At 44.4% G+C, this 556175-nt stretch overlaps 2 protein-coding genes and 1 long non-coding RNA gene across 5 annotated transcripts in view; 1 reads left to right on the forward strand and 2 right to left on the reverse strand.

The window, feature by feature from the left end:
• Positions 1-8005: 8005 nt before the first annotated feature.
• On the forward strand, positions 8006-117359 carry LOC122936384. 3 transcript variants are annotated; one of them, XR_006388923.1, is made up of 4 exons: positions 8006-8177; positions 8457-8611; positions 97373-97444; positions 116922-117359. It is a non-coding gene; the product is annotated as an uncharacterized LOC122936384 (long non-coding RNA). The 3 variants fall into 3 exon arrangements; XR_006388922.1 differs by lacking the exon at positions 116922-117359 and adding an exon at positions 106371-107063; XR_006388924.1 differs by lacking the exon at positions 116922-117359 and adding an exon at positions 105708-106323.
• Positions 97451-311687, reverse strand: LOC122936382 (probable cation-transporting ATPase 13A5). The gene is made up of 24 exons (XM_044292566.1): positions 311624-311687; positions 255116-255289; positions 251910-252041; positions 249473-249543; positions 249306-249386; positions 237581-237650; positions 200984-201118; positions 200766-200838; positions 198880-199011; positions 179914-180084; positions 176459-176616; positions 163362-163550; positions 156410-156471; positions 155912-156062; positions 137060-137146; positions 135293-135449; positions 116314-116431; positions 115457-115581; positions 113703-113869; positions 112112-112213; positions 107142-107221; positions 106185-106227; positions 99019-99128; positions 97451-97686 (listed from the first exon to the last, which is right to left on the reverse strand). Exons 1-24 carry the CDS (start codon positions 311669-311671, stop codon positions 97536-97538), a joined length of 2787 nt encoding a protein of 928 aa, XP_044148501.1. The 5' UTR covers positions 311672-311687; the 3' UTR covers positions 97451-97535.
• A 22962-nt stretch (positions 311688-334649) lies between these two features.
• The window catches only part of LOC122936381 (probable cation-transporting ATPase 13A5), a 652597-nt gene continuing 431071 nt past the window's right edge, over positions 334650-556175 (reverse strand). The window contains exons 19-30 of the mRNA XM_044292565.1: positions 545199-545362; positions 505535-505672; positions 504543-504622; positions 504141-504183; positions 502014-502123; positions 461069-461165; positions 455877-455949; positions 437373-437547; positions 396240-396409; positions 372028-372116; positions 370779-370859; positions 334650-335068 (exon numbers count right to left, since the gene is read on the reverse strand). Coding sequence (XP_044148500.1) covers positions 334892-335068; positions 370779-370859; positions 372028-372116; positions 396240-396409; positions 437373-437547; positions 455877-455949; positions 461069-461165; positions 502014-502123; positions 504141-504183; positions 504543-504622; positions 505535-505672; positions 545199-545362 — 1397 coding nt within the window. The 3' untranslated portion in view covers positions 334650-334891. The remainder of the gene's footprint in view (positions 335069-370778; positions 370860-372027; positions 372117-396239; positions 396410-437372; positions 437548-455876; positions 455950-461068; positions 461166-502013; positions 502124-504140; positions 504184-504542; positions 504623-505534; positions 505673-545198; positions 545363-556175) is intronic.

Raw genomic sequence — 556175 nt, forward strand, 5'->3', positions numbered from 1 at the left:
CGCCAGAATTTACAGCGATATATGGTGGGGCCCAATGCCGTTCTAAGGATGGTAAGGCCTGAGCAGGTACAGGCATTAGTCAATTGGGTGGCCGACAGTGGATCCAGCACGTTCACATTATCTCCCACCCAGTCTTCTGCAGAAAGCGCACAGATGGCGCCTGAAAACCAACCCCATCAGTCTGTCACATCACCCCCATGCATACCAGGGAAACTGTCTCAGCCTCAAGTTATGCAGCAGTCTCTTATGCTGTTTGAAGACTCCGCTGGCAGGGTTTCCCAAGGGCATCCACCTAGCCCTTCCCCAGCGGTGAAAGACATAGAATGCACTGACGCACAACCACTTATGTTTCCTGATGATGAGGACATGGGAATACCACCTCAGCATGTCTCTGATGATGACGAAACACAGGTGCCAACTGCTGCGTCTTTCTGCAGTGTGCAGACTGAACAGGAGGTCAGGGATCAAGACTGGGTGGAAGACGATGCAGGGGACGATGAGGTCCTAGACCCCACATGGAATGAAGGTCGTGCCACTGACTTTCACAGTTCGGAGGAAGAGGCAGTGGTGAGACCGAGCCAACAGCGTAGCAAAAGAGGGAGCAGTGGGCAAAAGCAGAACACCCGCCGCCAAGAGACTCCGCCTGCTACTGACCGCCGCCATCTGGGACCGAGCACCCCAAAGGCAGCTTCAAGGAGTTCCCTGGCATGGCACTTCTTCAAACAATGTGCTGACGACAAGACCCGAGTGGTTTGCACGCTGTGCCATCAGAGCCTGAAGCGAGGCATTAACGTTCTGAACCTGAGCACAACCTGCATGACCAGGCACCTGCATGCAAAGCATGAACTGCAGTGGAGTAAACACCTTAAAACCAAGGAAGTCACTCAGGCTCCCCCTGCTACCTCTTCTGCTGCTGCCGCCTCGGCCTATTCTGCTGCTGCCGCCTCGGCCTCTTCCTCCGCCTCTGGAGGAACGTTGGCACCTGCCGCCCAGCAAACAGGGGATGTACCACCAACACCACCACCACCACCTCCGTCACCAAGCGTCTCAACCATGTCACACGCCAGCGTTCAGCTCTCCATCTCACAAACATTTGATAGAAAGCGTAAATTCCCACCTAGCCACCCTCGATCCCTGGCCCTGAATGCCAGCATTTCTAAACTACTGGCCTATGAAATGCTGTCATTTAGGCTGGTGGACACAGACAGCTTCAAACAGCTCATGTCGCTTGCTGTCCCACAGTATGTTGTTCCCAGCCGGCACTACTTCTCCAAGAGAGCCGTGCCTTCCCTGCACAACCAAGTATCCGATAAAATCAAGTGTGCACTGCGCAACGCCATCTGTAGCAAGGTCCACCTAACCACAGATACGTGGACCAGTAAGCACGGCCAGGGACGCTATATCTCCCTAACTGCACACTGGGTAAATGTAGTGGCAGCTGGGCCCCAGGCGGAGAGCTGTTTGGCGCACGTCCTGCCGCCGCCAAGGATCGCAGGGCAACATTCTTTGCCTCCTGTTGCCACCTCCTCCTTCTCGGCTTCCTCCTCCTCTTCTTCCACCTGCTCATCCAGTCAGCCACACACCTTCACCACCAACTTCAGCACAGCCCGGGGTAAACGTCAGCAGGCCATTCTGAAACTCATATGTTTGGGGGACAGGCCCCACACCGCACAGGAGTTGTGGCGGGGTATTGAACAACAGACCGACGAGTGGTTGCTGCCGGTGAGCCTCAAGCCCGGCCTGGTGGTGTGTGATAATGGGCGAAATCTCGTTGCAGCTCTGGGACTAGCCAATTTGACGCACATCCCTTGCTTGGCGCATGTGCTGAATTTGGTGGTGCAGAAGTTCATTCACAACTACCCCGACATGTCAGAGCTGCTGCATAAAGTGCGGGCCGTCTGTTCGCGCTTCCGGCGTTCACATCCTGCCGCTGCTCGCCTGTCTGCGCTACAGCGTAACTTCGGCCTTCCCGCTCACCGCCTCATATGCGACGTGCCCACCAGGTGGAACTCCACCTTGCACATGCTGGACAGACTGTGCGAGCAGCAGCAGGCCATAGTGGAGTTTCAGCTGCAGCACGCACGGGTCAGTCGCACTACAGAACAGCACCACTTCACCACCAATGACTGGGCCTCCATGCGAGACCTGTGTGCCCTGTTGCGCTGTTTCGAGTACTCCACCAACATGGCCAGTGGCGATGACACCGTTATCAGCGTTACAATACCACTTCTATGTCTCCTTGAGAAAACACTTAGGGCGATGATGGAACAGGAGGTGGCCCAGGAGGAGGAGGAGGAGGATGAGGAAGAGGGGTCATTTTTAGCACTTTCAGGCCAGTCTCTTCGAAGTGACTCAGAGGGAGGTTTTTTGCAACAGCAGAGGCCAGGTACAAATGTGGCCAGCCAGGGCCCACTACTGGAGGACGAGGAGGACGAGGATGAGGAGGAGGTGGAGGAGGATGAGGATGAAGCATGGTCACAGCGGGGTGGCACCCAACGCAGCTCGGGTCCATCACTGGTGCGTGGCTGGGGGGAAAGGCAGGACGATGACGATACGCCTCCCACAGAGGACAGCTTGTCCTTACCCCTGGGCAGCCTGGCACACATGAGCGACTACATGCTGCAGTGCCTGCGCAACGACAGCAGAGTTGCCCACATTTTAACCTGTGCGGACTACTGGGTTGCCACCCTGCTGGATCCACGCTACAAAGACAATGTGCCCACCTTACTTCCTGCACTGGAGCGTGATAGGAAGATGCGCGAGTACAAGCGCACGTTGGTAGACGCGCTACTGAGAGCATTCCCAAATGTCACAGGGGAACAAGTGGAAGCCCAAGGCCAAGGCAGAGGAGGAGCAAGAGGTCGCCAAGGCAGCTGTGTCACGGCCAGCTCCTCTGAGGGCAGGGTTAGCATGGCAGAGATGTGGAAAACTTTTGTCAACACGCCACAGCTAACTGCACCACCACCTGATACGCAACGTGTTAGCAGGAGGCAACATTTCACTAACATGGTGGAACAGTACGTGTGCACACCCCTCCACGTACTGACTGATGGTTCGGCCCCATTCAACTTCTGGGTCTCTAAATTGTCCACGTGGCCAGAGCTAGCCTTTTATGCCTTGGAGGTGCTGGCCTGCCCGGCAGCCAGCGTTTTGTCTGAACGTGTATTCAGCACGGCAGGGGGCGTCATTACAGACAAACGCAGCCGCCTGTCTACAGCCAATGTGGACAAGCTGACGTTCATAAAAATGAACCAGGCATGGATCCCACAGGACCTGTCCGTCCCTTGTCCAGATTAGACATTAACTACCTCCCCATAACCATATATTATTGGACTCCAGGGCACTTCCTCATTCAATCCTATTTTTATTTTCATTTTACCATTATATTGCGATGCTACCCAAAGTTGAATGAACCTCTCCTCTGCCTGTGTGCTAGGCCTAAATATATGCCAATGGACTGTTGCAGTGGTGGCTGACATGAAGCCTGATTCTCTGCTATGACATGCAGACTAATTCTCTGCTGACATGAAGCCAGATTGTCTGTTACGGGACCTCTCTCCTCTGCCTGGGTGCTGGGCCTAAATTTATGACAATGGACTGTTGCAGTGGTGGCTGACGTGAAGCCTGATTCTCTGCTATGACATGCAGACTGATTCTCTGCTGACATGAAGCCAGATCCTCTGTTACGGGACCTCTCTCCTCTGCCTGGGTGCTGGGCCTAAATTTATGACAATGGACTGTTGCAGTGGTGGCTGACGTGAAGCCTGATTCTCTGCTATGACATGCAGACTGATTCTCTGCTGACATGAAGCCAGATCCTCTGTTACGGGACCTCTCTCCTCTGCCTGGGTGCTGGGCCTAAATTTATGACAATGGACTGTTGCAGTGGTGGCTGACGTGAAGCCTGATTCTCTGCTATGACATGCAGACTGATTCTCTGCTGACATGAAGCCAGATCCTCTTTTACGGGACCTCTCTCCTCTGCCTGGGTGCTGGGCCTAAATTTATGACAATGGACTGTTGCAGTGGTGGCTGACGTGAAGCCTCATTCTCTGCTATGACATGCAGACTGATTCTCTGCTGACATGAAGCCAGATCCTCTGTTACGGGACCTCTCTCCTCTGCCTGGGTGCTGGGCCTCAATATATGCCAATGGACTGTTGCAGTGGTGGGTGACGTGAAGCCTCATTCTCTGCTATGACATGCAGACTAATTCTCTGCTGACATGAAGCCAGATTGTCTGTTACGGGACCTCTCTCCTCTGCCTGTGTGTGTGCTGGGCCTAAATATATGCCAATGGACTGTTGCAGTGGTGGCTGACGTGAAGCCTCATTCTCTGCTATGACATGCAGACTGATTCTCTGCTGACATGAAGCCAGATCCTCTGTTACGGGACCTCTCTCCTCTGCCTGGGTGCTGGGCCTAAATTTATGACAATGGACTGTTGCAGTGGTGGCTGACGTGAAGCCTGATTCTCTGCTATGACATGCAGACTGATTCTCTGCTGTCATGAAGCCAGATTGTCTGTTACGGGACCTTTCTCCTCTACCTGGGTTCTGGGCCTAAATTTATGAAAATTGACTCTTACAGTGGTGGGTGACGTGAAGCCTGATTCTCTGCTATGATATGAAGACTGATTCTCTGCTGACATGAAGCCAGATTGTCTGTTACGGGACCTTTCTCCTCTGCCTGGGTTCTGGGCCTAAATTTATGAAAATTGACTCTTACAGTGGTGGGTGACGTGAAGCCTGATTCTCTGCTATGATATGAAGACTGATTCTCTGCTGACATGAAGCCAGATTGTCTGTTACGGGACCTTTCTCCTCTGCCTGGGTTCTGGGCCTAAATTTATGAAAATTGACTCTTACAGTGGTGGGTGACGTGAAGCCTGATTCTCTGCTATGATATGAAGACTGATTCTCTGCTGACATGAAGCCAGATTGTCTGTTACGGGACCTTTCTCCTCTGCCTGGGTTCTGGGCCTAAATTTATGAAAATTGACTCTTACAGTGGTGGGTGACGTGAAGCCTGATTCTCTGCTATGATATGAAGACTGATTCTCTGCTGACATGAAGCCAGATTCTCTGTTACGGGACCTCTCTCCTCTGCCTGGGTGCTGGGCCTAAATTTATGACAATGGACTGTTGCAGTGGTGGCTGACGTGAAGCCTGATTCTCTGCTATGACATGCAGACTGATTCTCTGCTGACATGAAGCCAGATTCTCTGTTACGGGACCTCTCTCCTCTGCCTGTGTGTGTGCTGGGCCTAAATATATGCCAATGGACTGTTGCAGTGGTGGCTGACGTGAAGCCTCATTCTCTGCTATGACATGCAGACTAATTCTCTGCTGACATGAAGACAGATTCTCTGTTACGGGACCTCTCTCCTCTGCCTGGGTGCCGGGGCCTAAATATCTGAGAATGGACTGTTCCAGTGGTGGGTGACGGGAAGCCAGATTCTCTGCTATGGAACCTCTCTCCAATTGATTTTGGTTAATTTTTATTTATTTAATTTTTATTTTAATTCATTTCCCTATCCACATTTGTTTGCAGGGGATTTACCTACATGTTGCTGCCTTTTGCAGCCCTCTAGCTCTTTCCTGGGCTGTTTTACAGCCTTTTTAGTGCCGAAAAGTTCGGGTCCCCATTGACTTCAATGGGGTTCGGGTTCGGGACGAAGTTCGGATCGGGTTCGGATCCCGAACCCGAACATTTCCGGGATGTTCGGCCGAACTTCTCGAACCCGAACATCCAGGTGTTCGCTCAACTCTACCAGTAACCAAAAAGCCGTATTTCTGGCCTAAATGTGACACTCACTTATGCATGTCTTATCCCAGATGTGCAGTATATTAGAGGGTTGTTTCACCCCAATAACAAAAAAGCTGTATTTCTTGCCTAAATATGACAGTCACTTATGCACGCGTAATCCCAGATGTGCAATATATTAGAGGATTTTTTCACCCCAGTAACCAAAAAGCCGTATTTCTAGCCTAAATGTGACAGTCACTTATGCTTGTCTAATCCCAAATGTGCAGTATATTAAGGTGTTTTTTCACCCCAGTAACCAAAAAGCCGTATTTCTTTCCTAAATGTGACACTCACTTATGCACGTCTTATCCCAGATGTGCTGTATATTAGAGGGTTTTTTCACCCCAGTAACCAAAAAGCCGTATTTCTGGCCTAAATGTGACAGTCACTTATGCTTGTCTAATCCTAGATGTGCTTGTGTAGTATATTAGAGGGTTTTTTCACCCCAGTAACCAAAAAGCCGTATTTCTGGCCTAATTGTGACAGTCACTTATGCACGTGTAATCCCAGATGTGCTGTATATTTAACAGATGTATTTTTTTAACCCCAGTAAGCAAAAAGCTGTATTTCTGGACTTGCAGACATGCAGATAGCCTGTGCTGGTGCACTATCGTTGCAAAAAATTGTGCACTGCACCCACAAAACACATTTGCTATAGATTGCTGAGTACAAAAAACAGTTCTTGATAAGATTTCTCCCTGATCTCTCCCTCACAGCAGCTGCAGCCTCTCCCTACACTAATCCGAGCAGAGTGACGGGCGGCACTATGTGACTCCAGCTTAAATAGAGGCTGGGTCACCTGCTGCAGTTGGCCAATCACAGCCATGCCAATAGTAGGAATGGCTGTGATGGCCTTTTGGGGAAAGTAGTATGACGCTTGTTGATTGGCTGCTTTGCAGCCTTTCAAAAACTGCCATAAAAATTGCCGATCACCGAACCCGAACCTTTACGTAAATGTTCGGGTTCGGGTCCGGGTGCCGAAAACCCTAAAGTTTGGTATGAACCTAGTCTTACTTATGGAATTGGTAGTACTGTACATCCAACATACTGTAATTCACATGCCGCACAAGTAATTAAGTACACCGCAAATTTGTTATTAAAATTTAAATAGGATATAATTATATATTCTTTCTTATTAGCGGTGAATTCAAAAGTTCTGCTTGCTTTGGTGTGGTCACAGCAAATGCATTTACTGTGTCCACAGCGATAGCTGCCTTTATTAACAATCCATGTGGGCTTTTGTTCCCTGAAATAAACTGGGACTTAGAATGCTGCCCAAGGTAGCTTCTTTTCGTGCCACACATTTAATACCTTCTGCTACCACATCAGACCATCACAACTCAGTAAAGGTAAGTATTTATTAACAATTTTACATATTTCTTTAAATTCTTTACTGTAGTGTGTGACAAACATGGTACTTTTAGTTTCAGAATGTTGTGATCGGTAATATTTTTTGTATTGTTTGCACTCTTTGTATTTCCTAGTACCAGCCGCTTGGGAGATGTGTTGGCGAGCATAGGACCTATGTGACAGCCTGTGAATAATACTAGTGGCCTCACATAGAAAAGATGCATTATCCGTGCAGTTGCGCCTTGCACGGATCATTTCACCTTTAGGAATATTCCTAATAACATACGGCGGATGGCACGAGGAAGCAAGCAGAGACAAGTGAATTACAATATGTTGAATTACTACGAATTCCATTAAGACCAGAATCCGCAAGCATCTTTATGATGTGCCACACTATAAAAAAATGCAATGTGTCTGCTGCCAGCTTACACTTTGTGGTTGTACATGGTGGTGACACATAAGAACCTTGGGTGCAGGGTATTGAGAGGGTCACAGTTCCTACAAGGGGTGGTGACCATAAGAGAAAATTACTTAATAGAGAAGATTTATGGATAATACTTGTTATCCGTTGGGTCGTAATAAGAGGCATGATCTCATTCTGTAATATTAAGATAGGGTTCTCCTTTCTCTATGTTTTAACTATATGTTATAGATTAGCTTTTGCTTTTTTATATCTATGTATACACAGTTTTTTCTGCTTTTAGATTCAGCTATCGCTGTAATAACTTTTTTAAGTGTTGAACATGTGTTTCTGATTGCAAAGCACAGAAAACACTGAATCAGGTGTTTGTCGAGCCAATAAAGTGCATTCAGCTGAGGCTCTCCTTGTCATAAGTAAGGACCTGAATGCATAAGGTCTGAAACGCGTAGACGAGACTGTCCTGTACTGGAAGTTTTATCACTTTAATAAAAGTTTTCCGCATTGCTGCAAGATTGAGCTGGATTCCGTATTCTATTTTTCAAGTCTGCAAGTCAGCCACATCCCGGAGCTGTTCCGTGCTCATGGCAAAGAGGAGCAGGTGAGAGCTACCTATTTTATTTATATGTGACCAGATATTTCCATGTATCTATAAACAAATATAAATATCAATAATAAAAATACAAAATAAGAATCCATGCTGCCTGCTCCCCACGTGCGCTGACGTCCCATTGGTATACTGGTTCCCAGCGTTGCTGTTACATACATCTGGATGCCTGGGCTCTATCCCTCCTTGTGCTGATGTCCTGTATAAACTGGGGATTGTCGTGGTGTGTGTCTAGAGGTAGGCAGTAACTGTGTATTGCTCTCCTTTTCTCAGATATGCTGTAGCTGCTGACTGGCTGTTGTAGATAAATGGACTGATGATGTCACCACGCTCACCCATCATGATCACGTGGTGATGTCATAACACTTGCCAAACCTCCTTTGGCAGGTTTTCTTCAATCAAGATGGAAGCGGACAGTCTCTCTGCAAGTGAATGAGTATATATTTTTTTTAAACCCCTGAACATCCCTGTAATTGCACCTGCTCGATACAATGGAAAGCGATTTTTGACAAAGTAATTTGTAACAAATCTAATTTCTTGTTGAAGTTCGGCAAAGCGGCCAAATAGAATTTTTTAAAACTTCGCTCATCTCCAGTTTTAATATGCACAATACCTCACTATCTCATTACAATACATGGCCTGGATAAGGTTCTTGACCTTCTTATCTCTTTTTCTCAGGGGTTCGTTCTCAAAAGTTGTCATGTTCAAAGTGTGTAAAAGGTCCTTTAGACAAAATCCTTAACAATGTCCCATAGCAGCACAATGTAATATACAACATCACTATCCAAATTATGAAACTATGTCATCCATCTGCACACACAGCTCCAGCATGATGAGTTTGATGACCCATCCAGTGACAACAGCATCTATATTGCTCCTTTTAAAGCCTTACAATCTACCTCAAGCAGGTGCAATTGAGGAAGCCAAGGGTCATATGTTTGAGCTCTATATATTTTGTTCCCCAAATACTGTTGCTTGTAGATAAACCTTATACAAGTATTTTCTACTTGTGCTGCATGCTTTGGATTTTTGCATTTTGCTGACATAGTACTGGTTTAACTTGTGATTTTGATGTACATATTTGTTATTTGCACAGGTATGATGAAGGTCTGATGATAGAAAGCATATACCCAAAAGTGATGCCTAGGTCCAAATAAGTGTAAACAGCAAAGTTATTATCAAGTTAAACTTTGTGCCAATGTTCCAAATTACTGCTGAGAAAAAAAGCAAGTGTCTTTGTTATTCTAGAAAGAGGTAGTGGCTTAATAGTCACATAGACCCTCGGAGGCACCAGGGCATGGTTAGAGGGTGTTGTAAGACTGCAAATTGTGCCAAGAAAGCACATGCTGTAGTAGAGCGTATTCTCCCTTAGACCTATCAAAGCACTGAAGGTGGCATATTCAAGTGCGACCTGACCTCTAAGCCTACACAAGAGACTGTATAATTTCTGCAACCTTTCTACTGTCCATCTAATCAATTGCACATTACCTACCAATTGAGAGAGAATCCACTAAGCTATTGTACCTTAGCTATTGTAGGAACTGCCTGTAACCATCAGCAAATAACCACATAGAGTGTTCTGCCTCAACAAAGCAATACAAATAGTTCTGTTTGCACCAAAAAGTGTCTGCAACATTCCAGGTATAGTAACCATGTCAAGCACATTATTGGTAGAGGTCCCTGTTAGAGATTTGGTATTGTTGTCTAGGATGTCAAGTTTTGTATTTCATTTGCATTTTTTCCTATGTATTGCTATTTTACTGAAGGTATGACATGTGGAGGACAATATGCCTGTAAGTACCAGAATAGCATTTTCCCCTCAGTTGATCGCAGTTTAACCCCTCGTAAATAGTGAGTGCAACACCTTAAAGGGAATCTGTCCAATTGCTTGCATAAAGACATAGTTGTGGTCGACTTGATCAAAACACAGTTTATCTTTTGTTGATCCGAGTCTCTGTTCCCAAGTTATGATACTTTTTGCAGATTAGTCCTCCGGTGCAACAACGGCATTACTGTCATACTTGTTACACCCAAGCTTCACTCTTTTCTGTGGCTAGCCCATCCCTTGCTGCTTTCATTTACAGGGCCAGGCCAGGGGAAAAGCAGAGAGGTAGGGGCTGACCACTGGGATGATTGGAGCTCGGGTGAAACAAGAGCAATGGACCAAAGCCCTAAATTCCAAATTAGCAAAAGATTTCATAACTCTTTAACAGAGACTCGACTCAAAAAAAGAAAGGCAGAGTTTTAAACAGGTAAACCACAGCTACAGTATTTGTCTATCAAACTGTTTGATAGGAAGATCGAAGATGGTGGAAGATTCCCTTTAAGTGTTTCGAAAGAGACAGGGGGTGCCATATAGTAAAAAGAAATGGTGACTGTCACAACCAGACAGCTGAGAAGCTCTGACAGAAGCCTTTCAGAACCTCCTCCTTGAGTTTTCTTTGTTGTGGTGTTCAGTTCCTCATCTCGTTAGCCTCTCTCAGCTGTCATGTAGTTGGACTAATTGCTTCCCTTTAAATTCCTCCCCATAATGCATTACTGGGCGGCTTATACTTCTTCCTGGAGTGTGTGTGCATGCTGATCCTATTTCCCAGTCTGCTACTAAGTTAAGTAACATAGTAACATAGTAACATAGTGCATAAGGCCGAAAAAAGACATTTGTCCATCCAGTTCGGCCTGTCATCCTGCAAGTGCTGTACATTTATCTGTTATTTTCTGTTTGCTGGATCCCAGGTGACCCTGACTCCCTCCGTGTCTGGTGTAGGGAGCCAGTGGTCGTGTCCCCTCACTATTGTAGGGTGTTCAGGTGTTATATAGTCGAGGTACGTGGATATGCAACCATCCAGCTTTGGGATTTTTGCATAGGCTGAGCAGCCAGGGAAAGTGCCAGGTCTTGTGCAGGGGTCTCCCTTTTGGTTCCTTAGCTTTGGATCCAGTGAGTCATATATGCATGTTGCATTGTCTTGTTTCCTGTACACCGTCCGTGACATTATAAGCCGCCAAAACCGTCTCAAGCCTGGATCCGGTTTCACTTTTGGCTGAACGCTTCCAGGGTCTTTCATTGGAGGTAGCTGATCTCCGTAAGACTTTTTCTCAGCTTCAAGTGACCGGTTTAGCTTGCGTTCATGGAGTTTGTTCTGAGCCTAAGATCTCGCTCCTGGATACGTTCTCCGGGGGTAGTGAGAATTTTGTGCGTTTTAGAGAGGCTTGCAAACTCCATTTTCGCCTTCTTCCCCATTCCTCTGGTGATGAGGAACGGAGGGTGGGGATCATTATATCGCTGCTCAAGGGTAACGCTCAGTCTTGGGCCTTTTCGCTGCCGGAGGGGGCACGGCCTCTCCGTTCAGTGGATGAATTCTTTTTAGCCCTGGGTCAGATATATGATGATCCGGATCGTATTGCTCTGGCTGAGTCTAGACTACGTCTATTATACCAGGGTAAACAATCCGCAGAGATATACTGCTCAGAATTTCGGAGATGGGCAGCTGATACTGGTTGGAATGATGCTGCACTCCGAAGTCAATTTTGCCATGGTCTTTCAGAGGGATTGAAAGATGCATTTGCCTTTCATGAGAGGCCTATTTCCTTGGACTCTGCTATGTTTTAGGCCGTTCGTATTGACAGGCGTCTTAGAGAGAGAGGAGAGATATCTCCTTCCTGTCATACTCAGTCCCAGGACAGTGCAGCGGTCTCATTCTGTGCGCAGGGGTCTCAGTCGCTGTCAGCCCCTTCTGAGCAGGAGCCCATGCAGCTGGGGTTGATTGCTTCTGACAATAGAAGATTCAGCTCGCATGGGAGGGTTTGTTTTTGTTGTGGAGGTATAAATCATTTGGCAAATGTTTGTCCCTCTAGGAGATTCAGGCAGTTTTATGGGAGTAATAAAGAAACAAACAGGAAAAAATCTTTTAAAAATGTTCCGTCTGTTACTATTGGCAGGGTTGAGGCGTAAATTGAAGGTTTTCCGTTTGCTTGTAGTTCCCGTTTTGTCCTGCCTGCTAGGGTGGCGCTAGAAAGCAAGAGCATTTTTTGTGAGATTTTTGTGGATAGTGGAACAGCTGTCAATCTCATTGATAATCAATTTGCAATAACTCATGGTTTCCAGGTGCGCACTTTGGGAAAGGATATTCCTGTTTTTGCTATTGATTCCGCTCCACTTTCTCAAAAATCATTAAAGGGCATAGTTCACAATATCCATTTAATTGTGAGTGATGCTCATGTTGAGGATGTGTGATGTTTCGTCCTTAGCGGTTTGCCTACTCCTCTAGTGTTGGGACTACCCTGGCTCACTAAACATAACCCCACCATTGATTGGCAAGCGAGGCAAATAAATGGTTGGAGTGACTTTTGCAGAGAGAATTGCCTCACGACATCTGTTTCTGAGGTTGCTACTAAGACTGTACCATCTTTTCTCTCAGAATTTTCGGATGTCTTCTCTGAGAGTGGAGTTCAGGATTTGCCCCCGCACAGGGAGTACGATTGCCCTATTAATCTCATTCCAGGCGCCAAGCTGCCTAAATCTCGTTTATACAATCTTTCCCAACCTGAGAGGATCGCTATGCGTGCTTATATCTCTGAGAGTCTGAGAAAAGGACACATACGACCCTCAAAGTCACCTGTTGCCGCTGGTTTTTTCTTTGTTAAAAAAAAAGATGGTTCTTTAAGACCTTGTCTGGATTTCAGGGAGCTGAACAGTATCTCTATTCGTGACCCTTATCCGCTTCCTCTGATCCCGGACCTGTTTAACCAGGTTGTTGGGGCTAAAGTCTTTTCCAAATTGGATCTAAGAGGGGCATACAACCTGGTCAGGGTCAGAGAAGGAGACAAATGGAAGACGGCCTTCAATACCCCTGAGGGCCATTTTGAGAATTTGGTTATGTCTTTTGGTTTGATGAATGCCCCAGCCGTTTTTCAGCATTTCGTGAACAGCATTTTTTATCATTTGATGGGAAAATTTGTATTAGTGTATTTGGATGACATTTTGATTTTTTCTCCTGATTTCAAGACTCATAAGGAACATTTACGTCAGGTCTTGCTCATCCTGCAGGAGAATAAATTATATGCGAAACTGGAAAAATGTGTGTTTGCGGTTCCAGAAATTCAATTTCTGGGGTTTCTTCTCCCCGCTTCTGGTTTTCGCATGGACCCCAAGAAGGTCCGCGCTGTGCTTGAGTGGGAGATTCCTGAGAATCAGAAGGCGCTGATGCGTTTTTTGGGCTTTGCCAATTATTACAGGAAGTTTATTTTGAATTATTCCTCTATTGTTAAACCACTCACTGATATTACCAGAAAGGGGGTAGATTTTTCTTCTTGGTCAGTAGAGGCGCGTAAGGCTTTTTCTAATATCAAGGAGAGTTTTGCTTCCGCTCCCATCTTGGTGCAACCAGATATCTCTTTACCTTTCATAGTTGAGGTTGATGCTTCTGAGGTGGGTGTGGGGGCGGTCTTGTCTCAGAGTTCCTCTCCTGCCAAATGGCGACCGTGTGCCTTTTTCTCGAAAAAACTCTCCTCCGCAGAGAGAAATTACGATGTGGGATATAGGGAATTGTTGGCCATCAAGTTGGCTTTTGAGGAATGGCGCCATTGGCTAAAGGGAGCCAGACACCCCATTACCGTATTTACTGACCATAAAAATCTGGCCTACTTGGAGTCAGCCAAGCGTCTGAACCCAAGACAGGCCAGATGGTCTTTGTTCTTTTCTAGGTTTAATTTTGTTGTCACGTTCCGCCCTGGAGTTAAGAATGTGAAGGCAGATGCCCTGTCAACGTTGTTTTCCGGGAGGCGGGAATTTTGAAGACCCGGGTCCCATTTTGGCTGAAGGTGTGGTGGTAAAAACACAGAAATATAGTGGCAAATCTGGGGGAGCTGCTCAACCCCTAACATTGTAGCGTGTTTTTCATTGGGGGAGCAGCCCCACCGCATGTGGACCGCAGCAAACGACTATCCCCAGCAAATCAAAAAAATATTGCATACGGTGGAGGATGTCGGCGCGGTCCACATGCACCACAAAGGCATCCTACACAAAACTGAGCATTGTGCGGATGAAAATATAATCATATAAATCACAGAAGAAATGCACCAAACGGATATGCCACTGACTATACTGGCTAGTCATAAATGCAGATATTAAAAGCTGAGACTTTTGCCAATATATTCCTGTCAGGAAGATATCGGAGCCCATCATGCACCATGTCACGGTCCTCAGCATGGCAAGGGGTCCTACCACTAAGCTACCTATGGTGTGAACAAGGTCTGAAGGTGATGTAATCCAGCTCACAGCCAAGCTTCCACACAACCGCCTAGCAGGACAACTAGTGCAATGTGAACTAGTCTTGTTTTATATGTAGTGTATGTGCCTTTACCTGGCATTCAAACACTCTCCTTTGCACCTGGTAACCTCCATCACATGGTCTGATATGGGTGTGGCTTACAGTCTGGCTTTGTTCACATTGCACTAGTTGTCCTGCTAGGCGGTTGTGTGGAAGCTTGGCTGTGAGCTGGATTACATCACCTTCAGACCTTGTTCACACCATAGGTAGCTTAGTGGTAGGACCCCTTGCCATGCTGAGGACCGTGACGTGGTGCATGATGGGCTCCGATATCTTCCTGACAGGAATATATTGGCAAAAGTCTCAGCTTTTAATATCTGCATTTATGACTAGCCAGTATAGTCAGTGGCATATCCGTTTGGTGCATTTCTTCTGTGATTTATATGAAGGTGTGGTGGTATCTGCTCTTTTTTCTGGAGGCAGAGGTGCAGGCAGCCCAGTCAGAGGCTCCTGATCTTTGTCCTCCTGGGAGGTTGTTTGTGCCTCTCGCTTTAAGACACAAGATTTTTAAGGAACACCGCAATACGGTCCTTGCTGGGCACCCGGGGGCAAAAGCCACACTGGATCTCATCGCTCGGAGATTCTGGTGGCCTGCGCTTCGTAAGTCGGTTGAGGGTTTTGTGGCAGCCTGCGAGACTTGCGCTCGTGCCAAAGTCCCTCATTCACGACCATCAGGTACTCTCCTTCCCTTACCCATTCCTTCCCGTCCTTGGACACATCTGTCCATGGACTTCATAACAGACCTGCCTCGTTCCTCGGGGAAGACTGTGATTCTGGTGGTGGTGGACCGTTTTAGCAAAATGGTGCATTTCATCCCTTTTCCTGGTTTGCCCAATGCTAAGACGCTGGCGCAGGCATTTGTTGATCACATTGTCAAATTGCACGGTATTCCTTCAGACATAGTCTCTGATAGCGGCACGCAGTTTGTTTCCAGATTCTGGAAGGCTTTCTGTTCTCGCTTGGGGGTTCGGTTGTCATTCTCTTCTGCTTTCCACCCGCAGTCAAATGGCCAGACAGAGCGCGTCAATCAGAATCTGGAGACATATCTGCGCTGTTTTGTGGCGGAGAATCAAGAGGATTGGTGTTCTTTTTTGTCCCTTGCTGAGTTTGCTTTAAATAACCGTCGTCAGGAGTCCTCTGATAAGTCACCATTTTTTGGTGCATATGGGTTTCATCCGCAGTTTGGGACTTTCTCGGGAGAGGGGTCTTCTGGTTTACCTGATGAGGACAGATTCTCCTCGTCTTTGTCATCTATTTGGCAGAAGATTCAGGATAATCTAAAGAGCATGAGTGAGAGATATAAGCGTGTGGCAGATAAGAGACGTGCGCTTGGTCCGGACCTGAATGTTGGTGATCTGGTGTGGTTGTCTACCAAGAATATCAAATTGAAGGTTCCCTCCTGGAAGTTGGGTCCTAGGTTTATTGGGCCTTACAAAATCCTGTCTGTCATCAATCCTGTTGCCTACCGTCTTGATCTTCCTCAGACTTGGAAGATCCATAATGTTTTTCATAAGTCCTTATTGAAACCTTATGTTCAACCCATTGTACCCTCGTCTTTGCCTCCTCCTCCGATTATGGTTGATGGGAATCTTGAATTTCAGGTCTCTAGGATTGTGGATTCTCGTCTTGTCCGCGGTTCTCTTCAGTACCTTGTTCATTGGGAGGGTTATGGTCCTGAGGAGAGGATGTGGGTCCCAGTGACGGACATTAAGGCCTCTCGTCTCATCAGGGCTTTCCATAGGTCCCATCCTAAGAAGGTGGGCTCTGAGTGTCCGGAGTCCACTCGTAGAGGGAGGGGTACTGTTACAACCAGACAGCTGAGAAGCTCTGACAGAAGCCTTTCAGAAACTCCTCCTTGGGTTTTCTTTGTTGTGGTGTTCAGTTCCTCATCTCGTTAGCCTCTCTCAGCTGTCATGTAGTTGGACTGATTGCTTCCCTTTAAATTCCTCCCCATAATGCATTACTGGGCGGCTTATACTTCTTCCTGGAGTGTGTGTGCATGCTGATCCTATTTCCCAGTCTGCTACTAAGTTAAGTGCTGTACATTTATCTGTTATTTTCTGTTTGCTGGATCCCAGGTGACCCTGACTCCCTCCGTGTCTGGTGTAGGGAGCCGGTGGTCGTGTCCCCTCACTATTGTAGGGTGTTCAGGTGTTATATAGTCGAGGTACGTGGATATGCAACCATCCACCTTTGGGATTTTTGCATAGGCTGAGCAGCCAGGGAAAGTGCCAGGTCTTGTGCAGGGGTCTCCCTTTTGGTTCCTTAGCTTTGGATCCAGTGAGTCATATATGCATGTTGCATTGTCTTGTTTCCTGTACACCGTCCGTGACAGTGACATCACCATCTCCTACAATGGAAACGTTATTGATCTATTCCATGCTACACAGATAAAATTTGTGACGTTTCAGCTATATACTAGTCTTTTTCAAACAATACACATGCATATACAATAATTATAATATATATATATATATATATATATATATATATACCTAAAAGGTGGTTCTCCCATAAATATTGTATCAATTACAAAGTGTACTACTGTATCGAATTAACATATATTTCTTCAATGTACTCACTCACAAAATAGCTCCACAAAGTGACAGGTTCCTGCTCCAATACGCATCTCCACAAACTGAAGTTTTCTGGATGGTTGGGCTGCAGGTCACTTCCCCCATGTGGTCATGGCATCCACCTAAATCCATTGTACATGCCCAGTTTCCATAACAACAGAATGCCTCCTCATCTAATACAGCTCATGTCCACAGTGCAAGAGACTACAACAGGGGCATCATCAAGCCAACCTTACCACAACACATAATCCATTCTTCCAATCCAGCACTGCCCACACAATATATTCCTATGCTAGCACTCCTCAACCAGCTTCTCCAGTGGATCGGTAAATGCACGCAATACTATGACATACCACAGGGGGGGGGCCCTCAAATTCTGAGCAGTTGCCTGACCTCTGATATTACATGCCACTCAAAAGAAGCCTATTCACCTCTAATACATATGCTGTTCATTGGACACTCAAAACATACTACAGTACAGTTACAGTTACTAATATGGAGGAACAGCTGAAAGGTGACTCTGATGACAGCTAAAGATTTCTTCACCTAAAAAGTGAAATTTACTCAATATGAGAGACATTGTATGGACTTTGAGAGAGTGAGAACTAACAAATGGCATTGTGACCTTGCAGACTGGCAAGATCTATAACTGGCGAAAAATAATTAATCAGGGGATGACAAGAAAATGAAGAGGGAAGAGACTAGATCAACTTCATTTTGGCTTTACCATATGTAAATCAACAGAATTTTTAGGATCACACCAACAAGATAAAGACTGAAATATTGAAGGGGAGGAAGGAAAAACCACAGGACCCAAACGAGAAGGTCATTGACATCAGGGGCATCCTGGAATGGAAAAATTGTGACCATCGACAAGACAGAATCCACAAATAGAGATGTCCTCGCTGTTCGCACGGTGGTCGTTTCGCGGTGAACTTTGCTCGTTCGCGGTTTGCAGAACGGGCGAACATATGGCGATGTCCGCTAGCGCCATATTCTTTTACATTGTGAAGAACTTTGACCCATGACACATCCATCAGGTGGTACAGGACAGCCAATTGAGATGTTTCAGCACATGGATACACCCCCTACCTTATAAATAAACCCGATCTGGCAGCCATTTTACATTCAGTCTTTTGCCAGTGTAGGGAGAGGTTACTGTGTGGAACAGGGACAGACTGTTAGAGAAACCAAACGCTAGCTAATAGGGCCACAAAAGTCCTTTTAAGTACTGGCATAGGTGTGCTATCGATAGGTGTGACTTACTGAGGGGTGTGTATTTGCACATGTATTTGTATTGTGCAGCAGTTGTGTGTGTTTCTACTGTGATACTGCAGCTATACATAGGGGCAAACGCTATTGAAACAAATAATTTCAACTGGTGTGATATACCAGTTGCCCCTGAAAAAAACTGATTGAGGCAGGGGTGTGATATACCAATAATATACTTTCTATATAGTTCATTTGGGTAGTGCAGCAGTTGTGTGCGGTTCTGCTGCGTTACTGCAGCAACACAGAGTGACAAACGCTATTGGAATAAATAATTTCAACTGGTGTGATATACCAGTTGTCCCCCAAAAACTGATTAAGGCAGGGGTGTGATATATCAATAATATACTATCTATATAGTGCATTTGGGTAGTGCAGCATATGTTTGCGGTTCTGCTGCGTTACCGCAGCTACACAGAGTGACAAACGCTATTGGAACAAATAATTTCAACTGGTGTGATATACCAGTTGCCCCCCAAAAAAACTGATTGATGCAGGTGTGTGATATACCAGTAATATACTTTCTATATAGTGCATGTAATGGTGCAGAATCCCAAGCAACCAGACATATTTTTTAAACGACAGTGGATTTATTGAGTCAACGATAATTCAGTCAAAAGCCAATGATCATACACAGGTAATCAAGCCGAATAAGAACCTCTGCAGGGAGAGACCAGGAAAGCAGTCCATGACCAGGCCAAAGTTCATACACGTTATATCAGTCTGAGAAGCCTGGTACCGAAGGATGAGACATCAGAGAATATCCAGGGTCTGATCCGAGGTCATACGCAAGATAGATTGTTCAGCCAAGATAAAGTATCCAGAGGGAGGTCACTAGAAAATAGTCAAGGAAAGCAGAGTTAATACACAGGTAAATCAAAATGAGACAGCTCACCACCTCTGGCCAGCAAAACCTCCCACACTGGAAGGGGTGGCTCCCAACTCCAAAGTCAAACAAATCCCATCAGGCGTATTAGTTTCTGAGTGCTTTATTATATGTCATAACAACAGTGGGCACTGACCAACCAGGAAGATTACCTTTTAAGTACCTGCTAGCCAATCACAGAGTGCCAGGTGTCGATTCCTCATAGGTCACATGATGATCCTAATTCCTAACACTTGTGCGGCCTATCCCCTAATCTATTTTGAATTTGTGCACAGGTGCTTTTCCTGCCAGTAGCTGGCATAGCACATAAGATGCACGTACGCTCGGCCGTGTATCCCTTTGCAAACTACCTCTCGAGCATGCGCGTAGACGCTTGATTGGCCTAGCATGGATACGGGACCATGCCGGCACAGATGCCGGAACGGAACCCGCAGATGCCACTCTGTCTGCGGTCTTCCCCTCTGGCGCCCATGTGGACGCACTACTGAATCAATCCGCAAAGGAATCGGAGCCGCAGGCTCCACAGACGTATGTTTGACCTGTCCCACTACTCCAATGGGACCCCCCGAGGTTGAGGCAGGGGACCCAGAGGCCCGCTGGAATGGAATGCCAGTAGACCCACTAAGCACCCCCCGACCTCTCCCCACAGGCTGAACCCCACGAGGACCCCTGGAGGCCCCAGTGGACCACGGAACAGGAGGAGGCAGCTCAGAAGACTTCAAATGGGCTTTCCCCGGGTTTTCAAGGTGAAAAGTTGCCACTAATTCATCCGCATGAGCATGGCGGGCTGGTACCCAACATCTCTCCTCTGGACCATATCCCTTCCAGTCCAGTAAATACTGGAGGGACCTCTGGAAAAAATGGGAGTCCAAAATCTTATTAACCTCGAATTCGGGCTCCCCTTGAACCTCCACCGGAGATGGAGTTTGAATGAAAGGAGCTGACTCTGCCGCTGATTTGAGCAGTCAAACATGAAAGGTGTTCATCCCTCGAATCAACGGAGAAAGAGCAACCTTTTAAGTCACCTGCTTATTCTTCTGTACCACCGGGTATGGACCAATGAATCTAGGCCCCAGTTTGGCAGACGGTTGGTGCGACGGGATGTTCTGGGTGGAGACCCACACTGGATCTCCTACCTCAAACTCTTGCTCCGTAGTGCGAAGATGATCATCAAATCCATTCTGTTGCACCACCGCACTGTGAATATTCCGCTGCACCAACAACCAAATGGGTTTCCAATCCTGGAACCATTGGTCCACTACCGGTGAGTCAGTGAAGGCCCCAGCCAGAGAGGAGAGTCTTGGATCCCTGTCCAATGGTTCGTTTTTTCCATCTGCCAATCCGTCTCCGTGTGAAAACCAGATGAAAATGACAGCCCAATTCCCAAACGGGAGCAGAAAGAACTTCAGAACCGGGAGATAAATTGGACTTCCCTGTCAGAAACAATATCCTCCTGTAATTGGAAGACATGTTTCACGAATAGATCTGCCAGCTCTCTAGCTGATGGCAATCCAGGAAGTGGAATAAAATTAGCCATTTTGGGGGGGGGGGGGGGGGGCGGAGCTAGCGCCAGACTGTGATGGCCGCATAGTCAGGAGCTCTCTGTAATAGATCCCCTACAGCACCAGCATACGCCAGCAATTTCTCCATTTGAACTGCCACGCACCTCAAAGGCCCAAAAGTTTAAGCGGAGGAATACGCAATTAACCCCATAGGGACTGGCTCTATTCGTGTAATCACCTAGCTGAACCATCTTTGCTTAATATTTGCCTCTTTCTCCTTTTTTACCTCTGACTTACCCATTCCTATCCTTCCCTCCTCCCTCCCTCTCTATCAGTCAGTTATTTGCTGCTGCTTTCCCTCCTTATATGATCATCCCCCTCCCCCATTGTACCTGTATTTTTCCTTTTCCCCTTATGACTTCAACGCCATCTGTCTGAAAACCTCTTGTCAGAGGCTACTACCTAGTGCTGGGGGGGTCGCAACACGGTTGATTAACCCAGTGTTTCCCAACCAGCGTGCCTCCAGCTGTTGCAAAACTACAACTCCCAGCATGCCCGGACAGCCTTTGGCTGTGCAGGCATGCTAGGAGTTGTAGTTTTGCAACACCTGGAGGCACGCTGGTTGGGAAACACTGGATTAACCATTTCCCCCCTTGAGATCTCCACCTTATATGCTTATATGCTAATATACCACATTTTGATGGGAATTGTTTCCCCGTACATTCCTGGTTTTGTTATGGGTTTGTTTTCTGTTGTATCTTTTTCTTTGTTATTTCTTATTCTGAGAGAAATGTGGTGTTATGACTATGAATATTTGATTGTGACATACAGGGACCTGTCTCTCGAGGCTGCACTTCACTTTTCCACGCTCATATATAGCTGGGGCCTGCAGTATTATGTAGGAATACTCTTTCATCTTTTACATAAGCTTCCATGACTGATTTCAAGCTAGCATCCTTCAATGTGAAGGGTATTAGATCACCTTCCAAAAGATCTCAAATCCTCAATCTCTTATGGAGAAAGAGCTGTTCAGTAATTCTTTTGCAAGAGACCCACTATAAGCAGGGTAAATTCCCAGATCTTTCCCATTCCAGGTTTCCGGAGTGGTACCATTTTGGGGCGGCCGAGAGGGGAGTCAGTATTGGCTTTCGAAAAAACGTCCCTTTTCAATATTCTACATATATTTCGGACCCAGACAGAAGGTATATCATCCAAAAGGGTCTCATTGGGCATAAGCTATTCACACTTGCAAATGTATATTCCCCTAACTATGACCAGGTCCCGTGGCTCTTATCAGTCTTATCCCTAGTAGAATCGGTCCGTGAGGGTATATTAATTTTAGCAGGCGATTTTAATCTGGCCTTATACCCCTCAGTGGATACATCCTCCAAAAAATCCTCTACATCAATTAAACTTTTGAAAAAAGTTAATGCTAAACTATATGTACTAGGCCTGATTGATATCTGGAGATGTATGAATCCTGCTACTATTGATTATACTTTCTATTCAGCGCCAGGTCAATCATATAGTAGGATCGACTATATCTTTGTACCCAAGGACTTTCTGCATCAAAGCATGGACCCTGAAATTGGAAATATCACTATCTCGGACCATTCTCCGATTTTCTGCACCTTCCGCCCTTTACTTGAATCTGGTAAATCCCCTTCTTGGAGACTTAATGAGTCCATATTGAGCGAAGATGTCCACGTAAAACACTTTTCCTCCCTTCTAGAACAATATTTCATTTCTAATGATACCCCTGATATTTCCCCACAGGTATTATGGGATGCTCATAAAGCATTTATCAGAGGACATTTCATCAGCAAATGCTCCTATCTAAAAAAACAAGCCAATAGACATCTTACGTCCCTTTTAGACCGTATCCATGACTTGGAGACGATACATAAAAAATCCCTAGACCCTCAACACTTGTCTGACCTCTTATCCCTTAGATCCCAACTCAAAAACTTACTTAACAAAAAATCTGCCAAATATTATCTCTCATCCCAGCATAAATGCTCTATGCACATGGCAACAAGGCATCAAAATTTATAATGAACCGGATATGTTACCTCAATAAAATACCCTCAAGGCCATAAGCTCTTCTAACCTGAGTCCATTGCTGAACAATTTCGCTTGTTTTACAAAGATCTTTATAACTTACCTTCTCCTTCTGACACTTTGTCCAAGAAAGATATAAACCTACTTACTGAATCATTTTTAGATTCACTAAACCTACTAGCCCTATCCCTTTCCCAAAGCAAAGACCTAGCAAAACCATTTTCCATCACTGAACTTACCTTAGCTCTCAGAAGTTCTCCAAAAGGCAAATGTCCCGGACCTGATGGACTCTCAACTGCCTACTACTCCACCTTCCAGTCCATTTTACTCCCTTACCTGCTACGTGTATGTAATTTAGCCCTTCAAAACTGTCCACTTTCCACTAGCATGACAAATGCTATGATCACATTTATACCTAAAGAGGGAAAAGATCCCAATCTTTGTGCTCATTATCGCCCCATTCCCCTCCTAAACATTGACCTGAAACTTTTGGCAAAGATGCTAGCAATGAGAATCCAATCCCTTCTCCCAATCCTGATACATCATGACCAAGTAGGCTTCGTCAAAGGCCGGGAAGGTAAGGACAATACAACTAAAATATAGACGCACTTTACTATTCCTCCCATAAAAAACTGCCATTGGTCCTCCTGGGTACCGACGCAAAAAAAGCTTTTGACCACATAGACTGGTCCTACATTAAACTTACATTGCTCAAATTCAACTTCCCGGCTCCATATATACATGCCATCTTAGCAATGTATAAAAATGTTTCCACCTCGGTCCTAGTGAACAACCTTAATTCTGCTATTTTCCAGATTAATAATGGTACACACCAGGGCTGCCCTCTTTCCCCCCTCATATTTGTCCTAGTCATGGAAACCCTTATGCAAGCCCTAAGACAGGAGAGCTCTATTCAAGGTTTGAAAATCGGGTCCCAAGTAGAGTTGAGCGAACACCTGGATGTTCGGGTTCGAGAAGTTCGGCCGAACTTCCCGGAAATGTTCGGGTTCGGGATCCGAAGTCAATGGGGACCCGAACTTTTCGGCACTAAAAAGGCTGTAAAACAGCCCAGGAAAGGGCTAGAGGGCTGCAAAAGGCAGCAAAATGTAGTTAAATCCCCTGCAACCAAATGTGGATAGGGAAATTAATAAAAATAAAAATAAAATAAATAAAAATTAACCAATATCAATTGGAGAGAGGTCCCATAGCAGAGAATCTGGCATCATGTCAGCAGAGAATCAGTATTCAGGTCATAGCAGAGAATCAGGCTTCACGTCACCCAACACTGGAACAGTCCATTGTCATATATTTAGCCCCCGGCACCCAGACAGAGGAGAGAGGTTCCATAACAGAGATTCAGGCTTCATGTCAGCAGAGAATCAGTCTTCATGTCATAGCAGAGAATCAGGCTTCACGTCACCCACCACTGGAACAGTCCATTGTCATATATTTAGGCCCCGGCACCCAGGCAGAGAAGAGAGGTCCCATAACCGAGATGCAGGCTTCATGTCAGCAGAGAATCAGTCTTCATGTCATAGCAGAGAATCAGGCTTCATGTCACCCAACACTGGAACAGTCCATTGTCAGATATTTAGGCCCCGGCACCCAGGCAGAGGAGAGAGGTCCCATAACAGAGATTCAGGCTTCATGTCAGCAGAGAATCAGTCTTCATATCATAGCAGAGAATCAGGCTTCATGTCACCCAACACTGGAACAGTCCATTGTCAGATATTTAGGCCCCGGCACCCAGGCAGAGGAGAGAGGTCCCATAACAGAGATTCAGGCTTCATGTCAGCAGAGAATCAGTCTTCATATCATAGCAGAGAATCAGGCTTCACGTCACCCAACACTGGAACAGTCCATTGTCATATATTTAGGCCCCGGCACCCAGACAGAGGAGAGAGGTTCCATAACAGAGATTCAGGCTTCATGTCAGCAGAGAATCAGTCTTCATATCATAGCAGAGAATCAGGCTTCACGTCACCCACCACAGGAACAGTCCATTGTCATATATTTAGGCCCTGGCACCCAGACAGAGGAGAGAGGTCCCATAACAGAGATTCAGGCTTCATGTCAGCAGAGAATCAGTCTTCATGTCATAGCAGAGAATCTGGCTTCACGTCACCCAACATTGGAACAGTCCATTGTCAGATATTTAGGCCCCGGCACCCAGACAGAGGAGAGAGGTCCCATAACAGAGATTCAGGCTTCATGTCAGCAGAGAATCAGTCTTCATATCATAGCAGAGAATCAGGCTTCACGTCACCCAACACTGGAACAGTCCATTGTCATATATTTAGGCCCCGGCACCCAGACAGAGGAGAGAGGTTCCATAACAGAGATTCAGGCTTCATGTCAGCAGAGAATCAGTCTTCATATCATAGCAGAGAATCAGGCTTCACGTCACCCAACACTGGAACAGTCCATTGTCATATATTTAGGCCCCGGCACCCAGACAGAGGAGAGAGGTTCCATAACAGAGATTCAGGCTTCATGTCAGCAGAGAATCAGTCTTCATATCATAGCAGAGAATCAGGCTTCATGTCACCCAACACTGGAACAGTCCATTGTCAGATATTTAGGCCCCGGCACCCAGGCAGAGGAGAGAAGTCCCATAACAGAGATTCAGGCTTCATGTCAGCAGAGAATCAGTCTTCATGTCATAGCAGAGAATCAGGCTTCATGTCACCCAACACTGGAACAGTCCATTGTCATATATTTAGGCCCCGGCACCCAGGCAGAGAAGAGAGGTCCCATAACAGAGATGCAGGCTTCATGTCAGCAGAGAATCAGTCTTCATGTCATAGCAGAGAATCAGGCTTCATGTCACCCAACACTGGAACAGTCCATTGTCAGATATTTAGGCCCCGGCACCCAGGCAGAGGAGAGAGGTCCCATAACAGAGATTCAGGCTTCATGTCAGCAGAGAATCAGTCTTCATATCATAGCAGAGAATCAGGCTTCACGTCACCCACCACTGGAACAGTCCATTGTCATATATTTAGGCCCCGGCACCCAGACAGAGGAGAGAGGTTCCATAACAGAGATTCAGGCTTCATGTCAGCAGAGAATCAGTCTTCATGTCATAGCAGAGAATCAGGCTTCACGACACCCACCACTGGAACAGTCCATTGTCATATATTTAGGCCCCGGCACCCAGGCAGAGAAGAGAGGTCCCATAACAGAGATGCAGGCTTCATGTCAGCAGAGAATCAGTCTTCATGTCATAGCAGAGAATCAGGCTTCATGTCAGCCAAAACTGGAACAGTCCATTGTCATATATTTAGGCCCCGGAACCCAGACAGAGGAGAGAGGTCCCATAGCAGAGATTCAGTCTTCATGTCAGCAGAGAATCAGTCTTCATGTCATAGCAGAGAATCATGCTTCATGTCACCCCACACTGGAACAGTCCATTGTCAGATATTTAGGCCCCGGCACCCAGGCAGAAGAGAGAGGTCCCATAACAGAGATTCAGGCTTCATGTCAGCAGAGAATCAGTCTTCATATCATAGCAGAGAATCAGGCTTCACGTCACCCACCACTGGAACAGTCCATTGTCATATATTTAGGCCCCAGCACCCAGACAGAGGAGAGAGGTCCAATAACAGAGATTCAGGCTTCATGTCAGCAGAGAATCAGTCTTCATGTCATAGCAGAGAATCTGGCTTCACGTCACCCAACACTGGAACAGTCCATTGTCAGATATTTAGGCCCCGGCACCCAGACAGAGGAGAGAGGTCCCATAACAGAGATTCAGGCTTAATGTCAGCAGAGAATCAGTCTTCATGTCATAGCAGAGAATCAGGCTTCATGTCACCCAACACTGGAACAGTCCATTGTCAGATATTTAGGCCCCGGCACCCAGGCAGAGGAGAGAAGTCCCATAACAGAGATTCAGGCTTCATGTCAGCAGAGAATCAGTCTTCATGTCATAGCAGAGAATCAGGCTTCATGTCACCCAACACTGGAAGAGTCCATTGCCAGATATTTAGGCCCCAGCACCCAGACAGAGGAGAGAGGTCCCATAACAGAGATTCAGGCTTCATGTCAGCAGAGAATCAGTCTTCATGTCATAGCAGAGAATCAGGCTTCATGTCAGCCAAAACTGGAACAGTCCATTGTCATATATCCAGGCCCTGGCACCCAGGCAGAGGAGAGAGGTCCCATAGCAGAGATTCAGGCTTCATGTCAGCAGAGAATCAGTCTTCATGTCATAGCAGAGAATCATGCTTCATGTCACCCCACACTGGAACAGTCCATTGTCAGATATTTAGGCCCCGGCACCCAGGCAGAGGAGAGAAGTCCCATAACAGAGATTCAGGCTTCATGTCAGCAGAGAATCAGTCTTCATGTCATAGCAGAGAATCAGGCTTCATGTCACCCAACACTGGAAGAGTCCATTGCCAGATATTTAGGCCCCAGCACCCAGACAGAGGAGAGAGGTCCCATAACAGAGATTCAGGCTTCATGTCAGCAGAGAATCAGTCTTCATGTCATAGCAGAAAATCAGGCTTCATGTCAGCCAAAACTGCAACAGTCCATTGTCATATATTTAGGCCCGGAACCCAGACAGAGGAGAGAGGTCCCATAGCAGAGATTCAGGCTTCATGTCAGCAGAGAATTAATCTTCATGTCATAGCAGAGAATCATGCTTCACGTCACCCAACACTGGAACAGGCCACTGTCAGATATTTTTAGGCCCCGGCACCCAGACAGAGGAGAGGTTCATTCAACTTTGGGTTGCCCCGCAATATAATGGTAAAATGAAAATAAAAATAGGCCCCGGCACCCAGGCAGAGGAGAGAAGTTCCATAACAGAGATTCAGGCTTCATGTCAGCAGAGAATCAGTCTTCATGTCATAGCAGAGAATCAGGCTTCATGTCACCCAACACTGGAAGAGTCCATTGCCAGATATTTAGGCCCCAGCACCCAGACAGAGGAGAGTGGTCCCATAACAGAGATTCAGGCTTCATGTCAGCAGAGAATCAGTCTTCATGTCATAGCAGAGAATCAGGCTTCATGTCACCCAACACTGGAACAGTCCATTGTCAGATATTTAGGCCCCGGCACCCAGGCAGAGGAGAGAAGTCCCATAACAGAGATTCAGGCTTCATGTCAGCAGAGAATCAGTCTTCATGTCATAGCAGAGAATCAGGCTTCATGTCACCCAACACTGGAAGAGTCCATTGCCAGATATTTAGGCCCCAGCACCCAGACAGAGGAGAGAGGTCCCATAACAGAGATTCAGGCTTCATGTCAGCAGAGAATCAGTCTTCATGTCATAGCAGAGAATCAGGCTTCATGTCAGCCAAAACTGGAACAGTCCATTGTCATATATCCAGGCCCTGGCACCCAGGCAGAGGAGAGAGGTCCCATAGCAGAGATTCAGGCTTCATGTCAGCAGAGAATCAGTCTTCATGTCATAGCAGAGAATCATGCTTCATGTCACCCCACACTGGAACAGTCCATTGTCAGATATTTAGGCCCCGGCACCCAGGCAGAGGAGAGAAGTCCCATAACAGAGATTCAGGCTTCATGTCAGCAGAGAATCAGTCTTCATGTCATAGCAGAGAATCAGGCTTCATGTCACCCAACACTGGAAGAGTCCATTGCCAGATATTTAGGCCCCAGCACCCAGACAGAGGAGAGAGGTCCCATAACAGAGATTCAGGCTTCATGTCAGCAGAGAATCAGTCTTCATGTTATAGCAGAAAATCAGGCTTCATGTCAGCCAAAACTGCAACAGTCCATTGTCATATATTTAGGCCCGGAACCCAGACAGAGGAGAGAGGTCCCATAGCAGAGATTCAGGCTTCATGTCAGCAGAGAATTAATCTTCATGTCATAGCAGAGAATCATGCTTCACGTCACCCAACACTGGAACAGGCCACTGTCAGATATTTTTAGGCCCCGGCACCCAGACAGAGGAGAGGTTCATTCAACTTTGGGTTGCCCCGCAATATAATGGTAAAATGAAAATAAAAATAGGCCCCGGCACCCAGGCAGAGGAGAGAAGTTCCATAACAGAGATTCAGGCTTCATGTCAGCAGAGAATCAGTCTTCATGTCATAGCAGAGAATCAGGCTTCATGTCACCCAACACTGGAAGAGTCCATTGCCAGATATTTAGGCCCCAGCACCCAGACAGAGGAGAGTGGTCCCATAACAGAGATTCAGGCTTCATGTCAGCAGAGAATCAGTCTTCATGTCATAGCAGAGAATCAGGCTTCATGTCAGCCAAAACTAGAACAGTCCATTGTCATATATTTAGGCCCCGGAACCCAGACAGAGGAGAGAGGTCCCATAGCAGAGATTCAGGCTTCATGTCAGCAGAGAATCAGTCTTCATGTCATAGCAGAGAATCAGGCTTCATGTCACCCAACACTGGAACAGTCCATTGTCAGATATTTAGGCCCCGGCACCCAGGCAGAGGAGAGAAGTCCCATAACAGAGATTCAGGCTTCATGTCAGCAGAGAATCAGTCTTCATGTCATAGCAGAGAATCAGGCTTCATGTCACCCAACACTGGAAGAGTCCATTGCCAGATATTTAGGCCCCAGCACCCAGACAGAGGAGAGAGGTCCCATAACAGAGATTCAGGCTTCATGTCAGCAGAGAATCAGTCTTCATGTCATAGCAGAGAATCAGGCTTCATGTCAGCCAAAACTGGAACAGTCCATTGTCATATATCCAGGCCCTGGCACCCAGGCAGAGGAGAGAGGTCCCATAGCAGAGATTCAGGCTTCATGTCAGCAGAGAATCAGTCTTCATGTCATAGCAGAGAATCATGCTTCATGTCACCCCACACTGGAACAGTCCATTGTCAGATATTTAGGCCCCGGCACCCAGGCAGAGGAGAGAAGTCCCATAACAGAGATTCAGGCTTCATGTCAGCAGAGAATCAGTCTTCATGTCATAGCAGAGAATCAGGCTTCATGTCACCCAACACTGGAAGAGTCCATTGCCAGATATTTAGGCCCCAGCACCCAGACAGAGGAGAGAGGTCCCATAACAGAGATTCAGGCTTCATGTCAGCAGAGAATCAGTCTTCATGTCATAGCAGAAAATCAGGCTTCATGTCAGCCAAAACTGCAACAGTCCATTGTCATATATTTAGGCCCGGAACCCAGACAGAGGAGAGAGGTCCCATAGCAGAGATTCAGGCTTCATGTCAGCAGAGAATTAATCTTCATGTCATAGCAGAGAATCATGCTTCACGTCACCCAACACTGGAACAGGCCACTGTCAGATATTTTTAGGCCCCGGCACCCAGACAGAGGAGAGGTTCATTCAACTTTGGGTTGCCCCGCAATATAATGGTAAAATGAAAATAAAAATAGGCCCCGGCACCCAGGCAGAGGAGAGAAGTTCCATAACAGAGATTCAGGCTTCATGTCAGCAGAGAATCAGTCTTCATGTCATAGCAGAGAATCAGGCTTCATGTCACCCAACACTGGAAGAGTCCATTGCCAGATATTTAGGCCCCAGCACCCAGACAGAGGAGAGTGGTCCCATAACAGAGATTCAGGCTTCATGTCAGCAGAGAATCAGTCTTCATGTCATAGCAGAGAATCAGGCTTCATGTCAGCCAAAACTAGAACAGTCCATTGTCATATATTTAGGCCCCGGAACCCAGACAGAGGAGAGAGGTCCCATAGCAGAGATTCAGGCTTCATGTCAGCAGAGAATCAGTCTTCATGTCATAGCAGAGAATCATGCTTCATGTCACCCCACACTGGAACAGTCCATTGTCAGATATTTAGGCCCCGGCACCCAGGCAGAGGAGAGAAGTCCCATAACAGAGATTCAGGCTTCATGTCAGCAGAGAATCAGTCTTCATGTCATAGCAGAGAATCAGGCTTCATGTCACCCAACACTGGAAGAGTCCATTGCCAGATATTTAGGCCCCAGCACCCAGACAGAGGAGAGAGGTCCCATAACAGAGATTCAGGCTTCATGTCAGCAGAGAATCAGTCTTCATGTCATAGCAGAAAATCAGGCTTCATGTCAGCCAAAACTGGAACAGTCCATTGTCATATATTTAGGCCCCGGCACCCAGGCAGAGGAGAGAGGTCCCATAGCAGAGATTCAGGCTTCATGTCAGCAGAGAATCAGTCTTCATGTCATAGCAGAGAATCATGCTTCATGTCACCCCACACTGGAACAGTCCATTGTCAGATATTTAGGCCCCGGCACCCAGGCAGAGGAGAGAAGTCCCATAACAGAGATTCAGGCTTCATGTCAGCAGAGAATCAGTCTTCATGTCATAGCAGAGAATCAGGCTTCATGTCACCCAACACTGGAAGAGTCCATTGCCAGATATTTAGGCCCCAGCACCCAGACAGAGGAGAGAGGTCCCATAACAGAGATTCAGGCTTCATGTCAGCAGAGAATCAGTCTTCATGTCATAGCAGAAAATCAGGCTTCATGTCAGCCAAAACTGCAAGAGTCCATTGTCATATATTTAGGCCCGGAACCCAGACAGAGGAGAGAGGTCCCATAGCAGAGATTCAGGCTTCATGTCAGCAGAGAATCAGTCTTCATGTCATAGCAGAGAATCAGGCTTCATGTCAGCCAAAACTGGAACAGTCCATTGTCAGATATTTAGGCCCCGGCACCCAGGCAGAGGAGAGAAGTCCCATAACAGAGATTCAGGCTTCATGTCAGCAGAGAATCAGTCTTCATGTCATAGCAGAGAATCAGGCTTCATGTCACCCAACACTGGAAGAGTCCATTGCCAGATATTTAGGCCCTAGCACCCAGACAGAGGAGAGAGGTCCCATAACAGAGATTCAGGCTTCATGTCAGCAGAGAATCAGTCTTCATGTCATAGCAGAAAATCAGGCTTCATGTCAGCCAAAACTGCAAGAGTCCATTGTCATATATTTAGGCCCGGAACCCAGACAGAGGAGAGAGGTCCCATAGCAGAGATTCAGGCTTCATGTCAGCAGAGAATCAGTCTTCATGTCATAGCAGAGAATCATGCTTCACAACACCCAACACTGGAACAGGCCACTGTCAGATATTTTTAGGCCCCGGCACCCAGACAGAGGAGAGGTTCATTCAACTTTGGGTTGCCCCGCAATATAATGGTAAAATGAAAATAAAAATAGGCCCCGGCACCCAGGCAGAGGAGAGAAGTTCCATAACAGAGATTCAGGCTTCATGTCAGCAGAGAATCAGTCTTCATGTCTTAGCAGAGAATCAGGCTTCATGTCACCCAACACTGAAGAGTCCATTGCTAGATATTTAGGCCCCAGCACCCAGACAGAGGAGAGAGGTCCCATAACAGAGATTCAGGCTTCATGTCAGCAGAGAATCAGTATTCATGTCATAGCAGAGAATCAGGCTTCATGTCAGCCAAAACTGGAACAGTCCATTGTCATATATTTAGGCCCCGGAACCCAGACAGAGGAGAGAGGTCCCATAGCAGAGATTCAGTCTTCATGTCAGCAGAGAATCAGTCTTCATGTCATAGCAGAGAATCATGCTTCATGTCACCCCACACTGGAACAGTCCATTGTCAGATATTTAGGCCCCGAAACCCAGGCAAAGGAGAGAAGTCCCATAACAGAGATTCAGGCTTCATGTCAGCAGAGAATCAGTCTTCATGTCATAGCAGAGAATCAGGCTTCATGTCACCCAACACTGGAAGAGTCCATTGCCAGATATTTAGGCCCCAGCACCCAGACAGAGGAGAGAGGTCCCATAACAGAGATTCAGGCTTCATGTCAGCAGAGAATCAGTCTTCATGTCATAGCAGAAAATCAGGCTTCATGTCAGCCAAAACTGCAAGAGTCCATTGTCATATATTTAGGCCCGGAACCCAGACAGAGGAGAGAGGTCCCATAGCAGAGATTCAGGCTTCATGTCAGCAGAGAATCAGTCTTCATGTCATAGCAGAGAATCATGCTTCACGTCACCCAACACTGAAACAGGCCACTGTCAGATATTTTTAGGCCCCGGCACCCAGACAGAGGAGAGGTTCATTCAACTTTGGGTTGCCCTGCAATATAATGGTAAAATGAAAATAAAAATAGGATTGAATGAGGAAGTGCCCTGGAGTACAATAATATATGGTTAAGGGGAGGTAGTTAATGTCTAATCTGCACAAGGGATGGACAGGTCCTGTGGGATCCATGCCTGGTTAATTTTTATGAACGTCAGCTTGTCCACATTGGCTGTAGACAGGTGGCTGCGTTTGTCTGTAATGACGCCCCCAGCCGTGCTGAATACACGTTCAGACAAAACGCTGGCCGTCGGGCAGGCCAGCACTTCCAAGGCATAAAAGGCTAGCTCTGGCCACGTGGACAATTTGGAGACCCAGAAGCTGAATGGGGCCGAACCATCAGTCAGTACGTGGAGGGGTGTGCACACATACTGTTCCACCATGTTAGTGAAATGTTGCCTCCTGCTAACATGTTCTGTATCAGGTGGTGGTGCAGTTAGCTGTGGCGTGTTGACAAAACTTTTCCACATCTCTGCCATGCTAACCCTGTCCTCAGAGGAGCTGGCCGTGACACAGCTGCGTTGGCGACCTCTTGCTCCTCCTCTCCCTTCGCCTTGGGCTTCCACTTGTTCCCCTGTGACATTTGGGAATGCTCTCAGTAGCGCATCTACCAATGTGCGCTTGTACTCGCGCATCTTCCTATCACGCTCCAGTGCAGGAAGTAAGGTGGGCACATTGTCTTTGTACCGTGGATCCAGCAGGGTGGCAACCCAGTAGTCCGCACACGTTAAAATGTGGGCAACTCTGCTGTCGTTGCGCAGGCACTGCAGCATGTAGTCGCTCATGTGTGCCAGGCTGCCCAGCGGTAAGGACAACAAGCTGTCCTCTGTGGGAGGCGTATCGTCATCGGCCTGCGTTTCCCACCAGCCACGCACCAGTGATGGGCCCGAGCTGCGTTGGGTGCCACCCTGCTGTGAACATGCTTCATCCTCATCCTCCTCCACCTCCTCCTCATCCTCGTCCTCCTCGTCCTCCAGTAGTGGGTCCTGGTTGGCCACATTTGTACCTGGCCTCTGCTGTTGCAAAAAATCTCCCTCTGAGTCACTTCTAAGAGACTGGCCTGAAAGTGCTAAAAATGACCCCTCTTCCTCCTCCTCCTCCTCCTCCTCCTCCTCCTGGGCCACCTCCTCTTCCATCATCGCCCTAAGTGTTTTCTCAAGGAGACATAGAAGTGGTATTGTAACGCTGATAACGGCATCATCGCCACAGGCCATGTTGGTGGAGTACTCGAAACAGCGCAACAGGGCACACAGGTCTTGCATGGAGGCCTAGTCATTGGTGGTGAAGTGGTGCTGTTCCGCAGTGCGACTGACCCGTGTGTGCTGCAGCTGAAACTCCACTATGGCCTGCTGCTGCTCGCACAGTCTGTCCAGCATGTGCAAGGTGGAGTTCCACCTGGTGGGCACGTCGCATATGAGGCGGTGAGCGGGAAGGCTGAAGTTACGCTGTAGCGCAGACAGGCGAGCAGCGGCAGGATGTGAACCCTGGAAGCGCGAACAGACGGCCCACACTTTATGCAGCAGCTCTGACATGTCGGGGTAGTTGTGAATGAACTTCTGCACCACCAAATTCAGCACATGCGCCAGGCAAGGGATGTGCATCAAACCGGCTAGTCCCAGAGCTGCAACGAGATTTTGCCCATTATCGCACACCACCAGGCCAGGCTTGAGGCTCACCGGCAGCAACCACTCGTCGGTCTGTTGTTCTATACCCCGCCACAACTCCTGGCGGTGTGGGGGCCTGTCCCCCAAACATATGAGTTTCAGAATGGCCTGCTGACGTTTTCCCCGGGCTGTGCTGAAGTTGGTGGTGAAGGTGTGTGGCTGACTGGATGAGCAGGTGGAAGAAGATGAGGAGGAAGCCGAGTAGGAGGAGGAGGCAACAGGAGGCAAATAATGTTGCCCTGCGATCCTTGGCGGCGGAAGGACGTGCGCCAAACAGCTCTCCGCCTGGGGCCCAGCCACCACTACATTTACCCAGTGTGCAGTTAGGGAGATATAGCGTCCCTGGCCGTGCTTACTGGTCCACGTATCTGTGGTTAGGTGGACCTTGCCACAGATGGCGTTGCGCAGTGCACACTTGATTTTATCGGATACTTGGTTGTGCAGGGAAGGCACGGCTCTCTTGGAGAAGTAGTGGCGGCTGGGAACAACATACTGTGGGACAGCAAGCGACATGAGCTGTTTGAAGCTGTCTGTGTCCACCAGCCTGAATGACAGCATTTCATAGGCCAGTAGTTTAGAAATGCTGGCATTCAGGGCCAGGGATCGAGGGTGGCTAGGTGGGAATTTACGCTTTCTCTCAAATGTTTGTGAGATGGAGAGCTGAACGCTGCCGTGTGACATGGTTGAGATGCTTGGTGGTGTTGGTGGTGCATCCCCTGTTTGCTGGGCGGCAGGTGCCAACGTTCCTCCAGAGGCGGAGGAAGAGGCCGAGGCGGCGGCAGCAGCAGAAGAGGCCGAGGCGGCAGCAGCAGAAGAGGCCGAGGCGGCAGCAGCAAAAGAGGTAGCAGGGGGAGCCTGAGTGACTTCCTTGTTTTTAAGGTGTTTACTCCACTGCAGTTCATGCTTTGGATGCAGGTGCCTGGTCATGCAGGTTGTGCTAAGGTTCAGAATGTTAATGCCTCGCTTCAGGCTCTGATGGCACAGCGTGCAAACCACTTGGGTCTTGTCGTCAGCTCATTGTTTGAAGAAGTGCCATGCCAGGGAACTCCTTGAAGCTGCCTTTGGGGTGCTCGGTCCCAGATGGAGGCGGTCAGTAGCAGGCGGAGTCTCTTGGCGGCAGGTGTTCTGCTTTTGCCTACTGCTCCCTCTTTTGCTACGCTGTCGGCTCGGTCTCACCACTGCCTCTTCCTCCGAACTGTGAAAGTCAGTGGCACGACCTTCATTCCATGTGGGGTCTAGGACCTCATCGTCCCCTGCATCGCCTTCCACCCAGTCTTCCTCCCTGACCTCCTGTTCAGTCTGCACACTGCAGAAAGACGCAACAGTTGGCACCTGTGTTTCGTCATCATCAGAGACGTGCTGAGGTGGTATTCCCATGTCCTTATCATCAGGAAACATAAGTGGTTGTGCGTCAGTGCATTCTTTGTCTTCCACCGCTGGGGAAGGGCTAGGTAGATGCCCTTGGGAAACCCTGCCAGCAGAGTCTTCAAACAGCATAAGAGACTGTTGCATAACTTGAGGCTCAGACAGTTTCCCTGATATGCATGGGGGTGATGTGTCAGACTGATGGGCTTGGTTTTCAGGCGCCATCTGTGCGCTTTCTGCAGAAGACTGGGTGGGAGATAATGTGAACGTGCTGGATCCACTGTCGGCCACCCAATTGACTAATGCCTGTACCTGCTCAGGCCTTACCATCCTTAGAACGGCATTGGGCCCCACCAAATATCGCTGTAAATTCTTGCGGCTACTGGGACCTGAGGTAGTTGGTTCACTATGATATGTGGCTGTGGCAGAACAGCCACGTCCTCTCCCAGCACCAGAGGGTCCACTAACACCACCACGACCATGTCCGCTTCCCTTACTAGATGTTTTCCTCATTTTTACTGTTCACCACAATAAGAAAAAAATTATTTGGCCCAATGTATTGAATTCAAATTCAGGCCTTTTTTTGCAGACACCTAACACTATCAGGCTATCAATTTAGGTACTGTATTACACTAATACAGGCACAGCAGTAACAACAGATTTAGCTGAATATAAATTGTAGGCCTAGTATTTAGGCCATGGATGACAGGTATACGTTTACGGACAGAATTAGACTTGGGAATGCACGGTATTGTGTGAAGTTATTGAGGATGACCCTATCCGCACCTTCAATCTAATATACCCTTTTATGGATAGATTTAAAGTAAGCCTGATACAGCAGAAACCATTAATTTAGGGAATTGCTAAGTTGGGAATTGTATTTCAACAAAGAACAAAAACTGTGCTTTAATGGACACCAAATAACTTGACCAGCCACAGCAATAATGACAGATTTAGCTGAATATAAATTGTAGGCCTAGTATTTAGGCCCTGGATGACAGGTATACGTTTACGGACAGAATTAGACTTGGGAATGCACGGTAGTGTGTGAAGTTATTGAGGATGACCCTATCCGCACCTTCAATCTAATATACCCTTTTATGGATAGATTTAAATTTGGCCTGATACAGCAGAAACCACTGATTTAGGGAATTGCTAAGTTGGGAATTGTATTTCAACCCAGAATAAAAACTGTGCTTTAACGGACAACAAATAACTTGACCAGCCATAGCAATAATGACAGATTTAGCTGAATATAAATTGTAGGCCTAGTATTTAGGTGCTGGATGACAGGTATATGTTTACGGACAAAATTAGACTTGGAAATGCACGGTAGCGTGTAAAGTTATTGAGGATGACACTATCCGCACCTTCAATCTAATATACCCTTTTATGGATAGATTTAAAGTAAGCGTGATACAGCAGAAACCACTAATTTAGGGAATTGATAAGTTGGGAATTGTATTTCAACCCAGAACAAAAACTGTGCTTTGACGGACACCAAATAACTTGACCAGCCACAGCAATAATGACAGATTCAGCTGAATATAAATTGTAGGCCTAGTATTTAGGCCCTGGATGACAGGTATACGTTTACGGACAGAATTAGACTTGGGAATGCACGGTAGCGTGTGAAGTTATTGAGGATGACCCTATCCGCACCTTCAATCTAATATACCCTTCTATGGATAGATTTAAATTTGGCCTGATACAGCAGAAACCACTGATTTAGGGAATTGCTAAGTTGGGAATTGTATTTCAACCCAGAACAAAAACTGTGCTTTGGCGGACACTAAATGAATTGACCAGCCACAGCAATAATGACAGATTTAGCTGAATATAAATTTTAGGCCTATTATTTAGGCGCTGGGTGACAGGTATACGTTTACAGACAGAATTAAACTTGGAAATGCACGGTAGCGTGTGAAGTTATTGAGGATGACACTATCCGCACCTTCAATCTAATATACCCTTTTATGGATCGATTCAAACTTGGCCTGATACAGCAGAAACCACTGATTTAGGGAATTGCTAAGTTGGGAATTGTATTTCAACCCAGAACAAAAACTGTGCTTTGGTGGACACTAAATGAATTGCCCAGCCACAGCAATAACCACAGATTTAGCTGACTATAAATTTAAGGCCTATTATTTAGGCGCTGGGTGACAGGTATACGTTTACAGACAGAATTAGACTGGGATATGCACAGTTGCGTGTGTGTGTGAAGTTATTGAGAATGATCCTATGTGCACCTTGAATCTAATATACCCTTTTAGGGATAAATTTAAAGTAGGCCTGATACAGCAGAAACCACTAATTTAGAGAATTGCTAAATTAGGAATTGTATTTCAACCCAGAACAAAAATATAAAATTTGCCAGACAGCAGACAGTATTACAATTGGCTAGCCACAGCTGAAACACCAGATTTAGGGTACTGCTATTTTGTCAATTGTATTTCACCCCTCAATGAAATAGCAAGCACAGCCAAGCCCCTGATGTAGGATATAGCAAAAAAATAACCACACTACTGATGGTTAAATGGACTTGGTGGCAACTTGTGCCGGCGCACCACAAGACACAGAATGGCCGCCGATCACCCCAGAAAAAAGTGACATAAAAACGCTCTGGGCAGCCGATAAAAAAGTAAGCAATTAAATAGCAGCAGTTCAATGATCCACAGCTGCAGATCGATCACTGAATTAAGTGTTTTTGCTAAGTTAATCACTGCCTAATCTCGCCCTAACAGCAGCTGCATCCTCTCCCTACACTGATCAGAGCAGAGTGACGTGCGGCTCTACGTGACTCCAGCTTAAATAGAGGCTGGGTCACATGCTGCACTGGCCAATCACAGCCATGCCAATAGTAGGCATGGCTGTGACGGCCTCTTTCAAAAAGCGCCAAGAAAGCGACGAACACCGAACCCAGACTTTTACGAAAATGTTCGGGTTCGGGTCCGTGTCACGGACACCCCAAAATTCGGTACAAACCCGAACTATATAGTTCGGGTTCGCACATCCCCATACAGGAGTATCCCACAGAATGAATACCTGTGGTGAATCCTGATGGATGGACACTAATTATATCAGCTGCCCAATACTAAGGAAATCCTGAAAACATGACCGGCAGGTGGGCCCTGAGGACTGGAGTTGAGGACCACTGTTCTACACCACTATAAAGGCTCTTTGCAGCCAGGAAATAGCTGTTTTTGACGCTACTCACCACAAATAAATTTGTATCAAACTAAATTTCTTCTGAAAAAATCTGAATTGAATTTTTGAGAAATTCACTCATCTCTACTTTTAATATTCTGTTTCTTGGACAAAACTATAGTAGTCTTGAACAGGGGTCCTCTCAATATTAGGATTAGACATCACTTATCTGATATAGAAAATGTAGATTCCTCTAATATTTCAATGTTGTCCTGTCATTTTATAAATACATGTGCTGTTAATGTCAGTGGTTTTTCATTTAAAGGGATTGACCCATCTCATACACTGGTAGCATATCGCTAGGAGGTGAGACCCACACCTGTCTCCAGAACAGAGCCCATAAAATTAAGGAGAGTGGACTGTGCATACGCAGCCACCCTGCATTTATTTCTAAGGGACTGATGAAAATACCCCATATAAGCCCCATAGAAATGAATGGAGAGGTGGCTACACTTGCGCAGTATACTTACTCTCCATTGCTATTGGACTTCCGAAATAGCAGTGCGTACCACTCAGCTATTTTCAACACTTTCATAGAAATGATAGGAGGTCAGCCGTGCATGTGCAATTCCCTCTCCTCCACTTTGTGGGCTCCGTTGGGACCTGCACCTATCAGACACTGGTGGCATATCCTAGTGATATGCCACCAATGTATGAGATAGGCATTTAAACCCCTCCCCTACTCACTCACGATGAACTCTATATCTTCAATGCACTCAATCGAGATGAGTGCATACATATCCCCTCAGAGATTGAGATACCTTACATACTGACCCTATTAGCTCCTTTTCTCTCACCATTGTATGCTCTATACATAACTGCACTGCACCAATGACATATGAATAAAAATGCATTACAGCACATAATTTATTTTCAAACTTTCTGCATTCACATGACAGTTACAAATGTTTGTTCAGGTTCTTTTGCAATATCTGGTGTACTGCAATAATGGGGGTTGCAGTAAGTGACAATGTTGGAATCTTCTACAGAGACATATTGAACAGCATAATCTATTGTGTTTTGTGGAGGCCACTCTGAGTCTTTCTGTAATTTCCTTTGCATCTTTCTGTACTGGCTCTTTGATTTGTACTTGAACAGTCTCTTCAGCCACAGCCAGAGTCCTCTGTTTTCAATGAACCACATCTGGAGAAAAAATAATAATAATAAATAGAAAAAAAGAGTCCCAGAAAGGGAAAGAAGGGGCTGACACTTTTGGTTATGCGGGTTCTAAAACAAATGGTAAGCGCTACAGCTAGTAACTTATAACATTTGCTTAAAGGAGTTCTCTGATTTTTTATTTTTATTTTTTATCTGCCCAGAGTACCAAACACTGCATATTTCTGCCCTAATTACCTGATTTTCATGTCAGCACTTTCCTTCCCCTTTTTTCAGCATCACTGTATACTGGCAGGATATTTACATGCAGAACTTCCTGTATTCTTAAGCATTTTGCTAGGTTTTCTAACCAACCCAATCATGCTTTGATTCATAATCACAATGTATCCTTCGCCTAACTAACATTTAGAGGTGTAGTGGTTGTGACTACTGCAGATGGAACAGTATGACAGGCAGAGCTATTTCTGTGAAACAATATAGAGCAAGGGATTCTGGCATTAGTTAGAAAACCAAGCAAACAAACAGGAAGTTCTGCATGTGAACTTCATGCCAGGATTCAGTTATGTTGATAGAATAGAAAGGAAAGTGACATAATATGTGTATTGCACTATATGCAGTGTTTGGGGGATTAAAAGGTTTGGGGGATTACAAACATGCATGCTTTGTTCATATATGATGGGGACCTGTGCTAGTTTACTGTGCTGTCACGGCTGAGGATGGGGAAAACCATCAGCCGTGCGTTGCCCGATGATGTTGTGGCTGCTCAGCCAGGAGAACAGGATAGGGAGCAGGTCACCTCCTCGAGCATCCCTAACCTGACCCTAACTCCTACCTGCATGGGCCGACCTTTAAGGTAGGAGGACCCATGCGCAGGAACCTCGGAGCCCTGACTTACCCTCCGCAGATCCCTGAGATAGGAGCTGGGTAAGACGACCTACTCCTCCAAGGTACGGAGGAGCAGGAGTCTCAATGGCCAAGCTGTTTGGAAAAGGGGAACTCATACAGCCTTACGGGTATGGCAGGCGAACTAGTAGTTTCACCAACCTGCCACAGCCTTGCTGACTAGATCCCTGTGCAAACAGGAATCCAGAACCGTAAGCTGCACCAAATCACATAGGAAGGTCCCAACAGAACATAACATACAACATCACACACAGCAAGACATAAACATAAGGACAATATCTTTATGACCACAGGGGTGGCTCTCACTGGCAGGTAAAATGCACAGGAGGCTGCTCCAGCCAAGCATGACTGAAGCAACCTACTGAGCCATGCCAAACACCAAGGCTATATAGGCCAAGAAGCCACACCCCACAGTCGGACACACCCAGTGACATCACACACACACTGGGAAGGGAGTTAACCCTTCCAGCACCTGAGAAGAGAAACACACATAAAGGGGAAGTGACCAAACTTAAGATCACACTGTGGCTGTTGCCGCAGGCAACGACATGGGTGGCAGCCGTCCTGGGAGACAGCCCGAAGGCCGGGACCCTGCCACCACATGTACAACATACCAAACGTTGCCACGGGCAGCCACAGTGAAAGGAAGATATCCGTGCGCACCAAACAACACAAAGTGCACACCAGACGTACAAACGTGCATACACACACGCACACAACTCCAAGGGAACCGCACACATAGCTGTTGTCCGCGGCAACAGCACTTGAGGCAAACAACATCATGCCTCAAGCTGAAACAACTACCCAAACCGCGGGCAACTGTATGCGGCTCCCAAGGAGTCACGGCCATAACCGTGGCCGTGACATGTGCATTTCAATCGGACCTATTGAATGGATCCCACAAATCCTGCCAAATAAATGGTAAGCAGCCAGACACTCTTAGAATTTGTTTAGTCATTACATTCTCTCATTACATTTGCATAAATTCAGATTGTGTCCCACATACAATAGAACTGTGGCTGTTTTAAAAGGGTTTTCCAAGATTAGAAAATAATGGCTGTTTTTAATAATTAAAAAAACACACACACACACAAAATATACTTTGCAGCTCTGCCCCATCTACTTCAATGAAGCTGAGCTGTTATACCAGAGACAACTCATGGACAGATGTGGCACTGTGTTTAGCAGAAAGCAGCCATTTTTTTATAATTGTGTGCGATTCTTGTCATTTAAAGGGGGTTTGCAGTTTGTTTAAACTGATGATCTATCCTCTGGATAGATCATCAGCATCTGATCGTCAGGGGCCCGACACCCGGGACTCCCGCCAATCAGCTGTTTGAGAAGGCAGCGGCGCTGTTGAGCCCCTGACGATCAGATGCTGATGATCTATCCAGAGGATAGATCATCAGTTTAAACAAACTGCAGAACCCCTTTAATTGCACTGGTCAAGGCTAACAAGTGCCTATAACATTTATTATTAAGCATTTCATTAGGCGGTGGTGAGTACACTGAAATATAAGTCTCTGTGGAGTCAATTAGATTCACTAGTCCATTAGTATCCCGGTAGATCACAACCTAGTACTTGTCCACCACTTATCCACTGTATATATTGTATCCCCATATAAAATAGGCAACTGATGGAAATTAAGTAGCATATATAGTGTGTTTTTCCTCTTTCTGTTTATATTTTTTAGATATGTATGCTATACTATCTAATGATGTAATATAGTAATAATGTAATATTTGTATTGATTGAATTTGCCATTGTAAATGACTGGTAACATACTGATAAAACAATTACCTCTGCAATATATGACACAACAAAGAGTGCAAGGACCATGATCAAGATGTTAACTCTCCAGTAATATGGGGTACAGACAAGCTGAAGGAATAAAAAGACATGAGTGAGTACTGCTTTAAAAAACAAACAAAAACAAAACATAAAAAACATAAAAGCAGTTACATTTTATTTTATTTTTAGTAGTTGGGTTAAAGAGAACCTGTCACCGGGATTTTGTGTATAGAGCTGAGGACATGGGTTGCTAGATGGCCGCTAGCACATCCGCAATGCCCAGTCCCCATAGCTCTCTGTGCTTTTATTGTGTAAAAAAAACTATTTGATACATATGCAAATTAACCTGAGATGAGTCCTGTCCCTGACTCCTCTCACATACAGGACTCATCTCAGGGACAGGACTCATCTCAGGTTAATTTGCATATGTATCAAATAGTTTTTTTACACAGCACACAGAGCTATGGGGACTCGGTATTGCGGATGTGCTAGCGGCCGTCTAGCAACCCATGTCCTCAGCTCTATACACAAAATCCCGGTGACAGGTTCCCTTTAAATAAATAAAAAATCACACCATCATAATAATTTGAAGAGATTCAACCATAGTGAAACAGAACATGATAAAAATGGAAATGGTATACAGTCTTTTTTTGTTTTAATCAGTAGGTGGATTGGCTGGATTTGGAATATGTAAACTGAAATATGTAGTATGTGTTCTGCATGGAATATTTAATGTTAGGGCTCTTTCACACCTGCGTTGTTCTTTTCCGGCATAGAGTTCCGTCGTCGGGGCTCTATGCCAGAAGAATCCTGATCAGGATTATCCTAATGCATTCTGAATGGAGTGAAATCCGTTCAGGATGCATCAGGATGTCTTCAGTTCCGGACCGGAACGTTTTTTGGCCGGAGAAAATACCGCAGCATGCTGCGCTTTTTGCTCCGGCCAAAAATCCTGAACACTTTCTGCAAGGCCGGATCTGGAATTAATGCCCATTGAAAGGCATTAATCCGGATACGGCCTTAAGCTAAACGTCATCCATGCGCATGGAGCGCTCGGACGTCATTCTGGAGCGCCCTGGGAGCCGCACGGGCGGTAAGTATGCCGCTCCCCCGCTCCCCGCTCCTACTATGGCAACCAGGACTTTAATAGCGTCCTGGCTGCCATAGTAACACTGAACGCATTTTGAAGATGGATCAGTCTTCAAATGCTTTCAGTTCACTTGCAGTGTTACGGATCTGGTGGGCACTTCCGGCAAATGGAGTACACGCCGGATCCAGACAACGCAAGTGTGAAAGAGCCCTAAGTAATTTATGAAGGGTCTCCTTTCTGAACAATGCTGCTTCAAAAAGTTACTGTACAGTCAAGAAATGTTTTGCATTCAGAGAAAAAGCTAAATGGGATAAAGATTTGAGAATAGGGCAAGAAGATAGTCTAGAATATTTACGAATATGAAGGATTTTTATTGGTAAATCCCCACTTTAGAATTTATCAGTTTAATATAATTTATTGGTTCTATACAACTCTCAATAAACAATAATTTAGTGACTCAATTTGATTTCCGCCCAAAAAATCTGATGTATATGCTTTGCACCATATATACTAAGTGGTTTGGATATTTTTTTTGCCTCATCCAACAATGGGGTATCTAATCAGAAAAGAGGTGTGGCTTAACAAAAAGGGGGCATAACTTAAGATGTGACAATGGGGGAGATTTATCAAAATTTGTGCAAGGGAAAACTGTCTAAGTTGCACATAGCAACCAATCAGATTGATCCTTTCATTTTCCAAACTCTGGTTGCTATGGGCAACTAAACAAATTTTCCTTTGCACCAGTTTTGAAAATCTCACCTAATGTGCTCAAAAAATGTGCCAACATTTTGGTGCAAATATCTGTCAGTATAAAGGTGCACCAAATGTATAATCCAGCACCAACCACTGATACATCTGGCACCATTTTAGACTGTCTAGTCTAAGTTTACATTAGCAAATCTGCTCCATTGTGACCAATTAATCTTATAGGCCATTCCTGCATGAAAGCTAGCTCAGCATCCTGAACACAACAGTGCACATGCCAGCATACATCACAAGCTACAGAGCAAATATCGCTCTCCGCCAAGGGCGTAGCTATAGGGGGTGCAGAGGTAGCAGTCACAAACGGGCCCAGGAGGGACCAAAGACCCTTGGGTCACATAAGAATGCACTGATATTATAGAATGTGCAAGCTTGTCGAGTTACACCTCTGGCTGGAGGGAAGGGGTTAGGTCAAAAATTTGGCATGGGTGAGGAGGTGCCGTTTCAATGTTTGCCTCAGGCAGCACAAAGGCAATGTGCTTACTTGCCCCTGGCCACAAAGCACTAAGGGAAGGGGGGCCCAAGCGGAACTCTTGCACCAGGGCCCATGCACCTTCAGCTACGCCCCTGCTATCGACCCTGTCACAGCATCCCAGACTCCAGAGAACACACTGCTATCAGCACATCCATCCAATCAAAGGGCTCAGCAGGTGTACAGGAGATCACTGGTTGGTCCCCATTTTGCCTGTTGGTGTAACAAAGGAACCAACCCATTCAGCTTTAACTAGGGCAGACATGTCCTCTTGGTGACATCATAGGTCTGTTAGTAAGAGCTATTCAACAGCCAGGACAAATACTTCTGCCAAGCCATGTCAGTCAGAGCAATGGCTACACAGACAGTTTGATTACTCACCTGCCAGCTATAACTAGAGTAGGTTAGGTCATTTATTTATACAAAATATTCATAAATCATTCTCTGATGCACCTCAACACACATACAGAATATACAATTTATCACACAGCTTGAACTGTTTGAGAACAATTACATGATACTGACTAGAACAATATTTAAAGCAACTGTATCATGAAATTCTTATTATGCCAGTGTTATCCAAAACATCCCAGGACTGTAAGGGTCACATAGCATCATAAATCAATATAATGCTATGTGACCCCCGGCAGGGCTGGGAGGTCAAGCCGGGAATTGCGTTGCGGACTCGCTGCAGAAGGAATGCTCGTCTGCACGGGGCCTAAGGGTCGATTCAGACGTCCGCACGATGGGTCCGGATCCCTTCCGCAATTGGAACGGGTGCGGACCCATTCATTTTGAATGGGGATGGAAAAGATGCGGACAACAGATAACTGCACCACTGAACAGCAAAAATATTTTATTTTGCCACTAATACACGACAAAAAGGGCTGTGATTTTCGCACTCTACCACACAACGGCTAATAAGCCCTTTTTTCCCACTAATACAAGCAAAAAAATGCTTTAGAACATATAACTGCACAACACAAGGGAAATAATGTAGAAATATTTCCTTGTAATAAACCCTGTTAATGGCTGTATCTTGCACCCCAATAACAAGAACGGTTTGCTGGAATTACAGAGCTGTATAATGGCAATTTGGATCCCCAGTCAGTGCAGCAAGGTGTAATAGGATTGTTCCTATTACCCAGGCTGTAACCTCCCCTACTGAACCCTGTTCTACATAAATGTTGTGGAATAATTCCTCCCTATCCTTTCCCTACACCTTGAAAAATCTTTCCCTGCACTTTTTTTTAGCACAATGAAGTTTTTTCTGCCACTGTCCCTAGCGCCTGCCAATGTCTCTCCCTGCACTAAGTACACTGGAAAATGTCAGAATCCAAGATGGCTGAGGCTATTTACAGGGCTCTGACATCACAGAGTGGTCTGTCTGCTGATTGGCTGCATGCATGGCATTATGGGTAATCCTGTCTTCCCAAAGTTCCTTGCTCCATTTCCTCACACATGCAGCAGCCATTTTAGGAAAAAATTGCTTAGTTACCACGAAGCGTGAGGAAATTCATATTCGATGCAAATCAAATTTTTCCAGAAATTCGGATCGAATTCCACTTCGTCAACTTCGATTCGCTCATCTCTAAATACTTTATTCACTAAAAAATTACTATTGAACAGTACAGGGACAGCTAAGTGATAGTGCAGGGATATAATAGGGAGGCATTATCCACAATATACAGGGAGAGAGCAGGGACCATTTGAACAGTGCAAAGCTTGACTAATAATCACTATTTTATTACGCCTTGCTGCACTAATTGGGGTTAAAAAGTGTTCTAATACTACTGATTTCAGGTTGTTTTCATTCTTTTATACATAAGTAATTACATTAATCCTTGATTCTGTTATCGGGGAAAAACTGCGGCCTGATACTACAGATTTTAAGATGTTCACATTTTTTTAATACATAATTCAATCCTCCTTAAAGGGCTTCAGTCACCCCACTAAACGCATTATTATTTTTTTTGGTCTACTTATAATCCCTATCCTTCCATATTGCCATACATTATGTTATTAACAATTTTTGTTCAGTAGATTTAGCCAAAAACTTACTTTTATGACATGCTAATTACCTTTCTACCAGCAAGTAGGGCGTCTACTTGCTGGTAGCAGCCGCAGAAAACCGCCCCCTCCTCTTGTTGATTGACAGGGCCAGCCGCGATCTCCTCCTCCGGCCAGCCCTGTCAGCATTTCAAAAATCGCGCGCCTGTGTTGATTTGGCGCAGGCGCTCTGAGATAAGGAGGCTCGCCTCCTCAGCACTCCCTCAGTGCGCCTGCGCCGATTACATCACCGAAAGAGAAGACGTCATTGGCACAGTGTCACGAGGGTGTCAAGACCCACGCCTGACTCCGTTGTACCCGGGGTCAGGAGGTCGCAGCGGTTGGCTGCGCGCTCTATGTCAGATAGGGACGTTTCCTTATTGTAGCTTTCTGGGTTTGCTTTACAAACCCTTTTGGCTCACTCAGGGATCCGTAGCTCCTTCTCTCAGCTGTTCCTTGTCCAGCACTCCCAATCCTCCTTATATTCCCCTCTCACACTTCTCTGGTTGCCAGATATAGAGCTTCCTCCCTGTGCGTGTTGCCGGTCATTACATTATATCTGGCCCTTATTTTTGTGTAGGTAAAAAAAATAAAAAAAATAATAATAATAATATTTTTTTTTTACCTACTTAGAATCCAGTATGGATCCAATTGCTGCTCTGTCCGAACAATTTCATGGCCTGTCTTTGGAGGTGGCAGGATTGAAGGCGTCGGTCCTCCAGCAACAGCAGCAATTACAACAGACCGCAAGCCCAGCGGTTGCTACTGGTAACCAGGTTGTTGCGGAACCCAAGGTCCCTCTCCCTGACAGATTTTCTGGGGGAAGGGACAAGTTTTTGACTTTTCGTGAGGCCTGTAAACTATACTTTAAACTGCGTCCTTACTCCTCTGGTAATGAAGAACAGCGGGTGGGTGTTGTTATTTCCCTGCTGCAGGGGGACCCGCAGTCCTGGGCGTTCTCTTTACCTACTGATTCCCAGGCTCTTCGGTCAGTGGATGAGTTTTTCGGGGCCTTGGGTCTCATATATGACGACCCTGACCGAGTCGCACTGGCTGAATCAAAATTACGGAGACTCCTACAAGGAGAGCGGCCGGTAGAGGAGTATTGCTCTGACTTCCGTAGGTGGGCTACGGATACCCAATGGAACGACCCGGCTCTCAGGAGTCAGTTCTGCTCTGGGTTATCCGAAAGGGTTAAGGATGCGCTTGCATTGTATGAGACCCCCTTTTCCCTTGATGCAGTTATGTCCCTTTCTATCCGTATAGATAGACGCCTTAGGGACAGGTTGAAAAAACCGGAGCCATTGGTAACCCCTCCCAAGCAGCAGTTAGTCTGTACGGACTTAGACGAGCCTATGCAGCTAGGAGGAACTACTCGTCAGGTCCGTCCTCCTGAGGTTCGCCGTAGGCGTGGGGTTTGTTTTTTTTGTGGGGAGAGGGGTCATTTCATTAATGTCTGTCCTTCTTTCCTCAGAAACAAAAAAACGTCGGAAAACTACTAACCCCAGGCTGTGTGGAGGATGTCAGCCGGGGGGTATACGTTTCCTCCATACGTACATCGCAATTTGTGTTGCCAGCGGTTATTGTTTTTGGTGATAAGACAGAGACTATTTCTTTCTTTCTAGACAGTGGAGCAGGGGTAAATTTGATAGATGCCCATTTTGCCCGCACTATGGGTTTGTCTCTCTGTACACTACAGAGACCTATTCCCATATTTGCTATAGATTCTGCTCCTCTGTCTCAGAGAAACCTCACTCACATCGTTCATAATTTACACCTTCGGGTAGGGGACCACCATAACGAGATGCTCTCATGTTTTGTTCTGGAGGGGCTTCCCGCTCCGGTAGTGCTGGGTCTTCCCTGGTTGGTAGCGCACAATCCAGTAGTGGATTGGCAGACCAGGGAGATATTGGAGTGGAGTGAGCCGTGCAGAGAAAATTGCTTAAATAGCAATTGCTTAGTCGCCTCCATAGCTACCCTACCTACATTTGTTTCGGACTTTGAGGACGTTTTTTCTGAAAAGGGTTGTCAGAAGTTACCACCTCATCGTCCTTATGATTGCCCGGTTAACCTTATTCCCGGCGCAAAATTACCCAAGACCAGGTTATATAATCTTTCAGGTCCAGAGAGACAAGCCATGAAGGATTATATCTCCGAGAGTTTGGCTAAGGGACACATCAGACCCTCTTCTTCACCCGTGGCTGCAGGGTTTTTCTTTGTTAAAAAGAAAGATGGGGGCCTGCGTCCTTGCCTAGATTTTCGTGAATTAAATCGGATAACAATCCGAGACCCATACCCTCTTCCTCTCATTCCTGACCTGTTTAACCAGATTGCGGGTGCTAGGTGGTTCTCCAAACTCGATCTTAGGGGGGCCTACAATCTGATTCGTATTAAAGAGGGGGATGAGTGGAAAACAGCTTTTAACACCCCTGAGGGGCATTATGAAAATCTAGTTATGCCTTTCGGCCTGACCAATGCTCCTGCCGTCTTTCAACATTTCGTTAATGACATTTTTAGTCATCTAATCGGCAGGTTTGTGGTAATATACCTAGATGATATCTTAATTTATTCGTCTGATCTGAGAACACATGAGGAGCATGTCAGACAAGTACTGCAGGTCCTACGGACGAATGAATTATATGCTAAAATTGAAAAATGTGTTTTTGCCGTTCAGGAGATACAATTCCTAGGTTATTATTTATCTGCGTCAGGTTTCCGTATGGATCCTAGGAAGGTCCAGGCAATTTTGGATTGGGATCTTCCTGAGAACCTCAAAGCGCTACAACGGTTCTTGGGCTTCGCAAATTTCTATAGGAAATTCATTAAAAATTATTCGGTGATCGTAAAACCCCTTACTGACATGACTAGGAAGGGGACTGATTTTTCTAAATGGTCTGACGCCGCTAAAGTTGCTTTTTCCTCTCTAAAAAAGAGGTTTACCTCAGCACCTGTACTAGTCCAACCTGATGTCTCTCAGCCTTTTATTGTTGAAGTCGATGCATCAGAGGTGGGAGTGGGGGCTGTACTGTCTCAGGGTCCGTCTCCTGGCAAATGGCGTCCTTGTGCTTTCTTTTCTAAAAAACTATCTGCAGCAGAACAGAACTACGATATTGGCAATAGGGAACTGTTAGCTATTAAACTTGCGTTTGAGGAGTGGCGTCACTTTTTAGAGGGGGCAGTCCACCCCGTCACTGTGTTTAAGGACCACAAAAATCTGCTGTACCTCGAATCAGCTAAGCGTCTCACCCCTAGACAGGCTAGGTGGTCGCTATTTTTTACCAGGTTTAACTTTGTGATTACCTATCGTCCTGGGGTAAAGAATACCAAGGCTGATGCACTATCTCGTTGTTTCCCTGGAGGGGGTAATGTGAGTGATCCGGTACCCATTCTACAAAGAGGAGTGGTTGTCTCTGCGGTACACTCTGCTTTGGAGGGGAAGGTGTTGAGGCCCAGGGGGACGCCCCGGTCTCTTGCCCCTCAGAGAAATTGTTTGTACCGTTGAACCTACGTCTCGAATTATTAAAGGAACATCATAATTCGGCACTTGCTGGGCACCCGGGTAGTAAAGCAACCTTAGAGCTATTGTCTCGTCGTTTTTGGTGGCCAAGGTTGCGTCAGGATGTATTGGATTTTGTGTCTTCTTGTTCTACCTGTGCGCGCGCAAAAGTTTCACATACACGTCCTGCAGGGTCTCTATTACCACTCGTCATTCCCAATAGACCATGGACACATCTGTCTATGGATTTTATCACTGACTTACCTTTGTCTGCGGGTAAAACAGTGATTTTGGTAGTAGTGGACAGGTTTAGCAAAATGGCACACTTTATTGCGTTACCCGCACTACTTAATGCTAAAACTCTTGCTCAGGTATTCGTCAGTGAGATCGTGAAGCTTCACGGGGTCCCCTCCGATGTTGTTTCGGATCGGGGAACCCAGTTTATTTCTAAATTTTGGAAAGCTTTTTGTTCCCGTTTGGGGGTTCACTTGTCCTTTTCCTCAGCTTTCCATCCTCAGTCGAATGGACAGACTGAGCGTACCAACCAAAACCTGGAGACATATCTAAGATGTTTTGTGTCTGAAAACCAAGAGTTGTGGTCGTCATATTTACCGTTAGCTGAGTTTGCCATAAATAATCGTCGTCAGGAATCCACTGGCAAGTCACCATTTCTTGGTGCATATGGTTTTCATCCCCAATTCTGTACTTTCAAAGGGGGGGGTCTTCTGGGGTTCCCGAAGAGGAACGGTTTTCGTCATCTCTTTCATCAGTATGGCAGAAGGTGCAAGCTAACTTGAAAAATATGGGAGGTAAATACAAATGCATGGCTGATAAGAGACGGTCGCCAGGTCCGGACCTAGGAGTGAATGACTATGTGTGGTTGTCTACTAGGAATATCAAGTTGAAGGTACCCTCTTGGAAACTGGGTCCTAGGTTTATTGGTCCTTACAAGATTGTAGCCATCATCAACCCCGTGGCTTTTCGCCTGGAGTAACCTCAGACTTTTAAAATCCATAATGTCTTTCATAAGTCGTTACTCAAAAAATATGTTCCACCTCTAGAACCGTCACCGCTGCCACCCCCTCCTGTTGTCGTGGATGGTAGTTTGGAATTTCAGATATCCAAAATTATGGATTCTCGTCGGGTCCGCCGCTCTCTCCAATATCTGGTGCACTGGAGAGGTTACGGTCCCGAGGAAAGAATGTGGGTTCCTGCGTCTGAGGTAAACGCCGACAGGCTAGTTCAGATTTTTCATGCCTCTCATCCTGAGAGACCTGGTCCTGAGTGTCCGGAGGCCCCTCGTAGAGAGGGGGGTACTGTCACGAGGGTGTCAAGACCCACGCCTGACTCCGTTGTACCCGGGGTCAGGAGGTCGCAGCGGTTGGCTGCGCGCTCTATGTCAGATAGGGACGTTTCCTTATTGTAGCTTTCTGGGTTTGCTTTACAAACCCTTTTGGCTCACTCAGGGATCCGTAGCTCCTTCTCTCAGCTGTTCCTTGTCCAGCACTCCCAATCCTCCTTATATTCCCCTCTCACACTTCTCTGGTTGCCAGATATAGAGCTTCCTGCCTGGACATCTATTCTGACCCACTGGAGCTGTGTTGCTGCGTTCTCTGAGTGTTGCCTTAGAACGCTACCCTCCGGATCCCTGTTGGACCTTTGTGGACAATTGTTGCTGTCCACCTGGGTGTTTGTGTTTGTCTGTGTTTGTCTGTCCTCTCCCTGGTGTTTCCCTCTTAGTGCAGTGGTGAGGACTAGCGATCCCACCGGCCCGTTCATTATCTAGGGCTCATTTCAGGGAGAGCCAGGGTTTAGGCACGTGATCGCCGCACGGGTGAGGAACCCGTCTAGGGACGACAGGGCAGGCAGGTGCCAGCTGCAAGGTGAGTTAGGGGTCACCACCTTTCCCTCTCCCTTGGGCAGGGCTTTCCCTGTTTTCCTCCCTGTGCGTGTTGCCGGTCATTACACACAGGCGCACTGAGGGAGTGCTGAGGAGGTGAGCCTCCTTATCTCAGAGCGCCTGCGCCAAATCAACACAGGCGCGCAATTTTTGAAAAGCGGACAGGGCTGGCCGGAGGAGGAGATCGCTGCTGGCCCTGTCAATCAACACAAGGAGGGGGCGGTTTTCTGCGGCTGCTACCAGCAAGAAGACGCTCTACTTGCTGGTAGAAAGGTAATTAGCATATCATAAAAGTACGTTTTTGGCTAAATCTACTGAGCGAAAATTATTAATGACATAATGTATGGCAATATGGCAGGATAGGGATTATAAGTAGACAAAACAAAATAATGCGTTTAGTGAGGTGACAGAAGCCCTTTAATTGTGTAATTGGGGAGAAATTTCTCTTTGATACTAAAAATTTTGGGGTGTTTACTAGTGTTGATCGAGCACCATAGTGCTCGGGCCAAACACATTGGGATGCTCGGGTGCTCTACTGAGCACCCGAGTATAATGGAAGTCAATGGGGGCATCCCATCCCCTGCTCTGAAGAGGGGAGCGTGCCTGGTTCATAAGAAAAGGTCAGAAATTGATGGAAATACCACTGAAATGGTTCGGGAACAGCATGGGAAGGATGTCTGGATGCATCTTGGACTCCCAGGTTGCTGCTGGGAACAAACGATGTTGTCCGATTAGTATGCCACTTTTACAGACTGACAATAAAACGCACCAAACCGAAGATAAAATCGATTTTGGAGGAAAAATTGTTAGGAAACATTCTTTGCTATACATAAAGGAAGGAATCATACACAGCCTTGAAAAATTATGATCAATGGCCTGCTGGTGACCCTCAAAAACATTTGGAGCAAGTGCCTGCTGATCTTACCATTTAAAAAATTATGGGCGAGGGCCTGCTGCTGCTTCGGTGACTCTAGATAACCTGGGGCCGATCACACGTCCCCGTGACGGTGATGATCAATTCAGATGTCTGCCCTATCAACTTTAGATGTTATTTTCAGCCCAAACCATTTAGACCATGGGTAATGTGGGAATCATGGTTCGAATCTGGAGAGGGAGCCTAAGAAACAGCTACGGCTACCACATCCAAGCAAGGCAGCATACGCTCAAATTACCTATTAGGTATAATTAGGAGAGGGCCTTCAGGTGAGCTTACCCTGTAAAAGATTGTAGGTGAAGCCCTGCTGGTGACCCTCAAAAACATTTGGAGCAAGGGCCTGCTGATCTGACCATCTAAAACATTATGTGCGAGGGACTGCTGTCGCTTTGGTGACTCTAGATAACCTGGAGCTGATCGCATGTCCCCGTGATGGCGAAGATCCATTCGGATGTCTGCCCTATCAACTCGAAACAGAGCATCACGTCCCACACGTCCCACATGAAGGCCCAGTCGTTGGTGGTGAAGTGGTGCTGTTCCTCAGAGCGACTCACCATGCATGTTGCAGCTGAAACTCCACTATCGCCTGCTGCTGCTGCTCGCACAGTCTCTCCAGCATGTGCAAGGTGGAGTTCCACCTTGTGGGTATGTCGCATATGAGGCGGTGAGCTGGAATACCGAAGTTGCAATGCACCACAGACAGGCGAGCAGCAGGGTGAGAATGCCGAAAGCACGCACAGATGGCCTATATTTTGTGCAGCAGATCTGACATATCGGGGTAATTTTTCAGGAACCTCTGCACCATCAAATTCAGCACATGTGCCAGGCAAGGGATGTGCATTATACCGGCTAGACCCAGAGCTGCTACGAGATTTCACCCGTTATCGCACACCACCAGGCCAGGCTTGAGGCTCAGCGGCACCAACCACTTATCAGTCTGTTGTTCCATGCCCATCCACAGCTCCTGCACGGTGTGGGTTTTTTCCCCCAAATAGATTAGTTTAAAAACAGCCTGCTGTCGATTCCCCGGCTGTGCTGAAGTTGGGGATGAAGGTGTTATGTTGAACGGATGAGGTAGAGGAGGAAGGCAACAAGAGGCAATGAGAAATGTCCTCCAATCCTCGGTGGTGATAGGACATGCGCCAAATGACTATCCGCCTCAGGCCCACTGGATTTACCCAGTTGGGCAGCTAGGAAGATATAACGTCCTTGCCTGTGCTTACTGGTCCACGTTTCAGCAGTTATGTGGACCTTGCCACAGATGGTGTTGCTCAGTACACACCTGATTTTGTCCGCCACTTTGTTGTGCGGGGCAGGGATAGCTCGTGGTGGCTGGTAACCACGCACTGTCGGAGAGCCACCGCCATAAGGTTTTTAAAAGTCTCTGTCTCCACCAGACGGAATGACAGCATTTCAAAGGACAGGAATTTTGAAATGCTGGAATTCAGGGCCAGGGATTGCAGGTGGGTAGGGGTGTACTTCCTCTTTCTCTCCAGTGTTTGGGGGATGGACAGCTAAATGCTTCTATGAGACAGTGTGGACATGCTGGGTGACGCTGGTGGAGGTGGTGGTGTTGCTGCCACATCCTCTGTTTGCAGGGTGGCAGGTGCCACTGTCACTCCAGAGGGGGAGGAAGAGGTCGATACCGCAGCAGAAGAGGGCACAAGAGGAGCCTGAGATCTTTTGAGGTGTATACTCTACTGCAGCTGATGCTTTTTATTTAGATGCCTGGTCATGCAGGTGATGCTTAGAATATTTATGCCGAACTAACAGACGGATTAAATATATTATGTTCCCTGTCACGGATGCAGTTCAGGTGTACCTTACACAAAAAAATGGGAATATGTCACCCACCGAGCTAACAGACGGATTAACTAGATTAATTTGCCTGTCACATATGCATTGCCTGTGTATCTCACACCAAAAATGGGTATATGTCACGGGCTGAACTAACGGCCAAATTAGGCCTCATGCACACGACCGTTTTTTTTTAAGGTCCGCAAAAACGGGGTCCGTAGGTCCATGATCTGTGACAGTTTTTTAGTCCGTGGGTCTTCCTTGTTTTTTGGAGGATCCACGGACATGTAAAATGAAAAAAAAATCTAAGTCAAGTTTGCCATTGAAATGATAGGAAAAAACGGACACGGACACGGATCACGGACACGGATGCCAATCTTGTGTGCATCCGTGTTTTTTCACGGACCCATTGACTTGAATGGGTCCGTGAACCGTTGGCCGTGAAAAAAATAGGACAGGTCAATGGGTCCGTGAAAAAAAGCGGAAAACGGCACAACGGCCACGGATGCACACAACGGTCGTTTGCATGAGGCCTTAATTATATTAATTTCCCTGTCACGTATAAAGTGCACATGTATCTCACACCAAAAATGGGTATATGTCACCCATCGAACTAACAGTCAGATTAACTATATTAATTTCCCTGTCACATAAGCAGTGCACTTATATCTCGCACCAAAAATAGGTATATGTCACCGGCCGAACTAACGGTCAGATTAACTATATTAATTTCCCTGTCACGTATAAAGTGCACATGTATCTCACACCAAAAATCACTATAGGTCACCCACAGAATTAACAGCCAGATGTATTATTATATTTCTGTGTCAGGCGTGCAAAGCTGGTGTATTGCACCCACAAAAAATCATTATACTGTAGGTCACCCACAAAACAAATAGCCAGATTCCTAACACTCTTCTTCAGTTCAGCTGCCTGCTTCCTGTCCCTGCATTACTCAGAGCTGAAGGGCAGTGCTACAGGTGATGCAGCTTGTATAGAGGCTGGGTCACATGATGCACATGCCAATCACAGCCATGCCATTACTAGGCATGGTTGTGACCGCTTCTAAGTGCCCATAGCTTAAAAGCTTGTATAGAGGCTGGGTCACATGATGCACATGCCAATCACAGCCATACCATTACTAGGCCTTTTCCAAAAGGATGAATGGTTGAGCTTCTAAAGCTACTAAGTGAAAATTTTGAAGAAAGGTTTGCAGATTTTCACCACATGAGGAATAATATACGTTTGTTCGAAAATCCATTTTCAGTAAAAACTTCCACTGCACCAAGTGACTTACAGCTGGAACTGTTTGACTTACAATACCAGATATCAGGACAAATTTCGAGAAAGAGCACTACCAGACTTTTATGTTGAACATGTCCAGAAACATTTCCAAATTTGCGAAAACAAGGACAAAGAATGATGACAACTTTTGCGAGTACTTATGTGTGTGAACAAACTTTTTCAGTGTTAAAGAGAGCAAAAACTGTCTCACACTCTCAGCTTACTGATGATCATTTTGCACTCTGTGCTGAGAATCAATGTGACAAACTTTGACCCGAACATTTTAAAACTGGTTCCTGGAAAACATCTGCAGACGTCACATTAATGAAATTACATCAAATGGTGAGTGCAGTAAATATTTTTGGTTTATGATTTCTTTCTAATACTGTGTTATCTAAATTACTAGAATAATGTATTTTTTAATGATTGCTTTTTTTTCTGGCAAAGCTACCTTGTTTTGGCCTGCAAAATTTATTCCATGTCTAGTGCTGCCCCCAGATGAAAAATGGTTGGGCACCACTGATGTAGCCGATCGCAAGTGGGAGCCGGGTGAGGAGGGGGCTTCATAATCATCATTAGGAAATGAGGGTCGCAGCTTGTGCGTGAAGCAGTGGCTGAGCCAGAAGGGCAGTAATGTGGCCGTGAGTCAGCAGGGTGGCAGCAGTGTGAGATCTGGAGGAAAACATGCCCAGGGAAGACCATCTGCTACTCAGGAGCCTACCTGTCTAGAAAGAACTAGTAGTGCAACGATTCAAGGAGGCTGTGGCAGCACAGCAATGTTGGCACCATGGCTCTGTGTCAACACATGCAGTGTCACCTTATAGTGGCCTGAGAGAACTGTGGTGCTAATGTAGTGGTACAGCCTGATGCAGCAAACGCTGCATCACCCAGTGGTCCGTGACCCTTGTCCTGCAGTCAAGGCTCCACAACCTCAGCAGAACGGAGCTGTTTCCTTCACCTTATCTTCTAGTCCTGATGCTCCTGCTTCTCCTACTCCTCGTCACTCGTTTTGTCAGCAATCGATCACTGAGGCAATTGCAAAAAGTCAAGAGTATGCATGCACTCATCCAACGGAGCAGAAGCTGAATGTACTCCTGGCCAAGTTGTTGGTACTACGGTCCCTCCCTTTCCAAGTGGTTAACTTTGCACCTTTCAGGGAACTGATAGCTTATGCTGAGTGTCATAAATGTCCCAAGCTGTCATTACCTCTCCAAAAAACCTGTACCAGCCCTGCACACGTATGTTGAACAGAAGGTGGGCCAGTTGTTGAGCCTGTCAGTGTCTGCTAAAGTTCATGGCAACTCCGATATGTGGAGATATATCTATGGTCAAGAACAATATATGTCTTTTACAACACAGTGGGTAAATGTGGTTCCTGCCACCCACACCAGCAACTTGGCCATGTGACTGCACTGCCACCTCCATGTTCTCAAGCCGTGAGTCCTGTGCCAGCATCCTTCTCATCCTCAACCTTGTCCTCAGCCTTCACTGCAGGCACAATTTGGAGTGCTTACTTCAAGAGGAAATCAAATCCTGGATCCTCACCAACTGAAAATCAGAACCATGGTCACTGACAATGGAAAGAACATTGTGTTGGTACTGTGTCAAGGAGGGCTGACCCATGTGCCATGCAAGGCGCACTTCTTTAATCTGGTTGTAAAGTAGTTCCTGAAGTCTTTCACCCAACTGCAAGACTGAAAATGTGCATGCACTTCAGCCACTTTCACTCTGCAAAACATGCCTTCCTTGAGCTGCAAAGCCAGAATAGCATTCCTCACTATCGCCTTTACCTGACATGCAGCCTTTCCACCGTTTGGAACTCCACCCTCCACATGTTGGACCGACTATAGGAGCAGAAGATTTTGTGATGATACAGGTGGACAGGAGCACTCCCTTGAGTAACGTTGATATTAGAAAATGTCAGCTCATGCGTGACCCATGCCGTTTGCTCAGGCACTTTGAGCAGACCATTTTATTTTTCATTCACCAGGACTACGAGTTGAACAACATCATTCCAACACCAGCTCCACCAGAAGCAACTTAAGTCTGGACTCTCTAATGAGCACTTTTCATTGAGTGGGTACAAAACACAGAAGACATGCAAATATTCCATTCACGTGTCATCTCGGTTTTGGATCCACTCCTGTTTTTTCTAGCAATACTTGATGGATTACTGACCAAATGCTGACCATGTGAAGGTGGATGCTTAAAAGACAGGATCTATTTTTTTGGGGTTGTTCTTGTGAAAGATCAGAAGGGAAAAATAAACATTGACGTCAACACAAACTTACTGTTGACACCCTTTCCACTGTGTCCTGAGGCCACTGTTTGTATCAGCTTGTAACAGAACAGGTTCTGTAGAAATCTATGTGGAGTCAGCTAACAATGTAAAAGGAGTGCGCTCTTTCACTCTATAGTAGAATCTTGGGCCACTGCACGATTCTTTATACCTGGCATGAACATTGACCTGTAAGGCAGAGTTCACACTTGAGTTATTTGGTCAGTTTTGGCAAATAAGTGAAGTGTGAACTGATTCTAAGAGTGACGCCTCTCAACTGCCTGTCATACTGATGCACAGTAACAGTTTCTCTCCCAAAGTGCCTGTTTCTGCAATGCACAGTGTTATACACCAATATATATGGCTCTCTGCGGCCAGGAAATAGCAGATTTTTAACTTACTTTGACACAAATAATTTGGGATTTAATTTTTTTAAAGCTTTACTCATCTCTAGCCATCATATATAGTGCAAAGACACACATCACAGACATCAGGTGTCATGGTGTGAGGCACCATTAGCTACTATGGTGTTCCCATCTGTTTTTAACCAGTAATTTTTTGACACAGTAGAAGTGGTGTTCCAACAAGATAACATCTGCCCACACACTTCCCACTATGCAGAAGCTCCCCTGGCCTGCTTGATCACTGTTATGAAGTACTAGGGTCACTGTCTGGACTACAGCCAGTGAATCCCAAAAGTACAATCAGTTTTCCAAAACCACTGTGGGTTCTGCTGGGAGACCAGATGGGCTTTACTGCTAGGAACCCAGGTTATGTCTGTGAAGTTGGTAACAGAAAACTGGCATGAGCACACAAGAGTGTCACGGCTGGGGGAGGGGGAAACCCCCAGCCGTGCGGTGCCAGGAGACGATAGGGTTACCCCTTGGCCGGGACCACAGAGTTAGGGAGCAGGTCACCTCCTATTGCGTCCCTAACGCTGACCCTGTCTCCTGTCTGTATGAGCCGACCTTGGTGGTAGCAGGGCTCATACGCCGGAACCTAAAAGTCCCTACAAGCCCTCAAGTCGGCCCTGAACTAGGGGACAGAGTAAGACGACCTGCTCCTCCTAGACACGGAGGAGCAGGAGTCTCAATGGCCAAGCAACACAGGGGGATACAAAAACAGCTATGGCAGTGGCAGGCAAAGGGAAACAACTCATCACTCACCTGCCACAGACAACACAACCAGGAACCCATGTGCAGGTGCTGTAAGTACAAGACAACAACGGACACAGCACACACCAGACATCACACAGGAACCCTGGACCATAGGCTGCAATAACACAATCCCATACACACCTAAATAACACCGTGAAACATAGAAATTACTGACAAAGGTTTATGACCAGATGGATGGTCCCCACCAGGCAGATGGAGGAGACAGGCAGCTGCTCCAGCCAGCATGGCTGAGAGCAACCTACTGAACCCAGCCAGGGACTGAGGTTTTATAGGCCAAGAGGCCACACCCAACAGTCAGAACACACCCAGTGACATCACACACACACTGGGAAGGAAATTAACCCTTCAAGCACCACAGAAGGGAAACTCACATAAAGGGGAAAGCACACAACCTCACTCACCTGTCTCCGACGGCAACGGCATGCGTGGCAACCGTGTCCTCCAGAACAGCCAACAGGCCGAGACACTTCCACAGCATGCAAACATCACCAGACGTTGCCGCAGACAACCGCAGGTGAAGGGAGGAGTCCAGGTGCATACTAAACATCACCTCGTGCACAACAAACAAACAAGGAAGTGCACAATATCACACGTTGCCAAGGGCAACCGCACACATGCCTATTGTCCGCGGCAACCGCACCTGAGGCAAACAACTAAGTGCCCCCAGCTGCGGTTGACAACACCAAGCCGCGGGCAACCGCATGCGGCTCCCAAGGAGTCACGACCATGACCAAGGGTCGTGACAAAGAGACAGGTTTTCCAGAATGACCAGGGAGGTAAAACAAAACGTCAACAAATAGGGTAAAAACCAGGAGAGACAGACACCGTCAATGCAGTCAGAGACAGTCCAATGGCAATTACCAGGAGAGTCAATATATGCAGCAACAGCAGCCATACGGTTAGTTCAGAATCAAGCCAGCAGTCAGTTCACCTGGAGAGTCAATATCAGGAGGAACAGCAGCCTAAGGGTTAATCTAGAAACAAGCTAGAAGACAGTTCACCAGGAGAGTCAATAGAATATTACATAGTATAAGAGCTCTGACAAAAATCCAAAACCCTGACAAACCCTCCCCAGCCAGTCTGGACCTCAGAAGTATAGAGGACTGTTCAGACAGGCTGTCCAAATTTGCATTGATTTTAAGTGGGGATAAGCAAGATAATCAAGGTTATTCAGGTTTAAAGGACTTGATGTTACATTTGGAAGATCTTTTGATAAAAGAAACAAGGATCTGGTGGGATTTTACAAGATTGAAAACCTACAATGAAAAATGCATGATCCCCAAAGGTCTCCACATCAAAAAAGTGCCAACAACTATTTATGAGGACGAATTTAAAAACATGTGGAATGATATCTTATTGGATTGCTCACTTAAATTGATATTACTTATTATAAAACAAAAGGAAACAATGTTGCAAGCTTTAGAGCTACATAAAAACACTCAGACCTTCAAAGAAATGGATGACAAGCTTAAAATTAATCTCTCTAAACTGGAAGATAATATTGCCAATATTAAAAAGAACAAATACAGAGTTATTTTGGACTATGAGAACGATACGGTATATGACTGGAGGAGAAATCAAGGAATATCAGAATCATGAGAACCCTACTAAGGAATAAATCTAAGAATAAAAGGAGACAAGAATAAAAAAATAGACATACAAAAGTATCCTTTTCAGATATAGAGTTTTCTGACCTGGACTCTGGGGATACTACAGACAATTCTCAGTCTCCACTTGTTACTTGTGCCCCAACGTACGTTTCAGGCAAGGTGTGTAGCTCCCTGAGGAAGCTAACGTGAAACGTACGTTGGGGTTCTCCAGTTCACCACTCAGGTATTTTTATGTCATGGTTTTATTATGGATGTTTTATTAATCTGATTCATGTACTTGTACCTTGGCACTTAGCACTTTATCTATCCTTGTACTGTTTTTGGATTTTCATCCGGTTGCACTATCCATGACTTTGCCTGTATTCTTGATATCTGGCGTCTTCATTTACCTATATACCTTGTTATATCTATATGATGTTATTAACCGTGATATCTAGATTGACGTTTACATATCTATATCTATTTGCTCATTATTCGTGGTGTCTGTTTTCTTCTTGTGTGTCCCTCATTCACCACAGTATTGTATTTTATCTGTATTTTATTACTTCCGGTCTTGTGTTGAGACTATAATAAAGTTTATATATATTCATTTCTGTGCTGGCCTTATTTCTTTCTTTGGTATTTCATTTGTTGGTTATTCTGTCAACACCGCCACCCCTATTAGGACAGTGCAGGCAAAAAGCGCATTCGCAGAGCCGGACGCAAACATCGGCAGTGGGGAGAGAAGGCGTTATCCCACAAGGAAACACAAGTGAAAATGTACTGAATATCTCTGCTCAAATTTTGAGCAGTGATCACTTGTCTATGCTATCCAAAGGTTTAGGCTATTCTCCAAACTGTTATTTTAATTTATTTTCTACTATTGTAGATGTTAATTGCTTTTCACGCTTGATTACTGTAAAAAGACATATTTTGTTGATGGATATGGTAGATTAACAACAGTGTAATGAATCAATAATGAATGAACAAAGTATTGATTTGAATATTGCTTCACATTCTCATTTGCATGATAGTGATGAAGTAGCTTAGGGCTCTTTCACACTTGCGTTGTTCTTTTCCGGCATAGAGTTCCGTCGTCGGGGCTCTATGCCGGAAGAATCCTGATCAGGATTATCCCCATGCATTCTGAATGGAGAGAAATCCGTTCAGGATGCATCAGGATGTCTTCAGTTCAGGACCGGAATGTTTTTTGGCCGGAGAAAATACCGCAGCATGCTGCGCCTTTTGCTCCGGCCAAAAATCCTAAACACTTGCCGCAAGGGCGGATCCGGAATTAATGCCCATTGATAGGCATTAATCCGGATCCGGCCTTAAGCTAAACGTCGTTTCGGCGCATTACCGACGTTTAGCATTTTCTGAATGGTTACCATGGCTGCCAGGACGCTAAAGTGGGGAGCGGGGGAGCAGTATACTTACCGTCCATGCGGCTCCCGGGCGCTTCAGAGTGACGTCAGGGCGCCCCACGCCCAATATGGGCTGGGTATAGCATTTCTACAGTATAGATCCGCAAAATACGGATGACATACGGATGTGTTCCGTGTTCCGTGTGCGCTCCATATTTTTTACGGCCCCACTGACTTGAATGGGGCCTCGGAACGTGATTTGCGGACAATAATAGGACATGTACTACTTTTTTTACGGAACGGATATGCGGACAAATGGAAACAGAATGTACTCGGAGTAACTTTTGTATTTTCTACAGCCCCATTGAAGTGAAAGGTTCCACATACGGTCCACAAAAAAAGAAAAACGGAAGGGAAGCGGAAAGAAAATACGTTTGTGTGCATGAGCCCTAACACTGACATGGAAAAGGATCTAGGAATTTTAGTAAACTGCAAACTAAGCTGTAGAAACCAGTGTCAGGCAGCTGCTGCCAAGGCCAATAAGATAATGGGTTGCATCAAAAGGGGCATAGCTGCCTGTTCTGCCCATTTTGTGCATAATAAATGTATGTAATATGCTGAAAAGATTATACTGAAATGTTATGTTTGACGTTGTTGCCATCTAGTGGTCAAAGTTAGTTTCTACATTCCCAGAACTTTATAGGAAGTGTATTTTTCTCAGAGTCAGATGCAGTAACCTTTAACCTGGAACTGTATTTCCTCCATGTCATGACTGCTCCTTGATCTAGCAGGCTGCATGCAGAGGAGCTCTTGATCTATTCCTGGACTTATGATGGAATTGTGAGTACTCTCACTGATGGAGTGAGGCTGCTGTATAATGTTTAATGTATTGACACATATGTTTTGTTTATGTTTATATTGTAGTTTTCCAAAGTTATTTAGACAAAATAATGCATACAGATCTGATGTCTCACGTTTCTTGACTTCTGAATTATTGTTAAGCTGTCTGACTAGTGTTATACAACAGTTCAATAACGCAAAGCAGAACAGTAAAAAGATAACCCACGTGGGGGGCTGGAGTATAATCTAACCCTGCATTTCAGGTTTTCACAACTTTATCCCTGACCTTTATGGTGTGTTCCTTGGTTTTCATGAGCTGTTTGATCACTAATGTTCACAAACAGACCTCTCAGACCTTCACAGAACAGCTGTAGTCATATTGAGAATAAATTACACACCGGTAAGAATGTACTGTCCTTGAGATATTCCCCAAAAAATTTATTAGCCAATATAAGCTCACAGGCCTTTCACTCATACTGACATGCACATGGTGACAGGACCCATGGTCAACAGAAGCTCATGGGGTCTTTCGTTTTCACATACACACAATTTTACACCAGATTTGTATAACAACTCAGCTATTTTTCTTCACTGTTAGAAAGTTGTAAGAAAAAGTATGTGAACCCTTTGGAATGATATGGATTTCTGCACAAATTGGTCATAAAATGTTATCTGATCTTCATCTAAGTCACAACAATAGACAATCACAGTCTGCTTAAACTAATAACACAAAGAATTTAATGTTACCATGTTTTTATTGAACACACCATGTAAACATTCACAGTACAGGTGGAAAAAGTATATGAACCCTTGGATTTAATAACTGGTTGAACCTCCTTTGGCAGAAATATCTTCAACCAAATGTTTCCTGTAGTTGCAGATCAGACATGCACAACGGTCAGGAGTAATTCTTGACCATTCCTCTTTACAGAACTGTTTCAGTTCAGCAATATTCTTGGGATGTCTGGTTTCTTGAGGTCATGCCACAGCATCTCAATCGGGTTGAGATCAGGACTCTGACTGGGCCACTCCAGAAGGCGTATTTTCTTCTGTTAAACCCATTCTGTAGTTGATTTACTTCTATGCTTTTGGTCGTTGTCCTGTTGCAACACCCATCTTCTTTTGAGCTTCAGCTGGTGGACCGATGGCCTTAAGTTCTTGTCACAACTATGTGTTTGGTCGTGACTCTTTGTGTCGCATGCAGTTGTCAGCGGTCTGCTTGTTGTCTACCGCAGATGAGGGCAGTTAGTATGTTGTCTCATGTGTGGTTGCCGCTGGCAACATGATGTTGTTGGCAGTGTAGCAGCCTGAGCTGGTTGCCAGGCGGCTTGCTGTCAAGGCATGCGGTTGCATCTAGCAATGTGTGTTTGTATGTGTTCACTTTCTATGTTTGGTGTGCATAGGATTTAGTTGTGTGTGCATTTCCCCTTTAAGTGACACATTCCTTGTCTGGTGTTGGAAGGGTTAACTCCTTTCCTAGTATGTGTTTGTGAGTGTGGCTGCTTGGGCTATTTAGCTCCTGCTGGATGCCTGTAGCTAAGGGGTACTCTAGCCATGCTTTATGCTGGAGTCATCCTCCTGGTCTCATATGCCATCTATCCAGTGAGGGCCACCCTTGTGGTCATAAAAATATATGTTATGATGTTAAGAAGATGTTTTTATGCTCTTTATATTTGTTGCAGCTATGGATGTGCTGGGTACCTGTGTTATTTGTGGTGTGTGCTGTGTCCTTAGTGTTAGTGTGGACATCAGTACTTGTGCACGGGTTCCAGTCAGCGTGTCTGTGGCAGGTAGGTGTGGTACTGGTTTAACTCACCTGCCATATCCATATGCTGTATATGTTTCCCCTCTCCTTGCTCTTTGGCCAGTGAGACTCCTGTTCGTCCGTGTCTAGGAGGAACAGGTCGTCTTACCCTGCTCCTAGTCCAGGGATTTCCTGAGGGCTAGTAGGGTCCCTAGGTTCCGGAGTATGAGCCCTCCTACCATCTGGGTTGGCTCATACGGTTAAGAGTCAGGGTCAGAATTAGGGACTCGCTAGGAGGTGACCTGCTCCCTGATCCTTTTGTCCTGGCAGCTACCCTTATCCTATTGACATCGCACTGTTGAGGGTTTCCCCCACTCTCAACCGTGACAGTTCTCCTGCAAAATGTCTTCATAAACTTGGGAATACATTTTTCCTTCGCTGATAGCAATCCATCCAGGCCCTGACGCAGCAAAGCAGCCCCAAACCATGATGCCCCCACCACCATACTTCACAGTTGGGATGAGGTTTTGATGTTGGTGTGCTGTGCCTCTTTTTCTCCACACATAGTGTTGTGTGTTTCTTCCAAACAACTTAACTTTGGTTTCCTCTGTCCACAGAATATTTTGCCAGTACTGCTGTGGAACATCCAGGTGCTCTTTTGCAAACTATAAACATGCAGCAATGTTTTTTTGTGGAAAGCAGTGGCTTCCTCTGTGGTATCCTCCCATGAAATCCATTCTTGTTTAGTGTTTTACGTATCGTAGATTCTCTAACAGGGATGTTAGCATAATTCTTTGTGTGTTATTAGTTTAAGCAGACTGTGATTGTCTATTGCTGTGACTTTAATGAAGATCAGATTACATTTTATGACCAATTTGTGCAGTAATCCATATCATTCAAAAGGGTTCACATACATTTTCTTGCAACTGTAGTTTGCTGTTAAGTGGGTGAGAAGCTGTGGAGGTCACTTTTAGAGTGGGGTGCTGTGTAGGTTACTGAAAATGGGGTGGGGCACTGTGGAGGTCACAGTTAAGGGGACAGGGTACTTTGGAGGTCAGTGTTCAGAGGCAAGGTTCTGTGGATTTCATGATTAAGGGGGTATGATGCTGTGGAGGTCACTGCTAAGGGGGGAGGTCACTGTTAAAAGACGGGGTGCTGTGGTAGTCACATTTAAAAGGGGTGGGGAGCTGTGGAGGTCACTATTATAGGGAACTGTTAATAAAATAAACAGTGTGTAACTGCCAGGGTATCTAGGGCTACTAGCGATTTCCCCATAAATAATGATGACATGGATATTGGGCACCCTTAGAACAAATCCAATAAACACACAAACAGAATAACAATTCATTCGGGCAGTGCTGGGTTACTTTTCTAATATATATACACATATCTGAGTTTTGTTGGTCTATATAAACATTTGTGTAAAATAATCTTGTTGAATGTCTTGCAAACACTAAATAAATAAAATGTTTGAAAGTGCCTTACCTCCATAGTAGTGTATAAAGTGTCAATATCAGCAAAAAGGATAAACAAATAAGCCACCACTTGCATTAGGATCAGAACTGACAGCAGATCTGAAAAAAACAAAAAAAAAAAACATAATCATATGTGTATGAACAATTGGGGAAACAATGTTTTACAAGCAATGACTGATAGATGCCAACATAACATAAATTAAAGATGAGCAAATTTCCTGAAATTGGTTTTATTTTCTATTGAGCCATCTGTCAGATTTGATTCTGTCCACGTAAATATGACCCAAATTGAAAATGCCTCAATTGCACTGAAAAGTTGTCTATGACACTCTGGGCACTCCTAGTACTGTATTGACACCTTTCAAGCTCTTTAATGTCAAGATTGCCTGTGTAACACCCCAGAGTGATGTTACCACTACTGCACCCTGCTACTATCTCTAATGGGCTAAAATAATGTAATCTTATGTATTGATATTTCAGGTCCACCACACTGTGCATTCATAATCTTGTTATGTAACTGTTTATTACATGTAATGTGCCTGGTTCACCAGCAGGTGGCAGCGTAAATGGCAGAGCTATCCTTAGAGAGAATGAAATTTACCATTCCATTCTCCTTCCTTTGGGCAGAAGTGGTCCAGTCCTGCTTGCTACTAGAAGGAGGTGGGGCAGTTCTGGTTTGTTCTGGTTGAGACTCCATGTTGGAGCTGCCAGGATTCTAACCTATTCCTTGGCTGAAGAGAAGTCTGACTAAAGCCAAAGCCTGGGGTCCTGCGGTATCTAAGTAGGAGCACCATGACACACATAAAGAGACATTTAGGCCGCACTACACCACTCGGCATTTCCTACACCTGGCACATACGATAGAGAGGGCCCTGGGGAAAAGGGGCCTTTGCACCTGTAGTAACAAACAACCTGTCTACATACACACTAAACTGTTAGATTAATTTTTAAAAGCAAAAAAAAAATCCAGTCCAAAAATTAACCCTTTTTGGGGGCAGATTCCTGCCAGTGTTTATACACACATGGTTTGGGAAAAAAATATGGCTTGTTTTTAACGAACAGTATAAAAATAATCCATTTTTGTGGATTAGTAACATGTTATTTTGTTTTAAAGAAAAGTTATATTGTTGTGAAGAATACATTTTTTTGCACAAAAAAATCAATAAAGTCAATAAATTATCCTTTTTTGGGAGCTATTTCAGGTTTCCAACTGTGTAGGATAAGGTTTCCAGCAGCAGAAGTACAATATAGAACATAATGGACAAGGAAAAATATGTGCTGCTTTGCAAGGCTAGCAGTAGCAGCAGCTGGGGTATCAGCAGCAGTGCAGTATGGAACATAATGAACAAGGCAGTAGATGTGCTGCTTTGTAGGGTTAGCAGCAGGGGCAGGGGATATCTGCAACAGTGCAGTATGGAACTGATGGGCAGGTAGACAGTGGCAGTAGCATCATTGGGCCAGTGATAATTAACCAGTCCCTACAGTGAGCAAAAGCAGATGTATTCATTAACATCAGCCAGAGGTCTGTGAAAATCCTCATGGATTCATTTAAAAAATATAAAATGACTAGTGGACCCCCAATCCCTCTGGACTGAGGTTGCACCCTTTGCTCCAATAGTCATTACACCCCTGTTTGAAGGAGTTAAACTGGGAGAGTCACTGACTGAAAAGGATCTAGGTGTACTTTTCATGCATTAAAAGAGACATGTATGACATACCAGAGATTCTTTTCAAGTGATGCTTTAATACAGGCATCCTCAAACTGCGGCCCTCCAGCTATTGGAAAACTACAACTCCCAGCATGCTGGAACAGCCTACAGGTATCAGCCTACAGCAGGGCATTGTGGGAGTTGTAGTTTTACAACAGCTGGAGGGCCGCAGTTTGAGGATGCCTGCTTTAATACATAATGTGCAGTTTTACATAATTTTGTGTTTAATTTCATCCAGAGTGTATGCCAGTGTAACAGGCCATGAAAGTAGTCCCAACGTTTCAGTCGGATAGCAACCTTTATCAATGGATCTAGGAAAAATATAAATAATTTCTATAGGGTATATTGGTTTACAAAAATGATCATAAAGATGTAGAGTAAATGTACAGATAAATAAAATTTTACTTGACTGATTATGAAACATATACATACATATGCATGCTGACTTAATTTACATATATTGCTCCGGGTCTAAATAGTAATGAGGAATGCAGAATTGCAGTTACAGTTGATGTAAAGTCAGTTTCAGGTAAGTAAATATAGTTACAGGTAGGTAAATATGAATATAGTTCTACAATTAGAACCAATCAACTACTGTTACCAATCCACGCTCACTTTAAGGAATGCAACCTCCAGGTTTCCTCCTTACGATTCCAAGTCTTGGAACAAGTACTAACCCCACGGAGGGGCAGAAACCGGATATTATTATTAACCCCTTAATGCTAAATGCCGTGCATGTACGGAGGGGGGGGATGTATTGCCAGAATGCATTCCGCCGTACAATGCACGGCGGGCTTATCGGGCGGGCACCGGAGTGGGGCGGCGCACGATCACTGCAGGGGTCCGGCAGTCCCTGGTAGCCAGGCCCCTGCTGCATCTGCCGGCATCGCTGTAAAATTAACCCCTTCTATGCCACGGTGAGCGCTGACCGCGACATAGAAGGGGTTTTTGTGTTGGGCGAGGGAGTGTGTAGAGTCCCCGCGCTGCTGTGGCGGGGACTCAATGTGTCAGAAGGCAGCCCGATGCCGTGCATCAGAACCTGACTTCTACGGGTGCCCAGGAGATCCAGCCTCTGGTCTCCTAGGCAACGTGTTAGTGTATTACTCTGTGTAATACACTAACAGGCAATGCTTTACAATACAGATGTATTGTAATGCATTGCAGAGGGGATCAGACCCCCCCCCCCCCAAAAAAAAGTGTTTTCAATAAAAAAAAAAGTTTCAAGTTAAAAAAACAACAACTTTTCCCTGATTTTATAAACACACATATAAGGTATTGCCGCGTCCGATAGACACTATAAAAGCCATTATTGTCTCACTACATCACTAAAAGTGCAATACCAAGCGATCAAAAAGGCATATGCCCCAAATAGTACCAATCTAATCGTCACCTCATCCTGCAAAAAATTAGCCCCTACATAGGAAAATCGCCTAAAAAATTTAAAAACTATGCCTCTCAGACTATGGATAAACTAAAACATGATTTTTTTTTTGTTTCAAAAATGCTTTTATTGTGTTAAATGTAAAAAAAAAAAAAAAAAAGTATACATTTTAGGTATCACCAAGTCCGTAACAACCTTCTCTATAAAAATACCACATGACCTAACCCTTAGGTGAACACTGTAAAAAAAAAAAAACACACACGTGTCAAATAGCAAGCGATCTGAAAGTCATACACCCCAAAATTGTACCAATCAAACCGTCATCTCTTCCCAAAAAAATAATACCCTACCAAAGAGAATCACCTAAAAAATAAAAAATATTATGGCTTTCAAACTATGGAGACACTAAAACATGTTTTTTTTTTGTTTCAAAAATGCTTTTATTGTGTTAAATGTAAAGAAAAGTATACATACTTGGTATCGCTGCATCCGTAACAACCTGCTCTATAAAAATACCACGTGACCTAACCCCTCAGGTAAACACCATAAAAATAAAAAAGTGTCAAAAAAGCAATTTTTTCGGCACCTTACATCACTAAAAGTGTAATAGCAAGCGATCAAAAAGTCATATGCACCCCAAATTTGTACCAATCAAACCATCATCTAATCCCACAAAAAGTCTATCCTACCTAAGAAAATCACCAAAAAAAAAAAAATGAAGACACTAAAACATGATTATTTTTTTGTTTCAAAAATATTAGTGTATAAAACTTAAATAAATAAAATAAAGTATATATATTACTTTAACTGGGTCCACTCATATGGTTAGGAGTCAGGGCCAGGATTAGGGTGGCTGTAGGAGGTGACCTGCTCCCATTTCCCTGTGCCCAGGCTTAGCTGCTGTCTTGTTGACCTCACTTTATACGGTGGGGAGTTTCCCCTACTCCCGACCGTCACAACCACCTGAACACATTGTCTCCCAAAGGTCTTAATAGAGAGTGTGATTTTTTTCTGTAACATTTAATGGACGTAACTAAGAATGTGATTTTTCTTGTAACATTAATTGTCTTTATAATTCTTCTACAGTATGGATATATCTGATAGATTTGATAATCCAGACTTTGTCCGGACATTATCTAGATCCCATCGGTGAGATCCCCCTTCCTTCTCCTTCTTTTTTCCCCACACCACCTATCACCCTCCCCCCTTTTTTCCTCCTCCAACCCACCTTACCATGATACAGTTATATCTTGTATATTGCTTTAATTATGTGACTGACCAACCGAATCTTTATTCCAATACATAATTTTCATTTTTTTCCCCATTGTTCTATCTTAATTTTTTAGCACTTCTTCTTACCCTCCTCTACCTGTCTTTATTCATAATAAATATCTACATACCCACACAATAACCATTAGGTGCCTCTCTTTTCTCATAAGTCATATATGTTGGTAAGGCTGAGGTTCAGCCTGCATTTATGGGAGGGGCTTGAGCCTTTTTAAACCCCCACTTACCTCATCACAGTGGGCGTTCCGGTTCTTGGTAATTCACTGGCTAGTGTTTGTGTGTTTCCTGGTACCTACGGTCGCCTCTTGCTGAGTTCGTGTCTCCTGGTGATAAGTAGGGGGGCTCTTTCGCAGGGCAAGAGCTGCGGCGGTCTGGCACCCTCCCTCCGCCTCATTCTACCGGTGCGTTCCAGCGTGGAATGCACGGGCTTCCGGGTCCCCCCCTCCGCTCGTCTCCCTGTGTTCCTGGCGGTATGGCGTCAGGGAGCGCACCTGGCAGCCGGCCCGGCTCACCCATGCCGGGAGAGAGGGGGGGTTCTCACAGGTCTGGCCGGCTCACCTCGTTCCCGGCACGGCGCACGAAGGTGTGAGTTCCAGGGTGGAACGCACGCACTTCCTGGTACCAGTCCTCGCCGCTCCACTAGCTTCAGGCGGCAGCATGGACCAACCGGCCCAACAGCGTCTCCCCGATCGTCGGGGGGGGGGGTGTTTGTCTTCCCGAGCGAAGCTGCACCTCGGGTCCGGCATAGAAGCCGGTGCACATAGGCGCCTCCAAATGACATCACCCGCCCCTGCCCGGTCTCCCTGGCTGCGATGTGAGCTTGCGTTCCATGCTGGGCACGGGCTCACGGGCAGCCAGGCCAGACAGGGAGAGGGGAGGGGGGGAGGGGGGGGAAGAAGAGAAGAAGTGTCAATAAATAAATAAAGTAATATAAGTATGTGCAGCAAACCCGCCACATAGTCTGTGTTGAAGAAAAAAAAAAAAAAGGGAATGAAAATAGAGGTACGTTCTGCAAAACCCGCCATATAGTCCGCATCGACAAACGCCCAAAAAAAAAAAAAAAAGGTATTTACAGAAAAAACCTGCCATATAATCGGTATCCTAAAAAAAAAAACGCAATAAGAACATTTAAAAAAAAAAAAATATGGTATTAATTTTAATTAAGCCCGCAATAAAAAAAAAAAAAAAAAGTCGGGTGTCCACGTAGGACCGGTCTGGCTCCATCCCACCTCGGGCATCTGGTTACGTCCAGGGTGTCTGGTCTTCCTGGTTCGCCCAGGCCATCGTGTTTTGTCATGTCGCCAAGTCTTTATCTGCCGGTCACAGTCGGGTGTCCGGTCACGGTTTGGTGGCGCCCCCTATTTCCCTGGTACGCCCAGGGCTCGGCTCACTCCTGGTACGCCCAGGTCTTCACGTTTTTCTTGTCTATCACACGGGTTCACGCACCTGTCCTTCGGCTTTCAGGTCTCCCAAAGCGGCCATCCTCGGCTTCTCCCCTGGTCATTCTTGCTTTTCGTTATTCCGAGGTTCATGGCTTACCACTGCCCTTCGCGGGCCGCTGCTACGCGCAGCCTCTATTCCAGGGCTATGCGCCTTCTCTCCTGTCAAACCGCCTGGTACGCTCAGGCGGCTCTCTTCGGTCAGGTGTCCGATCCGATGCGCTCGGATGGTCGCTTGGCCTTAGGGTGAGCCCCAGCCTGGCCAGTTCGCCTGGTTCCGCAGGTTGGTGGACACCCATGTCCTCTGCACTTTCAAATGTTTTTCGCCTGTTGCTTTATTTACAGGAGTTTGTTCCCAGTTCTCCGTTCCTTTCGGTCCTGTTCAGGAACGTTCGCACTGGCACCACCTCGGTCCCAGTCAAGTCATAACCACGCGTTAATTGTCTTCGTCTGTTCGGTTAGGCCAGGTTAGTCTGAGCCATCTCGTGAATTCCGTTACCGGTACGTGTCTCTCTGTCGTGCACCAATCCAAATTCCAGTACGTCGTCACCCTCTCTTTTTTTTTTTTTTCCCTTTATTTTGTCATGCCTTTTTTAGCTGCTCTGCCATGTCTCGAGCCTCGGATATGGAGGATGGCCTTTCCATCTCCGGCTCGATAATGTCAAGCCAAGCGGGTCCCTCATCCCTTCGGAGCTGGACCATCCCAAAACTGTTGGCCGAGTTAAACCGAAGAGGCAGTCCACACCCGGCCACCGCAAGAAAGGCAGAACTATACAAACTGCTCATGACCAGCCCTAGCACCGCGGCAGTGCAACCGGAGGCGTCGGCCATCCAGTTGTCCCTGGTGCAGCTGCAGGCGACCCTGAATTCCCTGGTGGACTCGGTGGCGGACGTTCGGGCAAGGGTTTCGGAGCTCGAATCCCGGCCACCCGTTGTACCCCCGGCTCCCGTTCCGCTGATGACTCCATCTACATCAGGCTGGCTGGTTACAGGTACGCCAAGACCCATTCCACAAGTGTCCCCCTCTCACTTCATTCCTGATAACCTTAAGAGAGACATCCTGGCAGGGAAAGATGTCAATCTGGCATTAATCCTCATTGCCGCTCAAGATGTTCCCGAGAACCGGGTCATCAACTGTGGCGATGTGTTGGTGGTCCTTTGGGCCAAGGATTCACGGCTCAACCGCAAGTTGACCATCCCGGAATTTGTTCTGGCCTTCAGCCTCTTCAGGGACATCGTCTGCACCGCACAGCCAGAGAGAAGAGAGGAGCTGGACAGCTATTTGTACCTGGTCACTGACCTAGGGCATAAGTATGGTGGGTCGGCCTTCTATGACTACCACCGTTCCTTTGCAGCCAAGGCAGCGGCAGCCCTGGCCCAGTTCCAGTATGTCACCAGCTGGTCCTTGATTGACACCGAACTTTTCTGCCGTCACTTCGCTGGCCTCAGGGCTCCCAACTGTGTGACGTGTCAGTCGATTTTCCACTCCTCTGAATGGTGCCCCAATACCGCGCACCCGTCTCAGGACAGGGCCACACCGGGGACCTCCGGATCGTTTCCATCCAACCCCTCCAAGCTCGGCAGACCTATTGTCTACCTGGGGAAGAGCCAGGTCTGCAATAACTTTAATTCAGGGGGGTGCTCATATGCCAGCTGCAGGTCACTCCACGTCTGCTCCCTGTGCTTCAGGGCCCACCCACGGTCCGCCTGTCCGAAGAAATCTTCCAAAGGTTCCTGACTAGTGGACATCAACGTGGACCTCTTGGTGGCACTCCTTCGCGATTACCACGATCAGGACTTCGTGGCGTTCCTGTTGGCAAGCTTCCGCCAGGGGTTCCACACAGGGCTCATCACTCTGCCACAGGTGCCCTGGGAGGGCAGGAATCTGCTGTCCGCCACCCTGGACCCTCCAGCAACTAGCGAGTTGCTCCAGTCGGAGGTATCCAAGGGGTTCCTCATAGGCCCGTTCCCACGCATCCCGTTTTCCTCATGGCGCATTAACCCCATCGGCTTGGTGGCAAAGAAGAATACCAATAAAAAAAGATTAATTTATGATCTGTCCGCCCCTCATGTGTCCGGTATTCCGAGCCTCAATTCTCTGATTCCCTCGGAAGAATTTTCCATGCGTTATTCCTCAGTGGACGACGCCATCCTGTTGCATGGTAGGGGCGCTTGGCTGGCAAAAGTTGACATTGCGGATGCATTTAAACTCCTTCCCATACTGCCGCAGTTATGGCAATTCTACGGCATTGAGTGGGCCGGCCAGTATTTGTTCGCCAGTCTGGCTGTTCCGATCGCGGAGTCAAAGACTGAGGGTCCTGCCACGAGGGTCTCATTCTTGGGCATCGTCCTGGATTCGGTTCTGTTGCAAGCCAGCCTACCAGAGGAGAAACTCACTCAGTGTCGGGAGGTAATTTCCCATGTGGCAGCCACGGGATGCCTCACTAGAGTCGAGTTGCAGTCTCTTCTGGGGCGGCTCAACTTTGCCTCCAGGATTATGCCCCAGGGGAGAACCTTCGTGTCAAGGCTGCTCCAGCTTCTTCCCTCGGCACCCAAACAGGACAGCATCATCCGATTGGACGGCCAGGCCATGGCGGACCTGGCTATGTGGGAGTTGTTCCTGTCCCGTTGGAACGGCGTCTCCTTTTTTGTATCACCTTGGTCTTCCTCCTGCCCGACCATTTTTTCAGACGCAGCTGCATCTTGCGGCTACGCTGCCATTTGGGGTTCCCAGTGGCTAGCGGATCGTTGGCCCAGTACCATCTTGGAGGAGGCTGAATCCATCCGCACCTCCTCTCTGTTGGAATTGTACCCCATTGTGGCAGCGGCTCAGGCATGGGACCACCTCTGGGCTAACTTGCCGGTGATGTTTGTGACAGATAACCAGGCCTTGGTCGACATCTTGGCCAAGGGCAGGGCCAAGTCCCCCAAGATCATGGCGCTGTTGCGCCAGCTGGTTTGGCTGGCCCTGTCACATAACTTCCACGTGCATTGTAGCCACATCCCGGGGGAGAGGAATATAGCAGCCGACGCGCTGTCTAGATTTAATTTCGAACTATTTTTCCAGGTCATGCCGGAGGCCGAGCCACGCAGATTTCCCACCCCGCCCTTCAGTTCCCTGACAATGGACTAGGCATGCTCGTCTCTTCAGCAAGGGACCTGGTGCAGCAGTCCCTTGCCCCAAACACGGCCAGGAACTACCTTTCAGGCCTGAAAACCTTCCAGGAGTTTTCACGTCTGCACCCGCAGGCTGGCCTGGCAGACATTCCTCACATCATGGCCTTCATCGCCCATTGCCACCACCAGTCACACCTCTTCTACAACACCATTAAGTTGTACCTAGCGGGCGTCCAACACCACACCATGCTCCGCAACCCAGGGGGCGGGTCCATTTTTTCTGCGCACGCAGTCAAGGCCACCTTGCGAGGGGTCCAGAAAGGTGGGTCCAATCCCCCGTCCCGCAGGCAGGGCATCACGGGGGAGATGTTCCGGAAATTATCTTCAGCCCTGGATGGTGCTCCTTTTGGGCCCTTTCCCAGCTTAGTCATCAAAGCTGCCATGTACTTAGCATTTTACGGCTTCCTTAGGCCAGGCGAGTTCACGTGCGGTACGGCGGGACGGTGCAGCCTGCACAGAGAGCAGCTGGTGAGGGTTATTGACCATTACGTGCTGAAGATAATTACCACCAAAACCAGTCAAACTGGCCCCCCGGTGGAAGTCCAGTTTTTTCCCACTAGCAATGAATGGTGCCCGATACAGGTGTTTGACCGGCTCATCCTCGCCCTCTGGGATGCGCCACCTCACAGCCCTCTGCTACCCCATCTGAAGGGAGCTCTCACCACGGCGCAATTCATCAGCCACATCCGCACGGTGGCTGCTGGCTTAGGATTGGACTCAGGAGCGATATCCGGTCATTCCTTCCGCATTGGTGCAGCCTCCGCGGCTTCCTGGCGGGGGGTCCCCGCCCATGTCATCCGAAAGATGGGGAGATGGCGCTCGTCTTGCTTCGCCAGATACATACCTAACCCGCAGGTGGAGATTTCGCAGGCATTTCGGTCTTTGGTGTTATAAGGTAATAAAGTCTTGCACCTTAACTATATTGTTGTCATTTTTGCCCCCTTTTAGGCTACTCTCATACCCGGCTCCAGGCACACCCCAGCCGGTTTAGGTTCCAGGCAGGCACGCTGCCCAAGTTTCGTATTTAGCCTTGACCACAAGTTGGTAAGGCTGAGGTTCAGCCTGCATTTTTGGGAGGGGCTTGAGCCTTTTTAAACCCCCACTTACCTCATCACAGTGGGCATTCCGGTTCTTGGTCCCACCCACCCATTCCCTTCATTTCAAGGGTCCTCCTTAGGGTAGCCCCCTTTTAGGCTACTCTCATACCCGGCTCCAGGCACACCCCAGCCGGTTTAGGTTCCAGGCAGGCAAGCTGCCCAAGTTTCGTATTTAGCCTTGACCACAAATATATATATATATATATATATATATATTTGAACCTCCCCCATCATTTATTAACTACTTTAAAATTACTACAATGCTTCCCACATAATTTGGACATAGCGCTTGCCCTCCCAGCTTCATAATACACTATGTGCATGGTGCACCTCGTGATGTCAATCATCCTGTGCATCACCTCCCGGGAGACGCTACACTTTACCCTCTTTGTAAAGGAGGCACGCCGAAGCGCGTTCACATCCAGAGCACAGCTCATCTATCGGAGGCCACAGGTAACGACTTCTCCCTATCCAAAACACTTTTCTCTGGCATTTTAACTACACGGGTCTATACTTACCCTCCCCCCCCCCTTTCTTTTAATAGCGACTAATTACTGGACAGACTTATGGATTAACATAATTACTCTCCATTATATTCATATTTACTTACCTGTAACTGACTTTACATCACCTGTGAAGAATATGTTTTATCCTGCATTCCTCATTATTATTTGGACGCAGAGCAATATATGTAAATTAAGTCAGCATGCATATGTATGTGTATTTTCCATAATCGGTCAAGTAATATTTTGTTTATCTGTACATTTTGTGGGGATTCACTCTGGTAGGCAGGTTAGCGGATGCAGTATAGAGGCAAGCACAAATAGTTCAGTGTTTATTCACACAGAAGGCAAAACAAAATAACAGTTTGCAGTCTTGGTGTTCGTTCACACCATGGAAAGTCCACAGAACACAAACATTCACCTTGTTAGCAGTTTTTCATGAGTGCTGCCCAGCAGGCTTTAGGGGCCTGTTTTCCAGCATGCGTCTCTCAGCCCTTTTGCATGGCACACATCTTCAGATCCCAAGCCACAGAGACTCCACAGCTTCACTGTGAGATGAAGGATAATCCACCACACCTGACAGTGCTGACTGCTTTTTATAAGCCTCCCAAGACCCGGCCTGGAATGTGGGGAGTAGCCACCCAACCAGCACTTTGGCTACTCCCAGTAAGAGCCGTCCCGGATCAGCTTTACAGCCATACTAACCAGCTGAAGTGTCAGACTGCAATCTGCAATACTGACACTTCAGGGGAAAAAAACGGCTTATACCTCACTGAGGCCAGGAACCTCGGTGACACGTACCGACCATCAACGATGGCTCCTTGTTCCTTCCTACAATTTACTCTACATATTTATGATCATTTTTCTAAACTAATATACCACATAGAAATTGTTTAATATTTTTCCTAGATCCCTTGATAAAGGTCGTTATCCCACCGAAACGTTGGGACTACTTTCATGGCCTGTTACATTGATATACATTTTGGGGGAAATTATACGCAAAATTATGAGCAACTGCACATTATGTATTAAAGCATCACTTGAAAAGAATCTTTGGTGTGCCATAGATTTCTCCATTGGAATTGAATGACGCTGAAGGGCGTGCAGGTCTCATCCTCTTCCAGTATTAAAAGAGGCATAGATCTGAACAATATGGAGGTAATATAGCAAAAACAGATGACCATCTCACTACTCATGCAAACAGCTCAGCTTGTGCAGAGGAAATACCTGGAACTCAGGTAACATATGTAGAAAAGTACGGCACAGAATGAAGTAGATAAAAGTCCAGTGATAAAAAATAAATAAATAAATAAATCATGGAACAATGCAAAATTGGCTTAAGTGTTTTGTGAGCATGACTAAGGCCTCATGCATGAGAAAGTTAGAAAAGAGAAATCACATGATCAGGAAGGAAAAATTAGAAGGAAAATGTGTAAATCTAATAAATTGTTTTTATTTTATTCTCAGTGAATGAGCTAGGTCAGCAGTAGGCAACCTTTGGCACTCCAGCTGTTGTGAAACTACAACTCCCAGCATGCATACTTCCTCTGCTCTTCTCAGGACTCTTATGGAAATGAATGGAGCATGCTGGGAATTGTAGTTTCACAACAGCTGGAGTGCCAAAGGTTGCTGACCCCTGAGCTACGGTAGATGTAAAAGAGAACCCAGTGGCAATCACTCTAGAACAGGGGTCAGCAACCTCCGGCACTCCAGCTGTTGTGAAATTACAACTCCCAGCATGCTCCATTCTCTTTTATGGGAGTTCCGTGAACAGCCAAGGAAGTGTGCATGCTGGGAGTTGTAGTTTCACCACAGCTGGAGTGCCAAAAATTACTGATCCCTGCTCTTAAATGTTGTCCTGATATAGAAGTGGGATGTAATTCAAATTAATGCTTCTAATATTTTTGAACTGATTGAATATAAGCAGTGTTATCACAGACTAGCTTACACCACCGTTCTATGATAAATTTGACCATGAATGTGTCAAGATGATTTTGTATACACTCAAGATCAAGGGATTCAGGCATTGTAAGGGATCAGTCTTTCACAGAGGGTCGCAGTCACAGACTTCTCCTCTGACAACGGGGTTAACATCCAAATGGTGCTTTATTTTGGCACTTCAGCACAAGCACAAACATAAACATTGCAAAAATAAACACCTGCCGGTCTTGGCTTTACCTAATATATAGGTCGTCTCTACCTCACCTATAGAGCACAGTTCATTCACGGAATTAGATCCAGCTTTCCTTAGTCAAATGGTCCAGCAGCCTCCAGGCTGTGACCACACCAGTACCTTTGAGGGATTATGGTCCAGAAGTCCTCCCGACTCAGACTGTGTGACCCTCTTTCCACAGGCATCTCTGTGTCATCCAAACTTCAGGCTTTCACACAGTCTCATGGCACCTTAGCCCTCCTGGCTGAGACCACAAAGAGCCTCTGCAGGCTTCCTTTTCCAAATTATCTCTCTCCGTCATGTCATACAAAGAGGGTTGTTTTATCCCTCCATGATTACAACAGCAGGCCTCACCTGTGATCTCCTCAGCTAAAGGCAATACATGTACTGGAAGGGTGTGGACTGGCAGATCTCACTATCAAACCTATCCACCAGTCCAAATAAAATCCAGCCCAGAACAAAATCTAGACAAAACTGTCTAAGCAAACTACACTTTACTGAAACCACTGCAGCTTCCTGGATTTCAGTTATCTCACCCAGCTGAGGTTTCTGGGTGGGGTATACACGCCTTTCAGCACTATACTGTGCACATTTCCACAAAATATTTTTCCCAAACAACTTTGTCCATTATGCCCACTACATGTTTTGTGTCTCACAAGATAACTTGGCACCTGCTTTACTAAAGTTTATAAGTATTGTAGAGAAAATGTATCCAAAGTGAACTTTTATCCGAATTTCAGGAAACTGTGATTAGCCACAAAGCCCAATTTCCTTGTGCTTTGTGGTAATGAATCTATTTTTCTTGAAACCGTGCAAACTCTCATCACAGCACGAGATTTTGTGCGGTGTCTTCAATCAAAGTGTCCATGACGGCCTCTCTCTGCAATCAAATAGATAAGGTGAGCATGTATTTTTTTTAACTGGATTAGCCCCTGAAAGTCATTTTTTTTATCTCAGATGCTGTGATCAGCGATGAAGCGGTATCTGAGGGGTTTAATGACGGGAGGCGAGTTAATCGCCATTCCTCATCATTGTGCCTGCTACATACAAAGAAATGTGCTTTGTGACCAACTAATTCACTATAAATCTAATTTCTTTGTGAAATTCAGCGAAGTAGCCAAATCTAATTTTCTAAAACTTCTCTCATCTATATTTAATAAAGACTCACCCACTCCCCTGACCATTCCACAAAGACCCAGGTCCAGCTATTACAGGTCTAATTGACAAAGAGGATATTCTTGTGGAATTTACAAATCATTATTGTGACCTGATCTAGAATATGCAGTTCAGTTATGGCAACAGAAAGGATGCCCTCAAAAGACAAGGGGGTACTGCCTAGACCTGGAATAGAAACAGTTCAGTCCCCAGGGGAACAATGCCTTAAAGGTCTGTGAAGGTTCTCATTTATCCAGGTCATGGTATATATCTGTAAAGAATAAATCAAGGCAAATGGACTTACTGTACTGATTTCTTGAAAACATTTCACTTGTTCGTCCAACGAGCTTTCTCAATTCTGAGTGACTGTACAAGAATTCTCTGGGAATTCCCAGAACATTATTGTACAGTCACTCGAGATTGAGAAAGCTCGTTGGAAGAACGAGTGAAACGTTTTCAAGAAATCTACAGTAAGTCCAGTTGTCTTGATTTATTCTTTACAGCTAATGCCTTATAGGAGTTGTGAACCTGTGCATGACTTAAAAAAAAGGTTAGAAGAAGAGAATAACAACACTTAAGTAAATGTGTAGCATTTGCCGTACCGAGACCTGAGGTATCTGCAATTGCTTGTAATATTTAGCATTAATGTCATGTTATGTATCTGCCTTATGCTTCAGGAATGATAAGTTATAGTTAGCATTAGGAATAGAACTTATCATTCCATTATTTTCCTCTTGGTGGGAGTGGGTTGGCCCATTTCTAAAGAGTTCCAGAGTTATCTTGGCAAGCATGTCGTGAGGTAGCACATCCATCTGCTCCGCTCCAAGGGCCTTGGGACTAGAGATACAGCTCATCTATGAAGAACACTACTCCAGGGAGACTGCAGGTCCCAGAAGTTCTGCAAGCTACAGCATTTACAGACCGCAAAATGATCAGCACTATAGCTATACAGACTCCACTGCAGGTAAGGGGATAACAAGTAAAGACATGCATCAAAGTTTAGGACAGGCATACAAAAAAACCCTCAATTTTACAAGTGGACTTCAAAAGCCACAGGTGCAAGCATATTGCGGTCAGCAAATGGAAATCAGGAGAAAGAGAGAAGGACTACTCTAGAGTGCTATTGTCTGCCATCTTGCCTGCCACTATACTTCATCGTCTGCACATATATACATTGCACCTTGCACAGACGGCAGCAGCTTGCACTGTAATTGTCCCTTTGCAATCAGTGAAAAAAAAGTTTGATGCTCTTCTACATCTCCCTGATTCTTCTACAACACCTTTTCACTGCACGAAACCCCAGGGAGCAACAGCCTGAGGGAGTACACCATGACTCAACATCTCATTAGGGCTACTACCACTTCTATACTCTGCACTGGCTCCTCAGGGGCTTACTGCACATTCTGGTGTTCCACTCCACTTCATTTACATTCCTTCCCATTTCCTGGTTGAACTTACACAACATATGTCTTTTTTCATGTTCCTATCATCAACTTGGAAAAGGTATGAGGGCTATTTTACATGTCACCTCACGCAGGAAAAAGGCTAGAAGGTATCTGAGTAGCTGCTGATTTCTGAAATTAAAAATACATATTTGGTTTAATTTCTACTTACAGTTAGTATATAAAGGCTGTCGGAATGGCTTTCCTTTGGCGAACACAATTTCTACAATAATCAGATGGAAACCAGTTATAGGAAACATGGTTGTTGTTAAAAAGTTCTCGGCATATCTATGATGTCTGACTGTAATATTTCCTGTGCTGTAGTTTAATGGAAGGCATGCACTGTGGGAGAAGGAAACAGCAATTATAATACTTGTCTAATTTTAACAATAATCCTTTGAAGGTTGTTTTGTGCATTACAGTTAGTATTAATATACTGTATATCTGCATAACTTCGGCGCATCCTGCATTTCTAAATGTAAGACGGACCTTATTGACCATGGTAAAAGATCATGTGACGTACCATGTGATGACCGGAGTGACGTCATCAAAGGTCCTTTACCTGTATTTAATGCTCACCACAGGTCCTATTCAACAAAGGAGACAGAAGGAGATGTCGGGCTTCGCGATCAAGTGGACTAAGGTGAGTTAAATTATTTTTTATTCTTTTTAACCCCTCCAGCGCTGTTTTACTATGCATTCTGTATTCAGAATGCTATTATTTTCCCTTATAACCATGTTATAAGGGAAAATAATAATGATCGGGTCTCCATCCCGATCGTCTCCTAGCAACCGTGCGTGAAAATCGCACCACATCCGCACTTGCTTGCGGATGCTATGCGATTTTCACGCACCCCATTCACTTCTATGGGGCCTGCGTTGCGTGAAAATCGCACAATATAGAGTATGCTGCGATTTTCACTCAATGCACAAGTGATACATGAAAATCACCGCTCATGTGCACAGCCCCATAGAAATTAATGGGTCAGGATTCAGTGCGGGTGCAATACGTTCACCGCACGCATCGCACCCGCACGGAAAACTCGCCCGTGTAAAAGGGGCCTTAGACTTTTTCAGAATGGCTATATTTCTGGGCATCTCCAGCCCAACACTAAAATGTAATATCTACGTAAGGCACAGAACATCTTGAACATTCTACAGATGATCTGACTGGCTCATATTCCTTTCCCAAATAATTATACTCTTAAAAATGGCATCTTTATTACAACATTCATTTATTTTACCATGTACTAATGATATTAATTTCCATTTACCCCTTCAATTTAGCAGTTCTTTATCTTGCATGGATGCAGTCTGCCCCCTGCTGCCAGGAGAGCAGGACAGCCACTACCATCTTTGATGGTGTTTGAAGGCTGCAACCTGAGTATCTTCTGTAGGTCTCTTTGCCTGTATTGTAGGGTGCACTTGCTCTCTGCTTCTTAAAGGACCAGCATGCGAACATCCAAATATTTCTCCAGCCAATGGCTGTCTGTCTCTGGGTATTTATGGCACCCTCCCGAGCAGGAGGTTCCCTGAGCTTTAGCTTTCCTAGTCTCTAGTAACTAGCAGAGCTGTATTATCTGTCTGACTACCTGGGTACCGTACTCCAGCCTGACTACTGATTCTGACTTCTAGCCACCTGCCTTGACCTTAGCCTTTTTTCTTGGATTACCCTGATGCTACCTGCCCTGACCTTGGACTTGTCTCATAGATGTTTGTAGACTGCCTGGCCTGACCTTTACCGTTCTTCAGTCTACACATATTGCCTGAACCCTTGGTGCTTTGCACCAGCGTCTCTGACCCCATCGGTCAGCTGCCAACCACACCGGGAAAATCTCAAAAGGCAGCAGAGTGGTGGCTCGCCGCAGCAATATCCAGATTCCTGTATCAGGGTTAAAGGGTGAATACCGGAGGACTTCTGGGATAAAACCCTAAGTACAGTGAATCCACACCCACTGCCCATAAAATATAATTATTATCAATTATTTGAAGCAAGACAATTTTTAGCAATTTTGGTGAAGGTGTGGAACTAGAAGAAAATTTTCATAGTTTTTTTGAGGGGCAAAAAAAAAAATTGCACCTGGACAAAGTTCTTATATACCATAGAGCATATTTACCAATTGTAAAGATGGCATAAGCTTAGACAGGCTTTCTAGACCTGCAGTAGATGTATCACAGTGGTCAGACAGGATTATAAAGCTGGTGCAGGAATATACATTTTTTTCTGACTCTGCACCCACTACTGACAGAATTTTATGCCAGAGTTATGGTACAATTTTGACAATAATGGTACACTTTAGGCCCAATTCCTTTGAGCGTGTGAGAAAAAAAAATTGAAACTAGAAACCCAGCTGCACCAAACTGTGGCAAATAGCACCAATTTGCACAATTTTTTAGACAGATTTTTTAGCATGCTGCAGGCATGTTAGTAAATCTGGCCCAATGTATGTTAGGTCAGGCAAGCAAGGCAATGTTCAATTTTCAATATTTTTTTTTTTGAACGAAAATCTCAATTAGATAAAGTCCACTTAACAGGTCAGCTTACATAACTCTAATACATGGAGTTTTTGGAGGAGAATTTTCATTAATATTTTGGTACTTTGATAGAGTCCAAAACAATATATATGTTCAGGTCAGGTACATGATTTGGATAGATGGAGTCTCTGGAAGAGAATTTTCATTTACCGTACTTTTTAGAAAAACATTTGTCCTTGGACAGAGTCTAATAAAACAATGGTCAGCACTCTGGAGACAAATGACCAAATGGGACAACATTACCACTCCCACCACCCAAGCTCACCTTAGGTCTACACAGTTTTTCAGCCTACATCAGCAGACCAATATGACAGGTTAGGTACACTAGTCTGTGCTAAATAATCATTTTGTTTTGAAAAAAAAAGCGCACTTGGATGTCAGTAATATTGGAAAAAAAAAAAAAAACACTTGGTTGTATACTTATAAATGGTTGCAAAATTGCAACAGTTTTTTTTTTTTTTTTTTTTTTTTTGAGGGGGGGGTGCAAGAAATACAGACCCTGCTATGAACATACTGTACACTGGTTTTGATTCAATAAAATGTTCTAAATTGCGCAATTACAGTATATACAAAAGGAAAATATATATCAAAATTACAACAGTTTTGGGGAAAATAAAAGGCATGAAATATATGTAGCTGATCATTCTGGGACATATGCCTATTGCACACTTATGAACTGTGGAAGCTTTGCAATAGGTTTTAGACAAAAAAAGGACTTGCTTAGGCAGAGAAAAAAGAATGCTGTCTCTTTAAATGAACTTCGTGTAGTGCAAAAAATGAAGTTATGAACAGCTCCAGTCTTTACTTTAACCCTTTCACTACCAGCACCGTATATATACGGCGCAGGAGTAATGGGTAAACATGGTGCCCACTCGCGCGTTTCAAACAGCAGAGACCACTGCTAATGACTGAGTCTGGTAATTGTTCTGAGCATGGTCATTAAAGCTTTTAGATGCCGTAATCAAGTGTGATCAAGGCATCTACACCTTGAAAAACCCACACGTGCACTTCCAAGTGCATCCCTGAAGAGACCCAGCGTATTAGAGCTGCAATTCTTATGTTGGCTTGCCACATGCTCAATGAGCAATTCACATATTACCATGCTCCTGTACAGCATGGTAGAAAGTGTAAACTACAATTTTTCCGCAGATATGCAAATTCATTACCCAGTATGTTGTGTTCACCATGTACCAGTGTGAAAAGTAAGCCTTCACACTGGCACATGGTGAAGGGTGTTTCCTGGTTTAAGGAACACCCTATCTGTAACTATAATCTTTGCCTCCACATATGAGAGGGCTCAGGAGTAAAAGAGCACTATGCACATTTTGAGGCTAAACGTGGTGATTTACATATTTTGTGCTAAAAACTGTAGAGGCAGTGGGGTTAAATAATAAATGGAACAACTGAGAAGTCAACCTATTTTGGAAACTCTGCCCCTCAAGGAATTAAGTAGTGGAATGAGCATTTATTTTGATGCCACACATATTTTGCAGAAATTAATGTGCATTGGACCGTGCAAAATGAAAATTTTTCCACAGATATGGCATTTCAGTGCTCAATATGTTGTGCCCAGCTCATTACATCTGAGACTTACACCACAATTCTTGAATTGATAGGTGGTACCTATCGGATACGGATTTCAGCTGCTGTATGCAAACATGGCAGGAGTCAGAAGGGAAGGAGAGTCATTTGGCTTTTGGAGCGCGTATCGGATGCTACACCAAATTTGCAGAGATCCTGAGGTACTTCTACAGTGGAAACCCTCAATAAGTGACCCTACACCCTTCAAGTTATTTATCAAGGTCTAGATTGAGCACTTTAGCCCCACAGGTATTTTGCAGAATTAATGAGCAGGGAATCATACTAAATGAAAATTGCAAGTTTTCCACAGATATGGCATTTCAATTTCCCAATATACTATTCACAGATTGTACTATTTGAGACACACCACGCCCCTCAAATTGTTAAGCGGGTTCTACTAGGTTCAGAAATGCCATAAACGTGGACATAAACAGTTGTTTGGGTACATTGCAGTTTTCAGAAGGGAAAGACCAACTTTTTGTTTTTGCATCTTAGATTTTGAAGGATTGGTTTACTGGCACCATGTTGCTTTTGATCAGCTTCTGGAGTAGCAGTACATCTATTTTCTGACAACTATACATTTATCATTTTTCTCTAGATGTTGTGTGGGGGCTTATTTTTTGTGGAATAGGTTGTTATTAACATTGGTTCTATTTTGAGGTTTATGCAACTTTTTGATCAACTTTTGGGAATCAGGATAAAAAAAAATGCAGTAATTCTGCCATTGCTTCTTGGGTACAGCATTCACAATGTGGGAAAAACAACATGCTAAATGTTTTGTGCTGGTCAGTATGATAAAAGAGATAATTCATATTTTAGTGCCATATATTTTTTTATTCTTCTGGTCATGATCTTATGTAATGACTTTTTTGCAGGATGAGGTGACATTTTCATTGATGTATTTTGTGGTACATGCAATGGCTGTCCTGGCATAGTAATCTATTTTTTACAGCATTCACTTGACAGTAGATCATGCAATTTTTATTTTATTTTTATATTTTTTTTACAATAATAAGTGGCTTGAGGGGAAAGGGTTTTTATACTTGAAGCTTCTTATTTTCTATTTTTATAAAAACACTTTTTTAAGCTATTTTTTCTTTATTTTAAACTTTTTGCCTCCTATAAGTTCATAAAAGTCCTTTGGGGGCTATTTAACTTTAGGCAGACAGTTGTACAACCTCACTGCAGAGCTGATCTTTGTCTGCTAAAACCCAGCATCTCGCATGGACTCCTGGCCCCCTTTAATCACAACTCCACTGGGACCGGATCCAGGAAGCAACCTTGCTCTTCCTAAACTCTCTGGACAGTGCTCGTAGAGTACTGCTTATAGAGTGATAGGGAAGACAGGGATAGTGAAAAACTGTCTCTGTTTTTTCTATCGGAAGACCTGCTAATGACAGCGTGCAGCTGTGATTTCTAAAGTAATGTTTTAAAACATAAGTGCAGAGTTATGTCCTGACCACTCTGACCTTTATAGTTTTTGAGCAGTCAGAAAGTGGTTAAAGAAAACATGATTTTGTGGTATGGTGTGTTGATATGTCTGTCCTTTCATGTGTCAATATGTGGACACCCAGTGGTTGTATTGTGCACTACAGCCTGTCAAGAGTTTTGCTAGCATGTTCTGATAATGTATTGAATTTTAGAAATTGTAACCCTCATCCAAAAATAATCTCCTAACCAATACCTCTAGTGGATGCCATTGTATTGGAATACAGAGGGAGTCATTGTCCATAGGCTTTCACTATGAAAAAAAAACAAAAACAAAAATAAAAACTAGTATTTTGATATGTTATTTTATTTTCCAGGATGCCTCAGCATGGAATAGGGCAGCCTGTGTTCTATTCCATGCAGCAAAAAAAGACCTGACATATATCTGCTTAACAAAAGCCAAAGAAATCCTCTGTTGGATGAATGGAGGCCTATGGATTCCCTTGTGCCAGACACTACTTGGGCTATTAGCAACTTCCTTACTTTGGCTGAAATGCATACTGAAGGTCACTCCTTCCCATTGATAAATAACTATTGTAAATGCACCTATATATTCAGCACACACATTCCCCCACTTCCCATGGTTAAAAAAAGATCTTAAAGGGCTATGTACATCGTTGAATGCCGTTTTATCACTGCATCATACTTATTTTGGGTAAAAAAAAAAAACATTGGACTTTATTAAGAAATGATCAACTGTTTGTTCTCTACAACAGGCTTTCACTAACTCTATAGACTGTTCTGTCGCCTCCTCATGTTGGAAAGCTGCTCATTCTCTAGTCCCCATCTCTTCTCTCATGACAACTTATAAACATTCATTTAAGCTGAATCAAATTAATACGAATTCAGCTTTTAGGTGTGTTTAAGTTCTCAGTAATAAAGAGATAAGGGCTGGAAAAAAAAAGCCTTCAGAGCAACTCTGATGGATTTCATTGAGAAAGGTCTGAGCAGTCTGTTGAATAAGGGTTCTCCCACACATCGCAGCTCCACTGCATTTTGGGTGCAGCAAAAAAACAACAACACATACAATTACAAACCTGCATTATGCTGTTTTCTTCTAGCAAAAGGGGAAAAAAGTCACTCAGTTAAACTGAATCTATATACAGTATATAAAGAAGTGCATGTAAGTTCGGCGATCACTCAAAAACACAACCATCGATTTCAAAGAAATTTGGTATACGCATCCCTTGCTACCTGGAAAGAAATGTTGTGGGGATCACAGCTCTCTAGGACGTACCGTTCCTGAGATAGTCCTAAAAAAAAGACCTGCATTAGCCAATACAAGCCTGCAAGTCCTTCTCTTTATATTCCAACTGCCATTCACACGGTCCCATGTCCCTTATCAGTCAATAGAAGCTTGAAGGCCCTTAGTCTCCACATTTTTTACTCCACAGTTTTACTCCAGGTTTCCATAACAACCCAGCCATTTTCCTTCACTGCTGTAGGTCAGCTTTAGGCTAGGGCTACACGACGACATGTGTTGCGCAACAATAAGTCGCATGACACATAGGGCACAACTACACTGCATGACATTGATGTCAGACCAATGTCGGCAACAATTTTTATAATGATCGGCTATGGTGTTGCACTGCAACATTTGACATGCTGTGACTGCGACGCAACAGTTGCAGAAAAATCCATCTAGCATGCGCATCGCGGGCCGGCAAAAGTTAAAAAAACAATTTCGTCATCAGCCTGCCAGCCAATGATCTGCGCTGGCAGGCTGATGATTTTCAAAAAAACAAATCAGAAGCCATCTAACACATTATATTTATAAATATAATGTGTTAAATGGCTTCTCTGCTCCTCTGCTGGTCCTTTTCGTCGGTTGGTTCCAGCAGAGGAGCACAGTTCACAGTGAGTACACCCAACACTACACTTAGCCTCCAGATCACCCTCCATCGCCCCAATTAACCCCTTGATCACCCCTTGATCGCCCCTGTCAATCACCTAGTGAAAGGGAAAAAAGTGATCAGTGTAAACTGTCACTTTTTTTTCCCACTGGTATTGACTGATAGTTTTAGGATAGTTTAGGCCCCTTGGTCAGGTAGTTAGCGATCGTTTAGCGCCCAGCCCACCGCACCGCAGTCACTGATTCGCTGATTAGCGTATCGCTAATCAGCATTTGTACTTTTATAGTATCTGTAAGTGATCAGAACTGATCACAGTCAGATATATAATAGTATTAGTGTCACCTTAGTTCGCCCTCCACCCAAAACGCAGTGTTTGCCCGATCAGGCCTGATCGGTCGCCCACACGTGCGTTCACCCACGCCCGCCCCGCCGCAGTGACAAAAATATATTCTTTTTTTTTTATCACTGCACAATCACTTTACAAGCGCTGCGGCGATAAAAAAAATCAGTTTTGATATTTTTTTATCAATCGCAGCGGCCTCCGGTACTTCGCTAGCCTCCCATTTGTAAGACAGGCTTGCTTTTTTTCTTGGGTAGTCTCAGGGAATACCCCCTAAATTTAGTTGACCAAATGGCAAACAAGGGGTATTCTTATGAAGAGGCCTACAGGCTTCTGACCCAGTCGGATGAGGAATGGGAACCCTCATCTGACGAATCCAGCGGGTCAGAATATGAACCTGTAGAAAGCAGTGGCAGTCTGACCCAAAGTTCGGACGAGGAGGTTGAGGTCCCTGATACCACCAGGCGTACCCGACCCCGTGTTGTTAGACCGTGGGGCTGGTGCTGTTGGATTACGTGGTGAGGCATACACCAGCAGCGCAGCCCATGCTGGACCCGGTGCCAGCACTGCCATACAACATGGTGAAGTGGCGAGCACCAGAAGGGCAGTTGAAGCTGGTACGGTGGCACGTGCATTAGATCCCCCATCGCAGCCACCGCACAGACAGGCCCGTAGAGCCCCTAGAGTCCCTGAGGTGCTGGCAAACCCTGATTGGCAGCCCCCAACTTCAGCCGCACCAGTCTGGAGTTCGGGTTGAGACAGCTCAGATAGTTTCAGCACTGGGGTTTTTTGAGCTGTTCTTGACTGCGGAGCTCTTGGACTTAGTTGTGGCAGAAACAAACTGATATGCCACTGAATTTATAGCCACCAACTCGGGAAGCTATTATGCCCAGTCTTTCCGGTGGAAACCCATCCAAGTTTCCAAATTTAAAATTTTTCTGGGCCTTTTCCTCAACATGGGCTTAACCAAATAGCATGAATTGCGGTCATATTAGTCCACAAACCCAATTAATCACATGCCCATGTTCTCTGTTGCCATGTCCAGGACACGATTTGAGACAACAGCGCCTTTCGTCCCAGAGGCCACCCAGCTTTTGACCGGCTCCAAAAAATTTGGCCCCTCATAGACCACTTTAACACCAAATTTGCAAATTTGTATACCCCTGAGCAAAACATCTGCATAGACGAGTCCCTTATACATTTTGCCGGGCGCATTGGTTTCAAACAATACATCACAAGCAAGCACACCCAGTATGGGGTCAAATTGTATAAGCTCTGTGAAAGGGCCACAGGCTATACCCACAAATTTCGGATCTATGAGGGTAAAGATCAGACCCTGGAGCCGGTCGGACTACCTGGGGAGCAGTGGGAAGACAGTCTGGGACTTGGTGTCACCCTTATTTGGCAAGGGGTACCATCTTTATGTGGACAATTTCTACACAAGTGTGCCCCTCTTCAGGCATTTGTTCCTAGAACAGATTGGCTGCTGTGGCACCGCGCGACCTGGTCGCCGGAGCTTCCCCGAATGGCTCGTTGCCACCCGTCTTGCAAGGGGGGAGAGGGCTGCCTTGTGTAACCAAGAACTGCTCGCGGTGAAATGGAGAGACAAGCGTGATGTTTACATGATCTCCTCCATTCACGCAGACACGACAATCCAAATTGAGCGAGCAACCAGTGTAATTGAAAAGCCCCTCTGTGTCCACGACTATAATTCGCTCATGGAGGGGTGGACTTCAATGACCAGATGTTGGCTCGTTATCTACTTTCCCGCAGGACCAGACGCTGGTATAAGAAGGTGTCTGTATATTTAATTCAATTGGCTGTATATAATAGTTTTGTTCTCTACAGTAAGGCTGGGAGAACAGGATCCTTCCTCAAATTTCAGAAAGAGATCATCGAGAACCTCCTGTATCCAGGAGGTTCCGTGGCCCCATCCACCAGTGTAGTGAGCCGTCTACACGAGCGACATTTCCCCAGTGTCGTTGCTGGTACCTAACAACAACCGCCACCCCGAAAAAAATGTTGTGTCTGTAGCAGGAGTGGAATAAGGTGTGACACCTGCTCTTTCTGTCCTGACTGCCCTGACCACCCTGCCCTATGCTTAGGGGAGTGTTTCCGGATGTACCACACACAGGTACGCTTAGCATAGGGATTGCGTTTCACAGGACAGGCACACAGGGCTATTAGGGCCCTTTCACTCACAGCTGCTGCAAACCTCTCCTTTCACCTGGGGCAAAGTGCATAATGTACGTTGCCACATCTTTGGGCAATTTGCGCTTTGCACATTGTCCTATGGGGAAGGAGAGGTTTGTCCTATAAAAGGTAAAAAAAAAAAATAATCAAAAAAACAAAATCACCGGTAAGCAAAAAAGTTAACATTCTGTTCAAAAATTAAATAAAGTTTATATGTTCCGTTCAAATGTTATCATAAAGTTAATAAATTAATTGCGTTACGGCCTGTTTTTTTTTGTTTTTTTTTTAACCTTCTAGGTGGACCAACCGATCAACCAGCTGCAGCACTGATGTACATTCTGACAGAAGCATTGCGCTGCTGTCAGATTACACAAAAGTCGGTGTATGCGGCGCTGCAAGACGAGATTTCTCCTCTGCAGTAAAAGATAAGTTTGCCGAGGCTTATGAGCTGATGGGGAGGTGGTGTTCATATGCTTTGGCAAACACTTTGTATATAAAAAAATAATAATAATCCCGGCAATGATTTATTCATCCACATCGATTGATGTGAATGGAGAAATCGGGTTTGCCAGGGCATACGAGCTAAGTGGGTTTGGATGTTGGTAGGAGCTCCTATGTCCTGGCACACGCCTTTCCCCTCCTTTTTTTTTTTGGGCAGAAATTTTTTCATCCACATTGATCAATGTGAATGAAGAAATCTGTGCCGTTCATTTTTTCTTTCAGCCCAGAGGCTGAACTAAAAAAAAGAATATCATTACCCATATGCTCAATATAAGGAGAATAGCAGAAACTCCTAATGCTGGCCATACATGTAATGAATGCAGAGACCCTCAAATGCCAGGGCAGTACAAACACCCCACAAATGACCACATTTTGGAAAGAAGACACCCCAAGGTATTCGCTGAGAGGCATATTGAGTCCATGAAAGATTGAAATTTTTAAGTTAGCGGAAAGGGAGACTTTGTGAGAAAAATAAAAATAAAAAAACTTCCGCTAACTTGTGCAAAAAAAATAAAAAATCTTCTATGAACTCGCCAGAAGTCTGGGATCCAAATGTCTAAAAATGCCCTCCTAAAAGGAATTTGGGCCCCTTTGCGCATCTAGGCTGCACAAAAGTGTCACACATGTGGTATCGCCGTACTCAGGAGAAGTCACATATTTCTCTCACCCAGCATGGGTATATGTAAAAAGACAACCCAAAACACATTGCCCAACTCCTGAGTACGGCGATACCACATGTGTGATACTGTTTTGCAGCCTAGGTGGACAAAGGGGCCCACATTTCAAAGAGCTCCTTTAGGATTTCACAGGGCATTTTTTACACATTTTGATTTCAAACTACTTCTCACGCATTAGGGCCCCTAAAATGCCAGGGCAGTATAACTACCCCACAAATGACCCCATTTTGGAAAGAAGACACCCCAAGGTATTTCATGATGGGCATAGTGAGTTCATGGAAGTTTTTATTTTTTGTCAAAAGTTAGTGGAATATGAGACTTTGTAAGGAAAAAAATATAAATAAATCATCATTTTCCACTAACTTGTGACAAAAAATAAAAAGTTCTATGAACTCACTATGCCCCTCAGCGAATACCTTAGGGTGTCTACTTTCCAAAATGGGGTCATTTGTGGGGGTTTTCTACTGTCTGGGCATTGTAGAACCTCAGGAAACATGACAGGTGCTCAGAAAGTCAGAGCTGCTTCAAAAAGCGGAAATTCACATTTTTGTACCATAGTTTGTAAACGCTATAACTTTTACCTAAACCATTTTTTTTTTACCCAAACATTTTTTGAAATATACCCGTGCGAAGCCAGGTCCTTCTGCTAGTGACATATAATTACAAAATAGAGTAATATTAATGTTATTTATGTTTTCTGTGTGTTTTCCCTTTGCTGAAAGAAAGCGCAACGTAAACGCTGATACTGTATATTCTTGCAAAAATGCATGTGTTTTTTAAGAGTTTTTTTGCCGCACCCAACATGGTGGTGCTGACACATTCAGGTTTTTTTATGCAGTTTTTGAAGCCAAGATCAGGAGTAGTATCTCTATTTTATACTTTCTCTCCTTTTTTCATCCACACCTGATTTTGGCTTCAAAAACTGCATGAAAAAACCTGAACGTGTGGCAACAGGAACTTATTTTCTTTCTATGTCTATTCAGTTTTTTTTGCGGACCGTATGCAAAATCAATGGGTCTGCAAAAAAAGTGGAAGTTACTCCATGTGCATTCCGTTTCCATGTGTCCGTATTTCCGTTCCGCTAAAAATGGAACATGTCCTATCATTGTCCCCATCACGGACAAGCATAGTACTGTTCTATTAAGGGCCAGCTCTTCCGTTCTGCTAAATACGGAATGCACACAGACGTCATCCGTATTTTTTGCGGATCCATTTTTTGAGGACCGCAAAATACATACGGTCGTCTGCATGAGCCCTGAGGCTTTTTTCCACTATCAGGTTTTCTGATGCAGTTTTTCAAGACAAAACCAGGTGTAGATCATAAATGGAGAGTAAAGGCTGTATTTGAAATAAGATTTCCCAGCAAAAGTTTGCCCAGAGCACCATACTTCATTTACCAGCTTGCCATCTTCCAATCTTCCTTAGTGGACCCTGGTGCCATCTTCCCAAGATAAGACACACATGGCTGTCCACATGATGCAATTTTTAATAAGTGATTCATTGGACTAGGCCACCTTCTTCTATTCTAGTGGGCAAAGTTAGTATGAGCAATTGACCAGTCTGCAGCTATGCAATCCTGTAAACAGTAAGCTGCGACACATTATTTATTCATACACCTTTCTGTCATAGTTAACATTATTTTTTTCAGTAATTTTGTACAGAACCTCTTCTGTGAGATAAGCACACTAGCCTTTGTGATGCTGGTTCACAGATTCTCCTTCCTTGGGCCAATTTGAGAAAATACTAGCTTTTGCATATTGCGAATACTCCACAAGATCTGCTGTTGTCTATTCACCACTATTTGGTCCCTGTTAAAGTCAATCGGATCTTTATGCTCTCCCACTTTTCCTGCTTCCAATACATCGACCTCAAGAGTTAACTGTTCATTTGTTGTCTAATATATTCCACCCTTTGATATGTGCCAAAATACTTTATTTTATTCACTTCTCCTTAATATTATGGTTGACCAGTGTACATTGATTAACCACCTATGGTGGCTCCAGTGAAAAAGTTTACCTGAAAACATCAGTTTCATTAAACCATGGCTGCTCCTGAAGCAGGAAGAAAGCTGTGGTTTGGACAATCACAGTAAAACTAATATGCATGAAAATGGAGAGTAATAAAGGAGGAGATAGTAGCTGTCCCGAGGGTCTGTAAGGAGCCAGCTTTGAGGCTGGATTGTTTAAACTCACTATTGAAGAAAAAAAAAAATTAGTAAACAAAGAAAAACTAACAAAAAATATGCTACTAGTGTGTATCCAGAATAAAAAAAAATATACTTACTAGTCAGAGTAACTGTTACGTTGATAGCCAAATCTTGCATAAGATACAGATAGTTTCCAAGTAGTGTTTGTTTCTGAAGAAACATGTACAGGAATCATTTATTTTTCTGAAAGGGCTAACATCAACTAGTTTGAATTATGTTATAGTTTTCCTTTGAAATTATTCATTATCCCACAACCCAAACAGGTTTTGGTGGTTTCCTAGTGATAGCACCACCACCAGTGGTGGGATCTCTTCACTCAAACCAATTTGATTCATAATGCTATCAGCCACCAGCACATCTGCTGTCATTTCATATCGGAACTTAGCATTTATTGTTTATTAGGGTTGAGCGAACCCGTGGAAGTTCGGGTTCGACCGAACTTCAGGTCAAACTTCTGGTTCGGGACCCGAACATGACCCGAACTTCACCCCGCACCCGGACCCCATTTAAGTCAATGGGGATCCAAACTTCACTTTATTATTATTAAAACAGCATTATTATTATTAAAACAGAATGCTAAATAAAATGTCTACTGACATTTTCTTCAGGACCTGCAAAAGGACCTGCGGTGACGTCATCGCACTCACCATGTGGTGAGCGCGCTGACGTCACTGCAGATCCTGCTGAATGAAGATAGAAGGACCTGCGGTGATGTCAAAGCGCTCACCGGCTGTGCGATCAAGTGGATGAGGTGAGTTTTTATTTATTTTTAACCCCTCAGTAGACATTTTATTTAGCATTCTGTTTTAGGACCCAAACTTCAGTGAAAAAGTCTGGGTTCGGGTCCGGGTACCCGAATTCGCAAAGTTCGGTACAAACTCGGTACTTTGCAGTTCGGGTTAGCTCAACTCTATTGATTATGCAATTATTTGTTTCTATTCTATTATTGTAAGACTCTGAGATGTTATGAGTAACTTAATTTATCAATCTAGATAAACAGTTTCAATAACCTGTTTTTTAAACTACCTCTAAAACGATTCATATGATATGATCTTGTAGATTTCTTGTGAGTGTAGAACCAACATGTTTTATGCTTTGACTAAAGTCATTTTCCTAAGGCCCCATGCACACGGCCGTGTTTCACGGCCGTGTGCGGGCCGTGGAACCGCGGCCTGGATCCCTCCTGAGAGCAGGAGCGCACGGCGTCACTGGTTGCTATGACGCCGTGCGCTCCCTGCTGCCGCCGCAATACAGTAATACACTGGTAGGATCTATACCAGTGTATTACTGTACTGTGCCGGCAGCAGGGAGCGCATGGCGTCATAGTAACCAGTGACGCCGTGCGCTCCTGCTCTCAGGAGGGATCCAGGCCGCGGTTCCACGGCCCGCACACGGCCGTGAAACACGGCCGTGTGCATGGGGCCTAACACACATAAACAATTTTTCATGTTGGATTTTTTTTTACCTTTCCTGAATACAAACAATATTTTAATCATCAGTCAGTACTATGCTCTATTTCAGCTTTTTGGAACCTCATGGAGCTACATAACATCTGTGCATGAGACAAGCTAATCTTGAGGATCCAGCATGGTGGTGAGATGCTCTTTATTTCCCTGTATATAACATTTTACCTAATAATGAAAAATGCTGCTGTTTTAGTTGTGAGACAAATATTAGCATAGCTTTACATGACACCGGTGGTGAATATAGGTAAAAAAAAGAAAAGCAGAAAACATACCCAAAAAAGGAATAATACGCAAATGATTGCAATGAATTGAAACATAGTCAAGAATTTGAAGATGGAGAATGATGTAACAAGAGTATTACGACCTTCCCTGCAGAAGAACACAAAATTTTTGTTATTTATAATGAGAAATTATTCTCATTAGTTTCTATATGTAATGTTTGGATAACAAAAAAATAGTTTGTAGTTAGCAAATGTCATTGGGAAAACACAATAAAAAAAATATATATATACTGTACCTACCCATCTAAAGTTAAAATAAAGTTAGAGTGTGCACAAGGATGTCAATATGCATTACTCTGAATGCAAATTAGCTTAAAAAATATCTATCCTATAAGTCAAAAATATATAATTTAGGACCTTTGGGTATAATCCTAAGTTACGTTTCAAGGCGTGTTTAAAAGTTTTAATATTGACATATAGGAGCCACCTTCCTGTCGACATTTTTTTTTTTCATTGTTTTCTTTTTCTTTTTAAAGAACTAATTGGCCAATATCAATGCGGCTAAAATACAATATCAGTGTCAAACAAAACCTATGGATGAAATTGGTGATCGTCTGAAATGATCATACATTTATCCATATCCCAGTAATATATGATGAATGTTTAGGCCAAAACAACCTTTATATAGCAAAAGAAATGTGCAATTTACTGTAAAAAAAATAAAATCCTATACACAATTGTGGATAACAGTTACAATATATTAAGTAAGTGCTTCCTATTTTTCTTCCAAATCTCTTTTTAAAAACCTGTCATGGATGGTGTTGCAGAAAGCTGGAACTTATAAATAAACATCTGACTGGCTTGATCCCAAACTAAGGAGCATATGGGTGAGCCCTATAAAACCCCTAGAGCTCTCCCTGACTGCTATGCCCATGCAAAGGTCTTAATGGTAGATGGATGCATGCCCTCGTACCTAATACTATGTGACACCTGAAAACCCTACAATAGTGAGGGGACACGACCACCTCAATACGGACTGAGTCAGGGTCACCTACAATCAAGCCAGCAAGAAAACACAAATAAAGGAAACAGACTTATATGAGGAATCAGGAGAAGCAGCATCTAGCAGTGAATACAATCCAGGAAGAAGTATAAACCGCAAAGTGAAGCAGTATGGGAGGGAATATAAAGGGAGACAATCAGTGCAAATAGGTGACAGCTAGGAGAAGGAAAGAAGATTAGAAAGTGAAACCAAAACAAAGAACATCACACAACAGGTAGAGAAGAACGTCTGCCAGATCTTCTCACAGAGCTGGCGGTGACAAAACCCTACTCTTGTCCATGATAATGTAGAAAATATTGGGGAAAGTTAATTTAGAAGTTGTTTGGAGAAAATAAAAATAATTGCTGTTTAAAATAAATAAATCTATTAGTATAATACCCCTATAAGATCTACCTTACAGATTAATACACAACTTACTTGATGAGCAATGGAACACATTCAATATTTGGAATTTTAGAAGTAAATGGAGATGCAACAGACGCTTCTAATTCAGACAATGAAATTCCAGCATGAGCCATTTTAAGTGCCTGTGAGTGATGCATATATGAATTATTAGTTTATACTGAAGAACAATCCCATTTATATATTTTTTTTATCATGTAATTTAACTCGAAAATCTCCTAATTGCCCAAGTTATTCCGCTGGTGCTTTCAGACCAAAATCACTTAACACATTTGGATTTAGATAGTATAGAAAATATAGGATAAACATGTTGTACAAACGTGTTACATAGCAGATCTCACACAGCTACTCCAGTTCTCCCAGCCAGGCTTTGTTGACCCGGCTGCAGCAGTGATATCACATTGACAACATGTAACCACTGTAGCCAATCATTAGCCTCAAGCAGTGCACCACTGCAGCTGGTTGAACAGAGCCCAGCCGGGAGAACCAGAGCAGCTGTGCGGAATATTTGCCCCTTCCCAACTTCTTTTTTTACATATCTGTCAAACTTTAATGTTTCAGATTATCAAACTACTTTTAATATTAGGCAAATTGTTGTTGTGTTTGGTAATTTGTGATGTGTTTTTTGAAGAAAAATGCTGTTCAACCCTACCTTGCTGCATGTGAAAAAATAAGCGTCTTTTGCTGGCAAATTTAAATCAACCAGTTAACCAAATGTACTAGGCACATCACGGTTTCCATTACACCTGTTGAATACAAACATCACATAGAACCTGCCTTGGAATATGAATCAGGCTAGAAGGTCTCAAAGAGAAGCACTTTATGCCTTGCTCTAAAGAGATCGAAATACTGACTGAAAGTCATTACTTTCCGTTTTTTTGCGTTCAGTATACAGACCGTAAACGGAACCATTAATTTCGATACTCTGTATGACTTCTGTTTCCGTATTTCCGTTTTTCCATTGCGTTAAAAGATAGAACATGTCCTATTATTGTCCACATAATGGACAAGGATAGTACTGTTCTATCAGGAGCCAGCTGTTCCGTTCCGCAAAAAACGGAATGCACATGGACGTCATCCATATTATTTGCGGACCAAATACTGAAAAAGCCATACGGCCGTGTGCAAGAGGCCTAAGGCTCTGGGACTCCAGTGAACCACATTGAAAGCCGTTATCCACAAAACTTGAAACAGTAATGACCTTTTTTGGCCTGTCATCCACAAAATCACCAAGTTCGCATCAGCGACTCATAGAAACTTAGAATGTGTCGGCAGATAAGAACCATTTGGCCCATCTAGTCTGAATAAACAGCCCTTGTCCCTATCTTATATGAAGGATGGCCTTATGCCTATCCCATGCATGCTTAAACTCCTTCACTGTATTTGCAGCTACCACTTCTGCAGGAAGGCTATTCCATGCATCCACTACTCTCTCAGTAAAGTAATACTTCCTGATATTACTTTTAAACCTTTGCCCCTCTAATTTAAAACTATGTCCTCTTGTAGCAGTTTTTCTTCTTTTAAATATTTTCTCCTCTTTTACCTTGTTGATTCCCTTTATGTATTTAAAAGTTTCTATCATATCCCCTCTGTCTCATCTTTCTTCCAAGCTATACATGTTAAGGTCCTTTAATCTTTCCTGGTAAGTTTTATCCTGCAATCCATGTACTAGTTTAGTAGCTCTTCTCTGAACTCTCTCCAAAGTATCAATATCCTTCTGGAGATTAGACATGGCCCGAACTATTCGCCGGCGAACAGTTCCCAGCGAATATTGCATGTTTGCGTTTGCCGTGGCGGGCGAACATATGCAATGTTCGGTCCGCCTCCTATACATCATCATTGAGCAAACTTTGACCCTGTACCTCACAGTCAGCAGACACATTCCAGCCAATCAGCAGCATACCCTCCCTCCCAGACCCTCCTACCTCAAAAAGCAAGGACAGCATCCATCTTAGATTCATTCTGAAGCTGCAGTGTCACAAAGTTGTAATCAGAATGCGATTAATACAGGTTATATTAATCGCATTGCAATTACAACTTAGAGCTGGGTTCCTAATGCTTATATTGATAGAATATAACGAAGATTGAGAATATAGTGCTATATTCGTTGTCAATTCTAGCAATACAACCATTAGGAACTCAGATCTAAGTTGTAATCGCAATGCGAATAATGCAGGTTATATTAATCACATTGCGAATTCAACATAGAGCTAAGTTCCCTATGGTTGTATTGCTAGAATTGACAAATATAACGAATATAGCACTATATTCTCAATCTTCGTTATATTCTAGCAATACAACCATTAGGAACCCAGCAGCTCTAAGTTATGTTGTGGTAAAAGATATTAGTTGTAATCAGCTCGCATCAAAGTTTGTGTAAGGAAAAAGGTAAGTCCATCTTCCCTCAGCCGCAGCCAGAGAACCACCCAAATGCTACCATCTTGATTGCAATCTCCTGAGCAACTCCCTCCTCCCCCTTGCCCAGTCCGTCCTTTATTGACTAAACAAAAGGTGTAAAAAGGGGCTGGCCCAAGACAAGGATACAGGAAGTGATGACATATCAAAGGACAGGGAGGGGCAGTCAATGTGGCTGTGCAGACAATGGACACACCCCATCCTTGTATAACATAGCAAACACATGTATACAATAATCTACTATTACCACTGAGAGACATGATGACAATCTATAAAACACACACACATCCTAAGATTAAATGTCCGAATAATAAAATTTCCACAACAGTTGAAATCACAATGTGATTTATAGAACTTGAATTAATCGCAAAGCGATTTCAACTTTGTCAAATCCGACAGTACATTCTAGCATGGAGCCGTTCCCATGGTGATGGGGACGCTCCATGAGCACAGAAGTCGGCAGAAGCTCTAAGTTGAAATCGCAATGCGATTAATTCAAGTTCTATAAATCGCATTGCGATTTCAACTTAGAGCTTCTGTCAACTTCCGTGCTCATGGAGCGTCCCCATCACTATGGGAACGGCTCTATGCTAGAATGTACTGTCGGATTTGAGAAAGTTGTAATCGCAATGCAATTAATGCAGGTTATATTAATCACATTGAGATTTCAACTTGCCACACTCTGCACCAACTACATAATTTTCCATGGGACCTTTGCCATGGATCCCCCTCTGGCATGCCACAGTCCAGGTGTTAGTCTCCTTGAAACAACTTTTCCATCACTATTGTGGCCAGAAAGAGTCCCTGTGGGTTCTAAAATTCGCCTTCCTATTGAAGTCTATTGCGGTTCGCAAGTTCGCGAACATTTGAGGAAATTTGCGTTCGCGACATCACTACTGGAGATATGGTCTGTAGTACTGCGCACAATACTCCAAATGAGGTCTCACTAGTGCTCTGTAGAGCGGCATGAGCACCTCCCTCTTTCTACTGGTAATGCCTCTCCCTATACACCCAAGCATTCTGCTAGCATTTTCTGCTGCTCTATGACATTGTCTGCCTACTATCTGCCTACTCATCCAAGAGGTCACTTGCCTCAGTTAAGGTCAACGTACATGATTCCACTATAAGAGAAATAATGGGGAAAAGCAGCATCCAAGGGAGAGTTTCAAAGCACAAACAACTGCTGACCAAAAAGAACAAATGGGCTCATCTCACACATAATGGTCTGGGTCTGCATTACTTCTACAAGACCTGGATGACTTGTCATAATTGATGGCAGCAAGCACCAAGGAAAATGTTCAGTTTGTGACCTAAAACTCAATCGCAATTAGGTTAAGAGACTTAAATGTGCATTAGACACCCTGATCAAGCAGACAATTGTCGGGAGGAAAGCATTTCTTTCTGACAATCGCCTGCTCACTAGGGTAGGAGACTGCTGCTATTACATGCAGCAATATCCTCCGCAACAAGGGGTTGGCTATACGATCACTCGTCTACATGCCTTACAGTCATTTGCCAGCGGCAGATAGTAATTAAACAGCATAATCTTACACTGGTAAATCCTGATATTTCAGCATGCTGAAAGATCTGGATGGCCTGATGAATGAGCATTTGCTTGTACATTGGGCAACCAATGGCAGTATAACACTGCAAGATGATCGCTAACGAGCATTCATATGAACACTCATTGCTGATCATGGGGCAGAAAATCTGCCCATGTAATACACCCTTTAGACCTAGAGAAACCATAAGGAGCTTATCTTTTAGACTTTAAAATAACCTGGAGTTAGCTGATACCCGGATCCATTGATTCTACGGCTGAGGCGTGCCAGTCCCCAGGGACGATCAGGTCCCAGTGTTTAGAAATGCTGAGTGGGAATGTTGTGGCCCTAATGGTTTTGTGTCACGGTGCTCCTACCTGGATATTGTCAGTCCCTGGGGTTAGGCTCTACAGAAACAATGGGAGTTGTAGTTTGTATAAAAAGTAGACTTGGTGAAGTCTAGACTTGGTGAAGTTCAACGTTTTTACTTGAATAAACTTGTAATAACCTTGTGTCATCCAAACAATGGTTAATCTTTATTTTGGCTTTAGCAGGCTAAGGGTAAAATGGCAAGTGAACTTGAATACCTTGCTTTATCCCTCTGCTGTTGTGCCACTCTCTGGTTTCAGTCTGGTTATTGAACTTCTTTCTAGCAGTTTTGGTACTGATGAGTTGGGTAACTTTGGCTGTTGACCCCCTTGTACTCAGTCTGTGAACTGCCTGGTGCTATGGTGCTCTACAAGCTGCCTCCAGGGGCTCCTGCTGCAGGAGGGGAAACGCTCCCCTCACTACATCATGTTGTCTTGTCTCCTTCCAACTCTCAACTCGCCACATCTTCTTGCAACACACACACACACACTTGGTAGGAAGCAGGACTAGCCTACTTCTGTCCAAAAGGAGGGAGAATGGAATGGTATGTTCCATTGTATCTAAAGCTACTCTGATATATACACTGCCACCTGCTGCACAACCAGGCAAAGTGCATGACATACAATATATAACAGTTACATAGCAATATTATTAAGGAACAGTATCAGAGGACCTGGAATTAAAAGCACAGATTACATTATTTGCTAGCGGTATAAGAATGGTAGTGCCCCCTCTGGGGTACTACACAACATTTACAGGTAGAGGACCTTCTGCCTCTCACTTACTATACCCAGGAACATTTGTTCTGTTTTATCTTTTGTTTAATTCCTTAGTTTTGGAGTCCAGTAACAACAAGATAGAAACATGGCATGTTGGGCAATACTAGGGTATAATAGTGTATAGGTCCAAGACTAGGGCAAGGTTCCGGACGATCTCCCCCTTATCAGAGCAGGGGAACTGTATATAAACTTCTTTAGGAATTTATAGTCTGTTTTCCTTAATGATATGGTCACATTAGGGACATTTACCAATGTATGTATACAGCAGACCCGACCTGGAGAAGTGACCATCTACAACCACAACCAAGCATCAGAAGGTCTGCAGCACTATGATATAGATGGGAGGGTAAAGTGGGACATTCTCTAGTCTATGTGAGAAATCAGCACAACCATTTTGGCTGTCAAGGTACCCTCTCTTTTAATCCTAAGATAACACATGTCCATCCTGCAACCATGACTCTTAAAACTGGACTTATGTGTGAGGTGTGTTTGTAGAGTAGCATTACTGGTCACTTAGGAATGATTTGATTGCTAATTATGTGCTGACTTATTTATCCCCCTTGTGTTAGGGTTATTTTATGCATCTTCTATTTGAGATCTTTTCACTGATAATTTGATTAAAAGTTAAGTTTTAATAAGCCCCAATTTTTGTTAGTTATTTCATTTAATGTAGGGTGAATTACAGCCTAGTACAACAATATTCTGATGTGGCAAAGTATTGGTTTTGATTTCAATAAATCTTTACCATCAGTAAATGGAATGATAATTTAAAAGCTGCATTTTGTATTTACTCTTGACATTTTCTTAAATTAGAATTAGTTGAATAAGGGGCAAATATTTGTTCACAGCGCTGTATTTGTCAATCTAACTGCAAAATAAGGGTCCATTTATATGTGCTGAAATAGGGCAATCATCAGGACTGAACCATTTATTCCCAGTCAAAAATTAGAAATGAGTGAATCAATTTGTTTTTAATCAGATCCTACCAGAATAAATAATAAATAAATCAGATTTAGTAGCAGGGGCTTTGCTAGGTTAAAATATTCAGAGACTGGGCTCTGAATGTTTTTTCCCAATCCCCAAATGTATTGCTTGTCGGAGATATACAACGGTATCGCTGTCCTTAGGGTGAAAGGGGGGCCCTCTGCTTCGCAAGCAATTTAGATACAGTAGTTGCTATTGAGGTCTCTTCGATTCCAGCATTTAAAGTAGGTACCTTGCTGTCATGAGGCAGCTAAGCACCTGCACAGACAAACAGTGCCAGGCTAAAGCAGCAAAAAACAAACAAAAACAAACACATATGGGGACTTATGCTGATATGCTGCCAACAAATGATGATTTCATGTGCCACATAAACAATCACGTCATCTGATAAAAGTCTGGTCATTTGTCAGGTGATTAACAGCACTTTTACATGGACCAGGTTTCAAATACAAGCGTTCGCAGGAACGTTCATTCCTGGTAATTCACGTGATCCTCCGTCCATGTAAAAAAGCCTTAAAGGGGTTGTCTGACAAAAAAAGTGTTTAGTTATGGCCCTGAAAGTGTACAAAATGAAATTAAAAAAGACACTCACATACTCACCACTGCTTTGTTCCAGTGCATAGACTTCTGTCCCTGATCCTTCTGGTCCCTCATGGACCAATGATGAGACGTACTGTCCGTGATAATGTACACTACTAAAGTTATTCAGCAGTCTCTGCAGTGATGTGTCTCTGGTCATGTGCAGCTTTGGAACACACCAGGAGCTTTGGCAGTGGAATGTAGTGATGGTAAATAGGTGAGTGATTTTTATTTCATTTTTTATTTACAGACTTTCAGGGCCATAATTAAAAATTGGTTTTGAGGCCAGACACTCACTTTAAGTCAAGTCAAGGCAATCTTTCTCAAAGTCACCCTAATTTAATTAGGTGCCTGAATCTGAAATATATAGAGCTCTGCATTCATTAACTTAGCACATTTCCATAATGTCCACTGTAAACTATAAAATAGCAACTTTATAAGTATAATAATATGTCCATTATGACTGACATGGTGATATATCAAAGTATGTTTTATCATGTTAACATGTCCTTACCCCACAGTCATTGGCACCATCTCCACACATACCGACAAAGTAGCTGAAACAAGAAGTTGAGGGTTATTAGATGTTTGCCTATAGTAAACACTACTGTGCAAAATTGTTAGGCAGATGTGGAAAAATTCTGCAAAGTAATAATGCTTTCAAAACTAGAAGTGTTAATAGTTTAAATTTATTCTGCAGTGGGACAACTATCAGAAACAGACAGACAATGGATCCTGGAAGTTATGATATTGCCCCACAGAGCCCTGATCTCAGCATCATCGAGTCTGTCAAAGATTACATGAAGGGACAGAAGAAGTTGAGCAAGTCTAAATCCACAGAAGATCTGTGGTTAGTTTTCCGGTAGATTTGGAACAATCTCTCTGCTGAGCTCCTTCAAAACTGTGTGCAAGTATACCTAGAAGAATTGATGCTGTCTGGATGGCACAGTGTGGTCACAACAAATATTTAGGGGGTTATCTATTAAGAAAAATACGTTTGTATTTGGCATATTTTCTTTGTGCTGCAATCTGCGACTTTTCCCCACTCACGCCAGGCCTAAAAAAGTTTGCGTGCCTGTTTTAGGCATAGAAAATGGTCTAAATCTACATCAGCGAGGGAGCTGGCATAGATTTAGAAGCGGACGTGGATCCGCCTATGTTATGTAGAGGCCGGCGCTAGAGCAGGGCCTTATTAAGACTGGCATCTAGAACGCCGGTCTTAATAAATGATCCCCTTAGATTTTTCTTGTTCATTTATTTAGCATTTTGTTAATCAATAAAAATATACCATTAACACTACTATTTTCAGAAGAATTCTAACTTTGCAACATTTTCCCCACATCTGCCTAAAACTTTTGCACAATACTGTATATTTATTTACTTGTACATTAAACAATGCATCTTTTGAATTAGAAGAACAAATGATATTCGGGCTTTTAGAAAAAAAAGAATAAATCAGTTTTTAACTCACTCTAATTTTTGGAGCTCTTCAATAAGACTTGATTTTTGCTTTGGAGTCATTCTTGCAAAAATAGTTCCATTTAATAGGATCTTTAAAACAAATAAACTATAGTAAATGAAAAGTATATAATATAAAAGTATGACAGAGTATAATGTTGTTTATAATGGTTACAAATGAATATGCTTTACCAATCCAGTAGTTTTTGGTTTAAAACAACCTGGATTATTTTGTATCATGCCTTTTATTTTGTTATTAGTGACATCCAACATAACATTTACTAAATGTCATTAATAAAAAATAAATAAAAAAAATAGAATTTTTAATATAATGTGGGTCAACACAGATTTATGAATTCTGGAATATAAATACATTAAGTTTATTGACCCTTTCAGAATGCAGCCTAGTTTGATACTGAAGGCTCAGTAATTTTTCAAAAGCTTTAACTGTTTCTGCACTAATACAGCTTAGCTGTATAAGGTTTAATAAAAAATAAAAAAATTGCAGAACAAGTTGCATTTTTAATGTCATTATTTTGGCGCACATCTTATGTACTGTAAATATTGCAAAAACATTTTGAGGTTTTGGCATGAAAAAAATCCCACAGCGATTCCACCATATTTTTGGGGAATTAGTTTTATGGTATTTACCATGCTCTATACATAACATAATAACTATTTTCTACAGGTCAGTACAATTATCTGAAAAGAGATAGTGCTGGTGTTTCCACAGAAAAATACAAGCCTGTAAGTAAATATTTAAAAGGTAGCTTTATTGATACGTACTTGATAAAACAAAGGCATATACCACCCCAGCAAAGCAGAGGCTGCGTGACTGACTACTACTGGGGGCAGAGGAATTCTTTTTTAAAGGCTGTTTGTTTGCTGGTAGTGATGAGAGAGCATGCTCGGGCGAATACTTGTTCGGCTCGAGCATTGGCCGAGTAACACATGTGCTCGAGCGCCATGCTAAGCAGCCAATAAACATGCAGGTAAGTACTGCCATCACTGTAATGCCAGTAGCCATGTTGGCTGCTGGCATTACAGTGATTGGCTGGCCAAAACGCATCATCGGATGCTATATAGCACCAGGTGATGCGGGTTTGACTCATTGGGAGTCAGGGAGAGCTGCGCTTAGGAAGGGACAAATAGAGTAGGGAGTTTGTGATCGCAATGTATTCAATTTTAAAACATTTCAAAGACCCAAAAGTTCTTTTAAGGACTATTGTGTGGTGGCAGCAATTTAACCCCTTCCCACATCCTCACGTACATGTACGTGAGCAAATGCGGCTCTCTGCTGCATCCTCACGTGCATGTACGTGATGGGATTGGGCGGGTGCAGGAGCTGCACCCGCCCGATCCGCAGCACGGCATGGCTGTTACTGATAGCCGGGCCCCTGCTGCATCCGTCGGCATCGCTGTGTGTGGTGATGCTGGCGGATTAACCCTTTCACAGCCGAATACTTGTTCGGGTCGAGCATCGCTATGTTCAACACATGGCGGTACTCGGCCGAGTACTACATGTGCTCGAGTGCCATGCTCGAGTCTCCTCCCCGCATGTTTCGTGGCTGCTAAGCAGCCAATAAACGTGCAGGTAAGTACTGTGGGCTGTTGACTGCATCCGCCGGCATCGCTGTGTGCAATGATGCCGGTGGATTAACCATTTCACGTGCGATGGTCAGCGCTGACCGCTGCACGTGCGGGGTATACAGAGGGAGGGGACTCCCTCTGACTCAACCCCCCCCAGAGCCGCGTTGGCAGGGGGTCGATGGTTGCCATGGACGATGCCTTACACTTGTTAAGGAACCAAAACAAATGGGACTGAATAATAATAATAAATCAAACTTTACAATTTTTAATACTTGGTTGCAAATCCTGTTGCAGTCAATTACAGCCTGAAGTCTGGAGAGCTTATACATCACCAGACACAGGGTTTCATCCCTGGTGATGCTCTGCCATGCCTCTACTGCAACTGTCTTCAGTTCCTGCTTGTTCTTGGAGCATTTTCCCTTCCGTTTTGTCTTCAGCAAGTGAAATGCATGCTCGATTGGATTCAGGTCAGGTGATTGACTTGGCCATTGCATAACATTCCACTTCTTTCCCTTAAAAAACATCTTTGGTTGCTTTTGCAGTATGCTTTGGGTCATTGTCCATCTGCACTGTGAAGCGCCGTCCAATGCATTTGGCTGAATATGAGCAGATAATATTGACCGAAACACTTCAGAATTCATCCTGCTGCTTTTGTCAGCAGTCACATCATCAATAAATACAAGAGAACCAGTTCCATTGGCAGACATACCTGCCCAGGCCATGACACTACCACCACCATGCTTTACTGATGAGGTGGTATGCTTAGGATCATGAGCATTTCCTTTTCTTCTCCATATTCTTCTCTTCCCATCACTCTGGTACAAGTTGATCTTGGTCTCATCTGTCCATAGGATGTTGTTCCAGAACTGTAAAGGCTTTTTTAGATGTAGTTTGGCAAACTCTTATATGGCCTTCCTGTTTTTGAGGCTCACCAATGGTTTACATCTTGTGGTGAACCCTCTGTATTCACTTTGGTGAAGTCTTCTCTTGATTGTTGACACACATACACCTACTTCTTCAGTCATCCACCACAGTTTTTTTCTATGGTCTTCTGGGTATTTTAGTGTTGCTGAGCTCACCAGTGCATTTCTTCTTTTTAAGAATATTCCAAACAGTTGTTTTGGCCACGCCTAATGTTTTTGCTATCTCTCTGATGGGTTTGTTTCGCTTTTTCAGCCTAATGATGGCTTGATTCACTGATAGTGACAGCTCTTTGTATCTCATCTTGAGAGTTGACAGCAACAAATTCCAAATGCAAATAGCACACTTGAAATAAACTCTGGACCTTTTATCTGCTCATTGTAATTGGGATAATAAGGGAATAACACACCGGGCCATGGAAGAGCTGAGAAGCCATTTGTCACATTACTTTTGGTCCCTTATCAGGTGGGAGGCACATATGCAAACTGTTGCAATTCCTACACCATTCACCTGATTAGAATGTAAATACCCTCAAATTAAAGCTGACAGTCTGCAGCTAAAGCACATCATATAGAGCCAAAAATGTTTTAGAATTGTGTCGATGTCCCAATATTTATGGACCTGACTGTATTGTGTGGTATGATTATCATATCATATCTATACAGTGAACTGTGTTACTGTATCTATGTAGTAATCTTGGTTTTGGTAACATATTTATGTAGTAATCTTGGTTCTAGTATCACAACTGTGTACTAATATTGGGTCTCGTATTGTATCTATGTAGCAGTCTTGATTTTGGTGTTGTATCTATGTAGTCTTCTTAGTAACGTTGCCTTATGTATGTTGTACTCTTGGTTCTTGTATCATGTCTAGCCTTTAATCCCTGCTGAGCCTGTACCATTATAGTGCCAAGCATAACTCACTGTTCTCAGTTACGTAAGAGTACAGAGTTACATTGGCATAAATATCATGCATACTTAAAAATATTTAGATCACTTTAGATCCCAGGTGTTGGACCCCCACTGATCAAACACTGATGACCTATCCAGTGGACGTGTGACAATCTGCAATCAAATGAAGATGGTGAGTACTGTATTTTTTGTTTTATAAGACACAGCCAATGATAAGACGCACCCCAGGTTTTAGAGGAGGAAAATAAGAAAAAAATATTTTTCATCAGACCTCATATCAGATCCTCAGATTAACCCCCCATAAATATCAGGACATCACATGATATGAGCCCTCCATGTCAGAACCCCATCAGCCCTCCATGTCAGAACCCCATCAGTCCTCCATGTCAGAACTCTTTCAGCCCTCAATATCAGTCTCCATCAGACCTTATATCAGCCCTTTATTTTAGACCCCCATCAGACCTCAGATCAGCCCTCAATGTGAGACCCCCCATCAGACCTCAGATAAGCCCATTTTTTCAGACCCCAATCTGACCTCAGATCAGCCCTCATTATCAGACTCCCCCATCAAACCTCGGATCAGCCCTTAATGTCAGACCCCCCCAGAGTTCCTTGCCAGAACCATTAGACCTCAGATCAGAATAAAATAAAAAAAAACTCTTCCTACCTCTCCTGCCTTCGGCTCCTCTCCATCTCCGGCAGCAGTCATGCTCCCATGTCTTCTACGGTCTGCGCTGCACTGTCACCTGACAGGGTCAGGACAGTGCAGCACCGGCCCCAGGAAGGAAGACCAGGGAGGGTGAGTACCAGAAGCACTCGCAGCACTTCACTCCCTGCTCCTGGCACCTAATGCATATGGTACTAATGAGTGCTTCCATAATGGAAGCATTCACTAGTATTCGCTTTATAAGACACACAGCCCTTTTCCCACCACTTTTTTTTCCCACCATAAAGTGAAAAATATGGTGTGTATTTTTTTAAAACCCCTGATTAACCCCTGTGACTTTCAGATGCCACAATCAGCGTTGAATGCTAATCTGTGAGATTCAATGACGGGGGTGGCGCCATCGCCATTCCCTGTCATCGCTCCCACTACATACAATGGAATTTGATTTGTGATAAAGTACTTTGTAACAAATCAAATTTCTTGTTGAAGTTCGGTGAAGCAGCTGAATTGAATTTTCGATAACTTCGCCCATCATTAATCATTAGTAGTAAAATCCTGGAAAACCCCTTTAATGCAGAATTCTAATAAACTGTTCTCAAGTTTTATTATTTTATGGGTATTTTTGGTATTTATAAAAGCAAAATTGTTACAAGAGAACACAGTTATAAAAAGTAATATATGTGGAGAAGGAAGCATAACTGGATGCCAGGTAGTAAAGATGTTAATTCAGATGCTCCCAACTAGAATCTAATGTTCATTAGAAGAGAATAGCTCATTGCTACTCTGTCAAAACAACTATATCTGCTATTGTTTTTGCTAATAGCGCGCCTTTCATCCACCATTAATATGGCACAAAATACAAATGTTGAGACAAAATGATAGTTCTACACTTACTTTTGGAAGCAAATTTGAAAAATGTTGAGTTAAAACTTGATAGGACTTTCCATTCATTGCAAAGTGAAAATGTTCCAATCTTTCCCCAACATTAATTTGTGACTTAAGAAAGAAAAATAAGAAAAGGTAGATTATGAATATGGAATGAAGTGATTTAAACATTTGGTTATTTTGTGTTGCTAAATATACACACAATAAACTAATATTCTCTTTATTTTATATCACTGTTTGTGCCATACTCCAGAGCAAGGGGGTATCTGCAATTTGGTTTAAAATGTTTTCACTGTTTGTTATACTAATGTAAAATATTGTACACTTAGTCAGTCATGGATGAAGTTAATCATCCTGGCCCAGCCCTCTCTGGAGCTTAGGGTATCGGCTGGCTGCTGCCGTACACCATGAGGGTCAGCAAAGTAACATAGCATAAAACATTTCAGACCCTGCTGCTGGAGAGGGGTAACCTGTTAATACAGCCTCTACAATTCAGATTAGTGGACACTACAGCCACAGTTGCCAGACTGCAACTGCTAGCCAGAGATCCCAGTCACAGAGAAAGTGCAAAATTCACAAATAATTAGCAAGATAAAGAATAATCAGAGGGTCATTGCTGACAACTACTTGCTTAGTTCATGTTTGAAGAATTTGCACTGTGTACAGATATATGCTGGTTGTACTGAAACTCCTATTTTGTACACAGTAAAGAGGGACTTTTGTTTGGTTAATCTAGTCTGGTTACTAACTCTCCTAACGCCACATGCTGAAATTTCACTGTTTTAAACCCTGCTTTGCACCCACATTTAACATCAAGGCCACCCCCAAACTACCATCCGAGACCCACAGCTACAGTAGTGCCCCGAGGGAACAGAGGGTGCCCATATTTCACTGCAGAGACCGCAGGGAGTGATGGCTTGAGAGAGTAAACTGTGGCACATCATTGACAGAGCTACTCCAACTCCCATCTTCTGCTTCGGCTCCTCAGGGGCTCATCAAACTTGTTCTGTCTGAACCTTATTCTAAGATAATACAGCTCAGGTTTTTATATTATTAAAGAGTTTAAATGAAATGTATGGCTTTTCTTGGTTTCAGTAACCAACCAGACCCATAGTGATCAGCTTGTTGTTTTATAGCTGCTTAACCAAAGGTGTTGCCCTAGATGAAAGCTTCTGCAGACATGTTTTGTGTAAATGCAGAAGAAAATTTTTCAATGATGGAGGGACAGATTGCACTACATGGTTTGGCTGGTTGGTCTATGTCAAGTACCTGGAGAATATCTGGTATTTATGCATCCCAATTGGTATTTGGCTAGTACTTCAACTGGCTCATATAGTGATTGCTGTAGGCAAGTGATGGAAATGTTTTGACTTTAAGTCTCAAAATACTATTTTTATCTGTTTCAGAAAGTGTAGTATGTGTTATTCTACTTTGTCTAATCCCTATAAGTATATTTTTGGCATATTACATTGCGGTACATACTGTGCTGTGTTCTATAATGAGTTCAATTCCATAGAATACAATAAAATACTAAAGGTAAACTGCCCTATTACAGGATTTTCTGGATTACAGGATTAATATCTGCAATATTATAGCATACTTTATCGTTGTGGTTTCCATTTGCTTGAATTTCAGTCAAACATTTCCAAGTAACTGAAGCGGGTAAATCTTTCTCAGGATCACAGGCCTCCAACATAATTATGTTACTGTTGGAAGGAATCATTCCCGATTTTTTACCCACTGTCACAGCTGTCTGAAGGTTATCACCTATTAAAACAATAAGACATTATGGACAGTCTAACAATGAAAATCATCATATAGCCTAAAGGATAACTGTCACATTTAGACCCTAATTTCAATTTTCATATATGTAGTTACTAATAACATGATATTCCAGAATCAGTTACTATTAGACTGACTTACCCCATATTTAATAAAATTCAGCCCTTAGCAACCAGTCTGCATAAAACTGCAATTTCACTATTCAGTTAAGATAGCCGCCACTGCCCTCACCCTGAAGCTAATCCCGCCTGCCCTCACTAGCCAGTAACAATAGCCCCCCAAAAGTGTCAGTAACCAGAGCCCTCCCCCCTGAAGGGTTAATCTCCTGCAGCACAAAGGGGTCCTCTTACCACAGTTTCATTTATGCACTGTGCTGGTTCAACTCTGCATTCTCCAGCTCTGCTGAGTGAGGGAGCATCTGCCAAGCGCAGGGACAGGGAAAAGTGCACGCAGCCCAGGCACTGTTATCAGCTGCTGGGGAGGACCTGGCTTTAATCATTTACCTACAGTCCCTGGCTGTCAGCAATGTGAGCCTGCACGCTGCGTGCTCCGTCTATCAACCGATAGACGGACCCTGCATAGCAACCCTATTTTAAGCACAGGTAAAAAATAGGCAGTACAGGGAACAAAAATGTGAAATTAAGGGGTAATTGAATACACAGTGAAAAGTTGAAATAGGGCCACCAAGGAGATATTAATCACCACAATCCAATACTCCAAAAAATATATGTACGACAGTTATCCTTTAACATATTCTTGTAGTAATTTGTATATAATAACTTGATTATTTTTTTGTAATGTGTAGGAGTAGTGATACAGACCATTTTTGTAATATACTTTAATTACTGAAATGGTAAATTTCTATTAGAAAAATAGCTCCTCATCTTCTATATACTGAACTGTGGAGATGTGCTCCACAATGATTGCTGCTCACAGGCTCTCTCCGATATATGTTAAAATGAATGGGGCTGAGCGCAACACCAAGCACAGCTGCTGTAAAATGTATGGTAGTGTGCTTGGTAAGCTGCCGGAAGGCCACGCAGCGCTCTCAGGAGTGCCAATGCCATCTCAAACAGCTGAACGGTGGGGTCCCGGGTGTCGGACCTCCACCAATTAGATACTGATGACCTATTCTGCTATTTAGATAATTTATGGGGGCATTATCCGGGGGTTAATTTAAACAATGGGTGTTATATAAGACCACTAAGTATATATTTGGTTGTAAAATTAATCTAGAGGTACAGTCTCACCCTACTGTCACTCTGTGCGCATCACAGTAATAAACTCCAAACTGAGCAAGCCTTGCTTGGACCTTTATCCTCGAGCCTTTAGACTCTGCAACTGGGTAATATTTCCTAGTGGATGAATGAGTCAGCAATCACACAAGCAAAGACAAATTATTCTATTATCCACAACACCGACACAACAGACCATGCTCAAAACCTCTTAGCTACCAATTTACCTAGGGATTCAGAGATCAAAACAAAGAATAATGGGGACAAAAATGAATTATGTTTTAAAAGCTAGTTAAAAAGCTCAAATAAATAAAATAAATGAAGCTAAAAAAAATACCTGTGACCATTACACTCCTAATATTAGCTTCCCGGAGTTCGTCTAGCACTGAAGTGGTTTCTGGTTTAAGTTGATTTTCCAGGAGCAATAAGCCAAGAAATGTGAGGTCACACTCCACGACTTCCCTTTAAATATAAAAAAAAATTCATTAATGAAGTTGTGAAAGAATGTTCATTATCTACCTGTATATAAATCATTATATTTGGGTAACACTTGTCTGCCATTTATTGTCTTGCTGTTTAGCTCTATTTCATTAAAGGGGTTGGCCAGTTTCTGGGGAGCTGTCCTCAGGATAAGTCATCAATATCAGAACGGCGGGGTCCAACTCCAGCAGTATGAGCACTGTGTTCTCTTTAATCAGGTGATCAAAGGGGGTGCCAGGACCCTCACCGATCTGATATTGATGACCTATATTGCAACACTCTATAAAAACTGCAACTTTGTACAGTATATAATCAGAAGCCCACCACAAGTTTACAATTGACCGCTATTGTTTTATGAGAGTATAAAATTTGACTCCTGTCTTTTTACAGGCTCAGGCTATTGCTTTCAGCTGCTTCCTCCTCCTCTATGTTTTCCTGTATAGAAGCATGAGCTCCCTTTCCACAATCTCACCAGTCAGTCAGTATTATGTATATTGAGATGATTAGAAAGGGATAAAATGAATTTGGTCTACAAAAAAAATAAATCACCAAGTTAAAAAAAAATCACACATACATCACACAAAAAATAAATAAATCACATTTTATATAATTTTCAATCAACCAAATTAATAACTTCTAATAATAATAAAAATAACTTAATATATACGATACAATACAATAAATAGGTGGCCCAAAGATATCAAAATATCATACCTCTCTATGTTAAAAGACTTTGGTAGACCTTCTTTTTGCAGTGATCGATATGCTAGTCCAATTACTCGAAAGCCTTGTGCAGTGTAGTCATCAAGTTTCATGGAGAAGCTCTTTGGGACTATTTAAACATGACAGTCATTACAATATTAGTAAAATACTGTAATCCACAAAAAAAATAACAGTTCCATGACTTTAGGAAGAAACTGAAATATGTTGCTATTCCTTAACAAAGGATAAACTTATATTTTCATCCATATTCAACATAACAGAAGAATTCAATATAACAGCAACATTATTGTGTCACTTGTGCCAAAAAACTGGTATACATGTCTTCTGCCAGAATTATTGTTCACTTTAGACACTTGTTGGGCCCCACTTTCTTTGTTTAGAGGACTCCTAAATTGAACAAAATTAATGTTGTGAACCACAATCTTAGTGCAAAATACTAATTTAAAGTAAGCTAACCAAGAGGTAGCATAAGTAAGAGAAAAACTTCAAAATGTCTATCAAGTTGTGCCAAATCTATCAGACATCGCACACCCCTGAGATAAATTTGGGGTAGTTTCTGCCTGTTTCTTCTACAACTATGCTTTATTTTTTTATTTTAGACAGTATTAATACATCTCCCCAAATGTGTTCTCAAAGAAATCGAACAGTATGTGGAACAGCTTAAGTAAATTAATGGACCATAATGCTGCTATCATGCAAAACATGTTTTCCATATCTATTTTACATGTATGATGGATGTCAGGCCTTGAAGTCTATGAACACCTATGTGGTAGGTTTTTTATAATTGCATTTTACTCATATGTGGCAAAACTGTTTTTAAATGGTCTTTACTACAATATTTAAGGACTTTTTGTCCCAGAGGGTTAAGTTTGGACCTACCTACATAGTATCCATCACAGGTTAAGGGGAAGGAAAAACACCAAATATACACCACAATGAATAGATAACAATCTAGGCCTCAAAAACTAAGAGGGATGGTGACCTCCTAGTAATCCCTAGGCCTTTCCCTAACTCCTTCCAGTATGAGCAGATCCTGATGGTGGTGTTAAAGATGTGTGAATTTTATTCTATATTTTGTATATTTAGGATTATAATGCGTTAACTTTTTCTACTTCCAAGTTCCCACCCACCCCCCTCTTTGTTTCAAGACTGGAGAGGAGAGAGAGGGGGGTAAAGAGCTGTGCTGTGGGAAGTGTCTGATTTCTCATCTTTCTACAGGTGTCCCATAGAGTGTCAGGCATTGCCTTATGCATGAACAGGTGCAATGCGTAGGCCAATCATATGGCTTGATGATATGTATATATTATTCACTGCCTATAGAGAAGCACCTCTTTGAAGTGTCACATATGACGTAGGCAGTATTCTTGTTAGAATAAACTCCATTACAAAATGGCGATGGTAACCAGATGTTTACATTAGTTCACATTCCAAAGTGGTACTCACTGCGCAGATGTTGAAGTGTTATCTCTGTTTCTCTTATCACTTTTTCCTTTTTGACCAATGAAACAATGTTTTACCCTCAGAGAGGACTGCCCTCTTCTGAAGATTCATATACGCTTAGTCCATGTAATAAAGTTAGAGATTGCTTTGACCAACTTCTGTGTCAGTGTTCAGTCTCTCAGCCACGCGTGGATATTAACCCCTGGGGGGGGTACATTGATCTGGAACACCAGAGTGTATCTAAAATGCCCTAATTTAGGGTGGTTTTAACAAATGGCACCCCAGATTGGATTCTGAGCGAACGTAGCATCAGACAGCTGACAAGACGGGCCCCTGAGCTTGACGAACGGCAGAGGAGAGAGGATTGCAACCTCAAAGAAAGGTGAGAAAACTTTTTATCTCATCTGCCTTTCTGCTAGTTACTTTGTCATGCTCAGATAGCTCAGTCTGCTGTGAGGTGGTACCGATGTAAGTATAGTAGTCGGCTGTAATGCTGAAAGCTTGGAGTCTATTGAACAAATAGTCTGAAATCATAGATCACTCTGGTGTGTATATGTTTTGTGTGTGTCTGTGATTTATGTGAGGAGTGAGTTGAGCACAGACGGTAAAACCACAGACAAAGGGAGGGGACAGTAACCTCCTGGTTGGGAAGGGGGCGCTGTAGCGCCGAGGTGTGGGACAAGGAACTCCGGCTGACCTGACCAGGAAGATGCGTAGAGCCGTATGATCTTTTGATCTAATGGAAGACTGCGGAGACTACCTGACCTGACCCTAGGAAGATGGTAGAACCTCTCATGACCTTTTGATCAAGGGGAAGACTGCGGTGATATTCTCTACCTGACCTGACCCCAGGAAGATGCGACGGAGCCCGCCTGACCCCTGGTTTTGGGGAAGACGTGCGGGGAGTCCCGGCTGACTAGTCAGACGTGATAGTCAGATTTGAGCCAACCAGAGGGGAGGGTGAATCCTTTGTCTGCGGAAGAAAGGGCTAAAGGTGCTGATCACTCCTCTGTTTTGTGTGTGTGTCAGTCTGAAATACTGTTGTTTTGATATCGGTCAGTCCCAGCATTATGAAGGAGAAAATACAGCCCCTAGCTAGTAGCGAGGGAAGAATTGAAAGTTAAAATGTGAAAAAGAATGTTAGAGAAAGTGTAGACTCGGACAGAGGTCGCCCCTGGCAACAGGGATGAAGATCTGTAAGAATCTGTGAAGTTAGAGCTTACAGACTGTGGGCATCAGAACTCCCGTGATTTTGAGGGGGGGAGTTCTAATGAGTGAAAAACAGAGCAGTGTCAGGATGTTAATTGATGGCATTAACATGAAAGAAAGAAAGTGCCCCAGTGTCTGCAATCAGAACGGCGCTTGTGTTAAATGTTCCGAAACGAACCGGTTAAGTTTTGTTACCCTAATAAAATGTGTGTGTTTAACTAGGGAATATCCTAGAGATTACAGCAGTAAAAGATGGTCAGTTAATGGATAGGTGTTGTATCCAGTGTGAGCTAAAGAGACTCACTTCCCCCAACTTAACAGAAACATTCCTGAGATAAGGGGAGCAGACGAAGGAAAAAGGTGGGAGGGAATGAGGGAATGATGCAGAATAAGTGATGTGTAATATATTATACAAGACAAAGAATTGTTCAATAATCTTCTTTCTTCTTTCCCAAGCTGTGTACTGTGGGAATCCAGCTTTTAACAAAATGACTATATGATTATAACATGTATATTCTCTTACAGCGACAGACCATCAGCAATTCTGGGTGTGGTGTGGCTATCTGTTTCCAGGAAAGCTGTGTTTGTCTGTGCTGCAAGTTTTGGGATGAAACAATGTGGGTTGGAAGACATAAATGATTCAGTGGAATGTGAATGGGTGTGGCTTTGAGTTGTAATTGAGGCAAATATGTGTGAAGACTGATGGAGGTTTTTAGCAGAGCTGTGAATGCAATTCAGTTCTTATGTATGAGCGCATGGTTATAAGCTGCTTGTGAAAATGAGTACATGAAAACATGAAAATATGAATGCGTATGGAGTACGGTATATTTATTTATTTATTTTTTAAATAATATGCGCATTGAGTATTTTATTTTATTTTTCTTGGAAGTTTTTGGGTTTTTATTGGTGCCAACAGCATTGATCAAGCTGTACATATTTATTTATTTATTTTATTTTTAAATTGAAGTCAATGAAAAGTTTCTTATGGGCCCTTTGTGTGTTCATGTCTGTATTGTCCGATCTGTTTGTTTTAATGTTTGAAGTTACGTTAAGTGTTGTGCTAAACATCAGAGCTCTGTTCTAATGGGCAGCTGGCACCTTACTGACGGACAAAAGGAGAACCATAGCGTCCGACTGAAGGGGGTGGACTTAGATGACAGAGCGTAGGGAGGAGGATAGGGGTGGACGTTACAGACAACGACAGCCCTTGTGCCCATCCCTTAGTTACAGACACTCCCATGGAAGATGAGAAGTCGTGTTTTGTTTTCCAGTCTATTAATTCTGCGATAGGAAAAGTTGGATACTTCTGTAAGCCAAAATGCAGAGTAACATCAAGCGGCATTGGGTGGTTCAGTGGTGCCAACCATAGGTAGTGTTCCTTTGGCATTGCTTCAGCCCTGATGTCAAACGCCTCATTGAAGTGAGGGAAAAAGTAAGTCTGCCACCCTATGGTGGGCCTGCAGAGTCTGTGGGACCCAGATCCCAGAAGAGAGAGTGTTTGGTGTGTGTGGTACTCCTCGTCCACACCACACGAGAGGATTGTATTCTATGTTGACCATGCCCGGATCACTGTCCTTCCCCACAGACACCCATGTTTTGTTTTTTTTGTCATAAGGAGAACACAGACAGGTGAGGGAGGGGGAGTTAGATCAAGATTAGGAAACAGGAAATCCAGTATCGGCTCTACTTTTAAACATTTTTAGCAGATTCAGTCTGGCCCGATGATATCCCTCACTCTGGGTGATAAAGAAGTAGTCCCATTTTTGATTGATACTGGAGCAGCTAAGACAGTTGTGCACAGCAAACATGGCCTCCCCTGATTTACTCTCCGAGGACACCAGCCTTTGGGTAGAAGTGGATGGGAAAGTAGTACGCTCACTTTTTTCAACAGAAGAAACCATCCATATTAGATTTGCCCCTAACCAAGATGCGCTTGCCCATTTGCTGGTCAGTGGTAATGCCCCTTGTTGCCTCCTAGGTGCAGATTTGTTTGCAAAAGTACATGCTGGTATCTCACATCAGGAGAACGGCACTGTGAAGCTTGCAGGTGCCCTCAACGACCAAGAACTTTGTTTGTTGGCCATTAGTGATAAAATTCCCTGGTCCATGTTTGTATCAGTACTCCCAGAAGCTGAGAAAAGCAAACCACTCACCATTGGATGGTACATGACCTACATGCCGTTAATGAAGCCACAGTTTCTAACACCCACATCGTGCCCAACACACACACACACAGCTTGTCGGCTCAGGTTCCCATTACCTCTACTCACTCCACTGTGATTGATTTGTCCTTTAGTCCCTACCGCCTCACAGATGAGGTGGTAGATGCTTTTTATGCCAAGAACTGGCAATTTTGTGTTCCCCCACACTGAGCCTATCAGATTATTACATTTAGATTGTATTGTTAATGAAGTGAGTGGCCATGACTCAGCTGTCCTCACCCAACTGCATGGCCAGCAATAACGCCCCATAGCATATTATTCAGTCAGACTTGATCCCGCGGCCAGAGGTGCCCCTTTCTGCATCAGAGCTGTAGTAGTTGTACTAGCTATGCTTGATGAAAGCTCTGAGATAGTTCTGAACCACAAAGTGATGCTGATATTACATCTATCCTCATGAACGTACAATCCAAATGATTGTTTTGTTGCCCATTATTGTTCCATTTTGTTGCCTGACAATGTTGCTCTCCAAAGGTGTAATACTTTGGACCCAGCCAGCCTGTTGCCTCTGGACCAAGGGGGGAGGGAAGAGTTAGGGCACCGCACTTTAAACTTTTCTTCCAGATTCAAAGGAAGAGGCTCCGGACTGTTTGCAGATGATGTCACAAGAGGTAGTGGGATTTGGTAAATCAGCCATTAGGTAATCTAGATCATATGCTCTTTGTGGATGGATCGAGGTATGGCCAGGATGGCAGGTACTACACAGGTTGGGCAGTGGTGATTAAACGTGAACTACCACACATGTCTGCTCAGAAGTAGAGCTAAAAGACTCTGAAGATGGCTTGCAGATATGCAGAAGGAAAAACAGCTACCATTTACACTGATTCCAGGTGTGCTTTGGGATAGCCCATGACTATGAGCCCATATGGAAAGCCAGAGACTCCTTGATCGCTTCAGGTAAACCCATCGAAAATGGGGAAGCAGTGAGGTCTCTGATGGAAGCCCTCTTGTCACTAACATGAGGGGTGATGATAGCAACGAAAGGCCACTGTAAACAGATGCAGAGCAGGCAAAGGGGAAAGCCACGGCAGATCAGGCGGAAAAGATGGCTGCCAAATTACCTAAGCAGACCCCTGTCTTAAGTGGCCACAGTTCAGGTCCCTGAAATAACTCCTCCTGTCTCCCGAAAGTTCTTAAGACTTTACAGAACAAGATGGGGAAGGAGGAAAGGGACTGGTGGATGAAAAAGGGGGGACTACAAATAAGAAGGGAAACTTTACCTTCCCAGGTCCCTCTACTCCACGATGGCACAGGCAACCCATGGAGTGATGCACCAGACAAAAACTGCTATGTGTGATTTAGCATGTAGCATATGGTACGCCCCAGGGTTCAGCACTGTAACAGTCAGACATACTCAAGGATAAATGGTTTGTGCCCAGAACAACGTAGGCAAGATGGTTAAGGTACCCAAGAAACACATCTTGCTTTTTGTATCTGTTTAAACGTTTGCAGACTACCTTCAAATATCCAAGGTGGGCATGTATGAGTATGTATTGATATGTGATGACTTGTTTTCAGGATGGCCAAAACCGTACCCAAAGAAGTAAAGAAGATTATGGCCGAAGTTGTGTGCAAGTATGGGGTACCTTAGATCATTGAAAGTGACACAGGTGTTCACTTCACAGGTGAAGTGATGCAGGAGATGACAAAGGTTTTGGGTGTAGGACAGGCCTTACATGTTTCGTACCATCCACAAAGCAGCAGTAGAGTAGGGAAAAGGAACTGAACGGGACACTAAGTTAAAGATTCAAAGCCTTAATAGAGTGCCTGCTGGTAGCCCTCTTTTAGTAAGGTATACGCCTAACCGTGAGACAGGCCTTTGTCCCTATAAGGTCCTTTTTGGGTCGGCCCCTAGAATAGGATTTTACTTCCCACAGCAGCTCCAGATGCAACATGGTTGTCTGACAGATTATGTGATCAGTTTTGTATAAGCATTTGACTAAAGTACATTTTCGAGTTTTTGCTTCAGTTTTTGACCTCCAGTTCTCCCATATAATGTCAACGCCAGTTAGGGAAAGATCATCTGACTTCCCCGTGCTCAAATCCAGTGTCACAGGAGGCTGTTCGATAGGTATGGCTTGTCGTGGAAGCTGGTGAAGAGGAGGCGGAGCATTGGGACAGATGTTTATGTTTAAGGAGAGAATGAAATTCAAGGGGGGACTGTTAAAGATGTGTGAATTTTATTCTATATTTTGTATATCTAGGATTATAATGAGTTAACTTTTTCTACTTCCAAGTGCCCACCCACCCCCCTCATTGTTTCAAGACTGGAGAGGAGAGAGAGGGGGGTAAAGAGCTGTGCTGTGGGAAGTGTCTGATTTCTCATCTTTCTACAGGTGTCCCATAGAGTTTCAGGCATTGCCTTATGCATGAACAGGTGGAATGCGTAGGCCAATCATATGGCTTGATGATATGTATATATTATTCACTGCCTATAGAGAAGCACCTCTTTGAAGTGTCACATATGACGTAGGCAGTATTCTTGTTAGAATAAACTCCATTACAAAATGGCGATGGTAAGCAGATGTTTACATTAGTTCACATTCCAAAGTGGTACTCACTGCGCAGATGTTGAAGTGTTATCTCTGTTTCTCTTATCACTTTTTCCTTTTTGACCAATGAAACAATGTTTTACCCTCAGAGAGGACTGCCCTCTTCTGAAGATTCATATACGCTTAGTCCATGTAATAAAGTTAGAGATTGCTTTGACCAACTTCTGTGTCAGTGTTCAGTCTCTCAGCCACGTGTGGATATTAACCCCTGGGGGGGGTACATTGATCTGGAACACCAGAGTATATCTAAAATGCCCTTATTTAGGGTGGTTTTAAAAGTGGAAATACTCATACATGTGATACCTAAAGCCTTGCTAAAACTGACAAGTCCTAGGATAGGTAGCAGGAGGTGAGGCAGCTGGTTCCTTCCAGAATGAAGGAACCTGCGTCTCCCTGAGGCATAGAAACAACACACATCAAATAATAAGAAACAGCAAAGGCAACTAGTTCTTAGCTTAGAGATGTATGGAGAAGCAGGAGATCCAAGACAAACCAGCACTAGCAACTCCAAACAGAAACTATCAACCGCATGGTCAGCAGTGTGAGGCGGATCTAAATAGTGCCTCATCACTGATAATGAGCACTTGAGGAGAGGTGAGATCCTGCCAAACAACAACATATATAGAGAAAAGCAAAGATACCTGTCAGATAGCCTCACGTACAGTAAGTCTATCCAATCTGCTCACCTCTCTCACTGGAGAGACCTTGACAGTTTTAGTTTTACACTCAGTTTTACAACAAATCGTGTTGCTGTTCTGATGGATGAATATGTAGCTCCTGAAAGCTGACAAAAACTGACTATGCCTAAAATGAGTGTTTATAAGCTGTCAGGAGTTTAGGGATAAGGATATCACATGAGCCATCAGAACAACAAGACGGTTCAGTTCAAAAGGGAAACTAAGATACTTTGCAGATAGGCTAAAATGTAACCCTATAGCACAAAAACTGTTGAACATTTTTAATAACGACCAACTGAAAAAATTATTGTAGCCTAAAATGAGTTAAATGCAATCATTAAATGCCCTCTGGTAATGCTCCTGCTCCCCTGCTCAGTGATCATAGTGAATGACAAGAGGCTGCACAGTGCTCCTATGGAGCCCTTGCCTGTAACAGGGCTGCCTAGGAAACTCGTAAAATCATCATAGACTCCAATGCTAATGCATTGGAGTCTATGACAATAGCAATTTAATGACTGCTTGTTATAGTTCCCATTGGGAACTAAAAAATAAGTTTAAAAAAAGCTTTTACAAATAAAAAAAAAAAAAAAAAAATATAAAAATTCAAATCACCTTCCTTAAAGTAAAAAAAAATTAACTCTGGGGTAGAATAGGTTAAAGGGCTTCTGTCAGCCCACTAAACCGTTTTTTTTGTGGTTAATAACAATCCCTACACTGCGAGCCCCCTATACATAAGCTAAATATTCATTTTGGTTCTGTAGATTTTGTTAAAAAGCTATTTTTATAATATGTAAATTACCTTGCTACCAGCAAGTAGGGCGGCTACTTGCTGGTAGCAGCCGCATCCTCCTCTCATAATGATGCCCCCTCCGTTGTGTGATTGACAGGGCCAGGGAACGGGATCGTTCTCTGCTGGCCCTGTTTGAATTCAAAATATCACGCCTGCGCCGTACCTGTCTTTAATCGGCGCAGGCGCACTGAGAGGCGGCCGCTCTCTCGGTCGCTCCATCCTCAATGCGCCTGCGCCGGGTGTAGATGTGACGTCATTGGCGCAGGCGCATTGAGGATGGAGTAGCCGAGAGAGCGGCCGCCTCTCAGTGCGCCTGCGCCGATTAAAGACAGGTACGGCGCAGGCGAGATATTTTGAATTCAAACAGGGCCAGCAGAGAACGATCCCGTTCCCTGGCCCTGTCAATCACACAGCGGAGGGGGCGTCATTATGAGAGGAGGATGCGGCTGCTACCAGCAAGTAGCCGCCCTACTTTCTGGTAGCAAGGTAATTTAAATATTATAAAAATAGCTTTTTAACAAAATCTACAGAACAAAAATGAATATTTAGCTTATGTATAGGGGGCTCGCAGTGTAGGGATTGTTATTAACCAAAAAAAAACAAAAAAACGGTTTAGTGGGCTGACAGAAGCCCTTTAACCCCTCAGTTTCTATAGTAATTTGTGACCACAGCATCTGAGCAGTTTTTGGAGGGAGGGGCTGCATCCGGAAAACTAAATTCACCGCCCCCACCGCCAGCACTATAAGAATTGAAAAATCAAGTCACCCCCTTTCTCATTTTAAAAATAAGCAAGAAAAAAACATACTTTTCTGGTATTACATTAAAAAATGTAAATATAAAATTATGATATAAAAATGTATTTATTCCATATCATGAACTCCAAAATGGCATTATTAAAAAACTACAGCTCATCACATAAAATTTTTATTTTTTCTTCTTTTTAACAGTATTCAAGCATAACAAACGACAATATCAATTTGGTATCACTGTACTCTGTACTGACCAGCAGAATAAAGCTAACGTCATTTTTACCTGCAAGTGAATGCTTTAAGTACAAAACCTGTAAAACAACTGCCATTTCCAATTCCACTAGTAACATAGAAAGGCCTCTTTTACACAACCGTTTTTTTCTCCGTTTACGGGATGTTTTTTGCGTTTCATATACGGTCCGTATACGGAACCATTCATTTCAATGGTTCCGCAAAAAAAAAACTGAATGCACTCCGTATGCATTCCGTTTCAGTGTTTCCATTTTTCCGTTCTGTTGAAAGCTAGAACATGTCCTATTATTGCCCGCAAATCACGTTCCGTGGCTCCTTTCAAGTGAATGGGACCCAGAAAATTGAAAACATACGGAAATGCATCAGTATGTTTTCCGTATCCGTTCTGTTTTTGCTAAACCATCTATTGAAAATGTTATGCCCCGCCCAATTATTTCTATTCAAGCAATAAAAAGATAGAGTCTCTGTTAAATACACCAATATCCTCGAGCGCTGCAAGTCTGAAGACAATGTGGGAAAAGTCTATTACTTGGCGAAAATATACGGAAAAAGACTGCGCTGCAAGAGGAAAATCTTCTCTGTGTGTAAAGTTCACTTTTTGAATCTTCAACTAGTAGAATCACAAGCCACCTCACAATCCAACATTAGTGTGCAAACCTGTGGATGATGAAAAAACGCACTATGGTGTAGCAGGTTCCAAACGACTAACGCTCCGTGTGAACAAATTTATACTCACAAGATCCCTTGTAAGTGAAGGCGTGTATAGATATCGATGGTATCAAGATAGAACTCTGTGGAAAAGAGGACTATAGCGTAGTATATCAAAACACTTAAACTGCCTGCAAACAGATTATACTTACAGGGCTTCACTTGTCAGGTGCGCATATAGGATTTTCTATAGGTCGCTCAGATCCTGGATTACAACCATACTCGATGTCCAAAAACTCTCAGGGGAAAAAGCCACAAGAGAAGTATGTGCGTACCAGAGGTCAGATTGAAAACAATTTAATATTGGTAAAAAATTACAGCTAAAACATATAAAAATCAGGAGTATTGCCCGACCCGGGTTTCGCGTTGATGCTTCGTCTGGGGCGTTGGTTGGTAATTGCAAACCACTGTGTTTTAAATAGACAGGGAACCTCCCCTGGATGACATCATAGGCTCTTCCAAATATACAAGTTAAAACAAATCATACACACAAAATAAAACTAAAACATTAAAAGGACTGGGACCGAACCGGACAGCTGACGGCGAATATATTAAAATAGACAATTGTTAATGTCACATTCGATATTCAAACCTTGCGGTTGAATGGTGCCCATACGAAACATCCACTCAACCTCTTTTTTATTCATTAAGGCAATAAAGTCCCCCCCTCGAATGGGGGTATGATCTAATTCTAATCCAGTAAAACGGAGACCTTTCGGATTTTTGTCATGGTGGATCTTAAAATGCAGCGAAACACTATGGGTCTCAAGACCTTTTTTGATATTACGAATGTGCTCCTGCACCCGAGTCTTAAGGCTCCGTGTAGTCCTGCCTACATATTGGAGGCCACAAGGGCACTCCAAAAGATAAATGACTCCAACATTGTTGCAAGAAAAATGTCCCTTAATTTTAAAAATGGTCTCTTTTGTCTTTTTGGATATGACGTGATCCACACATCTTTCTCGTTGTTTCAGGATACGGTTTTTGCAAGGTAAGCAAAAGCCGCACCATGTGAACCTACCCTTAAAAGTATTGGTGCGTTTTTTGTTGGTACCGAGACTAGCACTATGGACCAATTTATTGGAGAGATTATCTGCTCTTTTAAAAACTACAGGAGGTTTCAATGGTAAATCTTTACTAAGTATAGGGTCATTTTAAAGAATGTGCCAGTTTTTTTGCATCATATTTTTAATATAGCCTATTTTACTATTATACTGGGTCAGAAAAGTGTACCTAAAATCTTTCTTTGTTGTTGCCTTATTAACATTATCAATCTGGGGCTTATTCTCCATACGTTTCTGTTCTATTTCATCTTTGCAATGGTCTAAAAAACCTTTTTCATAGCCTTTTTCCAAAAATCTATGTTTGACCATCTGCCCCTGCTCTCTGTAGTCCTCTAGTTTGGTACAGTTTTTGCCAACCTTTTTATGACGATGTGGGAGAGGGAAAACATAGATCAGATCCTCAAAAAAGATCTGGGAAAGGGGCAGCTTTTTGTATGGCGAAGATATATAGACGACTGCCTCCTCATCTGGTTAGGTGAGAGGGAGGGTCTAGAAAGTTTTTTAGCGGATATTAATGTCAACAGTTTTAATCTCAAATTCACTCATTGTATTAGCGACACCTCTGTAGATTTCCTCGACTTGGTCATTTTTTTGGAGGATGATAGACTTAAAACTAAGACTTTTTTCAAAGCAGTAGATGTGAATACATACATAGAGCTCAATAGTTGTCATCATCCCTCTTGGCTTAAAAACATACCCAAAAGCCAATTTCAACGCATCTCAAAAAACTGTACCAAACTAGAGGACTACAGAGAGCAGGGGCAGATGGTCAAACATAGATTTTTGGAAAAAGGCTATGAAAAAGGTTTTTTAGACCATTGCAAAGATGAAATAGAACAGAAACGTATGGAGAATAAGCCCCAGATTGATAATGTTAATAAGGCAACAACAAAGAAAGATTTTAGGTACACTTTTCTGACCCAGTATAATAATAAAATAGGCTATATTAAAAATATGATGCAAAAAAAACTGGCACATTCTTCAAAATGACCCTATACTTAGTAAAGATTTACCATTGAAACCTCCTGTAGTTTTTAAAAGAGCAGATAATCTCTCCAATAAATTGGTCCGTAGTGCTAGTCTCGCTACCAACAAAAAACGCACCAATACTTTTAAGGGTAGGTTCACATGGTGCGGCTTTTGCTTACCTTGCAAAAACCGTATCCTGAAACAACGAGAAAGATGTGTGGATCACGTCATATCCAAAAAGACAAAAGAGACCATTTTTAAAATTAAGGGACATTTTTCTTGCAACAATGTTGGAGTCATTTATCTTTTGGAGTGCCCTTGTGGCCTCCAATATGTAGGCAGGACTACACGGAGCCTTAAGACTCGGGTGCAGGAGCACATTCGTAATATCAAAAAAGGTCTTGAGACCCATAGTGTTTCGCTGCATTTTAAGATCCACCATGACAAAAATCCGAAAGGTCTCCGTTTTACTGGATTAGAATTAGTGCATACCCCCATTCGAGGGGGGGACTTTATTGCCTTAATGAATAAAAAAGAGGTTGAGTGGATGTTTCGTATGGGCACCATTCAACCGCAAGGTTTGAATATCGAATGTGACATTAACAATTGTCTATTTTAATATATTCGCCGTCAGCTGTCCGGTTCGGTCCCAGTCCTTTTAATGTTTTAGTTTTATTTTGTGTGTATGATTTGTTTTAACTTGTATATTTGGAAGAGCCTATGATGTCATCCAGGGGAGGTTCCCTGTCTATTTAAAACACAGTGGTTTGCAATTACCAACCAACGCCCCAGACGAAGCATCAACGCGAAACCCGGGTCGGGCAATACTCCTGATTTTTATATGTTTTAGCTGTAATTTTTTACCAATATTAAATTGTTTTCAATCTGACCTCTGGTACGCACATACTTCTCTTGTGGCTTTTTCCCCTGAGAGTTTTTGGACATCGAGTATGGTTGTAATCCAGGATCTGAGCGACCTATAGAAAATCCTATATGCGCACCTGACAAGTGAAGCCCTGTAAGTATAATCTGTTTGCAGGCAGTTTAAGTGTTTTGATATACTACGCTATAGTCCTCTTTTCCACAGAGTTCTATCTTGATACCATCGATATCTATACACGCCTTCACTTACAAGGGATCTTGTGAGTATAAATTTGTTCACATGGAGCGTTAGTCGTTTGGAACCTGCTACACCATAGTGCGTTTTTTCATCATCCACAGGTTTGCACACTAATGTTGGATTGTGAGGTGGCTTGTGATTCTACTAGTTGAAGATTCAAAAAGTGAACTTTACACACTGCAGCGCAGTCTTTTTCCGTATATTTTCGCCAATTATTTCTATGTAATTACTGTATACTGTATATGCCGAATGGAAACGGAAACACAACGGAAACAAAAAAAAATAAAACAGAACAACGGATCTGTAAAAAACGGACTGCAAAACACTGAAAAAGCCACACGGTCGTGTGAAAGAGGCATAGTATATAAGGCCTAAAAAGGACATTTGTTCATTCAGTTCGGCATGTTATCCTGCAAGTTGATCCAAAGAAAGGCAAAAAAAAAAACTATTGGCGGTAGAAGCCAATTTTCCCCACTTAAGGCCTCATGCACACGACAGTTTTTTTTCACGGTCCGAAAAAACGGGGTCCGTGGGTCCGTGATCCGTGACCGTTTTTTCGTCCGTGGGTCTTCCTTGATTTTTGGAGGATCCACGGACATGAAAAAAAAGTCGTTTTGGCGTCCGCCTGGCCGTGCGGAGCCAAACGGATCCGTCCTGAATTACAATGCAAGTCAATGGGGACGGATCCGTTTGAAAATTGAGCCACAGTGTGTCATCTTCAAACGGATCCGTCCCCATTGACTTACATTATAAGTCTGGACGGATCCGCTCGCCTCCGCACGGCCAGGCGGACACCCGAACATAACTTGAAGCGTCCCCATCACCATGGGAACGCCTCTACATTAGAATATACTGTCGGATATGAGCTACTTCGTGAAACTCATTTCCGACAGTATATTCTAACACAGAGGCGTTCCCATGGTGATGGGGACGCTTCAGGTTAGAATACACTGCAAACTTGGTACAAGACTGCCCCCTGCTGCCTGGCACCACCCGATCTCTTACAGGGGGATATGATAGCACAATTAACCTCTTCAGGTGCGGCACCTAAAGGGGTTAATTGTACTATCATATTCTCCTGTAAGAGATCAGGGCTGCCAGGCAGCAGGGGGCAGACCCCCCCCTCCCCAGTTTGAATATCGTTGGTGGCACAGTGTGTGCCCATGGCCCCCCCCTTCCTCCCTCTATAGTTAAAAATTGTTGGTGGCACAGTGTGTGCCCATCGCCCCCCCCCCTTCCTCCCTCTATAGTTAAAAATCGTTGGTGGCACAGTGTGTGCCCATCGCCCCCCCCTTCCTCCCTCTATATTTAAAAATCGTTGGTGGCACAGTGTGTGCCCATCGCCCCCCCCTTCCTCCCTCTATAGTTAAAAATCGTTGGTGGCACAGTGTGTGCCCATCGCCCCTCTCCATCTCCCCCCCCCATCATTGGTGGCAGCGGAGTTCCGATCGGAGTCCCAGTTTAATCGCTGGGGCTCCGATCGGTAACCATGGCAACCAGGAAGCTACTGCTTCCCTGGTTGCCATGGTTACTTAGCAATAGTATAATTGTAGAAGATTCATACTTACCTGCCTGCTGCTGCGATGTCTGTGACCGGCCGGGAGCTCCACCTACTGGTAAGTGAAAGGTCTGTGCGGTGCATTGCTAAAGAACTGTCACTTACCAGTAGGAGGAGCTCCCGGCCGGTCACAGACATCGCAGCAGCAAGCAGGTAAGTATGAATCTTCTACTATTGTACTATTGCTAAGTAACCATGACAACCAGGGCTGCAGTAGCTTCCTGGTTGCCATGGTTACCGATCGGAGCCCCAGCGATTAAACTGGGACTCCGATCGGAACTCCGCTGCCACCAATGATGGGGGGGGGGGGAGATGGAGGGGGGCGATGGTCGGCGCACACTGTGCCACCAACGATTTTTAACTATAGAGGGAGGGAGGAAGGGGGGGGGCGATGGGCACACACTGTGCCACCAACGATTTTTAACTATAGAGGGAGGAAGGGGGGGGCGATGGGCACACACTGTGCCACCAACGATTTTTAACTATAGAGGGAGGAAGGGGGGGGCGATGGGCACACACTGTGCCACCAACGATTTTTAACTATAGAGGGAGGAAGGGGGGGGCGATGGGCACACACTGTGCCACCAACGATATTCAAACTGGGGAGGGGGGGGGTCTGCCCCCTGCTGCCTGGCAGCCCTGATCTCTTACAGGAGAATATGATAGTACAATTAACCCCTTTAGGTGCCGCACCTGAAGAGGTTAATTGTGCTATCATATCCCCCTGTAAGAGATCGGGTGGTGCCAAGCAGCAGGGGGCAGTCTTGTACCAAGTTTGCAGTGTATTCTAACTAGAAGCGTCCCCATCACCATGGGAACGCTTCTGTGTTAGAATATACTGTCGGAAATGAGTTTTCACGAAGTGAAAACTTAGATCAGAAAAAGCTTTTATGCAGACGGATCTTCGGATCCGTCTGTATGAAAGCAACCTACGGCCACGGATCACGGACACGGATGCCAATCTTGTGTGCATCCGTGTTCTTTCACGGACCCATTGACTTGAATGGGTCCGTGAACCGTTGTCCGTCAAAAAAATAGGACAGGTCATATTTTTTTGACGGACAGGATACACGGATCACGGCCTCGGCTGCAAAACGGTGCATTTTCCGATTTTTCCACGGACCCATTGAAAGTCAATGGGTCCGCGAAAAAAAACGGAAAACGGCACAACGGCCACGGATGCACACAACGGTCGTGTGCATGAGGCCTAAGGGGAATACAATTCCTTCCTAACTACATTAAGGCAATCAGATAACTCCATGGATTAATGACCCCTCTCTAGTAGGTATAGCCTGTAATATTATTACACTCCAGAATTACATCCAGGCCCCTCTTGAATTCCTTTATTGTACTCGCCATCACCACCTCCTCAGGCAGAGAGTTCCATAGTCTCACTCCATAGTTTTTTTCCGCTTCCTAGTACATTGTATTCAATATGATATGGTTTTATTAGAAAGTATAACATGTCCCACAGAATACAAGTCGTAATACAGCTATGTGGATGAAAAAAAAAAAAAAAAGCAATAGCTCTCAGAAAGCGGGGGTGGCGGCGGCGGGCGAAGGGGGGTGATGGGTTGGAAGAAAACATGACTATTGTTTATGGTAGAAAGGGGTTAAAATTAAAATGGCTCCAATCCAATTGGTTCATTGATAAACAATATAACAGTGAAATAAATAAAAAATTGCGTGCTGTACACTGAAACCATAATGCATTATGTATAATAATGGGAAACGAAGACAACTGAGGGGACCATGACCAACCTATTTGTTCCTATTGTAAAAACCTCCTCATTTTGCAGTTTCCCTATGTTTTTTTTTTATAACCAAAGTCCTTCTGTGGCAATGCGCCATACAGTGAAACTATCCAATATGTATGAAAACTCTTTGGTGAACATAGCAACCTATAACAGCTTTCACTTTATATTCTGCTCTTGAAAAAGGAAAGTTGTGCTGTGTTTAATTAATTTGGGAAACAAAGATCTCCTTTTTTTAGACTTTTTATACTGTTTTATTAACCTTTTAATATATTGAGGGATTGTATGGAGTGGGCTGCTGTGCTGAGCCAGCTCCATACGCAATGGGTGCCAGCTATATAATACAGAAGGCACCTGCCCAAAATGACCCGTGATTGGTGATGATGCAAAAACATATCATTTAACCCCTCAGATGCCATGTTCAATTGCAATTGCGGCATCTGTGAGGTTAGGCAGAGGGATACCATGACTGGCCTGGGGCCTACTGAAGCTTCGCAGGCCTGTGATAGCAATCTACTTGCTAAGGCTACTTTCACACTAGCGTTCGGGTGTCCGCTGGTGAGCTCCGTTTGAAGGGGCTCACGAGCGGACCCGAACGCAGCCGTCCAGCCCTGATGCAGTCTGAATGGAGCGGATCCGCTCAGACTGCATCAGTCTGGCGGCGTTCAGCCTCCGCTCCGCTCGCCTCCGCACGGACAGGCGGACAGCTGAACGCTGCTTGCAGCGTTCGGGTGTCCGCCTGGCCGTGCGGAGGCGTGCAGATCCGTGCGGATCCGTCCAGACTTACAATGTAAGTCAATGGGGACGGATCCGTTTGAAGATGCCACAATATGGCTCAATCTTCAGGCGGATCCGTTCCCCATTGACTTTACATTGAAAGTCTGGACGGATCCGTCCCAGGCTATTTTCACACTTAGCTTTTTTTAGCTAATATAATGCAGACGGATCCGTTCTGAACGGAGCCTCCGTCTGCATTATTACGATCGGATCCGTTCAGAACGGATCCGATCGAACGCTAGTGTGAAAGTAGCCTAAGCTGTGCATGAGGTAGAGAGGTGAATGGGACAAGGGATCAAAAGATACCAGGTTTTAGCCCCTAAGCGGGCTACAAGTTATTGTAAAAAAAATAAAAAATATTAAAAGTTTAAATTACCAGTTATACGTATAAAAATATAGAGAACATTTTAAAAATAAACATAACAGGTATTTCCACATCCAAAAATGTCAGAACTATTAAAATGTAAAAAAAAAAATTTCCTGTGTGGTGTACGCCTTAAGTGAAAAAACTAAAAATAAAAAACGTGGTTTTCCAGTTTTTGGTCATCTTATTACCCTAAAAAGTGGAATAACAATGATCAAAAAATGGTATGCATTCAAAAGTAATACCAGTCAAAACTACAGTTCGTCCTGCAAAAAATAAGCCCTTATAGCTCCGTAGAAGGAAATATAAAAAGTTATGACTGGCAAAAATTGGTGATAGAAAGAAAATTTGGATTTTTTTCAAAGATTTATATTTTTCTTTAAATGGTAAAACAACAAAGAACTATACAAATTTTGCCATAATCGTACTGAGTTGAAGGATGTCATGTCATTTTTAGCGCACAATGAATGCAGTTATATGAAAACCCCCAAAAACTTTTTTTTTTCACTTTAACCCCACAAAGAATTATTTTCCCCATTTTCCAATTCAAGACATGGTAAATAAAAATGAAAATTTAAAAGATACAACTTATCCCACAAAAAATAAGTCCTCATATGGCTATATGAACTGAAAGTTTAAAACGTTATGGCTATTGGAAGGTGGGAAGAACAAAATGAAAATGCAAAAACGAAGATGGCCCTTGTATTTGAAGGGTTAAAGATCAAAATTTTCATAATTCTAGATTTGTTTTATACATTTTATAGTTACCTGTTTCTGGTTTGCAAAAGTGAACGACCATTTCAGGTGCCCCCTTCATGAACACTGTCAGGTTACTCTCTCCAAGAACCTGAGTAATTACAGACATGCGCTGTAAACTGGAGGAAAATGGGAACTGGTGCAGAATAAGGATTCCTTCCACTGGTGCCTATTTGATACAGGCAGAAAAATGCAAGAAGCAGTGATTAATGTATAGGAATTCCAAGTGCCAGACTATCTCCGCCGGTCCTATAGAGTTGAATGGAGGGGCAGTACGCATGCATGACCACTGCTACATTCAAATAGGGGTACTTGGGTCCCTCAGAGGCTGGATCCCCATTCATTAGACACATTCCCTATCCTGTGGATAGGGGATAAGTGTTTGCCATTGGACACCTCTTTAATATAGCACATATTATGCATATAATTAATTTAATATATCAAAAATAAAAGTTTTTTGACAGTTTTTTTCTGGTGTAATAATGTTATATTAAATAATTTTATACTGTAGAGATACCTAAAGTTTAGCATTTTGCTAGGCCTGTAGCTACAGGGGAGCTGGTCAAGCATGTAGCTTGCTTGCTGGATGTAACAGTGGCTACTGTGCGCCACTGTTCCCCCTGCTTACCGGATCCGGATTGCCTGACCTGTACCTGTGCCGCCTGCACTGGCCTTTTGCCTGTCTAACATTGACTCTGCCTCATCCTTCGGTCCTGCACTGTTACTCCTGGTAACGTCTCAGCCTTCTAACAATGCCTGTACCTCCGGTACCTTCCTCAGCTACCTCCTGGTCTGCCTGGGCCAGCTGCCCCGTGTGTCTATCCTCCTCAAGAGGTAGTGACCTGGTGTTCCCCTCGGGAAAGTCTATCCCCACCATCAGGCGTGCAGTGAAGATCGAGGGGTTCACTTAGACAACGCCCTTAGAGGAGGTAGGACACATGGCACAGTGGGTTCACACCCGCTGCTTCGTGACACTGGATGTCAGGGGGAGCATCAGTGTGTCACACTATATTTAGATGGGGCAGGGCAGAAAAATGAATGTAGAAGGAAAAAATGGAGAAGGAAATCCTAGTTGTGTGTTTTTGTCTCAAAACATTGTCCAAGGTGACTCCGGTACCAAGTTCTAGTGCTATTGCTTGACATCTCCACTGCGACTAGCACTTAATAGGATCTGTGGTTGTCAGCAGGGTCGGACTGGCCCACCAGAGTACCAGAGGATTCCCTGGTAGGCCCAAACTCTGACAATATAGGACCCCTATTAAAACAGGGTCCTTAAGGTCCTATATAGACACAGTGTGGGCCCTCAAAATCAATTACTCTAATGGGCCCAAGGGACTTTAGTCAGACGCTGGTTGTCAGCAGCTGGGCAGCCACATGCATGGGCACAAGAGCCATATGTGGTTGGACAATTTAGATTCTGCAGCATGGGATTACAGCTTCCAGTGTCCTGTATATAGACAGCTGTAGGACACTGAAGATAACTTCCTGTTTAAAAACGCATTTACTGTAAGAACTGTGAATCTGTGGAATAGACTTCCTCAGGACGTGGTCACAGCAGGAACAGTGGACAGTTTTAAAAATGGTTTAGATGAATTCTTAAAAGCAAATTGCATTAATGCTTATGAAAACGTGAAGAAATCTGAGTCTGACTTTCGCATGCCAACCTATCCCTTGGTTGAACTTGGTGGACTTATGTCTTTTTTCGACAGTATTAACTATGTAACTATGCAACATAATAAAGTCATGAAAAGCAACTATGGGAAAATATTGTTGACGCACCTTTGCAGCAGAAGGTCCAGGTTTCACCATTGTATGGCTATTTGTTGGACCATTTTCTTTGATTTCCACAATAAAATCTTCAAGTTCCTGTTTCAAAGATAAAATTCAGATATATTATTAAAATAGTCCAAAATGGTTATATACATGTGGCTTTAGAGTTATCAGGTCATTTGGAAGTTGTAAGGTTCATTATGATGGGAAAGTATCTTTTGTCTGAGGTTTGACAAGCTTTGTTATGTAAACGGGGCTTATCAATCTTTTTGTCACATGTTTCTATGGCATATTAAAGTATTGTTACGATTAGAGATGAGCGAATCGAAGCTAACGAAGTGGAATTGTGCTAAGAAAAAAAGATTTACAAGTGCAGGGCAAGATTATTCAAGGTGTAGGGAAAGGATAGGGAGGAATCATTCTACTGCATTTATGTTGTTCAGTCGGGGAGGTTACAGCCTGGGTAATAATAACAAGCCGATTACACCTTGCTGCACTGACTGGGGATTTAAATTGCCAATATACAGATCTGTAATTCCATCAAACCATTCTTATTAGGGTGCAAGTGTTGTTTGCTACAGGCATTAGCAGGGTTTATGACAAGGAAATATTTCTACGTTTTATTTGCCCTTGTGCGGTGCAGTTATATGTTCTAAAACATTTTTTAGCTTGTGATAGCGGGAAAAACGGCTTATTAGCCATTGTGTGGTTAAGTGCGAAAATGACAGCCTTTTTGTCGTGTTTTAGGCCTCTTTTAAACACGCGAGAATTCCGTGTGGGTGCAATGCGTGAGGTGAATTCATTGCACCTGCACTGAATCCGGACCCATTCACTTCAACAGGGCTGTTTAGATGAGCAGTAATTTTCACGCATCAGTTGTGTGTTGCATGAAAATCACAGCATGTTCTATATTCTGCGTTTTTCACCCAACAGAGGCCCCATAGAAATGAATGGGTCTGCGTGAAAATCACAAGCATCCGCAAGCAAGTGTGGATACGATGTGATTTTCACGCATGGTTGCTAGGAGATGATGTAAGTAAATTGATAAAAGTCAATTTACTGTATTATTTTCCCTTATAACATGGTTATAAAGGAAAATAATAGCATTCTTAATACAGAATGCTTACTAAAATATGGCTTTAGGGGTAAAAAAAAAAGAAGATTTCTATCTTCATTCAGCAAGACCTACGCTGACGTCACTGCGCTCACCACGTGACGTCATCAAAGGTCCTTTGGTAGGTCCTGAAAGTAGAAGAAAGAAGAAGATGCCGGCTGCGCAAACAAGATGAGGTGAGTTCATTTTTATTTTATTTTTTATTCCTAAAGACACATTTTAGTAAGCATTCTGTATTAAGAATGCTATTATTTTCCCCTTTTAACTGTCTTATAAGGGAAAATAATAAAATATACAAAACACCTGATGCAAGCCCGAACTTCACTGAAGAAGTCCTGGTTCGGGTCTGGGTACCACACTCACACTAAGCAAAGGGGCTTAGTGGTGAAATACAAATATATTCGCCTTTCATCATTGCACTTATCTGTCTAAAAGCATTTTGTGTAAAAATAAAATAAAAATTAAGGCCTAATTGCCATTCAACGGTGCAGTGAGATATTTTACAGCCCAGTTTTCCATGTATTACTGGCAAAATACAAATATATTTGCCTTTCATTGTGGCACTTATCTGTTGAAAAGCCTTTTGTGGGGGGCGGAGCCTGGACTGAGAACATGGACGTGTGTTAGCTCGCTCTGCTACACAAGGCCCGTGCACAGCTCATACCTTAGCTGATATTGCTACCAGAATGATCACAACAGGCAAAGACAAAGCCAGAGATCCAAGAGACTTTACAAAGTCTGACTTAAGAGGCGCCGACATGGAGAAATACCTCAGTAAAGCGGCTGCCACGCCAGGAGACCGCGAGCGCAAGATGGCGCCTGAAAGACGGCGAGACCAGTCTGTGGAATCGGACGCAGGTAGCGTCTCTGACTCGACTGTCGCTAGTGGCAATGGGACCCAAGACCGCATCACTAAACGGTTTCTGAAGCAAGCATTGTCCCACGCCATCACCCCTGCGATGAAAGAACTTGCTGATATTAAAGGCGACCTGAAACAAATCGGACACAGGGTCGAAACCTTAGAAAACAACCAAGCTGAAATGATCGTGTTCAGCTCCCACCTGGAGAAGCGTACTGCTTCACAAGCGGAATCTATCAACACTGCATTCACCCTCTTGGAAGACCAGGAGAATCACAGTCAGAGGAGAAATCTAAGGATCCGTGGCGTCCCTGAATCCGTCCTCTCGGACCAAATCCAGGAGGCGGTAACAGCCATTTTTTCTACTCTCCTTGGGGATGAAAGAGCGACTACAATTGTCATTGAAAGGGCCCACAGGGTGCTGAGGCCTGTACCCAAGCCTAACGAGCCCCCAAGAGACATTGTATGTGGCCTGCTGAATTATATAGATACTGCGGCTTTATTGAAAGAGGCCAGAAGCTGCACCTACCTGCAATATGTCGGAGAGCGTAATCAACTGTATCAGGACATCTCATCTGCTACCCTCAACAAGAGAAGATTGCTGCGGCCCCTAACAGATCATCTGAAGGCCAACAACATCATGTTCAGGTGGCTATTTCCATTCGGCCTGGCGTTCTCCAGCAATGGTCGGAGGTGTACCATCAGGAACCATGCGGATCTACCCGCAGCATGGCTTATTCTTCAGATCCCGCCGATGGAGATACAATCCTGGCTCCAAATCAACGCCTCAGAGCACTCATTGCTGGACTTACCGGACTCGGGGTCCTGGTCGCTGCCGAAGAAAAGGAAGCCCATCGGCCGGGACAATGCTAACGTGTGAGAACTAACCAGTTATTCTTTGTGCTGTTTGGGATGCTGTTACAACTGTTAGTAACCGTGAGTTAGCGGTCACAAGAATTTGCACCCCGATTTTGTGAGGCATGTACCAGTTACTCTGATGGTGGAGGCGAGAGAGTGTGGTGGTTTACGCCTCACCATGAGGGATATCTTATATATGTACAACAGCACAGGGGTTTAATATAGTAATGCGATCAGGAGACTTACCACACTAATTCCCCTTATCGTCTCCGGTGTAGCGTATATTTTATACTGTGCACACCTAATGTCTATCTACAACTTGTTTGGTTCACTGCTTCTATTGTGCCTTGGAGGCACGGGCCTGATAGACCTCTGTAAGGCTCATATGTTGTTATACTATTTGCTTCGTCTGGACACCCCCGCTTCCAGATGATGCCCACTGTATGGGAACGGTGTGGATCTTAAAATTTGGTTAATTCTTTATTGCTTTATGTCATTATCTATCCACTCTGTGTTATTGCTTAGTTCACACTGTGGTTCAAAAATGTTGGCCGTATGTTTTTCTGAAACCCTAATTTCCTTCCCCCCTATCTTCCCTGGCCTTTCCAACCCACCTGTTTCCTTCCCTCACTGCAGTATAAGGGTTGTGCATTACTGCGTTTAATATTGTATATTTACAATAATGACTATGGTTACCTGTACTACATTTAACGTTAGAGGCATGAATACGCCTCAGAAACGCTCCCAAATCTGTAGATTGTTACGTCAGTCTAAAACTGGGTGGGACGTATACCGTGCATGTCGCACCTTCATTTTAAGATGTGGTTTCACAGCACTGATGAGAGCCTCACTGGGAGTTAGTATTGCTATTTCAAAAAATGTACCCTTCTCCCATATCATGACACAAGCAGACCCAGAAGGACAATTTATGTTTGTTAAAGGGAGGTTAGGGGCGGATACAGTCACCCTAGTAAACTTGTATGCCCCCAACAAAGGTCAGGGACTTTGGCTAAAAAAGACACTTTCCAAGTTAGACACCTTTGCCGAAGGTATTAGGATTGCAGGAGGTGACATTAACCTAGCCCTGTCCCCATTACAGGAAGTGCAGAATTATTAGGCAAATGAGTATTTTGACCACATCATCCTCTTTATGCATGTTGTCTTACTCCAAGCTGTATAGGCTCGAAAGCCTACTACCAATTAAGCATATTAGGTGATGTGCATCTCTGTAATGAGAAGGGGTGTGGTCTAATGACATCAACACCCTATATCAGGTGTGCATAATTATTAGGCAACTTCCTTTCCTTTGGCAAAATGGGTCAAAAGAAGGACTTGACAGGCTCAGAAAAGTCAAAAATAGTGAGATATCTTGCAGAGGGATGCAGCACTCTTAAAATTGCAAAGCTTCTGAAGCGTGATCATCGAACAATCAAGCGTTTCATTCAAAATAGTCAACAGGGTCGCAAGAAGCGTGTGGAAAAACCAAGGCGCAAAATAACTGCCCATGAACTGAGAAAAGTCAAGCGTGCAGCTGCCAAGATGCCACTTGCCACCAGTTTGGCCATATTTCAGAGCTGCAACATCACTGGAGTGCCCAAAAGCACAAGGTGTGCAATACTCAGAGACATGGCCAAGGTAAGAAAGGCTGAAAGACGACCACCACTGAACAAGACACACAAGCTGAAACGTCAAGACTGGGCCAAGAAATATCTCAAGACTGATTTTTCTAAGGTTTTATGGACTGATGAAATGAGAGTGAGTCTTGATGGGCCAGTGGCTGGATTGGTAAAGGGCAGAGAGCTCCAGTCCGACTCAGACGCCAACAAGGTGGAAGTGGAGTACTGGTTTGGGCTGGTATCATCAAAGATGAGCTTGTGGGGCCTTTTCGGGTTGAGGATGGAGTCAAGCTCAACTCCCAGTCCTACTGCCAGTTTCTGGAAGACACCTTCTTCAAGCAGTGGTACAGGAAAAAGTCTGCATCCTTCAAGAAAAACATGATTTTCATGCAGGACAATGCTCCATTACACGCGTCCAAGTACTCCACAGCGTGGCTGGCAAGAAAGGGTATAAAAGAAGAAAATCTAATCACATGGCCTCCTTGTTCACCTGATCTGAACCCCATTGAGAACCTGTGGTCCATCATCAAATGTGAGATTTACAAGGAGGGAAAACAGTACACCTCTCTGAACAGTGTCTGGGAGGCTGTGGTTGCTGCTGCACGCAATGTTGATGGTGAACAGATCAAAACACTGACAGAATCCATGGATGGCAGGCTTTTGAGTGTCCTTGCAAAGAAAGGTGGCTATATTGGTCACTGATTTGTTTTTGTTTTGTTTTTGAATGTCAGAAATGTATATTTGTGAATGTTGAGATGTTATATTGGTTTCACTGGTAAAAATAAATAATTGAAATGGGTATATATTTGTTTTTTGTTAAGTTGCCTAATAATTATGCACATTAATAGTCACCTGCACACACAGATATCCCCCTAAAATAGCTTAAACTAAAAACAAACTAAAAACTACTTCCAAAAATATTCAGCTTTGATATTAATGAGTTTTTTGGGTTCATTGAGAACATGGTTGTTGTTCAATAATAAAATTAATCCTCAAAAATACAACTTGCCTAATAATTCTGCACTCCCTGTATTAGACACTGAAAGGGTGGGTCTAGCAGATACGTGGAGGCTATTACACCCCACGACTAAAGATTATAAATTTTTCTCGGCCGTACATGGCACCTTCCAGAGACTGGACTATGTTTTTATATCTGAACAGCACATAGACCTAATACGTTCCGCCACCATTGGTCCAGTTACTATTTCAGACCATGCCCCAGTAACTGTCTCTATATGCTTTATGAATTTGCCTAGACGAACAAAAACTTGGCGTTTAAACGAAACCTTACTGGATAGGGAAGTAGACTGCAAGTCTTTACAACTAAAGCTCACTTTGTTCTTCCAGGAAAATCCTCCTGAGGACACCTCAATGATGACAGTTTGGGAAGCCCACAAGGCAGTGATTCAGGGTGAACTCATCTCTCTTGGGTGCAAGCTTAAAAAAGATAGACAAAACCTATGCAATCACTACTGTCCCAGATTACCAAACTAGAAACTCTTCTCAAAAGAGCCAAAGTTCTCACAGTTCAGCAGGACCTCTCGCTCTTGAGAAGTCAGTTAAAAGATTTACTCAATGTACAATCAGCAAAAGCCTACCAGTATGCTAAAGTTAAGATGTATGCTCATAGAGATAGAGGCACAAAATTTATGTCCCGCTTTATTAAGCAACGTAAGGATGCTTCACATATACAAGTGATCAAAACACCAGCTGGGGATTGGGTGACCAAAACGACAGAAATAGCAGCGGCCTTTAACCACTTCAACCCCGCTAGCTGAAACCCCCTTAATGACCAGGCCACTTTTTACACTTCTGCACTACACTACTTTCACCGTTTATTGCACGGTCATGCAACTTACCACCCAAATGAATTTTACCTCCTTTTCTTCTCACTAATAGAGATTTCATTTGGTGGTATTTCATTGCTGCTGACATTTTTACTTTTTTTGTTATTAATCAAAATTTAATGATTTTTTTGCAAAAAAATGACATTTTTCACTTTGAGCTGTAAAATGTTGCAAAAAAAACGACATCCATATATAAATTGTTCGCTCAATTTATTGTTCTACATGTCTTTGATAAAAAAAAATATGTTTGGGCAAAAAAAAATGGTTTGGGTAAAAGTTTTTTTTTTTTTTTTTTTTTTTTAATTCTTTATTTATAAGTTTCAAGAGTATTACAAAGCTTGCAACATGTTACATCACATATCACAAAAAGGCATAGCCGAAACCCGTCCAGCATACTAATACAGGTAACACATAGGTATCCTGACAATATAGTCTGAATATACATTGCATACGGTAACCATGATAGCGACCAAACAAAATAATAAAGGACATGGCGGACAAATAAAGACTACACTCCAAAAGTAGCTAGTCTTGAAGTACTCCTATCAAGACATGAAAACAGTAATCAGACTGACAAAAAGGAAAAGACACACCACATACGGGAAGGGGGGGGGGAGGGAAACACATCCATCGAAGGAAGACTGCATAGACCAAACAAGCTTAAAGGACAGCTCAGGTAAGTAACGACTTATACTCTGCTGAATCTTGGAAGGTGAACCAAGGGGTCCAGGACGTAACAAAGGTCTTATTGTTGCACCTCAAGGATGCCGTTAGTTCCTCCATTCTCCGGATCTCCTCCACTTTTTCCAGTGGAAGGTGGAACAGGGGATTTCCACTTCATCGGGACGCAAGACCTAGCCGCAATGACTATATGTCGCAAACAGGAGCGTCGGAGTAAGCTCATGGGCAAATCCGAATGGAGCAGTAAGAAAAAAACAGGCGAATTCGGAATATTGAAAGGGAAAATGGAAGATAAAGCCCTATGAATTGAGTCCCAGAAGGGCCTGATTTTGTCACATTGCCAGAAAATATGTAGAAGTGAACCCTGAGACGATTCACAACGCCAGCACAGAGGGGACGCTGTCGGAAACATCCTTTGGAGACGTGTCGGAACATAGTACCACCGTGACAGGATTTTGTAACTAGCCTCTTGATACTTACTGGCAATGGAAGACTTATGAGCTAATTGGAAGATTCTAAGCCATTGGTCAGAGGAGATATCCAGCTGCAGATCCTGAGTCCACTTGTTTACGTAAGAAGGGCAGAAATCATTGTCAGGCAGTACCAGTGTCTTGTATACCTCAGCGAGAGAGTGGCGATAGACACCTGAACCTATGCATATTTTTTCAAAGGGAGTGAGGGCTCTATCAAAATCCGGAGAAGAGGGAATAGAGGAAAGGAAAAGGGCCGAAAGAACATTGCTCGGACTGCTCTAGCAGTTCGGCGTGAGTAAGCCATCGTCCCGTTTTCCTAAAGAAAGGCGCCCGACACCTCCCACTCCGTCTCCACTGCACAAAAGGGCCTCCCGAAATACTTGCCGGAAAGTCCGGGTGTCCCAAAATTGGGAACAATGGGGATGCTGTAGGCGATATCGCAGGAATGCTTCGGTATTTACCAAATTGGAGTAGAGTAGGGCCTATTATAGGGTGTGAGGAAAGTTCAGTCGGGGTCTTCCTGTCCACCCACGGTAGTAAAGCCAACGGGGTACGGGAAGAGAGTTGCTCAATAGAGATCCATTGTTTAAAAGGGACGTGGCGGCACCAGTCTAACACACGCTGAAACATGGAGGCAGCATAATATTTCCTTAAGTCCGGTATCCCCAAACCCCCCCTTTCCTTCGGGACATGCAGCAAGGATCTAGACATCCTTGGACGCCTTCCCGCCCAAATAAATTTGAAGAGGTCACGGTGAGCAGAATTGAAAAAACTAGCTGGTAACTGGATAGGAAGGATTTGGAATAAGTATAACAGGCGTGGGAGGATATTCATTTTGAATATAGCGCACCTACCAAACCAGGTATACAGGCCTTTGGACCATCTCTTTAGGTCCACCCTAATCCGACTCAGTAGGGGAATATAATTCCTAGAGAACACTTCCTTCAGATCCTTGGGGATCATCGTGCCCAGGTACTTGATGGCATCTTTCGTCCACCTGAAAGGTAAGGAGCCCGCCAGATCCGCCTCAAGGGAATTTGGAATGGAAACAATAAGGGCCTCGGATTTTTGTAAGTTAATTTTCAAATTAGACAAGTTATGGAACTTCTGAAATTCCGTTATAAGGTTGGGGAGGGTGATCCTGGGGTTTGTAATCATAAACAACAAATCATCAGCGTAAGCTGCTATCTTAAACTCCTGATTCCCCACCACCAGACCCGAAATGTCAGGGTTTTTCCTTATCGATCTCAGAAGGGGCTCTAAAGTCAGGATGAAAATTAAGGGTGATAAAGGGCAACCTTGACGGGTGCCATTCCTAATTTCAAAGGGAGGCGAGAGCACTCCATTCACTTTCGTGGACGCTGAGGGGAAGGAGTAGAGAGAGCTTATCCATGATAACAGAGGACCTTCGATACCCACATGGCTAAGTACTGCAAATAACCAAGGCCAACCCACCCTGTCAAACGCCTTTTCGGCGTCAGTAGATAAAAGACACAGGGGGGAGCGTTGTAGCTTGGCACAATGAATCAAGTTCAGCACTTTCGTGGTATTGTCTCTCGCCTCCCTTGAAGGGACAAATCCAACTTGATCAGTATGTATGAGATCAGATAGGAAGGGGGATAAACGTGTGGCCAAAATTTTTGCAAACAACTTAATGTCCACGTTAAGCAGAGATATGGGACGGTAACTAGCACAGGCGGTCGGGTCCTTACCTTCCTTGTGGATCACAGTAATGTGAGCGTGTAACATATCCCTAGGGAGGGGAGTACTAGAGCTCACATAGTTCAGGGCGTTAGCAAGAGGTGTTTGAAGAAGGGAGAGATATCTCTTATAGTATGAGGCCGGAAGCCCGTCAGGACCCGGCGCCTTACTAGGTTGCATTGACTTTAGGGCTACACCTATCTCCTCAGTAGTAATTTGGCCATTCAGACCCTCAAGGGCCTCACTCGGTAGTTTAGGTAAACCCGAAGCTGACAGGTATGTACTCATGACTGAGTCCAATGACAAACCAGCTTGGGTAGACTGCGGTAAATTATAAAGGTCTCGATAGAAGTGGGCAAAAGCCTCCGTTATAGAATCGGGGTTACTCAGAGCGTGACCTCTAGGAGGAGTGATACGGGGAATGTAATTCCTAGCTCTCTGTTCCCTCAATGATCTGGCCAGTAGCCTGCCACATTTATTACCATACTCGAAGAAATGCCTTCTACCCTTGGATAAAAGAAAATTTGTACGGGTGTCTAACTTATCCTTGAGTTGGTTTGGGTAAAAGTTATAGCGATTACAAACTATGGTACAAAAATGTGAATTTCCGCTTTTTGAAGCAGCTCTGACTTTCTGAGCACCTGTCATGTTTCCTGAGGTTCTACAATGCCCAGACAGTAGAAAACTCCCACAAATGACCCCATTTCGGAAAGTAGACACCCTAAGGTATTCGCTGATGGGCATAGTGAGTTCATAGAACTTTTTATTTTTTGTCACAAGTTAGCGGAAAATTATGATTTTTTTTTTTGATTTTTTTTTTCTTACAAAGTATCACATTCCACTAACTTGTGAAAAAAAATAAAAACTTCCATGAACTCACTATGCCCATCACAAAATACCTTGGGGTGTCTTCTTCCCAAAATGGGGTCACTTGTGGCGTAGTTATACTACCCTGGCATTCTAGAGGCCCAGATGTGTGAGAAGAAGTTTGCAATCAAAATCTGTAAAAAATAACCGGTGAAAACCGAAAGGTGCTCTTTGGAATGTGTGCCCCTTTGCCCACCTAGGCTGCAAAAAAGTGTCACACATCTGGTATCGCCGTACTCAGGAGAAGTTGGGGAATGTGTTTTGGGGTGTGATTTTACATATACCCATGCTGGGTGAGAGAAATATCTTGGCAAAAGACAACTTTTCCCATTTTTTTATACAAAGTTGGCATTCACCCAGCATGGGTATATGTAAAATGACACCCCAAAACACATTCCCCAACTTCTCCTGAGTACGGCGATACCACATGTGTGACACTTTTTTGCAGCCTAGATGCGCAAAGGTGCCCAAATTCCTTTTAGGAGGACATTTTTAGACATTTGGAACCCAGACTTCTTCTCACGCTTTAAGGCCCCTAAAAAGCCAGGGCAGTATAAATACCCCACATGTGACCCCACTTTGGAAAGAAGGCACCCCAAGGTATTTAATGAGGGGCCTGGCGAGTTCATAGAATTTTTTTATTTTTTTTGGCATAAGTTAGCGGAAATTTTTTTTTTTTGTGTTTTTTCTCACAAAGTCTCACTTTCCGCTAACTTGGGACAAAAATTTAAATCTTTCATGGACTCAATATGCCCCTCAGCGAATACCTTGGGGTGTCTTCTTTCCAAAATGGGGTCATTTGTGGGGTGTTTGTACTGCCCTGGCATTTGAGGGTCTCCACAATCATTACATGTATGGGCAGCATTAGGAGTTTCTGCTATTCTCCTTATATTGAGCATACAGGTAATGAGATTTTTTTTTTCCGTTCAGCCTCTGGGCTGAAAGAAAAAAATGAACGGCACAGATTTCTTCATTCGCATCGATCAATGTGGATGAAAAAATCTCTGCCAAAAAAAATAAAAAGGAGGGGAAAGGCGTCTGCCAGGACATAGGAGCTCCGCCCAACATCCATACCCACTTAGATTTCTCCATTCACATTAATCGATGTGGATGAATAAATCATTGCCAGGATTTATTTTATTTTTTTTTATATACAAAATGTTTGCCTTTGCAAACGTATCTTTAACTGCAGAGTAGAAATCTCGTCTTGCAGCGCCGCATACACCGACTTGCGTGTAATCTGACAGCAGCGCAATGTTTCTGTCAGAATGCACATCAGTGCTGCAGCTGGTCGATCGGTTGGTCCACCTGGAAGGTAAAAAAAATAAAAAATAAAAATAAAAAACCAGGCCGCAACGCAATAATTTTATTAACGTTGGAACAGAACATATAAACTTTAACTTTTTGAACTAAACATTAACCTTTTTGCTTACTGGTGTTTTTTTTTGTTTTTTTTACCTTTATAGAACAAACCTCTCCTTCTCCATGGGTCAATGTGCAAAGCGCAAATCGCCTAAAGATGTGGCGAAGTGCGTTATGCACTTTGTCCCAGGTGAAAGGAGAGGTTTGCAGCAGATGTATGTGAATGGGCCCTAACAGCCCTGTGTGCCTGTCCTGTTGAGATGTGATCCCTATGCTAGGTGTACCTGTGTGTGGTACTTCCGGAAACACTCCCCTAAGCATAGGGCAGGGTGGTCAGGACAGTCAGGACAGAAATAGCGGGTGTCACGCCTTATTCCACTCCTGCTACAGACACAACATCTTTTTCGGGGTGACGGTTGGGTTACCGGCAACGACATTGGGGAAATGTCGCTCGTGTAGACGGCTAACTACACTGGTGGATGGGGCCACGGAACCTCCTGGGTACAGGAGGTTCTCGATGATCTCTTCCTGAAATTTGAGGAAGGATCCAGTTCTCCCAGCCTTACTGTAGAGAACAAAACTATTATACAGAGCCAATTGAATCAAATATACAGACACCTTCTTATACCAGCGTCTGGTTCTGCGGGAAACTAAATACGGAGACAACATCTGGTCATTGAAGTCCACCCCTCCCATGTGAAGGTTATAGTAGTGGACTGAGAGGGGCTTTTCAATGACACGGGCTGCTCGTTCAATTTGTATTGTCGTGTCTGCGTGAATGGAGGAGAGCATGTAAACGTCACGCTTGTCTCTCCATTTCACCACGAGCAGTTCTTCGTTACACAATGCAGCCCTCTGCCCCCTTGAAAGACGGGTGGTAACGAGCCGTTGGGGGAAGCCCGCGCGACTAGTTCGCACGGTGCCACAGGCGCCAATCTGTTCTAGAAACAAATGCCTAAAGAGGGCCACACTTGTGTAGAAATTGTCCACATAAAGATGGTACCCCTTGCCGAATAAGGGTGACACCAAGTCCCAGACTGTCTTCCCACTGCTCCCCAGGTAGTCAGGGCAACCGACCGGCTCCAGGGTCTGATCTTTTCCCTCATAGACACAAAATTTGTGGGTATAGCCTGTGGCCCTTTCACAGAGCTTATACAATTTGACCCCATACCGGGCGCGCTTGCTTGGGATGTATTGTTTGAAGCCAAGGCGCCCGGTAAAATGTATTAGGGACTCGTCTATGCAGATGTTTTGCTCTGGGGTATACAAATCTGCAAATTTCTGGTTGAAGTGGTCTATGAGGGGCCAAATTTTGTGGAGCCGGTCAAAAGCTGGGTGGCCTCTGGGACGGGAGGTGGTGTTGTCGCTAAAGTGCAGGAAATGCAGGATGGTCTCAAATAGTGTCCTGGACATAGCAGCAGAGAACATGGGCATGTGATGAATTGGTTTCGTGGACCAATATGACCACAATTCATGCTTTTTAGTTAGACCCATGTTGAGGAGAAGGCCCAGAAAAGTTTTAATTTCGGAAACTTGGACTGGTTTCCACCGGAAAGGCTGGGCATAAAAGCTTCCCGGGTTGGCGGTTATAAATTGTGTGGCATACCGATTTGTTTCGGCCACGACTAAGTCCAAGAGCTCCGCAGTCAAGAACAGCTCAAAATATCCCAGTGCCGAACCGATCTGAGCTGTCTCAACCCGAACTCCAGACTGGGCGGTGAAAGGGGGAACTACAGGTGCGGCTGAAGTTGGGGACTGCCAATCAGGGTTTGCCAGCACCTCAGGGATTCTAGGGGCTCTATGGGCCCGTCTTTGCGGTGGCTGTGACGGGGTCACTACTGCTCGTGCCACCGTACCAGCTTCAACTGCCCTTCTGGTGCTCGCCACTTCACCAGGTTGTACGGCAGTGCTGGTACTAGGTCCAGGAAGGGCTGCGCTGCTGGTGTATGCCTCACCACGTAATCCGACAGCACCAGCCCCACTCTGCTGCTCTTGAAGTGGATCCTGCGCAACCTGTGGTCTAGCGACACGGGGCCGGGTACGCCTGGTGCTATCAGGGACCTCAGCCTCCTCGTCCGAACTTTGGGTCAGAGAGCCACTGCTTTCTACAGGTTCGTATTCTGACCCGCTGGATTCATCAGATGAGGGTTCCCATTCCTCATCCGACTGGGTCAGAAGCCTGTAGGCCTTTTCAGAAGAATACCCCCTGTTTGACATTTGGGCAACTAAATTTAGGGATATTCCCTGAGACTACCTAAGAAAAAAAAGCAAGCCTGTCTTACAAATGGGAGGCTAGCGAAGTACCGGAGGCCGCTGCGGTTGATAAAAAAAATATCAAAACTGATTTTTTTATCGCCGCAGCGCGTGTAAAGTAAATGTGCAGTGATCAAAAAAAATTATACCAGTGAAAAATCAGTGAAAATTATACCAGTGAAAAAAAAAAGTGACAGTTTACACTGATCACTTTTTTCCTTTCACTAGTGATTGACAGGGGCGATCAAAGGGGTGATCAAACGGTTAATTGGGGTGCAAGGGGGTGATCTGGGGCTAGTGTGTAGTGTTTGGTGTACTCACTGTGAAGCCTGCTCCTCTGCTGGATCCAACCGACGAAAAGGACCAGCAGAGGAGCAGGGCAGCCATATAACAGATCATATTTACTAATATGATCTGCTATATGGCTTCTGATTGGATTTTTAAAAAATCAGCAGCCTGCCAGCCGCGATCATTGGCTGGCAGGTTGCTGACGAAATACTGCTTTAACTTTTGCCAGCCCGCGATGCGCATGCGCGGGCCGGCTGTGACCAAAATCTCGCGTCTCGCGAGATGACGCACGGATGCGTCCAGGAGGAGTAAATCAACCACCTTCCGGACGCATCCGTGCGTTAGGCGGTCCGGAGGTTAAAGACTTCTATGCCCAACTTTACAATCTGGGTGGCAGTATGGTGGAAGGGGGGAGCGAGAGGGTCAAAAATATGGATAATTTCCTAGACTCACTACACCTCCCATCTATAAATGCTGGAGAACGGGATATACTTCTTCAACCTATCTCAGAGAAGGAACTTAAGGAAATCATTGGATCTATGCCATCAGGTTAAAGTGCTGGACCTAATGGTTTTCCAATAGGTTACTATAAAAGATTCTTGCCTGTGCTCCTTCCTAATCTGTCTAAATGGTGTGGCGCACTACTAGCAGGGGGTTCTTTACATGCCCAATCTCTTGAAGCTATTATAACTATTTTGCCAAAGGAAGGTAAGGACTTGGAACAATGTGGAAGCTATAGACCGATATCCTTACTGAACGTCGATATAAAAGTTTGGGCAAAAGCTCTAGCTTCCAGATTGAGCCAACTCCTACCCCGGTTAATCAACCCTGAACAAGCTGGTTTTGTTCCAGGGCGGGAAGGTAATCATAATTCATGCAGAATCCTGTCAGCTATGGCATATGTAAAAAGTGGACTCAGCTGCTAGTATTCCTTAGTGTTGACGCTGAAAAAGCGTTTGACCGGGTTGATTGGGAATTCATGCAAAAAGCCTGTCGTTTTGGCATACCTGTAGCATTTATTAAGGCAATCATGTCATTATATTCCTCACCGGGTGCTAGAGTGAGGGTGAACTGCACTCTCTCCGCGGTATTTTCCATAACTAATGGAACCCGTCAGGGGTGCCCAGTGTTGCCCTCACTCCAAGCAATCCGGGAACACCCTAATATACAAGGGCTAAAGTTACCAGACCCTTTGCCGCAACAACATTCGGCCGCTTTTGCGGACGATTTACTGATCTTTATCACCAATCCCCTGGAAGCGTTTCCACATTTATTGGAAGTATTTGAAAAATTTGGCGCACTCCCTAATTTTAAGGTGAATTGCACTATGTCCGAAGCCATGAATGTTTCAGCACACTCCTCGGTGATTACTAAATTACAGGGACTTACTCCTTTTAAGTGGCAGTCATCCTCCCTTACTTACTTGGGAATTAAAATCCCAAGGGACCTTGTAAATACTTACAACATCAACTTCCCTCCTATGGTAGATAAATTCAGAGCCAGCTTGCGTCCCTAGCAGTCTCATATATCTCTTGGATGGGCCGAAAAAAATCTTCTCAAGATCTTTATTATGCCACAACTATTATATGTTTTACAAATGCTACCATTTTTTATCCCCAAAAGCTTTTTCCAGCAGATCAAAACTGCCTTTTCAAAATTCCTTTGGAATAAGAGGAGAGCAAGACTACCCTCTACTAGGTTGGCTATGAGGAGGGAGCACGGAGGCTTTGGGCTTCCGGACCCATACATGTACTACAAAGCAATACTTATGAAGTGGTGGCTCCAGCTTAATTCTAAGAGTAGGCAAGTCTTTGGAGTCGAAATGGAGCTTCTCTCTATGACTCCTCCCCAACTAGCAGGGCTTTGGGGACTGAAGAAGAATATCCCTTCCTTAACTAACCCATTACTTCAAGGTATAGTGGTGATGATGCGTTCAGTAGCAGAAGATAGGGACATCCTGGGCTCACCTTCGCCATTAATGCCGGCTTCCCTAATCCCTTTCCTGTTGAGGCCCCTGACTTTTAATGTTACTCAAGTTTGGAACAAATTTATGGATCAGACATGGGCTGCTTTCAATGCTAATATTATATGCAAAGATGGGGTCCCCAAACCTCCAGATATTAACACTGTACCATTCCAATTTTCTTGAAAAAGCAGAACTACTGGCAACTTGTAAGACCCTTTCCTCCAATAAACAGTCAATGTGAGAACTTACATGGTTTGAAAAAACTACTAGCTAAGACGGAATTGCCCAAAAAACTTATCTCTATCCTCTACAATTCACTTAAAACAGGGCAAAATAAAAGTATGCCCGCCTACATCGCTAATTGGTCGAAAGAGTTAGGTAAAACGTTCACAGAAAGAAATATAATAAGAGCACACTTATGTTCACATGGGTTTTCGCAGTGTGTTAGAATACAGGAGCATTCCTATAAGGTCCTAACACATTGGTACAAAATTGGTACAAAGCACAGAATGCACTGCTGCACAATACAAATGCACTATAATATACTTTCTATGTTAGAAAGTATAATATAAGTATATTACACCCCTCAGTGAGTCACACCTATCGATAGCACACCTATACCAGTCCTTAGCTAGCGTTTGGTGTCCATCACAGCCTGTCCCTGCTTTGCACAGCAACCTCTCCCTACACTGGCAAAAGATTGAAGGCAAAATGGTGGCCAGATCAGGTTTATTTATAAGGTAGGGGGTATGTCGATGTGCTGAAACGTCTCAATCGGCTGTCCTGTACCATCTAATGGATGTGTGGGTCAAAATTCTTCACAATGTAAAAGAATATGGCACCAGCAGACATCGCCACAAACAAGCAAAGTTCACCACCAAATAACCGCTGGGCGAACCACAAGGCCATCTCTTCTGGAGACATGGTGCCTAGATCTCACGGCCACATGAGCTCTGTAGGGGCTGAAATGGAGGAGGAGGACATTGGAGCGCAAGCAATGTGTAGCGAAATGGGTGGTTTTGCTACACAGATGACAGGAGAGGGGAGCAGGATCAGCCAGAGGGACTACAGGGTGATGAGGTAGAGGAGGTAGAGGAGGCAGTTGGCCGCCGCCTATCTGCGTCATTGTCCATCCTTTCACAGATCTGACCGGGGGTCCCTCTGTGCTCTCGTTCCACTGCCATGGCTGCTGGTGAGGGGTGGGGTGGCAGGAGCAGTACCAGATCCATCAGCAGCAGCCTGAGTCTAGAGCAGTGTTTCCCAACCAGTGTGCCTCCAGCTGTTGCAAAACTACAACTCCCAGCATGCCTGGACAGCCTTTAGCTGTGCGGGCATGCTGGGAGTTGTAGTTTTGCAACAGCTGGAGGCACACTGGTTGGGAAACGCTGGTCTAGAGTCACTGATGAGAAGCTTTCTTTACCTGCATAGTGAAGAAACTACTCACCAGCAGCTAGATCTGGAGCACACTCTTTCATTGGGCCACTCTGCGGCCTCATGATGCTTCCACCACCTCCACACTCTGTCATTGTGCCACTCTGTGGTCTCCTCATGCTGCTGCCACCTCCACACTCTGTCAATGAACCACTCTGCGGTCTCCTCATGCTGCCTCTACCTCCAGACTCTGTCCTTGGGCCACTTTGCGGTCCCCTCAGGCTGTCGCCAAATCCAGACTGTCATTCTGCCACTCTGGTCTCCTCATGCTGCTTCCACCTCCACACTCTGTCATTGTGCTGCTCTGTAGTCTCCTCATGCTGTTTCCACCTTCCCCACTTCATGACTGGGCCACTATTTTGCCTTTTAGCCTGGATGACATAATCATTTATTTTACCCTTCTTCTGATCTGTCAGAAGGAAGGCAAAATCTGACACTTAACAGATCATGTCTGTGTAGCAGCTGTAAGGCCTGTATTGTCCCATCAGAATTGTGATTTGGTAGCCAAAAGCAGGAGTGGGTACAAAACACAGAAGACATGCAACTATTCCGTTCACGTGTCATTTCTGTTATGGATCCACTCCTGTTTTTTTGGGGCATTAGCAATACTGATAGATTACTGACCAAATGCTGACCGATGAAAGGCGGATGCTCCACAGACAGGATCCATTTTTTTGGGGTTATTGTTCTGACAGATCAGAGGAAGGGCTAAATAATCAGTGACGTCAAAACAAACTTACTGATGACACCCTCTCCCCTCTGTCGGGGGGCTCTACTTGTATAAGCCTTTAATAGAACAGGGTCTGTATACCTATATGTGGAATCAGCTGATGATGGTGTAAAAGGAGTGCGCTTCTTCTTAGCGCTAACATTGATATGTCAGTCTGAGTTCAAACTTGAGTTATGTGGTCAGTTTTGACCCAGTGACTGCCCAAATAAGTGAAGTGTGCAGTGATTCTAAGTGCAACGCCTGTCATCTGTATGTCATACAGACTCACAGTATTATTTAACAACTAAAGCAGTGTTCAACACCACTATAAAGGCTAGCGAATAAAATTTTTGAAAAATTCATTTGTCTCTATTTATGATATCTGTTTACGTGTTCCATTGTATGTCGTGTGGGCTGGTTGTGGATACATGTGGGTGTGTATCTAGGGCCATGTGTCAGTGTGGTGTGTCAGTGCATATTCGCCTGTCTCGTCCGTACTGGCCATACTTTGGGTGTGAACGGGTCCATTGTGTTTGTATCTCCTTTCTGTTTCAGCAAGGCAGGGGTTAATTATCCTTTGTGCTCTGTGTGTAACTGCTCTGACTGTTTATGGGATCACACAAACTCTGCCTGTCCTAATCGCTCGGTGCTCCGGACTTGATTCCTATTGGTCAGCCATCATGTGAACAGAGACTACTGCAAGAGGTAGCGGCCATATTGGGGGGTGGGCATAGATAACATCCTTAGATGTAGTCCAAGACAAATTGATGCTATAGCATAATGTTCTAATCCATTCAGAAATACATATATAATGTTGTCTATAATATGCAACTTACCCAACCTGTTCCTTCAAACATCTTCAAGTCCAATGGATCTCCCTGTAACTTTCCATCCAAAGTGATGAGTGAGTGACAACTTGTCATTGCTTGTAGTATTGGGCACCAATACATATTATTAGAGGAAGCAAAAAACATAATATCCTGAAAACTAAAAATATGTTAGTGAGCGTGACATTATTTCACTACATTAATTATAATCTTATATCAAAACCTCAATTACCAATTTTCCACAATACAACTTAGTAGGTGGCTAAAATAATAACTTTTTGTCTGTGTCACAATAAAAAGATGAGCTAAGATCAGCAGACTCTAAGAGTAGAATGAGGTATAGATAGATAAGGGAGTCAACTAGGGCTCCATTAAGAATTTAAGGCCACAAACAGTAATGTTATGCCACTAAATATTTGATCATTGAAGGCTTTGGACACTAGTTGAGCCTGTTTCGCTCCTGGGAAGCATATTGCAGACTTTAGTTGCTTTACTGACTGAACTTACCAGCTTTTCTCACAAGGAAGAACAGCATACAAATCCAAGATGTCTTCTGTCAATGTACCAGTCTATGTAGAGATACAAACAGTCATAACACCGACACATTTTAGCAAGCCAAAATACCCAAAACTCAAGTGGTTCTACTGAACAAGCATCAGATCACAAAATGATTTCTATGGTGACTGTGGCCCAATTTAGTACACATAGGCCCCTTTCATACAATCGAGTATTCCGCACAGGTGCAATGCGTGATGCAAACACATTGCGCCCTCAAGGAATCCGGACCCAAACATTTCAATGGGTCTGTGTACATGAGTGTTGGTTTTCACTCATCACTTGTGTGTTGGGTGAAAATTGCAGCATGTTCTATATATTCTGCGAATATTCCGCAACGCTGGCCCCATAGAAGTGAATGGGGCTGCGTGAAAATCGCTTTGCACCCGCGCGATAAAATCTGAACAACTTAACGTGATTGCGAACAAAACAGAATGACTTTGCGAAATAACGCATTTTTCACTGAAAGCATTCGCAACGCATCCGGACCAAATCTGCACACACTCATCTGCAAGGGGCCATAGGGGGAGATTTATCAAAGACTGGCATTCCTGCACTTCCTGAGGATGCACCTAAGACCTCTTTCACACGCATTTGCGGATCCGCAATACATGGGCGCCGCTCCGTGTGCATTCCGCATCACGGATGTGGACCCTATGGCAGCACTACGGAGTTCTTCCGTGGGGTTTCGTCGCGTACTTCCATTCCGCAAAAAGATAGAACATGTCCTATCTTTTTGCGGAACAGGCGGATCGCGGACCAATTAGAGTGAATGGGTCCGCGATCCACTGCGGCTTCCCCACGTTTAGTGCTCATGCATTGCGGCCCGCAATTTGTGGGCAGCAGCACGGCCATGGGGTGCACACAAGAGGCCTCATGCATAATGAGGTGCATGACAAATTAAGTGCATCTTCTGTCAGTCCGTGCATCAGAATGAAATCAATGGCAGCTCAGGGCTGCTGTAGATTTCTGTCTTCATTTGATCCAGAAAATTGGAGCAAAGAAAATCAATATGTCTAGCCCGTTGATGGAAGATCTGGCATGGAAAAGTCTGTGCCTACAGAGAATATGCAAGAAAACACAGAAATAAATGAAAACCACAAAAGGTTTTCAGTAACGTGTTGTTCTCCATGCATGCCTTACTTTTCTGCATTTAAACTCATTTTATGTATTATGCCAGTGTTTCCCAACCAGCGTGCCTCCAGCTGTTGCAAAACTACAACTCCCAGCATGCCCGGACAGCCTTTGGCACTGTATTATGCCATGACTAAGGGCTCCTCTGCCCGAAACCGGTCTGTATGATGTTTTTAATCTGTTTATGTCCTGAGCTGAAATAAAGACATTTATGCCTATCCTGCGAGTACTGAGCAGACTACACTTCCCTTTAATTGTTCTGCTGCTGCTTGACCTTGGGTAATGCTCTTGTTCTGTTGTTCCTAGTTTTTAGTCCAACTAATATACAGGTCCTTCTCAAAAAATTAGCATATTGTGATAAAGTTCATTATTTTCTGTAATGTACTGATAAACATTAGACTTTCATATATTTTAGATTCATTACACACCAACTGAAGTAGTTCAAGCCTTTTATTGTTTTAATATTGATGATTTTAGCATACAGCTCACGAAAACCCAAAATTCCTATCTAAAAAAATTAGCATATCATGAAAAGATTCTCTAAACGAGCTATTAACCTAATCATCTGAATCAACTAATTAACTCTAAACACCTGCAAAAGATTCCTGAGGCTTTTAAAAACTCCCAGCCTGGTTCATTATTCAAAACCGCAATCATGGGTAAGACTGCCGACCTGACTGCTGTCCAGAAGGCCATCATTGACACCCTCAAGCAAGAGGGTAAGACACAGAAAGAAATTTCTGAACGAATAGGCTGTTCCCAGAGTGCTGTATCAAGGCACCTCAGTGGGAAGTCTGTGGGAAGGAAAAAGTGTGGCAGAAAACGCTGCACAACGAGAAGAGGTGACCGGACCCTGAGGAAGGTTGTGGAGAAGGACCGATTCCAGACCTTGGGGGACCTGCGGAAGCAGTGGACTGAGTCTGGAGTAGAAACATCCAGAGCCACCGTGTACAGGCGTGTGCAGGAAATGGGCTACAGGTGCCGCATTCCCCAGGTCAAGCCACTTTTGAACCAGAAACAGCGGCATAGCGCCTAACCTGGGCTACAGAGAAGCAGCACTGGACTGTTGCATGTCATTCGGAAATCAAGGTGCCAGAGTCTGGAGGAAGACTGGGGAGAGGGAAATGCCAAAATGCCTGAAGTCCAGTGTCAAGTACCCACAGTCAGTGATGGTCTGGGGTGCCATGTCAGCTGCTGGTGTTGGTCCACTGTGTTTTATCAAGGGCAGGGTCAATGCAGCTAGCTATCAGGAGATTTTGGAGCACTTCATTCTTCCATCTGCTGAAAAGCTTTATGGAGATGAAGATTTCATTTTTCAGCACGACCTGGCACCTGCTCACAGTGCCAAAACCACTGGTAATGGTTTACTGACCATGGTATTACTGTGCTCAATTGGCCCGCCAACTCTCCTGACCTGAACCCCATAGAGAATCTGTGGGATATTGGGAAGAGAAAGTTGAGAGACGCAAGACCCAACACTCTGGATGAGCTTAAGGCCGCTATCGAAGCATCCTGGGCCTCCATAGCACCTCAGCAGTGCCACAGGCTGATTGCCTCCATGCCACGCCGCATTGAAGCAGTCATTTCTGCAAAAGGATTCCCGACCAAGTATTGAGTGCATAACTGAACATAATTATTTGAAGGTTGACTTTTTTTGTATTAAAAACACTTTTCTTTTATTGGTCGGATGAAATATGCTAATTTTTTGAGATAGGAAATTTGGGTTTTCATGAGCTGTATGCCAAAATCATCAATATTAAAACAATAAAAGGCTTGAACTACTTCAGTTGGTGTGTAATGAATCTAAAATATATGAAAGTCTAATGTTTATCAGTACATTACAGAAAATAATGAACTTTACCACAATATGCTAATTTTTTTAGAAGGACCTGTACATGCAAAATGATTACTGTGACCGGGGTGCTTTATTTTATCTTTATCAACATAAAAAAAATTAAGAATCATCTGAATTATCCTTGTCCATGCTGCCAGTTTATCCAAGTCTGCAATATTTTACAATCAAACTGTTTTAGGGTACTTTCACACTAGCGTTTTTCTTTTCTGGCACTGAGTTCCGTCCTAGGGGCTCTATACCGGAAAAGAACTGATCAGGTATATCTCTATGCATTCTGAATGGAGAGCATTCTGTTCAGGATGCATCAGGATGTCTTCAGTTCAGTCTTTTTGCCTTTTCAGGACGGAGATAATACCGCAGCATGCTATGGTTTTATCTCCGGCGAAAAAAACTGAAGACTTGCCTGAATGCATTTATTCCCATAGGATTGTATTAGTGCCAGATCCGGCATTCAAAATACCTGAATGCCGTCCTTCTGGTCTGCGCATGCGCAGACCAAAGAAAAGTGGAAAGAATAATTGCCGGATCCGTTTTGCCAGATGACATCGGAAAGACGGATTCGGCATTTCAATGCATTTTTTTGACTGATCAGGCATTTTTAAGGCGAGGCGAGATTTATGCGCGGGTGCAATGCATGAGGTGAACGCATTGCACCCGCACTGAATCCGGTCCCATTCATTTCTTTGGGGCTGTTCATATGAGCGGTGATTTTCACGCATCACTTGTGCGTTGCGTAAAAATCGCAGCATGTTCTATTTAGTGCAGTTTTCACACAACGCAGGCCCCATAGAAGTGAATGGGGCTGAGTGAAAATCGCAAGCATCCGCAAGCAAGTGCGGATGCGGTGCAATTTTCACGCACGGTTGCTAAGAGACGATCGGGATGGGGATGGACCATGTGATGAGTGCAGTGACGTCATCAAAGGTCCTATTCCTCAAAGAAGAAGACAGAAGAGATGCCGGCTGCGCGAACAAGTGGACTAAGGTGAGTTAAATTATTATTTATTTATTTTTTAACCCCTCTAGCGCTTTTGTACTATGCAATCTGTATTCAGAATTCAGGGTACCACATTCAGTTTTTTATCACGTGCGTGCAAAACACATTGCACCCGCGCAATAAAAACTGAACAACGGAACGCAATCGCAGTCAAAACTGACTACAATTGGGTACCTACTCGCGCGGGTTTGCCGCAATACACCCGGGGCGCATCCTGAACAAATCTGTCACGCCCATGTGAACCCAGCCTAAGGCCTCATGCACACGACAGTATTTTTTCACGGTCCGCAAAAATGGGGGCCGTAGGTCCGTGATCCTTGACCGTTTTTCCTTCCGTGGGTCTTCCTTGATTTTTGGAGGATCCACGGACATAAAAAAAAGTCGTTTTGGAGTCCGCCTGACCGTGCAGAGCCAAACGGATCCGTCCTGAATTACAATGCAAGTCAATGGGGACGGATCCGTTTGATGTTGACACAATATGGTGCAATTGCAAACAGATCCGTCCCCCATTGACTTTCAATGTAAAGTCAGGAGTCCCTTTTATACCATCGGATCGGAGTTTTCTCCAATCCGATGGTATATTTTAACTTGAAGCGTCCCCATCACCATGGGAACGCCTCTATGTTAGAATATACTGTCGGATATGAGTTAGATCGTGAAACTCAGATCCGACAGTATATTCTAACACAGAGGCATTCCCATGGTGATGGGGATGCTTCAGGTTAGAATATACTAAAAGAACTGTGTACATGACTGCCCCCTTCTGCCCGCCCCCCTGTTTTTAACTCATTGGTGGCCAGTGCGGCTGGCCCCCCCTCCCCCCCTGTAGTTAACTCATTGGTGGCCAGTGGGCCTTCCCTCCCTCCCCTGTAGTTAACTCGTTGGTGACCAGCCCCCCCTCCCTCCCCTGTAGTTAACTCATTGGTGACCAGCCCCCTCCCTCCCCTGTAGTTAACTCGTTGGTGACCAGTTCCCCTCCCTCCCCTGTAGTTAACTCGTTGGTGGCCAGTGGGCCCTCCCCCTCCCTCCCCCACCTAATTAAAATCTCCCCCCCTATCATTGGTGGCAGTGGAGAGTACCGATCGGAGTCCCAGTTTAATCGCTGGGGCTCAGATCGGTAACCATGGCAACCAGGACGCTACTGCAGTCCTGGTTGCCATGGTTATTTAGCAATTTGTAGACGCATTATACTTACCTGCGAGCTGCGATGTCTGTGACCGGCTGGGAGCTCCTCCTACTGGTAAGTGAGAGGTCTGTGCGGTGCATTGCTTAATGACCTGTCACCAGTAGGAGGAGCTCCCGGCCGGACACAGACATCGCAGCTCACAGGTAAGTATAATGCTTCTACAAATTGCTAAGTAACCATGGCAACCGGGACTGCAGTAGCGTCCAGGTTGCTATGGTTACCAATCGGAGCCCCAGCGATTAAACTAGGACTCCGATCGGTACGCTCCACTGCCACCAATGATAGGGGGCGAGATTTTAATTAGGAGGGGTAGGGAGGGCACACTGGCCACCAACGAGTTAACTACAGGGGACGGAGGGGGGCTGGTCACCAACAAGTTAACTACAGGGGAGGGAGGGGGGGGGGCTGGTCACCAACGAGTTAACTACAGGGGAGGGGGGGGCTGGTCACCAATGAGTTAACTACACGGGAGGGAGGGGGGGCCCACTGGCCACCAATGAGTTAAGTACAGGGGGGGGGGGCGGCCGCACTGGCCACCAATGAGTTAAAAACAGGCAGCAGGGGGCAGTCATGTACACAGTTCTTTTAGTATATTCTAACCTGAAGCGTCCCCATCACCATGGGAATGCGTCTGTGTTACAATATACTGTCGGATCTGAGTTTTCACTTCGTGAAAACTCAGTTCGGAAAAAGCTTTTATGCAGACGGATCTGCGGATCCGTCTGTGTAAAAGTATCCTACGGCCACGGACCACAGAAGCGGATGCCAATCTTGTGTGCATCCGTGTTCTTTCACGGACCCATTGTCTTGAATGGGTCCGTGAACCGTTGTCCGTCAAAAAAATAGGACAGGTCATATTTTTTTGACGGACAGGATACACGGATCACGGTCTCGGCTGCAAAACGGTGCATTTTCCGATTTTTCCACGGACCCTTTGAGAGTCAATGGGTATGCAAAAAAAAACTGAAAACGGCACAACGGCCATGGATGCACACAACGGTCGTGTGCATGAGGCCTAAGACTGATCAGGATCCTGCTTGCCGGATCACTCTGCCGCAAGTATGAAAGTAGCCTTGAGCATCCTACATGGTTCTGTGTCATTAGTAAACACAGACCCTCTCATTCCCTTCAACAAAGTCATTATTAAAGAGATTAAAGAGAACTAGGCCTAATGGCTCATGCACACCAACGTATTTTATTTCCACTTCCGTTCCGTTTTTTTGCGGACCGTATGAGGAACCATTCACTTCAATGGAGCAATTTTCTTCCATTTCACGGCTCCGCAAAACAAATTAAACACGTCCTATACTTTTGAAAATCAGGACGTGGCCCCATCGAAGTCTATGTGTCCACAAAAATACAGAATGCAATCCGCGTTTATGCGGACAGCATACGGCGGTCTGAATGAGCCCTTAAAATGACTCTTTGTTTTCTGCCCCAATTCTTCACTCATGTGCATACATTGCGCCCTAGTGTCTGCATCTGTAACCTCAGTCCAAGGTCATTTAGTGGTACAATATCAAAGGCATTTACAAAATCGCAATCATGTCAGCTGCATTAGTAAAAATACTATATGGTCAATATTACCCTCACTATTTTTTCTTCAATATCTCCTGTTTTGTAATGTTATAGATGTGCTCAGTTTTGCACAGAAGAATTATAGTAGCAACATTAAAAAGCCTATAATATTATCTGTCTACAGTAATAAATAAACTACAAATTGCAGAACTTACCTTATCAAAACATACAAGATTCAGCTGCCCAGCTAAGTTGATCCTTTGAGGACTGATACAGAAGATTCCCAGTTTTTTCAGCCTTGTTTGACCATATAGAAGACAAAGTGTAAGAGATGCTGGAAGTGCTGCGTTCACTGCCACTGTCAGCATTAGAAATGACATTAATACAATGTCATGGACACTGGCCTATGAAAACAAATAAAAGGGAAAGTAAGCAAATCTATAGATGACTTTAAAGAGCGTCTGTCAGACATATTAACCCTATTAAAATTCCATTCACACAACTTTATGTATTATAGTTCTGCAAAAAGGAGATCCACAAAACAAGGATGATGTTTGTGTTGCATTCATTTTTTATATTTTTTTGCAAAACCATTGACTTCAATGAGTTTGGGGTCTGCATTTGTGGCCAATAATAGGACATATTCTATTATTTGTGGAACAGACATAAAGATGTGAAAATCGCATGGAAGACATTTGGCAAAAAATACAAATTTGGATGAAACACGAAAGTCACAAGGACTTCAACCACATTTTGTGGATCCATGTTTTGCGGAATGCAAAAGACATACGGTCGTGAGAATGTCACTAAACCAGACAAAATGCCCGGTAGACTTTATCCTGATATATGTTTCTCTGTTGTTCTACATCCGCGACCTCTTTATTAGTGTTGAGTGGGAATATTTGTAATACAAATTTTTATTGTGAATATCGGAACTTCGATAATTTGTGAATATTTAGAATATAGTGCTTTATATTCATATTGACAAATATTCTTTATTTTTATTTTTTTAACACAGTACACATCAGGTGATCGTCCCTCCCTTCTTCTAGCTTGTGGGCCAATGAGAAGGCTTTGTCACAGCTTAGCAAAATCCCTAGTAACCAATAGAAAAGTGGCCTACCCTTCACTAAATAAATTAAGACACTCCCCAGCAGCCATTTTGTGGAGTTTTATGTGTGAGAGAGAGAGAGAGGAGCTTGAATACTGTGCTGTGCTTTTTCAAATTACCGGTACATTCCAAATTGCATATATATAATCCTGATGGTTAGTGTAAGATAGTAATAGGGAATTGTGTAGCTGAATAGCTGATAGGGTCCAGTGCAGGGTGTAGTGTAGGTTATAGAGATAGTTAGCTGAAATATATAATCCAGATAGTTAGTGTTAGGCCTCATGCACATGACAATATTCTTTCACGGTCCGCAAAACGGGATTCCGTTGTTCCGTGATCCGTGTCCGTTTTTGTTTCCGTGTGTCTTCCTTGATTTTTGGAGGATCACCAGACATGAAGGAAATAGAAAAAAAATCTAAGTCAGGTTTGCCTTGCAAATGATAGAGAAAAATACGGACACGGATCACAGACGCGGATGATAATCTTGTGTGCCTCCGTGTTTTTTCACAGACCCATTGACTTGAATGGGTCCGCAAACCGTTGTCCGTGAAAAAAATAGGACAGGTCATATTTTTTTTCACTGACTGGAAACACGTATCACGGACGCGGGTGACAAACGGTGCAAAATAATAATAAATAATAATTACTGTTCCTGAGGAGAAAAAAAATATAACATTTTATTAGTATTGTGCGTAAATTAGTTATTTGGTGCATTAATTCCTTCCTGACCGAATAATTTTCTATTTTTACATTCTACTTCCCAGTGCCATCACCTTTTTATTTTTCTGCTCACATAGCCATATGAGGGCTTGTTTTTTGTCGGACAAGTTGTACATTCTAGTGGCAAAATTTAATATTGCATATGATATAGTGGGAAGCTGGAATAAAATTCCAAATGGGATATAATTTAAATTAAAAAAACATGTGATTCTGACAGTTTTATGGATATAATTTTTATAGCATTCCCTTTGTTCTTCAGGTCAGCACGATTACAGTGGTTCCACATTTTATCCATTTCTTCTTTGTGTTTTAATAAAAAAAAAAATATATAATGAAAATTTTGAAAACAAAAACCTTTTTCTTTGCATCACCAGATTCTGACCCCCAAAACTTGTCTATGAAGGTGCATGAGGGTTCATTTTTTGTGGGAGAATCAGTTCGATCCCATACAGCTGGTACAGTTAATTCATTAGTGTACCCTGAAAACACGCTCCCTGGTCCGAATGTATTCTCTGTGGACACCTGTATAAAGTGTTTGCAGACTGCTTCAGTGGCTGACGCTGTTGTCTGGTCTCTGGTGGGTACAACCACTGCATACTTTGTGAAGTGATTTGTCATGACTAGACAGTACAAGTGTCCCGAGGTAGAGTATCCAATCTGCACATAATCAATCATCAGAAGCTCCAGGGGTGCTGAGATCCTGATGGTCTGGACAGGAGCCCGCTGTTCAGTACTCTTACTCAGCCAGCAGGGTCAACACTTAAGACATGCCTCAGCCACCATGTTGTCCAGATCTGGACAGTATACCAGCAGTTGGAGCCACTTGAACATTTTTTCGCTCCCAAAATGGGCTCCCCTTTCATGGGCTTCTCTAGCAGCTTCCGGTCCCAATGACAAGGTAATGATAATCTGTTGTCGGTACTGCAGCTCCATCTGTAAGTACATGGCCGGCACAGGAGTCCCTGGGTAACGGTCAACTTATCCCACTGCCTCAACAACTTTTGGCCCTCTGGGGTCAGTCGGGGTTCCTCTTCCAGCCGTGGCCAGATCTTAGCCAAAACCCATTCCTTCACTTTCCACAAGTCCGAGCAACTATTTTGGATTCTATCCCAATTGGCCAATGTGTTTCCCAGCACCAGGGACATCCTGGACACTTGAATGTGCCACGTCCTGGAACAAGGGTTATCGACCAAGGTCAGGAGCTTTAGTGTCCACGAGCTCCTCGTCAGTACTCTGAGCCAACAACCCTACAGGGAGAGTGCGTCGGCTTTGCTGTTCTCCCTACCTGACTGAAACTTGATGCGGTACTGGTACTTAGAAAGGCGAGCCAACCACCTCTGCTCAAGTGCACCGAGTTTGGAATTCTCCAGATGTGCTAACGGCTTGTTGAGACATCACAGTCACCTCTGCACCTGTCAGGTACTCTGCAAACCTTTCAGTCATGGCAGACACTAGCGCCAGTAGTTCCAATTTAAAGGAGCAGTATAACATAGCCCCCAGACCATGTAGACTTCCATCAGTGTACAACAGGAATGGGGTGTCGAACTGTGCATAAGCTAGAATCGGGGCACTGATCAGCGCCTCCTTCACTGCTTCAAAGGCCTCTTGCTGTGTGGATCCCCACTTGATGGGGCGATTCTTTGCCCCCCCCCCAGTGCCCCTTAATAATTCATTTAACGGGCCCACCAAATGAGCAAATTTGGGTATCAACCTCCGGTAGCAGCTGGCCAGTCCCACGAATGCCCGCACCTCTCTCAGTGTACGCAGTTGAGGCCACTTCTGGATGGCCTCCACCTTACTGGGGACCGGCTTTATCCCCTCCTGGGTGACCACATGTCCCAAATACTTGATCTGTTACCGAAACAATTGTCACTTCCTGGGCTTGATCTTGAGCTATCGGTCTTGTAGCCGCCCAAGGACCTGTCGCAGCTTCTGGAGGTGTTCTTCAAAGGAGGCCCCAAACACTACTATGTCGTCCAGGTAGATCAATTCTTACTCGAAGTTGAGATCCCCAGACGGTGTTCCATCAGCTGCTAGAATGTTCTAGGGACATTGGAAATGCCGAATGGCATCCGAATGAACTCGTAGAAACCCATAGGCAGAATGAAAGTCATCTTCGCTTTGTCCTTCTTGGCCACTGGTACCTGCCAATATCCACTGTCCAGGTCAAGAGTCGAGAAGAACTTTGCGTGGCTCAGGGCTGACAACTACTCCTATATCCACGGAAGTGGAAAAGCATCCCTGGCGGTCTGACCATTCAGCGTCCGATAATCCACGCAGAACAGGAGACTCCCGTCTTTCTTCGGCAACAAGACTACTGGAGCAGCCCAAAGACTTTAACTATCTTGGATTACCCGGTTTTCCAACATTCTGCCTATCATATCCTTCACCTCCTAGTACATTTTAGGTGGGATTTGCTGGTAATGTTCCCTGATCGGTGTCGCATCGCTGGTAGGGATTTCGTGTTCAATGGCGGAAGCACACCTGAAGTCCTCATCATGTCGTGAGAATGCCTCTTGAAATTCCCAAAGGGTGTCTTCCAGCAACTTCTGTTGTCCAGGAGTCAGGGTCTTGCCCCATCCGGGCCATGATCAATTGACCATTCCACTCCACTGTCAGGGTCTCCCTTTAATGAACCTCTACAGCATAGGTCCAGGCTGATCTCCTATCAGGCTGTAGCGTGAAACTCCGTTGTCGAAAGACATCCCCTTCGGACACAGACTTTGGCAAGGTGTTTCCAGGAATGGTCAGCTCACAGTCCTCAACATTGCGGCAGCGTACAGGCACAAACCCATCCTTCACAATGGCGTGGGCCCGGGCTACCAGTAGGCGAGTCTGTGTTTCCTCTTGATAAGCAGGCTCGATCAGGACCTCCAGTCCATTTAGTCGTTGTCCAGCCCCCACCGGCAGCATCAATATTCGTTCTTGTCGAGGTGGGATCTTCACCGGGGTCCTCCGCGGCACCTCCGACCGGACATGTTACTCTTTTGCAGACTACAGCTCCTCACCATCTGTTGTAAAACCTTCTGCGTTGGCCGGTGTGTGGTGGCCCGTTGTTACTTCAGCCCTTCTTTGGCATAGAGTTGATGGTCTAGGTCCCTCAGTACATTCATACCTAGGGTCACGTCCATTCCTTTCCGGGATGGATGGTCCACCAGCACGACCCCCTTCTTGCCAACATCTTGTCCAAACAGTCTGACTCGCATCCAGACTATCCCTTGGACATCCATCTCTCTGTTATCGGCAGCCATTAGCCTGATGACACTCCTATCTTTGGGCTCCATCATATGCCGGAAGTGCCTTTCGAAGAACTCTAGGCGCATAAGGGTGCACTCTGACCCTGTATCAACTAGGCAGCGTACCTTCTGGCCTTCCAACTCAACTTCCACAATGGGGCTGCTGGCATACAGTTCATGTTCCTCACACATAGGGCCCAGCTTCTGGTGTACCACCGCAGTACACCCAGCTACTGCGGTGGATTGGAAGTTTAACGTCGGCTGGGACTTCATCTGTTCCTGGCACTCTCTGACTATATGGCCATACTGTCGACAAGCCCAACAGAGGGGTCCTCTTTTTACGTGCCCAACTGAGTTATCCTGGGTGGAGTGGCATGGGGCACTGGGGTCATTTCCGGAGGCCAGGGCGATCCTGCCTTCATCTGGGACACTTCTAGCTGGAGTTCTTTCAATTCTGCTACTCACTACTCTTGCCATCACAGGCATGTGCTCTTTCTCTCTCTCCACGGTGGCTAGGTAGATGCTGTCGAATTTCATGTCGGACGCCGTTCAGGTCATCTCTTGTGGCTTGTCCTGTAAGAACATGGAGAGCCCCACTATAAACTGATCTCTTAGTAGATGGTCCACCTCCCAGAAGGCTCCCATGGCCTCTGGGTCCCGTATTTCATTGAGAGTCTCATGTAGAGCATTGGAGTACTGCATCAGGAGCTCACCCTCTTCTTGTGGTCGGTTGAAGTAGTGGCTCCGCAGCTGCACTACTTTAGCACGCCCCCCCCCCCCCTCCCAGTGCTCACTCCAGCAGGGAGAATATTTACTCTAGAGCTCTTGGATTCTGGCTTTACCATGACTGTCTATCGTCACCCTCTAGAGCTCCCAATGCAACCTCTGCCTGTAGCTCAGAGGTCAGGTTACACATTGTAACGGCGCTTCACACCCTTTCAATCCAATCCTGTAACATCATGTTTTGGTCGTATTACTTCCTGGATGAAGTGGTCATTGCTGGAGGCTGTGTCTGCTGTTTGTTCTGTCCTTTACTTTATTGTGTTTCCTTGCTGGCTTGATTCTAGGTGACCCTGACTCTATCCGTATTAAGTGCAGGGAGCCGGTCGTGTCCCCTCACTATTATAAGGTTTTCAGGTGTCACACAGACTTAGGTACGTGGGCATGCAATCGTCTACCAAAGACCTTTGCATGGGCATAGCAGTCAGGGAGAGCTCTTGGGGTTTTATAGGGCTCACCTATATGCTCCTTAGTTTGGGATCAAGTCAGTCACTCGTTTATTTATAAGTTCCAACTTTTTTGCTAACTTCATCCATGACAACAGCTTTGTACAAATAAACAGTAACTTTTCTAAAACAGTAATATAAACACAACAATATGAAGGTACAACAAATACACTCTACCCCGGGTCCACAGTCACTGTCCCTGTCCAGTTGGATAGACCTATCACGGTGGCACGCACAGCAGAGTCTGCAAGTCAATACTGTGCCACAATAGACAGGACAAGCCTAGCCGATGGTGCACACAGCAGAGGCTGCAAGTCAATACTGTGCCGCAATACAACTCTGTAAAGCTTGCCAACATGCAAGTGCTATCTAACTAAATTACTAATTGCAAGTCTAGACTTATTCTCTGATGCTTCAGGCGCCACTAATATGATGTGATGAGTAAACAGATTTAATGACCTGCATCCGTTCTGTGTCAGAGGATGTCTTTTAACTGAGATGATCACTAAGCCCTTAGTACTCATGCGGCCTTGCTTGGTAGTAAAACTTTTGTTGAAACCGTTGTAAACAGTCCTACTGAAACAATCCCTGTTCCAAAAAGCAGGATCTAGGTGAGGAACAACAACTAATCCCCCTCCACTGCGTCCAGGACACTCGGACACCAGGATGGAACTGGATTCAGGCTCACACAGCCAGACCTTCCATCAGCTCTCTCTCTCTCTTACTTCCTGGTTCTTCTTCTAGCAGCAGCAGCATGAGTCATCCTCTCCTTTGCATATTTAAATCCAGCAGTAACTTAACTATGTGGAGGAACAGCGGCCTCCTGTGGCCGAAATACAAAATTACAATCCCAAAGTTTAACTATGCACCGGCATTATACAGGAAGAACTGTTCCACAATCTCACATACCTGTGAGTTCACCATCACAGCTTCACTTGCTTTACTGCTCTTACAATAAAGAATCACCTTCAGTGTTGGTGTACAAACCTCCTTTGCTCTAGATGTAGAGGATGTCTCATTATTAGCATTATCGCCCTTTGATAAATAGAGCATGGGAGAGATCTTTGCATTGGCCTTTGAGATATTGATACATGGTTATTAGATTATTAACCCAAATTTTAAATTCTTTGAGTACTGTAATCTAGGGTTGGGCGAGCATGCACGGCCGTACACTAATTTTACTCGAGGATCGCGATACTCGGCACATCGTGGTGTTTGGCCGAATACCACGTGTGCTGAAGCGCGATGTTCAAGTCTCCTCCCGGCACTTCTTTTGCCTGCTATGCAGCCAATAAACATTCAGGTAAGTACTGCCATTCACTGTAATGTCGTAGCCATGTTGGCTACTGGCATTACAGGGATTGGCTGGCCGAAACACTTCATCGGGTGTATAGCACCCAATGACACATGGCTCAGTCTTAGTCAGGGAGAGCTAGAGAGCAGAAGGGAGAGATAGTGTAGGGAGTTAAATAGGAATATTTTAGCTTTTATGCTTGTTATTGACCCAAAAGTCCTTTTAAGGACTATTGTTGTGTGTGGCAGCAATATATATTTTTAGCGCAACCTGCACTACATTGCTAAAACTTGTTAGAGACCCAAAAGTCCTTTTAAGGACTATAGTTGTATCTGCCAGCAATATATATTTTTAGCGCAACCTAGGCTAAATAGCTTGCAATTGTTTGGCCGCTGCAGACAGCGACATTATATGCGCTACATCTCTTGTGTAATGTGTGCGCAGCCTAAATATCAGTGACATTCAGTCTAATTTTTTTTGCCGCTGGTGACAGCAACATTATATGCGCTACATCTCCTGTGTAACATGTGCGCAGCCTAAACATATCTGTGACGACATCAAGTGTACTGTTTCTGTACACGGTGTCCACTGCGGACAGTTACATTACCTGCGCTACATCTCCTGTATAATGTTAGCGCATCCAAAATATCAGTGACATTCAGTGTAATTGTTTTCACCGCTGTGACAGTGACATTATCTGCGCTACATCTCCTGTGTAATGTGTGCACAGCCTAAAAATATCTGTGACATCCAGTGTACTTTTTCTGTAGACGGTGTCCGGTGCGGACAATTATATTACCTGCACTACATCTCCTGTATAACGTTTGCTTATCCGAAATATCAGTGACATTCAGTCAAATTTTTTTGCTGCTGGTGGAGCTACATCTCCTGTATAAAGTTTGCCCATCCTTAATCTGTGACATTAATTCAGAGTAATTTTATATTAGCCGCTGGAAACAGCGATATTACTTGCACTATGCATCCTATATAAAATTTGTGCATCCTAAATGTCAGTGACATTCATTCAGTGTAATTTTTTATTAGGCGGTGGTGACAGCGACATTACTTGTGCTATACCTCCTGTTTAACGTGTGCACATCCTAAATATCAGTGACATTCATTGAGTGTAATTGAATCAACTCAGATGGTGAGCGGTGATAATGCTATTATCAGCGAAACCATACCACTTCTGTGTCTACTAAAACACTCGCTGCTCACAATTAAGGCGGACATTTTGCATGTGGAAGAGGTGGAAATGGGGGAACACAGTACGCAGGGTGATAGCCAGACCACCCTCAGTTCGTCTTCTCAGCGCAAATTGGATGATAATGATGAGGAGGAGGAGCAGAAGACAGTTGCCTCCGCTACAGTGGGTAGTACCCATGGAAGTTTTATTCCATCTGTTCAGCATGGATGGGTAGAAGAGGAGGAAGATGATGAGGAGATTGAGAGTCATCCTCCTGATAAGAACAGCGAAGTCTTGTCTGTTGGGACCCTGGCACACATGGCTGACTTTATGTAAGGCTGCCTTTCCTGTGACCCTCGCGTTCTACGCATTTTTGCCAACTCCGATTACTGGTTGTTCACTCTTCTTGACCCCTGCTACAAAGAGAACTTCTCATCTATCATTCCTGTGGTAAAGAGGATGAGCAAAATGGGGCAACGCCAGAAGGTCCTTGTGGAAAATTTGCTCCAAAAATTTCCAGCTGACAACGCTGGCTGCAGAGTACGTAGTTCCTTGGCCAACCAAGGAGGGGAGACGTGGGGAACACACAGCAGTTCCAACAGAGGCAGGGAACCACTTCCCAAGGCCTGGGACAGTTTTATGATACCCCGCCAGCACACTCAACCTGATGCGTGGTCTAGTGTCACAAGGAGGGAAAAATTTTAGAAGATGGTGAAGGAGTACATAGCAGACCATGTCAGCGTCCTCAGTGATCCCTCTTTACAACTATTAGGTATTGGGCAGCAGACCCTCACCCCTAATGCTTTATACGGTCAGCTCAGCAGCAGACCCTCACCCCTAATATTTTAGATGGTTAGCTCAGCAGCAGACCCTAACTTCTAATGTTTTAGATGGTTAGATTAGCAGCAGGACCTTGCCCCTAACCCTTAACCCTTAATGCACTCACCCTTAATGTTTTAGATGGTCAGATCAGCAGCAGGCACTCGCCCCTAATGCCTGGTTTAATGCTCGGGTTCTCCCATTGATTTCCATTGTGCTCAGGTGCTCGGTAGAGCACCCGAGCATCCCGAGGTGTTCTACTTGAGCACCCGAGCACTTTGTCGCTCGACCAATACTACTGTAGTCTATATATTCCCTAAATTTCAGTAATTGCATACCTTGGAACCTGTCCTCTACTATGTCTTTCTTGTGAACAGGTACCAAGAATTAGTTTATTTCAATATTTCGAGTGTGGTCTGACTAGTGATGTGCTTATCCCTTTTGATGCACCCCACAATCGTATTAGCCATTGTTGCAGCTGCTTGACACTGATTGTTGCAGTTAACTGTCAACTAAAGTTTCTAAGTTCTTTTCCATGTTATTCATATTCAGTGTTTGCCCACTTAATATGTGCTGGTGACATGTATTGTCCTTACCCATAAGCATAACCTTATGTTTATTAGTGTTAAAACTCATTTGCCACATCTCTGTCCAAGCCTTTAACTTATCCAGATCAATCTGTAGCATTACGCTGTCCGCTTTTTTGTTAAATGCATACAGTTTGGTATCATCAGCAATAGAGGTGAGCAAATTTCATATTTAGAAATTTGTTCACGCTTTGTATAGTGGTAAAAGTAGAATTACGTTAAGAATTCTGTTACCACAGACCATAATGCAATTCTATGATGGAATGCATACGGAATGCCTTTAGAGGTATTCCATTATTCATTCTGTCATAATAGAAGCCTATGGGCTGCAAAACGGATCTGTCCCGTTTCCTTTATGCAGTGGAGTCCTCTCCTCCATAACGCAATTCTGTTTTTACCACCAACGAAGCGTGAACGAATTTCAAAATATGAAATTCGCTCATCTCTAATCAGCAAAAATGTATATTTTACTATGCAATCCCTCTTTTATAAATATATAAAAGAAAATAGGGTCCAATTCTGATCCCTGTTATGACCCAATCTCAGTATTCACCGTTAATAACTACCTTCTGTTTCCTGTCACTGATTATGTTACATACCCACTTGAACGTACCCAGTGATGTCATAAGTCCCATCAAGTCTATAACTTAGGTTTTCAGAGAAACTGATCAGAGTAATTTGACAGAACCAGAACTTCATAAATCCATGCTGTCACAACTTCCTTGCGCTTCGTCGTAATGAATCAAATTTTTTCTAAAATGTCTGCTGCACATGTTACAAAGTGAAAGTGAGAAGCCTGGGAATGACTGATCACCCACAATGCCCTGCAGATAGCCAATTAGAAACCTTATAAAATATATATAAATATATATAAATATATAGTGAAGTGAGAGACATTGCAGGCACTAGGGACAGTGATTAGGAAACACTTTATAAAAAAATAAAATAAAAAAGATTTAGCTGTTCAGGGAAAGATTATTTATAGTGTAAGGAAAGGATAAGGAGACATTATTCACACTGTAGGTGTAAGACCGTGAACCGGGGGGCTCCCCAGGATACAGCAAAGCCACAGATGAGGAAAGCAACACTGACCCCAGCTTTTATGAAAACAGAAACTTTACTGAACAGAAGTATTAAACACAATCTCAATTGTAGGTAGTGACATATAATAAAGTTACATACGTTCAGCCTGGACGCCGAGACCCCTGTGCTGCACAGCACAGCACCCCAAGATGGCTGACAGACAGCACTTGCGATAATTTACCTATTGCAGGCTCAACTATTACTGCCCCACTGTACCGCTTATTACCAAAGGAAATGGGAACAATTGTGTGGGGTGCAAGATACAGGAGGCCCGCGGTGCAGCACAAGAGCTCACAATCTTTATACAATACAATAGTTTCCCTACATCGTGACACATGTCCGTAATACTCCCAGTCAAGACGCTGGAGTAGCTGAAGTTTGCAGTGAAGTCCCTTGGTCATCCAGGAGCGAACGTTAAACTTATAACTAGTAGGTCCTGGCGTTGGGTAATTTCAGAATCTCTGGAGCACAATCCTTGCAGCCTGCCTCACACAGGATCCGTATCTGACTAACTAAATGCAGCCTAGATCACAGTTTCTAGTTTTTCCAGGCTCCCACAATATACAGGGAGTGCAGAATTATTAGGCAAATGAGTATTTTGACCACATCATCCTCTTTATGCATGTTGTCTTACTCCAAGCTGTATAGACTCGAAAGCCTACTTCCAATTAAGCATATTAGGTGATGTGCATCTCTGTAATGAGAAGGGGTGTGGTCTAATGACATCAACACCCTATATCAGGTGTGCATAAATATTAGGCAACTTCCTTTCCTTTGGCAAAATGGGTCAAAAGAAGGACTTGACAGGCTCAGAAAAGTCAAAAATAGTGAGATATCTTGCAGAGGGATGCAGCACTCTTAAAATTGCAAAGCTTCTGAAGCGTGATAATCGAACAATCAAGTGTTTCATTCAAAATAGTCAACAGGGTCGCAAGAAGCGTGTGGAAAAACCAAGGCGCAAAATAACTGCCCATGAACTGAGAAAAATCAAGCGTGCAGCTGCCAAGATGCCACTTGCCACCAGTTTGGCCATATTTCAGAGCTGCAATCATCACTGGAGTGCCCAAAAGCACAAGGTGGTCCATCATCAAATGTGAGATTTACAAGGAGGGAAAACAGTACACCTCTCTGAACAGTGTCTGGGAGGCTGTGGTTGCTGCTGCACGCAATGTTGATGGTGAACAGATCAAAACACTGACAGAATCCATGGATGGCAGGCTTTTGAGTGTCCGTGCAAAGAAAGGTGGCTATATTGGTCACTGATTTGTTTTTGTTTTGTTTTTGAATGTCAGAAATGTATATTTGTGAATGTTGAGATGTTATATTGGTTTCACTGGTAAAAATAAATAATTGAAATGGGTATATATTTGTTTTTTGTTAAGTTGCCTAATAATTATGCACAGTAATAGTCACCTGCACACACAGATATCCCCCTAAAATAGCTAAAACTAAAAACAAACTAAAAACTACTTCCAAAAATATTCAGCTTTGATATTAATGAGTTTTTTGGGTTCATTGAGAACATGGTTGTTGTTCGATGATAAAATTAATCCTCAAAAATACAACTTGCCTAATAATTCTGCACTCCCTGTACTGTGGTGCGTGCACGATATACTGTGGTGCGTGCGTGGACCAACCTCATCCCAAAGATATGCTAAATTTCTCAGCAATACACCTGACACCTGACATTTATACTTTGTTATATTGATCAATCACATTCTATTTTAATATTTTAGAATATATATTCTCTCATTTAGTATATTGTAATTTTGTGTATATTAATTGTATTGATTTTATTGAATACCAATAAATGTTACATGGATTTTATGCAAATACAATGATTCTGTGCAACTCTATGTATAAGAGTGCCCATTCACTTTTCTTTTTTCTACTTTACTTTGTGAACAGGGTGCAACACTAGTTTGGAGCACCTTTACATCACCAGACAAAGGGAGAGCCGTCCTTTACGTTTTTGCTTTACAAATCTATGCATGTGTCTGATTTACAATAGCAAGGATTGCTGTATATATAGTACAAACAAAATACTTACCCCATTCTTTTTGTGCACAACTGCAGTATAGATAACTCCAAATATCGCAAAAACCACAAGAAACATGAGAAACCTAATGGCCTCGCTATGCAGTTTAACATTCATCGGTTTGTTATATAGAATGGCTCTTACTAGATCTCCCTTTGCAGTGTTGAATCCTAAATAAAGCAAAAACAATTGTAAAAATTTACGTCATAACAATATCCAGATCTATTCAAGTAAATTCAAACTGTACTACTTGTAAAGAGTTACTCCTATATCATTGTGTTTTCAGTTAAATGATTAAGAACAAAAAAAAATCATTTAATACAGCAGAATTTCATCAATCTGTGCAAATTATTTATGCTGGAGTATACAGACCAAAAGATAGTATTGAAGTGTGTCCTACATTGTCTCCTAAATTTCTCCAGAGAATCTCTTTCTCAGGGAACCAAATATTTAGAAAGTTGCTACCTGGCATTATTGTATTCTAGACAACTCAATTTGGATGCACAGTTTGCAATTCACTAAATCAAAGGGGTTGTCCAAGTTGATAAAAAATCTCGGACAAGCCCCCAAATAGCATAAAAAAATTATCTTACACTCGTCAACAATGAAATTGCACCACCAAGGAGGAAAAGTCATTCAATTATGGAAAATCACAGGATCGATAGACATTTTAATGATATGCAAATTCAGTATCAGGTACGGTATTAGTGCCACAAGCAGAAATACACACACTTACACAACTTGGCATTCTAACAGTTAGGTTATTAATGGTTGTGTGGGGAATATTCTACCATGCTGAATGCATCTGGGCAAGCAAATCATAAAGATCCACTGCTGGCAGCTCCCTTTGCAATTGCCCACCATTGATGTCCCAGATGTGCTCGATGGGAGAGAAGTCTGGAAATGCTGCTGGCCATGGTAGCTTGTTTAGGCCATGCAGACTGTTCACAGTAGCATGAGCAATATGTGGCCTGAACTTTGGAGAAATGGCAGTACCACTGGTTCCATGTCCAAATCAGTGTATAGTCAAATTGTTAGTATACCTGAAATGAAGACTAGAGGACTACTGCACATTGAGACAACCCACACTGTAATTCTGGGAGTAGGATCGGTGTAACAATACCTTGTGAAGGTCTCTTCATGGCGCTGCCAAGACCAAACTCTGGTTATCATTGCATCTCAATGTGACACTCATTGCTGACAAGGATAAACCTTTTTTCCTAGTCTCCATTGCCCTCTTGCTGTGCACCATGATAGTTTGTGAAATTGGTAGCATGAGGTCAATGGAACACCTGTATCTGGATGTCTGGCTTGTAGCCCAATAGCCTGAAAACACCTTCTGATAGTTTGTGTCCATACGATTTGGCTCTTTAGCTTAGGATGTGGTGTCCAATTTCACTTGCAGTACAGAATGGATCATTATTTTTTTAATCCAGCAGTCTGGTTTGAAGATGTCTAGGAGAAGCACCTATATACGTAGACTAAAAATGCGAGTTTGTGAACGTTTGCGTGTTTTATTTCAAGTATGTTTGTATTAAGAGTGCGACTTAAGATTAAAGAGTTTTTCCAAGACTTTAGAACTGATGATCTGTCCTCAGGATAGGTCATTGTACCTGATTGGTGGGGGTCCGACACCGGGGATCCCCACTGCTCAGCTGTTTGAGAAGGCAGTGGTGGTCGCAGTAGTGCCACAGCCTTCTTACAGCTTTGCCTAGGCTAGTGATGACACAGTCATAGGTCGCATTCAAGTGAATGGGGCTGAGTGCGATACCAAGCACAGCCACAAGTACAATGTGCGGTGCTGTGCATGGTAAGCACAGAGAAGGCCAAGCAGCTTATTGCCGGGTCCCCGGGTGTCAGACCCCCACCGATCAGATACTGATGACCTAGGATAAGTCATCAGTATAAAAGTCTTGGAAAACCCTTTTAAGTGACTTTAGATTCCAGGAAAAGACAACATTAAGTCAGTTATTTACCATTTCATTGCCTTGTATCATTGTATTTTTCTTTTCTCTTGTGTGATCCTCTTTAGCAAGTATTTGCTCCATAATTGACAAAGCAGTCCAGTGCACATTTTGTGAAATGTATGCAGTCCTGAAACAGCCATTTAAAAGTGCATATGTGTGTTCAAAATGTGAGCAAATTCTTCATTGTTCTCCCAACTACCATGACACATAACATTGTACACTGCTGACATCTCAGCCTAGGAGCTCAGTACTCTGCCAGAGTGATAATCCAAGGTCTCTATTTTCAAAGATTATGTTCCTCTCAGTGTACAACAAGTGGCCTTAACTGGGTCATCGCACAATCATCCCACATGACTTGATCCAATTTTTAAGGTTTCATGTGGCTAAAATACTTTGCTTTCAATCTGGCTTTTCTACTCCTCCCACACACTACAGATTGGAGCTAGGTGCTTGATAATGTAATCTTTTGCAGATCTTAGCACACCTGCTCCTTCCTCAAATTGCATAACCTTATGACATATCTTGGTGTTGCAATTTCAGTGTTGTGAAGTGTATATTTACTGATTTCTCCAACATCTTTGCACCACCAGTCTGTTCCTCCTGCTTCTGTTACTTTACAATCTGTAATGATAACGTGCCAATATATGGCATGTGACCACTGCAAACAAGCAGAGGCAGGAGGATTAGACCAACATTACAGAGAATGGTGCCGGGGAAATAGATAAGTATAACATCATTTTCATTTTAGACCATTTGGGGTTTTAATTATATCGGACAACCAGTTTAATATTAGAATCAGTATTTTCACTAATTCTTTACTAATGTTACTAGATGAGGGTCTGGTTTTAAGGATCCTAATTTATTAGCCAATTCTTCATTTGTCCTCTGGTCGCATTGCAGGAAAATTGAAAACCTTCAGCGGATTTCAGAGGTTCTCACATGATCAATCCTGTGATCTAGCAAAACAAGATTATTTAAAGTAGCCCACTTTATTGGGCTACTTTCACACTCGCGTTTTGTGCGGATCCATCTTGCATGTGCACAAACGGATCCGCACCAATAATGCAAAAGCTTGTATCCATTCATAACGGATACATTTGCATTATTCATAAAAAAAAAAAGTCTAAGTCAAAACGGATTCGTCTTGACTTACATTGAAAGACAATGGGGTACAAATCCGTTTTCAATTGCATCATATTGTGTCAGTGAAAAACTTTCAATATAAGTCAATGGGGACGGATCCGCATTGTGAGACGGTCGCCAAACGCTGCAAACTGCATTTTAGTGACCGCCTAAAAAACGCAACGGAGACCAAACACAGCCAAATTTATGCATTGTGAACGGATCCTAATCCATTCAGAATGCATTGGGGCTGAACTGATCCGTTTTGGGCCACTTGTGAGAGCCCTGAAACGGATCTCACAAGCGGACCCAGAAACGCCAGTGTGAAAGTAGCCTTAGCCAAGTATATACCATACATATGTAAACCAGTATACCCACCAGTTTGCAGGACAACAGCTTTTACAAGATCCTGACTGCTTCTTTTAGTCTGTATGACCTCAGTTCCACAGTAAAGAACATGTTTTTTGTAGTCATCACCACTGTATGTCATCCATGGAATAGAGTTGTTAATGTTTGGGAGTGGTGTCTTTGTCACAGGAATACTTTCACCTTAAAAAAAAAAAAAAGACATACTGTATTTTGTAGATTGTAAGTCTTTAGGAGCAGTGTCTCTCTTCCTCTTTACCAATTTGTCACTGTTAGTTCATAGGTAATGTACTTTTTGTATTATGTTATTTACAAGGCAAATATTCCTAACTTTGTGTGAGTACTATATACAGTATATGCTACCTAATAAATATCCAGGCTAAAGCCTCATGCACACGACCGTTCTGTTTTCTGCAGTCCGCAAACTGCGGATCCGCAAAAAACGGAAGCCGCCCGTGTGCCTTCCGCAATTTGTGCAACGGAACGGACGGCCCATTGTAGAAATGCCTATTCTTATCCACAAAACGGACAATAATAGGACATGTTCTATTATCTTTGCGGGGCCACGGAATGAAGCAACGGATGCGGGCAGCACACAGAGTGCTGTCCATATCTTTTGTGGCCCCATTCAAGTGAATGGGTCCTGCATCTGAGCCGCAAAAACGTCTGCTCGGATGCGGACCCAAACAACGGTCGTGTGCATGAGGCCTCACTGCCACAACAGCCAACAGACAATGGTTCCTGTAGCTTGGCGGCTAGGTTACTAAGCGTATATATTGGCAAATAATTGGAAAGCGCAGGATGAAAATTTCCACTTAAAACATAGTCTATGAAGTTCCCCGAGTCACAGGAGGCAGTTGTGCAAAATTTCGGAATTGTAAATGCGACGGTGCAGATTCTACATACATACATACATACACACATACATTTCTATGTCCACTGCCCTGGAATTACTATAATAATATTTTCATAAGTAATTTGTGAATGAGTTTGAACAGCTCCTTTTCTGAATAACTATTGACATTGTCTGTCCTGCAGATCAGACAGTGTTGCATAGATGCTGGGGCATCAAATCATTGTTTAAATTAATACACTAAAAATTCTGACTAGTCCTTCCATGAATAATAACAAACTAATACCTGCTAGTGGCTGGAGACCACTATGTCAACCAACAGATTTAGCTTTAGGCTATTCCTATGATAAGCGAATAACTCTCAGCCTATAGCAGCCATTGCTATTTGATACTATTGTAGCGGTGGTGTGTGTGAGTTAACACAACCACCGTTATTATCTATCCATACCTAACTACCAGCACCACCAATATATAGAAAAGATTTGAAAATAATAACACATTATTATTACAGTATATTATATTTTTGTGGCTAGAGCCTAAGTGTTGCAATTTTTAGTTTTTAAAGTGCCAAATGCAGTGTTAATTTCAGTATATAGTGTGGTCGCAGCCTGTTTTTTTTTAAACAACTTTTTACAATTTTTCTACCATATATACACCATGCAGCCCAAAAAACTTTGTCTGCTACTGTGCAAAAACCAAATCGAGTGTGCAGATTACAAATCCGAAGTCAGAATTGTTGTAACATGTCACAAAATTTTGCTAGACATAAGTATGCCTAAATGAATTAAGCACTTGGAAAGCATTGAATACATTTGAACATAACGAGTTTTATTCCAACAATTACCTGATCTACATCAAAGTTTGCGTAGTAAACAGTGTATGAAAATGTAATGGAATAACAAAATTTCAAAAAGCTTTGTTTTTCAGTTTAAAAGTCTTACTTGAGCAAGGCCCAGTACTGTTCAAAGTGCTTCAGGCATCTGCTTTTGCATTTGTGAATGGTCATATTTTCCCATTGCAAAAACCAGCAGTAGTCCCCCATGTTGGGATTCCAGCAGTCTTGATATCTGTTCCCCAATGTAGAAATATCTTTATGGAACCGCTCTCCATGTTCATCACTTCCGTGTCCAATTTTGGGAGAAAGTCAAGATCGTAATGTAAGAAATGCACTTTCAATGACATTCGGCAGCCAAGGTGTTCATATGCTGTAAGCATGTTGTCTACTAATTCAGCGTAGTTTTCAGCTCGTCTTCCCAAGGAAGTTCTGCACTACTAGCACAAATGCATCCCAAGCTGCAAGACGCACTCACTTTGTCAGATTCTTGCGCTGATCATAAGTAGTGTATATGCCACATATGTAGCAGAAATTGTCTGGATTGTTACCACATTTGCGTTTATCCATCTTAACCCCTTCACGTCTGCAATCTGTATATATACGTGATAGCTGCACATACCCCGTGCAGCTACCACGTATATAAACGTTCTGGCAGCTCTTTAATCCAAGCGCTGCAAAGCGCTTGGATTAAAGCTTCTGCCCCTGCCCTGTATGCTGTCACGGACAGCATACAGTGCAGTAATGCCGGCAAGGGACCAATCAGAGTGGCCCCTTGCCGGCAATCGATCCGATTGGTTAGTCTGTGCAGACTAACCAATCGGATCGCGGCAGTGTTAAATGCCGGTTTCAGGCTCTGATCTGCGCTCTGCAGATCAGAGTCTGAAAGCAGATAGTGTACCTCATGCTCCCCGATTTGTGCCCCTCCAAGCACTTAGTGCAGATCTGTGCCCCCTCATCTGTGCCCCGCTGATCTGTGCCCATGCACTTATGCGGTCCGCCGCCTCCCCGCCCCCTGCATTAATTTTCAAGCCGCTCTCCTGCCCGCCTCCCTCGATATTATGGGCAGCCTCCCGGAACCCCCCTCTTTCCTGCGCTGCCCCCCCCCCCGATCCCCCTGCTGTGTGCGATGGCGGTGGCACAATTACTGAGCCGCCGCCATCAGCAGAGAGTGTCAGCTCTATGCTGACACTCTCCTGTAACCCCTATAGATGCCGCGGTTGCGGCATCCATGGGGTTAACAGAGGGAGGGAGCTCCCTCTCTCCACCATCGGGGCTGCAGCGCTGTGATTGCAGCACCCGATGGTTGCCATGGCAACCGGACGCTTTGCAAAAGCGTCTGGTTGCCATGGCAAAGGCGTCCAGTGCTGCCACCTACAGGCAATCTGGAAGTACTATACTTTGCAATGCAAGAGCATTGCAAAGTATAGTACAACTATCAGCCCCACTGGATCTTCAAGATCCAAGAGGGAACTGATAAAAAAAAAAGTGAAAATAATAAAAGTAAAAATAAATAAATAAATAAAAATGTAAATTAGAAAAAAGAAATTGCCTTTTCCTATAAAAAAATGAAAAAATAAAATAAAATACACATATTAGGTGTCGCCGCGTCCGTAACGACCATCTCTATAAATATATCACATGATAGACCCCGTCCGATAAACACCATAAAATTAAAATTAAAAAAACTCTGCCAAAAAAGCTATATTTGTCACCTTACATCACAAAAAGTGCAACAGCAAGCGAACCAATCAAACCGTCACCTTGTCCCGCAAAAAATGATACCCTATTTAAGACAATCGCCCAAAAAATAAAAAAGCTATGGCTCTCAGACTATAGAGACACTAAAACATCATTTTTTGGGTTTCAAAAATGCTATTATCGTGTAAAACTTAAATAAATAAGAAAAAGTATACATATTAGGTATTGCCACGTCCGTAACGATCTTCTCTATAAAACTATCACATGACCTAACTCCTCAGATGAACGCTGTAAAAATAAATAAATGAAAACTGTTCCAAAACTGCCAATTTTTGGGTCACCTTGCCACATAAAGTGTAATAATGAATGATCAAAAAATCCTATGTACCCAAAAATGGTACCAATAAAAACCTCAACACTTTCTGCAAAAAACGAGCCCCTGCACAAGACGATCGGCACAAAAATAAAAAAACATATGGCGTTCAGAAAACCAATCCAGCACAATTTACCTTCCAAAAACCATATGGCATTCCTTTCCTTCTGCGCCTGCCGTGTGCCCGTACAGCAGTTTACGACCACATGTGGGGTGTTTATGTAAACCGCGGAATCAGGGTAATAAATTATGAGTTTTGTTTGGCTGTTAACTCTCAATGTGTTAAAGAAAAAAAATATATAAAATGGAAAATCTGCCAAAAATGTGAAATTTTTAAATTTCATCTCCATTTTCCTTTAATTCTTGTGGAACGCCTAAAGGGTTAACAAAGTTTTTAAAATCAGTTTTGAGTAACTTTAGGGGTGTAGTTTCTACAATGGGGTCATTTATGGGGGTTTCCACTATGTAAGCCCCACAAAGTGACTTCAGACCTGAACTGGTCCTTTAAAAAGTGGGTTTTGGAAATTTTCATAAAAATTATAAGAATTGCTTCTAAACTTCTAAGCCTTCTAACGTCCTAAAAAAATAAAATGACATTTCCAAAATGATGCCAACATAAAATAGACATATGGGGAATGTTAAGTAATAAATATTTTATTAGGTATCACTTTCTGTTTTAGAAGCAGAGAAATTGAAATTTGGAAAATTGTGAATTTTTCCACATTTTTGGTAAATTTGGGATTTTTTCCTAAATAAAGGTGAAATTTATTGACTCAAATATATGACTATCATGAAGTACAATGTGTCACGAGAAAACAATCTCAGAATGGCCTGGATAAGTAAAAGTGTTCCAAAGCTATTACCACATAAAGTGACGCATGTCAGATTTGAAAATTTTGACCTGGACATTGGGGCATCAATGACCCTTGGTCATGAAAGGGTTAAGTTTCAAAACTGACAGCCCTATAACAGATCACTTTATCAAAATCTGTCCAGCTTGCCTTATATACTTACTGCTGACATCAGCCTGAGTGCGTCCGAACAGGTCTGGACATGTTCATTGGAATATCTCCAATATAATGCATTAATATTATAACTGAATAGGCTTTGCCTGTATAACTTAACCCTTTAAGGACCTCCGCCATACATGTACGGCAGAAGTCCGGTCCCCAAACATGGAGCCCGCTCACACGTCCGGTGACCGCCATAGCTGCCGGGTTTCTGCTATTTTAAATAGCAGAGACCCGCGGCACATGTATGCGATCATACATTTTCCCTTTCAGATGCCGTCATCCAATGTGACCATGGCATCTGCGCAGTCCGGAAGCGGAAGTTGCGCACTTCGGGTGAGATGGGGGAACCTGTTACATTGATCTAATAGGCTAAAGCCTCAAGCAGGCTTCGGTGCATATTAGATGACTATACCAATACAGGCCACTAGGTGGCAGCATTGTATTGGTATAGTGCAAATAAAGTGTTCAATGGTCTCTATATAGACATCAATGAACACAATAGGCAATCTAATGATTGCCAGTTATTGTCACCTAAGGTGACTTTAAAAAGGTAAAACAAAAATAGTAAAAAAAAAAGCATTTGCAAATATAAAAAAGTTCAAATCACCCCCATTTCCTTAAAATAAAAATACTTAAACAATAAAAATAAAAAACATGTGCATCGCCACATGCGAAAATGCCCATACTATTAAAATATAACAATATTAATAGCATACAGCAAATGGCATAACGGGAAAAACATTTAAAATAGCCAATTTGGCATTTTTTGTCACTTCAACTACCCAATAATTTTTTTTATTTTTATAATAAGTGATCAAAACACACTTATACACAAAAATAAGCCCTTACACAGCCCCGTACACATAACTACAAAAAAGTTATAGGGGTCAGAATATGGTTATCATTTTTATTTTTTTCTCAAAGGTTTAAAAAAACAAAATCAGTATTAAAATGCAAGAAAAATTGTGGTATCGTTGTAACCATACTGACCTGGAGAATGAAGATAACAGGTCAATTTTACCACATAGTGTACAGTGTAAAAAAAAAAAAAAAAAAAAAAAAAAAAAAAATTTATCAGAATTGAATTTGTTTTCCAATTCTACCCCATTTGGAATTTGTTTCCCACTTCCTTCTACATGGTATGCAACCGTAAATGGTGCCATTAGAAATACAACTTGTCCCGCAAAAGATAAGCCCTCATAAGGCTATGTGAATGGAAAAATAAAAAAGTTAGGACTATGGGAAGACAGTAGAAAAATCATTGTTGTGCAGTGTAATTGTACTATTAGGCATATTTTAGTGCATCAATTGCAAAGTATAGTGTAATTGCAGCAAGGGGATGTCTAATTGGACTTGTATGTTTTTCTTAGTGCATCAGTTGCAGTGTATAGTTTGTTGGCAGCCATGGGACATCAAATTGCGTCATTTTATGTTTCCCAAAAACCTGTTGGAAACTTGCAAATTTGCTACCGTACATAAGTGTGCAATCAAGCATATTTTAGAGCGTCAATATAGTGTGGTTGCAGCCAGGGAGCTTTTAACTGGGCATGCGTTTTTTTTTTAAACCTATTGCAAATTTTATACCATTTATAGGTGTCTAACTAAGCATATTTAGTGCATGAATTGCAGTGTATAGTTTGTGTAAACTGAAGGGTTGTGCAGCTGTTTTAGAATTGAAGAGCCTAGGTGAGAGAAGTTACACAGCACACCAACTGCTAAATGTATCCCCAGCAACTTACACTTACACTGACTAATTTTGTTTTCATTATAAATATATGCAAGAGATGATGATGATGATAATTGGAGATGAGCGAATCGAAGCTGACGAAGTGGAATTCAATCCGAATTTCAGGAAAAATTTGATTCACAATGAATGCAAATTTCCTCGCGCTTCATGGTAACGAATCACATTTTTCCTAAAATGGCGGCTACACATGTCACTGAAGACATGGAACAAGGAACTTAGGGAAGGTGGGATCACCCAGACTGACATGCATGCAGCCAATCAGCAGCCAGCAAGCACTGTGATGTCACAGCCCTATAAATTTGGCAGCCATTTTAGATTCTGCCATTTTCTAGCGTTCTGAGTGCAGGGACAGACGTGAGAAGGTGCTAGGGACAGCAATTGGAAAAACTTGAATGTGAAAAAGAAAAAACTGAAAAAATGATTTATAAGTGCAGGGAAAGGATAGGGAGGAATCATTTCACAGCATCTTAGTGCAGTGAGAGACACCAGAAGACGGTAGGGACAGTGATAGGAAAGCAATTTGCAAGTGCAGGGAAAGATTATTTGGGGATACAAATAGCCATTATACAGCTCATTCCAGCTATTTGATCTTGGGGTGCAAGTGCTATGTTGAAAAGCCTTTAGTGGCTTATATCTGTGGAAAAGAAAAATATATGCGCACTTCACTGCTGCAGTTTTTTTTCTGGTGAAAGTGAATAGGGGCGAATTTCTGTTAAAAAAATAAATAAAAATATACGCAACTGCACTGTTGCAGTTAATTCTGTTGAAAGAGTATAGGGGCGTATTTCAGTACTACAAGAAAAATATATACTCACTTCACTGTTTAAGTTTTTTCTGGTGAAAGCGTATATAGAGGCGTATTTAAATGAAAAGACAAAAATATATACGCACTGCACTGTTGCAGTTATTTCTGGTGAATACGTATAGGGGTGCATTTCACTACTACAAGAAAAATATATACGCAGTTCATTGCTACAGTTATTTCTGGTGAAAGCGTATAGGGGCGTACTTCAGTAATATCAGAAAAATATATTCTCAGTTCACTGTTTGTTTTTTCTGGTGAAAACGTATAGGGGCATATTTCATTACTACAATAAAAATGTATACACACTGCACTGTTTAATTTTTTTCTGGTGAAAGTGCATAGGGGTGTATTTCAGTACTACAAGAAATTATATATACTCAGTTCACTGTTAGTTTTTTCTGGTCAAAACACATAGGGGTGTATTTCATTACTACAAGAAAAGTGCATACACACTGCACTGTTAAAAAAAAATTCTGGCAAAAGTGTATAGGGGCATATTTCAGTACTACAGGAAATATATATACACACTTCACTGTTTAATTTTTATCTGGTGAAAGCGTAAGGGGCATATTTCAGTACTACAAGAAAAAAATATTCTCAGTTCACTGTTTAAGTTTTTTCTGCTGAAAGTATACAGGGGCGTATTTCAGTACTACAAGAAAAATAGATTCTCAGTTCACTTCTGCAGTTATATGTGTTGAAAGCATTTAGTGGCATATTTCAGTACAAAAAGACATATTTGTCGCTTTTAGGGGTGTTTTAATTTGCTTTTAATTTATTTAGTTCAGTCACAAGTATGTCACACAGAGAAGTGCCAGGCCATGCACAGAGGAGTGGCAGAGGCCTAAATGTTTCTGGTGCAGGCAGATGTCATAAGAGAGTAAGGGGGCATGGCAGCAGGGGTCGCAGCGAGCGGCCTAAGCTCCCGGTATCATCTACCAGTTGTGTCTTGACCAGCAACCCAGAGGTTCTTGATTGGTTAACTCTCTCATCCACTTCATCTCAAGTTACATCAGACACCCCCAGCCAACAGTTGGTGGGTTTGTCAGACACAACCCTTAGTTGACATGACCTGGGAGCAGACTCTTTGCCCTCACCTGTCCTCAACCTGCCTCTGTCCTTTGCTGTTTCACCACCCACAGAAGTATTGTATGCTGTTGGCTCATCTCCACTATATAGCGAGGACGGGCTACTGGAGGACAGTCAGAAGCTACTGACTAGCTAAGATCTGGAGGAGACATCCGCCGCTTCCTCCGCTAGGCGGGCAATTAGTGATGAGGAGAGTAGCGTTGGAGGTTGTGTTCCGGGCAGTAAAGCTCCTGACCCAGAGATTGTTGAGGAGGACATCAGTGATGTGCAGACACTACTCGATGATGATGAAGCCAAGCGCACTCGGGAGTCGGGTGCAGAAGGGGCTTCATCATCATCAGGAGAAGAGGGTGGCAGCTTGCCCGTGAGGCAGCAGCAGAGCCAGAAAGTCACTAGCGTGGTTGGGGGTCAGCAGGGTGGCAGCAGTGGGAGGTTGGGAGCCAAAAAGGGCATGAGGTAGACCATGAGGTAGGTGCACGGGTTCATGGAAGCAACAGCGGTAGCAGTCAGCCAGTGAGTAGTGTTGGGGGTAAAGTCAGGTATTCAGTGATATGGCAGTTTTTTGTAAAGCCGCTGGGGGAGGTCAACTTGGCCATATATAGAATATGTTGGCAGATGGTGAAGCGTGGCCAGGGTGCCAATGTTGGCTCCACAGCCCTGCGTCAACATATGAAGTATCACCATAAAGTGGCCTAGGAGAACCGTGGCTCCAATGTAGTGGTCCAGCCTGCCCCAGCAACTGCTACATCACCCAGTGGCACCCCACACCCTATTTCAGGCAGTCAAGGCTCCACCACCTTAGCCGAAGGGAGCTGACTGTCGTTCCCATCGTCTTCTTTTCCTGATGCTCCTGCTCCTCCTACTCCTCGTTAGTCATTCCATCAGCATTCAATCACCGAATCGATTGCCAAGAGACAACAGTATGCGTGCACGTATCCAACGGCGCAGAAGCTGAATGTGCTCCTGTCTAAGTTGCTGGTGCTGCAGTCCCTCCCTTTCCAAGTGGTGGGCTCTGCACCTTTCAGATAACTAATGGCTTGTGCCTAACTGAGGTGAAGAGTTCCAAGCCATCATTTCTTTTCGCAAAAGGCAGTACCAGCCCTGCACAAACTTGTAGAACAGAAGGTGGGCCTGTCCTTGAGCCTGTTGGTGTCTGCCAAAGTGCACGGCAGTGCCGACATGTGGAGCTGTAACTACAGTCAGGGAAAATATATGTCTTTTATGGCCCACTGGGTGAATGTGGTTCCTGCACAACCACACAAGCAACTTGGCCAGGTCACGCCGCTTCTGCCTCCACGTTGTCACACCTTTGGTCCAGCGACAATGTCCGCCTCTGCCTCCTCATCGTCCACCATATCCTCAGCCTCCACTGCAGGGACAAGTCACAGTGCCCCTCCAGCATACCACATGTGCAGGGCTCGGCGGTGTCACGCTGTTCTGAACCTGGTTTGCCTTGACGAGCGGAGTCACACAGGGGAGGAACTGCTCCGTGTGATGCATCAAGAAATCTAATACTGGCTTTCTCTGTTAAAACTGAAAATTTGAACCATGGTGACCGGCAATAATCCTAAAATCCTAAAAATGGCCAGGAAACTTTGCATGCACTTCAGCCAGTCGTACATGGCAAAGCACACCCATCTTGAGCTGCAGCGGCAGAACGGCATCCCCCAACATATGTTGATATGCAATGTTTCCACCCATTGGAATTCCATCCTCCATATAATGGACCGACTATACTCCTATGCAAGCGGATAGGAGTACTCCCCTGTGTAACTTCAATGTCAGTCAGTGGCAGCTCATGTGTGACACCTGCCATTTGCTCAGGCCCTTTGGGGAGGCCACGTTACTTGTCAGTCACCAGGACTATGGGATGAACAACGTCATTCCACTGCTTCATGTCCTGGAACAGATGCTGGTAACAATGGCTGGTCAGGGAACTGGAGACGTGGTGCCTAGATCTCATGGCCACTTGAGCCCTGTGGGGGCTAAACTGGAAGAGGAGGAGGAGGACATTAATGCACAACCAATGTGTAACAAAATGGGTGGTTTTTCTACTCAGGTGACAGAAGGGGAGGAGCAGGACAGCCAGAGGAGCTACAAGGCAATGAAGGAGATGAGACAGAGGACCCAGAAACACTTTGCAGTATGCACTGGAGATGGAGGCAGGGAGTCCCTCCGAGTCACTTGCACAAATGGCCCGATGCATGCCCACTTGCTTGCGTAGTGACAGCCGAATTGTCACCATTCGGCAGAGGGATGACTTCTGGTTCTCCACCTTGTTGTACCCTCGCTGCTGGTCCAAAATGGGGGCCTTTATTACACACACTGAGAGGGAGGACAAACTAAACTACTACAGAGACATCCTATGTAGTTAGTTGGTCGCTGCCTATCTGTGCTATCGTCCATTTTCTCGCAGGTCTCATCAGGGGGGCCCTCTGTGCTCACATTCCACTGCCAAGGCTGCTGGGGAGGGGTGGGGTGGCAGGAGCAGTACCAGCTCCATCAGCAGCAGCCTGAGTCTATAGCTTTATTTACCCACATAATGAAGAAACTACTCACCAGCAGCAGCAAGTAGACCTCGAGCAGGACCTGAACCAGCAGGTGGTGGCATACTTGGACAGCACCCTGCCAACCCACATTTAAGATCCGCTAGACAACTGGGCAAACAAACTTGATTTGTGGTCGCAACTAGCAGAGTTTGCCCTGGAAAAACTGTCCTGTCCGGCCTGTGGTGTGGCATCAGAGCGGGTGTTTAGTGAGGCAGGGGCCATAGTTACCCCAAGGAGAACTCGCCTGTCCACCCAAAATGTGGAGACACTGACCTTTGTCAAAATGAATCAGGCATGGATCAGCCAGGATTTCCACCCACCAATGCCTGATGCATCAAATTAGATCTTCCATGCCGCCTCATCCAAACCTTGGCAAAGGGTAACAGTTTCTTCTGGCTACCTGCCTCAACTATTACTCTGATGCTGCCAACGGCCTGATGTCACACAAATGTGATGGAAAATGCTCCTTCTTTCACCCACCTTCGTCAGCAGGTACTGGTATTGACACCCACTGCTCCACTCTGTCACCGAGTCACTTTGTGGTCTCCTGATGCTGATGCTGCCATCACCACACTATATTATTGTCATCCATTAAACGAGGCATGGACTCGCGGGGCAGGGATGTAATACTACCACTTTACAAAGCGCTGGTGCGGCCTCATCTGGAATATGCAGTACAGTTCTGGGCACCAGTACATAGAAAGGATTCACTGCAGCTGGAAAAAGTACAGAGGAGAGCGACTAAACTGATAAGGGGCATGAAGGGTCTTAGTTATGAAGAAAGATTAAAAGAATTGAGTTTATTTAGTCGTGAGAAGAGATGTCTCAAGGGGGACATGATTAACCTATACAAGTATATAAATGGGCCATACAAAAAAATACGGCGAAAAGCTGTTCCATGCAAAATGTGCTCAAAAGACAAGGGGGCACTGCCTCCAACTGAAGAAGAAAAAGTTCCATCTCCAGAAGCGTCAAAGCTTCTTTACTGTAAAAACTGAATCTGTGGAATAGACTTCCTCAGGACGTGGTCACAGCAGGAACAGTGGACAGTTTCAAAAAGGGTTTAGACGAATTCATAAAAAAAACTAAAAAAAATTAATGCTTATAAAAACGTTTAGAAATATGAGTCTCACTTTCTTCTGGAATTTGCGTCCTCACCTATCCCTTGGTAGAACTTGATGGACGTATGTCTTTTATCAAACGTATTAACTATGTAACTATGTCACCTTGCCACTTTGTGGTATCCTGATGCTGCTGCCATATCCACACTATGTCACCTTGCCACTCTGTGGTATCCTTATGCTGCTTCTGCCTTCTCCACACAATGTCACCTTGCCACTCTGTGGTATCCTGATGCTGCCATATCCACACTATTTCACCTTGCCACTCTGTGCTATCCTGATCCTTCTGCTGCTGCCATATCCACACTATGACACCTTGCCACTCTGTGGTATCCTTCTGATGCTGATGCTTCCGCCACCTCCAGACTCGGTCATTGTGCCAGTGGCCTCCCTTATATTGCTGCTAACTTCATACTCGGTCATTGTGCCACTCGGTCGCCTTTTCCCGATGCTGCTGCCGCCAACTCTAGACTCAGTCATTGCTCCACTCTGTGCCCTCCTCATACTGCTGCCAACTCCATACCCGGTCATTGTGCCACTCGGTGGCCTTCTCCTGATGCTGCTGCCTCCAACTCCAGACTCGGTCATTGTGCCACTCGTTGCCCTCCTCATACTCTTGCCAACTAGATACTCGGTCATTGTGCCACTCGGTGGCATTCTCTTGATGCTGCTGCCGCCAACTCCAGCCTTGGTCATTGTGCCACTCGGTGCCCTCCTCCTATTGCTGCCAACTCCATACTTGGTCATTGTGCCAGTCGGTGGCCTTCTCCTGATGCTGCCAACTCCATACTATGTCATTGTGCCACTCTGTGGCCTTCTCCTGATGCTGCTGCCGCCACCTACAGACTCGGTCATTGTGCCACTTGGTGGCCTCCTTATACTGCTGCCAACTCTAAACTTGGTCATTGTGACACTTGGGGACCTTCTCCTGATGCTGCCAACTCCATACTCGGTCATTGTGCCACTCGGTAGTCTTCTGCTGATGCTGCTGCTGCCGCCAACTCCAGACTCAGTCATTGTGCCACTCGGTGGCCTCCTCATACTGCTGCCACCTACAGACTGTGTCATTGTGCCACTCTGTGGCCCCCTCATACTGCCGCCACCTCCAGACCTTCTCATTGGGCCACTCTGTGGTCTCCTGATGTTGCTTTTTGCTCACCACCATGTTATAGGTCCACTCTATGGACTTCTCATGCTGTTCCCACCCTCCCCACTTCATGAGTGGTCTACTATTTTGCCTTTCAACCTGGCTGACATCATCATTTATTTAACCTTTCTTCTGATCTGTCAGAAGGAAGGAAAAATGAGTCGCACAATGGATCAATGGATCCTGTCTGTGTAGCAGCAGTAAGGCTTGTATGGTCCCATCAGAATTGGCTTATGATTTGGTAGCCAAAAGCAGGAGTGGGTACAAAACACAGAAGACATGCAAATATTCCATTCATGTGTAATCTCTGTTTTAAATCCACTCCTGTTTTTTTTTATTTTTTTTGGCATTAGCAATACTAATGGATTATTGAACAAATGCCTATTGAGTGAAGGCGCAGGCGCCACAGACAGAATCCGTTTTTTGGGGGTTATTGTTCTGAAGGATCAGAGGAAGGGCAAATTAATCACAGTGACGTCAACACAAACTTACTGCTGACACCCTCTCCACTATTTCCTTCCCTTGAGAAAGCAGCATGAAAAATGTGTGTCGGGGAGTGGACTGGTGGTGCCTGGTTTGAGGTCTGGATTGTGGTCAGTATACATTGCAATATGGTCTTCATTGGTTTCCCTTTGTGCAGACATTACAGTTTGCTGGTGACTTGTACTAGTTTCATCTAGTCTTTAGTTTTTTCTTATATTGCACTATCATATGCATGCTGTGTACCACATAGTGGCACCAGTGGTATACACTGGGCTGGTGTACAGTCGTGGCCAAATATTTTGAGAATTACATAAATATTGGAAATTTGAAAAGTTGCTGCTTAAGTTTTTATAATAGCAATTTGCATATACTCCAGAATGTTATGAAGAGTGATCAGATGAATTGCATAGTCCTTCTTTGCCATGAAAATTAACTTAATCCCAAAAAATCTTTCCACTGCATTTCATTGCTGTCATTAAAGGACCTGCTGAGATCATTTCAGTAATCGTCTTGTTAACTCAGGTGAGAATGTTGACGAGCAGAAGGCTGGAGATAATTATGTCAGGCTGATTGGCTTAAAATGGCAGACTTGACCTGTTAAATAGTGTTGAGCGGCATGTCCCATATTCGAATTCGCGAAATTTCGCGAATATTCGAAAGAATATTCGTAAAATATTCGCGAATATTCGAATTCGTTATTATTTCGCATATGCGATAATTCGAATTTTCGCATCGCATAATACATATTATGAGATGCAAAATTCGCATGTGCGCTAATGAAATCGCCTTACGAAGATTCGCAACTCAATTCAATCACTAATGTAAGAATGCAAAGCCCTTTGCCTCTGTTCTGGGACAAGTGCCGATATTCGCCTGTGCGCTAATAAAATCGCCTTACAAAGATTCGCGCCTCAATCACTTTCTAGGCAATGTGAGTAAGATCTGAGCTTTTGGACTTTTGTGAATCAATCGAGATACAGTGGGGGGTGATGACAGTAGTTGACAGAGTACAGATCAATGTAATCTGTAAGGTGGAAACTAAAATAAAAAATACGAATATTCGTAAATCGAATTTTACGAAGTTCGAAGTATTCGCGAATATGGTGCTATACTATATGAATGCACAGGCCTTTGCCTTTCTGTTCTGGGGACAAGTGTAGATATTCGCCTGTGCGCTAATAAAATCGCCTTACAAAGATTCGCGCCTCAATCACTTTCTAGGCAATGTGAGTAAGATCTGAGCTTTTGGACTTTTGGGAATCAATCGAGAAACAGTGGGGGGTGATGACAGTAGTTGACAGAGTACAAATCAATGTAATCTGTAAGGTGGAAAGTAAAATAAAAAATACGAATATTCGTAAATCGAATTTTACGAAGTTCTACGTATTCGTGAATATGGTGCTATACTATATGAATGCACAGGCCTTTGCCTCTCTGTTCTGGGGACAAGTGTAGATATTCGCATGTGCGTTAATAAAATCGCCTCACGAAGATTCGCAACTCAATTTAATCACTAATGTAAGAATGCAAAGCCCTTTGCCTCTGTTCTGGGACAAGTGTAGATATTCGCATGTGCGCTAATAAAATCGCCTTACGAATATTCGCGCCTCAATCACTTTCTAGGCACTGTGAGTAAGATCTGAGCTTTTGGACTTTTGGGAATCAATCGAGATACAGTGGGGGGTGATGACAGTAGTTGACAGAGTACAGATCAATGTCATCTGTAAGGTGGAAAGTAAAATAAAAAATACGAATATTCGTAAATCGAATTTTACGAAGTTCTATGTATTCGCGAATATGGTGCTATACTATATGAATGCACAGGCCTTTGCCTCTGTTCTGGGGACAAGTGTAGATATTCGCATTTGCGTTAATAAAATCGCCTCACGAAGATTCGCAGCTCAATTCAATCACTAATGTATGAATGCAAAGCCCTTTGCCTCTGTTCTGGGACGTGCCGATATTCGCATGTGCGCTAATAAAATCGCCTTACGAAGATTCGCGCCTCAATCACTTTCTAGGCAATGTGAGTAAGATCTGAGCTGTTGGACCTTTGGGAAACAATCAATTATATGTGTACTGTAATTTTGTGAAAAAAAAAAAAAACGAATATTCGTTTTTACGAATATATAGCACTATATTCGAAATATTCGCAAAATCGCGAAGTTGCGATATTCGCGAAAAAAAATCGCTTTTCGAATATTCGCGCTCAACACTACTGTTAAAAGGAGGGTGATGCTTGAAATCATTGTTCTTCCATTGTTAACCATGGTGACCTGCAAAGAAACGCGTGCAGCCATCATTGCGTTGCATAAAAATGGCTTCACAGGCAAGGATATTGTGGCTACTAAGATTGCACCTCAATCAACAATTTATAGGATCATCAAGAACTTCAAGGAAAGAGGTTCAATTCTTGTTAAGAAGGCTTCAGAGCGTCCAAGAAAGTCCAGCAAGCGCCAGGATCGTCTCCTAAAGAGGATTCAGCTGCGCGATGGGATTGCCCCCAGTGCAGAGCTTGCTCAGGAATGGCAGCAGGCAGGTGTGAGCGCATCTGCACGCACAGTGAGGCGAAGACTTTTGGAAGATGTGCTGGTGTCAAGAAGTGCAGCAAAGAAGCCACTTCTCTCCAAAAAAAAACATCAGGGACAGATTGCTCTTCTGCAGAAAATATGGTGAATGGACTGCTGAGGACTGGGGCAAAGTCATATTATCCAATGAAGCCTCTTTCCGGTTGTTTGAGGCATCAGGAAAAAGGCTTGTCCGGAGAAGAAAAGGTGAGCGCTACCATCAGTCCTGTGTCATGCTAACAGTAAAGCATCCTGAGACCATTCATGTGTGGGGTTGCTTCTCATCCAAGGGAGTGGGCTCACTCACAATTTTGCACCCAAAAACAGCCATGAATAAAGAATGGTACCAAAACACCCTCCAACAGCAACTTCTTCCAACAATCCAACAACAGTTTGGTGAAAAACAATGCATTTTCCAGCACGATGGAGCACCGTGCCATAAGGCAAAAGTGATAACTAAGTGGCCCGGGGACCAAAACATTGACATTTTGGGTACATGGCCTGGAAACTCCCCAGATCTTAATCCCATTGAGAACTTGTGGTCAATCCTCAAGAGGTGGGTGGACAAACAAAAACCCACTAATTCTGACAAACTCCAAGAAGTGATTATGAAGGAATGGGTTGCTATCAGTCAGGAATTGGCCCAGAAGTTGATTGAGAGCATGCCCAGTCGAATTGCAGAGGTCCTGAAAAAGAAGGGCTAACACTGCAAATACTGACTCTTTGCATAAATGTCATGTAATTGTCGATAAAAGCCTTTGAAACGTATGAAGTGCGTGTAATTATATTTCACTACATCACAGAAACAAAGATCTAAAAGCAGTTTAGCAGCAAACTTTGTAAAAAAAATAATATTTGTGTCATTCTCAAAACTTTTGGCCATAACTGTATATACAGTTTTTCCTTTTCCCTACATAGATCAAATCAGTGATTACATCACTTCTGAAGAATAAAATCTCTTTTTCTGATCGCACTTTGCACTTGCGCTTTATTTCTTGGTCCGCCAATCATGCACCACCAGCCCCAGTGCTTTTTTTAATTGTGTTTTTTTAGCCTTGTGTTTTGTCAATCGTGAATATTTATGTATGGGTATCCATATATCCTTTTTGGTTAACCCTCTCCACTCTGTCAGGGGTGCTCTAATTGTATAAGCGTTTAATAAAACAGGTTCTGTAGACATCTATGTGGAATCAGCTGGCAACGGTGTAAAAGAACTGCCCTTCTTTGTAGCGCTAACATCGACCTGAGTTGATACTTCAGTTATTTGGTCAGTTTTGGCCCAGTGACTGCCCAAATAATTAAAGTATGCAGTGATTCTAAGAGCAACACCTTTCATCTGCATCATCTGATTCACAGTATTATTTCACTACCACAAGCAGACGCCAGATGCATGTTACTGCAAGGCACAGTGTTCTACACCCCTCTAAAGGCTTTCTGCAGCCCAGAAATAGCTGTTTTTTTTCTTAATTTGCTGCAAATAAATTCGGATTGAGGCAATTTTTTTCTAAAAATTCTGCGACCCGCCAAATTCAATTTTTAAGAAATTCTCTCATCTCTAATAATAATACTAATAATAAAAAAATATTAAAAATATAATAATAATAATAATAATAAATACAACTACTTGCAACAAATAATTGTAAAATACGTTTCATTTTAGCAAACTGCCATGCATTGGCATCATAGTATTGGTCCTTCTGATGCAAAAACGTAGCTGATGGGTAAAATAAAAATGTCTTTCAGGCTTTCAGTAAATACTTCTGCATAACAGAATGACATAGGATATGGCCTTGTTGCTTTTTCTTTCACATTTCCTTAATTGGGGTAATAAAAGCTATTATATTTCTACCCCTAGCAGGTGATAAAGTGAATAAAAACACCTCAAGATTCAGCCATCAGCAGATTGACAAGGCAATTGTACATTAATATAACCCTGAAAGTACCATATTTTTCACCCTAAAAGACGCATTTTGGTGGGTTTTGAACTAATCGTGGTCTGTGCATGACACTGTTATGGGGGAGATCTGTGGATGACACTGTTATTGGGGAGATCTGTGGATGACACTGCTATATATGTGTCATCCACAGATTCCCCCCATAACATTGTCCCCCAATACACCGGGCCCCGCCGCTCACAACAGTATTTCTAAATTGTAATCCTTAGCCTCTTAATAACTTAAACTAAAGTTGAGCTCTCCCCTGTATCAGCACTTACTAACGAGCATCCGGAGCAGGCAGAACAGTTGTGCGCCTGCTCCTCCTACTTTATAAATGAAGCAGGCAGAGCAGGAGCGCAACGTCAGTGAGTGACGTAACTCTGCCAGCCGCTCTGCCTGCTCAGATGCTCGTTAGTAAGTGCTGATACAGGGGAGAGCGCAACTTTAGCTAAAGTTATTAAGAGGCTAAGGATTGCAGTTTATAAATACTGTTGTGAGTGGCTGGGCCCAATGTAAGAGTACAGTGACTGCATTGGGCCCGGCCGCAAGTTCCCGGACTCCAGCCCCTCCTCCCTCCCTGCTGATACATTGCAGACTGCAATGTAAAATGGCAGCATTCACCCCATAAGATGCAGGGGGGAGTGTGTCTTATGGGGCAAAAAATACGGTACTTAAATGAATCATAAAATCTTAATAACAACTTACGAATTCTCAATACAATGAATTATTATGTAAAATTTAAATGAATAAAATACCATTACCAGTTAACATTGCCTCATTCACAGTGCACCCTCCACTGATTAAAATGGCGTCACATGGTAAGAAAAGCTTGTTTCCACCTAAAGCAATGACATCCCCTGGAACCAAAGACTGAGACTGTACTTCTTCAAGTTCTGTTAAAAAATACATAGACTTTAGTGATTGCTGCCTATCTAGACAAAATAAAAAAATGTGTCACATTCTAATGCCAATATGTTAAGCATAATCTACTTTAGAAAGATTATAACTCTCTTCTTAAAGCAGTTACCCAATGAATAAGGTAAAAAAAATGAAAATCAGACCTCATATAGTACATGGTGATCTCTTCCTAATAAATCTAGAACCAGCCATGTACCTCACATGGATCCATATACATTCATTGCTCCAATTGCTTTTTTAGATTTCTAGATCTCATTAAAATAAAAAATAAAAAAACTCCTGAAAATGACAATGTATTATTGTAGAGTTTGAAGTAAAGGCAGTTGAACAACTCAGTAGCTATACTAAATGTTTAATTACAGGCAATTAATTTGTAATGGCAACTCATCTCATAAAAAATAAGCCCTCCCAGAGAAACAAAAAATGTATGGTTGCCAAAGTGGCTGTACTGGTACCCCAGAGGCTGTGCAGTAGCAACATGGCACCCATAAACCAATCATTCAAAATATGTGCTGCAAAAGCCAAAAGGTGATCCTTCATTTCTTAATATAAGGTGTATGTAGATAAGGTGTATGTAAGGTATAAGGTGTGTGATAGACTGTCTGCACACGTTTTCCTAGTTGTCAGAGCTGAAAGGGATGATTATTGGTTTTCGTGAGAAGGATGGCAATATTTCTGAAACTGCGCAGTTTGTGAACTGTTAGCATGCTTCTGTGGTGAAAGTGCATTAAGAGTGGACAAATTGCAAGAGTGAACAAATCTGGAAACTAAGGTGCACCATATGCTTTTGACATGGGATGTGAATGTCGGCTCTGAGGTTGTGCTCGACGTGATACAATGGGGTAGATTACCATTAAAATAAAACATTGGGCTACCGGACTTGTGTCTAAAGCAACAGTTTAGCAAACTCTACTGCATATATGGCTCCAAAGCATACAGATAGTCACTGCACTTCTGCTAATAAAGTTGCATTGACAGAAACGGCTTCAATTTTCATGGCAGCATCAGAATGACTTTACAAAGGGTTGCCTTCTCTGATGAGTCACGTCTTCTGCTTCAAAAAATCAATCAATGTTGGAAATGTCAGGGAACAAATACTCTGCAAAGATTGCTTGAAGAACACAAGCAATGCTATGGTCTGGGGAATGTTTTTATGGCAATCTCTGGGCCCATTCATCCATGTGGAAGGCACTTGCAACCAATGTGGGTATGAATCCATCCCTACAGATCATTAAACCCATACTTAAACCCATCTTCCCTGGAGTGATTGAGATCTTGAAGAAAGACAAGGTAATGTCACATGGTTAGAAATGTCCAACATTGGTTGGAAGAGCATGAACAAGACTTACAAGTACTACCCTGTCTCCCTAATTACCCACAGTTGGACCCAATTGTGCATCTGTGGGGCCACTTTGATCGTAGTATTAGCTTATGGATCCTTCCCCATGCACCTTCCAGCAGTCATGGGATGCACTGCTGTCAACATGGCTCCAGATACCTGTGACAATCACCTTATTGGGTCACTCCCAGCTCGTCTAGCTACTGTCTGTGCTGTACACGGATATAAGCTGGTGATCCGTATAATGTGAATCAACTGTTTATATTTATTACACTATACTTTTATTGTACAAAAAATAAAAAGTGTAAAAAAAACACTACAGACATACACACTACTACATAGCTACAGCTTGTGTTACTATCAGAGAATCAAATCAATTGTGACTATTACCTCCATTTTTATGAAGCACCGAAACCAAAATGCTGTTGTAGGATGTTGACATTCTGTGCAGCTTGACTGATTGCTAAAAAGAAAAGAAAAAAGAAAAAATAATATATTTTTGGGTTATGGGAAATAAAATGAATCATTATTTTCTTTTATTTATTTTCTTTTATTTTCATTATTTTCATTAATTAATCATTATTTTCTTTTGATACAAGCATACATACCTTTCTTAAATTATATACTGTGGCAGAAATGGACATGATGGTCATAAATAAAATAGCTAAGCTATATTCAATATATGATGTAGCTATCCATATACTTAAAGAGTAGGCTTGAAATACATAGAACGGGTTGAAAACCTGTAAAGCAGGGAAAAAAATATTGACAGCATTAGGAAAAGGTACCTATAACTTCATACGTTCCTTACAGTTACAAAAAAAATCTTTAAATGTGCCCAAGGTCGCACTGGTTCAACAGTACTGGCGGATCCACTAGTGGACCCAGGCTGTGATACTATAATGTGCCCTAAAGGTCCAGTAGAAGACAATCCAATTAGGTGCAAGCTTTAGTGCCGATTACCTATAGTGGTTTCCGGGCATCTTGTACTGCAGCCTCCGGCATTGGAATCAGCACTTTAAACTGAGCTAGAATCACCGTAGTAGTCGTGCTGGGTTACTGCCGCCCAATAGAGTTGAGCGGACACCTTGATGTTCGGGTTCGAGAAGTTCGGCCGAACTTCCCGAAAATGTTCGGGTTCGGGATCCGAACCCGATCCGAACTTCGTCCCAAACCCGAACCCCATTGAAGTCAATGGGGACCCGAACTTTTCGGAACTAAAAAGGCTGTAAAACAGCCCAGGAAAGGGCTAGAGGGCTGCAAAAGGCAGCAACATGTAGAAAAATCCCCCGCAAACAAATTTGGATAGGGAAATGAATTAAAATAAAAATTAAATAAATAAAAATTAACCAAAATCAATTGGACAGAGGTCCCATAGCAGAGAATCTGGCTTCACGTCACCCACCACTGGAACAGTCCATTCTCAGATATTTAGGCCCCGGCACCCAGGCAGAGGAGAGAGGTCCCGTAACAGAGAATCTGTCTTCATGTCAGCAGAGAATCAGTCTGCATGTCATAGCAGAGAATCAGGCTTCACGTCAGCCACCACTGCAACAGTCCATTGTCATAAATTTGGGCCCAGCACCCAGGCAGAGGAGAGAGGTCCCGTAACAGACAATCTGGCTTCATGTCAGCAGAGAATCAGTCTGCATGTCATAGCAGAAAATCAGGCTTCACGTTAGCCACCACTGCAACAGTCCATTGTCAGATATTTAGGCCCAGCACCCAGGCAGAGGAGAGAGGTCCGGTAACAGAGAATCTGGCTTCATGTCAGCAGAGAATTAGTCTGCATGTCATAGCAGAGAATCAGGCTTCACGTCAGCCACCAATGCAACAGTCCATTGTCAGATATTTAGGCCCAGCACCCAGGCAGAGGAGAGAGGTCCCGTAACAGAGGATCTGGCTTCATGTCAGCAGAGAATCAGTCTGCATGTCATAGCAGAAAATCAGGCTTCACGTCAGCCACCACTGCAACAGTCCATTGTCATAAATTTAGGCCCAGCACCCAGGCAGAGGAGAGAGGTCCCGTAACAGACAATCTGGCTTCATGTCAGCAGAGAATCAGTCTTCATATCATAGCAGAGAATCAGGCTTCACGTCACCCACCACTGTAACAGTCCATTTTCATATATTTAGGCCCAGCACCCAGGCAGAGGAGAGAGGTCCCGTAACAGACAATCTGGCTTCATGTCAGCAGAGAATCAGTCTTCATATCATAGCAGAGAATCAGGCTTCACGTCACCCACCACTGTAAGAGTCCATTTTCATAAATTTAGGCCTAGCACCCAGGCAGAGGAGAGAGGTCCCGTAACAGACAATCTGGCTTCATGTCAGCAGAGAATCAGTCTTCATGTCATAGCAGAGAATCAGTCTTCATGTCCTAGCAGAGAATCAGGCTTCACGTCACCCACCACTGTAAGAGTCCATTTTCATAAATGTAGGCCCAGCACCCAGGCAGAGGAGAGAGGTCCCGTAACAGACAATCTGGCTTTATGTCAGCAGAGAATTAGTCTGCATGTCATAGCAGAGAATCAGGCTTCACGTCACCCAACATTGGAACAGTCCATTGGCATATATTTAGGCCCAGCACACAGGCAGAGGAGAGAGGTCCCGTAACAGAGGATCTGGCTTCATGTCAGCAGAGAATCAGTCTGCATGTCATAGCAGAAAATCAGGCTTCACGTCAGCCACCAATGCAACAGTCCATTGTCAGATATTTAGGCCCAGCACCCAGGCAGAGGCGAGAGGTCCCGTAACAGAGGATCTGGCTTCATGTCAGCAGAGAATTAGTCTGCATGTCATAGCAGAGAATCAGGCTTCACGTCACCCAACATTGGAACAGTCCATTGGCATATATTTAGGCCCCGGCACCCAGACAGAGGAGAGGTTCATTCAACTTTGGGTAGCCTCGCAATATAATGGTAAAATGAAAATAAAAATAGGATTGAATGAGGAAGTGCCCTGGAGTCCAATAATATATGGTTAAGGGGAGGTAGTTAATGTCTAATCTGGACAAGGGACGGACAGGTCCTGTGGGATCCATGCCTGGTTCATTTTTATGAACGTCAGCTTGTCCACATTGGCTGTAGACAGGCGGCTGCGTTTGTCTGTAATGACGCCCCCTGCCGTGCTGAATACACGTTCAGACAAAACGCTGGCCGTCGGGCAGGCCAGCACCTCCAAGGCATAAAAGGCTAGCTCTGGCCACGTGGACAATTTAGAGACCCAGAAGTTGAATGGGGCCGAACCATCAGTCAGTACGTGGAGGGGTGTGCACACGTACTGTTCCACCATGTTAGTGAAATGTTGCCTCCTGCTAACACGTTGCGTATCAGGTGGTGGTGCAGTTAGCTGTGGCGTGTTGACAAAAGTTTTCCACATCTCTGCCATGCTAACCCTGCCCTTAGAGGAGCTGGCCGTGACACAGCTGCCTTGGCGACCTCTTGCTCCTCTTCTGCCTTGGCCTTGGGCTTCCACTTGTTCCCCTGTGACATTTGGGAATGCTCTCAGTAGCGCGTCTACCAACGTGCGCTTGTACTCGCACATCTTCCTATCACGCTCCAGTGCAGGAAGTAAGGTGGGCACATTGTCTTTGTAGCGTGGATCCAGCAGGGTGGCAACCCAGTAGTCCACACACGTTAAAATGTGGGCAACTCTGCTGTCGTTGCGCAGGCACTGCAGCATGTAGTCGCTCATGTGTGCCAGGCTGCCCAGGGGTAAGGACAAGCTGTCCTCTGTGGGAGACGTATCGTCATCGTCCTGCCTTTCCCCCCAGCCACGCACCAGTGATGGACCCGAGCTGCGTTGGGTGCCACCCCGCTGTGACCATGCTTCATCCTCATCCTCCTCCACCTCCTCCTCATCCTCGTCCTCCTCGTCCTCCAGTAGTGGGCCCTGGCTGGCCACATTTGTACCTGGCCTCTGCTGTTGCCAAAAACCTCCCTCTGAGTCACTTCGAAGAGACTGGCCTGAAAGTGCTAAAAATGACCCCTCTTCCTCCTCCTCCTCCTCCTATTTCTCCTGGGCCACCTCCTCTTCCATCATCGCCCTAAGTGTTTTCTCAAGGAGACATAGAAGTGGTATTGTAACGCTGATAACGGCGTCATCGCCACTGGCCATGTTGGTGGAGTACTCGAAACAGCGCAACAGGGCACACAGGTCTCGCATGGAGGCCCAGTCATTGGTGGTGAAGTGGTGCTGTTCTGTAGTGCGACTGACCCGTGCGTGCTGCAGCTGAAACTCCACTATGGCCTGCTTCTGCTCGCACAGTCTGTCCAGCATGTGCAAGGTGGAGTTCCTCCTGGTGGGAACGTCGCATAAGAGGTGGTGAGCGGGAAGGCCGAAGTTACGCTGTAGCGCAGACAGGCGAGCAGCAGCAGGATGTGAACGCCGGAAGCGCGAACAGACGGCCCGCACTTTATGCAGCAGCTCTGACATGTCGGGGTAGTTGTGAATGAACTTCTGCACCACCAAATTCAGCACATGCGCCAAGCAAGGGATGTGCGTCAAATTGGCTAGTCCCAGAGCTGCAACGAGATTTCGCCCATTATCACACACCACCAGGCCGGGCTTGAGGCTCACCGGCAGCAATCACTCGTCGGTCTGTTGTTCTATACCCCGCCACAACTCCTGTGCGGTGTGGGGCCTGTCCCCCAAACATATGAGTTTCAGAATGGCCTGCTGACGTTTACCCCGGGCTGTGCTGAAGTTGGTGGTGAAGGTGTGTGGCTGACTGGATGAGCAGGTGGAAGAAGAGGAGGAGGAAGCCGAGAAGGAGGAGGTGGCAACAGGAGGCAAAGAATGTTGCCCTGCGATCCTTGGCGGCGGAAGGACGTGCGCTAAACAGCTCTCCGCTTGGGGCCCAGCTGCCACTACATTTACCCAGTGTGCAGTTAGGGAGATATAGCGTCCCTGGCCGTGCTTACTGGTTCACGTATCTGTGGTTAGGTGGACCTTGCTACAGATGGCGTTGCGCTGTGCACACTTGATTTTATCGGATACTTGGTTGTGCAGGGAAGGCACGGCTCTCTTGGAGAAGTAGTGGCGGCTGGGAACAACATACTGTGGGACAGCAAGCGACATGAGCTGTTTGAAGCTGTCTGTGTCCACCAGAATAAATGACAGCATTTCATAGACCAGTAGTTTAGAAATGCTGGCATTCAGGGCCAGGGATCGAGGGTGGCTAGGTGGGAATTTACGCTTTCTCTCAAATGTTTGTGAGATGGAGAGCTGAACGCTGCCGTGTGACATGGTTGAGACGCTTGGTGACGGAGGTGGTGGTGGTGTTGGTGGTACATCCCCTGTTTGCTGGGCGGCAGGTGCCAACGTTCCTCCAGAGGCGGAGGAAGAGGCCGAGGCGGGAGCAGCAGAAGAGGCCGAGGCGGCAGCAGCAGAAGAGGTAGCAGGGGGAGCCTGAGTGACTTCCTTGTTTTTAAGGTGTTTACTCCACTGCAGTTCATGCTTTGCATGCAGGTGCCTGGTCATGCAGGTTGTGCTCAGGTTCAGAACGTTAATGCCTCGCTTCAGGCTCTGATGGCACAGCGTGCAAACCACTCGGGTCTTGTCGTCAGCACATTGTTTGAAGAAGTGCCATGCCAGGGAACTCCTTGACGCTGCCTTTGGGGTGCTCGGTCCCAGATGGCGGCGGTCAGTAGCAGGCGGAGTCTGCGGGTGTTCTGCTTTTGCCCACTGCTCCCTCTTTTGCTACGCTGTTGGCTCGGTCTCACCACTGCCTCTTCCTCCGAACTGTGAAAGTCAGTGGCACGACCTTCATTCCATGTGGGGTCTAGGACCTCATCGTCCCCTGCATCGTCTTCCACCCAGTCTTGATCCCTGACCTCCTGTTCAGTCTGCACACTGCAGAAAGACGCAGCAGTTGGCACCTGTGTTTCGTCATCATCAGAGACATGCTGAGGTGGTATTCCCATGTCCTCATCATCAGGAAACATAAGTGGTTGTGCGTCAGTGCAGTCTATGTCTTCCACCGCTGGGGAAGGGCTAGGTGGATGCCCTTGGGAAACCCTGCCAGCAGAGCCTTCAAACAGCATAAGAGACTGCTGCATAACTTGAGGCTCAGACAGTTTCCCTGATATGGATGGGGGTGATGTGACAGACTGATGGGGTTGGTTTTCAGGCGCCATCTGTGCGCTTTCTGCAGAAAACTGGGTGGGCGATAATGTGAATGTGCTGGATCCACTGTCGGCCACCCAATTGACTAATGCCTGTACCTGCTCAGGCCTTACCATCCTTAGAACGGCATTGGGCCCCACCATATATCGCTGTAAATTCTGGCGGCTACTGGGACCTGAGGTAGTTGGTACACTAGGACGTGTGGATGTGGCAGAACGGCCACGTCCTCTCCCAGCACCAGAGGGTCCACTAACACCACCACGACCATGTCCACGTCCGCGTCCCTTACTAGATGTTTTCCTCATTGTTATGGTTCACCACAACAACAAAAATATTATTTGGCCCAATGTATTGTATTCAAATTCAGCTGAATATAAATTTGAGGCCTAGTATTTAGGCGCTGGGTGACCGGTATGGATTTACTGACAGAATTAGACTTGGAAATGCACAGTAGCGTGTGTGAAGTTATTCTGAATGACCCTATGTGCACCTTGAATATTATATACCCTTTTAGGGATAGATTTCAAATAGCTCTGATATAGCAGAAACCACTAAATTATGAAATTGCTAAATTGGGAATTGTATTTCAACCCAGAACAAAAAATGTGCTTTGACGGACACTAAATAACTTGCCCAGCCACAACAGTACAGCGGTAACGACAGATTTAGCGGGATATAAATTTGAGGCCTAGTATTTAGGCGCTGGGTGACCAATATGGATTTACTAACAGAATTAGACTTGGAAATGCACAGTAGCGTGTGTGTGAAGTTATTCTGAATGACTCTATGTGCACCTTGAATATTATATACCCTTTTAGGGATAGATTTCAAATAGCTCTGATATAGCAGAAACCACTAAATTATGAAATTGCTAAATTTGGAATTGTATTTCAACCCAGAACAAAAAATGTGCTTTGACGGACACTAAATAACTTGCCCAGCCACAACAGTACAGCGGTAACGACAGATTTAGCGGGATATAAATTTGAGGCCTAGTATTTAGGCGCTGGGTGACCGGTATGGATTTACTAACAGAATTAGACTTGGAAATGCACAGTAGCGTGTGTGTGAAGTTATTCTGAATGACCCTATGTGCACCTTGAATATTATATACCCTTTTAGGGATAGATTTCAAATAGCTCTGATATAGCAGAAACCACTAAATTATGAAATTGCTAAATTGGGAATTGTATTTCAACCCAGAACAAAAAATGTGCTTTGACGGACACTAAATAACTTGCCCAGCCACAACAGTACAGCGGTAACGACAGATTTAGCGGGATATAAATTTGAGGCCTAGTATTTAGGCGCTGGGTGACCGGTATTGATTTACTGACAGAATTAGACTGGGATATGGCCAAAAAATAACCACACTATTGCTGGTTAAATGCACTTGGTGTGACAGCTTGACCAACCACACTACTGAGGGTTAAATGCACTTGGTGACGGGCGCAGCTTGCCCCTGATGTAGTATATGGCCAAAAAATGAACAGACTATTGCTGGTTAAATGCACTTGGTGTGACAGCTTGACCAACCACACTACTGAGGGTTAAATGCACTTGGTGACGGGCGCAGCTTGCCCCTGATGTAGTATATGGCCAAAAAATTAACAGACTATTGCTGGTTAAATGCACTTGGTGTGACAGCTTCACCCTGATGTAGGCTTTAGCCAAAAAACAACCACACCATTGAGGGTTAAATGCACTTGGTGACAGGCGCAGCTTGCCCCTGATGTAGTATATGGCCAAAAAATGAACAGACTATTGCTGGTTAAATGCACTTGGTGTGACAGCTTGACCAACCACACTACTGAGGGTTAAATGCACTTGGTGACGGGCGCAGCTTGCCCCTGATGTAGTATATGGCCAAAAAATTAACAGACTATTGCTGGTTAAATGCACTTGGTGTGACAGCTTCACCCTGATGTAGGCTTTAGCCAAAAAACAACCACACCATTGAGGGTTAAATGCACTTGGTGACAGGCGTAGCTTGCCCCTGATGTAGTATATGGCCAAAAAATAAACAGACTATTGCTGGTTAAATGCACTTGGTGTGACAGCTTGACCAACCACACTACTGAGGGTTAAATGCACTTGGTGACGGGCGCAGCTTGCCCCTGATGTAGTATATGGCCAAAAAATTAACAGACTATTGCTGGTTAAATGCACTCGGTGTGACAGCTTCACTCTGATGTAGGCTTTAGCCAAAAAAAAACCACACCATTGAGAGTTAAATGCACTTGGTGACAGGCGCAGCTTGCCCCTGATGTAGTATATGGCCAAAAAATAAACAGACTTTTGCTGGTTAAATGCACTTGGTGTGACAGCTTCACCCTGATGTAGGCTTTAGCCAAAAAACAACCACACCATTGAGGGTTAAATGCACTTGGTCGCAGCTTGTGCTGGCGCACCACAAGACACAAAATGGCCGCCGATCACCCCAGAAAAAAATGACTGACAAACGGTCTGGGCAGCCTAATCACAGTGAGCAATTGAATTTCAGCAGCTCAATGATGCACAGCTGCAGATCGATCGATTAATCAAGTCCTTTGGAGGAGTTAATCTGCCTAATCTCGCCCTACTGTCGCAGCCGCAACCTCTCCCTACGCTAATCAGAGCAGAGTGACGGGCGGCGCTATGTGACTCCAGCTTAAATAGAGGCTGGGTCACATGGTGCTCTGGCCAATCACAGCCATGCCAATAGTAGGCATGGCTGTGACGGCCTCTTGGGGCAAGTAGTATGACGCTTGTTGATTGGCTGCTTTGCAGCCTTTCAAAAAGCGCCAAGAAAGCGTCACAAAAGCGCCAAGAAAGCGACAAACACCGAACCCGAACCCGGACTTTTACGAAAATGTCCGGGTTCGGGTCCGTGTCACGGACACCCCAAAATTCGGTACGAACCCGAACTATACAGTTCGAGTTCGCTCATCCCTACCGCCCAACACCAATTGAGTTGTAGATGAGCTGCAGTAACCCAGCACAGCTATGCTTCCTGCTCTGTTGAAAATGCTAGCTCTGGTACTGGCTGCTGCAGGGTGGGTATGCTGTTGATGACCTATCCTGAACATATGACATTAGTATTGAGCAAAGCGACCTACAGATTATAGATCCAAAGTCACTTTGATCAAAACTTCATTTGACTGCTGTACGGAGCTCTGTCGCCATACAGCATTCAAATGTATGAGATCCAGCGAGGTGAAACTCAAAATCACCAAATACAATATTTTTTCTAGAAAACAAGGTGTAAAAAAATCTTCACAAACCTTTAACAGGTTGTTATGAAGAGTCTGTCTTCAGTTTTACTGAGCGCTGAGGATGCCTATGTGTAACGCAGAGGCTTTCAGTCTTTCTCTTGTCACTATCCCAGTCCCTAAGTATTTGTACATAACCTAACTATCACTGCCCATCACCCTGCCTATCTGACTTGTTACACACAGTCATACATCTCCTGTCTTGTCAGTCAGCTTTCAAACTGTGCTGCTACTGCTGCCACTAAAAAAGCTGCTAACACATCTCGTGCCTTGTCCATCAGGTTCCATACTGTTCCCGGAAAATTATTTTTAGACTACTTGTTATAGCTTTTTCTGATGCTGCCATGTGTGTGTGTAAACACGGGCAGGTTCATGTCCCCAATAATAATTTGTGGACTACTTGTTCAGAACAAGCCATTGAAAACATATTTGCTTCTAACAAGAAGTTTGCTTCTCTCTTGCTACCAGTTATAATGTTACCATGTTTTTATTGAACACACCATGTAAACATTCACAGTGCAGGTGGAAAAAGTATGTGAACCCCTAGACTAATGACATCTCCAAGAGCTAATTGGAGTGAGGTGTCAGCCAACTGGAGTCCAATCAATGAGATGAGATTGGAGGTGTTTGTTACAGCTGCCCTGCTCTATAAAAAAACACACACCAGGACCAATGCCACACATATAAAATATGGCAATATTGTAAACATCGTTTCTCACTAACTTCTAAGAAATCCTCCATGACGCAGATCTGATTGATTATAGAACGCTACAATTACTTCCATTTGACGTACTTAAGAACTCTAGGTCGCTTCCAGAAGCAACCAGGTACCATTACTTACAAATTCAGCATTTGCTTACCAATCTGTTTCACTTGAAACAAGTATCTATACCTACGTCTTTTGAGAAGACATGCAAGCTCTCGGAATCGACCAGAGGTCTTATATCTGAAATATATGCGCTCCTCTCGTCCCCAACCTCTCCTTCATCTGTCCGACACTTATATATGTCTACATGGGAATCGCTCCTGCACCGCTCTATCTCGCTTGATGAGTGGAAAACGATCTGGCAGATAGCTGCGATGACGTCAACCTGTGCTATTCACAGTGAAAACACTTACAAAATAATGATGTTCTGGTACCACACTCTACGATTGCTACATAAGTTTAATCGTAATATTTCGGACCGATGTTGGAGATGTGGCACAGAGGAAGGTTCACATAACCATATTTTCTGGGACTGTCAGATTGTAATTCCTTTCTGGGTCATGGTGCAGGAAGTTCTCTACAGTCTGTTTGAAGGTAGGTTCCCCCTGGTCCCTTACACATATCTACTAAACATCCCACACGTACCTCTGAAGAAACATTACTGAAGTTAATGTTATAGGTTCTGACCGCGGCCAGATGTCTACTGGCTAGGTTTTGGAAGCGGACAGATTGGCCGTCACGGGCTGAACTAATTCCAAGTATACTAGAAGTCAGACGCCTTGAGCATTTGTCAGCCACATTGCTTGCCTCGGTAGATAGATTTGACCGAGTTTGGAAACAATGGGACCTGGTGTTTGATGCTCCGGAATGACTAATCATATACGTTTTAAAACTGCCTGCTGTCGTTTACTCCTGACTGTGCTGAAGTTGGTGGTAAAGGTGTTAGGCTGACTGGATAAGGAGGCGGTAATGGATAAGGAAGTGGAGTAGGAGGAAGCAACAGGAGGCAAAGAGAAATGCCCTGCAATCCTCGGTGGCAGAAGGACATGCACCAAACTTCTATTCGGCTCATGCCCAGCCGCCACTGCATTTACTCAGTGTGTAGTTAGGGAGATATAACGTCCCTGACCGTGCTTACTGGTCCACGTATCCGTAGTTAGGTGGACCTTGCCACAGATGGCGTTGCGCAGTGCACACCAGATTTTGTGCAACCACCACCTCTTGCTCCGAACTAGACAGGTTACTCGCATGACCTTGATTCCATGTGGGGTCGAGGAACTCATCCTCCTCCACATTATCTTCCACCCAGTCTTCACCCCTGCCCTCCTTGTCGATCTGCACACTGCAGAAAGCCACAGCAGTTGGCACCTGTGTTTCGTCATCATCCAAAACGTGCTGCAGTGGTCCTCTCATGTACTCATCCTGAAACATAAGGGGCTGGGCATCGGTGCACGCAATCTCTTCCACTTCTGGGGCAGGGCTATGTGTATGGCCCTGGGAAACCCTGCTAGCAGAGTCATCAAAAAGAAGAAGAGACTACTGCATGACTTGGGGCTCAGACTGCTTGACTGATTTGCAAGAAGGTGAGGTGAAAGACTGATGGCCATGAGCTGCAGGTGCCAACTCTGATCTTTCAGACAGGGACTGGGTGGGAGACAATGAGAAGGAACTGGAGGCACCATCAGCCACCCAATCTACTATCGCCTGTACTTGTTCTGGCATCACCATTTGTAGAGCCACATTCGGCCCTACCAAAAACCGCTAAAGGTTCTGTCGCTTACTCGTACCTGAGGAAGTTGATTCACTTGTGCGAGTAACTGGCACAGATTGACCACGTCCTCTCCCTGCAACAGGAGCTCCACCAACACCAGCAGTCCCTTTTTTGAAGCTCTCCTTATTCTTTGCGTTCACCCACCAAACTAACAGATGGTTTATGTGAAGCGACAATGTAACCACCAATAGTCAACAATTGACGATTGACAGTAAGACAGTGGGTGTCAAAAAGAGAAAAAATTTCTTGAGGTCACACAATAGTGTGACAGGCGAATTTAATACAATTACTTCATGGTCACAAAAAATTTGAATTTGTCAACCAACAATGTAACAGCAGTATTGGCTGGTTGTATTAGACTGTCAAAAATGCAGCAAAGGCCGGAAATGTGGTATCTAGCACAAAATGGGTGGTTTTTTTTTAAACCAAAATATAACAGCAGTATTGACTGGTTGTATTGGACTGCCAGAAATGCAGCAAAGGCTGCAAATGTAGCATATTGCACAAAATTGGTGTTTTTTTAAAACCATAATATAACAGCAGTATATGACAGGGGAATTAATATACTTAATCAATCTGTTAGTTTGATGGGTGACCTCAAAGAATGAGGAGAGCAACAAATAAGGAATGTGGCGCTGGACATAGTGCTGCTGGTGTTGGTGGAGCTCCTGTTGCATGAAGAGGACGTGGTCAATCTGTGCCAGCTATATGGCCAAATGAAACACATTACTCAGGTGCACATAGGTAACAGAAAGCTCAGCGTTATTTTGTAGGCCCGAAGACCGGTGTACGAATAGTGAGACCAGAACAAATAGAGGCGGTAGTAGATTTGGGTGGCTGACAGTGCCTCCAGTTCCTTCACATTGCCTCCCACCCAGTACCTTGCTGAAAGCGCAGAATTGGCACCTGCAGCCTATGGGCATATGTCTTTCACCTCACCCTCTTGCAAATCAGCCAAGCACACTGCTGGCAGGGTTTCTATGTGCTGTCCACATATCCCTGCTCCAGAAGTGGAAGCACCGATGCCCAAGCACTTATGTTTCAGGATGTGGACATGAGAGGACCACCGCAGCACATCTCTGATGATGACGAAACACAGGTGCCAACTGCTGCAGCTTTCTGCAGTGTGCAGACTGGCAAAGAGGGCAGGGGTGAAGAGTGGGTGGAAGATGAAGTGGGAGATGATGACTCCACATGGAATAAAGGTCATGCGAGTGACATGTGCAGTTCGGAGGACGAGCGGGAGGTCACACAGTGCCAACCGCACAGCAAAAGAGGGACCAGGTAGCAAAAGCAGAGTGGCCATCCTGTAGCCAGTACGCCTTCTACTGCCCACCGCACCCAGGGACTGAGCACACCAAAGAGGACAAGACACGAGTGGTTTGCATGCTGTGCAATCAGAGCCTGAAGCGAGGCATAAATGTTCTAAACCTGGGCACCACCTGCATGACCAGGCATCTAAATGAAAAGCACCAGCAAGGGACCGAGCACACCAAAGCCAGCTTCAAGGAGTTCCCTGGAGTGGCAGTTCTTCAGACAATGTTCTGACAACAAGACAAGAGTGGTTTGCACGCTGTGCAATTAGAGCCTGAAGTGAGGCATAAACGTTCTCAACCTGAAAACAACCTGGATGACCAGGCATTTAAGTGCAAAGCACGAGCTGCAGTGGAGTAAACACCTAAAAAACTACGAAAGATCTCAGGCCCCTCCTGCTTCCTCTTCTGCTGCAGTTTCATCCTCTTCCTCCCCCTCTGGAGTGACAGTGGAACCTGCCACCCCACAAACAGAGGGTGTGGCAGCAACGCCATCAGCATTACCAAGCATCTCCACACTGTCCCATGGAAGCATTCAGCTGTCCATCTCCCAAACACTGGAGAGAAAGAGGTAGTACCCCCCTACCCATCCCTGATCCCTGGCCCTGAATGCCAGCATTTCAAAATTCCTGGCCTTTGAAATGCTGTCATTCTGTCTGGTGGAGACTGAGACTTTTACAAACATTATGGCAGTGGCTGTCCCACAGTACATGGTTACCAGCTGCCACTACTTTTGCAGGCCATCTCTGCCCTGCACAACCAAGTGGCGGACAAAATTAGGTGTGCACTGCGCAACAGCATCTGCGGCAAGGTCCACATAACCACCGATACATGGACCGGTAATCACAGGCAGGAATGTTATATCTCCCTAACCACACACTGGGTAAATGCATTTGCGGCTGGGCCTGAGGCGGATAGCAGTTTAGCACATGTCTGTCCGCCACCAAGGATTGCAGGACGTTTCTATTTGCCTTCTGTTGCCTCCTCCTCCTACTCCTCTTCCTCCTCTACCACCTCCTCATCTGGTCAGTGTAACACCTTTGCCACCAACTTCAGCACAGCCAGGGGAAAATGACAGCAGGCTGTTTGGAAACTCATCTGTTGGGGGTAAAAAAAAAACACACCACGCAGGAGTTGTGTACGGGCATGGAACAACAGATCAATGAGTGGGTAGTGCCACTGAGCCTCAAGCCCGGCCTGGTAGTGTGCAATAATGGGCAAAATCTCGTAGCAGCTCTGGGCCTAGCCGTTTTGATGCACATCCCTTGTCTGGCGCATGTGCTGAATTTCGTGGTGCAGAGGTTCCTGAAAAATGACCCCAGTATGTCAGAGCTGCTGCAAAAAGTGTGTGCCATCTGTGCGCGCTTTCGGCTTTTTCACCCTACTGCTGCTCGCCTGTCTGTGCTGCAGCGTAAATTTGACCTTCTTGCTCACTGCCTCATATGCAACATACCCACAAGGTGGAACTCCACCTTGCACATGCTGGAGAGACTATGCTAGCAGCAGCAGGTGATAGTGGAGTTTCAGCTGCAGCACGCATGGATGAGTCGCTCTGCGGAACAGCACCACTTCACCACCAATGAGTGGGCCTTCATGCGGGATGTGTGTGCCATGTGGCGCTGTTTCGAGTACTCCACGAACATGGCAAGTGCCGATGACGCTGTCCTCAGCATTACTATCCCACTTCTATCTCTCCTTGAAAAAACACTTTGGGCGATGGTATGTGGCACAGAAAATAGAGGAGGAGGAAGAGGGATCATTTCCACGGTTCAGGCCAGTCATTCACAAGTGGCTCGGAGGGTGGGTTCCTGCCCCAACAGAGGCCAGGTAAACAACTGACCAGCTATCTTACTGAGGGGATATAGCTAAGTTGTATTGTCTTAAAAGGGTCTATTCAGAGGAGATAATGGTATTTCAAACATCATTACTCAAATAGCTGTGACAATTAGGTGTATACAAACCATGGCAAAAGCTAGAAGTTTATGGTTCTCTTATCTGACCATAAATAAGATGGTCTGTTAACTGTCAAAATGGATCCATGATGTCTGGGAAAGTGATCCTAAAGTGTCAGAAAGAATACCTCCTAATTGATTTAAGTTGGGAGAGACCAAAGGTTAAGAGGTGTAATAAAGCCAGATATATATGTTAATTCTTAAAATTGCTATATGATACAACAGTGCCATCAAGTGGTAGATGGGCAGAAGTTTCGCAAGAATGGCAATAAAATGACATCATACCCATGATTACCATACGTCACACCCACCTTATCTAATTGGAAATCCCTAATCCAAGAGGGGATGGACATAGATAAGGATGAGAATATAGATTCCAGTTTTTGGGACTTGAAGAAGGAGAAAAAGATCACTTGAAAAATCACTTGAGACAAAGAGGACTTGAGCCAAACATCACTTGGAACTTCTTCAGGGAGAACACTTGGGAATTCATTCATCAGCATCACTTCACACGTCAGGAACGTAACACAGGACGGGATAGATCTGAATCTTGGAAAGCTGGGTCCCTTCTAAAAGCTCTTTATCCCAAAGCAAGGGGTAATGTATAATCTATTTTACTTGCAGTAATTATAAATCGCTCCAATTGGCATATAGTTGAGACCCCATTATTAGTGGGTCAATAGTGTTAAAACAATAATTTTATGAGAAATTTTAATGAACGTGCACATCATTAGAATTCCTGTAATATTGCTATCAGAGTGGAATCTCTGATCGGATTTTATTATCCGTAGTTAGGTCAACGGGCGTATTTATAAGGTGTCTCTTACTGCCATATTCTCTGATTGAGCATAAGGGATTTTCCACAGATTCATTTCTATTGTTTTTTTTTTTTTTTTTGTTGTTGTTGCATTATAATATTTTGCTTACCAGTATATTAATCGGTAATAATTTGATAAAAGGAAAAAGTAGTATTGTATTGTACTTAAGTCAGCCTGTAAACGGTGGAGCACCATCTTATGGACAATTTTGATATTATCTTTGTATTCATTTGTATGCCATGTTTTCTGCTTGTATTTATAATAAATTATATTTTGTATAATTAATTGCACCCTGTTTCATTAGCTGCACAAATTAACTTTAGATCTCATCAATAAAAGAACTGGTGTTTATATGTCCGCCAATTAAATTTTTCATTTTTCATTTTCCATATTTCATAAAAATATTAAATCATAATTTTTTATGATTTCATATCTTATATTAAATAAATACCCGACAGTTACATGAAGACTGTGGGCACTGGTCGATACTACTAGGGGCTTGGGGGGCACTACTGAGGCAGTGGGGGGCACTATTAGGGGCTGTGAGGGGCACTATTGTGGGCAGCGGGGGATACTACTGTGACGCAATGTGGAACACTACTGGGGACACTACTGGGGTGCAGTGAGAGACACTACTGGGACAGTGGGGGACACTACTGGGGTCAGTAGGGGACATTACAGGAGGCAGTGGGGGACCTTACTAGGGGCAGTGGAGGACATTACTAGGGGCAGTGGGGGACATTACTAGGGGCAGTGGGGGACATTACTAGGGGCAGTGGGGGAAATTACTTTGGGCAGTGGGGGAAACTACTGGGGACAGTGGGAGATATTACCAGGGGCAGTGAGGGACATTACTGGGGGCAGTGGGAGACATTACTGGTGGAAGAAGGGGACATTACCAGAGGAAGTGGAGGAGATTACATGGGGTAGTGGTGGACACTACTGGGGGCAGTGTGGGACACTAATGGGGGCAGAGGTGGACATTACTGGGGTGGTGTGGGCCACTACCTGATGGGGCAGTGGGGGACATTACCAGGGGCAGTGAGAGACATTAAAGGGTGTGTTACTGGGGACCAGGGCTGTAACACTCGTGGTCACAGAGGTTGTGGCCGAGCATGGCGTGGGGGGAAGTTATCCAAAGTTTGCCCTGGGGCCCATAGCACTCTAGTTACGGCACTGGCCATACTTATGATATGAAAATGATAAGCTCTTTGCCCACATTTGTGATCAAAATTGTGTTCCAACTACACTAACAGACTTATCTATCCCGAACTCTTGGCCTACAAAATTGCAGGGCAATGTAGAATAAAAAATAAACAGGCAAGGGCCTGAATCAGGTCCCCCTACTTGACCTGGTCTATTCTATTCGTCCAGGTAGCAGAGCACCCGCCCTGAGAAGAGCGACCCTTTGGACTTTCCCATGCTCCGCTACCTTGAAGAATAGATCAGGTAAAATAGGGGAACATTAGAGAAAGTATTCAGCTCTGATTGATCCCCTGATGTATCCTCTCCCCCCCCCCCCTTTCCTTGTTATGTTGATATGGTAGGACTATTATTTTTATTTATGTGCACTGGACACATTGACATGTTTTTTTTAGTTTCATTTGTTTACCTTGTGGACATGATTTTAAAGCATATTATTAATCATTAAGGGGGTCATTTACTAATCTGAAATATGTCTAAATTAGGCGTGTTTCAGGCGCCGCTGTGACTGCTTCCTGCTCATGCCAGGTCTAAAATTGTGAGTGTGGCACTGGCAGAGAAGGGGACAGGCCAGCAGACCCGTCTCATTTACCATTTTCTACGGCTGTTTTAGGTGTTGAAAATGGTCTAAATCTAAGACATCTAGGAAGCTGCCTTACATTTAGAACTGGTGCTGGATGCACCAAAGTTATGGAGAGGCCAGCGCCTCTTCATAACTTCGGCGGATCCTCCGCCAGCTATGGGCCTTTATTAAGACTGGTCTTAATAAATTTTAATAAACCAAAAACACTGGTCTTAATAAATCTGCCCCTAATTAACTGATTTAGGTACACCATATTAAGCTTTTGCCTGTTTTTTCCGTATTTTACTACAGAAATGTTACTGTTATGTTACTGTACAATGTAAAATCCAACTATGGCAATGTGTCTCTACTTGTAGTCCTTGTTTGATTTTACATTGCAGCCATGGTACCGTGCATCTAAATCCCCCTTTTTCATATTGTTTTGAGGTGCTGACTTTACTTAGTTTTTTGCATTGTACATTTGCAGGGCTGTCTTTAACAAGGGGCAAAAGGGGCAGCTGCCCCGGGCCCAGTTGCTCCTGGGGGGCCCAAGGCAGCTGCCTCTTGAGCCCTGCTAGCCACTGCCCCGGGTGTCAGGCTGTCAGCTTTACCAGGAGTCCAGGCATCATGATCGTACTGTGTTAAAGTTGTGATTTAGGACCTTAGTGACATCATCACCATGTGACCAGTAACCTAGCAATTACTGGTCACATGGCTATGAGGTCATCACAGGTCCTATCAGGAGTGTTGCATAAGTTAACTGTGGAGCTTTTTTGTGTGAAGATTACATCAGAAAAAGGTGACAGGGGCTGTTATGTTAATATACTGTAAACTACTGCATAGTGGGGTGCTGTATACTGTGTGGGACCGTATACTGTGTGGGGGCTGTATACTGTGTGGTGGGCTGTATACTGTGTGGGACTGTATACTGTGTGGGACTGTATACTGTGTGGAGGGCTGTATACTGTGTGGAGGGCTGTATACTGTGTGAGGGCTGTATACTGTGTGGGGGCTGTATACTGTGTGGTGGTCTGTATACTGTGGGGGGGCTGTATACTGTTTGGTGGTCTGTATACTGTGTGGTGGGCTGTATACTGTGTGGGGGCCTGTATACTGTGGGGGGGTCCTCTATACTGTGGGGGGGGGGCCTGTATACTGTGGGGCGGCTGTATAGTGTGGGGGCCTGTATACTGTGGGGGGCTGTATAGTGTGGGGGGGCCTGTATAGTGGGGGGTGCTGTATAGTGGGGGGCTATACTGCTGTACTGTATACTATGGGGGTCTGTATAATGTATACTGAGGGTGCGGTATAGTGTGGAGTGCTATACTGCTGTACTGTATAGTGTGGGGGGCTGTATCGTGTATTGTTTGGGGTGCTGTATACTGTGGGCTGCTATACTGCTCTACTATATACTGTGGGGTACTGTATAGTGTGGGGTGCTATACTGCATACTGTGTGGTTCTGTATACTATAGGGTGCTATACTGCCTACTGTGGGGGGCTGGGGTGCACTGTAACACTAGGGTGAGCCGAGCCCTGGTCTCCTTCCTGCAGAGCGGTGCCTACTTCCAGCCTGAGCCCAGCTGCCTAGAGCACTGATCCTGAGTCTTCAGAACTGGAAGTATTTACAGTCATTTACTGTACTCTACCAGATGTGTGGATTTTTTCTGTGTTGTGGTGGAGGGCGTGAGTGCCTGCTAAGGTGTGGGAAGGCAGGATCCAGGGGGCCCAAGTAAATTTTTGCCCAGGGTCCAATCAATATTAAAGACGGTCCTGTACATTTGGGGGAGTGGCTTCCCCCTTTTGGACTCTTCACACCGGCCATCTGCCCAGGGCTTTTAATTAGCTGGATTCTACATTGCCCTGAAATTTAAGCAGAAAGAGGTAATGACACACAATTCTTAGGTTACTTTCACACTTGCGGTAGCAGGTTCCGGCAGGCTGTTTCCCGCTGGAACGGCCTGCCGGACCGTGCTGCGAAAAGTGTGAAAGTTGCCTTAGCAGCTTATGTCTGTGAAGGTTCTCATTTATCCAGGTCATGGTATATGTGGATTCAGTTACATATTTATTCCCAGAATTTTTGTACAGTCACTCAGAATTGAGAAAGCTTGTTGGAAGAACGAGTGAAACGCTTTCAAGAAATCTACAGTACGTCCAGTTGCCTTGATTTATTCTTTACAGATACTTAGCAGCTTATGCTTCTTTTTTCTTGTAGTTTGTGTCTTGTTTTTTAGGGTTTAGTGTCCCTTGGTTGTATTTCCAAAGGATTTTTTTTTTTTAAATAGCTTGCGTATAATTAGCCAAAGGGTGCTACTAGACAGCCATAATGAAGACATATTTTAGCATTCATATTATAGAAACAACAAAAGGGCCTCCTGTAATTCCATTGAGCTACATTTAGATCACCATAGGATTTTATGATAATCTAATTAAGGTTCAGTAGAAATACATGAGGTCTGGGTATTGTGGGTGTAACAAACACTAAAATACACTGAATGCTGAATACACTGAAAGTGACCTAAGGTGCCTTTCTTAAACCACATGTATACATATCCAGCAATGCTAACCTACAACTTGAAGTGGAAGGAGAGGTTTAGACTGGCTTATGTCTGATAGAATTATGGCTTTCAAACAATGGGCTCTTGTAAAGAATTAGGATTTTTTCCGCAGATTAAAATTAAGAAGCAAAGCAAAGTGTAAGATGATGCAAGTTTTGAAAAGCCACACTGACCTTTTTAACCTTATGTTTCTATGAAAAACACCTCAGACACAGCAGATGAATTGATTGTAAGGGCTCAGGGTTGGGAAATAACTGCTAATGTCTGCCTGTAATTCTATACCCTATATCTCACCTAACAGAGAAGGACCATTGTCAAATGCAATGCTAACAAAAACAATACATGAAGAAGTGCCAATAGCTACAAACAGAAATCTCAGCACCGCTCCAATGAATGTAAAATCCTATTCTTTATTTGGTCATAATTATAAAGTCAGCTTCAAAGCAATATAATCCACATATTAATATGTCAGCCCCAGAGCGTGACTATCTGGTTGAAGCATTTCGGGACATGGTCTGTCCGTTACGCATAACCTGATAGTGTAAACATGAAAGGACGTATATATATATCCACCTCATTTCCTGATACTCCCCCCTTCCGCACATGTAATTAATTAATTAAAATCACCAACAAACACCTTTAGGCACGATAACAAGAGGCATTCAATAATATAGCATTAGATCAGTTTTCTTGTTTAAACCATTGCAATATGCGCTATTTAACATGAATACCCAAAATATCTCACTTTTTAAAAGGGGTCTTCTCCAATAGCCCACCTCTCACAGGGCGATAAACCTTCTCAGTACTGCAGAATCTAAATATAATCAGATCTCCTGAATGGACGTGACAAAAATGCTTAGATACACTTGAGGAATAATAAGCCTGTGCATTATTAAAATCACAGATGTGTTCCCGTATCCTGTCTTTTAATTTTCATGCAGTGCAACTGACATATGCGAAGTCGCACTGTATGCATTGTTGTAGTTAATATTTAATTTCATATTGGTTTCCTGTTATTTCATTTTTAAAGTGCAATGTTTTTTGGGCAGAACCGCAACATACAGATTGTCAACTCCCACACTTAAAAAAATGCTTTGTACTTGACCATGTTTTCTTTTTTAATTTATCATTAATTTATGCAACGTGCCAGTCCGCAGGGGTAAAACATGTGAGGTTCACGGTGGGCCAGAGTGTACAAACAGTTAATCGGTTAATCACAGTTTAGCACACGCCTCCCTGGGCCGGCAGTGCAGTGAAGGGGAGAATAGCACTGGATTCTCTGGGGCACACTCTATTACAGGGGACACCGTCCAGGTGGTGATTTAGGTGCTCTTGATGGTGAATGGGTGCTGAGTGCTTGTGTGGCTGGGCCCCTGACTTAGGTATTGTCGTGACGCCAGCACCTTGATGGTGCAAAATGTTGAGAGTGGTATGAAGTTAGAAGAATGAGGCAGGTTTAAATCCAACTGTAAACTATGCTATAACCAGGTTCTTGATAACGGTTTACATCCAGTAATAAAACAGTCTCTGGTATACATGGTCTACAGGCTGTGCTGGTAGTAATGTGTCAGGCTAGGGTATTTAGTTATGTACTCGCTGATATTCAGCTCCTTGCCTTGCTTCAGTCTCAGTTAAGGTAGATCCAGTCTTGATCTTCTACACAAGTGATACAAAAGAACCCTTATCTGTCCTTAGAATAATGGTGAGGCTACCAGAAGCTAATAAGTCCTTCAGCTAGATAAGTGCTTCACCTAGATAATAATGGCTTTGCCCTTCCTTTGTCTTTATCCAATAATAAATTTGACCAGAAATTCACTTGTTACTCCTGAAGAGTGAATAGTAGAATATAGACTTTCCTCTGCCTGTCTTCCTGGCTTTGATACTGAGATGTACGATGGCTCCTCTTGGCTCCAGAGAGAGCTGAGAGGAGAGGTGACCTCTCCTTTCCCCTTAGCGCCTCACTCCATCTCCTTCTCCTTCACAACTCACAACTCTAAAACTCCCTAACTAGGCCTGAACTGCACTATATATACTGTGATGCTACCCTCATCTAGTGGTGAGATGTATGTGGTGCACCTGACAGCCTGGTAAAAAGGGATGTCACATGATAACACAATACAGCATGAAATTACAGAAGACAACAAAAAGCTTTTGCAGTTCCCACATAAGCTAGTGGGATGCTGCATTAGCAAACTACGAGATACAATGTTGCCTAAATTTGGCTATTTTTTGTACTGAAAAATTATATCCTTTGCTCAATATGGTGCCAAAGGTATCCTCCTGATAAAAAAAATAGGCAAATATTTGAGGATAATATGTTTGATTTTGTAATATTACTGAATACATGTTTTTACAAAAGTAACTTTCCTTTTAGCTCTATTTAATGTGGCTTGTGAATTTCCCTGCACTGGTCATCTCTGCATCTTGTATATTATATTGCTAACACAATTTCATTTTAAACAAGTGTACTCTCCTATTGAAATAATGTGAATTGTATGTGGATTGTATGTGGTGGGTGAAATTTTGGGGCTTGCAAATTAGTGTTCCCACATATTGGTTTCATGATAATTAGTAATTATTTTGCCTTTGTTAGTATCCATACTTAATACTTACTTAATAATACAAAAAGGAACACTGTGGTCATCAAATTGAAAGTAAATTTAAGGTTAAATCTTCTTTTGTTAATATAATGTATAAATTCTGTTCTAGCCACCACAAGTCCAAACCATGTCATCAATGTAGCGGCAATACCAGAAAATATTTAGAAAAAAATGGGCTTCCCTCAGAAAAAATATATTGCTGCTCCCACATAGACAAAAAATATTAGCCAAGGATGGTGAAAATTGTACCCCCATTAAAGCGTCTGTTTTTTTAACATAAGATTAGGAATAAAAAAATTATTTTGCATCAAAAGATATTTCAACACCATGAGAATGAACTCTTGCAGCCTCAAATTATAATTGGAATATTTTGAGAAAAATTTGGACAACATATTTAATCCTAAATCATGGTAAATGCATGTATATAAAGCTTCTATGTCATAGGTTACCCAAGCATAACCCGTGCACCAAGTAAAGCCATCTACTATATGAAGAACATATTTAGTATTTTTTAAATGTCCAGAGCAAAATTCAACTAATGGCTGTAATGAAGTATCCAGCCAGAGTGAAAGATCCTCATTTAAAGAGCTAGTTCCCACCACTATAGGTCTCCTGACTTCCCCATACCCCATAAATGGTGCAGGAGATGAACGTGCCTATATATATACGTGCCTCCTGTTGAGACTAAGTCTTCTGCACATTAAGTCTATGTATCACAGAACAGATTGATTATTAATGGTGTTGCAGATGAACTAGTTAAAAGCTCCTTTATATTAGACTCCCTTTTTGACAATAATTCTGATGCACACTAAATCTATGCATAACTGAACAGATTTATTAATAAATGTGCAGTAGGTGAACTAGGTAAATGTGCCTACATATTAGACCACCTGTTGACAATCAGTCTGATGCATAGTAAGTCTATCTGTAACAGAACAGATTAATTATTAATGGCTTAGCAGATAAACTAAGTAAATGTGCCTATAAATTAGACTGCCTTTTTGACAATGAGTCAGATGCACACAAAGTCTATGTATAACTGAACAGATTAATTATTAAAGGCACAGTAGGTTAACTAGGTAAATGCACCTATATGTTATACCGGCTGATGACAATGAGTCTGATGCACAGTAAGTCTATGATTAATAGAAAAGATTAAGTATAAATGGCACAGCAGATAAACTAGGTAAACAGACCTACAGTAAGGTCCATCAATATTGGAACATGGACACAATTATAAAATTTTTGGCTCTATACACCACCACAATGGATTTGAAATGAAAGGAGCAAGATGTGCTTTGACTGTAGACTGTCAGCTTTAATTTGAGGGTATTTACATCCAAATCAGGTGAACGGTGTAGGAATTACAACAGTTTGCATATGTGCCTCCCACTTGTTAAGGGACCAAAAGTAATAGGACAATTGGCTTCTCAGCTGTTCCATGGCCAGGTGTGTGTTATTCCCTCATTATCCCAATAACAATAAGCAGATAATAGGTCCAGAGTTCATTTCAAGTGTGCTATTTGCATTTTGAATCTGTTACTGTCAACTCTCAAGATGAGATCCAAAGAGACTGTCACTATCAGGGAAGCAAGCCATCATTAGGCTGAAAAAAAACAAAAACAAATCCATCAGAGAGATAGCAAAAACATTAGTCTTGGCCAAAACAACTGTTTGGAACATTCTTAAAATGAAGGAACGGACCGGTGAGCTCAGCAACACCAAAAGACCCGGAAGACCACGGAAAACAACTGTGGTGGATGACCAAAGAATTATTTGCCTGGTGAAGAAAACACCCTTCACAACAGTTGGCCAGATCGAGAACACTCTACAGGAGGTAGGTGTATGTGTGTCAAAGTCAACAATCAAGAGAAAACTTCACCAGAGTGAATACAGAGGGTTCACCACAAGATGTAAACCATTGGTGAGCCTCAAAAACAGGAAGGCCAGATTAGAGTTTGTCAAACGACATCTAAAAAAGCCTTCACAGTTCTTGAACAACATCCTATGGACAAATGAGACCAAGATCAACTTGTACCAGAGTGATGGGAGAGAAGAGTATGGAGAAGGAAAGGAACTGCTCATGATCCTAAGCATACCACCTCATCAGTGAAGCATGGTGGTGGCAGTGTCATGGCATGGGCATGTATGGCTGATAATAGAACTGGTTCTCTTGTATTTATTGATGATGTGACTGCTGACAAAAGCAGCAGGATTAATTCTGAAGTGATTCGGGCACTATTATCTGCTCATATTCAGCCAAATGCTTTAGAACTCATTGGACGGCGCTTCACAGTGCAGATGGACAATGACCCAAAGCATACTGCAAAAGCAACCAAAGATGTTTTTAAGGGAAAGAAGTGGAATGTTATGTAATTACCAAGTCAATCACCTTACCTAAATTGAGCATGCATTTCACTTGCTGAAGACAAAACTGAAGGGGAAAATGCCCCAAGAACAAGCAGGAACTAAAGACAGTTGCAGTAGAGGCCTGGCAGAGCATCACCAGGGATGAAAACCAGTGTCTGGTGATGTCTATGCGTTCCAGACTTGAGGCTGTAATTGACTGCAAAGGATTTGTAACCAAGTATTAAAAAGTGAAAGTTTGATTTATGATTATTATTCTGTCCCATTACTTGTGGTCGCTTAACAAGTGGGAAGCACATAGGCAAACTGTTGTAATTCCTACACCGTTCACCTGATTTGGATGTAAATACCCTCAAATTAAAGATGACAGTCTGCAGTTAAAGCACATCTTGTTCGTTTCATTTTAAATCCATTGTGGTGGTGTATAGAGCAAAAAATGTTAGAATTGTGTCCATGTCCCAATATTTATGGACCTGACTGTATATATTAGAAAACCTTTTTACAATGGAGGGTGGAAGAATAGGACAGAGAAATTGTCATAGTGCATACTTTATCCAGGTAAGAAGATTGATATCAATAGCCAGTTTTAAGGTAATCAATCAATTCAATATTTTTTTATCAGAAATATATTTCCACATTTTTATTTTTCCTGCAACAAGCCAATTTTACAAAGGCTTATAAGTGCTAGAATAATAGAACCCCCTAAAAGTGACCCCATTTTGAAAACTAGAGTGCGAAAATTCGAAAAGCAAATTTTTATTGCGAATATCGGCACTTCGAGAATTTGTGAATATTTAGAATATGGTGCTATATATTCGTAATGAAGAATAATCATATTTATTTATTTTTAACACAGTACACATCAGGTGATCATTAGTGTTAAGCGAGCATGCTCGGCCGAATACTTGTTCGTCTCGAGCATTGCTATGCTCGGCACATGGCGGTACTCGGCCGATTACCGCATGTGCTTGAGTACCATGCTCGAGTCTCCTCCTCGCATGTTTCGTGGCTGCTAAGCAGCCAATAAACATGCAGCTAAGTACTACCATCACTGTAATGTCAGTAGCCATGTTGGCTACTGGCATTACAGTAATTGACTGGCCACAACGTGTCATCGGGTGCTATACAGCACCCGATGACGCGGGTTCGGCTCATTGCGAGTCAGGGAGAGCTGCTATTAGGAAGGGACAGATAGTGTAGGGGGTTTGTGATGGGTAGCGGTAACCCCAAGCAGCGGTAACCCCAAGCCACACTCGAGACCACCATGAGTTAATTTAAACAGTGCAGGGATGGATGCGGACAGCACATAGTGTGCTGTCTGCATCCGCATTTCCGGAGAGCAGTGTGAACATCCGGCCGCAGCTCCGGAACTTTATACCACTCTGGGTACAAAATGAAAGAAAATATCAGGCCAGGGAGGTTAAAACGTTTCAAAGACCCAAAATTCTTTTTAAGGACTATTGTGTGTAGTGGCAGCAATTTAATCTTGCAAAGTAGTCAGATTTTTTTTCCATACTTTGCAATTTATTTTTTTATAGAGGGTGTTTGAAGTGACTTGTGACATCTGTTCAGCAATGCCTTCTGTGTGTCAGGGGCAGACGTAGGAAGATTATTGAAAACAATTATATTTTTTCCATAATTTAGCCACATTTTTCCTATAAACTGGTCACTGCAGTCAATTGTCACATCTGTCCAGCAATAGCGTGTGTGTCTGTCAGGACTAGATATTGGGAAAAATATTACTGACAAATATTTTTTTTTCCATAATTTATCCAAACTTTTTCTCTAACCTGTGTCTGCAGTGAATTGTCACATCTGTGCTGCAAAAGCGTGTGTCAGAGCCAGATATTGGGAAAAATATTAGCAATTTATTTTTTATTTTTTCCATAATTTATCCACATTTTCCATATAAACGGTCCCTGCAGTGAATTGTCACATCTTTCCAGCAATAGCATGTGTGTGTCAGGGCCAGATATTGGGAAAAATATTAGCGAAAACAATTATATGTTTTCCATAATTTATCCACACTTTGCCTATAAACGTGTCTGCAGTGAATTGTCACATCTGCACTGCAATAGCGTGTGTCAGGGCCAGATATTGGGAAAAATATTAGCGAAGACAATTATAGTTTTTTCCATAATTTATCCACACTTTGCCTATAAACGGTGTCTGCAGTGAATTGTCACATCTGCGCTGCAACAGCGCATTGGGAAAAATATTTGCAAAAACAAATATAATTTTTCCATAATTTATCCACATTTTATCTATAAATGGTCCCGTATAACATATAACATTTAATATGAAGAAGGAAAGCATTAAGGGACGGGGAAGTGGCCGTGATGCTAATGGTGCACGCAGAGGCCATGGCCCTGGGCACGGATAAAATGTGTCTGCTGCCAGAGCACAAGAAAAACAATCATCCAAGATACCTAGCTTCATGTCCAAGATTGCAGGGTGGCTCAGGACACCACTCATCAAGTCAGCTCAGTGCGAGCAGGTGGTCGGTTGGATTTCTTCCAGTTGGTTAAGCACCACCCTGTTTTCCACCAAGTCCAGTCTCAGAAGCCTGGAGTCTGGTCCACACAATCCTCACCCTGATTCTCCTTCCTCCCACCATTTACAGTCTGGCCAAACAAGTGATATTCCGAGGACATCTTTCTATTGCCATTAACTTATTTTGCCCTCTCGCCAAGCACGCTTGAAGAGGGACCTGAGATCTTGTGCCATGATTCCCAACCTCTTGAGCATCCAGAGTCAAAGAACATGATGCTGGGGAACAGCAATTAGTGTTTAATGAGGTGGACGATGATGAGACACAATTGCCAATGACTCAACCACAATTACTGTCTCAAGAGGTTGAGGAAGAGGATGACACACAGTTGTCAATCACTGAGGTTGTGGTTAAGTCAACAAATTAGGAGGATGATCAGAGTGAGGAAGTGGAAGAGGAGGTGCTGGACGACGAGGTCACTGACCCAACCTGGGAAGGTGGCAACAAGCCGAACGAGGAGTGCAGTACAGAGGGGGAGGGATCTGCAGCACTGCAACAGGCTGGAAGAGGCAGTAGGGTGGCAAAATTTAGAAGGTAGGCACCACCGAACAGGCCCACAAATGTTCCACGGAGCACCCCCTTGCGTAAATCCCCTTTGTCAAGGGGTAGGTGTTTGGCAGTATAGCACTTTCTTGAGGAAAGTGCGGAAGACAAAAGAATAGTAGTTTGCAGCCTGTGCCGTACCAAAATGAGCCAAGGCGTTAACACTAGCAACCTCACGTGATCAGAGACCACTTGACACAGTCTCTGATCATTGCCTTGAGCCCGCAACTACCAGAGGTATGAATGAATTTGAATGAATTCATGATCTACAGCAGTAACAGTTTGAGAGAACAGCACTGGGCTTTGGTGGCCCTCTTAGTCTCCCCACAGCCCTGCTGGGAAAAAAGTTGTTGCTGGTTTTTAAAAAGTATTACCCATATACACACATTGACAAAACATTAACACACCAGGAAGGAACAGTTGGAATCAAATGAAACATTATATGTGTGAATGTAATGTTGACATATATAAGCGATTATATCTGAGAGAAGGGATAAGTTCATTGGGAAAGATTGTGCAACTGAAAGGAGGATCTACAGTAGTACCCTGTTGATACAAGATGAGAAATGACTGGGCATGGAAGCATACATGTTCCGTTTGGTATCCTGCGGAACATATGCCCACAGATCTTGCAGATGTGGGCATGTGGATCCTTCACATGCGTAGTGTGCCTAAGCTGGTGTCCCAGCTGGTCCCATAACTACTCAGTTGGTGATAAAGCTGTTGACTGGGCAGGCCATGTTGCAATCTGGAGTTGACATTCTGGGAAACCCTTCATTTGTGTTGGCAAGCATTATCCTGCTGGAAAATTTTAGTTGGAAGCCCTGCCATGAGAGGCAACAAATGTGACCCCAGGATGTTCTGCACATATCGATGAGCTGTTCGTGTTCCTTGTACCATTACTACTAGGGGTGACCAACTGACGTATGCCTGCTGCCAGAGCACAAGAAACACACTCATCCACATTACCTAGTTTCATGTCCCAGTTTGCACGGCAGCACAGGACACAACTCTCGAAGTCAGACCGATGCGACCAGGTGGTCGGTTGGATTGCAGCAGATAATGCTTCCAGTCGATTAAGCACCACCCTGTCTTCCACAAAGTCCAGTCTCAGTAGCCAAGAGTCTTGTCAACAGAATCCTCACCCTGAAAATCCTTCCTTCCACCATGGAGAGTCTTGGCAAATAAGTGATCCCACACTCGGATATTTACAGAAGCTGTTTTCATCGCCATTCCTTGATTTGGACCTCCCGTCAAGCCCACTTGAAGAGGGACATGAGAATATATTGTGCCCTGATTCCTAAACTCTTGAGCATCCACAGTCACAAGAAGATGATGGTGGGGAATGGCAATTAGTGTTTCAAGAGGTGGATGATGATGATGAGACACAGTTGCCAATAATTCAACCGCAATTAGTGTCTCAAGAGGTTCATGATGAGGATGAGACACAGGTGTCAATAACTGAGGTTATTGTTAGGTCAACAAGTCAAGAGGATGACCAGAGTAAGGAAAAGGAGGTGCTGGACAATGAAGTCACTGACCCAAACTGGGAAGGTGGCAAGACGAGCGAGGACAGCAGTACAGAGGGGGAGGGATCCGCAGCACCACAACAGGCTGTAAGAGGCAGTGGGGTGGCAAATGAGAGAAGGCAGGTCCGCACCAAACAAGCCTGCAGCTGTTCCACGGAGCACCCCCTTGTAGCAATCTCCCTTGCCAAGGGGTAGGTGTTCCACAGTATGGCGCTTTTTTGAGCAAAAAGCAGACGATAAAAGAATTGTCATTTGCAACCTGTGCCATACCAAAATGAGCAGGGGCATAAACACTAGCCACCTCACTACCACAAGCATGATCCGCCACATGGCATCAAAGCAATAGTGATGAGCGGCAGGGGTCATATTCGAATTCGCAATATTTTGCAAATATTTTGTAGAATATTAGTCGAATATTCACAAATTCGGATATTCGTTATATTCTACTATTTTTTTTACTCGAAAAATCGGCAAGGTAATGATCGTGTAATATCCGAATTTTTCAACTTACAACTATTAAACAAAGAAGATTATAGCACTATATTAGCTAAATTGCTCTATATTTGTTTTTGTTTTTTCGAATATTCGCTATATTGCTATAACTTAGTTTTTTTGAATATTCGTAATATTCTTAATCAAGAATATATAGCAATATAGCGAATATTCGAAAAAAAAACGAATATAGAGCAATTTAGCTAATATAGTACTATAATCTTCTTGTCTAATAGTTGTAATTTTTTAATCATCTGAAGTTCAGATTGGAAAAAAATTACAACTATAAAAAAAAGATTATAGCACTATATTAGCTAAATTGCTCTATATTAGTTTTTTTTTTCCGAATATTCGCTATATTGCTCTAACTTAGTTTTTTAGAATATTTGTAATATTCTTAATCAAGAATATATAGCAATATAGCGAATATTCAAAAAAAAAAATGAATATAGAGCAATGTCTGCGGGTCACACCACTACCTCCTCTTACCCTGTGTTACGTGCTGGCCAATCCCCAGTCCAAGACGCAGACCTGGATGCCTCCCGCCATGCACCTGGACCTTCGCAAGTACCATCAGCTAGCACATCAACTTCTGTGTCCCAGCTCAGCGTTCAAATATCATTACCCCAGTCATTTGAACTAAAGCTCAAATACCCACCCACCCACAGGCCTTAGTACTAAATGCGCACCTTTACAAATTGCTGGCCCTAGAAATGTTGCCATTTAGGCTTGTGGACACTGAGCCTTTCTGCAGCCTTTACGGTGTGAGGTCCCAGCCTTACAACAGCATGTGTCCCTTAACATTACCCATGCCCTGACCAGCGCAGTTATTGGGAAGGTCCACAACGACTGACACATGGACAAGTGCTTTTGGCCATGACGGCACACTGGGTAAACGTTGTGGAGGCCGAGTGAATTGTACCCTGGGATGGCACAGGTGCTACCGGCGGCAAGGATTGCGTGCCCTACTTCCATCAGTTTTTCCGCCACCACCTACATTAGTGGCTGCAACCCCCCCTTCTTCGCCTCCTCTTTCACTTTCACCTCTGAATTATCATCTTGCAGCACCAGTCAGACATCAGTCAGTAGCTGGAAGCAGTGTGGCACTGCAGTGGGGAAACGGCAACAGGCCGCACTGAAACTGATCTGCTTAGGTGAAAAACAGCACACCGCCAGCTGTGGCAGGGGATAAGGGACCAGACTGAGCTGTGGCTCTCAACCTAGAAAAGGGCATGGTTATGTCTAATAATGTCCGTAACTTGGTGGCGGCTTTGGAGGTCGGCAAGCTCACACAAATACCATGCCTAGCCCACGTCTTCAACCTAGTGGTTCAGCAGTTTCTCAAAACTTACTCCAATTTTCCTGAGCTACTGGTGAAGGTGCGCCGCATGTATGCCCATTTCCGCAAGTCATCGACAGCTTCCGCCGGTCTGGCAATGCTTCAGTCTGTTGTGGGATGTGAGCACGAGCTGGAACTCGACATTCCACATGTTGGCCAGGCTTTGTGAGCAGCAGTGGGCAGTAGTGGAATACCAGCTGCAACATGGTTGTCGCCTTTCCAGTCAGCTTCTGCTCTTCACAAGTGATGAGTGGGCATTGATGTCTGACCTCTGTGAGGTTTTAAGAAACTTTGAGGAATCAACACAGATGGTGAGTGGCGATAACACTATTATCAGCGTAACCATCCCACTTCTGTGTCTAATCAAAAGCTCGCTGCTCACAATTAAGGTGGACGCTTTGCATGTGGATGAGGTGGAAATGGTGGAAGACATTAAACAGGGTGATAGCCAGACCACCCTCAGTTCATCTTCTCAGTGTCACAAGGAGGGAAAAATGTTGGAAGATGGTGAAGGAGTACATAGCAGACCGTGTCAGCGTCCTCAGTGATCCCTCTGTGCCTTACAACTATTGGGTGTCCAAGCTGGACACGTGGCATGAACTGGCGCTCTACACCTTGGCAGTGCTGGCCTGCCCCGCCGCCAGTGTTTTGTCAGAGCGTGTATTAGTGCTGCTGGGGGCATAATAACTGATAAGTGCATCCGCCTGTCAACTGAAAATGCTGACTGGTTGACTCTTATAAAAATTAACAAGGCCTTGATTGCCCCTGACTTCTCTACTCCACCAGAGGATAGTGGCTGAACATACAGGCACTCTAAATGTGGCTTTTGTGGTGTAATAAATACACTGTATTCCCATGCACCCCTTCCACCACTAAAAAGGATATATGGTTTATTCTCCCTTTTCTCGTCCTCCTCCTCCTCAATCATATCAACATGCTTTTTAAGCTGCCCTCACCCATAATGTTTTAGAAGGTCAGCTCAGCAGCAGGCCCTCACTCATAATGTTTTTGAGGGTCACCAGCAGGCCCTCAACCATAATGTTTTTGAGAGTCACCAACAGGCCCTCACCCATAATGTTTTAGAAGGTCACCAGCAGGCCGTCACCCATAATGTTTTAGAGGGTAACCAGCAGGCCCTCATCCATAATGTTTTTTGGGTCACCAGCAGGCCCTCATCCATAATGTTTTTTGGGTCACCAGCAGGCCCTCGTCCATAATGTTTCAGAGGGTCACCAGCAGGCCCTTGTTCATAATGTTTTTGAGGGTCACCAGCAGGCTCTCACCCCTAATGTTTTATAGGGTCAGCTTAGTAGCAGACCCTCACCCCTAATGTTTCAGATGGTCAGCTCAGCAGCAGATCCACACCCCTAATGTTTTAGATTGTCAGATCAGCAGCAGGCCCTCGCCCATAATGTTTTACATGGTAGTATCAGCAGAAGTCACTCGCTCTTAATGTTTTAGAGCAGGGGTGCACAACCAAGATTTGTGGCCCCGTCTTCCTGAACAGAAACACAGCTGATCAGAAAATCAGCTGTGTTTCTGCCCGCAGCGCCGCGCAATGGATCATTACAGCTCCTGCCCCTGCACTGTAGCAGGAGCAGGATGGGTCGTCGGCTGTCAGTGAGAGTGGGGGAGCCAAGGAGAAGCATCCTTTGGATGCCCCAGTTACTGTGGAAATAGTGCAAAGTCTGTGTCCCCAAAGGTCTTTCAGTGACAAATTATGTGGAAAAAATATATTAAATAAGCTAAAAAATTATTTAAAAAAATATAATAATTAAAAAAGAAAAGAGAAAAGAAGAAAATATGATGTGGCAAAAAAATTGAAAATTATTTAAAAAAAAATACAAATAAAAGGAAAACAATAAAAGAAAAAATTGCTAAGTAAAAGAGTGTTCATTGTCCCCCAACAGTCTTTTTATGACCTCTTGGGGGAGTTATTATGTGGCAAAAATATATTTAAATAATAAGTAATAAACCAATTATAAAAAAAAAAATTACAATAACATATTATTAAAATACAAATAAAAGGAAAGAGTGAAAAATTCACAAAAAGTGTCAGTGTCCCCCAAAGGTATTTTTATGACCTCTTGGGGGATATTATTTGTAGCAGAAATATATTAAAAATTAAGTTAAAAATATAAAAAATAATAAAATACATATGAAAAAACACCCACACCAACCAAAACTGTTGCTATTATCGCCCCATTCATGTGAAACTAACTATACATATAAATATAACAAAACGAACAACAGAAAATAGGGAACTAATTATAATAATTTATTTTGGTGTCAGTTTGCATATTTAAAGAATAACGAGCTATCGTTTGAAAAAAATACTTCTTAAAAATCTTTTGTGCAGTTTTCCCAAAATAAAACAAAAAATAAATAAATTATAAGGCCCTATCTGTCAAGTGAAAAATTGTTGCAAAAATTATTTTGGTAGTCCCAACACATAGAAAAGTTACAACTGTTCGAACCACCAGGTGCACAAAAACACAAAAAAAGTGTCTTTTCAGGCCTGGTTATTAACGTTTTAACCAATAAGCACTTTCCCCACTAGTAATAAAAAGTGCTTACTGGTTATTGCAGGGCGCCTGTAACTGGCAGGAGGCAGTAATAACCAGGAAGCAAAGCCTCTGCAGTGAGGGAAATCACTGATTTATGAACAAGTTCCTACAGCGTGGCCCCTGAACCAGAAGATGCATATTTACCTGCTCCCTGCCGCCCTGCCCCCGATGCCTCCATCTTCCGGTTCCTGCACTTTTACATGGTCACCATAGTCACATGCACCGCTCCAGTCAATGACTGTCTACAGCAGTGACACGCTGCTTGTGGCCACATCACCGCTGAAGCCAGTTGCAGATTGGCTGCAGAGGTACATGTGACCATAGCCATGCACTGACAGGTGTAATCAGCGCCAGGAGCAGGTAAGTATAACTCTTCGGTTTCAGGGGCCATGCTGCAAGAACTTGTTAAAAATTCATTTTTCCTGGGAAATGCCTTTAAGCTACGGTGGATTAGACATAGATCTCACAGGGAAATTTCCCAGGGGGCTGCCTGGGTCCTCCTCACGGCCAGCCAGTGAGTTTTTGGGGATGTATTTTGTGCTCATGGGGGCAGTATTGCTTGATGAACTGTGGGGCGGTATAATGTGCCACAATATGGTATTGCTGGCCTGGATATCCATAAATTTGTACCTGACTACAAAACGGGGCCACTGTTAGTAATTTTCCAGGGCCAGCAGCGAGATATTCAGGTCAATCACTGGAAACATGTCTTCATAGGGACACTTACTCATGATAACTGGCGGTATAATCGTGCTGCACATCTATCTGTGTGATCAGGGATGTGCTACTGAATGAAGGAGGAATGACTGTGATAGCGATAATTCCTTCCCAGTCACTTTACATCGGCCTGTGTACATTGCAGCCCTTTGAAATAGAGCGATGTGACAATGCGGCCCTCAGACCAAAAAAGGTTGTGCACCCCTGTTTTAGAGGGTCAGTTCAGCAGCAGGCCCTCACCTTTAATGTTTTAGAAGGTCAGATCAGCAGCAGATCTTCACCCCTAATGTTTTAGAGGGTCAGCTCAGCAGCAGATCCTCACCCCTAATGTTTTAGAGGGTCAGCTCACCAGCAGACCCTCAGCCCTAATGTTTTAGATGGTCACATCAGTGGCATGCCCTCACCCCTAATGTTTTAGATGGTCAGATCAGCAGGCTCTTGCTCTAATAGTTTTTGAGGGTCACCAGCAGGCCATCAATCATAATTTTTCAAGGGTGTGTAGGATGACCTCCTTTATCTATAATAAAGGGTGTATTGGAGTGCCGGTTCCTTGTAATTTTTGGCAGCACTTGCATTTTATATACAAGTAAATATACAGGAAAGAATAATTCATGACGTCCGTGTGCATTTCGTATTTTGTGGAACGGAACAGCTGGCCCCTAATAGAACAGTACTATCCTTGTCCGTAATGCGGACAATAATAAGACATGTTCTATTTTTTTTGTGGAACGGAAATACATACATACAGAAACTGAATGCACATGGAGTACCTTCCATTTTTATAAATGAATGGCTCCGTATATGATCTGCAAAAAAATGGAAAATAAGTTTGTGTGTATGAGCCCTAAAGCTGGAGAATCAGGGGAGAGAATAATTTACGGTGGTGAGGAGAAACAGCTGGTTGTCTGAGGACACAGCTGAATTGTGACTAGAGGGTGAGGAGCTGTGTAGGACTGAGAGGATGAGCTGCAGAGCTGTTAATGATACATGTAATTATCAATTGAAATGAAGAACTAATTAGCTAAAAAAAAAAAAGACCAGTGACTGAGAGTGAAGGAAATGTCCAACAAAGGAATAAAACAGACCCTGCAGCTCATTATCTGTATAATAAGGTTGATATCAGTGTATATTCCCACAATTGCACAACTATGTCATTTATGAGCGAGCTGCCTGATGGGAAAAAGTACAAATGCAGAGCCTGCTAATAGAGAATCTCAAGGCTGTACAAAGAAAGGGGTTCAAAATGTCTAATAAAAAACAATTGAAAAAATGATTTTTAGCTCAAAATAAGTGCAATGCAATAATAACACAAATTGCTCCAAAGGTGTATTTAGCCTTTAAAAGAGTTTTCCAAGATGTTAATAGTAACGACCTATCCTCTGGATAGGTCATTAATTTCTGATCAGTGGGGGTCTGACACCCTGGATCACCTGTGAGCGCCACAGCCTCCTTCGTGCTTACATTGCTGTACATGGTATGGTGGTTGTGCTAGGTATTGCGCTCAGCCCCATTCACTTCTATGGGGCTGAGCTGCGCCTAGGCCATGTAACTGATGAATGTGTCATCACTGGCCTACCAAAAGCTGATAGAGGATAGGTCATCATTATTTAAGTCTCAGAAAACCCCTTTAAAGACTCCAGGCTATTATAGTTTTCCATTAATATTCACATTCATTGTGGGAATACTTTAAAGATGAGAGAAGTGTGCTCCTGTTTTGAAAAATATAGAGCATGTTCTATCTTTTTGCGGTGCGGAGGCACAGAATGGAACCCCAGGAAGCACCCCATAGTGTTCTGTTCCGTGCTTCCATTCCGCACCGTTGAATGGGTCTGTATCCGTGATGCGGAATGCACACTGAACGGTGCCTGTGTATTGCGGATCCACAAATGCGGTCCGCAATGCGGCAACGGGCAGCACACTTGCTGCCCGTGAACGAGCCCTAAGTATAAACTCTAAGCACTAGATAGGATTAGTAAATCTGATGCAAAATATTTTTACTATTTGAGAAATAACAATATACTGTATTTTGCTGTTTATGACTGATCAATTTGAGCACTTACACTAGCAAAATTATTGCTATGTTACGAAATTCCAAAATTCTTCCCTATTCATTTTTTTTGTGCAATTTTTGTAACTTATTATTGCTGAGGTTGCTGCTCTATACTATATGATTTTGTGTAATATGCAGTAGCCTCTTATACAGTACATGCTATATTATATACAGATTTATTAACCTACCTCTTTTGACAGTAGTTTCCACACAGGGATGATCTTCACTGTAATTGTGTTTAGTCCACAGATTTGTCGCCTGCCCAAACACATACAAAAATAGCAGTAAGACACCGATGTATCGTGTTCTAGTTTTAAATACTGTAACTTGTAAGTTATGCAATTAACTATATGTTTTGTTTCTGTTTTCAAGAAACCTGATCATGTGCTGCTCACACGACTGTATGGTTAGTTACAGTATGGTAGATCTTTCATTTCTAATGAGTAGGGATGAGCGAACTCGAACTGTATAGTTCGGGTTCGTACCGAATTTTGGGGTGTCCGTGACACGGACCCGAACCCGGACATTTTCGTAAAAGTCCGGGTTCGGGTTCGGTGTTCGTCGCTTTCTTCGCGCTTTTGTGACGCTTTCTTGGCGCTTTTTGAAAGGCTGCAAAGCAGCCAATCAACAAGCGTCATACTACTTGCCCCAAGAGGCCATCACAGCCATGCCTACTATTGGCATGGCTGTGATTGGCCAGAGCACCATGTGACCCAGCCTCTATTTAAGCTGGAGTCACATAGCGCCGCCCGTCACTCTGCTCTGATTAGCGTAGGGAGAGGTTGCGGCTGCGACAGTAGGGCGAGATTAGGCAGATTAACTCCTCCAAAGGACTTGATTAACTGATCGATCTGCAGCTGTGGATCATTGAGCTGCTGATCCTCAATTGCTCACTGTTTTTAGGCTGCACAGACCGTTTGTCAGTCTCATTTTTCTGGGGTGATCGGCGGCCATTTTGTGTCTTGTGGTGCGCCAGCACAAGCTGCGACCAAGTGCATTTAACCCTCAATGGTGTGGTTGTTTTTTGGCTAAAGCCTACATCAGGGTGAAGCTGTCACACCAAGTGCATTTAACCAGCAATAGTCTGTTCATTTTTTGGCCATATACAAAATCAGGGGCAAGCTGCGCCTGTCACCAAGTGCATTTAACCCTCAATGGTGTGGTTGTTTTTTGGCTAAAGCCTACATCAGGGTGAAGCTGTCACACCAAGTGCATTTAACCAGCAATAGTCTGTTCATTTTTTGGCCATATACAAAATCAGGGGCAAGCTGCGCCTGTCACCAAGTGCATTTAACCCTCAATGGTGTGGTTGTTTTTTGGCTAAAGCCTACATCAGGGTGAAGCTGTCACACCAAGTGCATTTAACCAGCAATAGTCTGTTCATTTTTTGGCCATATACAAAATCAGGGGCAAGCTGCGCCTGTCACCAAGTGCATTTAACCCTCAATGGTGTGGTTGTTTTTTGGCTAAAGCCTACATCAGGGTGAAGCTGTCACACCAAGTGCATTTAACCAGCAATAGTCTGTTCATTTTTTGGCCATATCCCAGTCTAATTCTGTCACTAAATCCATACCGGTCACCCAGCGCCTAAATACTAGGCCTCAAATTTATATCCAGCTAAATCTGTCCCTAGTGCTGTAGCTGGGCGAGTTATTTAGTGTCCGTTCAAGCACATTTCTTGTTCTGGGTTGAAATACAATTCCCAATTTAGCAATTTCATAATTTAGTGGTTCCTGCTATATCAGAGCTATTTGAAATCTATCCCAAAAAGGGTATATAATATTGAAGGTGCACATTGGGTCATTCAGAATAACTTCACACACACCCGCTACTGTGTATTTCCAAGTCTAATTCTGTCACTAAACCCATACCTGTCACCCAGCGCCTAAATACTAGGCCTCAAATTTAAATCCCTCTAAATCTCTCGTTACCCACCGCTGTACTGTTGTTGCTGGGCAAGATATTTAGTGTCCGTCAAAGCACATTTTTTGTTCTGGGTTGAAGTACAATTCCCAATTTAGCAATTTCATAATTTAGTGGTTTCTGCTATATCAGAGCTATTTGAAATCTATCCCTAAAAGGGTATATAATATTGAAGGTGCACATAGGGTCATTCAGAATAACTTCACACACACCGCTTCTGTGCATTTCCAAGTCTAATTCTGTCACTAAATCCATACCGGTGACCCAGCGCCTAAATACTAGGCCTCAAATTTAAATCCCTCTAAATCTCTCGTTACCCACCACTGTACTGTTGTTGCTGGGCAAGATATTTAGTGTCCGTCAAAGCACATTTTTTGTTCTGGGTTGAAGTACAATTCCCAATTTAGCAATTTCATAATTTAGTGGTTTCTGCTATATCAGAGCTATTTGAAATCTATCCCTAAAAGGGTATATAATATTGAAGGTGCACATAGGGTCATTCAGAATAACTTCACACACACGCTTCTGTGCATTTCCAAGTCTAATTCTGTCACTAAATCCATACCGGTGACCCAGCGCCTAAATACTAGGCCTCAAATTTAAATCCCTCTAAATCTCTCGTTACCCACCGCTGTACTGTTGTTGCTGGGCAAGATATTTAGTGTCCGTCAAAGCACATTTTTTGTTCTGGGTTGAAGTACAATTCCCAATTTAGCAATTTCATAATTTAGTGGTTTCTGCTATATCAGAGCTATTTGAAATCTATCCCTAAAAGGGTATATAATATTGAAGGTGCACATAGGGTCATTCAGAATAACTTCACACACACGCTTCTGTGCATTTCCAAGTCTAATTCTGTCACTAAATCCATACCGGTGACCCAGCGCCTAAATACTAGGCCTCAAATTTAAATCCCTCTAAATCTCTCGTTACCCACCGCTGTACTGTTGTTGCTGGGCAAGATATTTAGTGTCCGTCAAAGCACATTTTTTGTTCTGGGTTGAAGTACAATTCCCAATTTAGCAATTTCATAATTTAGTGGTTCCTGCTATATCAGAGCTATTTGAAATCTATCCCAAAAGGGTATATAATATTGAAGGTGCACATTGGGTCATTCAGAATAACTTCACACACACCCGCTACTGTGTATTTCCAAGTCTAATTCTGTCACTAAACCCATACCTGTCACCCAGCGCCTAAATACTAGGCCTCAAATTTAAATCCCTCTAAATCTCTCGTTACCCACCGCTGTACTGTTGTTGCTGGGCAAGATATTTAGTGTCCGTCAAAGCACATTTTTTGTTCTGGGTTGAAGTACAATTCCCAATTTAGCAATTTCATAATTTAGTGGTTTCTGCTATATCAGAGCTATTTGAAATCTATCCCTAAAAGGGTATATAATATTGAAGGTGCACATAGGGTCATTCAGAATAACTTCACACACACGCTTCTGTGCATTTCCAAGTCTAATTCTGTCACTAAATCCATACCGGTGACCCAGCGCCTAAATACTAGGCCTCAAATTTAAATCCCTCTAAATCTCTCGTTACCCACCGCTGTACTGTTGTTGCTGGGCAAGATATTTAGTGTCCGTCAAAGCACATTTTTTGTTCTGGGTTGAAGTACAATTCCCAATTTAGCAATTTCATAATTTAGTGGTTTCTGCTATATCAGAGCTATTTGAAATCTATCCCTAAAAGGGTATATAATATTGAAGGTGCACATAGGGTCATTCAGAATAACTTCACACACACGCTTCTGTGCATTTCCAAGTCTAATTCTGTCACTAAATCCATACCGGTGACCCAGCGCCTAAATACTAGGCCTCAAATTTAAATCCCTCTAAATCTCTCGTTACCCACCACTGTACTGTTGTTGCTGGGCAAGATATTTAGTGTCCGTCAAAGCACATTTTTTGTTCTGGGTTGAAGTACAATTCCCAATTTAGCAATTTCATAATTTAGTGGTTCCTGCTATATCAGAGCTATTTGAAATCTATCCCAAAAGGGTATATAATATTGAAGGTGCACATTGGGTCATTCAGAATAACTTCACACACACCCGCTACTGTGTATTTCCAAGTCTAATTCTGTCACTAAACCCATACCTGTCACCCAGCGCCTAAATACTAGGCCTCAAATTTAAATCCCTCTAAATCTCTCGTTACCCACCGCTGTACTGTTGTTGCTGGGCAAGATATTTAGTGTCCGTCAAAGCACATTTTTTGTTCTGGGTTGAAGTACAATTCCCAATTTAGCAATTTCATAATTTAGTGGTTTCTGCTATATCAGAGCTATTTGAAATCTATCCCAAAAAGGGTATATAATATTGAAGGTGCACATAGGGTCATTCAGAATAACTTCACACACACGCTTCTGTGCATTTCCAAGTCTAATTCTGTCACTAAATCCATACCGGTGACCCAGCGCCTAAATACTAGGCCTCAAATTTAAATCCCTCTAAATCTCTCGTTACCCACCGCTGTACTGTTGTTGCTGGGCAAGATATTTAGTGTCCGTCAAAGCACATTTTTTGTTCTGGGTTGAAGTACAATTCCCAATTTAGCAATTTCATAATTTAGTGGTTCCTGCTATATCAGAGCTATTTGAAATCTATCCCAAAAAGGGTATATAATATTGAAGGTGCACATTGGGTCATTCAGAATAACTTCACACACACCCGCTACTGTGTATTTCCAAGTCTAATTCTGTCACTAAACCCATACCTGTCACCCAGCGCCTAAATACTAGGCCTCAAATTTAAATCCCTCTAAATCTCTCGTTACCGCTGTACTGTTGTAGCTGGGAAAGTTATTTAGTGCCCGTCAAAGCACATTTTCTGTTCTGGGTTGAAGTACAATTCCCAATTTAGCAATTTCATAATTTAGTGGTTCCTGCTATATCAGAGCTATTTGAAATCTATCCCAAAAAGGGTATATAATATTCAAGGTGCACATTGGGTCATTCAGAATAACTTCACACACACGCTTCTGTGCATTTCCAAGTCTAATTCTGTCACTAAATCCATACCGGTCACCTAGCGCCTAAATACTAGGCCTCAAATTTATATCCCGCTGAATTTGAATACAATACATTGGGCCAAATAATATATTTGTTGTTGTGGTGAACCATAACAATGAGAAAAACATCTAGTAAGGGACGCGGACGTGGACATGGTCGTGGTGGTGTTAGTGGACCCTCTGGTGCTGGGAGAGGACGTGGCCGTTCTGCCACATCCACACGTCCTAGTGTACCAACTACCTCAGGTCCCAGTAGCCGCCAGAATTTACAGCGATATATGGTGGGGCCCAATGCCGTTCTAAGGATGGTAAGGCCTGAGCAGGTACAGGCATTAGTCAATTGGGTGGCCGACAGTGGATCCAGCACGTTCACATTATCTCCCACCCAGTCTTCTGCAGAAAGCGCACAGATGGCGCCTGAAAACCAACCCCATCAGTCTGTCACATCACCCCCATGCATACCAGGGAAACTGTCTCAGCCTCAAGTTATGCAGCAGTCTCTTATGCTGTTTGAAGACTCCGCTGGCAGGGTTTCCCAAGGGCATCCACCTAGCCCTTCTGTTGTGGAATCATATATCTATATATCTAGTATCAAATGTATACTTGCTTGTATTATATCTAACAGTTTGCTTAACAAACAAGATGGCCCCTGAAGTAGCAGCCAGCTCCCTTAATAATCCCTTACTAAACACTTTATGATATTGAAATTGCTGACATAGTGCTGACATTGCTAAAGTATGGAGTGATAATGTGATACCTTGTCATGGGACTTAGTAATGTGACAATTAGATCATCAAAATTAGCCGAGTCATAAAGTTCCTCTTTTTTGCTATAAAATATCATGTAATCTCAATAAACGCAGCATCTTGCATTGACTGACTTCTCTGTGACAGTCTGTGTGTGATCTCTCTTTCAAGGCGTACGTATGCCAATTATTTTATATCATTCGGAGCAATACATCAACAATACATCACTGACTATTGGAGTCAGATCCAGAACCATATCACTTCCCCAGCGGTGAAAGACATAGAATGCACTGACGCACAACCACTTATGTTTCCTGATGATGAGGACATGGGAATACCACCTCAGCATGTCTCTGATGATGACGAAACACAGGTGCCAACTGCTGCGTCTTTCTGCAGTGTGCAGACTGAACAGGAGGTCAGGGATCAAGACTGGGTGGAAGACGATGCAGGGGACGATGAGGTCCTAGACCCCACATGGAATGAAGGTCGTGCCACTGACTTTCACAGTTCGGAGGAAGAGGCAGTGGTGAGACCGAGCCAACAGCGTAGCAAAAGAGGGAGCAGTGGGCAAAAGCAGAACACCCGCCGCCAAGAGACTCCGCCTGCTACTGACCGCCGCCATCTGGGACCGAGCACCCCAAAGGCAGCTTCAAGGAGTTCCCTGGCATGGCACTTCTTCAAACAATGTGCTGACGACAAGACCCGAGTGGTTTGCACGCTGTGCCATCAGAGCCTGAAGCGAGGCATTAACGTTCTGAACCTGAGCACAACCTGCATGACCAGGCACCTGCATGCAAAGCATGAACTGCAGTGGAGTAAACACCTTAAAACCAAGGAAGTCACTCAGGCTCCCCCTGCTACCTCTTCTGCTGCTGCCGCCTCGGCCTATTCTGCTGCTGCCGCCTCGGCCTCTTCCTCCGCCTCTGGAGGAACGTTGGCACCTGCCGCCCAGCAAACAGGGGATGTACCACCAACACCACCACCACCACCTCCGTCACCAAGCGTCTCAACCATGTCACACGCCAGCGTTCAGCTCTCCATCTCACAAACATTTGATAGAAAGCGTAAATTCCCACCTAGCCACCCTCGATCCCTGGCCCTGAATGCCAGCATTTCTAAACTACTGGCCTATGAAATGCTGTCATTTAGGCTGGTGGACACAGACAGCTTCAAACAGCTCATGTCGCTTGCTGTCCCACAGTATGTTGTTCCCAGCCGGCACTACTTCTCCAAGAGAGCCGTGCCTTCCCTGCACAACCAAGTATCCGATAAAATCAAGTGTGCACTGCGCAACGCCATCTGTAGCAAGGTCCACCTAACCACAGATACGTGGACCAGTAAGCACGGCCAGGGACGCTATATCTCCCTAACTGCACACTGGGTAAATGTAGTGGCAGCTGGGCCCCAGGCGGAGAGCTGTTTGGCGCACGTCCTGCCGCCGCCAAGGATCGCAGGGCAACATTCTTTGCCTCCTGTTGCCACCTCCTCCTTCTCGGCTTCCTCCTCCTCTTCTTCCACCTGCTCATCCAGTCAGCCACACACCTTCACCACCAACTTCAGCACAGCCCGGGGTAAACGTCAGCAGGCCATTCTGAAACTCATATGTTTGGGGGACAGGCCCCACACCGCACAGGAGTTGTGGCGGGGTATTGAACAACAGACCGACGAGTGGTTGCTGCCGGTGAGCCTCAAGCCCGGCCTGGTGGTGTGTGATAATGGGCGAAATCTCGTTGCAGCTCTGGGACTAGCCAATTTGACGCACATCCCTTGCTTGGCGCATGTGCTGAATTTGGTGGTGCAGAAGTTCATTCACAACTACCCCGACATGTCAGAGCTGCTGCATAAAGTGCGGGCCGTCTGTTCGCGCTTCCGGCGTTCACATCCTGCCGCTGCTCGCCTGTCTGCGCTACAGCGTAACTTCGGCCTTCCCGCTCACCGCCTCATATGCGACGTGCCCACCAGGTGGAACTCCACCTTGCACATGCTGGACAGACTGTGCGAGCAGCAGCAGGCCATAGTGGAGTTTCAGCTGCAGCACGCACGGGTCAGTCGCACTACAGAACAGCACCACTTCACCACCAATGACTGGGCCTCCATGCGAGACCTGTGTGCCCTGTTGCGCTGTTTCGAGTACTCCACCAACATGGCCAGTGGCGATGACACCGTTATCAGCGTTACAATACCACTTCTATGTCTCCTTGAGAAAACACTTAGGGCGATGATGGAACAGGAGGTGGCCCAGGAGGAGGAGGAGGAGGATGAGGAAGAGGGGTCATTTTTAGCACTTTCAGGCCAGTCTCTTCGAAGTGACTCAGAGGGAGGTTTTTTGCAACAGCAGAGGCCAGGTACAAATGTGGCCAGCCAGGGCCCACTACTGGAGGACGAGGAGGACGAGGATGAGGAGGAGGTGGAGGAGGATGAGGATGAAGCATGGTCACAGCGGGGTGGCACCCAACGCAGCTCGGGTCCATCACTGGTGCGTGGCTGGGGGGAAAGGCAGGACGATGACGATACGCCTCCCACAGAGGACAGCTTGTCCTTACCCCTGGGCAGCCTGGCACACATGAGCGACTACATGCTGCAGTGCCTGCGCAACGACAGCAGAGTTGCCCACATTTTAACCTGTGCGGACTACTGGGTTGCCACCCTGCTGGATCCACGCTACAAAGACAATGTGCCCACCTTACTTCCTGCACTGGAGCGTGATAGGAAGATGCGCGAGTACAAGCGCACGTTGGTAGACGCGCTACTGAGAGCATTCCCAAATGTCACAGGGGAACAAGTGGAAGCCCAAGGCCAAGGCAGAGGAGGAGCAAGAGGTCGCCAAGGCAGCTGTGTCACGGCCAGCTCCTCTGAGGGCAGGGTTAGCATGGCAGAGATGTGGAAAACTTTTGTCAACACGCCACAGCTAACTGCACCACCACCTGATACGCAACGTGTTAGCAGGAGGCAACATTTCACTAACATGGTGGAACAGTACGTGTGCACACCCCTCCACGTACTGACTGATGGTTCGGCCCCATTCAACTTCTGGGTCTCTAAATTGTCCACGTGGCCAGAGCTAGCCTTTTATGCCTTGGAGGTGCTGGCCTGCCCGGCAGCCAGCGTTTTGTCTGAACGTGTATTCAGCACGGCAGGGGGCGTCATTACAGACAAACGCAGCCGCCTGTCTACAGCCAATGTGGACAAGCTGACGTTCATAAAAATGAACCAGGCATGGATCCCACAGGACCTGTCCGTCCCTTGTCCAGATTAGACATTAACTACCTCCCCATAACCATATATTATTGGACTCCAGGGCACTTCCTCATTCAATCCTATTTTTATTTTCATTTTACCATTATATTGCGATGCTACCCAAAGTTGAATGAACCTCTCCTCTGCCTGTGTGCTAGGCCTAAATATATGCCAATGGACTGTTGCAGTGGTGGCTGACATGAAGCCTGATTCTCTGCTATGACATGCAGACTAATTCTCTGCTGACATGAAGCCAGATTGTCTGTTACGGGACCTCTCTCCTCTGCCTGGGTGCTGGGCCTAAATTTATGACAATGGACTGTTGCAGTGGTGGCTGACGTGAAGCCTGATTCTCTGCTATGACATGCAGACTGATTCTCTGCTGACATGAAGCCAGATCGTCTGTTACGGGACCTCTCTGCTCTGCCTGTGTGCTAGGCCTAAATATATGCCAATGGACTGTTGCAGTGGTGGGTGACGTGAAGCCTCATTCTCTGCTATGACATGCAGACTGATTCTCTGCTGACATGAAGCCAGATTGTCTGTTACGGGACCTCTCTGCTCTGCCTGTGTGCTAGGCCTAAATATATGCCAATGGACTGTTGCAGTGGTGGGTGACGTGAAGCCTCATTCTCTGCTATGACATGCAGACTGATTCTCTGCTGTCATGAAGCCAGATTGTCTGTTACGGGACCTCTCTGCTCTGCCTGTGTGCTAGGCCTAAATATATGCCAATGGACTGTTGCAGTGGTGGGTGACGTGAAGCCTCATTCTCTGCTATGACATGCAGACTGATTCTCTGCTGACATGAAGCCAGATTGTCTGTTACGGGACCTCTCTGCTCTGCCTGTGTGCTAGGCCTAAATATATGCCAATGGACTGTTGCAGTGGTGGGTGACGTGAAGCCTCATTCTCTGCTATGACATGCAGACTGATTCTCTGCTGTCATGAAGCCAGATTGTCTGTTACGGGACCTCTCTGCTCTGCCTGTGTGCTAGGCCTAAATATATGCCAATGGACTGTTGCAGTGGTGGGTGACGTGAAGCCTCATTCTCTGCTATGACATGCAGACTAATTCTCTGCTGACATGAAGACAGATTCTCTGTTACGGGACCTCTCTCCTCTGCCTGTGTGTGTGCTGGGCCTAAATATATGCCAATGGACTGTTGCAGTGGTGGCTGACGTGAAGCCTCATTCTCTGCTATGACATGCAGACTGATTCTCTGCTGACATGAAGCCAGATTCTCTGTTACGGGACCTCTCTCCTCTGCCTGTGTGTGTGCTGGGCCTAAATATATGCCAATGGACTGTTGCAGTGGTGGCTGACGTGAAGCCTCATTCTCTGCTATGACATGCAGACTGATTCTCTGCTGACATGAAGCCAGATTCTCTGTTACGGGACCTCTCTCCTCTGCCTGTGTGTGTGCTGGGCCTAAATATATGCCAATGGACTGTTGCAGTGGTGGCTGACGTGAAGCCTCATTCTCTGCTATGACATGCAGACTGATTCTCTGCTGACATGAAGCCAGATTCTCTGTTACGGGACCTCTCTCCTCTGCCTGTGTGTGTGCTGGGCCTAAATATATGCCAATGGACTGTTGCAGTGGTGGCTGACGTGAAGCCTCATTCTCTGCTATGACATGCAGACTGATTCTCTGCTGACATGAAGCCAGATTCTCTGTTACGGGACCTCTCTCCTCTGCCTGTGTGCTAGGCCTAAATATATGCCAATGGACTGTTGCAGTGGTGGCTGACGTGAAGCCTCATTCTCTGCTATGACATGCAGACTAATTCTCTGCTGACATGAAGACAGATTCTCTGTTACGGGACCTCTCTCCTCTGCCTGGGTGCCGGGGCCTAAATATCTGAGAATGGACTGTTCCAGTGGTGGGTGACGGGAAGCCAGATTCTCTGCTATGGAACCTCTCTCCAATTGATTTTGGTTAATTTTTATTTATTTAATTTTTATTTTAATTAATTTCCCTATCCACATTTGTTTGCAGGGGATTTACCTACATGTTGCTGCCTTTTGCAGCCCTCTAGCCCTTTCCTGGGCTGTTTTACAGCCGTTTTAGTGCCGAAAAGTTCGGGTCCCCATTGACTTCAATGGGGTTCGGGTTCGGGACGAAGTTCGGATCGGGTTCGGATCCCGAACCCGAACATTTCCGGGATGTTCGGCCGAACTTCTCGAACCCGAACATCCAGGTGTTCGCTCAACTCTACTAATGAGCTATGTACCTGTAGGAGACAGATCTTCACCAGCTGGGTTTGCACCAACAGCAAATGGAGATCTTAAAGGAAATGTGTCACCAAAAATGTTTTCTGCCAGTTAAAACCAGATAGCAACACATCTCCCTTTTTCTAATCTGTTTTAATTTTCTGATGGCAGATTTTTTTATTCTGTTTCCTGAACATGATTATGGGTCAGCCATCTTCCCTGAGCTATTCTTAACAGCATGTACAAAGCATTAAAAAAAATTGCTTTACAGCAGCCCCATGGGCCATAGACACAATGGTACAGAGGGGACCTGTGAAGATGTCATTGTACAAGGAAAGAATAAATATGCTTTGACAATCTCCTATTGTGAATGGTGGATCCTGTCTTATCCATCAATCTAATCCTGCCTGTAATTATATCACCTCTGTGTATAGAAAAGCAGTAAAGTGATCTATTCAGATCAAAAAGTGGCACCTAATATTAGTCTTAATGGCCAGTGGGAAAACTGGAGGATTTTATGTTTTTTGTTTAAATATAGATATTGACATTAAAAATTAAAAATAATATCGCCAAACATTCTTTACAAATATGTTAAACATAAAAACATGATTTACACACATTTCCTGTATTAAATGAGAGAAATTGATACATTAACTTTCATTATTCAATGAATCTGTTTAATTACATGAAACTAGCAAAACAATTTAAGATACATTTTTTATTTTCAACTGAAGAATCAAACTGGTAAATATTATGGGGTGTTTTACCTGAGTTCCTGTTCTTCTTTACTTAGGCCAAAACCGTATTTTGAGTGTATGTCTGAGCAAGAGAGGCTTTCCTCCAGAATACTAAAAAGACAATGCCATGAATGACATATTTTATGGATTGATATTATATATTTTTAAATATCTTTTGTCTGGTCTATGGTCCTTACCCAGTTTTCACAAACTTGCTCTCAGAAGGGATCCAGACATAACGAATTTTTTGTACTTGAATGTATCTCACCTAATTGCATAAATCATAAATATCAGTAAACAATATATAATAAAGTAAAGGGACTTTTAATATATTTAAAATACATTTAGCTATGGCACATTTCCTTATCATGTGCCTTAAATGTTATTGTTCCATCAGGACAACCTTTTTTTTTTTTTTAACACATTCTTTGAGACAGGAGCTTAGGGGTGCACAGTTAATGTTTTCCTACTAATAACTGGACTTTACAGCATGGGTGCCTATCCTTTTGTATTTCTATAATGAAATGCACTTTGCTACTGTGTTAAGTGGTACAGCATTAGTTTTTTAAATTTATATCTGGGAGATATACTTTAACACCATCCTGACATAACAATTTCCTGTTTTGCGGCTTAATTTTTTAACTCCCTGCCTTCCCAGAGACATAACTTTGTTTTATTATGTAGTGGGAAGGTGGAAAGGATTTTGTTTTTGCAGTTCACGATGCAGTAAAACTAACATATTTCCTTTAGGCCTCATGCACACGACCGTTTTTTTTTAAGGTCCGCAAAAACGGGGTCCGTAGGTCCGTGATCCGTGACCATTTTTTTGTCCATGGGTCTTCCTTGATTTTGGGAGGATCCACGGACATGAAAAATAAAAAAAAATCTAAGTCAAGTTTTCCATTGAAATAATAGGAAAAAACGGACACGGATCACGGACACGGATCACGGACGCGGATGACAATCTTATGTGCATCCGTGATTTTTCACGGACCCATTGACTTGAATGGGTCCGTGAACCGTTGGCCGTGAAAAAAATAAGACAGGTCATATTTTTTTCACGGCCAGGAAACAAGGATCACGGATGTGGCTGCCAAACGGTGCATTTTCCGATTTTTCCACGGACCCATTGAAAGTCAATGGGTCCGCGAAAAAAAACAGAAAACGGCACAACGGCCACGGATGCACACAACGGTCGTGTGCATGAGGCCTTATTCTCCAGGTCAGTATAATTATGGCAATACCATATTGTTATAGTTTTTCTTGTGTTTTAATACTGAAAAAAAAAAATTATGATTTTTTTTTTTCTTTTCAATGCCATATTCTGACTCCCATAACTTTTTTATATAGCTATGTTTATGGAGCTATGTGAAGTTGTAGCTGTTGTTTTTATTAAAGCCATCATTTTTTGGGTGAATGGGCAATATTGTTTTTTTTTGTTACACCATTCACCATATGAGATAAAGGTTTTAATATTTTAATAGTACAGGTATTTTTGTGTGCAGCAATACCTAATAATTTGTGATGAGTGAAGTATTAAAAAATTCAATTCAGCTGGTTTGCTCAAAAAAAAAAATCCACTTTGTGACAAATTACTTCATCACAAAGCACATTTCTTTGTAAGTAGTGGGTGCAATGACAGTAAGTGGTGATTGTGCCGCTCCCTGTTATTGTACCCTTCAGATGCTGCTTTCATGAATGATTGCACCATCTGATATAAATAAGAGAGTGTAAAATAAAATAAAAAATAATACTTACCTGATAAATTTGCTCGCAGCGGGCTAGCCGCCATCTTGCTTGAGGGTCTGGCGCGAAATATCACGCGGCCCAAGATGACATCATCATGCTGGCAGTATGGTGAGGTCATACGTCACCTTGCACAGGATTTCTGCCGAGATCATTAAGCAAGATGGTGGTGGCTAGTCCGTCATGACCAAATGGATCAGGTGGGTATTTATTTATTTTTTTACACAATTTCAGTTTAAATCGATTTGCTACTGCGAAGCACAAGGAAATTCGGCTTCGTGGTGAATGAAATTTATCCTGAAATTCGCTCATCACTACTTATAATGTTTAGTTTTTTACTGTTTATTTTTATTTACATTTTGGGGAATGAGGGGTGATTTTAATTTTTAGATATTTAAAAAATATATATATTTATATTTTTTTAGGTCCCATGTAAACCCCATCATGCAATCATTAGATTGCAATTTGTATAAAGTAATGGAATTTTATCTTTTACAATATACAAAAATCAGTCTATACCAGTACAATGCTGTCACCTGCATGTCTGAATTGGAATATGCCAGCAATAAGCCTAGAAGCCTAGTACAGACTCTGACTTATTACTTCAATGGAACGCCTTGGCCCCCAATCTAAGCCAGGGTGAGATGTTCCTGCTCAGGAAGCATGCAGTTCTAGTTTTTTTTTGACCTTTCAGATGTGGTAAAATTTGACCAAGCCACCTGAGGGGTTAAATGGCTGCAATCAGCATTAATGCCTATATCAGAAATTAGTCTTTGGTTTCTACTGTGTTAAACAGCAAGCACCCATTAGCTATGGCACTTTCTCCGCTCCGGAGTTTACACCATCATTATCATAATTAGCATTGCTGTTCAGACAGGGCAGATTTACCTTCCCTTCTGGCTCCATTATGGATCTGCTTATAATTGAATTTTCATCACTAATAACTGGATACCCAGGTTTCATTGTTCTGTTAAGTCTGACCTGGATGACCAACTTCTTTATGTAGTCTTTAAGTTCTCCCTGCAGAAAGATTGTAAGACAGTTAGACACAAAGTAAAAGACTGATATTGGTAGCTCGTAGACGCCTTGGGACAACATACAGTCAGGTCCATAAATATTGGAACATCAACACAATTCTAACATTTTTGTCTCTATACACCACCACAATGCGTTTGAAGTGAAACTGACAAGATGTGCTTTAACTGCAGACTGTCAGCTTTAATTTTAAGGGTATTTACATCCAAATCAGGTGAACGGTGTAGGAGTTACAACAGTTTGCATATGTGCCTCCCACTTGTTAAGGGACCAAAAGTAATGAGACCAAATAATAATCATAAATCAAACTTTCACTTTTTAATACTTGGTTGCTAATCTTTTGTAGTCAATTAAAGCCTGAAGTCTGGAACGCATAGACATCACCAGACGCTAGGTTTCATCCCTGGTGATGCTCTGCCAGGCCTCTGCTGCAACTGTCTGCTTGTTCTTATGGCATTTTGCCTTCAGTTTTGTCTTCAGCACGTGAAATGCATGCTCAATCGGATTCAGGTAAGGTGATTGACTTGGCCATGCCATAACATTCCACTTCTTTCCCTTTTCCCTCTTTGGTTGCTTTTGCAGTATGCTTTGGGTCATTGTCCATATGCACTGTGAAGCACCATCCAATGAGTTCTGAAGCATTTGGCTGAATATGAGCAGATAATATTGCCCGAAACACTTCAGAATTCATCCTGCTGCTTTTGTCAGCAGTCACATCATCAATAAATACAAGAGAACCAGTTCTATTGGCAGACCTACATGCCCACTCTATGACACTACCACCACCATGCTTCACTGATGACATGGCATGCTTGGGATCATGAGCAGTTCCTTTCCTTCTCCATAATCTTCTCTTCCCATCACTCTGGTACAAGTTGATCTTGGTCTCATCTTCATAGGATGTTGTTTCAGAACGGTGAAGGCTTATTTAGATGTCGTTTGGTAAACTCTAATCTGGCCTTCCTGTTTTTAAAGCTCAACAATGGTTTACATCTTGTGGTGAACCCTCTGTATTCACTCTGGTGAAGTCTTCTCTTGATTGTTGAATTTGACACACATACACCTACCTCCTGGAGAGTGTTCTTGATCTGGCCAACTGTTGTGAAGGGTGTTTTCTTCACCAGGGAAAGAATTCTTCGGGCATCCACCACAGTTGTTTTCCGTAGTCTTCCGTTTTTTTTTGGTGTTGCTGAGCTCACCGGTGCGTTCCTTCTTTTTAAGAATGTTCCAAACTGTTGTTTTGGCCACGCCTTATGTTTTTGCTATCTCTCTGATGGGTTTGTTTTGTTTTTTTCAGCCTAATGATGGCTTGCTTCACTGATAGTGACATCTCTTTGGATCTCATCTTGAGAGTTGACAGTAACAGATTCAAAATGCAAATAGCACACTTGAAATGAACTCTGAACCTTTTATCTAGTAGTGAGGGAATAACACACACCGGGCCATGGAACAGCTGAGAAGCCAATTGTCCCATTACTGTTGGTCCCTTAACAAGTAGGAGGCACATATGCAAACTGTTGTAATTCCTACACCATTCACCTGATTTGGATGTAAATGTTAGAACATTTTTTTTTATTGTGTCAATGTCTCAATATTTATGGACCTGACTGTATGTACCAATCATTAAAAAGTTGGCATGGGCATTACTTCTCTTTTTGTAATATAGTGCCAAAAATGTTTATTCATAAAAGAAATGCAATAGTAACACTACTGTATATTTCCAGATCCAATAAGTGGCAATGCTTGCAGTGTTGTCCCCAGCCAACAATTGAAAAAGAAGAAACTGTAGTACTCCTTGCCTCTTTTTATAGTAGTGGTTTATTCAGCAATTAAGTGCAACATAGCTGCATAGTCTTTTTCAAGCAACAGATATTGGTAGCCTGTAGTAGTTATGAGCAGCATAGGCAATATTTGTTTTCACGATATCTTGCAAATTTTAGGCCTAACATTCGCCATAAATTAGCAAATTCTAGAATTCATGATCTCCAGTAAGTATTTTCTTGATTGCGAAAATTGGCAATGTAATATTTTCGCATTGCGCATTGCGCACACAATACAGGCATGGTTCACTTTTGCTACATTTTTCAAGCCGCTAGAAGTTTCCTGAGACTGGAGAAAATAGTTGGCAACAACTTTCATGACTGTGAGGAAGAACTCCTGATTGCTGTAAGTAATTTTACATTACAGCACTGTTTTTGATTACATTCGCATGTAAGGCAGAACAATAGCTTTATATGCAAATAGAGTGCTCCAATATATTTGCGATTGCGCAAATCAGCACTAATGATATGCATATATTTTGGCACAATACGTGCAACTTCACATTTTATCAGGTCTGAGTAGATATTACTGATTGGTGCACTAAGTATTGTTGTGACATCACAACACTATGTCTGTAGCATGTATGCATGGACAGCAGAGAAACAGTAATTCCTATAACACTACCTAACAACCTGCACTGGAACCTATCTGCTACACTATATCACTATCTAACCTACATTGACTATCTTCCACTAACTATTCGTATTATATATATGAGCTAACTAACTGTCTAATGTAATTGGATAAGGATCCAGATGACTTAGCAATGCACAGAGTACAGCAATGACACTGCTATCTCACTCAGAACTGCAAAAAAAAAAAAAAAAAAACTGCAGAAAATGGCTGCTTGGGAGGTTCTTATATAGTAAGGGGTAAGCAACTTTCCTATTGGTTGCTAGGGATGCTACTAAGCTCAGACAAAGACACTGCAGCCTTATCATTGGCCCACAAGCAAAAATTAGTGAGGGTACTGATTTAAAAAAAAAATCTAGAATATTTGCGATTACGAAGATATAGCACTATATTCTAGATCTTCGCAAATTCTCGAAGTGCCGATATTCGCAATAAAAATTTGCGATAAGAATATTCACGATCAATACTAGCCTGTAGAAGCTTTGGGCCAAAATATGTACCAATCAAAAAAAGTTGGCCTAGGAATTACTTCTCCTTTTGTAATATAGTGCAATAAATGTATACTATTCATAGTAATTTCATAACTGACAATACACTGTACTCACAGTTGTTCGTAGCAAGATTGTATCAGCATCTGCTAAATTGCATGGAACACAGTGACACCAAACATCCAGCTCTGGCTTCCAATAAAAGAGTAACTTAAGGAGTCCTATAGAAAACATGTAACCCAGAAGACACAGAACTTTCCTCCACCTCTCTGATTTGAATCCAAATATTTCCTAAAAATAAAAATAATAGAAGAATAATGTAAAACTGGGCTGTTACACTGTAAACACCTGAATAAACATATATATTTAAAGAGGACCTGTTACCATAAAATGCAGTGTAATCTGCAGGAAGCATGTTATAGGGCAGGATAGGTTGACTAGATTGATGTATATTTTTGTGGGGGGGAAAAATTCAAGATAATGTAATTTATACATTTAAATCTCTTCTCTTTCTGACTTGAAGGAAATATGTCACCAAAAATGTTATCTGCCAGTTAAAACCAGATAGCAACACATATTTTTTGTAATGTTTTTTTTTTTCTGATTGTAGATTTTTTTTATTTTAAATCCTGAACATGATTATGGGGGTCGCCATCTTGCCGAAACTGTTCAGTATTTACAAATCATTAAAATAAATTGCTTTATGGCAGCCACATGAGCCATAGACACAATGGTCTGGAGGGGACCTCATTGACTTCTTCGGGACATTTTTCTAAGCATGTTCTGTAACCTGTGCAAAGGTCATTGTATAAGGAAAGAGTAGATAAGCGTTGACAATCACCTATTGTGAATGGTGGAAACTGTTTTATCTGTACACAGAGGTGATATCATTATAGGCAGGATTAGGATGAGTTAACTGCAGTAAAGTGGTATTAGCTCTAAAGTGGCCTATTTTGAGCCTTAGCAACGCTCCTCTGTCTTCTGTTTACATACCAGTGGAGACTTGCTAACACTGACTGTGTTATGTAAACAGAAGACAGAGAAGCGTTGCTAAGGCCCAAAATTGGCCACTTTAGCGCTATTTTTCTAATAGAAATGTACGATTTCAGTAATTAAAGTATATTACAAAGATGGTCAGTATCACTGCCCTATACTATACAAAAATGAAAATAGAACGACAGTTACACTTTAAGATTCTAATAAGGGTTGATGTAGCAGCTACTTTTACATGAAACACCCTTCCTCATTCAGAGTATCAGAATCTGACTCTTAACTTAAAAAATAAATCAGTGCATCTACAGCATATGCCGAACCACATATAAACATTCAATTGTATAAATACTTAAAATATTCCATGCATTTAAAGTCATGTAAGTAGTAGAATAAACTTGTAAAGTTATAGGTATCCTCCTGCTGTATGTATGGTGTGAGGAAAATCAAGAATATTTGCATTTAATAGGCAAACTTATCATTATATGTCTTTACTGTATAACATGAATATTTTCAAGTAATGCTAATATTTCAGTCATGGAATAGAGTAAAATATTCTTCTATTTGATTAAAGAATTAATAAATAAACACAATTCACACTGTACTATGAAGTTAATTAAGACCCAGAGTGGCAGTAAATGTTAAATACATTGTATAGCAAGTTTGAACATGTTTAGTTGTATTCTGACCTCAAAATTCCTGAGTGGATATTACTTTAATATCTGAAAGGCTGGAATGTTGGGCAAATCACTACATTTAAAAGTACTATGATGGGTTTCAACTGAAAATAAAAACATAAAGACAATGGCCCTGATTTATCATTCTGTCACTTCAGAATTCTGGCGTCAAAAAGTCATTTTCACTTGTTTGCACGAAGCGATTGCGCAATTTGCATTTTTATAGCACTCTGAAAAGACAGTTTAAAACTTTGACCCGAACTCGGCCAAGTTTTAAACACTTTTTTTCAGTTTACAAATCAAATACCGAAGTTATTCTATGAAGTCTCGGGGGACTTCACTAATTTACTTCGCCTCATCAGAGGTCGGATATTTTGTTTAGTGATGGGCGAATTTCGATCCAAATTAATTTGTGGTGAATCGCGTAAAAAATGATATTTCCTTGCTGCAGAAAGCCTGTATAGTGATTTAGAACACTGTGCCTTGCAGCAACACGCATGGTGAGTCTGCTGTGGTAGTGAAACAATACTGTGAGTCAGTATGACATGCAGATGATGGGCCTCGCCACTTCTTTGGGCAGTTACGGGGCCAAATAACTCAAGTGTGAACTCAACCTTAGGCCTCTTTCACACGACTGTATGGCTTTTTCAGTGTTTTGTGGTTCCGTTTTTCACAGATCCATTGTTCTGTTTTTTGTTTCCGTTGTGTTTCCGTTTCTGTTTGGTTATTCCGTTACGTTTTTCTGTATGGCATATACAGTATACAGTAATTACATAGAAAAAATTGGACTGGGAATACAATTTTCAATAGATTCCGCAAAAATGGAACGGATACGGAAGACATACGGATGCATTTCTGTATGTGTTCCTTTTTTTATTGCGGACCCATTGACTTAAATGGAGCCACGGAATGTGATTTCCGGGCAATAATAGGACATGTTCTATCTTTCAACAGAATGGAAAAATGGAAATACGGAAACGGAATGCATACGGAGTACATTTTTTTTTTTTTTTGCGGAACCATTTAAATGAATGGTTCTGTATACGGACCATATACAAAACGCAAAAAACAGCCCGTAAACGTTAAAAACGGTTGTGTGAAAGAGGCCTTTACAGGTCGATGTTAGCGTCAGGTATAAAGAAACATGCAGAGACCCAAGATTCTACTATAGCGTGAAAGAGCACACTTCTTTTAAACCATCGTCAGCTGATTCCACATAGATGTTTACAGAACCTGTTCTATTAAACACTCATACAAATAGAGCCACCCTGACAGAGTGGAGAGGGTGTCAGCAGTAAGTTTGTGTTGACGTCACTGATTATTTTGCCCTTCCTCTGATCCATCCGAACAATAACCCCCAAAAAATAGATCTTGTCTGTTGAGCATCTGCCTTCACTCGGTCAACATTTGGTCAGGAATCCATCAGTATTGCTAATGCCCCCCAAAAAAACAGGAGTGTATCCAGAACAGAGATGACATGTGAATGAAATATTTGAATGTCTTCTGTGTTTTGTACCCACTCCTGCTTTTGGCTACCAAATTATAAGCCAATTCTGATTGGACTATACAGGCCAGCTGCTACACAGACAGGATCCATTGTGTGTCTCATGTTCCCTTCCTTCTGATAGATCAGAAGAAGGGTCAATTAAATGATGATGGCAACCATGCCAAAAAAGGAAAAATAGTGGGCCAGTCATGAAGTGGAGAGGGTGGAAACTGCATGAGAAGTCCAAGGAATGGCCCAATTACATAGTGTGGAGGTGCCAGCAGCATCAGGAGACCACAGAGTGGCAAGGTGACATAGCGTGGAGGTGTCAGCAGCATCAGGAGACCACAGAGTGGCAAGGTGACATAGTGTAAAGGTAGCAGTAGCATCAGGAGACCACAGAGTGGTACAATGACATAGTGTGAAGGTGGCAGCAGCAGCATGAGGAGGTCACAGAGTGGCAAGGTGACATAGTGTTAAGGTAGCAACAGCATCAGTAGACCACAGAGTGGCAAGGTGACATAGTGTGGAGTGCCAGCAGCATCAGGAGACCACAGAGTGACCCGGTGACAGAGCGTGTAGGTGGCAGCATCAGCATGAGGAGGCCACAGAGTGGCAAGGTGAAATAGTGTTGAGGTAGCAGCAGCATCAGGAGACCACAAAGTGGCAAGGTGACATAGTGTGGGGGTGACAGCAGCATCAGGAGACCACTGAGTGGCAAGGTGACATAGTGTGGAGGTGGAAGCAGCATCAGGAGACCACAGAGTGGCAAAGTGACATGGTGTGGAGGTGCACAAAACGAGATCCAACAACAATCTCACCAAACCTCATAGGAACACTCAATAAATATATCTCTTTCCATCAAAAAATTCATGAAAATTATTTCCTAGTATAATTGATTTTATTAATCATGATTAAAAAGGACAAGTAAATATAACATGATGATAGGGAATCCAATAAAATAGCGCTGGTGGACAATTCCTAACCTTCCTGTATCACAGGTAAACAAGTATAAACAAAATTCATAAGGCAAGAAACATTAGTTAAAATTACTATCACGAATGAGCACAGTGGAATTAATGCCTAGAGATAGGATAGGAATTAGTGACAAACTAGGGTGAGATAACCACCTCAAAATAGATTAATTTAATTGTGCTCATTTGTGATAGTAATTTTAACTAATGTCTCTTGCCTTATGAATTTTGTTTACACTTGTTTACCTGTGACACAGGAAGGTTAGAAATTGTCAGGCGGCACTATTTTTTGGGATTTCCTGTCATCATGTTATATTTACTTGTCCTTTTTAATCATGATTAATAAAAACAATTACTATACTTGGAAATAATTTTCACTAATTTTTTGTTGGGAAGAGATAGTGTGGAGGTGGCAGCATCATCAGGAGACCACAGAGTGGCAAGGTGACATAGTGTGGAGGGGGCAGTAGCATCAGGAGACCACAAAGTGACCCGGTGACAGAGTTGGGAGGTGGGTGTCACTAACAGTACCCGCTGACGATGGTGGGTGTAAGAAGGAGCACTTGGCATCAGATGTGTGGTATCAGGTGGGTGTCAGCATCAAAATAGTAGCTGAGGCAGGTAGCCAGAAGAAACCGGTCTCTTTTGTCAAGGTTTGGGTGAGGCAGCATGGATCATCTAATCTGATGCATCAGGCATTGGTGGGTGGAAATCCTGACTGATCCACGCCTGATTAATCTTGACAACGGTCAGTCTCTCCATATTTTGGGTGGACAGGCGAGTTCTCCTTGGGGTAACTATTGCCCCCGCTGCACTAAACACCCGCTGTGATGCCACACTACTGGCCCGGCAGGATAGCTTTTCCAGGGCAAATTTGACCAGTTGTGGCTACAAACCAGTTTGGCTGCCCAGTAGTCCAGCGGATCTTCAATGATTGCTGGCAGGGTACACTCCAAGTATGCTGCCACCTGCTGGTTTAGGTTCTGCTCTATATCTAGCTGCTGGTGAGTAGTTTCTTCACAATGTGAGTGAAGAAAGCTGCTCATCAGTGACTCTAGACTCAGGCTACTGCTGATGGTGCTTGTACTGCTCCTGCCCCCGCCCCACCCCTCAGCAACCGTGGCAGTGGAACGTGAGCGCAGAGAGGATATTCGATGGCACAGATAGGCAGCGGCCAACTGACTACATAGGATGTCTCTATAGTACTTCAGTTTGTCCTCCCTCTCAGCCCCCATTTTGGACTGGTAGCGAGGGTCTAACATTTTGGATAGCCAGTAGTAATCCCTCTTCCAAATGGTGACAATTTGGCTGTCACTACGCAAGCAGGGCATTTATTTTCTCACTTCTCCACACAATGGCTAATAAGCCCCTTTTCCCCCCACTGATACACAACAAAAAAAGGCTTTAGAACATATAACTGCTGCCGTAAAACGCAAATAATATTTTTTTTTGCCAAAAAGGGTTGTAATTTTCTCACTCCACCACACAACGGCTAATAAGGTCTTTCTCTTTTTCCCCACTAATACACCCCCCCCCCCAAAAAAAAAGGCTTTAGAACATATATATATATATATATATATATATATACAGTACATACCAAAAGTTTGGACACACCTTCTCATTCAAAGAGTTTTCTTTATTTTCATGACTATGAAAATTGTAGATTCACACTGAAGGCATCAAAACTATGAATTAACACATGTGGAATTATATACATAACAAAAAAGCGTGAAACAGCTGAAAATATGTCATATTCTAGGTTCTTCAAAGTAGCCACCTTTTGCTTTGATTACTGCTTTGCACACTCTTAGCATTCTCTTGATGAGCTTCAAGAGGTAGTCACCTGAAATGGTTTTCACTTCACAGGTGTGCCTTGTCAGGTTTAATAAGTGGGATTTCTTGCCTTATAAATGGGGTTGGGACCATCAGTTGTGGAGAAGCCAGGTGGATACACAGCTGATAGTCCTACTGAATAGACTGTTAGAATTTGGATTATGGCAAGAAAAAAACAGCTAAGTAAAGAAAAATGAGTGGCCATCATTATTTTAAGAAAAGAAGGTTAGTAAAATTGGGAAAACTTTGAAAGTGTCCCCAAGTGCAGTCACAAAAACCATCAAGCGCTACAAAGAAACTGGCTCACATGCGGACCGCCCCAGGAAAGGAAGACCAAGAGTCACCTCTGCTGCGGAGGATAAGTTCATCCGAGTCACCAGCCTCAGAAAACGCAGGTTAACAGCAGCTCAGATTAGAGACCAGGTCAATGCCACACAGAGTTCTAGCAGCAGACACATCTCTAGAACAACTGTTAAGAGGAGACTGTGTGAATCAGGCCTTCATGGTAGAATATCTGCTAGGAAACCACTGCTAAGGACAGGCAACAAGCAGAAGAGACTTGTTTGGGCTAAAGAACACAAGGAATGGACATTAAACCAGTGGAAATCTGTGCTTTGGTCTGATGAGTCCAAATTTGAGATCTTTGGTTCCAACCACTGTGTCTTTGTGCGATGCAGAAAAGGTGAACGGATGGACTCTACATGCCTGGCTCCCACCGTGAAGCATGGAGGAGGAGGTGTGATGTTTGGGGGTGCTTTGCTGGTGACACTGTTGGGGATTTATTCAAAATTGAAGGCATACTGAACCAGCATGGCTACCATAGCATCTTGCAGCGGCATGCTATTCCATCCGGTTTGCGTTTAGTTGGACCACCATTTATTTTTCAACAGGACAATGACCCCAAACAATGACCCCAGGCTGTGTAAGGGCTATTTGACCATGAAGGAGAGTGATGGGGTGCTGTGCCAGATGACCTGGCCTCCACAGTCACTGGACCTGAACCCAATCGAGATGGTTTGGGGTGAGCTGGACCGCAGAGTGAAGGCAAAAGGGCCAGCAAGTGCTAAGCATCTCTGGGAACTCCTTCAAGACTGTTGGTAGACCATTTCAGGTGACTACCTCTTGAAGCTCATCAAGAGAATGCCAAGAGTGTGCAAATCAGTAATCAAAGCAAAAGGTGGCTACTTTGAATAACCTAGAATATGACATATTTTCAGTTGTTTCACACTTTTTTGTTATGTATCTAGAACGGTTTGCTGGAATTACAGAGGTATTGCAAACCTGAAATGAGCAGCAGTATAATGGCAATTTGGATCCCCAGTCAGTGCAGCAAGGTGTAATAGGATTGTTCCTAATACCCAGGCTGTAAACACCCCTATTGAACCCTGTTCTGCTTCAATACTGTGTAATAATTCCTCCCTATCCTTTCCCTACACTTCTAAAGGTTTATCTCTGAACTTCTTTTGAGCAAAATATAAGTTTTCAAGTCTTTCCTAGCACTGTCCCCAGTGCCTGCTAACGTCTCTCCCTGCACTAAGTACACTGGAAAATGGCTGAATCCAAGATGGCTGAGGCTGAGGCTATTTATAGGGCTGTGACATCAAAGGGCTGGCTGGCTACTGATTGGCTGCATGCATGGCATTGTGAACAATCCCTCGTTCCCAGAGTTCTTTACTCCATGTCCTAACATATGCAGCAGCAATTTTAGGAAATAAATGTGATTCGTTACCACGAAGCGTGAGGAAATTCAGATTTGGTGCAAATCGAAAAATTCTGATCAAATTCCATTTTGTCAGCTTCGATTCGCTCATCTCTAATTTTAATGCTGTATGGAGACATATCTCTGTACAGCATTAATCCGAAGTTTTAAAGGGAAGCATTCGAAGCTTGTTTCGCTTATTACTAATGAAAAGGACACTGTACAGCTTGGAGATATGGATTAGCTACTACAAAGAAGACCAGGAGAAGAAAGACAGACTTGTTCCATTTTAGAATGCTGGCAAGTTCTATTTTCCCACAGGATGTGATGATACTGCCTCATGTGCTGCCATAGAACCCTGATACCTATATACACGGCTGTGGTTTTGTGTGTCGTTCTTACGGAGAAAAAAACGCTATATCGTTGATCGCATAGTGCTAGAGCAGGCATCCTCAAACTGCGGATTTCCGGCTGTTGCAAAACTACAACTACCAGCATGCCCGGACAGCCTACAGATATCAGCCTACAGCAAGGCATTGTGGGAGTTGTAGTTTTACAACAGCTGGAGGGCCACAGTTTGAGGATGCCTGGGCTAGAGGCAGCCAAGCTTGGACTAGGTCTGGCACGTTTTGAGCTTACACTCACAGTATCAGCAGCATCACCAGTTCCCTGACATTTTTCTGGGAGGTTTTGGCCATACATTGCCTCTGTTCTTTATTGCCCTGCGGCCTCTACACTTCTCCTTTAATGTCACCTACTCCTCAACATCCGGATATGTCTCCCAGGACCTGTCCAACACAAAATCATCGTCATAGTCCTCACCCTTCCTACTACTTTTATCTGACTCTGATATGTCATCGTGAACTTCTTGGTCCTCCTCCTGTTTCCCTGCTATGTATTTGCCCTGAGTGTCACTGTTGCTGCCACTGCCGCTACCACTACCAGTGTAGCTACAAGTGCCACAACTACTACTTATGGTTGGGTGGCTGGTGCTACTACTGTTACTACTACCCACATTCTGACTCTTGGATGATAAGGCCTGGGTCTTTCATTTAGCACTCTTCCATTTTCCAGACATTTTTTATGATGCCTATAAATAACCAGTTACAGGTTTGGTACATAGATTGTTAAACAATACTAGTGAAATTGCAAGTGCGTTTTCTGTCATTTACAGACAAAGATCTAAATACATTTTCCTCCTCCTACAGACATACTGCCCACTTGTATTGAGAATTTAGTTTAGTAATAAGGCAATTTTTGCTATGAAATGTCTTTGAATTATGCATTCAATAACACTGTTATAAATGCAATATTAGCAGTAAATTGCCTTTGAAATACACAGTCTGATGCAATAATGTGTCCTCTAACAAAGATATAATAATGCAATGTTTGATTTAACATGTCTTTGAACTATGCATTCAATATCAAAGGTATAACAATGCAACTCCTCCTCATGCCAGTCCAATTGCTGACTGTTCTCACACAAGTCATTGACATAGACATAGCAAAGCAATATTTGCAGTAAAATGTCTTTACACTATGCCTTCAATTGCACTGTTAAGACTTTAATTTAGTAGTAAAATATATTTGAAATAAATGGTCTGATGCAGTAATATGTCTGCCAACACGGATATAACAATGCAATGCTTGAGGTAAAATGTCTTTGAACTATGCATTCAAAATCACAGGTATAACTCCTCCTCATGGAAGTCCCATTGCTAACCGTTCTCACACCAGTCATTAACAGGGAGACTATCTTGAGTATGTTCCATAGAGCATGGGTTTTTGTTGCCTCTTCTTAGGAAAGCAGAAGTCGCTTTAAGGGTCCATTCACACATCCGCAATTCTGTTCCGCACTTTGCGGAATGGAATTGCAGACCCATTGATTTCTATGGGGCCACACTATGTGCTGTCCGGATCTGCATTTCCAGATCCGGTCTTCCGGGTCTGCAATTCCGTTCCCGAAAAAAATATGTGGACAAGATCAGGCATTTTCTATTATAGTGCCGGCGATGTGCAGTCCGCAAAATGCAAGAGCGCACATTGCCGGTGTCCATGTTTTGCGGATCCGCGGATCCGAAAAACACATATGGATGTGTGAATGGACCCTAATAGGAAGGTGCAGTGAAAACAGGGCTGGTGCGACTGAAAAGCTTCTCTAGGGCTACAAAAAGGAGCAGCAATATGAATATTGTTCTCCACCTCAAGAACTGTAGAGATCACACAAATAATTAAACAGCACTCCATGATGATGATGATAATAAGTGGTAATTTATTTCATATTATTTCAGCTGGAAACAGTGGTACATTAGTTGTGTGCAATGTTTCGGGCTAACATACGCCCTTCATCAGGCACTAGTAGGACCAAAGCTTGATAGCCAGCACTGTGCGGTGTATGTTAGCCCGAAACGTTGCACGCAACTGATGTACCACTGTTTCCAGCTGAAATAATATGAAATAAATTAACACTTATTATCATCATCATCATGGAGTGCTGTCTAAATATTTGTGTGATATCTACCGTTGCTCCCTAGGGTCATGAGTGAAAGGAGGGGGCACCCGTTATTACCTCAGGGCACACCCCCATTCTCGGGATCCTTAGTTTGGATGGGTGCAAAGCAGGGCTTATAGAGTGCAATGGCCAGTGAGCCCAAAAGTACAGTAGAAGAATAAATGTCTCATTTTACTGTAGTGCAAAATGGGATTTGTAGTACATCCAACTATAGTAAAACACAGTTCCAACTGTAAACAGTGCAATTCTCTCCCAGATAGAACTTTATGGATTTAGGTAAGCATGGGAAGAGTGATGGCCCTCTTTCCTCTTTATGTTGCTAAAGTCTCTGTCAGTTGAATCTATAGCTGGAAACAGTGCTTTTGCAATATGCTTGTAATTAGTGTTGAGAGAATAAAGTTAATAAAGTAGACTTTGATCAGAATTTCAGGAAAATTTTTATAATTTTTTTGTGAAATGGTGGGTAAAAAAACAGATACTTATCTCATCGATTTGCTCAAGAAGAGGCCGCCATGGCAATCTTGATTAAAGAAACCACCCACAATTTTGAGTGCTGTGATGTCACTACATCACTGCACCTGGCGAGCATGATGATGTGGTGACATCACACTGTGTGTGATATTTTACGCAGTTTCTTCAATCAAGATGGCCGTGATGGCCTCTTCGCAAGCAAATGGATGATGTAAGTACAGTATGTATTTTTTTTACCCTGATTAACCCCAAAAAGGCCTCAATGTTGCTGTCAGATGCCGTAATCAGCTTTGATCACGGCATCTAAGGGGTTCAATAATGGGGGGGCAAAGTGATCGTTGTGACAAAGTAGTTCGTAATTAATTGAATTTCTTGATGAAGTTTGGCGAAATCGAATTTTTGAAAACTTTGCTCATCACTACCTGTAATCCTTATGGTGGCATACAATCTGAATGATACATCTGGACAGGCCATGTGTCCAATTTGGAGACCCAGAAGTTAAGTGGGATAGACCCATCAGTCAGTATGTTTAGACGTGTGGACACATACTATTCCACCATGTTGCTGGAAATCTGCCTCCTGCTAGGACGGTCCATATCAGATATTGGTGCTGGATGTTGTGGCATGCTGATGAAGGTTTTCCACATTTCAGTCATGCTAACCCTCCCTTCTGAGGATATTCTGGTGCCTCAGCTGCATTGGCTGAAGTTTGTGGTGCAGGTGTTGCGCTGACCGGATGAGAAGCTGGTAGAGGAGGAAGAGGAGTAGGAGGAGGAGGAGGCAACAGGAAACGTGCAACAATTCTTAGTGGTGGTAGAACATACGCCAAACAGCTTTCCATCTCCGGCTCAGCTGCCACTACATTTACCCAGTGGGCAGTTAGGGTAATATAATGTCCCTGACTATGCTTACTGGTCCACGTATCGGTGGTTATATGGACCTTGCCCCTTATGGAGTTGCACAGTGTACACATGATTATGTCCACCACTTGTTCATGCAGGGAAGGGGTGGCTTACCTGGAAAAGTAGTGGTGGCTGGGAACCACCTACTGTGAGACAGCCACCGCCATAAGGTTTTTAAAAGTGCCCGTCTCCACCAGAAAGAATGGCAGCATTTCAAAGGCCAGGAATTTTGAATTGCTGGCATTCAGGGCCAGGGCTCGCGGGTGGGTAGGGGAGAACTTTCTCTTTCTCTCCAGGCTTTGGCGGATGGACAGCTGAAAGTTTCCATGGGACAGATGCTCAATGATAATGCTGGTGGTGGTGCGGTCTCATTCTTTCTTTGCAGGGAGCCAGGGAGAGGGAGAGAAAGAGGCCGAGACCACGGCAGAAGAGGGAGCAGGAGGAGCCTCAAATCTTTTGTGGCTTTTCAGGTGTCTACTCCACTGCAGCTCATGCTTTGCATTTAGATGCCTGGTCATACAGGTGGTGCTCAGGTTTAAAACATTTATGCCTCGCTTCAGGCTCTGACTGCACAGCGTGCAACTCACCTGGCTAAGAGCACCCTGCTCCCTCTTTTGCGGTGCGGCTGACATTGAGTGATCACCACCTCTCCATCTGAACTACAAACATCACTCAGATGACCTTGATTCTATGTGGGGTTCAGAAACTGATCATCCTCGACATCATCTTCCACCCACTCCACCAGAATTAGCAGACAGATTGACTTTTGTATATCAATGGTCATGGATGCAAAGGAGGTCTATCTCAACCCAAAAAAATTGGTTTATGTCACCCACACAATTAACAGACAGATTAACTATTGGATTTCCATGTCACGGGTGCAAATGAGGTGTATCTCATCCCCCAAAAATGGGTTTATGTCACTCACACAATTAACAGACAGATTATCTATTGTATTTCTGTGTCATGGGTGCAGAGGTATATTGCACCCCAAAAATGGGTTTATGTCACCCATATAATTAACAGCCAGATTAACTATTGTATTTCTGTGTCACGGTTCAAAGGAGGTGTATTGCACCCCAAAAAATGACTATAGGTCACCCACAGAATTAACAGCCAGATTATTTATTGTATTTCTGTGTCTTGGGTGCAAAGGAGGTGTATTGCACCCCAAAAATGGGTTTATGTCACCCATAGAATTAACAGCCAGATTAACTATTGTATTTCTGTGTCACGGTTCAAAGGAGGTATATTGCACCCAAAAAATAGCTATAGGTCATCCACAGAATTACCAGACAGAGTATGTATTATATTTCTGTGTCACGGGTGCAAAGGAGGTGTATTGCACCAACAAAAAATATCTATAGGTCACTGACAGAAATTACATCCAGATTGATATCCTAACACTCTCCCTCACTGCAGCTGCATCCTGTCCTACACTAGAGCAGAATGGCGGTGCCACAGGTGATCCTGCATTTATACAGGCCTGGTCACGTGCTACGCTAGCCAATCACAGCCATGCCAATACTATTCATGACTGTGATGGCTTCCAAGTGCCCACAGCTGAAAAGCTTGTTGATTGGCTGTGCTGCAGCCTTTCAACAAGCTATATTTTGTATCCAAACACCGAGCCCGAACATGGACTTCTGCGGGTTCGGGTGCCCGAACCCTCAATGTTTGGTACGAACCCAAACTTTGCAATTTGGGTTACCTCATCCCTAAATTAGGTATCACCACATCCATAATGACCAGCTCTATGAAACTATCACATAATCTGCCCATCTGCCAACGCCGTGAAAAAGTCAAATAAATCTGTGCCAGAAAAGCCTTTTTTTGTCACCTTACACCACAAAAAGTGTACTTCCAAGCGACCAAGAAGCCATATGTACCTCAAAATAGTACCAATCAAACTGTCACCTCATCCCACAAAACATGAGCCCCTAGATAAGACAATCTCCCCCCAAAGAAAATGTCTTTCAGAAAATGGAGATACAAAAACATGATTTTTTTTTTCTAAGAATGCTTTTATTGTGTAAAACTGAAATAACTTTAAAAAAAGTTGACATATAAGTCATCTTGCATCCATAATTACCTGCTCTATAAAAATATCACATAAGGTGAATGCCATAAAAATAAATAAATATAAACTGTACCAAAACAGCTGATTTTTTTGGTCACCTTGCCCTGTAAAGTGTAATATTGAATGATTAAAAAATCATATGTAACCAAAAATGGTACCAATAAAAATGTTAACTCTACACCCCTACACAAGATAATCAGTATAAAAATGTAAATAATAAATAAAAAAAAGTAGACATATGCACATAGCACATGATCTAACCTGTTAGATAAACATATTTCTTGTAAAAAAAAAACAAGAAATAAAAAATTTGCCAGAACAGCTTTTTTTTGGTTACCTTGCCTCACCAAAAGCTTAATATAGAGTCATCAAAAATCATATGTACCTCAAACTAGTACTAACAAAACAATTATCTTATCCTGTTTCCAAAATGGGATCACTTTTTGGGAGTTTCCACTGTAGGGGTGCATCAGGGGTTCTTCAAATGTGACATGGTGTCTAAAGACCAGTCCAGCAAAATTTTCCCCTCCAAAAACCATATTACGCTCCTTCCCTTCTGCACATTGCTGTTTGCCTATACAGCAGTTTATGGACAGAATCAGGGCAATAGATTTTGAGTTTTGTTTGGCTGCTATCCCTTGCTGTGTTACAGAATAAATGGATTGAAATGGAAAATTTTTAAATTTCATCTCCATTTTCCTTTATTTCTTGTTGAACACTTAAAGGGTTAACATAGTTTGTAAAATATGTTTTGAATAACTTGAAGGGTGTAGCTTCTAAAATGGGACCATTTAAGCCAGCTTGGTATAAATCTAGTAGAATGCTGAATGGGGAAATCTCTGGATCCATATGTGATAACGAACTGGTTCTAACTTTGTTAGAAAGGTATTGTCATGTAGTGTATGATGTCTGATTTTCATTGTTTGCATTATTCATGGGATAACCCTTTTAATAAAATATATATTTAAAGATTTAGTGGACATTTAGTTATTGATATAGTCATTGGGTGCGGCTCCCACTGCCTTCCGATGGGAGCCCCCAAAGTGAAATCGCGAGGCTCCATTCAATTACTTTGACAGCCTGGGACCTGCTGAGGATTCCCAGGACTGTCATAGTAACCTCCTTGCTAAGCTGTGCACGAGGCACAGCTCAGCAGAAGCGCATCAAAATCCTATTCACCCTAATAGATTTCTAAAACTGTATATTCTGTGTCCAAAAATGTCTGAATTATTAAAATATGAAAAAAAATGTATGTGCCCGGTACGCCATAATGGAAAAAAATTTTTTAAAACACATGATTTGGCAATTTTTTGTCACATTGTCCATCCCCCCAAAATTATATCACACTGATCAAAAAGTAGTATATACCACTAAAAACTACAGTTCATTCTGCATTAAACAAGCCCTCATACAGATCTCTTGATGGAAATTTTAAAAAAATTATGGTTGTCAGAAAATGGCGATGCAAATACTTTTTTAATTTTGAAATTTTTATATATTTTTTTAAGTAGTAAAACAAATTACAAACTATACAAATCTGGTATCACTGAAATCTCATTGATCTGCAGAATAAGGATGTCATGTCATTTTTAGTGCACAGTGAATGCCATAATGTCAAAACCTATGAAACCTTGGGGGATTTTAATTTTTTTTTTTTTAATTTACAATGCAAGACATGATAAATTAAATAGGCCCATTAAAAAAAAAAAGCTTTTCCTGCAATAAATAAGCCTTCATATGGCTATGTGAACAGAAAATTTAAAAAGTTATGGCTCTTGGAATGTGGGGAGGAAAAAACTAAAATGAGCTTCATCTTGAAGGGTTTAAATCCTTTTGTCCCCTTTGTCAGTATTGATAGCTGTGTAACAAGTGATAGCTATAGTGGTGCAGGGATGGGGTTAATATGAATGTGTTAGTTGAGATATACAGTTTAAAAAAATAAAAATTATATATATATATATATATATATATATATATATAATTAAATGAAATTTAATAAAAGATAGATAGATAATACTACATAGAGAATCAATATTAAGCTTTTGACACACACCGTTCCAGTCACAACCAACTGAAATATTCAGATATTTGTAATGTAAGTATTCTGTACACATCAGATAACGCAGGTGTCAGTAAGAAAAGTTGTTCCCAGGACATGATGTAATTGCACTATTAGTATTGGTTTCATAACAGATTAATGACCTGCTTAGCTGGTGTTGCACTGCTATATGTGCAAATGATCCAGTTCTGGTTATTAATATATGGCATACAATCTCCCAGTGCACACATTTATTTTAGATTATTTAATTTTCCACATCCATGTCAATGCACTAGGTGAGACTCTGTCATAGGTATCAGACACTTTCAATTTTTCAGTAACATAAATAGTCTGTCCCACATACGAATCCAAGTTATGGAATTAGTTCCACTGCCATGGCAGAAACCCAGGTCATTGTAAGACTATTAGCAGCCATGACAACATAAAGTATAAAATCAAAATAACTCTGAAATGTGCAGATATAATATTTCACTCTGATTAAGACCGTCTGACTCTCTGCCAATGAGCACAGTTATTTTGGGTGTTATTTCCATATCTACCTCGCTATTCCAAGTGATATTTTAGCATAGGTCACAGTCCCAAAATTTATTGGAAACAATGGTGTCTTCTTTAGCAAATTGGAAGCACGCCCTTAAAACCACTGGTGGAGGGAACAGAACAGAATCTTATACCAGCAGAAGCAAACTGATGTTTGCAGATATAATACCATAATCTGGTCAGATCATAGGGAGAAGGTCTCTTTTATACTACTCAAGGTCATAGTACAGGTTACTGTTTTGAAATGTGAACTGGCATGTACACAGCATAGTAATAGTGATAGTAGATTTCACCCAAATTTCACCCTTAGAAGCAATTTAATTTCCACAGCGATATTTCAAGCACCACTCAGGGAAATACCTGCAGTTGCCAGGTCACACAGCACCCCAAATATAAGGCAAACAGAAGTGGCCTTGGTCTAAAACTGTCTTGGCAGGTAGCAGCAATATGGTCCAGAAAGGAGGTGGGATTGCTCTCACAGCAAATGAAATCTTCATCAGCATTGGTGTGACAGTGTCTCACCACCAGCAAGTATCAGGAGAAGCTTACGTTGCATTGTAACATCATAGTGCTCTCAAGTCCTCTCACAGAATAGTGATCTATGTTATTAGCGTAGGGATTTAGCCTAATTCTGAATGGATATCCTATCAGCATGGTGGATCAGTGGTTAGCACTGGGGTCCTGGGTTCAAATCATTAAAATCTAATCCGCAACAGCATCTGCTCGGAGGTTGAATATATTTTGTTTGTTTAACCCCTTAAGGACTCAGCCCTATTTCACCTTAAGGACTTGGCCATATTTTGCAAATCTGACCAGTGTCCCTTTAAGTGCTGATAACTTTAAAACACTTTGACTTATCCAGGCCATTCTGAGATTGTTTTTTCATCACATATTGTACTTCATGACACTGGTAAAATGAAGTAAAAATAAAATAAAAAATTGGCATAAAAAAATACCTAATTTACCCAAAATTTGGAAAAATTTGTAAATTTCAAAGTTTCAGTTTCTCTACTTCTGTAATACATAGTAATACCCCCAAAAATTGTGATGACGTTACATTCCCCATATGTCTACTTCATGTTTGAATTATTTTGGGAATTATATTTTATTTTTTGGGGATGTTACAAGGCTTAGAAGTTTAGAAGCAAATCTTCAAATTTTTCAGAAATTTACAAAAACCCAATTTTTAGGGACCACTACAGGTCTGAAGTCGCTTTGTGAGGCTTACATGATAGAAACTGCCCTAAAACTGCCCATTCTATAAACTACACCCCTCAAGGTATTCAAAACTGATTTTACAAACTTCGTTAACCCTTTAGGTGTTGCACAAGAGTTATTGGCAAATGGGGATGAAATTTGAGAATTTCATTTTTTTGCCTAATTTTCCATTGTAACCCATTTTTTCCACTAACAAAGCAAGGGTTAACAGCAAAACAAAACTGTATCTTTATTGCCCTGACGCCTGCCATTTACAGAAACACCCCATATGTGGCCGTAAACTACTGTACGGCCACACAGTGGGGCGTAGAGGGAAAGTTGCGCCGTATGGTTTTTGGAAGCCAGATTTTGCTGGACTGGTTTTTTGACACCATGTCCGATTTGAAGCTCCCCTGATGCTCCCCTAGAGTAGAAACTCCATAAAAGTGAACCCATCTAAGAAACTACACCCCTCAAGGTATTCAAAACTGATTTTACAAACTTTGTTAACCCTTTAGGTGTTGCACAAGATTTAATGGAAAATAGAGATACAATTTCAAAATTTCACTTTTTTGGCAGATTTTCCATTTTAATATTTTTTTTCCAGTTACAAAGCAAGGGTTAACAGCCAAACAAAACTCTTTATTTATGGCCCTAATTCTGTAGTTTACAGAAACACCCCATATGTGGTCGTAAACTGCTGTACGGGCACATGGCAGGGCGCAGAACAAAAGGAATGCCATACGGTTTTTGGAAGGCAGATTTTGCTGGACTGTTTTTTTTACACCATGTCCCATTTGAAGCCCCCCTGATGCACCTCTAAAGTAGAAACTCCAGAAAAGTGACCCCATTTTAGAAACTACTGGATAGGGTGGCAGTTTTTTTGGTACTAGTTTAGGGTACATATGATTTTTGGTTGCTCTATATTACACTTTTTGTTCGGCAAGGTAACAAGAAATAGCTTTTTTGGCACTTTTTTTTGTTATTTACAACATTCATCTGACAGGTTAGATCATGTGGTAATTTTATAGAGCAGGTTGTCACGGACGTGGCGATACCCAATATGTATACAATTTTTTTTATTTATGTAAGTTTTACACAATAATTTCATTTTTAAAACAAAAAAAAAGTTTTCGTGTCTCCATAGTCTACGAGCCATAGTTTTTTCAGTTTTTGGGCGATTATCTTAAAGGGAACCTGTCACTGGGATTTTGGGTATAGAGCTGAGGACATGGGTTGCTAGATGGCCCCTAGCACATCCGCAATACCCAGTCCCCATAGCTCTGTGTGCTTTTATTGTGTAAAAAAAAAAACGATTTGATACATATGCAAATTAACCTGAGATGAGTCCTGTCCCTGACTCATCTCACATACAGGACTCATCTCAGGTTAATTTGCATATGTATCAAATCGTTTTTTTTACACAATAAAAGCACACAGACCTATGGGGTCTGGATATTGCGGATGTGCTAGCGGCCATTTAGCAACCCATGTCCTCAGCTCTATACACAAAATCCCAGTGACAGGTTCCCTTTAAGTAGGGTCTCATTTTTTGAGGGATGAGATGACGGTTTGATTCGCACTATTTTGGGGTGCATATTACTTTTTGATCGCTTGCTATTACACTTTTTTGTGACGTAAGATGACAAAAAATAGCTTTTTTTGCACCGTTTTTATTTTTATTTTTTTATGGTGGTCACCTGAAGGGTTAGGTCATGTGATATTTTTATAGAGCGGTAGATACGGACGCATCGATACCTAATATGTATACTTTTTTTATTTTTTTAAGTTTTACACAATGATTTCATTTTAAAAAAAAATAAAAAATCATGTTTTAGAGTTTCCATAGTCTAAGAGCCATAGTTTTTTCAGTTTTTGGGCGATTATCTTGGGTAGGGTATGATTTTTGCGGGATGAGATGACGTTTTGATTGGTACTATTTTGGCGTACATGCAACTTTTTTGATCACTTTTATTACCTTTTTTGGGAAGTAAGGTAGGCAAAATTTCTATTTTCTCATAGTTTTTATTTTTTTATTTTTATGGCGTTCACCGTGTGGGGAAAGTAACATGACCGTTTTATAGATCAGGTCGTTACGGACGTGGTGATACCCAATATGTGTAGTGTATTTTTTTTATTCAGTGATAAATGTGTTTTTTTTATCTTAACTTTTTTCATTTTTTTGACCCAGACCCACTTGGTTCTTGAAGATCCAGTGAGTCTGATGAGTCTGATGTCTGTATAATACAGTACAGTACACTATATAGGGTACTGTTCTGTATTTTACTTACACTTTGTCTGAACAGATCTATGCCTTTAGCATAGATCTGTTCGGCACCATGGACAGCAGGATGCCTGAGAAGGCGTCCTGTTGCCATGGGAACCTTCCCCGTTTGCTCAGTTGTAGCCACAACTGTGCAGACGGGGAAGGGTAAGGACGGGGCTGTCGGGGGGCTGTCTGGGGCCTCTATCCCTCTCCATCGGGGGGCTGCAAAGGCACAGCAGCCACCCGATCTGAGAGGGAGGGTGCTCCCTGAGCTGTTAACCTTTTCCATACAGCGGTCCGTACGGACCGCTGTATGGAAAGGGTTAAACGGCTGACATCGCATCACCGATGTCAGCCGTTTATACCAGGGTGTCAACAATGTGCTGACACCCTGGTATAACCACTGTCTACCAACGATTATTCAAGGGGAGCTGCTGCCCGCCTCCTGCACCGCCTGCGACACCCCCCCTGCACCACCCCCCCTGCACCACCCGCCCACATAATATCATTCAGGGGTGCAGGGGGGTCAATAAAACGTTATTTGGGGCATTTTAAAGTTTGATCCCCGAGGTCAGAGACTGCGGGGATCACAATCGTCTGAAAGCGCAGCAAACCGCAGGTCTGAATTGACCTGCGGTTTGCTGTGATCGCCGATACGGGGGGGGGGGGTCACATGACCTCCCCCCGGCGTTGTGACAGGATGCCGGCTGAATGATTTCAGCCGGCATCCCGTTCGGATTAACCCCCGGGGTGCCGCAATCTTATTTTAAACTCATGACGTGCCGGTACGTCATGGGTCCTTAAGTACTCGGGAAACATGCCGTACTGGTACGTCATGCATCCCTAAGGGGTTAAGTGGGCTTCCTCCCAGACCCTGAAAACATAGACTCTCTATATAAATGAAATATAAGAATTAAATATTAATGTGACCAAAAAGTTGGTGAAGGTTCCTTGGCAGTCCCATCAATAGCTAGGGAAAAAGGCAGGGACAAACAAGGGCACACCTTTAATGAGGCCTCAGCACCACTAGGGGAAAGTGGTAAGCTGGCTATGCGCAGCAGTGACGTTCCCTTACAGTGACCGCTTAGAGTACTGTACTGTCCTTTATACACTGTGTTTCGGACATGCATGCGAACTATCTCTAAATAAATGACTGAAATATAGGAACTAAATAATAATGTGACCAAGAAGTTGGTGAGCGCTTCATGGCACTCCCTTCTATAGTAAGGCAAAAGGCAGGAACAAACAGGGGCACAGCTTTAATGCAGCGCCCTCTATTGGAAAGTGGTGAGCTTGCAATGCAGAGCAGTGAAGTTACTTTACAGTGACTACATAGAGTACTGTACTGTCCTCTATATGTTGTGTTTTGGATGTGCTTGCGCACTGCTTTGTATTGCGAATTCCAATATCTGGGCCTAATATAGTGTGCATAATCTGTGGTGTTCTGTAACCAATACTGTACTCCATCAGAAAACAGTGTCTGTATTGCAGATTCCAATAATCTGGGTCTAAAATAGTGTCCATAATCTGTGGTGTTCTGTAACCAATACTGTACTACATCAGAAAACAGTGTCTGTATTGCAGATTCCAATAATCCGGGCCTAATATAGTGTCCGTATTCTGTGGGTTTCTGTGACATACACTGTCCTGCATCCGGAAATTGTGTCTTTAGCTCACAGTAAAACAATCTGCGCCACATCTAGTGAAAAAAACAATAATATGAAGAGGGTAAGTGGGCATGATGTTGATGGTGCACGCAGAGGCCGTGGCCCTAGGCGCAATGAAACTGTGCCTGCTGCCAGTGTACTAGAAAAAAAAATAAACATACACTTGGATATTCCGAGGAGCTCTTTCCAGCGCCTCTATTGCATTTGGCCCTCGAGCCCAGCATGCTTGAAGAGAGACCTGAGATATTGTGCCCTGATTCCCAACCTCTTGAGCCTTCACAGTCTCAAGAAGATGATGAGACACAGTTGTCAATCACTGAGGTTGTGGTTACGTCAATTCAGGAGGATGAGCAGAGTGAGGAAGTGGAAGATGAGGTGGTGGACGATGAGGTCACTGATCCAACATGGGAAGGTTAAAAGCAAAGTGAAGACAGCAGTACAGAGGGGAAGGGATCCGCAGCACTGCAACAGGCTGGAAGAGGCAGTGGGGTTGCAAAAGGGAGAAGTTGTCCCACACCAAACATGCCCATAACCGTTACTCCGAGCACCCCATGCGTAAATCTACCTTGCCAAGAGGTAGGTGTTCCGCAGTATGGCGCTTTTTTGAGGAAAGTGCAGACGACAAAAGAGTGATAGTTTGCAACCTGCACAGTGCCAAAATGAGCCGGGGTGTGAACACCAGCAACCTCACTATAACCAGAATGATCCGACACATGGCATCCAAACACCCTTACAAGTGGGCCGAACGCCTGGGTCCACAATCTGGGTCTGCGGTTCACACCACTGCCTCCTCTTCCCCTGTGTTACGCACTGCTGGCCAATCCCCTATTGAAGGCGCACGCCCCGATGCCCCTCGTCCTGCACCTGTACCTTTGCATGAACCATCAGCAACAACATTCACTTCCCTGTCCCAGTGCAGCGTCCAAATGTCCATAACACAGTCATTTGAACGCAGGCGTAAATACCCACCCACAGGCCATAGCACTAAATGCACAACTTTCAAAATTACTGGCCCTTGAAATGTTGCCATTTAAGCTTGTGGACACTGAGGCCTTCCTCAGCCTGATGTCGGCGGCTGTCCCTCGGTACTGAGTCCCCAGCCGCCACTATTTTTCACGGCGTGCTGTGCCTGCTTTACAACAGCATGTGTCCTAGAACATCACCCGTGCCCTGACCAACGCACTTACTGGGAAGGTCCACTTCACCACAGACAGATGGATAAGTGCTGGTGGCCAGGGACGCTACATTTCCCTGACCGCACACTGGGTGAATGTTGTGGAGGTCGGGAGTGAGTTGTACCCTGGGATACAGAAAAAAGACAATGCAACATCACTCTGCAAACCAGATAAAGTACAATAGTCACAAAAAATGTTATAGTGCTAATACTATGCTTATTTACAGTGGGATGCGAAAGTTTGGGCAACCTTGTTAATCGTCATGATTTTCCTGTATAAATCGTTGGTTGTTACGAATAAAAATGTCAGTTAAATATATCATATAGGAGACACACACAGTGATATTTGAGAAGTGAAATGAAGTTTATTGGATTTACAGAAAGTGTGCTATAATTGTTTAAACAAAATTAGGCAGGTGCATAACTTTGGGCATCGTTGTCATTTTATTGATTCCCAAACCTTTAGAACTAATTATTGGAACTCAAATTGGCTTGGTAAGCTCAGTGACCCCTGACCTACATACACAGGTGAATCCAATTATGAGAAATAATATTTAAGGGGGTAAATTGTAAGTTTCCCTCCTCTTTTAATTTTCTGTGAAGAATAGTAACATGGGGGTTTCAAAACAACTCTCAAATGACCTGAAGACAAAGATTGTTCACCATCATGGTTTAGGGGAAGGATACAGAAAGCTGTCTCAGAGATTTCAGCTGTCTGTTTCCACAGTTAGGAACATATTGAGGAAATGGAAGACCACAGGCTCAGTTCAAGTTAAGGCTCAAAGTGGCAGACCAAGAAAAATCTCGGATAGACAGAAGTGACGAATGGTGAGAACAATCAGAGTCAATACGCAGACCAGCACCAAAGACCTACAACATCATCTTGCTGCAGATGGAGTCACTGTGCATCGTTCAACCATTCGGCGCAAGGAGAAACTGTATGCGAGAGTGATGCAGAGGAAGCCTTTGCTCCATCCACAGCACAAAAAGTGCCGCTTGAGGTGGGCTAAAGCACATTTGGACAAGCCAGCTTCATTTTGGAATAAGGTGCTGTGGACTGATGAAACTAAAATTGAGTTATTTGGCCATAACAAGGGGCGTTATGCATGGAGGAAAAAGAACACAGCATTCCAAGAAAAACACCTGCTACCTACAGTAAAATCTGGTGGTGGTTCCATCATGCTGTGGGGCTGTGTGGCCAGTGCAGGGACTGGGAATCTTGTCAAAGTTGAGGGACGCATGGATTCCACTCAGTATCAGCAGATTCTGGAGACCAATGTCCAGGAATCAGTGACAAAGCTGAAGCTGCTCTGGGGCTGGATCTTTCAACAAGACAACGACCCTAAACACTGCTCAAAATCCACTAAGGCATTTATGCAGAGGAACAAGTACAATGTTCTGGAATGGCAATCTCAGTCCCCAGACCTGAATATAATAGAAAATCTGTGGTGTGACTTAAAGAGAGCTGTCCATGCTCGGAAGCCATCAGACCTGAATGAACTAAAGATGTTTTGTAAAGAGGAATGGTCCAAAATACCTTCAACCAGAATCCAGACTCTCATTGGAACCTACAGGAAGCGTTTAGAGGCTGCAATTTCTGCAAAAGGAGGATCTACTAAATATTGATTTCATTTCTTTTTTGTGGTGCCCAAATTTATGCACCTGCCTAATTTTGTTTAAACAATTATAGCACACTTTCTGTAAATCTAATAAACTTCATTTCACTTCTCAAATATCACTGTGTGTGTCTACTATATGATATATTTAACTGATATTTTTTATCGTAACAACCAATGATTTATACAAGAAAATCATGACGATTAACAAGGTTGTCCAAACTTTCGCATCCCACTGTATAAAGTGAGATGCTTGTCAAATGCATTTTGTATAAAACCATCTGAGCCCGTCTGCCGAACGTCAAGGCGATCTCTGTAAGATGGGAACCTAACACTAAATACTACCTGTTATGCGCCATAATGGCTGCCATAAAATTCAGGAAGTGTTGGTTACACAAGCATGCTGAATCCACTCTGCCTTTTAACATTTTTGGTGCCAAAATGGCCTCCATTACTTCCAAGGGATGTAGATACCAACATGCATGCCGAGTCCACCCCATACTTTTTCTTGTACCAGACGGCTTCCAATGAATGTAGTGAGAGCAGACCACAGCTTTATACTGAAACTAATTAAAATCAGCCTATGGGGCAGACAGGCTAATCAGGATTGCACAACTCGCCGGAGTGCCACACCTCCAGCATTTTTTGTGACCATGGCATTATTGTACTTAATCTGGCTTGCAGAGTGCTGTTGCATTGTCTTTTTAATCTATGTTTTTAGCCATGGCAGCATGCACCTGTGCATTGGCAGGAGCTGACTAACCCCCTTTTCTTTGCAGATTTACAGCGCTGATGGTATGGCACTCTGGTGAGTCGTGCACTCCTGATTAGTCTGTCTGCCCCATATGTAATGTTAGGTTCCCATCTTACAGAGATCGACTTGACGTTCGGCAGACGAGCTCAGATGGTTTTGTACAAAATGCATTTGCCAAGCATCTCACTTTATAAATAAGCGTAGCATTAGCACTATAATTTTTTTTTGTGACTATAACATTATTGTTCTTTAACTGGTTTGCAAAGTGCTGTTGCATTGTCTCTGTTCTCTATGTTTTTAGCCATGGCAGCATGCACCTGCACATTGGGAGGTGCTGACTATTCCCCTTTTCTTCATACCCTGGGATGGCACAGGTGCTAATCACTCCCAGGATTGTGGGCCCTACGTCCATCAGGGTCTCTGCCAGCAGCTATGTTACTGGCTCCAATCCCCAATTCTCCTCCTCCGCCACCTCCTCCTCCACTTCCACCTCCAGCAGCAGTCAGTCATCAGTCACTAGCTGGAAGCAGGGTAGCACTGCTGTGGGTAAGCATCAACAGGCCGTGCTGAAGCTGATCTGCTTAGGGGACAAACAGCACAACACTGTAGAGCTGTGTCAGGGTATATGGGACCAGACAGCCACTTAACCTACAAGCAGGAATGGTTGTGTCTGACAATGGCCGTAACTTGGTGGCAGCTTTGGAGCTCGGTAACCTGACACTCATCCCATGTCTAGCCCACATCCCAGTTTGCCAGAGCTACTAGTGAAGGCGCGCCGCTTGTGTGCCCATTTCCACAAGTCGTCCACAGCTTTAGCCGGTCTATCAATGCTGCAGCAGCGCTTGCGGCTTCCTGCTCACCGACTGTTGTGCGACATGAACACGCGCTGGAACTCTACGTTCCACATATTGGCCAGGCTTTGTGAGCAGCAGAGGGCAGTTGTGGAATACCAGCTGCAACATAGTCATCACCTTTCGAGTCAACTGCCACTATTCACAAGCGAGGAGTGGGCATTGATGTCAGAACTTTGTTAAGTTTTAAAAAACTTTGATGAATCCACACAGATGGTTAGTGGCAATAACGCTATTATCAACGCAACCATCCCATTGCTGTGTCTACTCAAACTATCGCTGCTCACAATTAAGGACGACTCTCTGAATGTGGCAGATTAGGAAATTTGGAAGGACATTACACAGAGTAATAGCCAGACCACCCTCAGTTTGTCTTCTCAGCGCAAATTGGATCATGAAGAGGACGAGAAGCTGGAGACAGTTGCCTCTGCTATAGAGTGTAGTACTAATGGAATTTTAATTCCATCTGTTCAGCATGGATGGGCAGAAGAGGAGAAGGATGAGGAGATGTAGAGTCATCCTGATGGCGACATGGACGTCTTGCCTGTTGGTACTCTGGCACACACGGCTGACTTCATGTTAGGCTGCCTTTCCCATGACTCTCGCGTTATACGCATTTTAGATAACATGGATTACTGGGTGTTCACCCTTCTCGACCCCTGCTACAAAGAGAACTTCTCATAGTAGTAACATAGTACATAAGGCCGAAAAAAGACATTTGTCCATCAAGTTCGGCCTGTCATCCTGCAAATTGATCCAGAGGAAGGCAACAAAAAAACTGTGAGGTAGAAGCCAATTTTGCCCACTTTAGGGGAATAAAAAATGTCTTCCCGACTCCAATCAGAATAACTCCCTGGATCAACGACCCCTCTCTAGTAGCTATAGCCTGTAATATTATTACACTGCAGAAAAACATCCAGGGCCCTCTTGAATTCCTTTATTGTATTCACCATCACCACCTCCTCAGGCAGAGAGTTCCATAGTCTCACTGCTCTTACCATAAAGAATAATTTTCTATGTTTGTGTGCAAACCTTCTTTCCTCCAGACGCAGAGGATGTCCCCTCGTCACAGTCAGAGTCCTGGGGATAAATAGATGATGGGATAGATCTCTGTACTGACCCCTTATATATTTATACATAGTAATTAGATCTCCCCTCAGTTGTCTTTTTTCTAAAGTGAATAACCCTAATTTTGATCATCTTTCAGGGTACTGTAGTTGCCCCATTCCAGTTATTAATTTAGTTGCCCTCCTCTGGACCCTCTCCAGCTCTGCTATGCCTGCCTTGTTCACAGGAGCCCAGAACTGTACACAGTACTCCATGTGTGGTCTGATTAGCGATTTGTAAAGTGGTAGGACTATGTTCTTATCACGGGCATCTATGCCCATTTTGATGCAACCCATTATCCTATTGGTTTTTGCAGCTAAGTTTGCTGTTTATTAAAATTCCTAGATCCTTTTCCATGTCAGTGTTACCGAGTGCTTTACCATTTAGTATGTACGGGTGACTTGCATTATTCCTTCTCATGTGCATAACTTTACATTTGTCAGTGTTAAACTTCATCTGCCACTTATCTGCCCAAGCCTCCAATCTATCCAGATCCCTCTGTAGTAGTATATTGTCCTTTTCAGTGTTAATTACTTTACACAGTTTAGTGTCATCTGCGAAAATTTATAATTAACTATGGAAGCCTTCTACAAGATCATTAATAAGTATATTGAAGAGAATAGGGCCCAATACTTACCCCTGAGGTACCCCACTAGTGACAGTGACCCAATCTGAGTGTGTACCGTTAATAACCACCCTCTGTTTTCTATCATTTAGCCAGTTACTTACCCACATACAGACATTTTCTCCCAGTCCGAGCATTCTCATTTTATATACTAACCTTTTATGTTGCACAGTGTCAAATGCTTTGGAGAAGTCCAGATATACGACATCCATTGATTCGCTGCTGTCAAGTCTAGAACTTACCTCTTCATAGAAACTGATAAAATAAGTTTGGCATGACCGATCCCTCACAAAGCCATGCTGATATGTTGCTTATTTCCGTTGAGATGCTCTAAGATAGCATCTCTTAGAAAACCTTCAATCAGTTTACCCACAACAGATGTTAAACTTACCAGCCTATAGTTTCCAGGCTCTGTTTTTGGACCCTTTTGGAATATTGGCACCACATTTGCTATGCGCCAATCCTGTGGGACATTCCCTGTCAGTATAGAGTCTGCAAATATCAGAAATAAGGGTCTTGCTATGACATTACTTAATTCCCTTAGGATACGGGGGTCTACGCCATCCAGTCCTGGCGATTTGTCTATTTTAATCTTTTTAAGTCGCTGTTGTACTTCTTCCTGGGTCAGACAGGATACTTTTAATGGGGAATTTATTTTTACATTCAGCATTTCATCTGACAGTTTATTTTCCTCATGAATGCATTGGAGAGAAAAAATATTTAACAGCTTTCGCTCTCTGCGACTCCCCCCTCATTACTCTTTAAAGGGCAAACACCTTCAGATTTATACTTTTTAACATTGATATAATTGAAGAACATTTTAGGGTTAATTTTACTCTCTTTGGCAATTAATCTCTCGGTCTCTAGTTTAGCTCCTTTTATTAGTTATTTACATGTTCTATTTTTTTCCTTATATTTTTTTCAGTGCTCCTCGCTGTCCTCCTGTTTTAGGATTTATATGCTTTATTTTTGTCATTTATTGCTTTCTTTACAGTACTATTTATCCACATTGGTTTCTTTTTTGTTCCTTAACCTTTTATTCCCACATGGTATGTACCTCTCACAATGAGATTTTAGGATTCTTTTAAAGATATTCCATTTTGTGGCTGTATTTTTATTTTTGAGGACTTTGTCCAAGTTAGTTAGGCCTATGGCCTCTCATTATTGGCAAAATTTAGCTTTTTTGAAGTTTGGTATTTTTTTTCCTCCCTCTAGAAACGCTCTTTTGAATGATAATTTGAAGGTTATTACTTTATGGTCACTATTTCCCAGGGTGTCAGCAAGGGGGGAGTCTGTTGCCTGTGGACAGAGGCCTGGAGGCTCTGTGTGGTCCAAGCCAGGAGGGCTGAGAGACCACTATTCCCCATGTGTACTAAGACACTGGACTGGAGGCAGTGGGCGTACTGTGCTCTGTACAGCCAGGAGGCTGTGGGACATAGGCTGAGAAAGCCGCATGTGTTCACAGGGTGTGAACAAGGACTTAGGTGAGTCAGGAAACTCTGTGTTAGTTAGAGCCTAGCCGGGCAAGTGTTTATTATTTTATGTGGATGTCACATGTGTTAGGTGAAGCTGCGACTTCATGATAACCTGTATTGGTTGAAGTGTGCGCAATAAATGCACGGTTTGGACCTGAAACCTGGTGTCCTAAAGTCGTATCTGTGAGAATGACCCCCAAATAAGAGGCAATCCCTTACAATTGGTGGAGGATGCGTGCAGGTGTCCCTGCTGAGAAGTAAAAGTGCTGGAAGCCTGCTAGTTTGCAGGAGCAGGGACTGCTAGTGTTAATCTGGACATTTTTTTTTTTTCTCTGTGGTGCAAACAGTTCAGGATTTAAAGGGCCAGAAGCCCAGTACAAGAGACTGATCAGTGGAAATGGCTGCAAAATGGTATAGCCCGTGGGATAAATCCTGTGATTTAGTAATCGGGGGAATCCCGCTGGGGGTAATTCTAGACTCCCGCCAGCAAGTGTCTTGGGTCCTGCCTGAAATTCTGGACTTTGTAACAAGGGGGCCAGAGACAAAAACTACAGTGTCACTGACCTTTGTGACGGACTATGCGCAATGGGAGCTGTTAAAATGTGAGACACTGGAAGTGGAATTTGTACTGGGCAAGGACTTTCCATTGTTTAGGCAGTTGTGGAGCGGAGTTCCTGATAAAAAGCAAAGACATGCCGTTGCCAAGGGCAACCTTCAGGAAGACAAAGAGGTAGAGAGTAGAGTTGAGCGGACACCTGGATGTTCGGGTTCGAGAAGTTCGGCCGAACTTCCCGAAAATGTTCGGGTTCGGGATCCGAACCCGATCCGAACTTCGTCCCGAACCCGAACCCCATTGAAGTCAATGGGAACCCGAACTTTTCGGCACTAAAAAGGCTGTAAAACAGCCCAGGAAAGGGCTAGAGGGCTGCAAAAGGCAGCAACATGTAGGTAAATCCCCTGCAAACAAATGTGGATAGGGAAATTAATTAAAATAAAAATTAAATAAATAAAAATTAACCAAAATCAATTGGAGAAAGGTCCCATAGCAAAGAATCTGGCTCCACGTCACCCACCGCTGGAACAGTCCATTCTCATGTATTTAGGCCCCGGCACCCAAGCAGAGGAGAGAGGTCCCGAAACAGAGAATCTGTCTTCATGTCAGCAGAGAATCAGTCTGCATGTCATAGCAGAGAATCAGGCTTCACGTCAGCCACCACTGCAACAGTCCATTTTCATAAATTTAGGCCAAGCACCCAGGCAGAGGAGAGAGGTTCCGTAACACAGAATCTGGCTTCATGTCAGCAGAGAATCAGTCTTCATATCATAGCAGAGAATCAGGCTTCACGTCACCCACCACTGCAACAGTCCATTGTCAGATATTTAGGCCCAGCACCCAGGCAGAGGAGAGAGGTCCCGTAACAGACAATCTGGCTTCATGTCAGCAGAGAATTAGTCTGCATGTCATAGCAGAGAATCAGGCTTCACGTCACCCAACATTGGAACAGTCCATTGGCATATATTTAGGCCCCGGCACCCAGACAGAGGAGAGGTTCATTCAACTTTGGGTAGCCTCGCAATGTAATGGTAAAATGAAAATAAAAATAGGATTGAATGAGGAAGTGCCCTGGAGTACAATAATATATGGTTAAGGGGAGGTAGTTAATGTCTAATCTGGACAAGGGACGGACAGGTCCTGTGGGATCCATGCCTGGTTCATTTTTATGAACGTCAGCTTGTCCACATTGGCTGTAGACAGGCGGCTGCGTTTGTCTGTAATGACGCCCCCTGCCGTGCTGAATACACGTTCAGACAAAACGCTGGCCGCCGGGCAGGCCAGCACCTCCAAGGCATAAAAGGCTAGCTCTGGCCACGTGGACAATTTAGAGACCCAGAAGTTGAATGGGGCCGAACCATCAGTCAGTACGTGGAGGGGTGTGCACACGTACTGTTCCACCATGTTAGTGAAATGTTGCCTCCTGCTAACATGTTGCGTATCAGGTGGTGGTGCAGTTAGCTGTTGCGTGTTGACAAAACTTTTCCACATCTCTGCCATGCTAACCCTGCCCTCAGAGGAGCTGGCCGTGACACAGCTGCCTTGGCGACCTCTTGCTCCTCCTTTGCCTTGGCATTGGGCTTCCACTTGTTCCCCTGTGACATTTGGGAATGCTCTAAGTAGCGCGTCTACCAACGTGCGCTTGTATTCGCGCATCTTCCTATCACGCTCCAGTGCAGGAAGTAAGGTGGGCACATTGTCTTTGTAGCGTGGATCCAGCAGGGTGGCAACCCAGTAGTCCGCACACGTTAAAATGTGGGCAACTCGGCTGTTGTTGCGCAGGCACTGCAGCATGTAGTCGCTCATGTGTGCCAGGCTGCCCAGGGGTAAGGACAAGCTGTCCTCTGTGGGAGGCGTATCGTCATCGTCCTGCCTTTCCCCCCAGCCACGCACCAGTGATGGGCCCGAGCTGCGTTGGGTGCCACCCCGCTGTGACCATGCTTCATCCTCATCCTCCTCCACCTCCTCCTCATCCTCGTCCTCCTCGTCCTCCAGTAGTGGGCCCTTGCTGGCCACATTTGTACCTGGCCTCTGCTGTTGCAAAAAAACTCCCTCTGAGTCACTTCGAAGAGACTGGCCTGAAAGTGCTAAAAATGACCCCTCTTCCTGCTCCTCCTCCTGGGCCACCTCCTCTTCCATCATCGCCCTAAGTGTTTTCTCAAGGAGACATAAAAGTGGTATTGTAACGCTGATAACGGCGTCATCGCCACTGGCCATGTTAGTGGAGTACTCGAAACAGCGCAACAGGGCACACAGGTCTCGCATGGAGGCCCAGTCATTGGTGGTGAAGTGGTGCTGTTCTGTAGTGCGACTGACCCGTGCGTGCTGCAGCTGAAACTCCACTATGGCCTGCTGCTGCTCGCACAGTCTGTCCAGCATGTGCAAGGTGGAGTTCCACCTGCTGGGCACGTCGCATATGAGGCGGTGAGCGGAAAGGCCGAAGTTACACTGTAGCGCAGACAGGCGAGCAGCGGCAGGATGTGAACGCCGGAAGCGCGAACAGACGGCCTGCACTTTATGCAGCAGCTCTGACATGTCGGGGTAGTTGTGAATGAACTTCTGCACCACCAAATTCAGCACATGCACCAGGCAAGGGATGTGCGTCAAACCGGCTAGTCCCAGAGCTGCAACGAGATTTCGCCCATTATCGCACACCACCAGGCCGGGCTTGAGGCTCACCGGCAGCAACCACTCGTCGGTCTGTTGTTCTATACCCCGCCACAACTCCTGTGCGGTGTGGGGCCTGTCCCCCAAACATATGAGTTTCAGAATGGCCTGCTGACGTTTACCCCGGGCTGTGCTGAAGTTGGTGGTGAAGGTGTGTGGCTGACTGGATGAGCAGGTGGAAGAAGAGGAAGAGGAAGCCGAGAAGGAGGAGGTGGCAACAGGAGGCAAAGAATGTTGCCCTGCGATCCTTGGCAGCGGAAGGACGTGCGCCAAACAGCTCTCTGCCTGGGGCCCAGCTGCCACTACATTTACCCAGTGTGCAGTTAGGGAGATATAGCGTCCCTGGCCATGCTTACTGGTCCACGTATCTGTGGTTAGGTGGACCTTGCTACAGATGGCGTTGCGCAGTGCACACTTGATTTTATCGGATACTTGGTTGTGCAGGGAAGGCACGGCTCTCTTGGAGAAGTAGTGGCGGCTGGGAACAACATACTGTGGGACAGCAAGCGACATGAGCTGTTTGAAGCTGTCTGTGTCCACCAGCCTAAATGACAGCATTTCATAGGCCAGTAGTTTAGAAATGCTGGCACTCAGGGCCAGGGATCGAGGGTGGCTAGGTGGGAATTTACGCTTTCTCTCAAATGTTTGTGAGATGGAGAGCTGAACGCTGCCGTGTGACATGGTTGAGACGCTTGGTGACGGAGGTGGTGGTGGTGTTGGTGGTACATCCCCTGTTTGCTGGGCGGCAGGTGCCAACGTTCCTCCAGAGGCGGAGGAAGAGGCCGAGGCGGCAGCAGCAGAAGAGGCTGAGGCGGCAGCAGCAGAAGAGGCTGAGGCGGCAGCAGCAGAAGAGGTAGCAGGGGGAGCCTGAGCGACTTCCTTGTTTTTAAGGTGCTTACTCCACTGCAGTTCATGCTTTGCATGCAGGTGCCTGGTCATGCAGGTTGTGCTAAGGTTCAGAACGTTAATGCCTCGCTTCAGGCTCTGATGGCACAGCGTGCAAACCACTCGGGTCTTGTCGTCAGCACATTGTTTGAAGAAGTGCCATGCCAGGGAACTCCTTGAAGCTGCCTTTGGGGTGCTCCAAGATGGCGGCGGTCAGTAGCAGGCGGAGTCTCTTGGCGGCGGGTGTTCTGCTTTTGCCCACTGCTCCCTCTTTTGCTACGCTGTTGGCTTGGTCTCACCACTGCCTCTTCCTCCGAACTGTGAAAGTCAGTGGCACGACCTTCATTCCATGTGGGGTCTAGGACCTCATCGTCCCCTGCATCGTCTTCCACCCAGTCTTGATCCCTGACTTGATCCTGTTCAGTCTGCACACTGCAGAAAGACGCAGCAGTTGGCACCTGTGTTTCATCATCATCAGAGACATGCTGAGGTGGTATTCCCATGTCCTCATCATCAGGAAACATAAGTGGTTGTGTGTCAGTGCATTCTATGTCTTTCACCGCTGGGGAAGGGCTAGGTGGATGCCCTTGGGAAACCCTGCCAGCGGGGTCTTCAAACAGCATAAGAGACTGCTGCATAACTTGAGGCTGAGACAGTTTCCCTGGTATGCATGGGGGTGATGTGACAGACTGATGGGGTTAGTTTTCAGGCGCCATCTGTGCGCTTTCTGCAGATGACTGGGTGGGAGATAATGTGAACGTGCTGGATCCACTGTCGGCCACCCAATTGACTAATGCCTGTACCTGCTCAGGCCTTACCATCCTTAGAACGGCATTGGGCCCCACCATATATTGCTGTAAATTCCGGCGGCTACTGGGACCTGAGGTAGTTGGTACACTAGGACGTGTGGATGTGGCAGAACGGCCACGTCCTCTCCCAGCACCAGAGGGTCCACTAACACCACCACGACCATGTCCACGTCCGCGTCCCTTACTAGATGTTTTCCTCATTGTTATCGTTCACCACAACAACAAAAATATTATTTGGCCCAATGTATTGTATTCAAATTCAGCTGAATATAAATTTGAGGCCTAGTATTTAGGCGCTGGGTGACAGGTATGGGTTTACTGACAGAATTAGACTTGGAAATGCACAGTAGCGTGTGAGTGAAGTTATTCTGAATAACCCTATGTGCACCTTGAATATTATATACCCTTTTAGGGATGTATTTAAAGTAGGCCTGATACAGCAGAAACCACTAAATTAGGAAATTGCTAAATTGGGAATTGTATTTCAACCCAGAACAAAAAATGTGCTTTGACAGACACTAAATAACTTGCCCAGCCACAACAGTACAGCAGTAACGACAGATTTAGCGGGATATAAATTTGAGGCCTAGTATTTAGGCGCTGGGTGACAGGTATAGGTTTACTGACAGAATTAGACTTGGAAATGCACAGTAGCATGTGTGTGAAGTTATTCTGAATGACCCTATGTGCACCTTGAATATTATATACCCTTTTAGGGATAGATTTCAAATTGCTCTGATACAGCAGAAACCACTAAATTAGGAAATTGCTAAATTGGGAATTGTATTTCAACCCAGAACAAAAACTGTGCTTTGACGGACACTAAATAACTTGCCCAGCCACAACAGTACAGCAGTAACGACAGATTTAGCTGGATATAAACTTGAGGCCTATTATTTAGGCGCTGGGTGACAAGTATACGTTTACTGACAGAATTAGACTGGGATATGGCCAAAAAATAACCACACTATTGATGGTTAAATGCACTTGGTGTGACAGCTTGACCAACCACACTACTGAGGGTTAAATGCACTTGGTGACAGGCGCAGCTTGCCCCTGATGTAGTATATGGCCAAAAAATAAACAGACTATAGCCGGTTAAATGCACTTGGTGTGACAGCTTCACCCTGATGTAGGCTTTAGCCAAAAAACAACCACACCATTGAGGGTTAAATGCACTTGGTGACAGGCGCAGCTTGCCCCTGATGTAGTATATTGCCAAAAAATAAACAGACTATTGCTGGTTAAATGCACTTGGTGTGACAGCTTCACCCTGATGTAGGCTTTAGCCAAAAAACAACCACACCATTGAGGGTTAAATGCACTTGGTCACAGCTTGTGCTGGCGCACCACAAGACACAAAATGGCCGCCGATCACCCCAGAAAAAAGTGACTGACAAACGGTCTGGGCAGCCTAAAAACAGTGAGCAATTGAGTATCAGCAGCTCAATGATCCACAGCTGCAGATCGATCACTGGATGGAGTCTTTTGGAGGAGTTAATCAGCCTAATCTCGCCCTACTGTCGCAGCCGCAACCTCTCCCTACGCTAATCAGAGCAGAGTGACGGGCGGCGCTATGTGACTCCAGCTTAAATAGAGGCTGGGTCACATGGTGCTCTGGCCAATCACAGCCATGCCAATAGTAGGCATGGCTGTGACGGCCTCTTGGGGCAAGTAGTATGACGCTTGTTGATTGGCTGCTTTGCAGCCTTTCAAAAAGCGCCAAGAAAGCAACGAACACCGAACCCGGACTTTTACGAAAATGTCCGGGTTCGGGTCCGTGTCACGGACACCCCAAAATTCGGTACGAACCCGAACTATACAGTTCGGGTTCGCTCATCCCTAGTGGAGAGTAGTTCTCAGGAGTACATATCTTCTTTGCGACTGTGCACAAGATTCTAAAGGGTGCAGCTGGAATGACCGTCCAGGAAAAGTCTGGATTCAAGGCCAGGGCGTTTCCAGTAGCAACGGTTGAATCACGGAGTCTGCAGGTGATCGTGGTACCAGGAACCCGGGGCAGTCTTCCGAAGTCCGGAAGAAGGATGATGATCTCGGTAGAGATGTCCCTGGAATGTCCTTGGCTCCCAAGACTGCCAAACCCATGGCATCAGGGGGTAAGAACGTTTTTGTTGATTGTGTGGCAGACCCCATTACAGTGAGTTGGCGGCAGTTGCTACCTGCTGGGCCGGTATGGGGTAAGACACCCAGTCGAGAAACTGATACAAAAATATGTGACAATGTGAAAAAAGCAGTGTCTGAACAGGCGGATAAGCCTGCTGTGATTGCTTCCTCGCAGAAATCTTCAGAGGAGAAGGTTTCTGTGTTACCTCAGTTTCCCATGAAAAACCTAAAAAGGGGGTCAGTCAGCACATACCAAACCGCAGGAGCGCATTGCTATAGCAGGGAACAACATAGAAAGACAAAAAAACATGCAATGCGACAATTGACTGCAATATAAAGTACAAAATTGCATAATAATAACAAGATCGCCTTGACGCTTGGCAGACGTGCTCGGATAGTTTTGTACAAAACGATTTGCCAAGTATCTCGCACTTATAGTGTAGCACTTGTTATTATTATGCAATTTTGTACTTTATATTGCAGTCAATTGTCGCATTGCATGTTTTTTGTCTTTCTCAGTTTCCCATGACCAAATCTAGTTTTGGGATGACAAGGATCCGGGATCCCATGCTTGCCCGGGTAAGAGGTAGCACAATATTGAAACCTGAGACTGGTAAAATAATAAAGGTGCAGGACAGTCATGCGGCTAAGGACTATCTGCTGATTTTCACTGAGCGTGAGACTCCAATGAGAACAGAGACTGATGAACTTGATGTTACAGATAAGCTTATGCATGAGGGAGTGTTGGGGTGTAATTTTCCCTTATGCTGGGAGCTGTGGAGTAATGGAGACACTTCTGCAGAGAGTGCAAAAACTCCTGCAGAACCTGTACCTGTCCCTTTAAGTGAGGATCTAAGGGAGCTGCACTTTGACCTGCATGGGGAAAGAATATTGACCATTGGAAACAATGGTGCTGGTCAAATGCAAAGTGAAAAATGCGGAAATGCATAAGGAAAATGTGATGTCATATGAAATATGTGATAATAATGACATGCCTTTTCCTTTGCAGGCTGTGATTGGGGAAAAAGCTCCCCCTGTTGGTAAACATGTGTCTGATATAAAAGTGTTGATAAATGTTGAAGAAACACCGCTAGGAGACCCCATTGTAGACAATGTGGCGGGGCTAGAGGGTGTACCACATGGACCAGAGGTGGATGTGCAGTCTCCACAGGTTTCTATGATTAATAAAATGTCCCAGGTGGGGATTGACTCAGGGGTGCCCCTAGAGGCCAGGGTTAATAATGACACGAGCAGTATAAGTGGCCTATGTGCCGTGACAGTTAGCAACTCCGAGAATGAGACTGCCATGTCAAGACCCAGCAAAACTAAAGTGGTTACTAGTAGCGAGTCTAGCGACCAGATGACAGTTATATCGGACGAGACGAGAGTTCAGTCGGGTGACAGCCTAGTGTCTGAAGCTCATATCCTGACTAGGGATGAGCGAACTCGAACTGTATAGTTCGGGTTCGTACCGAATTTTGGGGTGTCCGTGACACGGACCCGAACCCGGACATTTTCGTAAAAGTCCGGGTTCGGGTTCGGTGTTCGTCGCTTTCTTGGCGCTTTTGTGACGCTTTCTTGGCGCTTTTTGAAAGGCTGCAAAGCAGCCAATCAACAAGCGTCATACTACTTGCCCCAAGAGGCCATCACAGCCATGCCTACTATTGGCATGGCTGTGATTGGCCAGAGCACCATGTGACCCAGCCTCTATTTAAGCTGGAGTCACATAGCGCCGCCCGTCACTCTGCTCTGATTAGCGTAGGGAGAGGTTGCGGCTGCGACAGTAGGGCGAGATTAGGCAGATTAACTCCTCCAAAGGACTTGATTAACTGATCGATCTGCAGCTGTGGATCATTGAGCTGCTGATCCTCAATTGCTCACTGTTTTTAGGCTGCACAGACCGTTTGTCAGTCTCATTTTTCTGGGGTGATCGGCGGCCATTTTGTGTCTTGTGGTGCGCCAGCACAAGCTGCGACCAAGTGCATTTAACCCTCAATGGTGTGGTTGTTTTTTGGCTAAAGCCTACATCAGGGTGAAGCTGTCACACCAAGTGCATTTAACCAGCAATAGTCTGTTCATTTTTTGGCCATATACAAAATCAGGGGCAAGCTGCGCCTGTCACCAAGTGCATTTAACCCTCAATGGTGTGGTTGTTTTTTGGCTAAAGCCTACATCAGGGTGAAGCTGTGACACCAAGTGCATTTAACCAGCAATAGTCTGTTCATTTTTTGGCCATATACAAAATCAGGGGCAAGCTGCGCCTGTCACCAAGTGCATTTAACCCTCAATGGTGTGGTTGTTTTTTGGCTAAAGCCTACATCAGGGTGAAGCTGTCACACCAAGTGCATTTAACCAGCAATAGTCTGTTCATTTTTTGGCCATATACAAAATCAGGGGCAAGCTGCGCCTGTCACCAAGTGCATTTAACCCTCAATGGTGTGGTTGTTTTTTGGCTAAAGCCTACATCAGGGTGAAGCTGTCACACCAAGTGCATTTAACCAGCAATAGTCTGTTTATTTTTTGGCCATATCCCAGTCTAATTCTGTCACTAAATCCATACCGGTCACCCAGCGCCTAAATACTAGGCCTCAAATTTATATCCAGCTAAATCTGTCCCTAGTGCTGTAGCTGGGCGAGTTATTTAGTGTCCGTTCAAGCACATTTCTTGTTCTGGGTTGAAATACAATTCCCAATTTAGCAATTTCATAATTTAGTGGTTCCTGCTATATCAGAGCTATTTGAAATCTATCCCAAAAAGGGTATATAATATTGAAGGTGCACATTGGGTCATTCAGAATAACTTCACACACACCCGCTACTGTGTATTTCCAAGTCTAATTCTGTCACTAAACCCATACCTGTCACCCAGCGCCTAAATACTAGGCCTCAAATTTAAATCCCTCTAAATCTCTCGTTACCGCTGTACTGTTGTTGCTGGGCAAGATATTTAGTGTCCGTCAAAGCACATTTTTTGTTCTGGGTTGAAGTACAATTCCCAATTTAGCAATTTCATAATTTAGTGGTTCCTGCTATATCAGAGCTATTTGGAATCTATCCCTAAAAGGGTATATAATATTGAAGGTGCACATTGGGTCATTCAGAATAACTTCACACACACCCGCTACTGTGTATTTCCAAGTCTAATTCTGTCACTAAACCCATACCTGTCACCCAGCGCCTAAATACTAGGCCTCAAATTTAAATCCCTCTAAATCTCTCGTTACCGCTGTACTGTTGTTGCTGGGCAAGATATTTAGTGTCCGTCAAAGCACATTTTTTGTTCTGGGTTGAAGTACAATTCCCAATTTAGCAATTTCATAATTTAGTGGTTTCTGCTATATCAGAGCTATTTGAAATCTATCCCTAAAAGGGTATATAATATTGAAGGTGCACATTGGGTCATTCAGAATAACTTCACACACACGCTTCTGTGCATTTCCAAGTCTAATTCTGTCACTAAACCCATACCTGTCACCCAGCGCCTAAATACTAGGCCTCAAATTTAAATCCCTCTAAATCTCTCGTTACCGCTGTACTGTTGTTGCTGGGCAAGATATTTAGTGTCCGTCAAAGCACATTTTTTGTTCTGGGTTGAAGTACAATTCCCAATTTAGCAATTTCATAATTTAGTGGTTTCTGCTATATCAGAGCTATTTGAAATCTATCCCTAAAAGGGTATATAATATTGAAGGTGCACATTGGGTCATTCAGAATAACTTCACACACACGCTTCTGTGCATTTCCAAGTCTAATTCTGTCACTAAATCCATACCGGTGACCCAGCGCCTAAATACTAGGCCTCAAATTTAAATCCCTCTAAATCTCTCGTTACCCACCGCTGTACTGTTGTTGCTGGGCAAGATATTTAGTGTCCGTCAAAGCACATTTTTTGTTCTGGGTTGAAGTACAATTCCCAATTTAGCAATTTCATAATTTAGTGGTTTCTGCTATATCAGAGCTATTTGAAATCTATCCCTAAAAGGGTATATAATATTGAAGGTGCACATAGGGTCATTCAGAATAACTTCACACACACGCTTCTGTGCATTTCCAAGTCTAATTCTGTCACTAAATCCATACCGGTGACCCAGCGCCTAAATACTAGGCCTCAAATTTAAATCCCTCTAAATCTCTCGTTACCGCTGTCCTGTTGTAGCTGGGAAAGTTATTTAGTGCCCGTCAAAGCACATTTTTTGTTCTGGGTTGAAGTACAATTCCCAATTTAGCAATTTCATAATTTAGTGGTTCCTGCTATATCAGAGCTATTTGAAATCTATCCCAAAAAGGGTATATAATATTCAAGGTGCACATTGGGTCATTCAGAATAACTTCACACACACGCTTCTGTGCATTTCCAAGTCTAATTCTGTCACTAAATCCATACCGGTCACCCAGCGCCTAAATACTAGGCCTCAAATTTAAATCCCTCTAAATCTCTCGTTACCCACCGCTGTACTGTTGTTGCTGGGCAAGATATTTAGTGTCCGTCAAAGCACATTTTTTGTTCTGGGTTGAAGTACAATTCCCAATTTAGCAATTTCATAATTTAGTGGTTTCTGCTATATCAGAGCTATTTGAAATCTATCCCTAAAAGGGTATATAATATTGAAGGTGCACATAGGGTCATTCAGAATAACTTCACACACACGCTTCTGTGCATTTCCAAGTCTAATTCTGTCACTAAATCCATACCGGTGACCCAGCGCCTAAATACTAGGCCTCAAATTTAAATCCCTCTAAATCTCTCGTTACCGCTGTCCTGTTGTAGCTGGGAAAGTTATTTAGTGCCCGTCAAAGCACATTTTTTGTTCTGGGTTGAAGTACAATTCCCAATTTAGCAATTTCATAATTTAGTGGTTCCTGCTATATCAGAGCTATTTGAAATCTATCCCAAAAAGGGTATATAATATTCAAGGTGCACATTGGGTCATTCAGAATAACTTCACACACACGCTTCTGTGCATTTCCAAGTCTAATTCTGTCACTAAATCCATACCGGTTACCCAGCGCCTAAATACTAGGCCTCAAATTTATATCCCGCTGAATTTGAATACAATACATTGGGCCAAATAATATATTTGTTGTTGTGGTGAACCATAACAATGAGAAAAACATCTAGTAAGGGACGCGGACGTGGACATGGTCGTGGTGGTGTTAGTGGACCCTCTGGTGCTGGGAGAGGACGTGGCCGTTCTGCCACATCCACACGTCCTAGTGTACCAACTACCTCAGGTCCCAGTAGCCGCCAGAATTTACAGCGATATATGGTGGGGCCCAATGCCGTTCTAAGGATGGTAAGGCCTGAGCAGGTACAGGCATTAGTCAATTGGGTGGCCGACAGTGGATCCAGCACGTTCACATTATCTCCCACCCAGTCTTCTGCAGAAAGCGCACAGATGGCGCCTGAAAACCAACCCCATCAGTCTGTCACATCACCCCCATGCATACCAGGGAAACTGTCTCAGCCTCAAGTTATGCAGCAGTCTCTTATGCTGTTTGAAGACTCCGCTGGCAGGGTTTCCCAAGGGCATCCACCTAGCCCTTCCCCAGCGGTGAAAGACATAGAATGCACTGACGCACAACCACTTATGTTTCCTGATGATGAGGACATGGGAATACCACCTCAGCATGTCTCTGATGATGACGAAACACAGGTGCCAACTGCTGCGTCTTTCTGCAGTGTGCAGACTGAACAGGAGGTCAGGGATCAAGACTGGGTGGAAGACGATGCAGGGGACGATGAGGTCCTAGACCCCACATGGAATGAAGGTCGTGCCACTGACTTTCACAGTTCGGAGGAAGAGGCAGTGGTGAGACCGAGCCAACAGCGTAGCAAAAGAGGGAGCAGTGGGCAAAAGCAGAACACCCGCCGCCAAGAGACTCCGCCTGCTACTGACCGCCGCCATCTGGGACCGAGCACCCCAAAGGCAGCTTCAAGGAGTTCCCTGGCATGGCACTTCTTCAAACAATGTGCTGACGACAAGACCCGAGTGGTTTGCACGCTGTGCCATCAGAGCCTGAAGCGAGGCATTAACGTTCTGAACCTGAGCACAACCTGCATGACCAGGCACCTGCATGCAAAGCATGAACTGCAGTGGAGTAAACACCTTAAAACCAAGGAAGTCACTCAGGCTCCCCCTGCTACCTCTTCTGCTGCTGCCGCCTCGGCCTATTCTGCTGCTGCCGCCTCGGCCTCTTCCTCCGCCTCTGGAGGAACGTTGGCACCTGCCGCCCAGCAAACAGGGGATGTACCACCAACACCACCACCACCACCTCCGTCACCAAGCGTCTCAACCATGTCACACGCCAGCGTTCAGCTCTCCATCTCACAAACATTTGATAGAAAGCGTAAATTCCCACCTAGCCACCCTCGATCCCTGGCCCTGAATGCCAGCATTTCTAAACTACTGGCCTATGAAATGCTGTCATTTAGGCTGGTGGACACAGACAGCTTCAAACAGCTCATGTCGCTTGCTGTCCCACAGTATGTTGTTCCCAGCCGGCACTACTTCTCCAAGAGAGCCGTGCCTTCCCTGCACAACCAAGTATCCGATAAAATCAAGTGTGCACTGCGCAACGCCATCTGTAGCAAGGTCCACCTAACCACAGATACGTGGACCAGTAAGCACGGCCAGGGACGCTATATCTCCCTAACTGCACACTGGGTAAATGTAGTGGCAGCTGGGCCCCAGGCGGAGAGCTGTTTGGCGCACGTCCTGCCGCCGCCAAGGATCGCAGGGCAACATTCTTTGCCTCCTGTTGCCACCTCCTCCTTCTCGGCTTCCTCCTCCTCTTCTTCCACCTGCTCATCCAGTCAGCCACACACCTTCACCACCAACTTCAGCACAGCCCGGGGTAAACGTCAGCAGGCCATTCTGAAACTCATATGTTTGGGGGACAGGCCCCACACCGCACAGGAGTTGTGGCGGGGTATTGAACAACAGACCGACGAGTGGTTGCTGCCGGTGAGCCTCAAGCCCGGCCTGGTGGTGTGTGATAATGGGCGAAATCTCGTTGCAGCTCTGGGACTAGCCAATTTGACGCACATCCCTTGCTTGGCGCATGTGCTGAATTTGGTGGTGCAGAAGTTCATTCACAACTACCCCGACATGTCAGAGCTGCTGCATAAAGTGCGGGCCGTCTGTTCGCGCTTCCGGCGTTCACATCCTGCCGCTGCTCGCCTGTCTGCGCTACAGCGTAACTTCGGCCTTCCCGCTCACCGCCTCATATGCGACGTGCCCACCAGGTGGAACTCCACCTTGCACATGCTGGACAGACTGTGCGAGCAGCAGCAGGCCATAGTGGAGTTTCAGCTGCAGCACGCACGGGTCAGTCGCACTACAGAACAGCACCACTTCACCACCAATGACTGGGCCTCCATGCGAGACCTGTGTGCCCTGTTGCGCTGTTTCGAGTACTCCACCAACATGGCCAGTGGCGATGACACCGTTATCAGCGTTACAATACCACTTCTATGTCTCCTTGAGAAAACACTTAGGGCGATGATGGAACAGGAGGTGGCCCAGGAGGAGGAGGAGGAGGATGAGGAAGAGGGGTCATTTTTAGCACTTTCAGGCCAGTCTCTTCGAAGTGACTCAGAGGGAGGTTTTTTGCAACAGCAGAGGCCAGGTACAAATGTGGCCAGCCAGGGCCCACTACTGGAGGACGAGGAGGACGAGGATGAGGAGGAGGTGGAGGAGGATGAGGATGAAGCATGGTCACAGCGGGGTGGCACCCAACGCAGCTCGGGTCCATCACTGGTGCGTGGCTGGGGGGAAAGGCAGGACGATGACGATACGCCTCCCACAGAGGACAGCTTGTCCTTACCCCTGGGCAGCCTGGCACACATGAGCGACTACATGCTGCAGTGCCTGCGCAACGACAGCAGAGTTGCCCACATTTTAACCTGTGCGGACTACTGGGTTGCCACCCTGCTGGATCCACGCTACAAAGACAATGTGCCCACCTTACTTCCTGCACTGGAGCGTGATAGGAAGATGCGCGAGTACAAGCGCACGTTGGTAGACGCGCTACTGAGAGCATTCCCAAATGTCACAGGGGAACAAGTGGAAGCCCAAGGCCAAGGCAGAGGAGGAGCAAGAGGTCGCCAAGGCAGCTGTGTCACGGCCAGCTCCTCTGAGGGCAGGGTTAGCATGGCAGAGATGTGGAAAACTTTTGTCAACACGCCACAGCTAACTGCACCACCACCTGATACGCAACGTGTTAGCAGGAGGCAACATTTCACTAACATGGTGGAACAGTACGTGTGCACACCCCTCCACGTACTGACTGATGGTTCGGCCCCATTCAACTTCTGGGTCTCTAAATTGTCCACGTGGCCAGAGCTAGCCTTTTATGCCTTGGAGGTGCTGGCCTGCCCGGCAGCCAGCGTTTTGTCTGAACGTGTATTCAGCACGGCAGGGGGCGTCATTACAGACAAACGCAGCCGCCTGTCTACAGCCAATGTGGACAAGCTGACGTTCATAAAAATGAACCAGGCATGGATCCCACAGGACCTGTCCGTCCCTTGTCCAGATTAGACATTAACTACCTCCCCATAACCATATATTATTGGACTCCAGGGCACTTCCTCATTCAATCCTATTTTTATTTTCATTTTACCATTATATTGCGATGCTACCCAAAGTTGAATGAACCTCTCCTCTGCCTGTGTGCTAGGCCTAAATATATGCCAATGGACTGTTGCAGTGGTGGCTGACATGAAGCCTCATTCTCTGCTATGACATGCAGACTAATTCTCTGCTGACATGAAGCCAGATTGTCTGTTACGGGACCTCTCTCCTCTGCCTGGGTGCTGGGCCTAAATTTATGACAATGGACTGTTGCAGTGGTGGCTGACGTGAAGCCTGATTCTCTGCTATGACATGCAGACTGATTCTCTGCTGACATGAAGCCAGATCCTCTGTTACGGGACCTCTCTCCTCTGCCTGGGTGCTGGGCCTAAATTTATGACAATGGACTGTTGCAGTGGTGGCTGACGTGAAGCCTGATTCTCTGCTATGACATGCAGACTGATTCTCTGCTGACATGAAGCCAGATCCTCTGTTACGGGACCTCTCTCCTCTGCCTGGGTGCTGGGCCTAAATTTATGACAATGGGCTGTTGCAGTGGTGGCTGACGTGAAGCCTGATTCTCTGCTATGACATGCAGACTGATTCTCTGCTGACATGAAGCCAGATCCTCTTTTACGGGACCTCTCTCCTCTGCCTGGGTGCTGGGCCTAAATTTATGACAATGGACTGTTGCAGTGGTGGCTGACGTGAAGCCTCATTCTCTGCTATGACATGCAGACTGATTCTCTGCTGACATGAAGCCAGATCCTCTGTTACGGGACCTCTCTCCTCTGCCTGGGTGCTGGGCCTGAATATATGCCAATGGACTGTTGCAGTGGTGGGTGACGTGAAGCCTCATTCTCTGCTATGACATGCAGACTAATTCTCTGCTGACATGAAGCCAGATTGTCTGTTACGGGACCTCTCTCCTCTGCCTGTGTGTGTGCTGGGCCTAAATATATGCCAATGGACTGTTGCAGTGGTGGCTGACGTGAAGCCTCATTCTCTGCTATGACATGCAGACTGATTCTCTGCTGACATGAAGCCAGATCCTCTGTTACGGGACCTCTCTCCTCTGCCTGGGTGCTGGGCCTAAATTTATGACAATGGACTGTTGCAGTGGTGGCTGACGTGAAGCCTGATTCTCTGCTATGACATGCAGACTGATTCTCTGCTGTCATGAAGCCAGATTGTCTGTTACGGGACCTTTCTCCTCTACCTGGGTTCTGGGCCTAAATTTATGAAAATTGACTCTTACAGTGGTGGGTGACGTGAAGCCTGATTCTCTGCTATGATATGAAGACTGATTCTCTGCTGACATGAAGCCAGATTGTCTGTTACGGGACCTTTCTCCTCTGCCTGGGTTCTGGGCCTAAATTTATGAAAATTGACTCTTACAGTGGTGGGTGACGTGAAGCCTGATTCTCTGCTATGATATGAAGACTGATTCTCTGCTGACATGAAGCCAGATTGTCTGTTACGGGACCTTTCTCCTCTGCCTGGGTTCTGGGCCTAAATTTATGAAAATTGACTCTTACAGTGGTGGGTGACGTGAAGCCTGATTCTCTGCTATGATATGAAGACTGATTCTCTGCTGACATGAAGCCAGATTGTCTGTTACGGGACCTTTCTCCTCTGCCTGGGTTCTGGGCCTAAATTTATGAAAATTGACTCTTACAGTGGTGGGTGACGTGAAGTCTGATTCTCTGCTATGATATGAAGACTGATTCTCTGCTGACATGAAGCCAGATTGTCTGTTACGGGACCTTTCTCCTCTGCCTGGGTTCTGGGCCTAAATTTATGAAAATTGACTCTTACAGTGGTGGGTGACGTGAAGCCTGATTCTCTGCTATGATATGAAGACTGATTCTCTGCTGACATGAAGCCAGATTGTCTGTTACGGGACCTTTCTCCTCTGCCTGGGTTCTGGGCCTAAATTTATGAAAATTGACTCTTACAGTGGTGGGTGACGTGAAGCCTGATTCTCTGCTATGATATGAAGACTGATTCTCTGCTGACATGAAGCCAGATTGTCTGTTACGGGACCTTTCTCCTCTGCCTGGGTTCTGGGCCTAAATTTATGAAAATTGACTCTTACAGTGGTGGGTGACGTGAAGCCTGATTCTCTGCTATGATATGAAGACTGATTCTCTGCTGACATGAAGCCAGATTGTCTGTTACGGGACCTTTCTCCTCTGCCTGGGTTCTGGGCCTAAATTTATGAAAATTGACTCTTACAGTGGTGGGTGACGTGAAGCCTGATTCTCTGCTATGATATGAAGACTGATTCTCTGCTGACATGAAGCCAGATTGTCTGTTACGGGACCTTTCTCCTCTGCCTGGGTTCTGGGCCTAAATTTATGAAAATTGACTCTTACAGTGGTGGGTGACGTGAAGCCTGATTCTCTGCTATGATATGAAGACTGATTCTCTGCTGACATGAAGCCAGATTGTCTGTTACGGGACCTTTCTCCTCTGCCTGGGTTCTGGGCCTAAATTTATGAAAATTGACTCTTACAGTGGTGGGTGACGTGAAGCCTGATTCTCTGCTATGATATGAAGACTGATTCTCTGCTGACATGAAGCCAGATTGTCTGTTACGGGACCTTTCTCCTCTGCCTGGGTTCTGGGCCTAAATTTATGAAAATTGACTCTTACAGTGGTGGGTGACGTGAAGCCTGATTCTCTGCTATGATATGAAGACTGATTCTCTGCTGACATGAAGCCAGATTGTCTGTTACGGGACCTTTCTCCTCTGCCTGGGTTCTGGGCCTAAATTTATGAAAATTGACTCTTACAGTGGTGGGTGACGTGAAGCCTGATTCTCTGCTATGATATGAAGACTGATTCTCTGCTGACATGAAGCCAGATTGTCTGTTACGGGACCTTTCTCCTCTGCCTGGGTTCTGGGCCTAAATTTATGAAAATTGACTCTTACAGTGGTGGGTGACGTGAAGCCTGATTCTCTGCTATGATATGAAGACTGATTCTCTGCTGACATGAAGCCAGATTGTCTGTTACGGGACCTTTCTCCTCTGCCTGGGTTCTGGGCCTAAATTTATGAAAATTGACTCTTACAGTGGTGGGTGACGTGAAGCCTGATTCTCTGCTATGATATGAAGACTGATTCTCTGCTGACATGAAGCCAGATTGTCTGTTACGGGACCTTTCTCCTCTGCCTGGGTTCTGGGCCTAAATTTATGAAAATTGACTCTTACAGTGGTGGGTGACGTGAAGCCTGATTCTCTGCTATGATATGAAGACTGATTCTCTGCTGACATGAAGCCAGATTGTCTGTTACGGGACCTTTCTCCTCTGCCTGGGTTCTGGGCCTAAATTTATGAAAATTGACTCTTACAGTGGTGGGTGACGTGAAGCCTGATTCTCTGCTATGATATGAAGACTGATTCTCTGCTGACATGAAGCCAGATTGTCTGTTACGGGACCTTTCTCCTCTGCCTGGGTTCTGGGCCTAAATTTATGAAAATTGACTCTTACAGTGGTGGGTGACGTGAAGCCTGATTCTCTGCTATGATATGAAGACTGATTCTCTGCTGACATGAAGCCAGATTCTCTGTTACGGGACCTCTCTCCTCTGCCTGGGTGCTGGGCCTAAATTTATGACAATGGACTGTTGCAGTGGTGGCTGACGTGAAGCCTGATTCTCTGCTATGACATGCAGACTGATTCTCTGCTGACATGAAGCCAGATTCTCTGTTACGGGACCTCTCTCCTCTGCCTGTGTGTGTGCTGGGCCTAAATATATGCCAATGGACTGTTGCAGTGGTGGCTGACGTGAAGCCTCATTCTCTGCTATGACATGCAGACTAATTCTCTGCTGACATGAAGACAGATTCTCTGTTACGGGACCTCTCTCCTCTGCCTGGGTGCCGGGGCCTAAATATCTGAGAATGGACTGTTCCAGTGGTGGGTGACGGGAAGCCAGATTCTCTGCTATGGAACCTCTCTCCAATTGATTTTGGTTAATTTTTATTTATTTAATTTTTATTTTAATTCATTTCCCTATCCACATTTGTTTGCAGGGGATTTACCTACATGTTGCTGCCTTTTGCAGCCCTCTAGCTCTTTCCTGGGCTGTTTTACAGCCTTTTTAGTGCCGAAAAGTTCGGGTCCCCATTGACTTCAATGGGGTTCGGGTTCGGGACGAAGTTCGGATCGGGTTCGGATCCCGAACCCGAACATTTCCGGGATGTTCGGCCGAACTTCTCGAACCCGAACATCCAGGTGTTCGCTCAACTCTAATCCTGACAGTTGTAGATGAACTGGCAGGACAGTACAGCTACAAACTTGAAGTCTCTGCACAGTCCCTAGATACACTAGAGATTGGGCTAGCGGTTCTCGCAGAGCAACTGCAGGAATCTCCAGAGGAGTCACAGAAAGAGATGAATGAACTGAAGGAACTAGAGTCACTAATAGAAGCGGAAATTCTCCAACTTCAAGTGGAACTTGCAGCTTCTGAGCGATCCAGACTTCATGCAGAGCAGGAAAGAGATGAGCTGGCTGATGAGGTTCTAAACAGCGCCTCAGAAAAATCTGCTCATTTTGGAGGAGAAAAGACATTTGGAAGCCAGGATGGCTCAACTTGATCAAGAGTTATGTGATCGCATGCTGGACCTGGACCACCAGAGACAAACTGTATCTAGATTGGAGAAGAAACAAAAGAAGTTTGACCAGCTCTTGGTTGAAGAGAAATACATATCGGCTCGATATGCTTAAGAACGTGACCGAGCGGAGGCTGATGCTTGGGAGAAAGAGTCCAAGGCCCTCTCCTTGGCTTGAGCCCTTGAAGAAGTGCTTGAGGAGCGAAATGAATTAGAGAGGCTGAACAAGCAACTCGGAGCAGAGATGGAAGCTCTCATGAGCTCAAAAGATGCCATCTATGAGGTGGAGAAGCCTAAGCGTGCTCCTGCACAGCAGGTGGAAAAAAGTGAGAAACCGGAAGAGGAAGATCCTCTGGAAGGTGCCAAGAAGTCAGAGCCTGGTAAGAGTTGGTCTGGAAATGGTGGTGCCAGGGTGCTGGCCAAGGCAGAGAAGGTGGAAAAGGTATCGGCTGAACCAGTTGATGGGGCTGATGTCGATGCAGAGGCCAAGAGTCTCATGACAGTGTGTAACCAGGACCAGGTCGCAGAAGACGTCCCCTCCACCTACAAGGCCTTCCAAGTAGCTAGCTGCCTGCTGGGGAAGAAATATGAGGAGATGGAAGACCAGTATGCAGATACGGGCTATTACGATGGGCTGTCTCTCCTGACTCCTCCCCAAAAGGAGAACAGTGTCTTGGGTGAGCCTCTGGAGAAAATGACAGAAGACGAGGAGTCTGCTGAAGACCCTGGTGCCTCCTGCTTCGATGAGAAAGAGGGGGAGGGGTTAACAGGGCAAGTGTATGGTGACATGTCCGAGAAGGATGAAAAGGCGATCAAAGAGACTGGAGACTTCAAAAAGACAAAGACTGAAAAAGTTAAGGCCGATGTGTTGGTTGACGTGAAGTCCCCAGGTGCTACAGAGACCAAAGTTAAGCCAAAGGGAGCTGTGGCTGAAGTGGCAAAAGCCGCTAAAGAAGCAGAGGTCTCTAAAACTGCCATAGTAGCTGGGGTAACTACTGCTGGAAAGAAGGAAGAAGTGACCCAGATGCACGTAAAAGAAGCAAGTAGGGGCAAGCATGCTGTCCTGAAGGAGCCCTGCAAAGCAAAGGAGAAAGTGTTGGGATATGACCATGACTGGGAACAGTTCAGGCAAGAGCTGCAGCAGTCCAAGAAAGGAGGTGAGGCGCATGTACAGGAGCCAGAGGATCTAAAAAGAGAGAGAGATCAAAATATACGACAGCGCATCATTATCACTCTGGAAAAAGTAGGAAAAGAGTATCTGGTCATGAGATGGGCACATGAGGCCTTTAGGCAGTTTCGGTTAGGCAAGATGTTGGTTTTGGTGATAAACCAAGCTCTACTGGCGTGGGTCTGGCAGAACAAAGGGAAGGTATGTGTCACTGAGGTTCCTGGCCACGGTGAAATAAGAACTGGTAATTTTCTGTGTCAGCGGCAGCTAGTGCTCTCTGACACTGTGTTACTTAGTGTGACTGTAAAGCCAATCTGGGCCTGTTCTTATTGGGAGCAGCCAAAGAGCAGGGTGGGTGGCTGTTCCCCACGTCCAGGCCAGGTGGATACCCTCTCACCAGCCTCCCGTGGTTATGCAGGTGTTCACCCTCACAGGCTTGAACAAAGGGGGGGGATATGTGAGACAGTGACAGGTCTCACGCAGGTTAGAGGCAAGGAAGGGGTGGATAGTTCAGTCCACACCCCTGTTCCACCACAGGTGAGACCAGCTGGAAGTAATCAGGCTGGCACAAAGCACCTCCCAGGGTGTCAGCAAGGGGGGAGTGTGTTGCCTGTGGACAGAGGCCTGGAGGCTCTGTGTGGTCCAAGCCAGGAGGGCTGAGAGACCACTATTCCCCATGTGTACTGAGACACTGGACTGGAGGCAGTGGGCGTACTGTGCTCTGTACAGCCAGGAGGCTGTGGGACATTGGCTGAGAAAGCCGCATGTGTTCACAGGGTGTGAACAAGGACTTAGGTGAGTCAGGAAACTCTGTGTTAGAGCCTAGCCGGGCAAGTGTTTATTATTTTATGTGGATGTCACATGTGTTAGGTGAAGCTGCGACTTCATGATAACCTGTATTGGTTGAAGTGTGCGCAATAAATGCACGGTTTGGACCTGAAACCATGCCCCCGGTCTCTATCTGCACTATCTTCCCCTCCTATAATGTAATTTCCCTCCCCCAGTTCCTAGTTTAAACACTCCTCCAACCTTCTAGACAACTTTCTCCCCAACACAGCTGCCCCTTCCCCATTGAGGTGCAGACCATCCCTACGATAGAGAAGTCGGCCCAGTTCTCCAGGAACCCAAACTCCTCCTTCCTACACCAGTGCTTGAGCCACTTGCTAATTTCCCTAATCTCCCGCTGCCTTTTTTGTGTAGCCCATGGTACAGGCAGCATTTCGGAAAATACTACCTTTGAGGTCCTTGCCCTAAGCTTTTGACCTAAATCACTGAAATCATTTTTAAGGACTCTCCACCTACCTCTAACTTTGTCATTGGTTCCGATATGGACTATGACCGCTGGATCTTCTCCAGCCCCTCCAAGTAATCTGTCAACCCAATCCGCGATGTGTCGAACTCTAGTGCCAGGAAGACAGCACACTGTTCGGCGATCACGGTCTTTGTGACAGATTGCCCTATCTATTCCCCTAATAATGGAGTCTCCCACTACCAGCACATGTCTGGCCTGCCCTGCTCTCCCGGTTCCCTGCTTACTCGAGCTGACATTCCCCTAACTGGCAGAGGAAGTGTCCGGCTGCAGCAGTGCCGTCCCTGGACTGGCATCCCACTCATCTGCCAAATGTGCAAAAATTGTTGGGGTGTGTCAGATCAGGGTTAGCCTCCCTGGCACTCTTTCCTCTACCCCGCTTTCTAACTGTTACCCAGCTAGCTACCTCACTTTCCTTAGCCTCCTCTTTGTCACCCTCCCCCTGCTCTACCCCAAAGAATGCTTGCTCGGTGAGAAGCAAACTCTTTTGCAAATTGTCAATGCCTCTCAGTGTTGTAACTTGCCTGTTTACAGACTCGATTCGCGATTCCAAACTGGTAACTTGCTCACATCTTGAACAAAGATATACACCCTCGAACGGCTGTTCCAGGACTGCATACATCATGCAAGATGTGCACTGGACTGTGTTGTCAATTGTGCAACACATACTAAATGGGGATTACACCACAAAAGCGAAAAATACAATATAATGTAGTAATAAGAAACTGGCTAATTGCAGTCCCCCACTGAAGTCCCTGAATCTTAAGTCACACACTTAATCAACCACGCATCGCGGTCAAACTTGCGTTATATATCTGCTTATATAAATTTAAATGAAGCTTACTACACCAGCCTGGTTTGTTTTCCCTCATTCCTGTGGTGGAGAGTATGAGTAAAACAGTACAATACCAGAAGGTACTTGTTGAGAGATTGCTCCAAAATTTTCCATATGACAACGCGGCCAGCAGAGTCCGTACTTCCTTAGGCAACGGAGGAAAGGAGACAAGGGGAACACACAGCAGTTCCAAGAGAGGCAGGGCAACACTTTTCAAGGCATGGAACACTTCCATGACACCCCGCCAGCAACCTCACCCTGAAGCTCGGCCTAGTGGTACAAGGAGGGAAAAGTTTAGGAAGATGGTGAAGGAATACATAGCAGACCGTGTCCGTGTCCTAAATGATCCCTCAGTGCCTTACAACTACTGGTTGTCCAAGCTGGACACGTGGCACGAACTTGCGCTCTATGCCTTGGAGGTGCTGGCCTGCCCTGCCGCCAGCGTTTTGTCTGAGCGCGTATTTGGTGCTGCTGGTGGCATTATAACAGATAAGCGTGTCCGCTTGTCAACTGGCAATGCTGACAGGTTGACTCAGATAAAAATGAACAAGGCCTTGATTGCCCCTGACTTCTCAACTCCACCAGAGGAGAGCTGAGCTGATGATGAACATAAAAGGCAATTTCAATCTATCATTTATAATGTACTTAATCTACTGTAGTGTATTCCCATGCACCTTTTCCACCACAAAAAAAGAGTATATGGTTGAATCTTGTTTTCTCCTCCTCCTCCTCATCCATGTATATATTCCCTCCACTCTAATTTTTTTATAGGGTCAGCTCAACAGCAGGCCCTCCACTTAATTTTTTTTATAGGGTCAGCTTAACAGCATTCACTCGCATATAATGTTTTAGAGTGTCATTTGTACAGCATGCACTCACATATAATGTTTTAGAGCATCAGCTCACCTGAAGGCACTCGCAAATAATGTTTTAGAGCGTCAGCTGAACAACATGCACTTGAAAATAATGTTTTAGAGTGTCAGCTGTACAGCATGCACTTGCATATAATGTTTTAGAGCATCATTTGAACAGCATGCACTTGCATATAAAGTTTTAGAGCGTCAGCTCACCTGCAGGTCCTCGCATATAATGTTTTAGAGCATCAGCTGAACAGTATGCACTCGCATATAATGTTTTACAGCTTCAGCTCACCTGAAGGCACTCACAAATAACGTTTTAGAGCATCAGCTGAACAACATGCACTTGAAAATAATGTTTTATAGCGTCAGCTGTACAGCATGCACTTGCGTATAATGTTTTAGAGCATCATTTGAACAGCATGCACTTGCATATAAAGTTTTAGAGCGTCAGCTCACCTGCAGGTCCTCGCATATAATGTTTTAGAGCATCAGCTGAACAGCATGCACTCGCATATAATGTTTTACAGCTTCAGCTCACCTGCAGGCACTAGCATATAATGTTTTAGAGCTTCAGCTTACCAGCAGGCCCTCACCCCTAATGTTTTAGAGGGTCAGCTCAGCAGTAGGCCCTCACCCCTCATGTTTTGGATGGTCAGATTAGCAAGCCTTTGCTCCAAATGTTTTTGAGGGTCACCAGCAGGCCAACAATCATAATTTTTCAAGGGTGTGTGTGATGCCCTTCTTAATGTGTAACAAAAAGTGTTTTGGAGTGCCGGTTCCTTGTAATTTTTGGCAGCTCTTACACTTAGTGCATAGGCTTTGCAAAATCTATTTTTTTTTTTGGGGGGGGGGGGGTTTGTGTGTATTTTTGTCAGTCTGTAAAAGTGGCGTACAACTCGGTCAACATGGTTCCCAGCAGCGACCTGGGAGTCCAAGATGCATCCAGACATCCTCCCCATGTTGTTCCCGATCCATTTCGGTGGTGTTTCTGTCACTTTCTGACCTTTTCCAATGGACCAGGCACCCTCCCCTCTTCAGAGCAGGGGGTGTCTGGTTGTCTCTTATTGATTTCCATTATACTCGGGAAATCAATAAGATCAGAAATGTGTTTGGGCCGAACACCAGAACACCCGAATACTTTGGTGCTTGATCATCACTATTTATTATATGTTCACTACATTTGAGAATGTGTTTAATATTTCTGTTCAGTAAAGTTTCTGTTTTCATGAAAGCTGGTGTCGGTGTTGCTTTCCTTGTTAATGACTTCGCTGTATCCTCAGGAGTCCACCCTGGTACACGGTCTTACACTTTTATAAAGACAGAGTGGGAAGGAATTGTCGCAAGAAGTCGGGGCAGCATAAATGATCCCTCTGCCAGTGGGATGAAGCTTGCACACAGCCCCGCTAACACCTGTAAAAATCATACTATTAAATCCACACACAGAGCAAGTTCTAGCAGAAGAGAGGGCTCTGGGTGCTGGCACACAGTGCAGTTCTGACATGCATTCAGGATGCATTTTTTTTTATTGTAGGAAGCGGAAATTAATTAAATCATTCCCACCATGCAGAACACCAAGGTTTAACGAGGCTGCTAAACTGGCTAAACTGAAAACTGCATCCTGAATGCATGTCAGAACTGCAGTGTGTGCCAGCACCCTTACGTGAGTCACTTAGGTTTTCTGTAGATAAGCTTTTACATTACATGTTCTTTTAACATAATATTTTTTTTTTACTTTGATGAAGGGACAGATTAGATGATCAGTATTCAGTATTCAGAAATATTTAGCGAAGAGCTCATAAAGGAGTTTAAAATAGACTTGCGAAGAAAAGAATGCTACTTGGCACCGGCTCCCAGCTCTATGGCCTTGACTTCTCTTTGCTCTTTGGATGTAAGCCTCCTGTTTGACACCACTGCAGCCAATTGCTGCCCACAGTTGTGACCTGCTGCTCTTCGGTCATGCTTTACATCCAAGGAGCCCAGCAGGACAACCGATGCGGTACAGTGAGGGAGCCAGGATCCAGTGCCGGATAGCAGGTAAGCATGCTTCCCTGTGGAGATCTGTCCTGGAGGAGCACAACCCCTTTTAAAAGGATTTTTAGGCTACAGATAGTGATGACTACACGGGGAACTAGAGAGGAGCATTATATGAGAGGAGGGGCATTATACTACAGAGACAACAGGGGGGGATTATACTACAGGGGAGGACTACTGGGGTTGTTATACTACAGGAGGGCATTATACTACAAGGAAGCATAATAATATGGGGTGCGCTAGAGCATTATACATACAAGCACTACAAGGGGACACTATAGTACATGGGGACTAAAAGGAATGGTGAGAGAAATTGTTATACTAGCACTACAGGGGGGAATAATAATACAGGCTAGAGCACCACATGGGGCATTATAATACAGGCTTGTGCACCACAGGGAGTGTTATAATACAGGAGGCACTATAGGAGGTCATTATAGGAGGCAATGCAGAGGGGCTACTTTAGGGGGCATTATAACTACTGAGGACACTATAGGAGATCTTGTTACTACTGAAGGCCCTATATGAAGCCTTATTATCATTTAAGGCAGTATAGGTTGAGGGGCCTTTTTTCTACCCGGGGCACTATTACTACAGAGGGTACTGCTTGGGCATTATTATTATAGGTCACAATATAACAAATGGGGGAACTCTTGGAGAGCATTCTTGCTGTTTGGGTACTATTACTAATGAGGATACTCTAGGAGAGAACTATTACTATTGGTGACACTTTATGGAACACTAATAATATCGAAGGCATAATATTGAGCCGTTTAAATTTTCACCACAGGCAGCATAAAGGCTAGGGGCACCCCTGAGGACAAAATATGGATATTAGGGTCATTGACTTTGTTTTTACATCTACTGAACTATATATGTTTAAAGATACAGTACCCTTTTGCTGCAGTAAAACTACTGTCACTTTGTAATATATGTACATGACACTAAAATTCAATATTGCACGTTAACTTTTGAAGAACGAATAACCCCCCTTTCCACATATAAATGAATGTATGGCAAACAAACAATGCTAATAAAATCAACCACAGCAGAGGTACATTATTTTTACCAACAGGAGCTAAGTAAATAAGATATTTATTAATAATTAATATGCAATGCAGTCAAATATTATCCTAAACTATAATAAATCAAGTTCAGTTTCAGTATAAATACAAACCATAGTCATAGACATACAGTTGACAGACCTTCACTGTTATGTATTAGTCCCATCAGTACTCACCATTTCATTCTCCTCTCCTTGATTAAGCACAGCATGATTCCCTGCCATTGCTTCATGAGAATGTGGCGAGACCTAATCCCTACTGACCTGAAAAACTTTCACTGCAATACTTTTATATCCGGAAAGTACAGCCTCCTAATTTCCCTGAGGATTCTTATTGGACCTAAGAGACGTTCACATTTACTTTATTGCAAACAAGGTGTTATCTACTTATATAAGCTTTTCTTACATATGGCTGGACAAATCTGATAAACTACAGTATATTTTACCTAGCAGACACCCAGAGGCACAGTCCATGATCAGCCATAAGGCCAAAAACTGAATTTTAACCCCTCAAATGCTATGATAATTTGTGACCATGGGATCTGAGCAGTCTTTTCCCAGAAGTGCCGCGCTCCCAGGGACCGAAGGCTCACCTGCACCAAGATCGCAAGCAAGCCTTGAAACTTCTAAAGGCTCCGAGGCCTGTTATCGCAAATTTGCTATCAGGTCCTGTCTGTGGCAGGGCTTGATAGGAAGGTAGCGATTATCCAATGGACTCTATTGGTAAATAATTGCAACTAATGGGAGAAGCAATCAGACAATTGCATGTCAAAGTCCTGTAGGAGGACTTAAAGTAACAATAAAAACTAAAGATCAATAGCATTGCTGCATGCCAAAATGGCTCTACAGTGTAACAGGAAAAAAAAATCTAAATGAATGATTTTTGGTAGCTTCTAGTGTTGAGCAGCTAAACACCAGTTCGGCTCGAGCATCGGGGAGTTCGGCCGAACACCACGTGTGCTCGAGTCAGTGTATTTAATTGTAATTTCTACTATTAAGGAATCATAGAACCTCCTAGCACATGTATGACAATTACTTTACTAGTGCACTACTGATAGTCCTTTGGACCAATGTAATTTTTTTTTCATGTGCTATTATTATATAAAACTTCACTTTTATTTGTGTCTATTTATTAAAACTACTTTAACCAAAAATACTGTAACACATTAAAAATCCCCAGTGGTAACAGATCCTCTCCTTTGGGTTGAGGTTTGCTGCTGTTTATTGTCTCTCACAGCAGCATGTCTGCTAGTCTCTCCAAGCCACTATTTTCAGTGTTTCTACACTTGCTGGATCGCTATACTAGCTAATATTTACTCCTCTTGAGAAGTTCCCTCTCTGCTAACCACTGTTACTAAAATCACACACACATAGAGCCCCTGCCTCCTGACATGTTTCACTGGACACCCAGCATCTTCAGGGGATCGTGCAGGTATGTGTGTTGGGGGCGGGAACCATCCTTTAAAGGTTGAAGTTGGTGCTCATGCGTCGAAATGTGTAGATCGATTTGTAAAATATTTCTAAGTCAGTGCGCTTGTGCAGATACACATTGGTAATAAGAGATCCTCTAAGTCCTAAGACATGCTTACAAAAGGACATGGAAAAATCGGAAAATAAAAATTTTAAGGTTGGCGCCGTAACTTGGACATTATGCACACAGATCGACTAAAGCAGGTGAATCGATCTGGAGGAGTTTTTCGAAAAGTGGGCACGCATGTGCAGACTTATTATCTTTTTAGTAAGAAGCAACATTCTAAGTCTAAAGACATGCACACGAATGAAAATCCTAAAAATTCCAAAGTCGTGCGCATGCGCCGAAACTTGGAATGTATGTATGCAGATCAATCTGAACAGGTGAATCGATTTGGAGAATTTTTCGAAAATAAGTGGATATGCAGGCACAGACGGATTTTAATAAGAAGATACACTCTAAGTTCAAAGACATACTCACTAATGTAAATCGAAAAACATTAAAGTTTGGGCGCATGTGCTGAAACCTTGAGTATATAGGTGCAGATTGATTCAAGAAACATTTCTAAGAGCTTGCGTCTGTCCAGATCCCTCCTTGAGAGAAGAAATGTTCAAAGTTCTGGAGCATGTGCAGTATATGAATGTAGATCGATCCATGAAAAACTTCTAAGAGCTTGTGCCTGTGCAGATCTCTCTTTGGAGTATGCTCAGTATATTTAATATATTGAGGAAGTGCCGGAGAGGTGAGTAGGTGGAGTAATGTTACGTAATACGATCGGAGGGTGTTAAGCAGAATATGTAGGATGTAGCGGTAGGTGGCAAAAATGTTACATCCCAACCTACCAGAATACAGAGTCTCTTAAAGAAAGAAGGATTGCCAATAGAGGAATGATGCGATTGGATACAGAATAGAGACCAGGTGATACAGAACCTTTAAAGGGTGGTTCCTGCCCCCAACACACATACCTGCACGATCCCCTGAAGAAACATGTCGGGAGCCTGGGGCTCTATGTGTGTGTGATTTTAGTAACAGTGGTTAGTAGTAGCTAGTATAGCAATCCAGCAAGTGTAGAAACACAGAAAAATAGTGGCTGGGGGACACTAGCATACATGCTGCTGTGAGAGACAATAAACAGCAGCAAACCTCAACCCAAAGTAGATGATCTGTTACCACTAGGGATTTTTTATGCGTTACAGTATTTTTTGTTAAAGTAGATTTAATAAATAGACACAAATATAAGTCAAGTTTTATTGTAATTTTGCATCATTTTCTGAAGTTTCTGCTGGGATTTGAATTTACAACCCCTTGTACATCAGAAGAAAAGACCTTATCCATTCAGCTATAAAGCAGAATGATAAACTTTGTCAGAAAAACCTCATAGTAGTTTCTGATTTGGTGAGTATTCCTATTCAGCAGAAGACTTATTTTATATTTCTTATTTTTTATTTCTAATATACAAGCTTGGGAATTTGAATCCTGGCAGAAACATTTACATTTCAGAAACATTTCAGAAACAGAGATTAAATTTATATATTTAATATATATATATATATATATATATATTTTTTTTTTTTTTATGTATGGCACAAAATAAATGTGTAATTACAAATAATAATAATAATAATAAAAAATATATATATATATATATACACTGAGCAAAAATATTAATGCAACACTTTCGTTTTTTCTCCCATTTTGCATGAGCTGAACTCAAAGATCTAAAACATTTTCTACATACACAAAAGACCCATTACTCTCAAATATTGTTCACAAATCTGTCTACATCTGTGTTAGTGAGCACTTCTCCTTTGACGAGATAATCCATCCCACCTCACAGGTGTGGTATATCAAGGTGCTGATTAGACAGCATGAATATTTTACTGGTGTGCCTTAGACTTCCCACATTATAAGGTCACTATCAAATGTGCACAGTTTTGCCTTACTGGGAAGGGGGGGTCAGAAAACCACTCAGTATCTGGTGTGGTCACCATTTGGCTCACGCAGTGCAACACATCTCCGCCACATAGAGTTGATCAGGTTGTTGATTGTGGCCTGTGGAATGTTGGTCCACTCCTCTTCAATAGCTGTGTGAAGTTGCAGAATATTGGCAGATCCTGGATCACACTGTCGTATACACCGATCCAGAGCATCCTGAACATGCTCAATGGGTGACATGTCCGGTGAGTATGCTGTCCATGCAAGAACTGGGATGTTTTCAGCTTCCAGGAATTGTATACAGATCCTTGCATGGGACCGTGCAACATGAGGTGATGGTCGTTGATGAATGGCACAACAATGGGCCTCAGGATCTTGTGCATTCAAAATGCCATTAATAAATTGCACCTGTGTTCGTTGTCCATGACATACGCGTGCCCATACCATAACCCCACCGCCACCATGGGCCACTCGATTCACAACGTTGATGTCAGTAAACCAGTCACCCACACGACGCCACACACGCTGTCTGCCATCTGCCCTGAACAGTGAAAACCCGGAATCATCTGTGAACAGAAAGCCTCTCCAACATGCCAGATGCCATCGAATGTGAGCATTTTCCCAATCAAGACAGTTTCGACGACGAACTGCAGTTAGGTACAGACCCCAATGAGGATGACGAGCATGCAGATGAGCTTCCCTGAGACGGTTTCTGACAGTTTGTGTAGAAATTCTTTAGTTATGGAAAACGATTGTTGCTGCAGCTGTCCGGGTGGCTGGTCTCAGAAGATCATGGAGGTGTACATGCTGGATGTGGAGGTCCTGGGCTGGTGTGCTTGCACGTGGTCTGTGGTTGTGAGATCGGTTGGATGTACTGAAACACCTTTGGAGACGGCATGTGGTAGAGAAATGAACATTCATTGCACAGGCAACAGCCCTGGTAAACATTCCAGCAGCCAGCATGCCAATTACACGCTCCCTCAAATGTTGCAACATCTGTGGCATTGTGCTGTGTTATAAAACTGCACATTTCAGAGTGGCCTTTCATTGTGGGCAGTCTAAGGCAAACCTGTGCAATATTCATGCTGTCTAATCAGCACCTTCATATCCCACACCTGTGATGTGGGATGGATTATCTCGTCAAAGGAGAAATGCTCACTAACACAGATGTAGACAAATATGTGAACAATATTTGAGAGTAATGGGTCTTTTATGTATGTAGAAAATTTTTCTGATCTTTGAGTTCAGCTCATGCAAAATGGGAGCAAAACCAAAAGTGTTGCATTTATATTTTTGCTCAGTATATATATATATATATATATATATATATATAAAATTGGACAGCACTTCAAGACTTGAAAAAACGTGATGTCTTTATTCACCCATGTGGAATAATTGCAACGCTTCAGCTCACAACTGAGCCTTTCTCAAGCAAAGGTATACAAGCTTGTGCCTTCATTAAATAGCAATCAAATAATCTAGTGACCAATGAACATTCAAATGCAAAATCATGTGACCAATTAGCATATCCAAATCATGTGACTAATTAGCATATCCGTATTGTGTGGTCAATTGCGTATATAAATACCCTTACACATTGTGCATAAGATTAAACCTGTTAAAATGTATCCAACAACTTTACATCTAATAATGTGCTTACCAAAGTGATAATAATATATCCATCGTAACAGTGAACTTATACTTGTGATAATAATAAATAATGTCAATCACTAAAATATGCAATCATGTAGACAGAAATCAAAATAAGGCGTTACCAAGAAACACGAAAATGCCAATCAATACCGCGCGTCCATGTGAATAATGGGCAAAGCTGGCGTATCTTCTTACTAGCAGTACAGGTGCCACAGAGTGTCAAAAAAGCGAACCTCGAAACCAGGATTGCACCTGTAGCACAGCCTCACTCTATCGCCAATAGCACGGCTCCGCTGTATCACATATATGGAAAACCAGCGCATGCGCATAGTATGGCATCCTATCAAAAGTGTCATCATTGTTTCTGGAAACATGCCAATATTTCAAATGCATCAACATAGCTATCATGACCAATCAGAGAGGGATCCATCCTCCCGGGTGGATCAACCCCTCCAAAGTTGTGATCAGGTTAGGGGGGACCACACACGTAAATGTGGTGTACACCAGACCATCTCACCATTACGGTCCATGAATGGTCCAATAGGGGATCTCCCATATATATTTGCTAATGAAAAACTGAGGTTGATTTGACACAAAGTGGAAACATTTAAACAAATAAAACAAGACAATTATTTCTACACGCATGGAGCACCCCGCACTGTAGCATATGTTCACGCTTCACCATATTCACATCAATGTACATGGTATCTAAAAGAAGAGAAAAAGAAAATTACAAACCGTATTCCCAAAAAGTTGGGACACTATACAAATCATAAATAAAAACTGAATGCAATGATGTGGAGATGGCAAATGTCAATATTTTATCTGTAATAGAACGTAGATGACAGATCAAACGTTTAATCAGAGTAAATGTATCATTTTAAAGGAAAAATATGTTGATTCAAAATTTCACGGTGTCAACAAATCCCCAAAAAGTTGGGACAAGTAGCAATAAGAGGCTGGTAAAAGTAAATTTGAGCATAACGAAGAGCTGGAAGACCAATTAACACTAATTAGGTCAATTGGCAACATGATTGGGTATAAAAAGAGCTTCTCAGAGTGGCAGTGTCTCTCAGAAGCCAAGATGGGTAGAGGATCACCAATTCCAACAATGTTGCGCAGAAAGATAGTGGAGCAATATCAGAAAGGTGTTACTCAGTGAAAAATTGCAAAGACTTTGCATCTATCATCATCAACTGTGCATAACATCATCCGAAGAATCAGAGAATCTGGAACAATCTCTGTGCGTAAGGGTCAAGGCCGTAAAACCATACTGGATGCCTGTGATCTCCGGGCCCTTAAACGACACTGCACCACAAACAGGAATGCTACTGTAAAGGAAATCACAGAATGGGCTCAGAAACCATTGTCAGTGAACACAATCCACCGTGCCATCCGCCGTTGCCAGCTGAAACTCTACAGTGCAAAGAAGAAGCCATTTCTAAGCAAGATCCACAAGCTCAGGCATTTTCACTGGGCCAGGGATCATTTAAAATGGAGTGTGGCAAAATGGAAGACTGTTCTGTGGTCAGACGAGTCACGATTCATTTTGGAAATCTGGGACGCCATGTCATCCGGACCAAAGAGGACAAGGACAACCCAAGTTGTTATCAACGCTCAGTTCAGAAGCCTGCATCTCTAATGGTATGGGGTTGCATGAGTGCGTGTGGCATGGGCAGCTTGCATGTCTGGAAAGGCACCATCAATGCAGAAAAATATATTCAGGTTCTAGAACAACATATGCTCCCATCAAGACGTCATCTCTTTCAGGGAAGACCCTGCATTTTTCAACAAGATAATGCCAGACCACATTCTGCATCAATCACAACATCATGGCTGCGTAGGAGAAGGATCCGGGTAATGAAATGGCCAGTCTGCAGTCCAGATCTTTCCAACTTTTGGGGGATTTGTTGACACCATGAAATTCTGATTCAACATATTTTTCCCTTAAAATGGTACATTTTCTCAGTTTAAACTTTTGTTCCGTGATTTATGTTCTATTCTGAATAAAATATTAGAAGTTGGCACCTCCACATCATTGCATTCAGTTTTTATTCACGATTTGTATAGTGTCCCAACTTTTTGGGAATCTGGTTTGTAAGCTATCTAATGTAATTACACAGCAAAACACAGAGCACAGCAATGTCACTGCTGTCTCTCTCAGAACTGCAAAAAACAACTGGTGGAGTATATCGCACCCCTCTGTTTATCACACATATCGATAGCACACCTATATCAGTCCTTAAAAGGACATTTGTGGCCCTATTAGCTAGCATTTGGTGTGGATAGTGGATCTAGTTGCCCAGATAAAGGCAGATTTAATGCAGATCCACGGAGCTCTGAAATCTCTTGTCCAACCCAAATGCCTGCTAACCACGCTCCCGTTCACTCAGAGATTTAAAACTCTACCCTTTAGATTGAACCCATGTTTCAACTCATATACTGCTATTTTTGCACAAAAAACCCACTGGCACTATGTGGAGATGTCCTGTCCCAGACTACTATTTACGGTGTTTTCACTGAAATGTAAAACGCTACCCTCTGGATCGTAAAACATGCATTGTACACTTATATTGCTATCCCTATCCCCCCCAACCAAAAAAATATATATATTTCTGTTCAAATGGGGAAAAAAATAACTGTTCTTGCAGGTAGCTGCTTTTGAGGTTCTGTAGCAGCTGCAGCTGTGCTGTAAGGCAGTAACTGCAGCTAGAAGGTACTACCTAGTGCACCTAACCTCCGCTAATCACTTCTCACTCCCTGGCCAAAAGCTTTCCCTGCCTTTCCCACTATTCTTCTTTCTAGATTTTCACTTCAATGTCCCTTACACTAAAAGAGAAGCTTGATTCTGAATGCACACAGTTCCTAAAATCTTTTTTTTTTCAGACACTACATAGACACATCCACTCTCTTTCACGGCCCAACACAGAATTACATTCTGGTCGTTCTGCAAGGGCACCTTCCTGACTTCTGCATACCTAATTGGCTCACCAAGGCTGTCTGTCGGCCTGTGAACCAATCAGAGCAAGCCCTTCCCCCACTTCCTTTTAGGGTCATGTGAGCATCCTTCTTCTTCCTTGCTCATGCTTTTTTCCACCGAAATGTGAACTAAAATGGCGCTGTGTCCGATGTGAATCTGAAAAACTTCTGGATGAATTTTTGAAAGTTAGTAATCAACCCAGTTTGTTACAAACTAATTTACTCATCACTAATAGGATGCTACTGACAATTCCACCTGAATAACTTTATTTTATTTTTTAAATGAGGCAATCTCTTAGACAGTGATTGGTGACTCAATCAGTAATCAGCAAATAGTGTGTACACAATGTGGCCTGGCAACATGATTGGCATGTGGATTACTGCTAATTGCTAGGTCACACCGGAATATGCTATTTGTTCATCAAGTACAGTTATGGCCCGGGAATTAGTGGTAACTGGTCAGTAGAGCTTAGAAAATTAGATTTGGATGCTTCGCTGAATTTTTTCAAGAAATTAGCTTGGTTCCAAATTCCTTTCTGGTAGTGAAACAGTTACTGTGCGTGAGCAAGACAGGTAGGTCTCATAGAATATGTATACATGTGCATCATTGTGTAGTCCACCAACAGTCCTAGCTAACCCCTGGCTAAACCAAAAGAAAAGCATGCAGCAGTCTTTAGTAAATGGAAAAAAAAAAAAACACTGTGCGCCCCTACAAGACCTGTGTCCCAATGGAACAAAAGATGGACATGGAGGCAGTGCCAATAAAGTAATGGGGAAAAAAAGTTCTTTAAAGCCATGTTGTGGCAGTGCAAACACATGCTTTTGGATCACTTCTGTTAGCTATAGAATGACTGTGTCACTATTAGGCTTAGTTCACACTTCACTTATTTGGTCAGTTACAGGTCAAAACATAGAACAGTTGCAGATCTTTTCATGATACCTTATATGAGAGTAAGATTGGCTCCTGATTTGGTCTCACTATACAGTAACTCCTGGAATTAACTGACCAAATAACTGAAGTGTGAAATCAGACTTACCGGTCAACATTAGTGTCAGGTATAATTACTTGACCGTGAAGTGGCCAAAGATTCTACTATAGAGTGAAAGAGCTGTCTCATTTTAGATGTCTGCTCTTTCCACATAGATTTCTAGTTAACCAGTTTTTTTAGCCACCGATTCTAATAAAGTGGGAAAGAGATATCTCATTTGACTGTTTGTGGCATGTCCACATTGATTGCTAGATAACCTGTTCTGTTAGACACTGATTTTACTAAAGTGGGAAAGAGCTGTCTCATTAGATAGATTATTAGCCACTAATACAAGTAGTGGCCCAGTCACAGAGTGTTGAGGGTGTCAGCAGTGTGTTGACATCATTGCTTATTTTTCCCTTCTTGTGAATAACCCCCCCAAAAAATGGATCCTGTCTTTTGAGCATCTGCCTTCACATAGTCAGTACTTGGTCAGTAATTAATCAGTATTGGTAAGGCAAAAACAAGAGTGAGTCCAAAACAGAGATGGCATGTGAATGAAATATTTGCATGCCTTCTGTGTTTTGGACCCACTCCTGCATTTGGCTTCCAAATCATGCTGAAATCCTGATGCAAAATACTTACCATGTGGTCAAGGCCTTATGGATGCTCCAAAGACAGTATATGTTGTGTTTTTCATTTTTAAGTTCTTCTGACAGATAAGAAGAAGGGTAAAATAAATGGTGACATTAACAAGGCCAAACAGGGAAACTAGTGGCCCCAGAACATACTCGTAAGGGTGGAAACAGCATTAGAGGTCAACATAGTGGCCCAGTCACAGAGAGGGGAGGGTGGAACAGCATGAGGAGTCAACATAGTGGCCCGGTCAAAGAGTGGGGGGGCAACAGCATTGGCATTAACAGCGCAAGATGATGTCAGTAGGATAAGATGGCAGCAGGTACGTGGCATCAGGCAGGTGGAAGCATCAGAATAGTGGCTGAAGCACATGGCTAGAAGTAATGTGCAATATTTCACATGTTCAGGTGTGGAAGTACACTGCAGTCAGAACATTACTACCAGAATGATCTAGTCTGAGGCACCAGGCAGTGGTCTGTGGAAATCCAGGCTGATCCATGCCTGATTAGTCTTTAGAAAGGTTAATCTGTCAACATTTTGTGTTGAAAGGCAAGTTCTCTTTGGGGTAACTATGCATTAAACACCCGCTCTTACACTGCACTACTGGCCGGGTAGGCACGCTTGTCCAAGGTAAACACGGCCAGTTGCGGACCTGATTCAAGTTTGACTGCCCAGTAGTCTAGGGTATTATGAATCTGGTCTGACAGTATGCAGTCCAAATATGCCACCACCTGCTGGTTCAGGTTCTGCTCCAAGTTGTGCTGCTGCTGCTGGTTTCCCTCAGTAGTTGGGTGAAGAAACAAGCCAATTAGAGACTCAAGACTCAAATTGCTGCTTAAGTAGCTGGTGCTGCTCCTAAACCCCCATCGCTGTTCCAGCAGTCATGGCAATGGAGCATGAGTGCAAAGGGTCCCCCCAGTCTGACCTTCATGAGGATGGGAGATGGCACACATAATGTAGGCAGTGACCAACTGAGTACTTAGGATGTCTCGATAGTAGTTTATCCTCCCTCTCAGCGGTGGGGGGAGCGGTAGAGAGGGTCTAACATCGTGGAGAGCCAGTAGTCATCCTCTCCTAGAATGGTAATAATGTGGCTGTCACTACGCAAGACTCCCTGTCTCAGTCTCCACTGCTTACTGCCAAGGTCTATCGGGTCATCTGCCTGTTCTTCCTCATTGCCCTCCAGCTCCTTATGCTCCTCCTGCTACTCTTCTGTCGCTTGGGCAGATAAACAACCTATTTCTGTATACAATTCCTGGGTGTTAATTTCTTCCTCCTCCTCATCCTCTTCTTGTGTCAGTTCAGCCCCCACAGGGCTCAGGTGGGTTTAAGATATAGACACCACTTCTCCTGTCTCCTTTCCAACCAGATTTATCAGCATCTGCTCCCACGTGCAATTGGCTACATCATAATCCACTATTGTCTGCTGGCCACTAATGACACCCTCGTGTCATATGGCTGCGTCCCTGAACACTCGCAACACCTGCTGCCATGCAACTCTCATCTTCGCTACTTATACACCTACAGGAGGAAGCAGAGGACCTCTCCTCCAATTCTGGGCTGGCCAGCAGCTGCTAAAAAGCAGAGCAGAGCCGGCAGCATACAATACTTTCCCAACAGAAAGATCAGCAAAGGAAAGAGTCAGGTTCAGGACAGGTGAAGGCACAGAGCTTGTTCCTGGGCCATGCCAAAGTGTGGTGTCAGAGGAACCCACCAACTCCTGGCTGTGGATGTCCGATGTCAGTTGAGATGATGATGAAGACCGAGTCAACCATTCCAGGACAGTGGGATTGGTCATGAAAACACAACCGCTGAATGACAGTGGCTGCTGCTACCACCCCCCTCCCCTTTCTTCTGCTGCTACTTCTGCTGGCTCCATCAACATTTTTCCTTTGGAGGGCCTTGACTACTGTCTGTTGGACATACTGTACTGTAAAAGTAACTGTATATGTAAAATAAGTTATTCAATAACTAATAGTAGAACAAGATAGTTTATTCACCCCAATTTGAGAATCAAGGCATAATAGAATTGCTTATCTATTAAACAAGGTGAACACCCCAATAACAGTAGAACTAGACAGCTTATTCACCCACAGTGTGTAAAAACTCTCCTTACTATCGCCCTATCTTATTTTCCCTAATTAAAAACTTTTATCAACACTGCGCCTAGCACTTGGCACATCTCTTCCTATTCTTAGATCACAGCAAAATGGCGACTGTGTTGGATGAGGCTTCTAAAGGGCCGTGACATCACAGGGGCTGGATGATGTTGGTTTCCCGAGCTTCTTACTTTCACTTTATTACACGTGTAGCCGCCATTTTAGAGGAAAAAAAATATTAGTTACCATGAAACGTGAGGAAATTCGGATTCATTGCGAATCAAAGTTTTCCTAAACTTTGGATAGAATGCCATTTCAGATGCTTCGATTCACTCAACACTAGTGGTAAGATGCATGAGATCATGCTGCTGGGTTGCATTGTATACGGGCAGCCTAAGGCTCAAGCTACACTAAGGGTATGGCCTGATAGAGTTATGTAAGCCAAAATCAGGATTGGATCATAAAAGGTGAAAATGTAAAAAGGACAAATATGTTTTTTTTTTAAATTTATTTACTCCTAGCTTTGGCTTCCTAAACTGCATCAGGAAACCGGAAAGTGTGGCTGTACACATACTTTTTGCAGCACATTTAGTTTAGCCTCTTAATGACCAGGCCTAAAAAAGGTCTTAATGGCAAACACTTGTTTTTCACTGGCGTGTGAATGTAGCCTTATCCTTCATGTTGGATCTACTTCAGGCTTTAGCTCAAAAGCTTCATGAAAAACTAAATGTGTAGTTCCAGCAGTAAAGGGCTGAATCCATGAATTAGTTTATCTCTACAGCCATGAATGAATATGATTCTTATTTTCATACAATGTTTAATATATATAATTTAATACACATTCCTTTCTGAAATGTACTCATAATTGTACTTGCTCATTAACCACTACAGGACCGCCGCACGCAGGGATGCGTCCTTCCGGCGGCCCTGTTATTCCTCCTGGACGCGCCGGTGCGTCATCTCGTGAGACGCCAAATTTCAGGCAGAGCAAAAGTTAAAGAAGTATTTCGTCACCAGTCTGCCAGCCAATGATCAGCGCTGGCAGGCTGGTGATTTCCAAAAAAACGAATCAGAAGCCATTTAACACCTTATATTTATAAATATAAAGGTGTTAAATGGCTTCTGTGCTCCTCTGCTGGTCCTTTTCGTCGGTTGGTCCCAGCAGAGGAGCACAGTTCACAGTGAGTACACCAAAAAGCACACTTAGCCCCCAGATCACCCCCCATCACTCCAATTAACCCCTTGATCGCCCCTGTCAATCACCTAGTGAAAGGGAAAAAAGTCACTTTTGTTTCCACTAGTATTGACGGTTAGGTTTAGGATAGTTTAGGCCCCTTTGTTAGGCAGTTAGCATTGGTTAGCGCCCAGCCCACTGGGTCACTGATTCGCTTATTAGCGTATCGCTAATCAGCATTTATGGTCAGGGCTAGGAGAACGTCGGCGTACACAGAGGAGCCTGCCCTGAACATAGTGGCTGGATTGTGCCGGGAGCCATGTGCGCGGGTACACCAATGAAAAAGGGGGCAAAAAACAATAGTTAGGCACAACACTTTATTATAAATTACAAAGCCAGAGAACGAAAGGCACGGGATATCTCTACTTGAGGATTGGGTATGTATCTAGTAAAACAGGAGGACTGCCACCGCCCCATGGACTGAATTACATGGGCTGGCACCTGATGCCGGGAGGCAGCGGAGGCCGCCGCTATGCGGAACGAATGCCCCGAAATTACCTTGGGGTCATAACCTAGACCCTGGGCGAGGGCACGGATGTAGGATATGAACTGAGAGGTGGTGAGAGGCTTGCCTGCGTGCGGCAGGAGCGGGCTATCTGGAGGTGACTCTCGGATCAGTGCTAGAAATTGATGCAGTACTTGAACTGGACACCAATTGTTCGATGTCGGATAGAATTTGATCTCCGTGGGGGGACCCGTCTGATTGGTTTTGGTGGAGGGTAGCAGGAGAGTGAAATGGCCCAGGCCCCATGACAAATGTTGCTTCAAAGGATGTTTTTGACGATTTGGGCCAGCCAGAACCTCCCTGGGCCTAAGGAACCCATAAAAAGTAAGATACATGGCCGCTTTCAGAATCAGGCTAGTGGAGGGCCCAAAAGGATTACCATCCAAGGACGAGGAGAGATCTCTAAACAATTTGCCAGACACTGGTTGCCTGTGGCTCACGGACCCCTTACCCTCCTTTTGTATACCCCGAAGGGTGGCTTAATGGTGTGAATGGAGAATAAGGACCTGCAATGAGGAGTGGCCAGCATGGCGTGATGTTGTAGTCCGGCTAAATAAAGTCTGATGGTGCTATACGACAGAGATAGATGTGAGTGACAATAGGCCAAAAAGGCCATGATGTAGGAGGTTTCGGAGTGTTGACCCCTCGGATGACTCTTGGAAAATTTGTCAAAAGCTCTTAAGCCGGCCTGATAGTTCCTTGCCGTATTGTGTGACAATGATTTTGCAACCAGGCCCTTGGCCTCGTCTATGAGCGAGTCTAATCCAGAAAGAGAGTGCTGAATTGGGGCACGGGCGTGCCTGACTGATCCGCGTCGGGCATTTCCTGAAAAAAAATCGCTAAATTAGAACGGGAAAGAGCGTCCGCGGCCCTATTTTGCTCGCCTGAAATGTGGACGCAACTCATGTGGAAATTGTGGTGGAGGGATAACCAAACTAATTTGCGCAAAAAAGCCATGATCCTGGAGGACTGGGCCCTGCCCTTGTTGACAATATCCACCAAGGTCTGACTATCCGTAACGAACGTCACAGAAGTGTTAGACCAATGGTGACCCCAAACTTGGGCTGCTGCCACGATGGGATACAGTTCCAGAAGGGGGGAGGATTTGAGAGCTGCTGAGTCTGAGGCTAAGTCCGACGGCCATCCGGCAGCCAGCCAATGAGACCTGAAAATGGCGGCGAACCCGGAGGAACCAGCGGCGTCGGAGAAAACCATGGGAGAAGAAGAATCCCACTGCGGAATGAACAAAGAACTGCCATTCCAGTCAGAGAGAAAATTGTTCCACATGACAAGGTCTGCAATGGCCTGGCTGTCCAGATGGACGACGGAATCCTGCTCTGGGGAAGAGGGCAGGAGACATAACAACCTGGAGAGGAAGGCCCTGCCTTGAGGCATAATTCTGGTAGCGAAGTTGAGCATCCCCAGAGCAAGGATTGCAGCTCCACCTTGGTCAGGGAGTGAGACTGAACCGCCTGGAAAATAGCTGAGCGGATCCTAAGCAACTTCTCGCTGGGGAGGCTGGCCTCCATCTTGACGGTGTCTAATATGATGCCCAGGAAGGTGACTTTAGTGGCCGGACCCTCAGTCTTGGCCGTAGCCACAGGAACCTGAAGACGGAAAAAAATATCCAGGAGTGCATGGGGGATGGACGGGCCTGACTGGGCCTTTCAATGAGAAGAAAGTCGTCCAAGTAGTGGACGACCATGGGTAACCCCCCGTGATGGATGAGAATCCAATGCAGGGCTTTGGCCAGTTGTTCAAAAAGCCAAGGGCTGCTCTTGGACCCAAAAGTAAGCCGGTTGGCAAAGTAGAATTTATCTGCCCACTTGATGTCGTAGTACTTCCAAAGCTGCGGATGTATTGGAAGCAGATTAAAAGCATCGACGATGTCTACCTTGGCCAGCCAAGCCCCAACACCTGCTTGTAGAATATATTGAACGGCCTCATCAACTGAAGAATACTGCATAGAATATTCCTCAGAGGGGATGAGCGAGTTGAGACTGGGGATGGGGGACATATGAGGCGCGGAGAGGTCATAGATGAGACGCTTTTTATTGGAAGATAGTTTTGTGACAAGGCCAATAGGATTGATACGCCATGACTGGAATGGAATCTTAAGGAAGGGACCAATGACGAACCCCTTGTCGACTTCTGCCTGAATGAGGGTGGTCACCGCCTCAGGGTCACTGGAAGCGGAAAGCAGATTGGGGCCCACCCAGCAGCCCTGGGGGAGTGTGACAAGACCGGTGTGGAACCCTTCTCTGCACCCATCCAGCAAGAAGGCAACGAAGGGACGGTCGGGGTGGCCCTGCAGAAGCGCAGCCAGTAACTCCAAATTGAGGTCGGCTAGTCAGGAGTCCCTGGCTGTCTTCCTGGGACAGGAAGGACAGGGATGGGCCCGAAAACAAAGGAGAAAATGTTAATCGCTCGGCAAGCATTGAAGGCGCAGCCCTTGGCATTAAAATTATTACACACCTGGCTACTGCCAAGGTACATAATTGGCCTGCCCAGCTTGTCTAAAGAAGAGGAATACCTGGAGGACCCGGAAGGACCTGGCATGGGTGCTGACTGTGGATCTTGCACCGGATTAGGGCACCATTCAGTAGAATGAAAAATGGATTGGCAGGTGGCACACAGGGGAGCTTTCAGACCCGCAAAGTGTCGGCAGAACAACTTCATGTCCAAGTCTGCCCAGTTAGACATGAACTGAAATTGGTTCAGGGCAGCGGCGGCTTTGGCAGAAAACGAATGATGGTAGTCGTAAAATGCCGATCCGCCGTATTTGTGCCCCAAATCCGTAATCCGGTACAAGTAGGTGTCCAACTCCTCCCGGCTATTAGGCTGAGCGGAGCACACCACGTCCCTGTAGAGGCTGAAGGCCAGAACAAACTCGGAAACAGACAATTTCCTATTTAGCCGAGCATCCTTGGCCTTCAAGACCACAGAAACCTCTCCGCAGTTGATGACTCGGTTCTCGGAAATATCCTGGGAGGCAATCAGAATGGATGCCAAATTTACATCCTTGTCTGCCAGGATATCCTTCTTGATATGCTCCGGAACAAAATGGGAAGGAACAATTTGGGGGGTGGCAGAAGGCCTACCTGCAACGTCCTGAGGAATGGCAGGAATGACTGCCGAACCTGGATATTGCGGTGAGGCTGCTGGCCTGGTCTCCAAGACCGCTACCCTAGTCTGGATGTCCGTGACCGAACTAGCGAGTCCAGCAATGGAAGACTGGATCTGAGCCAACGCCAGCTGGATGGAGTCGATATTGGACTGCTCAGCTGATGGACCCGGAGTGGTCATTAGGAGGCGATATAACTCGGCCTTGCGAGCGGACGCGGGATGCCGAATCCCCCTGCGATTGAGCTCGGCAATCAACTTCGGCACTGTCCAATTTCTTAAAGAAGAGCTGCTGTTGAGCCCCGAGATGGAAGTTCCTGGCAGGGAGAGGTTAACATCCATATCGGACACGTGAGACATGTTTGACCTGACGGTATAGGAATGGGTTTGGAAGCACGGCTCCAAAACCTTGATCGTTTATGATGGAACTGGGAGCGCCTTGGAATTCCTAGACGAAGCGAAGGAGAAGAAGAAAAATAACTACTGCCCAATCTAAAGAAAGGAACAAAACGACATCAGAACAGATGTAATAACCCAAAAAACAAAGACGGACACCCTGGGCGATTCCGGAACATTGACAACCTGGACGATCCAGGAACATTGACAACCTGGGCGATCCAGGAACATTGACAACCTGGGCGATCCAGGAACATTGACAACCTGGGCGATCCAGGAACATTGACAACCTGGGCGATCCAGGAACATTGACAACCTGGGCGATCCAGGAACATTGACAACCTGGGCGATCCAGGAACATTGACAACCTGGGCGATCCAGGAACACTGACAACCTGTGCGATCCAGGAACATGAAAACTTGGCCGATCCAGGAGGCACGGGACCCCGGATGATCCAACAGAACACAGAAACCGCTGGTGAAGCCGTAAAGTGAAATCTCCAACTACACATAAACCGCACATTCTGGTACTATGATGCAAATGGCAGGGCTAGGCAGGCTTTCATCCTTTATTTATTTTTTTGGACCGGTGTCTTAACGCGAAGAACAGCGCCCCCCTAAAAACAGGAGCACTACTAGCATCACAGGACCAGGACTTGCCGATACCCCCTGTGCAGCAAAAACCTTGGAGTGAATACTGAGATAACCAGTGAGTTCCTGAATGGTGCAAGTAAATGCGCAAACTGCCAACCTATAATAACACTCAATTATGATCCCCCAAATCGTGCCGGCGTGTGACCGGCAGAACAGCTTAAACTAGATGCCGCTTCCCCAGACATGCGTGCGGATCATGCTGGGGGAGAGCGGCCTCTAACTTGAACCACCAGGGGGCCAGAGGCCAGGCGTGAGGCACAGCTAGAGCGGAGCCAGCTGTGCCCCTGATTACCTGATAGACTGGCGAGCGGCTGTCCGGACGTTGGCGGTGCGTGCGCACGGGATACCGGAAGCAAGGACTCGGGTCGGAAAGTGGGAGGAAGGATCGCGATACCGCAGGTATGCGTGAGGCTCCGGCTCCTGGCTGAGCGGTAGCTGGGGGCATAAATAGCCAGACGCCCCTCCCACAAATGCAGACTGTTAACAGCCTTACTATTTGTACTTTTATAGTATCTGTAAGGGATCAGAACTGATCACAGACAGATCTATAATAGTATTAGTGTCACCTTAGCTCGCCCTCCACCGAAAAAATGCAGTGTTTGCCCGATCAGGCCCTCTTCTGACGAATCCAGTGGGTCAGAATATGAACCTGTAGAAAGCAGTGGCAGTCTGACCCAAAGTTTGGACGAGGAGGTTGAGGTCCCTGATACCACCAGGCGTACCCGGCCCCGTGTTGCTAGACTAGGGCAGCAGAGTGGGGCTGGCGCTGTCGGATTACTTGGCGAGGCATACACCAGCAGCGCAGCCCATCCTGGACCTAGTACCAGCACTGCCGTACAACATGGTGAAGTGGCGAGCACCAGAAGGGCAGCTGAAGCTGGTACGGAGCACGTGCATTAGTTCCCCCATTGCACAGACAGGCCCATAGAGCCCCTAGAGTCCCTGAGGTGCTGGCAAACCCTGATTGGCAGCCCCCAACTTCAGCCGCACCAGTAGTTCCCCCTTTCACCGCCCAGTGTGGAGTTCAGGTTGAGACAGCTCAGATTGGATCAGCACTGGGGTTTTTTGAGCTGTACTTGACTGCGGAGCTCTTGGACTTAGTCATGGCAGAAACAAATCGATATGCCACTCAATTTAAAGCCGCCAACCCGGGAAGCTTTTATGCCCAGTCTTTCCGGTGGAAACTCATCCAAGTTTCCTAAATTAAAACTTTTCTGGGCCTTCTCCTCAACATGGGCCTAACAAAAAAGCATGAATTGTGGTCATTTTGGTCCACGAACCCAATTCATCACATGCCCATGTTCTCTGCTGCCATGTCCAGGACACGATTTGAGACCATCCTGCGTTTCCTGCACTTTAGTGACATCAGCACCCCTCGTCCCAGAGGCCACCCAGCTTTTGACCGGCTCCACAAAATTCGGACCCTCATAGACCACTTTAACACCAAATTTGCAGATTTGTATACCCCTGAGCAAAACATCTGCGTACACGAGTCCCTTATACATTTTACCATGCGCCTTGGCTTCAAACAATGCATCCCAAGCAAGGTATGGGGTCAAATTGTATAAGCTCAGGCTATACGCACAAATTTCGTGTCTATGAGGGTAAAGATCAGACCCTAGAGCCGGTCAGTTGCCCTGACTACCTGGAAAGCAGTGGGAAGACAGTCTGGGACTTGGTGTCACCCTTATTTGGCAAGGGGTACCATCTTTATGTGGACAATTTTTACACAAGTGTGCCCCTCTTCAGGCATTTGTTTTTAGAACAGATTGGTTGCTGTGGCACCGCGCGACCTAGTCGCCGGGGTTTCCACCAACGGCTTGTTACCACCCGTCTTGCAAGGGGGGAGAGGGCTGCCTTGTGTAACGAAGAACTGCTTGCGGTGAAATGGAGAGACAAGCGTGACGTTTACATGCTCTCCTCCATTCACACAGACACGACAATCCAAATTGAACGAGCAACCAGTGTCATTGAAAAGCCCCTCTGTGTCCACGACTATAATTCGCTCATGGGAGAGGTGGACTTCAATGACCAGATGTTGGCTCCCTAATTACTTTCCCGCAGAAGCAGACGCTGGTATAAGAAGGTGTCTGTATATTTGATTCAATTGGCTGTATATAATAGTTTTGTTCTCTACAGTAAGGCTGGGAGAACAAGATCGTTCCTCAAATTTCAGGAAGAGATCATCGAGAACCTCCTGTATCCAGGAGGTTCCATGCCCCAACCACCAGTGTAGTGAGCCGTCTACACGAGCGACATTTCCCCAGTGTCGTTGCCGATACCTCAAACCGACCGCCACCCCGAAAAAAATGATGTGTCTGTAGCAGGAGTGGAATAAGGCGTGATACCCGCTATTTCTGTCCTGACTGCCCTGACCACCCTGCCCTATGCTTAGGGGAGTGTTTCCGGAAGTACCACACACAGGTACACTTAGCATAGGGATTGCATCTCACAGGACAGGCACACAGGGCTATTAGGGCCCATTCACACAGAGCTGCTGCAAACCTTTCCTTTCACCTGGTACAAAGTGCATAATGTACTTCACCACATCTCTGGGCGATTTGCGCTTTGCACATTGTCCCATGGGGAAGGAGAGGTTTGTCCTATAAAAGGTAAAAAAAAAAGCAAAACAAAAAAAAATCACTATTAAGCAAAAAAGTTAATGTTCTGTTTCCGAAGTTCATAAAAGTTAATGTTCTGTTCAAATGTTAGTATAAAGTTCATGTTAATACATTTATAATAAGCGTTGGGGCCTGTTTTTTCCATTTTTTATTTTTTTTACCTTCTAGATGGACCAACCGATCGACCAGCTGCAGCACTAATGTCCATTCTGACAGAAGCATTGCGCTGCTGTCAGATTACGCAAAAGTCGGTGTATGCGGCGCTGCAAGACGAGATTTCTCCTCTGCAGTAAAGATATGTCTGCCAAGGCTTATGAGCTGAGGGGGCGGTGGTGTTCATATGCTTTGGCAAACACTTTGTATATAAAAATAAAATACGGAAATGATTAATTCATCTACATCGATTGATGTGAATGGAGAAATCGGGTTTGCCACGGCATACGAGCTAAGTGGGTATGGATGTTGAGCAGAGCTCCTATGTCCTGGCAGACGCCTTTCCCCTCCTTTTTTTTGGCAGAGATTTTTTCATCCACATTGATCGATGCGAATGAAGAAATCTGTGCCGTTCATTTTTTCTTTCAGCCCATAATCTCATTACCTGTATGCTCAATATAAGGAGAATAGCAGAAACTTCTAATGCTGGCCATACATGTAATGATTGCGGAGACCCTCAAATGCCAGGGCAGTACAAACACCCCACAAATGACCCCATTTTGGAAAGAAGACACCTTAAGGTCTTCGCTGATGGGCATAGTGAGTTCATAGAAGTTTTTATTTTTTGTCACAAGTTAGCGGAAAATAATGTTTTTTTTTTGTTTGTTTTCTTACAAAGTCTCATATTCCACTAACTTGTGACAAAAAATAAAAACTTCTATGAACTCACTATGCCCATCAGCGAATACCTTAGGGTGTCTTCTTTTAGAGAGATATTTCGAGCACCTTTTGGATTTCACAAGCCATTTTTTACACATTTGGATTTCAAACTACTTCTCACGCATTAGGGCCCCTAAAATGCCAAGGCAGTATAAATACCCCAGAAGTGACCCCATTTTTGAAAGAAGACACCCCAAGGTATTTCGTGATGGGCATAGTGAGTTCATGGAAATTTTTATTTTTTGTCACAAGTTAGTGGAATATGAGACTTTATAAGAAAAAATAAAAAATAAAAAAATCATCATTTTCCGCTAACTTGTGACAAAAAATAAAAATTTCTATGAACTCACTATGCCCATCAGCGAATACCTTAGGGTGTCTTCTTTCCAAAATGGGGTCACTTGTGGGGTAGTTATACTGCCCTGGCATTTTAGGGGCCCTAATGCGTAAGAAGAAGTTTGAAATCCAAATGTGTAAAAAATGTCCTGTGAAATCCTAAAGGTGCTCTTTAGAATTTGTGCCCCTTTGCCCACCTAGACTGCAAAAAAGTGTCACACATGTGGTATCGCCGTACTCGGGAGAAGTTGGGAAATGTGTTTTGGGGTGTCTTTTTACATATACCCATGCTGGTTGAGAGAAATATCTCTCTAAAATGACAACTTTGTATAAAAAAAGTGAAACGTTGACTTTTAGAGAGATATTTCTCTCACCCAGTATATGTAAAAATACACCCCAAAACACGTTGCCTTACTTCTTCTGATTATGGCGATACCACATGTGTGACACTTTTTTTGCAGCCTAGGTGGGCAAAGGGGCCCAAATTCCAAAGAGCACCTTTTGGATTTCACAGGCCATTTTTTACACATTTGGATTTCAAACTACTTCTCACGCATTAGGGCCCCTAAAATGCCAAGGCAGTATAACTACCCCACAAGTGACCCCATTTTGGAAAGAAAACACCCCAAGGTATTTCGTGATGGGCATAGTGAGTTCATGGAAGTTTTTATTTTTTGTCACAAGTTAGTGGAATATGAGACTTTGTAAGAAAAAAATTAAAAAATCATCATTTTCCGCTAACTTGTGACAAAAAATAAAAACTTCTATGAACTCACTATGCCCATCAGCGAATACCTTAGGGTGTCTACTTTCCGAAATGGGGTCATTTTAGGGGTGTTTCTACTGTCTGGGCATTGTCGAACCTCAAGAAACATGACAGGTGCTCAGAAAGTCAGAGCTGCTTCAAAATGCGGAAATTCACATTTTTGTACCATAGTTTGTAAACGCTATAACTTTTGCGCCAACCTAATAAATATACACTTATTGCATTTTTTTAATCGAAGACATGTAGAACAATAAATTAAGATAAAAATTTATATAGAAATGTAGTTTTATTTGAAAAATTTTACAACTGAAAGTGAAAAATTTCATTTTATTTGCAAAAAAAATCTGTAAATTTTGATTAATAACAAAAAAGTAAAAATGTCAGCAGCAATGAAACACCACCAAATGAAAGCTCTATTAGTGAGAAGAAAAGAAGGTTAAATTCATTTGGGTGGTAAGGCTACTTTCACACTAGCGTTCGGGTTCCGCTTGTGAGTTCCGTTTGAAGGCTCTCACAAGCGGCCCCGAACGCATCCGTACTGCCCTAATGCATTCTGAGTGGATGCGGATCTGCTCAGAATGCATCAGTCTGGCACAGTTTGTCCTCCGCTCAGCAGGCGGACACCCAAACACTGTTTGCAGCGTTCGGGTGTCTGCCTGGCCGTGCGGAGGCAAACGGATCCGTCCAGACTTACAATGTAAGTCAATGGGGACGGATTCGTTTGAAGTTGACACAATATGGCTCAATTTCAAACGGATCCGTCCCCCATTGACTTTCAATGTAAAGTCTGGACGGATCAGTCTGAGCAACTTTCACACTTTTTCAGAATTTTTTCTAAAATATAATGCAGACGGATCCGTTCTGAACGGATCCCATTGTCTGCATTATAGGAGCGAATCCGTCTGTGCAGACACAAGATTGATCCACTCTGAACGCAAGTGTGAAAGTAGCCTAAGTTGTAGGACCGAGCAATAAACCGTGAAAGTAGTGTAGTGCAGAATTGTAAAAAGTGGTCTGGACATTAAGGGTGTTTAAGCTAGGGGGGCTGAGGTGGTTAATTCATAAAGCCAATATTTTTATGTTGCATTTAAGTGACAAAAATATAAGTAATCCAAACAAACTTAAAAAGTAGAAAATAAACAGTGATATTTTATTTCTCAGCATTGCTTCTCATGTCCTTTGTCTTTGTATGATTCATCAGACACAGTCTCTTTCTTGAACTGAAAACTGTTGCTCTGAAGGAAATAACCCATTGTGTAAAGAGCTATCTGTATGTTTTTCCAAAGCCCATAGAATTTTTTTGTACTGGCTCTTTGACTTGTAATCAAAAATCTTCTTTATGACCAACCAAAGTTTCCTGTTGTACACAAAGACCTGGAGAAAATAACCAACAATATTACATCACTCTTCACGTTCATACCTCTAAACTGTAAACTATGATATTTTATAGTCTGTGTTGATACAGCTCAGGTGTGTTAAAACTCAAAAATTACTCCTTAAAACCAAGTATAAACTATATACCAAACTTGAGACCAGAACTTATGTGACATTTATGGTATATCCAGTCCACAATTCTGTGTGCATTAATAATATATCCATGGGTGGACTGGTTATAGACCTTACAGGGAAATTTCCAGATGTGCTGATGCTGAGAAGCCACCTAAGCCCTACTCACAGCCACCAGCTGAGTACATAATGATCTGATGCTTTCAGCTAGAGATGAGCAAAGTTTTGGAAAAATCTGGATCAAATTCTACTTTCAGCATTTATTAATGCTAGGAACATCAGGTACTTTATGCACCTGTCCTATGACCAAAGGTGCCCTTCAACTATATTGCAGTCCTCAGGACAGTAATACGATTGAATACTGCAGAAGGGGTGGCAGTAATTTGTGCTGCACTGCAGTATTTTTGCCCTCCCCACTTCTATTGGCCCTGCCTACTTGTGTTGGCCTTGCCAACTTATGTTGCCCCGTCTTCTGTAAATTTGGACCCATCTACAACATGGGGCCACTTTTAGGGTGTTTTTCCTGGGACACTTTAAGTTTATAGTCTGTCACTGAATACTGTATATCTTCATGGGGTCAGGTCTTTTTTCCTGATAAAGAGCTACAAATCCCATGTTTTACTCAAACTGCCGTAGAGCTAAAATATATTTATTACTAATAGGGATGAGCGAACCCGAACTGTATAGTTCGGGTTCGTACCGAATTTTGGGGTGTCCGTGACACGGACCCGAACCCGGACATTTTCGTAAAAGTCCGGGTTCGGGTTCGGTGTTCGTCGCTTTCTTCGCGCTTTTGTGACGCTTTCTTGGCGCTTTTTGAAAGGCTGCAAAGCAGCCAATCAACAAGCGTCATACTACTTGCCCCAAGAGGCCATCACAGCCATGCCTACTATTGGCATGGCTGTGATTGGCCAGAGCACCATGTGACCCAGCCTCTATTTAAGCTGGAGTCACATAGCGCCGCCCGTCACTCTGCTCTGATTAGCGTAGGGAGAGGTTGCGGCTGCGACAGTAGGGCGAGATTAGGCAGATTAACTCCTCCAAAGGACTTGATTAACTGATCGATCTGCAGCTGTGGATCATTGAGCTGCTGATCCTCAATTGCTCACTGTTTTTAGGCTGCACAGACCGTTTGTCAGTCTCATTTTTCTGGGGTGATCGGCGGCCATTTTGTGTCTTGTGGTGCGCCAGCACAAGCTGCGACCAAGTGCATTTAACCCTCAATGGTGTGGTTGTTTTTTGGCTAAAGCCTACATCAGGGTGAAGCTGTGACACCAAGTGCATTTAACCAGCAATAGTCTGTTCATTTTTTGGCCATATACAAAATCAGGGGCAAGCTGCGCCTGTCACCAAGTGCATTTAACCCTCAATGGTGTGGTTGTTTTTTGGCTAAAGCCTACATCAGGGTGAAGCTGTCACACCAAGTGCATTTAACCAGCAATAGTCTGTTCATTTTTTGGCCATATACAAAATCAGGGGCAAGCTGCGCCTGTCACCAAGTGCATTTAACCCTCAATGGTGTGGTTGTTTTTTGGCTAAAGCCTACATCAGGGTGAAGCTGTCACACCAAGTGCATTTAACCAGCAATAGTCTGTTCATTTTTTGGCCATATACAAAATCAGGGGCAAGCTGCGCCTGTCACCAAGTGCATTTAACCCTCAATGGTGTGGTTGTTTTTTGGCTAAAGCCTACATCAGGGTGAAGCTGTCACACCAAGTGCATTTAACCAGCAATAGTCTGTTCATTTTTTGGCCATATCCCAGTCTAATTCTGTCACTAAATCCATACCGGTCACCCAGCGCCTAAATACTAGGCCTCAAATTTATATCCAGCTAAATCTGTCCCTAGTGCTGTAGCTGGGCGAGTTATTTAGTGTCCGTTCAAGCACATTTCTTGTTCTGGGTTGAAATACAATTCCCAATTTAGCAATTTCATAATTTAGTGGTTCCTGCTATATCAGAGCTCTTTGAAATCTATCCCAAAAAGGGTATATAATATTGAAGGTGCACATAGGGTCATTCAGAGTAACTTCACACACACCCGCTACTGTGTATTTCCAAGTCTAATTCTGTCACTAAATCCATACCGGTGACCCAGCGCCTAAATACTAGGCCTCAAATTTAATTCCCTCTAAATCTCTCGTTACCCACCGCTGTACTGTTGTTGCTGGGCAAGATATTTAGTGTCCGTCAAAGCACATTTTTTGTTCTGGGTTGAAGTACAATTCCCAATTTAGCAATTTCATAATTTAGTGGTTTCTGCTATATCAGAGCTATTTGAAATCTATCCCAAAAAGGGTATATAATATTGAAGGTGCACATAGGGTCATTCAGAATAACTTCACACACACCCGCTACTGTGTATTTCCAAGTCTAATTCTGTCACTAAACCCATACCTGTCACCCAGCGCCTAAATACTAGGCCTCAAATTTAAATCCCTCTAAATCTCTCGTTACCGTTGTCCTGTTGTAGCTGGGAAAGTTATTTAGTGCCCGTCAAAGCACATTTTTTGTTCTGGGTTGAAGTACAATTCCCAATTTAGCAATTTCATAATTTAGTGGTTCCTGCTATATCAGAGCTATTTGAAATCTATCCCAAAAAGGGTATATAATATTGAAGGTGCACATAGGGTCATTCAGAATAACTTCACACACACCCGCTACTGTGTATTTCCAAGTCTAATTCTGTCACTAAATCCATACCGGTGACCCAGCGCCTAAATACTAGGCCTCAAATTTAATTCCCTCTAAATCTCTCGTTACCCACCGCTGTACTGTTGTTGCTGGGCAAGATATTTAGTGTCCGTCAAAGCACATTTTTTGTTCTGGGTTGAAGTACAATTCCCAATTTAGCAATTTCATAATTTAGTGGTTTCTGCTATATCAGAGCTATTTGAAATCTATCCCAAAAAGGGTATATAATATTGAAGGTGCACATAGGGTCATTCAGAATAACTTCACACACACCCGCTACTGTGTATTTCCAAGTCTAATTCTGTCACTAAACCCATACCTGTCACCCAGCGCCTAAATACTAGGCCTCAAATTTAAATCCCTCTAAATCTCTCGTTACCGTTGTCCTGTTGTAGCTGGGAAAGTTATTTAGTGCCCGTCAAAGCACATTTTTTGTTCTGGGTTGAAGTACAATTCCCAATTTAGCAATTTCATAATTTAGTGGTTCCTGCTATATCAGAGCTATTTGAAATCTATCCCAAAAAGGGTATATAATATTGAAGGTGCACATAGGGTCATTCAGAATAACTTCACACACACCCGCTACTGTGTATTTCCAAGTCTAATTCTGTCACTAAATCCATACCGGTGACCCAGCGCCTAAATACTAGGCCTCAAATTTAATTCCCTCTAAATCTCTCGTTACCCACCGGTGTACTGTTGTTGCTGGGCAAGATATTTAGTGTCCGTCAAAGCACATTTTTTGTTCTGGGTTGAAGTACAATTCCCAATTTAGCAATTTCATAATTTAGTGGTTTCTGCTATATCAGAGCTATTTGAAATCTATCCCTAAAAGGGTATATAATATTGAAGGTGCACATAGGGTCATTCAGAATAACTTCACACACACCCGCTACTGTGTATTTCCAAGTCTAATTCTGTCACTAAACCCATACCTGTCACCCAGCGCCTAAATACTAGGCCTCAAATTTAAATCCCTCTAAATCTCTCGTTACCGTTGTCCTGTTGTAGCTGGGAAAGTTATTTAGTGCCCGTCAAAGCACATTTTTTGTTCTGGGTTGAAGTACAATTCCCAATTTAGCAATTTCATAATTTAGTGGTTCCTGCTATATCAGAGCTATTTGAAATCTATCCCAAAAAGGGTATATAATATTGAAGGTGCACATTGGGTCATTCAGAATAACTTCACACACACGCTTCTGTGCATTTCCAAGTCTAATTCTGTCACTAAATCCATACCGGTGACCCAGCGCCTAAATACTAGGCCTCAAATTTAATTCCCTCTAAATCTCTCGTTACCCACCGCTGTACTGTTGTTGCTGGGCAAGATATTTAGTGTCCGTCAAAGCACATTTTTTGTTCTGGGTTGAAGTACAATTCCCAATTTAGCAATTTCATAATTTAGTGGTTTCTGCTATATCAGAGCTATTTGAAATCTATCCCTAAAAGGGTATATAATATTCAAGGTGCACATTGGGTCATTCAGAATAACTTCACACACACACGCTTCTGTGCATTTCCAAGTCTAATTCTGTCACTAAATCCATACCGGTCACCCAGCGCCTAAATACTAGGCCTCAAATTTATATCCCGCTGAATTTGAATACAATACATTGGGCCAAATAATATATTTGTTGTTGTGGTGAACCATAACAATGAGAAAAACATCTAGTAAGGGACGCGGACGTGGACATGGTCGTGGTGGTGTTAGTGGACCCTCTGGTGCTGGGAGAGGACGTGGCCGTTCTGCCACATCCACACGTCCTAGTGTACCAACTACCTCAGGTCCCAGTAGCCGCCAGAATTTACAGCGATATATGGTGGGGCCCAATGCCGTTCTAAGGATGGTAAGGCCTGAGCAGGTACAGGCATTAGTCAATTGGGTGGCCGACAGTGGATCCAGCACGTTCACATTATCTCCCACCCAGTCTTCTGCAGAAAGCGCACAGATGGCGCCTGAAAACCAACCCCATCAGTCTGTCACATCACCCCCATGCATACCAGGGAAACTGTCTCAGCCTCAAGTTATGCAGCAGTCTCTTATGCTGTTTGAAGACTCCGCTGGCAGGGTTTCCCAAGGGCATCCACCTAGCCCTTCCCCAGCGGTGAAAGACATAGAATGCACTGACGCACAACCACTTATGTTTCCTGATGATGAGGACATGGGAATACCACCTCAGCATGTCTCTGATGATGACGAAACACAGGTGCCAACTGCTGCGTCTTTCTGCAGTGTGCAGACTGAACAGGAGGTCAGGGATCAAGACTGGGTGGAAGACGATGCAGGGGACGATGAGGTCCTAGACCCCACATGGAATGAAGGTCGTGCCACTGACTTTCACAGTTCGGAGGAAGAGGCAGTGGTGAGACCGAGCCAACAGCGTAGCAAAAGAGGGAGCAGTGGGCAAAAGCAGAACACCCGCCGCCAAGAGACTCCGCCTGCTACTGACCGCCGCCATCTGGGACCGAGCACCCCAAAGGCAGCTTCAAGGAGTTCCCTGGCATGGCACTTCTTCAAACAATGTGCTGACGACAAGACCCGAGTGGTTTGCACGCTGTGCCATCAGAGCCTGAAGCGAGGCATTAACGTTCTGAACCTGAGCACAACCTGCATGACCAGGCACCTGCATGCAAAGCATGAACTGCAGTGGAGTAAACACCTTAAAACCAAGGAAGTCACTCAGGCTCCCCCTGCTACCTCTTCTGCTGCTGCCGCCTCGGCCTATTCTGCTGCTGCCGCCTCGGCCTCTTCCTCCGCCTCTGGAGGAACGTTGGCACCTGCCGCCCAGCAAACAGGGGATGTACCACCAACACCACCACCACCACCACCTCCGTCACCAAGCGTCTCAACCATGTCACACGCCAGCGTTCAGCTCTCCATCTCACAAACATTTGATAGAAAGCGTAAATTCCCACCTAGCCACCCTCGATCCCTGGCCCTGAATGCCAGCATTTCTAAACTACTGGCCTATGAAATGCTGTCATTTAGGCTGGTGGACACAGACAGCTTCAAACAGCTCATGTCGCTTGCTGTCCCACAGTATGTTGTTCCCAGCCGGCACTACTTCTCCAAGAGAGCCGTGCCTTCCCTGCACAACCAAGTATCCCATAAAATAAAGTGTGCACTGCGCAACGCCATCTGTAGCAAGGTCCACCTAACCACAGATACGTGGACCAGTAAGCACGGCCAGGGACGCTATATCTCCCTAACTGCACACTGGGTAAATGTAGTGGCAGCTGGGCCCCAGGCGGAGAGCTGTTTGGCGCACGTCCTTCCGCCGCCAAGGATCGCAGGGCAACATTCTTTGCCTCCTGTTGCCACCTCCTCCTTCTCGGCTTCCTCCTCCTCTTCTTCCACCTGCTCATCCAGTCAGCCACACACCTTCACCACCAACTTCAGCACAGCCCGGGGTAAACGTCAGCAGGCCATTCTGAAACTCATATGTTTGGGGGACAGGCCCCACACCGCACAGGAGTTGTGGCGGGGTATAGAACAACAGACCGACGAGTGGTTGCTGCCGGTGAGCCTCAAGCCCGGCCTGGTGGTGTGTGATAATGGGCGAAATCTCGTTGCAGCTCTGGGACTAGCCAATTTGACGCACATCCCTTGCTTGGCGCATGTGCTGAATTTGGTGGTGCAGAAGTTCATTCACAACTACCCCGACATGTCAGAGCTGCTGCATAAAGTGCGGGCCGTCTGTTCGCGCTTCCGGCGTTCACATCCTGCTGCTGCTCGCCTGTCTGCGCTACAGCGTAACTTCGGCCTTCCCGCTCACCGCCTCATATGCGACGTGCCCACCAGGTGGAACTCCACCTTGCACATGCTGGACAGACTGTGCGAGCAGCAGCAGGCCATAGTGGAGTTTCAGCTGCAGCACGCACGGGTCAGTCGCACTACAGAACAGCACCACTTCACCACCAATGACTGGGCCTCCATGCGAGACCTGTGTGCCCTGTTGCGCTGTTTCGAGTACTCCACCAACATGGCCAGTGGCGATGACACCGTTATCAGCGTTACAATACCACTTCTATGTCTCCTTGAGAAAACACTTAGGGCGATGATGGAAGAGGAGGTGGCCCAGGAGGAGGAGGAGGAGGAGGAGGAAGAGGGGTCATTTTTAGCACTTTCAGGCCAGTCTCTTCGAAGTGACTCAGAGGGAGGTTTTTGGCAACAGCAGAGGCCAGGTACAAATGTGGCCAGCCAGGGCCCACTACTGGAGGACGAGGAGGACGAGGATGAGGAGGAGGTGGAGGAGGATGAGGATGAAGCATGGTCACAGCGGGGTGGCACCCAACGCAGCTCGGGTCCATCACTGGTGCGTGGCTGGGGGGAAAGGCAGGACGATGACGATACGCCTCCCACAGAGGACAGCTTGTCCTTATCCCTGGGCAGCCTGGCACACATGAGCGACTACATGCTGCAGTGCCTGCGCAACGACAGCAGAGTTGCCCACATTTTAACCTGTGCGGACTACTGGGTTGCCACCCTGCTGGATCCACGCTACAAAGACAATGTGCCCACCTTACTTCCTGCACTGGAGCGTGATAGGAAGATGCGCGAGTACAAGCGCACGTTGGTAGACACGCTACTGAGAGCATTCCCAAATGTCACAGGGGAACAAGTGGAAGCCCAAGGCCAAGGCAGAGGAGGAGCAAGAGGTCGCCAAGGCAGCTGTGTCACGGCCAGCTCCTCTGAGGGCAGGGTTAGCATGGCAGAGATGTGGAAAACTTTTGTCAACACGCCACAGCTAACTGCACCACCACCTGATACGCAACGTGTTAGCAGGAGGCAACATTTCACTAACATGGTGGAACAGTACGTGTGCACACCCCTCCACGTACTGACTGATGGTTCGGCCCCATTCAACTTCTGGGTCTCTAAATTGTCCACGTGGCCAGAGCTAGCCTTTTATGCCTTGGAGGTGCTGGCCTGCCCGGCAGCCAGCGTTTTGTCTGAACGTGTATTCAGCACGGCAGGGGGCGTCATTACAGACAAACGCAGCCGCCTGTCTACAGCCAATGTGGACAAGCTGACGTTCATAAAAATGAACCAGGCATGGATCCCACAGGACCTGTCCGTCCCTTGTCCAGATTAGACATTAACTACCTCCCCATAACCATATATTATTGGACTCCAGGGCACTTCCTCATTCAATCCTATTTTTATTTTCATTTTACCATTATATTGCGAGGCTACCCAAAGTTGAATGAACCTCTCCTCTGCCTGTGTGCTAGGCCTAAATATATGCCAATGGACTGTTGCAGTGGTGGGTGACGTGAAGCCTCATTCTCTGCTATGACATGCAGACTGATTCTCTGCTGACATGAAGCCAGATCCTCTGTTACGGGAGCTCTCTCCTCTGCCTGGGTGCTGGGCCTAAATTTATGACAATTGACTGTTGCAGTGGTGGGTGACGTGAAGCCTGATTCTCTGCTATGATATGAAGACTGATTCTCTGCTGACATGAAGCCAGATTGTCTGTTACGGGACCTTTCTCCTCTGCCTGGGTTCTGGGCCTAAATTTATGAAAATTGACTGTTGCAGTGGTGGGTGACGTGAAGCCTGATTCTCTGCTATGATATGAAGACTGATTCTCTGCTGACATGAAGCCAGATTGTCTGTTACGGGACCTTTCTCCTCTGCCTGGGTTCTGGGCCTAAATTTATGACAATGGACTGTTGCAGTGGTGGCTGACGTGAAGCCTGATTCTCTGCTATGACATGCAGACTGATTCTCTGCTGTCATGAAGCCAGATTGTCTGTTACGGGACCTCTCTGCTCTGCCTGTGTGCTAGGCCTAAATATATGCCAATGGACTGTTGCAGTGGTGGCTGACGTGAAGCCTCATTCTCTGCTATGACATGCAGACTAATTCTCTGCTGACATGAAGCCAGATTGTCTGTTACGGGACCTCTCTCCTCTGCCTGGGTGCTGGGCCTAAATTTATGACAATGGACTGTTGCAGTGGTGGCTGACGTGAAGCCTGATTCTCTGCTATGACATGCAGACTAATTCTCTGCTGACATGAAGCCAGATTGTCTGTTACGGGACCTCTCTCCTCTGCCTGGGTGCTGGGCCTAAATATATGCCAATGGACTGTTGCAGTGGTGGCTGACGTGAAGCCTCATTCTCTGCTATGACATGCAGACTAATTCTCTGCTGTCATGAAGCCAGATTGTCTGTTACGGGACCTCTCTGCTCTGCCTGTGTGCTAGGCCTAAATATATGCCAATGGACTGTTGCAGTGGTGGGTGACGTGAAGCCTCATTCTCTGCTATGACATGCAGACTGATTCTCTGCTGACATGAAGCCAGATTGTCTGTTACGGGACCTCTCTGCTCTGCCTGTGTGCTAGGCCTAAATATATGCCAATGGACTGTTGCAGTGGTGGGTGACGTGAAGCCTCATTCTCTGCTATGACATGCAGACTGATTCTCTGCTGACATGAAGCCAGATTGTCTGTTACGGGACCTCTCTGCTCTGCCTGTGTGCTAGGCCTAAATATATGCCAATGGACTGTTGCAGTGGTGGCTGACGTGAAGCCTCATTCTCTGCTATGACATGCAGACTAATTCTCTGCTGACATGAAGACAGATTCTCTGTTACGGGACCTCTCTCCTCTGCCTGGGTGCCGGGGCCTAAATATCTGAGAATGGACTGTTCCAGTGGTGGGTGACGGGAAGCCAGATTCTCTGCTATGGAACCTCTCTCCAATTGATTTTGGTTAATTTTTATTTATTTAATTTTTATTTTAATTCATTTCCCTATCCACATTTGTTTGCAGGGGATTTACCTACATGTTGCTGCCTTTTGCAGCCCTCTAGCTCTTTCCTGGGCTGTTTTACAGCCTTTTTAGTGCCGAAAAGTTCGGGTCCCCATTGACTTCAATGGGGTTCGGGTTCGGGACGAAGTTCGGATCGGGTTCGGATCCCGAACCCGAACATTTCCGGGATGTTCGGCCGAACTTCTCGAACCCGAACATCCAGGTGTTCGCTCAACTCTAATTACTAATTTATGTAGTGCCAACATATTCCACATCGCTTTATAGGTGTTGTCATCACTCACTGTTATATATGGTACATTGGATATGCCTTAATTACATGATATATGAGGGTCTCACCGCTGAGCTACCTCACCAGGTGGAATGGGGTTAGAGAACCCCCATTCTTTGGATAGGTGCAAATCTCAGAGGTAGGGCTGCATCCATCAGAAATGTAAGGCATATCATAATGAATCTGTCATAAATATCCACAGTCGGAATACCCCTTGAAATGATAAACTTTGGACCACCTGAAGCCACAAATAGGGAGAGCTTTGTTTTATATTATTAAGTTGCTATTTCATACTACAGGTGAAACTCCAAAATGTGAATATCGTGCAAAAGTCCACTTATTTCAGTAATGCAAATTAAAAGGAATTGAATTAATGCAGCTTCAAATTTTAATTTTGTGAAAAGGTTCAATATTCTAGGCTCAAAGTGTCACACTCTAGTCAGCTAATTAATCCATAATCCCTGAGCAAAGGGTACCTCAAAATTGTGACTTTGGGGTTTTCATAAGCTGTAAGCCATAATCATCCAAATTATAACAAATAAAGGCTTGAAATATCTCGCTTTGCATGTAATGAGTCTCCCTCATATATTAGTTTCACCTTTTAAGTTGCATTACTGTAATTAATGAACTTTGCACAATATTCAAATTTTTCGAGTTTCACCTGTACTAATTTTCGGGAGAAATTAAATCCCACATCTGGAACCTGGAGCCCACTGTACCCCTGTCACAACAGAAAGTGGCTGTGCATGTGTCTGGCCCACACCAATAACGTTATATCTAAGGGAGGGTTCATATCAGCGTTATGGATTCCGGTTTAGTTTTCCGGTATAACATGGTTATAACCGAAAATAATGGAATCCATAAGACGGAAGTCAAAACGGAAGCCTTTAAGAGGTATTCTGTTTAGATCTGTCATAATAGAAGTCTATGGGAATGATAACGGATTCGTCTGGTTCCCGTTATGCAAGACGGAAAACAAAGTCTTGTTGACAGGACTTTTTTTTCCCGTTCTGCATAACAGAAACCAGACAGATTCGTTATGATTCCCATAGATTTCTATTATGACGGAAAGCAAAACGGAATGCCTTTTTACCGCCTCCGGACCGCCTAACGCAGATGTGCGGTCCGGAGGCGGCAGCTCTGCGCACGACGACGCATATACGCGTCATCTCGCGAGGGCCGGGATTTCCTGTGAACGCACGCACACAGGCGCGCGCGCTCACAGGAACGGAAGGTAAGCGAGTGGATCTCCAGCCTGCCAGCGGCGATCGCTCGCTGGCAGGCTGCAGATCCGAATTTTTTAACCCCTAACAGGTATATTAGACGCTGTTTTGATAATAGCGTCTAATATACCTCCTACCTGGTCCTCTGGTGGTCCCTTTTGTTAGGATCGACCACCAGAGGACACAGGTAGGTCAGTAAAGTCGCACCAAACACTACACTACACTACACCCCCCCGTCACTTATTAACCCTTTATGAACCCCTGATCACCCATGATCACCCCATATAAACTCCCTGATCACCCCCCTGTCATTGATCACCCCCCTGTCAGGCTCCGTTCAGACGTCCGTATGATTTTTACGGATCCACGGATACATGGATCGGATCCGCAAAACACATGCGGACGTCTGAATGGAGCCTTACAGGGGGGTGATCAATGACAGGCGGGTGATCACCCATATACACTCCCTGATCACCCCCTGTCATTGATCACCCCCCTGTCATTGATCACCCCCCTGTAAGGCTCCATTCAGACGTCCGTATGATTTTTACGGATACATGGATACATGGATCGGAACCGCAAAACACATGCGGACGTCTGAATGGAGCCTTACAGGGGGTGATCAATGACAGGCGGGTGACCACCCATATACACTCCCTGATCACCCCCCTGTCATTGATCACCCCCCTGTAAGGCTCCATTCAGACGTCCGCATGTGTTTTGTGGATCCGATCCATGTATCCATGGATCCGTAAAAATCATGCGGACGTCTGAATGGAGCCTTACAGGGGGGGTGATCAGTGACAGGGGGGTGATCACCCTGATCACCCCCTGTCATTGATAACCCCCCTGTAAGGCTCCATTCAGACGTCCGCATGTGTTTTGCGGATCCGTTCCATGTATCCATGGATCTGTAAAAATCATACGGACGTCTGAATGGAGCCTTACAGGGGGGGTGATCAGTGACAGGGGGGTGATCACCCTGATCACCCCCTGTCACTGATAACCCCCCTGTAAGGCTCCATTCAGACGTCCGCATGTGTTTTGCAGATCCGATCCATGTATCCGTAAAAATCATACGGACGTCTGAATGGAGCCTTACAGGGGGGTGATCAATGACAGGGGGGTGATCAGGGAGTCTATATGGGTGATCACCCCCCTGTCATTGATCACCCCCCTGTCATTGATCACCCCCCTGTAAGGCTCCATTCAGACGTCCGCATGTGTTTTGCGGATCCGATCCATGGATCCGTAAAAATTATACGGACGTCTGAATGGAGCCTTACCAGGGGGGTGATCAATGACAGGGGGGTGATAAGGGAGTCTATATGGGTGATCACCCCCCTGTCATTGATCACCCCCCTGTCATTGATCACCCCCCCCCTGTAAGGCTCCATTCAGACATTTTTTTTGGCACAAGTTAGCGGAAATCTTTTGTTTGTTTTTGTTTTTTCTTACTAAGTCTCATATTCCACTAACTTGTGTCAAAAAATAAAATCTCACATGATCTCACCATACCCCTCACGGAATCCAAATGCGTAAACATTTTTAGACATTTATATTCCAGACTTCTTCTCACGCTTTAGGGCCCCTAAAAAGCCAGGGCAGTATAAATACCCCACATGTGACCCCATTACGGAAAGAAGACACCCCAAGGTATTCCGTGAGGGGCATATTGAGTACATGAAAGATTGAAATTTTTGTCCTAAGTTAGCGGAAAGTGAGACTTTGTGAGAAAAAAACAAAAAAAATCAATATCCGCTAACTTATGCAAAAAAATAATAATTTCTAGGAACTCGCCAGGCCCCTCATTGAATACCTTGGGGTGTCTTCTTTCCAAAGTGGGGTCACATGTGGGGTATTTATACTGCCCTGGCATTTTAGGGGCCTGAAAGTGTGAGAAGAAGTCTGGGATCCAAATGTCTAAAAATGCCCTCCTAAAAGGAATTTGGGCCCCTTTGCGCATCTAGGCTGCAAAAAAGTGTCACACATGTGGTATTGCCGTACTCAGGAGAAGTTGGGCAATGTGTTTTGGGGTGTCATTTTACATATACCCATGCTGGGTGAGAAAAATATCTTGGTCAAATGCCAACTTTGTATAAAAATTTGGAAAAGTTATCTTTTGCCAAGATATTTCTCTCACCCAGCATGGTTATATGTAAAATGACACCCCAAAACACATTCCCCAACTTCTCCTGAGTACGGTGATACCAGATGTGTGACATTTTTTTGCAGCCAAGGTGGGCAAAGGGGCACATATTCCAAAGTGCACCTTTCGGATTTCACAGGCCATTTTTTACAGATTTTGATTGCAAAGTTCTTCTCACACATTTGGGCCCCTAAATTGCCAGGGCAGTATAACTACCCCACAAGTGACCCCACTTTGGAAAGAAGACACCCCAAGGTATTCCGTGAGGGGCACGGCGAGTTCCTAGAATTTTTTATTTTTTGTCACAAGTTAGCGGAAAATGATGATTTTTCTTTTTTTTTCTTTTTTCCTTACAAAGTCTCATATTCCACTAACTTGCGACAAAAAATAAAAAATTCTAGGAACTCGCCATGCCCCTCACGGAATACCTTGGGGTGTCTCCTTTCCAAAATGGGGTCACTTGTGGGGTAGTTATACTGCCCTGGCAATTTAGGGGCCCAAATGTGTGAGAAGAACTTTGCAATCAAAATCTGTAAAAAATGGCCTGTGAAATCCGAAAGGTGCACTTTGGAATATGTGCCCCTTTGCCCACCTTGGCTGCAAAAAAATGTCACACATCTGGTATCACCGTACTCAGGAGAAGTTGGGGAATGTGTTTTGGGGTGTCATTTTACATATAACCATGCTGGGTGAGAGAAATATCTTGGCAAAAGATAACTTTTCCAAATTTTTATACAAAGTTGGCATTTGACCAAGATATTTTTCTCACCCAGCATGGGTATATGTAAAATGACACCCCAAAACACATTCCCCAACTTTTCCTGAGTACGGTGATACCACATGTGTGACACTTTTTTGCAGCCAAGGTGGGCAAAGGGGCACATATTCCAAAGTGCACCTTTCGGATTTCACCGGTCATTTTTTACACATTTTGATTGCAAAGTTCTTCTCACACATTTGGGCCCCTAAATTGCCAGGGCAGTATAACTACCCCACAAGTGACCCCATTTTGGAAAGGAGACACCCCAAGGTATTCCGTGAGGGGCATGGCGAGTTCCTAGAATTTTTTATTTTTTGTCGCAAGTTAGTGGAATATGAGACTTTGTAAGAAAAAAATAAAAATAAAAAATCATCATCATTTTCCGCTAACTTGTGACAAAAAATAAAAAGTTCTATGAACTCACTATGCCCATCAGCGAATACCTTAGGGTGTCTACTTTCCGAAATGGGGTCATTTGTGCGGTTTTTCTACTGTCGGGGCATTGTAGAACCTCAGGAATCATGACAGGTGCTCAGAAAATCAGAGCTGCTTCAAAAAGCGGAAATTCACATTTTTGTACCATAGTTTGTAAACGCTATAACTTTTACCCAAACCATTTTTTTTTTTGCCCAAACATTTTTTTTTTATCAAAGACATGTAGAACAATAAATTTAGCGAAAAATTTATATATGGATGTCGTTTTTTTTGCAAAATTTTACAGCTGAAAGTGAAAAATGTCATTTTTTTGCAAAAAAATCGTTACATTTCGATTAATAACAAAAAAAGTAAAAATGTCAGCAGCAATAAAATACCACCAAATGAAAGCTCCATTAGTGAGAAGAAAAGGAGGTAAAATTCATTTGGGTGGTAAGTTGCATGACCGAGCGATAAACGGTGAAAGGAGTGTAGTGCAGAAGTGTAAAAAGTGCTCTGGTCATGAAGGGGGTTTCAGCTAGCGGGGCTGAAGTGGTTAAAGGCTTCCATTTTGCATTCCGTCATCTACTACAAGTCTATAACCAGCATAACAGATCCGTCCTGGTTTCTGTTATGCAGAACTGGACTTCTGCATAATGGATACCAGGGCGGATCGGTTCTGCTGCCCGATTTGACTTCCGTCTTATGGATTCTGTTATTTTCCATTATAACCATGTTATAACGGAAAACAAAAACGGAATTCATAACGCTGATGTGAACCTGCTCTAATAGCTATAAGAACACTCTAAATATTCATGGGCACTTTCTGATTGCTAAAATTCAGTGATTATTTAAATGCTAGAGTACTCTGGCATTTTTCTATATGTTGGAAGAACTCTCCAAATAATGAAAAAGTACATTAGTGAAAATGTAATCAGCATAAAAACTGGGTTAAATGCACATAGTAATTTGTCACATTAAAAACAGCTTTTCATTTGCAGGTTTGAAATTTCTAGGATTAATGTGACATGTTAATATGTAAACAAAATAATCAGAGAAAGGGGGTTTAAGGATTTTAGGACCAAGCCATTTTTAACCACTTCCCATCTGGGCCATTTGCCCCCTTCCTGACCAGGCCTAATTTTGCAAAACTGACATATCTCACTTCATGTGGTAATAACTTTGGAACGCCTTTATTTATCCAAGTCATTCAGAGATTGTTTTCTCGTGACACATTGTACTTCATGATAGTCATAAATTTGAGTCAAAATATTTCACCTTTATTTATGAAAACATCCCAAATTTACCCAAAAATTTGAAATATTTGCAATTTTCTAAATTTCCATTTCTCTGCTTTTAAAACAGAAAGTGATACCTCATAAAATATTTATTACTTAACATTCCCCATATGTCTACTTTATGTTGGCATCATTTTGGAAATGTCATTTTATTTTTTTAGGACGTTAGAAGGCTTAGAAGTTTAGAAGAAATTCTTCAAATTTTTAAGAAAATTGCCAAAACCCACTTTATAAGGACCAGTTCAGGTCTGAAGTCACTTTGTGGGACCTACATAGTGGATACCCCCATAAATGACCCCATTGTAGAAACTACACCCCTCAAGTTACTCAAAACTGATTTTACAACTTTGTTAACCCTTTATGCGTTCCACAATAATTAAAGGAAAATGGAGATCAAATTTTTAAATTTCACTTTTTGGGCAGATTTTCCATTTTAATCCAATTTTTTCTTTAACACATCGATGGTTAACAGCCAAACAAAACTCAATATTTATTACCCAGATTCTGCGGTTTACAGAAACACCCCACATGTGGTCATAAACTGCTGTATGGGCACACGGCAGGGCGCAGAAGAAAAGGAACTCCACATGGTTTTTAGATGCCATGTCCCATTTGAAGCCCCCTGATGCACCCTTACAGTAGAAACTCCCAAGAAGTGACTCCATTTTGGAAATTAGGGGATAAGGTGCCAGTTTTATTAGTACTATTTTTGGGTACATATGATTTTTTGATCATTCATTATAACACTTTATGGGGCAAGGTGACCAAAAAATTGGTTGTTTTAGCACAGTTTCTATTTATTTATTTTTACAGCGTTCACCTGAGGGGTTCAGTCAAGTGACATTTTTATAGAGCAGATTGTTACGGACGTGGCGATACCTAATATGTATACTTTTTCTCATTTATTGAAGTTTTACACAATAATAGCATTTTTGAAACAAAAAAATTATGTTTTAATGTGTCCATGTTCTGATAGCTATAGTTTTTTTAATTTTTTGAGAGATTTTCTTATGTAGGGGCTCATTTTTTGCGGGATGAGGTGACTGTTTTATTGGTACCATTTTGTGGGACATACGCGTTTTTGATCACTTGGTGTTGCACCTTTTGTGATGCAAGGTGACAAAAATTGCTTGTTTTGACACATTTTTTTTTTTTTTTACGGTGTTCATCTGAGGGGTTAGCTCATGTAATATTTTTATAGAGCTGGTTTTTACGGACGCGGCAATACCTAATATGTATACTTTTTTTTATTTGTTTCACTTTAACACAATAATAGCATTTTTTAAACCAAAAAATGATGTTTTAGTGTCTCCATGTTCTAAGAGCTATAGTTTTTTTATTTTTTGAGAGATTTTCTTATGTAGGGGCTCATTTTTTGCGGGATGAGGTGACGGTTTTATTGGTACCATTTTGTGGGACATACGCATTTTTGATCACTTGGTGTTGCATATTTTGTGATTCAAGGTGACAAAAATTGCTTGTTTTGACACTGTTTTTTGGGGGTTTTTTTACGGTGTTCACCCGAGGGGTTAGCTCAAGTGATATTTTTATAGAGCTGGTTTTTACAGACGTGGCAATACCAAATATGTCTATTTTATTTTATTTTTTCTATTTTTAATTATTTTTTTATTCCTTACTTGGGGACCTTTTTATTTTTACGTGACACTTTTTTTTATTTTATTTTTTTCAACCCTTTATTTTTTTTTTTTTTTTTTTTACACTTTTCGTCCCCCATAAGGTCATACAAGACCTCTGGGGGACATTTGCTTCACTTTTTCTTTTTTTTTCACTATTGATTTCTCCTGTAACTGGGGCTGACATAGTAGCCCCAGTTACAGAAGAAATGCAACCCCCAGAGAGGCTATACAGCGCAATACAGCACTGTACAGCCTCAGTGCAGGGCTGATCGAGGTCTCTGTAAGACCTCACACAGCTCCTGCAGCTCCGGTCCCGGCGGTCACATGACCGCCGGGCCGGAACAGGAAGCGCACAGCGCTTCCTGCTCTGCAGACACAGCGCTCGGTGAGCGCTGTGTCTGCAGCGATCCGGAAGGCAGGGACACCTGGGCACTGTCCCTGCCTTCTCTCTGGGTTGCCCTGCTGTCACTGACAGCGGGCAACCCGATCAGCAGCTGCACGATTAGCGTGCAGCTGCTATTTCTGAAAGGACGTTCAGAAACGTCCGTTCAGAAATAGAGGTCCACCCATAGGACGTTTATATCCTATGGGCGGACTTAAAGCGGTTAACCTTTCTGCCCAGGCCATTTTTAGCAAATCTGACATGTGTCACTTTATGTGGTAATAACGTTAAAACGCTTTTACTTATCCAGGCCATTCTGAGAGTGTTTTCTTGTCACATATTGTACTTCATGACAGTGGTAAAATTAAGTAAAAATATATCATTTTGAAAGCCATAGTTTCTTTTCCGGGTGACTGTCTTATGTAGGGGCTCATTTTTTTTGGTATGAGATTATGGTTTGATTGGTACTATTTTAGGGTGCATATGACTTTTTGGTCGCTTGTAGAGTTGAGCGAACACCTGGATGTTCGGGTTCGAGAAGTTCGGCCGAACATCCCGGAAATGTTCGGGTTCGGGATCCGAACCCGATCCGAACTTCGTCCCGAACCCGAACCCCATTGAAGTCAATGGGGACCCGAACTTTTCGGCACTAAAAAGGCTGTAAAACAGCCCAGGAAAGAGCTAGAGGGCTGCAAAAGGCAGCAACATGTAGGTAAATCCCCTGCAAACAAATGTGGATAGGGAAATGAATTAAAATAAAAATTAAATAAATAAAAATTAACCAAAATCAATTGGAGAGAGGTTCCATAGCAGAGAATCTGGCTTCCCGTCACCCACCACTGGAACAGTCCATTCTCAGATATTTAGGCCCCGGCACCCAGGCAGAGGAGAGAGGTCCCGTAACAGAGAATCTGTCTTCATGTCAGCAGAGAATTAGTCTGCATGTCATAGCAGAGAATGAGGCTTCACGTCAGCCACCACTGCAACAGTCCATTGGCATATATTTAGGCCCAGCACACACACAGGCAGAGGAGAGAGGTCCCGTAACAGAGAATCTGGCTTCATGTCAGCAGAGAATCAGTCTGCATGTCATAGCAGAGAATCAGGCTTCACGTCAGCCACCACTGCAACAGTCCATTGTCATAAATTTAGGCCCAGCACCCAGGCAGAGGAGAGAGGTCCCGTAACAGAGAATCTGGCTTCATGTCAGCAGAGAATCAGTCTTCATATCATAGCAGAGAATCAGGCTTCACGTCACCCACCACTGTAAGAGTCAATTTTCATAAATTTAGGCCCAGAACCCAGGCAGAGGAGAAAGGTCCCGTAACAGACAATCTGGCTTCATGTCAGCAGAGAATCAGTCTTCATATCATAGCAGAGAATCAGGCTTCACGTCACCCACCACTGTAAGAGTCAATTTTCATAAATTTAGGCCCAGAACCCAGGCAGAGGAGAAAGGTCCCGTAACAGACAATCTGGCTTCATGTCAGCAGAGAATCAGTCTTCATATCATAGCAGAGAATCAGGCTTCACGTCACCCACCACTGTAAGAGTCAATTTTCATAAATTTAGGCCCAGAACCCAGGCAGAGGAGAAAGGTCCCGTAACAGACAATCTGGCTTCATGTCAGCAGAGAATCAGTCTTCATATCATAGCAGAGAATCAGGCTTCACGTCACCCACCACTGTAAGAGTCAATTTTCATAAATTTAGGCCCAGAACCCAGGCAGAGGAGAAAGGTCCCGTAACAGACAATCTGGCTTCATGTCAGCAGAGAATCAGTCTTCATATCATAGCAGAGAATCAGGCTTCACGTCACCCACCACTGTAAGAGTCAATTTTCATAAATTTAGGCCCAGAACCCAGGCAGAGGAGAAAGGTCCCGTAACAGACAATCTGGCTTCATGTCAGCAGAGAATCAGTCTTCATATCATAGCAGAGAATCAGGCTTCACGTCACCCACCACTGTAAGAGTCAATTTTCATAAATTTAGGCCCAGAACCCAGGTAGAGGAGAAAGGTCCCGTAACAGACAATCTGGCTTCATGACAGCAGAGAATCAGTCTGCATGTCATAGCAGAGAATCAGGCTTCACGTCAGCCACCACTGCAACAGTCCATTGTCATAAATTTAGGCCCAGCACCCAGGCAGAGGAGAGAGGTCCCGTAACAGAGGATCTGGCTTCATGTCAGCAGAGAATCAGTCTGCATGTCATAGCAGAGAATGAGGCTTCACGTCAGCCACCACTGCAACAGTCCATTGGCATATATTTAGGCCCAGCACACACACAGGCAGAGGAGAGAGGTCCCGTAACAGACAATCTGGCTTCATGTCAGCAGAGAATTAGTCTGCATGTCATAGCAGAGAATGAGGCTTCACGTCACCCACCACTGCAACAGTCCATTGGCATATATTCAGGCCCAGCACCCAGGCAGAGGAGAGAGGTCCCGTAACAGAGGATCTGGCTTCATGTCAGCAGAGAATCAGTCTGCATGTCATAGCAGAGAATGAGGCTTCACGTCAGCCACCACTGCAACAGTCCATTGTCATAAATTTAGGCCCAGCACCCAGGCAGAGGAGAGAGGTCCCGTAAAAGAGGATCTGGCTTCATGTCAGCAGAGAATCAGTCTGCATGTCATAGCAGAGAATCAGGCTTCACGTCAGCCACCACTGCAACAGTCCATTGTCATAAATTTAGGCCCAGCACCCAGGCAGAGGAGAGAGGTCCCGTAAAAGAGGATCTGGCTTCATGTCAGCAGAGAATCAGTCTGCATGTCATAGCAGAGAATCAGGCTTCACGTCAGCCACCACTGCAACAGTCCATTGTCATAAATTTAGGCCCAGCACCCAGGCAGAGGAGAGAGGTCCCGTAACAGAGGATCTGGCTTCATGTCAGCAGAGAATCAGTCTGCATGTCATAGCAGAGAATCAGGCTTCACGTCAGCCACCACTGCAACAGTCCATTGTCATAAATTTAGGCCCAGCACCCAGGCAGAGGAGAGAGGTCCCGTAACAGACAATCTGGCTTCATGTCAGCAGAGAATTAGTCTGCATGTCATAGCAGAGAATCAGGCTTCATGTCAGCCACCACTGCAACAGTCCATTGGCATATATTTAGGCCTAGCACACAGGCAGAGGAGAGGTTCATTCAACTTTGGGTAGCATCGCAATATAATGGTAAAATGAAAATAAAAATAGGATTGAATGAGGAAGTGCCCTGGAGTCCAATAATATATGGTTATGGGGAGGTAGTTAATGTCTAATCTGGACAAGGGACGGACAGGTCCTGTGGGATCCATGCCTGGTTCATTTTTATGAACGTCAGCTTGTCCACATTGGCTGTAGACAGGCGGCTGCGTTTGTCTGTAATGACGCCCCCTGCCGTGCTGAATACACGTTCAGACAAAACGCTGGCTGCCGGGCAGGCCAGCACCTCCAAGGCATAAAAGGCTAGCTCTGGCCACGTGGACAATTTAGAGACCCAGAAGTTGAATGGGGCCGAACCATCAGTCAGTACGTGGAGGGGTGTGCACACGTACTGTTCCACCATGTTAGTGAAATGTTGCCTCCTGCTAACACGTTGCGTATCAGGTGGTGGTGCAGTTAGCTGTGGCGTGTTGACAAAAGTTTTCCACATCTCTGCCATGCTAACCCTGCCCTCAGAGGAGCTGGCCGTGACACAGCTGCCTTGGCGACCTCTTGCTCCTCCTCTGCCTTGGCCTTGGGCTTCCACTTGTTCCCCTGTGACATTTGGGAATGCTCTCAGTAGCGCGTCTACCAACGTGCGCTTGTACTCGCGCATCTTCCTATCACGCTCCAGTGCAGGAAGTAAGGTGGGCACATTGTCTTTGTAGCGTGGATCCAGCAGGGTGGCAACCCAGTAGTCCGCACAGGTTAAAATGTGGGCAACTCTGCTGTCGTTGCGCAGGCACTGCAGCATGTAGTCGCTCATGTGTGCCAGGCTGCCCAGGGGTAAGGACAAGCTGTCCTCTGTGGGAGGCGTATCGTCATCGTCCTGCCTTTCCCCCCAGCCACGCACCAGTGATGGACCCGAGCTGCGTTGGGTGCCACCCCGCTGTGACCATGCTTCATCCTCATCCTCCTCCACCTCCTCCTCATCCTCGTCCTCCTCGTCCTCCAGTAGTGGGCCCTGGCTGGCCACATTTGTACCTGGCCTCTGCTGTTGCAAAAAACCTCCCTCTGAGTCACTTCGAAGAGACTGGCCTGAAAGTGCTAAAAATGACCCCTCTTCCTCATCCTCCTCCTCCTCCTCCTGGGCCACCTCCTGTTCCATCATCGCCCTAAGTGTTTTCTCAAGGAGACATAGAAGTGGTATTGTAACGCTGATAACGGTGTCATCGCCACTGGCCATGTTGGTGGAGTACTCGAAACAGCGCAACAGGGCACACAGGTCTCGCATGGAGGCCCAGTCATTGGTGGTGAAGTGGTGCTGTTCTGTAGTGCGACTGACCCGTGCGTGCTGCAGCTGAAACTCCACTATGGCCTGCTGCTGCTCGCACAGTCTGTCCAGCATGTGCAAGGTGGAGTTCCACCTGGTGGGCACGTCGCATATGAGGCGGTGAGCGGGAAGGCCGAAGTTACGCTGTAGCGCAGACAGGCGAGCAGCGGCAGGATGTGAACGCCGGAAGCGCGAACAGACGGCCCGCACTTTATGCAGCAGCTCTGACATGTCGGGGTAGTTGTGAATGAACTTCTGCACCACCAAATTCAGCACATGCGCCAAGCAAGGGATGTGCGTCAAATTGGCTAGTCCCAGAGCTGCAACGAGATTTCGCCCATTATCACACACCACCAGGCCGGGCTTGAGGCTCACCGGCAGCAACCACTCGTCGGTCTGTTGTTCAATACCCCGCCACAACTCCTGTGCGGTGTGGGGCCTGTCCCCCAAACATATGAGTTTCAGAATGGCCTGCTGACGTTTACCCCGGGCTGTGCTGAAGTTGGTGGTGAAGGTGTGTGGCTGACTGGATGAGCAGGTGGAAGAAGAGGAGGAGGAAGCCGAGAAGGAGGAGGTGGCAACAGGAGGCAAAGAATGTTGCCCTGCGATCCTTGGCGGCGGCAGGACGTGCGCCAAACAGCTCTCCGCCTGGGGCCCAGCTGCCACTACATTTACCCAGTGTGCAGTTAGGGAGATATAGCGTCCCTGGCCGTGCTTACTGGTCCACGTATCTGTGGTTAGGTGGACCTTGCTACAGATGGCGTTGCGCAGTGCACACTTGATTTTATCGGATACTTGGTTGTGCAGGGAAGGCACGGCTCTCTTGGAGAAGTAGTGCCGGCTGGGAACAACATACTGTGGGACAGCAAGCGACATGAGCTGTTTGAAGCTGTCTGTGTCCACCAGCCTAAATGACAGCATTTCATAGGCCAGTAGTTTAGAAATGCTGGCATTCAGGGCCAGGGATCGAGGGTGGCTAGGTGGGAATTTACGCTTTCTATCAAATGTTTGTGAGATGGAGAGCTGAACGCTGGCGTGTGACATGGTTGAGACGCTTGGTGACGGAGGTGGTGGTGGTGGTGTTGGTGGTACATCCCCTGTTTGCTGGGCGGCAGGTGCCAACGTTCCTCCAGAGGCGGAGGAAGAGGCCGAGGCGGCAGCAGCAGAATAGGCCGAGGCGGCAGCAGCAGAAGAGGTAGCAGGGGGAGCCTGAGTGACTTCCTTGGTTTTAAGGTGTTTACTCCACTGCAGTTCATGCTTTGCATGCAGGTGCCTGGTCATGCAGGTTGTGCTCAGGTTCAGAACGTTAATGCCTCGCTTCAGGCTCTGATGGCACAGCGTGCAAACCACTCGGGTCTTGTCGTCAGCACATTGTTTGAAGAAGTGCCATGCCAGGGAACTCCTTGAAGCTGCCTTTGGGGTGCTCGGTCCCAGATGGCGGCGGTCAGTAGCAGGCGGAGTCTCTTGGCGGCGGGTGTTCTGCTTTTGCCCACTGCTCCCTCTTTTGCTACGCTGTTGGCTCGGTCTCACCACTGCCTCTTCCTCCGAACTGTGAAAGTCAGTGGCACGACCTTCATTCCATGTGGGGTCTAGGACCTCATCGTCCCCTGCATCAGTCTTCCACCCAGTCTTGATCCCTGACCTCCTGTTCAGTCTGCACACTGCAGAAAGACGCAGCAGTTGGCACCTGTGTTTCGTCATCATCAGAGACATACTGAGGTGGTATTCCCATGTCCTCATCATCAGGAAACATAAGTGGTTGTGCGTCAGTGCATTCTATGTCTTTCACCGCTGGGGAAGGGCTAGGTGGATGCCCTTGGGAAACCCTGCCAGCGGAGTCTTCAAACAGCATAAGAGACTGCTGCATAACTTGAGGCTGAGACAGTTTCCCTGGTATGCATGGGGGTGATGTGACAGACTGATGGGGTTGGTTTTCAGGCGCCATCTGTGCGCTTTCTGCAGAAGACTGGGTGGGAGATAATGTGAACGTGCTGGATCCACTGTCGGCCACCCAATTGACTAATGCCTGTACCTGCTCAGGCCTTACCATCCTTAGAACGGCATTGGGCCCCACCATATATCGCTGTAAATTCTGGCGGCTACTGGGACCTGAGGTAGTTGGTACACTAGGACGTGTGGATGTGGCAGAACGGCCACGTCCTCTCCCAGCACCAGAGGGTCCACTAACACCACCACGACCATGTCCACGTCCGCGTCCCTTACTAGATGTTTTTCTCATTGTTATGGTTCACCACAACAACAAATATATTATTTGGCCCAATGTATTGTATTCAAATTCAGCGGGATATAAATTTGAGGCCTAGTATTTAGGCGCTGGGTGACCGGTATGGATTTAGTGACAGAATTAGACTTGGAAATGCACAGAAGCGTGTGTGTGAAGTTATTCTGAATGACCCAATGTGCACCTTGAATATTATATACCCTTTTTGGGATAGATTTCAAATAGCTCTGATATAGCAGGAACCACTAAATTATGAAATTGCTAAATTGGGAATTGTACTTCAACCCAGAACAAAAAATGTGCTTTGACGGGCACTAAATAACTTTCCCAGCTACAACAGGACATCGGTAACGAGAGATTTAGAGGGATTTAAATTTGAGGCCTAGTATTTAGGCGCTGGGTGACAGGTATGGGTTTAGTGACAGAATTAGACTTGGAAATACACAGTAGCGGGTGTGTGTGAAGTTATTCTGAATGACCCAATGTGCACCTTCAATATTATATACCCTTTTTGGGATAGATTTCAAATAGCTCTGATATAGCAGGAACCACTAAATTATGAAATTGCTAAATTGGGAATTGTACTTCAACCCAGAACAAAAAATGTGCTTTGACGGACACTAAATATCTTGCCCAGCAACAACAGTACAGCGGGTAACGAGAGATTTAGCGGGATATAAATTTGAGGCCTAGTATTTAGGCGCTGGGTCACCGGTATGGATTTAGTGACAGAATTAGACTTGGAAATGCACAGAAGCGTGTGTGTGAAGTTATTCTGAATGACCCTATGTGCACCTTCAATATTATATACCCTTTTAGGGATAGATTTCAAATAGCTCTGATATAGCAGAAACCACTAAATTATGAAATTGCTAAATTGGGAATTGTACTTCAACCCAGAACAAAAAATGTGCTTTGACGGACACTAAATATCTTGCCCAGCAACAACAGTACAGCGGTGGGTAACGAGAGATTTAGAGGGATTTAAATTTGAGGCCTAGTATTTAGGCGCTGGGTCACCGGTATGGATTTAGTGACAGAATTAGACTTGGAAATGCACAGAAGCGTGTGTGTGAAGTTATTCTGAATGACCCTATGTGCACCTTCAATATTATATACCCTTTTAGGGATAGATTTCAAATAGCTCTGATATAGCAGAAACCACTAAATTATGAAATTGCTAAATTGGGAATTGTACTTCAACCCAGAACAAAAAATGTGCTTTGACGGACACTAAATATCTTGCCCAGCAACAACAGTACAGCGGTGGGTAACGAGAGATTTAGAGGGATTTAAATTTGAGGCCTAGTATTTAGGCGCTGGGTCACCGGTATGGATTTAGTGACAGAATTAGACTTGGAAATGCACAGAAGCGTGTGTGTGAAGTTATTCTGAATGACCCTATGTGCACCTTCAATATTATATACCCTTTTAGGGATAGATTTCAAATAGCTCTGATATAGCAGAAACCACTAAATTATGAAATTGCTAAATTGGGAATTGTACTTCAACCCAGAACAAAAAATGTGCTTTGACGGACACTAAATATCTTGCCCAGCAACAACAGTACAGCGGTGGGTAACGAGAGATTTAGAGGGATTTAAATTTGAGGCCTAGTATTTAGGCGCTGGGTCACCGGTATGGATTTAGTGACAGAATTAGACTTGGAAATGCACAGAAGCGTGTGTGTGAAGTTATTCTGAATGACCCTATGTGCACCTTCAATATTATATACCCTTTTAGGGATAGATTTCAAATAGCTCTGATATAGCAGAAACCACTAAATTATGAAATTGCTAAATTGGGAATTGTACTTCAACCCAGAACAAAAAATGTGCTTTGACGGACACTAAATATCTTGCCCAGCAACAACAGTACAGCGGTGGGTAACGAGAGATTTAGAGGGATTTAAATTTGAGGCCTAGTATTTAGGCGCTGGGTCACCGGTATGGATTTAGTGACAGAATTAGACTTGGAAATGCACAGAAGCGTGTGTGTGAAGTTATTCTGAATGACCCTATGTGCACCTTCAATATTATATACCCTTTTAGGGATAGATTTCAAATAGCTCTGATATAGCAGAAACCACTAAATTATGAAATTGCTAAATTGGGAATTGTACTTCAACCCAGAACAAAAAATGTGCTTTGACGGACACTAAATATCTTGCCCAGCAACAACAGTACAGCGGTGGGTAACGAGAGATTTAGAGGGATTTAAATTTGAGGCCTAGTATTTAGGCGCTGGGTCACCGGTATGGATTTAGTGACAGAATTAGACTTGGAAATGCACAGAAGCGTGTGTGTGAAGTTATTCTGAATGACCCTATGTGCACCTTCAATATTATATACCCTTTTAGGGATAGATTTCAAATAGCTCTGATATAGCAGAAACCACTAAATTATGAAATTGCTAAATTGGGAATTGTACTTCAACCCAGAACAAAAAATGTGCTTTGACGGACACTAAATATCTTGCCCAGCAACAACAGTACAGCGGTGGGTAACGAGAGATTTAGAGGGATTTAAATTTGAGGCCTAGTATTTAGGCGCTGGGTCACCGGTATGGATTTAGTGACAGAATTAGACTTGGAAATGCACAGAAGCGTGTGTGTGAAGTTATTCTGAATGACCCTATGTGCACCTTCAATATTATATACCCTTTTAGGGATAGATTTCAAATAGCTCTGATATAGCAGAAACCACTAAATTATGAAATTGCTAAATTGGGAATTGTACTTCAACCCAGAACAAAAAATGTGCTTTGACGGACACTAAATATCTTGCCCAGCAACAACAGTACAGCGGTGGGTAACGAGAGATTTAGAGGGATTTAAATTTGAGGCCTAGTATTTAGGCGCTGGGTCACCGGTATGGATTTAGTGACAGAATTAGACTTGGAAATGCACAGAAGCGTGTGTGTGAAGTTATTCTGAATGACCCTATGTGCACCTTCAATATTATATACCCTTTTAGGGATAGATTTCAAATAGCTCTGATATAGCAGAAACCACTAAATTATGAAATTGCTAAATTGGGAATTGTACTTCAACCCAGAACAAAAAATGTGCTTTGACGGACACTAAATATCTTGCCCAGCAACAACAGTACAGCGGTGGGTAACGAGAGATTTAGAGGGATTTAAATTTGAGGCCTAGTATTTAGGCGCTGGGTCACCGGTATGGATTTAGTGACAGAATTAGACTTGGAAATGCACAGAAGCGTGTGTGTGAAGTTATTCTGAATGACCCAATGTGCACCTTCAATATTATATACCCTTTTAGGGATAGATTTCAAATAGCTCTGATATAGCAGAAACCACTAAATTATGAAATTGCTAAATTGGGAATTGTACTTCAACCCAGAACAAAAAATGTGCTTTGACGGACACTAAATATCTTGCCCAGCAACAACAGTACAGCGGGTAACGAGAGATTTAGAGGGATTTAAATTTGAGGCCTAGTATTTAGGCGCTGGGTGACAGGTATGGGTTTAGTGACAGAATTAGACTTGGAAATACACAGTAGCGGGTGTGTGTGAAGTTATTCTGAATGACCCTATGTGCACCTTCAATATTATATACCCTTTTAGGGATAGATTTCAAATAGCTCTGATATAGCAGAAACCACTAAATTATGAAATTGCTAAATTGGGAATTGTACTTCAACCCAGAACAAAAAATGTGCTTTGACGGACACTAAATATCTTGCCCAGCAACAACAGTACAGCGGTGGGTAACGAGAGATTTAGAGGGATTTAAATTTGAGGCCTAGTATTTAGGCGCTGGGTCACCGGTATGGATTTAGTGACAGAATTAGACTTGGAAATGCACAGAAGCGTGTGTGTGAAGTTATTCTGAATGACCCAATGTGCACCTTCAATATTATATACCCTTTTAGGGATAGATTTCAAATAGCTCTGATATAGCAGAAACCACTAAATTATGAAATTGCTAAATTGGGAATTGTACTTCAACCCAGAACAAAAAATGTGCTTTGACGGACACTAAATATCTTGCCCAGCAACAACAGTACAGCGGTAACGAGAGATTTAGAGGGATTTAAATTTGAGGCCTAGTATTTAGGCGCTGGGTGACAGGTATGGGTTTAGTGACAGAATTAGACTTGGAAATACACAGTAGCGGGTGTGTGTGAAGTTATTCTGAATGACCCAATGTGCACCTTCAATATTATATACCCTTTTTGGGATAGATTTCAAATAGCTCTGATATAGCAGGAACCACTAAATTATGAAATTGCTAAATTGGGAATTGTATTTCAACCCAGAACAAGAAATGTGCTTGAACGGACACTAAATAACTCGCCCAGCTACAGCACTAGGGACAGATTTAGCTGGATATAAATTTGAGGCCTAGTATTTAGGCGCTGGGTGACCGGTATGGATTTAGTGACAGAATTAGACTGGGATATGGCCAAAAAATAAACAGACTATTGCTGGTTAAATGCACTTGGTGTGACAGCTTCACCCTGATGTAGGCTTTAGCCAAAAAACAACCACACCATTGAGGGTTAAATGCACTTGGTGACAGGCGCAGCTTGCCCCTGATTTTGTATATGGCCAAAAAATGAACAGACTATTGCTGGTTAAATGCACTTGGTGTGACAGCTTCACCCTGATGTAGGCTTTAGCCAAAAAACAACCACACCATTGAGGGTTAAATGCACTTGGTGACAGGCGCAGCTTGCCCCTGATTTTGTATATGGCCAAAAAATGAACAGACTATTGCTGGTTAAATGCACTTGGTGTCACAGCTTCACCCTGATGTAGGCTTTAGCCAAAAAACAACCACACCATTGAGGGTTAAATGCACTTGGTGACAGGCGCAGCTTGCCCCTGATTTTGTATATGGCCAAAAAATGAACAGACTATTGCTGGTTAAATGCACTTGGTGTGACAGCTTCACCCTGTTGTAGGCTTTAGCCAAAAAACAACCACACCATTGAGGGTTAAATGCACTTGGTCGCAGCTTGTGCTGGCGCACCACAAGACACAAAATGGCCGCCGATCACCCCAGAAAAATGAGACTGACAAACGGTCTGTGCAGCCTAAAAACAGTGAGCAATTGAGGATCAGCAGCTCAATGATCCACAGCTGCAGATCGATCAGTTAATCAAGTCCTTTGGAGGAGTTAATCTGCCTAATCTCGCCCTACTGTCGCAGCCGCAACCTCTCCCTACGCTAATCAGAGCAGAGTGACGGGCGGCGCTATGTGACTCCAGCTTAAATAGAGGCTGGGTCACATGGTGCTCTGGCCAATCACAGCCATGCCAATAGTAGGCATGGCTGTGATGGCCTCTTGGGGCAAGTAGTATGACGCTTGTTGATTGGCTGCTTTGCAGCCTTTCAAAAAGCGCCAAGAAAGCGTCACAAAAGCGCCAAGAAAGCGACGAACACCGAACCCGAACCCGGACTTTTACGAAAATGTCCGGGTTCGGGTCCGTGTCACGGACACCCCAAAATTCGGTACGAACCCGAACTATACAGTTCGAGTTCGCTCATCCCTAGTCGCTTGGTATTACACTTTTTGTGATGTAAGGTGACCAAAAATGCTTTTTTGACACTTTTTTTTTTTTTTAGGTGTTAGGTCATGTGATATTTTTTATAGAGCAGATCGTTATGAATGTGGCAATACCTAATATGTATACTTTTTTTATTTATGTAGGTTTTACACAATGATATCATTTTTGAAACAAAAAATAATAATCATGTTTTAGTGTCTCCATAGTCTGAGAGGCATAGATGTAAGGTGACAAAAAATGTTTTTTAACAGCTTTTATTTTAAAAATTTTTATTGTGTTCATCTGAGGGGTTAGGTCATGTGATATTTTTATAGAGTCGGTCAAAATGGATGTGGTGATACCTAATATGTCTATTTTTCTTTTTTCCCCTATTTTTTTGCAATTTGTTTTACTTTATTTTGGGAAAAGGACAAATTATTTAAAAAAATTACTTGAAACTACATTTTTTTAACTTTCTTTTTTAAAACTTTTTTTTCTTTCTTTTTTGTCACACTCGGGGACTTTAACTTTTGGTGGTCTGATCCCCTTTACAATGCATTACAATACTTCTGTATTGTGATGCATTGGCTGTAAGTGCATTACTGAGTGTAATACAGTTACAGCCTGCTTCCTGTGAGATCCAGGCCAGTGCTGGGCATTAAGTTACGTCCGGTTGCGTTGTACATGTAATTAAGGGGTTAAAATGGTTTTCCAGGATTTTTATATTAATGACCTATCCTCAGGATAGGTCATTAATATCAGATTGTAAGGGGTAGTGATGAGCGAACCCGGACCGCCATGTTCTGGACATTTGGGAGTCCGTGTACCGAACCCGAACACAGATTTTGGCACCACAGTCTGTGGCCGGGTTTGTGGTTCATACTTTAGATGAAGCTGTTTAAGCTGTGGGCACTTGCAAGCCATCACAGTCATGCCTAGTATTGGCATGGCTGTGATTGGCCGGCGCACCATATGACCATGCATGCATACATAAATGCTGGATTACATGGTGCACAGCCATTCTGCTCTAACTAGTGTAGGAACAGGACGGGTAACTGTTAAAAAATGAAGCAGGCATCAACTAGGAAATGTGGCCGTCTGGCCCAGACGAAGCACTGAGGTGCTAAACGGCCGTCGCCTATACTCTGGAGCATTTGTTGCATGATGCCCGCTCTCTACCAGAAATGTAACAATAAAATAAACTTTTTCAGCACATTACCGGTGAGTGCTGTCCTTGTATCTATCAATTGTGCAATATTATTGGAGCTGTAACTGCCTGGTTACATGTGGGGCAGAGCACTGCCGACATCACACACAGCATTAGCACACCTGCCTAGTACCCCGGTTGACGATTTTGTTGTTGAATGTACAAGGGGTTGTTTAAATTTGCAGTGCCACTCCGAATCTTTTTCTGCAACCATAATTAAACATCCCCAAAGGTTCTCAATTGGATTTAGATCAGGGGAACACGCAGGATGGGCCAAAAGAGTGATGTTATTCTCCTGGAAGAAGTTCCTTGTCCTGCGGGCATTGTGTACTGTAGCGTTGTCTTGTTGAAAAACCCAGTCGTTACCACACAGACGAGTGCACCCAGTCATGAGGAATGCTCTCTGCAACATCTGGACATAGCCAGCGGCCGTTTGACGCCCCTGCACTTCCTGAAGCTTCATTGTTCCACTGTGGGAAAAAGCACCCCAGACCATTATGGCGCCCCCTCCACTGTGGACCATCAAGGTAAAAACAATTGTCATCAGAGAATAAAACTTTCTTCCACCTTTGAATGTCCCATGTTTGGTGCTCTCTTGCAAAGTCCAAACGAGCAGTTCTGTGTCTTTCAAGGAGATGAGGTCTTTGAAGACTTTTTTGTTTTTGAAGCCCTTCAGTCTCAGATGCCGTCTGATGGTTATGGGGCTGCAGTCAGCACCAGTAAGGGCCTTAATTTGGGTCGAGGATCGTCCAGTGTCTTGACGGACAGCCAATTGGATCCTCCAGCTCAGTGCTGATGAAATTTTTTGGGGTCTTCCACTTGACTTTTTTGTTCCATAACCCTCAGGATCATTTAAGAATTTAAGAAATTTCAAATGACTGTCTTACTGCGTCCCACCTCAGCAGCGATGGCACGCTGTGAGAGACCCTGCTTAAGCAGTTCAACAACCCGACCACGTTCAAAAAGGGAGAATTTTTTTGCCTTTGCCATCACAATGTGTGACTACCTGACAGAAAATGACAATGAATCCACATCTTTGCACAGATTTGGCCTTTTAAAGCCATGTGGTCCTAAACTTTTGATCAGCTGAAAAACTGTTTCAGTTTATTCGTTGTTTTCATTAAATTGAATGCTCAAAACATGTTTTGTCTCACTCCCATTTCTTCTTATTGCATGTTGAAGCGCTACTTGGAACCTTGTTAAGATACAGCCATGCTAAATATGATTTTTTGCCATTTTTCAAGTGGTCTTAAACTTTTGATCAGGACTGTATATAGTCCCCAGATAGGTGACGTGTGAGACAAAAAAAATTACCAAGTTTTAACCTCGGACATACAAGCACCAAACTGTCACACCGTAGCCCTGATACAGATTTGACGGACACATGGAAAAAAACAAACAGTGTTGGCTTCCTTCTCCGCCTTTTCCACCTCCATGACCACCTCCTCCTCCACTCGGACCTCCCGGCTTAAGATTATTATGTCTTATGTTGGCAGAGTAGAAAAATATACTGGCCAAACCCCCAGAAATGGCTAAAGGTCATACACAGAATTGACAGACACCTACACCGCCACATCCACAGCCTTCTCAACTTCCTACTCCAGTTTGACCTCCAACTTCTGGTTAAAGATTGTTATTTTTATTTTTTTGTGTATTTTATGTTATTTTAAACCATTTCCCTATGTACATTTGTTTGCAGGGCAATTGTACTGCTTTTATGCCCACTTTGAAGTCTTTTGCAGCTCTCTAACCCTTTATATGATATTGTTAGACCCATTTTAGTGCCCCAAAGTTAAGGTCCCCATTGACTTCAATGGGGTTTGTTGTTCGGGGTCAAGTTCAGGTCAAATTCGGAACCCGACTCGAACTTTGAAACAAAGTTTGACCGAACCCCTCGAACCCGGACATCCAGCGGTCCATTCAACCTTAGTCAGAGGTCAAACTTCTGGTACTCCTGTTGATCAGCTTTATGAAGCACTCCATGATTGCTTAGGCCTTTTCATAGGCCATGTGACATCATATTATTTGGTCACATGGCCTATGCACAGTTCAGTCCCTTTCTAGTCAATGGGGTTGAGCTGAAGTACCAAGCACAGCCACTATCAACTGTACGGCACTGTTCTTGGTAAGCTTCGAGGAGGTCACAGAGCTCACCAGCACTCTAGTGAGTGCAGAGTCTTCTTCAAAGAGCTGATTGGTGGGGGTGCTGGGAGTCAGACTTTCACTAATGTCATATTTATGACCCATCCTATATTTATGAAAATCCTGGAGAGCCCCTTTAACCTCTATTCACTGCTCTAGCGCTGTCCATCAGCTTCACAAGATGCTACCCCTTTGTTAAGTAAACTAAGGATGGCTATAGGTATGGATCATAGTGGATGAGAGGGTCTTTTATTGAGAGTGGTCTTTGGTTGGTGATGTTCATATTCTCAAACATTGGGCTCCTTAAAGGGGTTCTGTCACTTCAGCAAGTGGCATTTATCATGTAGAGAATTAATACAAGCCACTTACTAATGTATTGCTATTAGCCATACTGCTTCCTTTGCTGTCTGGATTCATTTTTCTATCACATTATACACTGCTCGTTTGGTTATGACCACCCTGCAATCCATCAGAGGTTCTTGCACACTATAGGAAAAATGCCAGCCTCTCTGGTGACCGGGACCATGGGAGATCACATAGGCTAGTGAGTTTTTTCTATAGTGTGCAAGCACAGACACGCTGCTGGATTGCAGGGTGATCGTAACCATGGAAACAAGCAGTGTTTGATGTGATATAAAAATTAATCCAGCCAGCAAAGGAAGCAATATGGATAACAACAATACATTAGAAAGTGGCTTGTATTAACTTTCTCTACATGATAAATGCAATTTGCTGAAGTGAAAAAACCGCTGTAAGTCAATGTTCAATCTGTTAAACAGACCTTAAGACATGACTTGGATAATAACTAAGCTAGCACCCCATCTGCAGAAAGCTGTTTCGGCTTAACTGGGTGAGAAGCCTAGATCAGGATTCGGGAGATAATGTATCTCTTTATCTGGTGGCATTAGAAGCAGGGCTTGCTAAGAGCTGATTTGCATACCCTCTTCCCAAAATTTCACAGGATCGTTGCCTGACCCATAAGACTCCTCTTGTAGATTATGCGCTCTCCATAAGGAGATATAGTATCCCTTGACTACTGACCTAGGCCTGTCAAGCCTGCACTCTGTGCTCTGCACTGAAACAGATGAGTGTGCTGGCTTAGTTATTGCCCAAGTCATGTTTAAAGGCCTGTTTAAAAGGTTGAACATTAACTTATAGGATAGCCATCTTACCTATGGTGGCATTAGAGGCAGAGCTTCCTAAGAGCTGATTTGTTTAGAGATGAGCAAATTGGTTCATACAAATCAATGTATTCATCAAACAGCAGCAAGGGGCTGTCCCTGTTGCTCAAAAAGCTGAAAGTCGAGAAAACCTTGGCAACTGTAAAAGATTGGCTGTGCCAGAGACTTCTGTGATTATCAAGAGAATTACAAGATGATCAGTTCGGGTCACAACACAGCCGACTGCAGGAAGAAGGGAGAGAGCTCGTATTCTGGGAGCCTGTGGATTAAGAAGTTGATTTTTTCATTTTATTAGCTTTGTGGCATGAGGGCTGATCTGAAGCATGGGGACTGATCTAAGGCACGGGGTCTGATCTGAAGCATGGGGAATGATCTGAAGCATGGCGAGGGCCGATCGGAGGCATGTGAAGGGCTGATCTGAGACATGGGGGCTGATCTGAGAAATGGGGGTCTCTAATTTATATCGGGGATCTTATCTGAGGTCTGATTGGGGAGTCATTCACATTGGAGTCTGAGCTGAGCTCTGATTTTGGATCTGATTGTGGGTCTGATCTGAGGTCTTATTGGGGTCTTATTAACATTGGGGGTCTGATCTGAGGTCTGATTGAGAGTCTTATTAACATTGGGGGTCTGATTCTGGCTGTGAGCTAAGGTCTGATTAACATTGGGGGTCTGATTGGGGCTGTGAGCTGAGGTCTGATTAACATTGAGGGTCTGATTGCTGCTCTGATCTGAGGTCTATTTTTATTTATATTTTTTTATTGTCCTCCTCTAAAACCTAGGTGCGTCTTATGGGGTAAAAATATGGTATATTTACTGAAGAGCTCTGCTACATGCAAAAAACAAACACAGCACTGCTAAATGCAACTCTGCAAGAAACACAGCTGGACTACATTCACACAAAGACATCTATGCTACATGCACTCACACACACAGGTCTTTAACACATATACACATACCATAGACATAGGGTACAGCTTTAGTAATAGAAATGCTGTAAGTCCTCTGCCTTTTCAGCCTTCTCTCCTGCCTGAACTGATCTTACACAGATCGGTGTCAGGCTGGGAGAGAGAGGTGTGCAGATCCACTCTTCTCCCACTGATTAGGCAAAGTACTTGCTAAAAAGGGTGACTTATAGTATAGTGTGGGAAATACAGCTTAAAAAAATAAATGAATTAGGTTTTTATGCAAGAGCTTACAATGAAGAAAAAAAAAGGACTTACCTCTACGCTGTAAGAAGCAGCAAATAGAATGATAAGCATTCCTAATATTTCCAGTCTCCAGTAGTAGGGTGTGCAGACAAGCTAGTAGAGGAGATAAAATGCAGTGATCTAGTAAACAATATTGCACATCACTTAATATCCCTTATCCTTCATAGTGCTTAGTAACTGAACATAAATTATATTTATTTAACCCACTGGAGACGTTTGCCACAAATTTACAGAATATCAGTGGACCAAAATTAGAGAGAACTAGAATCTCAGTTATATTAACTCCCCAGTTACCATGGTCAACAGAGACTGCAGCATCTAAATGTTTAGTCAAAGGGAGGGGGTTCCCTCTGACCTCCAAAGACTCCCCTTTCCACTGAGAAATTGTGGGGTGCCAATCAGTTGTCATGGCAGTTTTGGGCCTTGTGAAGGTTCAGAGAACTACAAAGGTGATCTATATATTAAGCCTTTACTGTGGCAGGGCTTAATAGGAAGACAGGCCTGTAGGCAGGCCTGTGAAGTAATTGGCGCAGGTGCAGCGAGGAAACTGGCAGCAGCCGAGTGTCCTTAAGTCACTGCACCTGTGCCGAATACTACTGCGCCTGCGTCGAATACTAAACGGGATGGCGCAGGCTTAGGATTATGAGGAAGATGTGGAGAAGAAGGACGTCTATCAAGTGGACCTGTGCGTTCCAAAAGGTAAGTAGACCGAGCCTCTAGGTGCTGCAGCAATGCCCTCATAGCACCTAGAGGCTCATTAGTATATTATAAAAGTCTGTTATTTAATAGAACGGCGGCAGACAGGGAGTTAACAAACATACTGTTATGTACTGCTGAAATTAGCACATAGCTAATGTCAGTCAGCTACATAACAATTTTTCCGATGACATAAACCCTTTAATGCAGCTTAACATTAGAATTTTGTGAAAAGGTTCAATATTCTGGGCTCAAAGTGTCACACTCTAGTCAGCTAATTAATTCATATCCCCTTAGCAAAGTGTACCTCAAAATTGTGACTTTGGGGTTTCATAAACTGTAAGCCATAATCATCCAATTTATAACAAATAAAGGCTTGAAATATCTCGCTTTGCATGTAATCAGTCTATCTCATATATTAGTTTCACCTTTTAAGTTGCATTACTGAAATAAATAAACTTTTTCACGATATTCTAATTTTTCGAGTTTCACCTGTATATGACACTGTACATGAATAAAACATTACAAAAGCAAGTCAACTGGCTCAGTTATGATTCATACATACCTCCATTGCATAGTAAACAGATTCAATGTCAGCAAACAAAATGAATAAATAGGCAACCAGCTGGGCGAAAACCAGTATGCAAAATATATCTGCAGAAACAAAACCCAGAAAACAACTGTTAAATACTTCTCTTATCAGCCAAAACATACACTGAACAAAAATATAAACGCAACACTTTCGGTTTTGCTCCCATTTTGCATGAACTGAACTCAAAGATCTGAAACACTTTCTACATACACAAAAGACCCATTACTCTCAAATATTGTTCACAAATCTGTCTAAATCTGTGTAACTGAGCACTTCTTTACCAAGATAATCCATCCCACCTCACTGGTGCTGATTAGACAGCATGAGGGGGGATGCAGAAAACCAGTCAGTATCTGGTGTGGCCACCATTTGCCTCACGCAGTGCAACACATCTCCGTCACATAGAGTTGATCAGGTTGTTGATTGTGGCCCGTAGAATGTTGGTCCACTCCTCTTCAATAGCTGTACGAAGTTGCAGAATATTGGCAGGAACTGGAACACGCTGTAGTATACGCCGATCCAGAGCATCCCAAACATGCTCAATGGGTGATATGTCCGGTGAGTATGCTGGCCATGCTAGAACTGGGATGTTTTCAGTCTCCAGAAATTGTGTACAGAACCTTGCAATATGGGGCCTTGTGCAACGTGCCAGTCCGCAGGGGTAGATCACGTGAGGTGCGCGGTGGGCCGGAGTGTGCAAACAGTTCATCGGTTACTCGCAGTTTAGCAGACGCCTCCCTGGGCCAGCAGTGCAGTGAAGGGGAGAACAGCACTGGATTCTTCGGGGCACACTCTGTTACAGGGGACACCGGCCAGGTGGTGATCGAGGTGCCTTTGATGACAATTGGGTTTGTGAGTGCTTGTGCGGCTGGGCCCCTGACTTAGGTAGTGTCATGACGCCAGCACCTTGATGGTGCAAAGTGTTGAATGGTAGTGGTATAACAGTTTACATCCAGTAATAACACAGTTTCTGGTATACATGCAAGTAGGATGTGATTAATCCCAGTAACAGGCTGTACTTGTAGTAATGTGTCAGGCTAGGGTATTTAGTTATGTACTCGTTGATATTCACCTCTTTGCCTTGCTTCAGTCTCAGTTGAGGTAGTTCAAGTCTTGGTCTTCTACACACAAGTGATGCAACAGAAATCTTATCTGTCCTTAGACTAATGGTGAGGCTGCCAAAAGCTAATAAGTCCTTCATCTGGTTACAAAGACACCTAGAGCCTAGAATAATGGCTTTGTCCTTCCTTTGTCTTTATCCAACAAAAAACTTGATCAAAATGCACTTGCTACTTCTGAAGAGTGAATGGTATAATATAGATTTTCCTCTGCCTATCTTCCTGGCTTTATACTGAGATCACAAGGGCTCCTCTCGGCCTTAGAGCCCAAGACAGAGCTGAGAGGAGAGGGGACCTTTCCTTCCCCTTAGCTCCTCACTCCATCTCCTTTTGCTTCTCTCACCAACTCCCAACAACCACTAACTAGGTCTGAACTGTCCTATATATACTGTGGTGCTATCCCCATCTAGTGGTGGAATGTATGTAGTGCACCTGACAGCCTGGTAAAAGGGATTTCACATAATAATACAATACAGCATGATATGACAGATGACAGACACAAGCTTTTGCAGTTTCCACATAACCTAGTTGGATGCTGCACCTGCATTATCATGCTGCAACATGAGATGATGGTTGTGGATGAATGGCACAACAATGGGCCTCAGGATCTCGTCACGGTATCTCTGTGCATTCAAAATGCCATCAATAAAATGCACCTGTGTTCATTGTCCATATCATACGACTGCCCATACCATAACCCCATAGCCACCATGGTCCACTCGATCCACAGCGTTGACGTCAGCAAACCACTCACCCACATGACACCACACACGCTGTCTGCCATCTGCCCTGAACAGTGAAAACCGGGACTCATCCGTGAACAGAAAGCCTCTCAAACGTGCCAGACGCCATTGAATGTGAGCATTTGCCCACTCAAGTCGGTTACGACGACTAACTGCAGTTAGGTCCAGACCCCAATGAGGATGACGAGCATGCAGATGAGCTTCACTGAGATAGTTTCTGACAGTCTGTGCAGAAATTCTTTGGTTATGCAAACCGATTGTTGCTGTAGCTGTCTGGGTGGCTGGTCTCATACGATCATGGAGGTGAACATACTGGATGTGGAGGTCCTGGGCTGGTGTGGTTACATGAGGTCTCTGAAATGCTTTTGGAGATGGCTTATGGTAGAGAAATGAACATTCATTGCACGGGTAACAGCTTTGGCAGATATTCCTGCAGTCAGCATGCCAATTGCAAGCTCCCTCAAACGTTGCGACATCTGTGGCATTGTGCTGTGTGATCAAACTTCACATTTCAGAGTGACCTTTTATTGTGGGCAGTCTAAGGCAGACCTACATATGCAACATTCATGCTGTCTAATCAGTATTTCCAGGATAAGGAAAACCCTCAGCCGTGCGATGTCAGAAGATGTATTCGCCACTTGGCCAGGAGCACAGAATCAGGGAGCAGGTCACCTCCTAATACGTCCCTTATCTGGCCCTGACTCCTAACTGTATGAGCCGACCCTGATGGTGGGAGGGCTCATACTCCGGAACCTTCAAGTCCCTACTAGCCCTCAGGGTGGCCCTTACTAGGAGCAGGGTAAGACGACCTGTTCCTCCTGGACACGGAGGAACAGGAATCTCACTGGCCAAGGTGCAAGGAAAAGGGGAACACAAACAGACCTATGGATATGGCAGGTGAACTGCACTAGTTTCACCTACCTGCCACAGCCTTGCTGACTGGATCCCTGTGCTGACAAGCTGATGTCCACACAATACTAAATGAACACAGCAAACACACAGGAACCCAGATCCATAGCTGCACCAAATGACAAAAGGAAAACATCAACTGAACATCACATATAACATAAACTTATGACCACAAGGGTGGCTCACACTGGCAGATGGTAAATTAGTAGAAGGATGACTCCAGCAAGCATGACTGAAGTACCCCTCTGACTACTGCTCACAGCAGAGACTATATAGGCCCAAGTAACCACACCCACACAGACACACCTAGTGTTCAGACACACAAGGAAGGAAGTTAACCCTTCCAACACCAAGGAAGGGAAGACAGCAACTTAAAGGGGAATACACACACAATAAACCCCGTGCACACCAGACAAGGAAAGTGCACACATATAAACACACGTTGCCATAGGCAACCGCATGCATACACAGTGAGCAGCCCAGCAACCAGCTCCAGCTGCTACACCACCAAACTATATGTTGCCAACGGCAACCACACGTAAGGCAACAAACCCAGAGCCCTCACCTGTGGTTGACAACACAGAACAAACCTTAAAGGTGGGAAGACAATGTAATAGAGCAGCACGAAATGCTAGCAGAATGCTTGGATGTATAGGGAGAGGTATAAGCAGTAGAAAGAGTGAAGTGCTTATGCCGCTGTACAGAACACTGGTGAGACCTCACTTGGAGTATTGTGCGCAGTACTGGAGGCCATATCTCCAGAAGGATATAGATACTCTAGAGAGAGTTCAGAGAAGAGCTACTAAACTAGTACATGCAGGATAAAACTTACCAGGAAAGGTTAAAAGACCTTAATATGTATAGTTTGGAAGAAAGAAGAGACAGAAGGGATATGATAGAAACTTTTAAATACATAAAGGGAATAAACTCGGTAAAGGAGGAGAGCATATTTAAAAGAAGAAAAACTACCATAAGAGGACACAGTTTTAAATTAGAGGGGCAAAGGTTTAAAAGTAATATAAGGAAGTATTACTTTACTGAGAGAGTAGTGGATGCATGGAATAGCCTTCCTGCAGAAGTGGTAGCTGCAAATACAGTGAAGGAGTTTAAGCATGCATGGGATAGGCATAAGGCTATCCTTCATATAAGATAGGGCCAGGGACTATTCATAGGATTCAGATATATTGGGCAGACTAGATGGGCCAAATGGTTCTTATCTGCCGACACATTCTATGTTTCTATGTTTCTATGTTAAACCTCTGACAACTGCATGCGACCACAAGAGTCATGACCATAACCATGGTCGTGACAAAGTGTTGCGTTTATATTTTTGTTCAGTGTATTTTAGAACCGTTTATACACAAATTACAAAATAGCCCATTAGTAGTGTGTGCTTTATTTTCCAACATGGTGCTATTAAAAATACTGACTCCCTGAAGTTAAAGAAAAAATGCACATTGCAAATATAGTGACATATTAAAGGTTTTAATTAGAGATGAGCGAATCAAAGTTGACGAAGTCAAATTCGATCAGAATTTTAGGAAAAAATTAATTTGCACAGAATCCGAATTTCCTCACGCTTCCTGCACTAAATACCATGTAATAGGCCGCTGCGAATAGTTAAATTTTTTGCGCCACATCTCCTGTGTAAAGGGTGCACATCCCTAAAATATCAGTGACATCCAGTGCACTTTTTCCGTAGACGGTGTCTGTTGCGGACAGTTAAATAATCCGCACCACATACCCTGTTTAAAGTGTGTGCATCCCTAAAATACCAGTGACATCCAGTGCTCTTTTTTAGTAGATGGTGTCCGCTGCGGACAGTTAAATTATCCACGCCACATCTCCTGTTTAAAGTGTGTGCATCCCTAAAATATCAGTGACATCCAGTGTACTTTTTTAGTAGATGGTGTCCGCTGCGGACAGTTAAATTATCCACGCCACATCTCCTGTTTAAAGTGTGTGCATCCCTAAAATATCAGTGACATCCAGTGCACTTTTTCCATAGACGGTGTCCGCTGTGGACAGTTAAATTATCCGCGTCACGTCTCCTAACTAAAGACTAAAGTGTGCGCATACCTAAAATATCAGTGACATCCATTGTACCTTTTTCCGTAGATGGTGTCCGCAGAGGAAAGTTAAATTATCTGTGCCGCATCTCCTAATTAAAGTGTGCACTTCCCTAAAATATCAGTGACATCCAGTGCACATTTTCCGTAGACGGTGTCCTCTGCGGACAGTTAAATTATCTGCACCACATCTCCTGTTTAAAGTGTGCGCTTCTCTAAAATATCAGTGACATTCAGTGTACCTTTTTCCATAGACACTGCAAACAGTCACATTAGTTGTGGTACCTGTCCTGTATAACGTTTCCTAATCACAAATACCGTTATAAAATTTTTTGCGCATACACTTCCAAATCCTACGCTACTGTACGTGTGACATACTTTCAAGCATATATCACATTTAAAATGAAGAAGGCGAGCAGTAAGGAACGAGAAAGTGGCCGTGATGCTAATGGTGCACGCAGAGACTGTTGCCCTGGGCGCAGAGAAACTGTTCCTGCTGCCAGAGCACAAGAAAAACAAACAATCATCCACGATACCTAACTTCATGTCCCAGTTTGCAGGGCGGTGCAGGACACCACTCTTGAAGTCAGATCAGTGCGACCAGGTGGTCGGTTGGATTGCAGCAGATAATGCTTCCAGTCGGTTAAGCACCACCCTGTCTTCCACCAAGTCCAGTCTCATTAGCCAGGAGTCCGGTGAACACAATTCTCACCCTGATCCTCCTCCCTCCCACCATGTACAGTCTGGCCAAACAACTGATCCCACACTCGGATATTCCGAGGACCTCTTTTCATCGACATTACTTGATTTGGCCCTCTCGCCAAGCACGCTTGAAGAGTGATATGAGATCTTGTGCTCTGATTCCCAACCTCTTGAGCATCCACAGTCATAAGAACATGACGGTGGGTACGGCAATTAGTGTTTAATGAGGTGGATGATCGAGAGACACAGTTGCCAATGAGTCAACCTGAGCTGTGGCTCTCGCCACTCAACCTACAACCAGGCATGGTTATGTCTAATAATAGCCGTAACTTGGTGGCAGCTTTGGAGCTCGGCAAGCTTAGACACATCCCATGCCTAGCCCACGTTTTCAACCTAGTGGTTCAGCGGTTTCTCAAAATCTGCCACAATTTGCCAGAGCTACTGGTGAAGGTGCACAGCTTGTGTGCACATTTACGCAAGTCATCGACAGCTTCAGTCGATCTGTCAATGCTTCAGCAGCGCTTGAAATTGCCAGCTCATGGGCCGACGTGAGCACTTGCTGGAACTCCACGTTCCACATGTTGGCCAGGCTTTGTAAGCAGCAGAGGGCAGTAGTGGAATACCAGCTTCAACATGGTCGTCGCATTTCCAGTCAGCTTCCGCTATTCAGAAACGAGAAGTGGGCATGAATGTCTGACCTCTGTGAGGTTATAAGAAACTTTAAGGAATCAACACAGATGGTGAGCGGCGATAATGCTATTATCAGCGTAACCATCCCACTTCTGTGTCTACTCAAACGCTCACTGCTCACAATTAATGCCAACGCTTTGCAAGTGGAAGAGGTGGAAATGGGGGAAGACATTATACAGGGTGACAGCCAGACCACCCTCAGTTTGTCTTCTCAGCGCGAATTGGATGATGAAGAGGAGGAGGAGCAAGAGACGCCTCCGCCACAGAGGGTAGTACCCATGGAAGTTAATTTCATCTGTTCAGCGTGGATGCGAAGAAGAGGAGGAAGAGGATGAGGAAATTGAGAGTGATCCTCTTGATGACGACAGCAAAGTATTGCCTGTTGGTACTTTGGCACATATGGCTGACTTCATGTTAGGCTGCCTTTCCCACACAGATTATTGGTTGTTCACCCTTCTCGACCCGCTACAAAGAGAACTTCTCATCTCTCATTAGTCTGGTAGAGAGGATGAGCAAAACGGTGCAATACCAGAAGATTTTTGTTAAAAAATAGCTCCATCTGACAACGCTGGCGGCAGAGCCCGTAGTTCCTTGGCCAACCAAGCAGGGGAAACAAGGGGAACATACAGTAGTTCCAACAGAGGCAGGGCAACACTCTCCAAAGCCTGGGACAGTTTTATGACACCCCGCCAGCACCCTCACTCTGATTCACGGCCTAGTGTCACAAGGAGAGAAACATTTTGGAAGATGGTGAAGGAGTACATAGCAGACCGTGTCAGCATCCTCAATGATCCCTCAGTGCCGTATAACTACTAGGTATCCAAGCTGGACATGTGGCACAAACTGGTGCTCTACGCCTTGAAGGTGCTGGCCTGTCCTGCTTCCAGCATTTTGTCTGAGCGGGTATTTAGTTCTGCTGGTGGCATTATAACAGATAAGCGTATTCGCATGTCAACTGAAAATGCTGACAGCTTGACTCTGACTTCTCGACTCCACTAGAGGAAAGCTGATAAACATAAAGGCACTTTAAATGTAACATAGTAACATAGTAACATAGTACATAAGGCCGAAAAAAGACATTTGTCCATCTAGTTCGGCCTGTTATCCTGCAAGTTGATCCAGAGGAAGGCAAAAAAAAAAAAACTGTGAGGTAGAAGCCATTTTTCCCCACTTTAGGGGAATAAAAAATTCCTTCCCGACTCCAATCAGGCAATCAGAATAACTCCCTGGATCATAGTAGCTATAGCCTGTAATATTTTTAAGCTCCAGAAATACATCCAGGCCCCTCTTGAATTCCTTTATTGTACTCACCATCATCACCTCCTCAGGCAGAGAGTTCCATAGTCTCACTGCTCTTACCATAAAGAATCTGTCATGGCTGAGGATGGGGAAAACCCTCAGCCGTGCGGTATCAGAAGGTGGATGGTCAATGCCAGGCCAGGACAGGAATCGGAGCAGGTCACCTCCTACACATCCCTCCAATCTATCCAGATCCCTCTGTAGTAGTATACTTTCCTCATCAGTGTAAATTACTTTACACAGTTTAGTGTCATCTGCGAAAATTGATACTTTACTATGCAAGCCTTCTACAAGATCATTAATAAATATATTGAAGAAAATAGGGCCCAATACTGACCCCTGAGGTACTCCAGTAGTGACAGTGACCCAATCTGAGTGTGTACCGTTAATAAATGTGTTGTTTATAATGTACTGAATACACTGTATTCCCATGCACCCCTTCCACCACAAACAAGGGTATATGGTTGAATCTTCCTTTTCTAGTCCTCCTCCTCCTCTTCCATCATATTTACATGCTTATTTTTCACATATAATGCCATCACATATATGCACTTCGCATATAATGTTTTACAGGGTCAGCTCAGCTACAGGCCCTAGCATATAATTTTTTAAAGGGTCAGCTTACCAGCAGGCCCTCACATATAATTGTTTAGATGGTCAGCTCACCAGCAGTGTCACGGTCATCAAGGAGATTGGCTGAGCGTGGAGGAATCTAACAGCCTCCTTGATTTCTCTTTATTCAATGTTGATTGGGTTAATGACCACTTCCCTTTTCTCAGCTGTTGCTCAGTGGTCATCACTTCTACCCTTTATAGTCTCACCCCACCTTCTCACTATGCAGTTGATAGCTTCATTTGAGTTTAGCTGAGCTAGTGTGAGATGCTCTCTGGTGTTGCTATTTTTCCATCTCTACAGAAGTTAGGTGTTGTGTTTGTTTGTATTTGTTATATTCCCTGTTGTTGTATCTGGGCCTGAGACAGAGACTTCCATTCATCCATCTGGGGAGGAATGGGTTGTCTCTGGTCCTATTCTTATCCCAGGGCCTTATAGGGAAATCAGGGCCTAGGTATCCTGCTTATGAATATTTCTACCATTAAGGTCTATTCATATTGATTGTTAGTCAGGGCCCGGATTAGGGTTGTCGAGAAGGTGACCTGTTTTTTCCCTAGTTTCCAGACCCAGTTACTGTTCCCATTTACTCTTGTGTTCAGTGTGGAGTTTTCCACCCACACTGATCGTGATATTATCAACCGCCACAAAAACTGCCATTTAGTTTAGGTCAATGCAGCTATGGATCCTATGTCTGTACTGGTCGAACAGCTGCAGGGACTGTCTTTGGAGGTAGATGACATCCGCGCAACAGTCTTACAGATTCAGAGACCAATGGCGGCTAGTTCCGATGGTGGGTACCAGGCCTGCCCTGAACCTAAGGTTGCCCTCCCGGACAGAATTTCTGGGGTTAGTGACAATTTCATTCAGTTCAGGGAATCGTGTAAATTGTACTTTAAGCTGCGTCCATACTCTTCTGGGGATGAGTGTCAACATGTGGGTATGATAATTTCTTTGCTTAAGGATGATGCACAGTCTTGGCCTTTTTCTCTGTCGACTGGATCACTGTCCCTCCAGCCAGTAGATGAATGTTTTAGAGCCTTGGGTTTTATTTATGCTGACCCAGATAGGATCTCTCAGGGTGAGGCCAAATTATGTGGTTTACAGCAGGGAGAACGCTCCGCGGAGATCTATTTTTCTGAATTTAGGAGATGGGCTACGGATACGGAGTGGAATAATCCTGCTTTCTGTAGCCAGTTCTGTCAGGTTCTATCTGAGAGGCTGCAGGATGCGTTGGCCTTTCATGAAAAACCTGAGTCATTGGAAGCAGCCATGTCCCTTGCTGTACGTCTGGATAGACGCCTGAGGGGGAGATCTAAGGGTCCTCAGCCTCAGGACGTACTGTCAAATAAGGTGGCGGCTTCCTTTGACACATATGTTAAAGAGACACCTGTGGTTACGCCTTGTGAGGAGCCTATGCAGTTGGGGGGAGCTACTCCTGGGACTGCTGGTAAGAGCTCTGCTCATATGAAAGGAGTCTGTTTTTGTTTTGTAAAGAAGGGACATTTCGCGAATATTTGTCCGTACATTCAGCGTCAAGGTGTAAACAAAAAAAAACACTTAATCCCCAAATTACTATTGGTGGTGTGGGTGGGGAGCAAGAAAACATACTTTTGTCATTTACTGGTAGTACCCGATTTCTCCTGTCTGCCGAGGTGGCACTAGAGTCCCAAACTGTGAAAATTATGTTATTTATAGACAGTGGGGCTGGGGTTAACCTGATTGATGGACAGTTTGTTCATGGACATTCATGGTTTGACTGCTAGTGCACTAGAGAGAAGCATTTCTGTCTTTGTAATTGATTCTGCACCTCTTACCCAAAAATGCATGTCGCAGGTGGTAAATGACATCCATTTAAGATGATTTCCATCAGGAATCTGTATCGTGTTATGTGTTGGAGGGTCTGCCTGCGCCGATGGTTTTGGGCTTACCATATTTAAGCAAGCATAACCCTACCATCGACTGGCAAGCGAGACATATTCTCGATTGGAGTGATTTTTGCATGGACAACTGTCTTAATGTGTCTTTCTCTGTGGTCACCACTAAAACTGTACCCTTGTTAGTTTCCACATTTTCTGATGTGTTTTCCAAGAGTGGTAACTAGGAGTTACCACCTCATCGGGAGTATAATTGTCCAGTCAATCTTATTCCTGGTGCAAAACTGCCCAAATCTCGGTTGTATAATCTTTCGGAGCTAAAAAAAAAGGCTATGTGACAATATCTCACCGAGAGCTTGGCGAAGAGTCATATCAGACCATCCAAATACCAATGGCTGCTGGGTTGTTCTTTGTAAAAAAACTAAATTGGTACCCTTAGACCATGTCTGGACTTCTGTGAGCTCGACCGTACTTCTATCCCTGTTTTTCAACACTTTATCAATGACATCTTTCATCATCTGGTGGGGAGATTTGTTGTTGTATATCTGGATGGCATAAAAATTTATTCTCCATACATGGAGACTCATAAGGATCATGTGAGACAGGTGTTACAGATCCTAAGAGAGAATAAATTGTATGCGAAGATGGAAAAATGTGTTTTTGCTGTTCAGGAAGTACAATTCCTGGGTTACCTGCTCTCACCCTCAGGTTTTCGTATGGATCCCGAGAAAGTCTGTGTAGTGTTAGACTGGGATCGACCTGAAAATCTGAAAGCACTTATTCGGTTTTTGGGATTCACCAACTACTACCGTAAATTCATCTTGAACTATTCAACTGTGGTTAACCCTTTAACAGACATGACTAGGAAGGGGGTATGACTAGGAAGGCGGCATTACAGGCCTTTTCTGCTGTAAAGGAATGTTTTGCTTCAGCCCCTATTCTGGTGCAACCAGACGTGTCTCAGCCATTCATTGTAGAGGTTGACGCATCCGAGGTAGGGGTGGGGGCAGTTTTGTCACAAGGTCCTTCACCTAGTAATTGGCAACCATGTGCTTTTTTCTCTAAAAAAACTTTCCACTGCTGAAAGAAATTATGATGTGGGTAAATAGAGAATTGCTTGCCATTAAGTTGGCTTTTGAAGAATGGCACCATTGGTTGGAAGGAGCAGTTCATCATATTATGGTAATTACTGATCACAAAAATCTAGCTTACTTTGAGTCAGCTAAACGACTGAATCCAAGACAGGCCTATTCATCGCAGTTTTTTTTTACCAGATTTAACTTCATTGTCACCTACCACCCTGGGGTTAAGAACGTCAAGGCGGATGCTTTGTCATGCAGCTTTCCTGGGGGGGAAGGTGAGTCTAAAGATCCTAGTCATATTTTGTCTGAAGGGGTAATCATATCTGCCCTATATAATGATTTTGAAGATAAGGTGTTGGAGGCCCAAGAGGATGCTCCGGACTCTTGTCCTCCAGATAAATTGTTTGTTCCTTCAGACTTACGTCATAAGGTATTTGAGGAACATCACTGTACTGTCTTGGCTGGACACCCTGGGAGTAGATCCACTGTCGATCTCATCTCGCGCAGATTTTAGTGGCCGGGACTTCGTAAGTGTGTTGAGGACTATGTGTCAGCCTGTTGTACCTGTGCTCGTGCTAAGGTGACACATACTCGGCCTTCTGGATCACTTCTTCCGTTTTCCATCCCGCCCAGACCTTGGACGCATTTGTCCAAGGACTTTGTCAAGGTTTTTACCGAACTCTTCAGGAAAAAACGTGATCCTGATGGTAGTTGATCGGTTTAGCAAAATGGCGCATTTTATAGCATTGCCTGCTCTACCTAATGCCAAGGCTCTTGTATGGGTGTTTGTCGATAACATCGTGAAACTACATGGCATTCCCTCTGATGTGGTGTCTGATAGGGGAACTCAGTTTGTTTCTACATTTTGGAGAGCGTTCTGTACTCGACTGGGGGTACAATTGTCCTTTTCTTAAGCTTTTTGGCTGAGCGTGGAGGAATCTAACAGCCTCCTTGATTTCTCTTGATTCAATGTTGATTGGGTTAATGACCACTTCCCTTTTCTCAGCTGTTGCTCAGTGGTCATCACTTCTACCCTTTATAGTCTCACCCCACCCTTCTCACTATGCAGTTGGTAGCTTCATTTGAGTTTTTCTGAGCTGGTGTGAGATCCTCTCTGGTGTTGCTATTTTTCCATCTCTACAGAAGTTAAGTGTTGCATTTGTTTGCATTTGGTTTATTTCTTGTTGTTGTATCTGGGCCTGAGACAGAGACTTCTATTCGTCCATCTCGGGGGGGGGGGGGGGGGGGGGGGGGGGATGGGTTGTCTCTGGTCCTATACTTATTCCAGGGTCTTATAGGGAAATCAGGGCCTAGGTATCCTGCTAATGAATATTCCTACCTTCAAGGTCTATTCATATTGATTGTTAGTCAGGGTCCGGATTAGGCTTGTGGAGGAGGTGACCTGTTTTTTCGCTAGTTTCCAGGCCCAGTTACTGTTCCCCTTCCCTCCTGTGTTCAGTGTGAAGAATTCCCCCCACACTGATCGTGATAAGCAGGCCCTCATATATAATGTTTTACACAGTCAGCTCACCAGCAGGCCCTCACATATAAGTTTATAGAGGGTTAGCTCACCAGTAGGCCCTCGCATATAAGTTTTTAGAGGGTCAGCTCATCAGCAGGCCCTTGCATATAATGTTTTACAGGGTCAGCTCACCAGCAGGCCCTCGCATATAATTTTTTAGAGGGTCAGCTCACCAGCAGGCCCTCATATATAATGTTTTACAGGGTCAGCTCACCAGCAGGCCTTCGCATATAATGTTTTACAGGATCAACTAACCAGCAGGCACGCACCTAAAATCTTTTACAGGGTCAGCTCACCAGCAGGTCCGCACCTACAAATTTTTTATGGGGTCAGCTCACAAGCAGACTTGCACCTAAAATATTTTAGAGGGTCAGCTCACCAGCAGGGCCGCACCTCAAATCTTTTACAGGGTCAGCTCACCTGAAGGCCCTCGCATATAATGTTTTAGAGGGTCAGCTCACCTGCAGGCCCTCACCTACAACCTTCTAGAGGGTCATCTCACAAGCAGGCCCGCACCTAAAATCTTTTACAGGGTCAGATCACCGGCAGGCCCTCGCATATCATTTTTTACATGGTCAGCTCACCAGCAGGCCGTCACCTATAATCTTTTACAGGGTCAGCTCACCAGCAGTCCTGCACCTAAAATATTTTACAGGGTCAGCTCACCTGCAGGCCCGCACATAAAATCTTTTACAGGGTCAGATCACCTGCAGGCCCTCACCTAATTATGCCTAATAGGTAATTTGTGTGCATACTGCCTTGCTTGGATGTGGTAGCAGTAGCTGTTTCCCAGGCTCCCTCTCCGGAATCGAACCCTGATTCCCCGTTACCCGTAGTCATCATGGTTTGCGCTGACAATAACATCGAAAGTTGATAGGCCAGACATCCGAATGGATATTCGCCGTCATGGGGACGGGCGATCGGCCCCAGGTTATCTTGAGTCATCAGAGCGGCACCAGGCCCTCAACCATAATGTTTAAGATGGTCAGATCAGCAGGCCCTTGCTCCAAATGTTTTTGAGGGTCACCAGCAGGCCATCAATCATAATTTTTCAAGGCTGTGTATGATGCCCTCCTTTATGTGTAACAAAGGGTGTATTGTAGTGCCAGTTCCTTGTAATTTTTGGCAGCCCTTTCACTTAGTGCATAGGCTTTATGAGTGTAGGAGACCCACTACATGAACAATTGTACCACAATGTGAATGAGGCCCTACTTTATGTAATATACAAATTGTATCAGAGTCCCTCTTTCTTGCAATTCTAGGTAGCACTTGCACTTTATATACAAGTAAATATACAGGGAAGAATGTTTACTAACAATTTTTAATCTAAAATCAATTTTATCTTTTTTTTGTGTGTATTATTGTCAGTCTGTAAAACTGGCATACTACTCGGACAACATTGTTCCCAGCAGCGACCTAGGAGTCCAAGATGCATCCAGACATCGTCCCCATGCTGTTCCTTAACCATTTCGGTGGTGTTTCCATCAATTTATGACCTTTTCCTATGAACCAGGCACCCTCTTCAGAGCAGGGGCTGCCTGGTTTAATGCTCAGGTTCTCCCATTGACTTCCATTATACTCGATCAACACTAATGGTGATCTATTATGTAATAAATAAATGTTGTTTTAATTGCATTGTGAGCCAGCCATATACTATACACTAATTCATTGAATGTACCTGAGTAATGAAGATAGAGGTCAAACTAAAATCCTCTCTCCAGATCTGTGTTGCATGTTTGACAAACAGGAAAAACTGAGGGACAAAGGATGTGAGCCCACAAAGGTGGCGTTACAAAATTAAAGGGGTTGTCTTATTTCAGCAAATAGTATTTATGTAGAGAAAGTTAATACAAAACACTTACTAATGTATTGTGATTGTTCATATTGCTTCCTTTGCTGGCTGGATTCATTTTTCTATTACATTATACATGGCTTGTTTCCATGGTTACGGCCATCCTGTAATCCATCAGCAGTGGCTGTGCTTGCATACTATAGGAAAAATCACTAGCTTATGTGCAATCCTACAGTCCCAACCACCAGTGAGGTTGGCGTTTTTTCTAGGGATGAGTGAACTCGAACTGTATAGTTCGGGTTCGTACCGAATTTTGGGGTGTCCGTGACACGGACCCGAACCCGGACATTTTCGTAAAAGTCCGGGTTCGGGTTCGGTGTTCGTCGCTTTCTTCGCGCTTTTGTGACGCTTTCTTGGCGCTTTTTGAAAGGCTGCAAAGCAGCCAATCAACAAGCGTCATACTACTTGCCCCAAGAGGCCATCACAGCCATGCCTACTATTGGCATGGCTGTGATTGGCCAGAGCACCATGTGACCCAGCCTCTATTTAAGCTGGAGTCACATAGCGCCGCCCGTCACTCTGCTCTGATTAGCGTAGGGAGAGGTTGCGGCTGCGACAGTAGGGCGAGATTAGGCAGATTAACTCCTCCAAAGGACTTGATTAACTGATCGATCTGCAGCTGTGGATCATTGAGCTGCTGATCCTCAATTGCTCACTGTTTTTAGGCTGCCCAGACCGTTTGTCAGTCACATTTTTCTGGGGTGATCGGTGGCCATTTTGTGTCTTGTGGTGCGCCAGCACAAGCTGCGACCAAGTGCATTTAACCCTCAATGGTGTGGTTGTTTTTTGGCTAAAGCCTACATCAGGGTGAAGCTGTCACACCAAGTGCATTTAACCAGCAATAGTCTGTTCATTTTTTGGCCATATACAAAATCAGGGGCAAGCTGCGCCTGTCACCAAGTGCATTTAACCCTCAATGGTGTGGTTGTTTTTTGGCTAAAGCCTACATCAGGGTGAAGCTGTCACACCAAGTGCATTTAACCAGCAATAGTCTGTTCATTTTTTGGCCATATACTAAATCAGGGGCAAGCTGCGCCTGTCACCAAGTGCATTTAACCCTCAATGGTGTGGTTGTTTTTTGGCTAAAGCCTACATCAGGGTGAAGCTGTCACACCAAGTGCATTTAACCAGCAATAGTCTGTTTATTTTTTGGCCATATCCCAGTCTAATTCTGTCACTAAATCCATACCGGTCACCCAGCGCCTAAATACTAGGCCTCAAATTTATATCCCGCTAAATCTGTCCTTAGTGCTGTAGCTGGGCGAGTTATTTAGTGTCCGTTCAAGCACATTTCTTGTTCTGGGTTGAAATACAATTCCCAATTTAGCAATTTCATAATTTAGTGGTTTCTGCTATATCAGAGCTATTTGAAATCTATCCCTAAAAGGGTATATAATATTCAAGGTGCACATTGGGTCATTCAGAATAACTTCACACACACCCGCTACTGTGTATTTCCAAGTCTAATTCTGGCACTAAACCCATACCTGTCACCCAGCGCCTAAATACTAGGCCTCAAATTTATATCCAGCTAAATCTGTCCCTAGTGCTGTAGCTGGGCGAGTTATTTAGTGTCCGTTCAAGCACATTTCTTGTTCTGGGTTGAAATACAATTCCCAATTTAGCAATTTCATAATTTAGTGGTTTCTGCTATATCAGAGCTATTTGAAATCTATCCCTAAAAGGGTATATAATATTCAAGGTGCACATTGGGTCATTCAGAATAACTTCACACACACCCGCTACTGTGTATTTCCAAGTCTAATTCTGGCACTAAACCCATACCTGTCACCCAGCGCCTAAATACTAGGCCTCAAATTTATATCCCGCTAAATCTGTCCTTAGTGCTGTAGCTGGGCGAGTTATTTAGTGTCCGTTCAAGCACATTTCTTGTTCTGGGTTGAAATACAATTCCCAATTTAGCAATTTCATAATTTAGTGGTTTCTGCTATATCAGAGCTATTTGAAATCTATCCCTAAAAGGGTATATAATATTCAAGGTGCACATTGGGTCATTCAGAATAACTTCACACACACCCGCTACTGTGTATTTCCAAGTCTAATTCTGGCACTAAACCCATACCTGTCACCCAGCGCCTAAATACTAGGCCTCAAATTTATATCCCGCTAAATCTGTCCTTAGTGCTGTAGCTGGGCGAGTTATTTAGTGTCCGTTCAAGCACATTTCTTGTTCTGGGTTGAAATACAATTCCCAATTTAGCAATTTCATAATTTAGTGGTTTCTGCTATATCAGAGCTATTTGAAATCTATCCCTAAAAGGGTATATAATATTCAAGGTGCACATTGGGTCATTCAGAATAACTTCACACACACCCGCTACTGTGTATTTCCAAGTCTAATTCTGGCACTAAACCCATACCTGTCACCCAGCGCCTAAATACTAGGCCTCAAATTTATATCCCGCTAAATCTGTCCTTAGTGCTGTAGCTGGGCGAGTTATTTAGTGTCCGTTCAAGCACATTTCTTGTTCTGGGTTGAAATACAATTCCCAATTTAGCAATTTCATAATTTAGTGGTTTCTGCTATATCAGAGCTATTTGAAATCTATCCCTAAAAGGGTATATAATATTCAAGGTGCACATTGGGTCATTCAGAATAACTTCACACACACCCGCTACTGTGTATTTCCAAGTCTAATTCTGGCACTAAACCCATACCTGTCACCCAGCGCCTAAATACTAGGCCTCAAATTTATATCCAGCTAAATCTGTCCCTAGTGCTGTAGCTGGGCGAGTTATTTAGTGTCCGTTCAAGCACATTTCTTGTTCTGGGTTGAAATACAATTCCCAATTTAGCAATTTCATAATTTAGTGGTTTCTGCTATATCAGAGCTATTTGAAATCTATCCCTAAAAGGGTATATAATATTCAAGGTGCACATTGGGTCATTCAGAATAACTTCACACACACCCGCTACTGTGTATTTCCAAGTCTAATTCTGGCACTAAACCCATACCTGTCACCCAGCGCCTAAATACTAGGCCTCAAATTTATATCCCGCTAAATCTGTCCTTAGTGCTGTAGCTGGGCGAGTTATTTAGTGTCCGTTCAAGCACATTTCTTGTTCTGGGTTGAAATACAATTCCCAATTTAGCAATTTCATAATTTAGTGGTTTCTGCTATATCAGAGCTATTTGAAATCTCTCCCTAAAAGGGTATATAATATTCAAGGTGCACATTGGGTCATTCAGAATAACTTCACACACACCCGCTACTGTGTATTTCCAAGTCTAATTCTGGCACTAAACCCATACCTGTCACCCAGCGCCTAAATACTAGGCCTCAAATTTATATCCAGCTAAATCTGTCCCTAGTGCTGTAGCTGGGCGAGTTATTTAGTGTCCGTTCAAGCACATTTCTTGTTCTGGGTTGAAATACAATTCCCAATTTAGCAATTTCATAATTTAGTGGTTTCTGCTATATCAGAGCTATTTGAAATCTATCCCTAAAAGGGTATATAATATTCAAGGTGCACATAGGGTCATTCAGAATAACTTCACACACCCGCTACTGTGCATTTCCAAATCTAATTCTGTCACTAAACCCATACCTGTCACCCAGCGCCTAAATACTAGGCCTCAAATTTATATCCCGCTAAATCTCTCGTTACCGCTGTCCTGTTGTGGCTGGGAAAGTTATTTAGTGTCCGTCAAAGCACATTTTTTGTTCTGGGTTGAAATACAATTCCCAATTTAGCAATTTCATAATTTAGTCGTTTCTGCTATATCAGAGCTATTTGAAATCTATCCCTAAAAGGGTAGATCATATTGAAGGTGCACATAGGGTCATTCAGAATAACTTCACACACACGCTTCTGTGCATTTCCAAGTCTAATTCTGTCACTAAATCCATACCGGTCACCCAGCGCCTAAATACTAGGCCTCAAATTTATATCCCGCTGAATTTGAATACAATACATTGGGCCAAATAATATATTTGTTGTTGTGGTGAACCATAACAATGAGAAAAACATCTAGTAAGGGACGCGGACGTGGACATGGTCGTGGTGGTGTTAGTGGACCCTCTGGTGCTGGGAGAGGACGTGGCCGTTCTGCCACATCCACACGTCCTAGTGTACCAACTACCTCAGGTCCCAGTAGCCGCCAGAATTTACAGCGATATATGGTGGGGCCCAATGCCGTTCTAAGGATGGTAAGGCCTGAGCAGGTACAGGCATTAGTCAATTGGGTGGCCGACAGTGGATCCAGCACATTCACATTATCTCCCACCCAGTCTTCTGCAGAAAGCGCACAGATGGCGCCTGAAAACCAACCCCATCAGTCTGTCACATCACCCCCATGCATACCAGGGAAACTGTCTCAGCCTCAAGTTATGCAGCAGTCTCTTATGCTGTTTGAAGACTCCGCTGGCAGGGTTTCCCAAGGGCATCCACCTAGCCCTTCCCCAGCGGTGAAAGACATAGAATGCACTGACGCACAACCACTTATGTTTCCTGATGATGAGGACATGGGAATACCACCTCAGCATGTCTCTGATGATGACGAAACACAGGTGCCAACTGCTGCGTCTTTCTGCAGTGTGCAGACTGAACAGGAGGTCAGGGATCAAGACTGGGTGGAAGACGATGCAGGGGACGATGAGGTCCTAGACCCCACATGGAATGAAGGTCGTGCCACTGACTTTCACAGTTCGGAGGAAGAGGCAGTGGTGAGACCGAGCCAACAGCGTAGCAAAAGAGGGAGCAGTGGGCAAAAGCAGAACACCCGCCGCCAAGAGACTCCGCCTGCTACTGACCGCCGCCATCTGGGACCGAGCACCCCAAAGGCAGCTTCAAGGAGTTCCCTGGCATGGCACTTCTTCAAACAATGTGCTGACGACAAGACCCGAGTGGTTTGCACGCTGTGCCATCAGAGCCTGAAGCGAGGCATTAACGTTCTGAACCTGAGCACAACCTGCATGACCAGGCACCTGCATGCAAAGCATGAACTGCAGTGGAGTAAACACCTTAAAACCAAGGAAGTCACTCAGGCTCCCCCTGCTACCTCTTCTGCTGCTGCCGCCTCGGCCTATTCTGCTGCTGCCGCCTCGGCCTCTTCCTCCGCCTCTGGAGGAACGTTGGCACCTGCCGCCCAGCAAACAGGGGATGTACCACCAACACCACCACCACCACCTCCGTCACCAAGCGTCTCAACCATGTCACACGCCAGCGTTCAGCTCTCCATCTCACAAACATTTGATAGAAAGCGTAAATTCCCACCTAGCCACCCTCGATCCCTGGCCCTGAATGCCAGCATTTCTAAACTACTGGCCTATGAAATGCTGTCATTTAGGCTGGTGGACACAGACAGCTTCAAACAGCTCATGTCGCTTGCTGTCCCACAGTATGTTGTTCCCAGCCGGCACTACTTCTCCAAGAGAGCCGTGCCTTCCCTGCACAACCAAGTATCCGATAAAATCAAGTGTGCACTGCGCAACGCCATCTGTGGCAAGGTCCACCTAACCACAGATACGTGGACCAGTAAGCACGGCCAGGGACGCTATATCTCCCTAACTGCACACTGGGTAAATGTAGTGGCAGCTGGGCCCCAGGCGGAGAGCTGTTTGGCGCACGTCCTTCCGCCGCCAAGGATCGCAGGGCAACATTCTTTGCCTCCTGTTGCCACCTCCTCCTTCTCGGCTTCCTCCTCCTCTTCTTCCACCTGCTCATCCAGTCAGCCACACACCTTCACCACCAACTTCAGCACAGCCCGGGGTAAACGTCAGCAGGCCATTCTGAAACTCATATGTTTGGGGGACAGGCCCCACACCGCACAGGAGTTGTGGCGGGGTATAGAACAACAGACCGACGAGTGGTTGCTGCCGGTGAGCCTCAAGCCCGGCCTGGTGGTGTGTGATAATGGGCGAAATCTCGTTGCAGCTCTGGGACTAGCCAATTTGACGCACATCCCTTGCTTGGCGCATGTGCTGAATTTGGTGGTGCAGAAGTTCATTCACAACTACCCCGACATGTCAGAGCTGCTGCATAAAGTGCGGGCCGTCTGTTCGCGCTTCCGGCGTTCACATCCTGCTGCTGCTCGCCTGTCTGCGCTACAGCGTAACTTCGGCCTTCCCGCTCACCGCCTCATATGCGACGTGCCCACCAGGTGGAACTCCACCTTGCACATGCTGGACAGACTGTGCGAGCAGCAGCAGGCCATAGTGGAGTTTCAGCTGCAGCACGCACGGGTCAGTCGCACTACAGAACAGCACCACTTCACCACCAATGACTGGGCCTCCATGCGAGACCTGTGTGCCCTGTTGCGCTGTTTCGAGTACTCCACCAACATGGCCAGTGGCGATGACACCGTTATCAGCGTTACAATACCACTTCTATGTCTCCTTGAGAAAACACTTAGGGCGATGATGGAAGAGGAGGTGGCCCAGGAGGAGGAGGAGGAGGAAGAGGGGTCATTTTTAGCACTTTCAGGCCAGTCTCTTCGAAGTGACTCAGAGGGAGGTTTTTGGCAACAGCAGAGGCCAGGTACAAATGTGGCCAGCCAGGGCCCACTACTGGAGGACGAGGAGGACGAGGATGAGGAGGAGGTGGAGGAGGATGAGGATGAAGCATGGTCACAGCGGGGTGGCACCCAACGCAGCTCGGGTCCATCACTGGTGCGTGGCTGGGGGGAAAGGCAGGACGATGACGATACGCCTCCCACAGAGGACAGCTTGTCCTTACCCCTGGGCAGCCTGGCACACATGAGCGACTACATGCTGCAGTGCCTGCGCAACGACAGCAGAGTTGCCCACATTTTAACCTGTGCGGACTACTGGGTTGCCACCCTGCTGGATCCACGCTACAAAGACAATGTGCCCACCTTACTTCCTGCACTGGAGCGTGATAGGAAGATGCGCGAGTACAAGCGCACGTTGGTAGACGCGCTACTGAGAGCATTCCCAAATGTCACAGGGGAACAAGTGGAAGCCCAAGGCCAAGGCAGAGGAGGAGCAAGAGGTCGCCAAGGCAGCTGTGTCACGGCCAGCTCCTCTGAGGGCAGGGTTAGCATGGCAGAGATGTGGAAAACTTTTGTCAACACGCCACAGCTAACTGCACCACCACCTGATACGCAACGTGTTAGCAGGAGGCAACATTTCACTAACATGGTGGAACAGTACGTGTGCACACCCCTCCACGTACTGACTGATGGTTCGGCCCCATTCAACTTCTGGGTCTCTAAATTGTCCACGTGGCCAGAGCTAGCCTTTTATGCCTTGGAGGTGCTGGCCTGCCCGGCAGCCAGCGTTTTGTCTGAACGTGTATTCAGCACGGCAGGGGGCGTCATTACAGACAAACGCAGCCGCCTGTCTACAGCCAATGTGGACAAGCTGACGTTCATAAAAATGAACCAGGCATGGATCCCACAGGACCTGTCCGTCCCTTGTCCAGATTAGACATTAACTACCTCCCCATAACCATATATTATTGGACTCCAGGGCACTTCCTCATTCAATCCTATTTTTATTTTCATTTTACCATTATATTGCGAGGCTACCCAAAGTTGAATGAACCTCTCCTCTGCCTGTGTGCTAGGCCTAAATATATGCCAATGGACTGTTGCAGTGGTGGCTGACGTGAAGCCTCATTCTCTGCTATGACATGCAGACTGATTCTCTGCTGACATGAAGACAGATTCTCTGTTACGGGACCTCTCTGCTCTGCCTGTGTGCTAGGCCTAAATATATGCCAATGGACTGTTGCAGTGGTGGCTGACGTGAAGCCTCATTCTCTGCTATGACATGCAGACTGATTCTCTGCTGACATGAAGCCAGATTGTCTGTTACGGGACCTCTCTGCTCTGCCTGTGTGCTAGGCCTAAATATATGCCAATGGACTGTTGCAGTGGTGGCTGACGTGAAGCCTGATTCTCTGCTATGACATGCAGACTGATTCTCTGCTGACATGAAGCCAGATTGTCTGTTACGGGACCTCTCTGCTCTGCCTGTGTGCTAGGCCTAAATATATGCCAATGGACTGTTGCAGTGGTGGGTGACGTGAAGCCTCATTCTCTGCTATGACATGCAGACTGATTCTCTGCTGACATGAAGACAGATTCTCTGTTACGGGACCTCCCTCCTCTGCCTGGGTGCTGGGCCTAAATATATGCCAATGGACTGTTGCAGTGGTGGCTGACATGAAGCCTGATTCTCTGCTATGACATGCAGACTAATTCTCTGCTGACATGAAGCCAGATTGTCTGTTACGGGACCTCTCTCCTCTGCCTGGGTGCTGGGCCTAAATTTATGACAATGGACTGTTGCAGTGGTGGCTGACGTGAAGCCTGATTCTCTGCTATGACATGCAGACTGATTCTCTGCTGACATGAAGCCAGATTGTCTGTTACGGGACCTCTCTGCTCTGCCTGTGTGCTAGGCCTAAATATATGCCAATGGACTGTTGCAGTGGTGGCTGACGTGAAGCCTCATTCTCTGCTATGACATGCAGACTGATTCTCTGCTGACATGAAGCCAGATTGTCTGTTACGGGACCTCTCTGCTCTGCCTGTGTGCTAGGCCTAAATATATGCCAATGGACTGTTGCAGTGGTGGGTGACGTGAAGCCTCATTCTCTGCTATGACATGCAGACTGATTCTCTGCTGACATGAAGCCAGATTCTCTGTTACGGGACCTCTCTCCTCTGCCTGTGTGTGTGCTGGGCCTAAATATATGCCAATGGACTGTTGCAGTGGTGGCTGACGTGAAGCCTGATTCTCTGCTATGACATGCAGACTGATTCTCTGCTGACATGAAGCCAGATTGTCTGTTACGGGACCTCTCTCCTCTGCCTGTGTGTGTGCTGGGCCTAAATATATGCCAATGGACTGTTGCAGTGGTGGCTGACGTGAAGCCTCATTCTCTGCTATGACATGCAGACTAATTCTCTGCTGACATGAAGACAGATTCTCTGTTACGGGACCTCTCTCCTCTGCCTGGGTGCCGGGGCCTAAATATCTGAGAATGGACTGTTCCAGTGGTGGGTGACGGGAAGCCAGATTCTCTGCTATGGAACCTCTCTCCAATTGATTTTGGTTAATTTTTATTTATTTAATTTTTATTTTAATTCATTTCCCTATCCACATTTGTTTGCAGGGGATTTACCTACATGTTGCTGCCTTTTGCAGCCCTCTAGCTCTTTCCTGGGCTGTTTTACAGCCTTTTTAGTGCCGAAAAGTTCGGGTCCCCATTGACTTCAATGGGGTTCGGGTTCGGGACGAAGTTCGGATCGGGTTCGGATCCCGAACCCGAACATTTCCGGGATGTTCGGCCGAACTTCTCGAACCCGAACATCCAGGTGTTCGCTCAACTCTAGTTTTTTCCTATAGTGTGCAAGCATGACCACCACTGATGGATTGCAGGGTGGTCATAACCATGGAAACGAGCATGTGATGGGAAATTTTATTCAGCCAAAAACAGAAGCAATATGGATAATAACAATACTTCAATAAGTGGCTTGTTTTCCCTTCCTCTACATAATTAGTTATATTTGCTGAAGTGAGACAACCCCTTTAATTACAACCTAGATGACTTATATAAACCAAATATAACAATGGACAATATATGGCAGCAATGGGGAGTGGATAACAAATATAACTGTGAATAATATGAATTCTAAATGAGAGTGATTAGCTGCGACAACACAGTGAATAATTATTGTTTTCAGAGTATAGGTACATACAGTAGCATCAACACTTACAGTTTGTGTACATTGGTTTTCTGAAAGGCCTTCCTTTTGAAAATACACATTCCAAAATGATGAGGTTTATTCCACTTACAGGCCACAGAGTCGTGGTCATGAAGTTCTGAGCCTCACTGCGTGGCATCATCATTGTTTGGTTTACAGAAGTTTCATTAGGAAGACAAGCACTGAATAAGGAGAAACATAGAATACAATGTATTATTCATTAGCCAATCTTCCAAAATGATATGAAGTCTAATGAAATATTTGATAAGCATCTGAATTAGAAATTAAAGTATTTCATGAGATTAGTGTCCGATTCAACGCATCTTTAAAAAAAAATCTGCCAGAATCAAAACTGTTCCAATTGGCCTGAAAATTGGTATATGGCACTCTGATATCTCCTGGGCCTAAAGTTCTCTTCTCTTTCTCCCTTATTTTGACACAATTACAGCAATAGCCAATAATGTCAGAATGACACTGACACAAATAGCTAGGTGTGAACGCGTGGTTGAGGGTGTTCGCCTTCGCATTTTTGATGCTTTTTAAAATAAAAAAGTTCAGTGAATTGTCCCTTATTGGTGCCAATGGTATTTAAACACACACAGTGTTATGGGAAAAGATAAATAAATCAATGGCTTGTTGGGAGCAGCCATTTAAAAATTATGGTTATGGCAGATTGCTGCCCTTATTTATACACACATTGCAATGACTTGTTCTAAACAAGCCTGGAAAAATGCTCCATTTTATTTGGGAGCAGCAGTACTACAGTGTGGATGTGGAAACGGTAAGGTGTAAAAGGATAATAGCGGCAGCAATAGTAATGGCAGCAGTAGCAGTAATGGCCGCTGTGCAGGGGTAATGCTATTGGCAGTAGGGGGAGTAGCAGCAGCAGACATACAGTACAGAATATGATGGTATGCAGACAGAGAGTGGCAGTTGCATAATGGGGCACTGTCAGCAAAGGCAATCTATTAATCAGCCTCAGCTGGAGGTGTGTCAAAATCCTCACGAATGAATGCCTAGTTCACTTTAACAAAAACTATGTTTTGTAAACTGGAGTAGGACAACTTTGTCTGTTTAGGTGTGATGATGCCACCTGTCTATCTGAAAACCCTCTCTGAGATGAGGCTCAACAACACAACATAACAAGAGCAAACTGGGCCAGTTCCTGCCATTGTTCCCTTAGGTCTGCCCAGGAGTTCATGGGGTCAGGGAATATAGTATATGCTGGAGGAAGGCTACAGTCCAGGTAGGACTAAATCTGGTTGCTCAGGTGGTACATCTCCATTTGCTGATTTGTGTTAGCCTGGAGTACCACCTAAAAAAAACCTTCTTTATTATGTTCATGAGACTAAACTGGCTGCTGCTGCAGCTTTAACTACTTGTGAAAGCAGAAACAGCAGGAGAGAGGCCTCCTTGTCAGACACTTAGGCCTCTTTCACACTACCGTTTTTTTTTCCGTTTTGCGGTCCGTTTTTTGCGTTCCGTATACGGTCCGTATACGGAACCATTCATTTCAATGGTTCCGCAAAAAAACTGAATGTGTTCCGTATGCATTCCAGTTCCGTATTTCCGTTTTTCCGTTCCGTTGAAAAGATAGAACATGTCCTATATTTGGCCGCAAATCACGGTCCGTGGCTCCATTCAAGTCAATGGGTCCGCAAAAAAAACGGAACACATACGGAAATGCATCCGTATGCCTTCCGTATCCGTTCCGTTTTTTGCGGAACCATCAATTGAAAATGTTATGCCCAGCCCAATTTTTTCTATGTAATTACTGTATACTGTATATGCCATACAGAAAAACGGAACGGAACAACGGAACGGAAACGGAACCACAACGGAAGCAAAAAACGGAACAACGGATCCGTGAAAAACGGAACGCAAAACACTGAATTCAACATACTGTAGTGTGAAAGAGGCCTTAGGCAGCAGGAATCTGCTAGCCGAAAGCTGTGTACACACTATATCCTGGTTAGAGATGAGCACATTTTTTTAAAAAAATTCGGTTTGGCCGGTTCGCTAAATTTTTCTAAAAAATCTGCTTTGATCCAAAGACTGCTGTTTCCGGGCTGCAGAGAGCCTTTATATGGATGTAGAGCACTGTGCCTGATTGAAGCGGGGTGTTATATACCAATATACAGGTTTCCTCCAGAAGTATCTTGGTCAATGAGCAGCCAATACCGCACTAAAATCAATCTTGACAGGATTTGTCTCCAGGTGGAGAGGAATTGTTTTCTTGGCATGATTTTTCCATCGCAACACCATATCGTTGAATAATGAGAAGACTGGCCGATTCTCTCCTGTCGTAGGCAAAATTTCTATTTTATTAGTAAATTTATTAAATAGTGTATTATTAAATTCATTAAATACAGCCCTGATCAAAAGTTTAAGACCACTTGAAAAATGGCAAAAAATCATATTTAACATGGCTGGATCTTAACAAGGGTCCAAGAAGAGCTTCAACATGCAACAAGAAGAAATAAGAGTGAGTCAAAACATTTTTTGAGCATTCAATTTAATGAAAACAACAAATAAACTGAAACAGGCTGTTTTTCAGCTGATCAAAAGTTTAGGACCACACCTCCCAAAAAAACTAAACCCCCTCAAAACAGAAATCCAACTTCCAAACAAGAACTCAGTAATGAGTAGCTCTGCCGTTATTGTTTATCACTTAAAAAAAAAAATTCGGCATGCTTGATGCAAGCGTTTCCATGAGGTGAGTGGGAACATTTCTCCAAGTGGTGAAGATGGCCGCTCAAAGGCCGTCTACTGTCTGGAACTGTTGTCCATTTTTGTAAACTTCCCTTGCCATCCATCTCCAAAGGTTCTCAATTGGATTTAGACCAGGGGAACACGCAGGATGGGCCAAAAGAGTGATGTTATTCTCCTGGAAGAAGTCCCTTGTCCTGCGGGCATTGTGTACTGTAGCTTTTTCCTGTTGAAAAACCCAGTCGTTACCACACAGACGAGAGCCCTCAGTCATGAGAAATGCTCTCTGCAACTTTGGACATAGCCAGCGGCCGTTTGACGCCCTGCACTTTCTGAAGCTCCATTGTTCCACTGAAGGAAAAAGCTGTGGCGCGTAGAAAACATCTCAGGTGGGATCTGCTTGTCATGCCAGTCATGTTGGAAACCATCAGGACCTTTAAGGCAAAAAAAAATTCTCATCAGAGAATAAAACTTTCTTCCACCTTTGAATGTCCCATGTTTGGTGCTCTCTTGCAAAGTCCAAACGGGCAGTTCTGTGCCGTTCAAGGAGACAAGGTCTTTGAAGATGTTTTTTGTTTTTGAAGCCCTTCAGTCTCAGATGCCGTCTGATGGTTATGGGGCCGCAGTCAGCACCAGTAAGGGCCTTAATTTGGGTCAAGTATCGTCCAGTGTCTTGACGGACAGCCAATTGGATCCTCCGGCTCAGTGCTGATGACATTTATTTGGGTCTTCCACTTGACTTTTTTTGTTCCATAACCCTCAGGATTATTTAAGAAATTCCAAATGACTGTCTTACTGCGTCCCGCCTCAGCAGCGATGGCACGCTGTGAGAGACCCTGCTTATGTAGTTCAACAACCCGACCACGTTTTTTTTGCCTTTGCCCTCACAACGTGTGACTACCTGACAGAAAATGACAATGAATCCGCATCTTTGCACAGATTTGACCTTTTAAATGCATGTGGTCCTAAAATTTTGATCAGCTGAAAAACAGCCTATTTCAGTTTAATCGTTATTTTCAATTAATTGAATGCTCAAAAAATGTTTTGTCTCACTCTCATTTCTTCTTTTTGCATGTTGAAGCTCTACTTGGAACCTTGTTAAGGCTACTTTCACACTTGCGTTCAGAGCGGATCCGTCTGAGACGGATCCGCTCATATAATGCAGACGGTGGCTCCGTTCAGAATGGATCCGTCTGCATTATATTGTTAAAAAATTTCTAAGTGTGAAAGTAGCCTGAACGGATCCGTCCAGACTTTACATTGAAAGTCAATGGGGGACGGAAGATTGAGCCATATTGTGTCATCTTCAAACGGATCCGTCCCCATTGACTTACATTGTAAGTCTGGACGGATCCGCACGCCTCCGCACGGCCAGGCGGACACCCAAGCGCTGCAAGCACGTTCAGGTGTCCGCCTACTGAGCGGAGGCTGAACGCTGCCAGACTGATGCATTCTGAGCGGATCCGCGTCCACTCAGAATGCATTAGTGCTGGACGGATGCGTTCGGGGCCGCTTGTGAGCCCCTCCAAACGGAGCTCACAAGCGGACACCCGAATGCTAGTGTGAAAGTAGCCTAAGATCAAACAATGTAAAATATGATTTTTTGCCATTTTTCAAGTGGTCTTAAATAAGGATGAGCGAACCCGAACTGTATAGTTCGGGTTCGTACTGAATTTTGGGGTGTTCCTGACATGGACCCGAACATTTACGTAAAAGTCCGGGTTTGGCGTTCGGTGCTTTCTTGGCGCTTTTTGAAAGGCTGCAAAGCAGCCAATCAACAAGCGTCATACTACTTGCCCCAAGAGGCCATCACAGCCATGCCTACTATTGGCAGGGGTGTGATTGGCCAGTGCAGCATGTGACCCAGCCTCTATTTAAGCTGGAGTCACATTGCGCCGCACGTCACTCTGCTCTGATCAGTGTAGGGAGAGGATGCAGCTGCTGCTGTTAGGGCGAGATTAGGCAGGGATTTACTCATCAAAAACACTTAATGAAGTGATCGATCTACAGCTGTGTATCATTCAACTTCTGCTAGTTAATTGCTCATTGTTTTTAGGCTGCCCAGACCATTTTTTTAAAACTTTTTTGTGGGGTAATCGGCGGCCATTTTGTGTCTTGTGGTGCGCCAGCACAAGCTGCCAAAAAGTCCATTTAACCATCAATAGTGTTTTTTTTTTTTGCTATATCCTACATCAGGGGCTTGGCTGTGCTTGCTATTTTATTAAGGGGTGAAATACAATTGCCAAAATAGCAGTACCCTAAATCTGGTGTTTAAGCTGTGGCTAGCCAATTGTAATACTGTCTGCTGTCTGGCAAAGGATATATTTTGTTCTGGGTTGAAATTCAATTCCCAAATTAGCAATTCCCTAAATCAGTGGTTTCTGCTGTAGCAGGCCAAGTTTAAATCTATCCATAAAAGGGTATATTACATTGAAGGTGCTGATAGGGTCATCCTCAATAACATCACACGCTACCGTGCATTTCCAAGTCTAATTCTGTCCGTAAAGGGATACCTGTCATCCAGGGCCTAAATACTAGGCCTACAGTTTATATTCAGCTAAATCTGTTGTTAATGCTGTGCCTGTATTAGTGTAATACGGTACCTAAATAGATAGCCAGATAGTGTTAGTTGCCTGTAAAAAAAGGCCTGAATTTGAATTCAATACATTGGGCCAAATAATTTTTTTCTTATTGTGGTGGACGGTAACGATGAGGAAAACATCTAGTAAGGGACGCGGACATGGTCGTGGTGGTGTTAGTGGACCCTCTGGTGCTGGGAGAGGACGTGGCCGTTCTGCCACAGCCACACGTCCTAGTGAACCAACTACCTCAGGTCCCAGTAGCCGCCAGAATTTACAGCGATATTTGGTGGGGCCCAATGCCGTTCTAAGGATGGTAAGACCTGAGCAGGTACATGCATTAGTCAATTGGGTGGCCGACAGTGGATCCAGCACGTTCACATTATCTCCCACCCAGTCTTCTGCAGAAAGTGCACAGATGGTGCCTGAAAACCAAGCCCATTAGTCTGTCACATCACCCTCATGCATATCAGGGAAACTGTCTGAGCCTCAAGTAATGCAACAGTCTCTTATGCTGTTTGAAGACTCTGCTGGCAGGGTTTCCCAAGGGCATCCACGTAGCCCTTCCCCAGCGGTGGAAGACATAGAATGCACTGACACACAACCACTTATGTTTCCTGATGATGAGGACATGGGAATACCACCTCAGCATGTCTCTGATGATGACGAAACACAGGTGCCAACTGCTGCGTCTTTCTGCAGTGTGCAGACTGAACAGGAGGTCAGAGAGGAAGACTGGGTGGAAGACGATGCATGGGGCGATGAGGTCCTAGACCCCACATGGAATGAAGGTCGTGCCACTGACTTTCAGAGTTCAGAGGAAGAGGCAGTGGTAAGACCGAGCCAACAGCGTAGCAAAAGAGGGAGCAGGGGGCAAAAGCAGAACACCCGCCGTCAAGAGAGCTCGCCTGCTACTGGCCACCTGGGACCGAGCACCCCAAAGGCAGCTTCAAGGAGTTCCCTGGCGTGGCAGTTCTTCAAACAATGTGCTGACGACAAGACCCGAGTGGTTTTCACACTGTGCCATCAGAGCCTGAAGCGAGGCATTAATGTTCTGAACCTTAGCACAACCTGCATGACCAGGCATCTGCATGCAAAGCATGAACTGCAGTGGTGTAAACACCTTAAAAACAAGGAACTCACTCAGACTCCCCCTGCTACCTCTTCTGCTGCTGCCGCCTCGGCCTCTTCCTCCACCTCAGGAGGAACGTTGGCACCTGCCGCCCAGCAAACAGAGGATGTACCACCAACACCACCACCTCCATCACCAAGCATCTCCACCATGTCACACGGCAGTGTTCAGTTCTCCATCTCACAAACATTTGAGAGAAAGCATAAATTACCACCTAGCCACCCTCCATCCCTGGCCCTGAATGCCAGCATTTCTAAACTACTGGCCAATGAAATGCTGTCATTCAGGCTGGTGGACACAGACAGCTTCAAACAGCTCATGTCGCTTGCTGTCCCACAGTATGTTGTTCCCAGCCGCCACTACTTCTCCAAGAGAGCCGTGCCTTCCCTGCACAACCGAGTATCCAATAAAATCAAGTGTGCACTCCGCAACGCCATCTGTGGCAAGGTCCACCTAACCACATATACGTGGACCAGTAAGCACGGCCAGGGACGTTATATCTCCCTAACTGCACACTGGGTAAATGTAGTGGCGGCTGGGCCCCAGGCGGATTTCTGTTTGGCGCACGTCCTTCCGCTGCCAAGGATCGCAGGGCAATATTCTTTGCCTCCTGTAGCCTCCTCTTCCTACTCGGCTTCCTCCTCCTCTTCTTCCACCTGCTCATCCAGTCAGCCGTACACCTTCACCAGAAAACTTCAGCACAGCCCGGGGTAAACGTCAGCAGGCCATTCTGAAACTCATATGTTTGGGGGACAGGCCCCACACCGCGCAGGAGTTGTGGCGGAGTATTGACCAACAGACCGATGAGTGGTTGCTGCCGGTGAGCCTCAAGCCCGGCCTGGTGGTGTGCGATAATGGGCGAAATCTCGTTGCAGCTCTGGGACTAGCCGGTTTGACGCACATCTCTTGCCTGGCGCATGTGCTGAATTTGGTGGTGCAGAAGTTTATTCACAACGGGGGGGCAGAGCCAGCGCCTGCAGTGAATGGCTGTGTGAGTGCTCAGCTCCGTGTGAGAATTTGCCCTAACAGCTTGGATTTTTAGCTTTAAGAAGCCACTATGGTTAAAATCGGAGGATCTAAACCCCAAGAAGGTTCTGAGCAACAAAAGGCTGCAACCACTAAGGGGGAAATGGACAAATTTATCAAGAAGGCTGCCTCGGCATATGTGGCTAGAGAGAGCAAGATGGCGCCTTTCTCCCCGCGCTCGAACAGCAGAGCACAAAAAGAACAACCTGAAGCTGCTGCAGAAGGAGAAGAGGACTCGAATGTCCTCCCCTTATCCAGATCCTACTTCAAAGACACACTTATGTCTACCTTATCTGCAGCACTAGACCCCATCAGCTCAGATCTCTCCACAATCAAGCAAGACATTAAACAAATCGGACGGAGGGTGGAAGCCCTGGAGGACTCTCAATCCGCAATTATAAACCACCAACAAGCAGTCTCTCAACACCTACAAGCCATACAGACGAATCTTAATGCTTTATACTGTGGCCTGGAGGACCAGGAAAATAGGAGCAGACGAAACAATCAGCGATTTCGTGGGATACCAGAATCGGTTTCACCCGGTGATGTCCCACATACCATCATACAGATCTGCCTATCCCTCCTAGGCCTGGAATCGGCACATGAGGTGATTTTGGAGAGAGCTCATAGAGCCCTGAGACCCAAGCCGGCCACTAATGCTCCTCCGAGAGACATAATTCCTTGCTTTTCCGGTAAAAGAGGCCATCCTCAATAAAGCACGGCAGACCAGCGAACTGATTTGGGACGGATATCCAGTAGCTATTTTCCAAGATTTAGCTCAAACAACTCTCCAAAAAAGGAGATCACTAAAGCCGCTTACCGACTGGCTCAGATCCCATAACGTCCAGTACAGATGGACCTTTCCGTTCGGCATTTCCTTCTTCTATGAGGGACGCAGGCTGTCCGTCACCTCTTTCGGAGACCTGGACCAAGTATATGCTCATCTGAACATCAGCCCACTTACGATCCAGAACTGGGAGACGGTGCAAGATCTCTCCTCCCTTCCGATCCTCCCAGCGATGGACAGATGGGAGAAGCAACGCACCCCCAAGACTCACAAGCAAAGAAGAGATGTCTCCCTCTCCACTCCAAGACGCCTACCTATGGATAACTAAGTATTCATGGACTTTACAGGCTCGTCTAAATCCCTTACATGCACCCGCTATCCCCCTCAGCTGCTCTTACCTTCTCTTTTCATCCTCTTGTATCTCCGTGCTCTCCCTTCCGATCGCTACCCCCTCCGCTAACCATCTCTTCTATGTCTAATATCTCTCTCTTCCTCTCCGGTTTAATCGATTGAACCATGATCTAATTTCGACTCGATTGTTTAGTATAGCTATCTATCGAGTCTTCACGGAAAATTGCTTCGATATTATGCTATACTTGCTTGTCGTTCACTCCATAGGAGGAACTATAACTCGATTATAAGTACCGATGGTCTCTCGATTTTCCCATATAGCATCTTCTACCCGTAGTCCTACTCAATGTTTTTCTTCTACAGGGAGGTTATCATAGATCTCACTACCCCTATGATTAATCTATGATTAACCTCTGGTTACCCTGCGCATGTGCGCACCAGTTTATACTGCTTTGGCTTCTAGCCAATGTTATTAGGTTACTACCCTTTATGTTTCCCTGGTTTTGTGGATTTGCTATACTTTCTCATATAAGTCAGCCTCACTGCAAGATATTTGGCTACTATTCTGTGTTTGGATGGGGTTATCAAGTATTCGGGGTCAGATGGGTCGGGATACTCCTTTTCTAATTAATGGCCAACCTTAAAATCTCATCGTATAACGTAAAAGGCTTTAATTCGCCTTCTAAAAGATGCCAAATTTTTTCTTTTATGAAGAAAAAACAGACCTCGGTCCTATTATTACAAGAAACCCACTTTAAATTCAACAAGTATCCCGATCTATCTCGCTCTAATTATCCACTATGGTTCCATTGCGGCTCTAATTCCTCTGCATCCAGAGGGGTTAGCATTGGTTTCAACAAAAATGTCCATTTCCAATACTGCTCTCACCAGCAAGATACGGATGGTAGATTCCTATTCCTGAAGGGATATATTGATAAATGTCTGTTCACATTCATAAATGTATATGCCCCAAACGTCGACCAAGCCTCCTGGTTTAAAGACCTTATGCCAAAGATAGTTGCTTATCAGGAGGGTATACTGATCCTTGGCGGTGACCTCAATGTCACCTTAAATCCGCTCCTAGATTCTTCTTCAAATAAATCCGCCCTCTCTAAACGAGCATTAAGATCGATTGCTAACTCATTAGCAGAACTTAACTTGGTCGACGTTTGGAGATTACTAAACCCTGCGGAAAGGGATTATACCTTTTATTCGAACCTACACTGGTCTTATCAGAGACTAGACTACTTATTAGTACCCAAAGATCTCATCCAAAAATGCAAGGACCCTTGTATCGACTCCATTCATATGTCAGACCACGCCCCGATCTTTATTTCCATCTCCCTCGCAGCACCCCCTCCCAAAGCATTTAGATGGAGGCTCAATGAACAACTCCTTTCAAACCCGGAGTATATCTCCAAATTGAGCACAGTCCTAAAATATTTTTTCTCCCTAAATGCCCTCCCTGACACCTCTCCCAACCTTCTTTGGGACACCCACAAAGCCTTCATTAGAGGACATCTTATCAGTCTAGGCTCCCACACCAAAAAGCTGCATTCAATTCAAATAGACACCCTACATAAACAAATTAGGAAATTGGAGACCCAACACAAAAACACCCTATCTGACGTTCATCTTAATGAACTTACAAAATTACGTTCTGATTTAAAAAACCTTTTAAATGCTACCTCAGCCAAATTTTTCTTAAATTCCCAGCTTAAATTCTTCGCCCATGGAGACAAGGCCTCTAGGTTTATGATGAACAGGATCAAACAGAGGAAATCCCATAACCATATTGATAACATTTTCACTGAAAATGGAGACCTTGTCAATAAAACTGAAGAAATAGCGTCCCAATTCCAGAAATTTTATCATAAGCTATACAGCATCCCCTTGGACCCCCTAAACATAGGATCTTCTTCCCACCTTGAGGCAACCCAAAAATTTCTTCACTCCTTATCCCTCCCTAAACTGACTAAATCCCAAAGAGCCCCTTTAGAATCCCCATTTACGCTCAAAGAGGTGTTGGATTCTATAAATCAGCTACCAAAAAACAAAGCCCCTGGACCAGATGGTCTAACGGCTATATATTACCGCACCTTTAAAGATCTCCTCGCCCCTCACCTGCTTTCACTCTTCAATCAATCCCTTAAGGGCATTCCCCTGTCCCAAGATATGACGAAAGCTCACATCACTATCATTCACAAAGCAGATAAAGATCCAGCTCATTGTGGTAATTACCGCCCTATATCATTGCTCAACCTGGACCTCAAAGTAATGGCTAAAATCCTTGCCAAACTTATTTCCCCACTCCTCCCATCTCTAATACATAAAGATCAGACTGGCTTTATTGTTGGGAGAGAGGGGAAAGATAATTCAGCGAGAATAATAAACGCCATCTCATATGCAAAAAAGAATGCCCGTCCGTTAGTCCTTGTCAGCACCGATGCCGAAAAAGCATTTGATAGAGTTAATTGGGACTTTATACGTTTAGCTTTACAGCATTTTGGGGTCCCGGGCCCATTTATCCAAGCAGTTTTCTCTATGTATCAAAATGCCTCTGCATTGGTGCTGGTAAATGACACTTTTTCCCCCTCCTTTCCTATCTGAAATGGCACTCGCCAAGGCTGCCCTCTCTCGCCCTTGATTTTTGTCCTAACTATGGAACCCCTCTTACAGTCCCTCTGACAAGACCCTCAGATAAGGGGCATGGATGTGGGCGGCCACAAACACAAAGCGGCCGCCTTCGCCGATGACCTTTTACTCATAACAACCAATCCGGCTACCTCCCTACCCCGCATTTATGCTCACTTGGAAACCTTTAGCCCCCTGTCCAACTTCAAAATCAATATGAATAAGTCACATGTATTAGCAATAGGCCTGTCTATGCTTAATAAGAACAAACTGGCATCAACATCCCCCTTTAATTGGAACTCACCTACCATTACATACTTAGGAGTCAAAATTGGCCCAGATTCCTCTAACTTATTTAATCTTAATTATACCCCCCTTTTACACTCCATGCAGACTCAAATCGATAACCTGTACTTTCCAACTCTCTCCTGGTTTGGCCGTAAGAACCTATTCACCTCTTTGGTTATGCCAAGACTTAATTATCTTCAACAGGTCCTCCCAATCCCCATCCCCGCCACCTACTTCCAATCTATCAATAAACACGTACGTAATTTTATTTGGAATAAGAAGAAATCTCGCATTGGCTATAATGTCCTTCAGAGACCTAAAATTGCTGGAGGTATAAACCTTCCAGACCCAGGGATGTATAATATGGCCTGCTTACTGACTAGAACGGTAGACTGGTTTAGAGAACCTACGTCTAAATCCTGGGTGGGAATGGAATCATCCACATTCCTTTCCTCATTTAGGGTTCTTTTAATTCTCCCCGTCAGGACACACCTACCTCAGGTTCAACAAGTTCTTAAAGCCACACTAGACGGTTGGAATAAATTTCAAGAAACTAACCTGGCCGTCCCCCTACCCTCCCCCCTTATCCAGGTGAGGGATCTTTTAGGAATGGCTCCAAAAGAACTTGTACAAAGTATCCCACTCTCGCTTAGAAACTCCACAATCCTGGTGAGGTCCCTTTTCAAAGAAGATGGCAACATGAAAGACCAGCATGATATCATAAGCCTTCTCAACATCACCACTTCCCCTACATTCATCATAGCATTCCTCCGTTCCTTTATCTCCAAACATATTAGACTGAGTGATCTGCACAGACCTCTGTCGTGGTATGAGAGCCTTATCAGTGTCATCCCACCCCCCCAAACTCATCTCTCTCATATATAGGAAACTCATGCACCCGGTCAATATGCCTAACCCATCCTTTATAGGCTCTTGGGAGAAAGACTTAGGTTCCTCATTTACGGTAGAGGACCGTACTCGCCTATTTGTAGAGCCCCACTCATCTTCCAGGTGTGTCAGAATACAGGAAAATGGGAATAAAATCCTTACCAGATGGTACAGAACCCCAGATATAACTTGTCGCTTCTCATCTTCTGGATCTGACGTATGCTGGAGATGTGACGCTGAGAAAGGGACGTTCTACCATATTTGGTGGACATGTCCACTGGTCACGGTGTGGTGGTCCAATATATTTAGAAATTGCAACCTAATTTGCAACTCTTCCATCGCTCTCTGCCCTAAAATAGCTCTCTTAGGCCTATATACTCTCACGCCTGGTTCTTTATCACTAAAGCTGTTCAAAAAGCTACTATCTGCAGCCCGATTACTGCTGCCTAGATACTGGCTCTCACATGATCTTCCCACTACCGAACATTGGTTTAACAAAATTGACTCCATTTGCAGGTTTGAGGAGATGTCAGCGTGAGAACAGATCCTACCGCAATTTCATGTTATTATGGAAACCCTGGCGGGACTTTAGATCGCTTCATAAATGATCCTGTATCTTTTGACTTACTGACTAGTTGATATGCTGATTACCTCTACCTACATGCAGTGGATTTATATGATGTATAACGTTGCAATCCACATGTTTACGTTTTGTCCATGTTATCTCTTTGTAATGTATTTGTCACAATTGTGATTGTACGGTGAAATGTGTGACACATTGATGTGTCCTTCACCAACAGTATGTATTCATTCTATCCTTGATTAAACCAAAAATAATAAAAATATAAAATAAAAAAAAAAAGTTTATTCACAACTACCCTGACATGTCAGAGCTGCTGCATAAAGTGCGTGTCGTCTGTGCGCGCTTCCGGCGTTCACATCCTGCCGCTGCTCGCCTGTCTGCGCTAGAGCGTAACTTCGGCCTTCCCGCTCACCGCCTCATAGGCGACGTGCCCACCAGGTGGAACTCCACCTTGCGCATGCTGGACAAACTGTGCGATCAGCAGAAGGCCATAGTGGAGTTTCAGCTGCAGCACGCACGGGTCAGTCGCACTGCGGAACAGCACCACTTCACCACCAATGACTGGGCATTCATGTGAGACCTGTGTGCTCTGTTGCGCTGTTTCGAGTACTCCACCAACATGGCCAGTGGCGATGACGCTGTTATCAGCGTTACAATACCACTTCTATGTCTCCTTGAGAAAACACTTAGGCCTCATGCACACGACCGTTGTGTGCATCCGTGGCCGTTGTGCCGTTTTCCGTTTTTTTTCGCGGACCCATTGACTTTCAATGGGTCCGTGGAAAAATCGGAAAATGCACCGTTTTGCAGCTGAGGCCGTGATCTGTGTATCCTGTCCGTCAAAAAAATATGACCTGTCCTATTTTTTTGACGGACAACGGTTCACGGACCCATTCAAGTCAATGGGTCCGTGAAAGAACACTGATGCACACAAGATTGGCATCCGTGTCCGTGATCCGTGGCCGTAGGTTGCTTTCATACAGATGGATCCGAAGATCCGTCTGCATAAAAGCTTTTTCTGATCTAAGTTTTCACTTCGTGAAAACTCATTTCCGACAGTATATTCTAACACAGAAGCGTTCCCATGGTGATGGGGACGCTTCTAGTTAGAATACACTGCAAACTTTGTACAAGACTGCCCCCTGCTGCCTGGCAGCACCCGATCTCTTACAGGTGGATATGATAGCACAATTAACCCCTTCAGGTGCGGCACCTAAAGGGGTTAATTGTACTATCATATTCCCCTGTAAGAGATCAGGGCTGCCAGGCAGCAGGGGGCAGACCCCCCCCCCTCCCCAGTTTGAATATCATTGGTGGCACAGTGTGCGCCCACCATCGCCCCCCCCCTCCCTCCCTCTATTGTAATAAATCGTTGGTGGCACAGTGTGCCCCCACCATCGCCCCCCCTCCCTCCCTCTATTGTATTAAATCGTTGGTGGCACAGTGTGCCAACCACCATCGGCCCCCCTCCCTCCCTCTATTGTATTAAATCGTTGGTGGCACAGTGTGCCAACCACCATCGCCCCCCCTCCCTCTATAGCAGTAACATTGGTGGCAGTGTGCAGTCTCCCATTCCCCCCCCCCCATCATTGGTGGCAGCGGAGTTCCGATCGGAGTCCCAGTTTAATCGCTGGGGCTCCGATCGGTAACCATGGCAACCAGGAAGCTACTGCAGCCCTGGTTGCCATGGTTACTTAGCAATAGTACAACAGTAGAAGATTCATACTTACCTGCTTGCTGCTGCGATGTCTGTGTCCGGCCGGGAGCTCCTCCTACTGGTAAGTGACAGTTCTTTAGCAATGCGCCGCACAGACCTTTCACTTACCAGTAGGAGGAGCTCCCGGCCGGTCACAGACATCGCAGCAGCAAGCAGGTAAGTATGAATCTTCTACTGTTGTACTATTGCTAAGTAACCATGGCAACCAGGGCTGCAGTAGTGTCCCGGTTGCCATGGTTACCGATCGGAGCCCCAGCGATTAAACTGGGACTCCGATCAGAACTCCGCTGCCACCAATGATGGGGGGTGGGAATGGGAGGCCGCACACTGCCACCAATGTTACTGCTATAGAGGGAGGGGGGGGCGATGGTGGTTGGCACACTGTGCCACCAACGATTTAATACAATAGAGGGAGGGAGGGGGGGCGATGGTGGGGGCACACTGTGCCACCAACGATTTATTACAATAGAGGGAGGGAGGGGGGGGCGATGGTGGGCGCACACTGTGCCACCAACGATATTCAAACTGGGGAGGGGGGGGCTGCCCCCTGCTGCCTGGCAGCCCTGATCTCTTACAGGGGAATATGATAGTACAATTAACCCCTTTAGGTGCCGCACCTGAAGGGGTTAATTGTGCTATCATATCCCCCTGTAAGAGATCGGGTGCTGCCAGGCAGCAGCGGGCAGTCTTGTACAAAGTTTGTAGTGTATTCTAACCTGAAGCGTCCCCATCACCATGGGAACGCCTCTGTGTTAGAATATACTGTCGGATCTGAGGTTCACGAAGTAGCTCATATCCGACAGTATATTCTAACATAGAGGCGTTCCCATGGTGATGGGGACGCTTCAAGTTAAAATATACCATCAAATTGGAGAAAACTCCAATCCGATGGTATAAAAGAACTCCAGACTTTACATTGAAAGTCAATGGGGATGGATCCGTTTGAAATGGCACCATATTGACATCAAACGGATCCGTCCCCATTGACTTGCATTGTAATTCAGGACGGATCCGTTTGGCTCCGCACGGCCAGGCGGACACCAAAACGACTTTTTTTTCATGTCCGTGGAGCCTCCAAAAATCAAGGAAGACCCACGGACGAAAAAACGGTCACGGATCACGGACCCACGGACCAAGTTTTTGCGGTCCGTGAAAAAAAACTGTCGCGTGCATGAGGCCTTAGGGCGATGATGGAAGAGGAGGTGGCCCAGGAGGAGGAGGAGGAGGAGGAAGAGGGGTAATTTTTTGCCATTTCAGGCCAGTCTCTTCGAAGTGACTCAGAGGGAGTTTTTTTTGCAACAGCAGAGGCCAAGTACAAATGTGGCCAGCCAGGGCCCACTACTGGAGGACGAGGAGGACGAGGATGAGGAGGAGGTGGAGGAGGATGAGGATGAAGCATGTTCACAGCAGGGTGGCACCCAACGCACCTCGGGCCCATCACTAGTGCGTGGCTGGGGGGAAACAGAGGACGATGATGATACGCCTCCCACAGAGGACAGCTTGTCCTCACATGCCCTCCCACAGAGCGCAGCCTGGCACACATGAGCGACTACATGCTGCAGTGCCTGCACAACGACAGCAGAGTTGCCCACATTTTAACGTGTGCGGACTACTGGGTTGCCACCCTGCTGGATCCCCGGTACAAAGAAAATGTGCCCACCTTACTTCCTGCACTGGAGCATGATAGGAAGACGCAGCTGTGTCACGGCCAGCTCCTCTGAGGGCAGGGTTAGCATGGCAGAGATGTGGAAAAGTTTTGTCACCACGCCACAGCTAACTGCACCACCACCTGATACGGAACGTGTTAGCAGGAGGCAACATTTCACTAACATGGTGGAACAGTACGTGTGCACACCCCTCCACGTACTGACTGATGGTTCGGCCCCATTCAACTTCTGGGTCTCCAAATTGTCCACGTGGCCAGAGCTAGTCTTTTATGCCTTGGAGGTGCTGGCCTGCTCGGCGGCCAGCGTTTTGTCTGAACGTGTATTCAGCACAGCAGGGGGCGTCATTACAGACAAACGCAGCCGCCTGTCTACAGCCAATGTGGACAAGCTGACGTTCATAAAAATGAACCATGGAATAGCTTGGGTTGGACGGCACTCCTCTGGTGTCGTTTTGGTACGGTGCTCAATGGTACTTGAGGTAATATAGTAAAGGAAACCACGGCACTCGTTTTAGTAGTTTTGAAAATTTATATTTTCATTTCATTTCATTTTTCATTTATCATATCATTTTTGTCAGCATCCAGGAATGAGATATGCACAGACTGGCCAACGTTTCGGTCCTAATATGGGACCTTGATCACGGCCTTAGTCTTTACTTGCATGTTGCTTGTGGGATGCGCATCCCACAGGCAACATGCAAGTAAAGACTAAGGCCGTGATCAAGGTCCCATATTAGGACCGAAACGTTGGCCAGTCTGTGCATATCTCATTCCTGGATGCTGACAAAAATGAAATGATAAATGATGAAATGAAAAATGAAATGAAAATATAAATTTTCAAAACTACTAAAACGAGTGCAGTGGTTTCCTTTACCATAAAAATGAACCAGGCATGGATCCCACAGGACCTGTCCATCCCTTGTGCAGATTAGACATTTATAACTACCTCCCCTTAACCATATATTATTGTACTCCAGGGCACTTCCTCATTCAATCCAATTTTTTTAATTTTACCATTATATTGCGGGGCAACCCAAAGTTGAATGAACCTCTCCTCTGTCTGGGTGCCGGGGCCTAAAAATATCTGACAATGGCCTGTTCCAGTGGTGGGTGACATGAAGCCTGATTCTCCCCTATGGGACCTTTCTCCTCTGTCTGGGTGCCGGGGCCTCAATGTCTCACAGTGGCCTGGTCCAGTGGTGGGTGACATGAAGCCTGATTCTCTGCTATGACATGAAGCCTGATTCTCTGCTATGACATGAAGCCTGAATCGCTGCTATGGGGCCTCTCTCCTCTGTCTGGGTGCCGGGGCCTAAAAATATCTGACAATGGCCTGTTCCAGTTGTGGGTGACATGAAGCCTGATTCTCTGCTATGGGACCTCTCTCCTCTGTCTGGGTGCCGGGCAGGGCCGGCGTCATAACCCGGCATCCCCGGGCAAGTGCCGGGGCCCAATGCTTCTGGGGGGGCCCACTGAGCTGCTATGAGCACTTCCATCAATACAGATGGAAGCTCTCACTGCTGTCATTTCACTTACGCAGTACCCCTTTGGTGGGCCTTCTGAGCTGCAGAGACTCAGAACACGCCCCCTCTACACAGGACATGCTGCTTGAGGAGAAAGACTAGGGCTGGAGCAGAGAAGTGTGAAGACAGTCTGTGAGTAAGTCTGCACTGTGACTGTCTCTTGTCTGTGGGATAGAACGAAAGGGGGGGACTCTTCAATCTGCTGCTGCTTCATTCTATTTAGTTGTTTTACTGTTTCATTAAGCAGTTTGTCTCCTTTCCTCCCTCATGTATCCATAGCTCCTGTTTCATCCTCCTATCTCCTATTGCTGCCCTGCACAGACCTCCTGCCACTACTTGTATGAATCCCCCTCAGAGCCCCTTCCACCTACTTGCTGTGTCTACCCCTCCTGTCCATCCAGGGCCCCTGTCTCACTCCTCTACCTCTCATTATGGTGGCATCTGAACAGCATTCACCATAAGGACGTTCTAACGTCACAGGGTCATGTGACTGTGCCCCCCACCCTGTACTGTACACCCCATCCCGTACTGTACCCCTTTTATAACCTGCATTGTGCCCTCTTACCACACGTTGTGGTTTTATCATTGTATGGAGGTGTTATCACTGTATGGTGGTGGTATCCAATAACTGCATAGCCATAACTGTATCCCCTTCCATGCCCACACCACTTTTTTAAGACCTGGCATGAGCAGGAAAAGATACAGATTGCGGTGCAAAGGACCTTTGCGCCACAATCTGTGTCAGAAATATGCCTAATATAGACGTATTCCTATATAATAAATGACCACCTAATTGTATTATTATTCGGGGTTAGGGCTAATATCTTTATAGTACAGTGGGATGCGAAAGTTTGGGCAACCTTGTTAATCATCATGATTTTCCTGTATAAATCGTTGGTTGTTACGATAAAAAATATCAGTTAAATATATCATATAGGAGACACACATAGTGATATTTGAGAAGTGAAATGAAGTTTATTGGATTTACAGAAAGTGTGCTATAATTGTTTAAACAAAATTTGGCAGGTGCATAAATTTGGGCACCACAAAAAAGAAATAAAATCAATATTTAGTAGATCCTCCTTTTGCAGAAATTACAGCCTCTAAACGCTTCCTGTAGGTTCCAATGAGTGTCTGGATTCTGGTTGAAGGTATTTTGGACAATTCCTCTTTACAAAACATCTTTATTTCATTCAGGTTTGATGGCTTCCGAGCATGGACAGCTCTCTTTAAGTCACACCACAGATTTTCAATTATATTCAGGTCTGGGGACTGAGATGGCCATTCCAGAATGTTGTACTTGTTCCTCTGCATGAATGCCTTAGTGGATTTTGAGCAGTGTTTAGGGTCGTTGTCTTGTTGAAAGATCCAGCCCCGGCGCAGCTTCAATATGCAGATTCATGTATATTGGTCTCCAGAATCTGCTGATACTGAGTGGAATCCATGTGTCCCTCAACTTTGACAAGATTCCCAGTCCCTGCACTGGCCACACAGCCCCACAGCATGATGGAACCACCACCATATTTTACTGTAGGTAGCAGGTGTTTTTCTTGGAATGCTGTGTACTTTTTCCTCCATGCATAACGCCCCTTGTTATGGCCAAATGACAAAATTTTAGTTTCATCAGTCCACGGCACCTTATTCCAAAATGAAGCTGGCTTGTCCAAATGTGCTTTAGCCCACCTCAAGCGGCACTTTTTGTGCTGTGGGCGGAGAAAAGGCTTCCTCTGCATCACTCTCGCATACAGCATCTCCTTGTGTAAAGTGCGCCGAAAGGGTGAACGATGCACAGTGACTCCATCTGCAGTAAGATGATGTTGTAGGTCTTTGGTGCTGGTCTGTGGGTTGACTGTGACTGTTCTCACCACTCGTTGCTTCTGTCTATCCGAGATTTTTTTTGGTCTGCCACTTCGAGCCTTAACTTGAACTGAGCCTGTTGTCTTCCATTTCCTCAATATGTTCCTAACTGTGGAAACAGACAGCGGAAATCTCTGAGACAGCTTTCTGTATCCTTCCCCTAAACCATGATGGTGAACAATCTTTGTCTTCTGGTCATTTGAGAGTTGTTTTGAGGCCCCCATGTTGCTACTCTTCAGAGAAAATTAAAAGGATGGAAACTTACAATTGACCTCCTAAATACTCTTTCTCATAATTGGATTCACCTGTGTATGTAGATCAGGGGTCACTGAGCTTACCAAGCCAATTTGAGTTCCAATAATTAGTTCTAAAGGTTTTGGAATCAATAAAATGACAACAGTGCCCAAATTTATGCACCTGCCTAATTTTCTTTAAACAATTATAGCACACCTTCTTTAAATCCAATAAACTTCATTTCACTTCTCAAATATCACTGTGTGTGCCTCCTATATGATATATTTAACTGACATTTTTTATCGTAATAACCAACGATTTATACAGGAAAATCATGACGATTAAGAAGGTTGCCCAAACTTTCGCATCCCACTGTATATAGATTCTAGTGTATTATACTGTGCCCTGTATTTCCCTGTAGAAAATGATCCTTGGGAAGCATAGCCCTCATCCCTGACCACCAGGACCAGGTAGCGCTCTGTCAGTACATGGCGGCCTCCCCTCTCCGCCACGCTGCTCGCTGTGTACTTGTGCTTATTCTGACAATAGAGCTGGGTTCACATCCCATTTGTACTATCCATTTAATGTATACCAAAAATGCGTACATTAACAGATGCCTTAGACTGATGCCGTACAGTGGTGTCCGTTCACCATACAGTTCCATGGTAGAAAAAACATATACGTTAACGTATGCATTTTTTACTTGACTCTGCAGGATACAAAAACGTGGAGTGCTGCACATTTGTATACATCAAACCGATAGGAAAAACGTGATGTGAACACGCATGGGGGGGGGGGGAGGGGGGCGTACTTTAATTTGCTGTGGGGCCCAGTCAATTCTAGCTATATCACTGCACATCTCCTTCTCTCCTCCAGGCCTGGCTCACTGCTGCAGCGGGCTGGAGGAGAGAAGGAACGCAGGGAGCCGTGGTTAGTGATGGACAGGACCGCCGGCTCCCCTGCTCTCCAGCAATGATAGATATGTGAGGGGGCCACTGGGGGGTCATTCATCACACTGTGAGGTCCCCTTACACAATATAATGACTCCCAGTGCCCCCCATTTATTATAATGATCCCCATTGACCCTCCATTTAGTATAATGACCACCAGAGCCCCTATTAAATATAATGACCCCTCGTGCCCCCTTCATACAGTATAACCCCCAGTGTGGGGGCGACTGGGGGTCATTATTCTGAATGGAGGGTCACTGTGGGGTCATTATACTGTGAGGGCCCTTTACATAGTATAATGACCCCCAGTGTCCCCCATTTAATATAATGATCCCCAATGACCCTCCATTCAGTATAATGACCCCCAGAGCCCCGTCCATACAGTATTCCCCCAGTGTGGGGGCTACTGGGGGTCATTATTCTGAATGGGGGCGACTGGGGGTTAATATTCTGAATGCAGGGCCACAGGTGGTCATTATACAGTGAGGGGGGGAATTGGGGGTTCATTATACTGTGTGAAGGGCCACTAGTAGTCATTATACTGTATGAAGAGCCACTAGTAGTTATTATACTGCATAGGGGCCACTGGGGGTCATTATACCGTGTGGGAGCAACAGGGGGACATGTTAATGTAAAAAAATGCCTCATGGGGGCCCACTGGGATTTATCACCCAAGGGCCCACATGAACCTGAAGCCGGCCCTGGTGTCGGGGCCTAAAAATATCTGACAATGGCCTGTTCCAGTGGTGGATGACATGAAGCCTGATTCTCTATGGGACCTCTCTCCTCTGTCTGCGTGCCAGGGGCCTAAATATCTCACAGTGGCCTGTTCCAGTGGTGGGTGACATGAAGCCTTATTCTCTGCTATTGGACCTCTCTCCTCTGTCTGGGTGCCGGGGCCTAAAAATATCTGACAATGGCCTGTTCCACTGGTGGGTGACATGAAGCCTGATTCTCTGCTATGGAACCTCTCTCCTCTGTCTGGGTGCCGGGGCCTAAATATCTCACAGTGGCCTGTTCCAGTGGTGGGTGACATGAAGCCTGATTCTCTGCTATGACATGAAGCCTGATTCTCTGCTATGGGACCTCTCTCATCTCCATATTCTCTGCTATGGGACCTCTCTTCGGGTCCTCATTGACTTCAATGGGGTTCGGTTCGGGGTGAAGTTTGGGTCGAGTTCGGATCCCGAACTCGAACATTTTCGGGAAGTTCGGTCAAACTTCTCGAACCCGAACATCCAGGTATTTGCTCAACTTTAGTCTTAAACTTTTGATCAGGTCTGTATAATAAGGATGCCCTCCTTTTCATTTCCAGGATGACTAGGAACCCATGATGTTTTCACCAGACGAAGAGACTGGGGCCTGGTTTGTGGGTTTGAATCTTGACTAACTTTGCGACTCTTTCGGGCTCCAAGCCATCTTAAAGCTTTGTCTTCTTCTCATTGTCCGGCGCCTAGTAGAGGTCTGTTCAAGCCAGGCAGGTTTTCCCCAGAAGTATCTTGGTCAATGAGCAGCCAATACCGCACTAAAATCAATCTTGACAGGATTCATCTTCAGGTGGAGATGAATAGTCTTTTTGACAGGCTTTCGCCATCGCAATACCACGTCGTGGACTAAACTGAAGACTGTCCGATTTTCTCCTGTCTTAGGCAACATGCAATTTTTATTAGTAAGTTTATTAAATATTTATTATTAAATTGAACCATAACTTGATTAAAAGTATTAGAAAGTATACTTAAATTCACCCAAACTGACCAAATAATCAAGTATGAACTCAGCCTTAGAGGTCCATGTTAGTGACAAGAAGAAGCGTACTCCTTTTACACCCTCGTCAGCTGATTCCACATAGATGTCTACCAAACCTGTTCTATTAAACAATTATACAAGTAGATCTGTCAGAATAATAACCCACAAAAAGTGAATCCTGTCTGTGGAGCATATTTGCATGTCTTCTGTGTTTTGTACCTACTCCTGCTTTTGGCTCCCAAATCATAAGCCAATTCTGATAGGACCATACTGGCCTTACAGCTGCAACACTGCAAAACAGACAGGATCCATTCTTATTTTTCCTTCCTTCTGACAGATCAGAAGAAAGGCCAAATAAATGATGTTGTCAGCCAGGCCGAAAGGCAAAATAGTGGCCCATTCATGAAGCGGTAGGGTGGGAACAGCATGAGAAGTCCACAGAGTGGCCCTATAACATAGTAGTGAGGTGGAAGCAGCATGAAGAGATCACAGAATGGAATAATGACAGAGTCTTGACTTGGCAGCAGTACGAGGAGGTCTATGAGTGGCACAATTGCAGAATGTGGAGGTGGTGGCAGCAGCTTAAGGAGGAGGCCACTGAGTGGCACAATGACAGATTATGGAGTTGGCAACAGCATGAGGAGAACACAGAGTAACACAATGACAGAGTCTGAAGTTGGCATCAGTATCAAGAGGAGGCCACAGAATGGCACAATGACAGAGTCTTGACTTGGCAGCAGTATGAGAAGGCCTACAAGAGGCACAATGACAGAGTGTGGAGGTGGCCGCAGCAGCATAGGAGGTAGAGTTGATCGAGCATCATAGTGTGCATGTGCTTGGGCTGAACACATCGGGAGTATGATGGAAGTCAATGGGAGAATTTGAGCATTGAACTAGGCACCCCCTACTCTGAAGAGGAGATGGTGCCTGGTTCATAGGTAAAGGTCAGAAATTGATGGAAACACCACAGGAATTGTTCGGTAACACCATGGGGAGGATGTCTGGATAAATCTTGGACTCCCAGGTTGCTGCTGGGAACGATGTTGTCCGAGTAGTAGATAAAATCGATTTTAGAGGAAAAATTGTTAGGAAACATTCTTTCCTGTATATTTACTTGTATATAAAGGGCAAGTGCTGCCAAAAATTACAAGGAAGAGGCACTCCAATACAACCTGTATATCACATAAAGGAGGGCTTCATTCACATTGTGGTACAATTGTTCATGTAATGGGACTCCTAGACTCAAAAAGCCTATGCACTAAGTGAAAGGGCTGCCAAAAATTACAATAAACCGATACTCCAATACACCCTTTGTTACACATAAATGAGGGCTTCATACACAGAGTTGAAAAATTATGATTGATGGCAGTAGTAAGAGACAACAGTATTTGTCAAACTAAAAAGTGACAGGTACCACGCCCCCTTTTCAGTCAGTGACACCTGTTCCTAGTGACCTTAGGGCAGGTCCTAAAATAGCTAGGATACTTTATGCACAGCTGTTCAGTGTCAGATAACTTTCTGTGATTTTCACAGAAAAAAGCAATTCTCTTACAGTTTATAACTGTAATTTTACTAAGTTTTAACATGTTTAAAAATAAAATAGTAATAAGCTAATATTAAGCTTATATCAGCCGGTCACATTCTTTAGTTTACAATGGCTAATTCATGCTTCTATCTAAATATCTATCTAATCCTGCATTTAATTTGGGGTTTTTCATTTGACTAAAGTAGAACTTGACATGTTTAGAACAGCTGAGTTCTCCAGGATTTGGAGATGGCCTTGTGGTTCGCCCGGCGGTTGTTTTGCAGCAAACTTTGCTCGTTCGCGGTTCGCCGAACAGGCAAACATATGGCGATGTCCGCCGGCGCCATATTCTTTTACATTGTGAAGAACTTTGACCCATGACACATCCATCAAGTGGTACAGGACAGCCAATTGAGATGTTTCAGCACTTGGACATACCCCCTACCTTATAAATAAACCCTATCTGGCTGACATTTTACATTTAGTATTTTGCCAGTGTAGAGAGAGGTTGCTTTGTGGAGCAGGGACAGGCTGTTAGGGACACCAAACGCTAGCTAATAGGGCCACAAAAGTACTTTTAAAGACTGGTATAGGTGTGCTATCGATAGGTGGGACTTACTGAGGGGTGTAATACACTTATAATATACTTTCTAACATAGAAACTATATTATAGTGCAATTGCATTGTGCAGCAGTTGTGTGCGGTCCTGCTGCGATACTGCAGCCACACAGAGTGCCAAACGCTATTGAAACAAATAATTTCTACTGCTGTGATATACCAGTTCTTTGGGGGGTAACTGGTATATCACACCAGTAGAAATAAATTTTTCTCCAATAGAGTTTGTCACACGCTAGTGTTTTTTCACAACTACGAACCTTAAAAGCCTGTGCTGCTGTCCTGCAGAGTAAACAAGCACACAGCGTCATTGGTTGCTAACTCGCTATGACGTCGTGCAGAGTGGACAAGCGCACGGTGGGCGTCATTGGTTGCTATGACGACGTGCGCTTCTTGCCGCCACCGCTTTACATTAATACACTTGTATAGATCATCCAAGTGTATCATAGTACAGCGGTGGTGGCCAGAACCGCACGTCATCATAGCAACCAATGACGCCCACCGTGCGCGCGTCCACTCTGCAGGATGGGTTTGTACGGTCTGTAGTTGTGAAAAAACATGCCCGTGTGCAGGCGGCCTAAATCTAATATTTCCATTTCAAAGAATTAAATACTTTTTGCAGTTTACTTAAGTAAATTATTTTCAATACTATTATTATTAAAAATTGGGATTATATGTTTTTATTACATTTTTATCTTGCAGCAGATGTTGGGGGGCGGATATGACCGCACCTGGTCCCATGCCGAGAAGCAGCGAATTGTGCGGGAAATGGCCTATGAGATCTGGCGCCAAAATTGTAAAGCATAAAACTAATAGGACAAAATAACAGAAAAGGTAAATGTGCATAACTATTCACCCCCCTAAAGTCAGTACTTTGTAGAGCCACCTTTTGCGGCAATCACAGCTCCAAGTCGCTTTGGATAAGTCTTTATGAGCTTGCCACATCTTACCACTGGGATTTTTGCTCCTTCCAATTGGATGGTTTGTACTTGTGAACAGCAATCTTTAAGTCTGACCACAGATTTTCTATTGGATTGAGATCTGGGCTGTGACTCAGCCATTCCAACACATTTACATGTTTACCCTTAAACCACTCAAGTGTTGCTTTAGCAGTGTGTTGGGGGGCATTACCCTGCTGGAAGGAGAACCTCCGTCCTAGCCTTAAAGTGTAACTGTCATATATATTTTTTTTTGAGTATTGGATTGTGGTGATTAATATCTCCTTGGTGGCCCTATTTAAACTTTTCACTGTGTACTCAATTACCCCTTAATTCCCCATTTTTGTTCCCTGTACTGCCTACTTTTACCTGTGCTTAAAATCAGGTTGCTATGCAGGGTCCGTCTATCTGTTGAAGGACGGAGGACGCAGAAGCACGCAGCGTGCAAGGTCACATTCCTGACAGCCAGGGACTGTAAGTAAATGACTAAAGCCAGGTCCTCCCCAGCAGCTGATAACAGTGCCTGGGCTGTGTGCACTTCTCCCTGTCCCTGCGCTTGGCAGACGCTCCCTCACTCAGCAGACTGGGACAATGCAGAGTTGAACAAGCGCACAACAGGGAAGGGAGATCTGCCATCTGCTCAGTGTATAAATGAAAGCAACATGTGGTAAGAGGACCCCTTTGTGCTGCAGGAGATTAACCTTTTAGGGGGGAGGGCTCTGGTTACTGACACTTTTGGGGGGCTATTGTTACTGGCTAGTGAGGGCAGGCGGGATTAGCCTCAGGGTGAGGGCAGTGGCGGCCATCTTAACTGAATAGTGAAATTGAAGTTTTATGCAGACTGGTTGCTAAGGGCTGAATCTTATTAAATATGGGGTAAGTCAGTCTAATAGTAACTGATTTGGGAATATCATGTTATTAGTAAGTACATATATGAAAATTGAAATTAGGGTCTAAGTGTGACAGTTATTCTTTAAATCACGCACAGAGTGGTACAGGTTTTGCTCAAGAATATCCCTGTCCATGTTTCCCTCAACTCTGACCAGTTTCCCAGTCCCGGCTGCGAAAAAAAATCCCCACAGCATGATGCTGCCACATCTTACCACTGGGATTTTTGCCTATTCCTCCTTGCAAAACTGATTCAGCTCCTTCCAATTGGATGGTTTTCGCTTGTGAACAGCAATCTTTAAGTCTGACCAAAGATTGTCTATTGGATTGAGATCTGGGCTGTGCCTCGGCCATTCCAACACATTTACATGTTTCCCCTTAAACCACTCAAGTGTTGCTTTAGCAGTGTGTTTGGGGGCATTATCCTGCTGGAAGGAGAACCTCCATCCTAGCCTTAAATCACGCACAGAGTGGTACAGGTTTTGCTCAAGAATATCCCTGTCCATCTTTCCCTCAACTCTGACCAGTTTCCCAGTCCCAGCTGCGGAAAAACATCCCCACAGCATGATGCTGCTACCACCATGTTTCATTGTGGGGATGGTGTTCTTTGGGTGATGTGATGTGCTGGCTTTGTGCCAGACAAGTGACGGACTGAACCATCACTGTGTCTGCAGTAGAAGCCTGAGGGCTAGCCTCCTTCCTGCGGGCTATTGAGCCAGGACTATGGAGACCCCCACTCTGACCTATTTGGGTTAGAGGGAACTATAAACCATTATTTTTTGGTTGAGTTTATAGGTCACATCCTTCCTATTCCCCATTAAAGCTGCTTGGTGTGAATCCATAAACGTAATAAGGGTTAACTCTGTCTGAGACTCCCAATGAATGTGTTAGTTTATTTGTCTCTTTGTTCTATTGTGTTAGTGATGGGATTAAGAAGTAGCCGACTCTGGTGTAGAGAAGTAGATCATCCTATGATAAACACAGGAGATAATCTCATATTGCCCTATTGTTTCATCAAGACACTGTGGAGGGATGTCTTTTTGCATGCTGTTAATTTTTTATTGAGTTATGCATCATAAAGCTGTCAGCCACTGCAATTATATATAGATCCCTCCATATTTGAATTACTTTATATCTAATGTTGTTAAGATTGCGGAGTTGTTTATCTAAAATCTGAACATTCTATGATCACTGAAGTTCCTATTCCCTCCATTCGGAGAAAGCGATCGGCGGAAGCTGTGGAAGTGGTGGAGGTTGAGGAGGAAGAGGAGGAGGAGGACGGACCCTCCCAGCCTATTTAGCCATCTACACCAGATGTGGGAGAAGTTAAAGAGGTGGAGGTGGAAAATGCTGGACCCTTCATCACCACCTCATTTCAGGACTCTGAGGAAGAGGAGGCGATCATCAGCCCTAGCCAGGAGGGTAAATATGTGTACATAGCAATATGATTATGTATCCATAACATGTACATAAACATCAAAAGGACCATCAATGATGCGACAACATACACTATAGTAATACAAAAAGAACACTGGACAATAACTCATTAATCTACATTAAAACCATTAACTTAACAAATAAATAATATTAAACTCTATAGAACTATCACTAACTAACAAACAAAATAACATTATACTTTACTGAAATATCACTAACTAATAAACTATATAATCATCATAAATATCACAAACTAACGTATTAAGATTTAAATCGTCAATGTGTATAAAGACTTTAACCCCTTAGGGACACAGCCTTTTTACACCTTAGGACCAGGCCATTTTTTGCAAATCTGACCAGTGTCACTTTAAGTGCTCATAACTTTAAAACGCTTTGACTTATCCAGGCCGTTCTGAGATTGTTTTTTCGTCACATATTGTACTTCATGACACTGGTGAAATGAAGTCAAAAAAATATTTTTTTTTGCACCAAAAAATACCTAATTTAACAAATTTTTGGAAAAATTAGCAAATTTCAAAGTTTCAGTTTCTCTACTTCTGTAATACATAGTAATACCCCCAAAAATTGTGATGACTTTACATTCCCCATATGTCTACTTTATGTTTGAATTGTTTTGGGAATGATATTTTATTTTTTGGGGATGTTATAAGGCTTAGAAGTTTAGAAGCAAATCTTGAAATTTTTCAGCAATTTACATAAACGACATTTTTAGGGACCAGTTCAGGTCTGAAGTCACTTTGCGAGGCTTACATAATAGAAACCACCCAAAAATGACCCCATCTAAGAAACTACACCCCTCAAGGTATTCAAAACTGATTTTACATACGTTGTTAACCCTTTAGGTGTTGCACAAGAGTTATTGGCAAATGGGGATGAAATTTGAGAATTTCTTTTTTTTGTCAAATTTTTTATTTTAACCCATTTTTTCCACTAACAAAGCAAGGGTTAACAGCCAAACAAGACTGTATCTTTATTACCCTGACTCTGCCGTTTACAGAAACACCCAATATGTGGCCGTAAACTACTGTACGGCCACACAGCGGGGCATAGAGGGAAAGGTGCGCCGTTTAGTTTTTGGAGGGCTGATTTTTATGGACTGGTTTATTTACACCATGTCCCATTTGAAGCCCCCTGATGCACCCCTGGAGTAGAAACTCCCTAAAAGTGACCCCATCTAAGAAACTACACCCCTCAAGGTATTCAAAACTGGTTTTACATACGTCGTTAACCCTTTAGGTGTTGCACAAGAGTTATTGGCAAATAGGGATGAAATTTGAAAATTTCATTTTTTTGCCTTATTTTCCATTTTAACCCATGTTTTCCACTAACAAAGCAAGGGTTAACAGCCAAACAAGACTGTATCTTTATTACCCTGACTCTGCCGTTTACAGAAATACCCAATATGTGGCCGTACACTACTGTACGGCCACACAGCGGGGCATAGAGTGAAAGGTGCGCCGTTTGGTTTTTGGAGGGCTTATTTTTATGGACCGGTTTATTTACACCGTGTCCTGTTTCAACCCCCCTGATGCACCCCTGGAGTCGAAACTCCCTAAAAGTGACCCCATTTTGGAAACTACGGGATAAGGTGGCATTTTTTGGGGGAGTATTTTTAGGGTAAATATAATTTTTGGTTGCTCTATATTACATTTTTGTGAGGTAAGGTTACCAAAAATTGAAATTCTGATATTTCATCTCCATTTGCCATTAACTGTTGAGGAACACCTAAAGGGTTAATAAAGTTTGTATAATCATTTTTGAATACCTTGAGGGGTGTAGTTTCTTAGATGGGGTCAATTTTAGGGAGTTTTTACTCTAGGGGGGCATCAGGGGGGCTTCAAAAGGGATATGGTGTCAATAAAAAAGGCCATCAAAATCGGCCTTCCAGAAACCATGTCGGTCCTTTCCTTTTGCAGCCTCCCTTTTACGGATACAGCAGTTTACGACCACAAATGTGGCGTTTCTGTAAACTGCAGTATCAGGGTAATAAATTTTAACTTTTGTTTGGTTGTTAACCCTTGTTTTGTTACCGGAAAAAACGGACTGAAATGGAAAAATAGCGGTTTTGGCACCGTTTTTTTTTTTTTTTTTTAACCGTGTTAATCTGGGTAGTTAGGTCATGGGATATTGTTATAGAGGAGATTCTTACGGACGCGGCAATATCTAATAAGTCTACTTTTTTTTACAATTATTTAGGTTTTTGACTATATTATCTTTTTTGATACAACTTTTTTTTTGGGTATCTCTAAAGTCTAAGTGTCATTTTTTTTATTTTCTTTTAGCCAATTATCTTATGTGGGGGCTCATTTTTTGCGGGATGAGCGGACGGTTTTATTGGCACTATTTTGGGGGCTATATGACTTTTTGATCGCTTGCTATTAAACTTTTTGTTATGTAAGGTGACAAAAAAAAAAATTTTTTTGCACCAATTTTTTTTTTATTTTTTTACTGTGTTAATCTGGGGGGTTGGGTCATGGGGTATTTTTATAGAGGAGATTCTTACGGACGTGGCGATACCTAATAAGTCAACTTTTTTTTTACAATTATTTAGGTTTTAGACTATATTATCCTTTTTGATACCCTAAAAAAAATTTTGTATCTCTAAAGTCTAAGAGTCATTTTCTATTTTTTTTTTATCTGATTATCTTATGTGGGGGCTCATTTTTTGCGGGATGAGATGACGGTTTTATTGGCACTAATTTGGGGGCTATATGACTTTTTGATCGCTTGCTATTAAACTTTTTATTATGTAAGGTGACAAAAAAAACCTTTTTTTGCACCTTTTTTTTTTTTCTGGACCGTGTTAATCTGGGGGGTTAGGTCATGGGGCATTTTTATAGAGGAGATTATTACAGACGCGGCAATACCTATGTCTACTTTTAATAAATTATTTTAGTTTTTTTGGGTGTCTCAAGTCTGAGAACCATTTTTTTTTATCCGATGTCAGTGCTAAATTGGGATATAAATTTAGTACTCCATGGAAGTGTGATACTCCCTGAAGCAACCGTCAATGCAGAGGCCCGGATGATCGGGGCATGTGTCGCACTGAGTAGTCGTGTCCTTCCGTATCCCCCTCCTGCGACACACTCTGCACTTTTTTTGGGTTCGTCCCTTCTTTCCAGTATGGGGGACCACACCTGGAAAGTGTTGGCCAGGGACGATCCGGGCGCCTACAGTTCCCGAGGTACTCCGGCCTGCTCTTTCCCGGTCCGAAAAGATCAGGGCCTTGAGGACTGCCTCATAGAACTGGAGGAATGTCCCTGTGCTGCCAGCGCTTCGGGATAGTACAAAAGAGTTGTACATGGCAACCTGTACCAAGTAGACCGCAACTTTTTTGTACCATGCCCGGGTTTTGCGCATGGCGTTATATGGCTTGAGGACTTGATCCGAGAGATCAACTCCTCCCATATACCGATTGTAGGCGACGATACAATCGGGCTTGAGGACCGTTGCCGCGGTACCTCGCACAGGGACAGGGGTGATGCCGTTACCATGAATTGTGGACAGCATAAGGACATCCCTCTTGTCCTTATACCTGACCAGCAACAGGTTTCCAGTGGTAAGGGCACGGGTCTCACCCCTGGGGATAGGTACCTGGAGGGGGTGGGCAGGGAGGCCGCGTTGATTTTTCCGCACGGTCCCACAAGCGGACGTGGATCTGGCGGCAAGGGACTGGAACAAGGGGATACTGGTATAAAAGTTATCCACGTACAAGTGGTAACCCTTATCCAGCAGTGGGTGCATAAGGTCCCACACAAGTTTCCCGGTAACACCCAGAGTGGGGGGACATTCTGGGGGTTGAATCCGGGAATCTCGCCCCTCGTATACACGAAATTTGTAAGTGTACCCTGAGGTACTCTCACAAATTTTGTATAGCTTCACGCCATACCTCGCCCGCTTGGAAGGCACATACTGGCGGAAAATGAGTCTCCCCTTGAACGCAATGAGAGACTCATCAACCACGACCTCCCTTCCAGGTACATAGGCCTCCATGAATTTGGCCCCAAAGTGATCGATGACCGGCCGTATCTTGTACAGACGGTCATGGGCAGGATCACCTCGGGGTGGACATGCTGCATTATCGGAATAATGCAGACATTTCCTGATGGCCTCAAACCGGGAGCGTGTCATAACCGTACTGTAAAGTGGGGTCTGATATAGGACGTCCCCACTCCAGTACAGCCTGGCACTGGGTTTCTTGACCAGGCCCATATGCAGCACGAGGCCCCAAAATGTCCTCATTTCGGCTGCACTGACCGGCGTCCAGCCACCGGGCCTGGCCAAAAAGGAGCCCGGGTGTTGAGCGACGAACTGTTGGGCGTACAGATTCGTCTGCTCCACCATCAGATTTACCAGTGGGTCACTGAAAAAATGACAAAAAAAGTCATATTCAGTGTAGCCCACTGTGGAAATCTGGATTCCTGATTGGCCTACGAAATCAGGAATCACGGGCTCGTATCGCTCTGGGCTACACCAGACAAGTTCACCGGCAGGGTGCTCCGGTGGATTTAACTGGTGGGCCGGGAAACCAGTACGAGCCCCAGAGCTGCTCGTACTAGTGTGGGCCACAGGGTCCCTAACATGGCGGTCCCCTTGCTCCGCCTGGCGGCGTCTCCGCCGCCTTGGGGGCTCATCATCATCGCTAGATGATGAGGAGGATGCGGATGACAACAGGAATGTGGGGTCATCCTCATCCTCACTGGGACTCTCGGACTCGGAGGCAAGCTGGGCGTATGCCTCCTCGGCCGAGAACGTCCGGCGGGCCATAGGGGAGTGTGTGTCTGCGTGTATATGTGCGTGTGTGTAACTCTTTATTTGGTGTGCGTGTGTGAGGGGGCACGGGTGTTCACGAACTCACCCTAAAACTAACAGAAAAAAATAAATAAAACTAACTAAAAAAAGGGCAAAAAAGTGAGGAAAAAAAATTCAAAACTGCTGATCAACCGTCCGAAGTTGATCAGCGGTGGGGTGTGCGATGCGCTAACAGTGGCCGGACGCTAAGTGCCGGTCACAGTCAGCGAACTCAAAAAATAAAAAAATAAAAAAAAGCAGCCCAAAAAAGGTGGTGGGGGGGGGGGGGCAAGTGGCAGGGGGAGGGGGCAAGTGGCAGCACCCCTGGGGGGTCTAGGGTCACACAGCTGTGCTGTGGACCCCAGACACCCTAACTGGGGTGATGCAATAAAAAGTCAAAAAAACTACCTTTCCCTTTTTTTTCCCTGCCTATCCCAAACTTTCCCTAGCTGTCCCTATGTACCTGATGGGGGGTGCTGGGGGCACAGATCGGGTCCTGGGGGCACAGATCAGGGGTGCTGGCAGCGATGGTGGACACATGCAGGCAGCTCCTCTCTCCTCCGGCGCTGGAACACAAAAGGAGGAGGAGAGGGGCGCCTGCCTCTTTTGAATCTGCCGCCGGACCGCCCCCTGACCAATCAGAAAGCGATCCTGAGTGGTGATGTCACCATCACCACTCAGGATCGCTGGATGGTGATTGGTGGAGTGAAATCACACCACCATCACCATCCTGTTCCGGGTTATCGGGTCTTCAGAGACCCGAATAACCCGGAAACGCAGAAAACCGCAGGTCTGAATTGACCTGCGGTTTTCTGCGATCGCATACATGGGGGGGTCACCGGACCCCCCGACGCATTTGCCCCAAGTGCCTGCTCAATGATTTGAGCAGGCACGGGGTTCCGATCGCCGCCGGCCGCGCGGCGGTGATTGAAAATGCACAGGGCGTACATGTACGCCCTGTGTCCTTAAGTACCAGGGCACAAGGGCGTACCTGTACGCCCTGTGTCCTTAAGGGGTTAAATAAATAAAAAAGTAAAAAAAAATAGACAAACAGACATATTTAGTATCGCCATGTACATATCGACCATCTCTAAAAAATATCCTATGATTTAACCCCTCAGGTGAACACTGTAGAAATAAATACAAAAGAAACAATAAAAAATACTAATTTAGTCACCTAACATCACTAAAAGTGCAACACAAAGCTATCAAAAAAGGCATATGCCCCCCAAAATAGTAAAAATCGGTCATTTCATTCTGCCAAAAATGAGACACTAACATTAGATAATCGCCAAATAAAAGCAATAATATGGCAATATGGCTCTCAAACTATGGAGACAGTAAAACATGAATTGTTTTTGGTTCAACAATGCTTTTATTGTGTAAAATAGAAATTACTAAATATTAAGGAAAAATATTAGGTCTTGCTGCATCTGTAACAACCAGCTGTATAAAAATATCATACCAACTAACCCCTCAGGTGGACACCTTTCAAAACAAAAATGTAAAACTCTCAAAAATGGAATTTATTTGGACAACTTTTATCACAAAAAGGTGTAATAGCAAGCGATCATAAAGTCAGATGCACCACAAAATAAAGGTTTAAAAGTTTAATAAGAATTGCAAATGATGTTCATATATATATTTTTTTAACAGTACTGAAGACATTGAAGGCCAAATTAGCCAAAATGCACAAGGAGCAGCGCAACGATATGCGGGCCTTTCAGGAGCGCATGAAGGAGAGGCAACACCAGGCCATGAAGGGGGTGCAGGAGACGATCCTGCTATTGGAAAAGTTGCCATAAAAATGTATATAAATTATATAAATGTATTTATACAAAAAGTATAGGAACTTTACCAACATCGTTACCTCCTCCCACGACTACAACTTTAGCTTTTTTAGATCAAACCCAATCGAACACCTATATGCTAAGGGACCGCATACCCACCCAGTCATATGCCAACAAAAAATAGAACGGTCATCCACAGATGACACCCTAATCATAAATTTATCAGGGAAAATTCTGTCGGAGGATGAGATGTCTATATTAAGAAAGGGACTCACCTATGTACCAACTACGAGATTTAACTGCTTCGACTGGATTAAGGATATGCAACTTTTTGCCAGGAAACTACGCTGGCACAAGATCTTTGTATCATCAGATAAACAGAGATGTCAAGATCTAGGGGTAGAAATGGGTGACCTTGAGGGCATCGACACCCTCGTACATCTCTTAGAGGAAGGCGAACGACCCACGGGTCAGGGTCCCTTCACTACTTTAAGAAATAAAAGTGTCAAGATGCCACCAAAAACATTGAACAACGCAAATATAGAATTTTTTTTTAAATCAGTCACACAGGATTTAGAAAAAATTGTCTATACCACCTCTATAAAAAACTACACTCTGGCAGAAATGACTGCATTGCAAAATTTGAGCACAAATAGGGATATCATTATTAAATCATCAGACAAGGGGGGGAATATTGTTGTCCTCTCACTACAACAATATAGAGACATGTGCCTCTCCTTGGTCCTAGACAAAAATAACTACACTACTTTGAGGGGGGATCCGACTGATAGATTCCAGACAGAACTATCTCAGATACTACAAGAGGGTCTTGAGAGTAGATGTATTGATCGGAAATAATTTGAATATCTATTACCCACCACCCCAAGAACAGCAACGTTCTATGGGCTTCCAAAAATACACAAGGGCACTAGTCCCTTGAAAGGACGGCCCATAGTGTCTGGGATTGAGAGTCTTACTCATCATGCCGGTGTGTATATTGATAAAGTTTTACGCCCCTTTGTATCTACACTTCCCTCGTATCTACGGGACACGACTGATCTATTGCAAAGAGTTGAGGGTGTCGCTATAGAGTCTGGTAGTTGGTTTGCGTCTATTGACGTAGAAGCCCTTTATACTTATATTCCTCATAACAAAGGTTTATCAGCAGTTAAATATTTTTTGGATTCTAGATCTGTGGATCTACATCGACATAATCAATTTATCCTCCAACTTCTCAATTTCATATTGACACACAATTATTTTATTTTTGATGACCGCTTCTACCACCAGCTCAGGGGTACTGCGATGGGTAGCCCCTGTGCACCGACGTATGCCAATCTACTCCTGGGCTGGTGGGAGGACACAGTGGTGTTTGCTGAATCTATGACATCTTGGACCAGGTTTATCACACTCTGGTCCAGATTCATAGACAATATTTTTCTTCTATGGTCTGGGACAGCTGATGAGTTCCAGCAATTCATGGACACACTTAATTCCAATCATATAGGACTGTTTTTCACATCTGAAATACATCGCAACAGTATAAATGTTTGGGATGTGTGTCTAGAGAGAGACGAACACAATAACATCAAGACAACGCTCTTTAGGAAAAAGACTTTGACCAACAGTCTTTTACGCTGGGAGAGTTTTCACCCCACTCCCCTTAAGAGGGGCATCCCAAAGGGGCAGTTTTTAAGAGTTTGCAGAAACTGCTCAGACAATAAAAACTTTACACATGAAGCATCAAAACTTTTTGACCGGTTTAAACAGAGGGGATATCCAAGCCCTTGCTTACACAAAGCATGGGATTGGGCTAAATCAAAGGATCGTACTGCTCTATTACATTCACAAATCAAGACAACAAATCCTCAAGATCCAATAAGAATTGTTGGCACTTTTGATTCAGAGTCCCAACAGGTTCGAGACATTTTAAACCGGTAATGGTCTCTACTAAAGACAGACCCCGATTTAACACAAGTACTATCTGAAAATCCGGCTATAACCTATAGACGTGGGCGCAATGTTGGCAACACACTAGTCCACAGTCACTTTGAGCCCCCAGAAAAGAACACTTGGTTGTCCAATAGACAGGTGGGCACGTATAAGTGTGGCAAATGCAAGGCCTGTACATTCATAACTCTAGGGGAAACTTTTTCTAATAGCATGGGAGATCGAATTTTTCATGCCCGTAACTTTGCTAATTGTAATACTTCTGGGGTTATTTATATGGCTCAATGTGACTGTGGACTCAAATATATAGGTAAGACCAAAAGGATTTTTTTAAAAACGTATCCTTGAGCATATCGGGGATATACGCAATAAACGGGATAAACCCATATCTAGACATGTATGGAGCAGACATGCTGGATCCATCAAAACCATGCAGTTCTCGATGATTGAGGTTATAAAAATGTCTAAAAGAGGTGGGGACCTAGACAAATTGTTGAAACAAAAAGAATCAAGGTGGATATTTAGGTTAAATACTGTTACACCAGCTGGATTGAATGAGTCTATAGACTTTGCATGCTTTATTTAAGTCGTCGAATGTATTTTCTGGGATCATCATATCCCTTACATCTTAATAATCATTAATCGGAGGGTTAATTTCTGTACTAATGGCCCCGACTATATATCTCAGCTAATCACCCTTCAATAATTCAAATTGGTTACATAGAAATTATCAGCCCGTTGTTTTCAAATAGATATCTCTTCAATTGGTAACCATCATTGAATCCTATTTAATATGTGGCTGTATATAAAATATAATAGGACCTTTATAATAGTGCCCCATAGTCAACGGTTTCTGCTCTGCCCCTTTCCATTGGCCAGTTGAGGATGTCACTGGCTTGACCGAATCATGTGATCAGCTCGGCTGGAGAAATCACATGATCGGCGCTGTAGTCACGTGGGTGCGTCTGATGTCAGACGCTATTTGTTCCACCTCCCACAGAGGACTACGTATCAGCACCGTACGTCATCAGACACCGCCACCACGTGGGTCTATCATGTGACTCATACCCGGAAGTAATAGCTTTAAAAGGCAGGAAGGCCGTCAAAACTTCGCCGCCTATCCACGGACACCACCGGGTCATCATGACGCCATCACCGTCATCAGCAGCCTAACTTGCGGACATCACTACTGGCCTTTCTATCTAGCCACCTAAGGGGCACGCAAGTACTATCGACCCTATTATCTGATTCCACCTAATGCGTCATATGCAATATCATCTAATATTACATATTTATTTGGTGACGCTATATACATTGATGTGGATCAGTTGTTAGAGCTGACTTATTATTAGTATATACTGTTATACCGTTGATGTCCGATTTACTTGTATCTTATATTTTTCGGCCTGGTATAAACACACAGGCACTGTCCTACTACAAAACTGGGCTGTATACCTAGATATATGATTTGGTACACCCCAGTGTGGCCATAGTGTATAGTACGAGATACGTGAATGGTTTTAGGCTCATCCAACTTAGGAGGCCTGTCCCAATTAATTGAGTCCGCCTCATCAAAAGGATACTTCCTTTTCACATTTTTAGAGACAAAAAACTTTTTATTAGTTTTTTTCCATTCCTTTTGTATCAAAAATGTTATATTCTCATTCACGGGAAAAACTCAGGATTTTTTCTGCGTTAGGTCGCCAAACATGATATCCTGAACGGATTTCGGGTCTCTGGATTCATCTACCTTCATGGTAGCACAGACTGCTTTTAGTAAAGCTTCCGTATCATCTGGTCTGCCAGTGGATTCTTCATCCTGGGACGAGTCTGAGCTATCTAGGATTTCCCCTGGTTCACTTTCTTCTAATGGATCTGAGTCAGATGTCTTATAAGCCATGCCTGATCTGGTTCCAAGGGAGCTTGAGGCTACGGAAGGAAGGCTCTTTTTGAAATCTTTCAAAGAATCAGAGACCTCTGTCTTCACCATCTCCCTAATACTCTGCAGAAGGGATGGGGACACTTCCTCGACTAGTTTCTCAATGCAACGTTGACATAGCAATTTTGACCAAGAGGGCGCAAGTTTATTTTTAGAGACGGCACATTCTTTCCCTCTGGTTTTTGAGACCGTTTTTCTAGGCCCCTCTTTTATAGTCTAAAAGGCAAGACAAAGGGAAGGGAGATGTAGCATGACTAAAGGAAAAAAAGTGATGGGGAATGATCCCCCTTACCCCACCAGGAATACCGGTCTGCTCTCATGACTCTCCTGCTGATTGGCACGTTGGGCACTCTCCTCCATAGTGCTGTGGGATAGAGTGGTTTCTAGGATCCAAATCCGGCTTCCTATGAGGCTGGCTGGGCTGCTACTGACCGCGCGCCTCCTGTGGGTGAGAATTTCCTCGGTCGGGTCCTGCTGGAGCTATCTGCGGCCATTAATAGGAAATCCACTTCCTACTTCCGGAACGCACGCTGCGTGCGTTCCAAATACCGGAAGTCCCGCAGCCAAGATACGGATCTCGCGAGATTTTGTCCCTCTGCGATGCTGCGCTGAGGAGGGAGGCCCTGGCCTGCTTGAACACTGTCAGGAAGAGCTGGCGTGCCAGACCCACCTCCCAGTGCGACCGGGACTGCAGAGTAGCGGCAGTGCGGCATAGGCCGGACCCCAGCAGCAAGTACCAGACTTCCATCGGTGGCTCCTAGAGGAGACTTACGCCGGGACAGGTAACCCCTCTCCAGATCAAACCCAGGGGCCCTGCAGCCTAAATCTTCTGCTCTCCACGCACCGTCCTCTGTCTAGGACAGAAAACAGGAACTGGTGGTCTTGGAGCCATGCTCCTCCTTATGAGCTCTCCACGAAAGTTCCTGTTTCCTGTCCTGGATGGAGGCGGTCTCTCAAGGGTGCTGTCATGGGAGTAAGGGAAAAATTGTTTTCTGTATTTTAAATTTTTGCCTATATATGGGCCTGACAACCGCACAAGGTGTTGAAGCACAGATAACACAATTCACGGATTACACCATTGACAGCAAAAATATGGATAGATTATGGGGAAAAATTATTGTTTTCCCTAATATTCTTCATATGTCTGCCCCTGACACACAGAAGGTGTTGCTGCACGGATGTCACAAGTCACTGCAGACACCTTCCATATAGCAAAAGAATCGCTATTTCACAAAGTATAAAAAAATAATAATAGAGTACTACTTTGCACAATTAAATTGCTGCCACCACACACAGTACTCCTTAAAAGGACTTTTGGGTCTTTGAAACGTTATTCATTGGAATATATTGCGATCACAATCTCCCTACACTATCTGTCCCTTCCTAACCGCAGCTCTCCCTGACTCGCAATGACCTGAACCCGCATCATCGGGTGCTATATAAAAAAACATGGCTACTGGCATTACAGTGATGGCAGTACTTACCTGCACGTTTATTAGTTGCTTAACAGCCGCGAAACGTGCAGGGAGGAGACTCAAGCATGGCGCTCAAGCGCATGTGGTACTCGGCCGAGTATCACATGTGTCGAGTATAGCGATGCTCGAGCCGAACAGGTATTCATGCATGCTCGCTCATCACTAGTCACAGGTATAGGTCTATCATCAGAGGGAAATGCCCAGCAGAGGATGCCCTGCCTGGAGGCAACCATCATCCGACAGAATGCCGGACACCTCCGGTACAGCATAATGCATTGAGGGACATGTATCGGCACCTGTATGCCGGCACATAAGCGGGCTGACTCTTTGACTTTATATCACAAAGCCAGCCCCCGTGCACTGACTGAAAACGTGCTCACACACATGCATGCAAGGCCATTCGGGAGCATGCCCCGTTGTGTTTAAATAACCTGATGGTGGAGTGTTCGCCAGTTCAGCTGAGCCTCAGCACAGAGGAAGCGAGTGTCATCCCCTGGGCATGAGCATTAACCACTAGAGATGAACATAAACCCCTGGAAATGAACATTAACCTCTGGAGACAAACATAAACCACTGGAAATAATTATTACCTGGCTAAGTAGAACCCCTAGACAATGAAACATAGAAACATAGAATGTGTCGGCAGATAAAAACCATTTGGCCCATCTAGTCTGACCAATATATCTGAATCCTATGAATAGTCCCTGGCCCTATCTTATATGAAGGATAGCCTTATGCCTATCCCATGCATGCTTAAACTCCTTCACTGTATTTGAGCACTATATTAATGAACCCTTTTCCCCTATTACAACTCCTGCCTACAGATTTCATCAATAACCCTTTATTGTAGCTCGCTAGACATTATTAACCCTTTTCCAGCCTTATCCCAGCTCCCCTTGATCCATACCACATTATTAACTATATATACACTGCATATATTGGTTTCTGAATACATTATATTGCTCAATAAATATATTTTTTATTAGTATACGGTGTGTTGAGTCTTCATCCTATTATGCACATCAGAACGTAAGGAAACAGTACGTTAGGAGGGAGGTAAAGTCAGAGTGCCCACACATTGCTGTTTTAAAAATAAATATTTTTACCTGAAAACATTGCTTTCATTGTACCATTGTTGCTGCTGCAGAAGGAAGAAGGCACTGGTTTGTATGATGACGGTGAATGAAATTTGCAGAACCATTGAAAGCAACAGAGGTGGAGAAAGAAGACTTATTGCAGGTCTGTAAGGAGCTAGCTTTGAAGCAGGCCCAGTTAAACTCACTGTAAGAAAAGAACAAAAACAGTATATATTTTTGTAAAGATGGGTGTTCTCTCTACTTGCTTTCACATTTATGGTTGAGTTCACTAAAAATTAGTGACTACATTGCAATAATAGACAATACTACCAATATTAATTGTAATTAGGCTTGATCAAAGCGGGTTCGGACTGCTCTGTTGGAACCTAATACGTTCCTAAACTGGGTTAATAAGCGCTCCGTATAACCTTAGAATGTATTGGCGCCGCAGAGGCCTTCTTTTTGCCAAAAGTAACGCTAGATTTGTTTAGTCTCATGCTTGGCCCGTTGGTGTGAACCAGCTGGTGTGAATTCAATGTCCACACACGTCCTACCCCCTCTAAGGGCAGTTGTCTAAGTGAACTTGCAGAATGACATGCAGAACTGGATGGACAATGTATTTTTTCAGCCTTATGTTCTATGTTATGTACTATGTTAACCCCTCATTCTTCACAGTACCCGTGGTGGTGGGGATAGACTTTCCCAAGAGGAAAATCAGGTTGCTACCTCTTGAGCAGGATTGGCACACGAGGCAGCTGGTACAGGCAGACCAAGAGGTACCTGAGCAAGGTACCAGAGGTACCAACGTAGTCAGCAGGCCGAGTCATAACCAGGAGCGACAGTGCAAGACCGAAGGATGAGGCAGAGGCAAAGTCAAAGAAGCAATAGGTCAGGGCAGGCGGTACAGGTACAGATCAGGCAGTCCGGGTCAGCAACAGGAGATTCAAGGCAAGCAGGGATCAAACAGGTAGGGGAGTCCAGAAACACAAGCAGATAAATCAGCAACCTTTGCAGGACACAAGGACCTTGAAACTCAGGCATCTGGGAAGGGGACTGAGCCACTTATACACATGCAGGAGGGCTAGGATTCGTCAACAAGGTCACATGATCTAACCTATAAAGCCCAGGAAGTGACGTGTGCCAGCCCTTAAAAAAGTGCTGCAGGGAAGAAGCAGCAAGCCTGCTTTGGCCAGGGCTGAAAGGAAACTGTGGAGTGGATCCCAGAACAAACAGTACCTGCGAAGACAGAGCCCAGTACTGCAGGTGAATGGGGACGCACAAGCAGCAGATCACAACTGAACACGGCGGTAAGCAGGAGAACAGCGGTGCACAGCAGCCGCTGTTACATCTGTTATAGTTAGTTTCTGTGCATACATTAATGTTTTAAAATCCAAATTCAAACTTGAGTTTGTTAATGAGCCACAAAGCCAAGTTTGGATTCGGTGTCACAACCAGGTGTGAGAGGGAACATCACATCAAACACAAGAGGGGGGGAAGATATCTGACCGAGAAGCTAGGGAGAGGAAAAGGTCACCAACTAATGAATCCTAACCCTAGCCCTGACTGCTAAACGAATAAACGGACCTCAGTGGTAGGATCATTCATTCACAGTAACCTAAAGCATGACTACCCTGTAATGCCCTGAGGTAGTGATAGGGCCCAAAGATGACCCGTTCCTTAAGTTGAAGGAAAAGGGGTATTGACTCAGACCAGATACCAAAATGCAGAGGAACAACACAAAATAAATACAAAGGAATGAAGTAGAAGAAATAGCAGGAACACCAGAGGAGAAAACACACCAGCTCTTCCACTTGCAAATGAAGCTATACACCGCAAGGAGTGAAGGGAGTAGCCAGACTTAAATAGTAAGGACCACTATGCTGCACCTGACTAGAGGTGTTCTCATTACTATCAACAACAAAGTGAAATTAAAGAGTCTGTCAGATGACATCACCTGCAGACAGCCTCTCCGACCTTCTAACACCTAGCCTGGGAGTGACCATGACAGTTCTACGGGTGGCCTCTGGACACCCAGGACCGACTTTCTTAGGATGAGCTCTGTGATAGGCCTTCACCAGACGATTAGCATTAATTTTGGTTGCTCGGACTCACATCTTCTCCTCAGGTCTGTCAACCAGTGCACGAGATACTGGAGGGATCTACGGAGAACTCGAGTCAATTATCTTGGCGATTTCAAATTCCAAATTACCGTCCACCATGACAAGGAGAACAGCACAACAGGTTCAACCTATCTCTTCAACAACGACCTATGGAACACTTTATGAATCTTCAAAGCTTGAGGAAGTTCAAGACGAAAGGCTACAGGGTTAATAACGGCAGTGATCTTATATGGACCAATAAACCTTGGACCCAACTTCCAAGAAGGTATTTTCAACTTAATGTTTCTTGTGGACAGCCACACGGAATCACCCACTCTCAGGTCCAGACCGCTCATATGTCTCTTGTTAGCCATGCGTTTATCCTTTTTACTCATCTTTTTCAGATTATTTTGAATTTTCCGCCAGATAGATGACAAAGAAGAGGAAAATCTTTCCTCTTCCGATACACCAGAAGTCTCAGTACCAGAAAAAGTGCCAAATTGCGAGTGGAACCCATATGCCCCAAAGAAATGTGACTTATCAGTGGACTCCTTTCTACGGTTATTTATAGCAAACTCGGCCAAAGCCAAGAACAAAGACCACTCCTCCTGGTTCTCAGAGACAAAACATCTCAAATAAGTCTCCAGATTCAGATTCATGCGTTCTGTCTGTCCGAAGAGGCCGAAGATGTACTATGAGGCCGAAGAGAAGGACAATTGTATCCCCATATGAGTACAGAATGCCTTCCAGAATTTGGAAACAAACTGAATCCCTCTATCAGACACCACATCAGAGGGAATACCATGTAGTTGTTGACAAATACCTATGAAAGAGTTTTAGCTTTGGGAAGACCTGTTAATGCTATAAAGTGCACCATCTTACTAAATCAATCAACAACAACTAGAATCACAGTTTTCCCTGCAGAATTAGGTAAATCTGTGATAAAATCTGTGGATAATCGAGTCCATGGACTAGACGGGACAGGCAGCGGAAGCAAAGACCCGGAAGGCTGAGTATGTTTCACCTTAGCACATACACAAGTACTACATGCTGACACAGTCCTCAACACACTTACGCAACCCCGGCCATCAGAATCTAAAAGATATGAGATCAACAGTGGATTTCGTCCCAGGGTGTCCTGTGAGAACAGTACAGTGATATTCCTCGAACACCTTGTGACGTAATTCAGATGGCACAAACAACTTCTCTGGAGGACAAGATTTTGGTGCATCTCCCTGAGCCTCCAACACCTCTGCCTCCAGGTCAGGATAAAGGACGGACATAACTTCCCCTTTGGACAATATCGGACCAGGATCTTCCGAATCACCTTCCCCCAGGAAAGCTACGCGTCAAAGCTCAGCCATGACATTCTTAACCCCAGGGCGATAGGTGACAATGAAATTAAATCTGGTAAAAAACAATGACCAACTGGCCTGTCATGGGTTCAGTCGTTTAGCCGACTCAAGTAGGCCAGATTTTAGTGATCAGTAAGCACAGTAATAGGATGGATTGCTCCTTCCAATTAATGACGCCATTCTTCAAAAGCCAACTTAATGGCCAGCAATTCCCTATTACCCACGTCATAATTTCTTTCAGCAGTAGAGAGTTTCTCAGATAAAAATGCACATGGGTGCCATTTACTGGGTGAAGGACCCTGAAACAAGACCGCTTCTACCCCAAACTCGGATGCATCAACTTCCACAATGAACTGGCTGGGACACATTTGGTTGCACCAGAATAGGGGCAGAAGCAAAACACTCCTTCACAGCTGAAAAGGCTTCTAATGCTGCATCAGACCAAACAGAGAAATCAGCACCCTTCCTAGTCATGTCTGTTAAAGATTTAGCCACAGTCTAATAGTTCAGGATGAATTTACGGTAGTAGTTGGTTAAACCCAAAAACCGCATAAGCACTTTCATATTTTCGGGTCGATGCCAATCCAGCACAGCACGGACTTTCTCGGGATCCATACGAAAACCTGAGGATGAGAGCAGGTAACTCAGAAATTGCACTTCCTGAACTGCAAATACACACTCTTTTATCTTAGCATATAACTTATTATCTCTTAGGATCTGTAACACCTGTTGCACATTATCCTCGTGAGTCTCCCTATCGGGAGAATAAATTAAAGGGGTTCACTTGAATGGAGCTTAACCCCAGCCACGTTAGTTGATACTAGTCGTGACGTCACTGGGCCGGAGGTAAACAGTGAGAAGGCCGTGGCGCTGCTGGAGCGCCGCTGCCTTCTCAAACAGCAGATCAGGGGGGTCCCGGGTGTTGGACCCCCGTAGATCAGAAGCTGATGATCTATCCGGAGGATAGATCATCAGTTAAAACAAAGTGCAGAACCCCTTTAATATGTCATCCAGATATACAACAACAAACCTCCCCACCAGATGATGAAAGATGTCATTGATAAAGTGTTGAAAAACCCCTGGAGCATTGGTTAACCCAAAAGACATGACCAGATTCTCAAAATGGCCCTCAGGGGTATTAAATGCAGTCTTCCACTTATCCCCCTCCTTGATTCTTACGAGATTATAAGCCCCCCTCAGATTCAACTTAGAGAACACCTTGACACCAACAATCTGATTAACCAAATCCAGGACTAAAGAAAGAGGGTAAGCCCCTCCTCCTTTCCCTCAACTCATCCCCTCCTCCCTCCCCTTGTCCAACCCCCTTCCTCTTGCTCTTGTACTTTATCTTATGTTGTACTCTTATATTTTACTGTAATGCTGAGATACACCATGCTTGTTAATCTCACAAACCGAGATGGAGATAATTGCTTCTTCTTGCCATACATATTTGTGTAACTGATATTTGCAAGTCATATGCATATATACCTGTGTTATTAATTGTTCTCTGTATGTTTTTGGAAAAAAACAACAAAAATAAAAACTGTTAATTAAAAAAAAAAAAGAAAGAGGGTAAGGATCACAGACAGTAATACGGTTGAGCACACAGAAATCCAGACATGGCTTCAGGGTGCCATCCTTCTTTTTTACAAAGAAAAAGCCAGCAGCTACAGGGGATATGGATGGTCTGATATGTCCCTTCGCCAAACTCTCGGATATATATTCTCGCATAACCTTTCTTTCAGGTTCCGAAAAATTATACAACCATGATTTGAGCAGTTTAGCTCCAGGAATAAGATTGACGGAACAATCACTTTCCCGAGGCGGAGGTAACTCCTGGTTACCACTCTCAGAAAATACATCAGAAAATTCGGAAATAAACAAGGGTACAGCTTTAGTGGCGACCACAGAGAACAATGCATTAAGACATAGTTGTCTATGCAAAATTCACTCAAATCGAGAATCTGTCTCGCTTGCCATCGATGGTAGGGTTATGTTTTCTTAACCACGGTAGACCTAACACCAACAGAGCAGGCAGAACCTCCAACACATAACATGAGATAGATTCCTGATAAAAATCACCCACTCTTAAATGAATGTCAGGCCCGATGCTATAATAAGGCAGACCAAGCAGCTGCCTTAGGGCGCAGAGAATTTTTTTTAAACCCATATTTTTTGCCCCATAAGATGCTGTTCCCCCCCCCCATTTTGGAAGCGCTTCATTAGTACCGGAGGACCGAGAAGCGGTGAAGGATCTGTACTCACTGCTTCCTGGTCCTCCGCTCGGCTGTCTGCTGTGCAGGGCTGCGCACCATGTGACCTCACTGTGCGCAGCCTTAACAGCTGACACCACACCAAACACAAGATGGGGTGAGGTATCTGGCCTAGAAGCTAGGGAAAAGAAAAAGGTCCCCAGCTAATGAATCCTAACTCTAGCCCTCACTGGTAACCAAATGTGGTAGGACCGTTCATTCACAGGAACCTAAAGCCTGACTACCCTGTAATGCCGTGAGGTAGCAATAAGGCCCAAAGATGACCCGTTCCTTAAGCTGAAGGAACAATGGTCTTGACTCAGACCAAATACCAGAAGACAGGGGAACAACGCAAAATAAATACAAAGGAATGAGACACTTAACTGCTGAAGTAGAAAAAAAGAGCAGGACCACAGGAGACAGCACACACCAGCTCTTCCACTTGCAAATTAAGCTATACACCGCAAGGAGTGAAGGGAGTAGCCAGACATGAATAGTAATGACCACTATGCTGCACCTGACTAGAGGTGTGGTCATTGCCATCAACAACAAAGGGAAATTAAAAGAGGCTGTCAGGTGACATCACGCTCAGACAGTCTCTTTGACCTTCTAACATCTAGCCTGGGAGTGACTGTGACATTCGGATTTTGAAACATTAATGTACAGTATGGAGAGAAACAAAGAAGCTAAAGCAGCTCTCACCCACCATCCACCTGCCTTGAGGACGGATGACAACCTCCGGACTTGATTGCTGTCAATATATGGAGTATGGCGAGAAACTAACTGTAATGGGCCAGGCACGAGAACAAACAAGTGTTGCATTACTGGTGGCTAGAGATGGCCTTGTGGTTCGCCCAGCGGTCGTTTCGCAGCAAACTTTTCTCGTTCGCGGTTTGCCGAACATATAGCGATGTCTGCCGGCGCCATATAATTTTGCATTGTGCAGAACTTTGACCCATGACATATCCATCAGGTGGGACAGGATAGCAAATTTATATGTTTCAGCACATGGACACATCCCCTCCCCTATAAATAAACCCGATCTGGCAGCCATTTTACATTCAGTTTTTTTGCCAGTGTAGGGCAAGGTTGCTGTGTGGAGCAGGGACAGACTGTTAGGGACACCAAACGCTAGCTAATAGGGCCACAAAAGTCCTTTTAAGGACTGGTATAGGTGTGCTATAGATAGCTGTGACATACTAAGGGGTGTGATATACTTATATTATACTTTCTAACATAGAAAGTATAATATAGTGCATTTGTATTGTGCAGCAGTTGTGTGCGGTTCTGCTGCGATACTGCAGCTATATAGAGGGACAAGCGCTATTGGAATAACTAATTGCAACTGGTGTGATATACCTGTTGCCCCCCCCCACCCCCCCAAAACAATCTGATTAAGGGGTGCAATATACCTATAATATACCTTCTAATATAGTAAGTATATTATAGTGCATTTAAGGGGCTCTATATATTTGATACCACAAAATACTGATAGAAGGGATTGATATACCAGCTTCCACAAAATATAGATTGAGGCCTGCGATACGGCAGCTTCGATCAAATATTGATTAAAGGGTTTGATATACCTGCTTCCAGAAAATACTGCTCTTCTATAGGGACTTTGTCATAGGGTCATTTTGAAAATGACAGGCAGAGGAAGAGGGAGTCAATACTAAGGGGTGTGATATACTTATATTATACTTTCTAACATAGAAAGTATATTATAGTGCATTTGTATTGTGCAGCAGTTGTGTGCGGTTCTGCTGAGATACTGCAGCTAGATAGAGGGACAAACACTATTGGAATAACTAATTGCAACTGGTGTGATATACCTGTTGCCCCCCCCAAAAAAAATCTGATTAAGGGGTGTGATATACCTATAATTTACCTTCTAACATAGTAAGTATATTATAGTGCATTTGCATTGTGCAGCATAGTGTGCTGTTCTGCTGAGATACCACAGCTAGATAGAGGGACAAACGCTATTGGAATAAGTAATTGCACCTGTTGTGATATACCTGTTGCCCCCTCCCAAAAAAAAAAAAAAAAATGTGATATACCTATAATATACCTTCTAACATAGAGGTTTGATATACCGGCTTCCAGAAAATACGATACGACAGCTTCCACCAAATATTGATTAAAGGGTTTGATATACCTGCTTTCAGAAAATACTGCTCTTCTATAGGGACTTTGTCATAGGGTCATTTTGAAAATGACAGGCAGAGGAAGAGGCAGTCAATTCTGCATGGGTGTTAGGGGTCGGGCAGGTGAACCAGGCCGGAGACTATGTGGGAAGTTGGAGAAGGTGCGTGCAATTACATCAAAGGACGCACCAGAGTTGGTTGAGTGCCTCACTCAGACTTCCGCTTCTGCACCCTCCTCATTCTCTGTATCTGCACCCTCCTCACTCTCTGCTGTGTGCACCCCCAAAGACACCACCACCATAGCCCTCTCCACTCGAGTCAGAGGAATTATTTTCCAATCTATTCCCAGACCTTACCAATTCACAGCCATTCTTGGCATCAGATGAGGAAGAGGAGGTAGCAACGGCAGCAGTCTTACGACAGTATCCAGATTATCCCAAGGATGGAGGTCCCTGCTGTTGCTGCCTACTCCGAGATCTCTAATGTCAGTGGTGGTGAATGTGACGATGATGACGTGTCGATGGATGTCACATGGTGTGACGAATACCAGACCGCGTGCCCACCTGACATCGCCTACGTCGAGCTCACGAGACACAGTATGGTCACGAGTTACCAAAGCATGATGTTACACCTTCCAGAGGAGCAGGTAAGGTCAGCTTGGTACAGTTTACACATATCTCTGTGCCCACACGGGCACAGAGAGGCAACTATCTAAGAGAGTCTTTTCACTGCCGCAGTGAAAACAGCGCTGTCTCAGCCTGGGTATCTGCCACCAGCTTCTCGTTTGATATAAGCCCAGTCCGCTACCGGGATTATATAGGGTGAGAAACCAAGCTCGCGGTAGCTTATAACTAGGCCGAAACACGGATGTGGGGATCTGTGATCGAGATACAAGATATAGCAATGTTAAATTATATATTTAATCACCTTAAGGGCACACTAGATATAACACAATATACACAGAAATATTTCTTTATGACCTTGCTGCCTTCTAACTAGTCTTATGTCCTCCTTACTTTACCTACCTTCCACTTTCTCTACATTAGTGCAAAAATTCTGAGACTTGGATCTCTTTTCATTTTTTCATTATCCTTTTATCATTCTTTTTCTATCTTTATGACTGGTCAATGATATGCAATGTTCATTGCCTTGAAAAGATAGCAAAACAGAATATCTCATGTTTATACTTTTCACAGATCCCTTGAGAAAGGTCTTGATAGGACCGAAATGTTGGGATACATTATGGCCTAAAATTATATTACGTGTATGTTCTAACAATGGCGCGATCAGTCATATATTGACATAATTTGAATTTTTGTGTTCAAAATAAATTTGCAAACAAAAGACATTGGTGTGCCGTGGATTATCTACCTATTACGTCTCCAAACACATTGGCACAATGTGACCCCCTTCAGAAAAGACCCAGCCCGCTGGCTTGCATGGGCTTATGACCTATAGCCGGCTGCTCTCCTCCCCGCCTATGGGTAGGGTCCACCCCTCCTTCTCGGGTTCTGGCAGCAAATGACCCATAAAACCCCTTAGGGCTCATAGCCCCAGACCAGAATGTCGCAGGAAGATGGTTCAGGACCCAATTGATCCACCTGGGTTCCGGCTACAACTAGAGTCCAAACATGGTGCCGCTATGTGGTTTCTGTGGAGAGATATGTATATATCCCCTCCCGGGCATCCTAGCTTTAAGCCAGGACTATGTGGCTGTTCGGCTTTGCCCCAGGATCGCAAAAAGATAACCAAATTATGCATGGGATGGACGGACAATTCATAATTCCTTATGAAATGTAGTTGCCAACATGTCTGGGAGGTATCATTAATCCTGGGCAAGAGCTGAGACCTCCTGCTGGGGTTTTTTTCCTGCAGGATTAGCTTGCCTCCAACCTGGCTGGTTGAGGTGTGACTTTATCCACCTGGGGCCTCCTTGAAGCCTAGACCCCTGGGGCTTCCTCCCTTGATAGCTGGCATCAGATGGCTGGGGGGAGGGGGGAGAACTTATTTTGCATGTACACTGTGTACATACCAAAAAGGTGAATAAAATCACAATCAGGGCTGCCAATAAATGATAAACCTTATTTCTCACACATGGGTACCCACAAGAGGAAGAGGAGGGGAGTTCAGAGGGAGAGACAGGGCAGCAGATATGATAAAGGAGGAGACAGGCAGAACTCGCAGTGCACAGAAGGCAAAAAGCAGACTGCAAATGTATGTGGAGCGAGCCATCCACTATGCACGTTAACATCTGGCGCTCCCAGGACGCCAGCACATGGCCCCGCAGTGTGGGCTTTTTTTAATGTGTCAGCTGCTGACAATAGTGTTGCCACCTACAGCCTGTGCTGTAAGTCGCGGTAAGCCCAACGCTCATTTAGGGATGACCACCTTAAGAAGGCACCTGGCCTCCCATCACCAAGCTCAGTTGGAGCAACACCGTCAGAACCCACAAAGCCACACTCCTGACACTCCAAGTCCTGCCTCTTCTCCTCTCTCCTCCCATTTGTCCCCCACTTCACCTTCCACCGTGCCATCATCGCGTTCTTCGGCAAAAGGCAGGCTTCCATGGCACAATTGTTCGAACATAAAAAGTTGATGACTCCGGATAACCCTTTTGCCCAATGGCTGACTGCTGGCTTGTCGGAATTGATAGAATGCCAACTACTGCCATATAAACTGGTGGACTGGGAGGCCTTTGAAAATTTGTGGCCATTGGCACACTGCAATGGAAGGTCCCCAGAAGGAAATATTTCTCCCAGAAGGGCATCCCAGAGCTATATGTCCATGTTCAGCGGCAAGTGAATGTATCTCTGGCACACCATTTCGCTGCCAAGATACATCTGACCACAAACACGTGGTCTAGCAAACACGGACAGGGAAGGTACAGTACATAACTTTTACTGCCCACTGGGTGAGCATATAACCCGTGTCTTCCGTGTGGATTTGGTGTTACCACCAAGGATTGCTTGCAGGTCTGCATCTTCTTCTTCTCCTCCTCCTCCTACTCCATCCTCCGTCTCCTCCTTAGCTGACTCCTCATTTTCCACTGCTACCGACTCTACCGCTGCACCCCCCAAACTCCAGAACCTATTTGATGTGCCAGGTGGGATGTTGCCATGCTGCAGCTGTTGTGCCTTGAAGCCAAGAGCCACACCGGTCCTGAACTGCTTTCAGCTCTGCAGTCAAAGGCCGATCAGTGGCTAAATCCGCTCAATTTGACAGTTGGTAAAGTGGTGTGCGACAATGGTGCCAAACTGCTGAGCATGCTTAAACAGCTCAAAATGAAACACGCGCAGTGCATGGCACATGCCTTGAACTTAGTCGTGCAGCGATTTGTTACCAAATACCCCAGGGTTCAAGATGTCTTGCGGCAGGCCAGCAAAATCTCTGGACATTTTAGAAGATCTTACACGGCCATGGCTAGTCTTGCTGATGTTCAGCGGCGACACAACCTGGCCATCAGACGTCTGATTTGTGACAGCCCGACGTGCTGGAACTCCACCTCGTATAGGCTTGATAGGCACGACTACCTGTACGAACGCTGCAGCAGGACAGGTTCTGGGGAGCTTGGTTTCTTTTCACTGTGCCAGTGGCTGCTCATACGCGACACATGCAGACTTCTGTGGCTATTTGATGAGATCACCAAACTAGTCAGTCGCAGCCAGTTCACCATCAGTGACATTGTACCTTACGCCTTCTTTCTGGAGCGTGCATTGCGTCGTGTCATTGATTAAGCTATCGAGGAGCAGGACCTGGAAGATGAGGAAGTTGCAATGCAATGAATTAATTCCCAGGGGGGCTACTCCATCTGAGACAAGTCAGCAGGAGTCTGAAGAGGAGTCAGAGGAGGATGGTGCCTGGGGGGAGGAGGAGGAGCAAGAAGAGCAGACTTTAAACTTTTCAGAGATCCTTGGTGTTGTCTGTGGATGGGGAGGAGAACGAGGACGACATTCTCCTGGGCGATGAGCAAGAGCCAGCGCGCTCCACCACTTCCAATTTAGTGCAAAGGGGAGCCTTCATGCTCCAGTGTTTGAAGACGGGACCCCCGTATAAAAAGCATAAAGGGCAAGGACTAGTACTGGGTGGCAATGTACTTAGATCCCCGGTACAAACACAAAATGTCGGACATGTTACCAGCATCACAGAGGTCTGGCAGAATGCAGCATTTCTAGGCATTGCTTCGAGAGATCCTGCATTCTGCTGTTGCGGGCACTGGCAGAGGAATTTCCACCCACAGAGAAACAGTTGCGAGTATTAATCCTACCGCACATGCAAGAAGAGGGCAGTTTGAAGATGTGTTGGTCACTTCAGATATGAGATCATTCTTGCAGCCAACTCATCGACAGCTGCCCTCCGGATCCAGCCTCAGGGAATGCCTAGACCAACAGGTGTCCGACTACATTAGGTTAATGGCCGATGTAGATGCTCTGAGAAGCAAGGAACCCCTGGACTACTGGGTGTGCAGGCTTGACCTGTGGCAAGAGCTGGCACAATTTGCCATGGAACTTTTGGCTTGCCCCTCGTCGAGTGTCCTGTCCGAAAGGATGTTCAGCGCAGCAGGGGGGATTGTGACCGATAAGCACTCTCGCCTAGCTCACGACAGTGTGGACTACCTCACATTTCTAAAAATGAATAAGGCATGGATCTCGGAGGAATTCAACACCTGTGACGACCACGTTTAATTGAATTTTACCTATTACCATTTATTTTATTTTTTTTTAAAGAGGGGGGATTTCGTAAGCCATGTTTTTAATCCAATTTTATATTTGTAGTTTTTTTTAAAGCATATCTATTTGACATGTATTTGTACTGGCCTGCAGTAAAATTGATATCCAATGACCATACACTATACCTCTAGCCACTTAATCACTTGATCTTTTCTGCACGGTGAATGCATAATTTTTGGGGCCTGTAATCTAACTGGCCAACAGTAAAATTGTTATTCAGTGACCGCATAATGTACCTCGAGCCACATAATCACAATTTATTTTATGTCAGGTGAATGACTAATTTTTTAGGGCCCTTACTCCCTTGGCCTAAAATAAAAATTTTCTAGGTTCCAGCAGGGCGCATTTTTGAGAATTTCCTTTTGAGAGGCATAAAAATGGCCCATGATTTAAATACATTTTTTTTAGGGAATTTTTGTCATTGATCCCCCTCTAGTATGTCACTGTCCATGTTGTGGAACTATTTGTGCACTTCTAGTAAGTATTTGGTGGTTGCAAAAATGACCTGAATCTTTTTCGTTTTCGCCTGCCATTAAAGTGAGTGGGGCCCGCCGCGTGCTTGCGGTTCGCAAACAGTTGACCACATTCACGCGATCATATTCGCGAATCGTCCCGGCCGATGTTCGTCCATCACTACTGGTGGCGATAAGAAGATTGCCTCACTGGAGCCAAAACATTGTAAGACCGTATGGAGGGCATATTATTAACACTCAACCCTAATTGCAATGTCAAAGGGTTCTCAGTATATTTCACTAATCTTAACTGGCACCTTGCACACCATAATCAATAACGGTAAATCCATTAAACTATATTTTGATATTAACATGAAATAGTTGTCTGGATTAGGAAACAAACTGCTCAAATACACTACTCAGGTTGTTTCAAAGAGTTTTTTGTTATCTTTTTTACGATCTTGCAGTTTTTCACAACTTTAATTTATTTTAACTTTTTTCACAGTCTTTGATGTGGCAAAAGGTTGCCACCATAAAAACACAAACAACCCACAAAACTGGTGTCAGAATGTCACCAAGTTTGACTGCACACCAAAAGCTTTGCAACCTTTTCGGCAGTTTAGACCGTAAATGGCATTTTTCCAAAAAGGGGGTTGAGCTGGGTGCCTATAGCCATCCTGACACATTTTTTAAAATAATTTATACAAGGAAATTGGCGCAGATTATAGTTGAAATGTGCAACGCCCAGTTGCCACATCTGGGGTATCCCTTGCCCCTTAGGAGGTTTTTACAATATATATCCCTCTTAAAGAGCAAGTGGTTGTGATGCCAGTTGCTGTTAAGCAACAAAGACATGGAGACCCCTTTGTAGTACAGTGGAGTTGATACCCATTGTAGGAATGCCAGAGTGGTGTGGTACAGGTTTTGGCTTAACTTTTGGCAGGAAAACACTCTAAGCACTGCTATATCTGTACTCTCTCAGCTCTGCTATATCTATACTCTCTCAGTTCTGCTATGTCAGTTGGATTAATAGAAACTTTTACTATTCTGCTGGAACGTAGCTTAGCTTTCTCTAGTCTGTCTCTCAATGTAATCCTAGGAACTTCTTCCTGGCTTCAAGCTTACTTATCTTGGCTTTTAGGCAATGCAAGCCCAGGAGGGGACATGCAGTCATGCAGGACTCACAGGCAGGGCCTGTCCGGCAGGGACGAGGCCTGCTGCTTCCCCAAGCAGGGGGAAAGCCACACATACAACCTCTCCCCAGGGAGGGGGTAGGTTGGACTAACTTTCACTAACACTAAACTCCTCCCTCTCTAGAGAGGGGAATAGAGTGGAAGAAAGGTTCCACTCTATCTAACATAGCTCTGCCACAAATTCCGTCATCTGCTGGTGAACCAGGCACATTACATGTTAACAGTTACATAGAAATTACATATGCATTATGCAGGACATGGCAATAAATATACATGAGATCACACAGGATGCACCATTGAAGATAGTGGGGGCAAGACAAAGGCGTTACAAATGTACACCAGTTCCCTCGTTGATTTAAATTTCCCTTTTGGCACATGGAACTGCACAGATGTGCATCTGACACCAGCAGATGATAGATTAAGACCGGCATGTAATACACCAGTCTTTAGAAATGTCACCCTATGTGTGAAGGAACCCTTAGGGAAATCTAAGTTAACAAAAGGAGTTGTCAGAATGGGCATTTTCTAGTGTTTCCAGGGTGTCAAGTTTAACTTGTTCTGGCACAATCCCAATTTTTTCAGACCCTTTTAAATAATACTTTTATGCAGCATATGCAACACGCCAGACCTGCAGGGTATAGCGAAGTGAGGTCACGGTTATGGGCAATCGAGGGTTGCTCACTGTATTGGAGAACCCTGGGCAGGCATGTGGCAGTGAAGGAGAGGTAGACACAGTTCCTCTGGGGCACACTCTGTATGTAGGGACCAGGCCTGATGGTGGATGAGGTTCCCTGGATGTTACGGGTATTTTGAGTGCCTGGGGCAAGGTCCCTTTAAGGTTCGTGACGCCAGTGCCTTTGACGGTGGCACACCGGTTGATAGTTGGAATAAGTGAGGTACACAGGTGGTATAGTGAACCAAACGTTGCTTTACTTAACAGTCCAACTTTATACATCAAGTACAGAAGGGGTTAATGCAGTCCTTTATATCAAGTACTTCACAAGCAGGCCTCAACACAAATACTGGCAGGTATAATTCGGTGCAAGATACTCAGAGGGTAAATCCACAATACACTCAGAATCAGGTTGTACCTTTCCTCAGAAATAGTGTACACTGTCCTTTTAGAACTCCTGTCTGGCTTTCTATCCCAAGGCCCGGATGCCTAAATGCTGGCTTAAATCCTTGGTAAATATATCTTCCTCTCGTATGGATTCTTGCTTTACTACTTTATAGTTCCTCTGCCCATTAGGTTATTTATCTGTGCTGATGACACTGTCTCTGCTTGACTTGAGGGTAACTGCAGGTTTTCTCCCAGGAGGTCCTCTCCTACTACTGGGGTATCTCAACTGAGCTATCCTTAGCCTCAGGAGCTTCAGGCTGATGAGGTAACTCCTCTAGTCCCCTGGAATGCACTCGGTCTCCAAGCAGGCTGTACTTCATCTAGCCCCTTGGTGCAGCTAGAAACCAGGACTGTCCAGCTGCATGTCAGGAGGAGGCCCTCAGCATATCCTGGGCTGGTGCCTTCTCACTTCTGTCTCCACAGACTCCTGACTATGACCTAACCACTCCCTGTCTGGGCCTGGACATTTATACTAGGGGCTCCCTATCTCCCTCTAGTGTCTGGAATGTCTAATTACACCCCACTAGGCCTGCAAAGCATATGACAGGGGAAACATTGCATGTAAAACACACAGTCAATTACATTAAATGCATAGATCAATACAATATCACTGTCCCTTGTGAGTAGAAGTACACACTACCCAATTGACCCTTGTGTAGTGCCCACTCCTTACCTAGTGGGACACTACACATATAGATAATACTACCATATAGTACTAATGCTTCAAATCGGTCATTATATGTTAAAAATAAAATGGTCAATTAGTGTTTCATCATGGTCCTATATAAGGGGGATTAGCTCAAACAGTAGAGCATCCTCCAGGATTAATAAATAGTGATGGATGAAAATAATGTTTGCGAACCGCGCATTGGCAGCGGGCCCCATTCACTTTAATGAACCTTCAGGCCATATTTGCAGCCAGCAAACACTTACTAGAAGTACATAAATAGTCCCACAACATACCAGAGGGGAGTCATTGTATAAAATTCCCACAAAAAAATATGTATTTTAATCAGGGGCCATTTTTATGGGCAGCAACAGCGGGGACCTCCCTCTTTGGGCTGATCCGGGTACTGTCATCAGACCACTGGGTGGCGGCTGTTGCTACCTCCTCTTCCTCATCCGATGTCAAGAATAGCTGCGCATTGGTAAGGTCTGGGAATGGATAGGAAAATAATTCCTCCGACTCGTGTGGAGGAGCTATGGTGGTGGTGGTGGTGGGTTTGGAGGTACACACAGCTAAGAGTGAGGAGGGTGCAGATACAGAGGATGAGGAGGGTGCAGAAGCAGAAGGGTGAGTGAGCCACTTAACCAACTCTGGTGCGTCCTTTGAAGTAATCGCATGCGTCTTCTCCATCTTCCCACTTTGGCTCCGGCCTGGGGCACCTGCCCCACCCCTTCTACCCCTGCAGGACAGCAAATGATGGCCAATGGGATAGAGAAGGCGCTCATAGGGTAAGTAAATTCAAACAAACAAATTTCTAATGAAAGAAATGGTTTGCTCACCTACTGCGGTTGCATCAATTGGATGCAACTGCAATGGAGATCAAGTATAGATAAGGGATGGTTGGTGCAGCCAAGATCCGTCCTAACACCTTGGGCAGGGGCCACCCTGCCACTAGGGTAATGGAAATGAAGAGAAGTACGCTACACCTTAAGTGGAGCGTGTGGACTGCTGGGGGCGCACGAGACAACCAAACAAGGACCGTGTTTTAATTTCGGCAGTATTCCATTTATTTATAAGACAACGCGTTTCGGGGTAAAGTCCCCTTTATCAAGTCTGAGCCGGGAAGGTTAGGAGAGTGTCAGATGAGCCGTGACACTCTCCTAACCTTCCCGGCTCAGACTTGATAAAGGGGACTTTACCCCGAAACGCGTTGTCTTATAAATAAATGGAATACTGCCGAAATTAAAACACGGTCCTTGTTTGGTTGTCTCGTGTGCCCCCAGCAGTCCACACGCTCCACTTAAGGTGTAGCGTACTTCTCTTCACCCCTGCAGGACGTCCTGCCTTTTACTCTGCCTGTCTTTTCCAAAATGACCCTGTGCCTAAGTCCCTAAAGAAGAGCAGTATTTGTGGAAGCAGGTATATTGCAGGCCTCGATCAATATTTGGTGGAACCAGGTATATCTAACCCCTTTATCAGTCTTTTATGGAAGCAGTTACAACACACCCCTAAATCATTATATATTTTTTTTTTGGTGGGGGGCAACTGGTATAGCACACCCATTGCAATTAGTTGTTCCAATAGCGTTTGAACCTCTATATAGCTGCGGTATTGCAGCAGAACAGAATACAACTGCTACACAGTTCAAATGCACTATACAGAAAGTATATTATAGGTATATCAAACCCCTGCCTCAGTCATTTTTTTTTGGGGGGGGGGGGGGCTACAGGTTTATCACACCCTTTGCAATTAGTTGTTCCATTAGCGTTTGTCCCCCCTGTATAGCTGCAGTATCGCAGCAGAACCGCACACAACTGCTGCACAGTACAAATGCACTATAATATACTTTCTTTGTTAGAAAGTATATTATAAGTATATCACATTCCTCTGTATAGCCACCTATAGGGACTTTTGTGGCCCTATTAGCTAGTGTTTGGTGTCCCTATCAGCCTGTTTCTGCTCCACAAACCAACCTCTCCCTACACTGACAAAATACAGAATGCAAATTGGCTGCCAGATCGGGTTCTCTTATAGAGTGGGGGTGTGTCCCTGTGCTGTAACATCGTAATTAGCTGTCCTTTCCAACCTGATGGATGTGTCATGGGTCAAAGTTCGGTGCAATGCAAAAGAATATGGCACGCGCGCCCGTCTCCATAGGTTTGCATGTTCGGCGGATCGCGAACACACAAAGTTCGCAGCGAAACGGCCGTCGTGCGAACTGCAAGGTCAACACTATCAATAAAGAGTATCATATAATGGCTAAATAGTGAAAAGGTTTACAGTACAGTTTCTTGTGGTCTAGGGCAGTGAAGCTTTATATTCTCAACTCTCAGGTTTTTTGTTTTGGTCCAGTCCTTGGAAATAGGGGCCCTGAGCTATTGCTTATCTTGACAGCCCCAAAAATCCTTCTGCACAATATCTTTTTTCTATGGACTAAAAACCAGTGCCAATAGTGATCCTTAATATGTAACTGTGCATAAGTCCTAAACAATGTCTGTCAATCACAAAGTTATCATACTCACTTGTTAGGATGACTGTGACAGAGATAGCAATGTCCTGCATCAGATAATGGTAATTTCCAAGAAGTGTGTTTTTCTGGAAAGAAATTCAGCTTTCTTAGCACAGTCAACTAAGAGAGACACATTAAACAATACAGTCACACAATTAAAAAGGTTTTCCAGGCTCCTGATATTGATGATTTATGCTCAGGATAGGTCATCAATATCTAGTAAGTGCAGGTATGACACCCCGCACATTCACTGATCAGCTGTTCCCTGTAGACTCCAGCGACGGTTCGAGTACTCTGAACAGAGCCGGAAGAACAGTTCTATTCCAAGTGTAGTGGCCGTGTCTAGTTATTGCATCTCACTTCAATGGGAGCTGATCTACAGTAACCCAGCAATGCCACCACATTTTGAACGGAGCTGTGCTTCCTGTTCAATTGAAATTTCTAGTTCCGGCACCAGAGGCTACAGCAAACAACTGAGAGTGACAGTGCACATTTTTTAGACCTGGACTGATCAGATTTTGAGGACCTATCCTGAGGATAGGTCATCAATATCAGAAGCCTGGAAAACCCATTTTCACCCCTTGAAGACTTGTCAATTTTTGGGCCATAACAACTTTAATTTTCTGTCGTTGTTATATGAGGACTTGTATTTTGGGATATTTTTCAGTGGCACTATTTTGGGATTGTGACTATTTGGGATTTTAGGATTGTTTTTGTGACTATGACTCTCAAGGCTCAGAACCAGGTGTGAACCAGTAAACATGATATATATATATATATATATATATATATTATATATTATAACATGTATATTTAATAATGGTGGATAAACTAATATAAATGAAATAATATAAAATAATACAATAGAGGTTCAGTTTACTTAAGTGATGTTGTTGGCCTGCAGCTATTTGTCACTGCATAAAATATAATATACATTTATAATTACAATCATATATTGTTCCAATATGCTATAAAGATATAGTATAGCACAGTCCTAAAGTAAACAATACAGTCCTTTAATTAGTGCCTTTTAACAAAAAATACATGTCCAGTAGATATGTTCCAATGAAGCAATCCTGATAGAACAGTCTGTAAAAGACACTTACAGTATAAGGAATCTTATAAATATAAATAAATATTTTTATTTTCCAAAGTAACAATAGAATAGGGGGCTGTATTGTGCTCAGTAGAGCTAGTCTCACTGACCCCCCCAATGTCTCCATGTTATAGCAGTCTGATAGCGGGGATCTCGGAGTCCCGACAGAGCGCTGCTGGGGTGAGGACCTTCTGCCTTTACATGGACACTTGCAATTGGAGGTAAGCGAATCGATCCTTGGATCCAAAATCCAAATTTGAGTAGTTCCTAATATTTGTTTTAATGTTGTACAGAAACCTGTCTCCGTATAGCATTAAAATGTACTTTCTTTGGCGAGGCAAAAGTCGCTTGAGACTTTGGTGAATAACATTACCTTTGATTCTTCAATAACAGGAATCCGAAGTCCACTTCAGTACTGAGGTACCAGCTGGTACCAAAGCCAACTTCAAAAGCCACCAAAAATATTCTCTGACCTGCTAGAAAGGTACATGATATAATCTGTAGAGAATGTAATTTTCTTACCAGTGACTGTATTTGTGAGTTATAACCTCCCTTATGTTTCTCGGCTGTGTCATGTGACCAACAATCAGACTCTCTAACTAACACAGCATCTTGTGTGTGGACAGGAAGTCAGTTTATCTATATATTCCTAAGGGTCCATTCACACGTCCGCAACATGGGTCCGCATCCGTTCCGCAATTTTGTGGAACGGGTGCAGACCCATTCATTTTCAATGGGGCCGGAATGTTCTGTGCGCATCTGCATTTGCGGATCCGCACTTCCACATCCATGCTTCCGTTTCTGCCAAAAAATAGAACTTGTCCTATTCTTGTCCGCAATTGTGGACAAGATTAGGCATTTTCTATTATAGTGCCGGCGATGTGTGGTCCGCAAATTGGGGAATGTACATTGCCAGTGTCCGTGTTTTACGGATTCTCATTTTGCGGATGTGTGAATGGACCCTAAGGCAGCCTCACTCCCAGTCTCATAGGAATAAATAGAAATGTAACTGACTTCCCGTTCTGTGTCAGTTGGAGATCAGTGAGTTTTTCACATGACATCACTTTCTAGCAGGTCAAAGAATAAACATTTTGCAGGGCTTCTACTTTAATGAATTTTGCCTCACAGAAGTACATACATTTTAATGCTGTATGGAGATAGGTCTCTGTACAGCATTAACACTAAGTTTAGGAATGAATCGACTTTGGATCACCCCTACTTGCAATGCTCTGGAGCACCTGTTCCTTTAGGCCTCATGCACACTACCGTTGTGTGCATCCGTGGCCGTTGTGCCGTTTTCCGTTTTTTTTCGCGGACCCATTGACTTTCAATGGGTCCGTGGAAAAATCGGAAAAAGGAACCGTTTGGCAGCCGCATCCGTGATCCGTGTTTCCTGGCCGTGAAGAAAATATGACCTGTCCTATTTTTTTAACGGCCAACGGTTCACGGACCCATTCAAGTCAATGGGTCAGTGAAAAAACACGGATGCACACAAGATTGTCATCCGCGTCCGTGATCCATGTCCGTTTTTTCCTATCATTTCCTATCATATCATTTCAATGGCAAACTTGACTTAGATTTTTTTTTCATTTTTCATGTCCGTGGATCCAACAAAAATCAAGGAAGACCCACGGACAAAAAAACGGTCACGGATCACGGACCTACGGACCCCGTTTTTGCGGACCTTAAAAAAAAATGGTCGTATGCATGAGGCCTTAGGGTCAGACTTGTTCAGTTGTTCTCACTTGCGTGCTATGTGTGTATGATCTAGCGGAAATGACTAGTGCCACAGGTTATTGTCAGCCTTACTGAAGTACAATAAGTCATGGGTATACATTATATATGCACTTCCATTCGTCTTTAGGCACTGTACCGATGTGTTAAAAATGATAATTAAAACAGGAAAATACAAAATACATATTTTTCTTTCTTAAATATTTTCTACACAACATCAATAAAGTGCCTAAAGTGGAATCAAAGTGCATTGTTTTAATTTATGTTATTTCATTTATATTAGTTTAATATATATATATATATATATATATATATATATACATACACACTGTATATATATATATATAAAATGTACTGGTTCATTAAGCTTACTTTTTTATTTTAGTTATTTTTTATTTCTGTGGGCAACAGACTGGTATAGACAAACAGCATAATTTTAACAGATTCATTCCCATAATCTGTGGAGTGAGCCATCAGTTTTATAGTGCATTAAAAATAACGTCACTTTTCTCTACAGGTTAGCATTAATGGGGCAATATCAAATATTTATACAGTGTTTTGTAAGTTTTAGTACTCAGGACAGGTCAACAATATCAGATCAGCGGGGGTCCGACACCCGGCACCCCCGACGATCAGCTGGTTGAAAATAAGGGTGTGCTTCATGCGAGAGCAGCCTTCCCTTCATGGTTTACCTGCTCATTGTCGACAGCGAAGCGGTGAGCAGGTGTAACTATAAGCCATCCCATTTATTTCTGTGGGATGGGCCTGTAATAAACACTTGAATAGGAATGAGCCGCACCATTGAAATAAATGGGAGTGCTTATAGTTACACCTGTTCACCACTGAGCTGTCAACAGCGAGCAGGTAAACAATGAAGGGAAGGCTGCACTTGCACGAAAAGCAACCTTTCCTCCAACCAGCTGATCGGCGGGGTTGCCGGGTTCTGATATTGTTGACTATCCTGAGGATAGGTCATCAATATTGAAATCCTGGAAAACCCCTTTTTTTACAAGGCACTTACTAATGTATGAAATAATACGTATGTATTAATATGTATTACTATGTATAGTGATTGTCCATATTGCCTACTGCAACTTCGAAATCCATCAGCGGTGGCCGTGCTTACTCAATATAGGAAAAAGTGCTGACCTGTCTAGTGGCCTGGACTGTGGGAGCCCATATAGGCATGTAGATCCTGTCCTAGCCACCTTGAATCTGATGTAGCAGTTGCCATAACACCTGAAATCGAGCAGTGCATAATGTGATGAAAAATGAATCCAGACAGCAAAGGAGGCAATATGGACAATCACAATACATTGGTAAGTGCCTTGTATTAACTTTGTCTACATCAGGGATCAGCAACCTTCGGCACTCCAGCTGCTGTGAAACTACCACGCCCAGAATACAAACTTGCTCGGCTTTCTTACAACTCCTATAAAAGTGAATGGAGCATTTTGGGAGTAGTAGTTTCAGAACAACTGGCGTGACGGAGGTTGCTGATCCCTCGTCTACATGATAAATATCATTTGCTGAAGCGAGACAACCCATTAAAAAAAAAAAAAAAAGCTGACAACTCCTTTAATAAATTGGTATTCAAATTAATTTAGACTAATTGTTCTGATTCTAACAGAAAATATAAATTTGTAAAAAAAAACAGAAAATAACCATTAAATCACAATGTAACTGTCACCGAATACACAATAAAAAAAATATGTGTAATTTGTCTGCAACTAGCTTTTGCTAGGGCTGTCACAGAAAAGTTGCAGGCAAGTCACATGTCACACATGACTTACATTAAAGTCAATGGAGTAAAAGTCAAATGTGACTTGCGAACTGCAACTCAAAATCCATCAATCTAGATTTTTTGAGACTGTCGCACCAATTGAGGCATGTCACATTTCGCACTATGACACCATTGACAATTATTAGAGCCAATGTCCAGCAATGTGTAGCCCCAGGGTCCATTCACACATCCATATGTGTTTTGCAGATCCGCAAATTGCGGATCCGCAAAACACGGACACCGGCAATGTGCGTTCTACATTTTGCAGACCGCACATCGCCAGCACTCTCATAGAAAATGCCTTTTCTTGTCCACAATTGCGGACAAGAATAGGACATGTACTATTTTTTTGAGGAACGGAAGTGCGGATCCGCAAATGCAGATGCGGACAGCATATTCCAGCCCCATAGAAAATTAATAGGTCTGCACCTGTTCCGCAAAATTGCGAAATGGATGCGGACCCATTTTGCAGACGTGTGACTGACCCTTAGAATTACAAGATCCCTTCTTCATGTTATTATGCGTATAATGTACCCCACTGTGCCTTCATGGATCTGATTTTGTACATTTTCATATACTAGATTTTTCTTACCCAGAACAGAAGTATAATGCAAACAAACTGGATCAGGGTAAACATAATGAGAAATTTGAACAAACATATAGCAGCAACGAATGTATTTCTTCCTTCTCTGTCAGGAGAAAAAAAATATATAATTATACCCCATTTTCATTAATATAATAAGAACTTTATAAAAGTTCTACTTCTTTGATTTGTATGATGTAGGAGCAATAAAGAAACCAACTTTAAAATATTGTAATATATACCATTCGTAAATTAAAAGCATGATTTAAATAGCACACTTTGTTGCATATCACCCAAAAGATAGTTGTAAATATACATTAAAGGGACGTGGAAAGTTTTTATTTTATTCACTTATCCCCAAGGATAAGGGATATCTGATTGGTGGGGGTCCTACCACTGAGACCCTCACTGATCCCAAGAACAAGCGTCCCAAGTATTTATGGGGTTGCCGGAAATAGCTGAGTGCTTTACTCAGCTATCACAGGAAGTGTCATAGAGCATGAAAGGAGCAGCAGCAGAAAAATCAGTTGACTTAGCCCTCAAGGCCCAGCCATACTCAATATTTTTCAGGGCCTGGGCAGAGCTTAGTTGGAAGGCATCACAATTCCCTTAGACTGCAATACAAAATAATTGTATTCTATAATATAAGTGATTGAATATTTGCATATTCAAGTCCTCTAGGGGGTCTCATAATAAAAATAAAAAAGTTAAAAATCTAAAAATAAAATACATTATTCTACTTTCACAATTAAATGTTCACGCTACAGTCATATTATATCATAAAAGTACAGCATTTAAGTAGAAGCATTCAATGGTGATTTCTAGAGATGAGCGAATCGAAGTTGACGAAGTGGAATTTGATCTGAATTTCAGGAAAAATTTGATTTGCACTGAATCCGAATTTCCTTACTCTTCATGGTAAAGAAATCAAATTTTTTCCTAAAATAGCTGCTGCATGTGTAAGGACATGGAGCAAGGAACTCTGGGAACGCGGGATCACCTATAATGCCATGCATGCGGCCAAACAGCAGCCAGCCAGCAATGAAATGTTACAGCCCTATAAATAGCCTCAGCTATCTTAAATTCTGCTATTTTCCAGTGTACTTAGTGCAGGGAGAGATGTCAGCAGGCACTAGGGACATTGCTAGGAAAGACTTCATTGTGCTAAAAAAACGATTAACAAGTTCAGGGAAAGATTATTCAAGATGTAGGGAGGAATAATTCCACAGCATTTATGTAGAACAGTGTTCAGTAGGGGAGGTTACAGACTGGGTAATAGGAACAATCCTATTACACCTTGCTGCACTTATACAGCTCTGTAATTCCAGCCAACAGTTATTTTTATTGGGGTGCAAGTGCTGTTTGATACAGCCATTAACAGGGTTTATTACAAGGAAATATTTCTACATCTTAGTCGCCCTTTTGAGGTGCAGTTATATGTTCTAAAGCATTTTTTGGCTTGTATTAGTGGGAAAAAGGGCTTATTAGCCGCTGTGTGGTGAAGTGTGAAAATTACAGCACTTTTTGGTGTATATTAGTGTCCCCAAAAAAATGTTTATTTGCCGTTCAGCTGTGCAGTTATATTTTCTAAAGCCCTTTTTTTGTGTATTAGTGGTAAAAGAAAAAATATATTTGCTGTTCAGCAGTGCAGTTATATGTTCTAAAGCCCTTTTTGTAGTGTATTAGTGGCAAAAGAAAAATACATTTGCCGTTCAGCGGTGCAGTTATATTTTCTAAAGCCCTTTTTGTTGTGTATTAGTGGCAAAAGAAAAATATATTTTCTGTTCAGCAGTGCAGTTATATGTTCTAAAGTCCTTTTTGTAGTGTATTAGTCGCAAAAGAAAAATATATTTGCCATTCAGCGGTGCAGTTATATATTCTAAAGCCTTTGTGTCGTGTATAAGTGGAAAATAATAAGGGCCTATTTGCCATTCAGCGGTGCAGTTATATGTTCTAAAGCCCTTTGTGGAGTGTATAACAGGCGTCTCAGATAGTTATTAGGAGAGGGGCTCTACATCTTGACCCCCCTCTTCCCTCATAGATAACCAGCCCACTTTGATCCACATCTGGATCGTGGTGAAACTTTGTCTCTGTGCAGAGCGCACAATTGACATCTTTGTCAGTGCACCCTGCACAGGTTCAGCCCAAGCAGACCGTGTTTCCCCTGATGAGCTTGTTACTCATCTTTTTCAGCGAAACGTGCATGTAGGGATCAGGTAAGCGAGGGCCTTCTAGGGCGCACTAATTCCAGGGTGAGGTTCCTGTAGGTGACTGGTGGCGGTTCACCGCTATCCGGTCACATAGGCCAGTGTAGGGCTCTAGGGCAACACTAGGGCCAGCCAGTACTACAGACCACCCTGTATTACGCAATTGCCACAGCAACGGTGTGCACATCCATCAACACCAGCTGGACAATTGTGGATCCAGAAGCCTTTCATCTAAGTGGTAGGACCAAACGGTTATTATTTTGGTGCCGCCGAGCATCCCTTTCCAGTGTTTTTTTTTAAATCAGATGTTTCTTTATTAACATTTTTTTAGACATGTTTTATCACATCAACATGACAGTTCTTTCAGGTCGCAGACCTACACAGTATCTATCGCATATAAGATATACCATATACATTATATTACGCATATCCACGAAAGACATGACATAAATCGTCAAAGAAACACAGGTATCAAAACATATCTAGCACGAATACTAATATTTTCCATGAACAAAAAGACCCATAACCCACCCCCCTCCCATTCCCAATAAGGCAGGGCACATATATAGTCACCTCTTTTATTCCCACATTCCCGGGGTGTCGGCACCACAATACCCCTCAGTAAACCATCTTCCACCATCAAGTTCCAACCCCCGATATTCCATAAGACATCACAATCCAGCAGCCATCTTCCCATACAGCCTCACTTCAATGTCAGGTAACCCATTCACCAACAAGCATCTGTATATGCACCACACACCTGCTACCACCCAATATCCTATGTATCCTCCATCCTCGCTGCATTTACCTTATATAGAAAAACTCCTTGTAAGCGCCAACCAGGAGCTGCAACACCCAGAATTATCGATCCAGCTGCCCCAGATTGCTTCAAATTTGGACAGACATTTCCTTTTCTGATATACTCCTCTTTCTAAGCGAATCACTATATTTAATCTAGCAATATATTCTGATATGTCAGGAGGTATGGATTGGATCCACTTTGCTGCCAATGTTTTCCTAGCTTGATATAGCATTCTTCCTATACCAGTAGTTACAACAGATTGTAAATTATTATCCGGTACCAAGCCTAATACACACAGTTTGGGATCTAACTTAAGATTAGCACTGTACACCTTGTTCACCAGGTGTAATACTGCTTTCCAATAAGATGTCAGTGATGAGCATGTCCACAGCATGTGCAATAGATCAGCCTCCATACTTCCACACTTCGGACAGGCCGGGCTATCTCTATAGCCTATTTTATGCAAAAATACTGGGGTCTTGTACACCCTATGTATTAAATACAGATGTGATAAACGCGCCGCCTCACTAAGGGATAGAGTAGGGGTAAGTTCCACCACTTCTGTCCACTGCTCATCCGTGAGTTCACCTAGATCTCTTTCCCACTGACGTCTACTCGTTAACGGATATCCCTTAAGGAAATCCTCTAATAGGGCCTGATACACCATGGAGATTGCTCCCCTCACTGATCCAGCCGCAATCACTACATTTAATGTCTGGTTTGATATAAATGTTACCGGGGCTATCTTAGACTGAGCTTCTAAAGCATGCCTAAGTTGCAAATATCGATAAAACTGCGAGGAGGGCAACCCAAATTCAGAGCACAATTGTTGATATTGTTTTAAGATTCCATTAGAATAAATATGGCTCAGATTCCACACCCCTTTATTATTCCACTGGGAGAATCCAGTCAGGCTAGTCAGTTCCTGAAGTGCAGGGTTATGCCATAGAGGCGAGATGTTCATTAACCCTATTATCCCTAAAGTAGCAAGGTCGGGATATTTCCCAATTCTTCGCTTATTACTCCTTCAATAGCTGTCAGCGGGGGAGACCTATTCGCAGCCCACCTGACCAACCGACCACTCTTCCCTCCCATGTCATCTATTACCCCCCACCCTTTAAAATGCTGGAGTTGGGCCGATAAAAAGTAAAGCATAGGGTTGGGTAAAGCCAGACCACCAGCTTCTTTATTCCTTTGCAGGATTTTGTATCTTATTCTTCCTCTATTATTTTTCCAAATAAAAAACCGGAACAACTGTTGTATTTTATGGAAGTAATGCACTGGGATCCATATGGGGGAATTATGTAAGATGTAAAGCAGCTGAGGCATGAATATCATTTTAAGCAAATTGCCTCTTCCGATCATAGAAAGAGGCAGTTTATGCCAGACAGCCACCTTGCTCCTAAATTTCCCTAACAAGGGTAGTAAATTATTGGGAATATAATCCGTCGGGTTCATTGATACAGTTACTCCAAGATATTTAAAAGATTGCACCACTTTGAGTTCAGAAAAAGCAACATGAGTGGTATGCATTCGAGAGGATACCGGGAGAATTACTGATTTATCCCAATTTATACGAAGTCCAGACTGGTCACCAAACTGCGATATTATAGAGATCGTAGAATCTATGGAATCCACTAGATTATCTACATAGATTAGCATATCATCTGCGTATAAAGATACGCGTTCCTCGCTAGAGCCCCTCCCTAGCCCTCTCATCAATGGAGTAGATCGTAAAAGACATGCCAATGATTCGATTGCTATTGCAAATAGCAAGGGAGACAACGGACAGCCTTGTCTCGTCCCCCTTTCCAATGCAACTGTGGGTGATAATTGACCATTTACTCTGATTCTAGCTCTGGGCTCGCAGTATAAAAGCTTAACCCATTTTAGAAAACCTGTTCCAAAGCCCATCCTAGTCATGACCGCCCACAAATACTCCCATTCGATGCTGTCAAAAGCTTTGGCAGCATCAAGTGAGATCACCGCAGCTCCACTATCCTGACCTTTCCTCCCTTCCAATTGCAGGTTTAGGAATAAGCGCCTAAGATTTAACGCCGTGGATTTTCCAGGCATGAACCCAGACTGATCATCATGAATAATAGATTGAATAACCCTACATAATCGATTAGCCAAGACTTTGGCCAGAATTTTCACATCTACAGTTAGGAGTGAGATGGGTCTATATGAGTCCACGAGTGAGGGGTCTTTTCCTGGCTTAGGTAATACTACAACTATAGCCTCTCTCATGGAACAAGGCAATTTACCTTTGCGGTATGCATCTTTAAAGACCATTAATAGATGTGGAAGTAATATCTCCCCATGTTTTTTATAGAATTCCCCAGGAAGACCATCCCCACCAGGTGCTTTTTCATTGGGCATGGACTTCAGTGCCATTTCCAGCTCTTCCAGAGTTATGTCTTCCTCAAGAAGTGAGCTATCCTCCATAGATAAGGCAGGGATATTTATCCTCTCAAGATACCTAGCCCTATCAGCAGCAGTGGTGACCAATCTGGACCTGTACACCTCCCTAAAATGAGCATAGAATTCTCTCAAGAGATTCTCATCTCCTGTTATCAATTGTCCGTCCATTCCTCTGAGCAAGGCTATGCAGGAGGGGCCATTTTGTGCTTTAGTCACTGTAGCTAACAGGTGTCCCACACTTTCCCCTTCAGCAAAGTACCTCTGAGCCATGAATAAACGTTTATCGTCTGCTCTGGTTTGTATATGTTCCTTCAAAAGCTTCTGGGCTTCCTTCCACTGTGTTTCATTAGTCAGAGTGGGTTGTGCTATATACCTTGTTTCTAGAAGCGTAACTCTATCTGATAGCTCCCTGTCCAGAAGACGACTCTTAGATTTCCTAACACTAATTCGCTTAATGTATAACCCTCTCACATACGCCTTCAGAGTATCCCACACCACAGCCCCTGATGTCGAGCCTATATTAATAGACAAAAAATCAGTAATAGCCTCAGATATATCAGTTCCTGTATCCACTATTGATAACCAAAATGGGTTTAATCGCCAGACGGGTCTAGGAGCACACATGTGCCTCCCCACCTCCAGAGTAATCATTAATGGGGAATGATCAGATAAGCTACGGGGCAAATATACGATCTCCTTAGTTAGAGATACCAACGATACGGAACCTATTGCTAAATCTATTCTGGACAAGGAGCTATGCAACGCTGAGTAACATGAATATTGACGTCGATCAGGGTATTTGGTCCTCCATATGTCACACAAATCTATCTCCCCTATCAATCTCGCCAGAGAGGTAGGAGCGGCAGTATATGTTCCCGATCCATCATGGAATTTATCCAAAAGACCATTAAGATAGGTATTGAAATCACCTATAATTAATATAGGTACTAACGGAAATTTAGATGTAAAGCTAATCATCATCTTCATAATTTCAGCCGAATATGGAGGGGGAACATACACCGCCACTAAGATAATCCTAAACTGGAAGATACAACAATCTATACAAATAAATCATCCGTCATCATCAATATATGACTCCTGAGCATGAAACGGAATAGCTTTATGCACTAAAATACTAACACCTCTGGCATGTGTGGAGTATGTAGAGTGAAATTCACACCCCATCCATGCTTTATGTGCTAAGTATGTCTTGTCAGCAGTCAAGTGGGTCTCAGATAAGCATAGAATAGCTGGCTGTATATCTTTCATAGCATGGAAGATAGCTGATCGCTTAGATGCCAAAGACATACCTCTCACATTCCACGCAACAATATTAACGGAAGACATCATGGTATCTCATAAGCAAATGCAGAATTTGGTGCCGACAACCCCAAATGAATCTACCCCCAGTAGCAATACTGAAAATAAAACCTGCCTTAACCCTCCCCCCTCCCAACTGTCCCCAAACTACCCTAAGCATTCTGATAGTCATGAACCCAATAAACAGGGGTACACCATAGACATTTAAAGTGAACCTAACCGTCCTAAGTGAACAATAAAGGCACAGGTGAAGAAACAAGCGCTTAAGTTATACATGCGCTACACCCTGGATGCGCCGATGTATTGGCTCACCCAACCTCCCACCCAGCCATATAGTAACCCATACAGTGTGGGACCGAACCAATGAAAAGACAGCATATAAAACCTCCCGTCTTTAGAGAAACGTTAAATACTCCCACAATACCATAACTGGCAATACGGCGTGTCAAATAAGAGACACTAGAAAAACAAGAACAGTTCCCTTAGAAATATCACCGTCGCATCAGGTATTGTTGCCGCGCCGATCATGTTCATGAGTGTCCAGCCATTGACTTGCCTCAGACGGATCTTCAAACATGTGCGTGGATCCATTCGCCACCACCCGGAGCTTCGCCGGGTACAACATGGAGTAAGGCCACTGCAGTGCTCTCAATCTTTTCTTTACGTCTAAAAATTTTGCTCTCCTCTTCTGTATTTCGACAGAAAAGTCCGGGAACAATAGAATTCGGCTATCGCCAATTTGAATATCAGGGTTATCCCTGGCTGCTTTGAGTATAGCGTCCCGGTCTCTGTAATGTAGGACCTTGATTAGAAGAGGTCTTGGAGGCGCCCCCGGAGGCGGCGGGCGAAATGGCACCCGGTGTGCCCGTTCTATTGCAAAGAGTGGGGATAACTTTTCTTTCCCAATAGTGTCCACCAGCCACTTTTCCATAAATGCGACGGGGTCCGAGCCCTCAGTGCGCTCCGGTATTCCAATAAATCGCACATTATTCCGTCGTAGACGGTTTTCCAGGTCATCAGACTTGGATATAAGTAGGGATACGTTATGTATAACACGTTGTAAGTCCCTTTTAACAGGTGGTAGCTGATCCTCCATGTCGCTGACGCGACCCTCCAACTCCCCCACTCTTTCTTTAAACTGACGCATATCTTGCCTTATCAGCAGAACTTCCTCCTTAAGGCCTCCCATATTGGCATTCAAAGACGTGAGGGCTGTGCTGCATTGTGCCACCATCTTATACATGTCCGCAATAGTGGGGTCGGAAATGGGCGCCTCATTTGGCGGCAGCTCAGGACCCACCTCCAAGCTTTGTACCGACGTGCCTGAGGCATGTTCCAGGGGCTCCGCTTCCCCAGCTTCATCGGACATCCGAGCTTCAGGCTCCGAATCAGTTGCTGCGGCTGCTGGGGTACGAGCGTACTTCCCCAGCTTCGCCGCCACATCAGAGAGCTTGGCAGTCTGCATGGCGCCATTTTGTTTGATCGGCGTGTCCATGCCGCCGTCTTTACTCTCCTTCGCCCTCTGCTTTTGGCGAGTCATGCCGAGACCGGAGTAAACCCCAGCGTTCAGGGAGGCTTCAGAACAAGATCGGTCCCCTCTGAGGACAGGTAGGAAGCGGTTGAGCGATTATATGCAGGATACTGTCCAGGAGCTCAGCGCCATGCGTCTCTCTACATCGGCGGTTAGGCCACGCCCCCCCTTTCCAGTGTTTGACTTGGTACAGGGTACTAGTTTTTCTGTTTGGCAACCCGCCGCGTTGCTTCTTGTATATGTTAATGTATCTTTATATCTTGGGACCAATTTTCTAAATATACCAATTAAATGTTAAGTTTTAATTTTGACCACTCATTACACAATTTTTCTGTTTGACTCAGGTGGTCGTCCTCTATTATCTAAATTTGTTATTTGAGTGTATAAGTGGACAAAAATAAGGGCCTATTTGCCATTCAGCGTTGCCGTTATATGTTCTAAAGCCCTTTTGTGGAGGGTATAAGTGTAAAAAAGAAAAATATATTTGCCATTCAACAGTGCAGGAAGTTATACTTCTGTTCAGTCTTTACGAAGGAAAATGAAGGAAAAGGACCTCAGTTAGGAAAGAAGATGCATGTGTCTTTACAGAGGAAGAGGTTCTAAGTCAGCTGTCTAAAATCAATACAAATAAGCCACAGGGGCCTGTTGGGATACACCCAAAGCTATTAAAAGAGCTCAGCGGTGAACTAGCAAAACCATTAACAGATTTATTTAACCAATCACTGGCAACAGGAGTCGTCCCAGAAGATTGGAAATTAGCAAATGTTGTGCCAATTCACAAGAAAGGTAGTAGCCTGACATCAATAGTGGGGAAATTAATGGAAACCATACTTAAGGAGAGGATTGTGGAACATCTAAAATCCCATGGATTGAAAGATGAAAAACAGCATGGGTTTACTTCAGGGAGATCATGTCAAACTAATCTTATTGATTTTGGGTGAGTAAAACAATAGATGGCGGAGGTGCAGTAGACATCGCTTATCTAGACTTCAGTAAGGCTTTCGATACTGTCCCACACAGAAGGCTTATCAATAAATTGCAGTCTTTGGGCTTGGACTCCCATATTGTTGAATGGATTAGGCAGTGGCTGAGGGACAGGCAACAGAGGGTTGTAGTCAATGGAGTATATTCAGACCAAGGTCTTGTTACCAGTGGGGTACCTCAGGGATCTGTTCTGGGACCCATATTGTTTAATATCTTTATCAGAAAAATTGCAGAAGGCCTTGATGGTAAGGTGTGTCTTTTTACTGATGATGACACAAAGATTTGTAACAGGGTTGATGTTCCTGGAGGGATACACCAAATTGAAAAGGATTTAGGAAAACTAGAGGAATGGTCAAAAATCTGGCAACTAAAATTTAATGTGGATAAGTGCAAAATAATGCACCTGGGGCGTAAAAACCCAAGAGCAGAATATAAAATCAGTGATACAGTCCTAACCTCAGTATCTGAGGAAAGGGATTTAGGGGTCATTATTTCAGAAGAATTAAAGGTAGGCAGAAGATGTCATAGAGCAGCAGGAAATGCTAGCAGAATTCTTGGGTGTATAGGGAGAGGCATTACTAGTAGAAAGAGGGAGGTGCTCATGCCGCTCTACAGAGCACTAGTGAGACCTCATTTGGAGTATTGTGCTCAGTACTGGAGACCATATCTCCAGAAGGATATTGATACTTTGGAGAGGGTTCAGAGAAGGGCTACTAAACTAGTACATGGATTGCAGGATAAAACTTACCAGGAAAGATTAAAGGACCTTAACATGTATAGCTTGGAAGAAAGACGAGACAGAGGGGATATGATAGAAACTTTTAAATACATAAAGGGAATCAACAAGGTAAAACAAGGTAAAAGAGAACAGAAAAATATATTTACCGTTCAGATGTGCACTTATCTGTTCTAAAGCTGTCACAGCCACTATCTCTGGCTGTGACCTTCCGTCCTTGCTCGTTCAGCGCTCCTCGCTGAAGTTTCATTTCTGTGTGTTATTTGTGGTTCTGTATGGGTTAACTCCCCTGTGTTCCTATTAGGAGTTAATCCTCTCTGTCTGCTCCATGGGTGTGGCCTCTCTGCTGCACCAATGGAACCTGTATATAAGGCTGAGGTTTCCTCAGTTCTGTGTCAGCTCTCCTGGTGTGTGTTGTCTTGTCCTGCTCCTTGTTTGTACCCACTCTCCCATGCTGCTGACCCATGGGATCTGTGTCTGTCTGTGCTCTGTGGGTTTCCCTACTTGTTCATTGATGTCCTCTTTCCTGTGTTTCTGTATCTGTTCTGCCAGTTATGTTTGTTACCTTGTGTGTATTCATGTCTCTGTTCAGTAAGCCCTTGCTGCACCTTTCTTTGCAGCAGAGTGCAATGGGTAAGGCCATGCAGTTTACTATTTGCCTGTATTTGCCTGTCTATGTTATGCATGCCTATGTGCCGTCGGTACCTTCTGGTACCTGTTGTCCATTCGTTCCTGCTGTCACTGTCTAGTTCACACTCCAGAGTGGACCCTGGCAACTTCCTGCTGCAAAGCCTAACCCTACCATCCGGGGCCCTAGTGAATACCAGGAGTTGCTTAGTCACGCCCCTCTGGAGTATTACTAGACAGTGGTTCAGTGGGGGTTTGCTCCCACTGTGCTGACGGTACATAGAGCTCATGTTTTGTCTGTGCTGCCTTCCCTGGTTTTTCGTTTGTGCAATAAACTCTTGTGTGTCTGTACCTGATTTCCGTTTGTTTATTGCCCTTCAGCAGTGCAGTTATATGTTATAAAGCCCTTTTTTGCGTGTATTAGTGGCACAAAAAAAGCAATTTGCCGTTGTGTCGTGAAGTGAGAAAATTATAGCCCTTTTTTCATGTCTTAGTGGGGAAAAAAGGGATTATTTGCCATGATAGACTTTTTTGGGGTGTTTTATTTTCTGTTTTATTTATTTATTTGATCTAACAGTATGTCAGACAGAGTAGTGCCAGGCCCTGCACAGGGGAGTGGCAGAGGCCTAAATGTTTTTGGCGCAGGCACAGGTCGCAGCAGAGTAAGGGGGCATGGCAGCAGGAGTCACAGCGAGAGGCCTAAGCTACCGGTGTCATCTAGTGGGCTTGTATAAGCGTTTAATAGAACTGATTCTGTAGACATCTAGGTGGAATCAGCTGACGATGGTGTAAAAGGAGTGTGTTTCTTCTTGGCACTAACATTGACCTGTAAGGACGAGTTCATATTTGAGTTAGTTGGTCAGTTTTGGCCCCATGACTGCACAAATAAGTGAAGTGTTTAGTGATTCTAAGAGCGACGACTGTCATCTGCATGTCATACTGACTCACAGTATTATTAAACTACCACAGCAGACCCTATGTGTGTTACTGCAAGGCACAGTGTTCCACACCACTATAAAGGCTCTCTGTAGCCAGGAAATAATAGCCGCAAATAAATTCATATCGAACCAAATTTTTTCAAAAAATTCAGCAGACCAGCCAAATTGAATTTTTGAAAAATTCACTAATCTCTAATGATTTCCTCATCTCAAACAATTTATTGAAACAAAAGCCAACAACAGTGGTGGGTATACCCCCATAAAAATTTTTAATGTCTCAATAACTTATCATGTCGCCTTGAGAATCAATTACAGAAGAAGTGCGACCCATCGCGCAAAACGGCCGTAGCCGCTACTATTTGCCACAGTGTGTCCGCCCCTGGATCCGATTTGTGCACCGCCTTCGTATGAAGTGAAATAAAGCCGTTACACAATAACAGCTTCGGTGAGTACCGCAAACCTTGTTCTTTCTTCTCCATGTACTCTATAGGTGAGACAGGAATCACCTGTGTATTAGTTTGAGTCCAGACAGGCAGAAATTTATTTTATGTTTTTATGTCTGTGGCTTCCATCAAGTAACGTACTGTATAAGGCCCATTTCACATGAGCAAGTTTTTTGCACGGGTGGAATGTGTGAAGTGACCGTGTAAGGGTCTGCCCCTAGAAGTATCAAGTCACATTTTCCATTGATAATATTTCACACAGACTGTTATGCCTTCTTCCGGCCATAAGAGGCAACTGTGTCGCTTTGTAAGAGGATGTTGGTTCCAGAGGATGTAGAAGAAGTTGAAGTTCCTGGGCAGGGAGAGCTGGAGTGCTGCGTCCTTGCTGAGGTGTACAGAGAGAGTCTGCTGTTGTGGGATAGAGCTACAGGGACTATAAAGTGATTTTTCCTGTTTTCCTGTTTCCTAGAGGAAAGTATCTTGCATTTTTTATGTGTTTGCTGTATTATGCGCATTTTGTTTGGATGCAAAGTTCAGTTATCCTTCCTGTAAATGTATGTAAAGCTGTTTACACTGTTTCTGTCGATTGCTCACAATATTCGACGGCGCTACAGGAAGCCAAGGTACAGAAAAAAGAGGCAGACTGAGTAACCAGCATGGGACCTGTGGACCGAAAACTGCAGGAACAATTCATTCTGGGGGTCTACAGCACTCCCCTAAAACAGGCCCTGTGGGAACGAGTCAGGGTGGACCATACCCCAACCTTTTAACAAATATTGACAGAGGCTGTGTGTCATGGTCTTACCTCCTTGCTGTTCCCTTCGTTTGACATGTGCTGGCGGCCATCTTGGTTTCTGGGTTTTCTTGTAGCCTCCCACCCTGCGGCTCCTCCTTCCCACTGGGAGGAGCTGGATGCCTAGCTCATATATATAGGAGGTCTGTGGCTTCAGTTCCTTGCTTGGTCCTCCTGTGTTCACATGCTTCCAAGACTGCTGCTGCTTCTGGTTCCTGATCCTGGCCTCGTCTGACTACCCCGTTGGTTCCTGATTCCGGCTTCGTCTGACTACCCCGTTGGTTCCTGATTCCGGCTTCGTCTGACTACCCCGTTGGTTCCTGATTCCGGCTTCGTCTGACTACCCCGTTGGTTCCTGTTCCTGGCTTCGTCTGACTACCCTTCTGGTTCCTGACCTCTGTCTCCGCAAGACCCTGCTTCGGTTTAGCCATCCGTTCGGACTTTGCTACGGCTTGCTCTTCAATAAAACCTTCTTATTTTCCACTTATCTCTTGTTGTACGTCTGGTTCATGGTTCCATGACATTAGGACCAAGCCATGAATTCTGACGGTACAGGGCCACCCTCGCTACCTACGCTGGTTGCCAGACTTGATCAGCAGGATCACCTGTTGGGTCGGTTCGCTGTGGCGTTGCAAACCCTGCTTGAACGCACGGCTCATTTAGCTTCCGTTGCCGATGGGTCGGTTGTCGCTCCTGGGCCCGCTCCTACTGCCGCTCCGGTTGTTGCGCCAGAGTCTACCCTGACACCTGTTGCTGCGCCTGTGGTGTTTCAGGGTATGACCGGTTCTGCCCCCCTTCCACAGCGCTTTGGGGGAGAGCCAACTCAGTGCCGAGGTTTCCTTAACCAGGTGGGCATTTACTTCGAGTTGCTGCCACATGCCTTTCCTACTGAGAGATCAAGGGTGGGCTTCTTGATCTCGCTGCTCTCGGACAAGGCCTTGGCCTGGGCCAGCCCTTTATGGGAGAACAACAATCCGGTGGTTGCCGAGTTTTCCGGTTTTGTTGCTTCTCTTCGGAAGGTATTCGATGTGCCGGCTCGTGCTGCCTCTGCTGCGAAGCTCCTTATGTCCATCAGACAGGGTTCACGATCCGTAGCTGAATACGCCATTGAGTTTCGTACCCTGGCAGCAGAGGTGGGCTGGAATAATGAGGCTCTGGTCGCTGCTTTCTCTCATGGTCTCTCGGATGCCTTGAAGGATGAGGTTGCAGCTAAGGACCTACCAGTGGAGCTCGAGTCTCTTATTTCTTTCCTGATTTTGATTGACACCAGACTCAGGGAGAGACCTTCCTTTAAGGAGAGCCTGCGGAGGTCTCCTAACAGATTGGCGCCTACGTTTGCTGTCCCACCCGTGCCTCCCTCTCCTCCCACGCCTCCTGGGGATGACTTGTCTGGGGGTGAACCCATGCAGCGGGGGTTTGCTCGCCTGTCTGAGGGGGAGAGGGTACTCCGGAGACGCGAGGGCCGATGCATGTACTGTGGTCTCGGTGGGCATTTTCGGTTGGCATGTCCGAACCGTCCGGGAGAACGCTCGCACCTGAGGTCCTGTCGGGGGCAGATCTTGGGTGGAGTCTCCTCGTCCCCAGTTTCCCGTGTTGACAAACCACTGATCACGGTTGTCCTCTCCTGGGTCGGGGGCTCGGTGACGACCCAGGCGTTGGTGGACTCTGGTGCTGGTGGTTTGTTCATTGATAGAGTGTTCGTTGCCGCCAATTCCATTCCTCTGCAGCCTCGAGGTTCCCCACTGGCTCTTGAGGCGATAGACGGCAGACCCCTTCTGCCGCCACACGTGACTCATGAGACCCTTCCAGTGGGGATGGCCATTGGTGCCGTTCACAGAGAGTCGGTCTGTCTCCAGGTTATTTCGTCTCCACACTACTCGGTGGTCTTGGGGTACCCCTGGCTCCAGAAGCATAATCCGACTTTCGATTGGAGATCGGTCGAGATCCTCTCGTGGTCACCGCAGTGTGGGGCTAGTTGCATCCATGGGCCTGTCAAGTTGCTGGGTACTTCCTCGGACTCTCTGTTGCCTCCTGAATACGAAGAGTACCGGGATGTATTCGATAAGGTGCGCGCGGTTGCCCTACCTCCGCACCGCCCATACGATTGTGCCATAGAGTTACAATCCGGTGCCGTTCCTCCTCGTGGCAAAGTCTATCCACTGTCGGTAGCGGAGAATGAGGCCATGGAGGAGTACGTGAGGGAGGCGCTTTCACGCGGACACATTCGCAAATCCTCGTCCCCGGCAGGGGCTGGATTTTTCTTTGTGAAAAAGAAGGGCGGCAAGTTGAGGCCTTGCATCGATTACAGGGGTCTCAATCGCATCACGATCAAGAACGCTTACCCGATACCCTTGATTTCCGAGCTGTTCGATCGCCTCAAAGGGGCCACGGTCTTTACCAAACTCGACCTGAGGGCGGCATATAACCTGGTAAGGATCAAGGCGGGCGATGAGTGGAAGACCGCGTTTAACACCAGGACCGGTCATTATGAATCCTTGGTTATGCCCTTTGGGTTGTGCAATGCGCCCGCAGTCTTCCAGGAATTCATCAACGATGTTTTCCGTGACCTGTTGCAGCAGTGTGTGGTGGTCTATTTGGATGACATCTTGGTATATTCTGCATCCATGGAGGCCCACATTCTGGATGTCAGACGAGTGTTGCAACGCTTACGAGAGAACAAGCTGTTCGGTAAGCTTGAGAAATGCGAATTTCACCGATCCCAGGTAACCTTCTTAGGTTACATCATTTCCGCTGAGGGGTTCTCCATGGATCCTGAGAAGGTTTCGGCTGTCTTACAGTGGCCCCAGCCCAGTGGGCTTCGTGCCCTGCAGCGCTTTTTGGGCTTCGCCAATTATTATCGGAAGTTCATCAGGGACTTTTCCATGCTAGCCAAGCCTCTCACGGATCTGACCAGGAAGGGCAGTAATCCTCAGGTCTGGCCGCTCGAGGCCATCCGAGCTTTTGAGGCTCTAAAGTCCGCCTTTGTGTCGGCTCCGATTCTGTCGCATCCCAACCCTGGGTTGCCTTTTGTCCTCGAGGTGGACGCGTCTGAGACGGGAGTAGGCGCCCTCCTGTCTCAGCGTAGAACACCAGAGGGTCCTCTGCTTCCTTGTGGGTTTTACTCCCGGAAACTGTCTTCCGCGGAGTGCAACTATCAGATTGGTGACAGGGAGTTATTGGCCATCGTGCAGGCCCTTAAAGAATGGAGGCACTTGCTCGAGGGCTCGGTGGTTCCGGTTCTCATCCTGACGGACCACAAGAATCTGACCTACCTCTCTGAGGCCAAGAGATTGACACCACGTCAGGCCAGATGGGCTCTGTTCTTGTCACGTTTTAATTACGTGGTCTCCTACCTACCCGGCTCCAAGAACATCAGAGCGGATGCCTTATCACGGCAGTACTCCGAGCTGTCCGGGGAGGAGTCGATTCCGACTACGGTCATACCCCCGAATCAGATCCTGGCCGCTATTCGCACCAGCCTGACTTCTCCTCTGGGTGAGCAGATTTTGGCGGCTCAATCTGGTGCTCCCTCTGGGAGACCCAACGGCAGATGTTTTGTGCCTGAGGAGTTGCGCACTCGGTTGTTGCGAACCTACCATAACTCCAAGGCCGCGGGGCACCCTGGAAAGAATCAGCTGTCCTGGGCGGTTTCACGTCTGTTCTGGTGGCCTTCTCTACGTTCCGACATCGCCGCATATGTAGCGGCATGCTCCGTTTGTGCCCAGAGTAAGTCCCCTCGGCACCTTCCGTTGGGACTTTTGCAACCCATAGCCACCGGGGAGCGTCCATGGTCACACCTGGGGATGGATTTCATTGTGGACCTCCCTGCATCCCGAGGCCATACGGTCATTCTCATGATTGTGGATCGGTTTTCCAAAATGTGCCACTGTGTTCCTCTCAAGAAGTTACCCTCTGCACAAGAGTTGGCCTCGATTTTTGCCAGGGAGGTCTTCCGGTTGCACGGTTTGCCCAAGGAGATTGTGTCGGATCGGGGGAGTCAGTTTGTGTCCAGGTTCTGGCGCGCCTTTTGCTCCCAGTTGGGGATTCATCTCTCTTTCTCCTCGGCCTACCACCCTCAGTCTAATGGGGCCGCAGAACGATCCAATCAGGCCTTGGAGCAATTCCTTCGTTGCTATGTCTCCGATCACCAAGACAATTTGGTTGACCTCCTGCCTTGGGCTGAGTTTGCCAGGAACACGGCGGTGAACTCTTCCTCTGGGACGTCTCCCTTCATGGCCAATTATGGGTTCCAACCTGCCGTGTTACCGGAGGTATTCTCTCCCCAGGATATTCCGGCTGTGGAGGATCACCTTTCCGTCCTACGTGCTTCTTGGGTACAGATCCAGAGGTCCCTTGAGGTCTCTGCGCAGCGCCAGAAACTCCAGGCTGATCGCAGACGAGCGCCCGCTCCTTCCTACCAGGTCGGAGACCGCGTATGGTTGTCCACCCGCAACCTCAACCTTCGAGTGCCCACTCCCAAGCTGGCGCCTCGCTTTGTTGGTCCCTTCCGAGTGCTTCGCAGGGTAAACCCGGTAGCCTATGCCCTTGCGCTTCCTCCTGGCATGCGGATCTCCAACGTGTTTCATGTCTCCCTGTTGAAGCCACTGGTGTGTAATCGTTTCACTTCCTCGATTCCTCGGCCTCGTCCGGTCCAAGTGGGCAATCGTGAGGAGTATGAGGTGAGCAATATCCTGGACTCACGCCTGGTCCGCGGCCGGGTGCAGTTTTTGGTCCATTGGCGTGGTTATGGTCCAGAGGAGCGTTCCTGGGTTCCCTCCGCAGATGTCCATGCTCCTGTCTTGCTCCGAGCCTTCCACGCACGCTTCCCTCAGAAACCGTTCCTTACTCCGCGGAGGAGGGGCCCTTGAGGGGGAGGTACTGTCATGGTCTTACCTCCTTGCTGTTCCCTTCGTTTGACATGTGCTGGCGGCCATCTTGGTTTCTGGGTTTTCTTGTAGCCTCCCACCCTGCGGCTCCTCCTTCCCACTGGGAGGAGCTGGATGCCTAGCTCATATATAGGAGGTCTGTGGCTTCAGTTCCTTGCTTGGTCCTCCTGTGTTCACATGCTTCCAAGACTGCTGCTGCTTCTGGTTCCTGATCCTGGCCTCGTCTGACTACCCCGTTGGTTCCTGATTCCGGCTTCGTCTGACTACCCCGTTGGTTCCTGATTCCGGCTTCGTCTGACTACCCCGTTGGTTCCTGTTCCTGGCTTCGTCTGACTACCCTTCTGGTTCCTGACCTCTGTCTCCGCAAGACCCTGCTTCGGTTTAGCCATCCGTTCGGACTTTGCTACGGCTTGCTCTTCAATAAAACCTTCTTATTTTCCACTTATCTCTTGTTGTACGTCTGGTTCATGGTTCCATGACACTGTGGCACGAAGCAAAGAAGAAAGTTATGCTTCTGGAGTGTTACGGACCCAGACCATCACACCCCTTGGGGTTACAAAGAATGAAGGAGTCCTGGTCAGGGTGGTACAAGATCTGCAGAGCTTCCTGAGTGCTATGCACGAAAAAGTTAACGCACCTTGAAAAATGGATGGGGTCGTGCTATACCCCTAAAGCTGCCTATCCGGCCCAACAATAAACCTATCAGGCGACCCAGTGGGTTTCTACAACAGAATATCCTCACCCTAATTTACCTTCTCACCAAGTTCCTCAATATCCTCCACTGAGGCCAGTTAGTCAAGTCCTAACGGCACCACCTGCACTTATGCAAAGAGAAGGCCATCAACAGGCACAGTGTTGGCGGTGTGGAAATTACAGACACTTTGCCAGAGGGTGTCGGAGTGATCCGTCTTGACACCCAGAACCGCCGTTAAACTTCCAGCCCCCGCAGTAGTGGGGCGTACTGCGAGGAAGTGGAGCGCCAAGTTACCTAGCATGGCTCTGAACACCTGGTTGCTGGGGGTGTCCCACCATACGAGGTGAATTTGAAGGTGTCCCTGTCGACTGCTTAGTGGATACCGGGTCACAGGTGATGACTATGCCCGAGGCATTCTTCAACCGTTACTTTCAAGCGCTGGCCAAGCCAGAGCGAGAGACATTGGTCTGGGTTACAGCAGCTAATCAACAACAGATCCCTGTCACCAGAGTCATATGAATAAATGTATGGCTATGTGGACAAGAAGTAGGGGGGAAAGGTATCCTGCTGGTCCCCGAGACGTTCATAGAGGATGCACCAGTGATAATGGTCATGAATATTCTGTAAGAATTGGACCAGATCATGTTCACTAAATGGGGACTGAGTTATTGGAAACAAGCCACTGGGCACAAACCCACCCAGAAAGCCTTTCAACTGTTCATATGATTCTGTGGGACACAGAAAAATGTCCCTGCACATCAGTCTGTGGGTACTATTAGAATCCTGGTAAGGGCTACCTTCACCCTCCCCCCTGGCCGGGAGACTGTACTGACACTGCCAAGGGGAACCTTACGCAAACTTGAAGGTATGGAGGTGATAATAGAACCGGTGGGCCTTGGGGAACTAGGCCAGGATGCCTTGGTGGCCTGGACACTGGTGGTAGTCCAGAATGGACGAGTACCTATAATCGCTGTGAATGTGGGACATCTAGAAGTCTATTTGATGCAAGGAGTGGAACTGGCTCATGTGTACCTACATCGGGGAGAAGTACTGAATCAGAGAGAAGTGACTCTAGCTCCGGTAGGCGCCGTTGTTTGGACCGTAGCAGTTACTGACAGCGCAGAAGAGGCGTTGACCCCAGAATGGAATGGTAGAACCATCTTGGACCAAATGGAGATAGATGAGAAGGCTCTCAGTTTGGACTACTTGCGAGCAGTTGAAACCATGCTGTGGGAGAACCAGATGGCGTTTTCCCGCCATGCCGATGACTTTGGCTGCACAGATGCTATCACGCATGAGATACCAACGGGGGACACTCCTCCAATTCGGGAGAGATATCGGCAGATTCCGCCCAAGTTGTACCAAGAAGTGAAGACGTTGTTGAAACAGATGATAGGTTCCGGAGTGGTGCGGGGTAGCCAGAGCCCTTGGGCAGCCCCAATGGTGCTTATCAAGAAGAAGGACGGCACTATTCGATTATCTGTGAATTACCAGCGGTAAAATACTTCCCTACCCTGGATCTAGCAAGTGGGTACTGGCTGGTACCGGTGGCAGAGTGTGATAAGGCAACAACAGCATTCATACTCCCCACAGGACTATTTGAATTCAACAGGATACCATTCAGGCTGTCTAAAGCTCCTGGCACCTTCCAGCGGCTGATGGAGAGATGTCTGGGAGACCTGAATTTTGAAGCCACTCTGATATACCTGGACGATATCATTGGGTACTCCGCTACTTTTCAAGAACAAAGACTACGGAGAACTGAAGCTCATAGACATCCAATTATGAGAAATAAGTATACTTTATTGTTTACAAAATAGCAAGTTCATAAATTACCGTCAAAAAGGGGGATGTAGGGAACAGAAACACGATCCCGGCAATACAGATCAATAGTTTTGGGTATATGCGTATCAAGAAAACATAGATATATAATCCTTAAATACATGAAGGGCGAGTCCTGGTAAAGATGTCACAAGGATACTGGACAATGCAACTGCTTAAATACAAGCAATGGTCACAGAGGATATTATATAATGTGGCGCCACATAAAGCTGCAATATATACCCTCTGGAGCGTATCCAGAATGTGTATGACAGAACATAAATAAAAGTAGCAGGGACTCACCAATAGGGATGAGCGAACTCGAACTGTATAGTTTGGGTTCGTACCGAATTTTGGGGTGTCCGTGACACGGACCCGAACCCGGACATTTTCGTAAAAGTCCGGGTTCGGGTTCGGTGTTCGTCGCTTTCTTGGCGCTTTTGTGACGCTTTCTTGGCGCTTTTTGAAAGGCTGCAAAGCAGCCAATCAACAAGCGTCATACTACTTGCCCCAAGAGGCCGTCACAGCCATGCCTACTATTGGCATGGCTGTGATTGGCCAGAGCACCATGTGACCCAGCCTCTATTTAAGCTGGAGTCACATAGCGCCGCCCGTCACTCTGCTCTGATTAGCGTAGGGAGAGGTTGCGGATGCGACAGTAGGGCGAGATTAGGCAGATTAACTCCTCCAAAGGACTTCACTTGATTAATCGATCGATCTGCAGCTGTGCATCATTGAGCTGCTGAAATTCAAATGCTCACTCACTGTTTTTAGGCTGCCCAGACCGTTTGTCAGTCACTTTTTTCTGGGGTGATCGGCGGCCATTTTGTGTCTTGTGCGGTGCTGCGACCAAGTGCATCCAAGCTGCGACCAAGTGCATTTAACCCTCAATGGTGTGGTTGTTTTTTGGCTAAAGCCTACATCAGGGTGAAGCTGTCACACCAAGTGCATTTAACCAGCAATAGTCTGTTCATTTTTTTGGCCATATACTAAATCAGGGGCAAGCTGCGCCTGTCACCAAGTGCATTTAACCCTCAATGGTGTGGTTGTTTTTTGGCTAAAGCCTACATCAGGGTGAAGCTGTCACACCAAGTGCATTTAACCAGCAATAGTCTGTTCATTTTTTGGCCATATACTACATCAGGGGCAAGCTGCGCCCGTCACCAAGTGCATTTAACCCTCAGTAGTGTGGTGCGTCAAGCTGTGACACCAAGTGCATTTAACCAGCAATAGTCTGTTCATTTTTTGGCCATATACTAAATCAGGGGCAAGCTGCGCCCGTCACCAAGTGCATTTAACCAGCAATAGTGTGGTTATTTTTTGGCCATATCCCAGTCTAATTCTGTCACTAAATCCATACCGGTCACCCAGCGCCTAAATACTAGGCCTCAAATTTATATCCCGCTAAATCTCTCGTTACCGCTGTCCTGTTGTGGCTGGGAAAGTTATTTAGTGTCCGTCAAAGCACATTTTTTGTTCTGGGTTGAAGTACAATTCCCAATTTAGCAATTTCATAATTTAGTGGTTCCTGCTATATCAGAGCTATTTGAAATCTATCCCTAAAAGGGTATATAATATTCAAGGTGCACATTGGGTCATTCAGAATAACTTCACACACACCCGCTACTGTGTATTTCCAAGTCTAATTCTGTCACTAAACCCATACCTGTCACCCAGCGCCTAAATACTAGGCCTCAAATTTATATCCTGCTAAATCTCTCGTTACCGCTGTCCTGTTGTGGCTGGGAAAGTTATTTAGTGTCCGTCAAAGCACATTTTTTGTTCTGGGTTGAAATACAATTCCCAATTTAGCAATTTCATAATTTAGTGGTTTCTGCTATATCAGAGCTATTTGAAATCTATCCCTAAAAGGGTATATAATATTCAAGGTGCACATTGGGTCATTCAGAATAACTTCACACACACCCGCTACTGTGTATTTCTAAGTCTAATTCTGTCACTAAACCCATACCTGTCACCCAGCGCCTAAATACTAGGCCTCAAATTTATATCCTGCTAAATCTCTCGTTAACGCTGTCCTGTTGTGGCTGGGAAAGTTATTTAGTGTCCGTCAAAGCACATTTTTTGTTCTGGGTTTAAATACAATTCCCAATTTAACAATTTCATAATTTAGTGGTTTCTGCTATATCAGAGCTATTTGAAATCTATCCCTAAAAGGGTATATAATATTCAAGGTGCACATTGGGTCATTCAGAATAACTTCACACACACCCGCTACTGTGTATTTCCAAGTCTAATTCTGTCACTAAACCCATACCTGTCACCCAGCGCCTAAATACTAGGCCTCAAATTTATATCCTGCTAAATCTCTCGTTACCGCTGTCCTGTTGTGGCTGGGAAAGTTATTTAGTGTCCGTCAAAGCACATTTTTTGTTCTGGGTTGAAATACAATTCCCAATTTAGCAATTTCATAATTTAGTGGTTTCTGCTATATCAGAGCTATTTGAAATCTATCCCTAAAAGGGTATATAATATTCAAGGTGCACATTGGGTCATTCAGAATAACTTCACACACACACGCTTCTGTGCATTTCCAAGTCTAATTCTGTCACTAAATCCATACCGGTCACCCAGCGCCTAAATACTAGGCCTCAAATTTATATCCCGCTGAATTTGAATACAATACATTGGGCCAAATAATATATTTGTTGTTGTGGTGAACCATAACAATGAGAAAAACATCTAGTAAGGGACGCGGACGTGGACATGGTCGTGGTGGTGTTAGTGGACCCTCTGGTGCTGGGAGAGGACGTGGCCGTTCTGCCACATCCACACGTCCTAGTGTACCAACTACCTCAGGTCCCAGTAGCCGCCAGAATTTACAGCGATATATGGTGGGGCCCAATGCCGTTCTAAGGATGGTAAGGCCTGAGCAGGTACAGGCATTAGTCAATTGGGTGGCCGACAGTGGATCCAGCACGTTCACATTATCTCCCACCCAGTCTTCTGCAGAAAGCGCACAGATGGCGCCTGAAAACCAACCCCATCAGTCTGTCACATCACCCCCATGCATACCAGGGAAACTGTCTCAGCCTCAAGTTATGCAGCAGTCTCTTATGCTGTTTGAAGACTCCGCTGGCAGGGTTTCCCAAGGGCATCCACCTAGCCCTTCCCCAGCGGTGAAAGACATAGAATGCACTGACGCACAACCACTTATGTTTCCTGATGATGAGGACATGGGAATACCACCTCAGCATGTCTCTGATGATGACGAAACACAGGTGCCAACTGCTGCGTCTTTCTGCAGTGTGCAGACTGAACAGGAGGTCAGGGATCAAGACTGGGTGGAAGACGATGCAGGGGACGATGAGGTCCTAGACCCCACATGGAATGAAGGTCGTGCCACTGACTTTCACAGTTCGGAGGAAGAGGCAGTGGTGAGACCGAGCCAACAGCGTAGCAAAAGAGGGAGCAGTGGGCAAAAGCAGAACACCCGCCGCCAAGAGACTCCGCCTGCTACTGACCGCCGCCATCTGGGACCGAGCACCCCAAAGGCAGCTTCAAGGAGTTCCCTGGCATGGCACTTCTTCAAACAATGTGCTGACGACTAGTGTTGAGCGCGAATATTCGAATTACGAATTTTTTTCTCGAATATCGCAATTTCGAGATTTCGCGAATATTTAGAATATCGTTCTATATATTCGCGAATTCGAATATTCGTATTTTTTTTTTTTTATTATAATATTTTTTTTCTTTCCCACTTCTCTAAAGTTGTTCTTACCTGTCCTTTGGATTCCTGGCTTCCTGGCTGCTCCAGTCAGTGGCGTTTTCAACTTACTGCTATATTCCATATTAGCTAAATTACAATCTAATCTATATGTGTATTTTACGAAATTTCGCAAGTTGCGATGCGAGTAATATAACACGAAATAATCGCATGAAGATTTCAATTTAGCACTGCTATATTCCATATTCTAGCCTAATATGGAATATAGCTGTGCTAAGTTAGCACTGCTGTATTCCATACTAGGCTAGAATATGGAATATAGCAGTGCTAAGTTGAAATCTTCATGCGATTATTTCGTGTTATATTACTCGCATCGCAACTTGCGAAATTTGCAAATGTTCTTAATATTGCTCTAACTTCGTCTTTTAGAATATTACGAATATTCTAAAAGACGAAGTTAGAGCAATATTACGAAATTTCGTAAAATACACATATAGATTGTAATTTAGCTTATATAGTGCTATAATCCCTTTTTTTTCCTCTAATTTTTTTTGCCTCTTCTGAACTTAAGTTTTGTAAAATATGTACACTGTTAAAAAATATTACTATAGCAGTATATTAGCTTAAATACAATCTATGTGTATTTTACGAAATTTCGTAATATTGCTCTAACTTCGTCTTTTAGAAATTTCGTAATATTGCTCTAACTTCGTCTTTTAGAATATTCGTAATATTCTAAAAGACGAAGTTAGAGCAATATTAAGAACATTTGCAAATTTCGCAAGTTGCGATGCGAGTAATATAACACGAAATAATCGCATGAAGATTTCAACTTAGCACTGCTATATTCCATATTCTAGCCTAGTATGGAATATAGCAGTGCTAACTTAGCACAGCTATATTCCATATTAGGCTAGAATATGGAATATAGCAGTGCTAAGTTGAAATCTTCATGCGATTATTTCGTATTATATTACTCGCATCGCAATTTCGGCTTTTGCAAATGTTCTTAATATTGCTCTAACTTCGTCTTTTAGAATATTACGAATATTCTAAAAGACGAAGTTAGAGCAATATTACGAAATTTCGTAAAATACACATAGATTGTATTTAAGCTAATATACTGCTATAGTATTATTTTTTAATAGTGTACATAATTTACAAAACTTAAAGGGTTTCTACCACTTGAATATCACATATTTGGTGTTCAGACACTAGCGATCCGCTAGTGTCTGTTCTTGCCTACAAGCTAATTATCACATTAATCCGGCCTGCCGATACCTCAAAAAAAGCACTTTTATCTTTATGCAAATGAGCCTCTAGGTGCTATGCAGGCGTTTTTCATAGCACCTAGAGGCTCCGTCTACCTTGCAGTTTGCCGCCCTGCGCCTCGCTCCAGCACGCCCATCTCTGCCTGTAATCGATCCTCCCCCTGCTTCAGCCTTCCGAAATCTCGCGCCTGCGCCGTCCGTCGCGGCATTCGGAGGCATTCGGCGCAGGCGCAGTCAATGTCTGACCGCTCCGTGCTCAGACATTTCCACTGCGCCTGCGCCGATGACATCGGCGCAGGCGCAGTGGAAATGTCTGAGCACGGAGCGATCAGACATGGACTGCGCCTGCGCCGAATGCCTCCGAATGCCGCGACGGACGGCGCAGGCGCGAGATTTCGGAAGGCTGAAGCAGGGGGAGGATCGATTACAGGCAGAGATGGGCGTGCTGGAGCGAGGCGCAGGGCGGCAAACTGCAAGGTAGACGGAGCCTCTAGGTGCTATGAAAAACGCCTGCATAGCACCTAGAGGCTCATTTGCATAAAGATAAAAGTGCTTTTTTTGAGATATCGGCAGGCCGGATTAATGTGATAATTAGCTTGTAGGCAAGAACAGACACTAGCAGATCGCTAGTGTCTGAACACCAAATATGTGATATTCAAGTGGTAGAAACCCTTTAAGTTCAGAAGAGGCAAAAAAAAAATTAGAGGCAAAAAAAGGGATTATAGCAGTATATTAGCTAAATTACAATCTATATGTGTATTTTACGAAATTTCGTAATATTGCTCTAACTTCGTCTTTTAGAATATTCGTAATATTCTAAGAGACGAAGTTAGAGCAAATCACGAAATTTCGTAAAATACACATATTAGCCTAGCCATAGTCAATTAGCATAGGAACGTTGCCTTATACTATCAAGATAAATAATCGCAATACGCGAAAAAAAATTCGTATATTATTCGCGATAATTGGAATAATTACGAATATTCGATTTCGACGAATATAACACGAATATTCATTCGAATATTCGCGAAATATCGCGAAATCGAATATGGCACCTCCCGCTCATCACTACTGACGACAAGACCCGAGTGGTTTGCACGCTGTGCCATCAGAGCCTGAAGCGAGGCATTAACGTTCTGAACCTGAGCACAACCTGCATGACCAGGCACCTGCATGCAAAGCATGAACTGCAGTGGAGTAAACACCTTAAAACCAAGGAAGTCACTCAGGCTCCCCCTGCTACCTCTTCTGCTGCTGCCGCCTCGGCCTATTCTGCTGCTGCCGCCTCGGCCTCTTCCTCCGCCTCTGGAGGAACGTTGGCACCTGCCGCCCAGCAAACAGGGGATGTACCACCAACACCACCACCACCACCTCCGTCACCAAGCGTCTCAACCATGTCACACGCCAGCGTTCAGCTCTCCATCTCACAAACATTTGATAGAAAGCGTAAATTCCCACCTAGCCACCCTCGATCCCTGGCCCTGAATGCCAGCATTTCTAAACTACTGGCCTATGAAATGCTGTCATTTAGGCTGGTGGACACAGACAGCTTCAAACAGCTCATGTCGCTTGCTGTCCCACAGTATGTTGTTCCCAGCCGGCACTACTTCTCCAAGAGAGCCGTGCCTTCCCTGCACAACCAAGTATCCGATAAAATCAAGTGTGCACTGCGCAACGCCATCTGTAGCAAGGTCCACCTAACCACAGATACGTGGACCAGTAAGCACGGCCAGGGACGCTATATCTCCCTAACTGCACACTGGGTAAATGTAGTGGCAGCTGGGCCCCAGGCGGAGAGCTGTTTGGCGCACGTCCTTCCGCCGCCAAGGATCGCAGGGCAACATTCTTTGCCTCCTGTTGCCACCTCCTCCTTCTCGGCTTCCTCCTCCTCTTCTTCCACCTGCTCATCCAGTCAGCCACACACCTTCACCACCAACTTCAGCACAGCCCGGGGTAAACGTCAGCAGGCCATTCTGAAACTCATATGTTTGGGGGACAGGCCCCACACCGCACAGGAGTTGTGGCGGGGTATTGAACAACAGACCGACGAGTGGTTGCTGCCGGTGAGCCTCAAGCCCGGCCTGGTGGTGTGTGATAATGGGCGAAATCTCGTTGCAGCTCTGGGACTAGCCAATTTGACGCACATCCCTTGCTTGGCGCATGTGCTGAATTTGGTGGTGCAGAAGTTCATTCACAACTACCCCGACATGTCAGAGCTGCTGCATAAAGTGCGGGCCGTCTGGTCGCGCTTCCGGCGTTCACATCCTGCTGCTGCTCGCCTGTCTGCGCTACAGCGTAACTTCGGCCTTCCCGCTCACCGCCTCATATGCGACGTGCCCACCAGGTGGAACTCCACCTTGCACATGCTGGACAGACTGTGCGAGCAGCAGCAGGCCATAGTGGAGTTTCAGCTGCAGCACGCACGGGTCAGTCGCACTACAGAACAGCACCACTTCACCACCAATGACTGGGCCTCCATGCGAGACCTGTGTGCCCTGTTGCGCTGTTTCGAGTACTCCACCAACATGGCCAGTGGCGATGACACCGTTATCAGCGTTACAATACCACTTCTATGTCTCCTTGAGAAAACACTTAGGGCGATGATGGAAGAGGAGGTGGCCCAGGAGGAGGAGGAGGAGGAGGAAGAGGGGTCATTTTTAGCACTTTCAGGCCAGTCTCTTCGAAGTGACTCAGAGGGAGGTTTTTGGCAACAGCAGAGGCCAGGTACAAATGTGGCCAGCCAGGGCCCACTACTGGAGGACGAGGAGGACGAGGATGAGGAGGAGGTGGAGGAGGATGAGGATGAAGCATGGTCACAGCGGGGTGGCACCCAACGCAGCTCGGGTCCATCACTGGTGCGTGGCTGGGGGGAAAGGCAGGACGATGACGATACGCCTCCCACAGAGGACAGCTTGTCCTTACCCCTGGGCAGCCTGGCACACATGAGCGACTACATGCTGCAGTGCCTGCGCAACGACAGCAGAGTTGCCCACATTTTAACCTGTGCGGACTACTGGGTTGCCACCCTGCTGGATCCACGCTACAAAGACAATGTGCCCACCTTACTTCCTGCACTGGAGCGTGATAGGAAGATGCGCGAGTACAAGCGCACGTTGGTAGACGCGCTTACTGAGAGCATTCCCAAATGTCACAGGGGAACAAGTGGAAGCCGAAGGCCAAGGCAGAGGAGGAGCAAGAGGTCGCCAAGGCAGCTGTGTCACGGCCAGCTCCTCTGAGGGCAGGGTTAGCATGGCAGAGATGTGGAAAACTTTTGTCAACACGCCACAGCTAACTGCACCACCACCTGATACGCAACGTGTTAGCAGGAGGCAACATTTCACTAACATGGTGGAACAGTACGTGTGCACACCCCTCCACGTACTGACTGATGGTTCGGCCCCATTCAACTTCTGGGTCTCTAAATTGTCCACGTGGCCAGAGCTAGCCTTTTATGCCTTGGAGGTGCTGGCCTGCCCGGCAGCCAGCGTTTTGTCTGAACGTGTATTCAGCACGGCAGGGGGCGTCATTACAGACAAACGCAGCCGCCTGTCTACAGCCAATGTGGACAAGCTGACGTTCATAAAAATGAACCAGGCATGGATCCCACAGGACCTGTCCGTCCCTTGTCCAGATTAGACATTAACTACCTCCCCATAACCATATATTATTGGACTCCAGGGCACTTCCTCATTCAATCCTATTTTATTTTCATTTTACCATTATATTGCGAGGCTACCCAAAGTTGAATGAACCTCTCCTCTGCCTGTGTGCTAGGCCTAAATATATGCCAATGGACTGTTGCAGTGGTGGCTGACATGAAGCCTGATTCTCTGCTATGACATGCAGACTAATTCTCTGCTGACATGAAGCCAGATTGTCTGTTACGGGACCTCTCTCCTCTGCCTCGGGTGCTGGGCCTAAATTTATGACAATGGACTGTTGCAGTGGTGGCTGACGTGAAGCCTGATTCTCTGCTATGACATGCAGACTGATTCTCTGCTGACATGAAGCCAGATTGTCTGTTACGGGACCTCTCTGCTCTGCCTGTGTGCTAGGCCTAAATATATGCCAATGGACTGTTGCAGTGGTGGGTGACGTGAAGCCTCATTCTCTGCTATGACATGCAGACTGATTCTCTGCTGACATGAAGCCAGATCGTCTGTTACGGGACCTCTCTGCTCTGCCTGTGTGCTAGGCCTAAATATATGCCAATGGACTGTTGCAGTGGTGGGTGACGTGAAGCCTCATTCTCTGCTATGACATGCAGACTGATTCTCTGCTGACATGAAGCCAGATTGTCTGTTACGGGACCTCTCTGCTCTGCCTGTGTGCTAGGCCTAAATATATGCCAATGGACTGTTGCAGTGGTGGGTGACGTGAAGCCTCATTCTCTGCTATGACATGCAGACTGATTCTCTGCTGACATGAAGCCAGATCGTCTGTTACGGGACCTCTCTGCTCTGCCTGTGTGCTAGGCCTAAATATATGCCAATGGACTGTTGCAGTGGTGGGTGACGTGAAGCCTCATTCTCTGCTATGACATGCAGACTGATTCTCTGCTGACATGAAGCCAGATCGTCTGTTACGGGACCTCTCTGCTCTGCCTGTGTGCTAGGCCTAAATATATGCCAATGGACTGTTGCAGTGGTGGGTGACGTGAAGCCTCATTCTCTGCTATGACATGCAGACTGATTCTCTGCTGACATGAAGCCAGATTGTCTGTTACGGGACCTCTCTGCTCTGCCTGTGTGCTAGGCCTAAATATATGCCAATGGACTGTTGCAGTGGTGGGTGACGTGAAGCCTCATTCTCTGCTATGACATGCAGACTGATTCTCTGCTGACATGAAGCCAGATTCGTCTGTTACGGGACCTCTCTGCTCTGCCTGTGTGCTAGGCCTAAATATATGCCAATGGACTGTTGCAGTGGTGGGTGACGTGAAGCCTCATTCTCTGCTATGACATGCAGACTGATTCTCTGCTGACATGAAGCCAGATTGTCTGTTACGGGACCTCTCTGCTCTGCCTGTGTGCTAGGCCTAAATATATGCCAATGGACTGTTGCAGTGGTGGGTGACGTGAAGCCTCATTCTCTGCTATGACATGCAGACTGATTCTCTGCTGACATGAAGCCAGATTGTCTGTTACGGGACCTCTCTGCTCTGCCTGTGTGCTAGGCCTAAATATATGCCAATGGACTGTTGCAGTGGTGGGTGACGTGAAGCCTCATTCTCTGCTATGACATGCAGACTGATTCTCTGCTGTCATGAAGCCAGATTGTCTGTTACGGGACCTCTCTGCTCTGCCTGTGTGCTAGGCCTAAATATATGCCAATGGACTGTTGCAGTGGTGGCTGACGTGAAGCCTCATTCTCTGCTATGACATGCAGACTAATTCTCTGCTGACATGAAGCCAGATTGTCTGTTACGGGACCTCTCTCCTCTGCCTGGGTGCTGGGCCTAAATTTATGACAATGGACTGTTGCAGTGGTGGCTGATGTGAAGCCTGATTCTCTGCTATGACATGCAGACTGATTCTCTGCTGACATGAAGCCAGATCCTCTGTTACGGGACCTCTCTCCTCTGCCTGGGTGCTGGGCCTAAATTTATGACAATGGACTGTTGCAGTGGTGGCTGACGTGAAGCCTGATTCTCTGCTATGACATGCAGACTGATTCTCTGCTGACATGAAGCCAGATCCTCTGTTACGGGACCTCTCTCCTCTGCCTGGGTGCTGGGCCTAAATTTATGAAAATGGACTCTTACAGTGGTGGGTGACGTGAAGCCTGATTCTCTGCTATGACATGAAGACTGATTCTCTGCTGACATGAAGCCAGATTGTCTGTTACGGGACCTCTCTCCTCTGCCTGGGTGCCGGGGCCTAAATATCTGAGAATGGACTGTTCCAGTGGTGGGTGACGGGAAGCCAGATTCTCTGCTATGGAACCTCTCTCCAATTGATTTTGGTTAATTTTTATTTATTTAATTTTTATTTTAATTAATTTCCCTATCCACATTTGTTTGCAGGGGATTTACCTACATGTTGCTGCCTTTTGCAGCCCTCTAGCCCTTTCCTGGGCTGTTTTACAGCCGTTTTAGTGCCGAAAATTTCGGGTCCCCATTGACTTCAATGGGGTTCGGGTTCGGGACGAAGTTCGGATCGGGTTCGGATCCCGAACCCGAACATTTCCGGGATGTTCGGCCGAACTTCTCGAACCCGAACATCCAGGTGTTCGCTCAACTCTACTCACCAATGAAGATCAAGACCTGAGTGCCTGGGATGGCGTTACGCCGACGTGCGTTTCGCCACACCTTCGTCAGGTACACACCCCCTGATGATATTTTTTTTTTTATGCATCATTTCTGTGTTCTATATTCAGCGTTTTTAACGCAGCCCTGGCCCCATAGGAGTGAATGGGGCTTCAGCAAAAAATGCATTGCATCCGGATGCAGTCCGGATGCAATGTGTTTTTCACTGATGATTGCTAGGAGATTTTGTTTGTAAAAAAAAAAAAAAAATGCATCAAAACTGATGGCACCCATGTGCAAAAAACTGAGACACTGAACTCAACTGCAGACAAAACTAACTTATCTTGCTTTTGAAATGGTGCGAGTTTTACTGAACGCATCCTGACGCAATCCGTATTGTTCGTGTGAAAGAGGCCTAACTTGGATACTAAATGTTGTGCTGAAGTCTAAAATAAAGTGCTGATGGACTTCTAAACCTCTTGTTATCACGACCGGCGTGCCGATCACATACGTGACGCAAAGGGAGGGAAAAGGAAGGCCCTGTCCAAAAGAGAGGGAAAGATGGTGACTCCTAACTCACCTTGAGGCTGGCATCTGACTGCCCTGACGTCCCTAGACGGGTTTCTCACCCGTACGCCGATCACGACAATACTGACAAAACATATAGTCCCAGGTGGGCGACAACAAATAACCAACAGGGATCCGGAGGGTAATGCTCTGGTACGACAACCAGGGATAACAGCAACTCAGCTCCAGTGGGTCAGTATAGAAGTCCAGGCAGGAAGCTCTATATCTGGCAACCAGAGAAGTGGGAGAGGGGAATATAAGGAGGTTGGGACTGCTGGACAAGAAACAGCTGAGGAGAAGAAGCTACGGATCCCTGAGTGAGACAAAAAAGATTGCATGGAAAATCCAGAAAGCTACCATTAAGTAACAGCACTATTTTTAGACATAGAGCGCGCAGCCACCCGCTGCGACTTCCTGACCCTGGGTATAACTGAGTCAGACGTGGCTCTTGACACCCTCGTGACACTTGTCTCTACTGAAGTCTGTCATTGCTGACCCCACCGCGAGTACAGATCCCGACACTATGCAAGTCTGTGTCACTCAGTCATCATTTACTATTGATGTCATTGTATTCCATAGCTTGGGGAGGGGGAAAAAAAATCATAAAAAAAATAATGAAAAGAGATAACAAGGATTATATACCAACTTTCAGGGCAATTGGAGAAACTTTGGTTCGGCCTCAACCAAGCTTTTTTTTTAAAAAATGTCGGGATAGACAGTAGACGAATCTCGACTGGTTGACTCATCTCTACCTTAAACAGTGATCAGTCTGAGCTAATATACCTGTCCTGTCTCACGTTTTTGCCCTGGCAATATTCCTCCTCATTTAAAAGAAATGAAGGTTGATGTTATTTTCTTCCTTTATCACTTAAACTGCTCAGACACCAGTAGCCTCAACATCACCTCCTAGCCCATGATAGAAGCAAAGCTGTGTTTAGCTAGGTTCTGCCTGACATGGGAGACTTTTGTCTGCCCTGAATGTTGAGTAAGGTGCTGTTTATTTTTTAGAAAAGAGGAGCATTACAACTCTTTATAGGGAGAGTATTGTCATATGCTAAATCTCTTCAATGCAGAGAAAACAGCTAAAGCACCAGAAGACTGCTATTAGGGTGAATAGCATCAACACCTCTAGAGGCCAAGGGCTTTCAAAGTGGATGATACCCTTTCAGCTTTACTATCTACTAAACAAAGTGCTGTTTACAACTCTTTGCAGGAAGAGTATAGTCAAACTGTTGATAATGCAGCTAAGCTCATCCAGGCTGGAACAATGCCAAGAGGGATAATAGAGTCACTACCTTTAGGTGCCAAGAACCTTCAAAGTGAATTATTGAAGAAAACCCACCAAAGCTCTCACGCACTGACATGATGACATCACTGCATCATCACGCTGGAGGGGCACAGTGATGTCACCATTGATGGCGTCACCCCGTCGGCCAGCATGATGATGTGGTGACATGATACATCCCTGTGTGCAAGATTTGGAGATTTTTCTTCAATAAAGAAGGTTGTCAAATTTCACTTCATTAACTTCGATTCGCTAAACACTGTTGAGGAGTCAAAACAACTATATTCACGGATATGCTAGTTTAGCATGACATAGGAGGCTTTCCAGCTGGACTTGTCTGTCCACGTCTGGACGGTGAAGGTAATACTCAAGAGGTTGGAAGGACAGGTAGGCAAAATGTAAAAAAAAAAAAAAAAAGCCTTTATCCAGTACTTCCTCCTCAATTCCTAGGAATATAGTTTTTTTATTGTTATAAAAAATGGATAAAATTCAATAAATAATTAAATGAATAACAGAGTAAGGCCCTTTTCAGATTGCAGATTGCGGCTGGTTGCGTTCAGGGAAAATGGTGCAATTTTGACACTAAAACAAGTCAGTTTACACTGCGATTGCGTTCCATGTTTGCGTTTTTTCCGCGCGGGTGCAAAACATTGTAATGCGTGAGCGCATGAGAAAAATCAGCATGTTTGGTACCCAGACCCGAACCCGGACTTCTTCACAGAAGTTCGGGTTTGGGTCAGGTGTTGTGTAGATTTTATTATTTTCCCTTATAACATGGTTATAAGGGAAAATAATAGCATTCTTAATACAGAATGCTTAGTACAATAGGGCTGGAGGGGTTAAATTTAACTCCCCTTAATCCACTTGATCGCGCAGCCCGGCTTCTCTTCTTTCTTCTTCTTTGCTGTACACAGGAATTGGACCTTTGATGACATCACTGCGCTCATTACATGGTCCATCACATGATCTTTTTTACCATAGTGACGAATCATGTGATGAACCATGTGATGAGCGCAGTGACATCATTAAAGGTCCTTTAACTGTGCACAGCAAAGAAGAAGATAGAAGAGAAGCTGGGCTGTGCGATCAAGTGGATTAAGGTGAGTTATATTATTATTAGTTTTCTTAACCCCTCCAGCCCTATTGTACTATGCATTCTGTATTAGGAATGCTATTATTTTCCCTTATAACCATGTTATAAGGGAAAATAATAATGATCAGGTCCCCATCCCAATCGTCTCCTAGCAACAATACGTGAAAATCGCACCGCATCCGCACTTGCTTGCAGATGCTTGCGATTTTCCCAGAGCACCATTCACTTCTATGGGGCCTGTGTTGCGTGAAAAACGCAGAATATAGAACATGCTGTGATTTTCACGCAACGCACAAGTGATGCGTGAAAATCACCGCTCATGTGCACAGCCCCATAGAAATGAATGGGTCCGGATTCAGTGCGGGTGCAAGGCGTTCACGTCACGCATTGCACCGGCGCGGAAAACTCGCTCGTGTGAAAAGGGGTCTAACAGTGCTTTATAAGTCAAATAATAATGACTTTCAGGGCAATAGCCCCTTTCTCAGATGCTGGATTGATTATGTCACAAGTTTGCGTCCGGATTGCCAGATCAACGGAACTGCCTGCCAGAATCCTCTGCCGCAAGTGTGAAAGTACCCTTAGCCACCTCCCTGTGGTCGCTCACCGAGCGCTGTGTATACAGTGCATGAAGCGCTATGCGCTTCGTGTTCCGGCCCGGCGGTCATGTGATCGCCGGGTTCGGGAGAGTGCAGGAGCTGTGAGGTCTTTCAGAGACCTTGATCAGCCCTGCACTGAGGCTGTATTGTGCTGTACAGCCTCTTTGGGGGGTCTACTATGTCAGCCCCAGTTACAGGAGAAATCAACAGTGAAAAAAAAAAAAAGTATTTTCCCCCAGTGGTCTTGTATGTCCTTATGGGGGATGAAAAATGTAAAAAATAAAAATAAAAATTAAGTGTTAAAAAAAAGTTTCACATCAAAAAAATAAAATAAATCCCCATGTAAAGAATATAAAAAAGGTTAAAAATAGAAAAAATAACATAAAATAGACATATTTGGTATTGCTGCGTTCGTGACAGTCGGCTCTATAAATATATCACATGATCGACCCAGTCCGATAAACATCATAAAAAAATAAGACTAACTGTGTCAAAAAAGCAAAATGGTACCAATAAAACCGTCACCTCATCCAGCAAAAAATGAGCCCCTACATAAGAAAAGCTGTAAAAAAAAAAGTATAGCTCTCAGAACATGGTGACACTAACATAATTTTTGGGGTTTTAAAAATGTTATTATTGTGTTAAAGTAAAATAAATAAAATAAGTATACATATTAGGTATCGCCAAGTCCGTAACAACCAGCTCTATAAAAATATCACATACCTAACCCCTCGGGTGAACACCGTAAAAAAAAAAAAAGAGTAAAAAAAAAGCCATTTTTGTCATCTTGCATAACAAAAAGTGCAACACCAAATGATCAAAAAGGTGTATGTCCCACAAAATAGTACCAATAAAACTGTCACCTCATACCGGAAAAAATGAGCCACTACTTAAGAAAATCGCTAAAAAATAAATAAAAAAACTATAGCTCTCAGAACATGGACAAATTAAAATGTATTTTTTTTGTTTTTAAAAATGCTAGTGTGTAAAACTTAAATAAATAAGAAAAAGTATACATATTAGGTATTTCCACGTCCGTAACAATTTGTTCTATAAAAATGTCACATTACCGAACCCCTCAGATGAACACTGTAAAAATAAATAAATAAAAAATGTGCTAAAACAACCAATTTTTGGGTCACCTTGCCCCATAAAGTGTTATAATGAATGATCAAAAAGTCATATGTACCCAAAAATAGTACCAATAAAACTGGCACCTTATCCCCTAGTTTCCAAAATGGGGTCACTTCTTGGGAGTTTCCACTGTAAGGCTGCATCAGGGGGGCTTCAAATGGAACATGGCATCTCCTTTTGTGGCGCTCCTTTTCTTCTGCGCCCTGCCGTGTGCCCATACAGAAGTTTATGACCACATGCGTGGTTGTGTTTCTGTAAACCGCAGAATCTGGCTAATAAATATTGAGTTTTGTTTGGCTGTTAACCATCAAAGAAAAAATTGGATTAAAAAGGAAAATCTGCCAGAGTGAATTTTAAAATTTGATCTCCATTTTCCTTTAATTCTTGTGGAACGCCTAAAGGGTTAACAAAGTTTGTAAAATCGGTTTTAATTAACTAAATGGGTGTAGTTTCTACAATGGGGTCATTTATGGGGGTATCCACTATGTAGTCCCTACAAAGTGACTTCAGGCCTGAACTAGTCTTTAAAAAGTGGGTTTTGGCAATTTTCTTAAAAATTTTAAGAATTGCTTCTAAAGCCTTCTAACATCCCCAAAAAATAAAATTACATTTCCAAATGATACCAACATAAAGTAGACATATGGGGAATGTTAAGTAATATATATTTTAGGAGATATCACTTTCTGTTTTAAAAGCAGAGAAATTTAAATTGAGAAAATTGCTAATTTTTCTAACTTTTTGGGAAATTTGGGATTTTTTCATAAATAAAGGTGAAATATATTGACTCAAATTTATGACCATCATGAAGTACAATGTGTCACGAGAAAAAAAATCTCTGAATGACTTGGATAAGTAAAAGCGTTCCAAAGTTATTACCACATAAGTGATATATGTCAGCTTTGCTAAATTAGGCCTGGTCAGGAAGGGGGCAAATGGCCCAGATGTGAAGTGGTTAATTGTACTAAAGAATAGAGGAGGCACTGGATAAAGGTCTTTTTTTTTTTTTCTTCTAAATTTCTTTCTAGATCCAGTCTTGTAGACAAGGTAGTCAGGGTGGTGAACAGAGACACAGCAATATAATTCCCATCAACTTAGAGAATTCATCAAAATGCACCATCTTGCAATCCTTACATTTAAGACCCATTCAGTTATAACCTTATACCAAGTACAAAAGGACCATTAAGGGACATGAAGGCCCTAACCTGGTGGAAAGGTCCCCCAACATTATCTAACAATAGACAACTCCCAGGCTGCACAAACATGTTTTTTATCTGTATTAACAGCCAGCATTTTCTTTTCTTGAGGCACAGCTCAGCATAGTGCACATCAAAATCCTATTCACCCTAATGGAACTTTATTAGGGTAAATAGGAAAAGGGATCAAAAGATCCCAGGTTCTAGCCCCACTAAGGAAAGTGATTTATTTATATATTTTATGAAAAAAACTCCAAAATATTCAAAGTTTGAATCACCCGCCTTTTCCAATTTTACATACAAAAACAATAAAAAATTTACATTTTTTTTTCACTTATACTTTTGGAACTTATATCAGGTATTTGTGCGTCTGAAAATGTCTGAACTACTGAAATATAAAAAAAAAATCCTTTGCAGTGGACACCATAATAAAAAAAAAGATAAACGCATGATTTGCCATTTTTTTTACCTTGTGCCCACAAAAAAGTGAATAACAATAATCATAACAGTGATCAAAAAGTCTTACATACCTCAAAAAATTATGATTGTCAAAAAATTGCGATGTAAATTATTATTTTTTTTTTTCATTTTTTTTTTTTAAGTAATAAAACAAAATAAAAAACTATACAAGTTTTGTATTTCCATAACCATATTCAGTTGCAGAATAAGGATGTCATGTCCATTTTAGTACACAGTAAACGGTGTGATGTCAAAACCCCAGAAACCTTGGCAGATTTGTGTTTTTTTTTTTTTTTTCAATTTTACCCCACAAAGATTATTATTTTTTTCCCTTTTTGGAATAGAAGACATGGTAAATAAAATTATGCCATTAAAAATGTATCTTGTCCTGTAAAAAATAAGCCCTCATATGGGTATGTGAACTGAAAAAGAAAAACGTTATGGCTTTTGGAAAGTGGAGAGGAAAATGTAAAATAGGCCCAATCTTTAAAGGGTCAGTAGTGTAATATATTCTATGTATTACATGAAATTGAATATGTTGAATTAAATAAATAGACACTTTTTAAATATTCCTATATACTATCTTCCATTAAATGTCTAGGTGTCGAGGTTCTTTCCCTCCCCTTTCCAATCTCTTAAAATTAGCTTATCACTTTTGTAATCCATCCACTCCATTCATAATTCATTAATATATTTGTGGGAAAATATTCAGCATAACTTTTTTGTAATTTTTTTAATTTACATCTGCAGCCCTGTGAAGTGCTATCGGTACAGGGATGAGGAGTTATCAGTGACTGACAGCTATCTCTGTCTGCACATTTATACATACAATGTTATCAATCACTGATAACTCCTCCCTTCTGATGCTGTTCACAGAAGGTAGAAAAAGCACATGTACTGCACATCCAGTAGAAAAAATCGGTGGTTTATTCACCCATGTGGTACAGTGAGACAACGTTTCGGCTCAAACACAGAGCCTTTCTCAAGCAAAAGAAAGGCTTGAGAAAGGCTCTGTGTTTGAGCCGAAACGTTGCCTCACTGTACCACATGGGTGAATAAACCACCTTTTTTTTTCTACTGGATGTGCTGTCTGTTTCTTGGATTTTATATATATATATATATATATATATATATATATATATATATATATATAGATATATATTATATTACACACACAGTGCTGCCCATAATTATTCATACCCCTGGCAAATGTTGACTTAAAGTTACTTTTATTCAGCCAGCAGGTAATTTTTTTTTACGGGGAATGACATAGATGTCTCCCAAAAGATAATAAGACAACGTACAAGAAGTATTATTGTGGGAAAAAAAATATTCATACCCTTCTCAATAATCAATAGAAAAGCCTTTATTGGCTATTACAGCAATCAAACGCTTCTTATAATTGCAGACCAGCTTTTTGAATGTCTCCACAGGTATTTTTGCCCATTCATCTTTAGCAATGAGCTCCAAATCTTTCAGGTTGGAGGGTCTTCTTGCCATCACCCTGATCTTTAGCTCCCTCCACAGATTCTCAATTGGATTCAAGTCTAGACTCTGGCTGGGCCACTCCAAAACGTTAATGTTGTTCTTTGCTAACCATTTCTTCACCACTTTTTCTGTGTGTTTTGGGTCATTGTCATGCTGAAATGTCCACTGGTGCCTAATGTTGTCGTTGAGAATCCTCATGTATTGCTCTTTTTTTCATGGTGCCGTTTACTGTAATTAGGTTCCCTGGTCCTTTGGTGGAAAAACACCAATCAAAGCATTAGGTTCCCACCACCATGTTTGACAGTGGGGATGGTGTTCTTTGGGTTGAAGGCTTCTCCTTTTTTACGCCAAATGAAGGAAACATCATTGTGACCAAACAATTACATTTTTGTTTCATCTGACCATAACACAGAAGTCTCCTTCTTTGTCCAGATTAGCTGTTGCATAGGCCAAGCAAACTTTTGTGTGCCTTACTGGAGAAGTGGCATCCTCCTTGGTCTGCATTGTGCAGTGTCCGTTGGATTGTCTGGCTTGAGACATTGCCACCAGCAGAGCCCAGATTCACCAGGATGGCCTTGGTGGTGATCCTTGGATTCTTTTTCACCTCTCTAACTATCCTCCTGGCCAGCACAGGTGTCACTTTTGGCTTCCAACCACGTCCTCTGAGATTTTCCACAGTACAGCAGAACATCTTGTATTTTTTGCTCAAATGTAAATAAAAGCTGAGAAATGTTTTTTTTCCCACAATGCCTCTTGTACATCGTCTTATTATCTTTTGGGAGACACCTATGTCATTTTGCCAGGGGTATGAATAATTATGGGAAGCACAGTATATATCAAACTGCTCTTCTTCTCCTGCTCTACAACATGGTGCTATCAGATACCATTGCATTTTTTGGTGACGGGTCCTCTTGAAAGGGGTTCCCCGGGAATTAAGAAAATGAACATACTTAAATATTACTTTATAATAAATATATTCCCAAATACCTTTTATTTATAATGGCTCATATTGTCTAGGGAGCAATCATCAGGGGAAACAAAATGGCTACCGTCCTATTAGTACACACAAAATCTGTCCTAATCACACAGCAGGACAAGTTAACTCACATCACTGAGCTAAAAAGCTTCCCCTTCCTCCTCTCTGCTCTACCTGTCAGGGGTTATGATCCTGAATACAGGTGATAGGATCTTCAGCTGAATCTCTGTAGGAATGGAGTTCATGACGAGACATGAAGTATAGAGAGACAGACAGGACAGACTGTGGTAATGGAGATGGCATATAAGAGCTGCTGATCATTCACCCCACCTCCTCCATGTACTTCATGTCTCCTCATGAACTCCATTCTTACAGAGATTAAGCTGAAGATCTTATCAGCTATATACTGACAATTAGAGCAGAGGGGAGGATGAGGCAGCTCTTTAGCCCATTGTTGTGAAGTAACTTTGCTGCTGTGTTATTAGGACAGGTTTTGTGTGTACTAATAGGACAGCAGCCATTTTATTTCTCCTAAGACAAAACAAGCAGCCATTTTATTTCTCCCCAGACAAAACGAGCCATGATAACTAATGAAAGGTATTTTGGAATATATTTATCATAAATTAACATTTAAGTATTTTAATTTTCTTAATTCCGGAGAACTCCTTTAATGTACGTCTTACCTTTCCTTAATTAGGCAGTCCATTAGTGATACTTTTTATATCTAGTGTGTAGAGTGACAGTAACTTACTTTAGTAGTTTGGGCACACATTGAATGTTTGGGATGTTGGATGTAAAGGGTGAAGCCATTGATGCTTCCAAGTTTGATAAAGATATTCCTGCATGAGCAGCTTTGAGGGCCTAGAAATAGGAAAAACAAATTTTGTATAAAGACAGTTGTACTGCTGATAAAATGCAAGAATGTTGCAATATATCAAACTATTAAATTTTTATTTATTTTTTTACAAAACTTTCACAGTGGACATGTGGAATATCAGTAGAAAAGTCAGATAATGTAAACTGTGCTTAAAGGGCATCTGTCACCAGTGACCTCCCTAACAAACTGTTTAGGCTACTTTCACACTTGCGGCAGGACGGATCCGGCAGGCTGGTCTCCCTGTCGGATCCGTCCTTCCGCCGGACCGCCGCTCCGTCCCCATTGACTATAATGGGGACGGGGGCTGAGCTCCGGCGCAGCACGGCGGTGCACGGCGAAAGCCGCCGGACTAAAAAGTCCTGCATGTCCGACTTTTTAGTCCGGCGGCTTTTGCCGCGCACTGCCGTGCTGCGCCGGAGCTCAGCCCCCGTCCCCATTATAGTCAATGGGGACGGAGCGGCGATCCGGCTATATGGCAAAACTGCAGAAGGACGGATCCGACAGGGAGACCAGCCTGCCGGATCCGTCCTGCTGCAAGTGTGAAAGTAGCCTTACATAGACACATAGCTGTAGTTCACCTTATTAAAATTCTGTTCTTTTTTGTTGATCTGAGCCTCCGTTCCCAAGATGAGTTTTCTTAATATGCAAATTAGGCTTTGGCCTAATGAGGGTGTCACCATTGCTCTTGTTGCACCCAATTTCCATTCAATTCTGTGGCCAGCCCCTCCCTGGATGCTTTTAATGACAGGGCCAAACATTGGCAAAGAAGTGAGAGAGTGCTTGCCACATAAAGGAGTCGAGCTTTGGCAAAACAAGAGCAAGAGTGGCACCCTCAGTGCATATTATTAAAAAGTATAATAATTAGTGAACGAAGCATCAGATGAACAAAATAAAAACAACAAAACACAGTGTATGTATCTCTGTAAACAGTTTGATAGAAGGTTGCTGGCGATAGATTTCTTTTTAACTCTAATTGTCGGTGTGTGGGTGCATATGAGGAATAGCACTATTTTTAATCAATATATGACTTGTATATGGCATATTTTTGCCATTTTCCCCTCTGCAATCTGTCTGTATTTTAATTTTGAATTATTATTTTTTTTGCTAGTGGGGGCAGATGAAATCATGTCTGCCCATAGACTATGCATTGAAAAATAGGAGATTCTGCTGTCTAATGCCTAATTCACACATCAGTGTTTTGATCAGTGATTACCATCAGTGATTCTGAGCCAATGCCATGTGCAGCTCTAAACATAGAACAAGTGCAGATATTTCCCTTCTACCTCATGTCCGTGGAGGCTCCAATCCTGATTTTGGTTCACAATCACTGATGGAAATTACTGACAAAAACACTGACGTGTGAAACAGCAGCAGTAATGAAGGCCATTGCATGGCAATCTGACCAGTTTAGATATAAATCTAGCAGATATCAATCCTAACTCTATAGACCTCTATGTAATCTGATCCTTCAGTGAGTAGGCAGACTGTCACCGAAGACAAGTTTTAGCAGTGAATTGAGAGGTAGTGAAGGGGGAGGCAGGAGAGGAGTCTGATAAGAGAATGAAGCATTTTTCTCTTACTGTTCTGATCTCTATTCTGAAATATACAAATCACACTGATGATTGGTAATTATAAACACTTCTTATAACATAAACTTTTGCCTCACTGTAGACATCATGGCTAATTCACAATGCAAATATGAACTTATTTTTAACTAAAAAGAATGTGATGTATGTGACAATTTTCATAAGGTATGTGACATTTTTTATTTTTTTTGCCTCAAATGATCAGAATGGATGCATATATTAACTTCATACACAAAATCATGTTTGGGAACCATATGCTAAAGCTATTAATCCATACTGTTTCTCTGCATGTCTCTACTGTTACACAAAAGCACCCAGATCTCACCAACACTAAACAAATATATTTATTATTCCCTAAGAGGAGAAGGGGACAATATGGTTATTCACATAGGAACTACATACTAAAATGACTTACCCCACAATCATTTGCTCCATCTCCACACATGCCAACGTAATAGCTAAAATAAAATAGAAAAAAATAACATTTAAAACACACATACTAGTGTTCTTTTCTTACCAACCCAAATATAGGTGTACTAAAATAACAATACATTTTACCAGTAGGTTTAATATTTGAGAACTAGGGGAAAAAAAACATTTGAATGGCAGGATTTAGGACAGTTTTGAGATGTTGGCAGTCATCTGGCATATTTGTTTTGGGCCAATGTTACTAGGCTGGCTAGGCTAGGCAATTCCTAGTATAGCTAATATTGAACCAGATCATTGTCTAATCATCTAATCCATGAACAAAATCAGATTTTAGTTACTTTAGGTTCAAGGAAAGAAAAACATTTATATATATTTATATTTAACTCACCCAGTATTTTGCAAGTCCTTTATAATGCCAGTTTTTTGTTGTGGCGTCATTCTGCCAAAGATAGTCCCATTAAGAAGAATCTGCAACACAAGCTCTAATTTAGCAAAATCATTTTTTAAAATATTGAATTATATATTATATATTGAAATATGTAGAGTCAGGGTCAAAATGTGCATCTTACATACGCATTGGTCAAAAGTAGCCAGAAATTGGCCAAACCTTTAAGTTTTCTCAGTGATATGGTTTGAAGTGATAAATGTACAGGGTGAGCCATTTATATGGATACACCTTAATAAAATGGGAATGGTCGGTGATATTAACTTCCTGTTTGTGGCACATTAGTATATGTGAGGGGGGAAACTTTTCAAGATGGGTGGTGACCATGGTGGGCATTTTGAAGTCGGCCATTTTGAATCCAACTTTTGTTTTTTTCAATAGGAAGACGGTCATGTGACACATCAAACTTATTGGGAATTTCACAAGAAAAAGAATGGCGTGCTTGGTTTTAACGTAACTTTATTCTTTTATGAGTTATTTACAAGTTTTGGACCACTTATAAAATGTGTTCAATGTGCTGCCCATTGTGTTGGATTGTCAATGCAACCATCTTCTCCCACTCTTCACACACTGATAGCAACACCGCAGGAGAAATGCTAGCACAGGCTTCCAGTATCCGTAGTTTCATTGTTTTTCTTGTGAAATTCCCAATAAGTTTGATGTGTCACATGACCCTCTTCCTATTGAAAAAACTAAAGTTGGATTCAAAACGGCCGACTTCAAAATGGCCGCCATGGTCAGCACCCATCTTGAAAAGTTTCCGCCCTCACATATACAAATGTGCCACAAACAGGAAGTTAATATCACCAACCATTCCCATTTTATTAAGGTGTATCCATATAAATGGCCCACCCTGTATATTTAACAGTTCTATTGATTTCCTATTTAATTCCAATACATTGTCGCTACCGTTTGAAAATGAAATTATTACTTACATCAGGTATCATGTCAGGGAAATATTTCTTGATAATTTCATATGATTTGCCGCTCACCGCATATTGATATTTCCCTGAAGTTGCATTTAATCTACAAGTACTATCAGAGGCTGTGCTTACAATACATTTCATGGATTCCTGAAAAACAGGGATTCATTTATGAATAAATAGCATATTCAGTATATCGTTTTATATATACAGTATATCATATTCGTCCTTCTGGGGAATTTTTCAATTGGTCTTAAAAAAATGTGAACCACTATCTCTGTTCAGCCTTGAGTTTATCTAGTAGCAAGATCACAATTTTTACTGTGTTCCATCAGGCAGCACACCTGAAAGGCTCATTATCTCTGATCTCTGTCCTTATAAACACTCATAGCCAAATTTTCATCTCACTGATAAGAACGTGGCTTAAATAAGCGTTTATGACCTTTCAATAATTTAGAGATAAGGTTTATTAGATGACTGGCACAAATTGAAAGTAAAAAGTACGATTCACACAGCTAGAAAAACAGTTAACCTTTTGTGACTGAATGGCTCAATATTTTCAATAAAGACTAATTTAAAAAATGATTTGTAGTGCTAATATAAGCAGGAGCAGCGATGCTGTGACCTGTTCAGTGTCAGTGTGGTCGAAAGGGAGTCTGAACTCCCGTACACATCGCTGTATGGGAGTTTAGATTCTAAAGTGCAGTAGGTACTTGCACTTCAATAGCCTATCCAGCTGGGAAAATGTTGAACAGTTATGTACGGTTGTAGCAGGGTTAACACACATGCTTTATGAGACATGTTATCCAAACTAAATACAACTAAATGCATTAAGCAATTACTTTTAAATGGCTTTTGTTTCAAGATAATGTGATAAGTTAAGAAATTTGAGTTAGGAGTGTGTGTGTTACCCCTGTTATATCTGTATATAAGAAATAAATATTTTAAAATACTTTATAGCATTTACAATACGTTTTAATAAAGTACACTTTAAATTAAGGGAACATAAGAGACACAGGAAGCTCGCTATAGAAATAAATGCTTAAAGTGTATCTCCAGTTATAACAAGTTTACATAAATAAATAGTACATGTGAATATAAGAAACTTTATAATATATATTATTACTAGCCAAAGAACCCGGCTTTGCTTGGGTATATTTCATCTATTTAATTTAATGCTTGTGTGTGTTGTTAAAAGATATTGACAGTATCCACTATAACAGTGACATCTACAGTACCCCGCCCCTTAACATTGACCCCCCCCCCCCCCACAGTGCCGTGTCTCCTTAAAATGGGGTGGGCTGCTATGGACGTTCCATTAACTTTGACCTTCACAGCAGCCTGTCCCGTTAACAGTGAGTTCCACAGCACCCCAGCCCTTTTACAGTGACCTCCACATGGACCCGCCCCCTTAACAGTGACCTCTACAGCACCCACCCCTTAATACTGACCATAAGTTACATTCCCCTTAACTGTGACCACCACCTTTCCTGGCCCCCTTAACAGAGACCTCAACAGCGACTGCCCCTTTAACAGTGACTGCCACAGTACCCTGCTTCCTAAACTGTGACCTCCACTGTACCCCGCTGCCTTAGCAGTGACCTCACAGTACCCCACTGCCCCTTTAATAGTGGCCTCCACAGTCCCCTCCTCTCTTAATAGTGATCTCCACAGTGCCCACCCTTTTAACATTGACCTCCACAGCGGCCTGCCCCCTTAACTGTAACACCCACAGCATTCTCCCCTTCAACAGTGACCTCCACAGCGGCCGCCCCTTTATTAGTGACCTCCACAGTACCCCGTCTCCTTAACAGTGATTTACACAATAATGTGCCCCCTTAACAGTGACCTCCACAGAGCTCCGTTCCCTTAAAATGTGACCTCCACAACACCCCGCCCCCTTAACAGTGACATTCACAGCACCCCGCCCCTTAACACTGACCTCAATAGTGGACCGCCCTCTTAACTGTGACCTACACCATTGCCTGTCCCCTTAACAGAGACCTCCACAACGCCCGACCCTTTAACAGTGACCTCCACAGTAAAACGCACCTTTAATAGTGACTTCCACAGTACCCTGTCTCCTTAACAGTGATCTCCACAACACCCCACCCCTTAACAGTGGCCTCTACAGCAATCTGCTCCTTAACACTTACCTCCATAGCGGACCGTCCCCTTGTCACCTCCATAGCAGCCTGCCCCTAGGGTGGCCAGAGGTCCAGGTTTAGGGCGGACAGTCCGGATTTCAGATTTCCTGTCCTCTGTCCGGTGCTGTCTGAGCAAGAGCTGCAGGGACAAAGTCTCCCTCCCTCCCACCCCTGCAGCTAACAGAAGTTGATTTTTACATACATTTTTTCAATTCCGGTCGGCTGCAGAGTGGAAGGGGGCATGGCACCGCAAAAAATAGAACATGTTCTTTTTTTTTTTTTTTTTTACGGTGCAGATGGATCCATCCCAACTTCCGCACGGATGTTGCTCATGCATTGGGGACCACAAATTGCAGTCCAAGAAACGGCTTCACAACGGTCGTGTGCATGAGCCATTATGGCTTGAATGTGATGTAGGAGGGGTGGGTGGACACATTGTGGCAGGAGGCGTGCCTGGGATCCTTCCTGCAAGACTGACGCCCCTCTGGGCACCTTACTGGCTCATTTGCATACCAAATAAACTGGATATTTAGAGGATAAAAACATCTATTGCTGGAACAAAGGCACATCTGAAAATAAGGTAGTAAGTGCTATTAGGCTATGACTTTACTTCAATAGCGATTATCTTGGTGACAGATTTCCTTTAAAGCTGACTTACAGCAGTGAAGAAAAATGGCTGGGTTGTTATGAAAAACTGGTCATGTAACCAGATTTCTATTAGTTAATGCATTTTTTGAGAAGATCTCAGGAACGGTACATGCTAGACAGCTGAGACCTGGTCTAGAACCTTCCCAGACACCTGATGTGCCTGTGTGCCAAATGCGTGTAAATGTGACGGTCCTTTAGCGGACATACATACATACACTCAGCTTAATATATTAGATATAATATTTGTAATATAAAGAATGATGCTTCCTTCTGTGTTTCTCAGGGGGATTTCCCTTAACTGGTTAGCACTGTTGCATTGGAGCGCTGGGAACCGTGGGTTTGAATCCAACCAAAGACAACATCTGCATGGTGTTTGTATGTTCTCCCTTTGGTTGCATGGGTTTCCTCCGGGTGCTCTGGTTTCCTGCCACACCAAAGACATACTGATAGGGACCTTACATTGTGAGTCCCATTGGGGACAGAGTGATTTAATTAGTGTTGATCGAGCACCAAAGTGCTCGGGTAGAACACTTTGGGATGCTCAGGTGCTCTGCAGAGCACGCAACCACAATGGAAATCAATGGGAGACCCCGAGCATTTAACCAGGCACCCCCTGCTCTGAAGAGGGGAGGGTGTCTGGTTCATAGGAAATTGATGGAAACACCACTGAGATGATTCGGGAACAGCATGGGGAGGATGTCTGGATGAATTTTAAACTCCCAGGTCGCTGCTGGGAACGATGTTGTCTGAGTAATACACCACTTTTACAGACTGACAATAATACTCACCAAACCGAAGATAAAATCAATTTTAGAGTAATTAATTTTAGTAAACATTCTTTCCTGTATATCTACTTGTATATCAAGTGCAAGTGCTGCTAAAAATTACAAGAAAGAGGCACCCTGATACAACCTGTATATCACATTAAGGAGGGCCTCATTCACATTGTGGTACAATTGTTCAGGTAGTGGGACTCAAACTCAAAAAGCCTATGCACTAAGTGAAAGGGCTGCCAAAAATGACAATGAACTGGCACTCCAATACACCCTTTATTACACATAAAGAAGGGAATCATACACACCCTAAAAAATTATGATTGATGGCCTGCTGGTAACACTCAAAAACATTAGGAGCAAGGGCCTGCGGGTGACCATCTAAAACATTTGGAGCAAGGGCCTGCTGGTGACCGTCTAAAACATTAGGGGTGAGGGCCTGCTGCTGATCTGACCATCTAAAAAATGTGGGGTGGGGGTCTGCTGCTGAGCTGACCATATACTAAATTATGGGTGAGGCTCTGAAGCAGGGCCAACCATCTAAAACATTAGGGGTTAGGGTCTGATGCTGAGCTGACCATCTAAAAAAAATAGGGGTGCGGGTCTGATGCTGATCTGATCATCTAAACAATTAGGGGTGAGGGTCTCATGCTGATCTGACCATTTCAAAAAAATAGGGGTGAGGGTCTGCTGGTATTATCAGTGTAACCATCCCACTTCTGTGTCTACTCAAACGCTTGGTGCTCACAATGAAGGAGGACGCTTTGCATGTGGAAGAGGTGGAAATGGGGGAAGACAGTAGTCAGGGTGATAGCCAGACCACCCTCCATTTGTCTTCTCAGTGCGAATTGGATGATGATGAAGATGAGGAGGAGCAGGAGACTATTACCTCTGCTACAGAGGGTAGTACCCACAGCAGGTTTATTCCATCTGTTCAGCTGACCATCTAAAAAATTAGGGGTAAGCTGCTGGTAAGCTGACCATCTAAAAAATTAGGGGTGAGGATCTGCTGCTGAGCTGACCATCTAAAAAATTAGGGATGAGGGTCTGATGCTGATATAACCATTTAGAAAATTAGGGGTGAAGGTCTGCTGCTGAGCTGACCATCTAAAAAAATTAGGGGTGAGGGTCAGATGCTGATCTGACCATCTAAAAAATTAGGGGTGAGGGTCTGATGCTGATCTGACCATTTAAAAAAAATTAGGGGTGAGGGTCTGCTGGTAAGCTGACCATCTAAAAAATTTGGGGTGAGGATCTGATGCTGATCTGACCATCTAAAAAATTAGAGGTGAGGGTCTGCTGCTGAGCTAATCATCTAAAACATAATGGTCAAGGGCCTGCTGGTGACCCTCTAAAACATTTGTGGTGAGGGTCTGCTGCTGAGCTGACCCTCTAACACATTAGTAGCGAGGGCAACCTAATAAGCATGTTGATATGATGGAGGAGGACAAGGACGAGAAAAGGAAGATTGAACCATATACCCTTTTTTTTTGGTGGAAGGGGTGCATGAGAATACACTGTATTCAATACACCATAAAAGCCACATTTAAGGTGCCTTTATGTCCAGCAGCTTTTCTCTGGTGGGGTAGAGAAGTCAGGGGCAATCCAGGCCTTGTTCATTTTGCTAAGAGTCAACCTGTCAGCATTTTGAGTTGACCTGCGGATGCACTTATCAGTTATTATGCCCCCAGCAGCAATAAATACCCGCTCTGACAAAATGCTGGCGACAGGGCAGGCCAGCACCTCCAAGGCGTAGAGTGGCAGTTTGTGCCATGTGTCTAGCTTGGACACACAATAGTTGTTGTAACGCACAGATGGATCATTGAGGAGGCTGAAACGGTCTGCTACGTACTCCTTCACCATCTTCCAAAACATTTCTCTCCTTTTGACACTAGGCCGCACATCAGGTTGAGGGTGCTGGCGGGGTATCATGAAACTGTCCCAGGCCTTGGAGAGTGTTGCCTCACCTCTGTTGTAACTGCTGTCTGTTCCCCTTGTCTCCCCTTCTCGGTTGGCCAAGCAACCACGTACTCTGCTGCTAGAGTTGTCAGCTGGAAATTTTTGGAGCAATTGTTCCACAAAGACCTTCTGGTATTGCACCATTTTGCTCGTCCTCTCCACCACAGTAATGAGAGATGAGAAGTTCTCTTTGTAGCTGGGGTCGAGTAGGGTGAACAACCAGTAATCGGTGTTGGCCAAAATGCGTATAACATGAGGGTCAAGGGAGAGGCAGCATAACACATAAAGTCAGCCATGTGTGCCAGAGTCCCAAGAGACAATACTTTGCTGTCCTCATTGGGAGGATGACTCTGAAGCTCCTCATCCTCTTCCTCCTCTTCGGCCCATCCACGCTGAACAGATGGAATAAACCTGCTGTGGGTACTACCCTCTGTAGCAGAGGTAATAGTCTCCTGCTCCTCCTCATCTTCATCATCATCCAATTCGCACTGAGAAGACAAATGGAGGGTGGTCTGGCTATCACCCTGACTACTGTCTTCCCCCATTTCCACCTCTTCCACATGCAAAGCGTCCTCCTTCATTGTGAGCACCAAGCGTTTGAGTAGACACAGAAGTGGGATGGTTACACTGATAATAGTGACATTGCCGCTCACTATCTGTGTTGATTCCTCAAAGTTGCGTAAAACCTCACCTCAGGTCAGACATCCATGCCCACTGGTTTCTTGTGAAGAGCGGAAGCTGACTGGAAAGGCGACGACCATGTTGCAGCTGGTATTCCACTACTGCCCCCTACTGCTCACAAATCCTGGCCAACTAGGTGGAACGTGGAGTTCCAGCGTGTGCTTAAGCCGCACAACAGTTGATGGGCTGGCAATTGCAAGCGCTGCTGCAGCATTGACAGACCGGTGGCAGCTGTAGATGACTTTCGGAAATGGGCATACACACAGCGCACCTTCACCAGCAGCTCAGTCAAATTGGGGTAGGTTTCGAGAAACCACTGAACCACAAAGTTGAACACGTGGGATAGGCATGGTGTGTATGTGAGCTTTCAGCGCTCCAAAGCTGCCACCAAGTTACGGCCATTATCAGAAACAACCATGGCTAGTGCTAAGTTGAGTGACGAGAGCCACAGCTCAGTCTGGTCTCTTATACCCTGCCACAGCTCTGTGGTGGTGTGCTGTTTGTCATCTAAACATATTAGTTTCAGCATGGCCTGTTGCCGCTTCCTCACTGCAGTTCTACACTGCTTCCAGTAAATAAACTGATGGCTAACTGACGCAGCAAGATGAGAATTCAGAGGTGGAAGTGGAGGACGAGGTGAAGGAGAAGGGGGGGTTGCAGCCACTAATGTAGGTGGTGGTGGAAATCCTGATGGAAGTAGGGTCCGCAATCCTTGGCATCGGTAGCACCTGTGCCATCCCATAGAAACATAGAAACATAGAATGTGTCGGCAGATAAGAACCATTTGGCCCATCTAGTCTGCCCAATATACTAAATACTATGGATAGCCCCTGGCCCTATCTTATATGAAGGATGGCCTTATGCCTATCCCATGCATGCTTAAACTCCTTCACTGTATTTGCAGCTACCACTTCTGCAGGAAGGATATTCCATGCATCCACTACTCTCTCAGTAAAGTAATATTTCCTGATATTACTTTTAAACCTCTGCCCCTCTAATTTAAAACTATGCCCTCTTGTAGCAGTTTTTCTTCTTTTAAATATTCTTTCCTCTTTTACCTTGTTGATTCCCTTTATGTATTTAAAAGTTTATATCATATCCCCTCTGTCTCGTCTTTCTTCCAAGCTATACATGTTAAGGTCCTTTAATCTTTCCTGGTAAGTTTTATCCTGCAATCCATGTAGTAGCTCTTCTCTGAACTCTCTCCAAAGTATTAATATCCTTCTGGAGATATGGTCTCCAGTACTGAGTACAATACTCCAAATGAGGTCTCACTAGTGCTCTGTAGAGCGGCATTAGCACCTCCCTCTTTCTACTGGTAATTCCTCTTGCTATACACCCAAGCATCCTGCTAGCATTTTCTGCTGCTCTGTGACATTGTCTGCCTACCTTTAAGTCTTCTGAAATAATGATCCCTAAATCCCTTTCCTCAGATACTGAGGTTAGGACTGTATCACTGATTTTATATTCTGCTCTTGGGTTTTTACGCCCCAGGTGCATTATTTTGCACTTATCAACATCAAATTTTAGTTGCCAGATTTTTGACCATTCCTCGAGTTTTCCTAAGTCCTTTTCCATTTGGTGTATTCCTCCAGGAACATCAACCCTGTTACAAATCTTTGTATCATCAGCAAAAAGACACACCTTACCATTGAGGCCTTCTGTAATTTTGCTGATAAAGATATTAAACAATATGGGTCCCAGAACAGATCCCTGAGGTACCCCACTGGTAACAAGACCTTGGTCTGAATATACTCCATTGACTACAATCCTCTGTTGTCTGTCCCTCAGCCACTGCCTAATCCATTCAACAATATGGGAGCCCAAGCCCAATGACTGCACTTTATTGATAAGCCTTCTATGTGGGACAGTATCAAAAGCCTTACTAAAGTCTAGATAAGCGATGTCTACTGCACCTCCTCCATCTATTATTTTAGTCACCCAATCAAAAAAATCAATAAGATTAGTTTGACATGATCTCCCTGAAGTAAACCCATGCTGTTTTTCATCTTTCAACCCATGGGATTTTAGATGGTCCACAATCCTCTCCTTAAGTATGGTTTCCATTAATTTCCCCACTATTGATGTCAGGCTTACTGGCCTATAGTTGCCCGATTCCTCCTTACTACCTTTCTTGTGAATGGGCACAACATTTGCTAATTTCCAATCTTCTGGGACGACTCCTGTTGCCAGTGATTGGTTAAATAAATCTGTTAATGGTTTTGCTAGTTCACCGCTGAGCTCTTTTAATAGCTTTGGGTGTATCCCATCAGGCCCCTGTGACTTATTTGTATTAATTTTAGACAGTTGACTTAGAACCTCTTCCTCTGTAAAGACACATGCGTCAAAAGATTCATTAAACACATCCCCGGGTACAATTCGCTCACGACCTCCACAACATTCACCCAGTGTGCCATCAGGAAAATGTAGCATCCGTGGCCACAAACACTTGTCCATGTGTCAGTCGTTAGGTGGACTTCCCAATAATTGCGTTGGTCAGGGCACAAGTGATGTTACGGGACACATGCTGGTGTAAGGCACGGACGGCACACCGGGAAAAATAGTGGCGGCTGGGGACTAACGAGGAACTGCCGCCGCTATCAGGCTGTGGAACCCTCAGTTTCTACAATCCTAAATGGCTGGGTGGCTGGGTATTTGCTCTTTTGTTCGAAGGCCTGGGGTATGGACATCTGTATGCTGCACTGGGACACAGAAGTGCATGTGCTAGCTGATGGTGCTTGTGAAGGTCCAGGTGCAGGGCGGGAGGCATCCGGGCCTGGGTTTTGGACAGGGGATTGGCCAGCATGTAACAGGGGAAGAGGAGGCAGTGGTGTGACCCGCCAACACTGATTGTGGACCCAGGAGTTTGGCCCACCTATTAGAGTGCTTTGATGCCATGTAGCAGATCATGCTGGTGGTGGTGAGGTTGCTAGTGTTCACGCCCCTGCTAATTTTAATATGGCACAGGTTGCAAACACCTACCCCTTGGCAAGGGAGATTGCCGCAAGGGGGTGCTTCGGGAAACAGTTGTGGGTCTGTTTGGTGTGGCCCGCCTTCTCCCTTTTGCCACCCCACTGCTTCTTCCAGCCTGTTGCAGTGCCAAGGATGCCTTCCCCTCTGTACTGCTGTACTTGCTTGGCTTGCAACCTTCCCAGGTTGGGTCAGTTATTTCATCATCCACCACCTCCTCTTCCACTTTCTCAGTTATTGGCAACTGTGTCTCATCCTCATCATCGACCTTTTGAGACACTAATTTCCATTGGCTTATTGGCAACTGTGTCTCATCATCATCATCCACCTCGTGCAACACTAATTGCCATTCCCCACCATCATCTTCTTGTGACTGTGGATTCTCAAGAGTTTGGGCATCAGTGCACATGATCTCCTCATGTCCCTCTTCAAGCGGGCTTGTCGAGAGGCCCAAATCAAGGAATGGCAATGAAAAGATCTCCACAGAATATCTGAGTGTGGGATCACTTGTTTGCCAAGACTCTCCATGGTGGAAGGAAGGAGTGAGGAATCTGTTGACCAGACTCCTGGCTACTGAGACTGGACTTTGTGGAAGACAGGGTGGTGCTTAACTAACTGGAAGCATTATCTGCTGCAATCCAACCGACCACCTGGTCACACTGGTGTGACTTTGAGAGTGGTGTTCTGCACCGCCCTGAAAACTGGGACATGAAGCTAGGTATCGTGGATGAGTGTGTTTCTTGTGCTCTGGCAGCAGGCACAGTTACACCACGCCCAGGGCTACTTCCTCATCCCTTACTGCTCGCCTTGAGCATATTAAATGGTATATATGCTTGCAAATATGTCACACGTACAGTAGCGCACAGGTTTTGTAAGTGTATGCGCAAATTAATTAAACTGAATGTCACTGATATTTATGATGCACAAATGTTATACAGGATATGTAGCGCAGGTAATGTCGCTGCTGTCACCAGCGGTGAAAAAATTTAACTGAATGTCACTTATATTTATGATGCGCAAGCGTTAAAAAGGAGATGTAGTGCAGGTAATGTCGCAGTCACCAGCGGCAAAATAATTAAACCGAATGTCACTGATATTTATGAAGCGCACACGTTATACAGGAGATGTAGCGTAGGTAATGTCGCTGTCACCAGCGGCGAAAAAATGGAACTGAATGTCACAGCTATTTGCGATACAGGAGATATAATGCAGGTAATGTCGCTGTCACCAGCAGGTAATACAAAAATAAACTGAATGTCACGGATATTTATAATGGGCAAACGTTATACAGGATATGTAGCGCAGATAATGTCGCCGTCACCAGCGGCGAAAAAATAAAAATCAATGTCACTGATATTCATGATGTACAAACGTTATGCAGGAGATGTAGTGCAGGTAATGTCGCTGTCACCAGCGGCTAATAAAAAATTATTGGGAATGTCACTTATATTTATGATGTGCAAACATTATACAGTAGATCTAGCGCAGATAATGTCACTGTCACCAGTGGTGAAAAAATTAAACTGAATGTCACTGATATTTATGATGCGCAAACGTTATACAGGAGATGTAGCACAGGTAATGTCACTGCTGTCACCAGCAGATAACCGTATACAGGAGATGTAGCGCAGGTAATGTGGCTGCTGTCACTAGCGGCTAACGTTATACAGAAGATGTAGCGCAGGTAATGTCGCTGCTGTCCCCAGCGACTAGCTTTATACAGGAGATGCAGCGCAGGTAATGTCGCTGCTGTCACCAGCGGCTAACATTATACAGAAGATGCAGCGCAGGTAATGTCGCTGCTGTCACCAGCGGCTAACATTATACAGGAGATGTGGCGCAGGTAACGTCGCTCCTGTCACCAGCAGCCAAACAATTGTACGCAATTTAGCGCACGTTTCGCTAATATATTTCACAGCCAGATAAAATAATAGTCCTTAAAAGGACTTTTGGTTCTCTAACACCTTTCAACACTTTGAGCTCGCTCTGAGCCTTTCAGCTCGCTCTGACTAAATCTGAGCCGAACCACGTGTTATCGGGTGCTATATAGCACATGATAACATGTTTCGGCCAGCCAATCACTGTAATGCCAGTAACCAACATAGCTACGGTATTAAAGTGAGTGGCAGTACTTCCCTGCACGTTTATTGGCTGCGTAGTAGCCAACAAATGCGCGGAGAGGAGACTCGAGCCTGCTTGAGAGAAAAAGGTGTTCAGCCAAACATGCTTGCCTAACACTAATGCTAATATCTGTACCATGCTGTAGAATAGGTCAGCACTATATAAGTGAGTATAATCTATTACATATATATATATATATATATATATATATAAATTAATTTCTGTCCATCTGTTCTTTATGCACGGCCAAAAGAATGGACTGATCTGCACCAAATTTGGTACATAGGTAAATCAGGTCTTCAGTTTTCATCGACCTTTTGAGACACTAATTTCCATTGGCTTATTGGCAACTGTGTCTCATCATCATCATCCACCTCGTGCAACACTAATTGCCATTCCCCACCATCATCTTCTTGTGACTGTGGATTCTCAAGAGTTTGGGCATCAGTGCACATGATCTCCTCATGTCCCTCTTCAAGCGGGCTTGTCGAGAGGCCCAAATCAAGGAATGGCAATGAAAAGATCTCCACAGAATATCTGAGTGTGGGATCACTTGTTTGCCAAGACTCTCCATGGTGGGAGGAAGGAGTGAGGAATCTGTTGACCAGACTCCTGGCTACTGAGACTGGACTTTGTGGAAGACAGGGTGGTGCTTAACTAACTGGAAGCATTATCTGCTGCAATCCAACCGACCACCTGGTCACACTGGTGTGACTTTGAGAGTGGTGTAATGTCTCTGCTGTCACCAGCGGCTAACGTTATACAGGAGATGTAGCACAGGTAATGTTACTGCAATCACCAGCGGCTAACATTATACAGGAGATGTGGCGCAGGTAACGTCGCTCCTGTCACCAGCAGCCAAACAATTGTACGCAATTTAGCGCACGTTTCGCTAATATATTTCACAGCCAGATAAAATAATAGTCCTTAAAAGGACTTTTGGTTCTCTAACACCTTTCAACACTTTGAGCTCGCTCTGAGCCTTTCAGCTCGCTCTGACTAAATCTGAGCCGAACCACGTGTTATCGGGTGCTATATAGCACATGATAACATGTTTCGGCCAGCCAATCACTGTAATGCCAGTAACCAACATAGCTACGGTATTAAAGTGAGTGGCAGTACTTCCCTGCACGTTTATTGGCTGCGTAGTAGCCAACAAATGCGCGGAGAGGAGACTCGAGCCTGCTTGAGAGAAAAAGGTGTTCAGCCAAACATGCTTGCCTAACACTAATGCTAATATCTGTACCATGCTGTAGAATAGGTCAGCACTATATAAGTGAGTATAATCTATTACATATATATATATATATATATATATATATATATATAAATTAATTTCTGTCCATCTGTTCTTTATGCACGGCCAAAAGAATGGACTGATCTGCACCAAATTTGGTACATAGGTAAATCAGGTCTTCAGTTTTCATCGACCTTTTGAGACACTAATTTCCATTGGCTTATTGGCAACTGTGTCTCATCATCATCATCCACCTCGTGCAACACTAATTGCCATTCCCCACCATCATCTTCTTGTGACTGTGGATTCTCAAGAGTTTGGGCATCAGTGCACATGATCTCCTCATGTCCCTCTTCAAGCGGGCTTGTCGAGAGGCCCAAATCAAGGAATGGCAATGAAAAGATCTCCACAGAATATCTGAGTGTGGGATCACTTGTTTGCCAAGACTCTCCATGGTGGGAGGAAGGAGTGAGGAATCTGTTGACCAGACTCCTGGCTACTGAGACTGGACTTTGTGGAAGACAGGGTGGTGCTTAACTAACTGGAAGCATTATCTGCTGCAATCCAACCGACCACCTGGTCACACTGGTGTGACTTTGAGAGTGGTGTAATGTCTCTGCTGTCACCAGCGGCTAACGTTATACAGGAGATGTAGCACAGGTAATGTTACTGCAATCACCAGCGGCTAACATTATACAGGAGATGTGGCGCAGGTAACTTCGCTCCTGTCACCAGCAGCCAAACAATTGTACGCAATTTAGCGCACGTTTCGCTAATATATTTCACAGCCAGATAAAATAATAGTCCTTAAAAGGACTTTTGGTTCTCTAACACCTTTCAACACTTTGAGCTCGCTCTGAGCCTTTCAGCTCGCTCTGACTAAATCTGAGCCGAACCACGTGTTATCGGGTGCTATATAGCACATGATAACATGTTTCGGCCAGCCAATCACTGTAATGCCAGTAACCAACATAGCTACGGTATTAAAGTGAGTGGCAGTACTTCCCTGCACGTTTATTGGCTGCGTAGTAGCCAACAAATGCGCGGAGAGGAGACTCGAGCCTGCTTGAGAGAAAAAGGTGTTCAGCCAAACATGCTTGCCTAACACTAATGCTAATATCTGTACCATGCTGTAGAATAGGTCAGCACTATATAAGTGAGTATAATCTATTACATATATATATATATATATATATATAAATTAATTTCTGTCCATCTGTTCTTTATGCACGGCCAAAAGAATGGACTGATCTGCACCAAATTTGGTACATAGGTAAATCAGGTCTTCAGTTTTCAGGTCTCAGTTTTCTGTGATGTACCGTTTTACACCAGGTTTTCATAACATCCATTTTTCTTCACTGTTATTGGGGGCCGGGCACTGTGGAGTTCACTGTTAAGGGGGTGGAACAATGTGGAAGTCACTGTTATTGGGGACACTGTGGATATCTTTTGACCACACACAAAAACATGAATTAAAACAGTCGAAATACGGTAATACCTGTGCAAAGCTGGGTAATTCTACTAGTCTCTTACATACAGTACAGACCAAAAGTTTGGACACACCTTGTCATTCAAAGAGTTTTCTTTATTTTTATGACTATGAAAATTGTAGATTCACACTGAATGCATCAAAACTATGAATTAACACATGTGGAATTATATACTTAACAAAAAAGTGTGAAACAACTGAAAATATGTCATATTCTAGGTTCTTGAAAGTAGCTACCTCTTGAAACTCATCAAGAGAATGCTAAGAGTGTGCAAAGCAGTAATCAAAGCAAAAGGTGGCACACTTTTTGTTAAGTATATCATTCCACATGTGTTAATTCATAGTTTTGATGCCTTCAGTGTGAATCTACAATTTTCATAGTCATAAAAATAAAGAAAACTCTTTGAATGAGAAGGTGTGTCCAAACTTTTGGTCTGTACTGTATATAAAAATTAATTTCTGTCTGGCTGTTCTTTATGCACGCCCAAACGACTGGACCAATCTGCACCAAATTTGGCACATAGGTACACTAGGTGTCCGGGAAGGTTTTAGACGGAGTCTCAGCTCTCTAGGACATACCATTCCCGAGATATTCCCAAAAATGTATTAGCCAATAGGAGCTTGCAGCTTCACTCACATTCTAACTATCATTCACACTAGTGATGAGCGCCAGGGGCAATATTCAAATTTGCAATATTTCGCAAATATTTTGTAGAATATTTGTCATATATTTGCAAATTTGAGAATTCAAGATTGTATTCTTGATTTTGAAAATCGGAAATGTATTATTTGCGTAATGCGTGCGAAAAACCGGCGTGGGTCACTTATGCTACATTTTTCAAGCTGGTATACGTTTCCTGAGACTGGAGAAAATGGTTGACACAGCAGAGATTGCAAATTTCTGGCAATTAATGATGCACATATTTTTTCGCAATACATGCAACTTGTATAGTAAGGGGCAGGCAACTTTTCTATTGGTTGCTAGAGATGTTGCTAAGCTGTGACAAAGCCTTCTCATTGGCCCACAAGCTCGAAGAAGGAAAGGATGATCACCTGATGTGTACTGTACTAAATATATATATATATATTTATATATATATATTTGTCATTACGAATATATAGCACTATATTCTAAATATTTGCAAATACTTGAAGTGGCGATATTCACAATAAAAGTTCGTGCTCAACACTAATTCACAGGTCCTTTAGTTGATGTTGCGCATAAAGGGAAGGGGGTCATTCTTAAAGGGAAGGGGTCCTGTGCAGGTGAATGTTAAGGGGGCATGGTTCTGTGGAGGTCACTGTTAAGGGGTGAGGTGCTATGGATGTCACATTTGAAGTGAACAGGGTGCTGTGGAAGTCTTATATTAAGGGAACAGGGTGTTGTTGAGGTCTGTGCAGGTCAATGTTAAGGAGGCAGGCCGCTGTGCAGGGCACTGGGGGGGGGGGGTCACTGTTAAGGTGGTGGTCTGTTGTGGAGGTCACTGTTAAGGGGGCTGTCTCTGTAAAGCTCACTGTTAAGGGGCTGGGCCTCTGTGCATGTCACTGTTAAAGGGATGGGGCGCTGTAGAGGTTACTTTTAAGGGGGAAAAGCATTGTGTGGTGAGGGTCAGTGTTAAGGGGACAGGCCGCTGAGAAGGACACTGTTATTGGGCAGGGGGTTGTGAAGGTCACAGTTAATGTGGTGGGGCACTGTGGCGGTCACTGTTAAAGGGGCTGGCTCCTGTAACTGTCAAAATTAAGGGAGTGGGCTGTTGTGGAGGTCACTATTAAGGGGTAGGGTGCTGTAGAGGTCACTGTTATGAAGAACGCTGTGGATATCCTTTAACCTCACACACAAACATTAAATGAAATTGTTGAAATATACCCGTGCGAAGCCGGGTCATTCTGCTAGTAAATAAATAATATAAATCTTAAGTGGTTCATGTCTCCAGCTTCACACAAAAAAGTCAATAGGAGAGAGGAGGAGAGATGATGAGGCTGCTACCTCACTTTGAACAGTGGTAGAGCCTAATCCTACTAAATATAGTAGCATCAAAGTGGTAAGGAAAGAAGACCTAGGTCTTGATGCTCTCAAAATGAAAAACAATATAAAATACTTTAATTTGAAAGCTTTCAATAGTTAACTAAAATAAAGAAATTGCCAGAAATGAAAAAAATCTCTAAAGAAACATGGATATTTACAGGAACGAACAGAGAGATGGAGTAACAAATGAGGACTCTTATTAACCCCTTCTACCCCGGGCCAGTTTTCAATCTACTGACCAGGCAATTTTTTGCAAATCTGACATATGTAATTTTATGTAGTGAAAACTTTGAAACACTTTTTTATTTATCCAAGCCATTCTGAGATTTTCTCATGCCACACTGTACTTTATGATAGTCATAGTAATTTGAGTCAATATATTTCACCTTTATTTATGAAAAAATACCAAATTTACCAAAAATTTTGAAAAATATGCACTTTTCCAAAAGTGTATTTCTCTGCTTTTAAAACAGAGTGATACCTCATAAAATATTTATTACTTAACATTCCCCATATGTCTACTTTATGTTTGCATCATTTTGTTAATGTCATTTTAATTTTTTAGGACATTAGAAGGCTTAGAATTTTAGAAGCAATTTAAAAACTTTTAAGAAAATTTCCAAAACCCACTTTTTAAGGACCAGTTCAGGTCAGAAGTCCCTTTGTGGGTCTTACATAGTGGAAACCCCCGTAAATTACCCCATGGTAGAAACTACACCCGTCAAGTTACTCAAAACTGATTTTACAAACTTTGTGTTCCACAAGATTTAAAGGAAAATGTAGATTAAAATGTCAAAATTTCATTTTTTTGGCAGCTTTTTCATTTTAATCATTTTTTTTCCGAGATATAACAGCTAAACAAAACTCAATATTTAATACCCTGATTCTGCAGTTTACAGAAACACCCCACATATAGTCGTAAACTGATGTAGGGGCATACGGCAGGGTGCACAAGAAAAGGAGCGCCATATGGTTTTTGGGAGGCAGATTTTGCTAGACTGGTTTTTAGATGCCATGTCCCATTTAAAGCCCCCCTGATGCACCCTTACAGTAGAAACTCACAAAAAGTTACCCCATTTTGGAAACTAGGGGATAAGGTGCCAGTTTTATTGGTACTGTTTTGGTGTACATATGATTTTTAATTACTGTATATTACATTTTTTGTGAGGCAAGTTAATAAAAAAATGGCACATTTATTTATTTTTTTACAACATTCATCTGACAGGGTAGATCTTGTGCTATTATTATAGAGCAGGTTGTTATGGATGCAATGATATCAAATATGTCTACTTTCTTTGTTTGTTTCAGTTTTACATAATACATTTTCTAAACACCTTATTTTCTTTTTTATTTTCCTACCGATCGTCTAGTGCAGGGGTCCTTTTTTTGCAGGAAGAGTTAAAGTTTTAATTGGTACCATTTTTGGGTACATATGATTTTTTGATGATTAATTATTACATTTTATGGGGCAAGGTAACCAAAAAATGGGCTGTTTTGGCACAGTTTTTTTTTTTTTTTACAGTGTTCACCTGAGGGGTTAGGTCATGTGACATTTTTATAGAACAGATCGTTATGGAAGTGGAAATACCTAATATGTATACATTTTATTATTTATTAAAGTTTTACACAGTAATAGCATTTTTGAAACAAACAAAAAACATGATGTTTTAGTGTCTCCATAGTCTAAGAGCCATAGCTTTTTTTTTTTTTTTTGACCGATTGTCTTAGGTAGTGTCTCATTTTTTGCAGGATGAGGTGACTGTTGAATTGACCCTATTTTTGGGGGCATACACCTTTTTGATCTCTTGGTGTTGCAATTTTTGTGATGTAAAGTGACAAAAATTGATTTGTTGGCACAGTTTTTATTTTAAATTTTTTACAGTGTTCACCTGAGGGGTCAGGTCATGTGATATTTTTATAGAGCTGGTTGTTACGGATGCGGCGATGCCAAATATGTATATATTTTTATTTATTTATTTCACTTTAACACAATAATAGCATATTTGAAACATAAAAATTATGTTTTAATGTCTACATGTTCTGAGAGCTATATTTTTTTAATTTTTCTAACGATTTTCTTATGTAGCGGCTCATTTTTTGCAGTATGAGATAATGGTTTCATTGTTATCATTTTGTGGGACACACGCCTTTTTGATCACTTGGTGTTGCACTTTTTGTGATGTAAGGTGACAAAAATAGCTTTTTTTTACACAGTTTTTAATTTTTTTAATGGTGTTTATTGGACAGGGTGGATCATGTGAAATATTTATAGAGCCGGTCATTACTGATGCGGTGATACCTAATGTGTGTTTTTTCCTTTTTTTTTCTATTTTTTATTATAAAATCTGGGGAAATGGGCGTTTGTTTTTGTTGTTTTATTAAAAACACTTTTTAACCGCCTCCGGACCGCCTAACGCAGATGTGCGGTCCGGAGGCGGCAGCCCTGCGCACGACGACGCATATACGCGCATATACGTTCCCGCGCGCGCTCACAGGAACAGAAGGTAAGCGAGTGGATCTCCAGCCTGCCAGCGGCGATCGCTCGCTGGCAGGCTGGAGATCTGATTTTTTTAACCCCTAACAGGTATATTAGACGCTGTTTTGATAACAGCGTCTAATATACCTGCTACCTGGTCCTCTGGTGGTCCCTTTTGTTAGGATCGACCACCAGAGGACACAGGTAGGTCAGTAAAGTCGCACCAAACACCACACTACACTACACCCCCCCGTCACTTATTAACCCCTTATTAACCCCTGATCACCCATGATCACCCCATATTAACTCCCTGATCACCCCCCTGTCATTGATCACCCCCCTGTCATTGATCACCCCCCTGTCAGGCTCCGTTCAGACGTCCGCATGATTTTTACGGATCCACGGATACATGGATCGGATCCGCAAAACACATGCGGACGTCTGAATGGAGCCTTACAGGGGGGTGATCAATGACAGGCGGGTGATCACCCATATACACTCCCTGATCACCCCCTGTCATTGATCACCCCCCTGTCATTGATCACCCCCCTGTAAGGCTCCATTCAGACATCCGCATGTGTTTTGCGGATCCGATCCATGTATCCATGGATCCGTAAAAATCATACGGACGCCTGAATGGAGCCTTACAGGGGGGGGTGATCAATGACAGGGGGGTGATCACCCTGATCACCCCCTGTCATTGATCACCCCCCTGTAAGGCTCCATTCAGACGTCCGCATGTGTTTTGCGGATCCGATCCATGTATCCATGTATCCGTAAAAATCATACGGACGTCTGAATGGAGCCTTACAGGGGGGGTGATTAATGACAGGGGGGTGATCACCCTGATCACCCCCTGTCACTGATCACCCCCCTGTAAGGCTCCATTCAGACGTCCGCATGTGTTTTGCGGATCCGATCCATGTATCCATGGATCCGTAAAAATCATACGGACGTCTGAATGGAGCCTTACAGGGGGGTGATCAATGACAGGGGGGGTGATCACCCATATACACTCCCTGATCACCCCCTGTCATTGATAACCCCCCTAAGGCTCCATTCAGACATCCGCATGTGTTTTGCGGATCCGATCCATGGATCCGTAAAAATCATACGGTCGTCTGAATCGAGCCTTACCAGGGGGGTGATGAATGACAGGGGGGTGATCAGGGAGTGTATATGGGTGATCACCCCCCTGTCATTGATCACCCCCCTGTCATTGATCACCCCCCCCTGTAAGGCTCCATTCAGACATTTTTTTGGCCCAAGTTAGCGGAAATATATATATTTTTTTTGTTTGTTTTTTCTTACAAAGTCTCATATTCCACTAACTTGTGTCAAAAAAAAAATATCACATGAACTCACCATACCCCTCACGGAATCCAAATGCTTAAATATTTTTAGACATTTATATTCCAGACTTCTTCTCACGCTTTAGGGCCCCTAAAAAGCCAGGGCAGTATAAATACCCCACATGTGACCCCATTTCGGAAAGAAGACACCCCAAGGTATTCCGTGAGGGGCATACTGAGTCCATGAAAGATTGAAATTTTTGTCCTAAGTTAGCGGAAAGTGAGACTTTGTGAGAAAAAAACTAAAAAAATCAATTTCCGCTAACTTATGCAAAAAAAAAAATAATTCTATGAACTCGCCATGCCCCTCATTGAATACCTTGGGGTGTCTTCTTTCCAAAGTGGGGTCACATGTGGGGTATTTATACTGCCCTGGCTTTTTAGGGGCCCGAAAGTGTGAGAAGAAGTCTGGGATCCAAATGTCTAAAAATGCCCTCCTAAAAGGAATTTGGGCACCTTTGCGCATCTAGGCTGCAAAAAAGTGTCACACATCTGGTATCGCCGTACTCAGGAGAAGTTGGGCAATGTGTTTTGGGGTGTCATTTTACATATACCCATGCTGGGTGAGAAAAATATCTTGGTCAAATGCCAACTTTGTATAAAAAAAATGGGAAAAGTTATCTTTTGCCAAGATATTTCTCTCACCCAGCATGGTTATATGTGAAATGACACCCCAAAACACATTGCCCAACTTCTCCTGAGTACGGCGATACCACATGTGTGACACTTTTTTGCAGCCAAGGTGGGCAAAGGGGCACATATTCCAAAGAGCACCTTTCGGATTTCACAGGCCATTTTTTACAGATTTTGATTGCAAGGTACTTCTCACACATATGGGCCCCTAAATTGCCAGGGCAGTATAACTGCGCCACAAGTGACCCCATTTTGGAAAGAAGACACCCCAAGGTATTCCTTGAGGGGCACGGCGAGTTCCTATAATTTTTTATTTTTTGTCACAAGTTAGCGGAAATTGATGATTTTTCTTTTTTTTTCTTTTTTCCTTACAAAGTCTCATATTCCACTAACTTGCGACAAAAAATAAAAAATTCTAGGAACTCGCCATGCCCCTCACGGAATACCTTGGGGTGTCTTCTTTCCAAAATGGGGTCACTTGTGGCGTAGTTATACTGCCCTGGCAATTTAGGGGCCCAAATGTGTGAGAAGAACTTTGCAATTAAAATGTGTAAAAAATGGCCTGCAAAATCCGAAAGGTGCACTTTGGAATATGTGCCCCTTTGCCCACCTTGGCTGCAAAAAAGTGTCACACATCTGGTATCGCCGTACTCAGGAGAAGTTGGGGAATGTGTTTTGGGGTGTCATTTTACATATACCCATGCTGGGTGAGAAAAATATCTTGGTCAAATGCCAACTTTGTATAAAAAAATTGGAAAAGTTGTCTTTTGCCAAGATATTTCTCTCACCCAGCATGGGTATATGTAAAATGACACCCCAAAACACATTCCCCAACTTCTCCTGAGTACGGCAATACTTTTTTGCAGCCAAGGTGGGCAAAGGGGCACATATTCCAAAGTGCACCTTTCGGATTTCGCAGGCCATTTTTTACACATTTTGATTGCAAAGTACTTCTCACACATATGGGCCCCTAAATTGCCAGGGCAGTATAACTACCCTACAAGTAACCCCATTTTGGAAAGAAGACACCCCAAGGTATTCCGTGAGGGGCATGGCGAGTTCCTAGAATTTTTTTATTTTTTGTCGCAAGTTAGTGGAATATGAGACTTTGTAAGAAAAAAAAAAAAATTAAAATAAAATCATCATTTTCCGCTAACTTGTGACAAAAAATAAAAGGTTCTATGAACTCACTATGCCCATCAGCGAATACCTTAGGGTGTCTACTTTCCGAAATGGGCTCATTTGTGGGGTTTTTCTACTGTCTGGGCATTGTAGAACCTCAGGAAACATGACAGGTGCTCAGAAAGTCAGAGCTGTTTCAAAAAGCGGAAATTCACTTTTTTGTACCATAGTTTGTAAACGCTATAACTTTTACCCAAACCATTTTTTTTTTTTGCCCAAACATTTTCTTTTTATCAAAGACATGTAGAACAATAAATTTAGCGAAAAATTTATATATGGATGTCGTTTTTTTTGCAAAATTTTACAGCTGAAAGTGAAAAATGTCATTTTTTTGCAAAAAAATCGTTAAATTTCGATTAATAACAAAAAAAGAAAAAATGTCAGCAGCAATGAAATACCACCAAATGAAAGCTCTATTAGTGAGAAGAAAAGGAGGTAAAATTCATTTGGGTGGTAAGTTGCATGACCGAGCGATAAACGGTGAAAGTAGTGTAGTGCAGAAGTGTAAAAAGTGGCCTGGTCATGAAGGGGGTTTTAGCTAGCGGGGCTGAAGTGGTAAAAATTTTTTTTTTTTAACTTTATTTTTGTCCCACTCTGGGACTTAAACTTTTGAGGGTCTGATCCCCTCTGCAATGCATTACAATACATCTGTATTATAATGCATTGCCTGTTAGTGTATTACACTGAGTAATACACTAACAGGTTGCCTATGAGACTCAGCTGAATCTCCTCGGCCCCCGTAGAAGGCAGGTCCCGATGCCGTGCAAGGAGTCCCAATGGGTTCCTCTTTTTGAGAGCATCAATATTTCTTACTACTGGTTAACATGGTAACAAACATTTTTCTTTTGACTGCAAGAGACTGCAATTTGTGTGTCTCTCATCCCGCAGCCTCCTTCACCTCCCTCTCTCTATAGACATTACAGTTAAAAGCAGAAAGGAGCATGGCAGCCTGATAAAAGCAGATAGAAGCATTTTTCTTTAATATTATCTAATACAAAGTTTCTCACATGCACTAATCATTTATGGATGTACTCCTGGTTCTGGTGGGGTTAACATTCCCTGGTCTGTAACTGGGTGTGGATTCTCAGGTGCTCTCTTTATTGCAGCTATTTCTATCTGTGAGCTGTGGAGCTTGGGGTCAGTCTGTCTTGTGCCTTGCTGCTTGCCCCTTGCTGCTCACCCAGGGGGTCATACCAAAAAGCAATAACGGAGGCAGCATGTCCGGTGAAAATCCCTTTATTGGGAACTGCTTACATGCAAAGCGTGTTTACAAAAAATTGCTACGTTTCGGCTATAGCATATAGCACCCAGGGGGTCAGTCTGTCATGTGCCTTGCTGGGTGTATCCCCTTGCTGCTCACCCAGGGGATATTTGCCATCTGCCCTTCTGTGTGGTGTCACCTGGTAAAGTGTTGTTGTTGATGTTGTATCATGTCTGTTCCATGTTTTGCCTGGCAGTGTAACTGCTTCTGATCCTGTCTGTTCCATTTATAGCCTGGTAGTGCAGAACTGCTTCTGATCCTGTCTGTTACATGTATAGCTTGGCAGTGCTAAACTGCTTCTTAGGCTGCTTTCACACTAGCGTTCGCTGGTCCGTTCGTGAGCTCCGTTTGAAGGGGCTCACGAGCGGACCCGAACGCAGCCGTCCAGCCCTGATGCAGTCTGAATGGAGCGGATCCGCTCAGACTGCATCAGTCTGGCGGCGTTCAGCCTCCGCTCCGCTCGCCTCCGCACGGACAGGCGGACAGCTAAACGCTGCTTGCAGCGTTCGGGTGTCCGCCTGGCCGTGCGGAGGCGTGCGGATCCGCCCAGACTTACAATGTAAGTCAATGGGGACGGATCAGTTTGAAGATGTCACCCTGTGGCTCAATCTTCAGGCGGATCCGTCCCCCATTGACTTTACATTGAAAGTCTGGACGGATCCGTCCCAGGCTATTTTCACACTTAGCTTTTTTTAGCTAATATAATGCAGACGGATCCGTTCTGAACGGAGCCTCCGTCTGCATTATTATGAGCGGATCCGTTCAGAACGGATCCGCCCGAACGCTAGTGTGAAAGTAGCCTTATCCTGTCTTTTCCATGTACTGTATAGCCTGGCAGTGCTAATCTGCTTCTGATATTGTCTGTTCTATATATAGCCTGGTAGTGTCACCACCAGACATCTGAGAAGCTCTGACAGATGCCTTTCAGAACCTCCTCCTTGAGCTTCCTTGTTGTTTGTGCCTCTCGCTTTAAGACACAAGATTTTTAAGGAACACCACGATACAGTTCTTGCTGGGCACCCGGGGGCAGGAGCCACAGTGGATCTCATCGCTCAGAGATTCTGGTGGCCTGCGCTTCGTAAGTCGGTTGAGGGTTTTGTGGCAGCCTGCGAGACCTGCGCTCGTGCCAAAGTCCCTCATTCACGGCCATCAGGTCCTCTCCTTCCCTTACCCATTCCTTCCCGTCCTTGGACACATCTGTCCATGGACTTCATAACGGACCTGCCTCGTTCCTCGGGGAAGACTGTGATTCTGGTGGTGGTGGACCGTTTTAGCAAAATGGTGCATTTCATCCCTTTTCCTGGCTTGCTGGCGCAGGCATTTATTGATCACATTGTCAAATTGCATGGTATTCTTTCAGACATAGTCTCTGATAGGGGCACGCAGTTTGTTTCCAGATTCTGGAAGGCTTTCTGTTCTCGCTTGGGGGTTCGGTTGTCATTCTCTTCTGCTTTCCACCCGCAGTCGAATGGCCAGACAGAGCGCGTCAATCAGAATCTGGAGACATATCTGCGCTGTTTTGTGGCGGAGAATCAGGAGGATTGGTGTTCTTTTTTGTCCCTTGCTGAGTTTGCTTTAAATAACCGTCGTCAGGAGTCCTCTGATAAGTCACCATTTTTTGGTGCATATGGGTTTCATCCGCAGTTTGGGACATTCTCGGGAGAGGGGTCTTCTGGTTTACCTGATGAGGACAGATTCTCCTCGTCTTTGTCATCTATTTGGCAAAATATTCAGGATAATCTAAAGAGCATGAGTGAGAGATATAAGCGTGTGGCGGATAAGAGACGTGTGCCTGGTCCGGACCTGAATGTTGGTGATCTGGTGTGGTTGTCTACTAAGAATATCAAATTGAAGGTTCCCTCCTGGAAGTTGAGTCCTAAGTTTATTGGGCCTTACAAAATCTTGTCTGTCATCAATCCTGTTGCCTACCGTCTTGATCTTCCTCAGACTTGGAAGATCCATAATGTTTTTCATAAGTCCTTATTAAAACCTTATGTCCAACCCATTGTACCCTCGTCTTTGCCTCCTCCTCCGATTATGGTTGATGGTAATCTTGAATTTCAGGTCTCTAGGATTGTGGATTCTCGTGTTGTCCGCGGTTCTCTCCAGTACCTCGTTCATTGGGAGGGTTATGGTCCTGAGGAGAGGATGTGGGTCCCAGTGACAGACATTAAGGCCACTCGTCTCATCAGGGCTTTCCATACGTCTCATCCTGAGAAGGTGGGCTCTGAGTGTCCGGAGTCCACTCGTAGAAGGAGGGGTACTGTCACCACCAGACATCTGAGAAGCTCTGACAGATGCCTTTCAGAACCTCCTCCTTGAGCTTCCTTTGTTTTGCTTTCAGTTCCTCATCTTGTTAGCCTCTTTCAGCTGTCATGTAGTTGTACTGATTGCATCCCTTTAAATTCCTCCCCATAGTGCATTAGTGTGCAGTTTATAGTTCTTCCTGGAGTGTGTGTGCATGCTGATCCTACTTTCCAGTCTTCTACAAGATAAGTGTTGTGCATTCATTTGTGATTTTCTGTTTGCTGGATTCCAGGTGACCCTGACTCCCTCCGTATCTAGTGTAGGGAGCCGGTGGTCGTGTCCCCTCACTATTATAGGGTGTTCAGGTGTTATACAGCCAAGGTACGAGGATATGCGATCATCTACCATTGGGATTTTCGCATAGGCTGAGCAGTCAGGGAGACTGCCAGGTCTGATGCAGGGGTCTCCCTTTTTGTTCCTTAGTTTTGGATCCAGTGAGTCGTATATTCATTTTGTGTTGTCTTGTTTCCTGTACACCTTCCGTGACAGGTAGTGCCTAGTCTGTTCCATGTCTTGCCTGCAGTGCCTTACTGCTTCTGTTCCTGTCCTGTCTATGTTCTACCTTCCTGAGAGGGCTTCTGGGTTCTCTGGAGGGAGTATATCTAGTCTGTGTGCATCTCTGCCTGTGACTGCCATGGTTCCATTCCGCATAGGGTTCAAGCATCTGCTTGTGTGCTGGTTCCCGTTTGTCTTTTTTTGGGTTCCAGTCCTGTTGTCTGTTCCGCTTGTGCTTGCAACTGTGTGGTTCTCTGCAGGTGGCAGCTAAGTGTACCAGGACCTTCCTGGAGGTGCAACTAGGGGATCTGTGAAGAATTTGGCTCACCGGCTCCTTGCACACCGGGGTTTGCCTCAAGTCTATCAATGCACTTGGTTTAGGGGTAGTGCTACCACTATTGTTTAACCTGCTTATCTGTTACTGTCATATAAATTTATTACATGTGCAATAAAGTATTCTGTTAATCCCTGGTCTATATCTGCCTATGTCCTGTTTGCATGACGTTCCGGAGGTCTGCCTGGTCCTCTGGAACATGACAGTTACTTAAAGGGGTTGTCTGCTTTTCACTATTGATCCTAAGAATAGGTCATTAAAAGAGTTGAGCAAACACCTGGATGTTCGGGTTCGAGAAGTTCGGCCAAACTTCCCGAAAAATGTTCGGGTTCGGGATCCGAACCCGACCCGAACTTCGTCCCGAACCCAAACCCCATTGAAATCAATGGGGACCGGAACTTTTCGGCACTAAAAAGTCTGTAAAACAGCCCAGGAAAGGGCTAGAGGGCTGAAAAAAGCAGCAAAATGTAGTTAAATCCCCTGCAAACAAATGTGGATAGGGAAATGAATAAAAATAAAAATAAAATAAATAAAAAGATAAATAAAAATTAACCAATATTAATTGGAGAGAGGTCCCATAGCAGAGAATCAGGCTTCATGTCACCCACCACTAGAACAGGCCACTGTCAGATATTTAGACCCCAGCACCCAGACAGAGGAGAGAGGTCCCATTGCAGAGAATCAGGCTTCATGTCATAGCAGAGAATCAGGCTTCACGTCACCCAAAACTGGAACAGGCCATTGTCAGATATTATGGCCCTGGCACCCAGACAGAGGAGAGAGGTCCCGTAGCAGAGAATCAGGCTTCATGTCATAGCAGAGAATCAGGCTTCATGTCATAGCAGAGAATCAGGCTTCACGTCACCCACCACTGGAACAGGCCATTGTCAGATATTTAGGCCCTGGCACCCAGACAGAGGAGAGAGGTCCCATTGCAGAGAATCAGGCTTCATGTCACCCAACACTGGAACAAGCCACTGTCAGATATTTTTAGGCCCCGGCACCTAGACAGAGGAGAGAGGTCCCATAGCAGAGATTCAGGCTTCATGTCATAGCAGAGAATCAGGCTTCATGTCATAGCAGAGAATCAGGTTTCACATCACCCACCACTGGAACAGGCCATTGTCAGATATTTTGGCCCTGGCACCCAGACAGAGGAGAGAGGTCCTATAGCAGAGATTCAGGCTTTATGTCATAGCAGAGAATAAGGCTTCATGTCACCCAAAACTGGAACAGTCCATTGTCAGATATTTAGGCCCCGGCACCCGGACAGAGGAGAGAGGTCCCATTGCAGAGAATCAGGTTTCATGTCACCCAACACTGGAACAGGCCACTGTCAGATATTTTTAGGCCCCGGCACCCAGACAGAGTAGAGAGGTCCCATAGCAGAGATTCAGGCTTTATGTCATAGCAGAGAATCAGGCTTCACGTCACCCAAAACTGGAACAGTCCATTGTCAGATATTTAGGCCCCGGCACCCAGACAGAGGAGAGAGGTCCCATAGCAGAGATTCAGGCTTCATGTCATAGCAGAGAATCAGGCTTCACGTCACCCAAAACTGGAACAGTCTATTGTCAGATATTTAGGCCCCGGCACCCAGACAGAGGAGAGAGGTCCCATAGCAGAGATTCAGGCTTCATGTCAGCAGAGAATCAGGCTTCCTGTCAAAGCAGAGAATCAGGCTTCACGTCTCCCACCACTGGAACAGGTCATTGTCAGATATTTAGGCCCCGGCACCCAGACAGAGGAGAGAGGTCCCATAGCAGAGATTCAGGCTTCATGTCAGCAGAGAATCAGGCTTCATGTCATAGCAGAGAATCATGCTTCATGTCACCCAACACTGGAACAGGCCACTGTCAGATTTTTTAGGCCCCGGCACCCAGACAGAGGAGAGAGGTCCCATAGCAGAGATTCAGGCTTCATGTCATAGCAGAGAATCAGGGTTCACGTCACCCAAAACTGGAACAGTCCATTGTCAGATATTTAAGCCCCAGCACACAGACAGAGGAGAGAGGTCCCATAGCAGAGATTCAGGCTTCATGTCATAGCAGAGATTCAGGCTTCATGTCATAGCAGAGAATCATGCTTCAGGTCACCTAACACTGGAACAGGCCACTGTCAGATATTTTAAGGCCCCGGCACCCAGACAGAGGAGAGGTTCATTCAACGTTGGGTTGCCCCGCAATATGATGGTAAAATTAAAAAAAGAGGATTGAATGAGGAAGTGCCCTAGAGTTCAAGAATATATGGTGAGGGGAGGTAGTTATAAATGTCTAATCTGCACAAGGGATGTACAGGTCCTTTGGGATTCATGCCTGGCTCATTTTTATGAATGTCAGCTTGTCCACATTGGCTGTAGACAGGCGGCTGCGTTTGTCTGTAATGACGCCCCCTGCCGTGCTGAATACACGTTCAGACAAAATGCTGGCCGCCAGGCAGGCCAGCACCTCCAAGGCATAAAAGGCTAGCTCTGTCCACGTGGACATTTTGGAGACCCAGAAGTTGAATAGGACCGAACCATCACTCAGTACGTGGAGGGGTGTGCACATGTACTGTTCCACCATGTTAGTGAAATGTTACCTCCTGATAACACGTTCCATATCAGGTGGTGGTGCAGTTAGCCGTGGCGTGTTGACAAAACTTTTCCACATCTCTGCCATGCTAACCCTGCCCTCAGAGGAGCTGGCCGTGAAACAGCTGCGTTGGCGACCTCTTGCTCCTCCTCTTCCTTCGCCTTGGGCTTCCACTTGTTCCCCTGTGACATTTGGGAATGCTCTCAGTAGCGCGTCTACCAATGTGCGGTTGTACTCACGCATCTTCCTATCACGCTCCAGTGCAGGAAGTAAGGTGGGCACATTGTCTTTGTACCGTGGATCCAGCAGGGTGGCAACCCAGTAGTCCGCACACGTTAAAATGTGGGCATCTCTGCTGTCGTTGCGCAGGCACTGCAGCATGTAGTCGCTCATGTGTGCCAGGCTGCCCAGAGGTAAGGACAAGCTGTCCTCTGTGGGAGGCGTATCGTCATCGTCCTGCGTTTCCCCCCAGCCACGCACCAGTGCTGGGCCCGAGCTACGTTGGGTGCCACCCCACTGTGAACATGCTTCATCCTCATCCTCATCCTCCTCCACTTCCTTCTCAGCCTCGTCCTCCAGTAGTGGCCCCTGGCTGGCCACATTTGTACCTGGCCCCTGCTGTTGCAAAAAACCTCCCTCTGAGTAACTTTGAAGAGACTGGCCTGAAAGTGCTAAAAATGACCCCTCTTCCTCCTCCTCCTCCTCCTCCTGGGCCACCTCCTCTTCCATCATCGCCCAAAGTGTTTTCTCAAGGAGACATAGAAGTGGTATTGTAACGCTGATAACGGCGTCATTGCCACTGGCCATGTTGGTGGAGTACTCGAACCAGCGCAACAGGGCACACAGGTCTCGCATGGAGGCCCAGTCATTGGTGGTGAAGTGGTGCTCTTCCGCAGTGCGACTGACCCGTGCTTGCTGCAGCTGAAACTCCACTATGGCCTGCTGCTCGCACAGTCTGTCCAGCATGTGCAAGGTAGAGTTCCACCTGGTGGGCACGTCGCATATAAGGCAGTGAGCGGGAAGGCCGAAGTTACGCTGTAGCTCAGACAGGCGAGCAGTGGCAGGATGTGAACGCCGGAAAAGCGAACAGACGGCCCGCACTTTATGCAGCAGCTCTTACATGTCGGGGTAGTTGTGAATGAACTTCTGCACCACCAAATTCAGTACATGCGCCAGGCAAGGGATGTGCATCAAACCGGCTAGTCCCAGAGCTGCAACAAGATTTTGTCCATTATCGCACACCACCAGGCCGGGCTTGAGGCTCACCGGCAGCAACCACTCGTCGGTCTGTTGTTTCATACCCCGCCACAACTCTTGTGCGGTGTGGGGCCTGTCCCCCAAACATATGAGTTTCAGAATGGCCTGCTGACGTTTACCCCGGGCTGTGATGAAGTTGGTGGTGAAGGTGTGTGGCTGACTGGATGAGCAGGTGGAAGAAGAGGAGGAGGAAGCCGAGTAGTAGGAGGTGGCAACAGGAGGCAAAGAATGTTGCCCTGCGATCCTTGGCGGTGGAAGGACGTGCACCAAACAGCTCTCCGCCTGGGGCCCAGCCGCCACTACATTTACCCAGTGTGCAGTTAGGGAGATATAATGTCCCTGGCCGTGCTTACTGGTCCACGTATCTGTGGTTAGGTGGACCTTGCCACAGATGGCGTTGCACAGTGAACACTTGATTTAATCGGATAAATGGTTGTGCAGGGAAGGCACGGCTCTCTTGGAGAAGTAGTGGCGGCTGGGAACAACATACTGTGGGACAGCAAGCGACATGAGCTGTTTGAAGCTGTCTGTGTCCACCAGCCTGAATAACAGCATTTCATAGGACCGTAGTTTAGAAATGCTGGCATTCAGGGCCAGAGATCGAGGGTGGCTAGGTGGGAATTTACGCTTTCTCTCAAATGTTTGTGAGATAGAGAGCTGAACGCTGCCGTGTGACATGGTTGAGATGCTTGGTGACTGAGGTGGTGGTGTTGGTGGTACATCCTCTGTTTGCTAGGCTGCAGGTGCCAACGTTCCTCCAGAGGCGGGACAAGAGGCCGAGGCGGCAGCAGCAGAAGAGGCCGAGGCGGCAGCAGCAGAAGAGGTAGCAGGGGGAGCCTGAGTGAGATCCTTGTTTTTAAGGTGTTTACTCCACTGCAGTTCATGCTTTGCATGCAGGTGCCTGGTCATGCAGGTTGTGCTAAGGTTCAGAACGTTAATGCCTCGCTTCAGGCTCTGATGGCACAGCATGCAAACCACTCGGGTCTTGCCGACAGCACATTGTTTGAAGAAGTGCCATGCCAGGGAACTCCTTGAAGCTGCCTTTGGGGTGCTCGGTCCCAGATGGCGGCGGTCAGTAGCAGGCGAATTCTCTTGTACTGCTTTTGCCCCCTGCTCCCTCTTTTGCTATGCTTTTGGCTCGGTCTCACCACTGCCTCTTCCTCCGAACTGTGAAAGTCAGCGGCACGACCTTCATTCCATGTGGGGTCTAGGACCTCATCGTCCCCTGCATCGTCCTCCAGCCAGTCTTCCTCCCTGACCGCCTGTTCAGTCTGCACACTGCAGAAAGACGCAGCAGTTGGCACCTGTGTTTCGTCATCATCATAGACGTGCTGAGGTGGTATTCCTATGTCCTCATCATCAGGAAACATAAGTGGTTGTGCGTCAGTGCATTCTATGTCTTCCACCGCTGGGGAAGGGCTAGGTGGATGCCCTTGGGAAACCCTGCCAGCGGAGTCTTCAAACAGCATAAAAGACTGCTGCATAACTTGAGGCTCAGACAGTTTCCCTGGTATGCATGGGGGTGATGTGACAGACTAATGGGCTTGGTTTTCAGGCACCTTCTGTGCGCTTTCTGCAGAAGACTGGGTGGGAGATAATGTGAACGTTCTGGATCCACTGTCGGCCACCCAATTGACTAATGCCTGTACCTGCTCAGGCCTTACCATCCTTGGAACGGCATTGGGCCCCACCAAATATCGCTGTAAATTCTGGCGGCCACTGGGACCTGAGGTAGTTGGTTCACTAGGACGTCTGGCTGTGGCAGAATGGCCACGTCCTCTCCCAGCACCAGAGGGTCCACTAACACTACCACGACCATGTCCGCGTCCCTTACTAGAAGTTTTCCTCATTGTTACTGTTCACCACAAAAAAAATATTTGGCCCAATGTATTGAATTCAAATTCAGGCCTTTTTTTTTACAGACACCTAACCCTATCTGGCTATCTATTTAGGTACCGTATTACACTAATACAGGCACAGCAGTAACGACAGATTTAGCTGAATATAAATTGTAGGCCTAGTATTTAGGCGCTGTATGACAGGTATACGTTTACAGACAGAATTAGACTTGGAAATGCACGGTAGCGTGTGAAGTTATTGTGGATGACCCTATCAGCACCTTCAATCTAATATACCCTTTTATGGATAGATTTAAAGTAGGCCTGATAAAGCAGAAACCACTGATTTAGGGAATTGTTAAGTTGGGAATTGTATTTCAATCCAGAACAAAAACTGTGCTTTGGCGGACACTAAATAAATTGACCAGCCACAGCAGTAACAACAGATTTAGCTGAATATAAATTGTAGGCCTAGTATTTAGGCGCTGGATGATAGGTATATGTTTACAGACAGAATTAAACTTGGAAATGCGCAGTAGCGTGTGAAGTTATTGAGGATGACCCTATCAGCACCTTCAATCTAATATACCCTTTTATGGATTGATTTAAACTTGGCCTGATACAGCAGAAACCACTGATTTAGGGAATTGCTAAGTTGGGAATTGTATTTCAACCCAGAACAAAAATAGATCCTTTGCCAGACAGCAGACAGTATTACAATTGGCTAGCCACAGCTGAAACACCAGATTTAGGGTACTGCTATTTTGGCAATTGTATTTCACCCCTCAATAAAATAGCAAGCACAGCCAAGCCCCTGATGTTGGATATAGCAAAAAATAAAACACACTATTGATGGTTAAATGGACTTGGTGGCAGCTTGTGCTGGTGCACCACAAGACACAAAATGGCCGCCGATCACCCCAGAAAAAAGTGACTGAAAACGCTCTGGGCAGCGTAAAAACAGTGAGCAATTGAATAGCAGAAGATGAATGATTCACAGCTGTAGATCGATCACTTCATTAAGTGTTTTTGCTGAGTAAATCCCTGTCTAGTGCCTAATCTCGCCCTAACAGCAGCAGCTGCATCCTCTCCCTACACTAATCAGAGCAGAGTGACGTGCGGCGCTACGTGACTTCAGCTTAAATAGAGGCTGGGTCACATGCTGCACTGGCCAATCACAGCCATGCCAATAGTAGGCATGGCTGTGATGGCCTCTTGGGGCAAGTAGTATGATGCTTGTTGATTGGCTGCTTTGCAGCCTTTCAAAAAGCGCCAAGAAAGCACCGAACACCGAACCCGAACCCAGACTTTTACGAAAATGTTCGGGTTCGGGTCCGTGTCACGAACACTCCAAAATTTGGTACGAACCCGAACTATACAGTTCGGGTTCGCTCATCCCTAGTCATTAATAAAGATGAGTGAATTTCTCAAAAATTTCATTTGGCCGGTTCCCCAAAATTTGGGTCAATCCAACTTTATTTGCGGCAAATCGCATAAAACAATGGCAATTTCCTGGCTGCAGAAATCCTTTATATGTAGAACACTGTGCCTTGCAGTAACACCCATAGAGAGTGTGCTGTGGTAGTGAAATAATACTGCAAGTTAGTAGGACATGTAGGTGTTGCTCCTAGAATCACTGCACACTTCACTTATTTGGGCAGTTACGGGGCCAAAACAGACCAAATAACTCAAATGTGAACTCGGCCTCACAGGTCAATGTTAGCGTCAAGAAGAAGCACACTCCTTTTACACCATTGGAAGTAGATTCCACATAGATGTCTACAGAACCTGTTCTATTAAACGCTTATACATGTAGAGCCACCCCCCTTCCCGACAGAGTGGAGAGGGTGTTAACAGTAATTTTGTGTTGACGTCACTGATTATTTTGCCCTTCCTCTGATCCATCAGAACAATAACCCCCAGTATTGCTAAAGCCAAAAAACAAAACAGGAGTGGATCCAAAACAGAGATTGCATGTGAACTGAATATTTGCATGTCTTCTGTGTTTTGTACCCACTGCTGCTTTTGGCTACCAAATCATAAGCCAATTTTGATGCAAAATAGGGACCATGCAGGCCTTACAGCTTTTACATAGACAGGATCTGTTTTGAGTCTCATTTTTCCTTCCTTCTGTCTGATCAAAAGAAGGGTCAAATAAATGATGATGTCAACCAGGTCGAAAGGCAAAATAGTGGACCACTCATGAAGTGGGGAGGGTGGGAACAGCAAGTGAAGTCCACAGAGTGGCCCTATGACATAGCGGTGAGGTGGAAGCAGAATGAGAAGACCACAGAGTGGCCAAATAACAGAGTCTGTAGGTGGCAGCAGCATCAGGAGGAGGCCACAGGGTGGCACAATGACAGAGTGTGGAGGTGGCAGCAGCATCATCAGAAGGCCACAGAGTGGCAAAATGACAGAGTGTGGAGGTGGCGGCAGCAGCAGCATCAGGAGGAGGCCACATAGTGGCAGAATGACAGTGTGGAGGTGGCAGAGTCATCATCAGGAGGCCACAGATTGGCACAATGACAAAGTGTGGAGGTGGTGGAAGCAGCATCAGGAGGAGGCCACAGGGTGGCACAATGACAGTGTGGAGGTGGCAGCATCAGCATGTTACAGAGTGGCAAGGTTACATAGTGCTGATGTAGAAGAGTAGACCATAGAGTGGCAAGGTAACATAGTGTGGAGGTGGCAGCAGCATCAGGAGACCATAGAGTGGCAAGGTTAAATAGTGTGGAGGTGGCAGCAGCATCAGGAGACCACAGAATGACCCGGTGACAGAGTGGGGGGGGGGGGGGGTGGCAATACCAGTACCAGCTGAAGATGGTGGGTGAAAAAAGGAGCAATTGGCATCAGATGTGTGCCATCAGTCTCCTTTGTCAAAGTGTTGGTGTGGCACCATGGATGTTCTAGTCTGATGCATCAGGCATTAATGGGTGGAAATCCTGGCTGATCCACGCTTGATTCATCTTGACAAAGGTCAGTCTCTCCACATTTTAGGTGGACAGGCGAGTTCTTCTTGGGGTAACTATGGCCCCCGCCGCACTAAACACCCGCTCTGATGCGGGTAGCCGGGCAGGACAGATTTTCCAGGGAAAAATCAGGCAGTTGTGGCCACAAATCCAGTTTGGCTGCCCGGTAGTCGAGCAGATCTTCAATGTTGGGTGTCAGGGTGCACTCCAAGTATGTCATGACATGCTGGTTCAGGTCCTGCTCAAGGTCTAGCTGCTGCTACTGCTGGTGAGTAATTTTTTCACTAGCCGGGTGAAAAAAGCTGCTAATCAGCGACTCTAGACTCAAGTTGCTGATGATGGAGCTGGAACTTCTCCTACCCCTCCACCCTGCCACAGCAGCCATGGCAAAGGAACATGAGCACAGAGGACCTTCCCCCATTCAGACCTGCAAGATGATGGATTATGGCGCAGTTAGGAAGTGGCCAACTGACTACATAGGAGGTCTCTATAGTAGTTCAGTTTGTCCTCCCAATCAGTTGGTGTAAAAAAGGCCCCCATTTTGGACCGGTAGCGAGGGTCCAACAAGGTTGACAGCCAGAAGTGATTCCTCTGCCGAATGGTGACAATTCGGCTGTCACTATGCCAGCAAGTTAGCATGCATCGGGCCATTTGTCCAAGTGAATCAAAGGGACTCCCCTGCCTCCATCTCCACTGCATACTGCCATGGTATGTCTGGGTCCTCTGCTTCGTCATCCTCATCACCCTGTAGCTCCCCTGGCTGCTCCTGTTCCTCCTCTCCTGTCACCTGTGTAGAAAAAACACTCATTTCGCTACACATTGCTTGTGCTCCAAAGTCCTCCTCCTCTAGTTCAGTCCCCACAGGGCTCATGTAGCCATGAGATCTAGGCGCCACTTCGCCAGGCCCCTGACCAGCCAGATTTACCAGCATCTGTTTCAGGACATGAAGCAGTGGAATGACGTTGTTCATCCCATAGTCCTGGTGACTGACAAATGACGTGGTATCCTCAAAGGGCCTGAGCAGACAGCAGGTGTCACGCATGAGCTGTCGCTGGCTGACTTCAAAGTTACACAGGGGAATACTTCTTTCCGCTTGGATCATAAAGCCTTTCTCTGTTCGTATAGTCGGTCCAACATATGAAGGGTGTAAATCCAATGGGTGGAAACATTGCATTTCATCCTATGTTTGGGGATGCCGTTCTGCCGCTGCAGCTCAAGGAGGGTGTGTTTTGTGGAGTACGAGTGGCTGAAGTGCATGCAAAGTTTCCTGGCCATTTTTAGGATGTCTTGCAGATGAGTGGAAGACTTCAGGAACCGCTTAACAACCAGATTGAACATGTTATCCAGGGCGCATGGCTCAGCCCTCCTTGACGCAACGCTGACACCATGTTCTTCCCATTGTCGGTCAACCACAGGAATCACATTCACCCAGTGGGCCGAAAAGGACATGTATTTTCCCTGACTGTAGCTACAGCTCCATACGTAGGTGCTGCTGTGCACTTTGGCAGACACCGACAGGGTCAAGGTCTGGCCCACCTTCTGTTCTACGTACGTGTAGGGCTGGTACTGTGTTTTTTACAAAGAAATGACTCCTTGGGACTCTCCACCTCGGCTTGGCACAAGCCACTAGTTCTCTGAAAGGTGCACCACTTGTAAAAAGGTAGGGACTGCTGCACCAGCAACTTGGCCAGGAGCACATTCATCTTCTGCGCCTTTGGATGCGGGCATGCATACTGTTGTCTCTTGGCAATCGATTCGGTGCTCAATTGCTTACGGAATGATTGACGAGGAGTAAGAAGAGGAGCAGGAGCATCAGAACCAGCAGATGATGGGAAGGACAGACAGCTACCTTTGGCTGAGGTGGTGGAGCCTTGACTGCCTGAAATCCGGTGCGTGCCACTGGGTGGTGCAGCGGTTGCTGCGTCAGGCTTGACCACCACATCAGAGCCACGGTTCTCCCAGGCCACTTTATGGTGATGCTGCATATGTTGACGCAGGGTCGTGGTGTCAACATTGGCACCATGGCCACGCTTCACCTTCTGTCCACAGATTCTACAAATGGCCGCGTTCACCTCCTCGGCGGCTTAACAAGAAACTGCTACTCCGCTGAGTAGGTGATTTTACCCCCAACACTCTGCACTGACTGCTACCGCGACTGCTTCCGTGAACCCCTACACCATTACTTTCTGGGCAGGTAGGCTCCTGCGAAGCAAGTGGTCAACCCCGGACATGTTTGGCTCCTGACCTCCCACTGCTGCCACCCTGCTGACTCCCGGCCACGCTAGCAACTTGCGTAACAGGCAAGCTGCCACCTTCTTCTCCTGATGATGAAGCCCCTAATTCACCAGGCTCCCAAGTGCGATCAGCTGCAATATCATCATCGATTAATGTGTGCAAATCACTGATGTCCTCCTCAACGGTCTCTGGGTCAGGAGCCTGACTGCTCGCAACATCAGCTCCCAAGCCACTCTCCTCATCACTATTTGCCCACCTACCAGAGGAAACGGCGGATGTCTCCTCCACATCTTGGCTGGCCAGTAGCTGCTGACTGTCCTCTAGTAGCTCATCCTCGCATTATAGTGGAGCTGAGCCCACAGCATATAATACTTCTCTGGCTGAGGGAACAGAAAAGGACAGAGGAAGGTTGAGGACAGGTGAGGGCACACGGCCTGCTCCCGGGCAATGCCAACTAAGGATTGTGTCTGACGAACCCACAACTTTTGGCTGGGGGTGTCTGATGTCACTTAGGACGAAGTGGATGACCGAGTCAACCATTCAAGAACCGCTGGGTTGCTGGTCAAGACACGAACGCTAGATGACTCTGTGAGCTCAGGCTTCTCTCTGCGACTCCTGCTGCCACGTCCCCTTACTCTGCTGTGACCTGTGCCTGCACCAGAAATATTTAGGCCTTTCTTTGCCACTCCCCTGTGCAGGGCCTCGCACTTCTCTGTCTGACATACTGTTAGACCAAATAAATGAATAAAAAGGAAATTAAACCATCCCAAAAAAGTCTGTAATTTTCTCACTTCACCACACAACGGCTAATAAGCCCTTTTTCCCCACAAATACAGACAAAAAAAGGGCTTTAGAACATATAACTGCACCACTGAACAGCAAATATACTGTATATATATTTTTTTGCCACTAATACACTCCAAAAAGGGCTTTAGAACATATAACTGCCCGCTGAACGGCAAATGATATATATTTTTTTGCCACTAATACACGCCAAAAAGGGCTTTAGAACATAACTGCACCGCTTAATGACAATTAGGCCCTTACTTTTTCCACTTATACACTCCACAAAAGGCTTTGGAACATATAACTGCACCGCTGAACGGCAAATAATATATTTTTTTTTGCCACTAATACATGCCAAAAAGGGCTTTTGAACATTTTACTACACCAATGAATGGCAAATATATATATATATATATTTGTTTGCCACTAATACAAGCCAAAAATGCTTTAGAACATATAACTGCACTGCACAAGGGCAAATAAGACATAGAAATATTTCCTTGTAATAAACCCTGTTAATGGCTGTATTAAACAGCACTTGCACCCCAATAACAAGAACGGTTTAAGGAATTGCAGAGCTGTATAATGGCAATTTGGATCCGCAGTCAGTGCAGCAAGATATAGGGCTGTGACATCACAGGGCTGGCTGTTGATTGGCTGCATGCATGGCATTATGGGTGATCCCTAGTTCCCAGAGTTTCTTGCTCCATGTCCTAATACATGCAGCAGCCATTTTAGGAAAAAAATTGATCTGTTAACAGAAAGCGTGAGGAAATTCGGATTCAGTGCAAATAAAAATTTTCCTGAAATTCGGAACAAATTCCACTTCATCAACTTCGATTCGCTCATCTATAGTCATTAATATCAGAATGGCGGGAGTCTGACTCCCGACACCCCCTCCGATCAGCTGTTTGAATAGACTGCAGTGCTCATATAAGTGCTACCTTCTCTGATCTGTTTACCTGCTCGGCACTGAAATTGCAGTGGTGAACAGGTGTAATTACAAGTATGGTGTCCCCATTCACTTCTATGGGACGTCTCAGTTTGTTCAAGTGCATACTACAGAGCTCTCCCATAGAAGTGAATAGGGACACCATACTTGTAATTACACCTGTCACCACTGCAATTGCAGCAGCGAGCAGGTAAACAGAGAAGACAACGCAGTGCTAGTATGAGCACTGCTTTCTTTTCAAGCAGCTGAGCGGAGGGGGTTCCAGGAGTCAGACCCCCGCTGATCTGATATTGATGACCTATCCTGTGGATGGATAGGTCATTAATAGTAAAAAGTGGACAACCCCTTTAAAGTAAATGGCTTTATGAAAAATGTAGTTTTTTACTAAACAATGGTGATTAATGTTTTCATGGCTATTAAATCATTTAATTAAACAGCGCAAGTTACAAAAATGATCCCCCTCAATACGTTTTTTTTAAAGGGGTTATCCCTTGATTATTGTAAAAAAAATAAAAAAAAATATGACACCATATATTACATGCCAATCTCTTTCTAAAAAAGCTATTACCAGCCCTATGCCACATATGGATCCAGATACCTCCTCCTTCATTGCTCAGGCAGATTTATATCCAGCTGACAGCTCAAGGGGAGCTTCTCTTCTGCTGCAGCTCAGGGGGCATGACTTTTCTGCTGGAGCTCTCTCCCAACACTGGAGGTAGTTTAAGGATGAAACTGACCATGTGCGTCCTTTCTCAGAAATAAAAAAAAAAATGTACAAACTGCAGATGGCACTATACAGATACATTTTATTGAATAACTCAGTGGCTATACACATTTTGTATTACATGCAATTACAAAAGTATTTATATCCAGGTACTAGTTTGAAAACTGTTTATATATTTTGTGTTGGACAACCCCCTTTAAGGTGGAATTTCCCTAACACTCCTTCATGCAAAAAGAAAAAATCAAACTTACATTTTGTGTGTGTAACTTGTCCCTGTGATTTTCCACTGACTGGCTTGTAAATGATGCTGGCCTTTCTCCATAGGGTTCACAGGCTTCCAGCATGAGTAACCTGGAAGCATCAGATACCATACCAGAGCTCAGTCCCACCGTACAAGCCGTTTTAAGGTTATCGCCTTAAAAAAAAAATATATATATATATATATAACAATAAGCATATTAATGTAGGTCACTGTTTTATACACAAGTATTATGATACAAGCATTGTGTAATGAATACAGATTTCTTTTTGCAAAGGATCATGAGTATTATTATTATTTTTCTTGAGTACACTGCCCTTTTAATTTAGATCCTTTAGTAGTCATATCTATATTTATATAATGTAGTACCAGCCTGGCACAGTTGATGCAATTCTTAGACCTTATTCTTTCAAGGAGGCTCAATATTGCAAAACGTTTATCAAGTTGCATCTTGTCATCTTTAATTCATTTATTACTACCTGCTGTGCGAATTAGAATTTTAATTAATGAGATGAGTACATCTGGCACACAAATGTGTATCAGATCATTAGCTAAAGGCATACCAGCAGGGCAAGTATTGAATGACTTAAAGACAGTGAACCCAATTTCCCTGCACTAAAGCTTTTGGCCTGCCAAAACTTCCCTTGTAGATATTTTCAAACTCCATGAAATTTGTCTCGTGTTTGATGCCTCAAATTTTTCAAATAAATGGATTTGTTGCCAAATGATTCCACACAAATCAGATATGCTCCAGTTGGCCTATAAATTGGTATACTCAGCTCATCAAGAGAATGCCAAGAGTGTGCAAACCAGTAATCAAAGCAAAAGGTGGCTACTTTGAAGAACCTAGAATATGACATATTTTCAGTTGTTTCACACTTTTTTGTTATGTATATAATTCCACATGTGTTAATTCATAATTTTGATGCCTTCAGTGTGAATCTACAATTTTCATAGTCATGAAAATAAAGAAAACTCTTTGAATGAGAAGGTGTGTCCAAACTTTTGGTCTGTACTGTATATATATATATATATATATATACATATACATATATGTCCCACTTAGGACTAAGGCTCATTAAATGCATAAATATTATATATTTTGCTTCATTAATAAATACCTAATTGTATATGTAATTATCACCAGCTGCTTCTTATCTTATCTCCCGTCATAAATTTATAAGAAGACAAGTAGACTTCTCCTTAGTTTGGTACATTCATGAGAAGAATAACACTAAAGAGCAGAAACTTTTATACACAGAAACCTTTGTGCGACCTTACTTTGCCCTAATCAAGACATACAAATTGTAAATATAGTCGAGCATGGATCTTAAAGGAAATGAACATACCTCTTGACTAGAATAATTGGATATCGATGTATATACCTTTGAAAAGGCACAACAGGGGTTTGTAGAGTAGGGAGAGAGACAATGCATGCTCCTGTGTGGCGAGGAGGAGTTACAGAGAATCCGTCAGATGATGGATTCTCTGTAAATTTACTGAGAGCAGCCTGCTGTGCATAGGAAGCACAGCAGGCTGTAGAACCAAAACAAAAATAAATACACCCAATTGGAGAAATGATTTTCTCCCAAAAATAAATTAGTATAAATTTTTTACAACGGTGTCCATATTAGTGTTGATCGAGCACCAAAGTTCTCGGGTGCTCTGACCGAACACATCGGGATGCTTGTGTGCTCTACCGAGCACCCGAGTATAATGGAAGTCAATGGGAGAACCCAAGCATTAAACCAGCCACCCCCTGCTCTGAAGAGGTGAGGGTGCCTGGTTCATAGGAAAAGGACAGAAATTGATGGAAACACCACCAAAATGGTTCGGGAACAGCATGGGGAGGATGTCTGGATGCATCTTGGACTCCCAGGTAACTGCTGGGAACGATGTTGTCCGAGTAGTACGCCACTTTTACAGACTGACAATAATACGCACCAAACCAAAGATAAAATCAATTTTAGAGGAAAAATTGTTAGGAAATATTCTTTCCTGTATATTTACTTGTATATAAAGTGCAAATTCTGCCAGAAATTACAAGCAAGAGGCACTTCGATACAACCTGTATATCACATAAAGGAGGGCCTCATTCACATTGTGGTACAATTGTTTATGTAGTGGGACTCCTACACTCATAAAGACTATGCACTAAGTGAAAGGACTGCCACAAATTATAAGGAACTGACATTACAATACACCTTTTGTTACACATAAAGGAGGGCATCATACACACCCTTGAGAAATTATGATTGATGGCCTGCTGGTGATCCTCAAAAACATTTGGAGCAAGGTCCTGCTGATCTGACCATCTAAAACAATATGGGCGAGGGCCTGCTGCCACTTTGGTGACTCTAGATAACCTGGGGCCGATCGCACGTCCCCGTGACGGAGACGATCCATTCGAATATCTTCCCTATCAACTTTCAATGTTATTTTCAGCGCAAACCATGGTGACTATGGGAAATGGGGAATCATGGTTCAATTCCGGAGAGGGAGCCTGAGAAACTGAGAAAAAGCTACGGCTACCACATCCAAGCAAGGCAGAATGCAAGCAAATTACCTATTAGGGATACTTAGGTGAGGGCCTGCAGGTGAGATGACCCTATAAAATATTTTTGCTGTGGGCCTAGAGGTGAGCTGACCCGCTAAAAAATTATATGCGAGGGCCTGCTGTTGAGCTTACCCTGTAAAACATTGTAGACGAGGGCCTGCTGGTGAGCTGACCCTGTAAAACATATGCAAGGGCCTGCTGGTGAGCTGACCTCATAAAATATTGTAGGTGAGGGCCTGCTGGTGAGCTGACCCTGTAAAACATATGTGAGGGCCTGCTGGTGAGCTGACCCTCTAAAAAATTATATGCAAGGGCCTGCTGGTGAGCTGACCCTGTAATACATTATATGCGAAGAGAATATATGCGAGGGCATTATATACGACGAATAAGCATGTTGATGGAAGAGGAGAAGGAGGATGAGAAAACAAAGATTCAACCATATACCCTTTTTTGTGGTGGAAGGTGTGCATGGGAATAACAGTGTATTCAGTAGATTATAACCAACACATTTAAAGTGCCTATATGTTCATCAGCTTTCCTCTGGTGGAGTCGAGAAGGCAGGTTAAATCCAGGCCTTGTTCATTTTTAAAAGAGTCAAGCTGTCAGCATTTTCAGTTGACAGGCGGATACGATTATCTGTTATAATGCCACCAGCTGCACTAAATACCCGCTCCGACAAAATGCTGGCAGCAGGGCAGGCCAGCACCTCCAAGGCATAGAGCGCCAGTTTGTGCCACGTGTCCAGCTTGGAAACCCAGTAGTTGTAAGGCACTGACGGATCATTGAGGACACTGACACGGTCTGCTATGTACTCCACCATCTTCCCAAATTTCCCTCCTTGTGACAGTAGGCCGCGCATCAGAGTGAGGGTGCCATGAAACTGTCCCAGGCTTTGGAGAGTGTTGCCCTGCCTCTGTTGGAACTGCTGTGTGTTCCTCTAGACATGTGAAACATGTGAAAGTTCTAGCGCGTGCTCATGTCGCACAACAGCCGGTGAGCTGGCAATTTCAAGCGCTGCTGTCGTTGACAGACCGGCTGAAGCTGTCGACTTGCGGAAATGTACACACATGCTGCGTACCTTCACCAGTAGCTCAAGCAAATTGGATTAGGTTTTAAGAAACCATTGAACCACAAAGTTTAAGATGTGGGCTAGGCATGGGATGTGTGTGAGCTTGCCGAGCTACAAAGCCGCCACCAAGTTACGACCATTAACAGACATAACCATGCCTGGTTCTAGGTTGAGTGGCGAGAGCCAAAGCTCAGTCTGGTTTCTTATCCCCTGCCACAGATCTGTGTTGGTGTGCTATTTGTCGCCTATGCATATCAGCTTTAGCCCGGCCTGTTGCCGCTTCCCCACTGCAGTGCTACACTGCTTCCAACTACCAAAAGATGACTGACTGGTGCTGCATGCAGATAATTCGGAGGTGGAAGTGGAGGAGGAGAAGTGGGAGTTGAAGCCACTAACGTAGGTTCTGGAGGTAACCCTGATTGAAGTAGGGCCCTCAATCCTTGGCGTCGGTAGCACCTGTGTACAATTCTCTCCCGACATCCACAGCATTCACCCAGTGTGCCGTCAGGGAAATGTAGCATCCCCGGCCAAATGCACTTGTCCATGTGTCTGTGGTTAAGTGGACCTTCCCAGTAACTGCGTTGGTCAGTGTGCTTTTACGGGACACATGTTGGTTTAAGGCGGGCACGGCACACTTTGAAAAATAGTGGCGGCTGGGGACCACTTACCGCGAGATGGCCGTCGACATCAAACTGCGGAAAGGCCTCAGCGTCCACAAGCCTAAATGGCAACATTTCCAGGGCCAGTAACTTTGAAAGCTGTGCATTTAGTGCTATGGCCTGTGGGTGGGTGGCTGGGTATTCTCGCTTGCATTCAAAGGCCTGGGATAAGGACATTTGGACTCTGCACTTGGACACGGAAATGGATGTGGTCGCTGATGACGCTTGCAAAGGTCCAGGTGCAAGGTGGGAGGCATCTGGGCTGCGCCTTTGACAGGGGATTGGCCAGCACGTAACATAGGGGAAGAGGAGGCAGTGGTGTGACCCGCAGACACAGATTGTGGACACAGGCAGTCGTCCCACTTATTACGGCGCTTGTATGCCATGTGGAAGATAATGTTGGTGGTGGTGAGGTTGCTAGTGTTCACGCCTCAACTCCTTTTCATATGGCACAGGTTGCAAACTACTATTCTTTTGTTGTCTGCACTTTCCTCAAAAAAGCGCCAGGCTGCGGAATATTTATCCCTTGGCAAGAGAGATTTCCACAAGTGGGTGCTCCATGGAACAGTTGTGGGCCTGTTTGGTGTGGCCCACCTACTACCTTTTGCCACCACACTGCCTCTTCCAGCCTATTGCGGTGCTACAGATCCCTCCCCCTCTGTACTGCTGTCCTCACTCGGCTTTCCACTTCCCAGGTTGGGTCAGTGACTTCATTATCCATCACCTCCTCTTCCACTTCCTCACTCTGCTCATCCTCCTGAGTTGTTGACTTCACCACAACCTCAGTGATTGACAACTGTGTCTCATCTTCTTCATCAACTTCTTGAGACAGTAATTGGGGTTGACTCATTAGCAATTTTGTCTCATCATCATCCACCTCATTAAACATTAATTGCCATTCCCCACAGTCAACTTCTTGTGACTGTGGATGCTTAAAAGGTTGGGAATCAGGGCACAAGATCTCATGTCCCTCTTGAAGCATACTTGGGGCGAGGGCCAAAGCAAGTAATGGCGATGAAAAGAGGTCCTCGGAATATCCGAGTGTGGGATCACTTGTTTGGCCAGAAACATGGTGGGAGGAAGGAAGATCAGGGTGAGGATTGTGTTGACCAGACTCCTGGCTACTGAGAATGGACGTGGTGGAAGACAGGGTGGTACTTAACCTACTGGCAGCATTATCTGCAATCCAACCGACCATCTGCTCGCACTGGTCTGACTTTGCGAGCGTTGTCCTGCGCCTCCCTGCAAACTGGGACATGACACTAGGTATCGTGGATGATTGTTTTGCTTGTGCTCTGGCAGCAGGTATAGTTTCTACGTGCCCAGAGCCACGGCCTCTGCGTGTTCCATCAACATCACAGCCACTCTCACATGCACATTGCACATTCATTTTCCTCTGCCTGTCATTTTCGAAATGACCCTCTGCCTAAGTCTGTAGAGAAGAGCAGTATTTGTGGAAGAAGGTATCTCTCAGCCCTCAATCAGTATTTGGGGGAAACAGGAATATGGCACCCCTCAATCAGTATTTTGTGGAAGTAGGTGTATTGCACCCCTCAATCAGTATTTTCTGGAAGAAGGTCTATAGCAATAGAACCCCTCAATCAGTATTTAGTGGAAGAAGGTATATGACACACCTCAATCAGTATTTGGCAGAAAATGGTGCATTGCACCCCTCAATCAGGATTTTGTGGAAGATGATATATCGCAGCCCTCAACCAGTTTTTTGGCAATAGGTATATCACACTTGTTGCAATTGGTTACTCCAATAGCATTTGTCCCTCTATCTAAAGTAGCTGCGGTATCGCAGCAGAACCGCACACAACTCTTGCAAATTACAAATGCACTATATGGAAAGTATTTTCTAAGTATATCATACCCCTGCCTCAATAAAAAAAAAATTGGGGGGGCAACAGGTATATCACACCAGGTGAAATTATTTGTTCCAATAGCGTTTGTCCCTCTGTATAGCTGGGGTATCTCAGCAGAACCGCACACAACTCCTGCAGAAAACAAATGTTCTATATAGAAATTATATTATAGGTATATCACATCCCTGTCTCAATCAGTTTTATTGGGGGGCAACAGGTATATCACACCAGTTGAAATTATTTGCTCCAATAAGTGTTTGTCCCTCTGTATAGCTTTGGTATCTCAGCAGAACCGCACACAACTCCTGCACAATACAAATGCACTGTATAGAAAGTATATTATAGTTATATCACACACCTGCCTCAATCAGTTTTTTGGGGGGACAACAGGTATAGCACACTAGTTGCAATTAGTTATTCCAATAGTGTTTGTCCCTCTATCTAGCTGAAGTATTGCAGCAGAACCACACACAACTGCTGGACAATTCAAATGCACTATAATATACTTTCTATGTTAGAAAGTATATTATAAGTATGTCACACCTATCAATAGTACACCTATACCCCCTCAGTATGTCACACCTATCAATAGCACACCTATACCAGTCCTTAAAAGGACTTTTGTGGCCCTATTAGCTAGTGTTTGGTGTCCCTAACAGTCTGTCCCTGCTCCACACAGCAACCTCTCCCTACACTGGCAAAAGACTGAATGTAAAATGGCAGACAGATCAGGTTTATTTATAGGGTAGGGGCTGTGTTCATGTCCTGAAATGTCTCAATTGGCTGTCCTGTCCCACCTGTTGGATGTGTCATGGGTCAAAGTTTGGTGCTATGCAAAAAAATATGGTGCGTGCGAATATCGCCATATGTTTTCATGTTCAGCGAATCGCGAATGAGCAAAGTTCGCCGTGAAATGACCGCCGGGCAAACCGCTAGGTCATCTCTACTCAGCTCTTCCTGACTACGAATGAGCAGAACATGTGTCATCGGGTTCTATACAGCACCTGATGACGCGTTCCGGCCAGCCAATCACTGTAATGCCAGTAGCCAACATGGCGACGGCCATTTTGTGCATACCTGCACCTTGCCTGGCCTTCCCACACAAACTGTGGCACCCCCTTAAAGGCACCTAATAAACCACATTATATAGCACATGATGCAAATCATAGCACTAAAAACAAGGATAAAAATGTGTACCTGAGAGACCGGGAATTTCACCCAAACCATACAGTACTGCACTCCCTTTGGAGATATTTCATAAAAACACACTAAGATAATTCCTGTCATTTAACCCTAGAGGGCCCAACGCCTCGGTTCTTATAATAATTTCTGCCTCCTTTTACAATAGCATTTTCTCTCTATCTCCTCCTTTTGTTACCTGTTAAACCACAGAACCGCATTTAGCCAATATCGCCTCCATATTGCTCACTAATGTTGAGCGGGAGGTGCCATATTCGATTTTGCAATATTTTGTGAATATTCGCTTGAATGTTCGTCGAAAACGAATATACGTCATTATTGTATTTATTGAGATTAATATGCGATTCAATCATTCGCATATTGCGATTTTTAAGCTTAGAATTAGAAGTTATAAATTATAACGTCTAATTGCCTTATAACTTAATAATAAGGCAACTTTCCTATTCTTTAATCTTGGAGATCTAGATTTAACACGAATATAGCGCTATATTCTGTGTCTTTGTTAATAAAAGAATCAAGATAGTGAAGTATTCTTTATTCTACATCAACGAAGATAGCGAAGTATTCTACATCAACGAAGATAGCAAAGTATTCTACATCTTCCTCAATTTAGGTTATTATCGCATTACGCGATAATGACAACTACGTAATTATTGAGTAAAGCGATATATCTTCCTATTTTGTCCCAATACAGCATTGAAATCCTCCACAAAAGTTAGCATAAAACCGTATTAAAGTTACTATCGCATTACGCGATAATGACAACTATGTCATTATTGAGTAAGGCGATTTATCTCCCTATGTTTAATGCTCCACAAAAGTAACTTAGCATAACATCGTATTAAAGTTAGCAAATATTATCGCATTGCGATTACAAAATAGGCGATTTTGATAATGGTGCTATTGGGAGAATTAACGGTCGGATATAACAAATTTAGTACTATATCTAAGAATAGTGGATTATAAAATTTGGATTCGCAATGCGGTTAATAATAATAGCAAATATTATTGCATTGCGATTACAAATTAGCACTGCTAGATTCCATATTCGTTAACTTCGTTATTTCTAGCAAGCTGACCCATTCTATTAGAGATCCAGCAGCAGCTACAAGTTAAAATCGCAATGCGATTAATATAACTTGATTTCAACTTAGACCTGGTTTACTAAATTACTTTAAATTAGCGAAGATGACAAATATATTTATTAGTCAAAACAAAATATTCTACATCTTCGCTAATTCAAGTAAGCCAACCATTGTAAACCAGGAACAAGTTAAAATCGTTTCGCAATTTATTCAGGTTATATTAATCGCATTGCGATTGCAACTTGATTCTCACATCCGACAGTATATTCTAGCATGGTGGCGTTCCCATGGTGATGGGGACGCTCCATGCGCACAGGAAGTAGATAGAGGCAGCAACGGGCACTGACTTGAGCGGGCAGGAAGCAAGGCATCCTCTCTTAAAAGTACTGCTTTTGGACAAAGCTAGGGTAACAATAAAAAAAACTAACAAAAAAAAACAAATATTCAAAATAACGAATATATAGCATTATATTCAAAATATTTGCAAATTAGCGAAGTGCTGATCTTCGCTCAAAAATTTTGATATTCGAATATTCACGCTCAACACTATTGCTCGCACATGTGGTCGATCAATCTTGGTGCTCCCACCTTAGATCTAAGTGAGCGTGCTTGCTCTCCAAAGCGAACCTGCATCACCCTGATTGTTTTCCCTATATAGTATAAATCACATGTGCATATAATAGCATAAACTACAAAATTTGTCTTACAGGTAAAAAATTACTATCTAATCTTACATATGATCCCTTTAATAAATTGCTGCAAAAACGTATCATACGTCTTATAGTACTTTCACACTAGCGTTTTTCTTTTCCGACACTGAGTTCCGTCCTAGGGGTTCTATACCGGAAAATAACTGATCAGTTTTATCCCCATGCATTCTGAATGGAGAGAAATCCGTTCAGGATGCATCAGGATGTCTTCAGTTCAGTCACTGAATGGCGTTTTAAACAGAGGAAATACAGCAGCATGCTGCAGTATTATCTCCGTCCAAAATTCTGCATCAGTTACCGGATCCGGCATTAATTTACATTGAAATGTATTAGTGGCAGATATGGCATAAAAAATACCGCAATGCCGGATCCGTCCTTCCAGTCTGCGCATGCCCAGACCGGTAAAGAAAAAAAAAGAAAAAAGAAAATTATATATATATATATATATATATATATATATACGGATCCGTATGACAAATGGAGAGAGGGATCCATTCTTGCAATGCATTTGTGAGACAGATCTGCATCCAGATCAGTCTACAAATGCTGTCCGTTTGCATGCAGATTGCCTGATCCGGCCGGCAGTTTCGGCAACGGAACTGCTTGCCGGATCACTCTGCCGCAAGTGTGAAAGTAGCCTTAGCCAGTTAGATCCCTGTTCAGACTGTCTCTCAAACTGACCCTTCACTAACAAATCTTGCAGGTTCTTACTACTTCTTAAACTAACCAGTGGACACTGATTACTGTAGCTACCTTTTTTAGCTGGGGATCACTTGCTAATATGTGCCAATTATTCTTTACAGAGGCCTTGATTGCATCCGCAATAGGACTAAACTGGAAAGAAAAAGGAAATCTTTTTTCTTTTTCTGTCTTTTTGTTTTTACTAGTTTGTAGTAACATATATTGATCCTGACCCGAGCCCTTTTATAGGACTCCTGTATGACATTACGGGGATAGCCTCTCCGCCTTAAGCCTCATGCATACGTCCAGCCTGGATTACTGCTGAGTGCAGGAGCACACGGCGTCATTGGCTGCTATGACACAGTGCACTTCGTGCCACAGAATCCTGGCTAGTATCTCGCGGTCCGTGTGCATGAGGCTTTAGACGAAAGCTCATTATGATACGAACCACTTCAGCCCCGCTAGCTGAAACCCCCTTCATGACCAGAGCACTTTTTACACTTCGGCACTACACTACTTTCACCGTTTATCGCTCGGTCATGCAACTTACCACCCGAATGAATTTTACCTCCTTTTCTTCTCACTAATAGAGCTTTCATTTGGTGGTATTTTATTGCTGCTGACATTTTTACTTTTTTTGTTATTAATCGAAATGTAACGATTTTTTTGCAAAAAAATGACATTTTTCACTTTCAGCTGTAAAATTTTGCAAACAAAACGACATCCATATATAAATTTTTCGCTAAATTTATAGTTCTACATGTCTTTGATAAAAAAAAATGTTTGGGCAAAAAAAAAATGGCTTGGGTAAAAGTTATAGCGTTTACAAACTATGGTACAAAAATGTGAATTTCCGCTTTTTGAAGCAGCTCTGACTTTCTGAGCACCTGTCATGTTTCCTGAGGTTCTACAATGCCCAGACAGAAGAAAAACCCCACAAATGACCCCATTTCGGAAAGTAGACACCCTAAGGTATTCGCTGATGGGCATAGTGAGTTCATAGAACTTTTTATTTTTTGTCACAAGCGGAAAATGATGATGATTTTTTATTTTTATTTTTTTCTTACATAGTCTCATATTCTACTAACTTGCGACAAAAAATAAAAAATTCTAGGAACTTGCCATGCCCCTCACGGAATA

This window comes from Bufo gargarizans, chromosome 4 (assembly GCF_014858855.1).
Source record: "Bufo gargarizans isolate SCDJY-AF-19 chromosome 4, ASM1485885v1, whole genome shotgun sequence".
NCBI classification, from domain to species: domain Eukaryota; kingdom Metazoa; phylum Chordata; class Amphibia; order Anura; family Bufonidae; genus Bufo; species Bufo gargarizans.

What these genes read in the sequence shown, in the direction of transcription:
- LOC122936382 (XM_044292566.1), bottom strand. Translation starts at nt 311,671, where the DNA reads ATGGCAGGGAATCATGCTGTGCTTAATCAAGGAGAGGAGAATGAAATG. An exon ending in AAGTCTTTTAACATAGAGAG is followed by an intron (nt 115,582 to 116,313) that starts GTATGATATTTT and finishes TTATATTTAAAG; the next exon opens with GGAAGTCGTGGAGTGTGACC. An exon ending in TAGGAGTGTAATGGTCACAG is followed by an intron (nt 113,870 to 115,456) that starts GTATTTTTTTTA and finishes TTGTTTTAATAG; the next exon opens with GTGATAACCTTCAGACAGCT.